Raw genomic sequence first — 487,587 nt, forward strand, 5'->3', positions numbered from 1 at the left:
GCCAAAGGTCACACCATGTCTCTAAAAAAAACTGCATGCGGCAAAGGCTGAATAAAATACACTTTGGCCATGAGGAGTATGTTAGTGCCATTTCTCAGCCTCCGTTCAAAAGAGGTTCCACTATTTATCCTTATTCAATAGTAGGGCCTGGCGCCCTGGGCCTCCATTCACACGCTAGAAGGAATACGTGTCCTCCCGTGACTTTTAAGTTGTCAGGGGACGACTGTACTACATAATAAAAAAGCTATTGAGAGGGACTTCCCTGGTGGCACAGTGGTTGAGAATCCGCCTGACAGTGCAGGGGACACGGGTTCGATCCCTCGTCCAGGAAGATCCCACATGCCGTGGAGCAACTAAGCCCGTGCGCCACAACTACTGAGCCTGCGCTCTAGAGCCTGCACACTGCAACTACTGAGCCCACGTGCCACAACTACTAAAGCCCCGTGCCTAGAGCTCGTGCTCTGCAACAAGCGAAGCCACCGCAAAGAGAAGCCCGCGCACCGCAGCGAAGAGTAGCCCCCGCTCGCTGCAACTAGAGAAAGCCCAGGTGCAGCAATGAAGACCTGATGCAGACAAAAAAAAAAGGCTATTGAGAGAAGCCAAGCATATCTATAAACCAAGTTCTGTGCTGAAACCAAATAAAACTTACAATGGTACTTTGGGGTGCATACTTCATTATTACACATCACAGTAATTAAGAATAAAATCGGTGAGTCTATGCAAATGAATTTAATCAGTCGTACTTTTATACAGTCCTATCAGTAGGAATGAGGTTTGCTGCTAGTGACAGAGAATCCAGAATAACAGAGGTATAAAAATGATTGACATTTATTTTTCTCATTCCGGCTAGAAGGTGTAACTCTCCTTTCAGACACCACACTGAAGGTCCCTGCAGGGCTGGGATGGTCATTTTGAAGCTTCTGAAATCAATCCATATCCTTTAGAGCAGAATTTGATCCCAGGGCAGGACTCACTGAGCAGGGTGATCAACTGTCCTGGTTTGCTGGAACCGGCCTGTTTTAGCAACAAAAATGCCGCTTCCTGGGAAAACCCCAGACGGGGACCTGTTATCACAGGTCACTGGAGACTTTTCCCCAGCAAAGGCAGAAAACAAGTCTGGCTGAGGGACTTCACCAAAGTTCCACCGGCCTTGGGGAGTTGCCCCCTGACCTGCCCTGGCCCAGGCTTGGTGACAGATCTGGTCAACAAGGCCAGGCCCTGCAGCCCATCCTGTCTCCTGCGTCACCTGCCCCAATTCCACAGATGCTTGTCAGACAGTCCTTCAAATTCAGGCAACGTCCAGCTCCACCTCACACGACACCCGGTTCCTAAGGATTCTGGTTCACCAGGGACAGGATTTGCCGTATGTTAAGCCCAGTTTTCTCTTCCTCCTTCTTCCATGGGAACTTAGGTCACCATTAACTGAAGAGGAGAAAAAGGCCATGGCAAAACCCCAAGTCCTCAACATCCATAGTATTTGTAAAATATTGTGGATGAACATGAAGTGATTTAGAAAGAGGTTCACAATACGTTAAGTGAAAACAATGAGTTCCACAGAACCATGTGAACAGTATGATCCTAGTCTATAAAAACATATGAATATTCACTTCTTTAATTGATATTGATAGGAAAACAAGGCTGGAAAAATATGCACCAAAATGTGAACAGTTATTACCTCCAAGTGGTGGAACTGGGGCAAAGAAGCTGTGATGGAGAAGAGGAGACCTATTCAAAAGTTATTATGAAGGCAGAATGTGAGGACTTGGCAGTAGATTTGATGCAGAGGGTAAGGAAGGAGCGCAGCAGACGATGACAGTCAGCCTGGATGCATGGGGAGAAGCAGTGCAGCTGAGAAAAACAAGTAAGTCAGAGGGAGGGGAACACGACGTCGCTTTGAGACGCGACGTTAGCAGCCAAGATTCCCAGCAGATCATCAGCAACACAGAACTAGCGCTCAGGAGATGGAGAGGGCTAGAAAGTCATCCACGCGCAAGAGTTGAAGCCCTGGGGGGAGCGGGGGGGATGCGGAGAGGCATGAAAAACAAAAGAAGAAAGTCAAAGGCAGAAGGTTGAGAAACACCCACACTCACACTCGAAGGGGAAGAGGAAGAGAAGACAGAAATTAGGTGACAGGTAGGATAGGAGCATGGAAAAGCTGGGGAAGCCAGGGTAAAACAAGTAAAGGGAAGACAGATAGGGAAAGGAAGAAAGTTCCACCTCAGCTGGGGCTGTCGGGCTGGCCTCTCACTCTCTGGGCTGGGCAGAGTTTACAGCTGATTTCTGTGGGGTCTTCGTGGTTCTTCATAGATGCCTCTTGTACTGGGGATCTTTGACCTGCAGTAAAGACAAGCCTGGAACATTCCTTTCCTTTAACCTTTGCTCTGACTTCACAGAGGTAAGAAACCAGAGTAAGGGGGCAGGTGGACCAAAGCACAGGTTGGAGAAAAACTTCGAAGTTAGCTACAAATAATCAGCCACAGCAGCTATGAAAGAGATGCAGCTGTAACCTTGAATGAAGAAAGTTTTGGCTATTACTCTAAATTAGACATCTTAATTGCTGATTAGAAGACCTTTTATTACCTGAAGGTGGCTATAAAATTCATGGTCATCCAGGAGCAAGAGACCAATTAGCTCCACAGAACAAAGGGAGACAAAAATACAATTGTTTAATAATTACACCCTGGAAACGCACTTCTTCAACCTAACGGTTACACGGGCACGGAGCTACTGGGACCACCGACTTTCCAAGCAGGATGTTGAACAGAACGTTTTCTGTTGTCTGGGAATTGCAGCTATTGAGAGAAGCCAAGCATATCTATAAACTAAGTTCTGTGCTGAAATCACAATTTTCAACACTGAAGTTGAAAATAGCAGTGCTAGGTGCCCCTGTTCTAAAGAGAGCTGACCCCAGTGGCAGCCAGGTGTTTCTCCGGGGCTGCTTGACTCTGCTACCACCAACCCACCAGCTGTTTCCAGTACTTGGAACCGGGAGTTGCTGGCTTCGTGAAGAGCACTGGACTATCTTCTCTCTCTTCTCAGCTATTCGTTTTCTCTTGCTTTGTAACAGATCACCACAAACATAGTGGCTTAGAAACACAGAAGTTCATGAGCTCTGTAGGTCAGAAGCCCAGGCACGGTTCTCTGTTCACGGTCTCACAGGCTGAAATCTAGGTGTCCAGCTGGCTGTGATCTCACCTGATGCTCTGGGTTCTCTTAGCTCACCTGGCTGTGGCAGAACTCTGCTCCTTGCAGCTGTAGGACTGAGGTCCCTGTTTCCTTACTGAGTGTCAGCGAAGGCTGCTCCGAGAGGCCACACACCTGCCTCACCGTGTGGCCCCCACCATCTTCAAAGCCAGCAGCAGAGCCCCCATGTCCAATCCCTCTCACATTTCAAGTCTGTTTCCAAGAAGAGCCCAGTCCCATCTAAGAACTCCCTGATTAGGTCAGGCCCACCTCAATATTCTCCCTTTCTTAAAGGCAACTCTGCTGTAGAACATGACCTCGTCATGGGGGTAAAGCATCATATTCACAGTCCTGGGCATGATGCATGATGTACCCCCAGGGGCAGGGATCTTGGGGCTGTCCTACATGTAGTTCTGCCTCCAAAAAGCCAAGCCTGGGTGGGTCCCAAAGGCTCATTTGTGAAGGATAAGTGTGAATGCCAGAAGAGTTACTGGGCGCTGTTCCTTTGTTGGATGGCCTCTGCCACAGCAGACTTGCTGAGCTGCTTTACTGCCTTTCAGAGGGAGACCGCAGGATGACCGGGGGCGGCAGTAGTGAGGTTTGCCCGCCACCCTTTGGCATGGCCAGGAGGTGTGAGCCACCTGGGGTCACTGCAGAATGCTGTGGGTTTTGAGCAGGCTTCCTCGGACAGCATCCAGGAGCCCCGCTGGCCACGGGTGTGCAGAGGGAGAAAGGGCTGTGGGTGCCGGCGGAGGACGTGGGGCCGCAGGAGCGTCCATGTCAGGCAGCTGCTTGGGAGGGCAGCGCATGGCCCTCCCCAGGACCCCCACAGCCAGTCCCCACCCAAGCCCCGCCATGTCTCCACACGGGGCTGTCAAAAGCCGGGAGAGAATAGCCACAGCCACCGCTAAATAAAAACCGGTGCCCTTTTCTCTAAGCCCACCTCCCCCTCCGTCTCAGCTACCCGTGCAAGAAGCAGAAGGTGAGAGAAAAAACCCAGCCAGGACCCCTCCTCTCCTTGGGCCCCTCTGCCTGCATGGCTCTTAGGGGAAGGGAAGGAGTGACATGAGCCCTAACGTGGATAACATACCATGTTTTCATCTGGCCGGACTGCATTTTTTGGATACCTGACAATCCCTGAGAAGCTATGGGTTCTATCACTAAGAGAAGGGGATGGAGAGTTGACAAAGCATGTTGGAAGGTCATGTTTGGAGAAGAAAAATAAAGCCACTTCATGCGTGTTCCTCACCAAGTTCATGGCATTTAATAACCAGTTGCACTTATGAACACTGGGAACTCTCAGCTTTCAGGAGTGGACATACTCAGCTCCAGCGACCTCGGAGCATGGGGAGAAATTCAGAGAGTGGACTGACCACCAGAGCCCAGCTTTGGACGCTAATAGCCCGGGAATCTCAGGAACGTGTACATACATGAGGGTGAGAGTGTGTGTTCACACGTGAGTGAGGAGTGTGTGTGTATGGAGAGTGAGAGAGAGGGTATGCACATGAGTGTGTGTGTGTCTGAGGCCCCAGGCGGGGGAGTGTGTGTGTCTGGGGTGATGGTACAAAAAGGCGCAGGGCCCCATGTGGAAGAGGAAAGAGATGGAATAAGATGGGCTCTAGCGGGCAACGTACCATGAGCTCTAACCCGAAAGAAAAAGAAGCCTTTGAAAAAAGGGAGGTGATAAAGCCAAGATTACTGCAATGAGGATGCTCATTTAGGGAGAAGACCCGACGTGATGTATTGTTGCTGAGTTTCCAGAGCTGCTAACTTGTTTCGCTCCCGAGCCATTTGTCTCTCTGTTAGTTTAATCATTTCCACAGCTGTTGTATAATATAACCAGGGATGTACCACTGAGCCAATTTCTCCCAGCCAGGCCTGCTTCCACGGAAACTAATGGGAACAGACAGCACCAGGGTCTCCCCCGCAAACCTGCCAGAGCTGGAGAATTGGGTCACAGTGAGCTCACCGCCCAAGGGAACAGCAGACAGGCCGCCGTCTCCACCAAATGTGTCCTTTGTTTTTCCCTTTCTTGCAAATAGCACATCTTTCTCTTTGACTTCTGAAGAAATCTATCCCTTTCCTAGTTCCCTGGCTCTTTAAGGAAAAAACAGCAAGGCCTAAAATGTAAAGATAATAGATAATCATTTAGGCACAAATAGTTGTGCAACTGCTTTTGATTCCATAAAGAGCACGGCTTCTATTTCCATCATCTTATGTCTCCCTGAAAGCATTTTACGATTATCTCTTGTCCTCTGTTTTCCCAATTGGATGACTTAAACGCCATCTCTGAAAGGCAGCTGTTTCCAGAATACTGCACCGTTTATTGAGTTCACAAGAATTCTGACTGTCGGAAGCACTGACCTTTACAGAGAATCCCAGAGAATCGCTTTCGTTCCAATTTGCTGGCTTACAAAGGAAGCAGTTTCTCCTGGGGTGTCCCTTCATCCAGGAACAAGAGCGAGCAAAGTGTCACGGACTTAGAGCAGGAAGTCACCATCCGTGCCCAACCTCCCATCTTACTCCTGAGGAAACCGAGACCTAGAGAGGTTAAGTTCCTGGTGAACTAGTCACCAGGAGCAGAGCTGCGGTTGACTGTTAGCAATCCTGACTCCTAGCCCCAGGCTCTGGTGCCCGCTCCCTGAGGCCTCCTAGATGTTGGCCTTCTTGATATTGAAATACAGTACATTTCCCCAGATGTTGGCCCTGCAAAACTTCCTTATTCTTAAGCAAAATGATTCCTAGATTTTCTTTATTGTATGTAATTTAGAACTAGGATTTATTAAGCTCCAGGGAGCCAAGTCCTGGGCTGTTTTGTGCACATTGACACATTAAGAGAGGTATTTTCCCAGAAGCTGTGAAATGTAGGATATTAGTGAATGGTGATAAAAAAAAAAAAAAAAAAGAAAAGAAATCCATGGCAGAGATCATTTTCCCCCTCCATACAACCACAGAAACTAGCTTGGTCGATATTTGCAGTTCACTAAAGAAGTAAGGGCTTAAAGAAGTATCCTCATCTACTGAATTAGGTGGCTGGCGAGTGAATTTGGTGTAGGTGTGTAAACGTGTGTGCTGGGGGTTTTGCTATGAAAAGCTAAGTCAGAATGAACTTGGGGGTCACACAGGTGATGGAAGGAAAAGCAGGGTTGCAGGGGGAGGCTGGAAGAGTCTAGGAACAGAGGCAGTGGACTGTCCACGTGTCCCACTTCATCTAGCTGATTCTCTATCGAGAAGGCAGGTCATAGACTGTGAGGTCGGCAAAAGGATTGTCTTGCTCTAACCATAACACGTGCCTGCCTGCTACTGTTGCCTTGTTCTCTCTCTCACTTTGCCAAAATAGCTCACCCCAGGCTGACCCTGAAAGAAGCTCAGTGCTAATCTTCTTTCCCTGGAATTGAGGGGGTCTCTCTACCTTCCAACTCTCGTGTGTGTGGGTGAGTTTGGCGAGTCTGGGGGGAAATTGCTGCCTCATCATCCTGCCCCAGATTTGCCCTTGCCCTCGAAGTGAGGCAGAATAAACATCCAGAGAGACGCCGTCCACCCCGGAGGAGGCCAGGGAAGGAGAGAGAGTCCTGGGTGTACCGTTGTTGGGTATTTAAAGAAAACACAATGCCAAAGACTAAGGAACACTGACAGGGCCAAATGACACCAGACGGAAGCAGAGACCCTCCAGGAAGTGTTTAAGTGAATCTGAGAAATCAGGGTGTTCTAATTAAACACATAGTCTGAGAGACGTGGGAAACACGTGGCAGAGAATTACTGAAGTGAGAAATGAATAAGGGTCAATCCTAGTGTTAAATGAGACTTCTGAATTCCAGAATCCAGAAAAGTGTCTTCAGTCGTGTTCTAAATTTTGCGAAATTACATTCAAGGGTACAGGGAGGCCAGGGCTCTCTCTGAGGAGGGCGATGGGGCCGTGGGGCAAGTGACTGGAGCAGGAAGACGCGGGGTGAGGCCACACAGGCAAGTGTGGGGTCAGGGGCCGCCTTTATTTAAAATGCTGATGTTTTCTTCATTATGGAATTGTTCAGTAATGTTAATTTTTAAAAATATATTTTTAAGATAGTGTTTATCTTGATTGTTGAGCTATTTTGCACTCCCTAAATTTAGTTACAAATGAGTGTCTCACCTCACTCCAGTGTCATCCCTGGTAAGGTGCCTAATACATACAAGTGACAGAAAAGTCACCATCTATTATGAGTTGAATTGTGTCCCCCCCAAAAGCTGTCCTAACCCCTGGTACCTCAGAATGTGGCCTTATTTGGAAATAGTGTCAGTAGAGATGTAATTGGTTAGGATGAGATTGTGGACCCCTGATCCAATATGACTGATATCCTTATGAAAATGGGAAATTTAGACACAGACACACACGAAGAATAGCACATGAAGGCAGAGATCAGCGTGGTTCATCCACACGGGCAAAGATTGCCAGCAAACAGGCAGAAGCTAGGAGAGAGGCATGGAGCAGGCTCTCCCTACGATTCTAAGAAGGAAACAACACTGCTGACACCCTGATCTTAGACTTCTGGTCTCCAGAACTGTGAGATGATAAATTTCTGTTGCTTAAGCCACCCAGTTTGTGGTACTTTGTTGTGACAGCCCTAGCAGACTAATACACCATCCTTCATCTTAAGGAGGGACAGCACCCCCATATCGGTTGGTCAGAAGGGTCCTATTTCAACCTTGTAACCAGGAAAGCCGGATCATTGCTCCGCCCAAAGATGTAAATATCAAGTCAAATCCCGAGGCTGTGGGGTAGGGGTGGGAAGTTGGCTCGTTGTAGGTAGGATGAGGCAGAGTTGGAACAAGGGCTGTGATCACTGTCAGGGCACAGCAATCCTATAAAGATGCCAGAGCCAGGGAGGTCAGAGGAAGGAAACCCTCTGAGGGCTGGTGCATGGTCAAAGCGAGGGGAGGTGTGGGGCAGGGAAGGCGCACTGTGTGTCCCCTCAGACAACAGCTGCTTCATCTTGGGAGAGCCTTTACCCATCTGGGAAGAGCATCAGTGAGCTCTGCCTGCATCTGACCTCAAGGCTTAACAGAGCGCCTACTGTGTGCTCAGTGCAGTACCAGTTTCCGTGTCAGAAAGAGTGTGTGTCAGAATGAGGGGTCCTATCACAATGTAAGAACACTATCAGCCCAAGCTCGCCCTGCTCACCGCACGACAGGCCGATACACTGGGGGACGAGTTGCTGGGGCAAGGAATAGCAACTTTAATTGGAAAGCTAGCAGACCCAGCAGACTAGAGCCTCAAAAAACCATCATCCCTCAGTCCCAATTCAGGCTCCTTTTATACAGAGGAAGGGCAGGGGGAGGAGCCCACTCTGGTGCCAACCAATGGCTGAGTAGGACTGCTAACGGTCACTTGCTTGGGGGAGGGGCCACTGCAACGTGGACCAGTGGCCGAGCTAACACTCTCTGGCTAACAGCCGTGTGCCTGCCCCGCTCCTATTACAAGAAAAAGGAGAGATATGAACAATGCAACTTCCTCGATCTTCTCTTAAGGTTGGTCTTTATGAGAAGCTCATGTTTGATTCTTGAAAAGAAAGAAACAGTGAGGGAGGGAGGGAGGAAAGGGAAAGAGAAGTGAAGGAAAGAGAAGCAAGGATGAAGAGCTGAAGGTCAATGTCTTTATCCCCAGCATCTTATCTCAGACTTGGTCTAAACAGTAGCCAACTCTGGTCCACTGTGGATCTCTTATTTGCCCTGGTCTCCTTTGTGAAAGCCCGACACTCATGGGCCAGGGCTGCTGTGGGAGAGGTCTGTTCCCTTGCCGAGCATGGCTTTTATCTTTCTTGCACTTTCTGGGCTCCGGCTGCTGGTATGAAAAGAGGAAGAGCATCATTCTCTGCCCTGGGACAGGACGCCTGACCATCTCCTCTCTGGTGTCTCCTAAGGGACCTAGACTGGTCAGCTCTGGTCATTGACCCTGTGCACGCGAGACATTATCCATCACATGTTAAAGTTAATCCCTTAGAGTCACTTCTTTTGCTTGTACAGAACATTCTTCTCATCATTTTAAGGTTCCTCTTTAATGGTTTGAAATCCGTTGCCTTTGGCTACAATTTGAGCTTTACAACACAGATTATTCGCTTGCTGTCTTGCTCCCCTTCTAGGTCACAGTGTGTGTGTGACTGGTAGCCTTTGCCTCGTATGGTTGTCATTGTGTCCTGCCCGTCATTTATTTTAGAGGGAAATGGAAGAGATGAGACAGGCAGAAATTCAGGGAGGAAAAAATCTGAGGCCAGACTTTGGCTCCAGCTGAAAGCACATCGTCCAGTCCAGCTTCTACCTGAGGTCAGTGCTGGGACACGAGGAGTTGTCACAATTAACAAAGCTGCCCCTTGTTCCTCGTGGGGCCTTGATCCTTGGGCCTGTACGTCATCAGTCAGAACCTGGGCTAAGTGACAAAATAAACCACCAACACTAAGTGTAATGGGAAGCTATTGTTTAGATGAAAATAGATTAACTTTTCCGAAAACTTTAAAATATTTCTAAGACAATGTTTCTTAAATTGAGGTCCATGGATCACTGGCATCAGAACGTCCTGGGTTACTTATTAAAAATGTACATTTCTGCCCACCAGATCAATTGAACTGACGTCTCCAGAGATGGGAATTTTAAGCAGTCTCCCCAGACGATCTCTGTGCATCTTCAGGTTTGAGGTCTTAAGCAGCGCATGATAATATGGCGAGGTGTTTTCCTGCCGTGAGTGCAAGAACTTCAGTGGGTCCTTCACCGTTTCTCATTGGGCTTCCCTTCCTCCCAGCTCCACTTTTTGATGGCTGACTTAAATGGCTTCTCTCCTGACTGCCTCCAAGTCTTCCTAACCCAGGGCCCAGATCTGACCACTCCAGATATTCTAGAATAGAGCCCAGCATTCATGGGATTATTTGGGTGGAATAATTACCTAGAGCCTCTCAGAGTTAAAAGGCTTCACACATAGAGACAGAGACTTATTCAGTGCCTGAGAAGTTAAATTTAGTTGAAGAACACTGCTTTGTAAAACCAAGAGGATCATTTTGGGTGATCTCAAGATACCCCACCAACTCCAACCACAACTAAGGATCAGTTAACTTGAGAAAGACATTAACCTTTTTCCTTTAAACAGCATAGCTTTGGGAGTCTTTGTCACAGGCACTTAACCATTACCCTAACAGACTCAGGCACCTTACATAGATTTTTACTTCATCTTTATAAAAGCATGTTGAGGTAAGTATTGTTCTATTTTTTTATTTTTTTATTCTATTTTATTCTCTCACTGAGGCTGAGAGACAGTTTGTACCTTGTCCATAAAGGTAGGAAATGGTGGCGCTGGGACTGTGACTTGAATTCAGGTCTGTGTTCCTTCCAGACCCTGGACTCTCTCCCCAACACTGTACTCCCTCGCTAGTAAGCAGCTAGTGTACAAATCACACGCAAAAAGAGGTAAGCAGAGTTCCACTAGTTATCAGCCCATGGACTGCCGGTTTGTCCTTTCAAAATTCATCCCAAAGCCCATTTCTTCTACAAAGGCTAAGCCCCTGCCCTTAATACTTGCAGGACTGATTGTAACCATTGATGGATATTTAGCTTTCAGACTCATATATAGTGATCTTTACAGGGACTTGGAGTCTCCCTAAATGGACAGTAAACTCTTCCAGGTCAGGGCCGCCTTTGTACATCACCACCCGCGCATGCCGGGTCCCGTGCCTCACGTGGACCTCTTCTCTCGGTGGATGCTACTCTCTCTATGCAGGTGGCAAACTGGCCACTGCTCTGTAACCCTGACAAACCCCAGGGGGGATGAGAGGCAATGGGGGGATTCAATCTTTTTGCATCTCAGGGTTCTCACTAATTCTGGGAACCTATCTCGGGAAGACCCATGTGGCCAAGCTAAAGAGTTCACATGCTACACGAATAGGACTGGGGTGCACTGCGCCCTGCCCTGGGCTGCAGTAAAGCAGCCCTGTGGATATTCTGCCACCCCCTTGGCTCTGTTGCTGACAGACGTCTGCTTTGTTTTCCTCTGTGACATGTTTGCATTTCACTCTCAATGTGTGCCCAACACAGAATTTTCCATTCATAGCTGGGTTTGTCATTGGTCTAATGTAATTCCTTCTTTCTCAGATTTTCAAACTGTACTTTGTCATGAGCTAAATGGTGCCCAAGAGGGATCTAATAGTATGCAAATACCCGAGAACTGCTCTCCCAGACCTCGAGTGACTGGGTTCTGCCACCTTGACAATCCCTCTCGCCACAGCACCTTCCAGTGACCAGCAAATATATATACACTACCAAATGTAAATAGATAGCCAGTGGGAAGCAGCCACATAGCTCAGGGAGATCAGCTCGGTGCTTTGTGTCCACCTAGAGGGGTGGGATAGGGAGGGTGGGAGGGAGATGCAAGAGGGAGGGGATATGGGGATATATGTATATGTATAGCTGATTCACTTTGTTATACAGCAGAAAGTAACACACCATTGTAAAGCAATTATACTCCAATAAAGATGTTAAACAAACAAAAAAAATCCTGCCTCCTTCTCCATCTCAAAACCTATTTTGCCAGCCTCCTGTAAGTAAGGAACTATTAGAAACCAGCTTCTTAAGTCACTGTTGGTTTTCTCGTTACCAATATTTTTAAACCAAAATAACTTGTCAATGAAAAATAAGTCAAAAACTTCAGAGACATTCCCTGAATTAAAACTTCTCATTACAGAGTGGGTTCTGACCCATATTAATCTTTATACCTCTAGTGACTAGCCTGACATTTACTAGATGATCAAGAAATGTTTGTTAATCTAAAATGATTTGCATCATTCCCTGCATCAAAGCAAGACAGCTGCCGCAAGTGGGAGCACACCGCCAGGGCTAGCCTCTGGGGACAGCGACCTCCAAAACCACATATGGTCATCCCACCCCCTGCCCCCCAGGAATCAGCTGCCTCTCGCCCTTTACTGTGCTAAGAACAAATACTGCATGTTGTGGTTCAAGATGCTGAGAGGAAGTCAAACGCCTTTAAGTAATTAAGGTGGATTAAATAACTGGAAGAAAAGATTTCGAGTGTCCTGTTATTTAGCTTTCTATTTAAATACTCGGCGACTACCTGTTCCTCTACAAGCCATGAATCGTGCAGTGAATGAGTGATTTAAGGTGACTACGAGATTATGCCCAGGAGGGCCTGTCAATATGGCTTGCTGTCAACTGCCACTTTATATCAAGGCTAATGGAATGAAATGTAATATGAAATTCGGGTTTGGAGAAAAATAAAACAGTGGTTGTCCATTGATTAAATTGGCCTGAAAGTCTGACATAGTCATCGACCAAATGTTGTATTTCTGAATGAGTCATGTGCTTTTAAGAGGCTGCCAGTAAAATACGGCTTGCGTTTCAGACTGATCCCTGAAAGCTTCCGTTCCCTAGGTTAACTCCTGTGATCCTCACCTCCAAACGTGCCCAGTCAGGACTGCAGGCCTTGATTGATCCTCTCCATCCCAGGCTGAGGACCCTGGGCTTACACTGCAGACCAGAGAGGGCCCTGGGGATAAGCTGGTCCGAAGCTGACATTTCACAGAACGGGACACCTTTCTGCTACACCATCTGTATCCGTTTCCTGTTGCTGCTGTAACAAATTACCACGAACTTAGTGATTTCAAACAACACAGTTTTATTATCTTACAGTTCTGGAGGTCAGGAGTCTAAAATAGGCCCACGGGACGGGGTTCCTTCTGAATGTTCCAGGGGAGAATTCCTTTCCTCTCCCTTTCCAGCTTCCAGAAGCTGCCTGAATCCACATCCTTTGGCTCGTCTGCCTCGTTCATCTTTAAAGCCAACAGCATAGCATCTTCTCTCCCCTCTGACCTCCTGCCTCCCTCGTATAAAGAGCCTTGTGGTTACATGGAGCCCACCCAGATAATCCAGGACAACCTCCCAATCTCAATACCCTCAACTTGGTCACATCTGCAAAGTTCCTTTTGCCATATAAAGTAACATACGCCCAGGTCCCAGGGTTTAGATTGTAGACATCTCAGGGGGATGTTATTCAGCCTACTGTGTTGTCAAAAGAGAAAATGTTGTAAACAAACCACTGAAAACATTTCTGTCCATTGACATAATCTCATCAATCTCCAGTGAGCGTGGCAGTGAAAGCACAGAGCGTGGGCGCAGGGATCACCCAGGTTCCGTCTGACCTTGCTCTGCCATTCACAAGCTCTGTAAGCTCGGACCAAATGATTCATGAATTGTCATGTTGCTTAAACATCAAAACCTTGAAGGAAGTGGCAGGAAATGAGGCAGGAGAGACAGAGTGAGCGAATTGAAGTATCATGCTAAGGAATTCCATGCCCAAACGTGAGTTTTTCCTCTGCCCTGTGTACCCCTGTGTCATGGGTACCTGGGATAGCACTACCATGTTAAATAATTGATGAATGAAAGAATAGTCTTCAATTTCATGAACCTATACTGCGGTGGCTATTATGGAAATGCTTTGTGCATCTCTGTCTTGCCCACTAGATTCTAAGCTCCTTGAGCAAGGGGGCCAAATCTTGTTCCATTTTACATGCTCACAACCCCTAATGCCTAATAGGTACATGCTTAGATGAACCTTGTAGGTAAGAACCTACTGTATCCATGCTCACACGCACTTAATAGACCGCTAATAGATTTTAAATTAAATGCTCTTTCTGTTCCCACAGATAATTGTAAATGTGAAAGAGACCATCTATTTAGTAGCATATTTGTAAACTTTCTCACCTTGTCTCTTTAGGAAATCTTTTTAGAAATAGACCCACTAGTTTTAAATATAAAATGAAAACAGACTCAAGAGAAATCTTAAAAATGCTGTCGACTACAGCTGACATCAGGTCCTGCCCATGGCCCCTCCATATTCTCTCCAGTGTGTGCCAGCCCTGTGGCTCCCAAACGCAAGCTCCCTCCACTCCATGCTCAGGGCTTTCTCTGGCCTCCAGCTGGCTGGGGCTGTGCAGATGTGCCGGGGAGTTCATGCTTCCTGCAGCGGTCCTCAGCCAGTGACTGACGGTCCATAGTCATTGTAGGATGGAGCCTCCGTGGCCCATAGCGGCGTTCTCCTCAGTAACACATTTTTGTTGGCTTCCTTTGTCTCAATTCCCCACTCCCTTACCAGTGCCTTCTGGAATCACCACCCAAGTAAACTCCCTGCATCAAATCTTTGTCTCGGGGTCTGCTTCTGTGGCCACAAGTCAAGGCCTACCCACGGCCACGAGCAGCCGGATGAGGCAGAGAGCGAATTCTCCACCAGGGCCTCTGGAGGGAGCCCAGCCCTGCCCACACCTTGGTTTAAGCTCTGTGAAGCAGACATTGAACTTCTAAGCCTCCAGAACTGTGAGAATTCATTTCTGTTGTTTAAAGCCACCAAATCTGTGGTCATTTGTTATGGCAGCCCCAGCAAAGGAATGCACTTTTACACAGAATTAGTCATTCCTTTAAGGAAAACTGAAGCGTCTTAAGTACTTACCTCTTTTGGACACAGGATTTAATTTCTCTGTTTTGAAATGGAAACTTACATGTTCAGAAGTAGTTACTTGAAGCAGATAATATTATTCTCCTGTACAAAATACTCGAGTGGTTTGCATCCACCTTAGACTAAAATCCTATCTCAAAGGGCCACGTGGTTCCTGCCAGCCTCCCCACCTCCTCTTGTCCACACTCTCCAGACACATGGACCTTCCTTCAGATCCTGTTCAAGCCTTAGAGCTGCTACACCAGCCGTCTTCAGCTGGAACCCTCTCTCCCTGCTGACTTCACAGTTAACCCCTCCTCTCCCTTCAGAGCTCAAACACCAGCTCCTGAGAGAAGCCTCCCTGGTTTCCTCTCTGAAGTCACCGTCAGATCGCCTTGTTCTAATTCTCTGCAGAGCACAGTTCAGCGTCTTCTGCTTCTCCTATGTGATCACTCTTTGCTTAATGCTTTCCCACCCTAGATTGTAGGGTCCATTGCAAGAACCTTGTCTGTCTGCTTCACTGAGCTTTTCCCCAATATTAGACTAGGCTCCAGCATAGAGTCAGGGTTCAACAAATATTTGTGAGTGGGTGAATAAAAGAATACACGAATTCTGGTGGAGATGTGACTTAGTGGCTTTTAATATTTCCTCTTCAATGAGGATTGCAAACCCAGATATGCCTGCAGTAGAGATGCATGGCACGCCTCAGTAAGAGAATGCATGGCTGGTCCACAGGGTTCAGACCCTGACAATTCCGCCACAGGGAACTGGGGCCGAGTGTGGCCAGAATTAGCTGATTTTTTATTGAAAGAGACACACCCCAAATCCAGGTTTTCATATGAGGCCATCAGCTTTTCAATATTGTCTCAAAATATTTTAAATACTGTTCAAGCCAACCAAGATATGTCTGCCAGTCAAATTCAGCCCGAGGATCCCATTTTGCTGTGTCTCCTCTTCAGTCTTACTTAACTTCCGGGACAATAAGAGGTGGATATTGGATAAGTTGAACTGCTAGCTTATCAGAATTTATTACATAAAGGGAAGAAAAGGAGAACAGCTTCAGGAACCTGCACACGAGCAGAATTCTACACGGGTCTTAATGAGAATATCCATGTTGGCCCCATCCTAAAAAAAAAAAAAGAAAAAGAAAAAGTGAGAGCAGAAAGATCACAGCTTGGAGGAGGCCAGGCCTACAGTGAGACCCCAGCACCCAGAAAACACAGGCTTCTCGTTGTGCGGTGCTGCTGGTCAGTGAAGCAGGGCCCAAGGGCAGCTGTGGGTACCGGAGCCCTAAATCCTCAACCTGTGGTTTTTAAGGCAAGAAACCCTGCCTAGACCTTGCTGCAGTGCACTCTCTCCGTGATCAGTGTGCACTACGTGTTTACTCTTTATAGATATATTTCATTCAATCGTGTTCTTCCCTTCTTCCTGGGATTTCTGATGACGAGTATTACTGATCCGCCCCCAGAGGTGCCCAACGTACTCTCAGAGTTTCAGACCCAGTATGTGGGTGCTTCTCTTTCACGTATAGACTTAAGGGGATGGAAATTTAGATCAGATGAAGTCCCTGACATCCCCCAGCTCAGGATGGAATGGTGAAAAACCCCAGGCTGGAGTCTCAGCTTTTCTGGTAACTCTCAGGTGACCACGGGCAAGTCAGTGGCCCTTTCTGGGCCTCAGTTTCCAAATCTGTAGAATAAGGGAGCTGGTGATGAGGTGGCCTGCAGATCCCTCTGTGATGTGACAGTCTTGGCTTATAGTATGGGGTCTCACAGGTGATGCCACCTGCTCCTTCAGGTGTCACTTATGGACTTCAGTGATGCCCACTACACCTATAAGAGTAGAAGCAGCAGGAAGTGCAAGGATCCAGAAAAGGAGGTAATAGGATGGGCTTCCTCCACCCTCTCACCTGACCAGATCAGGCTGGTGGAGAGCAGACCCTGACACCTATTTGTAGCAGGGCCTCAGAGCCACATGTGTCTCTTGGAAGGAAGAGAACCTTGTTCTGGACAATTCTGGGAAGGACACTGAGGAGGACTATTTTTGATTACAGACAAACTCCGAAATATATTTGCTTCTTAATCCTTTGAATAAATGATTCATGGAATGCATGCCTTTTAAGGAGCTGAATGCTTTTTGGTTGCTTTCCTGGAACCTCCATTTCTGAATAGTCTCTAAAGACCAGTAATAAATATACACAGCCATATAGCTAAGTGAGTATAAGCATGACCTTATGTGTCTTTTACATTTGCTTTAGGAAGAGTCATTAATAAATAAACATTTTCCATAAACACGCCAGATAAAATGAAGGTAATGAGATTCACTTTTAACAAGTCAATACTAAGAATAACAAATGACGACTTTTTAGGGGATTTTCCTGTAAGTTACCTGAAAGACTCATAAATCTCTTCCTTCACCTCCTTTTATCCATGACTATATTCTCCTGACTAAAAATGTACCCTTCTACAATTAAAAACCCACAGTCAATTACACAGAGTTACAGGAAGATGGTGAGTGGAAAATAGCAAATAATCCTGGGAGTGAGTCTTCTTCACTTGCAAGTTCCCTTAATGCCCAAAATGATCCAAGGCTGCAACCCTATGTCTTTTCTCAGGGCAACTGGTGTGGAGGTGGGATCGGCAGCCAGGGATGAAGTGTTATTTCGGGAGAGTTAGAAGTGCTTTGTGCTGAAATGACTTCCCCCACCGACACTGGCTTCTGTGCCTGCAACCCCCACAGTGTCTGGCACATTCTAAGAACTCGAATGAATTACTTAAGTCTTAACTGGCCAAGGCACAGGGTCACATTTGTTTTGTCCAACAAAGTGTATGCAAAGGTCCAGGATGGAGAAGGGAATCCCAGCAGGCTTCCATAGCTTGATGAACATACCCTCTAAATTTAAAGTGGTCATGGAAGAGGAGGGATTTAGAATCTTACAGGCCTGATTGAATCCAAGCTCCACACTTACATACAAGTTATGTGACCTTGCACAAGATATTTAATATCCCTGAGCCTATATTTTATTCTCATCCATCAAATGGAATACTGGCTAAATCAAAGGATGGTTGAATAAAATATCACGTGTAAATTACCGAGCACAGCACTGAACACAGCCAGTGCTCAACATACGTTTAGGTTTTTCTCACAACTCGCCCCTACACACTAACCCCTTGGCTCTGATTCCTTTTGTTTTAATTCGGATTCGTCAAGTAATCCAAGTAGGAAAATAGTGTTTAACAACGTACATGGAATTTTTTTCTCTTAATAAGTTCTTTGCATAGTGATTTATCAAAGTTTATATTATTATTTGTTTTGGAACTTGGTGGTTAGAATCTAGAAAAAGGAACCATTCTAAGCTACAAAGAATTTCTATCTATAAAGAGTTTGGGGGTATGCATTCACCTTTTTAAAGACTGGCCCTTGTTTGGAAAAAACCTCTAAGTGTTCCTTTAATTTTATGGATCTAAAAGAATGTACTCTATTATTTTTCCTAGTACTTGGACATAACTGTTGACATGAATACAGTTTTAACAATGAGAAGATAATTTGTTTGAAGAATTGAAACATTGCTAGAATTAATTGAACCAAAGCCATTTTAGAATTTCGTGCCTTTTGGTGGCGGGGGCGGTACGTGGGGAATGTCGAGGGAAGGGTGCCTGCAGTGCCTCTCAGCTCTGTAACTTCAGAGGGCAGTGTGCTCTGGAAATTGAGGAGAATCTAGGTTGAAGAACGTTCTTCCTACCAGAAGAGAGTTCATGCGAAGCGCCTGGCCTGCGCTTTGCACAGCACAATGTGGACTTGGCATCACCTGTCATAAAAGACGTTACTAATGAATAAATAATCCAGAATAGACTGATATCAAGCCATTACATCTGTGTGTAAGAATGGGATGTCTCTATGGGAAGTGGATATTTCTCTTGTTAATTATTGAAAAAAAAGGAGTAAATTCTGGGACAGGAACCAAGAGCTCGGGAGTGGATCTTAGACTGGGCTGCAGGCAAAATGTCTCTTCTCTCCCTGTCCCTCATGATAGCCGGCATCAACTGTCCTGGGGGCCATCCGTGGAAGAAGACCAGCACCCAGAGCAACGGCCAGCAGCAGTAGAGGTGCTGGTACCGTAGCTCTCAGAGAAGGTGCTGCCTGAGAACGCAAGGACCCGTGGAGAGCACACGGCACACAGCATCAGGGGACCCGCTCTTGTCTTAGGAGGGTAAAGAGTCTTCATACATGAGCCGAGGCTCAAGCCAACATCATTTGGGTAATAAAGGTAATCTAAGCACAGGATACATTCAGCTTGGGCTTGGATAGTTTGTTTACACATGAATCATTTTCCTAACCGCGCTCACATCAATTGATTTGATTGAGATAGTTTGCAAGCTGATTCTAAAGAGCAGATCCTTCCATACCTAATCACCAACGCTGGCATCCATACCAGCCCACCCAGTGAGCAAGCCTGGAGTTCTCGTGCTTGCTTTTACAAGACTTTTTTCCGCATTCTGCCTTTAACACAAAAAATATGAAAGGGAAGAATGTGTGGAGCCACAGTTATGTTAGTTCAGTTATGATATTATTTATTCACCAGATACAAATTATTTCTCCATTATAAATACGGTCCTGAATTATGCTTTAGCGGCAGAACTGGTGCTGTGTTTTATTCGTGGAAGAAGCCCCTGAGATCCCCCCAACCCTTGGCTCAGTTGGAAAGCAGGACACCTCTGTGCGGCTGTTCACCCTTTGTTTGATCACATTTCCAGACAGAGCCCCAGCAAAATGAAGCAGAAAGAAAATCGCTGGGGGCATATCTAATGCATAAGATAAACATAAGCTACTGGAAAGACGCATAGGATCAGTAACAAGGAGAGAAAAAAAAGAACACAGAGCCCAGTTGGAACAGGGGAAGGAATCACTCACCAGTCAGCAGGGGAGATCACTGCACTTCACTCAGGCAGGTGCGCTGGGCATGTTTGCCTATTAAATCATTACTGGGATTTAAAGAGCCTGTGTAAGGCAGTGCCACAGATTGATTCGCATGCTATTTATAATTCCTTAACAATGCTTGATGTTTTGCAGTCAGAAAAATAGATCATGGGAATGGTTCACTGAAAAAAAAAGTAACATATTTATTTAGTTCTCTCTGCTGAATAAAGTGGTACAACCACCTTTTGTATTTTCTCCAACGCCATAAAAATGTGTTTTTGTTATGCATAACACTATGTAACACATTGTGCTGAGAGGATTCCTGCTTCTCCCCGGGCGAGAGGAGAGGAAACAGCCTGAGGATGGAAATCGAGCCTCAGGCCTCGCACAAACTATGCTCAGGGGCCCCATCCAAGACTCCGAGGAGAAGACAGGCGTCGTGAGCCTAAGAGTCTTCAAACTCGCCCTTACCAGAGGCCTGGAGACCAGGAAAGAGGTGCTCAAATTGCTCTTAAACCCTGTTTCTGGAGAGCTCGGCCTGGGCTCCTTCACGAGGCTTTCGTGAGAAGGGAATCGAGGAGGACGATGGAGGTGAAGTTCATATGTGACCCTGAACCCCCGCCCACCCCCAGGGAACTGCAAGCTGACCACTGGCTCTGTCTCAAGTTCCCTTGGAGCCCCAGCAGGAATTCCTGTCCTTTACCGGAGGTTCACCTGGGATAGGAGTGGCTGAAATTTTACGAAGCACCTTCCTTTTCTTACCCCAGGTCTGCAGAGGTTGCAGATAGGCAGTGGCTATGTTTTCCCATCGCTTCTGGAGAGAGTTGAAGAATCCTCTAGAGGCAAAGGATCCCCAGCTTGAGGAAAGGTATGGACATCTGCCAGCCAGAAGCAGGATTCTGGGAAAGTGTGTGCTCTGAGTCACCCAGGACCATCACTGGCTCTTTCTGTCCCCTTCCCTGGGCCTCCCTGCTGCATTTGATGCTGGGGACCTTCCTCAGCCGAGCGATACCTCAATGTTGGGTGAACCCAAGGGAAGAAGGAACCTCTGCCCTCAAGAAGCTCACAAATTACAGCATAAATGGTAAGGGTGCTGCTACCGGTTTCACTGGCTAGTGTAGGGAAATAAAGACAGAACTCCAAATCAGGAAGAGGGGCTAGGAAATCAGAACTCCTCCAGGACAGGGGCAATGTTCTAATGCGTACGATAGTGCCCTGGGCATAATATGCCCGTAATATTCGTTACACTGAGCTGACCTGAAGCCTTCCCTCTGCCCAAACACTCCCTCTTGCCACCAGCACTGCCCACCCCCTCTCCATACACTCCCTCCCACAGTGCCCCCAAGAATATGAAAGGCATGATTTGAGAAAACATTGCTGGAATGTGGGTTCAGATTCTGTAGGTTTAAGTTCTGTCTCGACCACCACCTGCCCTTATAAACTCGGACAAGTGATTTCTCTTTTCTGGGTCTCTTTCCCTCACCCACAAAATGACAGGACTGTTCTAGGATCTCCAACGTTGTTTTCATATAAAAGAAATCATTGCAGGACTGCTAGGAAGACAAGAGGCCACGAGTATAAACACGTTTTATTAATCACTATCCAAGCGTCAGGCGTTTCTACGGACATGGAGTCCATAACACGACAGAAGAGAAACGAGGACAGTCAGTCCTCCTTCAAGCATCCTGCCAGGTGTTCTACATTCAAGAACCTCTAGTCAATTGTATTTGAGCTCCATGTTGTATTTTTTTAAGTTCTAGGTAAGTTCTGCCCACCATTTGCATACCCGTGTATAGTTGTGTATTTTGCATTAGGCCCTTGGCAGTATTTTTTCCCATGTACTATCATGCAGGAAATCGTGTTGCTAGGGCCTCACCAACCGCTGCCTTAGAGGAGAGGCTGCCTGTGGGAGATTTCAAATATGACTTAAGAATCACCAGAAGGGGCCAAGCTGAGCCCTGGTTCTGATTTCACACTGCTGAACAAATCTGCCCGTCTGCCCATTTTTTCAGATAAAAAGAGACAATGATCAAAGACTAAACCCTACAGAAATGCTTTCCACGTCAGGCCTTTTAAGAAGTAGCTCTTATTTTATGACCTATAATGGTTATTTTTTCCCCCTCATGGTTAATTCTGAGATACAATTTGTGTTGCTATCATAAATCTATCTTCTCTTCTACATGCTAGTCGGTTATTGCAGGTGTGGTGAAACGCTACCCACCTCCTATCCAGAGCCTTGATGAATTCTCTCCTAGTTCGGAGTTGCCCGTTGATGGTCCAAGCAGAAAGTGAATAGCTAAAAGTCCACATTTAGGAGCTAGGCTTCCAGAGTTTTAATCCTGATTGACCATTTTAATTTTAGAAAATAGTTGTCAATATGATTTCAAATATTTCATCTCCTCCATTTGCCTTTCCACTGTTTCTGGGTCTCTGTTTACACAGATGTTATTTCTATACTGTTTCAACTTCCTATAGCTTAGCTAGCCTCTTAATCTCTCTTTTTATCCCCTCCTGGTGCTTTTAGGAGAGCTTTTTGAGTCCATCTTTCCTCTTACTTATTCTTCAGCTATATCAGTATTGCTATTCAACCATCCACTAAATACCTTATTTCAACAACTATATTTTCAAAGTCAGTATTTCAAATCGCCTCTTCTTTGTAGCTGCTTGTTCAGCGCTCTCCCGTGCCTCTCTGGTGATGTCAGTTGTGCTTATCTTACATTCCCGGTCTGTTTCACACGTAATTCTGCTTTCTCTGGGCGAGTCCTGCCCACCGGTTTTCTGTCTTCTATTTAGCCTGTATTCTTCACATCCCTAACCATTTCCCTTGTAACTATCTTTTATCCTCTTAGGACTAACAGTTTCCTCAGCTAGTAATGTCTACTGAGAGGAGATGAAAACCTCGGATCTAGTTTCTGTCCCATTGGGAAGAGGCTCAGGTCAACCTGCAACCTAACCTTGCAACTTTGGGCTGGCTTTCTTGCCTCATGATAGGTCAGAGACCTGCTAGAATTGTAATCTGTATTTTTTACTAAAAAAATCAGTAATTTTCTTTTACTTTTGAAATAATTATAGATTCACAGGAAGTTCCATAGACAGTATAGAGAGGTCCTGTGTACCTTTCACTCAGTTTTGCCCACTGGTTATATCTTAGGTAACTAGAGAACAATATCAAAAGAAAAAAAAAAAAAAAAACCAGCAGGAAATGGACATAGGTGTACAGGGTTTGTATCCTTTTGTGTTGTTTTATCATGTGTACATTCATGCAATCACCACCACAATCAGGATACAGAACGAATGTGTCATCTTCTGTTTCTGTGATAATGGCCTTGCCCTTGGGGATGGTGTAGAAATTTCCAGACCTGTCAACCTCCTGTAGTCAACTACTGAACTCCCATCCCCACTGGGCTCCTGAGCTGCCCTAGGGTAACCTAACCTTGCAGGTTTAGGCTGGCTTTCTTGCCTCAAGATAGCAATGAGCTTGACAGGAATCCCTCTTGAGAAGACAAGAGGGTACAACTAGGAATTTGTTCTCATCCCCTCTCCCTTTCTTAGCCCATGACCCTCTCCTACTCCAGGCTGCCATTCACCCAGCTACTATTCTTCCCACACGAGGGCTCAGCTACCATTTGTCTTTCCGTTTCTCAATGGTTTGATCACTTGCCGAGAACCCTTGGATACATATGAAGTCTCTCACTTTGTTCATGTGAACGACGCAGAAATGGTCTTGAATTGTTGCTGAACCTCCTGGTAGGCTTCCTTGCCTCCCGTCTCTGGTCCCTCTCACCCCGCTTCTCACACTAGTTACCACCAGCTTAGCCATTCCGATGCATCACCTTAGCCGGGCACCTGCCCGTTAAAATTGTCTGGTGACACTTTGTTGTCTACATCATGAACTACAGATTTTCAGCCTGTCATTTCCACAAACGGATTTCATCCTAATATCCCAGGCTTTTATTTCTCCCTCTGAACCTTTTTCTCTCCAGCCCTGCAAACCAAATTTCCCCTCCATTGTGAATTTCCTCTTCAGGACTACCCTTTATTTCTGTCTTTCACCCACATGCCACCCAGCCAAGTTCAGTAAATGTGTGCGTGAGTCTCCCCCCACTGGGATGGTTCTTTCTGTCCCTTGAGTTCCTAAAACAAGGCTTCAAAGACCTTAACTGAGGACATATCATTGATTGCTCTCTAATATATTGAAATGTCCTCATCAGGTTATACATCCCTTGAGGGTAGGAGTGTCTGTCTTCTCATGTGCATCTATCTCCCATAGTCTTGAACATGATGTTGTGCCTACAGTTGATGGAGGCCTTCAACTAATTTCACCATTCATATGCATACTTCCTCTGCATTATCTGGAAGCCTGGAGGCCAGAGTTCAGCTCACCCATTTTCTTTCTTCTCTCTCAGCATCATGCCCAGCACCCAGATATTTGAAGCACTGTCTAATTCTATCCTTGACATCAGAACAGCTTCACTTCTACAGCCAAATCTATGAATAGGTGGACGCCTTCTCTCTGGCATCTCATAATAAGAACCCCAAATAGGAATAATTCATTTATTGTGCCCTGTGCTAAAAAAAAAAAATGCCCTCCTGGGAGGTATATGTGTTTTAAAGAACATAGGCTAAGTGAAATGACCTTGACTTTTCAAAATAAGAATCTAGAAAGCAAACAGGACTCATCACACATGGGACTAAGCTTGTAGTTGTTGTTCAGAAGTAGATAAGCTCTGGAACAAATCTAATTACTTGATATCTAACCTGCCAGTTTCAATAGGTCACCCTTCATTACTCGGGAGCATGTTAAGTTTACAAGACAATTGGAAATGCTAAAGTCCTGAATATCATGATTACTTATGGAATACTTTGGAAGTTTGCTCCTGAGCAAATGTGTATTTTTCTCTTCACGGTCCCGATCCGTACAGTTTCAAAGTAGAAATAGAACATCTATATGTGACTATAGGGGCCTCAAATGCCAAGACATTGAAGCAAGGATTTTACCTCAAAATCATATAGTACATGAAAGTTTAAAGTATTGTTACTCGAAAATCATAAGCACACAATTGCATCAATCATTTCTATCTTTGACCTGAGATGTTTAGCCTTGTCAAACATTTTTAAAAGTTGGGAAATTTTTATCAGTGTTATATAATGGGAAAGAATGAAACATTTGGAACTAAGGGGTCCAGGTTAAAATCTTGTTCTGATAATTTTCTAGCTGTGTAACTTGGGACACATGCTTGAACTCTCATAGGTCCATTTTCCTATTCTGTAAAATGTGAAAAATGATACCTATTTCACGGGACAGCTGTGAGAATCAAATCAGACAGTAAGCGTGGAAATGATTAAATAGAGCACTTTGCAAACTAGAAATCATTGCGCCATCATCACTTTTCTTCATCTGAAAAGTCATAGTGCCAATGTATGCATGGCCCTAAATTAGGTATCTTAATAGATCAAGAAAGAGCCCATTAAAAAACATTGTATTTGGACATATTTTATAATTCACTGGACCACTATCTCTAATACTCAAGGACACTGGTTTTACATTAACTAATATAGTTCAAACATTCAAAGCACTTAGCTCCCAAGGATACTGTCTAGAAATCTTGATATAGTCACCTAAGAATAATTAAATGAATGAGTGTAGCACCAGCAGTAAGAGGCCTCCTGGCCTGGCCAGGTGTTGGATTTATTTATTTATTTATTGGCTGCATTGGGTCTTTGTTGCTGCGCGGGAGCTTTCTCTAGTTGCGGCAAGTGGGGGCCAGTCTTCGCTGCGCTGCTGCGGGCCTCTCATTGCAGTGGCTTCCCTTGTTGCGGAGCACGGGCTCTAGGCGCACGGGCTTCAGTAGTTGCAGCACACGGGCTCAGTAGTTGTGGCTCGCAGGCTCTAGAGCACAGGCTCAGCAGCTGTGGCGCATGGGCCAGGTGGTAGATTTTTGATGTGTAACTTTACCCTGGGCTTTCCTTGTCTGGTCCCTTGATACTTAGAGAAAGACCTCCTACTTTATGCAGAAACCACTCCAAAATCATCTCAGAAAGCTGAGAATAGTATGTATTTTTGCAAGAGTAGGAGGAAATAAATTGATCATGCATATCAAGGCTAAGCAATCCAAGGTGTTTTAAGGAAAATGTTTTGTAAAACTTCTTTAAGAAAGAAATTACATGTCAAAGAAGAGGGGTAAAGGAAGAAAAGCTATGAATTCAGTGTTTAAAGTAACTTTGCATGCAGACTTTTCGGAACAATGTCTATTCCCTTTGCTTATTTTGGCTATTCGGACTTCTCTAATAAGCTCTTATGAGGTCTTTTTTAAATTATTTTAATTACTATTAAGGAAAATTTTTTTAAATAAACATATTTTTCCACTATCTCATTTGATGGCAGAAGAGAAAGAAAGCAAATCAAAGACATATGGTAAAATTACAGACTATGGTTAAGTATCTCCAGTGGCCTGATAGGTTGTTCCAAGGTATATTTTATTTAATTCTACTGAGTGGTATTGAGCTGCTCAAACCAGAACTATGTGTTAAATTGTATTTCTTTATTTGCCCACATCACAATTCAATAATAGTTAATAATACGAGTTACCATTTATCATTTACAATGGGCCATGCCCTATGGTAACATCTTTACATGTGTTATGTCCTTAAATCTCCAAAATGGCCTTTGAAGTAGACACCTTTCATATTCATACTTTCTAATACGGAAAATTAAGTGATCATGCCCAAGGTCACACATCCTATAAGAGGATGATTCCAGGTCATGCTGCTATCAATGCTAACAACTTGACACTTATGGTGCTACTGCATGCAGAAAGTGCCTATTAGATATTAGTTGATTATGGTTTTGACAGAATACAATGAAAGTACACTTACTGATAAAAAGTTATCTGCCACATGACTGTATTTTTGTAGACTTGAATTAAAAAACAAATTTGAAGCTATAGTGAATGTATAATATTTGATTAAATAGTTTCAGATAGCGAAACTAAGTCTAGAATAGGAAAATTGCACCTAGATATAACTCTAATAAGTAATCTATATTCTGACATCATTTTACTTTTGAACAGTTAAATTACATAGGGGACTAGAATCGGAGACAAGGTACTAAGGAGACTCTCTCCCATACTTAATATGCAATGATTAAAGAGTGAAATGGCCCCGACCTTGAATTCTCTCACAGTTTAGGTCATGTCCTGAACATTACATTTATGCTGTAACTTTGTTTCCTTTTGGTGTAAAGAAAGAAACTCTTAAGGGCAATGCTTATTGAGCTGCTGTGGTCAAATATTTATTAAAAAGAGCATATTGATTTGCAGATTATGACTGACCACATATGAACCCTTCTTTCCAGTGACATTCTTATTTAAGGTATTGATTAAGGGCTTTTCATGCAGAAAGCATTTTTCTTGTCAGTTCAGTTATGCTGGCTTTTGTAATAAGCTAATTTGATTTCCTTTTTTAACCTTTGTTTGATTAGGGGAACAGACATTTGCATTAAAATTCAAGAGAGATGAAGTCTGTCATCGATCTTGACTTCCTCATGGACCTCTTGTACTCAGCGAAAGATGATTTAGAGAATGTCAAGAGTCTGGAACAACCGTAATTAAAGAGGAAAAAAAATTGCTTCAGACTTACACACCAGTAAGGGCTTATTTGACAGAAAGGGCAATTGCATTTGGTGGATATGTTTTAGAGAAATCAAATTCAGGAAGTTTAATCTTGTTCTTAGGCCAAGTCATTAAGAGAGCTATGAGATGAACTGCCATTAATAAAGTACTCCTTAGTTAAACCGAAACATTTCCAAACAACTGAAGAGGTTAAACAAAACATGTACATTGTTACTTGCCACAAAAGAGGACAAAAAGTAAATTCTAATATTTCTTTATAAGTATGTTCCTGGTAAAACACTAACCTCAAGACAAGTTTGTGATTTAATCCCCTATTGCTGTCTCTGAGAATCGTGGGGATAAAACCCCTATCAGCTCAAGTCTTCCACTGGTATACCCCAGGATTAATCAGTCCTTTTTTACGATAACACTCAAAGATATTTGCTAGTTCTTATAGTTGCCCTTGACTCTGGGTCCTTTTCCTAGAGAGGAAATCAATGTATTTTGTGGCTTCAATAGCGTAGATGCATTGCTTATTCCTGAAATCCCCTCTAAAGTTCTTTATTTGGATCTTTTCTGGAAATTAAGACTCCTACCGGGCTTCCCTGGTGGTGCAGTGGTTGAGAGTCCGCCTGCAGATGCATGGGACACGGGTTCGTGCCCCGGTCCGGGAAGATCCACATGCCGCGGAGCGGCTGGGCCCGTGAGCCATGGCCGCTGAGCCTGCGCGTCTGGAGCCTGTGCTCCGCAACGGGAGGGGCCCCAACAGTGAGAGGCCCGCGTACCGCAAAAAAAAAAAAAAGACTCCTACCATTTTCCGAGGAGTTCCACTGGGCTGGGGATTTTTAGTTCAAGGGGAATTCACCTACAGTGAACCTAGGGATGTAGTAAATGTTGAGTGGGATGCATGGAAACTATATTAGATGGGCCCACCGGTTCCTTTTGCTATAGCTACTCAGAAAGTTTTCCAGCTGATACAGGAGTTAGAAAAAACAAAAGACAAGAAAAGGAAACAACTTGCAAGCAATTGGTGCAAAATTTCTGATTCCCAATGTAATTGGGAACTCTCTTAACTCAATTGGATGAATTATCATGATTCTACGTCCCTTGGTCAGCATGTCTTCGCTAATTTCTTTCTTTCTCTGGAAAAGTCATTGAGTATACTTACTGAAAGTACCTTCCCGTTATTCATTGTTCTGCCAGAGGTGGTTCATCTCCATTCCAAAGTTTCCTGATTTCACAACTTATAGTTGTGGTTTAACAATCTTTTTATATTAATTTTTCAATTAATGTAAATTGATGTATTTCTCCTTTAACATAACATAAGCTAAGACACTAGGAAACCAACTGCTTAAAAACTCAGTTCAATTTGGAAGTAGACATTTGGCATTTGGCATTAGAGATAAATCTAGTGTTTCCTTTCTTCTGTGAGTAATATTATACAATTGTACACATTTTAAGGACTGCAGAAGAAATATGATTGTTCATATGTGAAACATTTCTAAGTTAATAAAATAATACAACTAAAATTACTTTCCCATTCCATGAAGTTAGGTTCTTTTACAGTAAAGATGGCACTATTTTTATTTTATTTCTAACAAATAATTGAGATGAAAAATGTTCCATTTATGGTACCAAGTTTTCATACTGTTAATGGTATGGAAGTAGATTAAAACATGGCAGAAGAATGTAAGAGAAGTAGTCTCATATGTCCCATATGGGCAAATCATTAACTGTTCTTTCATGTTGTGAACCCAAAAGTATCCTTATTATATTTTATATTGTGTTAAAATCAATATAATGTAATATAAAATTCATCCAGAGGATAATATATTTATGTATTCCTAAGGCGTTTTTAGTTGAGACATTTATTTGGACTTTAGTTTTAAAAGAATAACACTGCTTAGCTTCTACCTGCATTGTTCCTCCCGTTTTATTGCAGCCCCCAGTCCTGGCACCTGGGAAATCCATCAGACTCATCCCAATGGAGGTTTAGGGGGCAGACACATCATTTTTTTAAATCTTCAGTTGCCCTTCAAATCCACTGAACAGAATTCCTTATCTCCTAACAAAGATTTTACTAGAGTATTTTATGTGTAATTCATCAGGATAGCTGCCAAAGTTTTCAAATTTATTTTTAGAAGGTAGGAGCTTTGTGGCAGACAAGCTCAAGGTTTAAGAGGCCTGATTTTGCGTGCTTTTCATTTTCCCTGTGGCCTCTGAAGTCTAGTTTATTGGTAACCACCACGTTACTATTCCTGTCTCAACTGACTCCTCATTACTCAAAGCCAATAATAATTGCTAAATATGACTAATATCACGTGGAAGGTCGCAAAGTTCACTGCTAACCTTCATTCCAGCTCAAAATGTTTTCAAGGTTAATAGATTGATTTTGAGCTGAGATATGATGCATTTATAAAATGGGAGAAAATGAAAAATTTGGCATCACTAATATGTGGATGGTTTCAAATGATTCATTTGTTACATTTGGACTGTAGCCATGAAATTCATTTGATGTATATCACATAGTTATATTCTGACCTAGACAATGGAAAATAAATTAACGATACATTTTAACATTAGACAATTTTACGAACACACACACACACTATTCCAGGATGAGAATTAGGGCATTGTAACTTACTGGCTATTCTAGCTGAGGGATACCAGGCATCTAAGGTAGAGCCTAAGCACTTTCAAAGATTGAGACCACACTACAACACAGCTAGTTAAAGCTGTAATTCTAAGGCTAGTTGCTGATTGCATCCCTTGGTGTCCTTGCTTGGAGGAAGGACGAATGAAATTCCTGACCTCATCTCAGTTCTGTGCTTCCTGTACTTTGTGGCACCCAGGTTCCGGCCCACAGAATCTGCTGTTTTGCCCACACTCTTGATTGGACTTGACAAGGACTCTAGGGTCCCAGAGAGACCTTTACTACCTGCCTTTCTGATCCTGCCCAATGCCTGCTCTAAGCCCGTTCCCACAATCTGTTTCTGAGTTTGAATTTCAAATTCAGTTTGATGAGCTTGGGGAGCCCGGCTTTGCCAGAACCTGGCCCACCAAACAGAAGGCAGAATTTCCTGGGAGAGTCTCCCAAGTCTCAGTAGGCTTCCTGGTCCTCATTAAGAACAAGTCACCGAGGGCTTCCCTGGTGGCGCAGTGGTTGAGAATCTGCCTGCTAATGCAGGGGACACGGGTTCGAGCCCTGGTCTGGGAGGATCCCACATGCCGCGGAGCAACTAGGCCCGTGAGCCACAATTACTGAGCCTGCACGTCTGGAGCCTGTGCTCCGCAACAAGAGAGGCTGCGATAGTGAGAGACCTGCGCACCACGATGAAGAGTGGTCCCCATTTGCCACAACTAGAGAAAGCCCTCGCACAGAAATGAAGACCCAGCACAGCAAAAATAAATTAATTAATTAATAAGAACAAGTCACCGAGACCTGCAGTTTTTTCTTCTCAAATGTTGTTCAGTTCACCATTCCTCTTTATTAACCATGAGGCCTAGATCACTAACCGCCCCCTCTAGCAGACAGCCTTTATTTTCCTGTTCCTCCCATCTTACTTCCTGGTTAATTAGCCCAACCACAACGAACATCCTTGCCATCTTCTCCAGAAACAGTGCCAGTGAGCTCCCCTTGCCTACAGAGCTGCACACAAACCCCTCGGCTTGCCCTCAGTTTTCCTACCTGCGGCACCACGTTCCCGATTCTGCTGTTCTTGGGGAAGAGGTGGCTCTGTGATCCGCCCTTGACACAGCTCTCCCCTCACTGTGTGAACGTGGGCTGGCCACTTAATCCAGCCAAGCCTTCCTTTCTCAGCTCTGTACAAAATAACACCTGCCTTTCACACTGTTGTGAGGATTAACCACGCAACGCAGACAGTTCCTAGCATGCTCCATGAATAAGGCAAGGGCTCCACGCACTTGGAAGAAGACTTTGTTACCGGCCTGCAACTCTCAGCACTGCTCGAAGGCTCTCTACCTACTTACTTCCCACTCACTCTTTAAGGCCATGTCAGATTCCACTGTGATGAAGACAGATAGACTCTCATGACACAGAGGTGCTTGATCACATCCTATTCTTATCATTTCCTAATTTTTCAGGGGTGACTGGCTTGTCTTCCCCAATAGATTACAAGCTTCAGGAGGGCAAACTAAAATCTCATCCTCTGTCGCTAAGTTTTTGTTGCTTTCTGGCCTCATCTGCTCTGCGCATTCAGCATCCGCTTGCCCCAAATACTTCTGAGGCCCTCTGGGTGCGTCTACAGTGTCCATCAACACTTCCCCCTTGCAGTCTCCAGCCTGCGCCGAGCACCCTAGGCCTCGTCCTCCTCCAGGGCTTCCCACACCATCTCCACGAACCATTTCCACAGGCACTGCTGCCTCTGCAGTGGGCATTGTCACCCCCCTTGTCCCCATCACGTCTGCCTTCCCTGGAGGTTGTCATGTCCACTGACCATCATCTCACTGTACTGGGGCCCCTGAGTCCTCCTCCTTGTGCCCCAATGTCTCAGCAGAGCTTTTAGGAAAACAGTCCTTATTTAGGGAAACATTTTTCATGAGATATGAGTTTATGGGAAAGCAGCCAAGAAAAACACAGAGTGACAGATGCAGAATTCCCTACTCCAACGGGTAAGTAAGGCTTTGCTACTGGGTGAAGTCTGTGGATCTGGTTGCCTCTTTCCTGAGGCTGGGTTTGCTTCCAGGAGCCCTCAGTACCTCAAGCAAGCAGACTTCTAATGAGCCCTGTTCCAGGTCCCCAGCCAGGTCTCCTTTCCAGCACCAGCATTAGCTTAGGACAGGTGTCACAGTCCTTAACAGCACCCTGCTGGACACACACAAAAAAATCAGCTAAAGGGACTTCCCTGGTGGTCCAGTGGTCAGGACTCCATGCTTCCACTGCAGGGGGCCCGGATTGGATCCCTGGTCCAGGAACTAGGATCTCACAGGCCTCGCGGCATAGCCAAAAAAAAAAAAAAAAAAAATCAGCTAAAGGTCAGTGGACCAAGTATCTTATCATGTAATATAAATAAAATAATTTGGGGCATTAAAATGAATCTGTACCATGAAATTTTATTTTTTTAATTCCTGTTTTGAATGTCTTAAATTGTTCCTCTCTTTTTTATAAAAGTAAGACTAAAGGAACATAATGTCTGTTATTGAAAACATGCATATAGGGCAATTTATAGCACATCTAGCTTCAAATAACCAGGTTGAGAAAGACTAAACTTTGCAAAAGCATATGTTCAAAGAAAAACTGATTTTTTTTGCACTTTAGATAGCAAACACCTACAATGAAGAGGCAGCATTAAAGAATTTTGCTAAGAATACTTCTGAAGCTACAAAAAGTCCTCTGGCCGGAGAACTGCTCCCTCACCATTTTGCTGTCATAATTTGGTGCAGGTGAGCCTCATCTCCAGTCTGGGATGCTTCCAATTCTTCTGTTAACTACCCCTAACCTTCCCTGGGAAGGCCAAGGCCATCCTAACAGGCATCAGGGGAACCTCGGTGCCAGAGGCCTGGTCTGCAGGAGGTCCTCCCTGATTCTGAAAAAGAAGAGAGGGAGTGGGGTAGTTTGAAGAAAATAAAAGGTAAGGGAGAGAAAGCAAAGTACTATGTTTCTCTATGGCTGACACTCTGGTTTTTAGTCTCCTAAACACAATGGCTTTACCTGGTTACTTTAAGGCTTTCAAATCTGAATATAACATCCTACATAAACACGTACCCCAGACAGATGCATATACACACCTTCACACAGACTCTTGCAGAATTGAAAATATTAAGACAAACCAACAAGGGATTAATTTCACTGCTGTTGCCATTTTCTGGTGACGTAAATTGGGGGCAGGAACACTATGGAGTTGAATTTCCACATGATATGATATACAGGCTAGAAAATGGCATGCACAGAACATTAGAATCAGAAGCGACCTTGGAAATCATCTAATTCAATTTCCTCAATTTGCAGATAAAGAAATTAAGGTCTGGGCTTCCCTGGTGGCTCAGTGGTTGAGAGTCCGCCTACCTATGTAGGGGACATGGGTTTGTGCCCCGGTCCGGGAGGATCCCACATGCCGCGGAGCGGCTGGGCCCGTGAGCCATGGCCGCTGAGCCTGCGCGTCCGGAGCCTGTGCGCCGCCGCGGGAGAGGCCACAACAGTGAGAGGCCCGCGTACTGCAAAAAAAAAAAAAAAAAAAAAGAAACTAAGGTCTTGAGAAATGAAGTTGTTTGTTCAAAGTCAGGGAAATATTCTAAGTTAAGTCTGGAATTAGGAGCCATTGCTCTCTAAAATCTACCTCGATTTCCCCTCTGAACAGCTGTAATCTTTTGCCCAATTTGGGGCCTTAAAGCCGAAGTTGCTGTACTAGGGTATTTGCTAAGAGGTCGCCTGCTCAGGTGTAAACACGTTGTGGTTTCCACACCTCCTATGTTGAATATGTTACACAATAACTGAAAGATTTGAAAGAAATTTAATTGATACTTTCCTCATTTCTAGTGTTCAGTACTTTCATTTTTGAATTCTCTCGCTTTCTCTACATCCCCCTGCCTTGGCCCCAATTTTGTTGAGAAGTCATTTCTGAAGCTTGAAGTTTTAGTAGCTTTAAGCTGTTGCCGGGACACACAGGAAAATCGGTTGTTAGGAACCCCATTAGCCATGCCTGCAAGTCCTGTTAAATTACATGCTTGTTGCTTTTTGCTGTTTAATTCCGTAAGATCATCCTTCTATCACTTACCTTGGGCAGAAACTTATGGAGACAATAGACAATCTTGGCAGAAACTGAAGAGAAACTGTTGCCAGGGGGTGGGGGAAAAATGGATGTAGCTGACAAATTACAGGGTTGCCTATTCAGTCATGAGAATGGAAACATGTCTGTGGATCAGTGTATGAAACGGCTATTTAACAGGATAGGAGAAGTCACTTTAACACCTGTTTCCTCGGCAGTTGAATGCGCTGATGCCAAAATCACTCACGGTCTGAATCTACTCTCCAAGCAGAAAATGACCTCATCCCTTATTCTTTAAGGATTGCAGCAGCTAACAGGGTCTATTTTTAACAGGACTGGGAGCAATAAGCATGGCATTGACTGCTAGGAACATTTGTCTTAGAAGGTCTGGCCTGAGGCAGTGGGGAATCAGAGCCAGGAGAGAAGTTGTAAGCTTGTATAAGCAGGAGCACTTGAAATGAGAAGGGCAGAAAATAAAAATTCTGAATAAAAGGCGAACTCATTTTACCCTGAAAGTTACTAAGCCTAGACTCATAAATGCCTCTTCATCTTGCAATTAATTCTCGTCATGGAAAGTTAGTTTTGAACTGTAGCTGTCTGTGTTGACTTTGGTAAGGTGGAAATCCAAGCTTATTTATAGGGAAAGGATTCAGAGTAACCTCGGCAGGGCTCAGCTCCGAGCTTCACACGTTCCCCAGGGAACGGCTCCCTTTACCAGGACCATGCGATGACATCTTAATATAAGCCTATTTCTTTTCTGCATTTCTCCAAAACTTTAGGCTTCCTCCATGCAAATGTGTCACGATTGCATTTCATCAGAGACTCTTACTGAGCTTGGTTTTATCCTTTTCCATGTACCTGAATCAGCACTGTGTCTGCAAAGAACACAATATCATGATTACCTTGGCCTCTGAAATGTATTACTTACGCTTTCTTTTAGCTTTTCTCTTTGCCCAGGGATGAATGCTGCATCTAGAGCACAGTTCCAAGTAGCTTACAGCTTTTCTGAAATAAAACTCAGTCTCTTTATTGTATCCCAACTTTCTGGCTGATTCTTGACTTACATTAGGTAAGAGCCTCTTCAGTTAGACAGATACCCTTCAGGACTCCCAGGCGTGCATCTCACTCAGGTATTTCCCCCACATTTGACAGTACTGGGGGAGAGACACATAGACCTGCTGTAAAATGGGGGGAAATACCTGAGTGAGATGCAACGTGGTAAGTTATAATAAAATAATATATAGGATGTTGTGGGAGCTTGAAGAATGTGGCAGTTAATTCGGTCTGAGGGAGGGAGTCCAAGGAAGGGCCCATAGAGAAGAGATGTCTGGGCTGGCTCTTGTGGTGGAGGGAAGAGTGGGTGTTTCAGTCAGGAAACAACATTTGCAAAGTCCCAAAGGTGTGAAGATATGTGACACATTCAAAGAATAGCCAGTAGTCTGATCTGGCCAGAGTGAGAAGTGCATGGGGTAGGGAAGGGGGGCGGCTGGGTGGGGAGCAGTAAGACCTGAAACCAGAAAGGTGGGGTGGAGCTGAACTGTAAAGGGCTCTCTACCAGGTGCCAAGGACTCTGAACTTCTTTTGGTGAAGAGCAGAGAACCCTTTGACTTATCAGAGCCATTTTTCTTCATGGATGTGGACATCACTTGATTCTTACCTATGGGGGTTTTGCCTCTATAGGTCTGGTAACGTGTTCTTTAAACCCTTTCATTTTCCTCTTAGGCACCCAGGAAGACTACACTTCACGGCTTCCCATGCAGTTAGATAAAGCCGTGTGACAGTCCTGGCTGATGAAATGTGGGCAAATACAATAGACGTTACTCTTAGAAACATCAAGTGGAGAAGTCTGAGACTTCAAAAGACGGCAGGCTCACTAGATGGAAGGATCGTGGATCCCAGAATCACTGTGGGAGGCTACCCACCAAATCCCCAACCGGACTTGATTGAGACATCAACTTTCTATGCCATTAAGCTACTGAATATCAAAGATCATCCATTACAGTAGTTCACCTCTCCTGATTCAATGGCTGAGGAAATTCTTAGGGCAAAAGTAGCTGCTTGCACAGATGGAATATCCCAGTGTATGGACAAATACCAGTGGCACCCACTCACTTTTCTCCAGAAGGAATCCCCGAGCACGGCCATTGCAGCAGATTCTCTCTGACTCTCACTTACTGACAGTAGGTGTGTGCTGCTTCCCTCATCCTTTCAGCCCTGGTTGACCATATCCATAAGGCAATACAGGACCAGCTCCATCAAGTCAAATCATCCCCTTGTTCCTCTTACACTGTACACATCATTCAGGGTGTTGGTTGTGTTTTATGACTCTTTCCTCAAGGCCGCTCTTGACTCCATTTTCATTTGATTTAATCGGTGTATAAAGATATTTATTTAGGGAGCATTTGGGAGCTGCACTCTGTAATAGGTCTAAGCTCCATGCCTCTCTGGGGATAAGTCTAAATGCAATTTACAGAAAACTCTTCTACCAGACAAATCTGAGCCAGTTCTGAAGAAACGTGAGTGGTAAAAGGATGAAGAGTCACGAATGAGGAGGAGGCCGTATTTGGAATTCCAACACTTGCCTGTGATGGGCTTGTAACATGTGGCTTTAATCCCGGTTTTCCTGACCATGTTGTTTAGCAGGAGCTGGATTCCCTTTGAATCCACTCAAGCTGATAATGACAAATTTTTTAGGATTTGTCCTAAAAGATTGCCTTATCTGGGGCTTCCCTGGTGGCGCAGTGGTTGAGAGTCCGCCTGCCGATGCAGGGGACACAGGTTCGTGCCCTGGTGCGGGAAGATCCCACATGCCGCGCAGCGGCTGGGCCCGTGAGCCATGGCCGCTGGGCCTGTGCGTCCGGAGCCTGTGCTCCGCAACGGGAGAGGCCACAACAGTGAGAGGCCCGCGTACAGAAAAAAAAAAAAAAAAAAAAAAAAGATTGCCTTATCTGGGGTAAGATTCATGAATTTGAACTCTTTTCATGATCTGATACCTTAAGTTTTCCTATTCTCAGGTTCTGGCTGAAAGTGTAGCAAAGCAATTCACAGAGGAGGCTGAGAGTTTATTGAACATGCTGTGATTGGATTACTTTCATGGTTTTAATATCCCTGCATTGAGCTTTATGATCTCACAAGTTACAACTGGCATCAATTTAATGAATTATTTCTTGAGGAAATCCATAACATCATTTTACAAAGCTTTATTATTGCCATATTTGAGTCTTCTACTAAAATTGTTTTTATTAAAGCCTGCTGAAAATTTAGACAAGATGCTATGGATAGTTCACAAAAATGAGAGCTCCCTAAGGAGGCATCTGGAAAATGATTCAGCATCCTGGAGTGAGACCCTCTAGGATCACATCGTGGCTCTACCACTAAGGACTCTAGGACCTTGGTCAAGGTACTCAACCTCTCTGTGCCCAATGTCCTTCTCTATGGAGAGAGTTACAACATATCTATCTCATGAGGCGTGGAGATTGCACCATTTGTTCACAACTACCATTTCCTTCTCCTCTTTCCCAGTTTTCCCTGTAGACATCCTCATCCCACTGACTGGGGCTTGGCTACGTGACTTGCCAAGATGGTCCAGAAGCAGATGAGCCATTTGCCTCATCTGAGCAGAGGTTTTTAGAGGCATCGTGTGTTCCCATCAGCTCTCGTGTTCTGCCCCCCATCCTGAGACCATCAAGTCTCATGCACTGGCTACTTCTTCAGCCTAGTTCTGAAATCAGAAGACACATGGAGCAGAGCCAGAATGAGTCCAGCTGAGCTGCAAATGTCCAGAAATTCCAGAACTTTTAGGGTTGAAAATTGAAACTCTCAGTTCTCACAGGTAAAAGAGTCTCAAATTAAGACAAGGACTGGGCATAGATCCAACATGCCCATGGCTGAGTCTGCTCATTAGATGTATATGGCCCTAGTAAATTATCTCAGTTGACAAAATGTCCCTGGGAAAAGAGAGTAAGGTGCAGTCGTCTAAATCTTCATGAGATAAAAGTACCTTTGGAGGCATTTCTTGAGAAGTTATGGGTGTGGCTGTTGACTTACATGGACCTTGCTGGGATCAAATTGATTAAAAATGATAGCAGTTATGTAGAGAGAGATATTACCAAAAGCACCACAAGCCTGGATTAGAAGAGACTATAAGCGTTCAAATCACAAAATAACGCTTGGGTCCCCAGTCTCTTGCAGATGGGAAGCAGTCTGAGACAGCTTCTCAGCCACAAATGGCATGCTTTCCAATACTCATTTCAGGAGAGACCGAGAAGCATAATGGAAAAGGAAGAACTGTCCAGATGGTGGCGTCAAGCACCATGGAGAACACAGACTTAGAAGTGACTCCCAGAGAGTGTAAATGGAAGAAATCAAGGCGCATTCCCTACCATCAGGGTCGGGGAGCTTGCCGCAGCAGCACTCAGTGGAATATCGGAACTGTGTGAACCAGTGACTGGCATGGACCTCCCAGTCTCCCCATTCTTTAATAAGGGGTCCCTACTCCACCACTGTGTGATCTTGAGTGTTTGGGAAGCAGGGGACAAACAGCTTGTCAAATGTAAAATAGATAGCTAGTGGGAAGCAGCCGCATAGCACAGGGAGATCAGCTCGGTGCTTTGTGACCACCTAGAGGGGTGGGATAGGGAGGGTGGGAGGGAGATGCAAGAGGGAAGAGATATGGGAACATATGTATATGTATAGCTGATTCACTTTGTTATAAAGCAGAAACTAACACACCATTGCAAAGCAATTATACTCCAATAAAGATGTTTAAAAAAAAAAAAAGGGCAGAAAGCAAACATGATGTGTAGCTCCAGATTCTGGACCTCTGAGCCCAGTGCCTGGTAGTTTTGAATATCTTAGGGAGAGGTGCCAGTGTCTTGTGGCAGAGAAGCAACTGGGGGCAGACTGCATTCTTCGTTCATAGCGTTTTGTCCTCTCCCTGCCGTGGCCAACCTTCTCGGTAGATAACATGCTTGCTCGCCACACTTGCTTTGGGTGTGGCTGTGTGGCTTGCTTTGGGCAATGGGACAAGAATGGATGGGATGTTTGTCATGCCTGAACAGATGGCTCCAGAAGCACTGCAAGTTTTCACCAGCCCTTTGCTGTCCCAGAGAGCGGCCTCAACCTGGTTTTCAGAATGAAAAGAAGTTTGGAGGCCAGCACAGGCCAGCAGAGCTGCAGCTGACCCTCAGCCCTAATGTAATGAGCCTGAAATCAATACTTGTTTTTGTAGCCCTCAGAAATATTTAACTTGTTTATTACAATACCAAAGTTAATACATGACAGTTTTGAGAATTTGATGTGATAACAGATGCCTAATACAGTGCCTGGCACATCCTACTTCAAAATAAATGGTAAATTCTGTCATTGGTGTCATCTCTATATCCCCATTAACCTACAATAGCTCTAGGAGCAGAAATAGCATTCTTTAATATTTATTGAATGATTGGAGTTATTGAAACTTATACCTTTTATAAAGTTAAATAAGGTGACAGAAATAGAGAATCACTTCACCAATCCTTATAAAAATCTAGTGACACCTTGCAAATTGTAAGGGACATATTTGTTTGATCTATATTTGAAATACCTGGACCAACTCTGCCCATTCCGGAGGAATTCCCAACAACTTACAAGGCTCTGTCTCCTGCCTCATAGGCACTACCTGCAATGGCTGGGGCAGGATGAGTGATAGCCAGATCAAATCATCATGGGGTGTAGTATGCAAAGATTCTGCAAGAAAAAAGACAATAAGAAACAGAGTGTGTGTTGGGGGAGTGGTGACACATTAAAAAGCATTGCCAGAAATTACACCACAGACCAGGCAAAAGATGGCATCAAGTGTATCACCATGAATTCACAAAAGGAAATAAACCCACTGATTTATAAAACAAGAGTTTAAAGTTGGGTGATGAGGACCCATTAGGAGATGAAACAAACCCTCACAGAAATATGAAGAACTTTGTTTTGTTTGTTTGTTTTTAATTAATTAATTTATTTATGGCTGCATTGGGTCTTTGTTGCTGCACACGGGCTTTCTCTAGTTGCAGCGAGCAGGGGCTACTCTTCGATGCACTGCGTGAGCTTCTCATTGCAGTGGCTTCTCTGTTGCAGAGCACGGGCTTCAGTAGTTGTGGCATGTGGGCTCAGTAGTTGTGACGCACGAGCTTAGTTGCTCCACGGCATGCGGGATCTTCCCGGACCAGGGCTCGAACCTGTGTCCCCTGCATTGGCAGGCGGGTTCTTAACCAGTGCGCCACCAGGGAAGTCCCAGTAATATGAAGAACTTTGGAAGAAGCACAAAGGAGAATAGATACTGCTGAGAACACAGTAAGGAATGTGGAAAACAAGAGTGAGAAAGTGAAATAGAAATAAACAAGAGCAGGAATGGATTGGAGATAAAGGGTAAATATAGAAGGCATATTAATGAGATCCAGACTTAATGGGAGACTTGAATCTAAATTTTAGGCACATCTTATTCCAGGAAAAAAAACTTACATCAAATTATCAACACTGAGACACATCCTAGTAAAGCTACTGGATAACAAAGAAAAAGAAAGATTTCTTAACAATGGGAACATTCTAAAATAACAAAATTCAGAGGAAGAGGAGGATATAAAGAGGAAAGTAATGTAGGTTTAGAGAGTTCCTTATCTTTCACAGCCAGGCATCAAAGCTGATAAACCAATTAATAGGAGTTTATTTTAAAATAAACATTGGACTTCCCTGGTGGTCCAGTGGTTAAGAGTCTGCCTGCCAATGCAGGGGACACAGGTTCGATCCTTGGTCTGGGAAGATCCCACATGCCATGGAGCTACTAAGCCTGTGCACCGCGACTACTGAGCCCGCATGCTCTAGAGCCCTTGCACCACAACTACTGAGCTCGCATGCTGCAACTACTGAAACCCATGCACCCTAGAGCCCGTGCTCCGTAACAAGAGAAGCCACCACAGTGAGAAGCCCGTGCACCGCAACGAAGAGTAGCCCCCGCTCGCTGCAATGGGAGAAAGCCTGCACGCAGCTATGAAGACCCAGTGCAGCCAAAAATAAAGAAAGAAAGAAATATTTTTTAAAAAGCAGTAAGCTCGTATAAAAAAAAAAACATTGAGAAGAATAATAAAAGTCAAAGAAAATCAGCTAGTAGAGGGAATATTGGGGAGAGGAAGTGGACATTAGCGATTTCAACATTAATAAAGTAAGGAGTCAAAGAATGCTGATAAGAAACAGAGGTCTTAAGTATACTATATTTTATAAAAACAAACAACTAGATAAAGTATTTAAAATTTTTCATATTATCAGCAAAAAGAAAAACACAGACCACACAGTGAAAGATAGAAATGGAAGTGTTAATAAAAATCAGAAGTATATCATTAATTATGACAAAATTAAGATCTGTCATATCCACTTCAAGAAATTTATCCTACAAATATATTAATATATGTGTAAATGATGTATGTAGAAAGATGTCTACTGAAGAGTTGTTTGTAATATCAAAAGACTGGGAACAATTTAAAAGTCTATTAACAGCAACTGATTAAATAAATTATAACACATCCATGAAATGCAATACTATACAGCAGCCAAAAAGAATTGAAGCAGCTTCAAAATCAAATTGTTAGCTTTCACAGTAAGGTAGAGAGCACACAACCATTTGTATGAAATATCATATGCCCATATATCATAGGAAGCTCTCTATGTGTGTGTACAGGTGTAGGCATTGACTGTCTCTGGAAGGATAAAGAAATGGGTAAAAACATGTCACCAGAGAGGGAAATTGGCTCTGTGGAGGATGAAGACAAGAAGAGTTCACCATGTACTCCTCTCTACTTCCTGAATCATGTGCCTGAGAACATTCTATCTAGTCAAAACCATATAAATTAAGAAATTTACAACCACCAATCTACTCTTGGTAGATTATTGATTGCCAGGGGATGCCGGGAGAGGGAAATTGGGACTGTCAGCTAACATCTACGGGTTTTCTTTGGGGGATCCTGGAAATGGTCTAGAGTTAGTTTGATAGTAGTACAAAACTGTAAAATATTAAAAACTACAGAATTGTTTAAGATGGTTTAAATGGTGAATTTTATGTTATGTGAATTTTATCTCATTAAGAAACAGAAAATCTTTCTTTTCATAGGAAAATATATATATTTGTTTGTTTGTTTGGCCGTGCCTCACTGCTTGCAGGATCTTAGTTCCTGGACCAGGGATTGAACCTGGGCCACAGCAGTGAAAGCACCGAGTTCTAACCACTGGACTGCCAGGGAACTTCCATTCATAGGACAATATTTTAAACTGAGTATGAATAAACATTATTTGGTTTTAACAAACACACACAAAATTAAGTAATTTACAGAAGGCAAAGACAACCTTGATCGTGTTGTGCAAGTGCCAGTTTATAAAGGGTTGGGAAAGGGAGATGGTTTGACTCAATAATTCCCCACCAAGGATGCCTCTGAAGTGCTCTGAGTGTCCAGTCTGCTTCTGTGTCCCATTGAGAGTTCAGGTTTCACTTTTGCCTTAGAGCTTGACTTAGAAGGGACTTGAACCCAGAGATCACCCTTGAACTAGATAGAAACGGTCCAGACCAGCAGCCTAATGCCTGCTTCAAGAAAGGGTAGAAAATGGACACACTGTATGCACGCCAATCAGACACAAGGAAGCTGAGTGTAATCACACTGAAGCCACAGTTAGAGGTACGGAGTGCCAGACCAGCCTGTAAGGCCATTGCTAAGTGCTCTTCAGTTTCTAACATTTCTAACTGAATGTCCACTCCCACTAAGAGCGCCCTTTTGCAGACTTCATTTGAAGTGAGAAAACGTCTTGCTTTGCCTCTAGTGTGTGGATTTTTTCAGCTTTCGGCTAATAGATTATAATCTCTAGACCTAGGTCTGAAGGACAATTTACACGAGACTCTTCAAATCGTAGTCCACAGTTTGCTGTTTCAAGGCATGAAAAAATGAATCCCAATGCCTAGGAGGAAAAAAGAATTATAAGGGCAGCCTCCCTCTTGAGAGTTGAATTTGATCCTTTAAGGCCGGCAATTCAATCTTTTAAAAGGCACATCTCTGTTCTAATCAATCAAGCTTTCATTTCCATCAGCAGTAACCTCCCCATGGCACTCAAAAAATCAGAAACTAGAGTCTTGGACATGAAAAGTCAATATAGAATTTTCTACTAAGTTGACATGGTCGTACAAACCTACCCAGTATTTTGTCAGCAGGAAATCTGATGTTCCAATATATCATGGGATGCCAACACCATCTATCAGCGCAAATCTGTCACATTAAATGGAAAAGATGTGGTTTGCATCTGGGGCTCAAGGAATAGAGTGATAAATTTGAGAAGAATCAAAGATAAGCAACAGCCTCCAGTGTGCTTTCCAACCTCTCATCTTGGGTTTATTGTTCTGTGATGACTGTATCCGAGGTTGATTGATTAGATATTCTGGGCCTTAGGTGTTCTGATCCTAGGTACTTAGCAAGTGGCTTTGCAGATGCTCTTGGCAAATAAAAGGGTCAGAAGCCATGGAGGTGATCCGAGTGCTCTGTCATCTTCATTAACTAAGCTTTGTGTGAAGTGACAGGAAGAGTCATACAATCTAGGTGACTCACACACAGTGAAATTTACAGTACAAGACATTTTTAAGGGATTTTCTCCCCAAGGTGCCACATTAGAAATTTGTTCAGGGAACATCCAAGTTTCCATAAGACTAGAAAAAATAATAGTTTAGGCAAACATGTTCTAAGGGTTGAATAGTCAATATTATATCATGATGGAGTTTGTATCTTAACTTACTGATGTCTGGGTAGTTAATGGATGTGAAGTCACATGGTGTGGCTTCAGGTCGAAGTCCTCACCCCCACCCAGACCACAGTAGGAGACATGTAAGATTTGGAAGCCATTTGACTTTCTAAGCCTGCAAAACAGGGATCAGAATAGCTGGTTTTCCGGGAGGGCAAAAGAAATGAAGTTTGTGATTATGTTTTGCATTCCGTAAAAGTTATGTCTGGGCAGTTTTCAGTGGTAGTAGTTCTGAGATCCTCACGAGTACACTGCATCTGTACGTTTTATGGCAATTTCCCAGTGAGATATAACTCTTTAAAAAAAAAAAACCACTGTATTGATATATGATTGACATACAAAAAGTTGTACATGTTTAATATGTATCCAACTTGATGAGTTTCGAGATAAGTATTCCCCCATGAAACTATCACCACAATCGATGCCAGAAACATCTTCATCACCACTGAAGGTTTCCTCCTGCCCTCATTATTTATTATTATTTTTTGTGTAACCTAAGGTTTACCCTCTTAGCAAAATCTTAAGTATACAATACAGTGTTGTTAACTACAGGCTCTGTGCTGTTAAGTAGAAGTCTAAGGACTTATTCATCTGTATAACTGAAACTTTTGGATTTAATTCTTAGTTGAAAATTTCTTGCCACTAGTATCATGAAACTTTTTTATAGCTTAGTTGGAAACTAATCTTCATATGTTAACAGTACCATCATAAAACAAAGGTAACATTGCATTTCACGACCCTTTTAGGTCAATGCTGATCACTTCATTAGACATGCAGTTATAAAAGACACTCGTTAGGACTGCATATTTAGATTTTCTTTAAACAGTCTAAGCCTCTCTCTACTGCTTTTTGTTCAATGAATACACAAAAGTATTCTGAGTCAGTAGAATTGCTTAACAATCTTCTTAAGCATTTATCTTCCAGGTATTTAATAGGACAAATTTCAGCAACGCCGTCTCTCTGAATCGCTCAGCTGCATGTAGACATGATATTCCCCCTTTGCTACCGACTCCTGCTGCTGAGCCAGCCACCGACGTAGGGCCTGAGCCAGAAACGCGAGCAACAGCACATCAGTGGAGGGATTCCATGCTGGCAGGTCTCCGAAGATGCACACAGGATGGAAAATGAATCCATCCTGTGGCCAGAGTTGGAACTACCTAGAAATCCTCCTGACTCCCTAACGACTCTGGTTAAGACAGCCTGGTAGTAGTTGTTTTTAATTAGCACACTGCGTGAGCTTGGGCGCCCCAGGATACCTTTCATCACGTGAGAAGGGGCAGGAGACAAGTCACATTCACAGTTGTTTAAAGGTTTAAACAAGCACATCAGTCACTTAATCAGAGGCTGTGCTGGAAAATGTTGTCGCCCAAGAAGCGGTTTGTGGTTTTCAAACAGGACAAATGGGTGTGGGCTGAAAATGTGGCATAACCACCCAGAAAGAACTGAAGTTGCCAAGCAGGAGGCATAACTACACACCCTGACGATATTCTGTTGCCTGGGCACTCCCTGTAACATGAGCCCATGTCAGTTATCTGTAAGAAAATTCAGTTATCTATCTGAAAGTGAAGAAGGGCTTGAGGCATGACTTCACCTATCAGTGCGGGTCTGAGGGCAGCACCAAGGGGAGCCCTAGACGTGAAGGAGACCCCAGCGCTCCTGCCCTGGCTCTGTCACTGACGAGAGCAAGTCTTGCAAATGCTCTGGGCCTCAGCGTCCTCATTCATAAAATGGGAATAACCATCCAGCTGCATCTTCCTTGCAGAATTGCGCTGAGGCTCGAGAAAACCCATCATCAAATACCTATGAGCTCCCAGTTTCCCAGAAATATAGATCCTGAGGGGGGATGGCAAGTGGGTAAGAAAGAGTATCTGGCCTTGAGTATTTCACAACAGATTTTGCAGGAGATGGAACTCAAATCTGAGAAGTAATAGTAAACCATTGGACAGTATTTGCCCAAGGACTCAGTTTCAGAATAGAATCTCTAATTTCTCTAAAATTTCACAGGTAAGAAGGGAGTCCACTGAGGGGCAACAGCTGGGCTGGATCCTGAGTGAGGAGAATTTGGCTGCACAAAAGGAGAGGAGGACAGGTGTTCCTCATGAGAGGAGCTGCAGTCAAGGAAGACTTGAAAGGAACAGGGGCCAGGGTTATTCGAGGGGCTACGAAGTGACTGGCAAAAAGTTAAAGAGTAGGGAGTAAAATTGTGTAGGTAGTGAGACCTGATTAAAGCAACCGTGAAACCAGATGGAAGAGGTATTTAGGAAGAAAGGGAAATAAGGTTCCAGGATAGTTTCAAGCAATAGTGACCCAGCGTTGAAGGAAGATTAATCTGGCAAATAATACACAGGCTGGTTAGAGCTAAGATGGAAAGGAATGTGGAAAATTATCTACTACCCATTCTTAGTAGTGGGAACAGAGAAAAATGGAGAGGTAGCAGAAGCATGATAAAGGAAAAAACTGAAAAGCGTAAATGACTGGATGTACAGGATAGCCTGGGTGATGACTGAAGTTCCACTCTGGCAGTATAGACTGAGACTGCTTTGCTTTGCTTTCTTGGGCCGTCATTTCAAGCCATTGCTCTCCATAGTACTGTGCATGCATTCATTGATGACAATTCTTCCTCACTGCACACAGCTGTTCGTCACATGGTTCTGTAAGTGAGATTTTCTTGATTCTTTCCATCTTGATTTAACATAAACTCCTGCTCTCCAGCTTTGCAATAAATGTTTATCACTGTGTCCTTTTCATTGGTTTTTTTTCCACATTATAGGGGTGCCAGAAGGAGAAGAGCGAGACAAGGGGTCCAAGACAATATTTGAAGAGAAAATAGCCGAAAACCTCCCTAACCTGGGAAAGGAAGCAGTCACCAAAGCCCAGGAAGCACAGAGAGTCCCATACAGTCAAGACGCATTGTAATCAAAATGACAAAACTTAAATGTAAAGAGAGAACACTAAAAGCAGCAAGGGAAAAGCAACAAACAACATACAAGGGAACTCCCAAAAAGCTATCAGCTGATTTTTCAACAGAAACTGCAGAACAAAAGGGAATGACATGATATATTTAAAGTGATGAAAGGGAAACGTCTACAACCAAGAATGCTCACTTTTTTTTTAACCTGTGGAACTCTGAAGCTTGAAAGTAGACTTGTTTGTAGAATTCATCATTCTTTATCTGAATCAGTACACTATTTGTATGAATTTTAGCTACTGGATCTTGGCGGCAAGGTGCAATTCCAACTCAGTCCATTAGATGGCAGACAATAACTACATTTTCCCCATCCCATTCCAAAAACATAAAACGACAGGATGGAAAAACTAAGCACCATGGCTCACACATTTCTGTTTATCCTCTAATCTCTTATAAGAAAACAAAATCTCTCATACCTACATCTATCTGCATTCCGCTGAAAAAGTGAGGATTTTCAGACTATTGAGACCTGAGTACACGCACTTTGTTCTTCTGAAGTTTTTGGTTTGATTGACTTTGTTTGGTTTTGCCCAGGAAGGAAACAGTGGAGGGAACAAATAATGAAAGTGGTCTTGATGACCGTATGAAGTGAAATCATACTGATTAAAGTACAGTATTTATTGATTGATTTTTGCAGGGCAGAGTTGGGGGGAGTTCCGGTGGGAAGGGCACAGTGGGAATATACAGACGGAAGCTATGGTCAGGATGAACAGCAATGAGATTGTTCCCAAAAGCCATAGAGCATCATCATCCGAGAGCCTGTGCCACCGTTTCAGAAGAGCCCTGACACCCCAGGGCTGAGAAACCCCAAGTTACTTAAGGGAGACATTTAGTTTATCCTTCTACTTCTGGATAGAATTGTACTTAAGTTAGTAGAAAGCAGCTGACAGTGGACTTCACACCTGACTCTAATATGGAATTGCTTTGAAGAGTGACCCAGGAGGATAACTGCCCTGCGCGATTCGGTGAGATCTCGGGAGGGAGGGTAAGCACTTCAGCAGCAGCGGGGGCGCTGGGACCCGGGACCCCGGCAGGGACGGAGGACGGCAGGTGATGCCGCGCGACCTAGGGACGCGCCCCGGGGAAGCTGGTGGCTCCGGGCAGGCAGCGTGGACTGAAATTTCTCCAGGAAGAGGTAAGTCTTTCTTAATCGCCTCTCACCTCTTCACTGAGGAGGAGCTGCCCAGGCCAACCGCAGGCTCCAGTTACGCTCACGTGATTTCTCTTTCCAGTTTTCCTCCGGGAAGCGCGCACGGATCTGCCGAGCATTATTACCATATATAGAGAGAAACTGACGGGCAAAAAACCCCGGGGAAGCCTGAGTCAGTTGCCTTAAGTACGAGTGACTCGGGGGTGTCAGGACAAACCTGCCCTTCAGATCAGAAAAGGGAAGTGTTGCAAATGGAAATCTAACTGCAGGAAAGGTTGGTAAACAGTTATTAAAATTCTGCAGAACTAATGAAAGGCCTTTCTCAACGTTGACTTTTAAAACTAAGTTCCTACCTTCTTTTTACATGTACTTGTTTTTAATTTAAAGAAAACAAAAATATTCTAAATAGAGTCCAGGTGATGATCTAGGACAAAATCTCTGTGCCTGAAGTATTGCTGTAGGTTAAAAAATAATGCAAAGTACATATAAGGCAACCTTGCTGACCAGTCGAAATGATTATGGATGTGTATGGTAAACTGCTTTGATGTTTGTGACATAATTGTTACTGGCAGACTGAAAAATAGAACTGCCAGGAATTTTGACCAAAAAGATTTCAAAAGGAGGGAAGGGACTTTTGGATGAATGTCTGGAAAAGAATCAAAAGCTTTTACACCTATTTCCAACGTTTCTATTTTTCCAGTGTGTCCATAGCTCAGGCTACCTCAGTTTTCCACTCATAAAATGGTCATAGCATCGGTCTCTACTTAGTTTTTAGTACTGTATTAAATTTTTCTGTGATTATGCCCATAGAGCTTTTTGCACCTCTTGGAAGCAATATATACTCACTCTTTAAACTTTTCTGTCACAGCCTGTTATCATCTGATCATCAATATATGGTTTTTTATGTTGTATATAGTGCTATTATCAGATGACAATAATCAATATATAGGTTTTTATGTCATTATATTGATGATCAGATGATAGTAAATAATGTCTGTAATATGGGAAATTTAAACATTACCAGAATGAGCCCATGGGCTTATTCTTGGATTCCATAAAATTGGCCAGAAAGGGGTGGGGGGAATATTGATTCTGTGCAAATTAACTAGGAAAATACCTCTATAATGCTGCTAAGATTAGATGAGCAAGGTAACATAGGAAACCAATCACCCAGTAAGCATTTCCTTGCATAAAGTAATACTTTGCAAATTTCCAAATATCCAAAAATATAACACTTTCCCACTAAATTGACTATCTTTCATTTCTTTAAGAGAGGTTAACATTCTCATCATGGAAAAATCAAGCAGTACTGAAATGCAAAAAAGAAAAATGTGACTATCCCTTAGAGTCTCACACTCCCCAGAGACCAGAGAGATCAAAAATATCCTGCCAGCCCTCTTTCTAAGGATAAACACACACGCACACACATGGATGTGATCATAATATAATGCTCTGCAATGGAATTTCTTTACTTAATGCATTTTATATAACTTTACAGATTAATATGTGTAAATCAACCCCATTTTTTGTATTGGCTGCAGCCATTGACTGATAGAACCGCCTATCAGTTGTTTCTCCTCCTGAAGAAGTCTTAGGGTTCCCCTCAGTGATGTTTCTTGATTACAAAAAACACTGCGGTGAGCATCTTTGAATTCCTACACACCCATGACCAAGTTTTCCTCTGAAGGTAAATTATACATGAGGAATTTCTGGGTCAAAGTCAACAGACTTTAAAATGTTACAGTTTCATTTCTCTCCCTTTCCTCAAAAGCCTTTACATACCTACCTACTAAATTGTACGAGGGTCAGTTTTCCGTTGTTGCTGTTTCTGCAGCTGAAGCTGTTCTTGTTGAGATATGTTTGAAGTTTTACCAGTTCAGCCATCATGGTATTATGATCAAAGACCCCTCCGCAAGTGTATCAGCTGATCCAACCAATCAGTGTCCGTCCCCTCGGCTTTCCACAGCAGGCGAAAAGACAAGGGTGCCCCTTTACTCTTAGCTACATGGGTATTTAAACACTGAGCCCTGAAAACGCTCTCTCCAGAATGTGGTTCAGACATGAAGTGTGGGAGACGCCCTCACTCCCCTCCTGCCCAAGTCTGAATGGTGGGATTCTCACTTCCGCACAGTCCCGAGCAATGATGAGCTCGCCCAGTCGTGCCGTGCACGTGAGAGAGAATCTGCAGAGCTTCCTCGGGCCCAGGGTCAGTTGACCCACCAGACACAGGGAAAGAAAAGGTGAATGCGGTGACGTCAGCCATGAGTTCATACCTTTTAACACCCAGTGCTTCGGTCCCCAAGTCCATTTTAACACCCAGTGCTTCGTCCTTTGGCACAGATGACTCTTCCGGAGGGGAAGCTAGGAAGGGCATGGTGGAAGGCTGGTCCCATGAGGGAACACTGCAGAAAGGCCCCCTCCCCTATTGTTTTTTCCTCCTCTCTCTTTCTCTTTTTTTATTTGAGGTATATTGACATGTAACATTATGTTAGTTTCAGGTGTACCGCATGATTTGAAATTTGTATATTTTGTGAAGTGACCACCCAATAAGTCTAGTTAACGTCCATCACCACACATAGTTACAGTTTTTTTCTTATGATGAGAACTTCTAAGATTTACTCTTATCTTCCTCTCTTGATTTATCCTTCATTAGACCAGTTTTTATATGTTCTTCTTTATTGACTAGGCAGTTCTACGTATTATTTTAGTCCTACTGGTGGTCACTATTATATTTTACCAAAGACATGTGAGTCTGCATTTCTCTGTCGGAATCTACGTCAAATTAAAACAATGTCCTGGACTTCCTACCCCAACGGGAACCCTTTGCAAGCTTTTATTTTTCCCTCCTTCCCTTCCTCTGTCCTTTCCCCAGGTTTTACTGAATAATCTGCCCAATTTTCCAGAAGCTCTGATAATTATTTTCTTACAATAGGACTTCTTTTTCAAGATTACTTTTAATTGCATCACACTTCATTTCTCAAATTTTATTTAGCTTTTACTCTAAATTTTATTGGATTTTTACCACTTAGTGTCCCTTCTTGTATATTGTATCTTTTCCTTTCCTTTGGTCTTTACTGTGATTCAGATTTTATTTAACTAAAGTATCTTCACAAGTAATTATCCTAAAAGTGTACATGGTTGGTATACTATTACATTCTGAATCTCTGAATATCTATGATGCTGAGTTATCATTCTTTTCCTTGTTAACTTGTAACTCTGGTAAAACCTCACACCCTTCATGGTTCTTGATATTAGAAATGGGCTTTTGAAAAATAATGCTGTCGTTAGTCAATGAACATTTTCAATCTGCAGGCACAATCCTTTCTCCAGCTCTGAAGAATTGCCTTTTATTATTTCATTGATTGTTCATTCTCTACTGCTTCCTTTTTTTTTTTTTGCATTTAGAACTCTGATTATTTTTAGATTAGACTTCTGAATCTGTTCTCCAAAGTACTTTTCTTCTCCCATGATCTCTCTTGTGTGTGCACTCCGTCAATATCATTCAGATTTTGGGATTGTCTATTACATTATTCACTGTCATTATTTAGATTTTATTTTGGCAATTACGGTTTAAAATTTTTGTCAAAGAATTATTTTCAGAGCATTTATTTTGATGAAAACCTGGTTGGTTTGTTTGTTTAATGGATGCAATATCCTCTCAAATCTCATTGTGAATACGAACTAGGATGTTTCTTCCAAACTCTCTCCCGGTTCTTGTTTCATAGAGGTTCCTTTGTTCTAAACGGTCATCTTGGCGCTCCTCTTCTGACCGGAAGATTCTACTTCTGCAGTTAGTGATGTTGCTGCTGTCTAGCTTATTTACTTGTATTAGCTGGAGTGAGTCTCTTTAGCACTCACATTGCTCTGGCTCTGGGATCTCCCAGGAAGAAACAGCCTCGACCAATAGTGAGTGAGCCTTTTCTTAGGTGGGTTGGAGGTGAGGGCATAAAGCAGGTGGATACCTTTCAGGTGTGCCAGAGGAAAGCCGGCTGGCATGCCGAGTCCTCTCCACAAGGCAGGCGGCCATGGGGCCAGCTGGGATTGGAGCTATTCCTCTGGCCAACTGGAAGGATTTAGGCTGGTGAAAGGATGCCCTCAAACACAGATCTGACCATGGAGTCCAAGGGTTTCCCCGAGGAGAGGTGGGCAAGACCACACAGGCTTTCTTGTAATCTGACTCTCCCCTGTATGGCCTCTGTATTAGTCTTCTGTTGCTGTATAACAAATGACCACGAACTTAATGGCTTAAAATAACATGCATGTATTATGTAATAGTTTGCGTGGGTCAGGAGTCCAGGCATGTCCTCTGATCGGTGCCACCAGGCCACAATCACAGTGTTGTCCGCGGCTGCTGTTCCCACGTGAGGCTCTGGATCCTCTACCAAGCTCATTAAGTGTATGGCAGAATTTGGTTCCTTGCCAAAGGACCGAGGCCCCTGTTTTCTTGCTGAGAACCGTGCTCAATTCCTAAGGCCACTTGCAGTCTGCTGCCGCGTGGCCCCTGAAGGCAGGTCACAAAGCAGATGTTTGCAAGTTTCCAGGCCAGCAGAAGTGCATTGCTCTAACTGCAGTCTCCTTAGTGTCTTGCTACAAGAGTGTCTTAGGAAACATCATGCAATCAGGGGAGTGACTATCCATCCCATCAGCATTTGCCATGTGACACAATCTAATCAAGGGAGCAGCTACCCTTCGTATTCAAAGGTTCCCTTCACATTCGAAAGGAAGGCGTTATCCAAGCTGTGTACACCCAGAGGTGGGACTCTTAGGGAACCCTCCTAGAGTTCTGCCTGCCATAATCTCAAGAATGCAAGAATATGTTCCAGTTTCCACTGGTGGGATGAAATTTCTCCTTCTACGTTAGTTGAGTCACTTTAGCAAAGAATCAGGGAGGGAGAGTTATGTTTAAGACACTACATCGTTATTTAGGTAATTAACTTTCTACCTAAATGAATTGATGTTTTTAACTTTTTGTTATTGTGTTTACCTTTTTAAAAAATGTTCTTCGAACAAATCAACTAATCTGAAATGTAAATAAAACTACTTTATAAGGTTGAGGCAGTGTATCTGTTTTAAATAATAGACTTTATTTTTTAGAGCAGTTGTAGGTTTTCTGAAAATGGGGCATGAAGTACAGAGAGTGCCTGTACACCCCTGTACCACAGCCCCCAACGCACAGTTTCTTCTATTATTAACATCTTGAGTTAGTGTGGTACATCTTTTACAATTGATGAGCCAGTACTGGTATACGATTATTAACTCAAGTCCATAGATTCCATTAGGACTCACTCTTATTGTTGTATGGTCTGTGGATTTTGCCTGATGCATAATTGGCGTTTGACATGTATACACGTAACAGCATCCATGACATGCATCTACCACTGCAATACAATACAGTATAGTTTCAACTCTGTATTTTTTGATCAAAAAAAAAATTTTAAATCCAATCTTTGTCCTGTCATGGATCACTTATATGATCCTTTCAGGCAAATGGAGGGTGTCCAGACAGCTATGTTGTGGGTTAGCACATAACAGAGCCTTTTGTGACTGCATAGAGGTTGGCCTGAGAGCCCCGATATCCCAAATCAATTATTAGGCATGACGTGGTTCCATCTGTTTAAGAACACAGTCTCTAGGGAGGGAATTTTAAGACAGAGAGGGTAGTTTAGGTAATAATACTGATAGCATGATCCAGACCGAAGTCTAGCGGCACAGCAGAGCAATGAGTTGTCAGAAATAAACTTATCTTGAGGATGCCCTGCGAAAGATTGTGGAGAGAATGAGAAGCCAGGGAGAAAATATTTCACAAGACACGTCTGATAAAGGACTGTTACCCCAAATATAGAAAGAACTACTAAAACTCAACAATAAGAAAAGAACCAGATTTTAAAATGGGCAGAAGATCTGAATAGACACCTCACCAAAGAAGATACACGGATGGCAAATAAGCATAGGAAGAGATGCTCTACATGACGTGTCATCAGGGAAATGCAGATTAAAACAACAATGAGATACTAACACATACCTATTAGAATGGCCAAAATCCAAACACTGAGACCACCAAATGCTGACAAGGAGCGTTTGAACTCTCGTTCATTGCTGGTGGGGATGCAGAACGGCACAGGTACTTTGGTAGACAGTGCGGCAGCTTCTTATAAAACTAAACATACTCTTAGCTTATAATTCAGGAATCACACTCTGGTATTTATGCAGATGAGTTAAAAACTTATGTCCATATACCAAAAAAAAAAAAGAGTTCTCAAGCCACGAAAAGACATGAAGGACACCTAAATGCATATTGCTAAGTGAAAGAAACTGGTTGGAAAAGGCTACATGCTGTATGATTCCAATTACATGACATTCTGGAAAAGGCAAAGCTACGGAGACATAAACATAGTGGTTGCCAGTTGTTAGGGGAGAAGGAGGGATGGATAGGCAGCCGCAGAGGATTTTCAGAGCAGTGAAGCTATTGGGCAGCTCTCTGCACTTTCTGCTCAATTCTGCTGAGAACCTAACACTTTGGTTAATCTAAAAAACAAAGTCTATTTAAAAATTATCTTGAGGAAAATGCGTTTCCAAGCCGGTAACCCAGACTAAAGCCGAGCCCCACAGGATTTGTGAAGGCTGGCTTGAACACATTTGTGGCTGTGCTAAGTGTTCCTTCCAACCCAGCCGCTCTGGCTGGCACAAAGCTTTTTTTTCCCTGGAGCGATGGCCGTTTGTGGCTGTATCCACTGTAAAGGCAGCTTGATTGAGCACAGAGCAAACTCAACTAAGCTCATTCTCTCTAGGACTACGATGGGGATCAAGACAGAGCAGTATTGTGTGGAGTAGACTAGCCGCCTCTTTTGCCTGAGGGTGACAACTATGCAACGAAACTCCATTTGGCAGTGAGAAACAATGGCAATGCTAAATTGTTGAGATATAAGTATTGTGCTCTCTTGGGTATAGGAATCAGACGACCCTTTGAAGGTCACTGAAACCCAAGGGGGTGCTTAGGTAAATCACAAGTGTGATGGAAGGGAACACTGAAGGAAGGGTTAGACACTGATCTCCTAGATAATCTTGGTATTGGAGGTTTTCATTTATTTTGGAAAAGTAACATCCACTCAAACATGACATTCCAGATCTAAGAATGTGTAATTTATTTTTTTCTGAATTCTTTGATTTTGCTTTATGTCCTTAAATTGCCATCTATGTATTTGGAACTCAAGAGTATGCTTTGCACAGGAGACGGGTTTGGGAAGCAATCCATCCACCTTAGAGTCTATATAAAAAGTAGTTTAGTTAACATTGTATCCACAGAACTTTTGATAAGGTTGCTTCAATCAGATATCCTACGTATGACTCCAGAGAACAACAGATTGAAGTCATAACATATTTGGCATAAAACATAATCGTGTGCCTCTGCTTTCTCATTAGTGTATGGAGATCCCTAGGGAATATCCACAGCAGGATGTGGCGAGGAGACCCTACAACCGCTGCTTAGATGGAGTCTCTGAGTTGCTTTGGTTCTGCTTTAACGTCACTGGGTTCTTATGCTCGCTTGTTTCCTTTCTTCTTCAGCTTCTTACTTGATTAAAAACTAGTCAGGCCACACCCATCAGAAAGGCTATTATAAAAAAAAAAGAAAGGAAGGAAGGAAGATGGAAGAAAGGAAGGAAGAGAGGGAGAGGGAGAGAAAGGAAGGAAGGAACAATGTAATTGTTTGCTCTCCTCATTGTATATTTTTCACATTCAGATATAGATTTGATTCTGAAATCAGAGTATCACAAAATATGAGAGCTGGAAGAAAAATTATTTAGCCTAGTAAATTATTTAGCAAAGTAATATTTTTTCAAATAAAATTCTACAGGATTCACTAATATAGCAAAATAAAATATTAAAACTGGTACATAGCCTTCTTGGATAGTCAATTTTCACGGCTGGGCCAAAAACATGACGTCAACTGTGGAAGACTTAAGCATATTCAAAAGCTCCTGATTCCTGAGGTTCACCTGAGCTTTTAGGCATCCACAGAGCACAGGTTGAAACCCCATATTAGTACTACCCCTTCGTCCTACAGATTTAAGTGATCTGCCTAACACATATAACTTTTTTGTTGTGATTTTCAAAAAATAGTTCTAAGTTGCAATTGAAAATTGAAATCGTTTACTCTTTTACTCAGTTTTATAAATCTGTGAAGCATTTGAAGATTAGAAAAGTCGGAGTGTCAATGAGGCCAGTTAGCTTAATGTGGTAGAGTACAAGAGTATGGACTTGGAGTCCAAAAATCTAGATTCTGGTTCTAACTTTGCTGGTCACTAGTGTGTGACTAGAGAAGAATCAGCTCACCTTCCTGATCTTGATGCTGCGTTACGTCTGAAAGTAAGGATAATAATGCCCAATGCACCTAGTGTCTGAGGCTACCATGTACATGTTAGCTAAGTTTATATTTTTGAGGATGTTTTCGCCATGGTAGAAGAAAATGTTAATAGCGATCACCAAAACGGAGTTCTTTTAAGTTTTAATAAGATGGTGTATACATTTAAAACTGTATGTTAATAAATGTTAAAAGTTTATGTTAGTCTGAATATTTTTAATTTATAAAAATAAAGTGTTACCAATTTTTGAAAAGCCAAGTATAATCTGTGAACAAGTTTTGAATTCTACATCTGTCATTGGGCAGGGATTTCTAGAGATTTAAAATAGTGGTTATTCCCGGGCTTCCCTGGTGGCGCAGTGGTTAAGAACCCGCCTGCCAGTGCAGGGGACACAGGTTCAAGCCCTGGTCTGGGAAGATACCACATAGCCTCGGAGCAACTAAGCCCATGCGCCACAACTACTGAGCCTGCTCTCTAGAGCCTGCGAGCCACAACTACTGAAGCCCACACACCTAGAGCCCGTGCTCCGCAACAAGAGAAGCCACTGCGTGCACCGCAACCAAGAGTAGACCCCGCTCGCCACAACTAGGGAAAGCCCACGTGCCGCAACTACTGAGCCTGCGCTCTAGAGCCCATGAGCCACAACTACTGAGCCCATGTGCCACAACTACTGAAGCCCGCGCACCTAGAGCCCGTGCCCTGCAACAAGAGAAGCCACCACAATGAGAAGCCCGCGCACCTAGAGCCCATGCTCTGCAACAAGAGACGCCACCGCAATGAGAAGCCCGCGCCCCGCGACAAAGAGTAGCCCCTGCTCACCGCAACTAGAGAAAGCCTGCGCACAGCAATGAAGGCCCAACGCAGCCAAAAATAAATAAATAAATTTATAAAATAGTGGTTATTCTTGCATCAGTCAGTTTCCCCTTCACAGTAAGGAAAATATAATTTATTTGTCCTGCAAATTTATGATCACTCCATCTACTCAGAGTTCAGACTACGTAGTTCTTTCTCTTAATCAAATTTATATTTGGAATATAGGGTTTTAAAACATTAAATTTATTATTCTATTAAAATAGTTATATTAATTTAAAGATTTTAAGCTACATGCCTTGATAAGGTTATTCCTTTTCTGGAATGAACAGAAGCACAGAACAGGTAACAATAATTTGTATTTCATACTGATTCCTTTAGATAATCATCAAAACAACTAAAACAGAATACACCCCTATAAAATGTGAAATTATCTTTCTCTGTCATGGGTTCTTTTTTTAATGGTGCTTTTTGATCAGCAATTTTTAAAGAAAAATCAGTGCTCTAGGGCAGGGATTGGCAAACGAAGGCCTGCAAACCAAATATAGCCCACTTCCTGTTTTTGAAAATGAAATTTTATTGGAACACAGCCATGCTCATTTGCTTATTTACATTTTGTCCATGGCTGCTTTTGCACTTTGACTGCAGTTGAATCATTGCTACAGAGACCATATGGTTTGCAAAGCCAGAAATATTTCCTATTTGATCCTTTGTGGAAAAAAATTGTCCACTCCTGATCTAAGGACTAAGTACAGGAAAAAGAAATAGATGGTCCACTTTCTTGCAGCAGTGGTTTAATCAAAAGATTCTAAAATATAAATATTCCGCACTGGGTTGAAAAGCAGGCATTCTGCCTAATGCTCATGAAAGCCTTACCTTGAAAGGTCACCCTGTGGTCAGTGTTCATTACTGCTGGATGCCAGGAAGTGTGAGTTCCTTTCCTCTGTCTGTGGAAACAAAGACCAAGTAGCTGTGTCCAGACTTCTTAGGTGATAAGATTTTTTTTAAGGACAGACAACAGTGATACATAAACAACAAATAACAAAATGATACAGATCCTTTTCACAGATTTTTGGATGGGTGTTTGGACCACCTTGACCTTAGTTGACTTTGAGAAGCTGCTACTTTGGGGCCTCAGTTTTGGGGACGACAGAGGGTGGTCAGTGGCATCGCAGAGGTGTCTTTCCTACGGTCCCCTCTCTGCAGTCTTGGGAGAGGATTCTCTCCTTTTGTAGGAAAAATGTTGACTGTACTGGCCACAACCTTAACCCTTGGGTACAGCCAAGCCTCCTGCGGGTTCCACTCTTTTCAGACTTCGTCGCTATGTAAGGCAATACATTCCACTTTTGTTTAAGTGCTTTGAGTTGGGTTTCGATTACACATAATCACAGCTGTTCTTCATCTGAATGTCTGCAGCTCTAACATCCTATGATTTTTTTTTCAATTTTTATTGGAGTATAGGTGATTTACAATGTTGTTAGTTTCTGCTGTACAGCAAAGTGAATCAATTATACGTGTATCCACTCTTTTTTAGATTATTTTCCCATATAGGCCATTACGGAGTATTGAGAAGAGTTCCCTGTGCTATACAGTAGGTCCTTATTAGTTATTTATTTTATATATATGTACTTAACGTCTCCACAGAGACTTTATTTTTTATTTTTTTAAAATTAATTTATTTTTGGCTGTGTTGGGTCTTCATTGCTGTGTGCGGGCTTTCTCTAGTTGCGGCGAGCAGGGGCTACTCTTCGTTGCGGTGCGTGGGCTTCTCATTGCGGTACCTTCTGTTGTTGTGGAGCACGGGCTCTAGGCACACGGGCTTCAGTAGTTGTGGCTCGCGGGCTCTAGAGTGCAGGCTCTATAGTTGTGGTGCATGGGATTAGTTGCTCTGCGGCGTGTGGGATCTTCCCGGACCAGGGCTCGAACCCGTGTCCCCTGCATAACCACTGCGCCACCAGGGAAGTCCTATCTATTTTATATATAGTAGTGTATATATGTCAATCCCAATGTTCCAATTTATCCCCACCCCCACCTTATCCCCTGATAACCATAAGTTTGTTTTCTACATTGGTGACTCTATTCTCTTTTATAAATAAGTTCATTTGTACCATTTTTTTAGATTCCACATATAAGCAATATCTTATGATATTTGTTTTTCTCTGACTTACTTCACTTACTATAATAATCTCTGGGTCCATCCTTGTTGCTGCAAATGACATTATTTTGTTCTTTTTTATGGCTGAGTAATATTCCATTGTATATATGTACCACATCTCCTTTATCCATTCCTCTGTTGATGGGCATTTAGGTTGTTTCCACGTCCTGATTTTCCACTCCCAGGAAGCTCATCTATGAGGGCTGCTGCTTGTGATGTTTAACATCAGACCTATATTAAAATTGCAGCTCCACCATTTGTTCGTTGTGTGAGCTTTTGAGCTTCAGGCCTTACCTCTATAAAATGGAGATAATAATACCTGCTTTCAAGATTGTTGTGATGGTGAAAGGAGATTGAATATTTGAAAAGCGTAAGGCATAGAGGAGACAATAAATATTCTGAAAGTGTTCCCCTAGTCGTCCTCAACCAAATCAGGAACAGTGGAGTCAGAGGTCCTAACCCTCACCTCCTCCAACTCATCCTATGCATACTCATTCTTCTAGAATTAAGTCAATGGTTTCTCCTTTGGGAAGCCTTCCCTGCCCACCCACCACTCACTAAGCCTAACTCAATGCCAGTTCTCAATGGTCTTACAACCCTCTGAGATTAGCACTGACAACATTTATAGCACTTAACCCAGCTTTTAAGACTAGTTTTCCAGTTTATTTATAGTAGCAATAGATGTTCATTATTTTAAAAATTGGAAAATATAGAAAAGTACAAAGATAAGCATAATAGATGCACAAATCAGCCATATTCCCATTCCTACAATTCAGGCATAAGTGAGAGATAATTCCCTCTCTCTCTCTCTCTCTTAACCTACATGTATTGATATTCATATGCTTTCAGCTGCAAGTAAGAGAAAACCAGGACTCAATATTCATTTGTCTTAAACAATCAGAAATAATTGGCTCACGTAAGTCCAGAGATAAGGTGACTTCTTAAGAGGGACAATTAATTAAAAGTCAGTCTCAAGTTATAGCAACAAGGAACTGGGACTAAAACAAATTTAATATTCCTTAAGTACTATTTTGAAAACTAAATGAAAATCAGTCAACTATATCTAAATATCTAAATAGTTGAAATAAGTGAGTAAATTCAGCAAATTGGGCGTATGGGGAATTGATTACAGTGGGTGGGCATTTGATGAATTGACTTTTGGCCACTGACCTACAGCAGATGATGCCAAGGTTGAGCGCCCAGTGGATTAGCAGCCGCCCCCTCCCCTATCTGGGCCTTCCCATCTTCCCGCCTTCTCCTGGTGTCAGCTCAGCCCAGCCTCGCTGCGTGGCAGCCGCATGGTGCAGACATCATGTGCAGACCCACCAACGTTTAGTAGAAACAGAACTTTGGCTTCTTGCTTCTCTTTTCAAGATGGAGGAAAACTTTTCCGGAAGCTTCCTCCCCTCCCCAAACATTTCACTGGGCTGAAATGACCTCATACCTACCCACGTCTCAACCTACCACAAGGGGCATTCATGGCGACCACTGGTGATGGGCTCCCCAGAGCAGGGCTGCTCCCTGAAGCACACAGCTATGCAGAGGCAGGTAGAAACCTTGACAAGACCGTGTTGTTCGGGAAGAGGTGGGAGATAGGGCTGGGAGGAATCAACAGTTCCTGCTACCACATCTTTTTTTTTTTTTTTTTTGCGGTACGCGGGCCTCTCACTGTTGGGGCCTCTCCCGTTGCGGAGCACAGGCTCCGGACGCGCAGGCTCAGCTGCTCACGGCCCCAGCCGCTCCGCGGCATGTGGGATCTTCCCGGACCGGGGCACGAACCCGTGTCCCCTGCATCGGCAGGCGGACTCTCAACCCCTGCGCCACCAGGGAAGCCCTATCACATCTTTTTGATTTAACACATATAAATTTCCCCATGACATTAAATGTTTTTGAAAACGTGATATTAACTAAAAATATAATTGCACGAAAGCATCATAGTTTATTTAACAAGTTCCCTGTTGAGTTAGGGCAATTCAAATGTTTCACTATTATAAATCACTCAATGTTTTGTCCTAAAACTATCATATTAATGTTCATAAACCCATTTCCTTGAAAAATGCTATTTCTCTTACTGAAATAAATATTGCCGTTGATAGTTAGGTGTCCTTAATTGTTCAAGAAAAAATTGTATGTATAACTTATATTATACATACAGCCTTTTGTAACCTTTACTACCAGCTCCTTTGTTGACTCACTTTCCCCCCTAACTAGAAGAGCTCTTGACCAACTCATTTCAACAAATGTTTACTGATGTTGTTGTCAAGCCCCACAAAATGAATAAGAGCTAATCTCTGCCTTTTTGAGCTTATAGTTTAGTAGAGTTTTTCCTGAGTTAACCCTCAGCAGGTAGCAGTCTTTCGATGACCAGAGCTGTCTGATCCATATATTTATTTAATATTTCTTGAGCATTATTATTCGCCAGGCCCTGTCCTAGGATCCAGGGGTGCAGTGTCCTCTTGGAACTTGGTAGCATCCCTAGGCACTGAGAAAGCAGTCCAAGTGGATCTTTCAAAGTTGTTCCTCCTACCTATTTTTCTCAGGCCCTTTGTCACTCAGAAAGGAAACATCTGGCCTCCCTGCCTTTTTCTGAGTACTTTTGAGGGAATAGATTCATATATATTTTCTTGCTTTTGGCCTTGTCACTGATGTCATAGATAATGTAACTTTCTCAACAAAGGCCTCAGTCAGAAACTTTAGTTTGACAGTCTTTGTTTCCTAATGCAGTTGGTAGGAAGGCAGGAAGCGCTGCTCACAATGAACTTGGCCAGCTGTGGCTGCAAACCGCATGGGAGAACTCAAATCCTACCGACCCAGCCAGCCGACTGCATTCTCTCCCGGGACCTGGAACCTACCCAGGCAGTGAGAGGCCAGAGAGCACTGGGCTCTGACTTGGGACTTCCGTTCAGTTTGGAATTTTTCAGGACAGAATTTCATGCTTACAAATTTCCTGCTTAAACACAAACAGTTCTGCAGTTGCCCAGGTGAACTTGTTTTTTTTAAATTTTACTGAAGTATAGTTGATTTACAATGTTGTACTTAATTTCTGCTGTACAGCAAAGTGACTCAGTTATACATATATCTATTCTTTTTCATATTCTTTTCCATTATGGTTTATCACAGGATATTGAATATAGCTCCCTGTGCTAGACACTAGGATCTTGTTATTCATCCAATCTGTATATACTAGTTTGCATCCGCTAATCCCAAACTCCCACTCCATTCCTCTCCCTCCCCCCTCCCCCTTGGCAACCACAAGTCTCTTCTTTATGTCTGTGAGTCTGTTTTTGTTTTGTAGATACATTCGTGTCGTATTTTAGATTCCATATATAAGTGATATCATATGGTATTTGAACTTGGTTTTTAAAAAAAGATATAAACATTTCATTCTTACCAAAATAAAATTATAAAAATCTTTCTACCTTTTTGTGGTCCACCTGAACCTACACAGTTAATAATTCCTTTTTTGACTCAGGGACTTGATTGGGGAAAAGAAGATCTTGATTCATAGAATTTTAAATTTAGATTCATAGAATTTTAAATTTAGATTCATAGAATTTTAGAGTTAGAATTTTAGAGTTAGCATTATTGGAAATGATCTTGTCCAATAATGCGCAAGCCCGGCTGCCCATCCAAACCACATGGGAAGTTTTTATGAATATAGTTTCCCAGGCTCCACCGGGGCCAAAGGAGTCAGATTCTCAGGACATCAGGTCCCAGTGCCAGAAACATTGGTCCAAACCTCACATTTCACAGATGATGAAATTATGGGCCAAAGATTTGTGGAGTCACACAGTCATATCATGTCACTGGGGTTAATACATTTTTTTACTCAAACATAAGCCTCTTTCTTTAGTTTATTACCCGAGAAATTTCAGGGAAGCTGGAAGAGAGGCACTGCTGAGTCTTGAATCCTCGTAAGGACATGGAGAGAGGTCAGTAAATGAACAGCAGGGGCAGAAAAAGCAGGAGAGCCAGGGAGGTCTGCAGAGTCGTCAGCGAGATGGCAGAAGCCATCAGCAGGCAGTGATCTGAGCGGCAACAAGGCAGTCTGTCCTGCTCCAGGAGCAAGGCCTGCCCCTGGCCCGCACCCCTCCTTTCCTGCACAGACTGCAGAGCCGGGAGGGGCTGAAGGAATGGGGCCTGCAGAGCAGCATCACGTAGAGATGCAGCAGCAGGATCTGACATCCGGTCTGGTGCTGGGAGAGCCTGACTCAGGGCGACATAACCATGACTCGGGCGGCTACTCAGCTCACCCAGCGCACAGCTGGCGCTCCCTGCCCTGCAGGCAGGAAAGAGGCGTAGGTTCAAGGTGGCAGCACTACACACACCTTCAGCTGAAGCCCAGGCCTGCCTGTAGCCTCGGGCTGCTCTTTTCTGCTTAATGTAGATAAATACAGAAAAGTGGCATGATATAGCTTTTTAGTAGAAAAACAGCAAAGGTTGTTATTATTTTTTTAATGATACATATTTTAAAAAGCAGACTTAAATAGAACTGAAAGGAAGATAACTTGCTGGGACTGAGTTCTCCAGTAAGATGCACTTGTTCCGCAGGTATATATGGAGTACCTACTATGCACAAGGCAGTGTTCCAAGCGTTGGTTTCTGGAGCTTACATTCTTAGAACTGAAATCATAAATATCTTGGTAATTAACAAACAGTGCATAAATGATGGTTTCCTTTCCTTGGAGTAACAGCTTCCTGATGTTTTTTGAGCTCTGCTTATTTCAGTATTTAAAAGAGCAGCAATTTAATGAAATGAGAAGACCTGAAATAAAGATCGTGGCATCCTAGCAAATAGAAAGGAGGTATTAGGTTAATTGTGCTCTTACGTAGCATGTTAGATGGAACTCCATAAAGCCACACGTTATTGTGAAAAGCAAAATTTTGTAAAGTCCGACTAAGAGTCAAAATCCACAAAGTATAATACTCCACATTGTTTTACTCTTGTGTCAATCTAAAAAGTGCTGATATATAATTTTAACAATATTACCAGTTGCTACAATTTATCGAATACTGTGTGCCAAACAGTGTGCATTTAAAAAATTGAATCCTGGGGCTTCCCTGGTGGCGCAGTGGTTGAGAGTCCGCCTGCCGGTGCGGGGGACACGGGTTCGTGCCCCGGTCCTGGAAGGTCCCACATGCCGTGGAGTGGCTGGGCCCGTGGGCCATGGCCGCTGAGCCTGCGCGTCCGGAGCCTGTGCTCTGCAACGGGAGAGGCCACAACGGTGAGAGGCACGCGTACCACAAAAAAAAAAAAAAAAAATTAAATCCTGACCACAAGCTTTTGAGGCAGGTCTTCTCCCCATTTTACAGACGTGATAACTGAAGCACAGAGAGGTTAAAAATCATGTCTATGATTCCACAGCTCTTGAACCAAATTTAAACCCAGTTAGTCTGATCCCCAAGTCCCCGTTATTCACAAACAAGCTTGAGTGCCTCCCCAGACATCCTCGTGAATCTGTCACGCGTTATAGGTGGGAAAAGTAGAGCACAGTGGTTGAATGCCTGGGCTTTGGTGTCAGGCACATCCCTTTTGCATCCTGGCTCTGCTGCTGCCTAGCCAGACAGCGCCTGCCTCACTGACTTGTCCTGGGACCACAGGATAATTCATGTTAAGCACATGGTACAATTCTTGGCTCTCAGTTCTCAGTCCATGCTGACCATGATAACTATGGTCAAAAAGATGATGGTGGTGGTGACCGTACAGCAGCAGAACCTTGGCTCTGGTATGACAAATTGACATATGACATATTTGACATATGACAAATTGTCATCAGATTGCTGGCTTGTTTCTTTCTTAACTCATCATCACCATTATTGACTTGGGAAATAGTAGAATGTCATTCTAAACAGCAAGCGCTTTGAAGCCAGGAGAGGGTGTAAATCTTTATTCTGACATGCACCTGACATGCAACTTTGGACTAGTCATTAAATGTCTAAGCCCATATTTCTCAAGCTGTTTAAAGGAAGAATCAATTTCTTTTTTCATCCTTCCTTCCTTTCTTTCTTCCGTCCCTCTTTCTAAGTCCCCTTCCTTCCTTCCTTCTTGCCTTCTTCCTTTCTCTCCGGTTATTTCAAAACTATCGTGGACTGATACTGTTGCAAAATACAGTAGAAATATTTTAGCCATGTCAAACTGCTACAAACACACCTAAATGATTTCAGTTTGTGTTCTAATCTCACTGAGGACATTAGCAGTTTGTGGACCTCAGATACATACTTCTCTTAGCTTTTATTTCATAATCTATAAAATTGGGACCCTACCACTTTTTTCACATGATTCTTACGAAAAATCAAGTGAAATAATGTGGATAAAATTCTTGTCTAGTGTGTCATGAGCACTGAAGAATTGGGAGCCCCTTAGGAGTGCCTCTTCCTGGCCTGTGCCAGAAACAAGGATAGAGAGACATAAGCAAGAGCTGTAAAAAGTAGGCATCTCAAGTGTTCACAGCTGAATCCCATATGAGTCCATTTTCTCCCTATCTCTCTGGGCAGCTGAGTTGCTCCTTGGGAAATATACTCTACAACTCCAGTTTTTTCAGTGATGTTTTAAAAGGGGTACGTGACCAGCTTGGGCTAATCCCTGAGTCACGCCAAAGGTCTGTGCACTCTGAACCCAGCCTGTGGATCCATTTTGCTCAGTATAAGGATAACCCTAGAACGTTACTAAAGAGAAGCAGTATGGACATCACCATGCCTGTCTAAAAGTGAGTGCATTATGGTCAGGATTTCAGTTGTGGCTCAGAAGTGAAATAGCTCTGCCTGTAATGCCTAGTTAAATTAACCTGAGACAACACGGTTAAATTACATATTTAATAACTGTGTAATCACTCCGTTGATAGTATCATCCATTTGGCTTTAGAAGTGGGATGAACAGAGTTCCCAGTGGAGCTGAGAGAGGTGCTGGAGTGGCCCTGGAATGCTACTCACCAGGACAATTCCTATACTGTACAGTGATGGGACAATGAAGAAGTGTAGCTGAGTCGCATCAGCTATCTCCAGGCAACATTTGAAGGCTTGGTGAGTGTCTAAGTGATTAAATCATGATGTAGACAAGAGACAGGATGACATCTCCTTGGTCATGATATTTAATTGAACCTGGCACAAGTTGCAATCAAAGCACCAAAAACCGTAAATAGGAAGATGACAAACATCTCTAAGATTTGTTTGATGATTCTAGCCCAGACCTCTCTTTGAGCCCCTGGGTAATGATGAGGCCTTAGGGTAGTTCCAAAGTCAGAACCACAGACCTCAAGTCTGAGCAGCTCTTTGAAAGCTCACTGGGCTTCCCTGGTGGCGCAGTGGTTGAGAGTGCTACTGTCGATGCAGGGGACACGGGTTTGTGGCCCGGTCCGGGAGGATCCCACATGTGCGAGCGGCTGGGCCCGTGAGCCATGGTCGCTGAGCCTGCGCGTCCGGAGCCTGTGCTCCGCAACAGGAGAAGCCGCAACAGTGAAAGTCCCGCGTACCGCAAAAAAAAAAAAGAAAGCTCACTGCTCCTTCCTTGGTCCTTTCACGCCACGTAGAGAAAGCACCTTTAACCTTCTAGCTGTTTCACTTTGAGCCATCCTGTGTGTCTCTTCTGCCTTCGGTTTTGCCTGTCTCTTTCATTTCCTCTCTCTGGGATGGCTCACGTACTCTTTTGCCCCTCTCTCCAGCCTCACTTTCAGGACAGTTTCTCTGCCCCTTATATTTGACTTTCAAGTTTCATAAACTGGGAAAGAGAAGAGCTATCAGTACATATTTCTGTGAAAGAAAACATTATCAGAAGTCCTCTAAGGAGAAGAAAACTAGAATAATACTGAAGATTGCACTTTCCAAGGGAACCTACAATAAGATCCGTAAAAGATTTTTAATAATTTTATAAATAACTAGAATTGCTGTGGACTAATCAGCTGAAAAAGTTTGAAATGTTATATCAACATTTACTAAGAAAACACTACTCACAGTAAAAGATTTTGTGATGAAATTTAGAGTAAAATTTTTTTTAAATTCTACGCTGGCAGTGTCCCAAGCTCAAAAGCAAACTGCAAATCTGTCAATACTTGTAGCTAGAGGCAATATTGTCTTATTTTACAAATGACATTAAGATTACAGGAAAAAAAGAGGAAAGGGAATTTATTTTCAATGAGTTACGGGAAGTTCAAAATTTCAAAATGTAAGTACAGGTATCCAACCCAACACTGGTAACATGAAAATCTAATCAAAATGGAATAGTAACAAAAGCTGTTTTCCTTCCCATCCATTTTTGCATAACATCCTGATTGACCAGCTGCGAGCATTTTAACATGCTTGAGGTGGCAGCTCTAATTTACATCGCAGGCTCTCTCGGATTAGTCATCCTGCTGTAAAAGCTGTGGTCTCGAGTAAGTGTAATCTTTGATGAGAATAATGTCATTAAGTATCTCTTGTAACATCTGAAAAAAATCTGCTTTCTGCTTTGTCAGCCTAGTGCTAGCCCCAATTTTTCTCTTTAATAGCCCAAGGGGAAGAGCACCCACAGCTCTGAAAATCTACAAGTCTAGGGAGGGATGAGAAATCACGTAGCATGTTCCTCAGGCTTCCAGTCTGAATGACCTAAACTATTTAGCGGCAAATAAAAATATAGCCTGCTTGTAAAGATCTCTGGAGATGATTATGCAATGACTAATTCCTACTCAACAGTTCTTTGTCTTATTTAACCAGAATCCAAGGGCTGAGTACATTGCATTTCTCCGCCGAGAAGCAGGAGAGCTGGACCTCCCCCTGGATGGGACTGCAGCGGACTTGGGTTTCACGGGGTGTGTTGTCTGAGATGGCCTGGATATGCCAGCAGGGCGGAAGCACCTCATGGTTATCAAGTGTGAGGTGTTTTCTGTGCCTAGATACACGAAATCCCCAGCCCTTCAGTCGTCCCTGAGCTTTGTCTCTCAGCTGAGCGTTTCACCCTGACGAGAAGGCTCACTTTTACTGCTTCCCCACGGAGCTGTCTCCCATCATGCCTCACACTCCACCCCACTTGTACATTCAGATATTTAATGGAGCGCAGGCTTCCATTTTCTGTCTCAGAGCTATCGCTTTTGAGACCTCTTCATCCTCACAGCCACCAAAAGTTGACTTCTTTTCCTCTCTAGAGATGGGAGATTTTTTTTTCACCCAAATATAAGATTTTTTTTCCTTTTATTCAAATTACTCTTTTCAGTGATAAAGAGAGAACTTCCAGGCTGTGGTGAGCTGTGGCTGCTTCCTGAACGCCCGCCTGCAGGAATCCTAATCACACCTCAACAAAGGTGCCAGTGACTCTAGTTTCTACTCTAGTTGCTGCAACTAGTGAGCACTGTAAATGCTACAGTGCTAACACCAACCAGTCACTTCTGATAACTGGGATCAGATTCCCCTCCTGGCTTAGGCCGGCTCTGAGCTGCAGAGACTACATCTGACCAGCTCTACTGTCTTCTCCTCTTTTTCTCTCCTCTCTCGTATTTTTTTGCTTCTTGGTTATATTCAAGTCTAATCTCTCTAAGCCCTGCCCCTCCCACGCCCATTTTTGTCAGTAGGGTGTGGGTCCCCAGGTGCACCAGGGCAGAGTTAACGTTTTTCAGAGTGCCACGGAGAACAACGTTGAGTGGCTTCTACTTTACTGAATAGCGTGGTGGCACTGGAATGCTATTCTCAGTAGTAACCAGCCTTTACTTTTCCTGGTACAAGAATCCTACTTGCTCTGGTTTTTTCCCTTAGTGTTTTAGCCTTCTGTCCTTGAATCTTCCCTGTGGCTCCTCTCTGAACTTTTCCGATTGCTCTGAGGCAATCAGTGCTTTACACAGCATTCTTGGAAGGATCTAATCAGCCCCTTAAGGAAATTACATGCCAGAGACAATAGGAGCTCTTGAGTGTTGAGGGTACAGAGCAATGCCCCTGGGTAGTTTACCCCACCCAGCCGGGCTGGTGAGGCTGGAACCAAGGTGCTCACAAGTGTGGTCTTCTAAGATGTTTTAAAGGAAGGGAGTTCAAATAGGTACCAGCACTACTATTTTCATTACATATAGTATTTCATTTAACTTTTACATTATATGTATTGTGTCGTCTCCTTCGTTGTCCATAAGAACCATAAGAAGAAGGTCATTACATCTCCATTTAACAGGTGAAAAAGCTAAGCTCAGGGAGGAAGTATTAAAAATCAGAATGAGATTCCAGGTCTGCCTGACATGAGAGTGCAAGCTTTTGTACTAAATCATGCTGTTTTGCAAAATGCAGTACGCAAGGAACGACTTTTCTGCCTCAGAAACAGCCCACCAGAGTGCTTCTGGCCCTCCTCAAATCCTCAAAATGGCATATTCATCCCCATAACTTTGCAGAAACCAGCAGCTTCTATTTTCCCTCTCCTTCCCCAGCTGAATACTGCTTGGGAGGGCGGGAGAGGGAGGTGGAAATATAATGAGAGGCAGAAAAGACATTGATATGGTATCAAAGATGTAGGATTATTGTTGAAAATAGATTTTGAGATGCATGAATGGGATTTCTAAGACTGGATTGAAATTAGTGATAACTTGTCTATGCTAGGAATCTTCTTGATTCGTATAGGATGCTTTGGCTGCAATTTCTATACTAGTGGAGTCTGCAGGCATGCCATTTTCAGACTGACATTTGTCAGGGGCTCTACACTGTCACTGTTCACCCATCTGTCAAATCTGTAGATAAATGGTTTCCATCTTGAGTTTATGTAAATTACCTTATGTTAATGTTGTCATTTATTCTTTCTGGGGTTTTCATTATTTTTTTTTCCCTGACTCACTTTCCAATACACCAGTCTGCTTTCAATACTAATTCTGTTTTCCACAATGTCAGCAATCCACCAGAGTACCAATAAATGAGTCTCCTCTGTACTGCCTAGGACTGACTATGTATCTCTGACTGACTCAGAATCGCTCCTTAAAGAAGGAAATTCAACATTTTAGAAGACAGTTAGGGAGTAAGTTGTGAACATACCTCATCATCTATATACCACACAGTATCTTCTCTTTTTTTAAAAAAGGGTATAATTATAATCATCAAATATTGTTTAACGTCCGTAAGGGTACAATTGGTGCTGTACTAGATTTGCTTCATTCTAAAAGCCAAGGTATTTGGAAGAATAAGTCTTTTCCTAGAATCAACAGAGATTATTCTCCTGAAAAGTGGGATTTATTTTGAAGTAGGTACTTACTTTCAAAATAGCTTCCAATTTTTTATGGTTTTTAAAGGTTTATGTTTTGGGGGAAAAAAGAACATGAAAAGATCTATTTATATTTTTATAAATGTGTAATTTTAACAAGTTTAAAGTATGAAAATTGCCTTCCTTATTTTTATTTACTCTGATTATGATTAAATTATATTTATTTATTTACTTATTTTTGGCTGCGTTGGGTCTTTGTTGCTGTGCTCCGGCTTTCTCTAATTGCTTCAAGCAGGGGCTACTCTTTGTTGTGGTGCGTGGGCTTCTCACTGTGGTGGCTTCTCTTGTTGCGGAGCTTGGGCTCTAGGGCGCAGGCTCAGTAGCTGTGGCGCACGGGCTTAGTTGCTCTGCGGCATGTGGGATCTTCCTGGACCAGGGCTTGAACCCATGTCCCCTGCATTGGCAGGTGGTTTCTTAACAAGTGAGCCACCAGGGAAGCCTGATTAAATTAAAATTAAAACTTTCTTGTTTCCATCAATTTGAGGAAAACCAATAGAAAAGATTAAGTGCAGTGGACAAATCTATATAAGGCACAAGGTTAGAGTAAGTTGAGAAGGAAATCCAGAAATAGGGAGGGAATTTTATTTGTTGAAATGTTGAAATTGTAGAGTATGTTTTAATTTCTTTATAGTTTAAAAGGCAGCATTTGTAATACATAATAATTTTAACCCTATAACATAAAAATTTATGAAAACACACAAAAGCAGAGACTAATATTATGAACCATGATACATCTTTCTCCTCTTCAAGTTTTCTTTTCAAGATTTTTACTTGTAAAAACCAGGTCAGTAGTCCTGTAGAGTATCCCATATTCTGGAGTTTTTTGATGTTTTCTTGTGGTGTCATTTAAATTGTTCCTCTTATCCCCTGTATTTCCTACCAATGTAAAGTAAGATCTAAATACCTGATTAGATTCTGCTTTTTTTCTGCACAACTGTTCCACAGGTGGTGCTTTGTACTACATAATGTATCACGTTAAGAAGCACCTGTCTGGTTGACAGACTTTTAGTAATGCTAAGATGACCTGAGTTCAGGTGGGAGAAGTCCAATCCTTCTCTTGTGCAGCCCTCTGCCAAACTTTACCTAATAGCTTTTAGAAGAATCAGTTATTGCAACAGAGATTGCCAAATAGTATTTTTGTCACTTTTATCATTACTTCTATAGTTGTTATTGATGGCTGTCTTTCTTCTGTAAGGAAGAGCTTTGCTTAATCAAATACACTAATATAGATACTTTGCAAATCAATTCAAACAAGAAAGGCAGGATAAATGCTTAATTCTTTTGTTCTAGTTACCAGTTTCCAGAGTAAAAAATTAGTGCTCTGGCCACCTCCAGTGGTGACCAAAGAGGGTTTTCTTTTGTTGTTGTTGTTTTTAAATTTTTGTCTGTTCACTTTTTAACCATTTCTGTTTCTTCTTTCTTAAAAATGAACTCATTACAAATGCAACAAAAAAAGAATTAAATACCTAGTATTAAATCTAACTAAGACGGTAAAAGACCTGTACTCAGAAAACTATAAAACACTGATTAAAGAAATTGAAGACAATACAAACAGATGAAAAGATATACCATGCTCATGGATTGAAATAATTAATATTGTTAACATGACTATACTACCCAAACAGATTCAATGCAATCCCTATGAAAATACCAATGCCATTTTTCATAGGATAAGAAGAAATTTGTACGGAAACACGAAAGACTCTGAATAGCCAAAACAATATTAAGAAAGAAGAACAAAACTGGAGGTATCATGCTCCCTGATTTCAAAGTATATTACAGGGCTACAGTAATCAAAACAGTATGATATGGGCACAGAAATAGACACATAGATCAATGGAACAGAATAGTGAGCCCAGAAATTAACCCACACTTATATGGGTAATCAGTCTATGACAAATGAGGCAAGAATATACAATGGGGGAAATATAGCCTCTTCAATAAATGGTGTTGGGAAAACTGGACACCTACATGCAGAAGTATCAAACTGGACTACTTTCTCACACCATGCACAAAAATAAATTTAAGACAGATTAAAGACTTAAATGTAAGACCTGAAACCATAAAACTTTTAGAGGAAAATACAGGCAGTATGCTCTTTGACATGTCTTAGCAATAGTTTTTTGGATATGTCTCTTCAAGCAAGGGAAACAAAAGCAAAAAAAAAAAAAAAAAAAGAAATGAGACTACATTAAACTAAAAAATCTTTCGCACAGTGAAGGAAATTATCAACAAAATGAAAAGGCGGTCTACTGAATGGGAGAAGATATTTGCAAGTGATATACCTGATAATGGTTAATATCCAAAATATATTAAGAACTGATACAACTCAACATCAGAAAACCAAAGAACCTGATTTAAAAATGGGTAGAGGATCTGAATAGACATTTTTCCAAAGAAGATAAACAGATGGGAACAGACACATGAAAAGATGCTCAACATCACTAATATAAGGGAAATGCAAATCAAAACCACAATGAGATATCACCTCACACCGTCAGAATGGGTGTTATCAAAAAGACAACAAATAACAAGTGTTGGGGAGGATGCAGAGAAAAGGGAACCGTCACACACTGTTGGTGGGAATGTAAATTGATGCAGCCACTGTGGAAAACAGTATGGTGATTCTTCAAAAAATTAAAACTAGAACTACCATATGATCCAACAATTCCACTCCTGGGTATTTATTCAAAGAAAATGAAAACATTAAGATATATGCACCCCTATGTTCATTGCAGCATTATTTACAATATCCAAGATATGGAAGCAACCTAAGTGACCACCAATAGATGAATAGATAAAGAAGATGTGGTGTATATATGCAACTGAATACTATTCAATCACATAAAAGAATGAAATCTTGCCATTTTTGACAACACGGATGGACCTGGAGGGTATTATGCTAAGTGAAATAAGTCAGACAGAGAAAGACAAATACTGTATGATTTCATTTATATGTGGAATCTACACAAAACAAAACAAATGAACAAACATAGCAAAACAAAAATGGAGTCATAGATACAGAGAACAAACAAGTGGTTGCCAGAGGGGAGGGAGTGGGGGAAGGAGAGACATAGGGGAGAGAGATTAAGAGGTACAAACTTTCAGTTACAAAATAAATGAAAAAAAATAATGAACTCATGAATTTTTATATATTCAATGTGTTTAAATCAATTGCAGTCATTTTTTCTCTTCAGTGCTCAAAATGTCGCATCTCTTTTCAACCCATCTCTGGTTCCTATGTCCTTTGATATGATCCAGTTAATCCTGATAGTTTCCTCGGTTTCAGGCACACATGTACACACACACACACACACACACACACACACACTCACACTCACAGAGTCTCAATCCATCTTGTACATTTCCTGTTTCAAGTTTGGAATCAATCATTTTCCAAGCACCTAACAGGTGGGGAATTTCCAGTAGACCACACTTTTGACACTAAGGGTGATCATTGCTTCTAGGCTACCATTTGTTTCTAAGTCTTTTCAGTGTGTGAACTAGGAAATATGCATTTTTCAAAATTGTGTGAAACACAAAACAAAATTTACCATCTTCACTATTTTCAAGTGTATAGTTCAGTAGTATTAAGTACATTCACATTGTTGTACAACAATCTCCAGAATACTCTTCATCTTGCAAAACTGAAACTCTACACCCATTTGTTGCTGTTGACAACTCTCCATTTTCCCAACCCCTAATCCCTAGCAACCACATCTTCACTTTCTGTCTCTATGAATTTGACTATTCTAAGTACCTCATATAAGTGGAATCATACAATATTTGTCTTTTTTGACAGCCTTATTTCACTTAGCTTGATGTCCTCAGGCTCATCCATGTTGTACCATGTGTCAGAATTCTCTTCCTTTTAAAGACTGAATAATCTCATTGTATGTATGTACTGTGTTTTGTTTATCTGTTCATCCATGGATAGACATTTGGATTGCTTCCACCATTTGACTATTGTGAATAATGCTGCTGTGAACATGGATGTACAAATACCTTCTGGTGACCTCACTTTCAATTCTCATAGGTATGTACCCAGAAGTAGAATTGCTGGATCATGTGGTAATTCTATTTTCATTGTTTTAAAAAAACCACCAGAATTTTTCCACAGCAGCTGCACCATTTTACATCCCTGTCAGTAGTCACAAAGCTTCTAGTTTCTCCACATCCTCAGCCTGTACTTTGTATTACTTTTTTCTATAGTAGCCATTCCAATGGGTTTAAAGTGGTATCTCATCGTCGTTTTGATTTGCAATTCCCTAATGATTAGTAAGGTTGAGTATCATATGCTTATTGGCCATTTGTACATCTTCTCTGGAGAAATGTCTGTTCAAGTCCTTTGCCCATTTTTTATTGCATTGTTTGTTTTTTTGTTGTTGAGTTGAAGTTCTTTATATATGCTGGATATTACCCCCTTATCACATATATGATTTGCAAATATTTTCTCCCATCCCATAGGTTGCCTTTACATTCTGTCCATTGTATCCTTTGATACACAGAAGCTTTTAATATTGATGTAGTCCAATTTGTCTATTTTTACTTTTGTTGCCTGTGTTTTTGTTGTCACATCTAAAAAGTTGTTGCCAAATCCAATGTCATGAATCTTTTCTCCTATGTTTTCTTCTAAGAATTTTATAGTTTTGGGTCTTATGTTTCAGTCTTTGATATATTGTGAGTTAATTTTTTTAAATTTATTTTATTTATTTATTTTTGGCTACATTGGGCCTTTGTTGCTCTGCGTGGCCTTTCTCTAGTTGCGGAGAGCGGGGGCTACTCTTCGTTGCAGTGCGTGGGCTTCTCATTGCGGTGGCTTCTCTTGTCGTGGAGTATGGGCTCTAGGCACACAGGCTTCAGCAGCCGCGGCTCACAGGCTCTAGAGCGCAGGCTCAGCAGTTGTGGCACACGGGCTTAGTTGCTCCGTGGCACGTGGGATCCTCCCGGACCAGGGGCTCAAACCCATGTCCTCTGCATTGGCAGGGAGATTCTTAACCACTGTGGCACCAAGGAAGCCCTGTGAGTTAATTTTTTATATGGTAAAATGTAAGGATCCAACTTTTGCATGTGGCTATCCAGTTTTCCCAATACTATTTGTTGGAGAAATTGTTCTTTCCCCATTGAATAGTCTTGGCACCCTTGTTGAAAATCATTTGAGCATATATGTGAAGATTTATGGGCTCTCTATTCTTTTCCATTTGTCTGTATATCCATCTTTATGCCAGTACCACACTGCTTTGATGACTGCAGTTTTCTGATAAGTTTTAAAATCAGGAAGTTATGAGACCTCCAAATTTGTTCTTCTTTTTCAAGACTATTTTGGCTATTCAGGGTCCTTTGAGATTCAATATGAATTTAGGATAATTATTTCTACAAAAAAAAAGTCATTGGGATTTTGATAGGGGTTGCACTGAATCTACAGATCACTTTGGGTAATACTGATATGTTAACAATATTAAGTCTTACAATCCATGAACATGAGATGTTTCTCCATTTATTTGTTTCTTCTTAATTTCTTTCAGCAACGTTTTATAGTTTTCAATGTACCTTCGTGGTTAAGGTTACTCCTAAGTATTTTATTCTTTTTGATGCTATTGTAAATTAAATTGATTTCTTAATTTCCTTTTTGAATTGTTCATTATTAGTGTATACAAGCACAACAAATTTTTGTGTATTGATTTTATATCCTACAACTTTGCTGAAAAGAACTAACAGTTGTGAGTGTGTGTGTGTGTGTGTGTGTGTGTGTGTGTATAATCTTTAGGGTTGTATACAAATTAGATCGTGTCCTCTAAAAACAGACATAATTTTAGTTTTCCTTTCCAATTTGGATGCCTTTTGTTTCTTTTTCTTGCTTAATTGCTCTGTCTAGGATTTCCAGTACTATGTTGAATAGAAGTGGTGAAAATGAGTATCCATATCTTGTGATATCTTGTGATCTTAGAGGAAAAACTCTCAGCCTTTCACAATTGAGAACGATGTTAACTGTGGGATTTTCACATATGGTCTTTATTATCTCGAGGTAGTTTCCTTCTATCCCTAGTTTGTTGAGTGTTTTTACCATGAATTAAATGGAATATTTTTAATAGCAAGATTTAGAATGAAAGCTGCAGTAAGCAATTGCTTTCAAAAATGTTATTTTAATGTTACTTTGTAATATTCCATGGTATTGAAATAATCATCATACTAGTTGCTAAATAAATAATGAATGATACTGGGACTTCCCTGGTGGTCCAGTGGTTAAGACTCCCTGCTTCCACTGCAGGGGGCGTGGGTTTGATCCCTGGTTTGGGAACTATGATCCCACATGCTATGGGGCATGGCCAAAAAAAAAAATGAACAAGTACTTATTCATTCATTCAATGACTATTTCTTTGCTCTCTACTTGTTCCAGGCACTTCTGGGAACTGGGATAGGCAGACAAATTAGCTGCTCTTCTGGAATTTGCACTTTAGTGGAAGAAGATAGAAAATTATCAAAGAAAAAATAAATAGAAAAATATCAGCTAGTGACTGGAGCCATGCAGAGATTTAAACTATGGCAATGTGATGGAGAGGGCCTGGGAGGCTACTTTAGGTTGGGGGTTAGAAAGACCTTCTAAAGATGTGATAGTTAAGCTGAAATCTTATTGACAAGAAGGAAGTAGACATGTGAAGAGCATTTCAGGTAGAGGGAATGACAAGCACAAAAACTCCAAGATAGGAACATGCTTGGTGAAGTCATGGAAATATGGCTAAAGTATAGTGGGCAAAGGGGAGATGGTTTAAGATGAGGCCAAATAAGACAGGTGGTGATATTATTTTCAATGAAAGAGAAGCAATATAATCGTATATGTAAAGCACTATGTTAGACATATAAACACATCAGATACAGTCACTGCCCTTAAGAAAGATAGAATCTTATAAGACGTCTAATGAAAAATACGTACCTGATCAACATTGGAATAATTTGATTCAACAACCTCAGCTATGCCTGTATGCTTGTTCGCATGATATATAACAATGACAATCTTGTGTCATCCTTTCCTTCTTGAGAAAAAAATATAATACCGATATATGTGTATGTATTATATATATATTTCAATTAAGAGGTAGACAAGGAGTAACATAGATGGAGATGAAAATGTCCCCTTATTATTATTGGAAATGCTGGTATTGGAGAACATGGGTTATATGTGCAAAGAGATTGACGTTTTATTCCTGACCTTCAGAATTACAGACTTACCTGACTAGTCGCAGTGGAGGTGGAACAGGGCAGACAATATCTCTTGTGTAAAATGACAAAAGAGATCAGAGACGGTAAAGTGCAGTGAATAAACGTCTGGACCCTAGAGCCAGACTGCCTGCGTACCAATCTTGGTTCTGTTACTTATTCGTTTTTCAAAGTAACCTCTCGTCTCAGTTCCCTTGCCTATAGATGTGGATAATACTAACACCGCTTCATATAAAGAATTACGCACAATGTGTTCTTCATCTTGTTCGTTATGCACACATAATACTTACTAAATATCTTTCCATAATCAATGCATTCAGTTCTAACTCATTCTTTTTTAAAGCTGTTGATGATTTCATTCCCTGGACGTATTAGAATTTATTTAATCAATTTTGCCATTTCCTGAATGTCACACAGTTGGAATTGTACAGGATGCAGGCTTTTCAAAAACTGGCTTCTTTCACTTAGTAACATACATTTAAGTTTCCTCCCTGTCTTTTCATGGCTTGACAGCTCGTTTCTTTTTAGCACTGAATAATGTCCCATTGTCTGGAGGTACCGTGGTTTATTTACCCATTCACTTACTGAAGGTCATCTTGGTTGCTTCCAGGTTTTGGCAGTTATGAATAAGTCAGTATAAACATTCGTGTGCAGGTTTTTGTGTGGACAGTTTTTCAACTCCTTTGGGTAGATACCAAGGAGGGTGATTGCTAGATCATATGGTACGAGTATGTTTAATTTTGTAAGAAGCTGCCAAACTGTCTTCCAAAGTGGCTGCACCATTCTGCGTTCCCACCAGCAATGAACGAGAGTTCCTGTTGCTCCACATCCTCGCCAACATTTGTAGTATCAGTGTTCCAGATTTTGGCCATTCTAGTATGTGTGTAGTGGTATTTCACTGTTGCTTTAGTTTATTCCTAATGACATATGATGTAGAGCATCTCCTCCTGTGCTTACTTGTCTTCTGTGTATCTTCTCTGGTGAAGTGTCTGTTAAGGTCTTTGGCCCATTTTTTAATCAGGTTATTTGTTTTCTGATTATTAAGTTTTAAGAGTTCTCTGTATATTTTGGATAACAGTCCTTTATCAGCTATGTCTTTCGCAAATATTTTCTCCCTACTGGTGAAATTTTAATTGATGAGTTTCATTTCTACAGCCGATGTTGTGACTGTAAGAGAAAAACAGTCTAGCTGACATTTTAGGCATGTGGCAGCCATAAGCAGTTATAAATAGGGAATTCTTGTGATCATAGACTGAAAAGCCTATGACATCAGCCAACAACAATGCAGAAATCCTAAAAGAGAAGAGCCACAGGGCTTGTTATTCTTAATACTAAATGGAAAATATTCTTGGGAAGTATAATTAAAATTAATTTAGAATTGTTCTCAATCTAATTAAAAATTTACAACAGTTTTCAATCAGGGTGATTTTTAGATATAATTTGAAGGCATTTAAGTCCTAGTATGTAAAGTTGGAAATTTGAAATAAAATGTTCTGGTTTTCCTTTGAAATTTATTTTACATTGAAAAGTAAACACAAACAGCACACTCTTTAGTCATGTGGTTTGATCACAGAAGATTGTACTTTCTCTGTTCTACCTCCTACAGGTTAAATAACACTGCAGGGAAAATCTTATTATTGCAAAATATTTGGAGGTGTATCTGATGTTTAAAAAAATTGTTTTAGATAAGATTAATTAGTACACAAGTCAAGATTCCAAGCCCACAACAACAAAGAAATGTGATTAGGCTCCTGGTCTATAAAAGGGACTTTGTTTAAAATAGTGATTTTTAATGTTTTGGGATTAAGATCCCATGAAAACCAGAATTATCTGCAAAAATGCAGATCTATATGTTTAAGTGAAATTGTGTCTATAGTTTTGGGGGGCCATGGATTCATTGTTTCCCATACCCAGGCACACGGCAAGAACTCTCTCTAAAATGTTATGGGGATTAATTTGGGGGAGGAGGGCTGTATCACTTACCAAACAAACACACCTTTCAGCTAACCTACTTGTCCCACTCCCTGATGAACCTGGCCCCAAATCCAGCTGCTCCTAATTCAAATTGCCAGATTTTCTCAAGATACTCGAAAGTATTTACATGAGGAGAGAAATAATGTTGTTTTAGAGTCTCTAGCCATAAGTTGCTGGTAGCACCATCATTTCCTGTACTGAGTGACCCCAGTTCCTAAAAATACCTCCAGCACTATTCCACTGCTTACATTTGGCATAGTCTTCATTCTTATTTGGGAAGGCACATTCCCTTCTCCAGCTGAAGAAACTCAGTGTCTGAAAAGAGCTGCCTAAAAACACTGTTCCCTCTGGGCTCTTAAAAATGTTCAGCCTCTGAAAGCTGGCGGGGAGTGCTCACACCCAGCGGAGGCAATACTCCATGGACTGAGCAAGAAAAAAATGAGCACGCTATATATGGAAAACAGGAAGCTGAACAGTTGAGGCAGCCTTACTCGTACGTGGCCCATATTCAGATCCATAACCCAGCAACTGTGAACTGTCTAGAAAAGGAAAAGACTCAGTGGCTAGCTCTAAGCTAGGAGGGCAGACTGTTCTGACACTTTTCCAGCTTACTTTTAAATAAGCAAAGGAATAAAGCACTAACTAAAGCCTCAGGATGGGCTAGTCCAGTACACTGCCACATACCGTACATACACAGTTGCTGATGACCTTGTGGCAAACCAATGGTTCCTCTGGCAGTTATAACAGGGTATTGAGCAGTGTTCACTCAGTCAAAGCTCCAAGGACAAAAATAAGAAGTTGCAAAATAAGTGAACTTCCAGTTTCTTTGCAATATTTGATTATTTGTATGTTATTTGTATATTTGGAGACAGAAAAAGGAGGAACTGGAGGACCATCTCAACATTCCTTGGTTTTCAAAATGTTAATCATTCCCAGGGCTATTTTTTTTTTTTTTTAAGCCAGGGCACAGAGATTCACACTGTAATAGAGAGAGTTTAGTGTCTTAGGTAAAGGAATGAAGTTATTTATGATTCAGAAGCACATCCACATACGTATTATAGGGAATTATCGGAGACTTCTATTCCTTCTAACATCATCCGCTCATCTTTTTTTTTATATTTAAAGAAGGTGGCAGATGAGAAAAATATATCCAGATCACTCTGTAGAAACATTTCTTAGAAAAGCAGCTGAAGACTTACCTAGCCACTGGCAATCAATCTGCTCCGGAAGCCATCGCACACTTTTACAATGGTATTTAAAACCCAAGTCTGTTGATCAGCCAAGCTACTTTCTAGGGTTTTCTTTCATTAAATCTTCTGGTAGGGCATCTATATCACATAGGAGCTGCCTAATTCATTTCACTTATCCCCACACAATTTTTTTCCTGATGATCAGTGTTGGAATTGGTCTTCACCTGTAAATCTGGGATCTGATTTGCATTGTGTCCCTATGTATCCCCTCTGAATTGCTAAAATTACTTTTTTTTTTTCCCTCGTTGTCTGGACACTCTTATTTATAGGGTGATGGTACGATCTATCATCTGTATCAGGATGTACTTTTGAGAATGAAAGGGGGTGCTATTAATAATTATGCTTGGACAACACACAAACTGGGGTTATCTGGACATACTGGGACACAAAGTCATACTTTTTTTTTTAATAAATTTATTTATTAATTTATTATTTTTGGCTGCGTTGGGTCTTCGTTGCAGCACAAGGGCTTTCTCTAGTTGTGGCGAGCAGGGGCTACTCTTCGTTGCGGTGTGCAGGCTTTTCATTGTGGTGGCTTCTCTTGTTGCAGAGCACAGGCTCTAGGCACGCAGGCTTCAGTAGTTGCAGCATGGGGGCTCAGTAGTTGCGGCACATGGGCTTAGTTGCTCCGCGGCGTGTGGGATCTTCCTGGACCAGGGCTGGAACCCGTGTCCCCTGCATTGGCAGGTGGATTCTTAACCACTGCACCACCAGGGAAGTCCCCACACTGTTTATTTAAAACTGATCTGATATGGGTTGAGCCATAATGTGCCAGCCAGTGGTCAAGACCAAAACATTTTTGTCTTGGGTATACTCCTGTTCTCACAATGCAGGTATTCACCCTTTGCTCTAACCCCATGGAGTCTTGCCCAAGTGATATGATTATTGCAATTGGAAAATCATTTATAAATGAATGTGTACTAAAATATTTGCCTGTAAAATGTTATAGTTTAGAGGCTTTTCCACTTTCAAAAGATTGAAAAGGCTTCAAGTTATCATGGGATGATTTGTGGCTTACTGGACAGGATAATATTTGACAGGCTGAGTCCCAAAAGTGTTCAAACTACAAGAGAAAGACAGCATTCCACTCCCGAGTCAACATTGACTCACTCCCACTCCCAATTCTGTATTCCATAATCATGTGATTAAAAACAAGTGGAGTCATATTCATGACATGTTTCTTTAATTTCTTGTTTCCTCAAAGCTCATGACTTCTGTACATAAATTGCTTCTCACACTTTAGTTTAGCCAAATGTTCTGATGTGGTCCCAGGGGAGCAAAAGGACCCATTTAGTCATTTATCAACTATTAGCTGAGCCCCTATTGCGTGACCTGGAACAGTGTTTGACACTGGGATTAAAAAGATGATTACACTGCCTTTGAAATAATTTAGTTTAGTGTTGTGCAAATGTGAACCTCTTAATATTCTTGTGGCAAATCACATAGGGATGAAAGTTCTGGGAAATGTAGTGCAAGTCAAGCATGGATAAATTATGCTTTACCTTTGGAACTGTAATCTATGCTGAGACCAGGCCAGTTCTGATCAATTTTGGAGTGGTATAACCAGTATCTTTAAGTTCAAGGATGTTGAGGTGTGATGGCAGCCGCACCACTGGGTTATTAATATAGAAACATTATTTTTTTATTTTTTTTAAGTACAGTTGATTTACAATGTTGTGTTAGTTTCAGGTGTCCAGAAAAGTGATTCGGTTATATATATATAATATTTATGATATATATTATATACATATTTTCAGATTTTCCATTATACGTTCTTATAAGTTATGGAATATAGTTCCCTGTGCTATACAGTAGGTCCTTGTTGTTTATCTGTTTTATATATAGTAGTGTGTATATGTTCATTCCAAACTCCTAATTTATCCTACCCACCCCTTCCCCTTTGGTAACCATGGGATTGTTTTCTATGTCTGTGAGTCTGTTTCTGTTTTGTAAGTAAGTTCATCTGTATCCTTTTTTAGATTCCACAAATAAGGAAACATCATTTAGTCTCTTAGGTTTGGTCATCCATTAAGTGGGAAAAATCATTCTCATTTCTTTAGAGGTTTCCAGAGATTATCTAACCAACAGATTCGATTTTGCTGGCGAGCAACGGGCAAAATTTCCATAGATGGGATTGTTTTGTTTTCTCTTATTTAAGATTGGCAGCCAAATGGGCATCGCGGCTTCTAATCTCCCCCAAATGAAACACCAGTTTCACAAACCTAATAATTCGAGTTCTGTGCCCAACAGGGTGCTACAGCTCACCACGTGGCAACACACATTTTCAGCTAACAGAATGGCAGCCTGCCAGCAGCATATTCTGAGTTACCGGGTTTCAGTATGATGCCGGTTGGCACAAGTTTCAATCCTCTTATCAAAATGCGCCCAGCCATGCTCATAATGAAATGTTTCACTTCTCTTAAATGTCCCTTCTCCAGCCCCCTGTCCACCTACTCAAAAAAGTGAGGATGAACAGAAACTGTATCAAGGATGAAACTTTTCCTTCTCATCCCTGCGCCCCAGATTAACCTAACAAAAGCTGCTCCCCAACTCACCAGTTTTTCTCTAAAACTTTCCTCATCTCCATCTTTCCTGGCACCCATTTCCTCCCTGAGTCTTCCCCTTTCTCAAAGACATAAGTCAAGCAAATCCTCATGCCAGAAAAATAATACCGGCTTTAGCCACTTTCCTTCCAAAAGGGAAACGTTTTTGGTCCCACGAAGCCTTGCAAGGTGAGTGACTAAGTGTCTCGATTTGTCGGGGACTGAGGCGGCTCCCGGGAGGCAGGGCTTCCAGGGTTCAAAACCGGGCAGTCCTGGGCCAGCCGGACGGACCGCGAGCCGGACACACGTGGGGCTTTGGGGAAGCAGCGCCTAAGACAGGCCAAGAAGGAGGCTCCGGAATTCCCTCACGGGAGGATATTACGGCGCGCAGGGCCGCGCAAACCCTCCCTCTCCCGGCAGCAAAGGAAACTGAGGCACCGCGAAGGCCGCGGCGGAGTCTGTCGCCCGACCCTGCCGCTCCTTTGTCCCGGGGGCCCCTTTCTCTCCCCCAGTCCCGAACCGCCCCTGCCCGATTCCTCCCCCTCCCCCAGCGGGCACGGCTGACGCGGCCCGGGAGGAATGCGCTTCCGGAGGGAGAGGGCGGCGGCTGCGGCCTGAGGAGCGGGATCGCCGCGCCTGGGAGGCGGTGCCGCGGGGGTCGTTTCCTGCCGGGAGGCGGCCCCACGCCGCTGAGTCTCCTCCTCCCGCCCGAGAGGAGGAGGCGGAGCCGCCAGCGCCGCGCCCGAGCCCGAGCTCGGGAGGCCAAGCCAGCCCTGGGGACAGGCCGAGCGGGAGCCGCGGAGCACAGGCTGAGCCGACCGCGCGGGCTGGACGCCGCGGGAGAAGGTGGGCCCGGGCGGGCGGCGTGTACGGTGCGCGGCCGGGCCAGGGCCGCGGGGCAGGCGTGGGGGCCGCGGCCTCGGGGCGGATTCCAGTCGTCGGGCGGGGGAGGAAGTCGGGCCGCGCCCGCTCCCGGACCTTCCCGGCCGGGGGGCGTCGGAGGGCGCTGGCCTGCCCGGGCTCTGCCCCCCCTCCCGAGCCGCGGTCGCGGAGGCCCGGGGCCGGGACCCTCCGCTCGGACGCCGGCCGTGGGCACTACCCCGCGGGCTAGGCGCGGACGGGCCTCCGCGGGCCGGCGTCCGGGGAGTGGCCTTGACCCCGGCTGCTACGAGACGGCGGCTGCCCCGAGACGCCGGCTGCCCCGGGATGCCGGCTGCCGGGCCTCCACGCGGGGACGACTCACCCCCGGCTCCAGTTCTGCGCCTGGGGCGTCGCTGAGCCGTCTGGAAACGGGGCGCGGGGTCGGCGCGTCCTGTGGGCCCTTTGCGCTAATGCTGGGTGTAGACGCCGCGGCGGTGTCCAGGGCTAATGCCCGACCTGTGCCTGATTCGTGCCGTTCCTTATGCCTCAGAACAAGTTGAATTTTCAAGAATGCTAGTATTTAATGCCTGAGCAATTTTTGTTTCATCAGATTTGTGTTTTTGAGTCAAAACCTAGCGCTAGTAAATTACGCTCTTTAAGGTTCCAATTCCCCATCTGTAAAATGGGAACAATACCTACACTAATAATAAAACTAGTAACTGTTATAATAACGACAGTAAGGGCCAAGCTTAGCTCTACGCACTTTACCTTTATTTTCTCGTTTAATCCCGGAACCGGTGCGACGAGGTAGGTGCCGTTTTTATCCCTGTTTTACAAATGAAGAAACTGAGGCACAGGGAGTGTAGGTGGTCATCCACCTGTATGAAGACAACCCGCGGGGTCTAGCAACCCATGTTTGAACCACAAGTAACTTTGCAAAAGTGCAGTGTAGTGAAAAGCAAATGTAAAATGGAAGACACCTAGAGTAGATGCTCAATAAATATTAACTCCTTTTCTTTCCTTCTTGGTATATTAAAAAGATTTTTTAAAAAGTCTCAGCATGTGATTGGTAATGTTATTAGCAAGGTTTCTTTGGATCTGCGTTCCACAGAAATAGGTGGGTAGAATTACTGGATTATTTTTTATTGTTGTTTTGATTGTACAAAAATAACAAATGCTTATTGAATTTTGATTAGGCATCTTTCTTAAACTACATCCAGCCTTTACAATAGGTTGTGTAATAGACCACTTTAGAAATGACTAAGGGATTTTAGTTGCAAGTTACCTCTTCTAGCTTTGTGGACATCTAGGCCCACGGGGTCAGGGCTTACTTAAGAGTCCCACTAAAATGTTCTATTTGAAAATAATTTTAGTTCATTGATTGATAATAAATGAGGGACTGAAGATGATTAACTGATAAATAGAAAACACATGAAACAAATCAATATTTTGGTTACAGGTGTTTGAGGAGAAAGGCATTTTACTCACCCTAAAATTCATTCCCTAGTTAAGAAGACAAGGGGATGTGGTTAATACTTTACTCTTGTGAATAGAAAGCAAACAAACTCCAAATTAAGTCATGTATGTTGACTTCACAGGCCTAAAACGTTAAGTTTTTGTAATGTCGATTCTTTTTAAAAGAATGTTAAGTTCTCTATTAAGATTATTTTCCCAATATTCTGTGTGTGCACAGAATAGAATAGAATCAGCAGTATTGAAAATCACTGGATTTAGGTGGCTTTCTCCTCAACTTTCTGGTCAGTATAATTAAAAGCTGCCCCAGATTAGCATCACTGAATGACCATGTAGTTCTATATTGGGGTCGATAAATTCCTAACTCCTGGAGAAACTCTGGGGACATCTGGTCACTTTAAAAAAATAGTGAAAATTAACAGTTTCAGGTGGTGCTAGTTTTCATGGAATGCTTGCCGCTTAATAGCTTGGCTTCTTGCCAAATTGTGGCTTACAGCGTCGGGGGTAATATAATTGTATCTGAAGAAAATATATATTTTAAAAATCATTTTGTAAGTGCACTGGTTTTGTTCTTAAGTACTCTGCTGGAGTGATGAGATGAAACATCTAACTGGTAAAAGCTTCAGAACTTTGAAGTTCTGAGAATTGTGATTTCTGAACGTGTATCAAGCTGAATTAGTATCTGAGAGGATTCATGTGGACTGATTTCCCCACTCTGCATGGAGAGTTAGGAGCTGTCAGGTTGTCAGTAGAATTCTAGAAGATCATATTGTGCCAATATGTAAATATCTTTTATTGTGTTAGCAGGTCTATTCTGACTGGTTATATGTTGTGGGATTTTTGTCCTTTTATATTGCTATTGCAGAGGTGGGAGTCGGGGTCCGGAGGGTGGGCTTATAGGAGTATGAGTAGGGAAGAGTACATTAGTCTTCAGAACCCTGAAATGATAGCAGTATCTATAGCTGTAGAAACCTGAAAAAATTGGGTGTATCTAGGTTACAGGAGGTGCAGTCCGTGAAACCCCCAGAACATTAGCAGCCTTCAAATATGTCAGTAGATGGGTGAAAAAAATGTGGTATCCCTTGTTCAGGAGCTGTATGCAAAAGGAGCTAAACTGTACTTTGTAAATTTCACATCTTTTAAAGATGTCTAATTATTAGACTTCTACAGAGTTTTATTTATAAAATAATTTTTAAAAAAAGCCTCTAAGCTTTATTTTGGGTTTGTGGCTTTGGAAGATAAGGTTAAGGTTAGCTATATTTAGCAGTATGCTAAAGCGTGTGTATATCATCTCATCATGAAATGTGTGTATGTGAGTGAAAAACTGCTTCAAATATACATAGCACGTACATGTATAAACACACAATTATAGGACTAATTTCGGTAAACAGTCTCCAAAGTACAGCTTCCTGGACCCCAGGGATGTATAAAATAACTCACTGGAGTGTAGGAAGAAAATATTAGACTTAATTTTATATATATTTCTTAAACTCATATTTTAAAGTTTAAACTTTTATTATGGTTTATAATATCCTACTGTATTGCTGTAGAAGTACATGTATTTTAATTGGTAAGTAAATACATGTTTTGGAGTACATGTATGCTCAAGTTTTTTTTTTTTTTAATAATAAAGGTGAGTATTAAAAAGCTTTGGAGATCCTTGGTGTGGGGATGCCTTGGGTGGGGCTACGAGGACTACTTATTTCGGAGGGAGGACGGGTCAGACCTGGTGTCCGAGGTAAGAGAGGAGAAAGGAACTGAAGTGGCCCGGGCCTCTGCTTAAGAGGTGCGCTTGGCCGAGGCAGGCAGCGCAACCACAAGGGGGTGGTGCTGGTCGCCTGGAGGGAGGGGAGTGCTGAACTCATCCTGCTGAGACAGCTGGGGTGTAGTGGAATATGCCCATTGCGAGCTCAAAACCAGCAGTCGGGCTGGGAGACTGAGATTGGGGAATTCCTCGTCTGTTAGTACTGGTTGACTCTCTAGGCTGCAGGTGAAAATACTGGAGAGTGTGTAGAGTGAAAAGGGGCCGCGGAGAGGCCCTGGGAACACTTTCACAGTCAAGGGCCGGGTGAAGGAAAAGGAATCTAGAAAAGCATTTTCCTTCCCCAATTTGTTTGAATTTCTGATTCCTTCCTATGACAGCTAAGTGAGTGACCTGGGTATTTTCAGGGATTTCCTGTGATGGGCATGTTTGAGGTGAAGAGAGAAGCATCATTAGGTAAGCGGTTGGATGCAGCAAAGGCTTCTTGATTGGGGAACTTGGGTTTTGGGCAAGCTGGGCCTGAACTTCTCTGGGACGATTGTTGGAACACCTCACCTGGAAAGGGCTTTGGTTTCTGCATCTGCACCATAAAGTGGTCTCTTGGTTTCTCTCTCTGTGTCACCGAAGAGCTGAAGGCCAGCTGTTGCATGACCTGGCCCTGCAGAGTGCAGGTCTTCCCTCTCCCGTGAGCAGCCATCCTCTCCTGCCCTTCACCCCGGAGGATAGGTGCTGTGCCAAGTCGTGGCTTTGAGAGGGCTGCCAGTGCTGGCGAGCCAGTTGGGTTACTGTTAGCTCTCTGTCCGGGTGGAGCTCTGTTGTCCATGCCTTTTTTTAAAAAAATAAATTTATTTATTTATTTTTGGCTGCGTTGGGTCTTTGTTGCTGTGCGCGGGCTTTCTCTAGTTGCAGCGAGCGGGGGCTACTCTTCGTTGCAGTGCGCGGGCTTCTCACTGTGGTGGCTTCTCTTGTTGCGGAGCACGGGCTCGAGGCATGCGGGCTCAGTAGTTGTGGCATGTGGGCTCAGTAGTTGTGGCTTGCGGGCTCTAGAGTGCAGGCTCAGTAGTTGTGGCGCACGGGCTTAGTTGCTCCACGGCATGTGGGATCTTCCCGGACCAGGGCTCGAACCCGTGTCCTCTGCATTGGCAGATGAATTCTTAACCACTGTGCCATCAGGGAAGTCCCGTCCATGACATTTTAATCCATCAGTGTACTGAGTGCCACTTCCCTGAGCAATGCAGTGCTGAGTGGGTGTAGATCAAGGAGTTGACCTGCACCTTGCTGTTGAGGATACTATCTAGTTGGGACAAGTTGTGTTCAATCTAGGGAAACATAGCAAATACCACAGAATGTTTTACACAAGGTACTGTACCAGGTAATATTCTCTAATAGATTTTAAGGAAAAGATCAGCATTGGCTTAAGTGGTTTTGGAAGGCTGTGTAGAGGAGCTTGGAATGGTATGGCCAAAGAGACGGGTGACAGATGTGACATGGTCAAAGGACAGTATAGTTAGAAGGGAGAATACAGTCTAATTTAGCAAATAAATACTGCTTGACTACTTTGATATATAATCATACATATATAAGTATATATGCATTTATAGTATAAATATATATAAATAAAATGAAAGCTGTGTAAAATGAAGGCCTGGATTCTTGCCCTCCAGCTCTAGTCCAGTGTGGTTCACAGACATTGATTACAATCAGTTATAATAGAAATTTGAATTAAAACAACACTGTGTTATTGAGCATCACTGAAGGTTTGTCATTTACTGCGCTAGACACTATCAAGAATATCTTTTGGGACAAAAAAAGGAGTAGTTAATTCGCTTATGGTGGTTGGTAAAGAGATTAAGAGCCAATGAAGGCTAAAAATATTTCAGAAAGGTAGAAGAAAAATTAATATTTTGTTGTAGGGAATGTAGTTTCAGTGGAGTGATGAGGAAAGCATTTATATGAAAAATTGTGTACCACTTGATGTGTGGAGGCCACATTTCCATGTACAAATGTTTATTGAATGAATCTGTAAATAACAAGCTTTCATAGTCTGTGAAATTAGGAATAATTACCTCCAGTATTTTATAGTTCATTATTTATTTCAGATAGTAATTTCTTTGCTTCTCAGAAGGCATGATGGTGGGTCATATTTGATTGTTGGAGGAAGAGATTGTAGTTTTAAAAGTTGCATTTAGTATTATGTTATTTTAGGAAAGCACAACAGAAACACAATAGGGAGTGGATTTGTGCTTACTAAAGAAGCATGGTTTAAACAGATTTCGAACCATTAATTAAGTAGTCACTCAGGTTCTTATGTTTAGAAGTCAGTGAGTGAGTTGAAGCAGTAATCAAGCTGTGATCTGTAGGTCCCTGTAAAGGTATTTGTTTTACATTCACGGTAATATTTTATCCTTGCAATAGTTCTAAGGTAGACATTATTCCCAACATAGTGCTGAGTAAAAGTGAGAAATTGATTTCTACCTATATTTAGTTAGGCTTTAAAACATTTATCCTCTCTCTCTCTCTCTCTCTCTCTCTTTCTCTCTTTCTTGTTCTTTCTCTCTCTATATATATTTAAAATATATTCAGCACTATGTTTCAATCCAGTACAGGGCAGAGAAGAGATGTGACAAAAGATATGGTCAAAATTTATTAAAGTTTTGATCAAGTAAGAATTTTGGAGTGATCTACCTAAAAAGTAGATAAAATTACACAAGGGAACATAACTTACAATTCTCCTTAATTGAAATTATGTGGAACAAATCTTGCTTTTAAGTGGTTTTTGATACCATTAATTAAGGTGGTAAACTTTTTTCTGCTAGGTCCATTCATAGTTATCTTTGTAAACTTGTCCCAAAGTAAAATTTCTCAACCAAAGCAGTTGCTAACTTACGCTTCTTTTCCCTTCACAGGGAAAGGCAAAATCTATTAGACATGGCCAAGTATAAAGAAGGAACAGCTCACTAGTCTGGTTTGAAATATGTCAATTGCTGGGTAATATCTGTTGAGTGGAAGGAGGATCTCCGAAGAATTAAGTTCAGGAAACTTTTCATGCTCATTTTGGATCAGCCCTTAATATTATGCCTTAATAGCTTTGTTTAAAGTGTTTATTTTTTGCTTGTATTTTAAGTCCTTTTGCAGTCTTTGAGTTTATTTTGTGCCCCTTGACCAGTTTTTGGAATTTAATGCTTAATTCATTTTTTTTTTGGTCCTCATGTAAAGGCTATAACCTTTTTGATAGGGGAGGTGGTGGTGGTGGTATACCAGTTATCTACTTATTGGATCACTATTGGCTGTATCATAATGTTTCTAATTGCCTTGACTTACTTTGAATTCCCTGTGGTCAAGCCTGCTCTTCCTGGCATGTTGATTCTGTTCCTCATGTGTCTGAGTTTTACAGAGGATTTCAACTTAAATTTCCTTCCTTATCTCTGTATACTTTTCCTCTAGTTTTGTGGTTTTACTGTTTCTGATTGCAATAAGATCTATTTGAGATTTTCTAAATTCCTTGAAGAGCATAATGTGTTCATTCTCCTTTTTTCTTCAGAGAAGATTCTTCATTTTCTTTCTACTTTTTCTGCTGTAGAAATTTTTCTTAGATGTTCAGTTCCATGCCCTTACGTCTCCCCACTTCCAGCTTCTTTATCTTTGAGGCTTTTTATTTGCCCACTAGAAGTATGTCCATTCTTTATCTTTCCGTTACAGTGTGTGGTGGGTGGTGATGATTGATTTCCATGTTCTCATTTTTCTGGAGAAGGTGGGTAGAGTAGTCACTTGTGATGAATTTTGTTCTGTTACTGTCATAAAAGTATTAGCCCTGTTCTCAGGTTTCAGATTTTTTTGTAAGCCTGTAGCTTTGGAGCAGTTGAACCTTTGTTGTTGGAACTCAACTCAGGCTGTTACTACCTTTGGGCAAGAAGGGGTCAGTGCTCAAAAAAAGCTTTTTTTTTCTTCTGGGTGTGAGTAGTGAATTTTAGAAAGTTTTCTACTTCAGACTACTGTTTATCGACCACAGTGGGTGGAAAAGGACTTCAAAGGGGGTGTTGTGTCTTTGCCTTGGAGTACTCAACCTCCTCTCTTTACTGTTCCCTCTCATTTCCCCCTTTCATCTTATCTGCTAAGTTTTGTTAATCATTAATTCTAGCTTATTACTTGGGCCATAAGCACCTCCATGGTCACTACCACGCACCTCTTCCTGCCAGAGAGAGGGGAAGGATGTTTAGTTTTAATTGTTCTTCCTGCAAGGGGGAAAAGGTGCTCTTGCCCTGGGGGAATTCATCCCCAAGCTCTCACTCTTAAATTGGCATAGAGAAGAGCAGCCTCTCAGAGTTCCTTCCGTTTACATTCTCCCATCTGCTTGCTCTGTGTGGGGAGAAGCAGGATGAACTGCACGGTAATTCCCTGAGGCTTTCAGCTTGGCTCCGTGTTCCTTTTCTGGACTGTGTTGATTTGTAGATATTAATCTATTATTGGACTATTTTTTTCCTTTTAAAAGCAGATACAGAAAATAGTGATGGTGGTACAGACTTGAGATGAATCTAACCTTATTATAGTTTTAGGAGAGGCTTATAATATATCTCAGTATAGGTATTTGAATCTTTTTCACCAGTAAGGTGAACAGATTTAAAATGTTACGGTATAAAAAAGGAAGCAAGTTCTGTTCTCTGGAAGAGAGTATTTGACTGGTGAGAACCCTTAACCTTTCTTATTGGAAACCTACTTACATTGAAAGCTTGGGCTTTCGAATACTCCTGGGTTCCCAGCTTTGTCATCTGTGTGTCTGGTACGTGGTAGATATACAATAGGTATTTGTTGACTTGAATTTAATTAGTTGTATTGAATAAAAATGTGTTCTTGTGCAAAGATCTTTTAGGAATAAATCTTTTGTGGATGACTTCCTTTTGTACTATGACCTTTTGGGCATAGTTGGCTTCTGGGCACCAAATTTTAAAACTTGAAGTAAATGTAATAAAAGTAATTTTTCTCTCAAGTGTAATTGTTTAATTTCTACAAATAAAGTACTTATAAAATTTCTGAAGATTTTATCTGTAAATGTAAAAAGAAATGCCAAATGAGTGATTTGCCACATTGTTAAAAACATTAATAGATAATAAGTGTGTATTTAAAAGTTTGAACAGCTCATAAAACCACATTTAACCTTGATGAATAAAGATGAGTTTACAGTGGAGATAAAAGTAATTATGTACAGTTTTTGACAAGGGGAACAATTGCACATATTTGAGGTTGTTAACCACTAAAAGCAGATTGTTTCCGGGAGGTGTTTAACATTATTTACTGTTCAAGGGATGAGTTATGACCCTTTAGATAAAATTAAGCATAGTAAGAAATATTAGGATGAAATGCTTTTGTAGGAATGAGACCATAACTTGTGGGTATACTCATGAAATTTGACAGTTAAAATACTTTTGGCCTCCAATCACTTTGAAGGACTAAGAAATAAACTCACAGAACATTTTAAGTCCTTTCCATTTCTGTGCTCTGAGTCACTTCTAACAGTAGAAGGATGTTCTTTTATCTTTAAAATAGTGACTGAGTAGGCCTTCAAAAAATTGTGGTTTAATGGAGCACAAAGTCAGGTCATAGCTTCAGAATTCAGATGGTCTGATTTCAGTTCTACCTGTGCAACTTTGGAGAAGTTGTTTAACCTCTCTGTGGTTTGGTCTCCTCATATATAAAACAAAGGTAATATCATTCCCAACCTTGTAGAGTTACTTAGAAAAAGTAGTTAGCTGCTTTATTTTTATTATTATTGTCATCATTATAGTCATTTGAAGGTGTTGGAATAAAAGTAAGATAACTTTCTGTTACAAATTACCTTAAATCATCAAAACCTCAGTTACTGTATTACTCTTGTCTGCACCTGGTGCGCCTCGTCCGGCCTCTTCTGAATGAGCAGATCTCATGTTAATTTAAGTAGTCCTCAGTGGGCAGCAGTCCCTGAGCGAACCAAACTGTTACAAGCTTCTGATCCAAGTTTCTCCTGTATCTTTTCAGGGCAGTTTCCTTCTTTCTTTTTGCCTCTGCTAGATTTGCTTCCCCATGACAGAAGAAGCCTCAAGTCATTCTTCCTTATTTCTGTTTGTATTAGGTATGTTATCCTCCACCCTGATCTTTTTTTAAGGTGATTCGTGATACTAACATTCAGAAATATCTGTGCTTTATCTAATGTAGTAATAAAAAGCACTGAGGTTTTGCTGCTTTTATTGTTTTACATACAAGTTGTTCTAAATATAATTGTTAGAAAGTAGAATAATCCTACTTAAATGTGGAACTGAAAATATTATCTAATTATACTTAACATAATTAGTATCTAATTAATATAATAATTAGCATCTGATTAACCTTATATACAATATAAGGTTTTGATGTCATATCAAAATAATATTTGAGTGGCTATAAAAATCAATCTTAATCTATTGTTCGCAGTTGTGTTCTTTCTAACCCTTACACTTTATCCTTTCTTCCATATCTTGTGTTTCACGTAACATGGGTCAATTCGGAGTTTTTGGTTATAATTATGATTGAAAAAAAGCAAAACATTCAAACATGGTTACTTTTAAAAAAAATTTTTTTTAATTGGGGTATAGTTGTTTTACAGTGTTGTGTTAGTTTCTGCTGTACAGCGAAGTGGAGTTCCCTGTGCCGTACAGCAGGTTCTTGTTAGTTATCTATTTTATACATGTTAGTTAGGGTATGTATGTCAATCCCGATCTCCCAATCCATCCCACCCACCCTTTCCCCCCTTGGTGTCCATATGTTTGTTCTCTACGTCTTTGTGTCTATTTCTGCCCTGCAGACAGGTTCGTCTGTACCATTTTTCTAGATTCCACATATGTGCATTAATATACAATACTTGTTTTTCTCTTTCTGACTTACTTCACTCGGTATGACAGTCTCTAGGTCCATCCATGTCTCTACAAATGACCCAATTTCGTTCCTTTTAAAAACATAGTTACTTCTTTATTGAATCAAGTTGTTGAGCTCCAGCTGTAATGTGTAGTAATAATGATAACAAGTACCGTCTAGGTAGTGCTTGCCATGTGCCAGATGCTGTTTTAAATGCTTTATGTTTACAACTCATTTAAACTTCACGTAACCCCTGTAAGGTAGGAACTACCTTGCCCATTTTAAAGATGAAGAAACCGAGGCATAGATTAAATAACTCCAGTATCACCTACCTAGTTAGGGGTTGATCAGAGGTTTCAGCCCGAGCATCTGGCTCCACAGTCCACACCCGGAACTCTGCTACGCCTTAGCAAACAGTGGTGGGCACAGCACAGCACTCTTCTTGCCCTTGTTAAGCTTTTTTTTTTTGGATACCTCAGAGTATCTGCAGTTATCTTTAGATTCTTTATTTATTAAATATTAAGATACCGTGCTAGGTACAGAGGACACGGAGACTTGACTTCTAGAAGATGACAATTCATAAGGCAGGTCAGCCTTACTACACATCTATAGTAGATGGGTAAGAGCTACATACATCTTAAATACTAACTCTTTTGAACAGAGGTTGTTGGTGTTTGTCTTAATATGTGTGTATGTCTGTATGTGAATCGCCCAGCTTAACTCCCCTCCCCAGTTCTTGCCATCATTGAGGCTCTCAGGAGTTAGTGCAGGTGATACTTCTCACATTCTGGTCTAACACTTTTCTGGCTCTTTCAACTCCCGTGGCTTTGAGCTCTGAACTAGAAACCTCTTCTGTCCTCCTCACTTCCTCCTGGCCTCCTGTGGGTCCCCCCGCTGCTGCGCAGAGCAGTTGTGTGACTCACTCCGGCTGACTGCATCTTGCCTCAAGTGCTTCTGTCTTTTCAATCCCTGGGGCTTCTCCAACAAGCCCTGTCTGTCCGTAGGATGAGAAGCTGGCAGCAGCCTTCTGGGCTGCTGCACTGTTGTTCTTGGAAGTGTAGGGCAGCTCATGCCCTTGGGGCAGACTTCTGCCTGTGGGGACTCAAACTGACAGACGTGTCTTCACGGTGATCCTCCTCTGGACACACTTTCTACAGTTGTCCCTGGTATTCTAGGGGGACTGGTTCCAGGACACGTCCCGTCTGCCCCACCCCCAACCAAATCCGCAGAGACTCAGGTCTCTCTTATACGATGGTGTAGTATTTGCATGTAACCTATGCACTTCCTCACGTACACTTTATATCACCTCCAGATGACTTATAATACCTAATAAAATGTAAATACTATGTAAATAGTTGCCTGTGCAGGGCACATTCAAGTTTTGCTTTTTGGAACTTTCTGGAATTAAAAAAATTTTTTTTTCCATCTGTCATTGGTTGAATCCACCAATGGAACCTATGGATTCAGGGGGTGAACTGTATACACGTCTCAGAACTTCTCAGTAAGACCAAGCCCCCAGGCACCGACTGCGGTAGCGAAAGCGCCCTGGCCTTTTCTCTTCTTGGCGTGCTCTCTTCAGCACCTCTCTGGTTCCCAGGTCACCTTCCAAGTGAGCTGCTAGCACACATGCTTTTATCTCAGGCTCCGCTTTGGGAACAAATCCCAGCTAAACCAGTTCCCATAGCTGTCTCCTCACCTAGACCTTTTACCCAACACTGCCTGACCCTGAAATGTTACACCCGGCTCTTTAGCCCCTTTCTCTCACCCCGATCAGCCCCTGATCTCTAGGCCTTTGACTCTGTCGTCTTCTCTTTGTCGATGTTTGTCAGCACTGCCACTGCTTTGACCCCTTCCTCCTCTGGGCACTTGCTCTGTAAACAATGGAATTAATTCAGCAGTTTCAGATTGGAGTTTAAGGACCCATGGGAGGTAGTCTCAGCGATTTTTGAGTGTTTCTACAAGAATTTTTAAAAATTTTGGGCTTTTGTGCAAATAATTATAATAATAAACAACCAGTATGTGGATTATGTGGTTGACCACCTTCTAACTGAGTGTGTGTGTGTGTGTGAGTGTGTGTGTATATATATATACACACATATATGTTATTTCAGTGCCTATGTTTGTGTGTGTTTGTGTAAATGAATTTTGGTTCATAATGTACAAGAGCCTGGAGCATGAGGCATTTTATATCTAGCTGCAAGTTGGCTTGCATATACTTAAGTGAATTGAAAATTGTTATCCCTAGGGTATCTACAGTAACTGTTTGCTATTTAAAGAGGGTCTGCATAGTAACTAATTCTGAGAAACTCTTCTTTCCTGGGCTTCTAAATAACGTCCAAGAAAAATGTCATACAGTTTAACATATTTCAGCAAAAGTTTTTGAGCATTGATTTTATGCCAAGTGCTTCTAGGTCCTGTGTTCTTGGTGCTTAGAACCTGTCAGGGCAGACACTTAACAGGTAGTTTCAGGTGAGATGAGTGTTAGAAATGTGTCTTTATAATTAGGGTGTCCGGCACCTGCTGGGCCCTCAGCATTGCTCTATAATCCTGTCGCATCTTCTTGATTTTCTTCAGTCTCCCAACTCCCCTCTCCTCTTTTCTCCCAGCACTTGTCCTTGCTTCCTATTTCAGGAAAAAACGTGAGCTGTCATGCGTGAACTCGCTCAGCTTTTTACCCCCTGCCCTGACTTAGAGAAAGATGCTGCGCCTCTATTCAGGGGAATATGCCCCTTGTGCTGCCCGCCTCTTTGCTCCAGGGGGCCCTGGCTCCATCACTCTCTTCGTGTCTGCCTGCAGCTCTCCTCTCTTCTTTAGTATTCTTTCCTTCCCAATCTCAACCATCTTCATAATTTCATTGCCATCCACAACTCTTGGGTATGTATCTCTAACCCTGAATTCCTGAAAGCTAGGCCCTTAGGTCTTAATTTCCCAGTTTGTATCTTTCCTAGATTTCACAAAGGCCTTTCACGTTCGACATTTCTAAATCAAAATCAGTACTTTCTCCCCTAACTCCGTTCTCCTTCTGTCTTCTTCATTTGAAAGTGATGATTCCCTTCTTCTCTCACCCTGCCTTATCTAAGCAACCATCTTCCTTATCTAAGCAACCCTCAGATCCCTCCTAATCACTGATTTGTCTTCTTGTCCATTGTTACTCTGAAACCTCAGCAGTAAATTTTGTACCTGTCCAGTAGCTCCTGTCTTGCCATTCATCCCCTACCCCGCTGATTTTCTGCCACTTACATGTTGTCATGTTACTACCCTGTGCCATTTTTTTCCAGCTTCCTTGCTACATGTAGAATAGAATCTAAACTCTCAGCATGAATGGCATTTAAGGCTCTCTGTAACCTGACTGTAACCTCCTGCCTTGCTGGTCTCGGTTTCTGTTATTTCCAGCTTATAATTTAAGTCTCAGAAATACCTAAGTACTTTAAGATTCTTTTTGGCCTTTATGATATTTTAAGATTTTAACATAATTTATACTTACTGTAGAAAATTACAGGGATAAAATAATCACTCATCCCACTGACCAGATTTAACTGCAAATAACATATAAATACATTTTTTTCTGTAGTCTTTTTTCTGTAAAGCTAGAGCAAATCAATTCCAGTTTGCGGGGAGAGAGAGAAGTCACCCAAACGTGTATGTTTAGTAATAAGATTGGAAAGACGTTATTACAGTTCTTCTCAGGACTCCGTGGCCTTGCATGTGCAGACCTTTTGCCTGGGGTGTTTCTCTGCAGTGCCTACCCGTTTCCTATGAGGCTGCGGTTTGAACCTCCCTGAAGCTTCTGAACTTGCCCCGGCAGATTTTGGCATCCTCAGTGCACTTTGTCCTTATCTTCATTATAGAAACCAGCATATCACATTGTAATTATTTGTATTTTTTGTCTTCGAACTGAAAATTCCTTGAGACAGCGATCTTTGTATCTCCAGTAGGGCACAGAGCCTGACAGGGTTGGCAGAGGAAGCACATCCAGAGGTAAGGGAGAAGCCAGTAAAGTTCATGGGAATAGAGCATGTTAAGAAAGAACAGTGAGGTGTAGTCAGTGTTGCTGTGTAAGTTCTTTAGGTGGTAAACTGATGTATGTCCCCAGGTACGTTTTGTAGGCAGGCACTAAAGTTTTGAATGAATGAATGGATGGATGGATGCAGAGAGTAGGATAGGCCTGGGAAGTTTTCTTTTTCAAGAGCAGTTTCACATGCGGATACCCAGTTACACAGGTGGAGGAGGGAGACGGAGACCCAGGTAGACAACTATTTCTAGGCCTTTGATCGTGAAGACGTGAAGACGGTGAAAGTTAAGATGAGGACAGGACCTGAAGGCATCTCTCCCTGGTGGCCTCTCCTCAGGAGCTGTTCTGTGTGGAGTGCTCCTGGGGGGAGACTCCGCGGGGCACCTTTCTCAGCCTGAGAGTCACCTGGGGTGTAGGCCACACCTCCCAGGATAGGGGTTTTCAGGCCTGGCGTTCTCCCGGGACCACACACTGACTGGTGCTGCCTCAGGGCCTCTGGAAGTCTCCGGAGCTCTTGGGTGCCGTCCTTCCTCCCTGCCCCCTCGCCCCACCGCCTCTCTGCTGCCTGCTCTCCTCAGGGCCCTCCTCGCTGTTCTTGTCTCTGCCCGGCCAGCCTCGTGGCTTTCCTTTATCCCTAACTGCCGCCGTCTTCCGTCTCCTAGGGCTTCTCTGCTTCCCGGGGAGAAAGCCTGGCCTTTGCAGGCCTGGCCGCCGCCCTGGCGGGGCTGCTGCTGGCCTCGGGCTGCCCTCCCCGCTGTGTGCTGCCTGCTTCCTCAGAAGGCTGGTCTTGGGCGCATCAAGGTTTATAGAAGGAAAAGAAAAATGGCATTAAAGTAGTATTTTAAAGCTACGGGACCTAAGAATGTTAGGAAACTTTTTCTGCTACCAAATAACTTTATCTTAGTGGTGCTTCTCTGAGTTGTGTAACATTTTAAAGGTTTCCCAAGGTAGTCTAGTGGTCCTTAAGGTGACCTGAGTTGAATCCTGAAGACACACGTGTCAGAGTCCATATATGGACCAAATATCTGTTCTGTTCTCTTTGTGTAGAAACTGCCCAGATGTTCCATTCATCACAGTCATGCATTTCTTCGGGCGTCTTGCTGTTCCAGGTCCTTTTAATCATAGCTTTGGAATTGATAACATTATTTGAATTGTTCAGAATTAGAGTCTGCGTGGATTTTTTACACATTGAACCTTTTAGTCAGGCCTTAAAAGGTAAACTGTCAGGCATTTCACACTTCAGTGACCTGGCTTTTGTTGGGCTTTTGGATGCAGTCACAAGTAATAACGTAAGCAGAACCGTGGCATAACAGGACTGGCTGCTCTGAGCACGGTTGCAAAGTGGATGACTGTGCAAGTTATTCATACTGCTTTTCTTTGGGAAACCGGAAAATGGGAGCAGCATCTGACAGAGGAAACCCAGTATCCCAGGGGTACTCAGAGCATAACTTCAAAGCATTTTCCTGGAGCTGTGGGACTGTGTCCTGGAACATAGCCCTTGAAAATGAGGGGTTTTGAAAGAAATTTTTTTTTCTTATTAAAGGAAGTACACCAAGAAAGAAAAAAATTCCACACAGTACCCTGCCGTAATTGTTTTTACTAAGAAAGTGAAAAGAAGAAAACGCTACAACAATTTAAAAACAAATGAACCCATTGTCTTTATATTATGCTTATAACTCTGTCATCTCCAGGATTCTTTGGTTACTTTATACATTTATATACTGTTATTTTTACATACCTGTCATCGTAATGTGTTCTTTGCATCCAAAAGTTATTCTGTAAACCTTTTGATGTTACTACATTTTATTCTTTTGACTCTAGTACTCCATCAAGTTGACACGGTTAGCCCTTTCCCCATCATTCTAGAGGACGTTGGCACTTTTGTCTTATAAACATGCTAGAGTCTATACTGAAAGTGTATGTGCATGTGTATCACTTTTTATATTTTAAATTATTAGGATGAATTCCTAGTAGCTCGTTTACTAAGTCAGAGGGTAGAAACAGTTTTAATGCTTTTTGATATAGATTGTTAAATTATTTTCCCCCAAGTTATACCAGTTTACAGCCATCTCTGGTCTCTCTTAGCCATCTGCGGTAAGTCTTTGTTCTGTTGTTTTGTTGGGTTAAAAAACTTTTTATTTTCCTGCTTGCTGGTTTACCTTACATTGCTTTAATTTATATTTCTTTGCTAAGTAGTAAAGCTAAACTTTGCTTGGTGGGGGGATGTTATATTTGCCTTTGGTTTCTTTGCATTCCTGTGGAAGGGGCAGGTGTTCATGCATAATTATCAATCAGACTGGCTGCTAGTCCAAGAGCAGTAAAAGTAGTTAAGGGATAGGGTCAGCGACCTGTGGCTATAGCCGTCTTTGACCAGCTCTGGTAAGGTATAGATTGATGTTGTGAAAACTTTGATTCACAGAAAGCAGTTACATACCTAATGGTTGGAGTGTGAGGTATCCTGCTTGGTATACAGACTCTTACTTCATTTTTCTTTAGAGATTCCAAAGGACACTTAAGCCTCTTTCAGGTCTTCTTATGTCCCTCTCCCCCACTTTTGTGTAGTTTGTAGATCTAGAAATTGTAGGAAATTAAACTGAATATTTTACTAATTCCATGCACAGAAGTTGATTTTCTTAAGAAATAGTTACAGGACATCAAACTCAAAAATTGAGCTGGGGCCTTGTGCAGGATGTTGGTCTTAGCCTTAGGAGAAATAAAAACGATTGAAAAGTTGTAAGCAAGGGGATGACATGATCAGGATTTTTACAGGTTCACTCAAACTAACACTCAGTGTTGAGGTAACTGAGGCACATGGATATGCCTGCTTGGCCCCCTCGAGTCACAGGAGGTAATAGAGATTCCATGGGACAAACACTTAATAGCTTTTAGGTGTAGGAATACTTGACACTTTTTGTTTTGAGCACTGTTCATTAAATATTAATGTATAATTGGTGTGGAGAAAAGTAAGCGTGGATTCTGGGAATCTGGAGTGGAAGGTGAGGTGCTGCGGGGAGAGGTGGATGTTGAGCATGGAGAAGGGCTGGGCAGGAAGATGCCTTTACACTTACAAATTAGCGGACTATCAGGTGCGTGGCAATGATTAGGCTTTATATGTTGTTTTTCCTTAATATAACATGGTACATTTTATATTTCAGATGAATTTACAACTGATTTTCTGGATTGGATTGATCAGTTCAGTTTGCTATGTGTTTGGCCAAGCAGGTAAAAAAAAGTTTCATAGTTGTCTTTTCAGTATCTTGTGACACTTTTGACCACTTTAGATTCCTGGAAAAACCTACATCCCGTCGTCTTGCTCCTTCTGAAAGCCTTGCCGTGGCCTCACCTCCCTCAGAGTTGAGGGCGGGGCCCTTCCAGTGCCTGCAAGGCCCTTTCTCAGGCTCTCCCCCAGTCACCCAGAGCGACAATGGGAATAGGATGCGCTGCACAGAGCTCTTTGGGGAATATCATCGAGTGTGTAAGTGAGCATAGAGAAAGCAAAGGCGTGTTACATCTTTAGAAGGAAATGAAGTAAATGTGTTGAACAGTGGACTGTGAACTCCCCACCACTATCTGAAAGGATGAAAGCAGGAACAGTTGGCTTTCCAGAGGCTGTTCTTGCACTTTGATCACAAGTCTTGCAAAATGTTGGCATCATGTAGGAGAGGAATGAAAAATAAAACTGAAAATATATTTAATCCTCTTAGAAACCATGGTGCATCCACATCTGGAATAACGGATGTCCAATTCTGTTCTCCAAATCTCAAAAAATACACTGCATAGAACAATTGTTTGACATTAGGGTGGAAGGACTTAACACACGGAAAAATGAAGAAAGAAACCGTAAGGGACGTTATTGATAAATTTAAATTACATAAAACCAGCAATAACATAAAAAACCAAAGTGCCTGTGTCAAAACACCATCGACAAAATGAGAAACTAAATAAGGATTTAATTTCACTTACAGATGTAGAGCTCTAATAAAAACAGATGAACATGATAATAGAAACTTTGCAGAAGATGTAACAGAAAATTTATAAAAGAAATGGCCAGTAAAAATACGAAAAAAAATGAAACCTTCAGTAACTGACAATTAAATTGATGTTCTTATTTATACCTGTTAAATGAATTTAAAAAAATCTTTGCATTAAAAAAGTGTTTCTTGTTGAGGGTATGGTGAAGTGGTGTGTGTACCCTGCTTGTGGGAGTGTGCGTTTGAACGTTACTGCTGGAGAGAAGTTGGTGTGTATTGAGAATCTTTAAAAGTTAATACTCTTTGCCTCAGTATTTTTTTTTTTAATTTGTGATAAGGAAATAATCAGAGTTTTACATTATAAGAATGGTCATCAGAGTGGGTGCATATATATATATGCATGTATGTGTATATATGTGGAGGGTTCGTGTGGCATGTGTGAACTATGCAACTAAAAACAATCTAAATTTATCCATCATTGAAAAGGATACATTAATATACTGGAATATGTAATCATTAAAGCCATGTTTTTGAAGAATTTGGAATGAAACATTTGGATTAAGTATAAAAAGTAGTATATAAAATGTATATCCTTGATTTCATTTAAATAATGTCTGTATGCCTGCTTCCTTGCTATTGTTTTATTTATCTGCTTAGAAGAAAGACTGGGAAGAAATATACAAAAAGTGTTAACAGTAGTTACCTCTTAGTGAGCAGGTTTTGAGTGACTTTTAGTTTGTTCTTTATACTTTTACGTATTTTCCAAATTTTTTATAATGAGTGTGTGTTACAAAAACATACATCGGAGACAGTCCATATTAGTACTTACCACACGGCAGACGTGCTGATCCTTACATGGATTTAAAGAACCATATGGCGTACTTTGGACACAGACCTGAAAAATCAAGGGGTTGTGGATTGGATGAATGTGGACTTTTCAAGTATTTAACAAACGAAAATGAAAGTGCCTGCTTGAGGGGATGGGGTATGGGCGTGGTGGGGTGAGTTAAATGAAGAGAAATAATACTTTTACCCAGTTGTAAGAACACTCCTGAGAATTAATGACCATCCAACATGAGAGAGCCTGAAATCATGCCTTTGAAAAAAAAGGACAAATGTATAGATTAAGGGTACCTAGTCTTTGCTATAGAAGAGAGATAACTGTGTCTTTTTATGGTTCTCTGGGACAGGATGTTCCAAAATCACCTCTCTCTGGGGGGGGGGGGGGTAGGTCTGAATCAGCTTAGTAACGAGGTTCATAGTGTTTATATTTAACGTTTGTATATGTTGTATTATTTGTCATTGTGATCCAGATTTTTCACTGTTCTCTCTCTCTTGAAACTTCAAGTAAAGTGGTCTATTCTTTGTTTCTCCTGACAGATGAAAATAGATGTTTAAAAGCAAATGCCAAATCATGTGGAGAGTGTATACAAGCAGGGCCCAATTGTGGATGGTGCACCAATTCAGTAAGTAAGATTGTTCAGGTCTTCCCATCTATTCTCTAGTCATTTAGTGTTGCCCAAAACGGTATCCTTGGGAAGTGCTCGATGTGACTTTTCACTTCCTCATTGTTGACTGAATAAGCGTCAGCTCTGTGTAATCCTGTGTGATGCTCTGGAGCTGTGCTGCCCAGCACAGGGCATGCTAGGCATATGTGGTGATGTTGAGCACCTGAGATATGGGTGGTCCAAACTGAGAATTGCCGTCAGCCTTAAATACATACCAGAGATTGAAGACTTAGCATTTCAACGTTAATGATTTTTGAAATCACTGACATTTTGTATATATTATTAATTTCCCGTTTCTTTTTTTTCTTCCTCTCAGCGTGGCTACTAGACAATTTAAAAATACATACGTAGCTCACCTTTGTAGCGTGCATTGTTTCTATTGGACAGCTTCCCAAAAACCTCTAGCCATTTCATTGGACTGTTTTAGATTTTTCCCTTTTTTTATGATGGGAGAGGTATACATTAACCTGCCTAATTGTGTTTTAATTAAACTAATATGCACTTGATTTGCATCCTAATCAAAGCCCATTGAGGTTAGGCTTTAAATTTTATTCACTCTTGTCATCTCTGTACGTTGCTCAACATGGTACCTTCCACAAAGCTTACTGAATATTGAATGGATGAATGAATGAACAGATGAATGCTAAGTTGGTACTGGAGGTAACGGGAAGTCATTTTGAGGGTATATAATTTATTTACAGAGTGAATAATATCAGAAGGTCAAAGACTTATTGTTTGTTTTTACTCAGGCGGTTGACCCCGCAGTCAAGTGCCTGTTTTGTGGGCGTTACTGGTCAAATGTCAGATATTTCGTATGATTTGACCTATGAAAGACAAAATGAGAAGTTTTCGTTTTGTTATTTTAAAGATTTTCTACTGGCACCTTCTGTCCTTCTAAAAACGGTATTCTGGAATTAAATTGGAGACAGTGAAGGAAATAGGGAGTGCCTTGAGTTTGTCTCGGACTGGGCTTACTTCGCTGAAACGCTTGGTTTTCTTACCTGGAAAATGAGCATGATCTGCCTCCTTTATCTCTGTTCTTACGAGAATCAAATGAACTTAAGGCAGTTTCACTTAGAAGATTATGATAGTGGTACGTGCTGTTCTCAACAGCAGCGTCCATTTTCTGAGGGTTACAGTTTATCTGGGGTTTAGGGTTATCCTAGCCAAACTGTTCTTTCAGTAATTTAGCCATCTTTATGGCATAATTCTTAAACTATTACAGGTATTTGGGGATATCTTCAGTGAAATTTTACTTGACTGTTGTGATCTTAGTTTCCTGGATTGGCTGATATTTGGAAGCGGATCCTGCACTGGGCCCCTGTGCTCTGGCAGCATTTTAGGTTTGACCACACATAAAAGTTGTGCAGCTTTGAACCGTTGGGCCCATGGTTCTCCCTTCCAGTTTTTCTAAGTACAGAAAGGCTCTCATTTAGTACTGTGTTTCCTTTAAAAGATAACTGATCAAAACCATTTTGTAATCTTTGTATATAAATACCTCACTTTATTCAGCACCATGAAATTGGTAGATGATAAACAACCATACAAAACATAGTGGCCCCAAATGAAAGGCATTTCCTCATTTCCCCAATGTCAAAATTTTAAAAAAGATTTTTGGCCAACTAAATACAAATTTTTAGGGGTATATGTGAAAAAGTTAAATGTCTGTTAGGAGTACACATTTTAAAATGATACACACACACATACATGGATACACCGTCATTGTTCCCCTTGCTCACATTTATGAAAAACATATTAAGAACCTTTACATGCATCTTAACAGCAGTGTTTTTGCTTTCACTTAGTCATCTGATAAAAGGAGCACAGTTTAAAATCACGTCACTAGTGGAAATTTTACCCCGTGCCACAAGTACCATTCACACACCATTACAACGTTTTTTATTTTAAAAAAAATTCACCCTGTATACATTTTTGACCCTGTCGTATAATCACTTACTATGTTTTTTTAAAAAAATAAGTTCTAAAAGGCTTGATTACAATAATAGCCAATACCTAAAGTATTTTTAAAGCTCCAAGAGTACTTACTAAATCTGTGGTGAATTTCTTGTTCTCCTTTTTAAGAAAGGTTTTAGGGTGACATGTTTTCCCTATACACTGAGTTGTTCAAAATATCATGAAGGATGCTGCTACATAATATGAGAGACTCTAAGAATTTCTCTAAGGGAAATTTTGGAAAAAATATTTGTCTGATATTTGGTTATATATATTATTAGTGGCTCTTAACCATGCTAAATAAGTAATTTCACAAAAGAAATTTGAGTAGATACTCTGAATTTGAACATGAAACGGTTAAAATGTACACTTAGGTCAGTCCTCTAAGTGTTACTAAAGTAATACGGTACTAGTAATACATTAGCAGTAACGGTATTACTTCCAAGGAAAAATTTTTGTTTATCTGTTTTGTTTATTATGGTTTGGATGAAGGGAGCGTTTTGTTTAAAAACCAGAAACGAAATACATTAGATGTGTTACCTGATTTTTGCAATTTAATTAGTTATTTGCAGTTACGATTATGTAAAAGGTTTGACCACTATACTTTTTATTTATACCTATATTTTACATGTCACTTAGACATTTTTACAAGAAGGAATGCCTACTTCTGCTCGATGTGATGATTTAGAAGCCTTAAAAAAGAAGGGCTGTCATCCAGATGACATCGAAAATCCCAGAGGCTCCAAAGATATAAAGAAAAATAAAAATGTCACCAACCGTAGCAAAGGAACAGCAGAGAAGCTGCAGCCAGAAGATATTACTCAGATCCAACCCCAGCAGTTGGTTTTGCAGTTACGATCAGGTACAGAAATCTGCTTCTATGAATGCCTTTGTGTCTACTTGAGCTTTTTGACAACTTTATGTAAGTTTCTGTTGAGGGTTCATTTTCACATGTGGACTGACACTCAAACAGAAATGTTGAATACATTAACTTTTAGATATTTTTGGAGGTAATAACAATTTGTAAGACACATGTACCTGGAGTAAATGTTACCTGTGTCTAATGTAAATTCTGTTAAAGAGTCAGAAAGTATTAGATTTAATGTGTTTTTAAAGATAAAAATGTCCATCTTCTGGTATAATTACATAATATAAAGACAACATTTTAATCTATTTTTTCCTTTGTTTTTGTTCAGTACTGATAAAATATTAAGGTTTTCATAAGAATCTGGAGCAGTCCTGCATCTGGGAAAAAGAAAGAAGAAACAAGCCCCCTTTCTCCTCTTCTAGTTTCCCGCCCCTTCCTCTCGGAGGACTGTCCCGTGCCTGCCTCCCCGCCGCCCCTTCCCCTCCTGCTCTGTCTTCAGCCTGGTGCCAGCAGCCTTCCACTTCTAGAGCTGCTCTGGCAAAGCTCTGCTGGCACCTGGAACCACCAGGCCTGGTGGACCCTCGTCAGGCCTTTTTTTTTTTAACCTTCCTGTCCAAGCGATGCCTTCGAGCTTCTTGAAATGCTCTCCTTGCGGCTTCTGCGATAACATTCCTACTTTTCTTCTTATCTCTTAACAGTGCTTTCCAGTCTCCTTTCTGTGTCTTTTTTCTTCCTTCCTCTTTGTAGTCCACTTAATTGTTGGTTTTCCTCTCATGGCTTTAAAGCCACTTGTGGGCTGTAACACAGACTTTTAAGCTCCAAACCCAGTTATCCAACTGTCAACTAGAAGTCTATATAGAGAAAATCTGCAAGTTAAAAATTTAATGACTTTTCACCCAGACCTCTTGCTTCTCGTGTATTTTCTGAGTGGATTATATCTCACGCCTCTGGTACATCTCTTCTCCTTCCTCATTGTTTCGGATCCTTATCATCTTTTTGTTAGATTTTTGCTATAGTTTCTTAACAAGTTTCTTTGTCTCTATCATCATCTTTGAAACTATTCTTCAGGTTTTCTACAGTGAAAACCAGGTTATGTTATTCACTGCATATAGTGCATCCCATTAAACAAAGAAGAGTCTTCACTTTATAACGTCAGTCTCTAGAAAGTCTGGTGTACCCTGGGGTGTATCTGCCTCACCCACCCAGTCTAGTTTACGTTGTTCTGGCTGTCTGTTTTCTTCTGTCATAGTTACCAACCCACTGTTTGCCTGTCTTGCCTGCTGTGGATGGGGAATGCTGTCTTCTTCACCGTCCCCGGGGCCTGGCATTTTAAGTATTTGATTGAAATGAGTACACTTCCATTTATTCAGTTAGCTGTGGAATGCCCGGGTTTTTGTAAAAACTATGTCGGTAATACAGTTTATAGTGTTACCTTATCGATCGAATTTACTTGGTTTTGCTCGTTCGCTTTTTGATTGCTGGCAAGCTAGTTTTCTTCTCTAATCTCTGTTTAATTAGGGGAGCCACAGACATTTACATTAAAATTCAAGCGAGCTGAAGACTATCCCATCGATCTCTACTACCTTATGGACCTCTCCTACTCTATGAAAGACGACTTGGAGAATGTGAAAAGTCTTGGAACTGATTTGATGAATGAAATGAGGAGGATTACTTCAGACTTCCGAATTGGTAGGAATTTGGAGAAAATTAATAGTTTTCATTTGTATAAATACTGGCAGTTTTGTTCTTCACCACATGCATGTGAGATAAATAGGCCAGGTTTTAGTCTTTTCTTTTTGAGAGAACTGATACTCCTGTCACACATCTAATAATTTTTCCGCCTCCTTGTTCCTCTGTTACTGTAGGCGATCATGTTATTTGACACACCTTACACCACATGGGTAATAAAATGCCTGCATGTTTTCACAAGAATTTATGCATTGGTTTGTTGATATATTTTATAAACATGTTGATTACAGTTTTTTTTATTACTAGTTAGTATGACCACACCTGCCTATACAGCCTTAATCTCACATCAGACCTGGATTTTTCATACAGTGATCTCCTTTCCAAACCTAATTATCAAAACCCTTATTATTTCTTATTAAAGAAAAAGATTGACTTACAGGCGGTAATGTACTTGATTTTTTTCATGCAGTTTATCCATCCGTCCATCCATCTACCCTCCATCTGTCATCACTGTGTGTGCATTTTCCTTCACAGGGTTTGGCTCATTTGTGGAGAAAACCGTGATGCCTTACATTAGCACAACACCAGCTAAACTCAGGAACCCTTGCACAAGTGAACAGAACTGCACCAGCCCATTTAGCTATAAAAATGTGCTCAGCCTTACTGATAAAGGGGAGGTATTTAATGAACTTGTTGGTAAACAGCGCATATCTGGAAATTTGGATTCTCCAGAAGGTGGCTTTGATGCAATCATGCAAGTTGCAGTTTGTGGAGTGAGTGCATTCATTTTCTACAAAAGGATATTATTTGTATGAATTTTGAGTGTGATTTTGCTGTCAGAAGAAATTACCTTAATTACTGTAGCATACTTGACTAATCCCTAAGTTCCCTCCAACTACAAATGCTTTATAAAAGCATAGTTAATCGTTATGCCCCTATCTAAACCAGGCAGTTAGTTCATTTACACAGGGTTCTAAAAGCCAGGATGCTCACCACTTGAAACAGTGGGGCAGTTTAGCTTCAGCTGGTGCTCTAGGTGTTTAGAAGAGGCCTAGGAACCCTAGCTTTCCGGCTTCGTGCCTGAGATGGAGTTGGGGTTATCTGGGACGTCTCCAGGAGCATTAAAAGTGCTCAAATGGACTGTGTCTCAGACACCATTTTCCTCTGGTCAGTTTTCTTCTGCTTATCATCTTTGAGAGTTATCTTCCCCATGTCTTAATCATTCAAACAGAAAGAACTTTTTAAGTCTTAGTTTGAAAGCTGTATGAGAACAGGTATTTTGAGAAGTCATATAATTGTAATTTTAATTGCAAGATTTTCAGTAGTAGTAAGCTGATCTCCATTGGACTAGTGGTTAGAATTTTATGACCCATTTACCAGGTGATGATTTTGAGGTAACCTTTTAATGGTTCAGCTGAAGCTGAAACTAGAAAACATTGTGAGGTAGATAAAGTTTAAGTACCTGTCTCATTGCCCCCCCCCGCTCCTTTTTCCCTAGAGTACCCCTATGCTCTAGAAGACCTTCCTTGATTCCAGATGCTTCTTAATGGTTATTTTCCAACCAATTTTTAATGTGTAACTTGATACCCAAGATGATAATATGGTATAGTGTTTAAGAGAACAGTCCTTAGACTGTTAGGAAATGGCTTCAGATGTTCCCATCACTGCTCATCTACTAGGCAATTTCCTTGCCATTCTAGAGGGCTGTTTCCTTCTCCTTAAGGGATAATAACAGATAAACCTCATAGGGTTGTTATGAAGTTTAAATACGGTAATCCATATACAGTGCCACTAAGCCCCCAGCAAATACTATTAGATTATCGTTACTCTTGATCTCTCACTGGGGTAGTTGCAATTTAAGGATAGTCTCTGCTTTTAAAGGGGAAGAGAGTGATATTCCAGGTAGTGCCCAACCTGATGCTTGTTTTCTTTCCAGCCATTCATTTGTGATCCTGTTAGCAGCTCACTGTGGAGAGAGCATTCTCTGGGCTGCCTCTACCTGTGCCTTAGCCTTGGGATTAAAACAAACCATAGCATCTGTGGCCGCTACTCTCGGTTTTCCTCATGCTGACTGAGAGTAACTGTTCCACTTCTCTACATGAAAAAGAGACAGACATTCCACTTGGACTGCCGGCATTAATAAACTTAATTCCTGCCTTCAAGGATTTTATAGTCTTATGAGGATATATACAGATATAATTGAGTATTTAGACAGATGTGATTATAAAATTACCATATTAGAGGATTTTACTGCTACTTTAAATTCTTTGCTGAATAAGGTGGAAAATAAAATAAATGAATAAATAAGCAGTACTGATGGGTTAGAATGGGTGGAATTAAGCAGGGCAAGTCTTTGGAGAAGGTACTTTTTTCTGTAATTAAAAAAGGAAGGCCTAATGTGGTGGCTGATAAAGGAAGTATATGCTACGGAAGGTGGAGCAAGGATGGATGGGAATGAGACAGTGATATTTGGGCCAAGATGGATGTGGGCTGAGACATTTGCATTTACTCATTAAGCACCTACTATGTGCCAAGCACTGTGCTGCCCGCTGAAGATAAGATGAAGCACAAAACCTGATGGTGTCCCTGCCCTGCACAGAGCGAGTGTACTTTCTAATGGGGAGAGAGACATGGACTTTAAAAGATAGTTTTTAAAAAAGAGCTGAGAGAGGTGGACAGCCAGGCAGGGTGGAGTTCTACAGTGGGGTGGGGAGTTTTATTCAGTGGTCTCTGTGCCCTCACCCGCAAGGATATTGGCATCGTGAAAAGAGAAGGTACGGAATTAGGTTGAGATATAGTGGTAGCCTACATAAAGATGAAAAGATTTATGCTGAATTGTGGGTAGTATTTTAAAATTGAAATCCTTTTCTTTTTGAGTCTTTGATTGGCTGGAGGAATGTGACACGGCTGCTGGTGTTTTCCACGGATGCTGGGTTTCACTTTGCTGGAGATGGGAAACTTGGTGGCATTGTTTTACCAAATGATGGACAGTGTCACCTGGAAAATGATGTGTACACAATGAGCCATTATTATGTAAGTGCTTAGCTCCTTACGTATTGAATGGATGCAGGTTGAGCTTAGTGTCTAATGCTAAGAGTGTTGTGGGTGACTGGCTCGTGGGTTCGTCAGGGTTTGGGGTTTTGTTATTTTGGTAAGTTGGGCCCTGACCTAATGTGCAGGAAAGCTCGTGCTGCTGTTTTGAGGCTCTGGCTTTGTGCTTGCTTCCTTCCCTGTAGATGAGGGCCCGGGGGTGAAGGGAGCTGCTGACTCCCGACTCTGCGCCTCAGCCCAGAGCTCTGTCTCCTTTCACTCGCGTACGTCAAGGGGTAGCAAGCTTGATATTATGTCTAATCAAATCATTTGTATAGTCTTAACACTCCTTGTCTTATTTATACATGATTTAAGAAAGCAGGCACCCTGCCTCTGCTGAAAATAAAGATTGGCAAATTATTCAAGGTCTGGAAGAAATCTAAACCTTGCTGAATCTTGGTCTTTTTCTTAAGTGATACGTAGATAATATAACCTTTAATTACTGGCAGTTCTTTACTTTCATTGTTCTGACATTTAATATACACAGATAATCTTGCTCTTTAAAGTCTTTATTATGGAAATTTAAAATTTACATACAAAGATGGAAGAGGATTAGAAACCCACTAGACAGCACCCACTTCAGCAATAATTTGTGTTGTTTCAAGCAGTCTTTTGTAAGTAATCCAGTTGATATCTGCAAATCATTATTTTCAGCAAGTATTGAAAACCTGGAGTAGATTGGATGTAATTACATACTAAATTTTATTACTTAATTTCTTAGGATTATCCTTCTATTGCTCACCTTGTCCAAAAACTAAGTGAAAATAACATTCAGACGATTTTTGCAGTTACTGAAGAATTTCAGCCCGTTTACAAGGTAAATAGATACATGTGAGATCAAAAGAGGAACACATTTCTAGACCCTTATTGTTTAGTCATTAGAGGCAAAATGATATGTCTGAATTGAAATGCGGGAAAATGTCACCAGCTAAAAAAAAAAGTGGTGTATATTAATTTTAGTTACATTGTAAAGCTAGTTGTTTTTAGGTCTGACTCCTTAAGTTTATTTAGGAAATGTATCGAGAACTGTTATTTAAAAATAAATAGTAAGTACTCAGTAGATGCTAATTAGTTGAATGAGTAGTACTTGTATTTTATGTTTTATCTTTTAATTGCAGGAACTGAAAAATTTGATCCCTAAGTCAGCAGTAGGAACATTATCTGCAAATTCTAGCAATGTAATTCAGTTGATCATCGATGCATACAATGTGAGTGCATTTTAAATAAGATCTGTTTTGGGCAATACTCTGTGGAGAATACTTTTCTCAAAAAAAGTAAAACTCCTTTCATACACAATTCAGCAAGCCCCAGAAGACAACATAAAACTTAAATTGTGCATCTGGAGGAAAAACTCATATTCTCTTACAAATACATAATTATCTGCAGAGCAAAATGTCACAAAGGCATGTGGGGAAAATTTCTAAATTCTGTTTTAATGGTGTTAAGTAATAGGTCTCCTTGTTGGAAAGCAAGTGTGAAACAACTTATATTTAGATTTATAGGATGACCTCAGTCTTCTTTTTCCACCCCTTCTTTTTATAGATTCATCTATTTTGATGAATTGTGCCAGAAAAGCTTTTTTTTTTTTTTGCTACTTCTTCTCTTGACATATATTCAGGGTATATAGTTCTCTGTTTTCAAGAGGTACACACAGTCATATATGCATGTACCATAAAGTATATATGAATGTATTTACATATATTTGACTTACCATTTTAATAAGATTTATAAGATTTTTTTTCCCCCCAGATTGGAAGGAAGTTGAAATTAAAGAGGAATTTTCTCCATCTTGAGCTTTAGTTCAGAGTACTTTAGTGATACTCATTCACCATTGGTGAATAACTGTTGTAAGTCGTCTGGAGGCTTTTGTAATATAACAGTAACCATCCTGTACTGTGTACACCACCCCAGCCTTTTGATGGGTTGAATTTTAGATATTTTCTACCTCATGCTAGGGGTTCCCAGAATTTTTTGGAAAGACCCTACTCGAAGAGAGAGGTTTTTACAGAGATTTTCTAGATTCTGGTTGTTCCCTGTCTCTCCCATAGCTGTTTTGTTCTCTGTCTTTACAGCATATCTTAATGCTTTCCTAACTCCATCCATGCAGGAGTGTGACCAGGAGAGAGCTTGCTGCTGCAGCCTTCTCCATTGGTCCTGAGCAATCTGCTGTTCTAAAAACGCAGTGCCTTGAATCCTCCCACTTCGGGTTTTCTTTTTTTGGGGGGTGAGGGCGCAGGGCTGCAACTGCGCCTCAGCAGATTTGTTCCCAGACAGTGTAGTAGATCATTTACTTTAGTCCCTAGTGAGCTGGAAGTTGGTAGGGTCAGAGGAGAGCTGTGTTGCCCACTGGGGGAGGAAAGTGTTCTGAGTTCTTAGGACTCCTCATAATTAATATCAGCCCTCTGTGCTGTATCATCATTAAAATTTCAAACTCAGTAATTAAACCATAAATACTTTTTTCAGTCATGTACATTATTTTGAAGAATTGATCCTTATTAATTAGAGCCCATTACTCTGGGTTTTGTGTTTTCTGGTCACTCAAGATTTGGCTTCAGATATTTTATTTAAATGATACTGTTTCTTAACAGTTCATTTTACCCATTGGATTTATGCATTCAACTTATTTTATAGTAGCATTTGTTTGCCTTTCCTCTGTTTAATAGTCTTTCTTTTAGTCCTTATCTTCAGAAGTCATTTTGGAAAACAGCAAATTACCAGAAGGAGTAACAATAAATTACAAGTCTTACTGCAAGAATGGGGTGAATGGAACAGGGGAAAATGGGAGAAAATGCTCTAATATTTCCATTGGGGATGAGGTATGTTACATAAACGTTTTCTGAAGAAAAGAAAAAACTGCTTGTTTACAGGCAATGTAGTTTATAATTTGAGAAACAGTTAAAGAAATATAATTTGGAGTGGCTTTTTGCAATTTTTTTAGTAGATTTAAATTGCTTAGTTGTTAACTTATCTTCTTGTTTTCCCTTAAGGTTCAATTTGAAATCAGCGTAACTTCAAATAAATGTCCAAATAAGAATTCTGAAACCATTAAAATTAAGCCTCTGGGCTTCACTGAAGAAGTAGAGATTATTCTTCAGTTCATCTGTGAATGTGAATGCCAGAGTGAAGGCATCCCTAGCAGTCCCAAGTGCCATGATGGCAATGGGACCTTTGAGTGTGGAGCCTGCAGGTGAGCTGGGGCTGTGGAGAGTGACGGGGTGCGGGGGGACTGCGGCTGGGACGGCTGCAGGGGCAGGCTCTGTTTGGGCGTCCAGAGAGATTCTGTCTATTGGAGCAAATAAATGATTGTTCCAGCCACTGTTGCTCACCACAAGATCAATTTGATGATCTTGTGTGTGCTATTTATGGAAAGCTCTTCCCTGCCTTTTTTTTTTCTTAGGCAGACTGTCCTTTACTGTAAAATAAAAGCTTTTATAGCCATCTAAGATGTATATTTAACAAATGGTTAAGGTAGCATTTGGGTTTTCCTCTCATCATAGCAGTCTGAATTCTCTAGAGCTAAATAAGCTTATATAAAATAATAGTGATTGTATCTGGGAAATGGAATTAGGAAGCAGTAAAGGATGTTCACTGTGTATTACATGTACTTCTGAATCGCTGGAATAGTTTTTAAAAAACCAATATACTTTGTAAAATTGAAAAGAAAACAGTATTCTCAGAACATAGAATCTACTACTAACAAAACTATAGTCAGATTATTTTAAATTTTATTTTCATACTGTGATTACTTTTTAATTAAAAATTAAAATTGAATGTACTCTGAATAATCTTTCTCCTTAAAAGAATAGGAGGAGGGAAGAATATTTTAAAAGAATAGGAGGAGGGAAGAATATTTTGATGCAGATGTCAGCCCCAAATGACTATGCTTTGAAGCGTTTTTAATCATGAGAAAAATAGATGGCTGTATTTTGCCATCAGTTATTAGCTTTCTATTGTAAATAACAATTAAAATGTTACATTTTTAAATTTTCCATGTCATACATATCCTGACTGAATTGTGTAGATCCATTTTTAGTAAAATATTACTTAACTGAAAGATCATCTTGAAAATGCTTTGCCTTCCTTCTTTTTGCGTATTTACCAGATACAGAACTAGTGTCTTCAGTGCCTGAACACTAGGTGTTCTAAAAATATGCAGTGTGGCTGAAAAGTCTGGATCCATAGGATAAATTTATTTTTAAACAGTATGTTAGTTATATTTTCAAATGATAGGCTCAGTATGTTTTTCTTCAACTTCCATGCACCTTTTGGGGTGTGTTTATTAGATTAACAATTGGACGGTTGCTTCACCTATAATAGCAAATGTAATAAATAGCATATCATTTGAAAACATAGCACTTTTAAAAGAAAGTTTATCCTATGTTTCTAAATGTCTTGTTCACCTGTTCATTGCTAGATTGTATTTTCATCTTGATCAAAATGGTCACTTTCCTGAAGAGGGCTTTTTTTCCTGGGCCCCTGTGTAGATTCCATATGGATTTGAATGGCTCTGTGTGTGTGCATAGGTACACTTTTGTGCACGTCTGTGACGTGTGGCATGACATGTAATAAAATTGTAGTTTGAAGATAATGTTCATAGTCTTACTTCCTCTCCCAGTCTTTCTCACAGCATGATTTGTTACTTTCACTTATTTTTATTTTATGTGATTGAAATTTTGGACTCTGTTTAGGTGCAACGAGGGACGTGTTGGGAGACATTGTGAATGTAGCACAGATGAGGTGAACAGTGAAGATATGGACGCTTACTGCAGGAAAGAGAACAGTTCAGAAATATGTAGCAACAACGGAGAATGTGTCTGTGGACAGTGTGTGTGTCGGAAGAGGGATAATACAAACGAAATTTATTCTGGCAAATTCTGCGAGTGTGATAATTTCAACTGTGATAGATCCAATGGCTTAATTTGTGGAGGTGAGAAGGGGTCTGAAAATGGTTATAAAATGTGGTCCTATCTAATACAATAAAAAATCCTGAGAGTTTGCTTAGTGGATAAATAGAAAAAGGGCAGCATTGAGGGTCACGCCATCCCACAGACAGCCTTTCTTACATGTTATTGCTTGTTTTCCCTTTTCGGTCAATGCTCTGATTTTACATTTTTACCATTGTTATGAGAAATGATATTTTTTATTGGCAGGAAATGGTGTCTGCAAGTGTCGTGTGTGTGAATGCAACCCTAACTACACTGGCAGTGCCTGTGACTGTTCTCTGGACACTACCTCCTGCACGGCTGTGAATGGGCAGATCTGCAATGGCCGGGGCGTCTGTGAGTGTGGCGCCTGTAAGTGTACAGATCCCAAGTTCCAAGGGCCGACCTGTGAGATGTGCCAGACGTGCCTTGGAGTCTGTGCCGAGCATAAGTGAGTATTTCCGAATTGCTTGAAATGGGTGAGAACTCGCTGTCTGTTGGCCTCTGTATCAGCACACAATACAGAGAACAGCGCTAACATCAGGTTACGCTGTAAATAAACTGTCACATTGAAGCCCAGTTTTTAAATCTTAAAAATTATTTCTCAGTAGCTGGTGTTTGTCACATGATACTGAAATGTGTCGTACGAGAGTGATGGTACAATTATTTCAATCTGAGTTTGCTATGTAAGTGAATCCATGTGGTAACCTTTGTTAAATTAGCATTACCAATTGCTTAATTAACTATCTTTTGACTAAACTAAATAAAATTGAGTTTTGTCCCTTGAAGAAAGGACTACTATTGTACCAGCAACACGTTTCAAAAGTTATTTTGGCTTTAAATTGTGTATTAAATATCTGATAGGGCTAGTTTTATTTTCCTACTCATTTCTTTTGGAGGATTTTAGTTTGAGCTGTAATAAATCTATAATATCACTTGGGAAACTAGCATCTTTATGTTTAGTTTCCCCATCCAGAAATATGTTTCTTCATTTATTTATATCTTCTTCTATTGCTCTTGGCTTAATGTGGTTAAATTTTGAGTCTAGCACACAAAATAATCTTTAAGCAAATATTATTTTAAATAATAAATGTACTCATTTGCATTTTAACAGGGAATGTGTTCAGTGCCGAGCCTTCAACAAAGGAGAAAAGAAAGACACGTGTGCTCAGGAATGTTCACATTTCAACATTACCAAGGTTGAAAATCGGGACAGGTTGCCCCAGCCAGGCCAGGTGGATCCCCTGTCCCATTGTAAGGAGAAGGACGTTGACGATTGCTGGTTCTACTTCACATATTCAGTGAATGGGAACAATGAGGCCACTGTTCATGTTGTAGAGACTCCAGGTAGAAATCTGATCATTTCAAAATTCTTTGCATTTTCTTTTATGTCTTTTTACTGCTTAGGGCTATTGGCAGTTGCCCTAATATCTAGGAACAGCTGCCAGCTGGACTATTATATGTCCAAGTTGGGACACTTTTAATCTCTTAAAGCTTAAACTAGTACTTAATTAATAAATAAGGGAAAGAGAAAGCAGGTTTTAAGTTTTCTGAATGGAGAGTCCGAGGAGTAAACGTAGTAGCCCACACAGAGCCCTCAGCACGGCGCCTGGCAGTAGTAGGCTCTCGGTAAGAGCACCATCATTATTAATGATATTTAAATATGAGTTGATTTTAGGCTTGGACACTGGGAAAGATAATTTGTTAAAGGATGTTATACAGCGTGAATTTGTTCAGCTTCTCAAAAGATGAAACATTTTTATCTTGGTTTTTCTGGGAGCTTTTAATATACTTTGGAATTTTCTACATTTGTGGTCAGATTTTTATGGGAATGTAAGTTTTAATTTCTCCTGGATAAATATTAGGAATGGATTTTGGAGGCATATAGTTAACTTCAGAAGAAACAGCCAAACTGTTTTTTTAAAGTCTCTATTGTTTTGCATATGTATTTTTCAAATATTGTCTCACAGTCTGTGCCTCCTTGTCTTTTCATTTTCTTAAGTGTTTTCTGAAGACCAGAAGCTTAAATTTTGATGAACTACGATTTACCAGGTTTTTCTTTTATAGATCTTGCTCTTTACTATTATGTCTTAGAACTCTTTGCCTAATTCAAGTTCATAAGGATTTTTCTCCTGTGTTTTCTTCTAAAAGTTTTATAGTTCTGGTTTTCCATTTAGGTCCGTAACCCACTGTGAGCTGATCTTAGTATGTGGAGTGGGGTCCAGTTTTTTATATGTAGATTTCCAGTCGTTCTTGCACCATTTGTTGAAAAGGTTGACCTTTCTCCACCTTGGTTGAAATGAGATGACCTTATATATGTGGGCCTGTTCCTGACTCTTGATTGTTTTCCATTAATCCAGGCATCTGTCCTTTAGCCAATACCACACTGTCTCAGTTAGTGTTGCTTCATAGCTAGTTGTGAAATCTGGTAATACAAGTTGTCCAACTTTGTTCTTTTCTGAAAGTGCTTTTGAAACACTTTCCTAGTTCTCCTACTTCTTTGTAAATTTTAGAATAAACTTGCTTGATATCTACACGTCCTGCCAGGATTTTGATTGGGATAGCATTGAGTTTATAGATCAAATTGGCGGAGGGACTTCCCTGGTGGTGCAGTGGTTAAGAATCCGCCTGCCAGTGCAGGGGACATGGGTTTGAGCCCTGGTCCAGGAAGACCCCACATGCTGCAGAGTGACTAAGCCCGTGCGCCACAACTACTGAGCCTGCGCTCTAGAGCCCTTGTGCCACAACTACTGAGCCCTCGTGCCACAACTACTGAGCCTGCGCGCCTAGAGCCCATGCTCCACAACAAGAGAAGCCAGTGCAGTGAGAAGCCCGTGCACTGCAACGAAGAGTAGCCCCTGCCCGTCGCAACTAGAGAAAGCCCACGCGCAGCAACGAAGACCCAATGCAGCCAAAAATAAAAATAAATTAATTATTTAAAAAAAATTGGGGGAGAATTGACATTTTAACAATGTTGAGTCTTCTAATCCATGAACATGGACTCTCTCTCCATTTATTCAGGTCTTTTTTCCATCAGTGTTTAATAATTTTTAGCATGTAAATCTTGCACATATTTTCTTAATTTATACATAGGTATATCATGATTTTTGGTGCTATTGTAGAAAATACCATTTTCTAAATTTCAATTTCCAAATTGTAGAAATCAATTTCTATATAATACATAGAAATACATGACTTTTCTTTATTGATCATGTACACTGGGGTCTTGTAAACCCGTGTTACTTCTAGTATCTTTTTTATAGCTTCTTTGGGATAGTGTACATTCACTTACCTTGGGATTTTAATTCCTGTGTGTTTTTTTATGAGGCTGCCCAGCTCTTTGTAATTTTGGCTGTACCTTCACATTCTAATCTCTTATGTGCTCATCCTTTGCTTCTTACTTTACAGAGTGCCCCACTGGTCCAGACATTATCCCAATTGTAGCAGGTGTGGTTGCTGGAATTGTTCTTATTGGCCTTGCATTGCTGCTGATTTGGAAGCTTTTAATGATCATTCATGACAGAAGGGAATTTGCCAAATTTGAAAAGGAAAAAATGAATGCCAAATGGGACACGGTAAGTTGGAAATCATGTAAAAAGCAGGGTGATTCATAAAGCAAATGTAACACTTCTAAGACTTATTAGCTCTAAAGCTGATTATTAAAGTCCTTTAAATATTTTATTCCCCCCAAAATTTATTATTCAGAAAACTTGAATTTAGTGAAAAATAGAAAACATCTTAAGTATATCCTATTAAAACAAAACAATTAAGAATGTTTCTTCTGGTTACTGTGGTCATTGTTTTTATTTCCTTAATAATTTTAATCTTAAATCTGCTCTTCTGCCTTTTTTTTCTCATGTAAAATAGAATCCTAAGTAATAGCAAGCTATTCAGTAGAAAGCTTTTTCTGTTTTTCTTTTCCCCCAACAAAGAAACCTAAGTAGAACGCAGCCAGACTCAAAAGGCTACATACTGTATGACTCCACTTATATGACAGTCTGGAAAAGGTAAAACCCTAGAGGCAGGAATGAGATCCAGTGGTTTGCAGGGGCTGGAGCTGGGGGAAGGGGCCCGAGGGATCGTGGGATGATCTTCATTGTGGGTGTGTTTATACATTTGAGAATTCATGGAACTGTGTACTTAAAAAGGGTATTTTTATTCTCTGCGATTTTACAACTTAATAAACCTGGCTTTATAAAAATTTAGAAGCTGCAAGTGATGAAAGGTGACGCCAGCAGTTAGTGCTTTGAAGCGTGAGGTGGGAGGCCGAGGTGGCCAAGCGTTGGCCTTCGTGTATTCATCTTTTGATACAAGAAAGCAGTGACAATCTTCAGTATTGTTAAATTGTAAATGAATTTTAGTTATTTGCATTTTACTACAATTTGCTTGGGTTTTTTAAAAAAATTAATTTTGGAAGTGTAAAAATAGTAAAAATTCTCTTTTATAGTGTTTAAACACTATACATGTCAGCTTTTTTCTGATGAAGTCATTAGAAACTATTTCTTTTACTTTAGCAAGAAAATCCGATTTACAAGAGTCCTATTAATAATTTCAAGAATCCAAACTATGGACGTAAAGCTGGTCTCTAAGTTGCCGTTCGTATTTTCTTTCATTTTCTGTCTTTGCATGTGAAATTTATCCTTTCTACTGCACTGTGTGCCCTTTATCACTATTGCTGCCTTTTTTTTTTTTTTAAGTCTGGCTTTATTTATATGGCTATACTATGGCTTTTCTTTTTGTGTGTTAATACAGTTAATGTTTAGAGGGGCTTTGGATTAAGCTTTATGGTATAGAAGCAGCAGCTGTGTTGTAGTGAAAAGAGAATGTGCTTTGTGATCAGAGAGACCTGGGTTGAATCCCAGCTCTTCCACTTAGTAAGTAGAATGGCATTGGGTCACTTCCCAGAGCTTTAACATGGAGTCAGTAGTGATATTGTTTGGTGTGGTTGTTCTTGGCTAATGACTGTAGTGTATGATAGCAGCCTGTCAGTTATAATCCTTACTAGAGTCCTTTGCTTTAGGTAGTATTATTATCCTTATAATAATATAACAAATCATTATATGTAAGTTTTAGGGTGAAACAATGAAAAGTGAACATGAAAACTAAAGTTCAAAATAGAATAAATGTAACCTGGTATAACATTTGTATAATATATAACTACAGTGTCATCGTTATTGATTCTAGAAATATTTTGAAAATCTTTAGTTCTTGACTGTAACTTAAAATTACTTTAAAAATCAGAACCTTTTATTATAATATTTATAAACCTATTTATAAAATAGGTTTATTTTATATAAACCTTTTATTTATATATTATTATATATATTTCTTCTTCTTAGTTATTGAATAATTCTAATACTCAAAGCTAACACTGAACTCTTTTTGAAAGGTAACAAAGACTTTAAAGAGAAAAATCCTATTATAGTTTTAAATAAAAACTTAGTTGAAAATTTCATAGTGGTAATAAAGCTTGGTTAACGTATTCTCTAAGCTAGGGTAAGTTACTTTGGTGAGTATATGCTTTACCTGGATGACAAATTTATCATTTTCTCTTTTAGCAGTAGTGGACAAGCTTCTTTCCTTGTAACTGAGTTTTCATGAAGTGCTTCTAGCATGTTTTAATATAATTATGTAAGCCCCTAAAACTCTCCGATAAAAAGATTGTGATTAGAACCAATTCTCCTGACTGGTGATGCAGAACTCTTCTTTCCTTTCCTAACTACTTTTTTTTTTTTTTTTTTTCTTTGCGGTACGTGGGCCTCTCACTGTTGTGGCCTCTCCCGTTGCGGAGCACAGGCTCCGGACGCGCAGGCTCAGCGGACATGGCTCACGGGCCCAGCCGCTCTGCGGCATGTGGGATCTTCCTGGACCGGGGCACGAACCCGTGTCCCCTGCATCAGCAGGCAGACTCTCAACCACTGCGCCACCAGGGAAGCCCTCCTAACTACTTTTATTCTTATTTCACATATTGGAAAACTGAGGCACAGAAGGGTTCAGTAACTTGGCTAAGTTCGCAGGGCTAGTTAGTGGAAGAGCTGAGATTCAAACCCAGGCCCCTGGGCTCCAGGATCCAGGTTCTTAACCACTACCTTATATTAGTAGCAATCAGTGTCTGTCTTCGGGAGACGCTGTTACCTGGTTAGGAAGAGGGAGATCACTCTTTACAAAAAATGACACTTTTTGGTATTTCTGGTTAACTTAATGGTGTTAGTGTTATTCTAGCACTACTGTGTTGGGCAGACATTGTAACTGGGAGATCACTTTGTTACCTAGAAACCAACACTGCAGATTTGCTTATTTACTCTGCTGAGAAGTGTGCTTATAAAATAATAACAAGATCTTAAAGTACAGGAATGTTTAATATTTTTAAGAGATACAGGAAGTACTGATAACATTAGAAACCATTACTTGCAAGATTTTTCTTTTATTTCTAAGCAGATTTTAAGACTTTTGAAATGGCAAAGTTAAATTTGATGGCAGAAAATTATTGTCAGGTTCATATATGTGTAGTTTGGTACGTTTTCCTGTTAGTATGAGATTTGATGCATTCTTTTCTTTCTCACTTAATGCTTTACAGAAAGTTAGTTTTAGAAGGAAACTGATTTGCTGGGATCCCTTTCCCTCCCTCCCTCCCTCCCTGTCAAAAACAATCAAATATTGACTCTTTCGTGTGGTTACTTCTTATATGAGAAAAGTTTCTGTATCTCCTACTGAAAGGTGAAATTTTCACCTTTGCTGTCTGTTAAATTGTGCTTTGAAGGAAATTATCAACAATTAATAGTGAAACTTAATGTTTTCATTGTTAAGTCAGTTTTTGGCTACAGTATTCTTCAGTCAAAATAAGCATTTTGAGCAATTCAAGATGCGAAAGTTTTGTAAAAATTTATTCATTAGTGAAATCCAGGCAAATTAATGGCTACAGGTTATTTTGAGATGTTTTCTCAAGAAAAATTAAAGTAGAAATAAACAATAGAAATTAATGAATGAGCATTAAGAAATTAAAACAAATCATGGCTTATAAAGCACTTTTCCAATATGGGACCAAGGTTGCCAGTCAATTATATCATTAACATATTTCAAATAACAGGCACTCTGATTATTTCAGCACATAAGACTACTCATGTAGGTACATTAAAAAAATCAGATTATCAGCTTTGTAACTGTTAAAGCTGTTAAGCACATTAAATGTGGGCTGCTAATCCCCACGGTTGTGCACTGCATTTCTAACACACCACAGAAATGATGCTGTCACCATGTCCGCCCTTCCAGAGGGAGCACAGGATGACATTTACTGAGATCAGAGGACGTCACTGCTGAACATAACCCTGCTCTCTTGATTTAAATAGGCTTTGCTTTTTGTTGGGATGGGGAGGGGTTGCACTCTGAACGTGGGAACTAATCTGCATTATTTTAGCTTACCTTCGTTTAAGGTGATGCCCAATGCAGATAATTTAATTTTACCTCTAACCTTGCATGTTAAAATTTTGTTTGGATGGACTTTGAAATAATAAGTATAAATGTTTGTGTATATGAAAAGGCAAACTTTTCTCCAAAGGTAAGTTCTGCCGTGTAAATCGTACTTTGGATTCATCTATAACTTAGGTGTTTTTTTCTTTCGTTTTTTTTGTTGTTGTTGTTCTCCATTTTTTGTTGTTGTTGTTGTTACCTCCCTTATAAGTATTAAACATTAGATTTATCTAATGCATTAGTTTAAAGAAACAATTAAATGGTAATTTATTTTCCTAGCATATTGGAAAGAATGGGCAGTCCTAGCTTCATATAATAGGAAGGTGGAAATAAAGAATGTAACTTACTTGTACTGATCACTCATTAGCAATGTAGTTGCCGGGATCCAGACTCCGGTCTCCATTATGAAATGTCTGCTACAATGTCTGTATAATCATATTTTAGCTCTAGTTGGGATGAGAGCTCAGAGTTTGATATCCTATGTGATTTTTTATCATCCAGATTATATGATGTTTGTCTCTGAGGGATCCTGAGTTCCTCCATGTTTCAGAAATGACTGGTCAAATTGTGTTTTGTGGGGTGGGGCTAAGGCACTTTGGCACGATTCAGTCGGTATCCAGGCTCACTGCTAAGCTGAAGTCATAGTGGTTTATTTGGTGTCTCTCAAGACCCAGCCCTTATATGTTGCATTTTCCCTCAGTGATTTCCTGTCTGCAAGATAAATTCAGTCTTTTTAGCATGGCACACAGGACCTTTCGTGATCTCGCACTGTCTTCTTTCTTGTCTCCTTTCCCTTCCCCACTCCTCAAAACATACACGTGCACCCTTTAAAAACTTCTGAGCTATGTATATTTCTACCTAACTGTGCCATTCTTTCCCCAACACCTTGACTGCATGTGTATGTGTGTCTGTATACCTTTCAGTGTTTTATCTACAGTCAGTTTCATTTTGACAATATCCCTGATCTTCTCAGAGTCAATCCCTTTTTTCTTATACTGTTCCCTTTTTATGTACATAATTCTCTTTTGTACTGTTTCAGAGCGCCTTAATTTTATCTTCATGTTTGTCATCCACCAAACTGTACCCTCCTAGGAGGCAGAAATTGTGGCAATGGAAACTATATCCAAATATAACCTGCAGTCAAGTGTGAATAAAATTTAAAAGCAAAAATTACTGTTTAGATGCCTTCTATATTTTTTGAAATCACCTCAAATGGTTCTATAGTAAGATATAAAACTAAACAGCATTTCAAAATCTTAATTTTTGCCTAAAATTTAAATGTTTTAAGTTTTTCTTTAATATTTGTTTCATTTGTGCTCACTGTTATTTCCTCTGAGATAGGAATATTTGGCCATATTTCTCACTTGACTTTCAAGCAGGAGAAAGAATGCTGTAGCAGATATTTAAATGTATCACTTAGCATAAGAGAATTTTTTAAGAAAATGATAGCATGGGGATGTATGTTATCTTCCTGTGTCAGTAAAGTTTTGGATATTGAAAAATCTCTTGTGTTTATGGCTTGGAGTCATTTACTGGGCTTGATTTCAGTACTCTTTAGTAAAATACAGAATTAACAATAAAATAAAATATTTCATCAGTACGATATTGAAGAATAGCAATTATTTCATGAAGAATGGAAATTATTTTTGTCTAAGCAGATGCGGCAATGTGATGCCTTGGTGGAGGTACTGTGCTCGCAGTGACACTGTGACAGTCTTACCCCAGAACTCTCCACAACTTTTGTGGCAGAGCCTCAGAAGAATATCTCCCTCACAGAGGTGAAAAGCCAAGGAGTCTTCATTATCAAGCACCTTTGTGCACAGTAAAGGGTTAAGAATCAGGCAGTTGATGGCAGAAGAATTCCTTAAGTTCAAAATTAGTTTCAAGACAGCCATTCAAAACCAGTTTAAAAGAGAGAAGCCGTTAACAGCACGCCCTCCAGTGGAGGAATGGGTCAGAAAGGAAATAGTGCCAGATGACAGGGGTACCTTTAGACTTGTAGGGCAAAGCTTTCATTTTCAAATTTTGTGTAAACTTTTTAATGCCTTTTAAAAAATTCAGTGTGATGCCTGGACAGATAAAATGGAAATGACTTATGAAAACGATCTTTACTTTTAATATTGTCTTATAAATAATGTTACATGACTTCAGTAGAGTGACTGATAACTTCTCTCTTTTTTAGGGTGAAAATCCTATTTATAAGAGTGCTGTGACAACTGTTGTCAATCCGAAGTATGAGGGAAAATGAGCGCTGCCAGTGCGTATCCACAGCACTGAGTGCGAAGTAGTAACTCCACACCCACAGGAAGGTAGTTTCAGGGCAGTGTTGCTGTGGTTCTCTCTTGGGCAGGTTCTGAAAATGTACAATATGTATAATTTGAAAATTTTTTTATTATTTTGAAAATAATGTTATAATCAATGCCAGGGACTGACAGAAGACTTGAGACAGGATGGTTATCCTTATCATCTAAGGTTGCATTGTGCCTTTTTGACCTTTTCCTCCTGGACTGTTGAAATCCAGCTCTTAGTGGATTAAGCGATATTTCTAGAGTGATTGAAAGGGCAGTAGTTAAAGTAATGAGTATGATGAGAGTTTCTCTTAATCAAGTATTAAAACTGATTTCTTGCTTTGCAGATATGTCACTTTTCAGTTATACAGAATCCAAAGTGAATGTCCTTCTAGCTAGTTTAGAATTGTTTTAAATTTGTTATTTTGTTATTTTCCTTATTAGACATGACTGATAACATGATGTATCTGAAAGATGAGTATGTTGGGAGTTGCTTGTGTAAAATAATGAAATGTTTGATCTACAAAGGCCATGGGAAAAGTCAGAGAGTTAGGAAGGGAAAACATAGCTTTAAAACCTGTGTGCCATTTCAAGAGTTACTTAATCTTGGTAACTTTTATGCCTTCTTTTTTTAAATTCAAGCCTTGTTTAAAAGTATTGGGGAATTTTCTGCAAAAAAAAGTCCTTGATTTATATAAAGGCCTTAATTTACATAGTATTTGCTGAATTGGGGACCTCTGGGTGAATTTATTTTATTTTATTCATTTTATTTTGTTTAAAGCCTGGTGCTTTTTATCACCTCTTCTAATCTTTTAATGTATTTGTTTGCAATTTTGGGTAAGACTTTTGTTATCAGTACTTTTTCATTGATGTTTTAGCTGTACATTTGCCTTTTTAATGACCATGTGGAATTGTACTATGGCTTATGCAACAGCCATCAGTTAAGCAATTCTTAATTTCAATTAGTGATGTAACAGACCACTGTATATTTACTTCTCACTGTTTGAATTTCCTGTTTGGTTTCATACTAGCCACATTCTATTTTAAGTGCCTTTTAATTTTAACAGTTCACTTTTTACAATGCTATTTACTGAAGTTATTTATTAAATAAAAATGCCTAAAATATTTAAATTGGATGTTTGGGTTTTATATATTTTGTCAGTTTGTGTGCCTAAAATTTTTATAGCTTAAAGAGAGTGACAGAAAATTCCTGGTCATTGGGTATTTTACTTAGACTAAAAGAGAGAAGGAAAGAAGGAAGGGAAGGAGGGAGAGAGATGGTAAAATAAGATTTCAGACTGTCTCTGGGCTCTCCATACAATACTGGATAAATCCCCTTCTCTCCCCACCCTTCTCTTACCTCCCTAGGAGATAGGTTTCATCCCTGTATTAAGCGGAATTAACTCTTTATGAACATCCTCTTAGAGCTATTAACTAGAAGCTGGAAATTATATCATTTTATTTAAGATATAGACAGGGAATTGTTACGTTTCTGATAAGTTTCTATTTTCATTTGGCTTTGGTTTATTTATGTTAGAAAGTATATGTATCCATAAAAAATACTTGTGTGAAGCTTATTGAAAGAAATATATCCCTTCCTGGAGCAATACAATAAGTGTCAGAGATTTGGGGAGAGGATTGTGGTAAAAGTTTCAACTTCACCAGCCTCTCACATTTGCAGTGCCCCTCCCATTTAAAAAAATTGGTATCTTTTTTACCTGTTCCACTTAAGTGTATTTCCTGGCTTGGACTAAATCATCTTTCAGTTGAGAACTACACCTCTTCATGAGGAAGATTGCCTCTTCCGTGCACTATCCGTGTCACCTGTCTCGTCTTCCACCCCCACCACCCAGTGCCGCTCGGCTCAGCGCATTTCCTAACACCGGAGGCGTAACCCGATGAACTGAATACCACGTTTCTGCTCCACCAGTTTACTTTTATAATGAGGTTTTTTTATAAATAGGAACAGAGCCTATTTTCTGTTATATTCAATACATGATTCTTTTTCCTGGCATGTGTTTTTGATGCTGAAATATGGTGAATTTTTAATTTTATATTATAATTTATAAACAGATTTTCTGACTATAGAAATCCTTTTATTTGGAAGCTGGAGAAATTGTATAGAATTTATTTCTCATGCTGACCATAACAGCATTGGCATTTGAATAATTTTAGGCTTAAAACTGGCAGTTTCAAAACACAGTCAAAGAGATTGATAATTAGCTTTGAAACCACATAGAACTTTGTCACTAAAATATTTTTTATTTTCCTAGCAAATAGTACATTTTGACCTCCAGTGAAGTACTTTCCAAAAGTTAATGAGTCCTGAGAGAAAATAACAGTTGTAAATTTTTTTTCCATTCAAACTCCTTATTTTGAAAATTTATGAAATGTTAGGTATCATGCCTAAGTGTCAATAGTGGCATATTTTGCAGTGATTCTCTGACATTTTACAAAGTTTTCTTTTTTGCAGAGGATAAAACTTTATAAATTCTTTGATAAACACGCCCAGATAAGACCTTGAGCCACAAGAACACTTCATCATACTAGTTAAAAAGCACTGTGGTCAACTTCTGATTTTGGAATTGTCTTTTTCCCACTCCTCTGTTGCTTACTAGAGTTTGAGAGGTAACCTTACTGAATAGAGGCCATTTGTCTTTGTTTTTTTGCCTGTGTCCTTGAAAACTTAAGTTATTTCTGACCTAATAAGTTCACAGGAGTTCAGAAACAGCAAGTATCTCCAGGACTCTTCTGGAGCCTATAGAGACAGTCCACTGGCTCTCCGGACAGCTCTCGCGTCCCAGGATTCTCTTGAGAATTTAGGCAGATGTGGAAGTGGCTTCTGAGTGAGTGATCCGTGGGAGCAGATTTTGAGGCTGGATTAGATGAGATGGCCCATTAAGCCTCCACCACTGTGAGGGTGGTAAGCTGTCATACATATCAAAATGTACAGAATGCTAGGGTGAATCACAAGACAAATATTAGTTAAATCCACAGGTAGTAACTATCTTTTTATTTAATTTCCTTCTACAATCTAAGTCTTCACTGGATTTTAACTATGTTAAGATCTTACATGAATTTTTCAAGGATATGGAGTCTCCACGAAAGTATTTAGTGGTATTTCATTTAATTTTACTTGTGTTCTACCTACTCTGGGTTTTCTGGTCTCAGGACTAATTCTAAAATAGACTGGTGTATTAAACAAGAGTTAATTAAGGATCACTTTGTGAGAGGAAACACTGTTCTGAATATTTAAATCCCATAATTTTATTCATTACTGTAATAGTTTATAGAACTGTTAGAAGACAGCATTGTCTTCAGTTTAATGTGTAGTAGGTGATATGTTGTTGATGTTACTTATTGATAACAATGTTATGTTAATGTTGCTTACTGATCAGAATTATTCCTGGGCGATAGACCAACATTCAGGTCTCCTTCAGTAGCTAAGTAACTGGCCCCTCGGCAACAATTTTAAAACATGGATTTGATTATATTGTCCCAACGCCCCCATTTCCATCTCCACTTTCACATCTCAATCCTCCCACACGTCCTTTGTAGTTGATGTTTCTGTCTTATCCCTAGATTTGATAGCTCCAAGAATATAGGACCCTGTGTGTTTTGATTCATCATTGAATCCCTAGAACAACGTCTGTCATGAAGTAAGTAGGTGACCGTAAGTATTTGTTGAATAGGTGGGATTCATCTCCCTGAGTTACCACTACTACCTACCTAGCAGCATTTGCAGTGATACACCTTGATGGGTAGAGTATCCTGGGTTGTGGTTTTTCTCTTTCAGCACTTGAAACGTTTCTGCAGAAAAATGTGATCGTTTTATGTCGTTCCATTCTCTTGCTGCCATTAAAATTATCTCTGACTTTTGCCATTTTAATTATGATATGTCTTGGTGTGGGTCTCTTTGGGTTCACCTTGTTTGAGATTCTCTGTGCTTCCTGTACTTGGAAATGTTGCCTCCTTCAGGTTTGGGAAGTTTTCAGCTTATAATATCCAATACATGTTCTACCCCTTTCTCTCTTTTCCTTCTGGGACCTCTATAATGTGAATGTTAGTACACTTGAAGCTGTCTCAGAGGCCCCTTAAACTATCCTTACTTTTTTTTGTTTTATTTTTTGCTTTTCTGATTGGGTGATTTCCATTAGTCTGTGTTCTAGGTTGCTTATGCATTCTTCTGAATCACCTAATCTGCTGTTAATTCCTACTAGTGTACTCTTCAGCTCTTACAGGTTCTTTTTTATATTTTCTAGTTCTTTGTTAAAATTCTCACTGTGTTCATCTATTCTTTTCCCAAGTTCAGTTAGCATTCTTTTACTGTTGCTTTGAACTCTTTTTCAGGTAAATTATTTATCTCTGTTTCATTAGGGTTTTTTTTCAAGGGCTTTTTTCCGTTCTTTCATTTGAAACATATTCCTCTGTCTTTTCATTTTAATTTTTCTGTCTCTATGAAATTAAGTGAAACCATTACCTATCCTGGTCTTGAAGATGTGTTCTTCTGTGAATGTCCCTATGTAGTCTGCATGTACCCAGCAGATTTGGTGCGAACTGGATCTAAAGTGAACACAGGCTGCATCTTCCCTAGGGGTGTGCTGGCAGCCACCACCCTGGTGGGAGGTGGGGCTGGAACTGAGAGCCAGGTGCAAGCCGGGCTTCTCTGCTCAGTGGCTGTTACAAGCCCTATTGGATGGGGGCCCAAGAGGCTGGAGCAGAACCCCTGACGGAGTTGGGTTTCTCCTGGTGTGATGGTAGTCTCCTCCTTGGTTAGGGTTGTGGCCAGGGCCTGAGGGCTTGGGGCTTCACTTCTGTGCTGGTTTTACTTTTTCACCCAGTAGGTATGCCTTGGTTAGAGGCTGGGTTGGTGCCCACCTCTGAGCTGGCCCTACCCCCTCCCAAGTGTGCATAGGGACTAGTGCCCTGGAGCTAGCCTCACTTCCTCCTGAGTGTATGCACCAAAGCATAGGCTGGCAGTGGCTGTCTCCAGCCTGTTCAGAGGCAGGGCTGGCATCTCTCCAAGTGTGCACACTCTTGTTGGCAATGGCAGCCTCCACCTTAGTGGGGAGCAGTGCTGGGGAAAGAGGGGCTGGAACAGGAGCCTGGTACATGGACCATGCTGGGGGGGTCCTTGCAAGCTGGCCAGGGCCCCAGGCAGTCTTCAGTCTGCTCCCTTTGTGCCTGTGACTGAGAGTAAGTGGGTCTGTGCGTGTACTCTTCAGAAGCAGAGCCTCGGTTTCTTACACCCCTGTAAGTGCCACTGATTTTCAAACCAGCTAAGGGGGTTCCTCTTCCCAGAACTGTACCCCAGGGTTGGGGTTCCTAATATGTGGCTCCAAACCCTCCCCAGGGAGGTTCCCAGTGCTGGTGATAGCCCCCTCCTCTTCTGGGTCCCCTGCCAAGGGTGCAGGTCCTGACCACATCGCTTCTCACCCCCCACCCCCCAGTCTGGAACCAGACTCTGTAGATCTTTCTTTATGTCCTTGGTTGTAGAAGAGCTGTTCTGCCAGTCTCCAGGTCATTTTCAGCAAGAGTTGCTCCACATATAGTTGTATTTTTGATTTGTTTATGAAGGGGAGGTAGGCTTGACGTCCTGCTCTGCTATCTTGATCTCTGTTTCACTTTGGCTTTGATTTGCATTTCCCTGATGATGAGTGGTGATGACCACATTTCATGTACCTTTGGCAATTTGAATCTCTTTTTGAAAAAACGTCTATTCAGGTCTTCTGCTCATTTTTAAATGGATTGGTTTATTTTTACCTGTACATTTTTTGCCATTGAGTTACATGAGTTCTTTATGTATTCTGGATATTAACTGCTTATCAGATATGTGGTTTGCAGATATTTTCTCCCATTCTGTTGGTTACCTTTTCATATTGTTGATTGTTTCTTTCACTGTACAGAAGCTTTACAGTTTGTTGTAGTCCCACTTATTATCTTTTTGCTTTTGTTGCTTATACTGTAGTTGTCATAAAGTATAATCCATAAAATTATTGCCAAGACCAGTGTCAAGGAACTTTCCCCCTTTGTTTTCTTCTAGGAGTTTTATGGTTTAAGGTCTTACATTTAAGTTGTTAATTCACTTCAAGTTCATTTTTGAGTGGTGGAAGATAGGAGTCCAGTTTCATTCTTTTGCTTGTGAATATCCAGTATTTCCACCAGCATTTATCGGAGAGACTGTCTTTTTTCCATTGAGTACTCTTGGCGCTTTTGTCAAACATTACTTGACAATATATGTGATGACTTATTTCTGGGCTCTTGATTCTGTTCCATTGGTCTTTTTATGCCAGTACCATTCCACTTGGAATACTATATAGTATTTGTAGTATACTTTGAAATCAGGAAGTGTGATGCTTCCAGCTTTGTTCTTCTTTCTCAGGATTGCTTTGGCTATTCAGAGTCTTTTGTGGTTCCATAAGAATTTGAGGGTTTTTTTTCTTTTCTGTAGAACATACCATTGGAATCTTGATAGAGACTGCATTGAATCTATAGGTTACTTTGGGTTGTCTGGATATTTTAACAATATTAATTCTTCCAGTTCATGAAAACAGTATATCTTTTCATTCATTTGTGTTGTTTTTAATTTCTTTCACCAGTGTATTACAGTTTGCAGTGTACAGATCTTTCACCTCCTTGGTTAAATTTATTCCAAAGTATTGTATTGTTTCCAATGTTATTATAAATGAGTTTGCTTTCTTTAATTTTTGGATAATTTGTTATTAATGAATAGAAATGCCACTGATTTTTTCATGTTGATTTTTTATCCTGTAACTTTCCTGAATTCACTTACTAGTTTGGTGGAGTCTTTAGGATTTTCTATATATAAGATCATGTCATCTCTAAGTAGACAGTTTTACTTCTTCCTTTCTGATTTGCATGCCATCTGTTTTAATTTCTTGCCTGATTCCTCTGGCTAGGTCTTTTAGTACTGTGTTAAATAAGAGTGGTGAGAGTGGGCATTCTTGTCTTATTCTTGATCTCAGATAAAAAAGCTTTAAACGTTTCACCAGTGAGTATATGTTAGCTGTGGGTTTGTCACATATGGCCTTAGTTATGTCAAGATATAGTCCTTATAAATGCAGTTTGTTGAGTATCTTTATCATGAAAGGATGTTGAATTTTGTCAGATGCTTTTTCTGCATCTATTGAGATGATCATGTGGTTTTTGTCCTTCATTTTGTTAATATGGTGTATCACATTAATTGATGTTCATGTGCTGAAACATCCTTGCATCCCAGGAATAAGTTTTAACTGGTCCTAATATATAATTCTTTTAATATGTTATTGAATTCATTTTGCTAGCATTTTGTTGAGTACTTTTACATCAGTATTCATCAGGGATACTGGTCTTTTTAGTCATATAATTAGTTAAGATGCATTACCTCTTTACTTTTTTTTGAAGAATTTGAGGAGGATTTGTGTTAATTCTTCATTAAATGTTTGGTAGAATTCACCAGTGAAGCTGTCTGGTCCTGGAGTTTTCTTTCTTTCTTTTTTTTTTTGTGGTACGCGGGCCTCTCACTGCTGTGGCCTCTCCCGCCGCGGAGCACAGGCTCTGGACACACAGGCTCAGCGGCCATGGCTCACAGGCCCAGCCGCTCCGCGGCATGTGGGATCCTCCCGGACCGGGGCATGAACCCATGTCCCCTGCATCAGCAGGTGGACTCTCAACCACTGCGCCACCAGGTTAGTCCCCTGGAGTTTTCTTTGTTGGGAAGTTTTTGATTACTGCTTCAATTTCCTTATTAGTTACAGTTGTGTTTAGATTTTTTATTTTTTTCCAGATTCAATGTGGACAGGTTGTATGTTTCTAGGAATTTTTCCATTTTCTAGATTACCCAATTTGTTGCCATATAATTGTTCATAGTATTCTCTTACATTCCTTTTTATTTCTGTAGCATCAGTTGTAGTGTCCCCTCTTCATGTTTAATTTTAGTAATTTGGGTCTTCTCTGTTTTCTTCTTAGCTTATCTAGCTAATAAAGTTTTGTCAATTTTGTTGATCTTCTCCAACAACCAATCTTTGTTTTATTGATTTTCTCTACTGTTTTACTATTCTCTGTTTATCTCTGCTCTAATCTATATTATTTCTTTCTTTCTGCTAGCTTTGGGTTAATTTGTTCTTCTTTTACTAGTTTTCTTAATATATAAAGTTAGATTGTTGGTTTTGTAATCTTCGTCAATGTAAGAATTTGCAGCTGTAAATTTCCCTCTTAACACTATTTAACTGCATTCCATAATTTTTGCAATGTTGTGTTTTCATTTGTCTCTAGATATTTTCTAATTTTCCTTGTGATATCTCCTTTAAAAAGTGAAATATAATTGACATACAACATGGTATAAGTTTAAGGTATACAATGTGTTGATTTATATATTGCAATATGATTACCACTGCAGTGCTAGCTAACACCACTGTCACACCACATAATTATCATTTCTTTTTGAAGTGAGGACAATTAAGATCTGGTCTCTTAGCAACCTAGAAGTTTATAATATAGTATTACTGAGTATAATCACTGTAGTGCATTAGATCTCCAAAATTTATTCATTTACTAGTTGCAAGTTTATACCCTTAAACAACATCTCCCCAGTTCCCCTACCCTCAGTCCCTGGTAAACACCATTGTACTTTCTATTTCTATGAGTTAGGCTTTTTAAGTTCCAAATATGAGTGAGATCATATGGTATTTGTCTTTCTCTGTCTGACTTGGCTGACTTAGCATAATGCCCTTACGGTTTGTCCGTGTTATCACAAATAGCAGGACTTCATTCTTTCTCATGGCCCCCACATCTTCTTTATCCGTTCATCTGTTGATGGAGACTTAGGTTGTTTCCATATTTTGTCTATTGTGAATAATGCTGCAATGAACATGGTACTGTTCTATCTTTTGGATGTCCTGTTTTTATTCCCTTTGGATATATACCCAGAAGTGGGATTGCTGGGTCATATAGTAATTATATTTTTAATTTTTTGAGGAACCTCCATACTGTTTTCCATAGTGTATGTACCAATTTACATTTCCACCAACAGTACACAAAGGTTGAAGGTGTCCCCTTGTATGTAGCTAGTCTGCAAAGATTGGGAGAGCCGGATGTTCTTTCAAATGCCTACATTTCAACAGAAGGCATAAAAACTAACAGGGAAACATGTGCAAAGGAAAAAAAATAATCTCCAGAAAACGCAAACAGAGATCTGTGACGTATAATTCAAAATAAAAGTATTATAGATGCTCAAATAGAAAAGTAAATGCAATGAGGTAATCAGTGCATGAACAAAATGAGACAATCACAAAGAGACAAACTATAAAAAGGAATCAAACAAATTCTGGAGCGGAAGAATACTTTAACTGAATTAAAAATTCACTAGATGGTTCAACAGCACACTGGGACCAGGAAGAAGAACGAATGGATCAGTGAACTGGAAGATAGGCCATTTCAAGAGACCAACTCGGGGACAAAAAGAAAAAAGAATGAAGAAAAATGAAGGGATTTAGGGGGCACCATCAAGTGGACATATGCTTTGTAGGAGTCCTGAAATGAGAAGAGAGAAGAAGGCAGAGGATCTGTCATGGACTGAATTGTGCCCCCTACCTCCACAAATTCCTGTTTGAAGCCCCAACCCCCAGTGTGACTGTATTTGAAGGTGGGGCCTTTAAGAACGTAATTATGATTAAATGAGGTCATGAGGATAAGAGCACTAATCTTTTAGAACTGATTGTTCTTATAAGAAGAAGAAACAGAGTTTTCTCTCTCTTTGTATGAGCCCTGAGGAAAGGCCATGTGAGGACACAGTGAGAAGACAGCTCCTTGCAAGCCAGGAATAGAGGCCAGAAACCAACCCTGATGGCACCTTGATCTTGGACTTTTTGCCTCTAGAACTGTGAGAAAATGCATTTTTGTTGTTTAAGCAACCCAGTCTGTGGTATTTTGTTATGGCAGCCCTAGCAGACTAATACTGATTTTGGTACCAAGATGTGGGGTGCTGTTATTACAAATACCTAGAAATCTAGAAGTGCTTTTAGGATGAGGTGATGGGTCAAAGCTGGAGGAGTTTTGAGGTGCATGCTAGAAGAAGTCTAGATTGATTTGAAGGAGCTATAAGCAAAAATAAATCAAAACTTGAAGATTTAAAAATTCTCAGCCTGTCAGTATTGCAAAAAAATGAGAAAGTGTGTTCTGGAGAGAACCCCAAGGGTGTGGCTGGACAGTCACTCCATAGAGTTTACTCATGGATTTAATCAGCCATCTCAACCGAAGCCAGGAATAGAGGTGGGATTATACCAGCAGAAAAGGAGAGCTTTCAGACTTCTTTGTTTTAGTATCCGCAGACCATAAAGCTATTGAGCTGCATACAACTTTATCGTTCAAGAAAAGGGAAGAATGACTCCAAAGGCAATTCAGAGATCATCAGGGCTGCCACACCTGGATCCACACCTGCCACAAATCCAGTGCATACAGGCCCAGTGAACAAGGCTGTTTCCTCCTCGGTTTCAGAGAGTGGAGCCACTTCCTCAGTTTCTACAAACCAGGCTGCTGCTGCAAAGAGCCACAGGCGTGGGGCTACTGCTTAGGGATGTGGGGGTGATTTTGCCTTCCCAGGGGGCCTGGAGGGTAGAACACCCAGCAAAAGAGGATTCTCTTTGAGCCTTAAGGTCTAGTGGAATATGCATTGCTAGGTTTTTGTCCTTCGGGGGACACAGCACCATTTTCTGTTTCCCAGTTTCCTCCTTTTGGCATGGGAATGCCTATCCTATGCCTGTCCCATCACTGTATTTTGTAAGCAGATAACCTGTCTGGTTTAACAGGTTCAAAGCTGGAGAGAAATTTTGTCTCCAGATGAATTGTTCCTAAAATCTCTCCTATACCTGTTGAGATGATATCTAGAGACTTTGGACTTGGAATTGATACTGGAATGGGTTAAAACTTGGGGGCTGTTGGGATGTGGTGTATGTATTTTTCATGTGAGAAGAACATGAACTTTTGGGGGTCAGGAGGCAGAATGTTATGAACCAAACTGTACTGCCCCATTCATATCTTGAGCCCTAATCTCTTGATGTCACTGTGTTTGGAGATGGGGCCTTTAAGGAGATAATTAAGGTTAACTGAGGTCATAAGGTGGTGTCCTTATACAAAAAGGAAAAAACCCCAGTGAGCTCTGCTGTACACAGAGGAAAGGCCATCTGAGGACACAGTATGAAAGCAGCTGTCTACAAGCCAAGAAGAAACCAACCTTGACAACACCTTAATCTTGGACTTAGTGCCTCTAGAACTGTGAGAAAATAATTTAAGACACCTACTCTGTGGTATTTTGTTATGGCAGAAATAGAAGACTGGTAAGCCTATCTGAAGAAATTATGGCTGAAAACATCACCAATTTGAGGAAAGAAATGGACATAGAAATGCAAGAAATTTAACAAATTCCAAATAATAAAACCAAAGAGAGTCACATTGAGACATATAATCAAACTCAGAGACAAAGAGTGGATCTTGAAAGCAGCATGAGAAAAGTGACTTGTAAAAGGGAGCTGCTGTAAGATGATCAGCAGATTTCTCAGTAGAAACCTTAGTGGTCAGAAGGGAGTGCGATGAGATTTTCAAAGCATTGAATGAAAAAACACCAAGAATATTATATCATATTGCAGAGCTGTTGTTCAAATGGGAAGGAGAAAACAAAGCTTTCCTAGATAGACAAAAGCTGAAGGATTTCCTCACCACTGGACTTTCCCTGTAAGAAATGCTAAAGGAAGTGCTTTGACTTGAAATGAAAGGATGCCTGATAACAGCATGGGACCATATGAAAATATAAAGCTCTCTGATAAAGGTGAGTATATAGACAAATAGAGGATACTGTGGTATTATTGTAGTGTTGGTACATAAATCACTTTTAATTATGGTATAGAGTTCAAAAGATGAATGTATTGTAGCAAATCTATGTTATGGGCACACAATGTAAAAATATGTAATTTGTGACATCAATAACTGGAAGAGTGGAGACATGAAACAGTTTTTTGTATGCAGTTGAATTTAAGTTCATTTAAAATAGATTATTTTAACTTTAAGATTTAAAAATTTTTATTTTATATTGGAGTATAGTTGATTAACAATGTTGTGTTAATTTCAGGTGTACAGCAAAGTGATTCAGTTATACATATACATGTATTTATTCTTTTTCAGATTCTTTTCCCATTTAGGTTATTACAGAATACTGAGCAGAGTTCCCTGTGCTATACAGTAGGTCCTTTTTGGGTTATCTATTTGAAATACAGCAGTGTGTACATGTCAATCCCAAATTCCCAGTCTATCCCTCCCCCCCCACCCTTCCACTCCCTGGTATTCATAAGTTTGTTCTCTAAGTCTGTGAGTCTGTTTCTGTTTTGTAAATAAGTTCATTTGTATCTTTTTTTGCTTTTTTAAGGTTCCGCATGTAAGTGCTATTGTCTTTCTCTGTACTTACTTCACTTAGTATGATAATCTCCATGTCCATCCCTGTTGCTGCAAATGGCATTATTTCATTCTTTTTAATGTCTGAGTAATATGTACCACATCTTCTTTATCCATTCAGCTGTGATGGACATTCAGGTTGCTTCCATTTCCTGGCTGTTGTAAACAGTGCTGCAATGAACACTGGGGAGCACCTATCCTTTTGAACTAAGTTTTTTCTCCAGATATATGCCCAGGAGTGGGATTGCTGGATCCTAGGGTAGCTCTATGTTTAGTTTTATAAAGAACCTCCATACAGTTCTCCATAGTGGCTGTATCAATTTACATTCCCACCAACAGTGCAGGAGGGTTCCCTTTTCTCCACACCCTCTTCAGCATTTATTGTTTGTAGATTTTTTGATGATGGCCATTCTGACTGGTGTGAGGTGATATCTCATTGTAGTTTTGATTTGCATGTCTCTAATAATTAGTGGTGTTGAGCATCTTTTCATGTGCCTCCTGACCACCTGTAAGTCGTCTTTGCAGAAATGTTTATTTAGGTCTTCTGCCCAGTTTTTGATTGGGTTGTTTGTTTTTTTGACACTGTGCTGTTTGTAAATTTTGGAGACTAATCTGGTTAGTCTAATCTGCTGGTTCTTCCAGCACCGTTTTTCTTTCTCATGATTGCTTTGGCTATGCGGGGTCTTTTGTTTCTCCAAAGTTTGATTGTTTTGTTCTAGTTCTGTGAAAAATGCCACTGGTAATTTTTGATAGCGATTGCACTGAATCTGTGGATTGCCTCAGGTAGTGTAGTCATTTTGACAGAATTGATTCCTCCAATCCAAGAACATGGTGTATCTTTCCATCTCTTTGTGCCATCTTTGATTTCTTTCATCAGTGTCTTATAGTTTTCAGAGTACAGGTCTTTTGTTTCCTTAGGTAGGTTATTCATAGATATTTTATTCTTTTTGATGAAATGGTAAATGGGAGTGTTTCTTTAACTTCTCGTTTTGATCTTTCATTGTTAGTGCAACAGATTTCTGCTTATTAATTTTTTATCCTGAAACTTTACTGAATTTATTGATGAGCTCTAGTAGTTTTCTGGTGGCATCTTTAGGATTTTCTATGTATAGTTTCGTGTCATCTGCAAACAGTGACAGTTTTACTTCTTCTTTTCCAATTTGGATTCCTTTTATTTTTCTTCTCTGATTGCCCTGACTAGGACTTCCAAACCTGTGTTCAATAATAGTGGTGAGAGAGGACATCCTTGTCTTGTTCCTGATCTTAGAGGAAATGCTTTCAGCTTTTTCACTGTTGAGCATGATGTTAGCTGTAGGTTTGTCATACATGGTCTTAATTATGTTGAGGTATGTTCCCTCTATGCCCACTTGCTGGAGAGTTTTTATCATAAATCGGTGTTGCACTTTTTCAAAAGCTTTCTCTGCATATATTGAGATGGTCATGTGGCTTTTATTCTTTGATTTGTTGATGAGGTGTATCATACTGATTGATTTGTGGATATTGAAAAATCCTTGAATCCCTGGGATAAATCCCACTTGATCATGGTGTTATGATCCTTTTAATATATTGTTGGATTCAGATTGCTAGTATTTTGTTGAGGACTTTTGTGTCTGTGTTCATCAGTGATAACTCGCCTGTAACTTTCTTTTTTTATGGTATCTTTAACTTGGTATCAGGGTGATGGTGGCCTCATAAACTGAGTTTGGGAGTATTCCTTCCTCTGTGATTTTTTGGAATAGTTTCAGAAGGATAGGTGTAACTCTTCTCTAAATGTCTGATAGAATTTGACTGTGAAGCCATCTGATCCTGGACTTTTGTTTGTTAAAATCACAGTTTCAATTGCAGTACTTGTGACTGGTCTGTTCATATTTTTTATTTCTTCTGGTTCAGCCTTGGGAGACTGTACCTTTCTAAGAACTTGTTCATTTCTTCCAGGTTGTCCATTTTGATTGGCTTATACTTGCTTATAATGGTCTCTTATGATCCTATGAATTTCTGTGGTGTCCACTGTAACTTCTTTTTCATTTCTAATTTTATTGATTGGGGCCCTCTCCTTTTTTTTCTTGATGAGTCTTGCTAAAGATTTATCAATTTCATTTATCTTTTCAAAGAACCAGCTTTTAGTTTCATTGATATTTTCTCTTCTTCATTTCTGTTTCATTTATTTCTGCTCTGATCTTTATGATTTCTTTCCTTCTACTAACTTTGGGTTTTGTTTGTTCTTCTTTCACTAGTTGCTTTAGGTGTGACATTAGGTTTTTTATTTGTGATTTTTCTTGCTTCTGGAGGTAAGATTATATGCTATAAACTTCCCTCTTAGAACTTTTTACTGTGTCCCATAGGTTTTGGATTGTCATGCTTTCATTTTGGTTGTCTCTAGGTATTTTTTGGTTTCCTCTTTGATTTCTTCAGTGAGCCATTGGTTGTTTAGTAGCACATTGTTTAGCCTCCATGTGTCTGTGTTTTTTACAGTTTTTTTCTTTTTCTTGTAGTTGATTTCTAATGTCATGGCATTGTGATATGAAAAGATGCTTGATATGATTTAAATTTTCTTAAACTTACTGGGGCTCGATTTGTGGCTCAGCATGTGATCACTCCTGGAGAATGTTCTATGTGCACATGAGAAGAATGTGTATTCTGCTGCTTTTGGATGGAATGCTCTATAAATATCAGTTAAGTCCATCTGGTCTAATGTGTCATCTAGGCCTGTGTTTCCTTTTTGATTTTGTCTGGATGACCTGTCCACTGATGAAAGTGGGGTGTTAAAGTCCCCCACTGTCGATTTCTCCCTTTATGGATGTTAGTATTGGGTTGGCTAAAAAGTTCATTCAGGTTTTTCCATAAGATATTACAGAAAAATGCGAACGAACTTTTTGGCCAACTCAATATTTGCCTTACATATTGACGTGCTCCTGTGTTTGGTGCATATATATTTACAATTGTTATATCTTCTTCTTGGATTGATGCCTTGATCATTATGTAGTGTCCTTTGTCTCTTATAAGTCTTTATTTTAAAGCCTATTTTGTCTAATAGGAGTATTGCTACTCCAGCTTGCTTTTGATTTCTATTTGTGTGGAATACTTTTTTCCATCCCCTCACTTTCAGTCTGTATGTGTCGCTAGATCAGAAGTGGGTCTCTTGTAGACATATATATGGGTCTTGTTTTTGTATCCATTCAGCCAGCTTATGTCTTCTGCTCAGAGCATTTAATCCATTTACATTTAAGGTATTCATCAATGTGTATGTTCTTATTGCCATTTTGTTAATTGTTTTGGATTTGTTCTTGTAGGTCTTTCTTCCCTTCCTCTTTTGTTTTCTTGTGATTCGATGACTAATTTTAGTGTTATGTTAGGATTCCTTTTTCTTTTGTGTGTGTGTTTATCTATCGTAGATTTTTGGTTTGCAGTTACCATGAGGTTTGGATATAGCCATGTATGTATAATCAAGATTGTTGTAAGTTGCTGGTCTTTTAATTTTAGATGCATTTTCAATATACTGCATTTGTGCTCTCCTCACAATTGCTGGTTTTTTTTTTTTTTCATTTTAACATCTTTATTGGAGTATAATTGCTTTACAATGGTATGTTAGTTTCAGCTTCACAACAAAATGAATCAGTTATATATATACATATGTTCCCATATCTCTTCCCGCTTGCGTCTCCCTCCCTCCCACCCTCCCTATCCCACCCCTCCAGGCGGTCACAAAGCACCGAGCTGATCTCCCTGTGCTATGAGGCTGCTTCCCACTAGCTATCTACCTTACGTTTGGTAGTGTATATATGTCCATGCCTCTCTCTCGCTTTGTCACCGTTTACCCTTCCCCCTCCCCATAGCCTCAAGTCCATTCTCTAGTAGTAAGTCTGTGTCTTTATTCCTGTTTCACCCCTAGTTTTTTCATGACATTTTTTTCCTTAAATTCCATATATATGTGTTAGCATACGGTATTTGTCTCTCTCTTTCTGACTTACTTCACTCTGTATGACAGATTCTAGGTCTATCCACGTCATTACAAATAGCTCAATTTTCTTTCTTTTTATGGCTGAGTAATATTCCATTGTATATATGTGCCACATCTTCTTTATCCATTCATCCAATGATGGACACTTAGGTTGTTTCCATCTCTGGGCTATTGTCAATAGAGCTGCAATGAACATTTTGGTACATGACTCTTTTTGAATTATGGTTTTGTCAGGGTATATGCCCAGTAGTGGGATTGCTGGGTCATATGGTAGTTCTATTTGTAGTTTTTAAAGGAACCTCCATACTGTTCTCCACAGTGGCTGTATCAATTTACATTCCCACCAACAGTGTAAGAGGGTTCCCTTTTCTCCACACCCTCTCCAGCATTTATTGTTTCTAGATTTTTTGATGATGGCCATTCTGACTGGTGTGAGATGATATCTCATTGTAGTGTTGATTTGCATTTCTCTAATGATTAGTGATGTTGAGCATTCTTTCATGTGTTTGTTGGCACTCTGTATATCTTCTTTGGAGAAATGTCTATTTAGGTCTTCTGCCCATTTTTGGATTGGGTTGTTTGTTTTTTTGTTATTAAGCTGCATGAGCTGCTTATAAATTTTAGAGATTAATCCTTTGTCAGTTGCTTCAGTTGCAAATATTTTCTCCCATTCTGAGGGTTGTCTTTTGGTCTTCTTTATGGTTTCCTTTGCTGCGCAAAAGCTTTTAAGTTTCATTAGGTCCCATTTGTTTCCTTTTGTTTTTATTTCCATTTCTCTAGGAGGTGGGTCAAAAAGGACCTTGCTGTGATTTATGTCATAGAGTGTCCTGCCTATGTTTTCCTCTAAGAGTTTGATAGTTTCTGGCCTTACATTTAGGTCTTTAATCCATTTTGAGCTTATTTTTGTGTATGGTGTTAGGGAGTGATCTAATCTCATACTTTTATGTGTAGCTGCCCAGTTTTCCCAGCACCACTTATTGAAGAGGCTGTCCTTTCTCCACTGTACATTCCTGCCTCCTTTGTCAAAGATAAGGTGACCATATGTGCATGGGTTTATCTCTGGGCTTTCTATCCTGTTCCATTGATCTATATTTCTGTTTTTGTGCCAGTACCATACTGTCTTGATTACTGTAGCTTTGTAGTATAGTCTGAAGTCAGGAAGCCTGATTTCTCCAGCTCAGTTTTTCGTTCTCAAGATTGCTTTGGCTATTCGGGGTCTTTTGTGTTTCCATACAAATTGTGAAATTTTTTGTTCTAGTTCTGTGAAAAATGCCAGTGGTAGTTTGATAGGGATTGCATTGAATCTGTAGATTGCTTTGGGTAGTATAGTCATTTTCACAATGTTGATTTTTCCAATCCAAGAACATGGTATATCTCTCCATCTATTTGTATCATCTTTAATTTCTTTCATCAGTGTCTTATAATTTTCTGCATATAGGTCTTTTGTCTCCTTAGGTAGGTTTATTCTTAGATATTTTATTCTTTTTGTTGCAATGGTAAATGGGAGTGTTTTCTTGATTTCACTTTCAGATTTTTCATCCTTAGTGTATAGGAATGCAAGAGATTTCTGTGCATTAATTTTGTATCCTGCTACTTTACCAAATTCATTGATTAGCTCTAGTAGTTTTCTGGTAGCATCCTTAGGATTCTCTATGTATAGTATCATGTCATCTGCAAAGAGTGACAGCTTTACTTCTTCTTTTCCGATTTGGATTCCTTTTATTTCCTTTTCTTCTCTGATTGCTGTGGCTAAAACTTCCAAAACTATGTTGAATAAGAGTGGTGAGAGTGGGCAACCTTGTCTTGTTCCTGATCTTAGTGGAAATGCTTTCAGTTTTTCACCATTGAGGACGATGTTGGCTGTGGGTTTGTCATATATGGCCTTTATTATGTTGAGGAAAGTTCCCTCTATGCCTACTTTCTGCAGGGTTTTTATCATAAATGGGTGTTGAATTTTATCAAAAGCTTTCTCTGCATCTATTGAGATGATCATATGGTTTTTCTCCTTCAATTTGTTAATATGGTGTATCACGTTGATTGATTTGCGTATATTGAAGAATCCTTGCATTCCTGGAATAAACCCCACTTGATCATGGTGTATGATCCGTTTAATGTGCTGTTGGATTCTGTTTGCTAGTATTTTGTTGAGGATTTTTGCATCTATGTTCATCAGTGATATTGGCCTGTAGTTTTCTTTCTTTGTGACATCCTTGTCTGGTTTTGGTATCAGGGTGATGGTGGCCTCGTAGAATGAGTTTGGGAGTGTTCCTCCCTCTGCTATATTTTGGAAGAGTTTGAGAAGGATAGGTGATAGCTCTTCTCTAAATGTTTGATAGAATTCGCCTGTGAAGCCATCTGGTCCTGGGCTTTTGCTTGTTGGAAGATTTTTAATCACAGTTTCAATTTCAGTGCTTGTGATTGGTCTGTTCATATTTTCTATTTCTTCCTGATTCAGTCTTGGCAGGTTGTGCCTTTCTAAGAATTTGTCCATTTCTTCCAGGTTGTCCATTTTATTGGCATAGAGTTGCTTGTAGTAATCTCTCATGATATTTTGTATTTCTGCAGTGTCAGTTGTTACTTCTCCTTTTTCATTTCTAACTCTGTTGATTTGAGTCTTCTCCCTTTTTTTCTTGATGAGTCTGGCTAATGGTTTATCAATTTTGTTTATCCTTTCAAAGAACCAGCTTTTAGTTTTATTGAGCTTTGCTATCGTTTCCATCATTTTTCATTTATTTCTGATCTGATTTTTATGATTTCTTTCCTTCTGCTAACTTTGGGGTTTTTATGTTCTTCTTTCTCTAATTGCTTTAGGTGCAAGGTTAGGTTGTTTATTCGAGATGTTTCCTGTTTCTTAAGGTAGGATTGTATTGCTATAAACTTCCCTCTGAGAACTGCTTTTGCTGCATCCCATAGATTTTGAGTCGTCGTGTCTCCATTGTCATTTGTTTCTAGGTATGTTTTGATTTCCCCTTTGATTTCTTCAGTGATCATTTCGTTATTAAGTAGTGCATTGTTTAGCCTCCATGTGTTTGTATTTTTTACAGATCTTTTCCTGTAATTGATATCTAGTCTCATAGCGTTGTGGTCGGAAAAGATACTTGATACAATTTCAATTTTCTTAAATTTACCAAGGCTTGATTTGTGACCCAAGATATGATCTATCCTGGAGAATGTTCCATGAGCACTTGAGAAAAATGTGTATTCTGTTGTTTTTGGATGGAATGTCCTATAAATATCAATTAAGTCCATCTCGTTTAATGTATCATTTAAAGCTTGTGTTTCCTTATTTATTTTCAGTTTGGATGATCTGTCCATTGGTGAAAGTGGGGTGTTAAAGTCCCCTACTATGAATGTGTTACTGTTGATTTCCTTTTTTATGGCTGTCAGTATTTGCCTTATGTATTGAGGTGCTCCTATGTTGGGTGCATTAATATTTACAATTGTTATATCTTCTTCTTGGATCGATCCCTTGATCATCATGTAGTGTCCTTCTTTGTCTCTTCTAATAGTCTTTGTTTTAAAGTCTATTTTGTCTGATATGAGAATTGCTACTCCAGCTTTCTTTTGGTTTCCATTTGCATGAAATACCTTTTTCCATCCCCTTACTTTCAGTCTGTATGTGTCTCTAGGTCTGAAGTGGGTCTCTTGTAGACAGCAAATATATGCGTCTTGTTTTTGTATCCATTCAGCCAATCTGTGTCTTTTGGTGGGAGCATTTAGTCCATTTACATTTAAAGTAATTATCGATATGTGTGTTCCCATTCCCATTTTCTTAATTGTTTTGGGTTCGTTATTGTAGGTCTTTTCCTTCTTTTGTATTTCTTGCCTAGACAAGTTCCTTTAGCAGTTGTTGTAGAGCTGGTTTGGTGGTGTCGAACTCGCTCAGCTTTTGCTTGTCTGTAAAGGTTTTAATTTCTCCATCAAATCTGAATGAGATCCTTGCTGGGTAGAGTAATCTTGGTTGCAGGTTTTTCTCCTTCAACACTTTCAATATGTCCTGCCACTCCCTTCTGGCTTGCAGAGTTTCTGCTGAAAGATCAGCTGTTAACCTTATGGGGATTCCCTTGTGTGTTATTTGTTGTTTTTCCCTTGCTGCTTTTAATATGTTTTCTTTGTATTTAATTTTTGACAGTTTGATTAATATGTGTCTTGGCGTATTTCTCCTTGGATTTATCCTGTATGGGACTCTCTGTGCTTCCTGGACTTGATTAATTATTTCCTTTCCCATATTAGGGAAGTTTTCAACTATAATCTCTTCAAATATTTTCTCAGTCCCTTTCTTTTTCTCTTCTTCTTCTGGAACCCCTATAATTCGAATGTTGGTGCGTTTAATGTTGTCCCAGAGGTCTCTGAGACTGTCCTCAGTTCTTTTCATTCTTTTTTCTTTATTCTGCTCTGCAGTAGTTATTTCCACTATTTTATCTTCCAGGTCACTTATCCGTTCTTCTGCCTCAGTTATTCTGCTATTGATCCCATCTAGAGTATTTTTCATTTCATTTATTGTGTTGTTCATCATTGTTTCATCTTTAGTTCTTCTAGGTCCTTGTTAACTGATTCTTGCATTTTGTCTATTCTATTTCCAAGATTTTGGATCATCTTTACTATCATTATTCTGAATTCTTTTTCAGGTAGACTACCTATTTCCTCTTCATTTGTTAGGTCTGGTGGGTTTTTATCTTGCTCCTTCATCTGCTGTGTGTTTTTCTGTCTTTTCATTTTGCTTATCTTACTGTGTTTGGGGTCTCCTTTTTGCAGGCTGAAGGTTCGTAGTTCCTGTTGTTATTTGTGTCTGTCCCCAGTGGCTAAGGTTGGTTCAGTGGATTGTGTAGGCTTCCTGGTGGAGGGTACTAGTGCCTGTGTTCTGGTGGATGAGGCTGGATCTTGTCTTTCTGGTGGGCAGGTCCACGTCTGGTGGTGTTTTTTGGGGTGTCTGTAGACTTATGATTTTGGGCAGCCTCTCTGCTAATGGGTGGGGTTGTGTTCCTGTCTTTCTAGTTGTTTGGCATAAGATGTCCAGCACTGTAGCTTGCTGGTCGTTGAGTGAAGCTGGGTGCTGGCGTTGAGATGGAGATCTCTGGGAGATTTTCGCCGTTTGATATTATGTGCAGCTGGGAGGCCTCTTGTGGACCAGTGTCCTGAAGTTGGCTCTCCCACCTCAGAGGCACAGCACTAACTCCTGGCTGCAGCACCAAGAGCCTTTCATCCACACCGCTCCTTAATTTGGGATGATTCGTTGTCTATTCAGGTATTCCACAGATGCAGGTACATCAAGTTGATTGTGGAGCTTTAATCCGCTGCTTCTGAGGCTTTTTTCTTCGCCTTGGCGCTTCGTCTAGTTTCACTTGCTCACAGGGAGCCACGGGCAGAGGCCTCACACCAGCCCTTCTGCCCAAAGTTCCTGGTGCAGAACCGCCCTGGCGACACCTCGGCTCGGGACCGTTTCACAATTGCTGGTTTTGATATCATATTTGTGTGCAGCTGATTTCCTACCTTTACTATATATTTGCCTTTAGCTGTGAGCTTTTCCAATCGTAATTTGCTTGTTTCTAGTTGTGGCCTTTTCTGCTTAGAGAATTTCCTTTAACATTTGTTGCAAAGCTGGTCTGGTGGTGCTGAATTCTCTTAGCTTTTGCTTGTCTTTAAAGCTTTTTGATTTTTCTTTCGAATCTGAATGAGAAACTTGCTGGGTAGAATATTCTTGGTTGTAGGTTCTTCCTGTTCATCACTTTAAATATATTGTGCCACTCCCTTTTGCCCCGCAGAGTTTCTGCTGAGAAATCAGCTGATAACCTTATGGGAGTTCCTTGTATGTTATTTGTTGCTTTTCCCTTGTTGCTTTTAATATTTTTTCTTTGTCTTTAATTTTTGTCAAATTGATTACTATGTGTCTTGGCGTGTTCCTCCTTGGGACTCTACACTTCCTGGACTTGGGTGACTGCTTCCTTTCCTATATTAGGGAGGTTTTCAAATATTTTCTCAGGTCCTTTCTCTGTTCTTTTGGGACCCCTAGAATACAAATGTTGGTGTTTTAATGTTGTCCCAGAGGTCTCTAATACTGTCTTCATTTCTTTTCATTCTTTTTTCTTTATTCTGTTAGGCGGCAGTGATTTCCACCATTATGTCTTCCAGCTCACTTATCAGTTTTTCTGCTATCAGTTCCTTCTACTGTATTTTTCATTTAAGTTATTGTATTGTTCATCTGTTTGTTCCTTAGTTCTGGTAGGTCTTTGTTAAACATTTCTTGTATCCTCTCGATCTGTGCCTCCATTCTTTTTCCGAGATCTTGGATCATCTTCACTATCATTACTCTGAATTCTTTTCCCAGTAGATTGGCTATCTCCAATTCACTTAATTGTTCTTCTGGGGTTTTGTTACTTCACCTGGGACATATTCCTCTGCCATGTCATTTTGTGTAACTTTGATTGAGGTTTCTGTTCTGCAGGCTCCAGAATTGTAGTTCTTCTTCCTTCTGCTGTCTGCCCTCTGGTGGATGAGGCTGTTTAAGAGGCTTATGCAGGCTTCCCAGTGGGAAGGACTGATTCCTGCCCACTGGTGGGTGGAACTGGGTCTTATTCCTTGGTTGTTTGGCCTAAGGTGTCCTAGCACTGGAGCCTACAGGCTGTTGGGTGGAGCTAGGTTTTTGGGAGAAAATGGTGGCCTCCAAGGAGTGTTAACGCCAATGAGTACTCCCAGGAACTACTGCTGCCAGTGTCTTGTCCCTGCAGTGGGCCACAGCCATCCCCGGCTCTGCTGGAGACCTTCCAATACTAGTAAGTGGGTTTGGCCCAGTCTCTTATGATGTCACTGCTTTTTTCCCTGGGTCATGGTGTGCAGGAGGCCTTGTGTGTGCCCTCTAAGAGTAGAGTTTTTGTTTCCCCAAGTCCTGTGGAATTCCTGTGATCAAACCTTACCGGTTCTCAAAGCCAGATCCTCTGGGGTTTCCTCCTCCTGTTGCCAGACCTCAAGGCTGGGAAGCCTGATGTGGGCCTCAGGACTTTCATTCCGGTGGGAGAACTTCTGTGGTATAATTATTTTCCACTTTATACGTTGCCCACCTGGCAAGTATGGGAGTTGATTTTATCACCCTCCTACTGTCTCATTGTGGTTTCTTCTTGCTTTGTGAAAGCAGGTTATCTTTTTTGTTCTAGCATTTTTTTTTGTTAAATCGTTATTTAGAAGTTAGTTGTGATTTTGGTGTTTTTTGTAAGAAGGGGTGAGCTCGCGTCTTTCTATGCTGCCATTTTGACACTTTCTCCTGACCATTACTATTTCAAACTTTAAGATGTTTGATGTAATCCCTGATACCATAAAGAAAATAGCTATAGAGTGGCCAAGATGGCAGAATAGAAGTACCCTAAGCTCACCCCCACTCAGGAGCACACCAAAATCCAACACTCTGCAGAACGATCATTGTTGAAAAAGACTGAAACCTACCAGAAAGATACATAAAGACATAAAACAAGGCACATAGGAGGGGCTGATTCATGATATAATCAAATCCCATGTCCCCCAGGTGGTTGACCCACCAACTGGAGCATAATTGAATTAGATTTTCCCACAGGAGTGAGAGTTCTGAGTCCCACATCAGGCCCCCTAGCCTGGGGAAAAGGAGCCCCCAGAGCATTTGGATATGAAGGCCAGCAGGGCTTGAGTGCAGAAGCTACACAGGATTGGGGAAAACAGACTTCACTCTTAAAAGAGTACACATAAAACCTCATGCGCACTGGGACCAAGAGCAAAAGCAGTAATTTGAAAGGAGCCTGGGCCAGACATACCTGATGGTCTTAGAGGGTCTCCTGGGGAGTCGGGGTGCAGCTGTGGCCCACCCTGGGGACTTAGACACTGGTGGCAGGTATTATCAGTGAGCATTCATCTGCATGAGCTGTCCTGGAAACAGTGCCACCCAACAGACAGGCTTCCTAAAGACCTCATGAGCACACAGCCACCTGCAGACACACCTCTAGACATCGCCTTGCCCCCCAGAGGACCAAGACTCACCTCCATCCACCAGGGTGCAGGCACCAGTCCTTCAGAAGTCTCTAGATTAGCTTCACCCACCAGTGAGCAGAAACCAGAAGCAAGAAAACTATAGTCCAGCAGCCTTCAGACTGAGTCCACAAACGCATGCCAGTGACCATCCTGGGACCAGCTGGCCCCCTGCCCTTGGGTGAAGAGAGGAGAGTGCACTTCTGGGATGCATAGGTTGTCTCCTATAGAGGGCCATTTCTCCAAGGTCAAACATAACCAACCTACCACATACATAAAAATACAAGTAACTATTTAGACAAAATGAAGTGACAAAGGAATATGTGTCAGAGAAAGGAACAAGATAAAACTGCAGAAGAACAACTAAGTGATGTAGAGATAGATAGGCAATCTACACAAGGAACAATTTGGAGTAATGATCATAAAGATGATCAAAGAACTCGTGAGGAGAATGGATGCACAGAGTGAGAAATTAGAAGTTTTTAACAAATAATTAGAAAATACAACAACCAAACAGAATTAAAGAATACAATAACTGACATGAAAAATACACTATACGGTATCAATAATAGACTAAATGAGGCAGAGGACCAGATCAATGAGCTGGAAAACAAAGTAGTGGAAATCACTGCTGCTGAACAAAGAAAAAAGAATGAAGAGAAATGAGGACAGTTTCAGAGACCTCTGGGACAACATAAAGCACGCTAATATTTGCATGATCAGGGTCCCAAAAGGAGAAGAGAAAGGCTTGAGAAAATATTTGAAGAAATAGCTGAAAAGTTCTCTAACCTGAGGGAAGGAAACTGTCACCCAAGTCCAGGAATTGTGGAGAGTTCCATACAGGATTAACCCACAGAGGAACACAGCAGACACAGTGTAATCAATCAAAATGACTAAAAGAATATTAAGAGTAACAAATAACATACAAGGGAACTCCCATAAGGCTATCAGCTGATTTTTCAGCAGAAACCTTTGCAGGCCAGAAGGGAGTGGCAATGATATACTTAAAGTAATGAAAGAGAAAAACCTACAACCAAGAACACTCAGTAAGGCTCTTGTTCAGATTTGATGGAGAAATCAAAGCTTTACAGAGAAGCAAAAGCTAAAAGAGTTCACCACCAAACAAGCTTTACAAAAAATGCTAAAGGAACTTCTCTAGGCAGAAAAGAAAAGGCCACAGCTAGAAAGAAGAAAATTATGAAACAGAAAAGCTCGCTACTAAGGCAGACATACAGTAAAGGTAGTAAATCATCCACACACAAAGCTAGGGGTTAAAAGACAAAAGTAGTACAATTTGTATGCAAAATAAGCAGTTAAGGCATACACACCCCCAAAGATAGGGTTACAATATCAAAAACAGTAATTTTGAGGGGAGATGAGTACAAATGCAGAATATCTAAAATGTATTTGAAATTAAGAGGTCAGCAACTTAAGCATGTATCTTTAACTGGTAATCAATCATATTTGGGTTCTGGAGGATGCATATTTGAAACTTGGAAATACTCACCTGACCCATATACCAGGTGATGCTGCCAGCTTTGAATGGGACTCAGGAAAGAGCTCTGGTGCAGGTGCAGTCTAGGGTTAAGCAGACAAGATGCTTGAATCCTATGAACTGATAGGCTCTGTTACATGAAGTGGTTGGAAAGATGAATATGGAGTTTATGGCAAGCTCAAGTAGCAGAATAAAAATATATATCCTTAGGGCAAAGCTGACATAAAAATCTGGACCTTGATAGAGAACTACTGTCGTCTGTGGGACATCAAGTTTCTATGAAACTATAACTTAATCATACTCTGGTTTTGTCAGATGATTCCTATTAAAATGACAGGTGGGTCCAATAGCAATCTATGCTAGGGTAGCTGCTGTGCATCTAAGATAGGGCATGAGTAAGGCCAGAGGACTCAAGTTAAGCTGAATGAGCTGATGACTCAGACCTCCATGTCACCCACCATCAGCACCTCCTCAGATCACATCCATAGATATATCAGTCAGAAGGTGGGAGAGCCCCTTATGTCTAGCTGATGGAAGAGGAAAAAAGCCAAACAAGATTCATGGAAGGATCACCTTGTAAATAGATGCAAGTTAAAAATGGATTGTTGCTATATTAACTCCATACTCAGGTGGTGCTGAAAGACAGGTAATCCTCCAAGGAGAAATCCTCCCAAAGGTCAGAGCTCAGGTTGAATGTGCTCGTCCACTTAGTATGTAAAGAGAAGTAGCCTGAGGTAAGAATACTTGCTCATTGGTAGTAGTGAATGACTTCTCTGGTTGGTCAGAAGCCTAGAAAGAGAAAAAATAGAGTGGGGAAAAAGGAGTTTAAAAAGAATCAGATAGATAAACTCACAGGTCCCACAGTGTGTAGTATCACATTTAATGCTCATCAAAGAACGTCCACTATGAAAGAGGCTCTTTAAAAAATACAGACTGAGTGAATCTGCCAGTTGAATTTACCTAGACTCAGTCATCAGGCACTCTAGTGCTTCTGAATACCATGAATAATTATTAATTTGAGAAGAATCAGAAATCAAAATGTGAAATAATGAACCATACTACTACTAGAGAAATGCGTCTTCTTTAAGTAGGCAGAAATTTCTAATATTGGAAACAAAGATAAATTAAAAAATTATAAGTTGGTCTTCACTAAAATTAAGAACTTCTGTTGACTGAAATACTAATAGAGTGAAAGATCAAGCAAGATACTGGGAAATAAAATTTGAAATACATACATGTGATAAAAGATTTGTATTCAGAATATGTTAAGAATTCCTACAATCAATAAGTAAAAAACAGAATAACCGACTTTGAAAAATTGGCAAAAGACCTGAACAGCCATGTCACTAAAGAGATCCAGATGATGAATAAACAAAGAAAATGATGCTCAATGTAATTATGCAACAGGGATATGTATATTAACGCCATGATTGCAATTACATGCTACTTCAAACACACCAGAATGGCTGAAATAGAAAAAACATGGTAATATCGACTACTCCCAAGAATGTCCAGCAAATGCAACTTTCATTTGTGGCTTGTGGGAATGTAAAAAACTGTTTGGCGTTATCTAGTAAATTTAATCATATGCATAACTTACAGCCCATCAATTACACTTCTAGGTGTTTACCCTAGATAAACGAGTACATAAGCCTACCAGATGTCATGTACAAATTGTTTCATAGCATCTCTATTTCTGATAGTCAACAACTTGAAGCAAACCAAGTGTTCATTATATGTTTATACAATGCAATACAAAACAGTGATTAAAGGAAAAAAGAATGAACTACTGATATATGCAACAACTTGGATAAATCTCACAAATTAATGTTGACTAAGAGAATACAGACATGAGTACATACTGTATGATTCTATTCATGTGACGTTCAAGATAGACAAAATAATCAGTGGTGATTGAAATCAGAATGGTGATTAGTTTTGGGTGAGAGTGGGTGATGACTGGGAAGAGCAAAAGGAAAATTTCTGTGGTGATGGAAATGTTCTATATCTTGACTTTGATTTTGGTGGTAGATATATGGTTATATACAAATGTGAAAATTCATTGAACTGTATACTTTGGATTATGCACTTTACCTACTTTACTATGTTATACCTCAATGAAAACAATTAAAAATATTAATTAGTCCAATCTGCCATATTACAGAATTGAGGAATAATATCATTTGATAACCTTAATAGATGCAGATAAGTATTAAGTAAAATTCAGAACATAGTCATGTTAAAAAAAACAACTCAGAAACTTATAATAGAAGAGGAAGAGGTCTTTATCTGATAAAGGGAATCTGCAAAAAAGAATAACTCAGAAAACATTATACTTAATTACAAAATATTGAAAGCATTTCCTCTGAGATCAACGACAAAAATGTCTCCTGTGAAGCAGGTCTCAAGACAGAATTAGAATTGTGCTAGATTTATTGGAGAAAATGCTTGTGAAAGATAAGGGAGAGATGGAGCAGATGTTGGCCAGGAGGGCCTTGAAATTGTGATGGAGGTCTAACACAAGAATGAAGGAAGGAAGATTGGACAAAAGAGTGTCAGACTACGGTGCATCTTCTAGAAAGAGTCATTCAGGCCAATGAGGAAACCAGATTAAAAACTGTTAGCAGAGTCATGTGTAAGGCAGAAATAAACTGACTCTAGAAAATATAAGTAAAATTATAATAAATAGAAAATACAGTATAATATATAAGAAATAATAGACAAATAAGCCCTAATGTAATAGCTGTTACAAAAGTGGAAATTGGAGTTAAAAAGATGCATCAAAATAGGTCATTTATAAGGGACACATTTAAACTGACAGGCAGAGTTTGGCACGCACACAAAAGATGGAATGTAAGAATACTGAGAAGATCTACTAATTAAATCCAACACTCTAATCAGCTAGTGGAGAAAATTCTAAACAAAACAAAAAGACAACCTACAGACTGGGAGAAAATATTTGCAAACAATGTGACCAACAAGGGCTTAATTTCCAAGATATACAAAGAGCTCATACATCTCAATACTAATAAAAACAAGCAACCCAATCAGAAAATGGGCAGAAGTCCTAAATAGACATTTCTCCAAAGAAGACATACAGATGGGCAACAGGCACATGAAAAGATGCTCAACATCACTAATTATTAGAGAAATACAAATCAAAACTACATGAGGTATCACATCACGCCAGTCAGAATGGCTGTCATCAAAAAGTCTACAAATAATAAATGCTGGAGTGGTTGTGGAGAAAACGGAACCCTCCTACACTGTTGGTGGGAATATAAGTTGGTGCAGCCACTATGGAAAACAGTATGGAGGTTCCTTGAAAATCTAAAATTAGAGTTAACATATGATCCAGCAATCCCACTCCTGGGCATGTATCTGGAAAAGAGGAAAACTCTAATTTGAAAAGATGTGTGTTTGTGTGTGTGTGTGTTTGTATAACTGAATCACTTTGTTGTACACCTGAAACTAACACAATATTGTAAGTCAACTGTACTTCAATAAAAATTAAAATCTCAGTAGATAGTTTTAAAAAGCATTCAGAGAGTGACATCATCAAGATGGCAGAATAAGAGAACATCCACTGGTAACACCACACAGCAACAATAATTTGGCAGCTATCCTATCCCTGGACAATAGTGCCTTTGTGGGATCCAGGTAGAGATCCACACATATGCTGTGGGTATCAGGCCCTCCAACCTTGGTCTGGCTATGGACCCTTTTATCAGCCTGTTATCTGGCTCCAGCCACTTTCACCTGAGGTCCAAGAGTGATCCTGCCAGCCCAGAGACCTGCTGGGAGTCGTGCCTGCCTATACCTGCAGCAGCAGCCATATGGTCTGGCTCCAAGCACACTTAACTGCAATACCAGAGCAAATTCCATCATCTAGGAACCCAACAAGAGAAGGTCTTTACCTGCTAAAACCACACTGTAAAGACTGAAAGTGGTGTTTGTGCCTTAAAATGCATAGACACCAATGCAAGATTATAAGGATCATGAAAATCAGGCAAACATAACACCACCAAAGGAAACTGATGCAGCTCCAGTAACTGACCCCAACAAAATGGAGATCTACTAATTGCCTGACAAAGAATTCAAACTAATCATCTTAAAGGAGCTCAATGATATGCAAAAAAATACACTATAGACAACTGAGATCAGGGAAATGCATGAACAAAATGAGAAGTTTAATAAACTAACAGAAACCATAAACAAAGAACAGATGAAAAATCCTGAGGCTGAAGAATACAATGACAGAACTAAAGAATTCTAGAGAGCTTCAAAAGCTTAATTGACCATGCAAAAGAAATAATAAGCAAACTTGAAGACAGACCATTTGAAATTAGAGTGGGGAAAGCACATGAAAAAGAATGAAGAAAGCAAATGGGACTTATGGGACATAATTAATTAAACAAGTGAATATACACCTTATAGGAATTACAGAAGGACAAGAGAGAGAGAAAGGAGCAGAGGGTTTATTCAAAGAAATAAAGCTGAAAACTTCCCAAATCTTAGAAGGCACAATGACACCCAGATTCATGAAGCTTAAAGGACCCCCAAGCAAGGGCAACCCAAAGAAGACTACCATGAGACACATTATAATTAAATTGTCAATAGTCAAATACAAAGGAAGAATTTTGAAAGAAGAGAAAAATGACTTGCCACATAAAGCCTCCCCTCCCCTCATAAGGCTATCAGCAGTTTTCTTAGCAGAAACCTTGCAGGACACGAGAGTGTGATAATATATTCAAAGAGATGAAAGAAAACAAAAAACCTGCCAACCAAGAACACTATACATGAAAAAACTGTCCTTCAGAAATGAGGACAGATGAAGACATTCCCAGAGAAATAAAAGGTGAAGGAGTTTATCACCATTAGATCTGCCTTATAAGAAATGCTAAGGGGAATTTTTCAGGCTGAAAGGAAAGGACACTAAGTTACAACAGGAAAATATATAAAGTATAAAACTCATTGGTAAAGATAACTATATAGTCAAATTCAGAATACTCTAATACTGTAATGGTGGTATATATAAATTATATATAAATATATATATATTATACATAAATATATTTATATATACAAATTATATATAATTTTACCTCAGATATAAATGTTAAAAGACAAAAGTATTACATGTAACTGTAGCTGCAATAATTTGTTAATGGATACACAGTATCAAGAGAGTTAAGTGTGATGTCAATAGCATAAAAGAGGTAGGGACAGAAGTAAAAGTGTAGCATTTTTGTATGCAATTGAAGTTGTCATTATCAATTTAAAATAGACTGTTATAACTTTAAGATGTTTGTGAGCCTCATGGTAACTACAAAGAAAAAAACCTCAGTAGATACACAACAGATAGAGAAATCAAAGCATATCACTTCAAAAAATCAATAAATCATGAAGACAGCAAGAGAGGAAGAAAAAAAAGGAACTAGAAAACAGTTAACAAAATGGCTATAACTCCTTACCTATCAATAGTTGCTTTAAATTCAAATGGATTAAATTCTCCAATCAAAAGGCACAGAGTGCCTGACTGGATTTTTAAAAGCAGGATCCAGCAGTATGCTGAGTACTTAAAGCTCAATTTAGCTTTAAGGACACAAATTGGCTGAAAGTGAATATATGGAAAAAGATATTCTCTGTGAATAGTAACCAAAGACAGTAGAGGTCCTATACTTTTATCAGGCACACTAAACTTTCAGTCAAAGTTTGTCACAAGAGACAAAGAAGATCACCATTATGAAGGAGTCCATTTGTCAAGAGTATATAAAAATTATATATACCAAACATTGAAGCACTTAAATATATAAAGCAAATATTCTGACAGATCTGAAGCGAGGTAGAGACAGCAGTATAATAATAGTAGTAAGGGAAGGGATTTCAATACTTTACTTTCAACAATCGATAGATCATCCAGATGGAAAGTCAACAAGGAAACAGCAGACTTGAATAACACTACAGACAAGTGGATCTAAAAGACTTATACAGACCAATCTATCCAACAGTTACAGAACACACATTCTTCTAAGAGTACACAGAACATTTTCCAGCATGGATCATATGCTAGACTGCAAAACAAGTGTTAACAATTTAAGAAGATTGAAATCATATCAGGTATCTTTTCTGATAACAGTGGTATGAACCTAGATACCAAAAATAAAAGAAAAATTGCAGAAGTCACAAATGTGTGGAAATTAAACAACAAGATCCTGAACAACTAACGGGTCAAAGAAGAAATCAAAGAGCTATCAAAAAAATAACTTGAGACAAAATTGGAAACATGGCATACCAAAACTCATGCGATGCATCAAAAGCAAAAACTAAGGAAAGTTTATAGCAGTAAATGCCTACATTAAGAAAAAAGAAGTATCTTAAATATCTTAAATAAACAACCTAATTTTACATGTCAAAGAACAAAGTAAGCCCAAAGTTAGCAGAAAGGAGATTCAAAAGATCAGGGCAACAAGAAATGAAACAGAACAAGAATACAAATGAGAATAGAAAAGATCAATGAAACTAAGAGTTGGTTTTTGAAAAGATAAGCAAAGTTGACAAACCTTTAGGTGGACTAACCAAGAAAGAGAGGAGACTCAACATACTCAAGTAATTATAATTAGAAATAAGATGAGACATTACAACTGATACCATAGAAATAAAAAGGAATCATAGGAGACTACTGTCAGTAAGCATATGTTAACAAATTGGAACCTGAAGAAATGGGTAAATTCCTAGAAACACCAACTACTAAGACTAAGAATCTGAACAGACCAATAATAAATAAGGGTATAGAAACAGTAATGAAAAGAAAAACAAAGCTGTAGGCATCACACTTCCTGATTTCAAACTATATTGCAAAGCTATAGTAATCAAAACAGTATCTTATTGGCATTAAAAACTGACTCATAGACCAATGGAAACAAAAGAGAGTTCAGAGATAAACCCACACATATATGTCAATTAATCTTTCACAAAGATGTCAAGAACACACAATGGGGAAAATGACAGTCTCCTTAATAAATGGTGTAGGAAAATATGGATAGCTGTCTGCAAAGGAATGAAATTGGACCCTTGTCTTACACCATAAAAAATAATTAACTCAAAATGTACTAAAGACTTACATGTAAGACCTGAAACCATAAAATTCCTAAGTGAAAACATTGAGAAAATTCTTCTTGACACTGGGCTTGGCAATGCTTTTTTGGATATAACACAGAAACCAAAGTAAACAAAAGCAAAAATAAACAAGTGGGAATACTTCAAAGTAAAAAGTTTCTGCAACAGCAGAGAAAACATTATGGAAAACAACAGAATGAAAAGGCAGTATATGGAATGGGAGAAAATATTTACAAGCCATACATCTAATAAAGGGTTAATATCCAAAATGTATAAGAAACTCACACACCTCAATAGCAAGATGTAAAAATGGGCAAAGGATCTTATTTAGACATCATCCAAAGGAGACATACAAATATCCAACAGGTATTTGATTAGATGCTCAACATCACTAATCATCAGTGAAATGTAAATCAAAACAACAATGAGGTATAACTGTCAGGATGGCTATTATCAAAAAGACAAGCACTTTTTGTGCTGACAGGGATGTGGAGAAAAGGGAAACCTTGTACACTTTTGATGGGAATGTAAATTGATACAGCCTTTATGGAAATCAGTGTAGGGGTTCCTCAGAAAAGTTAAAAATAGAACTACCATATGATCTAGAATCCCATTTTTGAGTATATATATATATGTAAAGGAATTGGAATCAGGATCTTGAAGAGTTACCTGAACTGGTCCAATGTTCACAGCAGCATTGTTCCCTACAGCCAAAATATAGAAAGAATCTAAGTGTCTGTTGACAGATGAATGGATAAAGAAAATGTGTGTGTGTGTGTGTATGTGTATGTATATAACTTGAACTCATACTATCTGAGAGTAGAATGGTTATTGCCTGGGGCTGGAAGGTGGGGAAAATGGAGAGATGTTGACCAAAGGGTAAAAACTTTCAGTTACAAGATGAATAAAATCTGGGAATCTAATGTACAGCATGTTGACTATAATTAATAAGACTGTATTATATACTTGAAATTTGCTGAGACTAGATCTTGTGTTCATATAACACACATACAAAGTGGTTAGTATGTGAGGTTATGGATATGTTAATAGCTTGTGGTAATAATTTCACAATGCATACCTATATCAAATCATCACATTGTATACCTTATACATATATTGTACAATTTTTGTCACTTATACCTCAATAATGCTGGAAATAAATTAAAAGACATTCTTGACTTAAAATGTCCATCTAGCAGAGGCCTAAAGCAAAAACATACTCAGTGGAAAAAATTTAGACTGATTTGCTTTAATACTGGCAACAAACCAAAGATGATCTCTCTGCTCACTAGTGTTCCATAAAATGTAGAGCCTGTCAGACAATATGAGAGAAAATGTTTGCAAGAGAAATGACATACTCACTTCTATATAGGCAAACTATTAGAACCAGTAAGAAAGTTCAAAAAGATTGCCAGATAAAAACTCTGCTAGTAAAATTCAATACATTTTAAAACCAGCAATAACTCACTGGAAAAATATAAAATAAGCAACAAAAATTAAGCATTAAGACTTTAACCTAACAAGGGTTAGGTTATGTATGTCTAACAAGGAATACATAAGACTTTAATAGAGAAATTGTTAAAGTTGCCTTTAAAATACTAAAAGAAGAAAAAAAATGGATGGAAATTACCTCATATTCAAGGTGCAATGACTAATATGGTAAAGCTACCACTTCTCTCCAGATTAACCTAAGAATTTAATGCAATTCCCATACAGATTTTATGTAGGAGAATAAAGGTCTATGAATAGCTAGAGCAATTTTTAAAAATGGAGCTATGTAGGTGTCTTATCCTACCAGATAAATGGTACAATCAATACAAATCGATTTAAAAAGTAGTGTGATAGTAGTGTAAGAACAAATAGACTATCGTAAGAAGCAAATCAGAGACCTGAAGAACATCCCATCTCTGTGGGAACTTAGCATACAATAGATGTGGCTTCATAAATCATTCAGGAAAAGAATGGTTCTTTTGGTAGATGGAACTGGAAAAAAATGACATAATATGGAGAAAAATAATATTGGATCCCTGTACTATATCACATACCAAAATGATTTCTCATGGATTAAAGATCTAAACATGAAAGACAAAAGTATAAAATTAATAGAAATCAATGTAAAAGATATCTTTGTAATAACTTTCCTAAGGCCCCTAAACCCAAATCACAATAAAACAATTAATGTATTTCACTGTATTAAAAATAAAGATTTCTGATTAACTAGACAATAGAGACATAGTTAATGGCATAGGTGGCAGAAAATATTGGCAACATTTAAAACCAATAAGCAATAAATATCTAGACTATGTAAGGAACCCCTGCACATCAACACAAATAGATAATAAATCAAACCCTTCCTTAGAATAGAATACCTAAATTGCTAAAAATGTATATGGATAAAAATATATACAAAAGGAAACGGTTGCTTAAAGAAGATCATCATGATTAGAAAAATACAATTTGGAATAATGAAATACCACTTTATGCTCACCTGATAAGGACAAATTAGAAAGCCTGGTAACATCAAGTGTTAGTGAGTGGTTGACTGACAGGAACCTTCAGGCACTGCCACTGAAAGTGCAAACTAGTACTGCTGCTTTGGAACAGCTGAGTAGAACTTCAGGAAAACAAATTATACACTGGCCCCTGCAATCTCACTCTTGAGAGTGTTCACCCTGCAAACATGAAAAAGGCATGTGGTTACAAATAATTGGATCCCATCACCAGGGAACTGGATGACTAGAGCATTAGAGTGGGATGCATCAGTGAGAAGCAGTGGCTCAGATATACTTGCAACTACAGAATAGTGCTTAAAACGTATGGCTGTTGAAAAGAAAAAAGTTAAGAGATCTGCAGTAGCACACTATGCAAATTTAAAATACTTGCATAAAACATATTTTTCAAACATCAAATTTATCTAAGGACACATTAAATACATTAGAGCAAATGCCTGTAGCTGAGTAGTAGAGGAGTGGGAAAAGGATAGGGATGAATGTGATAATGTAAAAATAAGAGAGGGACCTTGAATAAACTAGTGATGATAATATGCCACAGTATTAGTAGTATGATTAACTCAACTCTATCTCCCTTCAGTTAAAAAAAAAAAAAGCAAAGTTAGAAATGTTACACATTCACAATCCATTTAAGGAAAAGTCACTCAGTATTGAATTGTATCTTTCTATTTGAATACAGAAAAATAATTAGCATTCAAGCTTACTGTTTTATGTAAAATTTTAATATTAAAATCAACAAAAATGTAGGTAGAAAATTCAGTGATATCTCAGAGTTTACATTAGTTTATTGATGCTATTATTTTAAAATTTTTAAATATAATTTTCAAGAAAATAATTGCTAAAGTTAAGTGACCCAGATATGAAATTTTGTTATACTCTTACCTTTATGTGACTTTGCTCTCTGTATCCTCTGGAAAACAAATTTATAAACTCTTCTAAAAGCTTTAAAGTCTTTGCTCCTCTAGAATATTTTCAAAGCTTATTCTTGTTAGATTTTCTTCATTTTTCTCTAAACAAATTAAATAGCAAATTACCTTGAAAAATTATAATTAGAAAACAATGTAAACCTTTTTTATTGGGTAAAATATTCATAACATAAAATCTGTCATTTTACCTATTTTTAAGTGTACAGTTCAGTGGCATTGAGCACATTCACAATGATGTGCAACCATCACTATCGTTCACCTCCAGAACTTTTTTTTAATCTTTCCAATCAGAAACTTTTGTCCATTAAATAATAACTCCCCATTCACCCTTTCCCTAGCCCCTGGCAACCATTCTAACTTTTGTCTCTATGAATTTGAGTACTCTATCTCATGTATGTGGAATCATGCAGTATTTGCCCATTTGAGACTGGCTTATTTCACTTACATAAGTCTTCAAGGTTCATCCATGTTGCATCATGTGTCAGAATTTCCTTCTTTTTTCAGGCTGAATAATATTACATTGTATGTACATGTATCATTTTCTTTATGCATTCATCCATTGTTGGAGACTTGGACTGCTTCTGTCTTTCGGCTATTGTGGAATAATGCTGCTATAAACAGGAGTATACAAATATCTGTTTCAGTCTCTGCCTTCAATTCATTTGGGTATATGTTTCATTATTTTCAGGAACTGCCATACATTTTCTACAGTAAACGTACCGTTTTACCTACTTGCTATTTTCTGTGATTAAAAAAAATTAACCATTCTAATGAATGTGAGGTGATATCTCATTGTGCTTTTGTTTTGCATTTTCTTAATAATTAGTGATGTTGAGCATCTTTTCACATACTTGTTGGCCATTTGTTTATTTCCTTTAGAGAAATGTCTATTCAAGTCATTTGCCCATTTTTTTAAATAAATTTATTTTTTATTTATTTATTTTTGGCTGCATTGGGTCTTTGTTGCTGCACGCGGGCTTTCTCTAGTTGTGGTGAGTGGGGCCTTCTCTTTGTTGCAGTGCACGGGCTTCTCAGTGTGGTGGCTTCTCTTGTTGCAGAGCATGGGCTCTAGGTGCATGGGCTTTCAGTAGTTGCAGCACGTGGGCTCAGTAGTTGTGGCTCACGGGCTCTAGGGTATATGGGCTTCAGTAGTTGTAGTGCATGGGCTCAGTAGTTGTGGCTCACAGGCTCTAGGGCACACGGGCTCCAGGGCACATGGGCTTCAGTAGTTGTAGCACACGGGCTTAGTTGCTCCGTGGCATGTGGGATCTTCCCGGACCAGGGATTGAACCCGTGTTCCCTGCATTGGCAGGCAGATTCTTAACCACTGTGCCACCAGGGAAGTCCCCATTTGCCCATTTTTAAATCAGGTTTTTGTTTTTGTTATTGAGTTGTAGGAGATATTTATATATTCTGGATCTTAATGCCATATCAGATATATGATTTGCAAATGTTTTCTCCCATCCTGTGGATTGCTTTTTCACTCTGTTGATAGTATCCTTTGATGTAGAAAAGGTTTAAATTTTGTTGAAGTCCAGTTTATCTATTTTTTTCTTTGTTGTCTGTGCTTTTCGCATCATTTTCAAGAAATTGTCAAATCTAATGTCATGAAGCTTTCCCCATTTTAAGTTTTGTAGTTTTAGCACTCATATTTACATCTTTGATCTACTTAGAATTTTTAAATATGTGTAAGGTAAGGATCCAACTTTTTCTTTGAATGTGGATATCCAGTTTTCCCAGCACCACTTGTTGAAGAGACTGTTTTCCCCACTGAATGGTCCTCACACCCCGTCAAAATTCATTCGACCATATATGCAAGGGTTTATCTATGGGCTCTCTATTGTATTTGATTGGCCTATATGCCTGTCTGCATGCCAGTACCGCACTGTTTTGTTTATGTAGTTTTGTGGAAATTTTTGATATCAGAAACTGTAAAACCTCCAAATATTTTCTCCTTTTTCAAGATTGTCTTGGCTATTTGGGTTCCCTTGTGGGTCCATATAAATTTTAGTATGGATTTTTCCATTTCTGCAAAAATTTAACTCAAATTTTGATAAGGATTGCATTGAATCTGTAGACCATTTGGGAAATACTGACATCCTAACAGTATTATCTTCTAGTCCACGAACATGGGAAGTCTTTTCATTTATTTGTGTCTTTAATTTCTTTCTGCAATGTTTTGTAGTTTCAGTGTACAAATCTTTTGCCTTCTTGGCTAAGTTTATTGCTAAGTATTTTATTCTTTTTGATATTATCATTAACAAAATTATCTTCTTCCTTTTCAGATTGGCCATTGTTAGTGTAGAAACACAACTGATTTTTGTGTGTTGATTTTGCATCCTTCAACTCTGCTAAATTTATTAGTTTTAACAGTTTTTCTGCATGTGGAATCTTTAGGGTTTTCTACACATAAGGTGATCATGTTGTCTAAAAATATAATTTGACTTTTTCCTTTCCAGTTTAGATTCCTTTTATTAATTTTTCTTTCCTAATTACTCTGGCCAGGACTTCCAGTACTATATTAAATAGAAATGGCAAGAGTCAGAATATTATTTTGTTCTTGTTCTTAGAGGAAAAGCTTTCAGTCTTTCATAATTGAGTATGTTAACTGTGGACTTTTCATATATGGCTTTATCATGTTGAGTTAGTTTCCTTCTATTCCTAGTCTTTTGGGTGTTTTTGATCATGAAAAGGTATTGAATTATGTCAAATGCTTTTTCTGCATCAATTGAGATGATCATGTGTTTTCTTTCTTTCATTCTGTTAATGTGGTACACTTCATTCAATAATTTTAATATGTTGAACCACATTTGCATTCCATTAATAAATACCGCTTGGTCATGGTTTGTAAAACCTTTAACTGTTGAATTCAGTCTTCTAGCATTTTTTTGAGTATTTTTACATTAATATATACAAGTGATACTGGTCTATATTTTTCTTCCCTTGTGATGTCTTTGTCTTTGGAATCAGGGTAATGCAGACTATTAGAATGAATGAGGAAGTGTTCACTCTTTCAATTTTTTAAGAGTTTGAATTAAGATTGATGTTAATTTTTCTTTAAATATTTGGTACAACTCACCCATGACGCCATCTGTTCTGGGACTTTTCTTTGTCGGGAGGTTTTTGATTACTGCTTCAGGTTCCTTGGTATTATAACTATGTTCAGATTGCCTATTTATTTATGATCACTGTTACTAGGCTTTTTCTTTTTTTTCTTTTTAAAATTTTTTTCTGTTTTTCTAAATTGAAGTACAATTGACTTACAATATTGTATTAGTTTCAGATTTCAACATAGTTATTTGATGTTTTTATACACTACAAATGATCACCACAATAATCTAGTTACCATCTGTCACCATATAAAATTATTATATTATTGGCTATATTGCCTATGTGATACATTACATCCCTGTGACTTATTTACGACTGGAAGTTTGTATGTATGTCTTAATCTCCCTCACCTATTTAACTCAACCCCCTACCCCCCTCCCCTATGTCAACCACCAGTTTTTTCTCTGTATCTATGAGTCTGGTTCTGTTTTGTTATGTTTGTTCATTTATTTTGTTTCTTAGATTTCACATATAAATGAAATGGTGTATAGTATTTGTCTTTCTCTTTCTGACATTTCACTTAGCATAATACCCTCTAGGTCCATCCCTGTTGTTGCAAATGGCAAGATTGCTTTTGGTTTTATGGCTGAGTAATATTCAATTATGTGTGTGCATACACACACACATACACAAACACACATATACACATCTTTATCCATTCACAAGTGAGACTCTTGTAGGCAGCATATATATGCATTTTGTATTTTATCCATTCAGCCACTCTGTGTCTTTTTTTTTTTTTTTTTTTGGCTGTGTTGGGACTTCATTTCTGTGTGAGGGCTTTCTCTAGTTGTGGCAAGCGGGGGCCACTCTTCATCACGGTGCGTGGGCCTCTCACTATCGCGGCCTCTCTTGTTGCGGAGCACAGGCTCCAGACGTGCAGGCTCAGTAGTTGTGGCTCACGGGCCTAGTTGCTCCGCGGCATGTGGGATCTTCCCAGACCAGGGCTCGAACCCGTGTCCCCTGCATTAGCAGGCAGATTCTCAACCACTGCGCCATAAGGGAAGCCCTGTGTTTTTTTTTTAATTTTTAGCTGTGTTGGGTCTTCGTTGTCGTGTGTGGGCTTCTCATTGTGGTGGCTTCTCTTGTTGCGGAGCACGGGCTCTAGGAGCATGGGCTTCAGTAGTTGTGGCATGTGGGCTCAGTAGTTGTGGCTTGCGGGCTCTAGAGCTCAGGCTCAGTAGTTGTGGCACATGGGCTTAGTTGCTCCGCGGCATGTGGGATCTTCCCAGACCAGGGATCGAACCCATGTCCCCTGCATTGGCAGGCGGATTGTTAACCACTGCACCATCAGGGAAGTCCCTACTCTGTGTCTTTTCATTGAAGTATTTAGTCCATTTATACTTAAAGTAATTATTGATGCACATGTACTTATTGTTTTCTGGTTGTTTTTGTAGTTCATTTTTGTTCCTTTCTTCTTCTTTTGCTCTCTTCTTTTGTGATCTGACTAGTTTCCAGAGCTCCTCCTAGTCCACCATCTTGCTGATGTCACTCCTCAAAGACAATGTAAATCTTGTAAATTTTTAACAAGTGTTAATTATCAATTAGTACCATTTTCCCCTTCAATCACCTTAGCAATGGAAGGTACCTCTGGGAATTCCCAACTTCATTTCTTATTTCTAAGTAAGACTGTAATGAAATAGGTTAAAAAAAAAAATCTTGCCAATCTAAGCATAACCTTAGGCCCTTTGAAATTTTTCTTTCTCCATCCCAGACCTACTTGAAACCAGGTTTCTCCATATTGGTGATGCAATCTCTAAAGGTAAGTAATTGTGAACATGAGTTTATAATCTACCTCTTCAGCCAACTCATGACTTGAAATTGTCATCTTACCCTATTCAGTCTTATTATTCCCTTTTTGCCCTATATCTAAGCCCTTCAATTTTCATTTTGGACAACTCTCTTAAGTCAGACCTGTGTGGTGCATCCTTCCTTTGCCACTCAGCCATTAAATCCAATTTTGTTTTCAGACTTCTATTTGAACAGCCTAGTTTATTTTGTTTCTTACATACCTCATATCTTCATCACACTTTCATTGCTACTATCCTATTTGATTCTTACAGTCGTTGGTCATTAAGCTTTATCCAAGGCCTTTAATGTCAGTCACTTTATCCTTACCTCTGAGGCATATATGATGTGTTCTACACACTTTGGAAAAAGGAAACATAATCTTGCAGTATTATGGTTAAATTATGAAAGCGAACATATATTATCAAAACAGAACCCTTAAAAGACAAGAGAAATCCCCTGAAAGAAAAAACAATGAAACCTATCCAGTCTACCAGATCCCAAGTTCAAAAAGGAGGTAATAAAAATACTGAAGGAGTTAAGAAAGGCTATTAATAGAAATGCAGATCATTGTAACAAGGAACTAGAAACTATAAAGATGAGCCAATGAAAATTAGAAAACTCACTTGCTGAGATGAAAGCTGAGCAAATGGCAATAAATAGCAAACTAGATAATGCAGAAGAATGAATAAGTGATCTGGCAGAGAGGATAATGGAAATCACCCAATCAGAAAGCAGACAGAAAGACAAATGAAAAAAAATGAAAGCAACATATGAGACCTATGGGATAATATAGAGCAAGACAATCCATACATAATAGGGATCCTAGAAAGAGAAGAAAGAGAAAAGGGGATCGAAAATGTATTTGAAGAAACTATGGCTGAAAATTTCTGAAACATAAAGAAGGAAACATATCCAGGTACAGGAAGCACAAGATAAACCCAAACAGACCTACACCAAGACATATTATAATTAAAATGACAAAAGTTAAAGAGAGGATTCTAAAGGCAGCATGAGAAAAACAAAGAGTTAGTTACAAGGGACCCCCAAAAGGTTATCAGCTGATTTCTCTAAAGAGAGAGATTATCATACTAAGTGAAGTAAGACAGAGAAAGACAAATATATGGTATCACTTATATGTGCAATCTTAAAAAATGATACAAATGAACTTATTTGCAAAACAAAAACAGACTCAGAGACATAGAAAACAAACTTGGTTACCAAAGGGGAAAGTTCAGGGCGGGGAGGGGGGGATAAATTAGGAGTTTGGGATTAGCAGATACAAACTACTATATATAAACAACAAGGTCCTACTGTATAGCACAGGGAACTATATTCAATATTTTGTAATAAACTATAATGGAAAAGAATATGAAAATATAAAAGTATATATAATTTACATATATATAAAAGTCTATACATACATATAACTGAATCACTTTGCTGTACACCAGAAACTAACAAAACATTATAAATTAACAATATTTCAATTTAAAAAAGTGTTATACATAGATATGTGTATTATACATACTTATGTATTCACAAATTCTGTATATAATTCACCTTACTATATACATACTCATTTAACATTTGTTTCCCTCATTAGATTCTTTTTTTTTTTTTTTTTTTTTTTTTTTTTTTTTTTTAACATCTTTATTGGGGTATAATTACTTTACAATGGTGTGTTAGTTTATGCTTTATAACAAAGTGAATCAGTTATACATATACATATGTTCCCATATCTCTTCCCTCTTGCGTCTCCCTCCCTCCCACCCTCCCTATCCCACCCCTCCAGGCTGTCACAAAGCACCGAGCCAATATCCCTGTGCCATGCGGCTGCTTCCCACTAGCTATCTACCTTACTACCTTTGTTAGTGTGTATATGTCCACGACTCTCTCTCGCCCCGTCACAGCTCACCCTTCCCCCTCCCCATAACCTCAAGTCCGTTCTCTAGGAGGTCTGCGTCTTTATTCCTGCCTTACCCCTAGGTTCTTCATGACATTTTTTTTTCCTTAAATTCCATATATATGTGTTAGCATACTGTATTTGTCTTTTTCTTTCTGACTTACTTCACTGTGTATGACAGACTCTAGGTCTATCCACCTCCCTCATTAGATTCTGAGTTGATGAAATGATCCTTGATTGGTTTACCCTTGTAAACCTAACAATTAACACTGTGCCTGGATATAATAAACACTGAATTTTAACTGAATTAATAAATGAATGGAAAAAACAAATATAACCTGTTCTTCTGTCCAAATCTTAAATTTAGGGTTTCCTGTTCATATTTCATTATACAAATACTCTCTGGGTGATTACTGAAAAATGTTTAAAAAATAATTCTAGACTTACATACAAGTTGCAAAAACAGTATGAAGACTTTCCAACATACGCATTACCATGGGGTTTATTCTAGGCTTTCCAATTTACTTACCTATAATTTCTCTCTCCAGCACTGAGAAACCTGGCTCTTACATTCCATCATTCCTGTATTTATTTGTTCAACCCCAGTATACACGTATATTCAGAATTGGTAGCCTGTACTCCTGCAAGAAACAAATTTATTGACTAGAGTTTAGTGTTTACATACATTATTTTTGTCTTGAATTTCAGTTACCAGTATAATTAGATTTTCTTCAATCAATATTGTACTTAAAGGATTATTCTTAATTAAGAAAAGCTTATAAAGCATTTTCAGTGGTTCTGATGATAATAATTAGGTCATCTTTGGTGCCAGGCACTGACCCAGGACTCTATTTTTAATATTGTCTCATTTAACTGCCTTTAAAATATTTTTCAGTTTTACTCAAGCTCCACCAACAGGAATAACTTACTATGAAGGTAGAATTTGACTCGATGTTAAGAACCATTTCTGACACTGAGAGACTTCCTACAAACAAGAAAGCGAGACTATTTTAGCTAGATAGCAGAGGCCAAAAAACCATCTTTCAAATATCAAATTGTGAAAGTAATTCTACATGGAGAAGAATTCTGTGTTGTATACGATTTGTTACAAGTTGTGCTCTAAAATCGAGGGTGTTTAAAGAAATATATTCTACAAAATGAAGGTAGAGAAAATAGGATAAAATATTATCCTTCCCCTACATCTCACATTCAGGTCTCACATTTATCAAAATAAATCACTGTGCTGATGAAATATATATATATATATATATATATATATATATATATATATAGTCTTAAAATTTGTGTATCTGTATATAAAATTTGTCAATCTGTGTATCACTGAGGTGATAAAGAAACCACTTTCAATCTGTCTCTGGGATCTATAATGACTATATATTACATACTGGGTACTATAGGTGAAAGATTCTGTTTTTTTTTTTTTTAACATCTTTGTTAGAGTATAATTGCTTTACTTGGTTGTGTAGTTGCTGCTGTATAACAAAGTGAATCAGTTATACGTATACATATATCCCCATATCCCCTCCCTCTTGTGTCTCCCTACCACCCTCCCTATCCCACCCCTCTAGGTGGTCACAAAGCACTGAGCTGATCTCCCTGTGCGATGCAGCTGCTTCCCACTAGCTGTCTATTTTACATTTGGTAGTCTATGTATGTCAGTGCTACTCTCTCACTTTGGCCCAGTTTACCCTTCCCCCTCCCCGTGTCCATTCTCTACGTCTGCATCTTTATTCCTGTCCTGCCCCTAAGTTCATCAGAACCTTTTTTTTTTTTAGATTCCATATATATGCGTTAGCATATGGTATTTGTTTTTCACTTTCTGACTTTCTTCACTCTGTATAACGGACTCTAGGTCCTTGTTTCTTTTTATGGCTAATATTCCATCATATATATGTGCCACATCTTCTTTATGCATTCATCTGTCGATGGACACTTAGGGTGCTTCCATGTCCTGGCTATTGTAAATAGTGCTGCAATGAACATTGTGGTACATGACCCTTTTTGAATTATGGTTTTCTCAGGGTATATGCCTAGTAGAGGGATTGCTGGTTCATATGGTAGTTCTATTTTTAGTTTTTTAAGGAACCTCCATACTGTTCTCCATAGTGGCTGGATCAATTTTACATTCTCATCAACAGTGCAGGAGGGTTCCCTTTTCTCCACACCCTCTCCAGCATTTATTGTTTGTAGATTTTTTGCTGATGGCCATTCTGACTGGTGTGAGGTGATACCTCATTGTAGTTTTGATTTGCATTTCTCTAATTAGAGATGTTGAGCATCTTTTCATGTGTTTGTTAGCAATCTGTATATCTTCTTTGGAGAAATGTCTATTTAGGCATTCTGCCCATTTTTGGATTGGGTTGTTTGTTTTTTGATATTGAGCTGCATGAGCTGCTTGTATATTTTAGAGATGAATCCTTTGTCAGTTGCTCTGTTTGCAAATATTTTCTTCCATTCTGAGGGTTATCTTTTCGTCTTGTTTATGGTTTCCTTTGCTGTGCAAAAGCTTTTAAGTTTCATTAGGCCTCATTTATTTTTGTTTTTATTTCCATTTCTCTAGGAGGTGGGTCATCTTGCTGTGATGTATGTCATAGAGTGTTCTGCCTATGTTTTCCTCTAAGAGTTTTATAGTGTCTGGCTTTACATTTAGGTCTTTAATCCATTTTGAGTTCATTTTTATGTATGGTGTTAGGGAGTGTTCTAATTTCATTCTTTTACATGTAGCTGTCCAGTTTTTGCAACACCACTTACTGAAGAGGCTGTCTTTTCTCCATTGTATACTCTTGCCTCCTTTATCAAAGATAAGGTGACCATATGTGCATGGGTTTACCTCTGGGCTTTCTATCCTGTTCCATTGATCTACATTTCTGTTTTTGTGCCAAAGCTACTGTCTTGATTACTGTAGCTTTGTAGTATAGTCTTAAGTCAGGGAGCCTGATTCCTCCAGCTCTGTTTTCTCTTTCTCAGTTTGCTTTGGCTATTCGGGGTCTGCTCTGTTTCCATACAAATTGTGAAATTTTTTGTTCTAGTTCTGTAAAAAAAAAAAGCCATTGTAGTTTGATAGGGATTGCATTGAATCTGTAGATTGCTTTGGGTAGTACAGTCATTTTCACAATGTTGATTCTTCCAATCCAAGAACATGGTATATCTCTCCATCTGTTTGTATCATCTTTAATTTCTTTCATCAGTGCCTTATAGTTTTCTGCATACAGGTCTTTGTCTCCTTAGGTGGGTTTATTCCTAGGTATTTTATTCTTTGCTGCAATGGTAAATGGAGTGTTTCCTTAATTTCTCCTTCAGATTTTTCATCGTTAGTGTATAGGAATGCAAGAGATCTCTGTGCATTAATTTTGTATCCTGCTACTTTACCAAATTCATTGATTAGCTCTAGTAGTTTTCTGGTAGCATTTTTAGGATTCTCTATGTATAGTATCATGTCATCTGCAAACAGTCACAGTTTTAATTCTTCTTTTCCGATTTGGATTCCTTTTATTTCCTTTCCGTCTCTGATTGCTGTGGCTAAAACTTCCAAAACTATGTTGAATAACAGTGGTGAGAACGGGCAACCTTGTCTTATTCCTGATCTTAGTGGAAATGGTTTCAGTTTTTCACCACTGAGAACGATGTTGGCTAGGGGTTTGTCATATATGGCCTATATTATGTTCAGGTAAGATCCCTCTCTTCCTACTTTCTGCAGAGTTTTTATCATAAATGGGTGTTGAATTTTGTTGAAAGCTGTCTCTGCATCTATTGAGATTTATCATATGGTTTTTATCCTTCAATTTGTTAATGTGGTGTATCACATTGATTGATTTGCATATGTCGAAGAATCCTTGCATCCCTGGGATAAACCCCACTTGATCATGGTGTATGATCCTTTTAATGTGCTGCTGGATTCTGTTTGCTAGAATTTTGTTGAGGACTTTTGCATGTATGTTCATCAGTGATATTGGCCTGTAGGGTTTTCTGTAACATCTTTCGTTTTGGTATCAGGGTGCTGGTGGCCCTGTAGAATGAGTTTGGGTGTGTTCCTCCCTCAGCTATATTTTGGAAGAGTTTGAGAAGGACAGGTGTTAGCTCTTCTCTAAATGTTTGATAGAATTTGCCTGTGAATCCATCGGTCCTGGGCTTTTGTTTGTTGGAAGAGTTTTAATCACAGTTTCAATTTCAGTGCTTGTGATTGGTCTGTTTATATTTTCTGTTTCTTCCTGGCTCAGTTGTGGAAGGTTGTGCTTTTCTAAGAATTTGTCCGTTTCTTCCATGTTGTTCATTTTATTGGCATATAGTTGCTTGTAGTAATCTCTCATGATCCTTTGTATTTCTGCAGTGTCAGTTGTTACTTCTCCTTTTTCATTTCTAATTCTGTTGATTTGAGTCTTCTTCCTTTTTTTCTTGATGAGTCTGGCTAATGGTTTATCAATTTTGTTTATCTTCTCAAAGAACCAGGTTTTAGTTTTATTGATTTTTGCTATCGTTTCCTTCATTTCTTTTTCATTTATTTCTGATCTGATGTTTCTTTCCTTCTGCTAACTTTGGGGTTTTTTTTGGTTCTTTCTCTAATTGCTTTAGGTGTAAGTTTAAGTTGTTTATTTGAGAATTTTCTTGTTTCTTGAGGTAGGATTGTATTGCTGTAAACTTCCCTCGTAGAATTGCTTTTGCTGCATCCCACAGGTTTTGGGCCATTGTGTTTTCACTGTCATTTTTTCTAGGTATTTTTTGACTTCTTCTTTGATTTCTTCAGTGATCTCTTGGTAATTTAGTAGCATATTGTTTAGCCTCCATGTGTTTATATTTTTTACAGGTTTTTTCCCTGTAATTGATATCTAGTCTCATAGCATTGTGGTCGGAAAAGATACTTGATACGATTTTAATTTTCTTAAATTTACCAAGGCTTGATTTGTGACCCAAGATATGATCTATCCTGGAGAATGTTCCATGAGCACTTGAGAAGAAAGTGTATTCTGTTGTTTTGGGATGGGATGTCCTATAAATACCAATTAAATCTATCTTGTTTAATGTATCATTTAAAGCTTGTGTTTCCTTATTTATTTTCATTTTGGTTGAGCTGTCCATGGGTGAAAGTGGGGTGTTAAAGTCCCCTCCTATTATTGTGTTACTGTCAAAAGATTCTTAAATGTAGAAATTTAAATACCTATTGATATTTTTTTTACTAAATCAGTAGCCTATCAACATAAGCACGTTTTGAAATGGTGCAATAATTCTAGATTCTGGAAAAAATCTAATTAAATACGTAAGAGTATTATTTTATTTAGTTTTACTTCATTTCAGTTTTCAAACAGATAAAGAACCAAAATATTTATTAATAATATTTAGAACTGTTAGAAGCTGATAAAAATATTCTAAAAATAAATAAAAGGCATCTTCACATCAAAAGAGGCACATGATTAGATAATAATCAGTCATGAAAATCTATCAGTCTCAAGACCAAAAGAGAAAACAAGGCAACAATAAAGATACTAGACTACTAACTTAATATTTACAAGTTTTTTCCTCTTATTCTTTTCAATGTTCCTTTAACACTAATACCAGTTAAACTTGATATTCATTAATAACATTCCTACACAGAATGAGTTCTTCGAATTTATAAATAATGTCTTTTATAGTTCAGCTAGAGCCAGTAGTATGATTTGCAGTCTCACTAGGTTTAATAAATATTACATAAATAATAACAACTTTGTTCTGATCTCTTCAATGAATTTACAGTTTTAATATGAAAAAAACTAAAGCAAAATTTTTTCTAAATTCAGTTCCTCTATCTGGAAGTGTAAGATATGTATGGCAGTGACTTTTCTCTATATAGTATCATAAAGAATAGATTTGCAAATAATTGACACAAATAATTATGACATTTTCAAGACATGCAGAGCACAAATTTCATTTAATTGCTTTTACACCACACCAGAAGGCATTACAGGGACATGAGTGAATAGAAGCAAGTTGGAACTTCAACAGAGAGCTGCTTTCTTAACATCAGCAACAAAGGCTTTTATCTTAGCTTCAAATTTGTTCCACATGGTAAAGAAGAGTTCTGAAAATAAACCAAGTTGTTATATTTTTCATTTAATTGAACTTCTAATATACATACAAGCATTTCTAAAACTTTCAGCTTTGTGCATCTCTCATCATTAGAGTAAATTCTACACTAATTGCATGGCATTTTTCAAAATATTATCTAGCGATTTTGGTTTTCAAAAATCAATGATCTTTCTCTCAATGCTTAAAAAATTCATTTTAGCTGAACCTTGACCAAAAGTCCGTCCTTTAGTAAACTTTGGTTGGGTTCCTCTAAGACCTCTTTTCAAGTAGGCCTCATACTTGGCCCTGTCCTTGGCCTGCCCTCATCAAGAAGGCTGTTAGGGTAATTTAGTAGGAATCCCCACCCCTGATGCCTCCTCTTAGTAATGTTACATCCACTGATCCACTCACTTACTCTGCTCATTGGCTATAAATCCCCAGCTGTTTTTGCTATGTTTAGAGTTGAGTTCAGTCTTTGTCCCCTACTGCAATTGTGTCAAATAAAGTCTTAATTACCATTTTAAACAAATATCAGAATAATTTTTTTAAAATAACATTGTAAAGCTGGCTATTATGGACTATGGCCTTTTGGTGGGATATATACTAGAGATTAAAATCCTGGACTTTAGAGTCCAATTTTATGGGTTCCCATCCTTTATCTGCTGCTAATGTGCTCTATGACCTTGAGCAATTTAAATGAACTTGTGTCCTTGACTCTCAGATGATGAATACATGCTCTGAACAGACAGACTTAACCATGAGACTATATGTACACATGAGAGCCTGTCCACACATAGTTTCTACCACTCTGACCCATGCCCAAACTGAAAGGCTTGGGAATTCTAAGATAGGAATAATGCTTGTATTTTGGGGAACTGAGAAAGTTGACCATGGGCACCCAGCCTGTAGCTTGCCATCTGCAACTCAGGCACCACACTGGCTGTCTGGAAGGTGATAGGAGGGTAGAAAAGGTATGGGAGAGAGAACAATCACAATGCTTTTTCTCTTCCCAGTCTGTATGTTCAGAGATAGCAGTCTATGTCTCCGTGAAACTCTTGAATTGTGGGTTCCTGCCATTCGATTAAAGCAATGATAGACTTCAAAATGTCAAGCAGCTGCATGGACCAGGATTTCATTCAATAAGAAGCTATCAATACCCTGGATTCTAGTGACCAATACCCCTATTCCCTGGCCCAGTGATTCAGCCATTTCCGTTGAAAATTCATATCCTATAAGTTACAGTTACTGCCTACACCTTGTTTAAAAATTCCATTTTAGTTGCCACTGCAGTGCTCACTGACCTAGAGAGGAGCATAACAAACTGAGAATTGTTTTCTAAATCAGAAAACAATTGCATGATGCCCCCGCCTCAGGAACCTAACTGTGTAATCTGGTATCTAGGAAACTCTACTCTCTCTCCGCACCTGAAATCATGGCCCTGTGCAAGAAGTTAGCCACCAATATACAGAGGGGGAAAATATGTTCCTTGAACCACGCCCCTCCCCCCAAGTAATCTCACGTTCTTGAAAAGAAAAATAAGGATTTTTACCTCTCATCAAATACTAAAATATCAAGTGGTTACATTTAGATTACCATCTGCTCCTGTTGCTCTCTAATCTCCTGGACCAGCTCTATGAGACATTTTGGAACTGAATGTTTAAGATACCAATATATGATTTCAATTAAGGATTGTGACAAGTAGAAAACAGAATGCTAGAGGTACTCTCGCCAACTGAATAAGCCTCAACAGCATGAATGATCACATAATTTTTTTTTTCTTGCGATATGCGGGCCTCCCACCGTTGCGGCCTCTCCCGCCGCGGAGCACAGGCTCTGGACGCACAGGCCCAGCAGCTGCGGCTCATGGGCCCAGCTGCTCCGCGGCACGCAGGACCCTCCCGGACAGGGGCACGAACACACGTCCCCCACATCGGCGGGCGGACTCCCAACCACCGCGCCACCAGGGAAGCCCCCACATAATTTTTATGAACAAAAAATTATTCTACTACCTTCTGGACAGAGCTTGTTTATAAAGATGATATTCTAATTTACATACCAAAGCAGACCTCACATTAAACTTTGGATTAGGTAGTCCAGATCTCTCTTTAGCAGCACCATTTTTAGAACAACCATAGTAAAAAATGTATTCAGAAGTCTAGAGAAATACTGTGCCTTTTTCAGTTTACTTAAAGCATTAATATGATCTCTAAAAGTTTTTAGGTTTTGAGTGAATCACAATAAAACCAAAGGAATTATTGAATTTCTAGTGATCATTAGATATTCATTCTTATAACTGTGCCCTGACTACTAATTATCTGACCTCCTCAAGAATGGATGAGACTTGCCTTATCTTTGAAGGCAACCAAAGCCTTCCAAAGGCTGTAGCCTACTCACTTTTGCCCACTAATCCTGGCCAAATTTGAGCTATTCAGAGTCCGTGGTTGAAACTGACATCGTCTGCTCAATATTAAGGGCCATCCTGCTATCCTAAGAAGCATTACATCTTATCCAACAGCTCTGCTGAAATACTACTCCTGCTCCTACTTCTCCTGGGAGATATATTTAGTTGTACTGTTCATTCATCAGTAAAAAGGTTTCCTATATGTCCTTCTGGATAGCTCACTGCCTTCCCAGGTCCTGATTGGTTGCTGGATCACTGATAATTCTTGAGTTGTGCTGTCCAGTATAGGAGCCACAAACCATATATTGCTATTTAGATTTAAACTAATTAAAATATACTAACCACATTTTAAGAGCTCAATAGCTGCATATGGCTCATAGCTCCTATATTGGAGGGCACAGATATAGAACATTTCCATTATCACAGGAAATTCTGTTGGGGAGTGCTTGGAGAGGAAGTCATAATTGCCATGAACGAGGTGGTCTGGGAGAAGAAACATTTAAGTGAACCCAATATAGACTGAATTTATTTATTGGGCCCCACTAGGCCAGTAGTTACAAGACCTGGATTAAAAAAAAAAATCAGCCACAACCATTTGTATATGGGCTGAGGTATCAGTTGATTTCCCTTATATCATCAAATAATAAGCATCATGGTGCTCAACTCTGGCTGCACAGTTTAATCACCTAAGGAGAATCTGGTTTAATTGGTCTGGGGCTGGGGCAGAGAACTGGTAGCTTTTAAAGCACCCCAGGTGAATCCTATTTTGTAGATAGGCTTGAAAAGCACTGATTTAGCGCATATATTAGCTCATTTAATCAAATGATCACATAATTAATGTATAAATTATATTCACTGTTATCTAGATAGTCCACAGAAGCAAACTGAGAAGTTGGATTGGGTCCAGCAATCACCATTCATAGGATCAGACTGCTATGCTGAATTTACATTGGAAAAATAATTCTAGAGAGAAGTATAAAATTTGCATTGCTCACAATCCAATTATTGGCAACTTGCAACAACAATTCTCCTATTCATTTCTGCATATATTCTCTCTAAAACCCTCACGAAAGTTATTAATACACATTATTTTTGTATTACCTCTGGGACCTTTCACAGTTTCAGAGAATCAGTAATTAGTGAAGAATTCCTCCATTTATTTTCTCTTGACTGATACTTTATGCTCACTCAATTGATGATTTCTTCTTGCCATGTAAGTTGTACTTTTTTTTACTACTGTATAAAATATAAATAATATTTTATAATGGGAGATTATAGAGGATAGCCACTATTTCATCAACTTTATTCCACTCTATATTGTTTCTGTAGAAATCCAAATTTCCTTATTAAATATTGATACAAAACATAACTCCAAAATACTTAGGTTAATATTATTACTAACTGCTCTAATTCTTGCTGACGAAATATAGTAACATTCAAGGTACAAAAGGATTTTCTATAAGTTTAAATACCTATGTCAGTAATAATCCAGACTGGATTATAGACAGTTTCATCCAATAATATTTATGCTTCCCAGGGCACAGTAAAAATGTGGTTAAAAATAGTATCTTAACTATTATTAAAATTGCTAATAACACTGTTACATATATGTATACAATATTATACATTATTATAAACATATGTATACAATATTATACATTATTATAATAAGATTGTTAACAATATTATTAACATTGGTTGGCAAGATTCATGTCTTTAAAATTCTTATCACTTGTATTTTGTCTCATTACAAATTCCACAGAATATGCTCCAACACATATCAATTAGGTTATTGTCATGTGGCATTTATGTTTATTTCCTTTCCTTTTTGAAATTGGTTGTGCAGTGTTTTAACATTGCTATTTTGAATCAGGTGAATATTTTTATCATTTGTAATTTATTCAGTAAAAGACAACTCTAACTTTTTCAAACTTAGGAAAAAGGAAAAGCCATTCAAACTCACCGTCCATGATCTGGGTCTACCCTGTTTATTCAGGATCTTTCTCATTATTGTTCAATAAGCAGCATCTACTGAAGGCAGTGTTATTTCCACTCTTGCAGGTTCATTGCTGTCTTGACGAATTTGCTCATGTTATTTATTTTGCCCAGAATTTATTTATTCTCAAAAGTATGGGTGGGGTAGAGATTTTCGGGTAGCAGTATATGGCACTTTAAAGGAAAATTATTGTGTGATTAAAAAAATAGTTCTATTAAATTTCATTATAGTTGATATAATTTTATTATATGTGACAGCAAAACAATATTATATACAAATATTAACAATGGAAATGGAAAAGAGTACATAAATCTAACTACCTATGTTTCTATAGAAATGTTTCTCCAATTTTAGCCTGCATCAGAATACCCAGAGAACCTGTTAAACAAATTAGTGGCCTTGAACCCCACAGCTTCTATTTCAGTAGGTCTGGGGTGGGGTCCAAGAATTTGTATTTCTAGTAAGTTCCTAGTTAATGCCCAGGCTGCCAGTCCAGGAACCACACTTTGAGAAGCATTGATAGAGGACTTCAAAAAGTTCAAGTTCACTAGAATACTGCTTTTTGGAATACATAAAATGTATATGCTTAATATATCTATGCTTTTCAAAAAATCAGTCAGTTTAAAATAAGTCAATTTCTGAGCTGCAAAAGAAAGGAATCAAAAGAAATCAGTTTCAGGGAAGAAACAGTGGCAATTCCTTTTAGGTGGAAGACTCATATCTCTGAACTGATAGCGTCAAGATTGGATTATAAACTTATCTACTGACCTCAATGATGTATGTTGCAACATTGTTATAGAAAGAAAACTGGAAACAACCAAAGTGCCCATTTAACAGAGGCCTAGTTAAGTAATATACTTTTATTGCCAATAATAACATACTTGTGGTATGCTCAGATATAAAGGACTTAAAAAGAATTTGGTTGATTTGGATATGCTGATGTGGAAATATTTTCAAGATACATTATTATGCTTTAAAAAGTAAAGGAACAAAAAAGATGCATAATTTCTTTGAATAATTAATGATAGAGGTGATGTCAGCAAGATAGAGGGCTAGGAGGTCCCAATGCTTGTCTCCTTCACAAACAAGCAAAATAATAAACGAACAACTGCAAACCAATGAAAATAGCTCTAGGAGAGCTCTGTACTACAAAGAAAAAGCAGCAGAAATCCGGAGGAGCTCAAAATCAAGGATGGCTGCATAGAAAAATGCAGGAAGCATTTTACCTGAGTCACCTCATCTTCTAGCCCAGGCCAGTTAGGAGGGATCCCCTCAGAGGAATTTCACCCCACGAGGAAAAGGAGAGGAGAACCCCAGCAAGCCTCACTGCCATGGGGAACTCCCACATATGCACCAGTGCTAATCCCAAGCTGATGGAGCTGCCTGGAGTCCCCCCGCTACCACACCCGTCCCCCATTACTCCCCAGGGTTAGAGCTGTCATGGTAGTAAGACCTGTCACCAGGACCCAGTTGCTGCTGTGCCCCATTCTCTGAGATTGGGAAGCCATAGCGCCTTACTGCCTATGGAACCAGATGAGCTGCCACTGCTCTGAGCCTCACTCCAGGTCCTAGGTTGTGGCTTTGACTCACCATTGCCAGGCCAAGCTGCTGCTGCTCTGTACTCCACCCTCTGTAGCCATTATCTGGACCCACCTGGCTTTAATGGGTTATCAGCTGGATGCACTGCTGCTGCTCTGTGACTGCCTCCCTGGGCCAGAGTTGGGGCTTTGACACACCATCCCCATGCCATGCTGCTACTGCACCCTGCTCCCTGGGCCCAAGTCACTACTGCACCCTGTCATCCCAGGGCCCATGCTGTAGCTGAGTCCCCCTCTCTCCCCAAGTCACTGCAGCAAACTGCAGAGACCTAGACCTCGATTCCACAGGAGATGTGCACATGCCCACACCTCAGACTCTAGCGCCAGACAAGAACACTATAAGAAAAGAAAATTATAGGCCAATCCCTGATGACCATACATGCAAAAATTCTTAACAAAATACTAGCAAATAGAATTCAAGAGAACACTTAAAGGATCATAAGCTATGATCAAGTGGGATTCATCCCTGGGATGCAAGGATGATTCAATATAGCAAATCAATAAATGTGATATGCCCCATTAACAAAATTAAGGATAAAAATCGTATAATGAATTCAATAGATGAAGAAAAAATTTAACAAGTTTCAACACCCATTCATGATAAGAGGTTTCAACAAGTTAGGTATAGAAGGAATATACCTAATAAAGGCCATACACGACAAGCTCACAGCTAACATACTCAATGGGGATAAGTTAAAACCTTTTTCATCCAACATCAGGAACAAGACAAGGATGCCAACTCTCACCATTTCTACTCAAAATAGTACTGGAAGTTCTAGCCATAGCAATTAGAGAAAAAATAGAAATAAAACACATCCACATCAGAAAGGAAGAAGTAAAATGTAGTTATTTTCAGATGACATGATTTTATATATAGAAAATCCAAAAGACTCCACAAAAAAAGTTAGAACAAATGAATTCAATAGAGTTGCAGGATACAATATCAACATACAGAAATCAGTTGAATTTCTATATACTAACAGTAAAACATCTGAAAGAGAAAATAAGAAAAAAAATCCATTTTACAACAGCATGAAAAAAATACTTAAGAATAAATTTAAGCAAAAACACTTTACCTTGAAAATTATAAGACAATGAGGAAAAGAATTAAAGAAGACACAAATAAATGGAAAGATATCCTGTGTTCTTGAACTGGAAGAATTAATATTGTGAAAATGTCCACACAAAGCCATGAAAAGATGCTCAGCCTCACTAATTATTAGAGAAATGCAAATCAAAAACACAAATTACCTCACACCTGTCAGAATGGCTATCATCAAAAAAATCTACAAATAACAAATGTTGGCAAGGATGTGGAGAAAAAGAAACCATCGTACACTGTTGGTGGGAATGTAAATTGGTGCAGCCACTATGGAAAACAGTATGGAGGTTCCGGAAAAAAACTAAAAATGGAACTACACTATGATCCAGCAATTCCTCTCGTGGGTATATATTCCGAAGAAAGTAAAAACACTAATTGGAAAAGATACATGTGCCCCAATATTCATAGCAGCACGATTTACAATAGCCAAGACACAGAAGCAACCCATGTACCCATCAACAGATGAATGGATTAAGTAGACGTGGTGGGTATATATACAGTGGAATATTAGTCATAAAAAGAATACTACCGTCTCACTCCCTCTTGCGAGAACACCAGAATCACAACTAGTTGCTGGACAATCATTGACAGGAAGACACTGGAACTCACCAAAAAAGATACCCCACATCCAAAGACAGAGGAGAAGCCACAATGAGATGGTAGGAGGGGCCCAATCACAGTAAAATCAAATCCCATAACTGCTGGGTGGGTGACTCACAGACTGGAGAACATTTATACCACAGAAGTCCACCCACTGGAGTGAAGGTTCTGAGCCCCACGTCAGGCTTCCCAACCTGGGGGTCCAGAAACAGGAAGACGAATTCCTAGAGAATCAGACTTTGAAACCTAGTGGGAATTGATTGCAGGACTTCGACAGGACTGGGGGAAACAGAGACTCCACTCTTGGAGGGCACACGCAAAGTAGTGTGCACATCGGGACCCAGGGGAAGGAGCAGTGACCCCAGGGGAGACTGAACCTGACCTACCTATTAGTGTTGGAGGGTGTCCTGCAGAGGCGGGGGCAGGAGGACTGTGGCTCACCGTGGGGAGAAGGACACTGGCAGCAGAAGTTTGGGGAAGTAGTCCTTGGGGTAAGCCCTCCCAGAGTCTGTCATTAGCCCCACCAAAGAGCCAAGGTAGGCTCGTGTTGGGTTGCCTCAGGCCAAACAACCAACAGGGAGGGAACCCAGCCCCACCCATCAACAGTCAAGTGACTGAGCTCTTTAAGCAACAGTCAGCTCTATCCACCACCAGTCCCTCCCATCAAGCCTCTTAGATAGTCTCATCCACCAGAGGGCAGAGACCAGAAGCAAGAAGAACAACAATCCTGCAGCCTGTGGAAGAAAAACCACATTCACAGAAAGATAGACAAGATGAAAAGGCAGAGGGCTATGTACCAGATAAAGGAACAAGATGAAACCCAAGAAAAACAACTAAATGAAGTGGAGATAGGCAACCTTCCAGAAAAAGAATTCAGAATAACGATAGTGAAGATGATCCAGGACCTTGGAAAAACAATGGAGGCAAAGATCGAGAAGATGCAAGAAATGTTTAACAAAGACCTCAAAGAATTAAAGAACAAACAAACAGAGATGAACAATACAATAACTGAAATGAAAACTACACTAGAAGGAATCAATAGCAGAATAACTGAGGCAGGAGAACTGATAAGTGACCTGGAAGACAGAATGGTGGAATTCACTGCTGCGGAAAAGAATAAAGAAAAAAGAATGAAAAGAAAGGAAGACAGCCTAAGAGACCTCTGGGACAACATTAAACGCAACAACATTCACATTATAGGGGTCCCAGAAGGAGAAGAGAGAGAGAAAGGACCAGAGAAAATATTTGAAGAGATTATAGTTGAAAACTTCCCTAACATGGGAAAGGAAATAGCCACCCAAGTCCAGGAAGTGCAGTGAGTCCCATACAGGATAAACCCAAGGAGAAACAGGTCAAGACACATAGCAATCAAATTGGCAAAAATTAAAGACAAAGAAAAATTATTGAAAGCAGCAAGGGAAAAATGACACATGACATACAAGGGAACCCCATAAGGTTAACACTGATTTCTCAGCAGAAACTCTACAAGCCAGAAGGGAGTGGCATGATATACTTAAAGTGATGAAAGGGAAGAACCTACAACCAAGATTACTCTACCCGGCAAGGATCTCATTCAGATTCGATGGAGAAATCAAAATCTTTACAGACAAGCAAAGGCTAAGAGAATTCAGCACCACCAAACCAGCTCTACAACAAATACTAAATGAACTTCTCTAAGTGGGAAACACAAGAGAAGAAAAGGATCTACAAAAGCAAACCCAAAACAATTAAGAAAATGGTCATAGGAACATACATATCGATAATTACCTTAAATGTGAACGGATTAAATGCTCCAACCAAAAGACAAAGGCTTGCTGAATGGATACAAAAACAAGATCCATACATATGCTGTCTTCAAGAGACCCACTTCAGACCTAGGGACACATACAGACTGAAAGTGAGGGGATGGAGAAAGATACTCCATGCAAATAGAAATCAAAAGAAAGCTGGAGTAGCTATACTCATACCAGATAAAATAGATGTTAAAATAAAGAATGTTACAAGAGACAAGGAAGGATACTACATAATGATCAAGGGATCAATCCAAGAAGAAGATGTAACAATTATAAATATATATGCACCCAACATAGGAGAACCTCATTACATAAGGCAACTGCTAACAGCTGTAAAAGAGGAAATGAACAGTAACACAATAATAGTGGGGGACTTTAACACCTCACTTACACCAATGGACAGATCATCCAAAATGAAAATAAATAAGGAAACAGAAGCTTTAAATGACACAACAGACCAGATAGATTTAATTGATATTTATAGGACATTCCATCCCAAAACAGCAGATTACACTTTCTTCTCAAGTGTGCACAGAACATTCTCCAGGATAGATCACATCTTGGGTCACAAATCAAGCCTCAATAAATTTAAGAAAATTGAAATCATATCAAGCATCTTTTCTGACCACAACGCTATGAGATTAGAAATGAATTACAGGGAAAAAAACATAAAAAACACAAACACATGGAGGCTAAACAATACGTTACTAAATGAACAAGACATCACTGAAGAAATCAAAGAGGAAATCAAAAAATACCTAGAGACAAATGACAATGAAAACACGACGATCCAAAACCTATGGGATGCAGCAAAAGCAGTTCTAAGAGGGAAGTTTATAGGTATACAAGCCTACCTCAAGAAACAAGAAAAATCACAAGTAAACAACCTAATCTTACACCTGAAGGAACTAGATATAGAAGAGCAAACAAAATCCAAAGGTAGCAGAAGGAAAGAAATCATAAAGATCAGAGCAGAAATAAATGAAATAGAAACAAAGAAAACAATAGCAAAGATCAATAAAACTAAAAGATGGTTCTTTGAGAAGATAAAGTTGATAAACCATTAGCCAGGCTCATCAAGAAAAAGAGGGAGAGGACTCAAATCAATAAAATTAGAAATGAAAAAAGAGAAGTTACAACAGACACCGCAAAAAAACAAAGCATCCTAAGAGACTACTACAAGCAACTCTATGCCAACAAAATGGAAAACCTGGAAGAAATGGACAAATTCTTAGAAAGGTATAACCTTCCAAGAATGAACCAGGAAGAAACGGAAAATATCAACAGACCAATCACGAGTAATGAAATTGAAACTATGATTAAAAATCTTCCAACAAAGAAAAGTCCAGGACCAGATGGCTTCACAGGTGCATTCTATCAAACATTTAGAGAAGAGCTAACACCCATCCTTCTCAAACTCTTCCAAAAAATTGCAGAGGAAAGAACACTCCCAAACTCATTCTATGAGGCCACCATTACCCTGATACGAAAACCAGACAAAAATACTACAAAAAAGGAAAATTACAGACCATTATCACTTATGAATACAGATACAAAAATCCTCAACAAAATACTAGCAAACAGAATCCAACAACATATTAAAAGGGTCATATACCATGATCAAGTCAGATTTATCTCAGGGATGCAAGGATTCTTCAATATATGAAAATCAATCAATGTGATACACCATATTAACAAATTGAAGAATAAAAACCATATGATCATCTCAATAGATGCAGAAATAGCTTCTGACAAAATTCAACACCCATTTATGATAAAAACTCTCCAGAAAGTGGGCATAGAGGGAACCTACCTCAACATAATAAAGGCCATATATGACAAACCCACAGCAAACATCATTCTCAATGGTGAAAAACTGAAAGCATTTCAACTAAGATCAGGAATGAGACAAGGATGTCCACTCTCACCACTATTATTCAACATAGTTTTGGAAGTCCTAGCTACGGCAATCAGAGAAGAAAAAGAAATAAAAGGAATACAAATTGTAAAAGAAGAAGTAAAACTGTCACTGTTTGCAGATGACATGATACTATACATAGAGAATCCTAAAAATGCCACCAGAAAACTACTAGAGCTAATCAATGAATTTGGTAAAGCTGTAGGATACAAAATTAATGCACAGAAATCTCTTGCATTCCTATACACTAATGATGAAAAATATGAAAGAGAAATTAAGGAAACACTCCCATTTACCATTGCAACAAAAAGAATAAAATACCTAGGAATAAACCTATCTAGGAAAACAAAAGACCTGTATAAAGAAAACTATAAGACACTGATGAAAGAAATTAAAGATGATACCAACAGATGGAGAGATATACCATGTTCTTGGATTGGAAGAATCAATATTGTGAAAATGACTATACTACCCCAAGCAATCTACATATTCAATGCAATCCCTATCAAATTACCAATAGCATGTTTTACAGAACTAGAACAAATCATCTCAAAATTTGTATGGAGACACAAAAGATCCCGAATAGCCAAAGTAGTCTTGAGGGAAAAAGACGGAGCTGGAGGAATCAGAGTCCCTGACTTCAGACTATACTACAAACCTACAGTAATGAAGGCAATATGGTACTGGCACAAAAACAGAACACAGATCAATGAAACAAGATAGAAAGCCCAGAGATTAACCCACACACCTATGGTCAATTAATCTATGACAAAGGAGGCAAAGATATACAATGGAGAAAAGACAGTCTCTTCAATAAGTGGTGCTGGGAAAACTGGACAGCTACATGTTAAAAGAATGAAATTAGAACACTCCCTAACACCATACACAAAAATAAACTCAAAATGGATTCAAGATCTAAATATAAGACCAGACACTATAAAACTCTTACAGGAAAACATAGGAAGAACACTCTTTGACATAAATCACAGCAAGATCTTTTTTGATCCACCTCCTAGAGTAATGGAAATAAAAACAAAAAGAAACAAATGGGACCTAATGAAACTTCAAAGCTTTTGCACAGCAAAAGAAACCATAAACAAGATGAAAAGACAACCCTCAGAATGGGAGAAAATATTCGCAAATGAATCAACGGACAAAGGACAAAGGAAAAATATATAAACAGCTCATGCAGTTTATTATTAAAGAAACAAACAACCCAATCCAAAAATGGGCAGAAGACCGAAATAGACATTTCTCTGGAGAAGACATACAGATGGCCAAAAAGCACATGAAAAGCTGCTCAACATCACTAATTATTTTAGAGAAATGCAAATCAAAACTACAATGAGTTATCACCTCATACCAGTTAGAATGGGCATCATCAGAATATCTACAAACAACAAATGCTGGAGAGGGTGTGGAGAAAAGGGAACCCTCTTGCACTGTTGGTGGGAATGTAAATTGATACAGCCTCTATGGAAACAGTATGGAGGTTCCTTAAAAAACTAAAAATAGAATTACCATATGAGCCAGCAATCCCACTACTGGGCATATACCCAGAGAAAACCATAATTCAAAAAGACACATGCACCCCAATGTTCATTGCAGCACTATCTACAATAGCCAGGTCATGGAAGCAACCTAAATGCCCATCGACAGACAAATGGATAAGGAAGCTGTGGTACATATATACAATGGAATATTACTCAGCCATAAAAAGGAACGAAATTGAGTCATTTGTTGAGACATGGATGGATCTAGAGACTGTCATACAGAATGAAGTAAGTCAGAAAGAGAAAAACAAATATCGTATATTAACGCATGTATGTGGAATCTAGAAAAATGGTACAGATGAACCGGTTTCCAGGGCAGAAGCTGAGACACAGATGTAGAGAACAATTGTATGGACACCAAGGGGGGAAAACCGTGGTGGGGTGGGGATGGTGGTGTGCTGAATTGGGAGATTGGGATTGACATGTATACACTGATGTGTATAAAACTTATGACTAATAAGAACCTGCAGTATAAACAAACAAACAAACAAAAAACCCAAATAACACTAAACTTTCTTTGGGTTATTGGTATGGAAATATGTTAATATAAATGTTTCAGACATTACATGAAATTTCTAAAAATCTTATATGTTCTGTTATAATGTTATAAGCCATTATTCTAGTTATTATTTTAAAATGTATACCTCAGAAATAACTAAATTTCCTTGTCAATTGCATTATTATGAACTTTCATCAAATCTTTAACCGTGGTCATTTTTAAGTCTTTTGCTATTTACATACAGTTCTGGGTGTACTCTGATGCTTTCGCAAAAATGTTCCTATAAAAGGGTTTCATCTTCAAGGAATTCATGGAAAAGACTCTGACAAGTACAGGTTTCTGGTAACTGACTATACTGCTGAACTGAATGAATAAGCATTTTCAGAACTCTAATGGAAAACTGATGAATTCATGAAAGTTCTAACAAAAGATTAAGATGAAAAAAAATTACATGGGACTGAGTGAACTGATGAGGATGATTATAATTTTTGTGACTTTCTGTTTGAATTAAAAAAAAAAAAAGAAAATCCCAGAAGCACTCAGAGGCAAAAATATACGAATCAATTTTCACAGCAAAGTAAAGGAGCTGTTACAGTGGAGGATTACTGGACTGAACGTCAATATTATGACATAGTATGAGTGTGTTTCGTGTTTAGTTATTGCAATCATTGTTGCTCTTGTTGTGGTCATCCATTTACAATGCTTGGTGTCAGTTTATTTATCTCTTGTAAAAATAAAATACAGTGTGTGTGGAAAAAAAAAGAATACTACCATTTGCAGCAACATGGAGGGACTTAGAGAATATTATGCTTAGTGAAATAATCAGGGTAAAAATGATATATGATATCACTTATATGTGGCATCTGAAAATAATACAAATGAATATACATTTACAAAACAGACTCACAGATATAGAAAACAAACTTGTGGTTATCAAAGGGGAGAGAGAAGTGGGGGAGGGACAAATTAGGGGTATGGGATGAACAGATACTAACTACTTTATATAAAATAGATAAGCAGCAGGATATACTATATAGCACAGATAATTTTCATTATCTTGTATTAACCTATAGTACAATATAATCTGCAAAAATACTGAATGACTATGCTGCACACCTGAAACTAACACAATATTGCAAATCAACTATACTTCAATAAAAGAAATGGAAATGTCTTTCAATAGAAGAATGGTTAAATAAGTTATAGCATATTCATATGATAAAATATGCAGCAACTTAAAGGTGTGAGAAATAAAAGAAGTCTATATCAAGTTACTGGGATCAAAAAATTTCACAATTTGTATGGAAACACAACAGACCCCAAAGAGCCAAAGCAAACTTGAGAAAGAAAAACGGAGCTGGAGGAAATCAGGCTCCCTGACTTAAGACTATACTACAACGCTACAGTAATCAAGACAGTATGGTACTGGCACAAGAACAGAAATATAGAACAATGGAACAGGATAGAAAGCCCAGAGATAAACCCATGCACATATGGTCTCCTTATTGTTGATAAAGGAAGCAAGAGTATACAATGAGAAAAGACAGCCTCTTCAATTAGTGGTGCTGGGAAAACTGGACAGCTACATGTAAAAGAATGAAATTAGAACACCTCCTAATACCATACAAAAAAATAATCTCAAAATGGATTAAAGACTTAAATGTAAGGCCGGACACGATAAAACTCTTAGAGGAAAACATAGGCAGAACACTCTATGACATAAATCACAGCAAGATGACCCACCTCCTAGAGAAATGGAAATAAAAACGAAAAGAAACAAATGGGACCTAATGAAACTTAAAAGCTTTTGCACGGCAAAGGAAACCATAAACAAGACAAAAAGACAACCCTCAGAATGGGAGAAAATATTTGCAAATGAAGCAACTGACCAAGGATTAATCTCCAAAATTTACAAGCAGCTCAGGCAGGTCAATATCAAAAAACAAACAACCCAATGTAAAAATGGGCAGAAGACCTAAATAGACATTTCCCCAAAAAAGATATACAGATGGCCAACAAACACATGAAAGGATGTTCAACATCACTAGTCATTAGAGAAATGCAAATCAAAACTACAATGAGGTAACCTTACACTGGTCAGAATGGCTATCATCAAGAAATCTAGAAACAATAAATGCTGGAGAGGGTGTGGAGAAAAGGTAATCCTCTTCCACTGTTGGTGGGAATGTAAATTGATACAGCCACTATGGAGAACAGTATGGAGGTTACTTAAAAAACTAAAAATAGAACTACCATATGACCCAGTAATCCCACTACTGGGCATATACCCTGAGAAAACCATAATTCAAAAAGGGTCATGTACCACAATGTTCATTGCAGCACTATTTACAATAGCCAGGACATGGAAGCAACCTAAGTGTCCATCGACAGATGAATGGATAAAGAAGATGTGGCACATATATACAATGGAATATTATTCAGCCATAAAAGGAAACAAAATTGAGTTATTTGCAGTGAGGTGGATGGACCTAGAGTCTGTCATACAGAATGAAGTCAGAAAGTGAAAAACAAATACTGTATGCTAACACATATATATGGAAACTAAAAAAAAAAAAAAAGTTCTGATGAACTTAGGGGCAGGACAGGAATAAAGATGCAGACGTAGAGAAAGGACTTGAGGACATGGGGAGGTGGAAGGGTAAGCTGGACCAAAGTGAGAGAGTAGCACTGACATATATACACTACCAAATGTAAAACAGATAGCTAGTGGGAAGCAGCTGCATCACACAGCAAGATCAGCTTGGTGCTTTGTGACCACCACAAAGGGTGGGATGGGAGGGTGGGAGGGAGACACAAGAGAGAGGGGATATGGGGATATAGGTATGCATATAGCTGATTCACTTTGTTATACAGCAGAAACTAACACAACATTGTAAAGCAATTATACTCCAATAAAGATGTTAAGAAAAAATTTACTTGGATCAGAGGTGAGGACAATCAATGCATATGATCCTCTTATTGTACAGAACATATATGTTCTCTGTGTGTGTGTATATGAAAAAATGTTTGGAAAAATATACTTGGCTTTGCTCCTAATAGGTTGTCGGGAGGAGAGGGCCCGTAGGTTTGAGGTGATTGGTAAATGGAGTCATTGGAAACATAGTATAAGGTTTTATTTCATATATCTTTGTATAGTATGGAATACTTTACCTTTATAGATAGGTTTTCTAGCTGTAGCGATCAGAGCAGGCAGAGTATCAAGTTCACCTTTCTTTTTGTTTAAGGTCAAATTTTTTTGATGCCCTAAAAAATAATAGTGTCACTAAATTATTCTAGAAATAACCTCATTTAAACTTTTAAAAAGTTAAAATAAATCTCATTAATCCACTTCTAAAGTACAGCTTCTGTAATTATATTTTAATAATTTAGATAAAGCAGCTTTACTAACACAAATATTTTCTCTTTGATTTTTCCTTGCCGGGTATTTGATATTTATAAACATAAACAATAAGTGTGCAAATCAAGAAAACGAAATAACTAAAAAACTATATAAAAATGTTAGAGAAAGAGCTTTTTAAATAGTATGTCAAAAATAAAAAAATACTTAAGCAATCAAATCAATAAATTCTCAAGTAAAGTTTTTATCTCTACGTATCTTTATCTTAAATAAAGCATATCTTTATTTAACAAAAAAAGAAGTCTGTATTCCTACAGTGAAAAATCTAGTGCTAGAATGGAGGGAGAAATGCTATAGAAATGCTATTTTAAAGATACATATTTTGAGCACTGTTAAAAATAGAAGTATGTAATAATGAAAACAGTTTCAGTATGCTCACTTAGAGAAAAATACATTAAAATAAAATGCAGAATGTGCAATATTTAGATGGTAGTTTCTCAAAGTTAGTAGATAAAATTACATTAATGTGTTTAATTTCCACAACATGTATCTTGCTGAGAAATAAAGCATGATTATATAATACCACTGGAGCAATGGATAAGAAATAGGGTCTGTAAATTAGTTCTTAAATATTAGTGGATTAGATGGTTGGGAGATGATAATGAAAGGAAAGGAAGAAAATGAACATAACGTTTATTTTCCTTCATACTTACCCTCATGTTGACTCTTTCTATTGACCTTGCCTGGGATTGGACAAAAGAGGTATATATAAATATAAGGAAGAGGATTATAAGATGGGTTTATCTCAGTCATCTGCAGGATCTATAATAGTGTGTAAGAAAGGAATGTTGAGAAAAAACTCGAGTTCCAGTTTAGTGGTGGTGGGGAAGGAAGAGCCATGCCAGAGACATCACTCATCCACTAAGCATGCATGTATGTTAGATAAGCTTAATTCAGAATTTACTTTCACTTATGTTTTGCTAAACTGGTTATATAACTAAGGCTAGTACAATCTGGTAACTTACATATAATTAAATCTTTATTCATTGAAAACATCACATTGTACACTAAAAATATTACAAATTACCTGAATGTTCTTTATTCAATGAAGGAAAGTGGAAGGTTTTATAAACACTTGACCCAGCCCTAGATGCTCTATGAAGTACTTTTGGACGTTCAGTCACATGGGGTGAAAAGTACTCATAAGGTTCTTCCAGAAATATTTAGAAAATAAGTTAGCTGTAAGATGGGTCACACTTATAACTTTTTATTTTTAATACTCACACATTAAGTTAGTTGCCAATAAAAATAAAATTAAATAAATTAAAATAATGAACATTAAGTTTTTGAGATCATTAATTTAATTAAAATAATAAAGATGTATATTTAGAAGAATAGTTTGGAGATCAGAGCTAAGTAAAAGAAGCAAATCACAAAAGAACTCATAAGATTCCATTTCTATGAAATGTCCAGTATAGGCAAATTTTATAGAGACAGAAATTAGATTAGTGGTTGCCTAGGGCTGGGGGAGTATGAGGACTAGAGGAGAGAAGGCAGGGGGATTCTGTTTTCAAAGTGCTGAAAGCAAAAATTCACAACCAAGAATTTTATACCCAGAGAAACTATCATTCAAAAATAAAGATGAAACAAAGATATTCCTAAATTAAAACAAAAATTAAGAGATATTGATCTTATACTACCAGCCATGTCTTAAAAGAAATGCTAAAGGGAAAACCTCAGGCTGAAACAAAATGACACCCAGATGGTAACTCAAATCCACATGAAGAAATAAAAAAGCACCTTAAAGGTAATTATATAGGTAAATATAAATGACAATATACATTTTTCTCTTTTCTTCAATTAACTGACTAAAAAAGACTACTGCATAAAAATGTATTGCTGGACATATAAAATAAAACTCAATTTTATTTCTATATAAGAGCATTGAATAATCCAAAAACGATATTAGGGAAACAATTTTATTTGCAAAAGCATCAGAAATAATAAAATAGTAATAAATTTAACAGAGGGGCACAGCTTTTATCACAAGTTACAAGACATTGCTCAGGGAAATTAAAGAAATCTAAATAAAGATATACATTCACTGGAATGAACAGTATTCCATTGTGTGTATATATGTATACATATATATGAATATTGCATATTTTGTAGATTAATAATATCATATATAATTATTAACACATACAAAATAAAACAGCTATTTTGAATTCTTTATTGGGTAAGTTGCAGACCCCCATGTCTTTGGGGTTGGTTTCTGGAAGATTATTGTGATCCTTTGGTAGTATCATGTTGCCTTGATTTTTCGTGTTGCTTGGGGTGTTGTGTGCTGTCTTCACAGTTGAAGTAGCAGTCACTTCCTTCAGTCGTTACTACTGCCTTCAGGGAAGAAACCTTCCATCAGCACTGTTACAGACTCTGAGGCTTTCTCAGACCTTGAGTGGATACAACTACTCACACTTCTTGCTCCCTCTTGTGGCAGAATTCTTAAGCTTGTATATCTTTGGATTCTGCAACGCATCAGCCCCAATCCTGACTGCCACCCTTTTGTTTCCCTAAAGTGGTGCTACAGCTCAAGTTTCTGGTTTCTCTCTGGTCCACAGACTCCGGCCTGCTTTCTCCAAGTGCTCCCTAGATGTCCAACAAAGCTTGCTCTGCCGCCACCCTCAGGAGCATCCACAGGGAGCTGGCTGCAGTGTGAGGGAAAGTGGGTGAGGCATGCCTGTCGCTTGGGGTGCCACATGCTAGCCGGGGGTATCCGCAGGTGAGGCTTTCCCAGAAGTTCATGGGTGAGCTTTCTGATGGAGTTCACAGCATAGTCAGCAGGAACTGAATCCCTTTAATGCTCCCCCAAAATGTTACGTGCCTCTCTCCTGAACTCTTCTCACCCCAAATTTAGTACTCTGGATGCTGCAGGAGAGAAATGAGTCTCTTTGGCAGTGTCCTGGACAGCTGGGGAAGCCTGGTGTTCATTCACCTGCTCTTCCTCCCACCCCACCTCTCACCCCCCTCAGAGGATGGCCTTGCTTGGCCCTAGCTGTGTCACCTTGGGGAAGGTGGGCAAAGTCAAACTGTTCCTCTTATCCACTCTAATGTGTCCAAATTCTTATTTTTCACTCCACTGGAGTGCTGGAACTTCTCCTCTAGAAACCCAGACTTCCATAAAAGCTCTCTTGTCTGTGGTGACTGCCCAAGTCGAGGTTATCCAGATGCTTCTGGACCATGGCCAAGAGGGGCTGGAACCAGTTCATAAGCTACTGAAGAGCGCACAGTCAGGATGGAGGTCTATCTTCCTATTATTTGATGCACAGGTGGATGAAACTCTGGATCCTTTGGCATATGATGCTGGATCCCAAACTCTCACAAAGCCACTTTTGTTCATGGATGGATGTCAAATTTTTGTTGTTGAGGAGAGTTTAGGAGGGGTATCTTATGCCATCATGATGATGATGTCACCTGTCATAAATTTGCAGTGAAGTCAGTTCTGTATGTCCTAGTCTGCATTCCCTCCTGGGATCTCCCAACATCCTGGTTTTTGAATGCATAGTTTTACTGAGAAAATTATAATTAACATATAATCAAATGATGGAAAAGATGACCTAAATTTATGGATCACTGACTGCTATATGCCTCTGCTTTTTTTTCCCACCTTTTTGTAGGGGAGTGCCTACCATGGAGTCTATCCTTGTCTGTGCTACTATATTGTGTGTGTGTGTGCGTGTGTGTGTGTGCGTGTGTGTGTGTGTTTTGTGGTAAGTCACATCACAGGAACTGTCCCTGAAAATGATTACAGATCACAAGACTGTGGTCTTTGGCACTGATGCCAAATTTTAATGAGAATCTGTGTAGCTCTTGGAAGAGCACGTGTGTTTTGCATGCAGGGGGTAGGGATCACGGATATTTGCAAACAGAGGGAGCACTGATGCACTGGATTCGATAACAGCCTCAACATGTCCTTGACTACCTGTACTCATGTCCTCTCACACAACTCTGATCTTAGTATATGACTTTAGTGAATGCAAGAAAAGCAAACAAATGCAAGCAGAGATGTCAAAATTGCTTGTTCATTAAGGTTTGCCCCACATGCTGTGCTAAGAACCTGAGGTTACAATGTAAAGACCCCTAAGCCAACCAGCTGGAAGATGAGAGACATGTAGCCAGGTCACCTCCTGTGACACCTGAAAAGCTTATTTTCTCTTATCTCCCAAACCACTCTTCTACATTCTGCTTTGTGGTACTGGATCTGGGATTCTAAGAACTACATTTTTGCTTTGCCAGGTAGCTCCAAGTTAGGCTGTGCAAATAGGGCAAGCTAGACGTAGATTGCAAGTTTGGAAAAGAAACAAGGGATTTGTTTCTCCCACTTGGTTACCAATGGGCTTCCTGAGAGCTCATGTCCCTTTTCAGTTCTGGTGAACATCATGCCAGCAATGTTTCTTTTTCCCAGGAGCAGAAGTTCTTTCCATGACACAAATGGTTTGCATTCTTTCCAACATATGCAGAACAAGTTTTATTAAATTTAATTTATTATTTAAAATTATTAAAAATTATTAAAATTTTAAATTTATTATTAAGTTTTATTAAATTCTCACCCGAGACACTAGCAGTGCCTCCTCTTCAGAAGTACATCTGAGACTCTTCCTGAAAAATCAGCCAAGTAACATCCTCTACACTCAGAGGTCTCCTTTACCCCTAATGGTGGAAACTTCTCCTGAAACTGCTTTCTCCATGTTACTTTAGAATTCTTTTTACACTTTCAGCTACTTGGCTAACAATTTTATACTTAGTTAACTAGTTTTTTATTCTTGCTCTCTTTTCAAACAGTTAGTGTGGTCTCTATCTCCTGATGAACACCAACTATATACCTGTATTGTCCCAAATAACAGTGAGCCAACTGCTAGACAAGTGAGTGAAGCCACTGACCACAAGCTGACCAAAGATGTGTAAGTTAGCCCAGCTCACAGCAGTCTACATTGCTAACTCCCAAATCGTGAACTGTATGAATAGTTATGCTTTAAGCTAAATAGTTTTTGGGTAATTATTTAGTAAAATAACACTAACAAATGTGGAAAAAATTTTAAAAAGGTTGATATGATTTAATAACTCTAAGATGGGCATAAATGAAAAAAAACCCCACCCATCTGTATGGCTGACGGTTATGTAGAGAAAAGTATATTTTTCCCAAATTGCTGGTAAAAATGTTAACACCCTTTTAGGAAAACAGTCTCACAGTATCTTTTAATATTAAAAATTAATATACACTTTAACACTACCAATCCTGCGACACTACCCCAAAGAGATAAAAACATCAAATGTAAGAATATATACTCATGGACACATTTAGTAGTGAAAAAACTTAAAAAGTCAATGACCTTTAATAGAAGAATGATCAAATAAACAATTCTGCTAGTAAAAAGGATAAATTAAAGTTGTTTCATTTTCAGGCTTGCAAGGATTTATCTAAGATGTTTCTGAATAAAAAGATGCAAAAAAGAGTAAAATGAAAAACCATACCACAAGAACCATTCTAAGTAATTATATAGTATTTTATATCTTTATATATAATTTTTTACCTTCATCATCAAAGGGTGATAAATTCATCACTTTTGTTTTATATTTACTCGGTGAAATGTGCCTGGTGTAGAAATCTTCTTGATATGAGAATGCATTTTTGTTTTTAAATAAACTCATACCTAAAGTAAAGTTTAAAAACAAAAATTATATGAAGTCTGAATATTTACACACTACTCCTCAAAGTCCATGTATTAGTCTTTATGCATTTGTAATGTTTCCTTCCCACAGTTTGGCCACTCATCTATTACTGTTACTCCAGTTTCTATAAACTATTTCATCCTTTTTTCTTCCTTCTCTTTATTCTGTGTTCCTTGGGTAGCGTCTTTTTCCCCCCAACTTCACTGAGGTATACTTAGTATACAAAAATTGCGCATATTTATACATTTTGATGAATTTGAAAATACGCATACACCTATGAAGCCATCACGATAAGGTAATAAAAATATCCATCGCCTCTAAAAGACTACTCGTCTCCTTGCTTTTTTATGTGTATGTGGTAAGAACACTTAGCATGAAGCACTCCCTCTAACAATTTTTACATGCACAAGACTGTATTGTTAACTATAGACATAATGTTGTTCAGAAGGTCTCTAGAACTCACTCATGTAGTATAAATGAGACTTTACACCCATTTAACTACTACCCATTTCCCCCTACCCCCAGCCCCTGGAAACTACCATTTTATTCTCTGTTTCTGTGAGTTTGACTATTTTACATCTCATATAAGTGAAATTATGCATTATTTGTCCTTCTGTGACTGGTTTATTTCATTTAGCATTAATACCTTTCAGGTTCATCCTTGTTGTTATGTATGGAAGGACATCTTTATCTTTTAAGACTGAATAATATTCTATGTCTATACTACATTTTCATTTTTCCTCAGATTTACTGAGACATAATTAACATAAAACATTGCATAAGTTTAAGGTGTACAATGTGATTATTTGATACATGAAAGGATTACCACAATAGAATTAGTTAAAACCTCCATCACCACACATAATTACCTTTTTAAATTTTGTAGTAAGAACACTGAAGATGTACTCTCCTAGCAACTTTTAACTATTGTCATCACACTGTATATTAGATCCCAGGACTTATTCTTCTTCTCCCTAGAAGTCTGTACCCTTTAACCAACATCTTCCCATATCCTCCACCCCACAGCCCCTGGTAACCACTATTCTACTCTCTGTTTCTGAGTTCAACTTTTTTAGATTCCACATATGAATGATATCATACAAATGCTTTCCGTCTCACTTATTTCACTTATATAATGACCTCAAGTTCCACACTGTCCCAAATGGCAGGATTTTCTTTTTTTATATAGCTGAATGACATTTGATCGATTATCTGTCTTTATCTCTTCATCTGTCTTCAGACACTTAGGTTGTTTCTAAGACTTGGCTATTGTGAATAATGCTGCAGGGAATATGGGAGTGCAGATATCTCTTCTTAAATAGTGACTTGACTTCTTCAGATATGTACTCAGAAGTGAAATTGCTGGATCATATGATAGATCTATTTTTATTTTTTGGAGGAACATCTATACTGTTTTCCATAGTGGCTGTATCAACTTAAAATCTCACCAACACTGCACAAAGGTTCCCTCTTCCCCACATCCTCACCAACTTTTATCTTTTTGATAATAGTAATTTTAACAGGTGTGAGATGATATCTCACTGTGGCTTTGATTTGCATTTTCTTGATTAGTTGAGCACCTTTTCATGTGTCCGTTAGCCATTCATATATCTTCTTTGGGAAAATGTCTATTCAGGCCCCTTCCCATTTATAGTCGCATTGTTTGTTTGTTCTAATATTGAGTTGTATAAGTCCTTATATACTTTGGATATTAACCCCTTATCAGATAGATGGTTTGCAAATCTTTTCTCCCATTCCTTAGGTTGCCTTGTGATTTTTGATGGTTCCTTTTGCTGTGTAAAAGATTTTTAATTTGATGTTGTCCAAGCTGTTGACTTTTGGTTTTGTTGCTTGTGCTTTTTAGTGCAATGTCTGAAATGTCATTGCCAAGACCAATGTCAAGGAGCTTTTTCACTATGTTTTACTGTACGAGTATTGAGGTTTTAGAGCTCACATTTAAATATTTAATCCATTTTGAGTGAAACATTGTAAACAATATAAGATACAGGTCCAATTTCATTCTTGCATATGGATATCCAATTTTCCAAAACCATTTATTAAAGAGACTATCTTTTCCCCATTTGTAAGATATTCTCTGTAGATGACATGATCATATTTTTTTCTTATTGAAGTTGATTTACAATGTTGTGTTAATTTCTGCTGCACAGCAAAGTGATTCAGTTATATATATGTATATATTTTTTATATTCTTTTCCATTATGGTTTATCACAGGATATTGAATACACTTTCCCTGTGATTTACAGTAGGACCTTGTTGTTTATGCATTCTATATATAATAGTTTGCATCTGCTAATCCCGAATTCCCAATCCATCCCTCCCCAACCCCCTCCCCCTAGGCAACCACAAGTCTGTTCTCTATGTCTGTGAGTCTGTTTCTGTTTCATAGATAGGTTCATTTGTGCCATATTTTAGATTCCACATATAAGTGGTATCACATAGTATTTGTCTTTCTCTTTCTGACTTACTTCACTTAGCATGATAATCTCTAAGTCCATCCATGTTGCTGCAAATGGCGTTATTTCATTCTTTTTTATGGCTGAGTAGTATTGCATTTTATATATGTACCACATCTTCTTTATCCATTCATCTGTTGATGTACATTTAGTTTGTTTCCATGTCTTGGCTATTGTGAATAGTGCTGCTATGAACGTAGGGGTGCATGTATCTTCTTGAATTACAGTTTTGTCCAAATATATGCCCAGGAGTGGGATTGCTGGATCATATGCTAACTCTATTTTTAGTTTTCTTGAGGAACCTCCATACTGTTTTTCATAGTGGTGGCACCAATTCACATTCCCACCAATGGTGTAGGAGGGTTCCCTTTTCTCCACATCCTCTTCAGCATTTGTCATTTATGGACTTTTTAATGATGGCCATTCTGAATGATGTGAGGTGATACCTCATGGTAGTTTTGATTTGCATTACTCTAATAATTAGTGATGTTGAGCATCTTTTCATATGCCTGTTGGCCATCTTTATGTTTTCTTTGGAGAAATGTCTATTTAGGTCTTCTGCCCATTTTCTGATGGGGTTGCTTGTTTTTTTGATATTGAGATATATGAGCTGTTTGTATACTTTGGAAATTAAGCCCTTGTCAGTCGCATCATTTGGCAAGGCTCTTTTTTTACGGTCTTGACTCAAGCAATACGAGCCCCAGATTTCATGGCTGAATGGTGCCACTGGCTTTGCTCTGCTGAAGATCAGCTTTGCCTGCTGTACTCTCTGCTCAAGTGTTGCTTGGATACAAATCCTCCAAGTGTTCTGGCCAGGCTTTCTGGCCAGGAAGGGCCAGGAGCTACACTCAGGAGTGAGGCAAAATTGAGCTCCCCTGCCTGGGCAGAATGGGAGGGCCACCTGCAAGCAGGCCCCCTGGTCTTCCTGATCAGGCTTTCTGGTCAAGAGGGGCCAGGAGCTTTGTCCAACAGTTGGTGGGGGCTATTAATTAGCTCCCTGCCTGTGCCAAGCAGGGAAACTGACTTCAATCCCTCCAAGGCTCTTTGAAGTCTTGACTCAAGCTGACCTGCTCCCCAAGTTCCCTGGTTAAATGGTGCCACTGGACTTGCTCTATGGACAATCAGCTTTGCCTGCCATACTCCTCACTCAAGAAGTGCTCCATAGTTTCCAGGTGTTCTGACTCATCTGCCTGGTAAGGTGGGGCAAGGAGCTACTCAGCAGTATATCAAGCTAGGGCTCAGTTCCCCTGCTTGGAGGGGGTAGACAGGGTTCCAGAGCTGTCAAGGCTCTTCATTTGAGGAACCAAACCATACAGACCTGCATCTCAGTGTGTCACCTGGTGAGACTGTGCCACCCTCCCTCTTGTTTCTCCAGGTGAGCAAAGCTGCTGGTCAGGACTACTACTTGGGTACGGCAGGTAAGAATTTGGTCTGCCAAGATCCCAGTGCTGGTTGTTGCAAGCCCCTCCCCCTTCTCTGTCACAATCAGATTCCCAGTAGTCAAGCCCAGCAGATTACCCCGAAATCCCTGTGGTAAGAAGTGAGGGCTCTCAAGAAGTGACCCACAATGCTGGTAGAGCTGGAAATCCACGCTGGGCTCTTCTTTCAAACTGGAGGAACTGAGGGCTGAGGGGAGACTTCTTTGTGTTGTGCTGCACCAGCCTGGGGGAAGGGCAATATGGTCAGTGTGTAGCCGCTCCTCTTATCCGTCTAATGTGGTGTGTCTTGGTCTCTGTTGTGCAGGGGGTGTGCTACAGCCTCACTCCCATGTTCTAGGATTTTTTCAGTGGTGTCTGGTCCATGAACAGTTTTTAGTAATTCTTCTTGTGAGGAGGAGTGACATCAGGAATGACCTATGTTACCATCTTGGTGCCATCACTCCTCACCTTTTATGTCATCATTTACCTTTCATTTATATTGTGTATCCACTACCGTAGCTGTAGTTGTTTTTAATGTTTTTGTCCTTTCACCTTTATGACAGAGTTAACACGCCACCGCGTTACAGCACCAGAGTGTTTGAAATTTGACCATATACTTGCTTTACTATGGTGCTGTATATTTTCATATCATCAATTAGTGTGCTTTCATCTCAGCTTGAAAACCTCCTTTCAATATTTCTTATAAAGCAGTTCTAACGGTGATGAATTCACCCAGCTCTCCTTTGTTTGTGAGCCTTATCTCACCTTCATTTCTACAGGAAAGCTTTGTCTGGTAAAGTATTCTTTTTAGGCAGTTTTTTTTTTCTTTCAACACTTTGAATATATCATCCTACTCTCTCCTGGCCTGCAGTGTTTTTGCAGAAAAAGCTTCTAATAGCTTGTTAAGGATTCACTTGTATGAGAGAAATATTTTCCTCTTGCTACTTTAAAAATTCTATCTTTGGTTTTGATTTTAGACAGTTTTATTATAATATTTCATGGCAGATATTGTTGTGAATTGAAATTTGGGGGTGATTTATTAGCTTCATGACCTTGGACATTCAAATCCCTCCCTAGATTTGGGAAGTTCTCAGCCATTACTTCTTTAGATAAGTGTTCTGCTGCCTTCTCCTTATCTTCTCCTTCTGGGACTCCAATCATTTATATATTATTTAGCTTATTGTCTTATAGTTCACGGTTTTACTTCATTCTTTAAAAAATTTTTTTCTTTACTCTTCTTTGTATAATTCCAAAGGTACTGCCTTCTGCTTCACACATTCTCTCTTCTGCTTGATCCATTATGATGTTAATATTCTCTATTGCAGGGCTTCCCTGGTGGCACAGTGGTTGAGAGTCCGCCTGCCGATGCAGGGCACATGGGTTTGTGCCCCGGTCCGGGAAGATCCCACATGCCGCGGAGCGGCTGGGCCTGTGAGCCATGGCCGCTGAGCCTGCGCGTCCAGAGCCTGTGCTCCACAACAGGAGAGGCCATAACAGCGAGAGGCCCGTGTACCGCAAAAAAAAAAAAAAAAAAAAAAAAAAAAAAAAAAAAAAATTCTCTATTGCATTTTAAATTTCATTCACTGTATTCTTCAGCCCCAGAATTTGATTCGATTTTAATGATTTCTACTCTCTGCTAAACTTCTCATTTTATTTATGCATTGTTTTCCTGCTTTTGTTGACCTGTCTTTCTGTGTTTTCCTGTAGCTCCCTAAGCTTCCCTAAAACAGCTATTTTGAATTCTTTATCAGTTAGATTGCAAACCTCCTTTTCTCTTGGGTTATTGGAAAATTATTGTATCTCGTTCATGGCATCATCATGTTTCCTTGATTTTTCATGTTCCTTGATGTTTGTACTGCTGTCATTGAATTTGAAGAAGCAGTCACCTCCTCCTTGCTTTACTGATGGCTTTTCAGAAATAAATCCTTTCTATCAGCCCTGCTGAGGATTCTGAGGCTTTCTTAGACCTTTCCTATGATTACATCTACTCTACACTTCTTGCTATCTTTTGTGGCAGAATTCGTAAGCTTGTATGCCTTCTTCCTATCCTGTAATGCCAGACTGGTTGCTGCCAGCTTCCATTTTGCCTTCCCTCTGGCAGTGTTGTATGTTCCACTTTGTGGTTTCTCCAAGGCCTTCAGATTTGGGCTTGCTTTCTGTGGGTGCTCACTAGCTGTCTGTGAAAGCTCATTTTTGCTGCCTTCGGGAACACACACAGGGAGCCAATCACAGGGTGAGGGTTTGTGGGTGAGGTGCATGGAGTGTTGGAAATGTGTATGGGCCAGTTTTAGGGGGTTCACAGGTGAGGTGTTCTCAGCAGCTGATGTGTGTGGGACTCCCAATGGAGTCCTTGACATGGTTAGCAGTAACCACATCTCTTTCATATATTCTATTCTGAGCCCTGGCTGCTGCTCTCTCAGCCACTCACCACTCCTAGTCATGCAGCTCATGACACAGTTCTCTGGATGGGATAAGAGAGAAATGGGTCTCTTGACAGTGTCCTGTACAGCTAGAGAAGCTGGGCAGTCACTCATGTTCTCACTTTGCCCCATGGGATAAATCATGGGAGGAGAAGGGCTCTTTTGGCACCAAGGTTTGCTGTCCTGGGGGAGGAGTGATGCAGGTAAACTGTTCTTACCCTCTTCAATGCCTCCAACCTTGGATTTTTTTTTTTATTCCAACAGTGTGCTGAAACTTTTCTGCTTTAACTCCTGGACTTCCACAAATGCTCTCTTGTCTGTGGGTGACTGTCAAGTTGATTTTCTTTGGGTGGAAGATGGTAGAAAACTCCTGTTCTATCTTGTTGATGTCACCACTGTAAAATTCCTTTTCTCTTGCCAAATATTCCAGAGGGAATTTCACTCATTGTCTTTAGTTCCCTGATTTGTCCAATTCTTTCAAAGTCATTTAGAGAGCTTTTTTCCTTCTGGTTGAGAAAGATTCTTTCGTAAAGAAAGGTTCTTCTTTTATAGCATTTTGATGGAGTAACATTTTTAGTATTTGCAAATGCACATGTACAAGAGCTCTTCCTACTCTTCGTGGGTAAATTAATTAGCAGCAAAACCCTCACTTTTTTTTTTTTTTAAACGGATACGGAGGGTGGCACACATGGCTTTTCTCTGATGGACAGTTTCCATTCTTAGCATCTTCCTTAATTTCAACCTGTATCCCAACCCTGTCTTACTCTGAAGCAGAATATTCACTTCTTTATTTGATCTGTACACTATATTTAGAAGGATGCATTTATAAGAATAGTTTTGGAGATCAGAGCTCTATGCATGAAACACTGGCTTCCCCTCACCCCATTCAATCAATGTTCATAAGATTTATTTTTCATATATCCTACTTATTATAAAAGTAATATGTGCTATTGTAGAACACTCCCATTTAAACAAAGATTATAAACCTCATCTTATTTTATCAGTGGCTAGAGATTAAACTGAAGCCACAGCCTGAGAGGCTGTTACTGAGAAAATAAAATATTGTTGACACAATTTACTCCAGAATCCATGACGCTAAGCTAGCCATTCATATTTGTCAAATAAGAGTAAACTCTGGGGAGGATATTCAAATTACTAAAAATAAAAGCCTTAAGGCATGTTAGGGTAATGGGGTCATACTGTCATGTTTATGTTTATTCTTGATTTTATTTTCATGAAAGCAGCAAGCCTAGATTGTTTGTATGAAAATATTTTGGTACAGCTTGGTATTCCAATTTAAATGTAATTTTGAATGCAGTAGTATAAGACACTAGCTATCCCAAATGACCTCTCTAATTCCAAGAACTAAAACGCTAGATTAAAAAATGTACTTTAAAAAGTATTGCTGAGATGGCATAAAAATATACTCTAGAGACCAAAAAGGAAGTAAAAGCAGTTAACTTGGGAATTTCTACTAAAAAGGAGTGTGTATGTGTGTGTGCGTGCACACACATTTTTTATAAATTTGACTGACCTGCAGTAATGTGGGTAGTGGGGAGGAAGACAAGGTGGGAAATTCCATAATGAAGAATAGTAAGAAATAAAGAGGGCACAATAAAATATTTTGGAATATATTTGTATAGAGCATCATTATATATTCTTTATGACTGCATGTGATAAAAGCTGAGAAGGGAGAGATTGGGATTGTAACATCATAGATAGGGAACCATTAGAATGTTGTGTATTTTATGTTAGTGTTACATATTTTCTGGGTGTTTAAAATATTTCATAAAGAGTAAAATTTTAAAAGCATACTACAAAAAGTATTCTAAGTAGTCAGATATTTATTTTATATTGGTATATCTCTTATTTTGATTGTCAAAGGGTGAAAAATTGATCACGTTTGTTGAGAATTTACTTGGTGCAACGTGCCGGTAAAAAAACTCTGTTTGATGTTGTGTGGACATATCTTTGTTTTTAAATAAATTCTCACATAAAGTAAAATTAAAAAAAAAAATCACATAGACACCATTACTATTTGCACTCTACTTCCCAAACTCCATGTATTAGCCTTTGTTTCTGCAGTTTGTCTTCCCACATTTGAGTGGTTACTTTTCTATCACTCCAATTTCTATAAACTAATTCTTCATTTTCTCTTCCTTTTCTTTGTTCTGTGTTCTTAGGTACCATCTTACTTAATTTTGACCTTTAATCTAACCACATTTTATCTTATTTCTATATTTGATCTGTACTCTCCTTTTAATACCTTTTCTCTTAGGAATTTATATTTCTAATATAAAATTTTCTTTAGAGCATTTAATTATAAACTCACCATTAATAAGTATAAATTAATTAACTTAGTTTTGTTGATAAAAGGCATGACATTTTAAATTGAATGGATGTAAATGAAAGCACTTTACTGCTGTGTCTAAGGCTGTTATTCAAAACTGACAAGGATTCCTATTAATAAGCAACACTGAAGCAAAAATTAACTGAAAGAACCTAACCAAAAATACTCTGAAAATTAAAGACATGGAAAAATGGCTTATCGTAATACACCAAATTTAACTGCTTGGTTCCAACAATTTCATTTTTACACCACCCAGCTTTTCCCCAGTTAAAAGCTGTTGGAGCAAGTAATATTTATTTGATTCATTTACAACACTACTTTTTTACAGGAATAAAAGCAAGAATATAATAAAATAAAGCATTCAAAAGCAAAGTTTCAGAAATCTTGCCTTAAATTTCAGTGAAAACATGTATTTTGGTGCTTATATCTAAGGATTCAGTTACTTTCCAATGCTAGCTTTCAGCATCAATTCTGTAAAAAGTTCATAATGACAGTATTTCTTGCAACAAAGAGAAATATATCGAACCCTGTTACTCCAGGACTAAAGCAGTAATCTGTGAATAATAAAACTCAGCTAGAGAACTCCACTCTAGTAGAGATATAAATTTACATACCAACTTAATTATGTAGAGGAAATTGGTAATCAGTGATATAACTGTTATGTTCCTCTTCTTATGCCACTCATCAACTAGCTTTTTTGCTTTTTCAATTCAAAGCAATATTCCTTTCTAAGCCAGCAAGAAAGTGAGTAGAATCACAGTTATAAATACTTAAACCAAGCATATTCTAAGGTCATTAGAGCATTGGATCATATGGATTACTTTCCAAATGGATGAGATTACAACTGAAAAATATCCAGCTAAATTTCCATTGACAGTAAATACTAGAGTTTAATCATAAGAGGAAATTCATGAAGATTATTGCCCATTAATACTAACATACAGTTACTGTTATCATTAATGATTCATAGTTAATAAAATCCCAGAGAAGACATAAACCATAAATATTAAACTTGGAAAATTCTTGTTCTTACCAGGGTGACTCTGATGATGTGTCTTGATTTCACCAACTGCTTTTTCTCTTCCAACAGTATCTCTCATGCGTTGTATATCAGTCTCTATGGATAGAAAACAAATTTCAAAACACATTATAAGGTAACCATTAACACACAAGTATGTGTGTCTTTGTGTCTGTGTGTAGTACTAACTTAATTAGTACTTGTATTACAGAAAAGAAATAATATAATGTCTGCACTGCACAATCATAAAACATTAGAATTTGAAGGGCTCTTAGCAATCATATAAGCCTCATGATATTGAAGCTTAGAGATGTTTTGTGATTTGATTGAGAACACACACCAAGATAATGCAAAACTGAGTACAAGCTGATGCCCCATAATTCCTTAACCAGTGCTTTTCATACACAATGCACTGTCCCATACAAACTTCAATCATCTTGGGGAGTTCGTGTAAATGATATAACTGCCCAGTTTACACTAAGAGGACACTCATACTGTTAAGGATATACCTATGAGTGGAACGTGGCATTTTTTCCCCACTGGTCAAGAGACAAACCATGGTCCCACATTACGGAAAGTTACTACCAGGTAGAAATTCTTTGACTCTCTCAAGAATGTTTAATGCCATTTTTAAGGCTATGTAAATCAAGCAGACATCAAAGATGTACTAGAGTAACAAGATATTCTGTAGTCTAAGAAAAACTGCCTATCAGGTCCTCTTACTATGTACACCTTGTAACTGGGGAGGGGGAAATGGGTAAATCTGAGGCAGTACCAGCATTGGGACTGCATCCCATCCCATCTGAGTTTTTATGTGATTTGGACATTTGGCGGGATTTAGAAAGTACTAACTAGGTCAAAGGAGAGAAATAACATTCACGTATTTTGTTTTAATACATGAAAGTTTAAAGAAAAATTCATATTGAAAGAGGGGTTAAGTAGGATTGCTGACTTGGGTCAAATTATGTGTCCAGTGTTTTATGAATGAAAGCTAGTTACAGAAGAGCATGCACCAGAGGTTGGAAACCTATCCTGAACCTGACACCATAAGGTGGATCTTACTTTGTTGTAATGGCTGAGACCAGAAGTAAGTGTTAAAGAGCCAATTGAGTAGATATAATTGAGGCTCTCTGGTTTTTCTCCAACTGGTATAGGTTAAGAATGACAGGCCCAGTTGAAAGAAGCATGTAAAGATGCTTATATAAGCAAGGAAGCATTAAGAAGAGCATTTGATAGCAGATAGCAGATAGAATTAAGGACGAGGGAAAAGGGAGTATGTGCTAGAGAAATCTGAAATCTAGTAAGAATCACAATTTCCCTCCTCACAATACCCTCCCACTGCTTAAATTATTTTTTAAGCCTACTCTTCCTGAAGTTCCTAGTATATGATCCACACTTTACTGTTTCTTTGCATGTCTCATATTTTTGGGGGGTTTATACTGGGCGTTCTAGACAATATCTTGTAAGAAATCTGGATACTGAGTTCCTCTCCCCTTTGGAGGCTTGCTGTTGCTGTTTGCCTGATTATTTATTTAGTGACTTGGCTGGAATATATTCTATTGTAGAGAAGTCTCCTTCTCTGCAGTGTGAATCTTCTAATGTTGCTCCTCTGGGGGCACAGACTTGGGCATGCAAACAGTCACCTTTGGATGACACTTGTTTTTCCTGCTGACTGTCTCTTTCCCTTGTTTTTCTGTTAAGCTCTCTGCCTCCTTTAATATCACACCAAAGATCAAGAAGCAGTGTGTCAAACACTATAACACCAAGACAAGTGGCAGTAGTGTAAACTACAGACTATGTAACAAAACTAAACACCTCTACTTCACCTGAGATACTGAAAATGTGCCTGGTATTTCAATTATATAGAGGGAATTGGTAAGCAATGAAATCTCTCTTTTAATCCCATTCATAAGCTAGCCTTTCTGCTGTTGCAACTAGCCTGAAAAAGAAAGTGAGTAGCACTTAAAATGCTTCCATCAAGCATATTCCAAGCTCACTGTACCACTGAAATTTTGAGGATCACTTTTTAAATGAAGGAGTTCTAAAATTCACAATATGTAAATCCATTGATAATAACTGTTGGAGTTCCACTAATTATAGGAGGGAATTTATGAAGACATTGCATCATGTAATAACAGCTTATAGGTACTGTAATCAGATTCAAACTTAAATAAACTTAAATAAACTCTAGATAAGATAAATAAGCCAGAACAGACTTGAAATATTGTTCTTACCAGGATAACTCTTGGATTGTGTCTTGATTTCACCCTTTATTATACCTTTTCCAACAGCATCTGGGAAGCGCTCTGTATCAGTGTCTATAGAAATAAACAGTTTCAAAACACTTTTGTAAGGTAAATATTAACATGTAGTTGTGTTTGTTTGTAATACTCCTTTAATTAGCATTATTTTATTATAGAAGAATTATAATGAAATGTCTTACTTTCAGAATCAGTACACGTTAGAATTGGAAGAGCCATTGGCAACCATATAAGCCTCATTATATTGTAGCTTAGAAATGGTTAGTGATTTGACCAAGACCACATAGTCAGGTAGCGATAAAACTGATCCATAAACTGATGCCACATTAATTCCTTAACTAGAACTTTTTCCATAAAATACGAAGTTTCTTGCAAATTTAAGTCATCCTATAGAGTTTATCTTAATAAATATAACTGTCTTGTGTACATTAAAAGCACATTCATATCATAAGGATATATCTGGTGAGGCCGGACATGACATTTTTTTCCCAGACCAAATTGCAAACAATGGGCATCACAGTCACAGAATGTTACTGTGAGGCAGAAATTCTTTGACTTGTCCAGGAATATTTTAATTCCCTTTTTAAAGGCCACGTAACTATATGTCAGTAGACATCAGTGATGGAGAAAAACAAGTAGTAATTTGTAGACTGGGATAAAGTATCCTCTCAGGTTCTCTTAGCATGTAGACCTTCTATGTGGGGAGGAAGAAATGGGTAATTTGCAGGAATGTGAGCATTGATTGGTATTGCACTCACTCCTTCCATTTGAGTCTTTATGTGATTTTCACTTTGTTGCTGGATTCAGAAATGATGATATAGGTCCAATGATAGAAAAAAAATTGAAATTTATTTTAAAAAATTTTATTTTGCAAAAGGAATACTTAGAATTGGTGACTCTGGGTCACCTGTTGTGTAAAATTTTGTGTGGGCAAAAATTGGTTCTAACACAGCATGTAAATGAAGTTGGAACCTGTCATATCCAGAATTTATAGACTGGAAGTCTTGCTTCGGAGAAATTGCTGAGCTCATGAATATTTCAAACACTCTCTATCACTGAGGCAGCACAAATTTATCACCACTGCAATCTAAACAAAGGTGAAGACCACATGGGGCATCACTACTAAAATCAAAGACACGTTGGATTGGGCAGAACAAGTTTTTAGTAATTAAGTTACAGCATTTGTGAAAGTAATGTCTGCTATAGCAACACATAACTGGAGAACATCAGCAGACAAACTTTAGCCCTCTGGTCTTTCTCCAACAGATATAATTAGAAGAACTGATTCATTTGATCTGAGAAAGCAAAGGAGCCTTAGGTGAGCAGGGAGGCAGTAAGAACAGCCCTTGAGGGCAGACTGAATTAAAAACTAGGAGCATAATAAATGATATGGGGTGGAGAAACCTAATCTATTAAGAGCCACAATTTTGCTCCTTCACAACATCCTCCCACTGCTTTTAAGTATTTAAAAAAAATCCTATCCTGCTTGGAGTTCACTAAACTATTTTTTAAAAAAACATTTAACATACTATACTATATGCCCATTTAAAATGTGTAATCAATGGTTATTAATATAGTCACAGAATGTGTAACAATCACCATAGTCAATTTTAGAATCAACTTCAGATTCATACTAATTAAATTCCAGGTAAATGCAGAAACATGACTGACACATAGTTTTATTCCCTTATCTCCATTTTTGTGCTACTGAATTACATGTTACACATATAAAATTAAAGACATTGTTAAAATTGTTCTTATAATTTCTTTATGAACCTTTATAACTTTTAAAGAAGATGAGAGACAAAAAATTAGAGCAAGTTTGGTATATATTTACACTGTTTGTTATATCAGCATTCTTATTTACAATCTTTGGTTCTTTTCATTGGTTCCTATGGACTCAGGTTACCATCTGGTGTCATTTTCTTACTCAAATTCATCCTTGTTCACACCATCTTCTTTGCACAGCTCTTGTGAAATATATTACATATGTCTATATGTTAGAGGCTCAACAATACATTTTATACCTATTGTGTTATACAATTGCCTTTTAAATCAGTTAAGAGAAGAAAAGAGACAAATATGCATTTATATGGTCTTTTGCAATACTAGAATTATTCTAAGCCATGTTTTTTGTTTATTTTTTGTTTCTTTTTTGTGTATTCAAATTACTGTGTGAGATCATTCACTTTCAGTGGGAAAAACTTCCTTTAGCATTTCTTGTAAAGTGCGTCTGCTAGCAGTAGATTCTCTGGAATTTTTTACTTGGGAATTTCACCATTTTTGAAAGATGGTTTGCCTGATATAAGTTTCTTGGTTGACAGATTTTTCTTTCATCATTTCAATATTCCATTCCACTGCCTCTGGTCTCCATAGCTTCTGTTGCTAAATGAAGGTTACTGGGATTCTGTTTTATACCATCAGTTGGTTTTCTCTTGTTGCTTTCAAGATTTTATCTTTGTCCTTGTCTCTCAACATTTTTACTATGATGGGTCTGGTTGTAGATTCTTTTGTGCTTATTCTATTTAAATTCACTGAGGTTGAATGTGTAGATTAATAATTTTCATTGAATAGTTTTCACAATTTTCAGCCATCTTTTCAAATATTTTTACTGCTCCTTTCTCTCTCTGTTCTCCTAGTATTCCCATACCTTTAGTTTGCTGTTTCTTCCTTCAGACTAATCCAATCTCTTGAACCCCTTAGGCAATATTTTCATTTCATTACTGTACATTTCAACTGCAGAATTTGCTTTGGGTTCTTTTACATTAATTTTTATTTTTAGTTGATAATGTGTATTTGACAAAATATTTTCATGGTATCTTCTTTTTGTAAAAGTTTTTTTTTTTTTTTGATGTGGACCATTTTTAAAGTCTTTACTGAATTTGTTACAATATTGCTTCTGTTTTATGTTTTGGTTTTTTGGCTGCAAGGCATGTGGGATCTTAGCTCCCCAACCAGGGATCGAACCCGCACCCCCTGCACTGGAAGGCGAAGTCTTAACCACTGGACCACCAGTGAAGACCCTTATTGTGTATCTGTTTTCCTTTAATTCTTTGAGCACATTTATAATAACTACTAGGTAGTCATTGTCTGCTAAGTCCAACATCTAGGATTCTCGCAAGCATATTTTGTTTCCTACTTTTTCCTGTGCTTGGGTCACAATTTACTATTTCCTTACATGTCTTAATTTTTTTTTTTTACTAATAACTGGACATTTAAGATAATATATCATAGCATCTTTGGACTCTGATCTCTGTTTCCCTTTCTGAGGCTTGTTGTTTAGTGTGCTTTCTTGCTTGTTTGTGTACAGTGATTTCTCAGAGTTATCTTACTAACATATCTTTCCCCTGAGGTGTGAAGCCTTGCACATTGCTCCCAGAGGACATATCCTTGGGCATGCACACAGCTAGCTGCCTCTTGATGTTTGTGGTTTTAACAGGGCTCTGTTTGAATGTCTATTTCCCTTTTTTCTCTATTTAGGTGTCTTCTTTCAACATCACAGAAAACACCATAGAGAAATGTGTCTAGCACTGTTACTTCAGGTCTAATAAAGAGGGAATTGATAACCATCTGTTATATTCATCTATCACATTCCTTAACTAACCTTTCTACATTTGCAAATTCAGAACTGTCTATCTAAGCTGAAAATAGAAAGTGAATAGAATGTAATTGGGCATATTTATTTGTACCAAGCATATTCTAAGTTTATTAAAGGACTGGTTTTTATGGATTAGCTCTTAAACAAATGAGCTCTAAGACTAACAATATGTAGCTAGTTTTACATTGATATTCAATACAAAAATTCAACTAATTAAAGGAAGGAGTTCTTGAAAACTTTTGCCCATGTAATAATAAACCATAGATACTGATGTTATTCATGATTCTTAATTAAACTCCAGAGAAGATAAGGAAACCTGAAATCTTAGATTCTTGTCCTTACCAGGGAGATCCATTGATTGTATCTTGAATTGTCCCTTTATTACACCTCTTCTAGTTTTATCTGTCAAGCCTTTTACATTAGTCCCTGTAGAAACAACAAATTTCAAAACACTTTGCATGGTAACCATTTACATACAAACGTGTGTGTGTCTGCATGTGTGTGTGTGTCTGTGTGTGTGTAGCACTAACTTAATTAGCATTTATTACAGAAGATGAGTTTTGTTGAAATGTCTGGTTTGGAGAATCACAAAGCCTTAAAATAGAACAGATAAAGCAATTACATAAGTCACATTATATTGAAGTTTAGAGGTTCTTTAACCAGTACTTTTCTATAATTCCTTAACCAGTACTTAATTCCTTAACCAGTGCTTTTCAATATAATGCTATCTCTTACATAAGTGGAAATCATCCCAGAGAATTTATGATGGCAATATAATTTCCAGATTTATATTAAAAGAACACTTATTCTGCAAGGATGTACCCAATGAGGCAGAACTTAACATTTTTTTTTTTTCCCAACAAGACAAGATGTAAACCATAGTCTTCTTAAGTCACAGTAACTTACCATGAGCCAGAAATTCTCTGACTTACTGGACATTTTAATTCCCTTTTAGGCTATGTAACTGTAAACCATGTAGGTATCACTGATTTAAAGAGTAACGCGATATTCACTGAATTGAGAAAAAGTGTCTCTGAGATTCCTCGAGCATGTACACTTTATGTCTTGCAAGGAGGAAATGGTGAAATTTGTACCACAAGCAGGACTCTGATTGGATCCATTTCCATTTGAGCTTTTATGTGATCTAAATTTTTGCTATAATTAACAATGATTAACTATGTTCGATGACATGAAAAATACATGAAAATTATTATAAAGGTATTCACACTGAGAAAGGGATAACTAGGACTGGGGACCTAAAGGGTACATCCTTGGGCATGCACACAGTTGCCTTTTGATGTTAGTGGTTTTAACAGGGCTCTGTTTGAATGCCTGTTTCCCTGGGTTAAAAGTTTAGTGAATGCACTACCAAACGTAAGGTAGATAGCTAGTGGGAAGCAGCCGCATAGCACAGGGAGAACAGATCGGTGCTTTGTGACTGCCTGGAGGGGTGGGATAGGGAGGGTGGGAGGGAGGGAGACGCAAGAGGGAAGAGATATGGGAACATATGTGTATATATAACTGATTCATTTTGTTGTAAAGCAGAAACTAACACACCATTGTAAAGCAATTATACTCCAATAAAGATGTTAAAAATAAATAAATAAATAAAAGAGCAAGAACCCCCCCCCCCAAAAAGTTTAGTGAATGAAGTTGGTTCTAGTAGAGCATGTAAATGGAGTTGGAAACCTGTCATGATCCTGACATTGTCTAGTAGAAGACTGCTTTGAAAAAAGGGCTGAGCCCATGAATAAATGTAAAAGGTCACACTATGATTTTGGCAGCCCAAATGTACCATATTGCATTCTTCACAGAGAGGATACCACCTGGGGCATCATTAACAAAGTAAACAAAGATGCATCAGATTAGGCAGGCAAGTTTTCAATAAATAACATTTTGTGAAAGTAATAAAATCTATAGCCACACAAAATTAGGGAATATTAGCACATATATTTTAGCCACTCTGGTCTTTCTTCAACAGATATAACTAAGGTGAATGGAATCATTTGAATCAAGAAAGCAGGGGATCCTCAGATAAGCAGGGAGGTAATCAGAACAGCATTTGAGGGATGACTGGGTTAAGCACTAGGAATTAAAGGTATGCACTAGAGAAATCTTTAATCGAGTAAGAGTCACAATTTCCCTCCTTCACGGTATCCTCCCATTGCTTTAAATCTTTTAAAATCTCTTAATTTTTGTAGTTCACTAAGCTATTTTTAAAATATATAACATACCATAATATTCGTCCACTTAAAGTGTGTCCAAATCAATGGTTTCATTAAAAATTATATTCAGAGTTGTGTAACCATAACCACAATCAATTTTAGAGTCTACTTCAGATTTATATTATTAAATTCCAATTATATATAGAAATATTACTCCTATATAGCTCTGTTATCTCTTCCCCATTTTTGTGCTATTGTTATACATATTATACCTTTAAATATAAAAGAGTTTGTAATAATTATTTCTTTATATAACTCTGTGCCCTTGAAAAAAGCTGACAGAAGAAAGAAGAGCAAGTACATATGTACAGTGTTTGTTATATTAACCTTCTGGTTTACAATTTCTGGTTCTCTTCATTTGTTCCTGTGGATTCAAGTTAACATCTGCTATCATTTTTTACTCAAATATATCACAATTCTCATACATCTCCTTTGCACAGGTACTACAGAATATATCACTTTTCCATATTTTTATAGGCCCGACAATACAATGATATACATATTGTTCTATACAATCACATTTTAAATCAATTAAGAGAAGAAAGGACACAAAATATGCATTCATATTGTCTTTTGAAGTACAGAATTCCTTTTATAAACTTTAATCTATTTACTTCTATTTTTTACATGAACTTGTTCATGCAGTAGCCATAAAGTACATTGGGAACATATATTTTGTTTCACAAAGAAGGAGAAAAAACTGAAAAAATATCGTTGCTTATGGAAAGCTGCAAAAGGGAAGGAGAAAGCATGATGGAACAAAAGAGAATACAACCCAAGAGTCTTGCTCTTCAGACTACAGTTTAGGTTACTGTGTAAAAACAGTTTATACCTTGGCCATTAGGGCTGCTCTAATTACTTGGGGGTCTAGAACTTCAGAGCACTATTTTTGTTTCAGGTTTGTTTTCTGTTTCCCAAGTGAAACACCTTATTGTTTCTTATGATTATTAAAGTAATACATGGTTAACTTTTAAAATTCCACATATGAGTGAAATCATGTGGTACGTATTTGTCTTCCTCTGTCTGACTTATTTCACTTAGCGTAACACCATCAAGGGTATTACGGGTTCCTCCATGTTGTTGCATACGCAAGATTTCATCTTTTATGGAGAGTAGTATTCCATTGTATATACACATACCACATCTTTTTTACATTCTCACCAACAGTGTATTACGGTTCCCTTTTCTCCACATCCTCTCCAACACTTTTTGTCTTTTTGATAATGGCTATTCTGACAAATGTTAGGTAGCATCTCTTCATAGTTTTGATTTGCGTTTCCTTAATAGTAATAGTGAACATCTTTTCTTGTGCCTGTTGGCCATCTGCATGTCTTCTTGGAAAAATTTCTGTTCAGCTCCTCTGCTCATTTTAATGGCATTGTTAGCTTTTTTGTTTTTGAATTGTATGAGTTCTTTATATATTTTGGATATTTATCCCTTGTCAGATGTATCATTTGCAAATATATCTCCCATTTGTTAGGTTGTCTTTTCATTTTATTTATAGTTTCCTTGCTGTGCAGAAGCTTTTCAGTTTGATGCAACCCCATTTTTTCATTTTTGCTTTTGTTTCCCTTGCTTGAAGAGACACAAATAGATAGTGCTAAGACTGATGTCAAAGAGCATACTGCCCATGTTTTCTTCTAGAGATTATGGTTTCAGGTCTTACATTCAAGTCTTTAATTCATCTTGAGTTAATTTTTCTGTATGGTGTGAGATAGTAGTCTAGTTTCACTTTTTTTGCCGTGTGGCTGTCCAGTATTCACAATATCATTTATTGAAGAGACTATCATTTCTCCATTGTAGGTTCTTTATTCCTTTGTCCTAAATTAATTGTCTATATATGCATAGGTTTATTTCTGGGCTCTCAGTTCTGCCTCATTGATCTTTATATCTGTTTTTCTGCCAACACCAGGCTGCTTTATATTACTATGGCTTTCTAATATAGTTTGAAACCAGGGAGTGTGATACTTCCAGCTTTGTTATTTTTTCTCAGGATTGCTTTGGCTATTTTGGAGGAGTCTTTTGTGGTTCCATAGAAATTTTAGAAATTTCTGCTCTGTGTCTGTGAAAAATGTCCTTGGGATTTTGATAGGGATTGCACTGAATCTGTGGATTGCTTTAAGTAATATGGACAGTTATTACAATGTTAATTCTTCTAATTCATGAGGATGGAATATCTTTCCATTGTTGGTGTCTTCTTCAATTTAACAATGTCTTATAGTTTTCGTATAAGTCTTTTCACCTTCTTGGTTAAACTGATTCCTAGGCTTTTTCTGCCTTTTGTTGAGACTGTAAATGGGATTGTTTTTGTTAATATGTTTTTCTGCTAGCCCACTGTTAGCATATAGAAATGGAACAGATTTTTGTATACTGATTTTGTATCCTTTACTGTATTTGTTTATTATTTCCAATAGTTTTTTGGTGGAGTCTTTAGGGCTTTGTATATACAAAACCATGTCATGTGCAAATAGAGACAGTTCTACTTCTTCCTTTCCAATCTGGATGACTTTTATTTTTCTTGCCTAATTGCTCTGGCCAGCACTTCCAACTCTATGTTGAATAAGAGGGGTGAGAGTGGCATCTTTGAATTGTTCTTGACCTTAGAGGCATAGCTCTCAATTTTTCACCACGGAGTATGACATTAGCTGTGGGTTTATCCTATATTATGTTGAGGTATGGCCATTCTATACTCACTTAATTGAGAAGTTTTATAATAAATGGATGTTGAATTTTGTCAAATGTTCTTTCTGCATCTATTGAGATGATCATGTGGTTTTTATTCTTTATTTTGTTAATGTGGTGTATCACACTGATTGATTTGTGGGTGTTGAACCATCCTTGCATCCCTGGAATAAATCACACTTGTATGACCCTTTGATGTATTGTTGAATTTGGCTTGCCAATATTTTGTTGAGGATTTTTGCATCCATCTTCATCAGAGATATTGGCCTATAATGTCCTTTGTGTGTATGCCTGTGTCTGTGTGTGTGTTGTATTTTTCTGGTTTTGGTATCAAGGTGATGTTGACCTCATAAAATGAGTTTGGAAGTGTTACCTCCTCTTCAATTTTTTCAAATAGTTTTAGAAGGATTGGGTATTAAATCTTTGAATGTTTGGTAGAATTCACTTGTGAAGCAGTCTGTTCCTGGACTTTTGTTTTTTGGGAGGTTTTTAATTACTGTTTCAATCTCTGTACTAGTGACTGGTATATTCAGATTTTGGAATTACAGAATTATTTTAACACATGCTCTTTTTTGGAACGGATTAAAATCACTGCCTAAGGTCCACTGCTTTCAGCCTGAAGAACTCTCATTAGTATTTCTCAAAAGGCAGGTCTGCTAACAAACAGTTCTCTCAGTGTTCATTTATTTGGGAATCTGTTTATCTCACCTTCACTTTTGAAAGAAAAAGTTCATGGTGACAATTTCTTCCTTCAGCATTTTAATACGGCATCCCACTGCCTTCTGGGCTACATAGTTTCATTCTTTTTTTGGCCACACCTCACAGCATGCAGAACTTCCCTGACCAGAGATTGAACCCATGCCTCCTTGCAGTGGAAGCATGGAAGTGCAGAGTCTTAACCACTGAACCACCAGGGAAGCCCCTGGGCTTCATAGTTCCTGATGCTAAGTAAGCTGTTAATCTTACCAGGGTTCTCTTTTTTAATGATGTGTTGCTTTCCCTTTGTGACATTCGAGAGTTTCTGTCTTTGTCTTCCATTACTTTTACTTGATGTATCTGGTTGTAGATTTCTTTGTGCTTACTCTTAGACTTCATTTGGCTTGGATATCCAGATTTATATTCATCAAATGTGCTTCCAAACTGTCAGCCATAATTACTTCAAATATTTTTTCTGCCCCCTTTTCTCTCAGCTCTACTTCTTCTGTAGTCATTAAGTGTGGAGATTCTTTCTTTTGACAATCAAATCTACTCCTGAACCCCTCTAGTAAATTTTTCCTTACAGTTATTGTACTCTCAACTCCACAGTTATCACTGTGTTTTTTTAACAAAAATAATTTCTATCTCTTTGTTAATATTCTCTATTTGATTAGACATTGTCATCAATATTCCTTTCTGTTTTAAGCATGGGTTTCTTTAATTCTTCAAAAATATATATAACTGTTTTATAGTATCTTACATCCGGAACCGCACTGTGGTCTGCTTTTTTTCCTTAGTTCATACTTTACTGTTTTTTTGCATATCTCATATTTTGAGGGGGGGCAGTGTATCTAATATATTGTAGGAAATCTGGATACTGAGCTCCCATCCCCTTTGAAGGCTTGTCGTTGTTTGCCTGATTAATTATTTAGTGACTGGGCTAAACTATCTTCTGTCCTACTGAAGTCTCGTTCCCTGCAGTGTGCAGCTTCTAATGTTGCTCCTCCGTGGGCACAGCCTTGGGCATGCATGCAATCACCTTTGGATGACAGTTTTTTTAAAATTTTTTATTGAGGCATATTTGATTTACAATATTATACAAGTTTCAGGTGTACAACATAGTGACTCACATGTTTAAAAAGTTAACTCCATTTATAGTTATTATACAATATTGGCTATATTCCCTGTATACTACAATACATCCTTATAGCTTATTTATTTTAAATATAGTAGTTTGTACTTCTTAATCCCCTACCCTTATCTTGCTCCTCCACCATTTTCTCTCCACTGGTAACCACTAGTTTGTTCTCTATATCTGTGAATCTGCTTTTTTATTATATTCACTAGTTTGTTGTATTTTTTAGATTCCATATGTAAGTGATATCATACAGTATTTGTCTTTGTCTGACTTACTTCACTTAGCATAATGCCCTCTATCTATGTTGCTGCAAAAGGCAAAGTTTTGTTCTTTTTTATGGTCAGTAGTATTTCATTGTGTGTGTGCATATGTACATCTTCTCTATCCATTCATCTGTTAGTGCTAGTGGATGCTTAGGGTGTTTCTATATGTTGGCAATTGTAAATAATGCTGCTATGAACATTCGGGTGCATGTATCTTTTTGAATTACTGTGTTTGTTTGTTTTGGACATATACCCCAAAGTGGAACTGCTGGGTCATATGGTAGCTCTATTTTTAGTTTTTTGAAAAACCTCCATACTGTTTTCCACAGTGGCCACACCAATTTACATTCTGACCAACAGTGTAGAAGGGTTCCCTTTTCTCCACACTCTTGCCAACATTTGTTATTTGTGGTCTTCTTGATGATAACCATTCTGACAGGTGTGAGGTGATATTGTGATTTGACTAGCATATCAGTATATTAAGTAGTGATGTTGAGCATCTTTTCATACATCTGTTGTTCAACTGCATGTCTTCTTTGGAAAAATGTCTATTCAGGTCTTCTGCCCACTTTTTAATTGGGTGTTCATGTTTTTGATATTGAGTTATATGAGCTGTATATATATTTTGAATATTAACCCCTTAACAGTTATATCATTTGTAAATATTTGCTTCCATCAGTAGTTCCCATTTATTTTTGCTTTTGTTTTCTTTAACAGACATATCCAAAAGAATATTGCCACCATTTATGTCAAAGTGTGTTCTGCCTAAGTTTTCTTCCAAAGTTTTATGATTTCCAGTCTTACATTTAGATCTTTAATCCACTTTGCGTTTAGTTTTGTATACGGTGTTAGAGAATATTCTAATTTCATTCTTTTACATGTAGCTGTCTGGTTTTTCCAGCACCACTTATTGAATATACTTCTCTTTTCTCCATTGTATTGTATATTCTTGTCTCCTTTGTCATAGATTAATTGGCCATAAGTGTGTGGGGTTATTTCTGGGCTCTCTATTCTGTTCCTTTGATCTATGTGTCTAATTTTGTACCAGTATCATACAGTTTTGATTACTGTAGCCTTGTAGTATAGTATGAAGTTAGGGAGCATGCTACCACCATCTCTGTTCTTCTTTCTCAAGATTGTTTTGTCTATTCAGGGTCTTTTTTGTTTCTATACTACTTTGAAATTATTTCTCCTAATTCTAAGAATGCCTTTGGTACTTTGATAGGGATTGCACTGAATCTGTAGACTGCCTTAGGTAATACAGTCATTTTTTTTTTTTTTTTTTTGCGGTACGCAGGCCTCTCACTGTTGTGGCCTCTCCCGTTGCGGAGCACAGGCTCCGGACGCGCAGGCTCAGCGGCCATGGCTCACGGGCCCAGCCGCTCCGTGGCATGTGGGATCTTCCCAGACCGGGGCATGAACCCAATACAGTCATTTTAACAAATATTAATTCTTCCAATCCATGAACATGGTATATCTTTCCATCTGTTTGTGTCATCTTCAATTTCTTTCATCAGTGTCTTATAATTTTCTGATTTCAAGTCTTTTAACTCCTTACATAAGTTTATTCCTAAGTATTTTATTCTTTTTGATGCAACTGTAAATGAGACTGTTTCCTTAATTTCTTTCTGAGTTTGTTGTTAGTATATAGAATTGCAATGTATTTCTCTATATTAATTTTGTACCTGAAAATTACTGAATTTATCCTTGAGCTCTAGTATTTTTTGGTAGCTGTTTTTAGGATTCTCTTTGTTTAGTATCATGTTGTCTACAAAGTGACAATTTTACTTTCCCTTTTTAATTTGGATTCCTTTTATTTCTTTTCTTGTTTGACTGTGGTGGCTAAGACTTCTAATAATATGTTGAATAAAAGTGGCAATAGTGGGCATCCTTGTTTCATATCTTAGAGGAAATGCTTTCATCTTTTCACTGTTGAGTATAATGTTAGCTATGGGGTTATCATATATGGCCTTTATTATGTTGAGGCATGTTCCTTGTATACCCACTTTCTGGAGAGTTTTTATCATAAATGGATGTTGAATTTTGTCAAAATCTTTTTCTGTATCTATTGAGATAATCATATAGTTTTTATTCTTTGTTAATGTGATGTATCACACTGATTTGCAGACACTGAAACATCCTTGTATCTCTGGGATAAATTCCACTTAATCATAGTGTATGATCATTTTAATGTATTGTTGGAGTCAGTTTGCTAATATTTTGTTGAGGGCTTCTGCATCTACTTTCACCCATGTAATTTTCTGTTCTGTGATATCTCTGTCTCATTTTGATATCATGTGATGCTGGCCTTATAGAATGACTTTGGAAACATTCCTTTCGCTGCAACTTTGTGCAATACTTTGAGAAGTATAGGTATTAATTCTTCTCTAAATGTTTGGTAGAATTCCCCTATGAAGCCACTTGTTCTTGGACTTACGTTTTTTGGTTATTTTTTTAAATTACTGGTTCAATTTCATTACTGATAATTGGTCTGTTCATATTTTCTTTTTATTCCTGGTTCAGTCCTGGTTGTCATACGGTTTTTCCAACTAATGTCTCATGATCAGTTGCACTTCTGTGGTGTCGGTTGTAACATCTTTTTCATTTCTGATTTTATTGATTTGGGCCCTGCATATTACTCTTGATGAATCTGGCTAAAGGTTTGTCAATTTTGTTTATCTTTTCAAAGAAACAGGTTATAGTTTCATTGATATTTTCCATTTTTAAGTCTCTATTTCATTTATTTCTTCTCTGGTCTTTATGATTTCTTTCCTTCTGCTAACTTTGTGTTTTGTTTGTTCATCTTTTTCCTAGTTCCTTTAGGTGTAAGTTAAGTTGTTCATTTGAGACTTTTCATGTTTCCTGAGGTTTGTTAGTATCAGTATAAATTTTTATTTTAGAACTGCTTTTGCTGCATCTCATAGATTTTTGGATCATTTTCTGTTCATTTGTCTCTAGGTATTTTTTGATTTCCTCTTTGATTTCTTCATGATCCATTGGTTGTTTAGTAGCATGTTGCTTAGCTTCTGTGTGTTTGTGATTTTTGCAGTATTTTCTTTTGGTTGATTTCTAGCCTCATAGTGTTGTGGTGGGAAAAGATACTTGATATGATTTCAGTTTTCTTAAATTTACCAAGGCTTCTTTTGTGGCCTAACATTCCTAGAAAATGTCCCATGTGGACATGAATGTGTGTTCTGCTGCTGTTGGATGGAATGTTCTATATCTATCTATTAAGTCCATATGGTCTAATATGTCATTTAAGGCCAGTGTCTCCTTATGGATTTTCTTTTTGGATGATCTGTCTGTTGACTTGAGTGGGCTTTTAAAGTCCTTTACTATTATTGTGTAACTGTCTGTTTCTCCCTTTATGTCTGTTAATATTTGCTTTATTTATTAAGGATCTCCTATGTTGGGTGCATATATATTTCCAATTGTTACATCTTTTTCTTGGATTGATCCTTTGATCATTATGTAATGTCCTTCTTTTGTCTTAAAGTCTATTTTGTCTGATATAATTATTGCTACCTGGGCTTTCTTTTGATTTCCATTTGCCTGGAATGACTTTTTCAATCTCTTCACTTTCAGTCTGTGTCTTTAGATCAGAAGTGAGTCTCTTTTAGGTAGCATATACAAAGGTCTTGCTTCAGCAACTCCATGTCTTTTGATTGGAGCATTTAGCTCATTTAAATGTAATTATTGATATGTGTGTTCTTATTGCCAAAAGAATAGTTAATAGTAGTTTTGTTAATAGTTTTTGGGTTGTTTTTCTAGGTCTTTTTGTTCCCTTCTTCTTTTGTTCTTTTGTGATTTGATGACTATCTTTAGTGTTATGTTTGGATTACTTTCTCTTCTTTGTGTATCTATTACAGAATTTTTGGTTGTGGTTACCATGAGGTTTATATACAGCTATCTATCTATCTATCTAAAGTTCGATCTCTTAATTTCAAACACATTTTAACTATGCTTCATTTGTACTCTCCTCCCCTCATGATTACTATTTTTGACATATTTTACATCTAATTATTTTGTGTATCTGTTAACTTCTTATTGTGGTTATAGATGACTTTACCATTTTTGTTTTTAATCCTTCCTATGAACTTTGCATATGGTTGATTTTCTACTTTTACTATATATTTGCTTTTACTGATGAGCTTTTCCTTTCATAATTTTCATGTTTATAGTTGTGGCCTTTTCTTTTTTGCTTAGAGATGTCCCTTTAACATTTCTGGTAAAGCTGGCTTGGTGGTGTTGAACTCTTTCAGCTTTTGCTTGCCTGTAAAGCTTTTGATGTCTCCATGAAATGTGAATGAGAGCTTTGCTGGATAGAGTATTCTTGGTTCTAGGTTTTTCCTTTTCATCAGTTTAAATATATCTTGCCACTGCCTTCTGCCTGCAAAGTTTCTGCTACAAAGTCAGCTGATAGCCTTATGGATGTTCCCTTGTACGTAACTTGTTGCTTTTCCCTTGCTGCTTTTAATATTCTCTCTTTAGCTTTAATTTTTGCATTTTTAATTACAAAGTGTGTTGGTGTGTTCCTCTGGATTGGGACTCTCTGTTCTTTCTGGACTGGGATTTTTTCATCTCCCTAGTTAGGGACATTTTCAGCTATTATGTTTAAATATGTTCTCTGTCACCTTTTTTCTCTCTTCTTCTTCTGGGACCCCTCTAATGTGAATGTTAATATGCTTGATGTTGTCCCAGAAGTCTCTTTAACAGTCTTCATTTCTTTCCATTCTTTTTTTCTGCTAAGCATCAGTGATTTCCACTACTCTGTCCTCCAGCCCACTGATCTGTTCCTCCGTACCATTTAGTCTACTGCTGATTCCCCCTAGTGTATTTTTCATTTCAGTTATTGTATTCTTCATCTTGTTTAGTGGTTCTTTATATTTTCCAACTCTTTGTTAAAAACTTCTAATTTCTCACTCTGTCCATCCATTCTTCTCCCAAGTTTTTTGGGATCATCACCCTGAATTCGTTGTTGGGTAGTTGTCTATCTCTACTTCACTTAGCTCTTCTTCTGGGTTGTATCTTATTCCTTCATTTGGACCATTTTCCTCTGTCAATTCATTTTGTCTAACTTAATGTTTATATTTCTATGTATCTGGGAGGTTGGTTCCATTTCCCAACCTTGGAGAAGAGGCCTTTTGCAAGAGACTTCCTATGAATCCCAGCAGTACACTGCTCTCGTCATCAGAGCTATATCCTCTAGGAGTGCCCCTATATGTGTTGTGCGGGTCCTTCTATTGTGGTAAGCTGATGGCTATGGGTGGCCAAACAACCCAGTCTGGTTGTTTGCCAGGACCTTCCTGTGTGGAGGCTGCCGGCCTCCACTGGTTGGCAGGGTTGGGTCACAAGGTGGCTGGCTGTAGAACCCTGGGGAGCCCTGGGGTTAGTTCTGTATCACTGGTGGATGGAGTCAGGTCTAGAAGATCCTGAGGCTGGGGCCAGCCCACCAATGGGTGAAGCCAGATCCACGGGACAGTGCCAGCCCAAAGGCAGGCAGTGACAGGTTCTGGGGTCTGGCTGCAGGGCTGAGGGCTTCCAGAGATGGCAATGGACTGCTGGTGGGTGGGTCTGGTTCGAAGCTAGAGCAAGCTTATTGGTGGGTGGAGTCAGTGATTCTGGGGCTGGTGCCTGCCCACTGGTGGGTGGATCTGGATCTCTGGCTGCAGGGCCCTGGGGGTCCTGGGTCTACTGCCTGCACATTGGTGTGTGGTGCCAGGTCCTAGACCCTCTGGTGTGCAGGTATGTGTCCAGGGGTGGCTTTTGGCTCAGAAAGTCTTAAAGCAGTCTCTCTTCTGATGGGTTGGGCTGTGTCACTGCCCAGTTAGTTGCTTGGCCTGAGGCTTCCCAGTACTGGTGCCTACAGGTTGGTTGTTGTTGGTGGGGTGGATTCCAAAATGGTGCTGCAGCACCAGTGGTAGAATGAACTCTCAAGAATGGCTACTGCCAGTGTCTATGTCCCTAGGGAGACTCTTCAAGATTAGCAGGTAGGTTTGACCCCAAATCCTTTAAATTACTGCCTCTATGCTGGGACCTGAAGCATGTAAGATGTTGTGTGTGCCCTTGGAGAGTGAAGCCTCTATTTCGCAGAGCCCTCTGGAACTCCTAAAAGCAAGCCCCACTGGCCTTCAAAGTCAAATGTTCTGGGGACTCATCTTCTTGTTGCAGAACCTCCAGGCTGGGCAGACTGATGTGGGGCTCAGACCCCTTATTCGCTGGGAAGAATCTCTGCAAGTGTAATTATTCTCCCATTCATGAGTTGCCCAAGCCAGGGAACTGACTATACTGTGACTCTGCCCCTACTACCTGCCTTGCTGTGGTCCCTTTTTTATATCCTTAGTTCTAGAAGACCTTTCTTGGTAGGTTCCAGTCTTTTACATCAATGGTTGTTCGGTAAATAATTGTAATTTTGCTATGTCCATGAGCTAAGGTGAGCTCAGGGTTATTACTCTACCATTTTCAATGACAGTTGTTTTAAAAAAGATTCTGTTGACTGTCTCTTTCCCTGTTTTTCTGTTAAGCTCTCTGCCTCCTTTGGTATCACACCAATCGAGAAGAAGTGTGCCAAACACTGTTATGCCAACACAAGGGGCAACAGTGTGAACTATAAACTATATAATAGAACTAACGGTGTCTACTTCACATGAGATATTGAAAATGTGTCTGATATTTTAAACATATAGAGGGAATTAGTAACCAATGAAATAACTACATGCTAAATCCCTCTTTTAATCCCATTCATAAAATAGCCTTTCTGCATTTGCAAATACAAAGCAACTATACTTCTAGCCTGAAAAAGAAAGTGAGTAGAACAGCATTTGGAATGTTTCCATCAAGCATGTTCCAAGCTCACTGTATCATTCCATTTTTATGGATCATTTTTTTAATTGAATGGATTCTAAAATTAAAAATATGCAGCTAATTCTCCATTGATAGCAACTGCTAGAATTCCAGTAATTATAGGAGGGAATCTGTGAAGACGTTTTATCCTGTAATAATAGCATATAGGTACTGTAGTCACTAAAGATCCAAAGTTAAATAAACTTCAGAGAAGATAAAAAACAGGAAATAGACATGAAATATTCTTCTTCTTACCAAGACGACTCTTGGGTTGTGTCTTGAATTCACTCTTCATAATACTTCTTCCAACAATATTTGGGAAGCGTTCTGTGTCACTCTCTATAGAAATAAACAGTTTCAAAATACTTCTGTAAGCTAAGTATTAACATGTGTATGTTTGTAGAATGTGTGTATCCTTTAATGAGATCTTTTTATTATAGAAGAAGAATTATAATGAAATGTCTGGACTGCAGACATAATACCTTAGAATTGGAAGAGCCATTAGCAGTTGTTTAAACCTCATTATATTGAGGCTTAGAAATGCTTAGTGATTTGACCAAGACCATATATCCAGGCAATGACAAAACTGACTCATAAACTGAGGTCTCATAGTTCCTTAACTAGGACTTTTCCCATAAAATACAAAGTCTTTCACAAATTTAAGTCATCCTAGAGAGTTTTTCTTAATAAATATAACTCTCTTGTGTATATTAAAAACACATTCATATGGGAGGGATGTACCTGGTGAGGTGGGACAAAACACTTTTTCATTTTTGTATTTGATTACTACATTCATTTCAACTCCTTTCCTCGAAGCAGTTTCTGTCTTTCAGATTTTATTTAGTGTTTAATTATAAATTTACCATTAATAAATATAAAATAATTAATTTTGTTGTTAAAAGGCATGATTCTTTTTTGTATTTTATTTTTAAACATCTTTACTGGAGTATAATTGCTTTACAATGGTGTGTTAGTTTCTGCTTCATAACAAAGTGAATCAGCTATACATATACATATATCCCCATATTTCCTCCCTCTTGGTCTCCCTCCCACCCTCCCTATCCCACCCCTCTAGGTGGTCACAAAGCACCAAGCTGATCTCCCTGTGCTATGCAGCTGCTTCCCACTAGCAATCTATTTTACATTTGGTAGTATATAAAAGTCCATGCCACTCTCTCACTTTGTCCCAGAATTGAACGGATGTAAATGAAAGCACTTTGTTGCTGTGTCTAAGGCTGTTATTCAAAACTGACAAGGACTCCTATTAATAAGCAACATGGAAGCAAAAATTAATTGAAAGAACCTAACCAAAAATACTCTGAAAATTAAAGACATGGAAAAATGGCTTATCGTAATACACCAAATTTAACTGCTTGGTTCCAACAATTTCGTTTTTACACCACGCAGCTTTTCCCCAGTTAAAAGCTGTTGGAGCAAGTAATATTTATTTGATTCATTTACAACACTATTTTTTTTACAGGAACAAAAGCAAGAATATAATAAAATAAAGCATTCAAAAGCAAAGTTTCAGAAATCTTGCCTTAAATTTCAGTGAAAACACAAATTTTGGTGCTTATATCTGAGGATTCAGTTACTTTCCAATGCTAGCTTTCAGCATCAATTCTGTAAAAAGTTCAAAACGACAGTATTTCTTGCAACAAAGAGAAATGTATCGAACCCTGTTACTCCAGGACTAAAGCAGTAATCTGCGAATAATGAAACTCAGCTAGAGAACTCCACTCTAGTAGAGATATAAATTTACATACCAACTTAATTATGTAGAGGAAATTGGTAATCAGTGATATAACTGTTATGTTCCTCTTCTTATGCCACTCATCAACTAGCTTTTTTGCTTTTTCAATTTCAAAGCAATATTCCTTTCTAAGCCAGCAAGAAAGTGAGTAGAATCACAGTTATAAATACTTAAACCAAGCATATTCTAAGGTCATTAGAGCATTGGATCATATGGATTACTTTCCAAATGGATGAGATTACAACTGAAAAATATCCAGCTAAATTTCCATTGACAGTAAATACTAGAGTTTAATCATAAGAGGAAATTCATGAAGATTATTGCCCATTAATACTAACATACAGTTACTGTTATCATTAATGATTCATAGTTAATAAAATCCCAGAGAAGACATAAACCATAAATATTAAACTTGGAAAATTCTTGTTCTTACCAGGGTGACTCTGATGATGTGTCTTGATTTCACCAACTGCTTTTTCTCTTCCAACAGTATCTCTCATGCGTTGTATATCAGTCTCTATGGATAGAAAACAAATTTCAAAACACATTATAAGGTAACCATTAACACACAAGTATGTGTGTCTTTGTGTCTGTGTGTAGTACTAACTTAATTAGTACTTGTATTACAGAAAAGAAATAATATAATGTCTGCACTGCACAATCATAAAACATTAGAATTTGAAGGGCTCTTAGCAATCATATAAGCCTCATGATATTGAAGCTTAGAGATGTTTTGTGATTTGATTGAGAACACACACCAAGATAATGCAAAACTGAGTACAAGCTGATGCCCCATAATTCCTTAACCAGTGCTTTTCATACACAATGCACTGTCCCATACAAACTTCAATCATCTTGGGGAGTTCGTGTAAATGATATAACTGCCCAGTTTACACTAAGAGGACACTCATACTGTTAAGGATATACCTATGAGTGGAACGTGGCATTTTTTCCCCACTGGTCAAGAGACAAACCATGGTCCCACATTACGGAAAGTTACTACCAGGTAGAAATTCTTTGACTCTCTCAAGAATGTTTAATGCCATTTTTAAGGCTATGTAAATCAAGCAGACATCAAAGATGTACTAGAGTAACAAGATATTCTGTAGTCTAAGAAAAACTGCCTATCAGGTCCTCTTACTATGTACACCTTGTAACTGGGGAGGGGGAAATGGGTAAATCTGAGGCAGTACCAGCATTGGGACTGCATCCCATCCCATCTGAGTTTTTATGTGATTTGGACATTTGGCGGGATTTAGAAAGTACTAACTAGGTCAAAGGAGAGAAATAACATTCACGTATTTTGTTTTAATACATGAAAGTTTAAAGAAAAATTCATATTGAAAGAGGGGTTAAGTAGGATTGCTGACTTGGGTCAAATTATGTGTCCAGTGTTTTATGAATGAAAGCTAGTTACAGAAGAGCATGCACCAGAGGTTGGAAACCTATCCTGAACCTGACACCATAAGGTGGATCTTACTTTGTTGTAATGGCTGAGACCAGAAGTAAGTGTTAAAGAGCCAATTGAGTAGATATAATTGAGGCTCTCTGGTTTTTCTCCAACTGGTATAGGTTAAGAATGACAGGCCCAGTTGAAAGAAGCATGTAAAGATGCTTATATAAGCAAGGAAGCATTAAGAAGAGCATTTGATAGCAGATAGCAGATAGAATTAAGGACGAGGGAAAAGGGAGTATGTGCTAGAGAAATCTGAAATCTAGTAAGAATCACAATTTCCCTCCTCACAATACCCTCCCACTGCTTAAATTATTTTTTAAGCCTACTCTTCCTGAAGTTCCTAGTATATGATCCACACTTTACTGTTTCTTTGCATGTCTCATATTTTTGGGGGGTTTATACTGGGCGTTCTAGACAATATCTTGTAAGAAATCTGGATACTGAGTTCCTCTCCCCTTTGGAGGCTTCCTGTTGCTGTTTGCCTGATTATTTATTTAGTGACTTGGCTGGAATATATTCTATTGTAGAGAAGTCTCCTTCTCTGCAGTGTGAATCTTCTAATGTTGCTCCTCTGGGGGCACAGACTTGGGCATGCAAACAGTCACCTTTGGATGACACTTGTTTTTCCTGCTGACTGTCTCTTTCCCTTGTTTTTCTGTTAAGCTCTCTGCCTCCTTTAATATCACACCAAAGATCAAGAAGCAGTGTGTCAAACACTATAACACCAAGACAAGTGGCAGTAGTGTAAACTACAGACTATGTAACAAAACTAAACACCTCTACTTCACCTGAGATACTGAAAATGTGCCTGGTATTTCAATTATATAGAGGGAATTAGTAAGCAATGAAATCTCTCTTTTAATCCCATTCCTAAACCAGCCTTTCTGCTTTTGCAAATACAAAGCAACCATTTTTCTAGTCTGAAAAGGAAAGTGAGTAGAGCAGCATTTGAAATGCTTCCATCAAGCATATTCTAAGCTTACTACAGCATTGAATTTTTATGGATAAGTTTTAAATGAATGGGTTCTAAAACTTACACTATGTAGCTAATTTTCCATTATTAGTAACTGCTAGAGTTCCAATAATAATAGGAGAGAATTAGTGAAAACGTTTCATCCTATAGTAATAGCATATAGGTACTATAGTCATTTAGACCCAAACTTAAATAAACTCGAGAAGATAAATAAAGCAGAAATAGACTTGAAATATTCTTGTTCTTACCAGGATGACTCTTGGATTGTGTCTTGATTCCACCCTTTATTATACCTCTTCCAATAGCATCTGGGAAGCGCTCTGTATCAGTGTCTATAGAAATAAAGTTTCAAAACACTTTTGTAAGGTATATATTAACATGTGTTTTTGTGTGTGAGTTTATGTGTGTATAGTACTCCTTTAATTAGCATTTTAAAATTATAGGACAACAATTATAATGAAATGCCTGGACTGTAGGCTCACAGGACCTTAGAGTTGGAAGGGCCGTTAGCAATCATACAAGCCTCATTATATTGAGGCCTAGAAATGGTTAGTGATTTGACCAAGGCCACAAATCTAGGTAACAACAAAACTGATCCATAAACTGATACCTGATAATTCTTTAACTAGGGTTTTATCCATAAAATACAAAGTCTTTTGCAAATTTAAGTCATCCTAGAGAGTTTATTTTAATAAATATAACTTTCTTCTCTACATTAAAAGCATATTCATATCGTAAAGATATACCTGGTGAGGCCAGACATGACATTTTTTTCCCATGTTAAATTGCAAACAATGGGCATCACAGTCACAGAATTTTACTGTGAGGCAGAAATTCTTTGACTTGTCCAGGAACACTTTAATTCCCTTTTTTTAAGGTTATGCAACTGTTTGTCAAGTAGGCATCATTGATGGAAAAGAAAAACAAGTAATTTGTGGACAGAGATAAAGCACCCTCTCAGGTTCTCTTAGCATGTAGACCTTTTCTCCCCTGTGCAGGAGGAAATGGGTAATTTGCAGGAATGTGAGCACTGATATTGTACCCCTTTCCATCTGAGTCTTTACATGGTTTTTACTTTTTGTTGGATTCAGAAATGATGATATAGGTCCAATATCAGAAAAAAATTTATTTAAAAGAATTTTATATTGCAAAAGGAATAATGAGAATTGGTGACTCTGGGTCACCTGTTGCGTAAAGTTTTGTGTGGGCAAAAATTGGTTCTAACACAGCATGTAAGTGAAGTTGGAACCTGTCATATCCAGAATTTATAGATCGGAAGTCTTCCTTTGGAGAAATGGCTGAGCCCATGAATACTTCAAACATGCTCTATCACTGAGGCAACACAAATTTATCACCACTGCAATCTAAACAGAGGTAAAGACCATATGGGGCGTCACTACTAAAATCAAAGACACATTGGATTGGGCAGAACAAGTTTTTAGTAATTAAGTTACAGCATTTGTGAAAGTAATGTCTGCTATAGCAACACATAACTGGAGAACATCAGCAGACAAACTTTAGCCCTCTGGTCTTTCTCCAACAGATATAATTAGAAGAACTGATTCATTTGATCTGAGAAAGCAAAGGATCCTTAGGTGAGCAGGGAGGCAGTGAGAACAGCCCTTGAGGGCAGACTGAATTAAAAACTAGGAGCATAATAAATGATATGGGGTGGAGAAACCTAATCTATTAAGAGCCACAATTTTCCTCCTTCACAACATTTCTTATTGCTTTTAAGTCTTTTAAAAAATCCTACCCTGCTTGGAGTTCGCTGAACTATTTTTAAAAAAACATGTAACATGCTATACAATTGACCCATTTTAAACATCCATTCTATGCTTATCAGTATATTCATAGAACTGTGTAACAATCACCATAGTCAATTTTAGAATCTACTTCTACTTATACTAAACAGATTAAATTCCAGGAAGATTTAGAAATGTTATTTTCATATTCTACATATATAGTTCTCTTTATAACTTAATTCTTATAATTTTTTCCCATTTTTATATATGAAACATATAAACATAAATTCATTTATTACAATTGTTTTTTAAATTATTTATTTACATAACTTTGTGCTACACAGAGAAACTGAGAGAAGACAAAGCATGTATATATAGTGTTTATTATTTTAACCATTTTATTTATAATATCTGGTTTTCTTTTCTGTCATTATTTAAAATGATATTTTCTGCTCTTTAATGCCTCTGCTGTCCATGCTATATTTCCATACTTTAAATTTGCTGATTCTTTCTTCTGACAGTGTTAAAATACTGAACACCCCCTACTGGATTTAAAAAAATTCAGTTATTGTACTTTCAATCCTGGATTTACATGTGTTCCTTTTCAAAATAATGTATTTCTCTTTGTATATATTCCCTATTTGATGAAACACTATCAGACCTTCCTTTCCTTCTAAATAATGTTTACATTTAGTTCTTTGAACATATTTATAATAACTGCTTTTTAGTCTAGTTTAGTTTTAGTTTTGTCCAATATCTAGGATTCTCACAGGCAGTTTTTTGTTGCATGTCTTTTTCCTTGTTATATGTCACATTTTACTGTTTCTTTACATGACCCATAATTTTATGCTGAAAACTGAATATTTTAGATATATAATATAGCATCTCTGCATACTGACTTCTTCCTCTTACAGGGCATATTATTATTGTTTTCTTGTTTATATATTTAGTTATTTGGCTAAAATATTTTACTGAAGTCATTTCCCTTAGCAGTTTGAAAGCATAACTGTTGCTCCCCAAGGGAAAAAGCCTTGGATAATAGTGGTTTTAGGAGTGTTGTCTTTGTCTCTTTCCGTTACATCTCTGTTAAATTGTCTGCCTCTTTTGGTGTCACAGCAGAAGTCAAGGGCAGTGTGCCTATCACTGTTACAAGAGTAAAGGCTGTAGTACAATCTCTGAACTACGTAACACAACTAAACCACAGATGAGTTAGGATAATATACCTGATATTTCCATCGAATAGAGAGAAATGGTAACCAACGAATTAACTATCTGTTAAATTCCCCTTGTTGTTATCACATTGATCCGGAAACCTTTCTCCTTTTCCTTCTATCTAAGCCAGTAATAGAAAAAGATTAGAACGGAACTGAACATACTTGCATCAAGTATATTCTAAGGCCACTATAGCATTTAATTTTATGGTTTAATTTTTAAATGGCTCATTTCTAAAAATCAAAATGTCTAGCTAACTTTTAAAGTTCTAGTAAATACCACAGTACAATTAATTATGAGGGTAATCACGAAGACTTTACCTATATAATAATAATATACAAGTACTCTTATCATTAAAAAATTCATACATAAACTCCAAAGAAGGTAAGTAAACCATAAAGATTAGACTTGGAAGGATTAGACTTACCAGGGACACTCTTTGGTTGTATCTTCATTTCTGCCATTAATATACGTCTTCCAACAGTATCTTTCAAGGGTTCTAGATCAATTTCTATAGAAATAAACAGATATCAAAACACTTTGTAAAGTAACCCTAACACATGAGTGTGTGTGTGTCTGTGTGTTCATGTGCAGTACTATCTTTTATATATATATATATATATATATATATATATATATATATATATATACACACACACACACACAACGGCTGTGTTGGGTCTTCGTTGCTGCACGTGGACTTTCTCCAGTTGTGGCAAGTAGGGGCTACTCTTCATTGCAGTGCACAGCCTTCTCATTGTGGTGGCTTCTCTTGTTGTGGAGCATGGGCTCTAGTTGTGCAGGCTTCAGTAGTTGTGGCACATGGGTTCAGCAGTTGTGGCTCATGGGCTTAGTTGCTCTGTGGCACGTGGGATCTTCCTGAACCAGGGCTCAAACCCGTGTCCCCTGCACTGGCAGGTGGATTCTCAACCACTGCGCCACCAAGAAAGCCCCATGTGCGGTACTATCATAATTAGCCTTGTTATTAATAAATATGCATTATAATGGATTATATGGGTTGAAGAATCATTAAACCTTAGAATTGGAATGGCCGTTAGCAATCATTAAGCCTCCATATATTGAGGCTTAGAGATGTTAATGACTTGACCAAGATTGTGTATCCAGATAATGACAAACTTGATGTACAACCTTCCAACTTATAATTCTTTAACCAGTGCTTTTTCCATACAATGCTATCTCTTATGCTAAATTAAAATATCTGGGAGAGTTATAATAATATAACTCTTAAGTGTACATTAAACTCATAATCATACTGTAGGGATATATACCCAGTAATGTGGAATATAACAGTTTTTTCCTCAGATTATGTTGCAAACTAGGGTCGCCATGGAAATTTACCACAGAGCAGAAATACTTGGACTCATCCAGGAATATTTTAATGCCCTTTTTATGTTACTTAAGCATAAACAAAGTAGGCATCAGTGATGGAAAAGAATAACAGAATGTTTTATAGATTGAAAAAACGTGCTCTCCCAAGTCCTTTCAGCATGTAGACCTTGCTGCTTGGGAGGAAGAAATGGTTAAATTTGTAGAAGTACCTGGATTGAGATTGGGTCTCTTACCATTTGAGTTCCTATGTCATTTAAAATTTTTGCTTGATTTAATAACTGCAATCAGGTCCAATTACAAGAAAAATACATGAACATTATTAGAGGAGAGTTTATACTGAAAAGGAATAATTAGAAATGATCAACTATTGGGTCTAAAATTTTGTGGTGAATTTGTTTCTAGCAGAACATGTACCTGAAGTTAGAAACCTGTCATGACTAAGATACCCAGATGGAAGTCTTTTTTCAGAGAAATGGATGAGTCAGTAAGTATTAAAGGTTGTGCAATCTGTGTAGAGGTGGTTACCTGCTGCAGCACCATTACCAAAATGAAACAGGTGTGTCAGATTAGGCAGAACAACTTTTCAATACTTAAGTAGCAACATTTTGTGAAAGTAATAAGAGCTATAGCAAAACAAAACTGGGGAATATTAGCAGTTAATATTTTAGCTTCTCTAGTTCTTTCTGCAACTGGTATATGTAAGAAGGACTTGCTCATTTGAATTAAGGAAGCAAAGAATACTTAAATAAGCAAGAGGCAATGAAAACAGCATCTGAGGGAAGGTTAGGTTAAGTACTAGCAATTAAAAAGTATGTGCTGGAGAAATGTATTATCTAGTAAAAGTCAGTTTTCTCCCTTATCATACCCTCCCACTTTTGAAATCCTTTTTTATCCTATTCTTGGCATTCATTGAGCTAGTTTTAAAACATATATAACATATTATACAATTTGCCCATTTAAAGTGTTCATTTCAATGTTTTTAAAGATATATTCACAGAGTTGTATGACCATCACCACAGTCAATTTTAAAAGAGACTAGGCAATGTTCTTACCACAAAAAAGAAATGATAATTATCTGACATGATGGAGGCATTAGCTAACACTAGGGTGGTCATCATGTTGCAATATACAAATGTATCAAATCAACACCTTGTAAATGTTAAATACACAATGTTATAGGTCAATTTTTTCACAATGAAAAAAGAATCTACATCAGAATTATACTAAGTAAATTCCAGTAATTCAAGTGAGGTATAGAAATGCTACCCTCATATACCATTATTCCCTCCTCCACATTTTTGCACTGCTATTATACGTATTATAAATATAATAACCTATAAGCTATAAATATAAAGTCATTTTTAAAACTTAACATTATTTATATTTAATTATTGTTTAATTATTGCTTTATTTCTTTACATATATGTATTTATACTACCTTTTATAATTACAGAATTACTTTTACCCAGTCTCTTTTTTAGGGGATTCAAATTTTCAGCCTGAAGAATTTCCTTTGTAGTTGTCATAAAGTGAATCTGCTAGCAATGAATTTTCTCAATTTTTTATTTGTTTTAAAATCTCTTTACTTCACCTTTATTTTTGAGAGATAATTTCGCTGGATATAAAATTTTGGGTTGACAGTTATTTTTCTTTTGCATTTTGAATAGGCCATCCTATTGCCTTGTGCTCTCCATAGTTTATGATGAAAAGTCAGCCATAAATCTTATTGGAGTTCCCAATAAGGAGTAGAAATAACAGTTTTCCAGTGTGTGCATGTATCAGTTTATACTACTACCAGCAGTTTCTGAAAGTTCTGTAATAGTTGCTCTACATTATCATGACTTGATTCTGTCATTCTTTCTGATTTAGGCTCAATGATGGTATGTCATAGTATCTTCATGATTTTAACTCCAATTTTCTAGATTACTAATAGGGCTATAATTTTCAAATGTTTATTAGTCATTTAGATATCTTCTTTGGTGAAGTACATGTTTAAGATTTTGACCACTTTTCTATTGGGTTTTCAATTTATTTCTATGCTAGAAATTCTTTAAATATCTGGTTGAAAGCTTTCTGTTGGATGTTTGTGCTGCAAACCTACTCTGTCATTTGCTTTTTTTTTTCTCTTAACGGTTGAAATGATTTATTTTTAATGTTTTCTTTACAGCATTGGGACTGGCTAGCTAAAACTCAGTTTATAAGGGAACATACTGATCAATCATGGCCCTGAAAATTAAGTACTGAAACTATTTTAACAAACCAGGAATTTAAGGCTAAAGTTTAACTCCACAGCAACAAAGAATAATTCCCTTTGTGAAAAACCTTTACTGCAGCTCTTTCATAGACTACCTGCTGAGTTTCTACTTTGTGGAATTGTGGATGAACAGCCAATTCTTTTTCTTTTTATTAGTTACCTATTTTATACATATTAGTCAATCCCAATCTCCCAATTCATTCCTCCACCCCCCTGCTTTCCCCCCTTGGTGTCCATATGTTTGTTCTCTACATCTGTATCTATTTCTGCCTCGCAAACAGGTTCATCTGCACCATTTTTCTAGATTCCACATATATGCATTAATACATGATATTTGTTTTCCTCTTTCTGACTTACTTCACTCTGTATGACAGTCTCTAGATCCATCCACATCTCTACAAATGACCCAATTTCATTCCTTTTTATGGCTGAGTGATATTCCACTGTATTTATGTACCACATCTTCTTTATCCATTCGTCTGTCAATGGGCATTTAGGTTGCTTCTGTGTGACCCGGCTATTGTAAATAGTGCTGCAATGAACACTGGGGTGCATGTGTGTTTTTGAATTACAGTTTTATCTGGGTATATGCCCAGTAGTGGGATTGCTGGGTCATATGGCAATTCTACTTTTTGTTTTTTAAGAAACATTCATACTGTTCTCCATAGTGGCTGTATCAATTTACGTTCCCACCAACAGTGCACACCCTCTCCAGGAGTTGTTTGTAGATTTTCTGATGATGCCCAGTCTAATCGGTGTGAGGTGATACCTCATTGTAGTTTTGATTTGCATTTCTCTAATAATTAGTGATGTTGAGAAGCTTCTTATGTGCCTCTTGGCCATCTGTGTCTTCTTTAGAAAGATGTCTATTTAGGTCTTCTGCCTATTGCTTGATTGGGTTGTTTGATTTTTTAATATTGAGCTGCATGAGCTGTTTACATATTTTGGAGATTAATCCTTTGTCCGTTGATTCGTTTGCAAATATCTTCTCCCATTCTGAGGGCTGTCTTTTCATCTTGCTTATAGTTTCCTGTGCTGTGCAAAAGCTTTTAAGTTTCATTAGGTCCCATTTGCTTATTTTTGTTTTCATTTCCATTACTCTAGAAGGTGGGTCAAAAAAGATCTTGCTGTGATTTATGTCAAAGAGTGTTTCCCCTATGTTTTCCTCTAAGAGTTTTATAGTGTCCGGTCTTACATTTAGGTCTTTAATCCATTTTGAGTTTATTTTTGTGTATGGTGCTAGGAGTGTTCTAATTTCATTCTTTTATATGTAGCTACCTTCCCAGCACCACTTACTGAAGAGACTGTCTTTTCTCCATTGTATATCTTTGTCTCCTTTGTCATAGATTAGTTGACCATAGGTGCATGGGTTTATCCCTGGGGCTTTCTATCCTGTTCCATTGATCTGTATTTCCGTTTTTGTGCCAGTACCATATTGTCTTGATTACTGTAGCTCTGTAGTATAGTCTGAAGTCAGGGAGTTTGATTCCTCCAGCTCCATTTTTTTCCCCTCAAGATTGCTATTCAGGGCTTTTTGTGTCTCCATACGAATTTTAAGATTTTTTGTTCCAGTTCTTTAAAAACTGCCATTGGTAATTTGATAGGGATTGCACTGAATCTGTAGATTGCTTTGGGTAGTATAGTCATTTCCACAATATTGATTCTTCTAATCCACAAACATAGTATATCTCTCCATGTGTTTGTGTCATCTTTGATTTCTTTCATCAGTGTCTTATAGTTTTCTGAGTATAGGTCTTTTACCTCCTTAGGTAGGTTTATTCCTAAGTATTTTACTCTTTTTGTTGCAATGGTGAGTGTCATTTGCTTTTTAAATATCTTAATGGTGTATTTTAATGGATACAATTCTGAAGATTAAATCCAGTTTTAAAACATTTACATTTATAGTTAGTGTCAATTGTATCCTGTTTAAAAAATATCTAGTCCAAAGACAGGAACATATTTTCCTATAGCATTTTCTAGGAGGCCTATTATTTTATAATATGCATATGAATAGAATTATTTTGAAAAGAATATTTTTTTTACTGTTGTTACATATTTTCTTGTCTTCAATACATTTAAGTCTATTTATCTATCATTGTACCAGTAGCAAACTGCTTGTATTATTGTATTTTTATAATAATACCTGATACCAGGCACTTTATATCCTTCAATTGTAGTCTTCTTTGTCAAGATTATATTTCCTACTTTGGCCCTATGCATTTCTATATAAATTTTAGAATTACCTTGTCAATTTTTAGAAAAATTATTGCTAAAATTTTGATACTGACTGCATTAAATACATAGATTTTCAAGAAATTTGTTCTTCAAAATATTGAGTCTTCTAATCTATAAACCTGGAATATAGTTCCATTTATTTAGTTCTTTAAAATTCTCTAAATAATGTTTTGCAGTTTGCTGTGTTGAGACTTTGAACATCTTTTTGAACATTTTAATAGACTTTGTTTTTTTAGAGCAATTTAGGAGTTCAGAGAAATTGTGCAGAAACTACAGAGAGTTCTGCACTCGCTTCCACTGGTATAGTTTCCCTATTATTACCATCTTGTATTAGATCATACATTTGTTACAATTGATAATCCAATACTGATACATCACTAATAATTAACACCCATGATTTACATGAGAGATAACTCTTATTTTGTACAGTACATTATGCATAATGTGCATAAATGTAAATTATGCATTTTGATAAATGCATAAATGTACATTATGCATTTTGATAAATGCATAATGTCAAGTGTTTACTACTACAGTATCTTACAAAATAGCTTTGGCACATTAAGAATTCCCTGAGCTCCAACCATTTATCCCCCTTCACCCTGAACCCCTGGGAACTCCTGATCTTTTTACTGCCTATAGATTTACCTTTTCCAGAGCGGTATACAGTTGAAATTACACAGCTTTTTCAGACTGGCTTCTTTCACTTAACAATATGCATTTAAGTTTCTGCCATGTCTTCTCCTGGCTTGATAGTCCATTTATTTTTATTGTTGAATAATGTACCATTATATGGATGTACCACAGATTGTTTATGCATTCACTTACTGAAAAACATCTTGTTTGCTTCCAGTTTGGGGCAGTTATAAAGCTGCTGTAAACATTAATGCAGGTTATTGCAAGAACGTAAGACCTTAACTCATTTGGGTAAATACTAAGAGCACAACAGTTGGATTGTATGGTTAGAGTACGTTGAGCTTTAAAATAATGCAAACTGTCTTCCAAAGTGGGTATAGAATTTTGCATTCCCAACAAGAATGAACAAAAGTTCCTGTACTCCACTTTCTTGACAGCATTTGGTGTTGTCAGTGTTTTGGATTAGCCATTCTCCTAGGTGTGTTTCATTAGGTATCTGATTGTTGTTTTAATTTGCACTTATCCAATGACATATGAGTTCACACACTTAGCCATCTTCACATCATCCTTGATAAGGTGTCTGTTCAGATATTCTGAGAGTTTTTAAATTGGGTTCTTTTTTAAGTGTTGAATTCAATCTTTTAAAATATATTTCAAATGCAAGTCCTTAAGATATGTGTTTTGTAAATATTTTCTCCCAATATGTGGCATGTCTTTTTGTTCTCTTAAAAGTGTCTTTCACAGAGTATAAGTATTAATTTTAAACAAGTCCATCTTATCAAATATTTTCTGCCATTCCTTTTCTAGTTTACTAAGGGAGCTTAGATAATTGATTTTTGATCTTTCTCATTGTCCAATATATGCATCAAATGTTATAATTTCCTTTTAAGCACTTCTTTCACTGTGTCACATAAATTTTTATTAGTTGTATTTTCATTTTCACTTACTTCAAAATATTTTTTATTTCTTTTGATACTTCTTTGAACATGTGCTATAGAAGTGTATTGTTTCATCTTCAAGTATTATGGGATTTGCCAGCTATCTTTCTATGATTGATTTCTAGTTTAATTCCATTGTGGGCTGAGAGCATAATTTTTGTGATTTCTATTTCTTAAAATCTTCAAGGTATAATTTGTTTTGTAATGAGGTCTATCTTTGTGAGCAGAGTATGTGAATTTGAGAGCAATATGTATCCTTCTGTTGTTGCAGGACGTATTCTAGTAGACATCAGTTAGATCCAGTTGATTGATGGTGTTGTTGAACTCAACTGCTGTTACTGATATTTTTTGCTTGCTGGATCTGTCCATTTTTGATAGAGGGGTGTTAAAGTCTCCAACTATAATAATGGATGTGTCTATTTCTCCTTGTAGTTCTATCAGTTTTTGCCTCATGTATTTTGAGACACTATTGTTAGGTATAAACACATTAAAGAATGTTATGTCTTCTTGAAGAATTGATTCCTTTATCATTACCTAATGCATGTATTTATTCCTAGTAATTTTCCTTGCTCTGAAGTCTACTTTGGTAATAATATAGCTACTCATGTATATCTTTCTCTAAGCCTTTACCTTCTGTGCGTGTGCGTGCCTCTTTGTGCATGTATTTATTTTTTTACAGCTTTAATAAGGTATAATTGACAAAAAACTGTAATATATTTAAAGTATACAACATGATGATTTGATATACATATGTATTGTGAAATGAGTCCCACAATCCAGTTAATTAGCACATCCATGACCTTACATAGTTACTATCTCTTTTTTTTTTTTTTTTTTGGTGAGAATGCTTAAGATCTACTCTCAGAAAGTATCAAGTATACAACACAGTATTACTGGATATAGTCATCATGCTGTACATTAAATCTTCAGAAGTTATTTATCTTATAACTAAAAGTTTGAACCCTTTGACCAACCACTCTCCATTTAACCTACCAACCCAGGACCTGGTGACGACCATTCTCCTCTCTGTTTCTATGAGTTTGACTCTTATTTTAGATTCACATATAAGTGATACCATACAGCATTTGTTTTTCTCTGTCTGGTTACTTCAGTTAGCAAAATGCCCTCCAGTTTCATCCATATCGTTGCAAAGGGCAGTATTTCCTTCTTTTTTATGGCTAGATTATGTGTGTGTGTGTATAACACATATACATACATATATGTGTATATATATCATAAACATGGGTGTACAAATGTCCCTTCAAGAGAGTGATTTGATTTCCTTCAGATATATACCCACATGTGTGATTGCTGGACCATATGGTAGTTCTATTTTTAACTTTTTTGAGGAAACTTCATACTGCTTTCCATAGTGGCTGCCTGGGAGGCAGCATTTCAAGTAACCCTGTGAGAACTGCTCCGAGGAGGTGAGGTGGGGAGCTAGGTTATATAGAAGTTTTGTAACAAAGGGCAGGTAGTCTGAACTTCAAGATTATTGTTAATTAAAGAAAACCAGATGACCCAAGTTAAGGAATTTAGCGCTTTTCTATGTATGGGAAGAGGCAAGAGTCTGGGCTCACTGAAATCATACCTTTGATTTTTGACAGTTTTTAAAATACTCTGTTCCACTTTTTTCGTTATTTTTCAATTTGCCTTTCAGTTTGGGAAGTTTCTATTGCCATATCTTCAAGTTCACTGATTTCTTTCTTTGGCTGTTTCCAGTCTACTATGGAGCCCATCAAAGGCATTCTTAATTTCTGTTATAGTGCTTTTGATTTATAACATTTCATTTTGATTATTTCTTAGAGGTTTAATCTCTGCATACATTATGTATATGTTCTTTCATGTAGTCTACTTTTTCACTAGGGCCCTTATTGTATTATAGTTATTTTAAATTCCCAGTTTGAAAATTCCAAAATTTCTGCCACATCTGCATCTGGTCTTGATGCTTGCTTTGTGTCTTCAGCCTGTGTGTTTTGCTTTTATCATGCCTTATAATTTTTTGTTTAAAGCTAGACATGATATATCAGGTAAAAGAACTGAAGTATATACGGTTTTGTTATGATGTTTTATGTTCAACTGGAGACGAGTTAGACTGTGTTTTCTGTTTTATTGTAGCTGGTGTCACAGGCTAAAATTTCCTTTATTTTCCTTTTTTGGTCTCCCCTATTGTCTTTGGCTTTCCCTAGAAAATACTTCTTTAATGGAAGCTGAGAATTGCAGTTTTTCCATCTGTAACCCATTATCCATGGGCCTTGGTGAAGTGGTGGTAAGGTATGAGGGAGTAGAAAAGCATTCTATAATCCTATGATTAGATCTCGGTCTTTTATTGGCAGTCTCCTCTGGTCTGTGACTTTCACAATTGCTTCTCAGCTTGTTTCCCCCAGAAACAAGATTCTTGATTCTTCTAGATTCTTGATTCTTCAAGATTCTTTAGACAGAAAGGTTAAAGAGGGCTGGACTTGGATATCTCCCTTCCCCAATGTTTAAAGTCCAAGAGGCTGGAGTTTGGTATTTCCTTTACCTCACATCTGTTAGGTTCTAGTAAAGTAGTTTTTCTTGAAGGCAGGCCTTTGTTAAGAAGAATGCTATTGGTGTATTTCAAATGTTTACTTTTCTCCTCCCTTTGCTGAAAGCATGAGTAGATTTTATTTCTGATACTCAGCTAAGGTACCTGGTAGGGCTCCTGGAGGCAAATTTCATGAAAGTGTATGGCATATCCAGGGCTGTGTCCTAGAATTTTTTTATTGCTCAACCTAGTTCATGTTCAGTTTCTGGCAATTGTTCAATTATTCTTAAGTTTTCCTCCTAATTGCTGGCTCCAGTGTTGGTTTCTACTCCCAGGAGTATGTAATTTTCAGTATTCATCTATCTCCACAGATTGAGAGTGGCAGTTTGCCCTGTGACTTCAATTCTCTGACAGGGCTAAGAAGAGTTGTTGACTGTCAGTTTTTTCAGCTTTTATTGGTTTGGAGTGCAGAAGTGAGGACTTCCAAGTTCTTTACATGTGGAAGACAAAGTGGAAGACAGAAGTCTTGCATATCTTTAAAAAATAATTATTCCTAGATTTTTTATTTGTTTTGGTGCTAATACAAAATTTCATCATTCCTAAAAAATGTTCATTTTCTAATTTTGTGTTCTTAGTATATAGAAATAAAACTGGGTTTTATACATTTTTACTTTATATTCAGTAATTTTAATAAATCCAGTTGATTAAGAGTTTATCTGTAGACTACAGATTCTTTTAGACTACATACCTGCACAGTTACATCGTCTGCAATTTATGAGTTTTATTTCTTTCTCTGAATGCTTACAAGTTTTATCATTTTTTTGTAAGAACTATGGTTGCCAGTACAAAAATGAGTAGAAATAGTGATAACACACGTTTATCTCATTCCCAGTATTGGAGGAAATATTTTACTATAAAATTGCTAAAATTCTTTTGTATTTTTTACAGATACAAATGTCAAACAAGGAAATATTATGAAGAGTGTTTTATTGAGATTTAATGATTTTTTTTCCTTATTCAATAAATATAATGTTTTTTATTCCTGTAAAATTGGCAGTAATGTTCCCAATTTCTATTCTGATTTAATAGCGTGAGTCTTCTTTCTTTTTTCTTCAACAGTCTAGTTAAAGTTTTGTCAATTTTGTTGATCTAATGTGAGTCTCTTATGGAAAGCATATAGTTGGATATTTTTTTTTTATCCATTCTGTCAATCTCTGCCTTTTGTTTAGAAAGTTTAATCCATTTACATTTAAGGGACTTATTTATGCCATTTTGCTATTTGTTTTCTGTATGTCTTATTTTTCTTTGTTCTTCATTTCCTCTAATACTGCCTTCTTTTGTGTTCAATTTATTTTTTTTGGCCGTGTCATGCAGCATGTGGGATCTTAGTTCCCCAACCAGCGATCAAACCCATGCCCCCTGCATTGGAAGCACAGATTCTTAACCACTGGACGGCCAGCGAAGTCTGTCAATTGATTTTTTTAAGGGACTAGTTTTGTTTCCTTTCTCATTTCCTTTGTGTATATTCTACAGATATTTTCTTTTTGGTTACCAAGAGGATTATGTATAACATCGTAAAGTTATAAAAAATCTAGTTTAAATTGATGCCAATTAACTTCAATAACATCCAAAAGCTGTACTCCTATACGGCTCAATCCCTCTCTTTTTGATACTGATGTTATGAATCGTATCTTTATACACTGTGTGCCCAATAACATAGACTTATAATTATTTTTCTTTAAACTATTGTATAAAATTAAAAGTAGAGCTCCAAACTAAAATTACAATAATACTGGCTTTTATATTTGCCATGTACTTACCTATACCGTAGATCTTTCTTCATACAGCTTCAACCTACTGTCTAACATCCTTTCACGTCAACCTCAGGGATTTCCTTTAGCATTTTCTATAGAGCAGGTCTAGTGGTAATCCCTTCGATGCTAGGAGTGCTCCTATTCTTTGTAGATTTTTTTTGTGCTGGGCACTGCTTCACATCTCCACAAAATTTTCTTACCAGTTTGAAGATGGCTTTTTCTTAATTGTGCATTCTCTTGGTTACTGTAAACATTTCACTGTTTCCCAGTGCTCTGACAAAGTTGGTTCTGATGGCTTTCTGCTTTTTGTTTTTCTTTTCTTTTTTTTTTTTGCGGTACACGGGCCTCTCACTGTTGTGGCCTCTCCCGTTGCGGAGCACAGGCTCCGGACGCGCAGGCTCAGCGGCCATGGCTCGCGGGCCCAGCTGCTCCGCGGCATGTGGGATCTTCCCGGACCGGGGCACGAACCCATGTCCCCTGCATCGGCAGGAGGACTCTCAACCACTGCGTCACCAGGGAAGCCCTCTTTTTTTTTTTTTTTTTTTTTTAATGTTTCTGTCAGGGAGCAAGAGCTTAGGGCCTCCTAGTCTGCCATTTTGCTGACATCTGCTTTAAAGTGGTTGTTTGAAAGCTGCTACAGAACACTTAAATTTATCTTATTGCAAAGTACTTAAGTACTTAGTCCTTTGGCCACATCAGCTTTAACATAGGTTTTTTTGGCCGTGCTGCATGGCTTGTGGGATTTCAGTTCTCTGAACAGGGACTGAACCCAGGCCATGGCAATGAAAGCCCTGAATCCTAATCACTAGGCCACCAGGGAATTCCCTAGCACAGGTTTTTTAACTATTAGAAATTTGCCAACTTTGTGATAAGAAGATCACAAAGCAGCCATATTGCCTATCTAGTGATAATTCCATTTTTTCATTGTCTTGTTATCATAAAAGATGATATAAGTAACGAAAATTGTGTTCTCTGAGGAACTGATAATATAGCATCTAGTCTATGTCATGAAAATTCATAATGTAGGGAAAAGCCTATACATATATTTTTTATGAGCAGATAAACTCTTAAGCATTACCTAATTAATGTTTGTTTGGTGGAGTAATGAGCACATGATAAATTCTTTTAAAATACATATTAATTGGGCTTCCCTGGTGGCGCAGTGGTTGAGAGTCTGCCTGCTGATGCAGGGGACACGGGTTTGTGCCCTGGTCCAGGAAGATTCCACATGCAACGGAGCGGCTAGGCCCATGAGCCATGGCCGCTGAGCCTGCGTGTCCGGAGCCTGTGCTCCGCAACGGGAGAGGCCACAACAGTGAGAGGCCCATGTACCACTTAAAAAAAAAAAAAAAAGATACATATTAATTGATATATTGATTGGTTAATAAAATAATGAAATTATTACAGTTGTCCCTCGGTATCTGCAGGGGATTAGTCTCAGGATCCCCTGTGGATGCCAAAACCTGAAGATGCTCAAGGCTCTTGTATAAAACAGTGTAATGTTTTCCTATAACCTATGCACATTCTCCTGTATACTTTAAATCATCTCTAGGTTACTTATAATACCTAATACAATGTAAATGCTATATAAATACCCATAAATGCTATGTAGATAGTTAGTTGCCAGTGCATGGAAAATCCAAGTTTTGCTTTTTGGAACTTTCTGAAAATTTCTTTTCAGAATATTTTTGATCTGTGGTCAAGTGAATCTGTAGATGTGAAACCCATGGATACAGAGGGCCAACTGTATTAAATTGAGAAAGGTTGTTCTATGTTTGAATTTCTTGTTTTCTTTTAATAACTGTACTACACAGTTGAAATACTGTAACTCTCAGTAAGTGTTCTACTGTGCCCAACCATTATAAATCTCTACTTACCTACCACTTTGTTTAAACCTAATTGAAATATTAGGTCATTAACTGATGGATTCACTGCTGGAAGATTTTCTGCTGTATCTGGATGTTTTGAGGCTGCTTCATTTTTAACTGTAATAATAATAGATTGCCAGATTAGTTGATTTAAAACTAACATTTTGTTGGGGTAAAATTATAAAGTTAATAAGAGCGATTTACCGTATACTTATTTAATCTTGTTTAATTAACAATTTAACATACTGCTTATTCAATTAAATACAAATATGTCTAAAAATTTTTAAAACTTTACTAGCTACTAGTTGCCAGATATTATTATATCTGTACTTTTCAAATATTATCTCATTTAATAAGAATTCTAGGAAGTAGGTATTTTTATTCTCATTTAACAGATGAGGAAAATAGAGCTTAGAGAGATTATGCATATTTTGGAAGGTCACATAGTTATTAAGCACAAAAGTTTGAAATGAATTTTGTTCCTTTAGACTCTAAAACCTACACTCTAGCTAGTAAACTGAAATGTCTACTGAGATTGAGAATGTAGTATGAGTGAAATAAACCTGATGATGTTTGGAGTGGCATGAATAGCAGAAATGAAATGGAGAGCACAGGCATACCTCATTTCATTGTGCTTCACCTTTACTGCCCTTTGCAGATACTGCGTTTTTCACAAATTGAAGGTGTGTGGCAACTGTGCATGGAGCAAATGTATCAGCGCCATTTTTTTTTTATTGGCGTATAATTGCTTTACAATGGTGTGTTAGTTTCTGCTTTATATTTCAGTGCCATTGTTTTTTTAACAGCATTTGCTTACTTCATGTCTCTGTGTCACATTTTGGTAGTTCTGGCAATACTTCAAATGTTTTCATTTTTATTATATTTGTTATGGTGATCTGTGATCAGTGATATTTGATGTTACTATTGCAAAAAGATTACAATTCGCTGAAGACTCAGATGATCGTTAGCAGTTTTTAGCAATAAGGTATTTTTAAATTAAGGTATGTACATTTTTTTAGACATAATGCTACTGTACACTTAATAGACTACAGTATAGTGTAAACATAACTTCTCTATATACTGGAAAACGAAAAATTTGTGTGACTCAATTTATTGTGATATTCACTTTATTGCAGAGGTCTGGACCAAACCCACAATATCTCTGAGGTATGCCTGTACATATCTTATATAAAGTTATTACTCCCATTGATTGTTACAAATGTAGGTCTGAGGTTCCTGGGTCATCTAAATTCGCAAGAGAACCTAGAAAGGTAGTTAGTTACAAGAACTCCAAGATTTTAAAATATCTGCAAGTAATTAAAAAGTTTTAAGCATGTTCGTAGGATAAAACAAATCATCAATTATTGACCCAAGAGAATTACCTAACTTGGGAAAGGATTAATTCTAACATGTGGGTGGGATTTGAAAGCCAATAACTGGTTATATTTCTTTGGAAAACATCATCATTTATCCACCAATATATCTCTATCATCTAGGAACAGAAATAAGATTTAAAATCTAGATTAAATTGGTACTTTCAAAAGAAGAAAAAAAAACAAGATATGCCAGGAAAAAAATGGAAAGAACAATTAAAAATTAAAATGTGCAATTAAATTAATCACTTTTGAAAACTTCCAAGAACAAATATTTTCATGGGTAGAATTCTTCGTAAATCTTAAAGGATTAAATCCTATGCTATAGCACATAAAAATGGAATTTTCTATTTCTTTCACAAGGTCAAAAATACAGTAGTCCCCCCTTATCTGCAGTTTCCGTGGTCAATCCTGGTCCAAAAATGTTAAACAGAAAATTCCAGAAATAAACAATTAATAAGTTTCAAATTGCGTGTTGTTTTGAGTAGGGTAATGAACTCTCACACTGTCCTGCTCTGTCCTGCCTGGGACATGAATCATCCCTTTGTCCAGCGTATCCATGCTGTATATCCTGCCCATTAGACACTTAGTAGCTATCTTGGTTATCAGATTGAGTGTCATAGTATTGCAGTGCTTATGCTATAGTAACCCTTATTATACTAATAATGACCTATTGACCATCAAATAAATTATGGACAGGAAACACAGGAAAAGACACAGTATATACAGGGTTCAGTACCATCTGGTGGTTCTCAGGCATCCATTGTTTTAAAGTATTTCATATAATTCCCACAATTATTTTGTGAGGTACATACTATTACTAGCCCTATTTTTCAGATGAAGAAACTGAAACATGGAGAGATTAACTAGCTTACACAGTTAGTAAGAGACAGAGGTAGGCACCAAAGACAGGCAGTCTATTTTCAGCATCCGTACTTTTAAACACTACCCCTACCATTACCTCCCATAAGAAGATAGGCATCTCCTAATGGAAACAACACAAATATTCATCCACAGGAGAATGGGCAAATTAATTATAATATATTCATAAACCAGGTCAATATACAGCAATAAAAATAAATGAATAAGGACTAGAATTATCAACAGTGATCTTGAACCAAAAAAGCAAGTTGCTTAAGAAAGCATACAGCATACTACAAACAAAACAATAGCATAAATCCTTTACAGATGAAAACATACCTAACAAAAGTATAAAGAAATATATATGGTAATGATAAATATCAAATTCAGAAAAGAAGGAGGCAATAATCTGAGAGGAATAGAGAGGGGCGGACTTCAATATTTAACGTATATTATATTCATTAAACTGGGAAACAGACACACAAGTGTTCATTACATTAACTCTTATCATACCTTTCTGTATTTCAAAATACATTAAAAGTAACAGAAACAACCTAAAACACCTAGGTTTTATTTGGTTCTCTTTCACTTGAAAATATTCTTTTTTTAAATTAATTTTTATTGGAGTATAGTTGCTTTACAATGTGTTAGTTTCTACTGTATAGCAAAATTAATCAGTTATACATATACATATATCCCCTCTTTTTTGGATTTCCTTTCGATTTAGGTCACCACAGTGCATTAAGTAGAGCTTTCTGTGCTACACAGTATGTTCTCATTAGTTATCTATTTTATACATAGTACCAATAGTGTAGATATGTCAATCCCAATCTTCCAATTAAGAAGCACAAAGATAAACCAAATCTTCTGTTACACTAAGTCAAAAATCCAAATAAAAATTTTCCAATCTTTCTAATAATGTCCATTTTTCCTCAAATCCATTTTTTAAGCAAACAAAAAATACAGATAAATTTATTTAAAATATACAACAAAAAATACACTAATATCAAAGAACTATAGTAGAAAATATATAATGATATCAAGAGTAAGATCCAGTAGATAAAAAACAAATGTTCCTTTTCTCTTCTTGAAACCATATAACAATATAAAGAATAGGTCTACTGGATAATAACAAATATTTTTAGCAGATAATGTACTTGATAAGAATTGAAATGTGAATGCTGGATATAAGTCATACTTTTAAAAATGAAATAACTGTAATAGCTCCATAAGATTCCTAGAAAAGCATGTCCTAAACTTGTTCTCTATGAAACACTGCTCCATAAAAAGAGAAAGGCAGGGTTTCTTGCTCAATAAATTTAAGAAATACAGTATAATAATGAGAATATTAAAGACTACAAGAAGGAATGGGGGGTGCTAATATCATTACAGCATTTATTAGTTCTGCAGAATTTCAATTTTTGTTAAATTGTATTCTAAAATATCTAACCTAAGGAAAAAATTCAACTATAAAACATAAACTAATTGATGCACATTTAAAATATATTTTTAAATTGTCAAATATTTTATGATGACTTTTAAAATATGTTTATCAATATCATTCATACCTCTCAATTTTTGAGACTCATAAACTCCACTTGTTTGAATTTTATCCTTGTATCCTTTAGCTAGTACTAGATCTTCAAGTATAAAATTCTCATCTGAGAGTTCATTCGCATCTTGATCTACCAAGATGAAGAAAACTTTCAGTAAACTAAATACAGAAACACTACTGAAAACCACATACTGCGGCCTAATTCCAAGAGGATTATAATGTCTAGAGGTTAGCAAGATATTCTTACATCAAGTGAGAAGAGAAAAATGATTACTCAATAAATGTCAGAAGTTCACTTAATAGATTTCAATATCTACTCTTGATAAAACTCTGTGAAAAATTAGAACTATAGATTTACTCCTAGACATTACTCTCTTAATATAGAATATATTTCTGTCTCAATCCAACAGATAGCACCTTGATTTATGGTGAAGCACCAAAAAATATTCTTATTAAAATTATAAACAAAACCAGAATGTGAATCATTATCATTTTAACAATTACCTAGTTCTGGTAAAGTTGGTATGATAAATATATGGAGCAGAAATTATGATGAAACTATAGAAGAAAATGTAGGGAAGAAGCTCCTTGACACTGGTGTTGGGAATGATTTTTTTTTTTTAATATATAACACCAAAAGCGCAAACAACAAAAGAAAAACTCAACAAATGGGACTATATCAAAGTTAAAACCTTCTGCACAGTAAAAGAAACAATTAATATAGTGAAAAGGCAATCTTTGGAATGGGAGAAAATTTTGGAAACCATGTATCAGATAAAGGGTTAATATCTAAAATATATAAAGAATTCATACAGCCTAATAACAAAAAACCAAACAATCCAACTGAAAAATCGGCAGAGAACTAACAAGTTATTTTTCTAAAAAAGACAACTGGACTTCCCTGGTGAGGCAGTGGTTAAGAATCTGCGTGCCAATGCAGGGGACACAGGTTCGATCCCTGGTCCAGGAAGATCCCACATGCCCTGGAGCAACTAAGCCCATGGGCCACAACTACTGAGCCAGCACTCTAGAGTCCACGAGCCACAACTATTGAGCCCACATGCCACAACTACTTAAGCCCGTGCACCTACAGCCCATGCTCTGCAACAGAAGCCACTGCAATGAGAAGCCCGTGCACTGCAACGAAGAGTAGCCCCCACTCGCTGAAACTAGAGAAAGCCTGTGTGCAGCAATGAAGACCCAATGCAACCAAAAATAAAATAAATTGAAATAAATAAATTAATTTAAATAAATAAGACAACCAAATGGCCAACAAATATGTGAAAAGATGATCAACAATATTAATTATCAGAGAAATGCAAATCAAAGCTACAATGAGATATCATCTCACACATGTTGGGATGGCTATCATCAAGAGAACAAGAGATACAAGTGCTGGCAAAAATATAATGAAAAGGAAATCTCTGTACACTGCTAGTGGGAATGTAAATTGGTCTATCCACCATGGAAAACAATATGGAGGTTCCTCAAAAAATTAAAAATAGATCTACCATCTGATTCATCAATTCCGCTTCTAAGTACATACCCAAAGCAAATAAATACAGGATTTTGAGAAGATATATGTACTTATATTTTTATTGCAGCATTATTCACAACAGGAAGATATGGACACATCCTAAGAGTCCATCAGTGGATGTGGATAAAGAAGATGTGGTGTATATATATATATACAATGGAGTATTAGTCAGCCATGTGAAAGGAGGACACCCTGCCATTTGAGACAACATGGATGAATCATGAGTACATTATGCTAAGAGAAATAAGTCATACAGAGAAAGGAAAATACAGTATGACATCATTTACATGTGGAATCTAAAAAAGCAAAACTTGTAAAAACAGAGAAAGAAATTGTGGTTAACCACAGGACACGGGGTGGGGTGACAGAATCAATGTTGTTTAAGAGTATACAAACGTGAGTAGTAAATAGAGATCTAATGCAAAGTATAACGAATATAGACAATATTGTACTAAAATCATCAAACTTGCTAATAGGCTAGAACTTAATTATTCCAACCAATAAAATGAAAGAATAATTATGTAATGTGATACAGGTGCTAATTATCACTACAATGGCAATCATATAACAATATATAAATGTATCAAATTAACATGTTTTACACCTTAAATTTACACGTTTTATGTCAAATGTACAATAAATGAAAAACAAAAAAATGTGTACATGAAAGGCCGCTAAATCATAAATAATAGAGTTTAAATCATACAGGATGTTGAAATGTTAAAATAATAGTAGTGAGAGGACTTCTATTTCTTGTATGACATGTAAAGTGCTTGGAAGTCACTACTTCCACTCTCACAATAAGAAAAAAGCCTAGCAAACTTTTTAAATTAAACATTTTTTTTCTTATCAAAGTCAAGGCAAAATGCTGCCCCCCAAATTGGAGAGAGAGGTGGATAAAAGAAGCATAGTTTATTGGCAGCTGAACCCCAGGAGCAGAAGCCCACTACTGAAGTCAGGACTAGTAGGAACACTTAAACTGTGATTGATGAATTGCTGAAAGTTCAGTATATACTAGCTTGAATCTTACTGGTACCCCCATGTTACTATGAGTTTCATGTCTAGGAAATCCAACCAGGTTCTCAGGATGAAGATCAGAGGAAAATTGCCACATGCTTCCAACAGGGAGAGGGGAAAGTAACTGTTTTTAATCATGCCCAGAGCTTTCTGTTCTCCTTAACAAAAGACTGCCCTCAAGGGAATCTATTTTACCAGAGCTTAACCAAAACACCGTTTACCAGAACCTAACAGACCTTAGGGAAGGGAAATGTTCAACATGGGGGTGAGTAGATATAAAATTTCAGCCCCTTCTAGCCTTCCTGTCTTACCAAACAAGTAGGAGAGACATGAGAAACACTTGTGAAGGTGGAAACCTAGCGACACAGGCTTACTAAAAGACTGAGACCTAATCAGAGGATTACAGAATGCTTCCCCTTCCCTGACACCTTACCACCACATTAATAAGCCTCCTATATAATTGCAAGTTACAGCTAAAAGGACAGCAAGCCTCAGACCCTACTTAAGGAATCTAAAGGGAAACCCAAAGATATCAGGGGAGACAAAAAAAGGGATAATACAGGAACTTTTAGCATCTGATACCTACAGCTACAGTAAACAAAAAATACAGCCTAATACCTAACCAGATAAACATGAAGCCTCACACTAAAGGCCTATATAAGCCACAGTTCCTTTTACACAATACATCATGTCTGGATTTCAACAACAAAAACAACAAAAATGCAAGACACGCTAAAAGTAAAAACCTAGTCTAAAGAGTATGAGCACCAGACTCACACGACAGAGATCTTAGATTTATCATACTGTGTATGTGAAGTAATTATGGCTAATGTGCTAACAGCTCTCATGGAAAAAGAGACAGTATGCAAGAACAGAAGAGTTATTTAAGCAGAAATCTGGAATCTCTAAGAAAAAATCAAAAGGAAATGTTAGAAATCAAAAACACTGCAACAAAAATGTAGAATTTCTTTGATGTGCTCATCAGTATATTGCATACAGTCAAGGAAAGACTCAGTGAGCTTGAAGATATGACATTAGGAACTTCCCGAATTGAAAAGAGAAAATAAATGGAAAAAAAGGAACAAAATATCAGAGATCTTTTGGACAATAATAAGAGGTGTAATATACACATAATGAGGACATCAGAAGGAGAACAATGAAACAGAATAAATATTTAAATAATGGCTGAGAGTTTTCCAAAAATAACAACAGACATCAAATCAATGATCATAGGAACTCACAGAACACCAAAAAGGATAAATACCAAAAAAAAGCTACACCTATTCGTATCATATTCAAATTGCAGAAAATCAAAGACAAAGAGAAAATCTTGAAAGACTCCAGAGAAAAACAAAAACAAAACACAAATATACTTTATCTATAGAGGGACAAGGATAAAAATATCTTATACTTTTCATCAAACTAAGCTAGCAAGAAGAGAATGGAGAGAAATATTTAAAGTGTTGAAAGAAAAAAATAAACCAACCTAGAATTTTGTATCCAGAAAAACTATCCTTCAAAACTGAAAGAGATATAATGATTTCCTCAGATTAAAAAAAAAAAAAAATTTGTTGCCAGTAGGCCTGCAGTGAAAGAAAATGTTAAAAGAAGTTCTTCAGAGAGAAGGAATAGGATACAGATCAGAAACCTATATCTATATAAAGAGAAGAAATAAATGAAGGTAAAATAAACTTTTCTTACTCTTAGTTGATATAACAGATAACAGTTTATTCATAATAATAATAGAAACAATGTATTCAGTGATTATAGCTTATAGGTAAATGAAATGAATGACAACAATTCTATAAGTGACAGGAGGAAGGAATTGGGATTACACTGTTATCAGATACCTGCACTACCCATGAAGTGGCATAGTGTTATTTGAAAGTACGCTTAGATTAGTGGTAAATGTATACTGCAAATTTTAAGACAATCACTAAAAATTTTTTTAAAGAAATATAATTGATATGCTAAGAAAGAAAAGAATATGGAATCATATTAAACATGTAGTTAAAGCCAGAGAAGGTAGGAAAAGAGTGGAAGGTGAAAAATAAAGTACTAGGGCACTGAAGAGAAAATAGTTACAAATATGATTAATATTAAATGAAATACCAATAATCACTTTAAATGTGAATGGTCTATTAATTAAAAGACAGAGACTGTCAGAGTGATTAAATAAACTGACCCAACTATAAGCTGTCAACAAGAAACTCATTTTAAATATAAAGATAAAGTAGACTGAAAATAAAGGGATGGAGAAAAGTGTATCATGCTAATACTAATCAAAGTAAAGCCAGAGAAGCTATATTAATCTGAGACAAAGCAGACTTCAGAGCAAGGAAATTACCAGGGGTAAAGAGAGCACTACATAATAATAAAGGGGTCAATAGCTAAGAAAACATAACAGTCTTTAATGAGTATGCACCTAACAACAGAGCAACAAAATATCAACACATGAGGCAAAAACAGAACTGCAAGGAGAAACAGACAAATCTACTTTTATACTTGCAGCTTGCAATACCATCTTATCAGTAACAGACAGATACAACAGGCTGAAAATCCATACCTTAACAAATTTAAAAGAATAGAAATCGTATGAAGTATACTCTCAGATCACAATAGATTTAAACTATATTAATCTAATGCCAAAACTAGGCAAAGAAATATCTCTCACAAATAAGATGCAAAAATCCTCCACAAAATATTAACAAATTGAGTGAAACAATGTATAAAAATAGTTATATATGATGACCAAGGAGGATTTATTCCAGGTATGCAATTCTGACTCAATATTTGGAAATCAATTAACGTAACTCAACAGACTAAAGAAAAAAATCATTTGATCAATCAGAAATGCAGAAAAATTATTCAAAAAAATCCAAAATCCATTCATGATACAACTGTCAGCAAACCAAGAATAGTGTGAACTTCCTCAATTTGATAAAGGACATCTACAAAGAAACCAACAGATAACATCACACTTAATGGTAAGAAACTAAATGCTGTCATCCTCAGATTAGGAATACATCAAGGATGTTTCTTTTCACCACTCCTATCCAACATCATACTGGAACTCACAGCTAATGTAATAAGTCAAGAAAAAGAAAGAAAAAATATATAAATTGAGAAAAATAAACAAAACTATTCTTGTTGAACAACAACAGCAACAAAACTCCTGGAATTATAAGCTGGCTATAGCAAGGTTTCCAGATACAGGTTAATATACACAAGTCAATTGATTTCCTGTATGTCAGCAGTGAACAAGTGAAATTTGAAATTGAACACAATACCATTTATATTAGCATCAAAAATGAAATACTTAAGTATAACTCTTCAGACACAAGCGTCATCAAAGATTTAATGTAGAGATTTTCCATGTTCATGGATAGGAAGGCTCAATATTGTTAAGCTGTTAGCTTTTCCCAACTTGATTCAATGCAATCCCAAGCAAAATTCCAATAAGCTATTTTGTGGATATTGACAAACTGGTTCTAAAGTTTATATAGAAAAGCAAAATACCTACATTAGCCAATACAATATTGAAGAAAAACAAGGTCAGAGAACTGATGCTACCCAACTTCAAGGCTTCCTACAGAAATCAAGACAATTGGTAAAAGAATAGATAAGTAAGTCAATTGTAACAGAACAAAGAGATATAGACCTATAAAAATACAGTCAATGATCTCTGTCAAAAAAGCAAAAGCTATTCAATGGAGAAACGACAGTCTTTTCAACAAATAGTACTTATACAACTGGACAGCCAAATGCAAAAAAAAAGTGAATCTAGACCTGACACCTTACCAAGAATTAACACAGAATGGCTCACAGGCCTAAATGTAAAATGCAAACCTATAATTCTCCTAGATGGTAACACAGATGAACATCTAGGTGATCTTACGTTTGGTGTTGATTTTTCAGATAGAACACCAGAAGCACAATCCAAAAAAAAATTGATAAGCTGGGTTTCATTAAGAAAAATACACACACAACTTCTGCTCTGTGAAAGACACTGTTAAGAGAGTGATAATACAAGCCACAGGCTGGGAGAAAATATTTACAGAACAGATATTTAAGATCTGTTATCCAAAACATGCAAAGAACTCTTAAACCTTGACAATTAGAAAACAAATAACACAATTACAACGTGGGCAAAGATGTGAACAAATAACCTACCAAAGAAGTCATTTAGATGGCAAATAAGCATATGAAAAGATGTTCAGCATATACATCATTAAGCAATTGTAAATTAAAACAACAGTGAGATATCACTACATACCTATAGCTAAAATTCAAACACTGAAAACAACAAATGATGTCAGGAATGTGGAGCAATGGGAAACCTGATTCGTAGCTGGTAGGAATGCGAAACACTACAGCCACTTTGAGGACGGTTTGGCAGTTTCTTACAAAGTTAAATTATAGTTTTACCATATGATCCAGCAATTGTGCTCTTAGGTACTTATCTAACAGTGTTGAAAATTTATGTTCCCACAAAAGTTATGCAGTAACCAACAGGTACTAAGTTGTTTGTACACAACTAATTAATAAAGAAACTGTTGGGCTTCTGTTGTGGTTTAGGATCATTATGAAAAAATTACTGAGACCATGCAAAACACCACAAACTTCTGTCTGAATTGTTTACAGAAGACTGTGTAAATACTTATCATAAGAAAGCAAACATGGCTATATTATTATCAAACAAAATAAACATTAGGCAAAAAAAATGTATTTTTAGAGATAAACAGTGTACTTTTACAGAGATAAACAGTGTACTTTTATAGCTCATGTTTACGAGGAAGATATAACAAGTATAAATTTGTACACATTTAATAACATCATTTCCAAATATATAAACCAATCTGGCTAAACTACCCGTAAACACAAAGAAGTCCGTAATCACAGTGGGAAAATTTAACATACATCTCTTAGTAACACAGAATAAACGAAACTTCAATGGAATTGAAAAAGAATTGACTAACACAGTAAATATATTTGATCTAATAGATTTATACAAAAGATATGAGTAAACATTCATAAACCTAAGAGAGAGGGTTTTTTTTCACTTACTTTAATTAAAAATAAATCAATAATATTGAAATTTATCATACTTACTATTTAGTGCTTTCATTGTGACAGCTCTAAGTTTCTTAGTTTGAGATTGGCTTTTTGACAATTCAACTTCATCCTCGGGTAATACGTCTTCTGCTTTCTGAGCTACGAGAAAGATGCTTTTAATCCATTAAATAGAGAACTGGATTTATTGAAAATCCTCTGTAATTCAAACACATGTCAATTATCCAGGAATATTTCTTCTCATGGTTTGAAACAATAAAGTCAAATACCACATTATTGAGAGTGAATTACAGAGTGAGTATGAGAAGTGTAGAGACAATGGGAGTACTGTTCAAAAAGAATAGTTTTATAAGGTATTCACATTTTAGGATTAAGTGCAATATTTTCATAACAGATATATGAGTGAGAAAAAAAAGAAATGATAAATAATACATTCAAAATAAATTTAGAAGATTCAAAAGCAGATCAGGTAAGAAAGACAGAAAATACAGGCAATGGTATACTTACCTCCAAAATATCCATGCTTCCAGTAAATACAAATGTATTCAATGCTCCATTTAAAGCACAAAGAGTGTTACATTGGATTAAAAAATAACCAATTATATACAGCTAAGTCATAATAATAGAAAAAGGTTAAAAATAAAGTGACGAAAAAATTATTCTATGCAAGTAGTTACATAAAGAACGATACCACGCCAACATCAGACAAAACAGACTAAAGGCACAAAAAAATTACTACAAAATGTCCATCATAAAGACAGAAATTTCAGTTCACTAAGAATAGATAACAATTTAAAATGTGTATATTTATTATATATATATCTGTATGTAATATATAATCTATATGTAATACAGATTATGTGTCTGTATATTTTTATTTATAATAAAGCTTTAGAAACATAATTAACTTCACCTAATGGAGAATACATACACAAACACGTTGTATATGCTATGTATATGTGTACCTATATGTATATATGATACACTATATAGCATGTATTTCTATGGTCAATTGAATAAATATTAAACAACCAGAGAAATTTAATTAAAAATCATTATATGATATTCTTACTACAAATCCTCACTTTTCTGGCAGTTCCAAGTGTCTTAATTTGAGATGAGTTTTATAAGGTTTAAACTTTTTCTTTACATGAAAGATTTCATCTGATATCCATTTTCTCAGCTACAAGTATAGAGGCTCTTAATCCAATAAAAAGTAAAACAGCTGGATTGTAAAAGCTCTGGATTATTAATGTATACCAAGAACAACTTAGTTTCCATTCAGCTTTACAACAACTTAAGCAAATACACACAATTTAAACAAATGATCAAACTGTCCTCCCCTTGCCCACCCCACCTCCAATCTTCTGGTGCATTTTCAAAATGGACTATGAAATTAAGCATAAAAATCATCAGAGTGCTCTCCTCAAAGTATGTGGAAGACTCTTGTTACTGAATACATACACCTAGAAAGTTGTAATTAGGGACTTCCCTGGTGGTGCAGTGGTTAAGAATCCGCCTGCCAATGCAGGGGTCATGAGTTCGACTCCTGGTCTGGGAAGATTCCACATGCTGCAGAGCAGCTAACCCCGTGCACCACAACTACTGAGCCTGTGCTCTAGAGCCTGCGAGCCACAACTGCTGAGCCCACGTGCCACAACTACTGAAGCCTGCGCACCTAGAGCCCGTGCTCCACAACAAGAGAAGCCACCGCAATGAGAAGCCTGTGCACCGCAACAAAGAGTAGCCCCTGCTCACCGCAACTGGAGAAAGCCTGTGTGCAGCAACAAAGACCCAACGCAGCCAAAAATAAATAAATAAAACAAATAAATTTATTTAAAAAAAAAGAAAGTTGTAATTAGATTTTACTGTACTAAGGGTATTAATATTTTTAAAATATTAAAACATTTTTAACAACGTATATGATTGATTTAAAAGTTAAACTAATTAGAAAGTAATAATTCAAAAATAAGGAAAGAAAATAGAAAGAAACCTGGATCAGGTAGGAGAAATAGAAAGCACCCAAAAAAGGAAATATTTAAATCTAAATATATTAGTAAGTACAGTAATTATAAGTGGATTACATGTTGTAGTGAGAGACAAAGACAGTCACACTGGATTTATAAGCAATTTAACTATAATTTATTTATGAGAGGTCACTGAATTATAAGAACATAGAAAATTGTAAAGTAAGGAAGTGAAAAAAGATATGCCTGAAAATACTAACCAAAATAAATCTGCAGGAGTTATGTCAATGTCATACAAAATAGGATTTTAGTCAAACGACCTTACTGGAGACAGGCTAAGATGGTACCTTTTATAAAAAGAAAATGTTGAGTCCATAAGGACTATCAAATATTTTTTTTTGTATGCACTTAACAACATAGACAGTATAAGGAAAAAGGACAATACTACAAGAAGAAATAGATAAATCCACAATCATAGCGGGAGAATACATTCACTCCATAATCGACAGACAAACAAAATGCAAGAAAATCAAGAAATAGGAATTTAAATAACACAGTAAAAATTTGACTTAGATGTCTGTAAGCTCACACATTCATGAATATAATTCTGCTTAAAACAATTAAAATGTAAAATAATTTTATAATACTCATAATTCAGTATTTACAAGTTGAGTCTTTTCTTTCTAGCAGTTCCAAATGTCAGGCAAAAGACTTTCATCTGGTACCTCTTCCATTTTCTGAGCTTCAGGAAGAAAGGCTCATAAAAGCACTAAATAGAGAACCAGATCTGTGGTGGAACCTCTATATTTACAATATATGTTAGTTACCCAACAATATCTTATCTCATCTTTTAATGATATATACAAATCACTATTTGAAGTGTAAACATCATGTGAACACAACACTTTTCACACATGTATATATAAGCAGTCGTTACTTTTTAGATATACAGAAGCATTAAATGTATTTAATTTAGAAATATTGTTATTATAAACATTATTATACTTAGGTTTTAAATTATTATTTTGTTTTACAGTATTCATATTTTTGAATAAAGTTTAAATTTTTGGTATTAAATATGGCTAATGAAAAATATATATAATGATAAAAAATAGAGTGAAAGAGTGAAAGAAACATCAGATACAAAAAATGGTGGAATACAAAATGGTGGAATTACACTTAAAAATATCAATAATTGGTTTATATATGATTATGAGAGGTAATTAAAAGATCAGGCTGAATTCTAAAATATAGACAATTATAAGTTTCTTACAAAAGATAGAGCAAAATCATAAAGACACAGGAAAATTAAAGTAACACGATAAAAAAAAATGTATCACACAAATACCAACCAGAAGAAAATTTATGGAGCTACCCTGATAGCAGATAAGGTAGTTTTAAAGGAAAATAAACAAATAAAAACTATAAAAATGATGAAGTGGGTCTCTTCATTAGGACAAAATGTTCTGTCCCCCAAGAATGTTATCAATTTAAAATTTATATGCACATAAATAATAGAGTATCATAAGATATAAACCAAAGCTTGCCATGACTAAATAGAAAAATCCACAAAGTGTAAGATTTAACATATCTAATTCAGTGATTATAAAAGAAACAGATAAATCATCAATAAAGATCTAAAGTATGATGGGAATAATTACTAAAGAAGCAAATGGTTGAAGATATATTCATGAACAAAAAAGTGTTCTGAATTTAATTAAAAACAATTTATAAGATTTATGTTTAATTACTTACTATCAAGATTCTCCTGTCTGATAGTTCTAAGGTTCTTAGTTTGAGATTGGTTTCTTGAAAAAAAACCTTTCTTCTCAGGAGGTAGATTTTCAAGTGTTATCGTATCGTTTTTCTCGTTTTGAAGAGGAAGTGCTAAGTAGAAAATGATACATGTATAATGGAACTTCTGGATATGCCAAATAATCAAATTTTCTTTCCATAAAGGTGAATTGAGAAAAATCATGTGAATAGTTTTCATGATTGTGTGTGGAAGTAGTCAGTCTTGTTACTTAGTAATTATTGACTGCACAAATACCAACCAAAAGGTATCATTACTTTTGCTTTTGTTCTCTAATTATCTTAGGGTATTCACACTTTAGGTCATTTAGTTTTACTTCTATGAAATATATGCTCAAATACATATTCATGAACCAAAGGAAAAAAAATCTTCTGATGAGTTTAATTTAAAATGATTTAAAGTTTCCTTTTATTATACTTACTATTGCGTCTCTCCTCTCTGGAAGTTATTTGTTTCTTTACTTGCAATTGGGGTTTTGAAACTGAAACTTGTTTCACAAGCACAGGATTTTTATCTGGTACTCCATAATAACCCAAATAAAGAGGTGCATTTAGTCCACTAAATGTGCAATCTCTAGATTTCAAATTTATAACAAGTGTACAGTAGCATTTTGTCTCATTTTTATAAAGTCATAAGTCAATAATTATAATGCTAGATCTGTCATAAAACTGGATGATGCTGAAGCTGTCTCATTATTTCATAAATATTCCTAAGCAACAAATACATTTCATATTGGTCTTCAGGTTTCATGGGTTATTTATGCTTTAGTTTAATACATAATAATAGACCAAGCAATGAAAATGCCTATGCAGAAGATCATTCATTAATTGCAAAACACTTACAACCATCTACATGTTCAAGCACAGGACATCGATTGAATAAACTGATATATATACCACAACTATGGTATTGGTATAAGTACTGCTACAATGGTAGATAATTAAATAGATAAGATAGTATATAAACATCTGTACGCAGAGTGAGATATTCCCCTCTGTACTAATACATCAGATGTTTGCTGGATGACGTTTCATGGGGAAATGAAAGACTAGTTGAAACCCTGGTGGAGCTCATGCCCTTTCATGTTTAGACGCATATTATTGCAGTAAGTGAATAAAGGCTTGTTATTTTCAGTTTGGTTCGTTGTCTTTATACACCACCTTCACAACTGGTAGCTCTCTCTCAGTGACAAATGGTGGCAAGCAGGGTGGCCCAATTAAGCACAATGCCTTTCTGGAAAAGTAAAAAGCATGAAGACCCCCCAGGGCATTTTGGGGAGATGCTTGAGAAGACTACAAGGCTTCTTGGGAAGTACCAGCTGGTCATTTGCAGGAGTCTGAGGGTCCTAAAATGCACTCTGCCAGCCACAGCAATGAGTCTCAGGAAGTGCTATATCAAGAATGCCCTGGGGCACTGCTGGAGAGGGCTAGCAGATTGTTTATGCAAGCTTTTGGGGTTAGAGGGGTAACAGTGGTCCTTCTCTTTAGTCCCAGACTCCCTGCCAAAATGCCTGGTGGGTCAAATTAGGGATCCAACAGAGGGGCTCTGGGAAATCTAGGGAAGCAATTCCCTGGCTACTGCTATTGTCCTCTGATGATAGTACTAAGTACAAGCTAAGCGCACCCAACCATTGCTGTCAGCTTTTTTTTTTTTTTTTTCGACACGTGGGCCTCTCACTGTTGTGGCCTCTCCCGTTGCAGAGCACAGGCTCCGGATGCGCAGGCTCAGCGGCCATGGCTCATGGGCCCAGCCGCTCCACGGCATGTGGGATCTTCCCGGACCGGGGCACGAACCTGTGTCCCCTGCATTTGCAGGCATACTCTCAACCACTGCGCCACCAGGGAAGCCCTGCTGTGAGCTTTAATGAGGTCCCAGACAACGATGGACAGCCTACAATATAGTAAGTTATTGAGACTCATGATTTAATTAAATATAGAACTCCTTGGGATTGCTTTGCCCAGTGATATAAAGAGATCTTAGAGACCTGGATTGTTCACTTGCATGATGAAGGAGGTAATCTTAAACTTCGTGAGGGACCATGATACTTTGGGTTGTGGTCACTCTAAAACCCCTTTTTAAGTCTGCCCTGACAGCAGAAAGTTTGCTCAAGGAGGAAACCTTGCTCAAGGAGGAAGAAAGAGGGAAGATGAGAGGCAAATACCAAGACGCTCTCCTTCCTCAGCTGGGAACTGTTCATGCTCTGACAGCTTTCCGCCTGAACCTATCACTAAAATCATGTTTGGACCACCAATGCAGAGTCTAGAGCAGCCCTTTTAATCATGCTACAATAATGAGTAAGAACAGTAGATAAGATTGTTAACCAGCTCACATTTCTAGGTTTATTTGTGCTACTCCTGCTGGTTATCGAACTAAATCAAACTTCTTCATCAGGTCAGGTGACAATGTTCTGCAACAAAATCCAGAACCTAACGGACATATTTTCAGGCACGGAGAAAACAGCTTCTGCCCAAATAGTAAAGACTGACTGACAAAGAGAGCAATATAAAACGGTAACCATGTGCTCTCCCCTGGATGATGCTTCTAGAGAAGCCCTCTGAGTCTGGTTATTCAAAGAGGAGGTTGATGACCAGATATTAGGCTATAAGGGCTACAAAAGGTAGCACCATTAGGGTCTGCATGTTAACAAGTGCTATGATTAATGAAAGTGTTATCCCCTCAGCTTCTCCCTGTGAATATGGAGATGAATAGGTGAGCCCTTCTAACTTGTACTGCGAACTCTCAACTTTCAACAACAAAGACTGGGTCCCAATATCCCCAGTAGGGACCAGAGGTTGTATCCCAGGGTCAGAGTTCAATGGGGAGGTAGGGAAGAATTATATTTCTGGGCCTTTTGGATACTAGCGCAGAGGCAACTGTGACGCACAAACCCCATCACCAGAATGAGGGGAAAACAAATAATGTCTCTGATTTTGGGTCTGAGGCCACTACCAGTTGGACCCTTACCTAGACCCACTGTGGATGGGTCTCTGTGGCCAACTCCAAACTCCAAATAAAACCTTTTTATGGCATTCACTACTGAATGTATTACCAATAGAGATGTATTGTCTAAGTGAACACCTGCTCACATTTGCCCACAAGCCCCGAAGAAAACTGCTCCAGTTAACACCATTTTAGTGCGGTACATGGAAGACCACAAACCTCCCTGACTAGCAGCCCCTAGTGCTGTTGTTTCTCAAAAATAGTAGCAACTGCCTAGAGTGAAAAAGAAAAAAGCAATGCCTTCATTGCTGAGTTTAAGAACAACAAAGTTCTTCATGAGACTAATTCTCCACTCAATAGCCCTATCTCACCTGTGCACATGGCCCTAGGAGCATGGAGTCTCAAGGGATTATCGGCAGCTCAACACTGTAGCAAAACTCTAAGCACTGGCAGTACCTGACTTTGAAACTGTCACAGAGGCTACTGCCCACCAAGATAAAGAAACTTGGTGTACAACAAATGACATCACTGTCCACGTGGATAATCCAGGATCAGTTTAATTTTATGTGGAATGGGGTACAATATATGACTAATGTCCTTCCACAAGTCTACCTAAATTCCCCTACTATTTGTCATCAGATACAATAAGACCTAGAAAAAGTCTGGCTACTGGAAGGAACACTAGCCTTCCACAAAACCGAAGATGTCTTCCTGGTGGTCCCAGACAAGGTCATTACCCAATAAGGACTGGTCACTCTGCAGACTCACATGGGGCAACATGACTGAGCCATTAACACAAGGTACCAGGATCTATCATCCAAGTGAAATTCCTAGGCATGATCTGGAAAGGGTGACAACATCCTATTCCAGAGGAGATGACTGCCAATATTTGATCCTCTCAACTCCCCCAAATAAAAAAGAGATCCAGCAATTGGTCATACTTTTCTGGTACTGGCACTTTCCACGCAGGGAACTTGATGGTACCTATCTATGAGGTTACCAAGAAGACCTCGCCCTGTGTGGGGCCGGATTAACAGAATACACTGGTGCGGGTATGGGGAGTCTCTAGCAAGCCTCCCAGGCTGCCCTTCCCCTAAGCCTCTCTGATTCCTATTTGCTGTTTTAGTTACAGATCTCAAAAACTTCTCGGTTTGTCAATTGGCGCCTATGGCAGAATGGCCCTGATACTGGTCAGAAGTGCCCACTGGGCATAACTTCCCGGAACCTGTAATCTCCCAGAATCATCTAAAAGGTACACACACTTTGAGATACTATTGGACAGTTATTGGTCCTTGGTGGATACTGAGTGCACGTCCTATGGCTGTTAAATAATCTTATGACTAGAAATTCCAATCTGAAGGTATTAACACTTTTGATTTTGTTCTCTAGTTAACTTAGGGTATTCACAGTTTAGGTCATTTATTTTTACTTCTATAAAATATACACTTAAATACATATTCATGAACCAAAGAAAAAAGATCTTCTGATGAGTTTAAAATAATTTAGAGTTACCCATAATTATTATACTTACTTTGACTCATCTCCTTTCTGTAAGGTATTTGTTTCTCTACTTGCATTTGGGGTTTTGACACTGAATCTTGATTTACAAGCGTAAGATTTTCACCCAGTACTCCAATATGACCTACATAAAGAGATCCATTTAGTCCACTAAATGGGAAAACAGATCCATTGTGAAATCTCTAGATTTCAAATTTATAACAAGTGTACAGTAGCATTTTCTCTCATTTTTAAAGTTATCAATGAACTGCCATAATGTTAGGTCTTACATGAAAATAAGAAAAGTTTTAATGGGTGCTACTGAAACTGTCTCGTTATTTCATAGATATCTTGAGGAAACAAATATATTTCATACTAATCTCTACTTTTGGGGTACGTATACATTACATAAATACACAATAGTAGATGAAACAATAAAAATACATATGTACAAGGTTATTCATTACAGTATTATTTGTAATTGCAAAATATTTTAAACCACCTAAATGTTCAAGAATAGGATATTGGTTGAATAAACCAAGGTGTATATTATGGTGTATATATATAAACCAAGGTGTAAATTATGGTATAGTATAAACTATGGTATATAATGTACTATTTTACATATTTATGTAAAAATTTTTAAAAGATTTTTATAAACTACATGGAGGAATTTCTAGGAGGTAATGTTAAGTGGAAAAAATTTTTTAAAGGTTATCTAGTATACTAACTTTTGGCTCAGAAAGCAGTAATCGGAAGAAATGAGAAATAGATACTAACTTTACAAGATGAAGCACAGAAAAGATAAGCAAAAAAATCATGTAGTTGGTTACCTGCCAGAAGACAGGGTGGGAGAAAGGACTGGGGAATGCATGGGAAGGACTGGGGAAGAAATGACGCTCTTAAGTATACCTTTGGTATAATATTTACTTCTGGAAGTAGGTCAATGTTCCATACATTCCAAAAATAAAACTAAATCAACAAGGATAAGAAGAAGAAACGAAAAAACATAATGAAATGAACCTACTGAAGGGTTAAAAAAATGATTCAAATTAGTCATAAATAGTGTTTGAAACATACCCTCAGACTTGGGCAAGAGTATGGGGTACAGACAGAAAGCAAATCACTAAATCTTCCTAGTAGGCTTTTTTTTTTAGTGGTATGTGCTAAGTAATTCTGTAACAAGGGTTGAAGCATTGTAGAGTTAAGCAAATACATAACTCTGCTGATGTTTTAAGAGTCAGGATTAACACCCTGGAAGAAAGGACATACACATATGAAACGGAGGAAGGCAAGAAGGAGACCTGAGGGACTAGAACTGAAGATGTCTGGGAGTCCTCATGATTTCTAAAATATATGTGCACATAACATATGCATATATGTGTGCACGCGCACATGTATGTATGAATATATGTACATGTGTGTCAAAACTAAGGAGTGTGGATCCAAGTGAAAATCCTATGTGTCATCTTACCTGGCAGTTACCATGGGAGAAAGCTTCCTACCCACACTAGACCGACTGCACAGCCAGTATATTCATGGGTTCGGGCCCCTCCAGGCCAACCACAGTCTTACACAGCCCCAGTTAAGGGCTCAAATGATGCACTGTTCTGTTCAGGTGACTCTGCTTTGACAACCTCACTGGGGAGGCTTGAAGACGATTTTCTCCTATCTGACTCAGTTTTCGCTACTTTTCCATTCCTAGGCCTTCCTGCATTCCCCACCTCCTGGGTCCATAAAATGGCAAGAGCCTTTAGTTTAGGGCTCCTTTGGCAATGAGACAATCCCCCAACCACTTCTGATAAAACATCTCTTACCTGGGGCCTTCAGTGGGGAAAAATGGAATAATAAAGCTGGGACCTTTCCTGTTTAGACTCATACTTATGCTATCACAGTAATCGAATAAAGGTTTAATTGTTATTTTCAGTTTGGCTTGTTATAATTGACCAACTCAACAACTGGCAGTGCTTTCTCTGACAAATTGGTGCAGTGAGCAGGATGGATAGTACAGGCACACCTTGGAGATGTCACGGGTTCAGTTCCAGACCCCCGCAACAAAGTGAATATTTCAGTAAAGCGAGTCATATGAATTTTTTGGTTTCCCAGTGCACATATAAAAGCTATGTTTACACGATACAGTAGTCTATTAATTGTGCAATAGCATTATGTCTATAAAAATCAATGTACGTATCTTATTTTAAAAATACTTTATTGCTACAAAATGCTAGCCATCATCTGAGCCTTCAGCTAGTCCTAATCTTTTTGCCACTGAAGGATCTTGCCTCGATGTTGATGGCTGGTGGCTGATCAGGGTGGTGGTTGCTGAAGGCTGGGGTGGCTGTGGCGATTTCTTAAAATAAGACCACAGTGAAGTTTGGCTCATTGGTTGACTCTTCTTTTCATGAATGATTTCTCTGTAGCATGCAATGCTGTTTCACAGCATGCAGAACTTCTTTCAAAATGAGAGTCAATCCTCTCAAAACTTGCTGCTGCTTTATCAACTAAGTGTATATAATATTCTAAATCCCTTGTTGTCATTCCAGCAATCTTCACATCATCTTCACCAGGAGTAGATTCCATCTCAAGAAACCACTTTCTTTGCTCAACCATAAGAAGCAACTCTTCATTCATTAAAATCTTCTCATGAGATTTTAGCAATTCAGTTGCATCTTCAGTCTCTACTTCTAATTCTAGTTTTCTTGCTATTTCCACCACATCTGTAGTTGCTTCCTCCACTGAAGTCTTGAATTCTTCAAAGTCATCCATGAGGGCTGGAATCAACTCCTTCCAAACTTCCCTTAATGTTGACATTTTGACCTCTTCCCAAGAATCATGAATGTTCTTAATGGCATCTAGAGTGGTGAATCCTTTCCAGAAGGTTTTCAATTTACTTTGCCCAGATCCATCAGAGGAATCATTATCTATGGCAGCTATAGCTTTACAAAATGTATTTCTTAAATAATAAGACTTGAAAATTGAAATTACTCCTTCATCCATGGGCTGCAGGATGGATGTTGTGTTAGCAGGCATGAAAACATTAATCCTGTTGTACAGCTCCAGAAGAGTTCTTGGGTGACCAGGTGCATTATCAGTGAGCAGTAATATTTTGAAATTTTCTGAGCAGTAGGTCTCAACAGTGGGCTTAAAATATGTAGTAAACCATTTTGCAAACACATGTGCTATTATCTGGACTTTGTTGTCCATTTACAGATCACAGGCAGAGTAGATTTAGCATAATTCTTAAGGGCCTTAGGATTTTCAGAATGATAAATGAGCACTGGCTTCAACTTCAAGTTACCAGCTGCATTAGCCCCTAACAAGAGTCAGCCTGTACTTTGAAGTTTTGAAGCCAGGCATTGACTTCTCCTCTCTAACTCTGAAAGTCCTAGATGGCATCTTCTTCCAATAGGGGGCTGTTTCATCTACATTGAAAATCTGATGTTTAGTGTAGCCACCTTCATTAATTATCTTAGCTAGGTCTCCTGGGTAACTTGCTGCAGCTTCTACGTAAGCACTTGCTGATTCCCCTTGCACTTTTGTGTTATGGAGATGGCTTCTTTCCTTAAACATCATGAGACAACTTCTGCTAGCTTCAAACTTTTCTTCTGCAGCTTCCTCACCTCTCTTGGCCTTCATAGAATTGAAGAGAGTTAGGGCCTTGCTCTGGATTAGGCTTTCGCTTAAGCAAATGTTGTGGCTGGTTTTACATCTTCTGTCCAGACCACTGAAATTTTATCCGTATCAGCAATAGGCCTGTCTCGCTTTCCTATTATTTGTGTGTTCACTAGAGTAGCACTTTTAGTTTCCTTCAAGAACTTTTCCTTTGCATTCACAACTTGGCTATAGTTTGGAGCAAGAGGACTAGCTTTTGGCCTTTCTCGGCTTTCGACATGCCCTCCTCACTTAGCTTAATCATTTCTAGCTTTTGATTTAAACTAACGTGCAACTCCTCCTTTCAGTTGAACATACAGAGGCCATTGTAGGGTTATTAATTGGCCTAATTTCAATATTGTTCTGTCTGAGGAAACAGGGAGGCTAGAGGAGAGGAAGAGAGCCGGTAGAGCAGTCAGAACACACATAACATTTATCAATTAAGTTTACCATCTATATGCGTGTGGTTTGTGGTGTCCCAAAACAACTACAATAATAACATCAAAGCTCACTGATCACAGATCACCATAACAAATATAATAATAATGAAAAAAGTTTGAATATTGTAAGAATTACCAAAATGTGACACAGAGACATGAGGTGAGCAAATGCTTTTGGAAAAATGGCACCGATAGACTTGCTTGATGCAAGGTTGCCACAATCCTTCAATTTGTAAAAAATGCAGTATCTGCAAAATGCAATAAAATGAGGTATGCCTGTAAAGCACAGTGCCTTTCTAGGAAAGCAAAACTCTGAAGATCCCATGGGGCACTTTTGAGAAGTGATACAGAGGTCCATCAGACACTCTCAAGTGATACTAACGGATCACATGCAAGAGCCTGAGAGTTCCATGGGTGCTTCATCAGCCATGCTCATGTGTCTCAAAAAGGACTAGTGGACCCTGGAGTTTCTTTGGGGAGTGCTAGTGACTTTTTACATAAGCTTTTCAGGTATAAGGGGGAACAGCGGTCCTTCCCTTTAGTTTCCACCCCCTTGCCCAAACTTGACTCAACTCCATGAGTCAAATTACAGATCCAAAAGAGACACTCATAGGAAAGCTAGGGAAGCAATTCTCTAGCTACTGATGGGAACAAAATTCCTTCCTCTAGTGATGGGAACAAAATTTGTCAGAGACCCTGAATTGCATCCCAATACTACTGTTAACTGTAAACATGTCCCTGGCACCAAAAGACAGCCTAAAACAAAGTGAATTTTTGTTGGGACTTATGCCTAAAATGTAAAATAATGAAGAGCCTTTTGGGATTACTTCACCCCAGCAATCTGAAGCTCTCAGAGACTTGGGTAGTTTGCCTCCAAGATGGAGGAGGTAATCTTGTTTTACTTACTAAGAGAATGGTACCTCTGGTATGTGACCCCCACTTTCAGAGTACAAAACAGCAGCTACTTTGCCTAAAGAAGAAGATGGCACTGGGATGAAAGGAGACAAGCACTCAAGATCATTTGGGCTCTGAGAGATTTGACCCCATGCACCATGAGTTCCTTGCCACTAAACAGCAAGGAACTCATGGTTCCATGGTTGAATTATACTTCCAGTGGATATAGTTTCCTTGTGAGCCACCCTAGTGGTGTCTTAGATGTACAAATGTGGGGTAAGAACAATAGATGATGAGACTGTCAACAAGACTCAGATTTCCAGGTTTGTTCACGTTAACTTCTTCTGGTTACTGAGCTCAATTAAACCTCCTCACAAGGCCACATTGATCATTCTGTAACAGTCCAGATCTTCACTGACAAATCACTGAGTTAAAAAAATGTGGCTACTGCCCAGAAGGCAAAGACCAACCAGTAGAAAGAGCAATGTAAAAATGGTAAGCCTGTTGCCCCTCTTAGACCATTTGGGCTAGATCCTTCCCAAAGAGATCTCTGGATCCAGGTTACTCAACAAAAGCTTCCCAAAGAGGAGACTGATGGACTTTCCCACCAAGAACTTATGGTCATAGAGTGAGTGGGCCATGGGATCCACTAGGCTGCTCCACTAGAGTCTACAAGGTCATGGCCTTACGATTAATACAAGTGCTATTTCCTCTGCTCCTCCCAGTGAACCTGGGGGTAGGGGTGGGGAATTAAAATCCACTATTAACTTTTAACCAAGTTTTTCAGCTTTTAAAAATAAATAAGACTAGTGGCTGGGCCAAGGTTTCTATGTCTCTAGTGGGGAACAATGGTCCTATATCAGGTTAAGAGTTCAATGGGGAGCTAGGGGAGAACCGCATTTATTGGGTCTCCTGGATACTGGTGCATAGTTAACTGTGCCCTCCACAATCCCTGACACTACAATGAGGGGGTTATAGGTTAAATTGTTCCCACTTCCCCTCTACCAAGAGGGAATTCTTATCCCACGGTACCTTAGAATGTCATCTTATTTAGAAATAAGGTCTTTACAGAGGTAATCAAGTTAACATGAGGTTATTAGAGTGGGTCCTAGTCCTTATAAAAATGGGAAATCTGAGCACAGAGACAGACAAACATATGGGGAGAGCACCTTGTGAAGATGAAGGCATAGATCAGGGTGATGAATCTACAAGCCAAGGAATGTCAAATGTTGCCAGAAAACCACCAGAAGGTAGGACAGAGGCAAAAAACAGTTTTTTTGCTCGAGTCCTCAGAAGAAAACAACCCTACCAATATCTAATCCCACACTTCTACCATCCTGATTGTAGGACAATATTTTTTTAAGCCATTCAGTTTGCGGTCCTTTGTTATAGCAGTCCAAGCAAACTCATATAGATTTCTGGTACTGGGAAGTGGGCTACTGCTGTAAAAAAAAAACTTTAAAATGTTGAAGCCAAAGAACACCAAATATTGCCAGCAAACCACCAAAAGCTAGAACAGAAGTATTGAACAGATTATCAATAACAATCCCTCAGAATCCCTGCTGACACCCTGATATCAGACTTCTAGCCTCCAGAACTCTGAGACAATAAATTTCTGTGTTTTAAGTCAATGAGTTTGTGGTACTTTGTTACAGCAGTGCTAGGAATCTAATACAAAGAAGAAACAAACAATGCTCTCTGGTTTTGAGTCTCAGTCCAATACCATCAGAACCTTTACCAGATACAACTATAAGTGGGCCCCACTGGAGCATTACAATTGTTATGACCACCATTGTAATGGCTCCCACTATTGAATATATATTGGTACAGATGTACTGTCTAAGTGTATCCCTGCTTGAATTCACTCCAAAGTCCTGAAGGTAGTTGCTGCAGTTAGGGACATTTTATGGCATGTGGGGACCATAAACCTACCCTCCTAACACTGTGCAGTTCTACTGTTTACCAGTAAGGAATCAATGGACTAGCAGAGAAAAGATATAGCTATCCTAATTGCTGAGCTTAATGGAGCCACAGTTTTCTGAGACTAATTCTCCATTCAGTAGCCCTGTTTGACCTGTGCACCTGGCCTCAGTCGCGTAGAGACTCAACTGATCGTGGCTCAATGCTGTAGTGCAGCCCTGGGCACTGGCACTAACTGACTTTGGGACTGTCACAGAGGCTACTACCCAAGATGAAGAAGTTTGGTGTACTACATCTCAAACTCTCTCTTCAGTATCACTGTCCACACAGATGATCAGAATAGGTATAGATATAGGTATAGGTATACATATAAAAACTGGGGAGAGTCTGACTCCAGGCCAAAATTCTATGTGTGATCTTTCAGGCTCAACCATGCACAATTACAGAGGCCTTAACTGGCAGCTGTCATTGGGAAAAACTTCACACCCCATACTATATTTGAGGCACAGCCAGTGCACTGCAGGTGTTGGAGGTAGTTGCAGTCATGGACTAAGATCCATCCGGACTGGCATATCTGCATTTTAGCTCAAGTGTATCCATTGGGAAAACTCCTTATGAGGCAGAGGAGACCTCAGGTGAGGCATTATACTGTTCAGAACTTCTGCCTAGACCATCTTACTGGGTGGCCTTAAAAACTCTTTTTCCATTCTGGTTCAACACTTTTCCATTCTAAGCCCTCTCTCCTCTACTTCCTCGTGGCACTTGGGTCCATAAAACATCAGAGGCTTTTGGGAGGACTTAGTCCACAGTAAGATGTTCCTCTCATCTGCTCTGATGCACATGACCCACCTCTGGGCCATTCTGTGGGGCAAATAAAACATTGGTGGAGCTAGGGCCCTTTCTTGTTTAGGCTCTTGCTTATACTATCTCAGTAAATAAATAAATACTTAATTGTTACTTTCAGTTAGTCTTAATTTACCAACTAAAAACTGGCAGCTCACTTTTTGACAAACTGACACACTGAGCAGGCGGTTGATGAAACACAATGCTCTTCTAGAAAAGCAAAATACTGAAACTTCTACTGGGCAACTTTGGGAGATATGAAAAAAGTCTTTGGGGGTGCTCTGACATAGTACTAGTGGATTGTTTGCGTGAGTCCAGCAGGGCTCGTTATCAGCTATGCCAGTGATTCTCAGACAGTGACAGTGGATGCCACAAAACACTCTTGGAGAGTGCTAATGGATTGTTTACATAAGATTTTCAGTTCTCAGGGGAATGGTCCTTCCCTTGAGCTCCCAACTCCCTGGCTGAGTTCCCACAGTAAGTCCAATTAGAGAACCAACAGAGGGACTCTAAAAAAGCTAGGGAAGCAATTCTCTAGATGCTGATTATTGTTCTCTGATGATGGATCCAACAATCAGAGACTCTGTGAGTTGAACTGTATCCAATGACTACTGTTATCTCCAAGCACATTCTTGGTGCCAAAACAGAGCCCAGAACACAGCAGTTATTAAAGCTTGTCCCTTTAATTAAAAATAATGTAGAGCCCTTTGGAATCACTTTATCCAGTGACCTGAAGAGGCCTTAGAGCCTTGGGTAGTTTGATTCCTTAATGAAGGATGTAATCTTATTAAACTTAGCAAGAATGGTGCCTGGTGGTATCCATCAATACAGATCCTTCCCACTTTTACTCAGACCTCTAAGCTTTCATAAATAAACGTGACTAGAGGTTAGACAAGGTCTCTATGTCGCCAGTGGGGAACTGAGGACATATGCTAAGGTCAGAGTTCAAACTGTGGAGGGGAAATACTGCATTTCTTGGGCCTTTTGGATACTGGTGAATAAATTTCTGGGATTTCGACAGTCCCTTATAAAAGGATGAGGAGGAAACAGATAATTCTCTGTAGTTTTAGTCCACCCACCACTAGGACTCTTTTCCAAACCCAACTATGAGTGAATGCCCTTTGGACCACTACAAACCTCCATTATTGTGGTTTCTACCACCGAATATGTTATTGGTAGAAATGTACTTTTTATATCAAACAGCACTAACCACCCCCCACCAAGATAAGATTTACAGTTAGGGTATTTTAGTGGGGTATGTGAAAGATTATGATCTACCAAACTACTGGCAACTAGCACCTCTGTCTACCAAAAACAAAGTCACAGGCCTTGGTAATAAAAAGGGGCAACTGTCTTCATTGTTGAGCTTTCAAAGGCCAACAAATATCTGTAAACTATTTCTCCATTCAGTAACTCCACCTGGACTGTGTGCAAGACCTTTGGTGCCCAGACTCTAAATTGATTAGGGTTACACAAAGCGTTAGAGCTACCTATGGCACCAGTGGTACCTGACATTGTGACAGTTATAGAGGTTATATCATCCAAGATAAAGAATCTTGGTGTCCTGTGGTTGACATCACAAACGCCCTTCTCAGCATCCCTCTCCATATGCATGTTCAGAATTAGTTTGTTGTACGCAATATGGGTTGTATTACACCACTAATGTCCTTCCATGAGACTCCCTAAATTCTCTACCTGTAATAATGCATAGGTAAAGACTTGGAAAAAGTCCTGCTCCTTGAGGGAGCACTAACCTTCCACTCTATTGATGAAATCATCCTAGTGGGCTCAGACAAGGGCACTACCCAAAAAGAACTGGATGTCCTGTTCACCTACAAGTACCATGTAGCTAGGCTGTTATTAACAAGGTACATGGACCTAAAAATGAAGTAAAATTCCTGGGCATGATCTGTAAGGGGCATAATCCAGGGAAGATGACTGTCATGCTTTCGGCCCTCTCTGTCCCTCTAAATAAAAATCATCTGAGCAATTGGTGGGACTATACAGATACCGCCACACTCTCACAGGGATCACACAGCACCCAACAATCTGGTTACCATAAAGATGACTACATTTGGCTGGGGCCTTGATGGACAGGATCCCCTGGAAGCCATTCAACTGACTACCCCAGATGCCCTTTTTGTGGACCCCTCTGATTTTCGTTTGCTGTTTCAGTTAGGACTCTCAGTAACATCTCTCTTTGCCTACTGGAATCTATGGCAGAAGGCCACTACCATACATCAGAGGCATTCAATGGACTTTGGGTCCACAATCTGCCAGAGCTGGCTAAAAATTGCATATCCGTTATGAGAGAGTTGGTGCATATCCTTTATGGGACAATTATTGGTCTGTTATTGGCCTTGAGAGCATGACCTTGGTCATGTAATAATCTTAGGACAAGAAATTCCAACCAAAACATAGAATACATTTGCTTTTGTTCTATAGCTTTGTTAGGGTATTCATATCTTATGTCAAAGTTTAAAACATCTATAAAATATATGTACAAAGACACATTCATGAACCAAATAAATTTCTTCTGATGTATTTAATGTAAAACTCTATAGAAAAGGACTTGGGATTAGCTCAAGATGGTGGAGTAGGAGGACATGACTTCACCCCCTTCTTACAGAACCACCAAAATCACAACTACCTGCTGAACAACCACCAATGAAAAAAAGCTAGAACCTACCAAAAGAAAGATACCCTATATCCAAAGACAAAGAAGAAGCCAAAACGAGATGGTAGGAGGGGCACAATCACAATAAAATCAAATCCCATACCCGCCAGGAATCCAAACACAACACTAAAGTTAGTCATCAAATCACAAAGAGAACAAAAGAGGGAGGGAAGAAAAAAGACCTACAAAAGCAAATCCAAAACAAGTAACAAAAAGGCAATAAGAACATACATATCGATAATCACCTTAAACATAAATGGATTAAATGCTCCAACCATAAGACATAGACTGGCTGAATAGATACAAACATAAAATCCATATACATGCTGTCTGAAAGAGACCCACTTCAGATCTAGGGACACATACAGACTAAAAGTGACGGGATGGAAAAAGATATTCCACGCAAATAGAAATCAAAAGAAAGCTGGAATAGCAATACTCCTATCAGACAAAATAGACTTTAAAATAAGGACTGTTTTACAGAGTCAAAGAAGGACACTACAATAAATAAAGAAACAAAGAAGGACACTACATAATGATCAAGGAATTAATCCAAGAATAAGATATAACAACTGTAAATATATATGCACCCAATATAGGAGCACCTCGATATATAAAGCAAATACTAACAGCCATAAAGGGAGAAATCAACAGCAACACAGTAATAGTGGGGGACTTTAACACCCCACTTTCATTAATGCACAGCTCATCCAGATAGAAAATTAATAAGGAAATACAGGCCTTAAATGACACATTAGATAGATGGACTTAATTGATATTTCTAGAGCATTCCATCCAAAAGCAGCAGCACATTCTTCTCATGTGCACATAGAACATTCACCAGGACTGAACACATGCTGGGCCACAAAGCGAGCCTTGGTAAATTTAAGAAAACTGAAATCATATCAATCATCTTTTGTGACCACAGCACTATGAAATTAGAAATAAACTACAAGAAAAAAAAAACTGTAAAAAACACAAACACGTGGAGGCTAAAAATATGCAACTAAACAACCAATGGCTCACTGAAGAAATCAAAGAGGAAACCAAAAAATGCCTACAGACAAATAAACATGAAAGCACAATGATCCTATGAGATGCAGTAAAAGCAGTTCTAAGAAGGAATTTTATAGCAATACAATCTTACCTCAGGAAACAAGAAAAATCTCAATTAAACAACCTAAACTTATGCCTAAAGGAACTAGAGAAAGAAAACAAACAAAACCTAGCTAGTAGACGATCAGAGAAGAAATAAATGAAATAGAGATGAAGAAAACAACAGCAAAGATCAATGAAACTAAAAGCTGGTTCTTTGAAAAGATAAACAACATTGATAAACCTTTAACCAGACTCATCAAGAAAAAAAGGAGAGGACTCAAATCACTAAAATTAGAAATGAAAGAGGAGAAGTTGTGACACCACAGAGACACAAAGAATCATAAGAGACTACTACAAGCAACTATATGCCAATAAAATGGACAGCCTGGAAGAAATGGACAAATTCTTAGAAACGTACAGTCTACCATGATTGAACCAGGAAGAAACAGAAAATATGAACAGGCCAATCATAAGTACTGAAATTGAAATTGTGATTAAAAAACTCCCAACAAACTAAAGTCCAGGGTCAGGTGGCTTCACAGACAAATTCTATCAAACATTTAGAGAAGAGTTAACACCTATCCTGAAACTGTTCCAAAAAACTGCAGAGGAAGGAAAACTCCCAAACTCATTCTATGAGGCCACCATTACTGTGATACCAAAACCAAACAAGGATACCACACAAAAAAGAAAACTACAGGCCAATATCACTGATGAACACAGACACAAAAATCCTAAACAAAATACTAGCAATCTGAATCCAACAATATAGTAAACAGATTGTACACCATGATCAAGGGGGATTTACCCAGGGATGCAAGATTTTTCAAGATCCACAAATCAATGAGTGTGATACATCACATCAATAAACTGAAGAATAAAAACCGTATGATCATCTCGATAGATTCAGAAAAAGGTTTTAAGAAAATTCAACACCTATTTGTGATAAAAACTCTCCAGAAAGTGGGCATAGAGGGCACATACCTCAGCATAACAAAGGCCATATATGACAAACCTACAGATAACATCAAACTCAACAGTGAAAAGCTGAAAACATTTCTTCTAAGATCAGGAACAAGATAAGGATGTCCACTCTCACCACTTTTATTCAACATAGCTTTGGAAGTCCTAGCTACGGAAGTCAGAGAAGAAAAAGAAATCCAAATTGGAAAAGAAGAAATTAAACTGTCACTGTTTGCAGATGACATAATACTATAGATAGAAAATCCTAAAGATGCTACCAGAAAACTACTAGAGCTCATCAAAGAATCTGGTAAATCTGCAAGTTACAAAATTAATACACAGAAATCTGTTGCAGTTCTACACACTGACAATGAAAGATCAAAAAGAGAAGTTAAAGGAACAATCCCATTTACCATCACATCAAAAAGAATAAAATGCCTGAAAATAAACCTACCTAAGGAGGCAAAAAACCTGTACTCTGAAAATTATAAGACGCTGATGAAAGAAATAGAAGTTGACACAAACAGATGGAAAGATATACCATATTCTTGGCTTGGCAGAATCAATATTGTCAAAATGACTATACTACCCAAGGCAATCTACAGATTCAATGCAATCCCTATCAAATTACCAATGGCATTTTTCACAGAACTAGAACAAAAAATCTTAAAATTTGTGTGGAGACACAAAAGACCCCGAATAGCCAAAGCAATCTTGAGAGAGAAAAACAGAGCTGGAGGAATCAAGCTCCCTGATGTCAGACTATACTACAAAACTATAGTCATTAAAACAGTATGGTACTGGAAAAAAATGGGAATATAGATCAATGGAATAGGATAGGAGGCCCAGAAATAAACCCATGCACCTATGGCCAATTAATCTATGACAAAGGAGGCAAGACTATACAATGGAGGAAAGACAGTCTCCGCAATCAATGGTGCTGTGATAACTGGACAGCTACATGTAAAAAAACGAAGTTAGAACACTCTTTAACACCATACACAAAAATAAACTCAAAATGGATTAAAGACCTAAATGTAAGACTGGACACTATAAAACTCTTAGAGGAAAACATAGGCAGAACACTCTCTGACATAAATGGCAGCGATATCTTTTTTGATCCGTCTCCCAGAGTAATGGAAATAAAAACAAAAATAAACAAACGGCACCTAACTAACCTCAAACTTTTGCACATCAAAGGAAACCATAAACAAAAAAAAAAGACAACTCACAGAATGGGAGAAAATATCTGCAAACGAAGCAACCAACAAGGGATTAGTCTTCAAAATTTACAAACAGCTCATGTGGCTTAATAGCATAAAAACAAACAACCCCAATAAAAAAAAAATGGGCAGAAGACCTAAATAGACATTTCTCCAAAGAAGACATACAGATGGCCAAGAGGTACATGAAAAGATGTTCAACATCACTAATTATGAGAGAAATGCAAATCAAAACCGCAATGAGACATCACCTCACACCAGCCAGAATGGCTGTTTTTGCACCAGTACAATACTGTCTTTATTACTGTAGCTTTGTGGTATAGTTTGAAGTCAGGGAGCCTGATTCCTCCAACTCCGTTTTTCTTTCTCAAGATTTCTTTGGCTATTCGGGGTCTTTTGTGTTTCTATACAAATTGTAAGGTTTTTGGTTCTAATTCTGTGAAGAATGACATTGGTAGTTTGATAGGGAGTGTACTGAACCTGTAGATTGCTTTGGGCAGTATAGTCATTTTCACAACACTGATTCTTCCAACCCAAGAACATGGTATATCTCTCCATCTGTTTATGTCATCTTTGATTTCTTTCATCAGTGTTTTACAGTTTTCTGAATACAAGTCTTTTGCCTCCTTAGGCAGGTTTATTCCTAGGTATTTTATTCTTTTTGTTGCAATGGTAAATGGGAGTGTTTTCTTAATTTCTCTTTCTGATTTTTCATTGTTGGTGTATAGGAATGCCAGAGATTTCTGTTCATTAATTTTGTATCCTGCAACTTTACCAAATTCATTGATTAGTTCTAGTAGTTTTCTAGTGGCATCTTCAGCATTGTCTATGTATAGTATCATGTCATTGGCAAACAGTGACAGTTTTACTTCTTCTTTTCCAATTTGTATTCCTTTTATTTCTTTTTCTTCTCTGATTGCTGTGGCTAGGGCTTCCAAAACTAAGTTGAATAAGAGTGGTTAGAGCAGACATCCCTGTCTTGTTCCTGATCTTAGTGGAAATGCTTTCAGTTTTTCACCATTGAGTATGATGCTTGCTGTGGGTTTGTCATATATGGCCTTTATTATGTTGAGGTAGGTTCCCTCTATGCCCATTTAATGGAGAATTTTTATCATAAATTGGTGCTGAAATTTGTCAAAAGCTTTTTGTGCATCTATTGAGATGATCATATGGTTTTTATTCCTTAATTTGTTAATGTGGTGTATCACACTGATTGATTTGTGTATATTGAAGAATCCTTGCATCCCTGGGACAAATCCCACTTGATCGTGGTGTATGATCCTTTTAATGTGCTGTTGGATTCTGTTTGCTAGTATTTTTTTCAGGATTTTTGCATCTATGTTCATCAGTGATACTGGTCTATAATTTTCTTTTTTTGTGATGCCTTTTTCTGGTTTTGGTATCAGGGTGATGGTGGCTTCGTAGAATGAATTTGGGAGGGTTTCTCCCTCTGCAATTTTGGAAGAGTTTGAGAAGGACTGGTGTTAGCTCTTCTTAAAGTTAGTTAGGATCAGTGGCACTTCGTGGGTGGACCTCCTTAAGAGTGTCTGACAGCAGGAAGTTTGATCAAGGAGGCTAAGAGGAACACTCAAGTCCTTCTTCCTCAGCTAGAAACCATTTGGGCTGTGACAGCTTTGGCCCACCAGATGGGTTATCTATGACTAAAACACATGTTTAGACCAAGTTTCCAGAGGATAGCAGCCCTGCAGACTACACTGGTGGTCCCTTGGTTCTACAATGAGAGAGTGACAGTGGTGGATGATGAGATTGTTAACAAGACTCTAAGTTCATCAGTGCCACTCCTGCTGGTTATCAAGCTCAATTAAAGCTCCTCATAACATCAGGTCCGTCTGTTAGTGACATAATCCAGAACTTAACTGACAAATTCCTGGGCAGGGAAAATGTAACTACTGCCAAAATAACAGAGAGAGACCATCACATAAGGTGACATGAAAATGGTAACTGGGAACACACTAGTGGAGAATTTGGGTAGTGCTCTCCCAATACCTCTGGGTCTGTTTTTTAAACAGTGGGAGCTCAAAAGAAGAGATTAATGGGTTCTCCACTTAGGAACTCATGGCCAAGTAGCATACCTTAAGGGGCCAAATGGCAACCCCTATAGGGTATGCCAGGTAATAATGACCCCTATGACTAACAGAAGTGCTATTTCTTTTCCTTCTTCCAGCAAATTCTAAAATGAATCATAGAGCCTTACCAACTTTTATCCAAACTTTTTGGATTAAACAAGACTATGAAATGTCCAATGTTCCTAAGTCCAGAGTGAAGAAGTGAGATCCTATGCCAAGGGTCAAAGTTCAGAGTACACATGAGGGAGAATTGCATTTCTTGGGCCTTTGGTAATGGTCCACAGTTGATGGTGACCCCCAATCCCCTGGAATGAGAATGAGAAAATTGATAATGCTCTCTGATTTTCTGTCTGAAGCCAACACCACCAAGATCCTTACCCAGCCTGACTACAGGTGTAACATATCATTATTGTGGCACCACTACTGGATGGATTATTGTTATAGATGTATTATCGATATGTATACCGGATTACACTTACTCTAAAGCCTAAAGGATATTATTGCATTTAAGACCATTTTAGTGGGGCATATGGAAGACTGTAAACCTACCAAACTATTACCTGCTAGCAGTATTGTCTCTCAAAAACAGCATTAATTGCCTCAGGAATTCAAAAACAAACAAACAAAACTGCCCCCATTGCTGTGCTTAAGGAAGCCAAGGTTCATTATCTGAGTTTTGCAAAAGGCCTTGGGTACCTGGAAACTCAAGCAAAAATCAGGCTCAGTGATGTAGTACAGCTATGGCAATAGCATTACCTGACACTGTGACTGACATAGCTTTTGCCCAAGCTGAGGGAAATAGGTATGAAGCAATTCACATTGCAAATGCCCTTTTCAGCATCCCTGTCCACACAGATGATCAGGATCAGTTTGCCTTTGGTGTAATGCGTTGCAATACACCTTTAATGTCCTTCCACAAGGCCATGAGCAGGAAGAAGTCCCACTTCCAGATGGAGCCCTAGCCTTCCATATATTAATGAATGCCTCCTAGTGGGTCGAGGAAAGGGTACTACTCAACCAGGACTGTATGCCATCTTGACGCACATGTAGCAACATGTCTAGGACATTACTATGGACAAGGCACAAGGGCTTATGAATCCTGGGAAATTTCTGGGAATAAACTGAGAAGGGACAGTAGCTCTCAGTCCAGAGACAATAACTGCCTAGTTTTAGTCATGCTCAGGTTCTCAGCCCCAACAAACACAAAGGATGCCCAGTGACTTGTGGGAGTATTCAGATACTGGTACTCACAACTTCCCCTACAAGGCCACCTTGATGACAGCACCCATCAATCAGGTAACCAAAAAGACCTTTACCCTGAGTGGGGCCTGACAACAGGATACCCTAGAGACCCTCCAACGGGCTACACAGGCAACTCTTTTCCTTGCCCCCTTGAATCCACCGCCTTTTAGGTTGCAGGTCTCAGCAACCTCTCTGTTTGCCAATTGGAGCCTGTGGCAAAAGAACACTGCCACACATCAGAGGTGCCAGCTGGCTTTGGACTCATAATCTTCTACCGTTAACTGAAAGTAAACACCCTTTGAAAGACTACTGACCAGTTATGGATCTTGGTGGACACTGAGTGCAGAAGTCCCGCCATGAAGTAGTTTTATAACAAGAAATTCCAACCAAATGTTAAATGTTTCTTCTTCTCTAGTTGTTTTATGGTATTCACATTTAGATCAAAGTGTAAAATTCCTATAAATTATATGCTCAAATACATATTCATGAACTAAAGAAATAAGTTCTGATGTGATTACTTTTTTAACATTTAAAGGTACCTATAATTGTTATACTTACTACTGTGTTGTCCTCCTCTGGAAGTTATTTGTTTTTGTACTTGCATGGGGAGTTTTGACACTGAATCTTGATGTTTAAGCACAGGATTTTTGTCTGGTGTGTCATCATGAGCTACATAAAGAGATGCATTTAGTTCCTCCATGGAAAAACATATCTAGTGTGCAATCTCTAGATTTCAAATTTATAACATATATACAGCAAAATTTTCTCTCATTTTGATAAAGTTATAAGTAAATTACCATAATGTCAGACGTGACATAAAATTTGAGAGGATATTTTTCATGGGCATTTGTTAAAGAAGGTGTAACACTAACATTTCTAGGCAATATCTATTGATCTACCTATCTATATATATCTGTTGTATGTGTGTGTGTATATATATATATAAATATACATACACACACACATACATACACAAAATATTCCTGCCACGGGTGGTGATCTGAGCATGTATGCCAAGGTCAGAATTCAAAGTGGGGTGGGGCACTGCTGCATTTCTAGAGCCCTTAGGCTACTGGTGCACAGGCGACCATGATCTCCATAGCCTCTGACACCAGGTGCTGGGGGAAAGAGATAAAGCTCTCTGGCTTTTCATCTGAGGCCACCACCAAGGACACCCTTGGTCAAACACTACACTTTGAGTGTATCCTTTCAGGCAACCACAAAACTCCATTTTTATGGTCCCCGCTACTGAATGTGTAATGATGTAGATGTATCTTCTATGTGCACCCACACTCGAATTCAGTTCCCTCATGGGAACTGCTGTATTTAGGGGCATTTTAGAGGGGCACGTGGAAGACTGAGAACCTCCAGACTAAACAGTGCCTCCCACTTGTGTCTCCCTAAACTAATTCCTGGGAAGAAAAAGACATAAACTGCTCTCACTGCTGAGCTTAATAAACAGAAATTTCTCCATGAGACTATTTCCCATTTGAATAACTAACTTGATCTTTGCACACAGCCTCAAGTACATGTGACTCAACTGATTTTGGTAGGTCAATGCTATAGTACAGCGGTGAGACCCGGTGGTACCTACACTGTAACTGTCATACAGGCTGTTTTCCAAACTGAAGGACCTCAATATGCAAATCAAATGCCCTTTGCTGCATCCCTCTCCACATAAATGATCCCAGTTATTAGTTTAACCTTATATGAAAGGAGTTGCAATATCCTACTAATGTCCTTCACATGGCCACCAAATTGCTCAAATATCTATAATCAGGGCACAGCTCATGACGTCTAAGCAGCCTGCTCTCAAAGGGAGGACTAGTTTTCATTCAAGTGGGCCCAGACAAGGACACCCCCAACAAGGATTAGATCCCTGTGAACCCACCAGTAGCTCTTGGCTGGGCCATCAGTACACACAAGGTACAGTTAGTTACCTGGTTAACTTAGTGAAATTCCTGGACATGTCCTCTAAGGGGCATGACATCTCATTCCAGAGGATAAGACTGCCACACTTGGGCTAATCAACTCCAATAAATAAAAAGCAGTCCAGCAATTAGTGACATTCTTTGACCACTTGCACTCTCATTTGCCCATGTGGAGCCCTTGATGACACCCATCTATGGGGTTACCAGAAAGGCTGCTTCCTTTCAGTGAGGACACAACCAAGAGGGTGCCCTAAGGACCCTCCAACAGGTCCCATGACCCCCATCTGATGCTTGATTTACAGATCTCAGAAACATCTGTTTGCCATTGGAGCCTATGGCAAAAGGCTGCTGTGACACGTAGAGGAATCCATTGCACTTCTGTACCCATAATTACCTGGAGTCAGCTGAAAGGCACACTACTTTGGAGAGACAATTATTCACCTGCTATTGGGCCTTGGGGCATTCATCTTCTGGTCATAAAATAATCTTAAGAACAGAAATTCCAACCAAAGGGTTCAATATTTCTGTTTTTCTCTAGTTATCTCATGGTATTCACACTTTAGTCAAAGTGTAAAATTTCTATAAAACATATGCTCAAAAAATACGTATCCGTGAACCAAAATAAAAACATCTTGCAATGAGCTTAATTTAAAATCACTTGAAGTCTTCTGTAGCTTTTGTACTTACTAATATGTCTTTCCCCTTTGTGAGGGCTTTGTTTCTTCACTTGAATCTCTGATTTTGACACAGAATCTTGATGCTCAAGCATACGATTTCCATCTGGTACTTCATCCTGAGCTACATAAAGAGAAGGATTTAGTCCATTAAATAAAAAAAGAGATCCCTAGATTTCAAATTTAAAGCAGAGAACAGTGGTATTTTCTCCCATTTATATGAAGTTATAAGTAAATCACCATAATGCGAGATCAGATGTGAAAACTATGAGTCTTAATGAGTGTGTGTGGAAAGTATTTTTTCATATCATTAATATTCCTAATTTTAAATATGTTTTATATTAGTCTCTCATTTTCTGAGTTTTCCTGATGTTTTCAGTTAATACACACTGATAGATCAAACAAGGAAAATAGATATGTTCAAGATTATTCATTGCAGCATACCTGTAATTGCAAAATACTCAAAACCACTTAAGCGTACAAGCTAACGAATTGGTAAGCTAAAGTAGTGTATGTAAACTATGAAAATATAAACTATGGGATATAATGTAGCGCACACAGCTGTACAAATAGGTATAAGAGGAAATGAAAAACATCCTGACAAACTGACTTGGGAGCATTTCTAGGATGTAAGGCTTAATGAAGGAAAAAAACCTGAAAGAGAGAATTTTAACAGGCTAACTTTTAAGAAAGAAAGAAGAAAAGGGGAAAAAAAAAAGACAAAGATAACTTATCTTCAAAAGATGAAACACAGAAAATATAAACCAAAAGACAACCTGGAGGGTTACAGAAGTCACTGCAGAAAGTGCTGGCTGAGTTGTACCCAGTGACTACTATTAACTCTTAGCCTGTCTCTGGTACTGATGGATAGCCCGTGATACAGTGAGGTTTTGAAACTCATGTCTAATGAAAAAGGCTCCAGATTTCTCAGTTTCACTTGACCAGCAACCTGAGGAGACTACAGAGACTCCACCATGGAGGAGCTACTCTTGTTAACTTCGTGAAGGACAGTGGCACCTTGTTGGCGGTGTCCCAACAGAACCCCTGGTTCTGAGTTCCCTGACACGGAGCACTTTGTCCAAGGAGGACAAGGAAGGGGGTGGGGAAGAAAAGACACAAACACCTAAGACACTCCCTTTCCTCTTCTGGCTGACATTTGGTTTCTGAAAATTTCCGCCCACCCATGGTGAGTTCCCTGCTGCTGGAAACACTGTCTAGTTACCCAGCAGTGGAGGCTCAAGGAAGGGATGGATGGACTCTACCAAGCATCCTGTGGACAGGTACTGAGCCATGGGGGCCAACACACAGCCCCACGAGAACCAAAATGGTGATGACACTTATTACTAATACACATGCTATTCCTCCTGCTCCTTCCAGCAGTCTCAAGATGAAATGGAGAACTCTATTTTTACCCAGAATGCTTGGCTTATAAAATTACACAAAATTAGGGATTAGCCAAGTCCCTATGTCCCCTTTGGCACCTAAGAATATATGCCAACTCAGAGTTCATAGGGGCAGTGGGGGGAGACTGCATACCTTGGGCCATTTGGCTACTAGTTTACCAATGACTGTTACCTTCACAGCCGTGACGCCAGGATGAGAGGAAAACAGTTAATGCTTTTTGACGTATATTTACACCTGGCCATGGTGGGGGGTGCCTTTGGACACTATATACCTCTATTTTATGGCCCCCACTACTGAATATATAACGAGTACAGGTGTATTTTCTATGTGAACTCCAACTCACATCAGCACCAAGCCGTGATGAGCACTACTGCACTCAGGGTCATTTTAGTGGGGCATATGGAAGACTGTAAACCTACCAGACTACCAGTGCCTAGAGATTCGTCTCCAAAAACAACTACCAAGCAAAGAAAAACAAATGCCTGCCCTCTTTGCTGAGTTTAGGTAAGCCAAACATCTCTGTGAGATTACCTCTCCATTCAATAATTGAGTGAACCTGTGCATATGGCCTAACATGCCTACAGACTGGATTACAGGCAGCTTAATGCTATGGTACAGATCAGGACACTGGCCTTACCGAATACTGTGACTGCCATAGAGGCTCTTGCCCAAGCTGAGGGAAACAGGTATAAAGTAATTCACATTGCAAATGCCCTTCTCAGCATCCCTGTCCACACAGATGATCAGGATCAGTTTGCCTCTTGTGTAATGGATTGCAACACACCTTTAATGTCCTTCCCACAAGGCCATGAGCAGGAAGAAGACCCACTCTCAACTAGCTGCCCACTATACTGGTGGCATCCTCCTGGTGGGCCCAGGCATGTGTACTACCCTACAGGGACTGATGCTATGTTGATCCATACTCAGCAACACAGCTGGGTCATTAACAGGGACATGGACAAGGACTGTGTGGGAAAGCACAATACGTATCATCTTGAGGAGATAACCACCAATATTTGTCCTCTTACTCACAACAAATACAAGAGTCCCAAAAATCTGTGGAGCTATTCTGCTACTGACACTCTTACATTCCCCTCAGTGGGATCCTGACTGCAACCAACTATTAAGTTTCCAAAAATGCACCTACATTTGAATGGATCTCAAGCGGATGGTCTGGAGGCCATTCAACAGGCCTCCCAGGTCACACTTCTCCTTGGCCCCTCTGATAATGAACTGAGATACAGCTCTCAGCAACTTCTCTGTTCATCATTTAGAGTCTTTGGAAGAAGGCAATTCCACAAGATAGTGGATTAATTTAGGCTTCTGTATGCCTAACTTCCTGTAGTAGGGTGAAAGGTACACACATTTTGAAAGACAATTATGTGCCTATTATTGGTTTAGTGGATACTGAGTGCATGAACCATGACTATGAAAAATATTACAATCAGAAATACTGACCAAAAGTTTCATAACTTTAGCTTTTATACTTTAGGTTAAAGTATACTTTATATAGTATACTTTAGGTTAAAGTATAAAATTTCTCCAAAATATATATTAAAATACAGATTTATGAACCAAAGAAGATCTTTAGCTGTAATTAATTTTAAATAACTTAAAGTTATCTGTAGTTAGTATACTGACTGTGTCTTTTCTCTCTTTGTTTCTTTATTTGCATTTGGGTTTTTGACATTGGTTCTTGATGCTCACATATAAGATTTTCATCTGATGCTTTATCATAAGCTACATAAGAGATATACTTAGTCCACTGAATAGAAGAATACAACTATTATAAATCCCTATATATCAAATTTATAATAAGAATACAGCAACATTCTCACTTTTCTGAAGTTATAGTGAAGTCACCATAATGCTAGATCTGATAAGACTGTGAGAGGAGTTTAATAAATAGATGTGTTTTGACTCTTTCTCATTATCTCATAAACATTTCCAGGCATTATACATAGTTTATATTTGTCTCTATTTCTCTTAGGTTACTTATATTTTACAGATCACATAGACTTCATAGACCAATCAACAAAATGCAAGTGTACAATTTGCTAATTACAGCATTATTCGTAATTGCATATAAATGTTCATGCATGGGAAACTAGATAAACAAGCTAATACACATACTATAAACTTGGTAAATTATGGTAAATAACATGGTACAAACTGTTGTATGTAGAGATGTAAAAGGAATCAAATGAACCTCTATAAACTGACTTGGAGGGATTTCAAGAAGATAATATCAAGTGGAAAAAAAAACCCAAAGGTGAAAAGTTGTGTGGTACCTTCTAGGTAAGGAAGAAGGGAAAATAAGGAAATAAGAGACAGAGAGAGACAGAGAGAGAGAGGGGGAGAGAATTAGTGAGATACTTACCTTTACAAAATGAAAAACAAGTGAGATAGAAAACAATGTAGTTGGTTACCCATACGGTAAAAGGGAGAGAACTGAAGAAGAAATGCTACTCCTCTAAGTATACCTTTTTGTATAGTTTTTACTTTTGGAAGCAGGGTCAGGTTCCACATGTTTCAAAAATAAAATTAAATAACAAAAGAGGAACTAAAACTGAAAGCAAACTTAAAGAAATGAACCTACTGAAAGAAAAAAAGTACTAATGCAAGTAACTCATCAATACAATATTTGACATATACCCTCATTCACGGGCAGAAGTGTGGAGAGACTGTAAACACATGACAAAATATTTTCAGGAGGATTGTTTTTCCATACCTATAGGTGAAGAAATTCCAAAATAATTTTATAGGCATAACAAGATGGACCAAATGAGTAAATGTGTTATATTAGTCAGAGAGAGTATTCACGAAGTGGAAGAAAGGACATGCACACATGAAACGGAAGTAGGCAGAACAAGCCCTGAGGGGATGAAGCAGAATTGAAGGTTTCCAAGATTTATCATGAATTCTAAATATGTCTATGCAGGTTTATATACACACGTGTAGGTATACAGGCTAATATATGTGTATAACTACATATGTATGTACAAGTACATATATAAAAGTGTGAATATACTTAAGAAACCTGACGCCAGGCTGGATCTCATGTGTGATCTTTCAGGCACAATCACAGACAATTATAAAGGCATTACCTGGCAGTTACCACGGGGAAAAGAAGTTTCTCAACCCACAGAGACTTGATGCATAGCCAGTGCACTGCAGGCACTGGAGGTGGTTGCAGTCAGGGACACAGCCCTTCCGCCCCCATCACTCTCTCAAGTACACTGCATTCTTAGCCCAGTCACCGTCAAATGGAGGCGGGGGGTGGGACTTGACTGGGACACTGTATTGTTCGGGCACTGCTACTGCCTAGACTACCTTATGGGGGGTGGGCGGGGCTTGAAGAAACTTTTCTCAGTTATGATTCAGTATTCAGGATGTTTCTACTCCCATCCCTCCCACCACTACCTTTTGAGGGCGTAGGACCCATAAAATAGCAAGAGCCTTTTGTCTGGTGCTCCTTCAGCTGTGAGATGATCCTCTCCTACATCTCATACCAGTTTGCACTGATACATCTAACCCTCACCCACTGCTGTTTCAAGTGGGAAAATAGAACATTGCTAGAGCTGGGGTCCTTTACTGCTTGAACTATTGAGGTAAGTGAACAAAGGTTTGTTACTTTTAGTTTGGTTTGTTATTTTAATTGACCAACTCAAAAACTGGCGTTTCTCTCTCAGACAGATTGGAGCAGCAAGCAGGGTAAGTGAAGCTCAATGCCTTTTGGGAAGGCACACTTTGGGATGTGCTCAGTAAATCAGTGGGACATTTCTGGAGTGATGGGGGAGAGGGTACCATTAGCCAGAGGGTATCATTAGCCAGAAGTCTGAGAGCCCCCTGGGGCAGCCAGGCCAATGTGCTTTGGACAGGGCTAGCAGACCACACAGGGTGCTCTAGGAGAGTGCTATTTTATTTTTATAGGCTTTTCAGTTCTGAGGGGGGAGCAAAGTTTCTTCTCTTTAGACCTCGATTCACTGGCTGAGACACCTCCTGGGTCAATCAAATTAGAGATTCACCAGAGGGACTCTGAGAAAGCTAGGGAAGCAATTTGTGGCTACTGTTTATGGTCCACCAGTGATGGGATCTAAAGTTGTGGGAGACCCTGCATGACCCAGTAGCAAAAGAAATCTTAGAAACCTGGTAGTTTGCCTCCATATTAAAGGGATTAATCTTGTTAAACTTGGTGAAGGAGAAGGTCACACACACTGTTGGGCCTGTCACTACAAAACACCTTCTTTAGAGAGTCTTGACAGCAGTCATATTGGCTGAGGAGGTGGAAGAAAAGTGGGGGATAAAAAAAGCAAGCGTCTGAGACTCTCTCCTTCCTCATCTGGATACTATTTTGGCTCTGACAGGATGACCAATCTGTGATGAGTTCTATACCACTGAAAAACATGTTTGGATCACCACTGCAGAAGTGACCGTGTCCCTCTGTGCTGCGCTGGTGGTTCCAGGGTCTACACTGATAGAGTGAGGAGAGTGAGATTCTTAACCAGACTCAGATTTCTTGATTCATTCATGCCACCCTTGCTAGATAGGTATCAAGCTCAAGTAAGCCTCCTCATAAGGTCAGGTCATTTGGCACTAGACAATTTAGATATTAACTGCCAAACTGTTGGACATGGAATAGCACCTACTGCCAAGGTAGCAGTGACTGACCAACAGTAAAAGCAATGTGAAAATGGTAATCAATAACCTGCTCCTGGACAATCTAGACCTAGATCTCTATAAGAGATCTATGGGTGAATATCCAATAACGAGGTGTCAAAGAGGTAGGCTGATGGGCTCACTACCAAGGAACTCATGGCCTGGTAGTGGGCCAAGGGATGCCTGAAAGGAAGCTGAATTGGGGTCCACGCGGGGATGACCCCTATGACTAATACAAGTGCTATTGCTCAGGTCTTTCCATTGAATTTTGACATGAGACTGAGAGCCCACCAACCTTTTTCAAGAACACTCTGCTTTCAAAAATGAACAAGACTATGAGTTAGACCAAGTCCCTTTGTCCTCAGTAGGAACATGAGGACCTATGCTAAGGTCAGAGTTTAATGGGGAGGTAGGAAAGAACTGCATTTCTTGGGTTTTTTGGATACTGGGGCTATGTGACTGTGATCTCAACTCCTGACACCAGCATGATGGAGAAACACATTATGTTCACTGGGTAAGGGTGAGGGATCTGGGTAAGGGTCCTGGGTCATTGGGTCTGAGGCCATTACCAATGGGGATCCTTATCCAGATCCAACGATGGGTGTTTCCCTTTAGATCACTATAAATTTCCATTGTTATGGCCCCATTAATATACGTTATCATTACTATAAATGAATTGTCAATGTGAATCCCTGCTTTGTATTAACTCCTAACAGGAATTGCTGCAGTTAGGGCCATTTTAGTTGGCATGTGTTAGACTGTGAACCTATCCAATTACCAGTGCCTAGTGCTTTTTTCTCCCCAAATACCTACCTGGGGAAGAAAAATGACTGCTTCATGGAGTGAAAGTTTTCCATGAGACTATTTAACTATTCAATAACTCAGTCAACTTGTGCCCACAGCTTTAGATGCACAGAGACTCATTTGACATACACAGCTCAGTGTCATAGTGTAGCCTTACACCTATGGTATCTGACATTGTGACTGTGATACAGGCTATTGTCTGAAGTTGAGGGAACTTGGTATGCAGCAGTTGATATAACGAAAGCCATTTTCAGCCTCCCTCTATTGTGGATGATCATGATCAGTATACCTTGTTGCGGGTTGGTCTGCCATACACCACAACCATACTCCCACAAGGCTACCAAAATTCTCCAAATATGTCATCAACACAAAAGTGATGATATGGAAACATCCCACTCTCAGAGGGTGCAACAGACTTCTACTCTATTGATGACATAGTCTTAGGGCCCAAAATGGGTACTATTAAACAAAGACTGGATGCCTCACAAACCCACATATAGCAACTCAGTGGGGTCATTATTATAGAAAAGGTAGTAATCTGGCACCCTAATAAAATTCCTGAGCATGATCTGTAAGGGTCATGATATCTCATTCCAGAGAAGTGTGCCAAGCGTTGGTCCTCTGTACTTCCACAAATGAAATGAAGACCTAGCAACTGGTGGGACAATTAAGCAACTTACACTGTCACATTCCCCATGTATGGTCCGTGATGGCACCTACCTATGGAGTAACTAGAAAGGCCTCTTCCTTTCAGTGGGGTCACGACCAAGAGGATGACGTGGAGATCCTCAGACAGGCCACCAGGCTGCCCTTCCCCACCCACCCCCCGCCATTTGCTCTTTGAGTTACAGAACTCAGCAACATTTCTGTTTACCAGTTGGAGGCTGTGGCAGAAGACCGCTGACACAGAGGTCTTGAGGCACCCCTTTGGGCTTTCAAACCCATATCTCTAGGAGTCAGCTGAAAGGTAAACACCCTTTAAGAGACATTTACTGACCTGTTATAGGGTCTTGGTAGATGCTGAGTGGCTGACCTACGACCAAGGGATCAGAAATACCAACCAAAGGGTACGAATAATTTTGCCTTTGTTCTCTAGTTATCTTAGGGTGTTCACACTCTAAGTCAAGGTATAAGATTTCTATAAAATACATGTTCATGAACTAAAGAAAAATAATCTTCTGATAAGTTTAATTTAAAATAAAGTTATCTATAATTATTATACTTACTATTGAGTCTTTCTCCTTTAGAAGGTCTTTGTTTCTTTACTTCCAGTTGAGTTTCTGACATTGAGTCTCCATGATGCTCAAGCACAGGATTTTCATCTGGTACTTTACGATGAGCTACACAAAGAGAGGCATTTAGTCCAATAAAAGGAAAAACAGATACACTGTTTGATCCTATACTTTCAAGTTACTGACAAGTGTACCTCAGCATTTTCTCACATTTTCGAAAGTTATATGTAAATTACTATAACGCTGGATTGATATGAAAATGGTGAGAAGAGTTTTAATGGATGTGTACTGAAACTATCTCATCATTTCATTAATATTCATAGGTTTCAAATATGTTCCAGTTTGGTCTCCAGTTTTCTTAACACTTTAGGTTAAAACACAGTCATAAACCAAACCACAAAAAGGTATATGCACAAGATTATTCATTACAGCATATCTGCAATTGTAAAATACTCAGAACCACTTACACGTGGAAATGTAGGAGACTGGTTCCATAAACCAAGGTATATACTATAAACTATGGTAATATCAACTATGCTGTACAGTATGGTCCAAACAACTGTACATACAACTGTAAAAGGAATGAAAAAGATCCCATAAACTAACATGGCGGAATGTCTAGTATATAATGTTAAATGAAATAAAAAACTGATAGAATAGTATATTATCTTTTAGGAAAGAACAAAAAGAAAACAAAAAAAATAGAGAGATAGTTACCTTTACAAAATGAAACATAAGAAAGATAAACCAGAAAACAAAATAGTTTGTTACCAAAGACACTGAAGACCATGCTCACTGAATTACTACTGTTAGTGCTAAGTCTGTCCCTGGCATTGATAATACAGCCTATAATGCAGTGATTTTTTGAGACTCATTTTTAATGAAAAAGAATGTAAAGCTCTCAAGATTGCTTTGCCAGGGCTTCCCTGATGGCGCAGTGGTTCAGAGTCCACCTGCCGATGCAGGGGACACGGGTTTGTGCCCCGGTCCGGGAAGATCCCACATGCCACGGAGCAGCTGGGCCCGTGAGCCATGGCTGCTGGGCCTGCGCGTCCGGAGCCTGTGCTCCGCAATGGGAGAGGCCACAACAGTGAGAGGCCGGTGTACCGCAAAAAAAAAAAAAAAAGATTGCTTTGCCAGTGACTTGAGGAGACCAGTTAGACTGGGGTACTTCTCCTCTATCATTAAGGAGATTATTTGTTGCTTCCATGACCTGACTACTGTAAATAGTGTTGCAATGAACATTGGCATGCATGTGTCTTTTTGAATTACCATTTTTCTCTGGGTATATGCTCAGTAGTGGGATTGCTGGGTCATATGGTAGTTCTATTTTTAGTTTTTTGAGAAACATCCATACTGTTCTCCATAGTGGCTGGATCAATTTACATTTCCACCAACAGTGCAAGAGGGTTCCCTTTTCTCCACCCCCTCTCCAGCATTTACTGTTTGCAGATTTTCTGATGATGCCCATTCTAACCGGTGTGAGGTGATACCTCATTGTAGTTTTGATTTGAATTTCTCTAATAATTAGTGATGTTGAGCATCTTTTCATGTGCCTCTTGGCCATCTGTATGTCTTCTTTGGAGAAAAGTCTATTGACAGACAGAAGAATGGATAAAGAAGACATGGTACATATATACAATGGAATATTACTCAGCCATAAAAGGGAACAAAATTGGGTCATTTGTAGAGATGTGGATGGACCTAGAGACTGTCATGCAGAGTGAAGTAAGTCAGAAAGAGAAAAACAAATACCGTATATTAAGGCATATATGTGGAATCTAGAAAAACGGTACAGATGAACCTGTTTGCAAGGCAGAAATAGAGTCACAGATGCAGAGAACAAATGTATGGACACCAAGGGGGGAAATGGGGGGTGGGCTGAATTGGGAGATTGGGATTGACATATATACACTAATATGTATAAAATAGATAACTAATGAGAACCTGCTGTATAGCACAGGGAACTCTACTTCACTTCGCTGTACAGTAGAAACTAACACAACATTGTAAAACAACTATACCCCAGTAAAAAAAAGGAGGTAATTTGTGAAACTTGGTAAAGAGATGTGTCACAACAGACTCCCTCTTTCAGAGTGCTTTGACAGCGGCCACTCTGCCCAAGGAAGTGGGGAGGGCAATGATGTGAACACTTGATTCCCTCTCCTTCCCCAGCTCCTTTCTCAGGTTTGGCCCACTTATGATGAGTTTCCTGACACTGAAAAAAGGTGTTTTAACCACCCGTATAACCATCTGGAAGGTGCCTGATAAGCCACCCTGATGGTCCTTTGGTTCAACAACGAGCAGCAAGAACAGGAGACAATGAGACTGGTAACCAGACTCAGATTTCCAGTGTCATTTGTGCCATATGTGCTGTTTTCCTAGTTCAATTAAACCTCCTTATAAGGTGATGTCAATTGGTTCACAAGACAATCCAGATCTTCACTGACAAATTTCAGGGAAAGGAAGAACCAGCAACAGATAGATATCATCTGGCCAGTGAAGAAAGTGACCTAAAAATGGTAATCAGGAACCCATTTATGGATGACCTGTTTAAGTGGTTTCCCAAGGAAATCTCTGGGTCTACTTACTCAACAACGGGAACTCACAGAGAACACTGATGGACTCTCCACCAAGGAATTCACAGGTGACCCAACACACAGACACTCTAGAGTCCAAATGATGATGACACCTATGACTAACACTAGTGCTCTTCCCTCTGCATTTCCCAGTGAATCTTGAGACGAACCTGAGACACAACCCCCCTGCCATTACTTTTATCCAACCTCTCCGTTTTCTATATAAATAAGAATTAAGGTTAGGCTAAGATTCTTATCTCCCCAGTTGTGATATGAGGATATGTGCTAAGGTTCAATGGAGAGATAGGTGTGAATTGCATATCTGGGCCTTTTGGACACTGATGCACATATGACTAAGATCTCTATAACCACGGACACTAGGATGAGGAGAAAACAGATAATGCTCACTGGTTTTTGGTCTGAGCTCACCAAATGGGATCTTTATCCAAATCCAACTATAGGCATGTCCCTACACACCACTAAAAATCTCCATTGTTATGGCTTCCATAACTGAATGTATTACTGGTTTAGATGTATTTTCTATGTGCATCTCACCCCTAAGGCCTGATAGGAACTACTGCATTTTAGGGCCATTTTAGGGGGGCATGTGGAAAACCAGTGCCTAGCACCTTTACCAACCAAAAACAACTCATTGCCCTTATTGCTGAACTTAATGAAACAAAAGTTCTCCATGAGGTTATTTCTCCATTCATAAGCCCTTTCGCTCTGTGTGTAAGGCCTTGGGTGCCTAGAGACTCAATTGATTACCGCTGGCTCAATGCCATAGTACAGCTCCAGACACTGGCATCACATGGTCCTGTGACCTTCACAGAAGTTTACTGCTCAAGGTGAGTCATGTAAGTATGCAGCAACTGATATCACAAGTGCCCTTTTTAACATTCCTGTTCTCACAAATGGCCAGGATCAGTTTACCTTATGTGCAATGGGTTACAACATACCTTTAATGTCCTTCCACAAGCCCATGACCTAGAAAAAGCCCTGCTCCAAGATCGAGTACTAAAACTTCCACTATATTGATGACATCCTCCACTGGAACCAGATAAGAGTACTACCCAACAGAGACTGGATTCTATGATGACCCACATGTGACAGCACAGCTGGGTCATTAATGTAAACAAGGTATAAAGATCTAATACGCAACTGAAATCCCTGGGGGCAAAGTGGAAAGGGGTACACTGTCACTCCAAGCTCCAAGGAAACTAAGTTTTCCTTCTCCATCCCCCACCAAGATACAAAGGAGGCCAAGCTTTTTTCAAGCACTCCAAAGAGCCAAGCTTATTTCTATCTCTAACACAACAAACACAAAGGACACTCAGTGTAGGTGTGTGTATGAATATCTGTATATATATGTGCATATATATGTATACATATGTATATACAGGAGTTCAACTCCAGGCCAAAATCCTGCTTGATTTTGCAGGTCCAACCACAGACAATTACAAGGTCTCTACCTGAAAGTTCTCATGGGGGAATGCTTCTCACCCCACACCAAATTTGATGCATACCCAGTGAACTTTAGACACTGGAGGTAGTTGCAGTGGAGGACTAAGGCCCATCCATCCATACCATGCTCTTATGCGTTCTGGATTCCTACACAGGTGCCTCCATCAGAGGCCGCCTTGTGAAAGGGGGAGGGGTCAGCTGATACACTGCACTTTTCAGGTGCCTCTGTGTAGACCACTTCACTGGGGGAACCTAAAGATACTTTCCTCAGTTACTACACAGTATTCAAGACTTTACACTCCTAGCCATCCTACATCAATATCCACAAGGTTCCTGAGGTCATAAAAGGGCAAGAGCCTTTCATTTGGGGCTCCTTCAGATATGAGATAATCTTCCGCCAACCCGTACTCCCATCCGCACTGACATCTGACCCTTGCCTGGTTTGGTTCCATGGGGAAAATGAAACACTGGTGGAGCTGGGGCCCTTTCCTGTTTAGACTCTTGCTTATACTATTATAGGAAGTACATAAAATCTTAATTGTTACTTTCAGTTTGGCTTGCTATCTTAATTGACCAAGTCAAAACAGGCAGCTTTCTCTGACAGATTGGCATAGAGAACAAAGTAGTCAATAAAGTAAAAAATTCCTTTCTGGAAGGAGCACTTTGAGAGGTGCTAGTGAGACTCTTTCAGGGTATACTGCTGGATCATTTGCAAGAGTCAAAGGGTCCCACAGGGCACATCACCAGCCAGGCTAATGTGCCTCCAGAAGTGCTAGTGGACACCATGGGGCTCTCCAGGAGAGTACCATCATAACTTTACTCTCATTCTTCCAAGCCCTGGTGGAAATTACTGCACTGAAGGCCATGTTAGAGGAGCATAAGAGGATTGTGAACCTACCCGATTACCAGCACCTAGTACCTCTATCTCCCAAAAATCTGCCTGGGAAAGAAAAAGGAAAAACTGCCCTCTTTACTGAGTTTAACGTAGAAAAAGGCTCCTTGAGACTATATCCCTATTCAATAATTCACTTGACTTGTGTACCTGATCTTGAGTTCACAGATACTCAATTGATTTTGGCTGTTCAACCAACAGGACAACCTTGGCATCAGTGATATCTGACAGTGTGACTGTCATAGTAACTTGTCCAGAGTGTGGGAACTTGTTATTCAGCAATGGATATCACAAACGCCCTTTTCAGTATCCCTCTGAATGGGAATGATTCCAGTCAGTTCATCTTTATGTGGAATGGGTACAATTCACCATTCATATCCTTCCACAAGTCTATCTGAATTTCCTATCTGTCATCAATGTATCAAAGCCTGGAAAATCTCCAGATTTTCCAGAGGAGGGACTAGCCCTCTACTTTACTGATAATGTCATCCTATTGAGTCCAGAGAAGGGAGCTGGACAACAGCCCAACAAGGGCTGGACACCCTGCTGACACACAAGTGGCAACTTGCTGGGCCACTTTTACAGAAAACGTACAAGTACGCAAGTGAAATTCCTGGGCTTGACCTGGGTATGGAGTCTCATTGTTTCATTCCATGGGAAAAGACTGGCTTTGATCCTCTCTGCTCCAGCAATTAAAAAGGAGGCCCAGGGACTGATGGAACTCTTCATCTACTTGCATTCTTAATGCCATCCATCTAAAGGGTTACAAGAAAGGTCATTTCCTTTCAGTGGGGCCACAGCAAGGAGGATGACCTGCAAGCCCTCCAACAAGCCACCTAGGCTACCCTTCCTTTCGGCCCCTCTGATCCATTCTGCCATTTGAGTTACAGCTCTCAGCAACTATCTATTCACCAACTGGAGCTTAAGGCAGAAGAACACTGCCACAGGTCAGAGGCACCTGTTGGGGTTTTTAATTCATCATCTCTAGGAACAGCTCGCTGAAAGGTACACACCCTTTAAGAGACAATTATTAGTCCATTATTGGGCTTCAGGGGATACTGAACACATGACCCACGACTGTGAAACAGTCTCAAGACAACAAATTCTGACCAAAAGTTATCAACAGTTTTGCTTTTGTTCTCTAATTATCTTAGGGCATCCATACTTTACGGCAGTGAAAAATTTCTATAAGAACATGCCCAAATAGGATTCCTGGAGTGGAGATGTCCATGCTTGCTCCGCTGCCCCCACTGCCCCCACAGCTTAAGAGTGTACACCATCATTTGAGGACGGCTCAGGAGCATGACAAGCGGGGACCCCCTGTGGTGGCTTATTACTGTCATTTGTATGCAATGCAAACAGGAATGAATGTTGATAGTAAAACTCCTGAATGTCGTACGTTTTCACCAAAGCTAATGGATCAGTTAGATGCTCTTATGAAACAGTTGGGTGATAATGAAGCTGTTACTCAAGAAAGAGTTGGCTCTGCCCATTTGGAGAATTATGCTTTGAAAATGTTTTTGTATGTAGATAATGAAGATCATGCTGGGCGACTTCACAAAAACATGATCAAGTTCTTCTACACTGAAAGTCTTTTAATAGATGTCAAAATAGCGGTTGGAGAACTCACTGATGAAAACGTGAAACACAGAAAGTATGCAAGGTGGAAAGCAACATATATTCATATTCATAATTTTTTAAAGAATGGAGAGACTCCTCAAGCAGGGCCTGGTGGGATTGAAGAAGATAATGATGTTGGAGAAAATGAAAATTCTGGAGCAACCTCTCTGCCCACTCAGCCCCTCCGCCGTCATCTTCAACTTATGACCCAAGCAACATGACATCAAGCAGCTTTACGGGAATACAAATTCCTCCCGGTGCCCGCATTCCTGCTAATACCCCAGAAGAAGCTCCTCACAGCACAGGTGTAACAAGAAACACTATCCAGCCTACTCCACAGACTATTCCGGCCATTGATCCTGCACTTTTCAGTACAGTTTCCCAGGGAGATACCCAACTAACATCAGAGGACTTTGCTAGACCTCAGAAATACTGCAAATAACGCTGGCAGAGCTTTGCAGTATGAAGATGTCAGCAGTGCAGAATCTACAGAAGACCCTCAAGTTACTGACTACAGGCAGAGAATGAAGCCCTTGTAGAACAGATCCATGCATTTTTGGCTTAAAGAACTAACAGTCCATTACTCTATCTTCAGCCTATCAGAAGCACAGTTTTAAGGAAGATTTCAGTTCCACTGACTATAACAATAAAGTCTGTGTCTGTGTATCAGATTCCTGTTGAAGCTTTCATCAACAGCCTCGACCAATTTTCATTGTCCATTTAGTGGATCCAGTAATCTCTGGGTATACACAGGGCTGATGCGAGCAAGATCCTAAAAATGTCCACTGAACACTGCTTGTTCAAAAAATGAAAACACCCTTCTATGAAATATACTGGGAATCAGCTTTGTATCTTAACTTAAATAAATTAAGGAATTTTTAAATCCATAATTTGGACAAACAGACCATATTACTTTGCTATAAAATTCTAATTTAACTTTTAATAAAGATTGCAAGAATATTCTAGATTAGAGGTCACATTTTGTTTTCCTTAGGACTTATGAAACAGATATGAACGTTCTAAATTGTTAGATGAATCTGAAAGAGATTATGTTTAAGTTTCAATTTATATTCATATTAATTATAGCTACATTAAAAGTTAAAATGTTCATGGAAAGAAATACAACAAGGTAAACAGGTAGAATCAGTTTTAGATGTAAGAATAATGTTGGTTTCCCAATTGTTTTCCCTTATCCATTGGCGTTTAAGGTGAATTGGTATTTGCTTCATAGGCAGTTTGACTGCATGTATCAGAGAATGAAAACAAGACATTTGCAGTAATGCCTGGAAACTTGGTGCTTTGAGTTAAGGTTCTCCTCTGCTACTATGGAATGGATTCCATAGAGTGTATAGCTATGAATGATGCAGATTTTAAGAACATGGATTCTCAGTTGATAAGTTAATAAGTTTTGTGAGGAATTATGGACTTACTGTGTCACCTGCATTTGTGCTGTGTAAAAAATAAATACAAGGATTCTTTTAACTAGTTCAAAAAAAATATGCCCAAATACATATTCACGAACCAAAGAAAAAGGATCTTCTGATGAGTACAATTTAAAATAATTTAAAGTCATCTATAATTATTAAACTTACTAATGAGACTTTCATCTCTAGAAGATTTTTGTTTCTCTGCATGCATCTCTGTTTCTGACTTTGAGTCTTGATGCTTAAACGTAAGATTTTCATCTGACACATGATCATGAGCTACAAAAAGAGATACATTTAGTGCATTAAACTGAAAAACAGGTCTATTGTGAAATCCCTATATATCAAATTTATACACATGTTTAGCAGTATTTTCTTTCATTTTTATAAACATAAAATATAAGTAAATTACCATAATGCTAGACCTGACATAAAAATTGTGAGGAAAATTTTAATGTGTGTAAGACTCACTGTTTCATAAATATTTGTTGGCATCAAATACATTTTATATTAGTCCCTACTTGTTTTAGATTATTATAACTTAGGTTAATATATACTCATAGACCAAATAATGAAAATGTATATGCAAAGGTTATTCATTACACCATATTTTTAATTGCAAAATACTCAAAAGCACCTAAATGTACTAGCATGTGAGATTGGTTGAAAAACAAGGTACATACTATAAATTAGGGTAACACAAATTATGGTGTATGATGTGGTACAAAGAGTTACACATAAAGCTATAAAAAGATACTTATAAACCAACTTGGAGGGACTGTTAGGAGATAGGTTAATTGTAGAAAAAATGAAAAGAGAAGGTATCAAGTATGCTATCTTTTAGGAAAGAAAAGAGTGGGAAATGGAAAGAAAATATAAGATACTTACCTTTAGAAAAGGAAATACAGGAAAGATAAACCAGAAAACAATGTAGTTGGTCACCTAAAGTTGCATGCAGAATAGGACACAAGGACTACTGTTAAATCTAAACATGTCCCGGGCACTGATGACATCCTTGATGCAGCAAATGTTTCTCATATTTAATGAGAAAGTAGGTAGAGCCCTCAGGATTGCTTTGCCCAGTGATCCAAAGAAACCAAAGAGATTTGGATAGTTTGATTCCACCACAAAGAAAGTAATCTTGTTAAAATTATTTAAGGACAGAAGCACCTTTTCTGGTGTGTTACGGCAGAACCCCCTCTTTCAGAACATCTTCCATGACCACTTTGCCCAAGGAGGATGAAGAAGGAGGTGGGAGAAATGTCATGTACACCTGAGACCTTCTCCTTCCTTTACTAGCTATTATTTGTTCTTGGACTGGTTTGGTCCAATCATGGTGAGTTCTCTGACACTGGAAAACTTTTTTGGTCTACTCTTACGGCCACCTATAAGGGGCTCTGCAAGCCACCTGACAGTTTCTTGATTTGACAATGAGAAGTAAGAAAAGTAAAGATGAGATTGTTTACCAGACTCAGATTTAAGTTCATTCTTGCCACTCTCACTGGTCATCTGTCTCAATTAAACCTCCTTATAAGGTGATGTCACTTGGTTCACGGCACAATCCATGTGTGAAATGAAAAATTTCCAAGCAAAGAAAAAGCAGCTACTGGCAAGACACTAACTTTTCACTAGTAGTCAGAGTGATGTAAAAATGGTAATTGGGTACTTACTCCTGGATCATTGGGTTAAGGTCTTTCCCAAAGACATCTATGGGTCCTGTTACCCAACAATGGGTCTCAAGGAGGAGACTGATAGACTCTCCTTCAGATACTTGTGACTAGATAACGGCCACTGGGGGCACAACAGAGTCCACATACTGACAACTCCTATGACTAATATAAATAATATTCCTTCCAACCCTCCCAGTGAATCTTGACCTGAAATCTCTCTGCTTTTATCCAAACCTCTTAACTTTAAAAATAAACAAGACTATGAGTTAGGCCAAGGTCCCTATGTCCTCACTGGGAACATGAGGACGTTTGCCAAGGTCACAGTTCAATGGGGAGGTGAGGAAGAATTTCATTCCCTGGTCCTTTTGTACCAAGATGAGGGAAAACTATATATATATATATATATATATATATATATATATATATATATATATATATATATATATATATATATGTGTGTGTGTGTGTGTGTGTGTGTATTTATATAGTCTAAGTGTGCGTCCTTAACACCCCATCCTTATCCCCAAGCCATGATCATAAATACTACAACTGAGGCCATTTCAGTGGCTCTGGTAGTCTGTTAGGTAGTCTGAACCTAACAGTCTATCAGTACCTAGTCCCTTTGACTACCAAAGCAACTCCCTAGAGGATGAAAAGAGACAGCTTCCTCATTACTGAGCTTAATGAAGCAAAAATTCTCTGTAAGACTATTTCTCTATTCAGTAGCGCCATCTGGCCTGTGGATTAGGCCTCAGGTGTATGGAGATTCAATTGATTATTAGAGGCTCAATGCAGTCACGCAGCTTGAGCACTACTAGTGTTACCTGAAATTATGACAGCCATGAAGGCTGTGGCCCAAGCTGAGACAAGTACAAAGCAACTGACATTACAAATGTCTCTTTCAGCATCCCTGTCCACAGGGATGATCAGGATCAGTCTGCCATACGTGTCATGAGTTGCAACGTACCTTTAATGTCCTTCCATAAGGCCATGACCTGGAAAAAGTCCCACTCCCACATGGAGCCCTAGCCTCCCCCTATATTAACAATAACCTCCACTAGGCCTAGGCAAGGGAATTACCCAACAAACACAGAAAGCATGTGGACTTACATGTGAGTTAAGTCTGGGACATTAATACAGAAAAAGTACTAGGACCTGGTACCCAAGTGAAATCTCTGGGAGTAAACTGAGAAGAGGCAGTATGTGTCATTCCATAGGAGACAACTGCCAAGCTTTAGTTCCTCTAAGCCCCCACAAACACAAAGGAGGCCCAAAGATTGGTGGAACTTTTCAGCTACTAGTACTTTGACATTCACCATGTGGTCATCTTGATGGCATTTGTCTATTAGGATACCATTTTTGGTCTCTACCTTTGAGACCAAAACAGGATGTCCTAGAGGCCCTCCAACAGGTTTCTGACTGTCCATCCCCTTGGCTCCTCTGATACACATTTGTGTTTGAGTTACAGATCTCAGCAACCTCTCAGTTTGCTGATTAGAGCCTATGGCAGAAGGACACTGCCAGAGGCCAGAGGTGCCCATTAGGCTTTTGGTATCATAGTCACCTGGAGTCAGATGAAAGGTACAAACCCTTTAAGCGACTACTATTGGCCTGTTATAAGGCCTTGGTGAATAATTAGTATATGACCCATGGCCATGAAATAGTCTTATGACTAGAAATACCAACCAAAAGTTATGAATATTTTGGCCTTTATTCTCTAGTTATCTTGGGGTATTCACACTTTAAGTCTAAGTGTAAAACTGCTATAAAATATATGCTTAAATACTGATTCATGAACCAAAGAAAAATATCTTCTGATCACTTTAATTTAAAATAATTTAGGGAGTGACATCAGCAAAACGGCAGGGTAAGAGATCGCAGTCCCAAAGCCCATGGAAACACTGATTTAACAATTCGTGGATGAAATACATTTATGAGAGCTTCAGAGTCCACTCAAGAAGTTCCAGCATGCTGGTGGAACATAACATCCTAGATAGCTGCATTAAAAAGGGTAAGAAGAACAGTTTTGCTTTACCTATGTCACCCCTCCACCAAGTCAGCACAGCTCAACACAGAGAGAGATTCCCCCACCCACAATTTTTCCCATGGGAGAAAGAGAGAGGGAAGTGAGCATAAGGCTCTCAAAGCCTTTCAGGGTGCTGCCTGAGAGGCCCACTTCTATCTCACCTTAATTAGAACACTGAAGGAATCAACATAGCTGGATTGTCTGTGGGCAGCTAGAAAAAAGACCTCAAATAAAAAACCTAACTTTACACCTCAAGGAACTAGAAAGAGAAAAATAAACTAAACTCAAAGTTATCAGAAGGAAGGAAATAATAAAGGTTAGAGCAGGAATAAATGAAACAGAAAATTTTTCTAAAATTTTAGCCCATTCATGAATGGGCTAATCCCACTCATGAGGGCTCCACCCTCATGACCTAAGCACCTCCCCACTCCTAATACAATTACATTAGACATTAGGATTTTAACACATGAATTATGGGGGGGACACAAACATTCACTGGTAGAAACTTCCAAATTCATTTTATGAGGCCAGCATTACCTAGATACCAAAGCCAAACAAAGACACCACAAGAAAATGACAAGCCAATATCCCTGAAGAACTCATGCAAAAATTCTCACAAACTACTAGCAAACAATTCAACAGCACATTAAAAAGATCATACACCATGACCAAATGGTATTTACTCTACTCAGGCAAGGATGGTCCAACATCAATCAATGTGACACATACACCACATTACAGAGCAAGGGATAAATATTACATGATCATCTCAACAGGTGCAGAAAAAAAATCTGAAAATATTCAATACTTTTTCATGATAAAAACTCCCATAAATTAGGGATAAAAGGAATTTACCTCAACCCAATAAAGGCTATATATAGAAAATCCTGAAGACTCCACCAAAAAGCTGTTAGAACTAATAAGTGAATTCAGTAAAGGTGCAACATACAAAATCAATATAAAAAAAAATAAAAAATCAATTGCATTTCTATACACTAACAACAAACTATGAGAAAGAGAAAATAAGAAAATAATCCCATTTACAATGACATCAAAAAGAAAAAAATAAATTTGACAAAGGAGATAAAGTATTCATACACTGAAACTATAAAATATTGATGACAGAAATTAAAGAAGACAAAAATAATGCAAAGATATTCCATGCTCGTGAACTGGAAGAATTAATATTTTTAAAATGTCCACACCACCCAAAGCAAGCTATGGATTAAATGCAATCCTTATTAAATTTCCAATGGCATTTTTCACAGAAATAAAACAAAAAAATCCTAAAATTTGTATGGACTCACAAAAGATCCTTTATAGTCAAAGCAATCTTGAGAAAAAAGTACAAAGGTGGAGGCATCATACTTCCTGATTTCAAACTACAGCTGACCCTTGAACAACATGGGGGTTAGGGGCACTGACCTCCCTTCCCACCTACACAGTCGAAAATCCACACAGAATTTTACAGTTGGCCCTCTATATCCATGGCTCTGCATCCACAGATTCAACCAACCACAGATTATGTAGTACCATAGCATGTATTTACTGAAAAAATTCTGTGTATAAGTAGACTCATGCAGTTCAAATCTGTGTTGTTCAAGGGTCAGTTGTGTATTACAAAGCTATTGTAATCAAAACAGTATGGTATTGCCATAAAAATGGACATATAAATCAATGGAAGAGAACAGAGATTCCAGAAATAAACCTACACATATAGGGTCAATTAATTTACAACAAATCAGCCAAGAATAAACAGTGAAGAAAGAACAGTCTATTCAATAAATGATGTTGGGAAAACTGGACAGCTACATGCAAAAGAATGAAACTGGACCACTATCTTACACACACAAATCAATGCAAAATCAACTAAAGACTTGAATGTAAGACCAGAAACCATAACACTTCTAGAAGAAAACATAAGCAGTAAGCTCCCTGACATTATCAGTCTTGGTGAAGACTTTTTGGATTTGACACCAAAAATGAGACTGCATCAAACTAAAAAGCTTCTGCACGGCAAAGGAAAATATCAACAAAATGAAAGGCAACCTACAGAATGGAAGAAAGTATTTGCAAATCGTATATCTGACAAAGGGTTAATATCCAAAATAAAGAAATAACTCATACAACTCAAAAGCAGAAAAAAAAATCTGATTAAGAAATGGATAGAGGATTTGAAAGGACATGTTTCATTACAGGTGGTCTACAGGTACATGAAAAGGTTCTCAACATTATTAATCGTCAGGAAAATGCATATCAAAACCACAATGAGATACCACCCCATACCTGTTAGAATGGCTATTATCAAAAAGACAGGAAATAAGTGTTGGTGAGAATGTGGAGAAAAGGGAGCCCTTGTGCACTGTTGGTGGGAAGGGAATTTGGTGCAGCCACTGTGGAAAACATTATGGGAGGTATTTTTCTAAAGGAAATGAAAACACTAACTTGAAAAGATATCTAAACCCCTATGTTCACTGCAGCATTATTTATAATAATAATATAATAGCCAAAACATGGAAACAACCTAAGTGTCCATGGACAGATGAATGGATAAAGAAAATGTAGTATACATATATACAAAGGAATATTATTCAGCCATAAAAAAGAAGGAAATCTTGCCATTTGGGACAACATGGATGCATTTTGAGGGTACTATACTAAGTGAAGTAAGTCAGTGAAAGAAAGACAAATACTGTATGATCTCAATTATATGTGGAATTAAAACAAAAACAAAACCAATATCAAAACTCATAGAACAGATTGGTGGTTGCCAAAAGCAGGGGGTAGAGGGTGGGTGAATGGGTGAAGGTGGTCAAAAGGTACAAACTCGCAGTTATAAAATAAATAAGTACTGGAGATAAAATATACAGCATGGTGACTACAGTTAATACTGCATTGCATATTTGAAAGTTCCTAAGAGAGTACATCTTAAAAATTCTCATCACAAGAAAAAAAATTTAACTATATGTGGTGATAGATGATAACTAAACTTATTGTGATACTTTTTGTAATATATACATATCTCGAGTCAGTATGTTGTACATATGAAACATGTTATGTGTCAATTATGTATCAACAGAAAAGTTAAATTACAAAGGATAAGAAAAGGAACTAAAACTGAAACTAAATTTAAAGAACTGAATCTACTGAAGGAAATAAGAAAGCACTAATGCAAGTAAATCATCAATATAGTATTTGACGTACACCCTCACTCCTGGGCAAAAGAGTAGAGGGGTGAACTGTAAACAAATCACAAAATCTTTTTCCTCTTTTTCAACTGTAAGTTAAGATGTTTATTGAAGAATTTATTTTTTAAATTTATTTTATTGAAGTACAGTTGATTTACAATGTTGTGTTAATTTCTGCCGTATAGCAAATTGACTCAGTTATATATGTATATATATATTTCATATTGTTTTCCATTATGGTTTATCACAGGATATTGAATATAGTTCCCTGTGCTATACAGTAGGACCTTGTTGTTTATCCATCCTATATATAATAGTTTGCATCTGCTAATCCCAAACTCCCAATCCATCCCACCCCCACCCTCCACTCCCTTGGCAACCACAAATCTGTTCTCTGTTTGCAAATCACAGAATCCTCTTAGTAGATTTGTTTTTCTAGGGTTCTACATTCTGAAATAATTTTAGAAGCATTATAAGGTAGAGCAAATGAGTAAATGTACTAATGTTGATCAGAGTCAGATTCACACTGTGGAAGGAAGGATATACACACCGGAAATAGAGAAAGATAAGAACAAGTCTTGAGGGGAGAGAATGAAATTGAAAGTGTCTTTGAGAAACCATGATTTCTAAATATGTCTGTGAATATGCACATATACATATATGTGCACGTTTATGTATGTAAGCATACATGAAGATGACTACATGGATATGTATATCCATATATGTATATCATGTGTACCTGTATGTGGAAATGCATATGTGTTTACACTGAGGCACTGACAACATGACAAAATCTTCTGCGTGATCTGTCAGGCCCAACCTTAGACGATTACAAAGGCTTGATCTGGCAGCTGTCATGGGGGAAATCTTCATACTCCACACTAGACTCTGAGACATAGCCAGTGCACTGCAGACATTGGAATTAGTGCAGTCATGGACTAAGGCCATATCTGCATTCTTAGTCTGAGTGCTTCAATTCTGAAGCATTCTTATGTGGGGAGGACTCAGCTGAGACCCTGTACATAGACCACCTTTTCATTGGAACTTGTAGACCTTTTTATTATCTCTGACTCTGTTTTCAGTACTTTTGCACTCCTCCTAGACCTCCCACTTCTATCTCCTCTCAGATCTATAGAACAGCAAGAACCTTTTGTTTGGAGCTCCTTTGGTTGTGAGATGATCTTCCCCTACCCCAGCCCTGTCAGCACTGATGTATCTGACCCTCATCCAATGATGTTCTGTGGTGGAAAATGGAATATTGGTGTGGCTGGGAACCTTTCCTGTTTAGACTCTTATACTATTACAGTAAGTGAATAAATGCTTAAATTTACTTTCAATTTACTTGCTGTCTTACTTGACCAACTCAAAAACTGGCAGCTCTCTCCCTGACAAGTTAGCACAGTGAGCAATGTGGTCAATGAAGCACAATTCCTTTCTGGAAGGAGCACTAGTGAGTCCTCAGGGCTCTCTAAGGGGGCACTTACTGAGTCATTTGTTAAGAGTCTGAGGTTCCCACAGGGCACATGACCATTCAGGCCAACGTGTCTCAGGAACTGCTGACAGATTGTGTGACATGCTTAGGAGAGTGTTACTTTATTGTTTACATGATCCTTTTTTTTTTTTTTGTGGTACGCGGGCCTCTCACTGTCGTGGCCTCTTCCGTTGCGGAGCACAGGCTCCGGATGCACAGGCTCAGCGGCCATGGCTCACGGGCCCAGCCGCTCCGTGGCATGTGGGATCTTCCCGGACCGGGGCATGAACCCGTGTCCCCTGCATCAGCAGGCGGACTCTCAACCACTGTGCCACCAGGGAAGCCCCATGATCCTTCTATTTTAATAGTCCTGTTTTGCTGGCCAAGATGCCCAGTGGGTGGGTCAAATTAAACATCAAACAGGGATTTTGACAAAACTGGGGAAGCAATTCCTTGGCTACTTACAGTTTCATCAATAATGGGATCAGGGCTTCCCTGGTGGCGCAGTGGTTGAGAGTCCACCTGTCGATGCAGGGGACACGGGTTCGTGCCCCGGTCCGGGAGGATCCCACATGCCGCAGAGCGGCTGGGCCTGTGAGCCATGGCCGCTGAGCCTGTGTGTCCAGAGCCTGTGCTCCGCAGCGGGAGAGGCCGCGACGGTGGGAGGCCCGAGTACCGCAAAAAAAAAAAAAAAAAAAAATGGGATCAAAAGTTGTTGGTGACCCTGCATGCTGAGTTGCACTCAGTGACTACTGTTAGATCTAATGCTCCTGGAACTTGTGTTCAGCCTTTGCTATAGTGGTTACTGTAATTCATGATTTAATGAAAAGGAATGTAGAGTGCTGAGGATCACTTTACCCAGTGACCTGAAGAGACCTTATAGACGTGAGTTGTTCATCTTCACATTTAAAGGAGTATCTTGTTAAAGAAGTAATCATGTAACCTTGCCGGGTTGCTAATACAGAAACATTTCTTGGAGAACCTTGACAATGGCCACACTGCACAAGGAGGTGGAATAAAGGAGTATGAAAAAATACAGACATCCAAGACTCTCCTTCCTCAGCTGGGTACTGTTTTGGATCCGACAGATGGCTCATCCTTGCCTTTGTAAAACATGTTTTAAGCATACGTGAAAAGGCAATAGTGACTCCATGAGCCACCCTGGTGGTGCCTAAGATATACAATGAGGGAATGAGGACAGCAGATGATGAGATTGTTTTTTTTTTTTATTTACCAGATTCAGGTTCCTAGGTTCATTTGTGCCACTATTGCTGGACATCAAGCTCGATAAACATCCTAATAAGGTCAGGGCAATTGGTCTACGACACAATCTGGACCTTAACTGACAAATTTCTGGACAAGTAATAGTGAATAATGCCAAGATAGCAATGACTGACCAGAAGAGAGAATGATGTAAAAATGGTAGTCTAGTAACCACCCCGGACCATCTGGGCAAAGGCCTTAAAGAGATCAAAGGGTGTGTTACCCCCAAAACAGGGTCTGAAAGGAGTAGACTGATAGGATATTTACCAAGGACCCGAAGGCCAGGTAGTGGGATAAGGGAGGCCCAACAGGCCACTACTGTGGCCTATGACTAACACAGGTGCTATGTTTCTGCTTTTCCCAGTGATCCTTGCCATGAATCAAAATGCTCTGCCAACTTTTACCAAGACTTTACAGCTTTCAAGATAAACAAGACTATGGGTTAGGCCGGGCCCCATATATCCAGTGGGAATGTGAGGACTTATGATAAAGTTAGAGTTCAATGGAGATGTGCAGAATTGCATTCCCAAGCCTGTGGGACACGGGTGCATAGGTGACTGTGATCACCACAACCCCCGACACCAGGATGAGGAGGACACTGATAATGCCGAGGTGGTACTCCACGGCCACCACCAATGGGAAACTTACCCAGACCCTACAACAGTGTACCCACTCAGGCCACCTCAAAACTCCATTGTTATAGCCCCCACTGTTGAATGCATTATTGGTATAGAAGTACTGTTTACATGAACCCCTACTTGCATTCACCCCAAACCCTGATAGAAATTACCACTTCAGCAAGACAAGTGGAAGACTGTGAAACTACTCAACTACCAGAATCTAGTACTTTGTTCCTCAAAAACAAATGCGTGAAGAAGAAAAGTAAATAACTGTCCTTATTGATGAGCTTAATGAAGCAAAAATTCTCCCTGAGACTGTTTCTTCATTCAGTAGCTCAGTGGACCTGGGCATATGTCCTTGTGTGTGTAGAGACTCCAGTGATAATTGGCAGTTCAGTGATGTAGTCCCCAGGCACTAGTTATATCTGATATTGTGACTGTCATGGAAGCTACTGTCTACAGTGAGAGAATCTGGTATTCTGTAATAGACGGTGCAAATACCCTATGCATAATCTCTGTCCACATGGATGATTAGGATCAGTTCGTCATATGGGGAACAGATTGCATTGCTTCACTAATGTCCTTCCATAAAGCTACATAAATTCCCCAACTATCTTTCACCAAACAGTCTTGACCTAGAAATGTCCTACACCCAGAGGGAGCACTAGTCTTCCAGTCTATTGATGACATCATCCAAATAGGTCCATACAAGGGCACCACTTAACAAGAACTAGACGTCCTACAGACCAATATGTAGCAACATGGCTGGACCATTATTACAGATAAGACATAGTTACCCAGTACCTAACTGAAATCCCTGGGCAAAATCTGTGAGGGGCACAACATGTCATTCCAAAGGAGAAGACTGCCAAGCTTTGACACACTCTACTTGAACAACTGAAAATGAGGCCCAGCTATTGGTGGGACTATTTGGATACTTGCACTCTCATAGTCCCCATGTGTGGTTCTTGATGGCATCCATTACATCCATACTATTAGATTACTTCAAAGGCCACTCTTCTCAGTGGGGCCACAACCAAGAGGACGCACTTGAGGCCCTCCACCAGGCCTCTCAGGCTATCCTTCCCTTGGGGCCCTCTGATCCTCATTTGCTGTTAGAGTTACAGCTCTCAGCAACATCTCTGTTCACCAAGTACAGTCTGTGGTAGAAGGCTACTACCATAGGTCACAGACAGACACCCTTTGGAGTTTTGGACCTATAATCTTCCAGTCTGCTGAAAGGTATGCATCTTTTGTGAGAAAATTATTGGCCTATGATTGAGCCTTGGTGTCTGAGTATATGACCTATGACTGTGAAATAATATTACAACCAGAAATACCAATGTAAGTTATGAATACTTTGACTTTTGCTCTCTAATTTTCTTAGGGTATTTACAACTAACATCAAAGAAACTATGAATGTTGCATAAAATATAATCTCAGATGCATATTCATGAACCAAAGAAAAATATTTTCTACTGAGTTTAATTAAAATAATTTAAAGTTACCTGTAATTATTATACTACTTAAGGTATATATTACCTTTGAATGTTCTCTGTGTATTTACTTGCATTTGTGTTTTTGATATTGAGTCTTGATCCTCATAGAGAAGATTTCCATCTGGTACTTCAAACTGAGCTACATAAAGAGAAGCATATAATCAAATAAATAGAAAAACAGATCTATTGTGAACCCCTAACTTTCAAATTTATAACAAATGTACAGCATAAATTCTTCTCAATTTTATAGACTTATAAGTAGATTACCATAATGCTAGATCTAATATGAAAAGAGAAGAGTTTTAATGGGTATACATTGAAACTGTCTCATTATTTCATTAATAATCCTAGGCATCACATGTGCTTTCTATCATTCTCTATATTTCCTACGTAGGACTTTTATACTTAAGTTAAAACTTAATTATAGGATAAAATATCAGGAAGATGGAGGACTAGGAAGTTCCAGACCCTCATTACCCTATGGAGACACTAAGTTAATAACAATATACAGACCAAAATACCATTATGAGAACTCTAGAAACCAGTTAAGAAGCTGCATCATCCAAGTGAATTACTAACCAAGAAAAACTGTACCAAAGAGGGTAGGAAGGGTCATGGCATTTTGCCCAGCTTAGTTAGCCCCACCATCTCCCTGGCAGAGTGTGCCACAGTCACAAGGAAGTCTCGCAATTTCCAGATCCTCCATTGGGATGAAAAGAGTGACACTTGCATCCAACTTTCTGGCATGTCTAGGCACTGTCTGACTCATTGGTTGCTGTCTTGCCTGATCTGGAAAGCTGATGGGGACAGTTCCATAGTTAGATACCAGGTTGGAGACTGCTGAAAACAAAGGCAAGTGCCGTTACACATTAGAGCTGCAGGGGTTATGAAGTTCTGCAAATGATGGAGGAGCAAGAGATTACAGGTGGAGGAATACAATAGAAACCAAAACAAAAATCTCCTGAGAAGAAACAGGAGAGATCCTCTTAGGGAAATTAGGAGAGTAAAAAAAAGTCATATAGGGCTTCCCTGGTGGCGCAGTGGTTGAGAGTCCGTCTGCTGATGCAGGGGACACGGGTTCGTGCCCCGATCTGGGAAGATCCCACGTGCCGCGGAGCGGCTGGGCCCGTGAGCCATGGCCACTGAGCCTGTGCGTCCAGAGCCTGTGCTCCGCAACAGGAGAGGCCACAACAGTGAGAGGCCCGCGTACTACCAAAAAAAAAAAAAAAAGTCATATACACTAGAATAAAAGTACACACAAGCCCAGAGAAGATACATCCCCAGCGAAGGTTTGAGAAGTATCAGAACCTCCATGTCAGGCTGATTAGTCAAGGTGTTCCCCTGTATCTGAAAAGACTGAGAGAGATAGCTATGTTTTCAAATTCCCAAATCTCAACAAAATATGACAAAGCATACAAAGAAACATGGAAACATGTCCCAATCATGGGAAGAAAATAAAGTTCCAGAAACCAACCCTAAAAAACCACAGGTCTGTGAATTACCTCACAAGGAATTTTAACAACTGCCTTAAAGATTCTCAATGAGCTGAAAGAAATATAAACTAAATGAAATCAGGACAATGAAGCATGAACAAAATTAGAATATCAACAAAGATATAGAAACTATAAAAAAAACCTCTGGTGCTGAGCAATATAATAACTGAATGGAAAAATTCACTAAAGGGGTTCACCATCAGACTTGATCAGGCAGAAAAAAAATCAGCAAACTGGGAGACAGGTCATGTGAAATCATTGTATCTGAGGAGCAAAAAGAAAAAAGAATTAAGAAAAGTGTAGAGAGCATGAAGGATTTATGGGACCCTATCAGGTGGACCAAGATATGCATTATGAAAGTCCCAGAAGAGAAGAGAGAAAAAAGGGAGCAGAGAGTTTATTTGAAGAAATGACAAAACTTACCAAATTTTAAAAAGAAATGGATATACAAATTCAATAAGCTTTATAAACTCCAACTAGGAAAAATCCAAAGAGACCAACACCGAAACACAATGTAGTCAAACTGTCAGAAGTCAAGGAAAAAGAGAAAATCTTAAAAGAGGCAAGAGAAATACAATTTGTCATGTGCAAGGGAGCCTCTATAAGATTATAAATGAATTTCTCAGAAACCCTGAAGGCCATAAGACAGTGGGATGATACTTTCAGAGTGCCAAAAGGAAAAAACTGTCAACCAAGCATATGATATTTGGCAAAACTGTCCTTCAAAACTGAAAGGGAAATTAAGATTTTCACAGATAAACAAAAGCTGACGGAGTTCATACCACTAGACCTGCTCTGCCAGAAATACTAAAGGAAGTCTTTCAAGTTGAAATGAAAGGATATTAGATGGCATCATGAAGCTGTATGATAATATAAAGGTTTTGGTTAAGATATATGGACAAATGTAGAAATGTATATTACTGAAATTTTGATGCATAACTTCCCTTTTAATTCTTATACAGAATTAGGAGAAAAAGCATAAAATAACTATAAATCTATGTTAATGGGCACACAGTATACAAAGATGTAATTTGTGACACCAATAAATAAAGTGAGGGGAAAGAGCTTTAAAGGAGTACAGTTTAGTGACAGAAGTATGTATGTGTTTGAAGTTAACTTGTAACTGGTATAAAATATATTATTGTAACCATAACAAAAACATTTATAGACTATTCATGTTATGGATACATGTTTGTATCTCCCAAAATTCATATGTTGAAGCCCTAACCTCCAATGTGATGGTTTTGGAGATGGGGGGAAGCGAAGTAATTAAGGTTAAATGACATCATAAGGGTAAGACCCTGATCTGATGTGATTGTTGCCCTAATAAAAAGAGACACCAGAGCTTTCATTCTCTATCTCTCTCTCTCTCCATTTGCACACAAAGAAGAGGTCATGTGGGTACACAATAGATGGTGGACACTTACGAGCCAAGAAAAGACATCTCAGAATGAAATCTAACTTACTAGCACCTAGATTTTGGACTTCACCTACAGAACTGTAATAAATAATTTTCTGTTTTTTTTTTTTTTAAGTGACCCTGTCTATGGCTTTCAGTTATGGCAGCCTGAGACGACTAATACACAAAAGGAAATGAGAAGAGAATTAAAGCATGCCACTGCCAAAAAAAATCAATGAAAGACAAAGGAAGAAAGTAAAATAGGAAATGAGGAGCAAAAAATTATGAGACATACAGGAAATAATTAACAAAATGGCAAAAGTAAGTCCTTTCCTAACCAACTGTATGCCAACTAATTGGATAACCTAGAGAAATGGATAAATTCTGAGAAGCACACAACCTACCAATGTAAGTGGGTTAAACTCCCTGGACACAGAGTAGCTGTACGTATAAAAAATAAGACCCACCTATAATGCTGTCTACAAGAGATTCACTTAGGTCTAAGGACATATATAGACTGCAAGTGAAAGGATGGGAACAGATTCCCCATGCAAATGATAACCAAAAGAGAATAGTGATGGCTATACTATAATATCAGACAGAAGAGACTTTAGTCAAAACCTGTTAAAGAGACAAAGTAAGACATCATATAATAATAAAAAGGTCAATTCTCCAGGAATATGTAACATTATAAATATAAACATTATAGTGTTTATATATATAAACATATATTCATCAGACATGAGAACTCCTAAATACATGAAGAAAACATTAACCAGATTGAATGGAGAAATAGACCATAAAACAAAAATTGTAGGAGACTTCAATACCTCATTTTCAATAATGGAAACAACAACCAGAAAAAAGATCAATAAGAAAATTAGAGGATTTGAACAACACTATAGGCCAATTGGACATTATAGATATATGCAAAAAAACCTCCACCTAACAACATCAGAATACATTTTTCTCAAGTACACATGGAACATTCTCCAGGATACTGTTATTACGCAAAATAACTTTTCTGATCACAATGGAAAGAAACTAGAAATTAACAGTAGCAGAAACACTTGAAAATCCACAAATATGTGGGAAATATAAAAATATATTCTCAAAAAAAACAATGGGTGAAGTAGAAATTGCGAGAGAAATTAGAAATTATCTTGAGACAAATGAAAATGAAAACACAACATAACAAAATATATGCAATGCAATGAAAGCAGTGCTAAGAGGGAAATTTATAGCTATGAATGCTTACATTGAAAAAGAAGAAATATTTCAAATAAACAACCTAACTTTACAACTCAAGGAACTAGAAAAAGAAGATAAAACTATACCCAAAGATAGCAGAAGGAAGGAAATAATAAAGATTAGAGCAGAGGTAAGTGAAACAGAGAAGAGAAAAACAATAAAGAAAATGAATAAAACCAGGAGTTGGTTTTTTGAAAAGACCAACAAAATTGAAAACATTTAGTTACATTAGCTAAGAAAAAAGGGAAAAGACTCAAATAATTAAATAAGAAATGAAAGAAGAGGCATTACAACCAATGCCATAAGAATAAAAATTATTATAAGAGAACATTATGAACTGTATGCCAACTATCTGAAATACCTAGAAAAAAATGAATTCTAAGAAACACAACCTACTAACTGAATCATGAATAAACAGAATATCTGAAAGAACAGTAACTAGTAGATTAAATCAGTAATCAAAAACCTCCCGACAGATAGAAACCCAGGACCAGACAGCTTCACTGCAGAATGCTACCAAACATTAACAACAACAAAACTAACACTAGTCCTCATCAAACTCATCCAAAGAAATGAATAGGAAAACTTTTAAACTCATTCTATGAAGGCAGTATTAACCTGATACCAAAGTCAGACAAAGGGATTATATGAAAGGAAAATTACAGGCCAGTATACCTGATGAACACAGATGCAAAACTCAACAATATACTAGCAAACAGAATTCAAGAGCTCATTAAAAGGATTAAATACCACATCCAAGTGGGATTTATTCCTGGAATGCAAGGTTGATTTAATACATGAAAATCAATTAATGTGACACATCATATTAATAGCATGAAGGAAAAAAAAAAAACACACATGACCATCTCAGCTGATACAGAAAATTAAACATCCTTTTATGATTAAACAAAACACTCAACAAACTAAGATTAAAAGCAAAATACCCACATATAATAAAGACTATATAAGCAAAGCCCACAGCTAACATCACACTCAGTGATGAAAAACTAAAAACTTCCTTTGAGATCAAAAATAAGGCAAGGATGCCCACTCTCACCACTTCTATTCAACATAGTACTAGAAGTCCTAACAACAGCAACTGGGCAAAAAAAGAAATACAAGATATAAAAATTAGAAAGGAAGAAGTAAAATTATCTGTTCATAGATAAAATGTCCTTATACATAGAAAACCCTAAAGATTCACATATGCATACACACACAAAAAAACCCCCAGGAGAATTAATAAATGAATTCAGCAAAGTTTCAGGGTACAAAATCAACATGTAAAAATCAGTTACATTTTTACAAACTATTAATGTACAATATGAAAAGTAAACTATGAAAACAATTCATCAAAAATAATAAAATATGTAGGAATAAACTTAACCAAGGAGGCAAAAGGCATGTACACTGAAAACTATAAAACACTGCTGAAATCAACCTACCTAAGGAGGCAAAAGACCTGTGCATGCAAAACTATAAAGTACTGATGAAAGAAATCAAAGATGATACAGATGGAGAGATATACCATGTTCTTGGATTGGAAGAATCAATATTGTGAAAATGACTATACTACACAAAGCAATCTACAGATTCAATGCAATCCTTATCAAATTACCAATGGTATTTTTCACAGAACTAGAACAAAAAATTTTGCAATTTGTATGGAAACACAAAAGACCCCAAATAGCCAAAGCAATCTTGAGAAAGAAAAACAGAGCCAGAAAAAAAAGGAACAGTAAAAAAATAAAAATAAAATAAAACGGAGCCAGAGAAATCAGGCTCCTTGTCTTCAGACTATACTACAAAGCCACCGTAATCAAGACAGCATGGTACTGGCAAAAAAACATAAATATAGATCAATGGAATAGGATAGAAAGCCCAGAGATAAACCCATGCACCTATGGTCACCTAACCTATGACAAAGGAGGCAAGAATACACAATGGAGAAAAGACAGCCTCTTCAATAAGTCGTGCTCGGAAAATGGACAGCTACATGTGAAAGAATGAAATTAGAACATCATAACAAAAAAATAAACTCAAAATGGATTAAAGACCTAAATGTAAGGTCATACACTATAAAACTCTTAGAGGAAAACACAGGCAGAACATTCTTTGACATAAATCACAGTGAGATCTTTTTTGACCCACCTCATAGAGAAATGGAAATAAAAACAAAAATAAACAAATGGGACCTAATTAAACTTAAAACCTTTGCACAGCAAAGGAATCCATAAACAAGATGAAAAGACAACACTCAGAATGGGAAAAGATATTTGTAAATGAAGCAACTGACAAAGGATTAATCACCAAAATATACAAACAGCTTATGCAGCTCAATATCAAAAAAACGACCCAATCAAAAAATGGAGACCTAAATAGACATTTCTCCAAAGAAGACATACAAATGCCCAACAAACAAATGAAAAGATGCTCAACATCACTAATTATTAGAGAAATGCAAATCAAAACTACAATGAGGTATCACCTCACATTGGTCAGAATGGCCATCATCAAAAAAATCTACAAACAGTAAATGCTGAAGAGGGTGTGGAGAAAAGGGAACCCTCTTGCATTGTTGGTGGGAATGTAAATTGATACAGCCATGATGGAGAAAAGTATGGAGGCTCCTTAAAAGACTAAAAATATAACTACCATATGACCCAGCAATCCCACTACTGGGCATATACCCAGAGAAAAACAAAATTCAAAAAGCTATATGCACCCCAATGTTCAGTGCAGCACTACTGACGATAGCCACAACATGAAAGTGAAGCCAGAAAGAGAAAAACAAATATCGTATATTAACGCATATATGTGGAATCTAGAAAAATGGTATAGATGATCTTATTTGCAAAGCAGAAACAGAGACACAGACTCGCGAACAAATGTATGGATACCAAGGGGGAATGGAAGGGGATGGGATGAATTGGGAGATTGGGATTGACATATATACACTATTGATACTATGTATAAAATAGACAACTAATGAGAACCTACTGTATAGTACAGGGAACGCTACTAAATGCACTGGGGTGACCTAAATGAGAAGGAAATCCAAAAAGGAGGGGATATATGTATACGTATAGCTGATTCACTTTTCTGTAGAGTAGAAACTAATACAACATTGTAAAGCAACTATACTCCAATAAAAATTAATTAAAAAAAACACTGCTGAAAGAAATTAAAGAAGAGACAAATAAATGAAAAAACATCCCATGTTCCTGGATTTGAAAACTTAATATAGTTAAGGTCTCAGTACTACCCAAAGCAATCTACAGATTCAGTGTAATCCCTATAAAAATCCAAGTGCATTTTTTGCAGAAGAAATAGAAAAACGCATGCTAAAATTTATACAGGATCTCAAAGGATCCCAAATAGCCAAAACATCTTGAAAAAGAATAACGAATTTATACCTCTAGCATTTACTAATTTCAAAACATATTACAAAGCACAGGTAATCAAAATAGTGTGGTAGGGGCATAAAGACAGACATACAGACCAATGGAATAGATTAAAGAGCTTAGACCCTCACATGTATAGTTGATGACCTTTAATAAGGGTGTCAAGAACAATCAATGGGGAAAGAACAGTGTCTCCAAGAAATAGGTGAATAAACTGATATCTACATGTAAAACAATAAAGTTGGATGTTTACCTTACATCATACACAAAAATTAATTCAAAATGGGTTAAAGACTGAAACTTAAGACCTAAAACTATAAAATTTCTTGAAGAAAACATATGGAAAAATCTCATGATGTTGAATTTGACCATTCCCTTTGGTCCCTGTGATCCACATCTCCTGTTTGAGTTACAGGTCTCAGCACCTCTTTGTTCACCAACTATGGGCTATGACTAAAGGACACTGCCACAGACATGTCAGAGTTAACTGCTGAACTTATGGACCCAAATCTCCTGGAGAGAGCTCAGAAGTGTACACCCTTTAAGAGTCAGTTGATGGTCTGTTATTGAATCATACTGAGTACATAACCCAAGGCCTTAAAATAATCTTAGTACTAGAAATCTCAATCAAAAGGTATCAATACTTTTGTTTCTGTTCTCTAATTATCTTAGGGTATTAACACTTTAGGTCAAAGTAGAAATTTTCTATGAAGTATATGCCCAGGACTTCCCTGCTGGTCCTGTGGTTAAGACTCTGCACTTCTACTGCAGGGGGCGCGGGTCTGATCCCTGGTTGGGGAACTAAGAGCCCACATGCCATGCAGCGAGGCCAAAAAATTAAAAATAAATAAATTGACTTAACTTAATTTAAAAAATAAAATAAAATAAAATACATGCCCAAATACATATCCATGAACCAAACAAAAAAGCTCATTTGATGAGTTTAATTTAAAATATTTAAAAATTTTCTATAATTACTATACTTACTAGTGTGTCCTTCCCTTCTGAGATTTCTTTCTTTCTTTACTTGCTGTTGGATTTTTGACACTGAATCTTGATTCTCATGCATAAGCTTCTTATCTGGTACTTTATCATGAGCTTCAAAAAGAGATACATTCACTCCACTTAAATGGGAAAATAGATTTATTGTGAAATCTCTAATTTCAAATTTATAATAATTATGCAGCAGCATCTTCTCTCATTTTTATAAAGTTTTAAGTAAATTGCCACAATGCTAGATCCACATGAAAATTGTGAGATCATTTTTGATAGATGTATGGTGAAACAGTCTCAGTGTTCCATAAACATTCCTAGACATCAAATATGTTTTATATTAGTCTCTAGTTTTCTTGTGTTATTTATACTTTAGGTAAATACATATTTGTAGGCCAAACAATGAAATTGTGTACATACTACCCCATGTAAAATAGATAGCTAGTGGGAAGCAGCCGCACAGCACAGGGAGATCAGCTCAGTGCTTTGTGACCACCTAGAGGGGTGGGACAGGGAGGGTGGGAGGGAGACACAAGAGGGAGGAGATATGGGGATATATGTATATGTATAGCTGATTCACTTTGTTATAAAGCAGAAACTAACACACCATTGTAAAGCAATTATACTCCAATAATGATGTTAAAAGAAAAACACAAACCTATGTTGACTTCTTAAAAAAAAAAAAGAAAATGTGTAACTACAAGTGTTTCATTACAATATTATGTGTAATTGCAAAATAGCTAAAAGCAGCAAAATATATAAGCATAGAAGATTGGTTGAATAAATTAAAGTATATATTATAAACTACGGTGAAGTATAAATTATGGTATATGATGTAGTATAACAAGTGTACCTACTACTGTAAAAGAAATGCAAAAGGTCTCTATAAAACGAACTGGAGGGATTTCTAGGAGGCAACAATAAATGAAAAAAAAACTGAAATAAAGAATATCTAGGGCTTCCCTGGTGGCGCAGTGGTTGAGAGTCTGCCTGCCGATGCAGGGACACGGGTTCGTGTCCCAGTCCGGGAAGATCCCACATGCTGCGGAGCGTCTAGGCCCGTGAGCCACGGCCGCTGAGCCTGCGCGTCCGGAGCCTGTGCTCCGCAATGGGAGAGGCCACAACAGTGAGAGGCCCGCATACCACAAAAAAAAAAGAATATCTAGCATGCTATCTTTTTCACCTTTGGTAAAAGAAAGAAAGGGACATAAGAAATAAATACATAAAGAGGAAAAAAAGTTATTTTTTCAATGAAACACAGAAAAGACAAACCAAAAAACAATTTAGTTGGATACCTACTAAAGGAGGGTGAGGACTAAGGAATGTAGGGAAGGAATAAGAAAGAAATGATGCTTTATATATATTTTTGCATATTTATTACTTTTAGAAAAGGGTCATGTTTTACACATTCCAAAAATCAAACTAAAGTAAAAAATAAAAAGACTAACGTTGGAAGCAACCTTAATCAACCTACTGCAGGAAAAAAATAAGCACAAATCCAAGTAGTTCATCAACAGTATTTGACATATACTCTCAGTCTTAGGCAAGAGAGTGGGATGCAAAAAAAAAAAAAAAAAAAAAAAAATCACAAAAAATTTAGTAGGTTTTTTCCCTAGTATCAGCTAAGTGACTGAAACAATTTTAGAAGTATTATAGGATGGAGTGAATACACAAATGTGTTGATGTTGCTCAAAGTCAGGATTCTCACTGTGGAAGGACATCCACATATAAAATGAAGGCAGGCAAAAACAAGCTCTAGGGATATTAACTGGAATTGAAGGTGCCTGTAAGAACTCATAATTTCTAAATATGCCTATGTATGTGTATATGCATATATATGTTCACTTTTATGTGTATGTAGGTATAGGTACGTATGAATGTGTGTGTGTGTGTGTGTGTGTGTGTGTGTGTGTGTGTGTGTATACATACACTGAGGTTCCAACTGCAAGTCAAAACCCTGTATATGATCTTTCAGCCCCATAAGCAATTACAAACCTACCTGGCAGTTCTTACAGGGAAAAGCTTCCAACCCTACACTGACTTGATGTATACACTGCAGGCACTAGAAGTAGCTGCAGTCAGGCTGACCCTTAACCTCCACTTCTAGATGACCATGATCTTACATTTATCTGCATTCTGGCCTAGGAACCTCCATTCAGAGGTTCAGATGTACTGAACCTGTACTGTTCAGATGCCTCTACCTACGCCACCTTAAAGATAGACCTGGAAGACACTGTTCTCAGTCTGATTCGGTGTAAAGTACGTATCTGCTCCAAACTCTGCCTCCTCATCCTTCCCCTGGGCCCAGTGTCCTTAAAACAGCAGGAGCCTTTTGTTTGGGGCAGTGAGATGTTGCCCCCACTCTCTCCTGTCTATAATGATACACCTGACCCTTGCCTAGTGCTGTTCTGTGGGGAAAATGGAAGACTGGTAGAGCTTCAGCCCTTTTCTGTTTAGATCCTTGCTTATACTATCAGAGTAAGTGAAAAAAGGCAGAATTTTACTTTGTTTAGTTTGTTATCTTAATTGGCCAACTTGACAACCGGCAGCTCTCTAGCTCTCTGAGAAACCGGTACAGTGAGCAAAGTGATCAATATAATGCTGTAGATCCTACAAAGCACTTTTAGGAGGTGTGAGAGAAGATTTGGGCCACGCTTGGACTTTGCAAATGGATCAACTGCAAGAGTGTGAGGATCCAATGGGACACTTAGCCTGTGAGCCTCAGAAAGTGCTGGTGGAGGCCACAGAGCACCTTAGAAATTCTCACAAATTGTTAAATAAGACTTTCAGTTTGAAGGGAACATTGGACCTTCACTTTAGCCTCCAAACTCTGGTCAAGTTCCACTGATGAGTCAAATTAGAGATCTAACAGAGGGACTCTTAAGAGAGCTAAGGAACCAATTCCCTAGCTAATGGCTATGGTTCTCCAGAGACAGACCTAAAAGTCATCAGAGACCCTGAAAGCTGAGTTATACTCTATGACTATTGTTAGTTCTAAGTCCTGACACCGAGACTCATGCCTTTAATATAAAAGAATGTATAGGACTTTGGAATCACTTTGCCCAGTGACCTGGAGAGAACTTAGACTTGGGTCTTACCAGACTCAGATTTCTAAGTTCACTTTTGTGAATCCTATTGGTTATCAAGCTCAATCAAATTTCCTCATAAGTTGTGTCAGTCAGTTGTGACACAGTCAGATCCTAATTGTCAAATTTTCAGGCATGCAGAAATTGCTGCCCAGAAAGAAAAAGTGATGTAAAAATGGTAATAATGCTCCCTCTACTGGATGTTATGGGCAATGACCTTACCTAAAAATCTATGGGCCTGATTACCATACAGTGGGGTCTGAAAGCAGCAAATTAATGCTCTCCACCAAGATACTCATTGTTAGATGATGGGCCATGAGGACCCAGCATGTAGCCCCACTACAGTCCACTTTGTGGTGGCCGCTATGAATAATGCAAGTGCTATTCTCGCTACCTTTATCAGTGAATTCTGAGATGGATCAAAGAACTCCACATACACTGACCCTGATCACAGCTTTCAAAAATAAAAAACAAGGGCTTCCCTGGTGGCACAGTGGTTGAGAGTCCGCCTGCTGATGCAGGGGACACGGGTTCGTGCCCCGGTTCGGGAAGATCCCACATGCCGCGGAGTGGCTAGGCCCGTGGGCCATGGCCGCTGAGCCTGCGCGTCCGGAGCCTGTGCTCCGCAACGAGAGAGGCCACAACAGTGAGAGGCCCGCATACCACAAAAAAAAATAAATAAATAAAAAACAAGATAGGGTTATACCAAGGTTCCTACATCCCCAGTGAAGATATATGAGGGCCTATTCCAGTACAATTGCAGGCAGGCGAGAATTACATTTCTTGGGCCTTCTGGATGGCGGTACACTGATAACTGTAATCCCCACAAGCCCTGGCACCAGGATGAGGGGAAAACAGATAATGCTGTCTGGTTTGGGGCCACCATCACAAACAGAAACCTTTTCCAGGCCACACTACCGTACAGTGCATTGCTATGGCCTCTACTACTGAATATATTGTCGGTATAGATGTATTATTTATGTGACCCACCACTCGCATCCACTCTCATGTTGTGACGGGATTTGCTGCAGTTAGGATATTTTAATGGGGCAGGTGGAAGATCTTGAGCGACCCAACTACCAGAACCTAGTGCCCATATCTACCAAAAGCAATATTGACTCCCTGGGTGTAAAAAAGAAATAACTGCCCTTGTTGCTGAGCTTAAAGAAGCCAACAAATTCCATAGACTATTTCTCCATTTAACAGGCCTGTGCACAAAACATCAGGTGCCTACAGACTAAGTAATTAAGGCTGCACAGAGTGTTAGTACCAACCTGGCACTGTGACTGTCACAGAAGCTATTGCCCAAGGTGAAGGAACTTGGTATACAGCAACCAACAACTTGAACTCTCTTTTCAGCAACCTTCTTCATGCAAATGACCAGGATCAGTTCACCCTTATGTAGAATTAATTGAAATATGCCACTAATGTCCTTCCACAGGGCTCCCTAAATTCCCCATCTGCCTATCTTCAATGTATAGAGCATGTCTTAGAAAAAGTCCCACTCACAGAGGGAATAATAGCTTTCTACTATATTGATGGCATCCTTCTGGTGGGCCCAGGCAAAGGCACCATCCCACAGGACTGCACACCCTGTTGATCCATATGTGGCAACATGGCTGGGTCATTAATATAGACAAGGACTTAGTATCCAAGTGAAATTCCAGGGTAGCAGATAAAAATCTTACTCTAGAGGAGATGTTTGCATATCTTTTGGCCCTCCCTTCCCCAAATTATAAAAAAAAAAAAAGTCTGAATATTGATGGGACCCTCTGAGTACTAACACATTTGCATTCTGCCCACAGGGGTTTGATGGCACATATCTGTGGGGTTAGCATAAAGGCTATTACCTCTGACTGGAGACCCAACCAACAGGATGCTCTGGAGGACTTCCATCAGGCCATTCAAGCTGCCTTCCCTCGGACCCACCTGATCCCCATTTGGTTTTTAAGTTACTGACCTCTTTTCACCCATCGAAGCCTATAGCAAAAAGACACTGACATAGGTGAGAGGCACCCACTGATCTTTTGGAGCAGAAATTTCCCAGGTTGGCTGAAAGGTACACAGCCTTAGTGAGACAACTATTGACCTATTATTGCCCTTAATGGATACTGAGAATGAAATAGTCTTATGATCAGAAATTCCAACCAAATTGTATCAATAATTTCAGTTTTGCTCTCTAGTTGTCTTAGGGTATTCATACTTTAAATCAACATGTATGGCTTCCCTGGTGGCGCAGTGGTTGAGAGTCCGCCTGACGATGCAGGGGACACGGGTTCGTGCCCTGGTCCGGGAAGATCCCACATGCCGCAGAGCAACTGGGCCCGTGAGCCATGGCCGCTGAGCCTGCGCGTCGGGAGCCTATGCTCCACAATGGGAGAGGCCACAACAGTGAGGCCCGTGTACCGCAAAAAAAAAAAAAAAAAAAAAAAATCAACATGTAAAATTTCTGCAAAACATATGCTGAGATATTATCTTCAGGAAGCAAAGAAAAAAGATCTTCTGATGAGTTTAATTTAAAATAATATGAAGTTATTTATAATTATTGTACTTACTAGAGAGTCTTTCTCTTTTGAAAGTTCTTTGTTTCTTTACTTGTGTTTGGCGTTTTGACACTGAATCCTGATGGTTAAGCATAAGCTTTTCATCTGATGCTTCATCATAACCTACATCAAGAAATGCATTTAGCCCACTGAATAGAAAATATATATCTATTGTGAAATACCTAAACTTCAACTTTATACAAGTGTACAGCAGAATTTTCTTTCATTTTGATAAAGTTAAAAATAAATTACCATAATGCTAGGTATGACATGAAAATTGTGAGAAAAGTTTTAATGAGTGTTTTGAATATATTTCTATTAGTCTCTAGTTTTCTTCGGTTATTTATACTTCAGGTTACAATCATAGGACAAACAATGAAGACACATATGCACAAGGTTACTTATCACAGCATCATTTGTAATTGCATAATATTCAAAACCAGCTAAATATTCACAGACTATTGCTTGAATAACCTAAGAAATATACTATAAACTATATATATACAGCTGTAAAAATGAATACGTTTTCTAGAAACTGACATGAAAGAATTTCCAAGAAAGAATGTTAAGTGAAAAATAAAAGTGAAAAAGCAGATATCTAGCATATTACCTCTGAGGTAAGAAAGAAGGGGAAGGGGGAAAATTAAGAAAAATAGAGACACTTACATTTACAAAATGAAATACAGAAATAATAAACCAGAAAACGATATAATAGATGGTTACTTGCAACAGAAGGGGTAAACTGGGGAATGTAGGGGAAGGGATTCAGGAAAAGATGATCTCTCTCTCTCTCTCTCTCTCTCTCTCCGTCCCTCCCTCTCCCTCTTCCTCTCCCTCTCTCTTGGTCTCTTTTGAAAGTAGGTTGATATTCTATATATTCCAAAAAATTATATTAACAAGGATATGACGAGTGCACTAAACAGGAAAGCAACTTAAGAAATAAATCAACTGAACTTAAATTAAAAAGGCACTAATCCAACTAACTCATGAATACAGTACTACACTCTCAATCTTGGGTAAGAGAAATAAAATCATGAAATATTTTACGTGGTTTGTTTTTCTAATGGTATAAGCTAATCAGTCAGTTCTAAAACATTTTTAGAGTTTTACAGGATTGAGCAAACAAGTAAATAGGCTGATGTTGTGTGAAGTCAGGATTTACACTATGAAAGAAGGGACATGCACACAGAAGTGGAAGAAGGCAAGAACAAGCCTTGAGGGGATAGATTAGAATTGAAAGTATCTGTAAGAAACTCATAATTTCTAAATATGTCTATGTATATATGCATGCACATACACACATGTGTGTGTTTGTAGGTATATGTATGTATGAATATGTATATGTATGTGTGTATAAATATATATATACACATATAGACACACACGTGTATTTGTATTTTCTAGTCTGACTGCTCAATGTACCTCAAAGCTACCCCAGTACCGATGGGCACAATTAGTTTTCAGATCTTGGTTTCTAATAACATTTCCCATTAAAAAAAATCACGGCTCCTAGGAAAAAGAGCTGATTCCAGCTATGAGACAGGAAACGTGCAAGACAGGAAATGTGCAAGACAGCATGGGACATCTTGTCATACTAAACTAAACAGTAGGGAATTTCTCAATGACTACTAGTACTAGGGTCATGTCATAAAGCCACAGTAATTATCTTGGATAAATTCCTACTTGCTAATGCTAGGATAATCTTAGAACTAAAAAAAGAAGAATAGTATGAGTTATAAAATCATACAAAGTAATTTAATTAGAAGTTTAAAAGAAGAGAGTGCCAAGGGCACAGTCTACTATTCACCAGTTAGAATTAGAATTCATGATTTCTGTCTACTCTGATTTCAGGAGAATGATTGCTCTGGGATTTGAAGAAGCATTAGAAGCCTGTCAATAACATAGTACTATTGTTATCAGTGTTGTTATTGTTCTGTAAAAAGCTAAATTTTTTAAAAGGGAAGGAACTACGTTGGATTCCATCAGAAACTTGTGAAAATGTCCGGGACCACTTTAAGTTCTCAAGTTTATGTCTTAATTATCAAAATGATTCTTTGAAGCACAAAATATTATTCCTTCATCTGTACATGAGAAAACTGAGGGACAGAGAAGGTAATTAGTTTAACCAAAGTTATATGATTAATAACTGGCTGAGCTTGAATTCATACCCAAGAAGTTCAGCTCCAGAGCCTGAGCTCTAAACTACTACTTTTACTTCTTCCAGTAAATACAAGAAATACAAAAAGAATATAACTATAGAAAATAGAAGATATTTTAAAATTATAAGACAATATTTTATATATCTTTGTATCAAAAGTGATATAAGTCTAGAAAAAGTAAATAACGTTCTCACAAAATATATTACCAAATATATTTAATGAAATACAAAAAAACTTGAATAGACTAATATCCTCAGGGGAAAATACTGAAAATCTACTGCTAAAAATGTCATAAGGCTAAAGAGTTTTAGGGGAAATGTCTATGAAACCATCAAGGATTACAGAATATCTATGCTATATAACCTATAAAAAATTTAGAAAAAGACACATTTTTCTCCATTTCATTTTACAATGTTAACAGTACCCTGATGCCCAAACTAAAGAAGAACAGAACAAAAAATCGGCCATATCATTTACGATTGTATCATTGCAAACTGTATAAACTGAGATAGGTGAGATTATGTTGAAGTAACAAACAATTGTAAAATTCCAATGGCTTAAATACAAAGATCTATTTCCTGTCCCTACTCCATGTTCATTAAAGTTTACCTAGAGGTTCTGCTCAACATTATCACTTTGGAACTAGGGCTGATATAAATCTTACTATCTGCAACATTCCTAGCCACAGCAGCAAAGGAAAAGAGAGAATGAAGGGAAGCACACACTGGCCCCTAATGCTTCCACACATGACCAATTCATGATAAACTGACCTAAGGAAATCACATGGCCACATCTAAGTTAAGAAGTCAAGATGGTGACATCAGGAAGATGGCAGAACAGAAAACCCTAGACTCTCCTCCCCATGGAGATACCAATTCAACAACAATACAAGGACCAATTCTCTTTGTGAGAAATGCAGAGACCAGGTGAGAGGTTCCTGCAGAATGGGTTGAAGATGAACCAGCAATACAGAAGCCAGAAGGTAAATTTGTGATGCCCTCTAGCAATAATTCTTCCTCCTATCTCAGCACCACTAATCACGAGGAAAATGTCAGCTCCCAGCTTGCCCCTGGGAAGTGAAGAAAAGGACTAAAACATGTGTCCAAAGCTCAGACTTTTTGGGGGGCTACTGTGGGACTGGTTTCTGTCTGGATTGAATCTCAACACTGAGAGGAAAGGGCCTAAGGTTGGGAGCTGCTGAGAACAAAGGTGATAATATGAGCTAGTATACACTCAACGAGTATACATTCAATATGAGCTAGTATACAAGCAGGCAACCCCCCCCCCAATCCCAGCTTCTTCCTGGGGAGGAAAAGAATTGGAACATTCACCCACATTTCAGCTTTTCAGGGGGATGCCTGAGGCCCTAGCTTCTGTATTGCCTGTCTTGATGTACTAATGGGACCCAGAATATTCTAGTTGTTTAGGGACCACTAAGAACAAAGATGACAGTTTAGACTAGTATGCACTCAAAAGTCAAAGCTCCTCTCCCCAGCTCAGAACAATGCGTTTGAGAAAACAGTTTCAAGATTCTCCCTGGGGAAGGAAGGAGAAGACTCAAATATATGTCCAATGTTCAGACTTTTCAAAGAACTATGCCAAGGGACTGTTATCTGTCTTGTATCTCTCAGAGCACTGACCAGCCTCCACATACACTACAAGCCTGGGGACTTGTGAAAACAAAACCAACAAACAAACAAGAGTTGGGTGGTAGGCTGCTGCTCCACAGGGTCTGCAGAACAGCAGAGAGATACCAGAGGGAGCAAGAGATCATGAACTCCTGCAAAAAAGAGAACCCCTTCTAATTAAGAATTTACATACACAAGTCCAGGGAAGACACACCAACACAATAGGTGTGACAGGTTTCCAGAACCTCTAGCCTGGCTGAATGGAGAAGGTTTTCCTCTGTATGAATCCAGTCTGTAGAGAGGTGGTAGATTTTTCACATGTGCAGACATTAACACATAGTGTCAAGGAGCAAGAAGAAAGAAACATGGCCCAATAAAAGGCTCCAGAAACTTATCTTAAAGAAATGTATGTATATGAATTACCTGACAAAGATTTCAAAATGCCCATCATAGAAACTCTTAACTACCTCAGTAAAATGTTGCAAGAACAAAATGAGTATTTCAACAAAGAGATAGAAAATACTTCAAAAAACACCACACAAATTTTGGAGCTAAAAAATACAATAACTGAAATTTAAAATTCAGTAGAGGGGTTCAATACGAGATTTGATAAAACAGAAGAAAGAGTCAGCAAACTTGAAGACAGGTCATTTGAAATTATCCTATCATAGAAAGAAAAAAGATAAAAATGAAAAAGTAAAGAACTGAAAGGACAAATGGTACATTATAAAACAAACCAGTATACACATTACAGAGTCTCAGAAGAAGACAGAAAGGGAAAGAAAGTTTATTTGAAAATAATCACTTAAAACTCCCCAAATCTGGGAGATAAAATTGATACCCCGTTTGAAGAAAACTAAAGGTCTTCAAAAAGGAAACCTAAAGAATTTCACACCAAGGTACATTATAATCGAAGCATCAGAAGTCTAAAACAAAGAGAGAATTTTGAAATCAGTAAGAGAAAAGTGACTTCTCACATACAAGGAACCCCTACAATACTACCAACAGATTACTCAGCAGAAACCCTGAAGACAACAAAGGAGTGGGATGATATATTAAAAGTGCTGAAAGAAAAAAAAATCCTGCCAACTAATAATACTCTATCCAGCAAAACAATTCTTAAAAAACAAAGCCAAAATAAAGACTTTCCCAGATAAACAAAAGCTTGAGAGCTTATCACCACTAGACCTGCCCTATAAGGAATACCAGAGAGAGTCGTTCAAACTGAAATTAATGGAATCTAAACAGAAACACAAAAGTATACAAAACACAGACTATAAAAACATGTTAATAAATACAAAATATAAAAAAGATATAATTTGTGACAACAAGAACATTAAAAGGAGAGTAAAACAGTAGAGTTATTGTGTGAAATTGAAATCAAATTGTTGTCAATATAAAATAGACTGTTATAACTATAGAATGCTTTATGTAAGCCCTATAGTAACCACAAAGAAAATATCTATAAAAGATATGTAGGAAAAAATAAAGTAATGAAAATGAAAATTTTTAAAAATCAATAGAACAAAAAGGAAAGAGCAAGAGAGGAAAACAGAGACAGAAAGCTAAAAAGAGACCCAAAAAATTAACAAAATGATCAGAGTAAATCTTTCCCTATCAATAATGACTTTAAAAATACACTCCCCAGTCAAAAGATACCTATTTTTGACACACACACACACACAGAAAGATACCAATTTTTAAAAATTGAATCAATTTTTTAAAGACCCATCTATATGCCATCTATAAGAAAATAACTTTATGTTTAAAGACATAAACAGGCTGAAAGTGAAGTAATGAAAAAGATATTCCATAAAAATGCTAACTAAGTGAGAGAAAGAGTGACAAAACTTGTATCAGACAAAACAGACTTTAAAACAAAAACTATCAAAAGATACAAAGAAGGACATCATATAATAGTAAAAGGGCCAATTCATCAAGAAGATATGACACTTATAAATATATGTGCACCCAATATCAGAACCTCCAAACATATGAAGCAAACATTGACAGCTGAAATCCACAACAGTGGATTTCAATACCCATTTTCAATAATGGATAGAACATCCAAACAAAATATCAATAAGAAAACAGAGGAGTGATATCATCAAAATGGCAAAATAAGACTTTTCTACCCTCTTTTCCCCAAAGGACACTAAGTTTTACAATTACCCACAGATGAAAGTGTCTTTGTGGAAGTCTGGGAGTATAGCAGAGAAGTTCCGGCACAGTGTTGGAGCAACTACAACAACAAAAATCCAAGATTTGATGCAATAAAGAGGATAAGAAGACTAGTTTCTCTTTAACCACATCACTCCAAGGAAGCAAAGCTCAGTTCCAAGAGAGACTTTCTTGGCCTATGATTTCTCCCATGGGAGAAAGTGAGAGCATGTGAGTGAGTGACTGGCTTTCCCAGCTATTCAGGATGCTGCCAAAGAGCCCGACTTCTTTCTTATCCTATCCAGAAAGGTGAGGTTTACTGAAAAACTAGAAGGTAGGGAGGTGCTTGGAGAACAGCATCCAGGACTCTTGGAGGCATCAGAGGGATGTTAATCCTACTAACCACTTTGTGGAATCATCAGGAAGCCCATCCACAAGCCACCGGGAAAGCCTCACCTGTGGATACCCTCAAGTTGCCGTGGGCACCATCAACACTAAGTGTACCTCACACACACACACACACATACACACACGCCCCACATGGCTGGATCACTTTGTGTACACTCAGTGGGAGCAAGATTGAGCCTTTGTAGATAGTGAGCATGTTCAGAAAGCTTCCTCAATTCTGCCATATTGGGAGGAAGCACATAAAATTTTATCATTCAGCACCACTCTGGGGAAAGTAAACAAATGGGAGGGTGTCAGCACATAGCCTGGCTTTGTAGGACTGAGAGAAGGCATATAATCTTAAGAATTCCCCCTCCCTAAAAACGTGACAAGAAGTGTGGAGCAGGCACATCCCTAGAAAAAGCCTGAGAAAGCCCCAGAATACCAAGCAGATTGGACATATGAAGGTATGTCTCTCATTAAGCCAATAAGTAAAGACTGAAGGAGGGGCCTGCTTATTCAAATGCAAAGCCAGGAAAGCAAGATGCCAAGGTATACGAAAAATCAAGGAAACATGACGCCATCAAAGAAACAAATAATTCTCTAGTAACCAACCCCAAAGAAATGAATATCTACACTTAGCCTGAAAGATAATTCAAAAAAAATGTTTAAGGAATCTCAGTGAGCCACGAGAAAACACAGACAATCCAATAAAATCAGGAAAACAACACATGAACATAATAAGTTTAACAGAGTGACAGAAAACATAGTAGAGAATCAAACAGAAATTCTGGAGCTGAAGAATACAATTAATGAAATGAAAGATATAATAAAGAGCATCAACATCAGAATGGATCAAGCTAAAGAAAAAAAATCTGTGAAGTAGAAGATGGATTGTTTTAAATTATCCAGTAAAAGGAAAACAACAACAACAGAAGAATAAGAAAGACTGAAGAAAGCCTACCTGAACTATGGTATACCATTAAAAGAATCCATGCATTATTGGAATTTCAGGAGAAGAGTGGGAGAAAGGGTAGAAAGCTTATTTTAAAGTAATGGTTGAGAACGTCCCATCTGGAGAGAGATTTGGACATCCAGGTTCATGAGCTAATAAGTCACCCCAAAATTTCAACCCCAAATGATCATTTCTAAGACATTATCTAAATAATGTCTAAAATCAAAGACAAATAGAGAATTTTAAAGCCAGCAATAGAAAAAAAAATTGCTCATATACAAGGGAGTCCTCATAAGGCTATCTGTGGATTTCACAGCAGAAGCCTTGTGGGCCAGAAGATAGTGGGATAATATATTCAGAGTTCTGAAAGAAAAAAAAAAAAAACTTGCAACCAAGAATATTTTAACTGGTAAAGATATCTGTCAAAACTGAAGGATAAACTGTCACAGACAAACAAAAGCTGAGGAAGTCAATCATCACTAGACTTGCATTACATTAGAAATGCTAAAAAAAAGTTATTCAACGTGAAATGAAAGAATGCTAATTAGTAACACATGAACATATAATAACACTAATAGATATATAGGCAAACTCAGAAAACTCTAATACTGTAATATGGTGGTGTGTTAATCACTCAGCTCTAGTATGAAAGTTACAGGACAAAATTATTAAAAATAAGTATAGTTATAATAATTTGATAATGGATACATAATACAAAAAGAGGTAAACTGTTACATCAAAAACATAAAATATTGGGGGGTAGTAGAAGGGTAGCATTTCTATATGTAATCAAAGCTAAGACATTATCAGCTTAAAAAGATTGTTATATCTGAAATATGTTTTATGTAAGCCTCATGAAAATGACAAGCAAAATCCTACAGTTGATACATAAAAAATAAAGAAAAGGGAATCAAAGTGTACCACTACAGACAATCATTAATTCACAAAGGGAGGCAGCAAGAGAGGAAGAAAAGAACATGGGAAATACAAAATAACCAGAAAACAATAAGACACATTAGCAAGTCCTTGCCTCTCAATAAATATTTTAAATGTAAATGGAATAAATTCACTAATCAAAATGTTCAAAGTGGCTGAGTGGATAAATAAAAAAATAAGATTCAACTACATGCTGCCTCCATGAGACTCACTTCATCTTTAAGGACACATAGGCTCAAAGTGAAAAGATGAAGAAGACATTCTATGCAACATGGACACCAAAAGAGCAGGTATAGCTATACTCATATCAGACAAAATAGACTTTAACTCAAAAACTGTAACAAGAGACAAAGAAGGTAATTATATGATGATAAAGGGGTCAATTCATCAAGAAAATAAAACAATAAATATAAATGCTCCCAACATCAGAGCACCTAAACATGTTAAGCAATACTAACAGATCTGAAGGGAAAAAAGAGAAAATAGTTCTGTTGAAGAAGGGCACTTCAGCACATCACTTTCAACAATGGATAGATCATCTAGACAGAAAATCAATACGGAAACATTGAATTTGAACTATACGTTAGACCAACGAGCTCTAAAAGACATATACAAAACATTCCACCAATAGCAGCAGCAGAATATACATGCTTTTCAAGAACACACAGAACATTCTCCAGAGTAGATCATATGATAGGTAACAAAACAAATCTTAGCAAATTTAAGAACACTGAAATCATACCAAGTATGTTTTCTGAACCCAATGGTTGCAGAAAAGAAATCAATAACAGGAGAAAAACTGGAAAATTCACAGGTAAGGCAAATCAAACAATACACTCTCAAATAACCAGTGAGTCAAAGAACAAATGGAGATAAAATAAAAATTATCTTGAAAAAAAAGAAAATAAAAACAACATGCCAAAATTTATGGGATGCATCAAAAGCAGTTCTAAGAAGAAAGTTTAAAGTAATAAACATCTATATTTAGAAAAAAGATCTCAAACAACCTAACTTTACAACTAAGTACTAGAAAAAGAAGAAAAAAATCCAAGCCCAAAGTTATCAGAAGAAAGGAAATAAATATCAAAGCAGAAAGAGACTAGAAGAATAATACAAAAATCAATAAAGTAACAGCTGTTTTTTTTTAAAGTTAAACAAAATTGAGAAACCTTTCAACTGAGAAATAATAAAACAAAGACTCAAGCAAATAAAAAATCAAAGAGGAGAAATTATAATGGACACCACAGAAATAAAAAAGATAAGAATACTATAAAAACTGTACATCACCATTGGATAATCAAGAAGAAACTGATAAATTACAAGAAACATACAGTCTATCAACACTGAATCATGGAGAAACAGAAAATCTGAACAAACCAATTAATACTAAGGAGACTGAATCAGTAATAAAAACCTCCCATCAAAGAAAAACTCAGGGTTAGATGGTTTACTGGTGAATTCTATGAAACATTTAGAGAAGAATTAATACCAACCCTTCAAAAAGTTTTCCAAAAACTGAAGATGAGAAAACACTCCCTAATTCATTTTATGAGGTCAGCATTACCCTGATACCAAAGCCAGATAAGAATACTACAAGAAAAGTTCTCAACAAATTGAGCATAGAAGAAACATCCCTCAACATAATAAAAGCTATATGACAAGCCCATATTAACATCATAGAAACCAAACTCACAGAAACCAAGAGTAAAATGGTGGTTACCATGGGCTTGTAAGTGGGGGAAATGGGAAGATATTGGCCAAAGGGTACACATTTCCAGGTATAAGATAAATAAGTTCTGAGGAGCTAATGTACAGCCTGGTGACTATAGTTAATGACAGTGTATTACATACTTGAAAGTTATTAAAAGAGTAGATCTTAAATGTTCTTACCACAAAAAATATTTCAGATGATTGATGTGTTAACTAACCTTATTGTGGCAATTATTTTGCAATATATGTGTGTATGATTACCATGTTTTATTCCTTAAACTTACAAAATGTTACATGTCAATTATATCGCAATAAAGCTGCGGGGTGTAAGAGGGTGAAAATAAAGGAAACAGAAGTCTTATATGTTAATCATACCTGAATAACAAATAAATAAATTAAAGAAAATCGGTCAAGAAAATAAACAATAGAAAGCCAGTCTGTAAAGAGAAGGAGAGGAAATAGTTTTTTCAAATATGTGGATAGCAACACAGGTGTCGAGGAACAACAAGAAACAGGGAAATATGACCCCAAAAAAGGAACAAAAAAAGTCTCTGGAAAACAACTCTATAAAGTTGTTGAGGATTTCAACACCGCTATTAGTCCAACAAACGTACATACATTTCACCCAGCAGCAGAATACACATTATTCTTAAGTACACACAGAACCATCTCTAGGATAGATTACATGTTAGGTCAAAAACAAGTCTTAACAAATCTAAGAAGACTGAAATCTTCAAGTATATTTTCCTACCACAGTGGAATGACACCACAAATTAATAGCAAAGGGAGGTCCCTGGTGGTCCAGTGATTAAGATTCAGTGCTCCCAATGCAGGGGGCCTGGGTTCAATCTCTGGTCAGGGAACTGGATCTCACAGGCTGCAACTAAGAGCCCGCATGCCATGACGAAAATCCCACATGCCGCAACGAACATCCTGTGTACCGCAACTAAAAGATCCTGCATGCCGCAACTAAAAAGATCCCACATGCCACAACGAAGATCTCACACACAGCAACAAAGATCTTGCATGCCACAACTAAGACACAGGGCAGCCAAATAAATAAATAAATATTAAAAAGACAGAAATTAATAGCAAAAAAATTGGAGAATTCACAAAGATGTGGAATCTAAATACACACTTTTAAACAACCAGTGAATCAAAAACAAGCCAAAAGGGAAAGTAGAACAAACCCACACATATATGGTCAATTAATTTATGACAAAGGAACCAAGAATATACAATGGGAAAAGGACAGTCTCTTCAATAAATGATGCTGGGAAAACTGGAAAGCCATGTGCAAAAGAATGAAATTGACTACCATCTTACACCATACACAATTAACTCAAAACTTGATGTAAGACTTAAAATGATAAAACTCCTAGAAGAAAACATAGGCAGTAAGCTCCTTGACATTGGTCTTGGAAATGATTTTTGCGGTTTGACAATAATATCAAAGGCAAAAAAAGCAAATATAAACAAGTAGGACTACATCAAACTGGAATGCTCTGGCAAAGCAAAAATCCAACAACAAAACAAAAGGGCAACCTATCAAATGAGAGAAAATATTTGCAAATCATGTATCTGATAAGGGGTTAATATGTAATATATGTGAAAAACTCATACAACTCAATAGCAAAACAACAAAAACTAATCTGATTAAAAAATGGGCAGAGGATCTGAATAGATATTTTTCCTAAAAAGATATACAGATGGCCAAAAGGTACATGAAAAGAGTCTCAACATCACTAATCATTAGAGAAATGCAAATCAAAACCACAACATAATGTACAGCATGATGACTATAATTAAAATACTGTATTCAATATCTGAAAGTTTGCTAAGAGAGTAGATTTTTAAAGTCCTCACCACAAGAAAAAATGTTTTGTAACTGTGCATGGTGATGGATGTTAACTAGACATATTGTGGTGATCATTTCACAATATACACAAATATCAAATCATTATGTTGTTAAAGACCTAAATGTAAGACTGGATACTATTTATAAAACTCCTAGAGGAAAATATGGGCAGAACACTCTCTGACATAAATTGCATCAATATTTTTCTGGATCTGTCTTCTACAGTAATGGAAATAAAAGCAAAAATAAACAAATGGGACCTAATTAAATTTGAAAGTCTCTGCATAGTAAAGGAAACCATAAACCAAATGAATACACAACCTACAGGATGGGAGAAAATATTTGCAAACGATGCAAGCAACACAGGATTAATTTCCAAAATATATAAACAGCTCATATAGCTTAATATCAAAAAACCAAACAAGCTAATCAAAAAAGGGCAGAAGACCTAAATAGACATTTCTTCAAAGAAGTTATACAGATGGCCACCACACACAGAAAAAGATATTCAACACTGTTAATTACTAGAGAAATGCAAATCAAAACTACAATGAGGTATCACATCACATCAGTCAAAGTGGCCATCATCAAAAAGTCTACAAATAATAAATGCTGGACAGGGTGTGGAGAAAAGGGAACCCTCCTACACTGTTGGTGGGAATGTAAACTGGTAAAGCCACTATGGAGAACAGTCTGGAGGACCCTTCAAAAACTAAAAATAGAGTTACCATATGATCTAGCAATCACACTCCTGGGCATATATCTGGAAAGGACAAAAACTCTAATTCAAAAAGATACATGGACCCCAATGTTCACACCAGCACTATTTACAACAGCCAAGACATGGAAGCAACCTAAATGTCCATCGACAGAATGGATAAAGAGGTGGTGTGTATATATGTATGCGTGTGCACACACACACACACACACACAATGGAATATTAGTCATAAAAAAAGAATGAAATAATGCCATTTGTAGCAACATGGATGGACCTACAGATTATCATACTAAGTGAAGTAAGTCAGACAGAGAAAGACAAATATCATATGATCTTACTTATTTGTGTAATCTTTTAAAATGATACAAATGAACTTATTTACAAAACAGAAACAGACTCACAGACATGGAAAACAAACTTATGGTTAACAAAGAGAAAAGGTAGGGAGAGATAAATTTGGAATTTGGGATTAGTAGATACACATTACTATATATAAAATAGATAAAAAAGGGCTAACTGGGCTTCCTTGGTGGCACAGTGGTTGACAGTCTGCCTGCCGATGCAGGGGACATGGGTTCATGCCCAGGTCCGGGAAGATCCCACATGCCGCGGAGCGGCTGGGCCCGTAAGCCATGGCTGCTGAGCCTGCGCATCCGGAGCCTGTGCTCCGCAACGTGAGAGGCCACAACAGTGAGAGGCCCGTGTACTGCCAAAAACAAGGGCTAACTGTATAGCACAAGGAACTATGTTCAATATCTTATAATAACCTATAATGGAAAAGAATCTGAAAAAGGATATATGTGTGGGGCTTCCCTGGTGGCGCAGTGGCTGAGAATCCGCCTGCCAATGCAGGGACATGGGTTCGAGCCCTGGTCTGGGAAGATGCCACATGCTGCAAAGCAACTAAGCCCATGTGCCACAACTACTGAACTGTGCTCTAGAGCCTGTGAGCCACAACTACTGAGCTCGCGTGCTACAACTACTGAAGCCCACACGTCAAGAGCCTGTGCTCCACAACAAGAGAAGCCACCATGATGAGAAACCTGCACACTGCAATGAGAAGCCCGTGCACCACAATGAAGAGCAGCCCCCACTCACCGCAACTAGAGAAAGCCTGTGCACAGCAATGAAGACCCAACACAGTCAAAAATAAATAAATAAAATAGATTAAAAAAGAAAAGAATATATGTGTGTATGTGTGTATACACATACACACACATACATATATATATATCTGAATCACTTTGCTGTACACCAGAAACTAACATAACATTGTAAATCAACGATAATTCAATAAAAAAATTTAAATTAAAAAATCATTATGTTGTATATTTGAAATTAATGTTATATATTAACCAATTATATTTCAATAAAAAGCCATAAAAAAGAATAAAGTACCTATGAATAAATTTAACCAAGGAGGTCAAATATCTGCACACTGAAAACTATAAGACACTTATCTCAGATAACCAATCATCACAGGTGAAAGTGTAGAGGCACTCTCAGTTCAAAGCACAAAAGAAGAGTGATACTCCTGCACTCTACATCACAACCATTTAATTTGATTTTGGAAGTTCCGGCCAATGCAATAAGACATGGGTTGGTTATAAAAGCTATACATGTTGGAAAAGAAGAATAAACTTACATTTAAAAATATATATTATACATCAAACACCCAAAAAACTTAGCTAAAATATTACTTATTTATAACACAAATCATCTGTTTTCCTGCTTATACCCTGATGAATTTTTGGTATAATATTATGTTAAGAATTCATAATGCCATATACTGTTATTTGGTTGAGACAAAGCTATCACTTCCCTTTACAAAAATTTTAGTTAAGACAGACTGAGTAATATGTTAACTCACCAAATTAACTTTTACGTATTGGTCAATATATTTGTATATTATCTCATGACTGTCTAAGAAGTTATTTCTACATTTAGTAATGTTCTCACTTCATTTACTTATAATACGGGAACACACAATCATTAACATTTTTATCTTACAAAACAGAAAATCTTTTTACCTTGAAATTCTCTTGCTTCTTCGTAAGTTTGCTTTTTAATCTTACTTCGTAAATTCTCTTCTAAAATATCAGCCTTAATTACAAAAGTTAAAATAAGTAATTAAAAATCATACATCTTAGAACTCTAATTACCTTCTTTTATATCTACAATGTCATTACAGCAACATTTTACTTTTCATTATTTCCTGAATGTATTAAATTTAAAACTGAGAACAATTAATGGATCTGAGAGACATTTGGGAACACTTAATGGTGTGGAGGGACCCACCAAGCAATATTGTGATTCTTCCTCATAAATAATTCCAAATACATCATGTTAATAATTTTTTATTATGATTCTAGTTTAGATTTATATTTTCACCTGATTCAATCTCTAGAGAAACTCAAATGGCTTTAAAAATTATTTTTATAAGGCCACTTTAATAATTTACATGATAAAAAAATTGTGAATATATGTTAAATATGTACAGCAATTTGATCATTTCCTTTTTTCCCCAAATTTTAAAATAAGAATTTTCTAGGGCTTCCCTGATGGCGCAGTGGTTGAGAGTCCGCCTGCCGATGCAGGGGACACGGGTTCGTGCCCCGGTCCGGGAAGATCCCACATGCCGCGGAGCGGCTGGGCCCGTGGGCCATGGCTGCTGAGCCTGTGCGTCCGGAGCCTGTGCTCCGCAACGGGAGAGGCCACAACAGTGAGAGGCCCGCGTACCTCAAAAAAAAAAAAAAAAAAATCCTAAATATAAAACAGATTGTATCAAAAGACAAACTTTTTATTCCACTTAAATAAGAAAATATTGATGTTTTTAATTAACATTTATTCAAAATATTGAAGGAGTATAGCAATTAAAATAAGTAGCTTTCAAGTTATTGTACTGTATCTTACCTTTGAGATGTCAGTAGCCAGAGTCTTCATTTTAACAAAAGGGGGTGAAACGAATGATGCTGTCGCTGTTTCATTCCCTTGAAGCAATGTTCCAACAGACTGTGAATCTTGAACTTCTTTGCTCAATAATATTCTTGTAAGTGATTTATCATGGGTCTTTGATGAAAGTAGATGGGACAGATCTTCATCAGTTAAAATTTCATTTGAAGTGTTTAAAAAAGGTGATCCATCTTGAGACTTGAGGATCTGTGAAAGATCTGAAATAGCAGGGCTAGCTCTTTCCTTCTCTGAGCTTTAGAATTACGAAACATCTGCTATTAGATTATATGAACAACATATATTTAGTTACATTTGTAACTAAAGAATCATTTTCATAATCTATAAGAATAGTAAATAAGCAATTATAATTATTCAGTAATAGTAATACAAATGTGAAATTGATGCTAGATAACAGGCTAAGGATAATATATCTCCTGGGTTTTAAAAGGCACACAGAGGCTCAGCTTGGCCAAGATGGCAGAGTAGGAACACCCTGAGCTCACCTCCTCTAATGGGCACACTAAAATGACAACTATTTACAGAGCAACCATTGATGAGAAAAACTGGATGATTAGCAGAAAAGATCTTCTACTAAAGATACAAAGAAGGAACCACAACAAGACAGGTCAGAGGGGTGGAATCACAGTACAGTCAAGATCCATAGCCCCAAGTGAGTAACCCACAATGGGAGGATAATTACAATGGCAGAGGTTATCCCTGAGAAACAGGAGGTCCAAGCCCCACACTGGGCTTCCCAGCCCAGGAGTCCTACACCAAGAAGACAAGCCCCCAGAATATCTGGCTTTGATGGTCAACAGGGCTTACTTTTGGGAAAGTCACAAGGCTATGGGAAATAGAGACTCTACTCTTAAAGGGCACAAACACCATCTCACGTGGTCCAGGAGTCATGGTAGAAGCAATAATTTGAAAGGCGCCTGAGTCAGACCCACCTGCTGATCTTGGAGAGCCTACCAGAAAGTCAGGAGGCAACTGGAGCTCACCATGGGGGACACATCAAATGGTGTCAGCCATTTTGGGGAGCTCTTTCTACCACATGGACACTGGTAGAACAAATGTCACTTTGGAATACTCCCTCTAGCTTATTAGCACTGGGACCCAGCCCTGGCCACCAGACTGTCAGAACCGGAACCAAGGTTCTCAGGCCAAGTAACTAGCCAGGCAGGGACATACCCACTAGCTGCCTTAAGATGCCCTGAGCCCACAGCCACCCTGGGACATAGCCCTATCCACCAGCAGGCAGACACCAGCCCTGGGACCCCCTGGGCCCTAGCCCCACCCACTAGCAGACGAACACCAGGTATTAGCCACCTCAGGCCCATCAGCCAGCTGCCCAGACACTGGCCCCACCCACCACCAGACTGAAACAAGCTTCAGGACACCCCAGACCTTACAGCTAGCTATGTCATGAACCAGCCCTGCCCATCAGCAGTCTGACACCACTTCCGGTACCCCTAGGTCCAACAGCCAGAGACACCAGGACCTACCAGTGGCCTACCAGTGGGTCAGAACTAGGCCCAGGATGTGGATTCACATACTGGTGGGTGGGCACCAGCCCTGGGACCCCTTGAGCCCTGACCCACACCACCAGTGGGCAAATGCCAGCCCAGGATCATCACAACCCTGCAGCCTACCTTATCAGGATTCAGCTGCCCACCAGGAGGCCAGCACCTGTGCTGCAACCCCTGGGTCCTGGACCTACTCACCAGCAGGCCAACATCAGCACTGGGACACCATGGGCTCCGTAGCCAGTGGCTCTGGGATCTAGCCCAACCTACCAGTGAGTAAACACCAGCTTTGGGACTCCCAGGGACCTACAGCCAGAGACCCAGGACTTACCCAGGATTCAGCTCTGCCCACCAGTGAGCCAGCACTAGCCCTAGGACACCTCGGGCCCCAGCCCTGCCTATCAGCACACTGACACCAGCTCCAGGACCCCAAGACCTGGTGCCATCCACCAACAGGCCAACACCAGTTATGAGACACTTTGGACCCCTCAGCCAGCCCTGTCAGGAACCAGCCCCACATGGCAGCAGGCTGACACTAGATCTGGGAATACCAGCCCAGCAAACACCCAACCCAGAACACAGCTCTGCCCACCAGTGGGCCAGGACTAGCCCTAAAAGCCCCCAGGGTTCCACAGCCAGCTACCTCATGACACAGCCCTGTCAACCAATGGCTGAGAGCCTCCACACATGGCAAGGCCTGGCAACCAACCAGACCAGGGCCCAGCCACACCTAGGAGACTACTCATGGTAGTCAGCCTGCCCACATAGGGGTCACTCCTAGAACAGACAGCTCTGGTGACCAGAGGGGAGTGTGCTGCTGGGACGCATAGGATGTCTCCTACAAAAGGCTCCTTCTCCAAGATACACAGAAAGAAAAACAGAAAACTAGGCAACATGAGGCAACAGAGGATCATGTTCCAAACGAAGGAACAAGATAAAGTCCCAGAGGAAGAACTAAGTTAAATGGAAATAGGCAATCTACCCAACAAAAAGTTCAAGGTAATAATCATGAAAATAATCAAACAACTTGGGAGAAGAATGAACACAGTGAGAAGCTTAACAAAGTTAGAAGATAAAAAGAAGAACCAAATAGAGCTGAAAAATACAATACCTAAAATGAAAAATACACTACAAGGAATCAATAGGAGATTAAATGATACAGAGAAATGGAACAGTGAGCTGGAAAAGGAATAATGAAAAGAAAAAAGAATAAAAAAGAAATCAAGACAGTTTAAAAGACCTCTGAGACAACATCAAGTCTATTAACATTGGCATTAGAGGCATTCCTGAAGGAGAAGGGAGAAAAAGGGGCAAAGGACATAATTGAAGGCATAATAGCTGAAAACTTCCCTAGCCTGGGAAGGGAAATGCACATCAAGGTCCAGGAAGCACAGAGAGTCCCAAACACAATCATCCCAAAGAGGACCATACCAAGACACACTGTAATTAAAATGAGAAAATATAAGATGAAGAGCGAATATTAAAAGCAAGGGAGAAGCAACAAGTTAGGTACAAGGCAATTCCTGTAAGTCTATCAGCTAACTTTTCAGCAGAAACTCTATAGGCCAGATGGGAGTGGCATGGTATATTTTAAATGATGAAAGGGAAAACCTACAACAAGAAATGCTCTACCCCACAAGGCTTTCTTTCAGATTTGATGGAGAGAGCAAAAGTTTTACAACCAAGTAAAAGGAAGGAGTTCAGCATCACCGAACTAGCATTATGAGAAATGTTAAGGGAACTTCTCCATGTGAAAAAGGAAAGACAACAACTAGAAACATAAAAAGTACAAAAGGAAAAAGCTCATTGATAAAGGCAAATATACAGTAAAGGTAGTAAATCAACCACACACAAAGTTAGTAGGAAGGTTAAAATACAAAAGTAGTAAAATTATCTATATTCACAATAAGCATTTAAGGGATACACAAAACAAACAGATGTAAAAGATGATGTCATAAACAGTAATCATGGGGGAAAGGAAGTAAAAACACAGGGTTGTTAAAATTCATTTGAAATTAAGAAATCAGAAATTGGAAATAATCATATATATATTGAGAGATTCCTATATATAAATCTCATGGTAACCTCAAACCAAAAACCTATTATAGACACACACACAAAGAGAAAAGAATCCAAACATGACACTAAAGATTGTCATCAAATCACAAAAGAACAAAAGAAGAAAGGGGAAAAAGACCTACAAATCCAAAACAATTAACAAAATGGCAATAAGAACATACTAATCAATAATCACACTAAATGTAAACAGAATAAATGCCCCAATCAAAAGACACAGACTGACTGAATGGATACAAAAACTATATATATGGCTACAAGAGACTCACTTCAGATCTAAGACATACAACAGACTGAAAATGAGGGGATGTAAAAAGGTATTCCATGTAAAATGGAAAGCAAAAGAAAGCTGGGGTAACAATACTTATATCAAAAATAAATAGACTTAGAGATTATAACAAGAAAGAAAGAAGGGCATTAAATAATGATAAAGGGATCAATCCAAGAAGGTAAAACAATTGTAAATATATATGCACCCAACATAGGAGCACCTAAATACATAAAGCAAATATTAATAAACATAAAGAGAGAAATTGGCAGTAACACAATAACAGTAGGGGACTTTAACATCCCACTCATATAAATGGACAGATGATCCAGACAGAAAATCAATACGGAAACACTGACTTAGATTACTCATTAGACCACTACTACATTAGACCACATGGACTTGTTTCTACTCCCTCATGCTGCAGCATGAGTCCCAATAAAGCCTTGCCTCAATTTCTTGTCTGACCTCATCAATTTCTATTCATTAAAGAGTCCAAGGACCCTGGTCAGCAACAGTATCTCACAGAAAGGAGCCCATACACTCGTCTAGAGCCCCAGTTTTTTGACTGCTGCCCAGGACACCTCTAGTTTGCCCAGTTCTGGGGGCCAGCAGGGCTTACACTTGCAGTCACATGGGGCTGTACATATTTGCATCCTTTAAAAGCTATTAGCGGAGGGTCTCACTTCAAATCAGCCTGAATCTAGGAATGAGATCTCCCCTCTAAGACACTGGTCTAGGAACACCCTCAATAACTGAGAATTATTACAACTAAAATAGGCTGCTTGGACAACAACAAAGGTTTGAGAGACAACCCAGACCTAAGGCAGGGTTGAATGACAAGGTCACCTTACACAAGGCCATCCAAACAAAAATAACATTCAGAGATACAAACCACTATGTATAAAATAGATAAGCAACAAGGGTACACTGTATAGTACAGGGAAATATAGCCATTGTTTTGTAATAACTTTAAATGGATTATGAGCTATAAAAATATTAAATCACTATGTTGTACATCTGAAACTAATACAATACTATAAATCAACTATACTTCAATTTTAAATAGAAAAAACATTAATGAAACAGTGATAAGTAACACCTGAGAAAGGGTTCAAAGTAATGGTCATAATAATATGCTCACCAAACTAAGGAGAATGGAACACAGTAGGAACTTCAACAAAGAGAAAGAAAATGTAAGAAAAATCCAAGAAAAATCCAAACAGAAGTCACAGAGCTAACATCTCTAATTATTAGAGAAAGATAATCAAAACTACAATGAGGTATCACCTCACACTGGTCAGAATGGCCATCATTAAAAATATCTACAAATAACAAATTCTGGAGAGGGTGTGGAGAAAAGGGAATCCTCCTACACTGTTGGTGGGAATGCATACTGGTGCAGCCACTATGGAAAACAGTATGGAGGCTCCTCAAGAAACTAAGAATAGAGTTGCCATGTGATCCAGCAAAACACTCCTGGGTGCATATCCGGACAAAATTATAATTCAAAGAGATACATGCACCCCTATGTTCACAGCAGCACTATTCACAATAGCCAAGACATGGAAACAACCTAAATGTCCATCGACAGCTGAATGGATAAAGAAGATGTGGTACATATGCACAATGGAATATTACTCAGCCATAAAAAAGAATGAAATAATGCCATTTGCAATAACATGGATGGACCTAGAGATTATCACACTAAGTGAAGTCAGAAAGAGAAAGACATACCATATGATATCACTTATATGTGGAATCTAAAATGGGACATAAATGAACTTATCTACAAAACAGAAACAGACTCACAGACACAGAAAACAAACTTATGGTTACCAGAGGGGAAAGAGGGTAGGGGAGGGATAAATTATACAGAATGGATAAACCACAAGTTCCTAATTTATAGCCCAGGGAACTATATTCAATATCCTGTGATAAAATATAATGGAAAAGAATATGAAAAAGAATGTATGTGCGTGTGTGTGCGTGCGTGTGTGTGTGTGTATATATATATATCTACACACACACACGCACGCACACATAACTGAATCACTGTGCTGTACAGCAGAAATTAACAAAACATTGTAAATCAACTACAGTAAGTCCCCTACATATGAACCTTCAAATTGCGAACTTTCAAAGATGTGAACATGCATTTGCATGTCCAATCACGTAAGTTAGTCCACATGTCTGGTGTAAACTGTCATATGCGTGCATCCTCTACAAGTGGTTGTGCTTTTGTGTACTTTATTGTACAGTACTATACAGAGTACAGCAGTACAGTATCTTTATTTCAAGCCCAGGATGTCCGGAAGCAAGTGTAAAAGCAGTGGTGATGTAGCTGGTACTGCTAAGAAGCACCAAGCGATAATAATGGAAACAAAAGTGAAAATAATTGAGAGAGTGGAGCAACAAGAAGAAGAAGTACTGAAGAACTGAAGAGATTCACAATGCAGGAAATGGCAAGGGGATTTTCTTTATTTGAGGAAGCAATGTTAGTTTTTGAGGCATAGGACCTGAATGTAGAACAGTACACATGAAGATTGCAGCAGCCATTGAGAATGCAATCCAGAGCTACCATGTCATCTATGACAAGAAAAAAAGAGCTACTAACTAGACATCACTGGAACCGTTTTTCAAGAGGATAGGTAGACTTGAATCCAGCAAGCAACCAGAACCTGTGTCATCAACGTCAGGCGTGAGTGAAAATGCAGCTTGCCCTCCCTCTCCTATTTCTGATCCTTCAGCTCTACCATCTCCCACCTCCACTCCCTCCTCCAGTCTATAACTCTTTTTGCCTGTTCACTCGATGCCAGCTGTTGTACTGTTCTACTGTACTTTTCAAGGCACTGTACTATAAGATTAAAAATGTTTACTTTTGTGTTTGTTTTTTATGTATCACTTGTATGAAAAGTATTATAAACCTATTACAGTACAGTACTATATAGACAATTGTGTTAGTTGGGTACGTAGGCTAACTTTCCTGAACTTATGCCAACAAACCGGACTCATGAACATGCTTTTGGAACAGAACTCATTCGTATGTAAGGGACTTACTGTATACTTCAATAAAATAAATTAAAAAAATAAAAATTAAAAAATAGAAGCCAGAGAGCTAAAGAATACAATAACTTAACTGAAAAATACACTAGAGGGGTTCAAGATCAGACTAGGTGAAGCAGCAGAAAGGATAAGAGAACTCAGACAGGGCACAGGAACCCACCTAATCAGAGCAGCAAAAATTTAAAAAAATTTTTTAAGTGAAGATAGCTTAAGGGACTAACAGGACAACATCAAGTGGACTAACAGTCACATTATAAGATTCCCAGAAGAAGGAGAGAAAAAAGCAGAAAGCTTTTTTGAGGAAATAATGGGTACAAAACTTCCCTAAGCTGGGGAAAGAAACAGACATCCAGATCCAGGAAGGCCAGAGAATTCAAAATAAACCGGACTCAAAGAGATCCACACCAGGACACGTTATAATTAAAATGTCAAAAGTTAGGGACAAAGAGATAATTTTAAAAACAGCAAGAAAGAAAAAAAAAAAGCAACGGGGCACCTCCATTAAACAGTCAGCATATGGACTTCCCTGGCAGTCCAGTGGTTAAGACTCCACTCCGTGCTTCCACTGCAGGGGATACGGGTTTGATCCCTGGTCAGGGAACTAAGATCCCGCATGCTGCATGGTGTGGTCAAAAAATTAAAACAAACGAAAAAGAAAAAAAAAGGAGTCAGCATATTTTTCAGCAGAAACATCACAGGCCAGAATAGAGTGTTGTGATATACTCCAAGTGCTGAAAGAAAAAGATTCCCATCCAGTACTCTACCTGGCAACATCTTTGTTCAGAATTGAAATAGAGATAGTTTTCCAGACAAGCAAAAGCCAAAGGAGCTCATCACTACTAAACAAGACTAACAAGAAATGTTTAGTGACTTCTTTAAGCTAAAAAGAAAGGGTGCTAATTAGTAACAAGAAAACATGTGAAAGTGTGAATCTCACTGGCAAAGGTAAATATATAGTGAACGTAGTGAATGCATCATTTATAAAGTTAGTGTGAAAGTCAGAAGTCAAAAGCAGTAAAAATAACTGCAACCACAATAACTAGTTAAGAAATACACAAGACAAAAAGATGTAAAATGTGACATCCAAAACATGAAACATGGCAGGGGGAGAGTAAAAATGTAGGGCTTTAGAATGTATTTAAACTGAAGTTGTTATCAACTTAAAATAGACTGTTATAAATATAACTTGTTACATGAAAGCCTCAAGGTAACCACCATGCAAAAACCTATAGTAGATACACAAAAGATGATAAGACATGAATCTAAGCATACCACTAAAGAAAGCAAACCACAAGGGAAGAGAGAAAGAGAAATAAGGCACAGACAGTGAAGGGATGGGAAAAGGATATTCCATGCAAGTGGAAACCAAAAGAAAGCTAGAGTAGCTATACTTCTATCGACAAAATTTGAAACAGAAACCATAACAAGAGACAAAGAAGGGTATTACATAATGATAAAGGGGTCAACCCAACAAGAGGATGTAATATTATGCATGCAATATAGGAGCAACAAATATATAAACTATTAATTGACCTAAAGGGAGAAATATATAGCAATACAATAATAGTAGGGGACTTTAATACCCCACTTACATCAACGAATAGATCATTCAAACTGAAAATCAATAAGAAAGGATTGTCTTTAAATGACATATTAGATCAGATTAACTTAACAGATATATATAGAACATTCCATTCAAAAGAAACAGGATACAGATTCTTCTCAAGTGCACACAGAACATTCTCCAGGATAAATTACATGTTAGGCCACAAAACAAGTTTTAACAAATTTAGGATTAGAGTAAAATCATATTAAGTATCTTTTCCAACCACAATATTATGAAAATAGAAATCAATTACAAGAAGAAAACTGGAAAATTTACAAATATGTGAAGATGAAACAACATGCTACTGAACAACCAATGGGTCAAGAAGGAAATCAAAACCAAAATTAAAACAGTACCTTGAGACAAAAGAAAATGGATATACAACATACTGAAATATAGGGGATGCAATGAAAGCAGCTTTAAGAGAAAAGTTCATAGTAATAAATGCTTAACTCACAAATAAGAAAAATTTCAAATAAATAACATAAATTTACACTCTGAGAAAAAGAAGAACAAAGCCCAACTTTCGTAGAAGAAAGGAAATAACAAAGATCACATCGGAAATAATGAAATGGAGTCTAAAGAAATGACCAAAAAATAATCAATAAAACCAAGAGCTGGTTCTTTGAAAAGATAAACAAAAATGACAATTAGCTAGACTCACAAAGAAAAAAAGATAAAAGGCTCAAATAAATAAAATCAGAAATAAAAGAGGAAACATGACAACTGATATCACAGAGATACAAAGGATCCAAAGGGACTACTATGACAATTATACACCAATAGTATGGACAATCAAGAATAAATTCATAAATTCCTACAATATACAACCTTCTAAGACTGAATCATGAAGAAAGAAAAATTGAACAGTCTGATTACTACTATTAAGGATAATGAATCCATAATTTTATTTATTATCTCTGGAAATTGGCATTGTTAGGGATATTTATTCTTTCCTTGTTATTTTCTGAATATTTTAAATGTTCTACAGAGAATACATGCTGTTACAATAAATACATACAAGTAACAGTATAAAAAAGAAAATAGCCTTGTGGGTTCTTGCTACTAAGTTTAACCTCATATTCAGTACATTTATAAAGCTAATGATCATTTTCCCTGGAACCTATCAGATTTTCCAGTGTTTGTTCACAATGATTTCTTCAAATCCAGATACTTTTACTGAAAGCAGAGAAACTGTCTACAGTAAAGATGCAGGAATAAAGATGCAGACATAGGGGATGGACTTGAGGACACAGGGAGGGGGAAAGGTAAGCTGAGACGAAATGAGAGAGTGGCATGGACATATATACACTACCAAATGTAAAACAGATAGCTAGTGGGAAGCAGCCGCATAGCACAGGGAGATCAGCTCGGTGCTTTGTGTCCACCTAGAGGGGTGGGATAGGGAGGGTGGGAGGGAGACGCAAGAGGGAGGAGATATTGGGATATATGTATGCACATAGTTGATTCACTTTGTTATACAGCAGAAACTAACACACCACTGTAAAGCATTATACTCCAATAAAGATGTTTAAGAAAATAAATACATAAAACTCCTTAAACAAAGGTCCAGGACCAGGACACTTCCCTGGTGAATTCCATCAAATATCCACAGAAGGATAAACACCAATCTTTCTCAAACTCGTCCAAACAACAGAAGAGGAGGAAATATATTCAAACTCGTTTTACAAGACCAGCATTACTCTGATACCAAAACCAGACAAGGTCACCACAAGAGAAGAAAATTACAGACAAACAACCCTTAATAACATAGATGCAAAAATCCTCAACAAAATGTTAGCAAACTGATACAACAATCTATTAAAAGGATCATACATCACGAGCAAGAGGGATTTCTATCAGGGCTGCAGAAATGGTTCAATATCTACAAATCAATCAATGTGATATACCACATTAACAAAATGAAGAATAAATGTTGTATGATCATCTCAATAGCTGTAAAAGAAAAAAACATTTCACAAAATTCAACATTTATTTATGACAAAAACTCTCAACAAAGTGGGTATAGAGGAAACGTACTCAACAAAAAATAGGCCATGTATAACAAACTCACAGATAATGTAATACTCAAAGATGAAAAGCTGAAACCAATTCCTCTAAGATCAGGAAGAAGAAAAGGATGCCCACTCCTGCCACTTTTAGCAAACATATTATTGGAAGTCCTAGTCACAGCAATTTGGCAAAATAATAATAATAAAAGGCATCTACATTGGAAAGGAGAAAATAAATCTGTCACTGTTTGCAGATGACATGATAGAGAAAACCCTAAAGACTACCAAAAAACTGTTAGAAATATAAAGTTGCAGGATACAAAACTGATTAACAAAAATCTATTGCATTCCTATACAATAAAAATGAACTATCCAAAAGAGAACTTAAGAAAACAATGCCACCTACAATTGCATCAAAAAGAATAAAATAGCTAGGAATAAATTTAACAAAGGAAGTGAAAGACCTGTACACTGAAAACTATATGTCCTTGATGGCACAAGACACAAATAAGTGGAAAGATATTCCATGCTCATGGATTGGAAGAATTAATATTGTTAAAATGTCCATAATACTGGAAACAATCATCAGGTTTGAGGCATTCCTTATCAAATTTCGAATGGCATATTCACAGAAATAGAACAAACAATCCTGAAATTTGTATGGAACCATAAAAGATCCTGAATAGTCAAAGCAATCTTGAGAAAGAAGAACAAAGCTGGAGGCATCATGTGCCCTGACTTCAAACGATATTACGAAGCTATGGAAATCAAAACAGTATGATATGGGGGGAAAAACAGACATCGATCAATGGAACAGAGTAGAGAGCCCAGAAATAAACCCACACATATATGGTCAATCAATTTATGATGAAGGAGCCAAGAATATACAACGGAGAAAGGACAGTCTCTTTGATGAATGGTGTTGGAAAACTGGAAAACCACATGCAAAGAATGAAACTGGACCACTTTCTTACACCATACAAAAAAATTAACTCCAAACGAATTAAAGACTTGAATGTAAGACATGAAATTATAAAACATCTAAAAGAAACATAGATGATAAGTTCCTTGACACAGGTCTTATTGAATTTGGGGGGTTTGACACCAAAAGCAAGACATCAAAAGCAAAAATAAACAAGTGGAACTACATCAAACGAAAAAGCTTCTGCAGAGCAAAGGAAACCATCAACATAATGAAATGGCAACCTACTAAATGGGAGAAAATCATATATCTAATAAAGGGTTAATATCCAAAATACATAAAGAACTCATAAAACTCAATTGCAAAAAAAAAATAGTATCAATCTGAGTAAAAAATGAGCAGATGATCTGAACAGACATTTTTCCAAAGAAGACATACATATGGCCAATAGGTACATGAAAAGATATTCAAAATCACTAATCAACAGGGAAATGCAAATCCAAACCACAATGAGACATCACCTCACACCTGTCAGAATTGCTATTGGCATAAAGACAAGAAATAACCAAGTGTTGGTGAGAATAGGTAAAAGGAAACCCTTGTGCACTGTTGGTGGGAATGTAAATTGGTGCAGCCACTATGGAAAAGAGTATGGAGTTTCCTCAGAAAAACTAAAAATACAACTACCAGATGATCCAGGAAATATCCACTTCTGGATATTTTTCCAAAGTAAATGACAACACTAACTGGAGAAGATATATGCAGTCCCATGTTTAATGCAGCATTATTTACATTAGCCAAGGTATGGGAACAGCCTATGTGTCCACTGTTGGGTGAACAGATAAAGAAAATATTATATATATATATACACACACACATACATAAGTGCATGCACACACGCACACGCGCACACATACACAGTAAAGTATTATTCAGCCATGAAAAACAATGAAACCTTGCCATTTGTGACAGCATGGATGGACCTTGAGAGGATTATGCTAAGTCAAATAAGTCAGACAGGGAAAAACAAATACCATATGACCTCACTTACATGTGGAATCTAACACAAAATAAAACAAAAACTAAGCGCATAGATACAGAGAACAGATTGGTAGTTGCCAGAGGCAGGAACTGGGGGTGAGGGGGGTGGCTGGGCAAAATGGGTGAAGGGAGTCAAAAGGTACAAACTTCCACTTATAAAATAAACAAGTCTAGGGGATGTAATGTACAGCATAGTGACGACAGTTAATAATACTACACTGAATATTTGAAAGTTGCTAACAGAGTAAATGTTGAAAGTTCTCATTACAAGAAAAAAAGTTTTGTAATTATGTATAGTGATACATGTTACCTAGACTTGTGGTGATCGAGTCACAATATATGTAAATACTGAATCATCATATTGTATACCTGAAAATAATATAATGTATGTCAATTATACCTCAATAAAAAATTTTTAAAGATAAAACATTATTTTATATCTGACAAGTCTGTATTGGATCAACTGTCCTGAACAAAAAAGGAAACATCTGGATTACCAAAAACCCACAAAAATCAATACACAGTTAATTTATAGATTCAAATTCCAGATAATAATGAACTGATATAACCAAAAAGCAAAAGGCAAAATTCCAAGCAAAAGATAGTACATAGAAAAAATTTTAAAATAATATACAGGGCTTCCCTGGTGGCGCAGTGGTTGAGAGTCCGCCTGCCGATGCAGGGGACACGGGTTCGTGCCCAGGTCCGGGAAGATCCCACATGCCGTGGAGCGGCTGGGCCCGTGAGCCATGGCTGCTGGGCCTGCGCATCCAGAGCCTGTTGCTCTGCAACGGGAGAGGCCACAACAGTGAGAGGCCTGCGTACCGCAAAATAATAATAATAATAATAATAATATACAAGTGAAGTAAATAATAATATAAAAGGTTAAACTTCTCACAACACTTATTACTGTTTTGGTTATTTCCTTACCTGTGGATGTTTAATTTTATCATTTTCTTTTTGTCCACCTGAATCTGCCACTAGTGTTTTTCTTGTGTCTTTCTCCAATGGTATATATTTTGAATCTTCACCTTTAACTTTTATTTTATCAATACCCATTTCTGCTGTTGTCTTGGTCTTTCCCTCACTTTTAAGTAACTCCATTTCTTGATTTTGGAAATAGGCAAGTTGCTCCTTAGCTCTTTCAGCTTCCTGTTTTTAAAAAAGTAACTTTGTCAAGCATTATTTCTATGACATTTTCCTGTCAACATGACAACTTTCAGGAATCTTCATATATTCATGGCCACACTGGTTCTTAATTTTATTTTTACAGAGTTAGAGGAAACTAAGTTAAACCACTGGTATAATCCATAGTTTAACAGATCCAAATTAAAATTAAAAACTATGAAGAAATCTCTTCTACTTAAAGGGCTATTTTCATATGCAAGAGGTTCTACTGGCCACTGTTTTTTAAGGCTCTAATTATAATACAGGTACAATAAAAGTTAATAAAATGCATACATTATACATAGAATGTACCCAAGATAATTAAGATCTGTAATGTCAAATAATAAAAGAAAATGTGAAAAGTAATTTATTTCTTCTAAAATAAATTTTTTAATGTCACTTTTAATATTAACAAAAGTTATTTGTATGAAAGAAAGAAAAAAGTTCACAGTCTCACCACAAACAGAAAGCTCACTGTTAACATGTTGATATATACTCTTTTTAAGTATTTCTAATTATAGCTAGTGCATATGTGTATATATATTTTTAAACTTTTATCTAGATTGGATCATACTATACATAGAGGCATAATATGCTCTTTTCATTAAATAACGTCATAAGGTATGTTTTCATGATGATAAATATACATCCAAATCAGAATAGCTAACAGAAATATATTTTAATAATATACCTTAATTAATTTAGCAAATTTCTTATCAGTGGACATATTGGTAATTTTTAAAAAATTGCTATTAAAATTTTTCTATTCTACATACTTGTACAAAATCTTTGTACATTTTTTCTTTTTTACAATAAATTTTTAGAAGTGGAATGGTTCACTGTAAAGACTATGTCTTTCCAAGACTTTTGTTATGTATTTTCTTCCAGAAAAGTATCAATCCATACTGACAATAGAAGTATGTGAAAGACTGCTCATTGCAGCATAAATCCACAAATATTGGTTATTTCTGTGCCTTAAATTTTTAACAAAATGGTAGGTAAAAAATATGTATCCCTCTGCTATTTTAAAATGCATTTATTTGATAACTAGTAAGGATGAATATATTTGTATGCATTTATTGACCATGTGTGTTTCTCAATTATGACTTGCCTATTTGTGTCCTTTGTCTATTTAGGAGGAAGAATATCCATATTTCCTGTAGATTTGTAAAAGATCTTGATATAAAACATTTTGTAAAGATTTTCCATTTACCTTTATATCTCATGAATTTTTTAACCATAAAAAGTTTTATTTTATATATAGCCAAATATATTAACATATTCCTTTATGGTATAATGCTTAGGAAGCCTTGTTCTAGCCAAGACATGTAACTGTTACTCAGTGTTTCTTCCAATATATTAATAGTTCATTTATTACTTTTGGATCTTAAACCAATCTGCAACTTATTTTAGTGTATTACATTAACTAGAAACCCAACAATGTTTTCACAGTAGTTTACTTTTGTGACTATTTTATCCTTCTATGAAAAAATTTTAATAACTAAAACTATAAACTATAAAATTACTATATTCATTTGAATCTGTTTCTGGACTTTTCATTCAGTACCAAATCCAGAACCACACTGCTTTAGTTATTGTGTTTTTATATTTTATATTGATTTTTGGATGAGCAAATCCTCCTTAATTGTTCTTCTGTGAAATCACCAGTTTCTTATCTCAATATATCCTATAATAATTATGCTAATTTCAAAAAAACCCATTTGTATCTAGAAATAAATTGCTTTAAGCTTGTATATCAATTTTCTTTCTAGCTTACTGTTTTGGAAAGAATACATACTAAATTTTATTAATATATTTCCATTGCATAAAATGAGAATACTTTAAACCTGGCAAAATAATACTATAGACCTATTAGTTTACAAAGTTAAAATTATTCATTTCAAAAGTTGTTTATAGATATTTTCTTCCCTTGTTAACAATTTCAAAGGAACATGATATCTTTTTACCTGTAAAGCTTGTTTCAGTTGTTCCCGAAGAACTCTGTTCTCAATTTTCAGAGCATGTGCTACTTCCTAGGATGTAATATGGGGGGAAAGTATTCATTGGTATTTTTGGTTTTATTAATTTATTATCATAATTATTACCTTTCTAAAGTGCATAGATAGCCAAGATGATGATTTGAGCATAAACATTTACTGCACACTTCTCAGGCAGAATGGTGGATAACTTCTGTAGCTATAGCTTCCTATTGATTTTCCATAGGAAAAGTGACCTTGAATCTACGAAATTATAACTACAGTAAACATTTCATTACTCCTTTTCTCAAGGCCTGAAATATTTAAATACAAATATTTCAAATTTTAAGAAAAGAAGCAACTCTACTCTTAAAACAAAAGAAATATAGTTCTGATTTTGTGAGAACGAGTAGATTCTACTATGCATGGAAAGTCTCAAGAATTCTCCATCAGATGGAAGACAGTTTGAGGAACCATATCTAAAATCCCCAGTTTCTTTCTTTCCTTTTTTTTTGATGATAGCCATTCGGACTGGTGTGAGATGATATCTCATTGTAGTTTTGATGCATTTCTCTAATAATTAGCGATGCTGAACATCTTTTCATGTGTCTCTTGGCCATCTGTATGCCTTCTTTGGAGAAATGTCTATTTAGGTTTTCTGCGCATTTTTTGATTGGGTTGTTTGTTTTGATGATATTAAGCCGCATGAGCTGTTTGTAAATTATGGAGATTAATCACTTGTCACATCATTTGCAAAAAAAAAAAGTGATACAAATGAACTTATTTACAAAACAGAAACAGGCTCACAGACTTAGAGAACGAACTTATGGTTACTATGAGGGAAGGGTGGGTGGAAGGGATAGTTAGGGAGTTTGGAATTGACATGTACACACTGCTATATTTAAAATGGATAACCAATAAGGAACTAGCACAGGGAACTCTGCTCAATATTCTGTAACAACCTAATTGGGAAAAGAATTTGAAGAATAGATACATGTATATGTAGCTGAATCACTTTGTTGTACACCTGAAATTAACACAATGTTGTTAATCAACTATACTCCAATATAAAATAAAAAGTTAAAAAAAAAAAGTCCCCGGTTTTGATTCTGGTATAGCAGAGCAAGTTCCTACTGGACAAACCCTGCCACACATAACAACCACAAACTCTAAACAAAATACAAATATCAACACTAGAGAGCAAACAAGAGTAGGTAGATTCTTGAGAGAAGCTGACACTTGGAAGAAGGGAAAAGTCCTACATAAGATCCTTGTTTTCCAGCTTCTAATCTGAGGGCAAACCCACTGAGCCAGGCAGAACCCTAATAGCTAATTAAAACAAACAAACAAACAAACCTGAGTTTTTAGACCTTACAAACCAGGGTACAGAGTTCAGGGCAACCACAGCCACTGGAAAGGTTAGGGGAAATCACACAAAGAAGGGAGCTGGAGACAGGGCGCCCCAAACCATTTGTACAAACTACACAAATCTACCCCTGACCCCTTAAGCATATATGCATAAGGAAGATTCTAAACAGCCTAGCAAAAGCTATAAGAAATTAAATGTGATTTAAGCTGCTGCCTAAATACAGAATTTTCATTTTGCACCCAATCATGTTAATAATAAATTAAAGCAAAATAAATAAACAAAAATAGTACCAATCATAAGAAGAATATAGCAGAATCCAGAGCTTCAACAACATGACATTCACAATATCCAAGATACAATTAAGAATTTTTTGAATCTGAAGAAACAGGAAAATGAGACTTACTCTTAAAAGAAAAGAAAATTTACAGGGAAGGTGGTTAAAGATGGGGCACAGCAAGAGCCTGGACTTACCTCCTACCATGGAATCAGCAAATATATACCTACATACAGATCAGTTCCCTCTGAAAAGAACTTTAGAACTAGCCAAACAAGTGCTCCACAACAAAGAATAAAAAGGGACTATATCAAGACAGGTAGGAGAGGCAAAGAAACACTCTCACCAGAAACCCTACCCCCAGCATGACAGCACACTTTAGAGAGGGATCTCACCAGACAGGCACTTTTCCCAGAGGAGCAAGAGATGCTTCCCATATCAAGCACCCTGGCTCCTGGGATCTACACCAGAGAGAGGAACCCCTGAAATGCCTTGCTTTGAAAACCAATGGGGCTGACATCCAATGGTCCCAAAGTGCTATAGAAAACTGAGAACCCCCTCCCCGCAAAGGGCTGACATGTGGTCTCACTCACCTGGAGACCCAGGGAAATAACAGCGGTCTGAAAAGTGTCATGATTATATGTGAAGGGGAGTCATTTTCAAATCTAAAAGCATCAGCTGGAGGGGTGGTGGACAGCAGAAACACTCCCCAGAAACAGAAGCACTGTCAGACACCATTATTGCACTCCCCACCTCATCTGCTAGCACAGGCTTACAGCTTGGATGCAGGGGTGAGCCAATCATGGCAATACCCCACTGCACTACTGAAGCCAGAGAGCTCCAGAGGCTGCAATGTTCCCCCACTCCCTGCCTAGGATGGACAGGAACGAATGGTCACAGCATTTTCCTGCAACCTAGCTAAAGTCTGCAAGTGCAGGCAACTACTATACTCCCCCTTCCTCTGGCTGGGGCTGATGAGTGCAAGCAGTCATGGTATTTTCCCTCTCCCAGCCTAAAGCTGACTCAACACTCCCCTGCCCCCTAAGCTGAGGGTGGCAAGACTGAGAAGTCAGGGTCTAAACCCAATGCATGCACACAGACAAGGCACTCTCAATGCTGCATTGCTAAAGCCTGTGGGCAGGCAGTCAGGTCATTTTCCCATTGCCTTCCTGAAGCAAGAGAGCAAGACCCACCCCCTACACTCTCCAGCTACCCAGCTAAAGCCAGTGGGAGTACACAATCCACACAAGGGAAACCCCCTGATCACTTAGCCCCAGTGGCCCATGGGGCTGGTGTTCCTGAGTTCCATGGGACTGTAACTTGGAGACAGTTATTGGCAGGCCACCACCCTCAGCCTGGAGCTTCACCCTGAGGGACAGGCTTCAGGTTTACCACACTTTCGGAGGCTAAGGACACACTCCCAGGAAACGTAACCAGGGATATATCAGGTTTGTGTACCCCCTTGGCCTCACCCCTTGACAAGACTCCCGAGAAAGGAGCTTATATACTCATCAGGAGCTTAGCTTTTTGCAAATGTTGCCCAGGGGACACCTCCAGATCTCCTGGTCTGGAGACCAGCAGGGATTACAATTGTGGCCCCACAGCATAGTATATATCTGCACACTTTAAAAGCTACTACCTGAGGGCCTAGCATCCAATCAACCTGAAACTAGGTGTTAAATCAGATTCCTCCCCTTGGAACACTGACAGGGCATGGCACACCATCGATAACAGAAACACTTCAAGAATTAATCAAACAGCACCCCCCACAAAACCAGGATGGGTAAACGTTCTGAACCCTGCTCTGCCCATGCAGTAAACAGGCCACAACTTGGCCAGGCAAGGGCCCCAAGCTCTACCTAGCCCACACAGAGACCTAGCTACAACCAGGACAGGCAAGTGACTCAAACTCAAGCCTTGGTTGCATCACAGCTGGTGGATGCAGCCCACTGTGAGGGATGCCCATGAAGTGCCTGACTCCTGCGGTCAGGGAAGATTGCACTTTTAGGCCACACAGAACAGCTCCTACACAAGGCCACTCCTTCAAGACTGCAGGAGGTAGTTACTTCCCCTAATACCTATAGACAAACACAGAGAGACAGGCAAAATGAAGAGACAGAGGAATATATGTTCAACACTATAGACCAAGGCGAATCCCCAGAAAAAGGCCTTAATAAAACAGAGATGACCAACCTAAAAGAGTTTCAACCTAAAAGATTTTAAAGTAATGATCATAAAAAAGCTCACCAATTTCAGGAAAGGAATGAATGAGCATAGTGAGACCTTCAACAAAGAGACAAAAAATATAAGAAAATACCAAACAGGAAGTTATAATGAACTGAAAAACAAGCTAGATGGGTTCAACATCAGAATGGATGAAAAAGAAGCAAAAATAAGCAAGTAGGAAGACAAAGCAATGGAAAACACCCAGAAAGAGCAGCAAAATGAAAAAAGAATTTTAAAAAGTGAGGATACCTTAAAGGACCTCTAGGACAACATTAAACAAAATAACATTTGCATTTATGGGGGTCCCCAAAAGGAGAAAAGGCCAGAAAAATTACTTGAAGAAATAATGGCTGAAAAATTCTCTAATCTGGGGAAGAAAACAGACATCCAGGTCCAGAAAACAAAGAGAATTCCAAATAACATGAACACAAAGAGAAACACACCACTATACTTTGTAATTAAAATGGTACAAGTTAAAGATAAAGAGGAAATCTTAAAAGCAGCAAGCGAAAAGCAACTTATTAGGTACAAGGAAAACCCCATAAGGCTATGAAAAGATTTTTCAGCAGAAACTTTGTAGGCCAAAAGGGAGTGGAATGACATATTCAAAGTACTGAAAGAGAAAAAGAAACCAGCCAAGAATTCTCTACCTGGCTAGGTTATCATTAGGAAATGAAGGAGAGATTAAGAGTTTTACACACAATCAAATGCTAAAGAAGTTTATCACCATTAAACCAGCCTTAGAAGAAATGTTAAAGGAACTTCTCTAAACTAAAAAGAAAAGGAACTAATTAATAGTAAGAAAAAATATGAAAGTAAAAATCTCACCAGAAAAGGTAAATAAATAATAAAGGTAGTGGATGGTTGGTTCACTTATAAAGCAAGTACAAAGGATAAAAGACAAAAGTAGTAAAAGTAATTAAAATACAATAGTCAAGGGGTACATAGAATTAAAATATGTAAAATGTGTCATGAAAAAAATATAAAAACCTTGGGGGGTAGTAAAAAATATAAAGCTTTGGAATGTAACTCATAATTTACTATCAACTTACAAGAGACTGTTATATACATAGGATGTTATATGAAAACCTCACAGTAACCTTAAAGAAAAAACTTACAGTGGATAAACAAAAGAAAATGAGAAAAAAAACTAAAACTAAAGAAAACAATCAAATCACATGAGAACAGAGAAAGAGAGGAAGAAAAGAACAGAGAACTACAAAAACAGCCAGAAAACAATTAACGAAATGGCAATAAGTACATATATGTTAAATTTACTTTAAATGTAAAAGGACTAAACTCTCCATTCAAAAGGTATAAGGTGGCTGAATGGATTTAAAAAAAAACATTATATATGTGTCTATAGGAGACTCACTCAAACCTACCAAATGGAAGTGAAAGAATGGAAAAAGATACATGATACAAATGAAAACAAAGAGATAGCTGGGTAGCAATACTTACATCAGACAAAGCAGACTTTTAAAAAGACTGTAACAAAATAGATCAATCCAACAAGAGAATATGACACTTGTAAACTTTATGCATGCAACATAGGAGCACCTACATATATAAAGCAAATATTAACAGAAATAAAGAGAGATATAAACAGCAATACAATAATAGTAGGGGACTTTAATACCCCCACTTACATCAATGGATAGAAAATTCAGACAAAAATCAATAAGGAAACACAGGCCTTAAATGACACATTCAATCAGATGAACTTACTAGATATATACAGAACATTCCATTCAAAAGAAACAACATACATTCTTTCCAAGTGCACATGGAACATTCTCCAGGATAGATCACATATTAGGCCACAAAACAAGTCTGGATAAAAGTAAGCAGACTGAAAGCATACCAAGCATTTTTTTCTGACCACAGTGGTATGTAACCAGAAGTTAATTACAAGAAGAAAACTGGATAAAAACACAAACACATGGAGACTAAACAACATGCTACTTCAACAACCAATGTGCCAATGGAGAAATCAAAGGGGAAATAAGAAAAATGAAAAACAACTTTCCAAAATCTATGGGACACAGCAGAAGCAGTTCTAAAAGGGAAATTCACAGCAATACAGGCCTACTTTAAGAAACAAGAAAAATCACAAATAAACAATATAACTTTATATTTAAAGGCACTAGGAAAAGAACAAACAAAGCAAAAGTTAGTAGAAGGAAGGAAATAATAATTATCAGTACAGAAATAAATGAAATAGAAGCTAAAAAAACCCATAAAAGACCAATGAAACTAAGAGGTGGTTCTTTGTAAAGAAAATAAAACAGACAAAACTTTTGTCAGAATCATCAAGGAAAAAAAGTGTGTAAATAAATAAAATGAGAAATTAAAGAGGAGAAATTATAATTGACACCACAGAAATACAAATAAACATAAGAGAACAGTATGAACAATTATATGCCAACAAATTAGACAACCTAGAAAAAATTTCTAGACACATACAATCTTCCAAGACTGAATCAGAAAGAAATAGAAAATATGAATAAACCAATTTATAATAATGAAATTGAAATAAAAATTCTAAAACTCCCAACAAAATTCCAAATGTGATGGCTTCACAGGTGAATTCTACCAAATGTTTTAAGAGTTAATACATATCCTTCTCAAATTACTCCAACAAATTGAGGAGGGAACATTTCCAAATGCACTTTACAAAGCCAGCATTACCCCAATACCAAAACCAGGCAAAAACACTCCAAAAAAGAAAATTATAGGTCAATATCACTGACGAACATAGATGCAAAATTTCTCTACAAAATATTAGCAAATGAAATTCAACAATACATTAAAAGGATCATACATCATGATTCAGTGGGATTCCAAACAGAGATGCTAGGATGGTTTAACATCCAAAAATCAATCAATGTAATATACCACATTAAAAAAAAAACAAGGAATAAATATTACATAATCATCTAAATAGATGCAGAAAAGCACTTGACAAAATTCAACATTTATTTTTGATAAAAAATTTCAACAAAGTGGGTATAGAGAGAATGTACCTCAATGTAATAAAGGCTATATACGACAAACATATAGATAACATAATACTCAATGGTGAAAAGCTGAAAGCCTTTCCTCTAAGATAGGAACAAGACAAGGATGCCCATACTCACCACATTATCCAACATAGTGTTGGAAGTCCTAGCTAGAGCAATTATGCAAGAAAAATAAAGTAATCCAAATTGTAAAGGAAGAAGTAAAATTGTCATTATTTGCAAATGATGTAATACTATTATAAAAACCCCCAAAGACTTCACCAAAAAAACTATTAAGGTTGCAGGATACAAAATCAGTATATAGAATAACAAGCTATCAGAAAGAGAACTTAAGAAAACAATGGTAATTACAATTGCTTCAAAAAGAATATAATACCTAGGAATAAATCTAACCAAAAATATAAAAGACTCATACCCTGAAATTTATAAGAATGATGGAAGAATTTCCACAAATGGAAAAATATTCTGTGTTCGTGGATTGGAAGAATTAATATTGTTAAAATGACCATACCACCCCAGGAATTCTATGGATTCAATGTAATCTCTATCAAAATATCAATGGCATTTTTCACAAATAAGAACAAATAATTCTAAGATTTTTATGGTAACATAAAAGATCCTGAATAGCCAAAACAATCTTGAGAAAAGAAGAATAAGCTGGAGGTATCACATCCCCTGATTTCAAACTGTACTACAAAGCTATACTAATTAAAACAAGATGGTACTGGAGCAAAAACAGACACATAGATCAATGGAACCGAACAGAGAGCCCCAAACTAAACCCATACTTATATGGGCAATTAATCTATGACAAAGGAAGCAAGAATATACAATGAGGAAAAGACTGCCTCTTCAATAACTGGTGTTTGGAATACTGGACAGCTGCATGGAATAGAGTCAAACTGGACTATTTTCCACACCATATACCAAAAAATCCACCTGAAATGGATTAAAGGCATAAATGTAAGACCTGAAACCATAAAACTTCTAGAAGAAAACATAGACAGTAACCTCTTTGAAACTGCTCTTAGCCATATTTTTTGTATATGTCTCCTCAGGGAAGGGAAACAAAAGCAAAAATAAACAAATGGAATTACATCAAACTAAAAAGCTTTTGCGCAGTGAAGGTATCAACAAAACAATAAGGCTACCTACTGAATGGGAGAAGATATTTGCAAATGATATATCGGATAAGGGGTAAATATCCAAAATACACAAAGAACTCATACAAGTCAATATCAAAAAGACAAACAACCTATAAAAAAAATGGGCAGAGTACCTAAAAAGACATTCTTCCAAAGAAGATATACAGTTAGCCAATCAGTTCATGAAAAGATGCTCAACATCACTAATCATCTGGAAAATACACACAAAAACCACAGTGAGATACTCCCTTATACCTGTCAGAATGATAATCAAAAAGACAAGAAATAACAAGGGTTGGGGACATCCCTGGCAGTGCAGTGGTTAAGACTCCACACTTCCACTGCAAGGGGCACAGGTTCAATGCCTGATTGGGGAACTAATATCCCACATGCCGCACAGTGCAGCCAAAATAAATAAATAAATATATATATAACAAGGGTTGGCAAGGATGTGAAGAAAAGGGAATCCTAATACACTGTTGGTGGGAATGTAAATTGGTACAGCCACTGTGGAAAACAGTAGGAAGATTCCTCAAAAAAATTAAAAATAGAACTGCCATATGATCCAGTATTTTCACTTCTAGGTATTTACCCTGCCAAAAAAATCCACTAATTCAAATAATATATGCACCCCTATGTTCATTACAGCATTATTTACAATAGCCAAGATATGGAAGCAAACTAAGTGTCCATCAACAAATGAATGGATAAAGAAAATGCAAGATGAACACACACACATATATACACATACACAATGGACTATTACTCAGCCATAAAAAATGGAATCTTGCCATTTGCAACAACATGGATGGACCTAGAGTGTATTATGCTAAGTGAAATAAGTCAGACAGAGAAAGACAAATACCGTATGATCTCACTTATACTATCATCTAAAAAACAAAACAAACAGACAAAATGAAATGAAAACAGACTTGGATACAAAGAACAAATTGGTGATTACCAGGTTGGGGGGAGTGAAATAGGTGAAGGGTATCAAGAGATACAAACCTCAAGTTAAAAAATAAATTAGCCATGGGGAATGTTACATACACTGAAGGAATATGGTAAATAACATTGTAATAACTTTGTATGGGAACAGGTGGTTAATAGACTTATCATGGTGATCATTTCATAATGTATGTAAATGTGGAATCACCATGTAGCTCACCTGAAACTGTCATAATACTGTACATCAACTATAATTTAAAAAAAAAAACCCACAAACATACATATACAAATTGCTTCAGGAGAAATGAAAGGGGAAAAATAAAAGAACAGACCTAAGAATTATAATATTCAAATATCAGTTCCAGAGGGATAAAAAGAAGAAGAAAGATAAACAATAATAAAATAAATAGGTAAATAAAACTTCCTTGAGATAAATTTTTAAATTTAAGATGTAATAAAAATTTCTAGATGTCAATGAGAAATAAGAGCAAGAAGTGGAGAGACAGGGTCCCAGAAACATCAAACTATTATACCCACCTGAAACCACTTACCCAAACTTTCAATGAGAGGAAAATAATATTCTATCTTGTTTAAGCCATTGAATTATATAGGATCTCTTTATATAGCAGTCCAGCCTATTCTCTAACTAATAAAGGTACAGAGAATTAAAATAACCTAGATGTAATTGAATTTTGTAAAGAAAGAAAATAAGAGGAGGACAGAAAGAAAGGGAAAAAATATATACCCCACTGTGGTAGACTACAAATAGCCATAAATTCTCTGCAGTAGCTCCCAAAGGTGAAATCTATTTCTTCACCCTTGAAAACAGGCTAGCCTGTGACTTGCTTTGGCCAATAGGATGCAATGCAAATAGCACTATCTGAGGTCTGAGTTTAGGCCTCAAGAAAGTCTTCCAGCTTTGTTTTGTTCTCTTTCTACTGAGAATCCTTCTGTAGACTACCCAGGGCTGGCCTCCTGGAAGATAAGACTAAAAGAGGTCCTATCTGTCCTAGACGCCCCAGCTGGGATTCCATACATACCATGCCTGCCCAGAGAGAACACCTATACAGCCACTAAGAGAAATAATGACTATCTGCTATTTTAAATCACTAAGTTTTGGAGTAATTTGTTATTAAGGAAAAGCTGACTGGTATATCTAGCAATAGAAAATGTGCACTATGTCATTAGAACATTTACAAAAATTGAATATTGTGTTGGATTACTTCCATAAATGGCTGCAGACAATTTCTCCTACTCTATGCCACTCCTCCCCCTGAATATGGACTAGCCTAATGACTAGGACTTCCTTACAGAATAAGCTGAAAAAACTTCAAGGGTTTATAATCCCAGCCTGTAACAAGCTTAACTGTTTTTGCTTTTGCCTGCTTGGTTCCCAGTCACCATATAAAGAAGCTTGGGCTAGACTAGTGAATGACAGGGCAACAGACATGTGAGAAAAACTATCTTGGACATTTCTAGCTCTAGCTGAGCTCCCACATGAATGCAGCCACTTGACAGACCTTAAGCAACATGACATCAAACAGAGACACTGCCCAGCTGAGTGCAGCAAACCCATGAATTGTGAGAAATAATAAACCATTACTGTTTTAATTCACTAAATTTGGGGGTAGTTTGATATGAAGTAATAGAAACACCTGCAAGCAAGGTGATGCAACAACAAAAACTAAAAACATTTAGCACTGGCTTTGGGTCCAGCAGGTAAGCAGAAGTTGAAGGGTGGTAAAGACACTATTGTTGGATACCAGAAAAGTAGGAAGAAGGCTATAGGTGAAGCATGGAGGAATGGCAAACAATCTGTTAGTGGAGGCTATAAAAGGCAGTGAGGTTGGAAAACTGATACTGGGGGCTGGAAAGGGGGGAAGGAACTCTTTTACGCAGTGACAGAACAACTAACAAAACTCAGGGCTGGAGTAACTTGCAAGCTTAAAAACATACCTACTAAACTTGTGGATGTGGCTGAGGAAATTTCCAGCCAGAATGATAAAAGAACTGTTTCGCTTATATTAGGGTTGGATATATAATAAGGTACTGCAAAAAGAAAGAAGAGTTAAAGAAAGAACTGATCAATTCTAAAGCAAAAATTAGAAAATATATAGAGGGTCCAGGACACTATCTCTCGTTCTCAAAAAAAATTCTCAAAGAAAGAAATTACTTTAGGACAAAGATCAAAACCATGGTATTGACAATGAAATGTAGCTTCAGAGTAAAAGTCAAATCAAGGGTGTGCTATAAAACCCTTTGTTAAAATCTCAGAAAGATTTAAATATTCTTCAAAAATCCTCCTAATTAGACAAAAGAACTTATAATCTTGAGAGTACTGTCCTGCAGAAGCCTAAAACAGCTGAAGTAAAATAAGATCTATCTTAGAAAGAATCATGTATGTTGACTTTTGGGTAAAAGAATACACATATGACACCAATGAACTTATCTATGAAACAGAAACAGACTATAAACATACAGAAAAGACTTGTGGTTGCCAAGGGGTGGGGGAGGGATGCCATGGGAGTCTGGGATTAGCAGATGCAAACTATTATATACAGAATGAATAAATAACAAGGTCCTACTGTACAGCACAGGGAACTATATTCAATACCCTGTAATAAACCATAATGGAAAAGAATATGAAAAATAATATATATACATATATGAGTGTGTATGTATGTATATATGTATAACTGAATCACTTTTCTGTACAGCAGAAATTAACACAACACTGTAAATCAACTATATTTCAATAAAATAAATTTAAAAAAAAGAATGCACCACAATAACATACAGGGAAAACAGTTTTTAAGAGAAACACCATCATACTAGACTAAAAGGGACAGGGACATTTCAAAATGAAATCTCCAGATCCCTAATTTTTTATGAGCAGAAAGCAGGCTAAGAGAATTATTCCACTGCAAACATGGGTCATTTCTTACAGAAAAAGAATGATGAGTCAGACAGTGGATTCAATGTACCATACCATAAAATCAAGGGCTACTTATAAAAATGAATTAGGAAATCATTCCCAGGAAGCAAAACTAGACCCTAATCTAGGTACATTCCCCACCCTGAGAGTCAAGAGAACTAGTGACAAGTGTCTGGCTGGATTTCAGAATTGCCCTGAATCATGTGCTTTCTGTTTTCCCCTCTTTTGAATAATAGTGTCTCTTGCAGTCATCTTATTCTTTTCTCAGTAACGTGTTAGGCATGTGTTGGAGGGTGGTAAAAATACAATAAATTGCCTGTTTATTTATTTTTTTCTGCTATGTTTCCTGTGCTGTACAATATATCCTTGTAGCTTATGTATTTCATACATAGTAGTTTGTAACTCTCAATCCACTACCTCTATGTTGCTCCCCACTGTTTCCCTCTCCCCACTGGTAAACACTAGTTTTTTCTCTATATCTGTGAGTCTGTTTCTGTTTTGTTATATTTATTTGTTTATTTTTTTAGATTTCCAATATATATGGTAACATACAGTATTTGTCTTTCCTGACTTATTTCACTAAGCATAATACTCTTCAGGTCCATCTATGTTGTTGCAAGTGGCAAATTTTCATTCTTTTTTTATGGTTGAATAGTATTCCATTATATATAAATATATATATATACACACATATATATATATATATATACCACATATATATATTATTGATATATATATATCAATAATATCTATTCATATGTTGATGGACACTTAGGTTGTTTCCATATTTTGGCTATTGTAAATAATGCTACTATGAACACACTGGGGTGCATGTATCTTTTAAATTAATATTCCTGTTTCCTTTGAATATATACCCAGGAGTGGAATTGCTGGATCATGTGGCAGTTCTATTTTTAGTCTTATGAGGAACCTTCATACCGTTTTCCTCAGTGATTGCACCACTTGCCTTTTTAGATAACACATCTCCAGATCAAAAGGAGCTGTGCCAAGAAGCCTCATCCATATCTAGACCTGGTATAGATGATAAGATCTTAGACTTCAAGATAAAACTAGAATGTAATGAGATTTTAGAAGGAAGAGGTGAGTACATTTTGCACGTGGGAGAAATATTAACATGTAGCCAGAGGGAAGACTATCATAGACTATTTCCAAAAATGACCATCTATAATTTGTACCACCCCTACCTACATATGCCCTTTCTCCCATCAAAAAGTAGAATATATTTTCCCTCCCTTTGAGTCTGGGCTGGCCCCTAACCAGTAAAATGTGGGGAAATTATGTTCTAAGGCTTCTGAGTGCAGGTCTTAAAGGGTCTTGCAGTTTCTTTTGAGCTACTGGAGTCCAGCTTCTGTGTAATGATACGTGGGCTTGACTACTAAATGATGATCAACCACATGAAAGAAAGATTCAGCCCTTAGCCATTCCACTTACCACCAGACATTTGAGGAAGCCATCTTAAACATTTTAAAGCTGAATGAAGCTACATGAGTGACCCCAGTACAGCATGGAGCAGAAGAATCATCCCGATAAGCCCAGCCAACCCCAAAATCAATGAGAAATAATTAACTATTGGTGTAGTAGACCTCTATATATTAGTGTACTTTGTTATAGAGTAATAGAAAACTGAAATAAACATATGCACTTGACCACAAAACATACCTTTTAAAACTTTCAAAAAGTATGGACTTTCTATGTACTATTTTCTGATGTTAATTCTATAAAAAGGTAAACCAACAATGAAAAGATGAACTAAAAACATTTTTGTGAAACAAAGAAAAACTCAAACACCTATAAAATACAAATGAAGTTGTATTCAGTGAAAAATGTGTCGCCTCAATATTGTTTAACTGTAATTAAACAAATGTAAAAATAAATAAACTACCTATATAACTAATACAGATTTGAAAAGAAACTAAAAATAAACCAAAGACAAAAAGTGGTAGAAGAAATTAATAACAATAAAGGTTAGAGTAATTAAGTAGAAAACAAACAGTAACAGCAACAAGAAATAAAACAGTAAAATAGCTAAGTGAAACTCCAAAACTATTTTTATATAAAAATTATAATCCCCTGACAAACCTGATTAAAAGGAAAGAAAAAAAAACAACAAATACTTCTGTAAATGGAAAGTTAGAAATAGAGATACAGAAAAAAAAAATATAACGTAAAATTCAAGCAGTACACTTGAAAAACCATTAGAAATAGATAAATTTATATGAAAATATAAACTACAAAAATAGATGCACCAATAATCTCAAAAGGAATTTGGAAACTGGTCAAAGAACTACCATTTTTTAAAAGGCTCCTAGATAATTTTACAGGTAAATTTTACATAATCTTCAAATCATTTCTCCCTTTTAAAAAAGTCCTTTTTGAATTCTGACTAGAAATGCAGTACATTTATTAATTTTAAGGGATTAATATTTTTATAAAATTAAATCTTTCCATTTGGCAACAGTAAAATTTGGATTATAAGAAATGTTATTTACATTTCTATCTTAATACATTTAACTTATAATTAACTAGTTTATCACTGAGTTAAATTATTGCAAAAACTCTCTAGTTGTTCTCCCTGACTGCAAAATCCAATCCATACCCTAATGAACAACTAATAAAAAAACTATGTCATGTAAAAAAACTAAAATATAGTTTTACATGACTTATTAAAAAATTTTACAAACATTATACTTACTTGGACAGATAGATAATAATACCAACTGATTCTAATACCCATGCCTGCCTGAGGAAGCAAAACCGAATACATTTTCCCTATAACTGACCCTTGAAAAACATGGGGGTTACAGGAACCCACCCAACAGAAAATCCACATATAAATTTACAGCTGGCCCTTTGTATACATGGTTCCACACCTGCAGATTCAACCAACCACAGACTGTGTAGTACTACAGTACATATTTATTGGAAAAAATCCATGTATAAGTGGCCCCTCACAGCACAAACCCATGTTGTTCAAGGACTGACTGTAATTGCAAATGCTAAGCAGGATTCAGAGAGCCATGTTTGCAGTTCAGATTTCAGTACCAATTTGTTCTCTAAACTAAGCAAGTCACATTTTAGCTTCTATTGGTCTCTGTAAAATGGTCTAGATCAGTGATAGTTCATAATGAAGTTTTGGAGGAGGGAGATAAATTCCCAAATTCCTTTAAAATTCTCATTATATCCACAGAACTTCTCCAGAAAAAAGTATACCCACACAGAAAATTTTTATTTTAAATTCAGAAAAAAAAATTTAAATGACACTATCTGCTACAAATTGAATGCTTGTGCCCCCCAAAATTCATATATTGAAATCTAATCCCTAATGTAATGGTATTTGGAGGTGGAGCCACTGGGAGATGAATAGGTCATGAGGGTGGTACTCTCATGAATGGAATTAGCACCCTATAAAAGAGATTCTAGAGAGCTCCTCTGCCATTTCTGCCATGTAAAGACACAGCAAGAATATGGCCATCTATGAACCGGGAATCAGGTTCTCACTGGACACCAAATCTGCTGGTGACTTGATCTTTGGACTTCCCTACCTCCAGAACTGTGAGAAATAAATGTTTGTTATTTAAGCTACCCAGTCTAAAGTATTTTGTTATAGAAGCCTGTTATGGTCCAAATGTTTGTGTCCTGCCCCCAAATTCATTATGTTGAAATCCTAATGCCCACTGTGATCATATTAGGAGGCAGAGCCTTTGGGAGGTGATTAGGTCATGAGGGCAGAGCCTTCATGAATGAGATTAACGCCCTTATAAAAGGGGCCTGAGAAAGCTCTCCTTCTGCATATGAGAATACAAGAATTCTGAAAGCCAGAAGAGGACCCTCACCCCATCATGCTGGTACTCTGATTTTGAACATCTAGCCCCCAGAACTGTTAGAAATAAATTTCTGTTGTTTATAAGCTACCCAATCCCTGAAATTTTGTTAAAGCAGTCTGAAGGGACTAAGACATGGCCCAAATGAACTAAAACACTAGTTTCAAGACTTACAATATTAATTAAAAAATGGAATTATAATAAATGTTTTTAAAATACACACAAAATGCTGTTCTATATAAAATCACCTGGTATGGTAGGCAGAATACTAAAATGGCCTCCATGATCTCCATCCCTAAAGTTATGCTCTGTATAATCCACTCCTTTTAGTGTGAATACAACCTGTGACTTGCTTTTAGCCAAGAGAATATTGCACAGTGATGAGATGCCAATCCACTTACTAGACTGTATTATGTATTTGACCTGTGAACAACATGGGTTTGAACTGCCTGGGTCTACTTATACAAGGATATTTTTCAATGAATACTGTACCTATATTTTCATTTTACAGATCTTTATATCAACTAAGTATAGGGAAAAGTGTGTTCGATTAGAGATCACAATATGTGGAATCAAAAGAACTAGGGTTTGGGGCTTCCCTGGTGGCGCAGTGGTTGAGAGTCCACCTGTGCTCCACGACAGGAGAGGCCACAACAGTGAGAGGCCCGCGTACCGCAAAAAAAAATAAAAAATAAAATAAAATAACTAGGGTTTGAGTCCTGACTCTACCCTAGCTGTTTTGCCTTCCTGCCCTTTGGTGAGTCATTTATCAATTCCTTTGTTTTTGAGGCAGAGATAGCAGTATACAAATTTTCGACTGTGAGGGAGGGGACGGCATTCCTAAACTCCATGTCATTCAAGGATCAACTATATAGCTGAGGTGATAAGGTGTCACTCTCATGATCATATTATATTGCATGAGACTGTCTTAGCAAGAAAGAGAGACTCTTTGCTGGCCTTAAAGAAGAAGTGAGATGCTATAATGTAAACTGCTTATGGAGAAGGCCACATGGCTAAATGCCCCAGTCCTACAACTGCACAGAACTGAAATTTGCCACATCTACTTAAGCTTGGAAGAGGACCCCAAGTGACCAAAAAAAGCAGAGCCTAGCCAACGCCTTGACTGCTGTATGGTGAGGCCTTGAGCATAAGGCACAGATTAGCCATGCTCAGACTCCTAAGCCATTCAAAACTATGAGACAATTTAAATTGTTTTAAGCTGCAAAATGTGATGTAACTTGTTATGCAGAAACAGAAAACTAATACCATAAAGTTGTTCAGTTTATACTCAGTATTTCAAGCAGTACTCTCATTTTCTTTGCAAATTTATGTTATTTGATTCTTGAATCATGCAGGTACATACTTGTAGGACACTTAAGTCCAGCCACTCATGGGATGAGAGTGACCAAATGGGTGACATGATGCTCTGATAGTTAAGAAGTTAACTTGTAGCAAAAGAAAGTTTACCAAAGACAAGATGAAACAAAAGGTTACTTGTATTCTTTTCATTGGATCACATAAAAAAGAGTGGGCTATATTTACAATCTCTGAAAATTTTTCCTATTTGCTTCTTGCATCTCTTATACCTTCTTAAAATAGATAGGGAAGCTATTGTTTTACCCATTTTAGTGATGAAAAATATGAAGTTCAAGTAGGTTAAAGGGACTTGTCCAATGTCACTTAACTAGTAAGTCTGCTCTGACTCATAATATGATGGTCTTTCCTCCATGATACTGCCTATAATTGAGTGAACTATGGTAATTTTCATAACCTTGACAGTAAATGTGTCTAAATTTACCATTTGGTTTTCGAAACTTGCTGAGAAAAGCCAACTGACAAGAAAGAAGTATCTTAGGAAGAAATTTAGTACACATATACACTCACAAACACACATACATACACACCTATATTCATATACATACTAATATCATCTATATATACAATTATCAGAGCCTTATTAATCACATTTAGATGCACAGAGAGAGATTCTGTGTTACCTGGACTTGAGGCATATCTTCTTTTACTTTAAGCTCTTTCACTACAGACTTCTTCCTGAAAAAAAAAAATGTTTTTAAATATATCATGATATTTTATGATATTTGCATGACTACTTTGCTTTCTTGATGAGTACTCAAACCATTTTAAAGAAATGAAATTTTGAGAGGTGCACCCAAAATGATGGAGTAGGAAGACCCCAAATTTACCTCCTCCCACAGGCACACCAAAATTACAACTATTTACAGAGCAACTATTGATGAGAATGACATGAAGACTACCAGAAAAGTAAAGATATTAAGAAGTAACCACAATGAGATGAATAGGAGGGGTAAAGACTCAGTATAGTGAAGACCCACATTCCTGGGTAGGTGACCCACAAATGGGAGGATAATCACAATTGCAGTTGTTCTCCCCCAAGGAGTGAGGGGTCTGAGCTCCACATCAGACTCCCTACCCCAGGGGTCCAACCTGAGAAGATGAGCCCCAAGAACAATATGCAAGCCCTGTTGGCCTCTGAAGGCCAACAGGGCTTGCATATTGGAGAGCAGGAGGGCTGTAGGAAACGTAGATCCCACTCTTCTGGGACATGCAAAATCTAACATGCTGAGTCCCAGCGTAGTGGTGGTAATTTAAAAGGAGCCAGGGTCAGACCCATTTGCTGATTTTGGAGAGCCTCCTGGAGAGGTCGGAGGCAACTGGGACTCCCCTTGGGGACACAAACGCTGGCGGCACCCATTTTGGGGAGCTCATTCTACCATGAGGACAAGGTGCTCTCAAGCACCATTTTGGAATCCTCCCTCTAGACTATTAGTACCAGGGGCTTACCCATTCACCAGCAGGCTGATACTAGCCCAAGGAGCCCCTGACCCCCAGCCTGGGTACCCAGCCCTGCCCACCAGCAGGCCAGCAACCACCACATGAGGCAGGATCTGGCACCCTACCTCAGGAAACAAACACACAAAATCTCAAATAAACAATTTCACCTTACACCTAAAGGAAGTAGAAAGAGAAGAGCAAATAAAGCCCAAAATTAGTAAAAGGAAATAAATAGTACAGATCGGAACAAAAATAAATCAAATAAAGACTAAAAGAAAAAATAAAAGAGGTCAAGGAAACTATGAGCTGGTTTTGAAAAGTTAAACAAAACTGACAAAACTTTATCCAGATTAAACAAGAAAAAAAAAAAGAGCGGTCCCAAATAAATAAAATAAAAAATGAAAGAGAAATTACAACTGACACCACAGAAATACGTAAGAAATTAGTACAAACAATTATACACAATAAATGGACAACCTAGAAAAAAATGGATAAATTCCTAGAAATGTACAATTTCCCAAGACTGAATCAGGAAGAAACAGAAAATATGAACAGAGTGATTACCAGAAATGAAATTGAATCAGTAATCAAAAACCTCCCAATGAACCAAAGTCCATGACCAGATCAATTCAAAGGTGAGTTCTAACAACCATTAAGAAAGAGTTAACACTTACCCTTCTCTAACTATTCAAAAAATTTAAAGAGGAGGGAACACTCTGAACTCATTCTATGAGACAAGCATCACCCTGATATGAAAACCAGATAGAGACACCACAAAAAAGGAAAGTTACAAATCAATATCACTGATAAATATAGATGCAAAAATCCTCAACAAAATATTAGCAAACCAAATTCAACAATACATTAAAAGGATCATACACCATGATCAAGTGGGATTCTAACTATGGTTGCAAGGATAATTTGACATCCAAAAATCAACTAACATAATAAACCATGTTAACAAAACAAAGAATAAATATCATATGATCATCTTCATAGATGCAGAAAAAGCTTTTGACAAAGTTCAAAATCCATTTATGAGAAAAACTCTCAACAAAGTAGATACAGAGGGAACATACCTCAACATAATAAAGGTACTATATGAAAAACCCAAAGCCAACATCATATTCTACAAGAAAAAGCTGAAAACATTTCCTCTAACATCAAGAATAAGACAAGGATGCCCATCACCTTTATTCAACATAATGTTGAAACTGAAGTCCTAGCCACAGCAATCAGACAAGACAAAGATATAAAAGGAATTCAAATTGGAAAAGAAAAAATAAAACTGTCATTGTTTGCACATGACATAATACTACATTTACAAAATTCTAAAGATGCTACCAAAAAAGACTATTAGAAACAATAAGTGAACTCAGTAAAGTTGCAGGATACAAAATTAATATACAGAAATCTCTTGGGTTTCACACACTAACAACAAACTATAAGAAAAAGAAATTAAGAAAACAATTCCACTCATAATTGTATCAAAAAGAATAAAGTACTTAGGGATAAATCTAACTGAGGAGGTAAAAGACCTGAACCTGGAAACCTGTAAGAAAGTGATAAAAGAAATTAAAAATAACATTAACAAATGGAAAAATATTCTATGCTTATGGAGTGGAAGAATTAACATTGTTAAAATGACATACTACCAAAAGAAGTCTACAGACTCAGTACAATCTCTATAAAAATACCAATGGCATTTTTCACAGAACTAGAACAAATAATTCTAAAATTTCTATGGTAACACAAAAAGACCCCAAATAGCCAAAACAATCTTGAGAAAGAACAGAGCTGGAGGTAGCATGTGCCCTGATTTCAACCTATACTACAAAAATACAGTAATCAAAACAGTATAGCAATGGACAAAAACAGACACACAGTTCAATGAAACAGAGTAGAGAGCCCAGAAATAAATTCATACATATATGGTCAATGAATCTAAGACAATGGAGGCAAGAATATACAATGGGAAAAAGGCAGCCTCTTCAATTAATGATGTTGGGAAAACTGAACAGCTACATGTATTGTAGAAGAATCAAACTGGACTACATTCTCACACCATATACAAAAGTAAACTCAAAGTGGATTAAAGACTTAACTATAAGGCCTGCAACCATAAAACTCCTAGAAGGTAACATAAGTGGTACACTCTTTAACATTGGTGTTAGCCATATTTTTGGTATATGTCTCCTCAGGCAAGAGAAACAAAAGGAAAAATAAACAAATGGAACTACATCAAACTGAAAAAAGCTTTTGCACAGCAAAGCAAAGTATCAACAGAATGAAGAGTCAGCCTACTATATGGGAAAAGATATTCCCAAATGATACATGTGATAAAGAGTTAATATCCAAATACAAAGAACTCCTACAACTTAACATCAAAAAAACCAAAAAATCTGATTTTAAAATGGCAGAGAACCTGAATAGACATTTTTCCAAACAAGGGGTCTAGATGGCCAACAGGTGCATGAAAAGATGCTCAACATTACTAATCACCAGGGAAATACAATTTAAAACCTCAATGAGGGGCTTCCCTGGTGGCGCAGTGGTTGAGAGTCCGCCTGCCGATACAGGGGACATGGGTTAGTGCCCCGGTCCGGGAAGATCCCACATGCCGTGGAGTGGCTGGGCCCGTGAGCCATGGCCGCTGAGCCTGCGCGTCCGGAGCCTGTGCTCCGCAATGGGAGAGGCCACAACAGTGAGAGGCCTGTGTACCACAAAAAAAAAAAAAAAAAAGAAAGAAAAAAAACCCTCAATGAGATATCACCTTACATCTGTCAGGATGGCTATTAGCAAAAAGACAACAAATAACAAGTGCTGCAAGGATGTGGAGAAAAAGGAACCCTTGGTGCTTTGTTGGTGGAAATGTAAATTGGTGCAGTCACTATAAAAAAAAGTATGGGAGTTCTTCAAACAATTAAAAATAATACTACCATATGATACATCAAGTCCATTTCTGGGTATTTTTTCAAAGAAAACAAAAACACTATCCCCAAAAAATACATGCACCCCTATGTTCATTGATCATTATTTATAAATGCCAAGATATGGAAGTAAACTAAGTACCCATCAATAGATGAATGGATAAAGAAGATGTGTGTATATACAGATATAGATATACAGATATAGATATAGATACCATATATATGATTTAATATAACTCAACCAACAAAAAGAATGAAATCTTGCCATCTGTGACAACATGGATTGTCAGACAAAGAGACAAATACTGTATGATTTCACTTATATATGGAATCTAAAAAACAAATGAACAAACATAGCAAAACAGAAGCAAACTCATAGGTACAGAGAACAAACTGGTGGTTTCCAGAGGGGAGGAGGGAAGGGGAATAATTAAAATAGGTAAGAGAGATAAAGAAATACAAAATGCCAGTTATAAAATCAATAAGTTATGGGATGTAATGTATAGCATAGGGAATATAGTCATTAACATCATAATAACTTCGTGTGGTGACAGACTTATCATGGTGATCAATTTGTAATGTATTAAAATATCAAATTACTGTGTCATATACCTGTAACTAATAAGCCAATTATACTTGAATAAAAAAGAAAGTAAAATTTCATAAGAAATTCATATTTTTAAAAGCCATAAAATCCATAAAGGTTAAATGATAAATAATTGAATAACATTTCTCAAACTGACATCTCGTTGGTATGATTAAAATATGGTACATTGAGATGGGAAAAGGATTTCCAAAGTACATTGGTCATTTTTTCTTCTCTGGTCATCTTTTCTTTTCTCAAGAAAAGGCCATTTGTCTGATGAATTTCTTTTCAGAATTTGTGGAACTCTATAAAGTTTGAATTCATAGTTTTGTTAATAAGCTATATATTTATATGAGGGTTTGATCAAGCAAATTCCAACTGCATAAATTATATTAGTAAAGAAAATATTCTCTTGGTAAGGCCACTTTACAATAACTCATATACATTAAAAACAGATACTTTTTTTAATAAAATAAGACAACCAAGAAGTACAGTAAAAAGGAAGAGCCCAGAATGGGGAGAGGGATTAACATACAAATTACAAATCATTAGCGAAACCATCAAGAAAACACTGTAAATCCTTTTTTCCCTAAAATTATTTGTATTTAATTGTTTACCTATTCCTGAATATCTTGTGATTTATTCTACTCTAACCCATTTTTAGTTCTTTGCTCTTCACTTCTCAGCTTTCTCCCATAATCATATCCTGGTCTGCTTATAAAACTATATATTTGCTAATGCTATGCTTTTTTAGAAACCTGTTAATAAGTTATATTTATATGACCCTAAATTGTATAAAATGAAAATATAAGTTTATAAGTAAAAAATATTAACAAGTATCTTTATGTCTTACTCTTCTAAATCTTCAGATATTCCTTCGTCTTTTTTCTTCTCCATTTTCATAGTTTTCTTTTGTCGCTCACTTGTAGCCTTTGGTTTCTATGTAGTTTTATATAAGCCAGAAATAAACAGTTAAGGAGACCATAAATTAAAGGTAAATACATGATAATACACATTACTAAGATTGCCATTTTACTTTGAGAATCACTATACTATGTTTCAAGGGAAATTATCTGAATAAAAGCAAAACAAAATTAATGATATAGGCTGAATGTTTGTTATAGTGCTTTACAGAATGTAAGTTGCAAATAAGCTAATACATATCAAACAATTAAATTCCTTGACAAATTACAGTCAGTTCTGCTATAACATTGCATACAACATCCTGAAAATCACCTCACTGTGAAAAATCATATGATAAAAACTGCAGGATATATGAGGAAAATGGGGTAAGGTGCACAGAACGCAAAAAAACTGTCGATGATACATTAAAAAAAATAAAAACTTAAGAACATTAATCCAGTTTTATACAGTTAAATGATTAAGAAATACATACTACGAGAAACATAGCTCTTTATCTTGAATAAGACATGAAGCTTGTTTTTGGAAATGAGCATCAAACAGATTTCAACTTGTGAGTTATTATGCAGTATGCGAAGGAAGGCTATCTGAAATTGGATGAAAAGTTTTAACACCATATGTGGACTGGTGTGGTACACAATACACATGGTAAACCGAAGAAGCTTGTAGAAGCTGTTTTTCTACATTCACCTAGTACTATTTTCAGATGAATTTGTGCATAAGCAAATGTAAAATTCACATTATGCTCAAACTGTTCTGTCATGTTGTAACAAATCTGCATTTCAAAACAAATATTAGAGCAGAATTGACCACAGGTTTTAAAGTATTCTTGAACTACTATGTAGTAGTGGATTATTTTCTACAAGGAAGTATAGAAAAAATTTGACAATTAGAGTATTGAAACTTTTAGATGAGCTTAATAATAGACACTACTAGGTATTGGGAGATCATTTCCTATTTCAGACCACAACCTCCAACAGATACCAAATTCACTGTAGCAAAGTTCTCACAAGTTAAACCCCAAGTGTAACAATTCCTATAAAATATAGAAAATAAGTATAATAATAACATTTTTAATGAGAATTGTTAAGGTTGCCAAATAATTTTCCAGTTTAAACACGAGTTTTGGTACATATTTCCTACTAAGAAAAATCTAATATACTGGCAATCAAAACATACTAAAACAACGAAAGGGAAAAAAGACTAAAAAATAACGAACAGATCATCAGTGAGTTGTGGGACAACTTCAAGTGGATTAATATACTTACAATTGGAATTCATGGAGAGAAGGGGTGGGAAAAGAGAATAACTATTTGAAGAAATAATGGCCAATTTTTTTCAACTTTGATGAAAACTGTATATCCACAAATCCACAACAGTACAAGGAAAACTAACCCCCAAAATACATCATAATCAAATTACTTAAAAGCAGCAATAAAAAGAAAATCTTAAAAGCAGACAGCGGAGAAAAGCAGAATACACACAAGAATAAACAAGAAAACAGATTTCTTGTAAGAAATAATGCAAGCCTGAAGACAAAGGAGCAATATCTTTAAACCACTCAACCTAGAATTCTTTATCCAGGAAAAATATCTTTCAAAACTGATGGCAAAAGAAATTTTTTTTGGTCTGGAAATCAAAGAGGTGAAAGAATTCAGCAGCAGCAGCCCTGCACAATAAAAAAAATAAAGAATCCTTCAAGGAGAAGAAAAATGATACCAGATAGGAATAAGAAAATACACAAAGAAGAATACCACAAATGATAATTATGTGGGTAAATATAAAGACTGTTTTCCTGTTATTTAAATCTCTATAAAAGGTAATATTTTACAGCAAAATTAATAACAATGTGTTGTGCAGTAAAATGTATAAAAACAATTGCACAAAGGCCAGAAAGGGACAAATGAAAGTATGTTTCAAGACTCTTATATATGAAGTAATTCGATGTCATTTGAATAGAAACTACAGTAAGTTAAAAACAAGACTGTAAACCCTAAAGCAGCCAATAAAGCAACCCACTGAGCAGCAAATTAAAAAGTAATACAGATTTTGCTACCTGAAAGTAGGGTGCTGTTGCAACACATAACTAAAACTATGGAAATGGCTTTGAAATAAGGCAATAGTGGCAGAGGCTGGAAGAATTTTAGGAAGCATAAAAAAAAATATTCATGAAAATATATTATGGGAAGAGGAAACATCCTTTAACCTGATACATGGTTTTGAAAGAGAAAGAGAGACAGAAAGGCAGGCTGACTAATCACAAGAAACAAGAAAACATTCCCCTTAATATCAGGAACAAAACAAAACAAAATGCCTGCTTTCATACTGTCTATTCAGTATTATTCTAGAGGTCTTTTCCAGTGTAGCAAGGCAAGAAGAAGAAAGTATTACAAGTTGGAAAGCAAGAAAATTTAGGCAATCATTTACAGATACTTCAATTATGAAAGTAGGAAATAAAAATCTAACCATTATGATAGTGTAGCTAGGTTTGTAGATGGAAAATTCAATATACAAAAATTTGTTACATTTCTCTAGCAATAGCTTTAAAATATTTTGTAAGATACAAATAACATAGCATAAAAATACAAAGTACCTAAGATTAACCTAACAAAAATGAATAAGAGCTTTATGAAGAAAATCATAAACACTGATTGTAAGCATTACAAAACTTTCCAAAATTGTGACATTTAATGTTTGTAAACAAAAAGATGTATCTTGATATCCTATATGTAAATCTCTCAAATTTGATGTACAGCTTGAGTGCAATAGTAGAATTTGACAAATTAACTCTAAAATTTACAAGAAAGTGCAAAGACCAAAAACAAATAAATTCTCATATATTACAAGGTGGGTTAACTTGCCCACAAAATACCAGGACTTACTATAAATATATAATCATTAAAGATCTCAGTCATTGGTGTAGGAATACACAACACCAATAGAACAGAATGGAAAGAACAGAAACAAATCTTTTTATGCAGTAATATTTTCTAGCAATAGCATACCAAAATATATATATCTAGGAGCTCCTATTTAGGAAGCTATAGTAGAAAGCCAGGTGATGGCAGAAGTGGAATAAATAAGGAGTCAGGCTAATGTAACTGTGGTTGGCACTCTGCAGAGCCAAGGGGAGCTGCAGGTACAGTCTCAGCTCTCCTGTTATTTTCCCAGCCTTTGCCCTGTGTAATGATGAAGATGCCATAAAAATATTGGCAGGAGTCCCTCCCATTAGGAAGCTTGCACAAGTCTCTTAGATAGCCTCATCCACCAGAGGGCAGACAGCAGAAGCAAGAACTACATTCCTGCAGCCTGTGGAACAAAAACCACATCCACAGAAAGACAGACAAAATGAAAACGCAGAGGACTATGTACCAGATGAAGGAATAAGACAAAACCCGAGAAAAACAACTAAATGAAGTGGAGATAGGCAACCTTCCAGAAAACAGAATTCATAATAATGATAGTGAAGACGATCCAGGACCTCGGAAAAAGAATGGAGGCAAAGATCGAGAAGATGCAAGAAATGTTTAACAAAGGCCTAGAAGAAATAAAGAACAAACACACAGAAGAATTAAAGAACAGAGATGAACAATACAATAACTGAAATGAAAAACACACTAGAAGGCATCAATAGCAAAATAACTTAGGCAGAAGAATGGATAAGTGACCTAGAAGACAGAATGGTGGAATTCACTGCCATGAAACAGACAAAAGAAAAAAGAATGATAAGAAATGAAGACAGCCTAAGAGATCTCTGTGACAACATTAAACACACCAACATTCACATTATAGGGGTCCCAGAAGGAGAAGAGAGAGAGAAAGGACCTGAGAAAATATTTGAAGAGATTATATTTGAAAACTTCCCTAACATGGGAAAAGAAATAGCCACCCAAGCCCAGGAAGCGCAGAAAGTCCCAGGCAGGATAAATCCAAGGAGAAACACACCGAGACACATAGTAATCAAATTGGCAAAAATTAAAGACAAAGAAAAATTATCAAAAGCAACAAGGGAAAAACGACAAATAACATAGAAGGGAACTCGCGTACGGTTAACAGCTGATTTCTCAGAATAAACTCTACAAGTCAGTACGGAGTGGCACAATATATTTAAAGTAATAAAATGGAAGAACCAAGATTACTCTACCCGGCAAGGATCTTATTCAGATTCGATGGAGAACTCAAAAGCTTTGCAGACAAGCAAAAGCTAAGAGAATTCAGCACCACCAAACCAGCTCTACAACAAATGCTAAAGGAATTTCTCTAAGTGGGAAACACAAGAGAAGAAAAGGACGTACAAAAACAAACCCAAAACAATTAAGAAAATGGTAAGAGGAACATACATGTCAATAATTATTTTAAATGTGAATGGATTAAATGCTCCAACCAAAAGACACAGGCTTGCTGAATGGATACAAAAACAAGACCCATCTATATGCTGTCTACAAGAGACCCACTTCAGACCTAGGGGCACATACAGACTGAAAGTGAGGGGATGGAAAAAGATATTCCATGCAAATGGAAATCAAACTGGAAATCAAAAGAAAGCTGGAGTAGCAATACTTCTATCAGAAAACTAGACTTTAAAATAAACAATATTACAAGACACAAGGAAGGACACTACAGAATGATCAAGGGATCAATGCAAGAAGGAGATATAACAATTATAAATATAATATATGCACCCAACATAAGAGCACCTCAATACTTAAGGCAAATGCTAACAGCTATACAAGAGGAAACTGACAGTAACATAGTAATAGTGGGGGAATTTAACACCTCACTTGCACCAATGGACAGATCACCCAGACAGAAAATGAATAAGGAAACACAAGCTTTAAATGACACAATAGACCAGACAAATTTAATTGATATTTATAGGACATTCCATCTGAAAACAACAGATTACACTTTCTTCTCAAATGCACATGGAACACTCTCCAGGACAGATCACATCTTTGGTCACAAATCAAGCCTCGGTAAATTAAAGAAAATTGAAATCATATCAAGCATCTTTTCCGACCACAACGCTTTGAGATTAGAAATCAATTACAGGGGAAAAAATGTAAAAAACACCAACACATGGAGGCTAAACAATATGTTACTAAATAACCAAGAGATCACTGAAGAAATCAAAGAGGAAGTCAAAAAGTACCTAGAGACAAATGACAAGAAAAACACGATGACCTAAAACCTAAGGGATACAGCAAAAGCAGTTCTTAAGAGGGAAGTTCATAGCTATACAATCCTACCTCAAGAGACAAGAAAAATCTCAAATAAACAATCTAACCTTACATCTAAAGCAACTAGAGAAAGAAGAACAAACAAAACCCAACGTCTGTAGAAGGAAAGAAACCATAAAGATCAGAGCAGAAGTAAATGAAACAGAAACAAGGAAAACAATAGCAAACATCAATAAACTAAAAGCTGGTTCTTTGAGAAGATAAACAAAATTGATAAACCTTTAGCCAGACTCATCAAGAAAAAGAGGGAGAGGACTCAAATCAATAAAATTAGAATGAAAAAGAAGGACACCGCAGAAATACAAAGCTTCATGAGACACTACTATGAACAACTCTATGCCAATAAAATGGAAGACCTGGAAGAAATGGACAAATTCTTAGAAGGCATAACCTTCCAAGACTGAACCAGGAAGAAACAGAAAATATGAACAGACCAATCACAAGTAATGAAATTGAAACTGTGATTAAAAATCTTCCAACAAACAAAAGTCCAGGACCAGATGGCTTCACAGGTGAGTTCTCTTTAGAGAAGAGCTAACATCCATCCTTATCAAACTCTTCCAAAAAATTGAAGAGGAAGGAACATTCCCAAACTCATTCTACGAGGCCACCATCACCCTGATATCAAAACCAGACAAAGATACTACAAGAAAAGAAAATTACAGACCAATATTACTGATGAATACAGATGCAAAAATCCTCAACAAAATACTAGCAAACAGAATCCAACAACACATTAAAAGGATCATACACCATGATCAGGGGGATTTATCCCAGGGATACAAGGATTCCTCAGTATATGCAAATCAATCAGTGTGATACACCATATTAACAAATTGAAGAATAAAATCCATAGGATGTCCACTCTCACCACTATTATTCAACATAGTTTTGGAAGCCCTAGCCATGGCAATCAGAGAAGATAAAGAAATAAAAGGAATCCAAATTGGAAAAGAAGAAGTAAAACTGTCATTGTTTGCAGATGACATGATACTATACATAGATAATCCTAAAGATGCCACCAGAAAGCTACTAGAGCTAATCAATGAATTTGGTAAAGCTGCAGGATACAAAATTAATGCACAGAAATCTCTTGCATTCCTATACACTAACAATGAAAGATCAGAAAGAAAAATTAAGGAAACAATCCCATCACCACTGCAACAAAAATACTAAAATACTTAGGAATAAACTTACCTAAGGAGGTAAAAGACCTGTACTCAGAAAACTGTAAGACACTGATGAAAGAAATCAAAGATGACATAAACAGATGGAGAGATATACCTTGTTCTTGGATTGGAAGAATCAACTTTGTGAAAATGACTATACTACCCAAAGCAGTCTACAGATTCAATGCAATTCCTATCAAATTACCAGTGGCATCTTTTCGAAAACTAGAACAAAAAATCTTAAAATTTGTATGGAGACACAAAAGACCCCGAATAGCCAAAGCAATCTTGAGGGAAAAAAACGGAGCTAGAGGAATCAGACTCCTTGACTTCAGACTATACTACAAAGCTACAGTAATCAAGACAATATGGCACTGGCACAAAAACAGAAATACAGATCAATGGCACAGGATAGAAAGCCCAGAGATAAACCCATGCACCTATGGTCAACTTATCTGTGACAAAGGAGGCAAGGATATACAGTGGAGAAAAGACAGTCTCTTCAATAAGTGGTGCTGGGAAAACTGGAGAGTTACATGTAAAAGAATGAAATTAGAACCCTCCCTAACACCATACACAAAAATAAACTCAAAATGGATTAAAGACCTAAATATAAGACCAGACACTATAAAACTCTTAGAGGAAAACATAGGAAGAACACTCTTTGACATAAATTACTGCAAGATCTTTTTTGACCCACCCCCTAGAGTAATGGAAATAAAAACAAAAATAAACAAATGGGACCTAATGAAACTTAAAAGCTTTTGCACAGCAAAGGAAACTATAAACAAGACGAGAAGACAACCCTCAAAATGGGAGAAAATATTTGCAAATGAACCAACAAAGGATTAATGTCCAAAATATACAAGCAGCTCATGCAGCTCAATATTAAAAAAACAAACGACCCAATCCAAGAATGGGCCGAAGACCTAAATAGACGTTTCTCCAGAGAAGACATGTCTTCTCCAGAGAAGACATGTCTAAGACAGATGGCCAAGAGGCACAGGAAAAGCTGTTCAACATCACTAATTATTAGAGAAATGCAAATCAAAACTACAGTGAGGTATCACCTCACACCAATTAGAATGGGCATCATGAGAAAATCTACAAACAACAAATGCTAGAGAGGGTATGGAGAAAAGGGAACCCTCTTGCACTGTTGGTGGCAATGCAAACTGATACAGCCACTACGGAGAACAATATGGAGGTTCCTTAAAAAACTAAAAATAAAATTACCATATGATCCAGCAATCCCACTACTGGGCATATACCCTGAGAAAACCATAATTCAAAAACACACTTACACCCCAGTGTTCATTGCAACACTATTTACAATAGCCAGGTCATGGAAGCAACCTAAATGCCCACTGACAGATGAATGGATAAAGAAGATATGGTACATATATACAATGGAATATTACTCAGCCATAAAAAGGAACGAAATTGGGTCATTTGTAGTGAGGTGGATGGACCTAGAGACTGTCATACAGAGTGAACTAAGTCAAAAAGGGAAAAACAAATATCGTATATTAATGCACGTATGTGGAATCTAGAAGAATGGTACAGATGAATCTGTTTGCAAGGCAGAAATAGAGACACAGATGTAGAGAACAAACGTATGGACACCAAGGGCGGAAAGCGGGGGGGTGGGGTGGTGGTGGTGGTGGTGGGATGAACTGGGAGATTGGGATTGACATATATAGACTAATATGCATAAAATAACTAATAAGAACCTGCTGTATTTAAAAAAATAAAGTAAAATTCAAAAAAGAAAAAATAAGGAGTCAGCAAAGTATAGGCCAAATCTGCCCTGCTGCCTGTTTTGTAAATAATATTTTATTGTAACACAGCCATGGTCATTCAGTTATGTATTTTCTGTGGCTATTTTCATATCACAGCAGCAGACTTGAGTAGTTGCAACATAGACCCTATGCTCTACAAAACCTAAAATACTTGGCCTTTACATTAAACTTTTCTGACACCTGAAATAAGTAAATGGCTAAGATATTAATTAGGGAAACATTACCAAGTACAGTGGACACCAGCTATTTGTGCCCAGTATCCTTTTTCCATTCTGTTAAGAAACAGCACCAGATTTAGAAGTGTTCTTCAACTCCCTCATCTCAAACTGTCTTGGTGACATCTGACCCCAGGCAAGACCAGTAAGATACAATCATCTAAAAATTGACATTGTAGAAGGGAAGTAGTAGAGCTTAGTAATTCCAGAACCCGTATCCAAAGGGATGGGAAGAAAACAGTCATAAACTCCCTCTCTAAAATTTCCCTGAAAGGACGGAAGTAGTGGCTATCCATGAATTTCTGTTATTTTAACTCTAAGAGTTGTCCTGGTTCTCTCACCAAACATGTTGTTCAATTTTCCCTCAATTCTTTGAGTTACCCTACTAGCCATCCAATACATTTCTTGCTTTAAATAGTGTCAGTTTCTCCTGCTTACAAAAAGTAAAATAAAACCCTTAACTGACACACATTAACATCTGGCAGACATGGTTCTTGATTACTAAAGTTGGTTGCCTATGAAAATAAAATTATTAAGAGATAATATCAGTTAGTAAAGAAAGCTCACTCTGGAAGAAAATTGATATAGTTGTTATTAGAAATACTGACTTTAACATAATTGTTAGCCATTATTCTCTTCCTACCATCCCCTTCTCTGAAAACAGGCTATCTCTCAGATCTCTTGGTCACCACCTTTGTGTGGATATAATATTGCTACTGTATATGCAGTAATGCTCCTTCCACATTTCTCATTCACACTTCCATACTTCTTTAGGTTTTCACATACAAAATTTAAAGAAACAGTATAAGAAAGTAAAACCAGAAACTGCTGCAACATTTTCAAGTCATGTACAAAGCTCCAAAGATTTTGAATGTGGATCTAACAGTGCATGATTAAGTGTTGAATCCTTACACTTGGCCAGACTATTCAATCATTTACTATGACAATTTACTGCTTTATTTTAATTTTTTTTATTTTTATTCCCACTGGGACCTATACCTAGATGAAGCTATTCCTAATTCAACTTATGTGACAGCCCTGGTCTTACATTTGACACTTATGTAGGATCACTGCTTCTCTAACTGATTAAGTAGCAAATCTGGTACTACTTCTGCTTCCTCCTCTACTAAGGAGGAAATACCAAGTTACCAACATTAGTAGATTCAAGAGTATTTTTCTTCATTCTATGTTAATTTTGTGTCAAAACATACATCTTATATTTTTACATAGTTAAAAATTTGCTTCTAATCCACCATTTGACTTCATTGTGTATAGTTTGAAATTTATAAGCTATATAAAAACGGCAGAGGAGGAGGGGAAAAAAAGGAAACAAATTCTACCCTTGGTATTTCTATTCACTCTATGTAGTAAGAGTGAACTGGGACACACACATTACACAGTTGCAAAGAATACAATAAAATGCATTTAAAATATATTTGTAAACCTAATTTATTGGTATTTTAATAAAGTTAAATATTTGGCTTAGACATACCTTTCAGAATGTTTCAATTTTATGTCTGCTTTTCATAGCATCCTTTCAGTTTTGATAGCTAATATGGTAATTTAGGACTTCCCTGGTGGCACAGTGGTTAAGAATCTGCCTGCCAGTGCAGGGGACACGGATTCGAGCCCTGGTCCGGGAAGATCCCACATGCCACAGAGCAACTAAGCCCGTGTGCCACAACTACTGAGCCTGCGCTCTAGAGCCTACAAGCCACAACTACTGAGCCTGTGTGCCACAACTATTGAAGCCCACATACCTAGAGCCCGTGCTCTGCAACAAGAGAAGCCACCACAATGAGAAGCCTGCACACCACAACTAATAGTCCCCACTCGCTGGAACTAGAGAAAGCCTGCGTGCAGTAACAAAGACCCAATGCAGCCAAAAATAAATATAAAATAAATAAATTTTTTAAAATATATGGTAATTTAGAATATAGCATTATCTTATTTTTTTAAAGCACAGCTGCTACCAATTAGTAATATTGGTATGTATGCCATTTTCAGACACTAAAATTAACTAACCTCTGTACTCTTCAACTTTTGTAGTTCATTTTCCAGCATCAGTTTCTCCTCTGACAACACTTGGAGGTCACTTTGAATCTGTGTGTTTTTCTAAAAGAAATATTATAACTTCATTAATAATGAAAAGCAAACATATCAATATAGAGAGGTTATTTGGGCACTTAATTATTAAAGTAAGAAAGTCTTCATTAACTCATAAAAATAATGAACCATTGGTATTAATCTGCATAGTGAAGTTATAATTGGTGTTGAAAGAGGCAAAGGAACTATCAGTGATAGTGGAATTTCAAAAGACTGTGGGAGGGGCTTCCCTGGTGGCGCAGTGGTTGGGAGTCCACCTGCCGATACAGGGGAGGTGGGTTCATGCCCCGGTCCGGGAGGATCCCGCATGCCGCGGAGCGGCTGGGTCCGTGGGCCACGGCCGCTGGGCCTGCGCGTCCGGAGCCTGTGCTCCACAACGGGAGAGGCCACGGCGTTGAGAGGCCCGCATTACCGCAAAAAAAAAAAAGACTGTGGGAATGGAATATTACTCAGCCATAAAAAGAAACAAAATTGAGTTACTTGTAGTGAGGTGGATGGACCTAGAGTCTCATACAGAGTGAAGTAAGTCAGAAAGAGAAAAACAAATAAATACCGTATGCTAACACATATATATGGTATCTAAAAAAAAAAAAGAAAAAAATGCTTCTGAAGAACCTAGGGGCAGGACAGGAATAAAGATGTAAACATAGAGAATGGACTTGAGGACACGGGGAGGGGGAAGGGTAAGCAGGGACAAAGCGAGAGAGTGGCATGGACATATATACACTACCAAACGTAAAACAGATAGCTAGTGGGAAGCAGCCGCATAGCTGAGGGAAATCAGCTCGGTGCTTTGTGACCACCTAGAGGGGTGGGATAGGGAGGGTGGGAGGGAGACGCAAGAGAGAGGGGATATGGGGATATATGTATACATATAGCTGATTCACTTTGTTATAAAGCAGAAACTAACACACCATTGTAAAGCAATTATACTCCAATAAAGATGTTAAAAAAAGAAAAAGACTGTGGGATGTTATAGTTCAGTATTTTAGAAATGAAGTGTTTCTGAGTGACAATTAAATCTAATAAAATCAAAAGAATAGACAAAGCTTTCCAGCTCACATATGCATAAAAATCTCTTGAATAAACTGACTCTCTTGACATATCCTGACAATTTCTAGACTGTATTAACAACATCAAGGACAAAGTGCAATTTCAAACTGAAAGCACTATACTTACAGCCTCTAACAAAACTTGCTCACTCATAGCTCTGGAAAACAAACCAAAAATATCTATAATGTATTATAATTTTAAATTTATATTTTTATGTAATATGCTTATATATTTTCTTTGTAAAAACCTTAATATAAATAAGGTTAGAGTAAACTTTGACTAGCATTCCAAAAATTCAATGCTTTTCCTAGAGATACTGTTAGCTTGCTGTGTCTCTTCCCAGAACTTGTTCCATGGATTTATATAACACTTCACATACCCTTTCAATTCTATACTTTTTGTTAGTGGGCTGGATGTCTGTTTTGTTTTCTTTTTCACATAAATGATATTGTATATGATGTTCTCAACTTTTCCACTTAACACAATTTCTGAGATGTATTTATATCAGTAAACATAGATTTCTCTCACTCCCTTTAAATACAACTTCTTATTCCATAGCAGGGTTTGGCAAACTTCTTCTGTAAAGAGTCAGATGGTAACTATTTTAGACTTTACAGGCCAGGTGATCTCTGTCACTACTACCCAACTCTGCAAAAGCAGCTACAGATGATGGGTAAATGAATGGGTATGGCTACGTTCTAACAAAACTTTATTTACAAAAATAAGCTGCAGGCTAGATTTGACTCATGGACTGCAGTTTGCTGACAACTGTTCCATAGTATGGATAAACTATATTTTTTTGACTGAGTTTTTATTCATTATGATCAGAATTTTTTAAAGCTTAAGATATGATTAACATATAATAAAATTCATTCATTTAAAATATACAATTCAATGGCTTTTAATATATTCACTAAGTTGAGTAACTATTACCCCTATCTAATTTTAGCACATTTTAATTACCCCGGAAAGAAATGCTGTAGCCATTAGCACTCACTCTCCATTTCTCCCAGAACTGCCTAAGCCCTGGCAGCCATCAGTCTATTTTCTGTCTCCACAGATTTGCCTATTCTGAATATTTCATACAAACAGAATTGCACAGTATGTGGTCTTTTGAGACTGTTTTCTCACAACTAGCATAGTGTTTGTATCATGTATCAGTACTTTGTTCCTTTTTATTGCCAAATAATATTACATTGTATGAATATGCTCATTTTATTTATTCATTCATCAGTTTATGGACATTTGGGTTGTTTCCACTTTTGGGCTATTATGAATAATGCTACTATGAACATACATGTACAAGTTTTTGTGTGGACCTATGTTTTCATTTCTCTTAGGTATAAACATAGGAAAAGAATTTCTGGGTCATATGTTAACTAAATATTTAACATTTTGAGCAACTGACAAACTGTGTTCCATAGCAGATGTACCACTTACATGATGTACCAGCAATGTATGAGGGTACCAATTTCTCTACATCCTTTCCAACAATTGTTATTGTCTGTCATTTTTATTATAGCCATCCTAGTGGTTGTGAAGTGGTATAACATTGTAGTTTTGATTCCCTAATGACTAATGATGTTGAGTATCTTTTCATGTGCTTATTGACCATCTGTATATCTTGTGTGGCAAAACGTCTATTCGGATTATTTGCCCATTGTTAAACATGGTTATTTATCCTTTTTATTACTGAGGTGTAAGAGTTCTTATGTATATTCTGGGTGCAAGTCCCATATCAGATACATGATTTATGAATAGTTTTCACATTCTATGAGTTGTCTTCTCACATTCTTAATTGTATTAAGAACCTGCAGCACAAGTTTTTAATTTTTATGTTGAGTTTATCTATTTTTTTTTTCTGTTGTTGGTTGTGCTTTTGATATCTTATTTAAGAAACCATTGACTGGGACTTTCCTGGTGGTCCAGTGGTTAAGAGTCTGCGCTTCCAATGCAGGGGTCCTGGGTTCCATCCCTAGTTGGGGAACTAAGATCCCATGTGCAATGCAGTATGGCCAAAAAAATTTTAAAAAGAAAGAAACCATTGACTAACTCTAAGTCAAAAATATTTACTCCTGTGTTTCTTTAAGAGGTTTATAGTTTTAGCTCTTAAATTTAGGTCTTTGGTAATTTTGAGTTAATTTTAGTGCATGGCACAAAGAAAGGATCCAACTTAATTCTTTTGCATATGGATATCCAGTTCTCCAAGCACAGTTATTAAAAAAACTATTCTTTCCTCACTGAATTATCCTGGCCTCCATGTTGATAATCAGTTAATTATAAATAAATGTAATGGTTTATTTCTGGACATCATTTCCATTCATTCTATTCCATTGATCTACATAGGTCTATCCTCATGCCAGTACGACATTGTCTTAATTACTACAGGTGTATTTAGTTTTAAAATCACTAAAGTATGAATCCTCCAACATTGTTCTTCTTAAGATTTGACTATTCTGGGTTCCTTGTATTTCCACATGAATTTTAAAAGCAACTTGCCAATTCATGCAAAAACAAAGTTGGGATCTTGATAGAGATTGCATTAAATCTGTAGATCAATTTGGGAAATATTGCCGTTTTAAGATTAGTTAAGTCTAACAGTCCATGAAAATGGGATGCCTACCTGTTTGAGTATTCTTTAAAGTACTTTCAGTGTTTTGTAGTTTTCGGTGCACAAGTCTAGCACTTCTTTTGTTAAATTTATTCTCATTCTCTTTGGTGCTTTTGTAAATGGAATTGTTTTATTTCATTTTTGGAATGTTCCTTGCTAGTGTATTACTTTCCTATGCTATGACAAAGTGTCACAATCTGCGTGACTGGTGACTTAAAACAACAAGAATTTATTCGCTCACAGTTCTGGAGACTATAAATCTAAAACTAAGGTGTTGGTACAGCCATGCTCCCTCTGAAACCTCTAGGGGAGAATCCTTCTTTGCCTCTTCCAACTTCTAGTACTCCCAGCATAACTCCAATCTCTGCCTCCATGACTGTCTTCCCTCTGTGTGTATTTGCCTTCTACAATATTATTATAAGGATACCAGTCATATTGGATTAAGGGCCCATCCCCCTCCACTATGACCTCATCTTCACTAATTACATCTACAATGACCCTATAGCCAATTAAGTTCATTCTGAGGTACTAGAAGTTAGAGCTTCAACATGTATTTGGTGGGGGGGGGGGCACAATTCAACTCATAACAACTAGTGTATTAAAATATAATTGATTTTTATTTATGAAGCTTGTATATTGCAACCTTGTTAAATTAATTTACTTCTAATAGTTCTAACAGATCCCTTAGAATTGTCAATAGATAAGGTCATGACATCTGCAAAAAGAGGTAGTTTTCATTTCCTTTTCTTCTCTAAATGCCCTAGATAGAACCTCTACTACAATGGTCGACAGAAGTGGTAAGAATGTCCTATTTTGTCCCTGATCTTAGAATATATTAAGTTTTTTCACCATTAAGTTTTTTCTTTAATATATTAGAGAGAATATATTATGATGTTAGTTATAGGTATTTGTAGATAGTCTTTATCAGATTAAGAAAGTTCCCTTCTATGCCTAGTTTATGGAGTATTTTTTATCATAAAAGGCTATTGGATTTTGTCAAATGCTTTTACTTTGTCTAGTAAGCTAATCACGTGATTTTTTCTCCTTTATTCAATCAATATCATGTATTACATTTATTGATATCTGCATTTTATTTATTTTTTTATAAATTTATTTTTGGCTGCGCTGGGTCTTTGTTGCTGCGTGCGGACCTTCTCTAGTTGCAGTGAGTGGGGGCTACTCTTCATTGTGGTGCACAGGCTTCTCACTGCAGTGGCTTCTCTTGTTGCAGAGTGCAGGCGTGCGGGCTTCAGTAGTTGTGGCTCATGGGCTCTAGAGCACAGGCTCAGTAGTTGTGGTGCGTGGGCTTAGCTGCTCCACGGCATGTGGGATCTTCCCGGACCAGGGCTCGAACCCGTGTCTCCTGTGTTGGCAGGCTGATTCTTAACCACTGTGCCACCAGAGAAGCACAATATTTGCATTTTGAACCAACTTTGCATTCCTGGGATAAACCCCACCTGCTTGTGGTATATAACCTTTTTTATATGTTATTGGATTCGATTTGCTAGCATTTTGTTGAGTATTTTTGTGTTCATATTCATAATATATTGGTCTGCAGTTTTCTTGTGACACTGTGGTCTGACTTTGGTATCAGAGTAATACTAGACTCATAGCATGAGTTGAGAAGTATTAACTCCTCTTCTACTTTTTGAAAGAGTTTGTAAAACAGTGATATTAATTCTTCTTTAAATATCTGATAGAATTCATCAGTGAAGCCATCTGAGAATTTCTTGTTGGGAAATATTTTAATTAGTAATTGAATCTTTTTACTTGTTTCAGTTATACTCAGATTTTCCAGTTCTTGAATCAGTATAGTCTGTCTTTCTAGAAATTTGTCCATGTCATGTAAGTTGTCTAATTTGTGGTCATACAGTTGCTCATAGAATTCCCTTACAATCCTTTTACCACAGATGATTGAGCCATACTCCTGCTAACAAAAAATGTAATTCTTTCTAGATTTTTGCTATTATCACAGTGATATGATAAATTTCTTTTTACATATGCCTCCTTGAGAATAGTCCTTTCTCTAGGGTAGATTAAAAGAATAAGGCAACCGTTTTGTTGCTATTGTTAAATAAACTATGCTAAATTGTTCTTGAAAGTGGGCAATTTCTATGGTACTAGCAATTTAAGAGTATTTATTACACTGCATCTCTGTCAAGACTTGATATTAGAAAACTTCTACTTTTTGTTAAACTGATGGGGGAAAAAATGTATTGTTGCTGCTTTGCTTTCTATTTCCCTGATTACATATCAGATTGAGCATCTCCTAAAATGTTTATTGGCCATTTTTTGTCTCTTCCTTAAATATCTATATATATATATATATATATATATATGTACTTTGCCTATTATTTGAAGGTTGTTTGCCTTTTTGTGGAATTATATATTCTTATTATCACTCTTTTCTTCTATATGCACACATATTTTCTCCCATCCACTGCTTATCTTTTAACTTTGATTCATTTCTGAAGATACTTTTAATTTCAATAGTCAAATGCCTTCCCTATATTTATGATTCTGTTTTCTGACATTTATGTCTGTAATAAACATTAAATTTAATTTTTTGCATGGAGTGAAGACTCTGTCATTATCTTCTAACCAAATGGATGCCTTTTGCCTTGCCAGTGCCCTAACTGGTCACTGAAATTCATTCAAGACTTTGAATTTGCCACCTTGGAATTATGATAATTCCACCTTTGACATAACATACCTACCTGTGATACATGTACCTGGGCTAAAGACAGTTTGAAAGGCAAGACAGCTTATTATCCTTCCTTCTGACTCTTCCGCCTCTTTAGAAAACACATCATGATAGATTTCTTAATAGGCCTGCTGTCCCCTCAGGACTACACATGATTCTGGTGATGGGCAATATTGTCACCGATGTTGACAACTTCATTCCCAAGATTAGTCACCAGATCTAAATACTCTCTTCACCAAAGAGGTACTATGCCTTGGAAAAAATACCCTGCAATCCAATCTCTACTTGTAATCCCAATATGGCCCATAATTGAAGAAAGAACTTTTCAAGGTCCTCTGAGTCTATGATTACTTGTCCATTTCCCACTATCCACAGACCAAACGGCTAGACAATGCATTGACCAGATCCTGAAAAAAAGGTATATCAGCTTTCCCCAAGGACTAGCATGATTGCCCTAACTTGTTACTGTATAATTCATCCATAATAACGAAATACAATCCTTTTTTCTAAATGTTATCCTATATTATGGTTTTCATCCCACCACATCTGCTTACCACTAAGCACCTCATAGGTAGACCCCACTCCTTTTTCTGGGAACCCCCTGACCCCTCCCCTCTGAATTAGTATAATTCCTAAGAAAGCTTACATGACCATAAGCCTTTGATTAGAGCTGACTGGTCCAGAAATAGGCACCTGCCTCTGGCTGCACTGACAATTTTCTCACCAAGGACTTTTAGACTTGGGAAATTCATATATTATCCCTCAGAGTAACTAAAACTGAAAGATTAGATTTAGGAATTGTCAGCAATCAGGGCCTCCCACCCATAGGCAAAAAGTTAAAAAAGAAAATAGAAGGAAGAAAGAGATCTGCAATAGGAGAAAATGAAGCTCTTGTACAGAGGGGGAAAAAGTGTCTTGATAGTGTTCAAGTTCTGGTTTATACTTGTTTCTGAAATTGAGCCATATTGCTGTTGTCTTCTTAATAAAATTCATCTTTTGCTCAGACCAATTTGAGTTGGGATTTTGTCCCAAGCACTCAGCCACATGACAGAAGTTCAATAAACACAAGATACTCTTAAAATGTTAGTGTAGTTTTAAGCTTCAATGACTTCAGAAGTATAAATGCTACAAACTTACCCCAAAAATAAACATTTGAAAGTTTAATTATTTCCATTCTTTAACACATTTAGTTTTGTGAATTTTAAATAAATTAATTTTTTTCAGTCTCTCTGACTGAATATGGAAAATGCTGACCCAAACAGAATTTAACCAAAAAAAATTTACTATTCAAAAATTTTTAAATAAGTACAAAAGAAATGTACATAATCAAATTTCGAAATGGTGTCTTTTGAACAGTTGTATCATTATAGTCTCCAAATTATTAATTCTTAAAACTGCACTAAGACTTTTGCCACAGCCTGTTAAAGGATATAACTGTAACAGGCTGTTAAATGGAGGCATCAACTAAGACTCTAAGCCCACTGCTTGTATCATGAAGAATATTATATTCCAATAAAGATGTGGAAAAAAATGCAAAAAAAAAAAAAAAACTAAGAAGAAAGAAAAAAAAGAGGGACTTCCCTGGTGGTGCAGTGGTTAAGAATCCGCTTGCCAATGTTCAAACACAGGTTTGAGCCCTGGTCCAGGAAGATCCCACATGCCACAGAGCAACTAACCCCGTGCACCACAACTACTGAGCCTGCGCTCTAGAGCCCACGAGCCACAACTGCTGAGCCCACGTGCCACAACTACTGAAGCCCACGTGCCTAGAGCCCGTGCTCCACAACAAGAGAAGCCACCGCAATGAGAAGCCTGTGCACTGCAAAGAAGAGTAGCCCCCGCTCGCTGCAATTAGAGAAAGCCCGCGCACAGCAACAAAGACCCAATGCAGCCAAAAATAAATAAATAAATTTATTAAAAAAAAAAAAAAGAGGAAGAAATGAGGCAGGTGACCATTACCACTGAAGAAAACAGTAGGCAGCCAAGGAAGGGAGAGTGCTAAAACCTTTCACCCACATGGATAATATAAAAGGGTCAGGAAAGAAGATTTAGAAAGAGTACTTCTAAATATTCTTTACAGAGAGCTGTCTGGTGCCTTGAGACCTACTCAAATACTTAAGGGAGAGGTGGATATGATGGCCATTATTAGAGAGAGGCACCTTAAGGAGAATACTCAGAAAACTGGTTTATGTTATTTGAACTTATGCAGAAGGAAGGCAGTGACAGTCAAATAAGACCTTTCTTTTATACCTTACCTTTCTTCCCAAAAACATGGAGAATAGAAAATACAAATAGTTAGTGAGAAAGGAGGTAAGAAAAGAGAAAAGCCAACCACATCCCCCGGTAGGCTCTAGGGAAAGGGGAGAGAATCCTAACTTTGAATGAAAATGAAAATATTGACTAATATCTGACAGGGGATTTTAATTTCCAATTCAGGACAGTGCTTATAATTATATTTAAATTAATTACCTAAGAGTGATCAGAACACTCATGGTACTGCCCTAGTCTTTTCTAGGAGCAGAGGGAAAACTAGCCCCAGTAAGCAAATATAAATGAATATAAGGAGTCTGAAAAAAGTTCCTTTGTGATTTTCTTCTACACGACATGCTTTTCAATATAACAATTGTGAAACTAATATAGCCACCTGTAAGAACTGTAGGTCATCCACAATGACTTTCAAGATGCTTCTCGACAAGCAAGCAATGTACTGAGCATATTCTGACCAGACAATTATACAAAGCTTATTCTGTGTATAAGACAATTCAAGTTGAGAATCCTCACCTTTATAGTAATCCATTCAGCTAATCCTTCCCACTGCTTTCTTTTACGCCCAGGAATTTTAAAACCAGTTATAACTAGTACCCATAGTCTAATATGAGGAGCTAGAATAAATAATAGTAATACATATGACTGCTTTAATACCCTGTTCCAATAGAAAGAATATTCATGGAAATCAGCCTCCTACTTTAAGAATGCCCCTAGAACATGCTAAAAGCTTTCATCTGACAAATTTGTGGAAGTTTTTACCCTACCCTTCTGATAGGGAGGACTCTAATGAGATAGAAGAGGGAAAAAGTAAAATAAGGCCTAACTTGATTACATACCAAGTACCTGACCACCAATTAATGTAAGCCGTTAAGTTCTTTAGTTCCATTTTCAACAGCTGCCCAGGATATCCTTTTCTTTACATTTTATGTTATATTCTTCTATTAAATCTTGATCCTTGGACTTGATAATTAAAAAATCTGATCATGTAAACTTTCTCAATTTTTCAATGCTAATCTAAAAAAAATTCTTTGAAAATGCTGTGATGTGAGCTTGTCTGAATATGTTTTACTTTAATTTAAAACATTTATTTTAAAAAGAATTTTATGAGTTTACAAAGAACTATAAGTGAAACATCTATATGCAAACTACATTTTGTATGATTATATTTTTTACTGTTTTAAAACTGTAAAATACACATAAAATTTACCATATTAACTGTTTTTAAGTGTTCAGTTCAGTAGTGATAATTATATTCATATTGTTGTACAATCAATCTCCAGAACTCTTTTCATCTTGTAAAACGGAAACTCTATACACATTAAAAATAACTCCACATTCCTGATTCTTCCCAGACCCTGGCAACTACCATTCTACTTTCTGTCTCTATGAATTTGACCACTCTAAATGCCTCATATAAGTGAAATCATACAATTTTGTCTTTTTATGACTGGCTTATAATTAATCAGCATTAATATCCTCAAGATGCATCCATGTTGTACCATATGTCAGAATTTCTTTCCTTTTTAAGACTGAATACTATTCCATTGTATGTATATAACACATTTTCTTTATCCATTCATCCATCATTGGACACTTGGGCTGCTTCTACCTCTTTGCTACTATGAATAATGCTACAGTCAACATGGCTGTACAAATATCTCTTCAAGACCCTGATTTCAGTTTTGGGAGGTATATTCCCAGGAATGGAATTGCTGGATTTCCATTCCATGATCCAAAAAATGGATCATATTTTTTGAGGAACTAACATACTATTTTCTGTTGTGGTTATACAATTTCACATTCTTTATGATTATAATTTTAACTTTTAAAATTATATATATCATAAAAATTAACAACACTAAATTTTTTATTAGTGGTTTTATTTTCTTTTCTATGTTTCCAATTTATCTGAAATAAATATGCACTTTATTTATAATGATGAAAAGGAGTTATTTTAAAAGCTTACCTCTTTAATTTATTTGCCTGATTTTCAAATATTTTCAACATGGTATTCAATTGATTAGTCATTGTAGAAGTTTCTACTGTTTAAAAAAAAAAACAAACATTTAAAGGTATTATAAATGGCAGAAGTTATACCTGTATGCTGATACAACTCACTGCTATATGTGAGAACTAGATAAAGAGGAGGCAACAGAAATGTACAACATATATAAAGGGGACCAAATAAATCAAGTATATCAAGAAACCAAGTAAACCAGAGGCCTTGCTTTGGGAGGGTCAGTACTCCCTAAATAGTCAAAGAGTATACTGGGAGAAGTCAGCTTTAGAAGAAAGAATCAAATTCAGAATTGCTTACAGGCAAGAGAGTAATTAAAAATGCTTGCATAGAAAGTAATATGGCACAATAAACAATATTTTAAAATTAATCTCATAATAGTATAGGACATAATTTTAAATTATGCCTTGTATACAGTAAAGGGTTACAAAGAACATTAACTATTATTCTTGTCACAATTTGAAATTACAGTTCGCAGGAGGGAGAAAAGGCCCTGCTATGGACGGAATATTTGTGTTCCCCCTAATTCGTATGTTAAAACCCTAATCTCCAATATGATGATATTTAGAGATGGGGGTCTTTGAGACCCCCATCATGAGAATGGAGCCACATAAGACACAAGAGAGCTCGCTTGCTCTCTCCCTGCTCTCTCTCCATTATTTGAGGACACAGCAAGAAGACAGCCATCTGCAATACAGGAATAAGGCTCTCACCAGAACGTGACTATGCTAGAACCCTGATTTGAACTTCTCAGCCTCCAGAACTGTGAGAAATAAATTTCTGTCGTTTAATGCACTCAGTCTATGGCAATTTGTTATGCAGGCCCCTAAAACAGGCTCATCTCTACGATTCTACTAGTTTAGGAATTACAACTCAGTAACATAGAATGTATAGATGGGAACATTACACTTCCATTGCCAAATGCAACAGCTTGGGTCCAACTGCTTCTTCCTCAAGTTCTCATTATGAATAACTTTAAAACAGAAGAAAAGAGATCAGAGAACCCATGTCTTATTGAACTGTTCTAGTTAAGGCCCTTTCCTGAGCAGAGTGCCTCTGGTTAACAAAGTGGCTTATATAGTCATTCTGAAGAAGCCAAAATGGTAAAGGGAGATCCAGTTGTTTGCTATGTATTGTGGAGGGAGGAGGACCTCTTTTCTCTATTATAATAAAGCTTCAGTATTTTATTAGTAAGTAAAAAATATTAATAATGCATGCATATTATTTATCAATGGACAGGTTTTTCCTCTTGGGAAAATATATGAGACAGTCAGCACCTAGAATGCATGTTATATAGAATGATTATAAAAATGGGATAAAATGTACATATAGTGTTTTTATCTTGTTTTATCATTTTAAATATCAAGGAAAATGTTTCTAAGCATTTTATATGAAATTATCTTATTCTTTCTAAAAGCTACACAGCACTCCATTGCTATGAATGTACTGTAATTCATTCAGCCAGTCCTAAAAATGCACGTTGTTACTATGTTTTTACTCTTACAAATATGTTAACAGTAGTACTGTTTATGGAAATAGAAATATAGAAATCATCTATATGAACATCAACAGAAGAACAGTAAATAAATTATGGCATAACCATAAAATGGAATACTATATGGCCATTAAGCCTCTTATACATTCATGCATTAATTTGCATTTCCCTGATACTAGTTAGGTCAAGCATCATTTCATATATTTTGGACATTTTTATTTCTTCTTCCGTAACATGCCTGTTCATATGTTTGTCCATTTTTCTCCTGAGTTGTCTGCCTTTTTACTACTCATTTGTAGGGGCCAATTAATACTAGCATATAGTGTGTAATACAGTTAACAGTCTACTATTAATTACATACTTACTGATATTTTCTAATGTACAGAATTTTTATACTTAACCAAATCTATTGATTTTTTTGTTCTATAGTTTCTAGGCTTTGCTTCATTCTTTAAAAGTCCCAATATAAATAAATTCTCTTAATATTCATTTGTATTTTATAATCATGAGCTATATTATACGTACCAAAACATAAATAAAAATATATTTATAGTTTAATGAATAATTACAAAGCAAACATCCACACAACCACCACTCAAGGTCAACAATTAGGCACCTGGGATTGCCAATATCCTAGAAGCTCTCTATGTGGCCCACCCCATTCATAACCCTTCCCCTCACCCTACAGGTGCCTACTATCCTTTTTTTCTCATCTTTGTATCTTTTCTACCCTTGTTAGTATCCTTAATGAACAGAGTTAAGTTTTCCTGGCTTTTAACTTATCATAAATGAAAATACTCTACATATTTAGGACTTCATTCAGTCAATAATATGTTTGTAAGATGAATGATGTTATCAGCAGCTAGATTTCAAACATATTCATTATGATATGCTTTTCCAATGTATGAATAGACCACAACTTATTTATCCATTCTACTCGTCACAGATATTTGAGATCTCCAATTTGGGGACTATTACAAACAAAACTGGTATGAAAACAGTCCAAGAGTTTAAGGACATGACATCACTAAGACAGCAGAGTAGGAGACCCTAGCCTCTGTCCCCCAACAAAGATCAACAATTGACAGTTTAACAGATTAACAATCAACAGTTCCCAGTGAGCTGCTCCACTGAGGAGCCCAGCAGCTTTTACGGCTGAAGAAACCAATGGCCAGCACAGCCACTGCAGACCCCCGCAGAACACACCAGCTTTCACCCCACAGCTGCTGCCAGCTGCCTGAGTCCCTCCCTACTCCCCTGCCCCAACCACCACCATCACTGCAGCCCAGGAACCATGCCAGCAGCCAGCCCAAGCCTCCGTGGCTGAGTGAGTGTGAGACACCAGCCTAAACCTCTGTGGCTCATGTAGACCATCACGTGCTTACACAGGGCTAAGCCGCTCCAGCTGTACACCTGCATGCTCCCAGCCCAGCTTGTCACCAATCACCACTGCCCTATGCATACCCATCAGGAGACTGTGCAGCCACAGGAGAGCACACCAACAGCCAGATCCCCATAGCTGCTTGTGGGCCCAGATCAGGCCCTGTCTTCTGTCACCGACCTGCACCACTGTAGTCACTTGCAGCTAGCCCCTCCAACTGTGCACCTGCACACCCGTGGCCTATCACCAGCCTCCACTGCTGTATGCCTGTAGTGAGACCCAAAAGCCACAGTGGTGCACACTGACTACCAGGACTCCTGAGCTGCCCGTGTGCCCATAGTTGACTCCAGCCCTTGCTGCCTGTCCTGGCCCCCGCCACAATGTGTGTGTTTGCACCTGGCCACTGCCGCTACACAGGCACTTGCGGCTGGCCCTCACAACTGAGCGTGTGCATACCACCAGCTCTGGCCACTCCCACTGCCTGCCCTGGTTCCTTGCTGCTGTACCTGCAGACAATGCTGAGGACCCCAACAGCCTGTGAAGCCTCTGAAGACCCCCAAGACACATACCAAGGACCACACGGTTGTCAGTGCTATGGACTACAATGGCCTGAGCAAGTGCGTCACAATCCCCCCAGCCAATCCCACCACATGTCCCCACACCTGGCACCCACAGCACTACATGTGGGGTGATGGCGTACTTGGGCACTCCCCCACCTGCGGTTGGAAATCCTTCCTTACTGAAGTCACTCCATAGAGTCAGGAAGAGATGACTGCTTCTTCAAATGTGCAGGTGCCTACGCAAGGACACAGGGATCACAACAAATCCGGGAGACATGACTCCAACAAAGGAATACATTAAGCCTCCAGTAACTGGTCCCAAAGAAATGAAGATACAGGAAGCGCCCAACAAAGAATTCAAAATAATTGTTCTGAATATGCTCAGAGAGCTAGGAGATCACAAAAAAACAATTTAATGATATTAGGAAAATAATACAAGAACAACTGAGAAGTTCAACAAAGAGATAGAAAACATAAAAAAGAATCAAACAACTTTTCAAGCTGAAGAATAGAATGAAATATATATATATTTTAAAAAGTGAAACTACTTCATACTAAAAAGCTTCTGCACAGAAAAGGAAACCATCAACAAATTGACAAGGCAGCCTTCCGAATGGGAGAAAATATCTGTAAACCATATATCTGATAAGGGGTTAATATCCAAACTACATAAAGAACTCATAAAACTCCATAGCAAAAAAATAATAATCTGATTAAAAAATGAGCAGAGAACTTGAATAGACATTTTTCCAAAGAAAGCATACAAATAGCCAACAGGTACGTGAAAAGGTACTCAGCTACACAGATCATCAGAGAAATGCAAATGAAAACCCAATGAGATATCACCTCATACCTGTTAGAACGGCTATTATCTAACAGACAAGAGATAACAAATGGTGATGAGGATGTGGAGAAGGGGGAACCGTGATGCACCACTGGTGGGGATGTGAACTGGTACTGCCACTATGGAAAACAGTATGGAGGTTCCTTGAAAAATTAAAAATAAAACTACTATATGATCCAGCAATCTCACTTCTGGGTATGTATCCAAAGAAGATGAAATCACTATCTCAAAGCAACATCTGCTCGCCTGTGTCCATTGCAGCATTTTTTTGGCCACACTGCATGGCTTGTGGGATCCTAGTTTCTCAACCAGGGATTGAACCCAGGCCATGAGTCCTAACCACTGGACCACCAAGGAACTCTGACTGCAGCATTATTTATAATAGCAAAGACATGGAAACAACCCAAATGTCCACAGACAAGTGAATGGATAAATACACACACACACACACACACACACACACACACACACACACACACATATACACACACACACACGGTGGAATATTATTCAGCCATTAAAGAGGAAGTCTTGCCATTTGCAACAACATGGATGGACCTTGAGGGAATTATGCTTAGTTAAATAAGTCAGACAGAGAAAGACAAATACTGTATAATTTCCTTATATGTAGACTCTAAAAACACTGAAATGACAGAAACAGAGCATAATGGTGATTGCCAGTAGCTGTGGGGTGGAGAAAATTGGGAAATATTGGTCAAAGAGTACTTTCAGTTATAAGATGATTAAGTTCCAGGGACCTAAGGTCACAGCATGGTGACTACAGTTAATACTGTATTGTATACTTGAAAGCTGCTATGGGAGCAGAGCTTTAATATTCTCTCCATAACAATGCCAACAACAAAATGGTAATTATGTTAGATAAAGGGTATGTAAAAAACCTTATTTTGGTAAGCACTTCACAATATATATGTGTATCAAATTGTTATGATAAACACCTTAAACTTGTACAATGTTGTATGTGAATAATATCTCAGTAAAGCTGTTAAAAAGAAAAAGAGTTTAAAGGTATGCACATCCACAACTTAATTAGATAAAGAAAAGCTATTTTTCAAAGTGATTGTGCCAATGTATACCTCACTCACAGTTACATATCCTTGTCAACACTTACTGTTGTCAGACTTTTTTTTTCTGGCCACACCACACAGCCTGAGGGATCTTAGTTCCCTGACCAGGGATTGAACCTGTGGCCTCAGCAGTGAAAGCATGCAGTCCTACCCACTGGACCATCAGGGAATTCCCATTCTGGTACTGATTTTTAATTTAATTGTTTTGGGGTCTGAAGGCAAACATTATATGATTTCTATTTTTTAATTTGTTAAGGTGTATTTTATAGCCTGGAATATGATCTATTTTGGTGTATGTACCATGTGAGCTTGAGAATAATGTATATTCTGTTCTTGTTGCATGAAGTAGTCTATAGAGGTCTATTTTATCCAGCTGAATGATGGTGTTGTTGAGTTCACTAAGTCCTTACCAATTTTCTGCCTGCTGCATCTGTCTACTTCTGATAGAATGGTGTTGAAGTCTCCAGTTATAATAGTGGGTTCATATATATCTCCTTGCAGTCGATCAGTTTTTGCCTCACTTATTTTGACACTCTGTTGTTAGGCACATACACATTGAAGGCTACTGTGTCTTGTTGCAGAACTGACTCATTTAGCATTAAACACCCCTATTTATTCTTAATAAATTTTTTTTGCTCCAAAGTCTGCTCTGTTCAAATTAATATAGGTACTCCTGCTTTCTTTTGGTAAATGTTACCATTATCTTTATTATTATTTATTATTAACTTTATATTTAAAGTTGCAGACAATATATAGTTAGGTCCCAGGAAAAAAAAAATCAGTACCAGAAAGACAACATGAAAATATTTTGGAGATTAGGTAACATACTACTAAATAGCGCACATGACAAAGAAGTCTCAGAGAAACTAAAATACATTTTGAACTAAATTAAAATGAAAATGTAACATCAAATTTTGTGAAATGCAGTAAAAGGGAAATTTATAGTATTTAATGAATACATCACAACAGAAGGAAGATCTTAAATCAATAATCTAAGCTTCTGCCTTCGGAAACTAGGAAAAAAAGACCAAATTAAATCTGAAGTAAGCAGAAGAAAAGAAATAAAAATAAGAGCAGATATCAATGAAAACAGGAAATTACAGAAAATTAATTAAACCAAAAGCTGATTCTTTGAAAAAAATCAAGAAAATGAGTAAGCTAACTAAGAAAAAAGAGATATGACACAAATTACTAACATCAGAAATGAAAGAGGGGACATCACAACAGATCCCATGGACATCAAAAAATAATAAAAAAGATTATGAAAAACTTATGCCAACAAATTTGATAATTTAGATGAAAGGGACCAATTCCTTGAAAGACACAATTTACCAAAACTCACACAAGGAGAAAAAGATATTCTTAATAGAATATATATCTTATATAAACTGGATCAATAATTTGATATCCTTACAAAACAGAAAGCACCAGGATCAGATAACTGCACTGGCAAATTCTACCAAACCTATAGGAAAAACTATACCAGTTATCTACAATCTATTTCAGATGACAGAAGCAGAAAAACATTTCCTAACTCATTTTATGAGGCCAGTATTACTCTAATACTAAAACAAGACAAAGACATTACCAAACAAGGATAACCACGCACCAATATCTCTCATGAACACAGATGCAAAAACCCCAACAAAATATTAGCAAATTTAATCTGACAAGGTATGGGACAAATTATACACCACAACCAAGTGAAATTTATCCCAACTATACAAGGCTGGGTCAATATTTGAAAATCAGCTAATATACCTATCATATCAATAGTCCATATGATCATTTCAAAAGATACAGAAAAAGCATATGACAAAATCTAATACCCATTCATGAAACTCTTTGCAAACTAGAAACAGAATAAAACATCCTCAACTTGATAAAGAAAATCAAACAAAATACCTACAGCTAACACCATACTTTTTTAACATTTTTATTTTATATTGGAGTATAGTTGATTTACAATGTTGCGTTAGTTTCAGGTATACAGCAAAGTGATTTAGTTATACATATACCTATTATTTTTCAGATTTTTTTCCATAAAGGTTATTACAGAGTATTGAGTAGAGTTCACTGTGCTGTACACTAGGTCCTTGTTGATTATATTATATATAGTAGTGTATATATATTAATCCCAACCTCCTAATTTATCCCTCCCCCCACCTTTTCTCTTTGGTAACCGTAAGTTTGTTTTCTAAGTCTGTGACCTACAGCTAACACCATACTTAATGGTAAGATACTAAATGCTTTCCCCCTAGATCAGGAATAAGACAAGGATGTTCCTTCTCACCACTCCTACTCAACATCATGCTAGAAGTCCTAGCTAATGCAATAATACAAGAAAAGAAAAGAAAAAGTATAAAGTTTGAGAAGGAAGAAGTAAAGTTGTCTTTTTTCACAGATGGCATGACTGCCTGTATAAAAACGGTGATTCCCAAAGAATCACCAAAAATCTGCAATGAGTAAGTGATTACAGAAAGATTACAGCATACAAGAGTAATATACAGAAGTAAATTGCAATTCCTTTCTTATATACCAACAATAAACAAGTAGAATTTGAAATTATAAACACACCATTTACATTAGTACCAAAAAACTCAATACTTAGGCATTAATCTAAATAAATATGTACAGGATATATATTAAGAAAAAAACTATCTCATGAAAAAAATCAAAGAAGATACACATAAATGGAGAGATATTCCATATCCATGGATAGGGAGACTCATTACTGTTAAGACATCAGTTCTCATCAATTTGATCTGTAGATTCAATGCAATCCCAATCAAAAACCCAGCAAGCAAAAAAAGGGAGTGGACTTGCCTGACGGACCGTGGTTAAGACTCCAGGTTTCCACTGCAGGGGGTGCAGGTTTGATCCCTGGTTGGGGAACTAAGATCCCCTATGCCACACAGCATGGAAAAACAAAAACAACAACAACAACAAAAACCCAGCAAGTGATTTTGAGTGTATCAACAAACTGATTCTAAACTTTAAATGAAAAGGCAACAGATCCAAAGAATAGAATACAATACTGAAGAACAAAGTTGGAGGAGTGACACTATCCAACTTCAAAAACTTACTATAAAGTTACAGTAATCAGGGGCTTCCCTGGTGGCGCAGTGGTTGAGAATCTGCCTGCTAATGCAGGGGACACGGGTTCGAGCCCTGGTCTGGGAGGATCCCACATGCCGCGGAGCAACTAGGCCCGTGAGCCAAAACTACTGAGCCTGTGCGTCTGGAGCCTGTGCTCCGCAACAAGAGAGGCCGCGATAGTGAGAGGCGCATGCACTGCGATAAAGAGTGGCCCCCGCTTGCCACAACTAGAGAAAGCCCTCTCACAGAAACAAAGACCCAACAGAGCAAAAATAAATTAATTAATTAAAAAACTCCTACCCCCAACATCTTCAAAAAAAAAAAAAGAAAGAAAACCACAGCTTTAAAAATAAAAAAAGTTACAGTAATCAAGACAGTATGGTATTGGCAAAGAACAGAAAAACAGATCAATGGAACATAACAGAGATCCCAGAAATAGGCCCACACAAATACAGTCAACTGATTTTTGGCAAAGAAACAAAGGCAATTCAATGGAGAAAGGTTAGTCTTTTTAACAAATAGTGCTAGAAAAACTGTACATTCACATGCAAGAAAAATTAATTTAGACACAGACTCAATTCAAAATGGATCATAGATTTAAATATAAGAGGCAAAACTATGAAATTTCTAGAAAATAACATAGGAAAAAGTCCAGGTTACATTGGGTTTGAAGATGACTTTTAGGCACAACAACAAAAGCACAATCCACAAAAGAAAAGTTCAACTTCATTAAAATTCAAAACTTCTGCTCTGCAAAAGACACCGTTAAGAGAATGAAAATATAAACCACAGACTGAGAAAAACATCTTTGCAAAACACATATCTCATGAAGAACTTGTGTCAAAGATATACAAAAAACTTTTAAAACTCAACAATAAGGAAGCAAATGATCCCCCCATTTAAAAATAGGTAAAAGATCTGAACAAATACCTCACCAAAGATATACAGATGGCAAATAAACATATGAGAGGATGCTCAACATTATATATCATTAGGGAATCACAAATTAAAACAATGAGATAAAATTTAATTTAAAAAATGATATAACATTATGCACCTTTTAGAATGTCTTAAATCCAAAATTCTGACATCAAATGCTGACAAAGATGTAGAGCACCTGAAATTCTCATGCTCGTTTCTAGTAAAAATGCAAAATGATACAGTCCCTGTGAAGGACAGCTTGGCAATTACTTACAAAACTAAACATACTTTTACTATATGATCTAGCAATTGTACTCCTTAGTATCTACCCAAATGAACTGAAAAACTTCTGTCTGTAGAAACACCTTTGTTTATAGTAGCTTTATTCATAATTGCAAAAACTTCGAAGCAACATAGATGTCTTTCAACAGATGAATAGATAAACTATGGTACATCCATATAACAGATTACTATTCAACAATAAAAATAAATGAGCTATAAAAGCATAAAAAGACATGGAGAGACATTAAATGCGTATTGCTAAGTAAAAGAAAGACTGCATAATTTCAAATATATGATATTCTCGAAAAGGCAATATTCTAGAGACAACAAAAAGATTAGTGGTTACCAGGGATTCAGTGGATGGAGGGAGAGATGAATAGGGAGAACATGGGATTTTCAGGGCAGTGAAACTATTCTGTATGATACTGTAATGGTGAATACATGACATTATGCATTTGTCACAATCCATAGAACTGTATGACACAAAGATTGAACCCAATGTAAACTATGGACTTTAGTTAATAATAATGTATAAATACTGGTTTATCAGTTTTAACCAATGTACCACGCTAATACAAAATTTAATAACAGAGGAAATTTTGTGTGAGGAGTGGGGTGGAAAATGGGTATGTGGAAACTCTGTACGTTCTGCTCAATTTTTCTATAAACCTAAAACTTCTCTAAAACAAGAGTTCATTAATTATGAAATGAAGCAACATCAAGATTAAATGATAGTACAAAAAACAGAATGAAATTCAAAGGTAGCTTTTGTCTTATTGATTAGGCTATGGAATCTAATAGAATTTAGGGAATGAGAAGGGAAGAACAGAATAAATTTCACTGGAGAAGATGAAAAAGGGTACTTTTAAGAGAAAAAGAGTATACAAGTGAACAGGCAGTACTGAGAAAGAGTAGACATATACCAGTGGAGCCCAGGGACTGAGACAGCTGCCATGGGAAAAGAAACTGAGGAATTTGCAAAAGGGTTTTCTCCACATTGTACAATGTAACCCTGTCCTCTGCTTCCCTTAAAAAATATGAGTAAAATTTCTACTATTATACTTTATTATTTTAGAACTTGGTTTTGTGATTGGACAATGTGTTCCACTGGCCTACAAGTGGGCACAGAGACTTCTGTTTTTGTCCATGATGGCTCATCAGGGACCAGAGTTACCTTTTCACTTTAAACCAATTAAAAACTGGACAAAATATATAAAACAGCAATATTCAGACACTGGAAAACAGAAGGTGCAATGCAGTAATTCCTCACAGAAGGAAAACAAAGGATGGCTCTATGATGACCCCAGCTTACTGCCTGGAGTTTCCAGGCCACAGCATAAGGAAGGGAAACCCAGACAAAGTTTACTGGTTTCCATGAGTTCAGAGACAAAGTTTAGAGCCTGGGGAGGCCAAAGCAGCTAGAATTCACAGGGCACAGTATTAGACGGAAGACAGCTGCACAGATTGAGGGAGACAGAGCTGCACACATGTGCAGAGGGTTCCCCTTGATGCAGAGAGAGGCTTTTACTATCTACTCCAAAGCTCTAGACACCTTTCTACCCCACCTAGTCAGGCAGGGCTGCCTCAGATCAGAAGCCTCTATAGGTTTTGGGAGTAATGCAGAATGTATAGCTACCCTTCATTTAAACATGGCAACGTTAGGGTTTAAAGCTGAATTTGAAAGAGGGAAGGATTTCCATCAACTTTTTTCAACCAAATCTTATTTTCTACTTCTAAAAATATATTCCACAGTATACATTATATGATTGTTTCAAAATTCTCTCCAGTATTAAGACATAAGCAAGGCAGTTTCTCCTTTCTGTTGACAAGTAGTCAGAAGTTTGAATTCTAGAAGTTTGAGTTCTAGCAGCTCTTTATATTCACGAACTGATAGGTACTCAGCTGCAGTCAAACCACCAGTATATATGAGATAATCTATAATTCATAGTAACAAGACGTGCAAATGACCTCTTAAATTTATCACTGCTCCACCTCAAAGGCCTACCACCTCTGAAACATTTTTGTAGCATATTCTCATCACAATAAAAAATCCTCCATTCCTAGTAATAACATGTTACTCTTTAAAAATGAGTCTGTTTTTGGTAGCAAGTAGCTAACTAGGAATTTCAGTATTTGCTTGATCGCCAGCTCAACTGTATGGCTCCAAACTCCAGGGAATTTATGTTGTAACTTCATAATTATTACTTTAAATTATAAAAAATTATAGAAATTAATACACTCAACAGAAGTTATTAATACAAAGATGCTTAATGAGTGGAAACTTACGTGGCTCAGTCGCAGAAACACCTGTAATTTCTTCAGTTGAGTGTGTTTTTATGAATTCTGAAATAACAGGGAATTTGTCATGAGTTTCAATATGAATTATATTTATTAACTGAGTTTAAATTTTATAGTTTTTATTTTAATAACTCATTCAAGAGAACAAAAATTTTAAGAAAAACAACTGAGCTGTCTACAACTGTAGACCTTCCCAATCAGGCAACAAAGTGTAACATCTAAAAAAATGTGTGTAACAACTGAGCGATATGAACTCATCATTTTCTCAACAAAACTTGTTTTTCCTCTTATATTCTCCTAGCTAATGTTACCATCATCTAATCTCACTTCCTTTCATATCCAATCACCATGTTTTGCCAATTTTATCCAGTAAATATTTCTCAAATATTCCCCTTTTCCTCTCTTTATTTGTGCTCTAATATAGGCACTTATCACACATTTAAGGTACAGCAGTAACTTCCATCTCCTACTCTCAATCTCCAAATCTAGCTTCTTAATGTGGCCAGAATAATCTCTCTAAAGTAAAATTCAACATGTCACTTCCCTAGAAATAATCTTCAATGATTCCCTATTATATATGGGGGAAAAAAGAAAGTATTCCTAAAGCATTTAATCCCTCTGCCTAGGCTCTTTCTTATCTTACCCCTACCTATTACTTCACACTTTATAACCATTCCAGTGGTATTTCCCTATTTATACTGTTTCTCATGCTATACCCTCTTCTTAGAGTACCAAATATCTCCCATCTTCACTTGACAAAGTCCTATTCATCCTTCAAGGTTGCATAAAACCTAAATAACTCCCTCAGGTTGAACAAGCTGGCTTTCTATGGACTCACTGCAAATTACACATACCTTTATCATGCATTACACTATATTAAAATGATACATAATGTGCTTGTATCCTTACTATGTTGTGGATTTTGAGGGTAATAACCAAGTGTTATTCATTTTATACACTCCCAGAATCTGGAACATAATAAGAACTTTTATTGAAAATATCAACTGCTATTGAATATCTTTGAATTTATCATTGTATAATTTTTATGGCTATAAATTTTTAAACTTTAAGTCTCAAAATGTTGGTGCATTTAGGAAACCCTATAAAGGCTGGACTTGTATAAAATATTATCACCTTCAATTTTCTGCAGTACAGTTTCATAAGTTTGCACTTCTTCTGGTGGAATTTCACTATCCCTGTTAAGATTTCAATAAATAAAACATACTTATTTATTATCAAAGATTAAGCATTTAAATTACACTTAAGAACTAGAATATATGCTCTCTAGACATATGCAGTTTGTAAAATAAAATTTAACATGTTCTTTAACCTTTATTCACAGACATTAAGGTAAATTATCTAGTAGCAAGAAAACAAGTAAAAAAGTCAAACTATGTAATTCTATGAATTCTGTGTATTCCATGAACATAATTAGGTATACCAACAACAACATAAACAAAAATAATAAAACTGTATTTGGTAGAACCATGAGATTTCTTTTTACCAATATATTATTAATGGTGTAATCAATTGTTAAGAGCACAAGTTTTAGAGTCAAATTGCTTGGCTCAAAACCTGCTGTAAATTACCCACTTACTAAATATGTGGCCTTGGGTAAGTCACTTAACCTGAGCCTCAGTTTCTTCATCTATCAAAATTGGGGTATTAGAGTACTTATTTCATAAAGTATTATAGTTGTAAGGACCAAAGAACACATGTAAAGTTACTAGGAAAATACATAGCACATATCAGACATGTAAATTTCAGGTATTAATATTAATATATGGCCTGAAATTAATTTCACGCCTCACAATAGATAGCTCAGGTTAATATATCTGAACCTCTGAACCAAGGCTCTATTATGCAGCTCCCACTGAAGCCAACTCAAGTATCACTGCCTTCATTCCTTTAAGTCTAGTCATTGACAGATGGAGAGATCAATAAAGTAACTGCATAATAAATAGTAGCCCATCCTAATTATGGGTACTTTCTATTTTAACACTGTAAAATAAAAGGGTTTTGTGTATGTTTAATGCAAAAAAAAAGGTTGTTTATAAATGTAAAGTTTTACTTGGATAAGTTAGTATACTAGATATGGTTAGGGATAGGGGAACAAATGACTTGGAGTTGATTTAATTCAGGTATTCATAAAAATTACTCACATTTATTTACTGTTTATTACATGTGATAGGAAATATGTAGATGTGTATGACTGGTTCTGATTTTGAGGAAGTGACAGTCTTGACAGGAAAACTTACACGTGAATGATTAAATTAATAGCTTATTAAGTTAAATTGGTAACCAATTATTAATTCATAATAAAATTATTAGGTGTATTATTTGATGCCAAACAATAGGGGACAAGAAAGAAGTAACAAAGGAAGAGATCACTGTAGGACGGGTTTCTCAACCCCGGCACTACCAACATTTTAGACTGGATAATTCTTTGTTGTGGGAGACTGTCCTGTGCATTTTACAATGCAGCATCTCTGACCTCTACCTAGTGCCAGTAGCATTCTCCCACTCCTAGTTGTGACAACCAAAATGTCTACATACAAGTGTCCTCTGGGGCACAAAGTATCCCCCATTTGAGAATCAATGCTATAAGGGAAGAGCTCTACCATGGCACTCTATCAACATTACACAGATCCACAAAGGCTTGACAGCAGTCAGACCCAAATCATAGTAGAATGCCCTGAAATTTCTGCTGCAGAAAGAGAAGATAAGCCTGGTGAAGAGTCTCCATGAGGCAGTTTTCCATTCCTGTCTTGTGGAAGACTAACACAAGCTCACTTCTCATCTGTCTCCCTAATTTCAGTTGAGCACAGAGCTTTCTACCCCTCTCTTCTTTACAGCCCAGTTGAAGCCCTCTGTTAAGACTATAAAGCTGCATACAGCAGAAACTAACACAACATTGTAAATCAACTCTACTCCAATAAAAAATAATTTAAAAAAAACTATAAAGCTGCATGGATGTAGTTTACATTTTGCTCCTTCATGGCAGAGCAACAAATCGCTTGTGTGGCCTGTCATCTGGTCCCTGCTGCTCTGTGTCGTCCTGTGGAACTAGGAACACAGGGAGCTGACACCATGCTGACCTTGTTCTTGCTGTCTGTATAAGTAATTCAACACCATTTGTGCCCATTGTCTCCGTACCAGCCTAATATTTGGAAGTATGACAAGCCAATCTCATAGCTGCCACTGTGCTGCCACTTTGGGGCTGCCTGACTGCTTGCCAATAATGTAAACAAAAGCATGTTTAAAAAATAGTTTTTAAGATACAACAATGAAAGGGGTAGAAAGTACCGAAGAAGTTTAGCGGAATGAACTGGAAAGAACTGGGCAGATTATGAAGTTTATAAAGATTATAACTCAGATCTACTAAGTGAGACATCTCAAAATATGAATTCTGTTCAGGCTGACTTCTTGCTAAGGGAGAAAAGGTCTGATACTCATACAGATATTCATATACTGGTATTGACAGTAACATTGAAATTCTCCTGATCCAATCGGTAAATAGCTCTGCCCCATGGTAAATGGGTAAATAGCCAATCAAGTGTCTGCCAACTGCCCTCACCCCTTGACCTTCCCAGGATCCAGCACCTAAAGGAGTAATCTTCAGCACAACAAATGGTATACAGAACCCTGCTTCACTGCTAATATTTATTCTAATAAGTTGGTGCCCATATTATCCTGGTTCTTCATATTTTTAGTATTACCACCAAGAACAAGACAGTATATGCCTGAAGAATATAAATTACATACACACACACATGCACACCATTTTTTTTCTAGTATCAAAAAAACGTTAAAAAGGAAACTTTAAAAAGGACTGGAGGGCTTTCCTGGTGGTGCAGTGGTTGAGAGTCTGCCTGCCGATGCAGGGGACACGGGTTTGTGCCCCGGTCCGGGAAGATCCCACATGCCGCGGAGCGGCTGGGCCCGTGAGCCATGGCCGCTGAGCCTGCGCGTCCGAAGGCTGTGCTCCGCAACGGGAGAGACCACAACAGTGAGAGGCCCGCGTACCGCAAAAAAAAAAAAAAAAAAAAAAAAAAAAAAAGGACCGGAAATAAAAGCAGAGTAGAACTGTCAAATAAAGAAGGGAATAGACTAAGAAGGGCTGGCAGCAAAACAATGGATAAAAATTACAGCAAACCAAGGAAATAAAGCTATACTAAAGATTCCTGTTAAACTAAGTAAAATAAAATTATACATTTTCCTAAAATATCTGATACCATAGTAAAATAGTTTCTTGCACTCTGTATGGCTGGCTAAGGGTGATTTTATGAATGATTCATTACAACAGACAGGATATTAGAAATAACTGGGTAACTAAATTGGTTGAACAGAGACAACAGTATTAAAGAGACATCTTACTCCAAATGCATGATTTCAAGTAGGCCTTCAATATCACCAGGTAATCAAAAGATATGTCCCTGTCCATTCACTCTTACATTTAGTGACTATTACAAATCCTCATCTCTCTTCTCAAAACTCCTATCCTATCCTCACTCTCACCTGATAACCTTTCTTTCTACTTCCCTTAGAAGACTAAACCAACCAAAAGAACTTCCACAGGCTTCTACACCACATCTACCCTATATCAGCATCTGTACCCTGATACTTTGCCTTCCTACCTGGTTTCATACATAATTATTCAAGCCCCTATTTCATCTCCACTCACGTATTCAAGGATACTGCCCCAGCAATTCCTCTTTGACTCTTTATATCATAAATCTTTTCCTGTCTAATGGGTCATTCCTATTAGCATACAAACATTCTGTTATTTTTCCTAATTTATAAGAGCCTTATTTTGTCCCCACTTCCCTCCAGCTACTATGCTATTCTTTTCCCCCTTTTGCAGCAAAACCACTCCAAAGCATTGTCTATGGCTACTGTCCCCAACTGCCCTCTGTCCAGAGATTTCTCATAACAACTGCTCTTCTCAAGGTCAACAAATGACATCCTTTCTAAATCCACTGGTCAGTTCTTAGTCCTAATCTTCTTGACTGACCCATAGCATCTGACATCACTGACAGTCCCTTTGCATAGTCTTCCTTCTTCATTTATCTTACAGGACAGCACATTTACTGGTTTTCTTTCTGCCTCACTAGGTCACTCCTCATTCCCCTTTGCTAGCCCCTCCTTTTGTCCCAGACTTCTTAATGTTGGAAGGGCCCCAGGGATCAGTCCCTGGTCCTCTCTTCTCAATTTACACTCACTCCCTTCACTATATATCTACCCTTAAGTTCCATCCATATGTAAACGGCATCCCAATTCCTATTTTCAACTCACACCTCTCTCCCAAACACCAAAACATATATGTAATGGCTCCCTCAAATATGCCTAACAACATTTCTGGCAACTCAGAATTTCCAGTATCTTCAAACCAGAACCCCTGATCTGCCTCCTCAAAACTTGCTTCACCTACAGCCTACCCCAGTGAAGGTAGTATCAATTCCATCCTTCTGGCTGCTCAAGTCAAAAGTCTTGAACTCATTCTTGGCTATTTTTCCTCTCACACACAATATCCAATCCATCAGGAGAGTTTACTGACTCCACCTTCAAAGTATGTCCAGAATCTCGGGGCTTCCCTGGTGGCGCAGTGGTTGAGAGTCCGCTTGCCGATGCAGGGGACACGGGTTCGTGCCCCGGTCCGGGAGGATCCCGCATGCTGCGGAGCGGCTGGGCCCATGGGCCATGGCCACTGAGCCTGTGCGTCTGGAGCCTGTGCTCCGCAACGGGAGAGGCCGCAACAGTGAGAGGCCAGCGTACCGCAAAAAAAAAAAAAAAAAAGTATGTCCAGAATCTCAAAGCTCACCAACTCCACCACAACCACTACCCTGATCTGAACCACCATCATCTCTTCCATGGATTACTGCAAAAGTCTCCCAACTAGACTCCCCATTTCTACTCCTGACCCTGTATAGTCAATTTTCAACACAGCAGTCAGAATGGTCCTTTTGAAACATATGTCAGATCATGTTACGCTCTGCTCAAAATCTTCCCCAATGATAATCAGAATAAAACCCATTTTTTTTTAAGAAGACCTAAAGAGTCTTCCATTTATTTCCTGTCAGGACCTTTTCAAGTTTGGAATAGTTTGAGATCAGGAACAAGACAAGGATGCTTAATCTAGCCTCTTTTATTCAACATAATATTGGACATTCTAGCCACAGGAATCAGACAGCAATCAGAAATAAAAGGAATCCAAACTGCAAAGGAAGACTTAAAACTGTCACTGACTGCAGATGATATGATACTATACATAGAAAACTCTAAAGACTCCACCAAGAAACTATTAGGACTAATAATTCAGTAAAGTTGCAAAATACAAAATTAATATACAGATATCTGTTGCATTTCTATGCACTAATAAAGCTCTATCAGAAAGAGAACTTAAGAAAACAATCCCGTTTGCAATTGCATCAAAACTAATGAAATACCTAGGAACAAATTTAACTAAGGAGGTGAAAGACCTGTACTATGAAAACTAAGAAAGTGATGAAAGAAATTTAAGATGACACAAATAAATGGAAAGATATACTATTCTCATAGATTGGAAGAATTAATGTTGCTAATGTGCCCATAATAATCTAAAGCAATCTATGGATTCACTGCAGTTCCTATCAAGGTACCAATGGCATTTTTCACAGAACAAATAATTCTAAAGTTTTTATGGAAACACAAAAAACCCAAAGAACCAAAGCAATCTTGAGAAAGCTAGCAGTATCACACTCAGTGATTTCAAACTATGCTACAAAGCTATAGTAATCAAAACAGTATGGTACTGACACAAAAAGAGACACATAGATCAATGGAACAGAATAGAAAGTCCAGAAATGAACCCATGCTTATATGGTCAATTTTCTACAACAAAGGATGCAAGAATATACAATGGGGAAGAGACAGTCTCTTCAATAAATGGTGTTGGAAAAACTGGACAGCTACATGAAAAAGAATGAAACTAGACCTCTTTCTTACACCATATACAAAAATAAACTCAAAATGGATTAAAGACTTAAATATAAACCCTGAAACCATAAACATGCTAGAAGAAACACAGGCAGTAAACTCTTTGACAGTGGTCTTAGTAATATTTTTTTGGATCTCTGTCCCCAGACAAAGGCAACAAAAGCAAAAATAAACGTGTGGAATTATATCAAACTAAAAAAAAAAAAAAGCTTTGCAAAACAAAACAAAAAGGCAACCTAATGAATGGGATAAGACATTCACAAATGATGTATCTAGTAAGAGGCTAAAATTCAAAATATACAAAGAACTCATACAATAGCAAAAAAAAAATTCAATTAAAAATGGGCAGAGGACCTGAATAAATACTCTTTCAAAGAAGACATGCAGATGTCCAACAGGCACATGAAAAGAGGCTCAACGCTGCTAATCATCAGGGAAATGCAAATCAAAAACCACAGTGAGAAGTCACCTCCCAACTGTCAGAATGGTTATCATCCAAAAGACCAAAAAAATAACTGTGGGCAAGGATGTGCAGAAAAGGGAACCTTCATGCACTGTTGATAGAAATGCAAACTGATGTGGCCACTATGGAAAACAGTATGGAGGTTCCTCAAAAAATTAAAAATAGTACTGCCATATGATCTCGTAATTCCACTTCTGGGTATTTTTCCAGAGAAAACAAAAAAACTAATTCAAAAATATATATTCTCCCCAATGTTGATATGTTCATTGCAGCATTATTTACAATAACCAGGATATGAAAGTAACCATCAATAGATGAATGGATAAACAAAATGAGATATATACATATATTCTTAGAACCAGAAAGCAGAAATGGTGGTTGCCAGGGGCTGAGGGGGATTGGGGAAATGCGGTGATGTTGGTCAAAAAGTACAAACTTACAGTTATAAGATGAATAAGTTCTAAAGATCTAATGTTTAGAACATTAGCATGGTGTTTACTGTTCATAATACCATTGTACTGTATACCTGAAATTTGCTGAAAGAGTAGATCTGAAGTGTTCTCACCACAAGAAAAAATAACTATGGAGGTGCAAAATATCACTGAAGATATTCTATGATGATGATTTATTCATCTATTTAATTTCAAGACAGATAAACCTCAAATATCAAACATGAGTGTCAACAGATAATGGAAGTATTCTTGTAATCATTCATCTGAATCTTCCTCCCACCTACCAAAAAAAGGATTTTCTCAACTAAAAAGTACAAATTTAATCTTTGGAACATATCCCTGTCCCTGTGCAATTTTTAAAGATGGTGTTCTTGAACAATGAACTATTTCACTACACCTTAAATATATTAAGGAAGCTACCTAATCAAACTGAGAGAAGAGTTTATAAGCCAGATATTTCAAAGCCAGCAGTGTCCAATAGAACTTTCAAACAACAGGCACATGTGGCTACTAGGCACTTGAAATGTGGCTAGTGTGACTAAAGAATTGGTTTTTTAATTAAATTTAACTGAACTTTAATTTTCATAGCCACACGTGCCTAGTCCCATTTCAAACTATTAAAAATTTCAAACAGGAACGAGCTGGCTAGATCTTCTGATTTGATTTAGAAGCTCTATGTATAGTATAAAATCTGAACCATTATCTTCCATTCATTACTAATTATATACCCACTCTTACTGTTTAATTCTTTTAACTCTTACATTTTACTTACTTGGGTTTAGATGACATGTCTTTGAAGGTGAATTTAGACCTTTCTTTAAGGCGATTTTTCAGTTCTTCAAGTTTCTGCATCTGCTTTACTATTTGTGCAATGCTTAAACTGACTGTTTTATCAGGTGCTGGAAACTCTGCTGAAAAAGTTTGACCTCTACTTATCTAAAATAATAAAATTAGCCAGTTACTTAGGAAATACTCATTTTTCTCCCATACCTCAAAGAAATTTCATCATTTCATTTATCATATATAAATATTGTATTATTCTTATCTATCTATAGCTATAATCACATACTAATATTTCACAATATTAGTGAAATTATATGAGCAATTGCCTAGCAACAGAATTATAGCTAAGTGTTGGCTTTTACATGTCAGAGCTCAAATTCAATCTTCTGTTTATTATTTTAATATATAAGAATTTTAAGCAAGTTAAATAACAATTATAACAAGATCAGTTAAAGGCAATTCAAAATATTTAAAAGAGAACTCTAATCCTTATGATGGGAGGAAGAGCTGAAAAAAGAAAAGTAGTCAAGCCATAGTCTTAGGACATAGCAAATAGAAATTCTAACATTGGGAATTTAAAACAGAGACTTCACTTTAGTAATGGTTACCTGAATGGGATTAAGATATAACAGCAGGAAGTAAGTACTAGGTAATGTACTGGAAGTCTGAGACTGTGGGATGCAGAACAGGTGGAAGGGAAGCTGAAGTTGTGTGAATACTCTATGGACAAAGGCAAGATCCCTAATAAGAGGACATCAATCATAAACTGAACCTAAAAAGTGACATAGCAATCAGCTACAATTATCAATTTATTGCCTCTCATCTAAAATCCATTCTTCACTGTCCTGTTTATAGTAGTGGAACATTTCTGTCTTGACAGGCAGCATGATGTTAACTTTTGTCAGCAGAGGGCCCTAGACACTAGAGGAGGAAGAAGCTTTTCTTCCAAGTTCTGTCATCTCTCTGCTTAATCCTAGGGCAGTACACAGTGTAACTAGTAGTACTCACCTCCAGCAAATTTCAACAGCACCACCCCTATGGATGGTTTCCTGGCAAGGTCCCTGGCATGGCACATTCCCCACAGGCAGCTTTTCCCAGAACTTTAAGGACTAAACCACAAACATAGCCAAGGTAGAACTAGAATAATTCTCTAATTCCCTAAGGCTATCCTGGAAATCATTCTGCTGTATTAACAGCATACATAAAATCTTTTCCAAAATAAGGATAGAGACCAGTATTTCTCAAACTGGTGGCAAAGCACGTGAAAATAAAAGTATAAAAAACTCATTAAAATAACATTAAATTTAAAGAAAACAAATATATAATTTTATGAATAAGCATATATCATATTTTGCATGACTTTTTAAATACAGGAGAAATATTTAAGTTGATAAGTTTTGTCTTGCCACTTATTTACTATTTTGTGTAAATTATGGAAAGAATAATAATTAATTTTCCATTTTTCAATTTTAGGAGAAAGAATGGGTCAAATTCAGAGTAGACCACATACATGCAGGAGTATTGTATATAAATCACTAAGAAACATTTTAGTCTACCCATTTATTCCTTCTTTACCTAAATCAAAAGATTATAACCAATGGTTATTAAAAATTTTTAACTTATACCTCAAACTGGTTTTCAAATGAGACAAAATATTAACTTAATTAACAAGAAATGCTACACTTACCTCTTCCATCTGATTGACCTGTCGCTGAAACCACTTTAAATAAAAGAAGGAACAGAAAGGAAACAATATTGACAAGTCAATTTCTGCAGTGAAATAAATGAGTGTGTGTGTGTGTGTGTGTGTGTGTGTGTGTGTGTATCAAATATTAGTCCTACACCAAACATCATTTTATCTTAGGGTTCAGAATGGGGCTAAGGCAACATGTAACTGAAACGTAAAATTTTTAAATATATATAGCAGCAAGTTTGGGAGTTATTTTTACTTCCTCAAAACTTAGAAAACGCTTTTTCACTTATATGTATTTCTGTATTAAATTTTAGTAGGCAATATATTGAACATACCTTAAAAAGAGATTCCAAAATCTGAAAATAAAATTTTAATGAAAACATTTAAAAATAAAGTTCCTCACAATGTATGATATAATAAAATATTTAATTCAAGTCTCTTGAAATTTTCAATCACCAAAATACACAAGTTTCTAAAATATAACTATAAATCTATAATCCAATCACAATATTTTTATATTTACAGTTTTTAGTACATCTTGCATAGACAACTTAGTTCTAGAAAAGAAAAAGAATCTTCCATTGTTACAGATCTACATTAAAAAAACCCAAACTAATTCACATATATGATTTCATATATTTTCTTAATATAGGTAAGAAATAAAATTTAAGTTCTTCTCAGAAGAGCATTATTTTTTTCATAGAGCTGAGAGTACAATAATGAAAAGCATTATCTTATGAACATTATTTCTTCAATATAACTTTGCTATGCTAAAAGGTCTAAGAATCAAGATATAAAATATTACACTACTACTTGATTTTTTAAATGGAAAATGCAAAGAACTGGTTTGGGAGATTATGAGAGAAAATGAATATACAAAACCTATCACACGGTCCGAACTACCAATATTTACCATTTACTAAATGTAATGCTAACCTGATTACATTTGCCACAAAAAACAACCAAACCCACTCTATTACAACCAAATAAAAGTTTTGAATTACATTATTAAAGAAAAATTTTATTACATGCATTCAGGCAGAAGAAAAGTTGCTTAACTGAAAAAAATCAGGCTAGTCTAAATTTCTCTTCTTTGACACTAACTCTAGATCAACAGTTCAAAAACTGTGACACCACAACCAAAAGCATCAGCATCACCTAAACAACCATATTTGTTAGTAATGCAGATTACTAGGCCCCACCCCAGCCTACTGACTCCAAAGCTCTAGTAAGTAGGACCAGTAATTTGTATTTAAACTATCTATCCCTCCAGTTGATTCCTTTGCATGCTAAAGTTTAAGAATCACTGCACTAAGTAATAAGAAAGCATAGGTCTAAGCAAAAAGGGCTGAGACCCTCAAGAAAACATACCACAGCAAATTAATGTCCACATCTGAAGGAAAATATTTTCAGCTGTATAAGGATTTAGAAAGTAATGTCCAATAAGGCATACTACCTTGCAGTAAAGTCATTCTTTCCACTATCTGGAGAGATTCCAAGGTTCTCAAAATCTCCTTTACTGTCTGGGAACGTAATGGGAATCCCTTGTATGTATCAATTCATCCACTCATTGCAGTCAGGGTTCTACAATTACTTAAACCACTTAAAGCCTAGAGAACAGTGGCTTTCTTAACTACTGAACCATCAATAACACACCATCAATTATTACTGGTACTGTTGAATGTAGGACATTATTGATAAAAATAAGTGGAATACGAAAATTGCCCAGAAGTGAGGAAAACCAACATTAGACACAACACTAAGCAGAAAAAAAACTTCTATGATACTACGGAGCAACGTCTATAAAGTTCTTGGGGGAAATATTAAACCTCCATTCTAATTTTAAAGATATTATCATTTAAATGTGAAGCCAAAATGAAACTATTTGCAAGAATTCAGAGATTTAGAAACTATTTTACCACACATTCTAACCTAGCAAAACAATAAGTTAATCTCAGAAAATGAACACAAGAAAAAACTATAAGCAAAGTAACAAGGAAATACCCTACTCTACAAAATTGTTGTTAATGGGGCTGGCATTTAATGTAGCTGTTATAAAAAGCTTCCTAAAGAGAAGATAGATAGCATAATGTTTAAAAAAAAAGGAAAGTAATAGTAATATGAAACTGACATACCAGATAGACACAGAGTGTCACAGAAGCCAAGGGAAAGGCACTTCAAGAACAAAATGGTCAACAATGTCAAATCTGCTGAGGTGTCAAGAAAGATGCACACTTGATTTAACACTATGGGAGTCATTACTATCTTCAGATGGCTAGTTCAGTAGACATTGGGGGCAGAAGGCAAACTGAAGTACAGATAAATGGGAGAAATATGAAGTAAGTATAAGAATATTTTTGAAGAGTACTGTGTGGGAAAAGGTAGAACAATGTTGGGCAGTACTGGAAGGAAATATGCACGCAATGGAAGAATTTTATAAAACCTTGTTTAAAAGTCAACATTTTACTTTTTTATGATGGTAACATCCATAATCACATTCCCTGGATACTAAAAATTACTAAAAGGGTAGAATACATCTTGATATTTTTATTTCCTCCTTTGCAAACACCTTTTTTATCTCCTTTGAGCATCTTGTATTGATTTACCTTACACTTATTGACAGGTAAATGTTATCTATATACTCTGGATTTCCTCTGTCTGATATATGTGATCTAAGTATTTTCCGCTATTTGAAACTTCTGCACTTCTCTTTATGAATTTTTTACACAATAGAGGTTTTAATATAGTTGAATTTAGCAATCTTTCCCTTTATGACTTATATATTCTTCTGTAATTGTTCCTTGCTCCAGGTCATAATGACAGCCTCCTATATCTGTTTCTAAATATGTTATTGCTTTTGATTTTTTATTAGGTCTTTAGTCCATCAGAAAATGATTTTTGTATATACTATAAAGACTAAACTTTTTTTATCTTATAAATAACCACTGTTCCAGGGCCATTTATTATGCTACTACTTCTCTATCATTAATAAAATTTTCCATATATAAAAGGGTCTATTTCTGAGCCTTTATTCAATTCCATTGGTCTATCTAACCTTGCACCAAAAGCACACAACCAAAATTCATATAGCTTTCTAACAAGTCTTGATATCTGCTAGGGCAAGTCCTCTCACCTGTTCTTTGTCTTCAGAACTCACTTGGTTATTCTTGGTCCATTTAACTTCTATATAAAATTCACAGTCAGTTGCAAATTTCCACCAGAAAGATAAACCTATTTCGGGAATTAGGGAGTGATGACAGCAAAAATGGCTGTAGGGAGTTCCAAGGGCCTATCCTCCACAGAAAACACTGAAGAAAAAGTGAGCAAAAACTGTTACAATCAACTTTGTGAAAACTCTGGGAAACACTGAAGGCTTTACAGGAGCCAAATAGTGATGGATCAAGAAAAATGCAGGTTAAACATGCTAGGAGACCTTTGCGGCATTTAAACTTAGCCTTGCCCCACCCACTTCCCCAGAGCACTGGCAGTCTTAAAGACAGCAGCCTCCATTCCTGGTGTGGGTATATATTACAGTTCTGGAGGAAAAAAGAGGAATTGTGTTTTTCTGTTTTGTCCTGTCTAGAGGTTCCTTGAAGGACTTGTAGCTTTTACCTTTGTTTCATCTCAGAACTCTCTCAGGGCAGAAAACCAGCGAAGTGGACAGTATTCCTCAAAAAAACTGAAAGGTGGGCTTCCCTGGTGGCGCAGTGGTTGAGAGTCCGCCTGCCGATGCAGGGGACACGGGTTCGTGCCCCGGTCTGGGAAGATCCCACATGTCGCGGAGCGGCTGCCCCGTGAGTCATGGCCATTGAGCCTGCGCGTCCGGAGCCTGCGCTCCGCAACGGGAGAGGCCACAACAGTGAGAGGCCCGCATACCGCAAAAAAAAAAAAAAAAAAAAAAAAAAAACTGAAAGGTAGTTAAACAAGCCACTGCTCCCTGGAGAAAATGATTATAGCTGAGGCAAACAATATACATGTCAAAGCCTAGAAGTAAAAACGGGAGAGAGTTACTTCGGAAAAATAAGGATTTTGAAATTCCCATATATTAGGGGGAATCTAGTAAGCTACACACTTGCCCAGAGCAGGACTCATGCTCAGAAAATATCGTAGTAGACACTAAACTTTCACCTCTGCCTGGTCTTTAGCTCCACACAAGTAGAAAATTAAGGCTAAGGCAGTTCTGTAAACAGCCTGGCTAAGTTTTAAAGAAGTGCCTCAAAACAGAGCCAGTCTTCAAATGCCAGGAGAATTTTTTTTTCTCCTTTTCTTTATGTTTTTGTGGCTCCAGGCACTTAAGGAAATCTCTGTCAAACCCACTAGTTGACCACATCTGTAGGAACAGAAACCTGAGAGATGAAACACAACAAAAACTACAAACTTGAAAAACAGTTTAGATTTCTATTTTCCAATTTGGCACGTAAGAAGCCTAGATCCACCACATTGTCCTAACAACAAGTAAAAAGCTGAACAAATTAAAAATCAACAAATCTTCTTAAATCTATCACAGAACTAAAGTCACAGAGCAAAAACTATGGCCTCCAAAATTGGAGAGACAGGCAATACAGAAGATCACAAATTACTGGAGCAGAAATCTGTGAGCACAAACCTCCACAGTACTGGGGTACAAAAACCTAAAGTGTAAATGGTGAATCGCTGCAGGCTCAGCATGGACAAGCTTGAGAGTTAAAAATTCTGGGGATGGGGCCAAGTTTTGAGGGATTTTTTTTAGTAATTAAACATACACTTACTACTTGGTGTTTACCCAAATGAATTGAAAACTTATACACATAAAAAAACCTGCACACAGATGTTTATAGCATTTTATTTGTAACTGCTGAAACTTGGAAGGAAGCATGCTGCCTTTCAGTAGGTAAATAGATAAACAACCTGTGGCACAAGACAATGGATTATTCTGCACTAAAAACAAACGAGCTATCAATCCATGAAAAGACATATAGGAATCTTAAATCCTTACTACTAAGTGAAATAAGCCAATCCAAAAACACTCCAAACTGTATAATTCCAACTATACAACATGGTAAAAAAGGAAAAATATGGAAACATAAAAATCAGAAGCTTCCAGGATTTTTAGGGGGCAGGGAGGGATGCATAAGTGGAGCAGAGAGGATTTTTAGGGCAGTGAAACTATTCTGTATGATAGCATCATTGTGATGCATGTCATCATACATTAGTTAAAACCCACAGAATGTACACCACCAAGAGGAAACCTTATGTAAACTATGGACTTTGGGTGATAATGCTGTCAATATAGGTTCATAATTCATAAAAAAGATATCACTCTGGTGCACAATGTTGATAGTAGGGGAGGTTGTGCAAGTGGGAAAAAGGGGTATATGGGAATTCTCTGTACTATCTGCACAGCTTTGCTGAGAACATAAAACTACTCTTAAAATAAAATCTATTTTATAAAATAATAGTTTAGGAAAATCACTAAACAATCAATACAGCAAGAAATAAGAATAAAATTTGAGGAGAGGAAAATCTGATGTCCAGAGTTATAAAATTAAAAATGTCTAGTTTTCAACAAAACTTATGAAGCATTCACAAGAACAAGAAAGTACGACTAATTCCTTGGAAAAATAAACAAACATTGTCCCTGAGGAAACTCACATATTGGATTTAGTAGACAAAAACTTTAAATCTACCGTCTTAAACATGCTCAAAAGCTAAAGGAGAGGCTGCGTTCAAGATGGCGGAGTAGAAGGACGGGCTATCACTCCCGCTTGTGAGATCTCTGGGAATCACAACTAACTGCAGAACAATCATCGACAGGAAGACACTGGAACTCACCAAAAAAAATACCCCACATCCAGAGACAAAGGTGAAGCCACAATGAGACGGTAGGAGGGGCGCAATCACAGTAAAATCAAATCCCCTAACTGCTGGGTGGGTGACTCACAGACTGGAGAACACTTGTACCACAGAAGTCCACCCACTGGAGTGAAGGTTCCAAGCCCCACATCAAACTTCCCAACCTGGGCATCTGGCAATGGGAGCAGGTGTTCCTAGAGAATTACACTTTGAAGGCTAGTGGGATTTGATTACAAGACTTCGACAGGACTCGGGGAAACAGAGACTCTACTCTTGGACAGCACACACAAAGTAGTGTGCGCATCGGGACCCAGGGGAAGGAGCAGTGACGCCACAGGAGACTGAACCAGACCTACCTGGCTAGTGTTGGAGGGTCGCCTGCAGAGGCGGAGCGTGGCTGTGTCTCACCGTGAGGACAATGACACTGGCAGCAGAAGTTCTGGGAAGTATTGCTTGGCGTGAGCCCTCCCAGAGTCTACCATTAGCCGCACCAAAGAGCCTGGGTAGGCTCCCCTGTTGGGTCACCTCAGGCCAAACAACCAACAGGGAAGGAACACAGCCCCACCCATCAGCAGACAAGCAGATTAAAGTTTTACTGAGCTCTTCCCACCAGAGCAACAGCCAGCTCTACCCACCACCAGTCCCTCCCATCAGGAAACTTACACAAGCCTCTTAGATAGCCTCATTCACCAGAGGGCAGACATCAGAAGCAAGAAAAATAATTCTGCAGCCTGTGGAACAAAAACCACATTCACAGAAAGACAGACAAGATTAAAAGACAGAGGGCTATGAACCAGATGAAGAAACAAGACAAAACCCCAGAAAAGACAACTAAATGAAGTGGAGATAGGCAACTTTCCAGAAAACGAATTCAGAAAAATGATACTGAAGATGACCCAGGAACTCGGAACAAGAATGGAAGCAAAGATCGAGAAGATGCAAAAAATATTTACCTAGAAGAATTAAAGAACAAACAGAGATGAACAATACAATAACTGAAATGAAAAATACACTAGAAGGAATCAACAGCAGAATAACTGAGGCAGAAGAACGGATAACTGACCTGGCAGATAGAATGGTGGAATTCACTGCTGCGGAACAGAAAAAAGAACGAAAAGAAATGAAGACAGCCTAAGGGACATCTGGGACAACATTAAACACAACAATATTCACATTAAAGGGGTCCCAGAAGGAGAAGAGAGAGAGAAAGGACCCGAGAAAATATCTGAAGAGATTATAGTCAAAAACTTCCCTAACATGGGAAGGGAAACAGCCACCCAAATCCAGAAAAAGCAGAGAGGACCATACAGGATAAACCCAAGGAGAAACACGCCAAGACGTATAGTAATCAAATTGCAAGAAATTAAAGACAAAGAAAAATTATTGAAAGCAGCAAGGGAAAAACAGCAAATAACAAACAAGGGAACTCCCATAGAGTAAGAGCTGATTTCTCAGCAGAAACTCTACAAGCCAGAAGGGAGTGGCATGACATATTTAAAGTGATGAAAAGGAAGAACCTACAACCAAGATTACTCTACCCATCAAGGATTTCATTCAGATTCGATGGAGAAATCAAAGGCTATACAGACAAGCAAAAGCTAAGAGAATTCAGCACCACCAAACCAGCTCTACAACAAATGCTAAAGGAACTTCTCTAAGTGGGAAACACAAGAGAAGAAGAGGACCTACATAAACAAACCCAAAACAATTAAGAAAATGGTAAGAGGAACATACATATCAATAACTACCTTAAACGTGAATGGATTAAATGCTCCAAGCAAAAGACACAGGCTCGCTGAATGGATACAAAAACAAGACCCATATATGTGCTGTCTACAAGAGACCCACTTCAGACCTAGACACATACAGACTGAAAATGAGGGGATGGAAAAAGATATTCCACGCAAAAGGAAATCAAAAGAAAGCTGGAGTAGCAATTCTCATATCAGACAAAATAGACTTTAAAATAAAGACTATTACAAGAGTCAAAGAAGGACACAAAATAATGATCAAGGGATCAATCCAAGAATAACAGTTATAAATATTTATGCACACAGGAGCACCTCAATACATAAGGCAAATACTAACAGCCATAAATGGGGAATCGACACTAACACAATCATAGTAGGGGACTTTAACTCTCCACTTTCACCAATGGACAGATCATCCAAAATGAAAATAAATAAGGAAACACAAGCTTTAAATGATACATTAAACAAGATAGAGTTAATTGATATTTATAGGACATTCCATCCAAAAACAATGGAATACACATTCTTCTCAAGTGCTCATGGAACATTCTCCAGGATAGATCATATGTTGGGTCACAAATCAAGCCTTGGTAAATTTAAGAAAACTGAAATCGTATCAAGTATCTGTTCTGACCACAACGTTATGAGACTAGATATCAATTACAGGAAAAACACTGTAAAAAACACAAACACATGGAGGCTAAACAATACACTACTAAATAACCAAGAGATCACTGAATAAATTAAAGAGGAAATAAAAAAATACCTACAAATGACAATGAAAACACGATGACCCAAAAACTATGGTATATAGCAAAAGCAGTTCTAAGAGGAAAGTTTATAGCAATACAATCCTACCTCAAGAAACAAGAAAAAATCTCAAATAAACCACCTAAAGCAATTAGAGAAAGAAGACCAAAAAAACTCCAACGTTAGCAGAATGAAAGAAATCATAAAGATCAGATCAGAAGTAAATGAAAAAGAAATAAAGGAAAGAACAGCAAAGATCAATAAAACTAAAAGCTGGTTCTTTGAGAAGATAAACAAAATTGATAAACCACTAGCCAGACTCATCAAGAAAAAAAGGGAAAAGTCTCAAATCAACACAATTAGAAATGAAAAAGGAGAAATAATGACTGACACTGCAGAAATACAAAGGACCATGAGAGATTACTGCAAGCAACTCAATGCCAATAAAATGGACAACCTGGAAGAAATGGACAAATTCTTAGAAAAGTACAACCTTCTGAGACTGAACCAGGAAGAAATAGAAAATATAAACAGACCAATCACAAGCACTGAAATTGAAAACTGTGATTTAACATCTTCCAACAAGCAAAAGCCAAGGACCGATGGATTCACAGGCAAATACTATCAAACATTTAGAGAAGAGGTAACACCTATCCTTCTTAAACGCTTCCAAAATATAGCCGAGGGAGTAACACTCCCAAACTCATTCTATGAGCCCACCATCACCCTGATACCAAAATCAGAAAAAGATGTTACAAAAAAAGAAAACTACAGGCCAATATCACTGATGAACATGGATGCAGAAATCCTCAACAAAATATTAGCAAACAGAATCCAACAGCACATTAAAAGGATCATACACCATGATCAAATGGGGTTTATCCACTTGATAAAGAAATGCAAGGATTCTTCAATATATGCAAATCAATCAATGTGATACACCATATTAACAAATTGAAGGATAAAAACCATATGATAATCTCAGTAGATGCAGAAAAAGCTTTTGACAAAATTCAACATCTATTTATAAAAACTCTCCAGAAACTAGGCATAGAGGGAACTTAACTCAACATAATAAAGGCCATATATGACAAACCCACAGCCAACGTCATTCTCAATGGTGAAAATCTGAAACCATTTTCTCTAAAATCAGGAACAAGACAAGGTTGCCCACTCTCACCACTCTTATTCAATACAGTTTTGGAAGTTTTAGCCACAGCAATCAGAGAAGAAAAAGAAATAAAAGGAATCCAAACTGGAAAAGAAGAAGTAAAGCTTTCTCTGTTTGTGGATGACACACTATACATAGAATCCTAAAGATGCTACCAGAAAACTACTAAAGCTAATCAATGAATTTGGTAAAGTGGCAGAATACAAAATTAATGCACAGAAATCTCTTGCATTCCTATACACTAATGATGAAAAATCTGAAATAGAAATTAAGGAAACAATCCCACTTACCACTGCAACAAAAAGAATAAAATGCCTAGGAATAAACCTACCTAAGGAGACAAAAGACCTGTACGCAGAAAACTATAAGACACTGATGAAAGAAATTAAAGATGGTACAAACAAATGGAGAGATATACCATGTTCTTGGAATGGAAGAATAAACATTGTGAAAATGACTCTACTACCAAAAGCGATCTACATATTCACAGCAATCCCAATCAAACTGCCAATGGCATTTTTCAAGGAACAAGAATAAAAAATTTCACAATTTGTATGGAAACACAAAAGACCCCGGATAGCCAAAGCAATCTTGAGAAAGAAAAACGGAGATGGAGGAATCAGGCTTCCAGACTTCAGACTATACTACAAAGCTACAGTAATCAAGACAGTATGGTACTGGCATAAAAACAGAATTATAGATCAACGGAACAGGATAGAAAACCCAGAGGTAAACCCACGCACTTATGGTCACCTTAATTTTGATAAAGGAAGCAAGAATATACAATGGAGAAAGACAGCCCCTTCAATAAGTGGTGCTGGGAAAACAGGACAGCTACATGTAAAAGAATGAAATTAGAACACTCCCTAACACCATACATTAAAATAAACTCCAAATGGACTAAAGACCTAAATGTAAGGCCAGACACTATAAAACTCTTAGAGGAAAACATAGGAAGAACAGTCTTTGACATACATCACAGCAAGATCCTTTTTGACCCACCTCCTAGAGAAATGGAAATAAAAACAAAAATAAACAAATGGGACCTAATGAAACTTACAAAGCTTTTGCACAGCAAAGGAAACCATCAACAAGGTGAAAAGAAAACCCTCAGTGTGGAAGAAAATATTTGCAAATGAAGGAACTGACAAAGGATTAATCTCCAAAATATACAAACAGCTCATGCAGTTCAATATCTAAAAAAAGCAACCCAATACAAAAAGGATAGAAGATCTAAATACACATTTCTCCAAAGAAGATATACAGATTGCCAACAAACACATGAAAGGATGCTCAACATCACTAATCATTAGAGAAACGCAAATCAAAACTACAATGAGGTATCACTTCACAACAGTCATAATGGCCATCATCAAAAAAATCTACAAACAATAAATGCTGGAGAGGCTGTGGAGAAAAGGGAACCCTCTTGCACTGTTAGTGGGAATGTGAATTGGTTCAGCCACTATGGAGAACAGTATGGAGGTTCCTTAAAAAACTAAAAATAGACCATATGACCCAGCAATCCCACTACTGGGCCTATACCCTGAGGAAACTATAATTCAAAAAGAGTCATGGGGCTTCCCTGGTGGTTGAGAGTCCACCTGCCGATGCAGCGGACACGGGTTCATGCCCCGGTCTGGGAAGATCCCACATGCCGTGGAGCGGCTGGGCCCATGAGCCATGGCCGCTAAGCCTGCGCATCCGGAGCCTGTGCTCCGCAACGGGAGAGGCCACAACAGTGAGAGGCCCACGTACCGCAAAAAAAAAAAAAAAAAGAGAGAGAATCATGCACCACAATGTTCATTGCAGCACTATTTACAATAGAGCCAGGACATGGAAGCAACCTAAGTGTCCATCAACAGATGAATGGATAAAGAAGATGTGGCACATATATACAATGGAATATTACTTAGCCATAAAAAGAAATGAAATTGAGTTATTTGTAGTGAGGTGGATGAACCTAGAGTCTCTCATACAAAGTGAAATAAGTCAGAGAGAGAAAAACAAATACTGTATGCTAACACATATATATGGAGTCTAAAAAAACAAAAATGGTTCTGATGAACTTAGGGGCAGGACAGGAATAAAGATGCAGAGGTATAGAATGGACTTGAAAACACGGGGACGGGGAAGGGTAAGCTGGGACGAAGTGAGAGAGTAGCACTGACATACATACACTAACAAATGTAAAATAGATAGCTAGTGGGAAGCAGCCGCATTGCACAGGGAGATCAGCTCGGTACTTTGTGACCACCTAGAGCGGTGGGATAGAGAGGGTGGGAGGGAGATGCAAGAGGGAGGGGATATGGGGATATATGTATACATAGAGCTGATTCACTTTGTTATACAGCAGAAACTAAAACATTGTAAAGCAATTATACTCCAATAAAGATGTTGGAAAAAAAAGTCAGTTGCATTCGTATATGTTAACAATGACCAATCCAAAAAGAAAATTAAGAAAATAATCCAATTTACCATAGCATCAAAAAACATAAAAATATTTAGGAATAAAATAAACCACAGAGATGAAAGATTTTAACAGAGGGAACTATAAAACATTGCTAAAAGAAATTAAACAAGATACAAATAGATGGAAAGACACCCCATGGTCATGGATTGGAAGACTTACTACTGTTAAAATGTACATAATAGCCAGTGCAATCCCTACCAAAATCCCAATGGCATTTTCTGCAGAAATAGAAAAAATACTAACATTCATATGGAATATCAAGGGCCCCCAAATTGCCAAAACAATCTTAAAAAATCAAAACAAAGTCATAGGCCTCAACCTTCCTGATTTCAAGATACACTACAGCAAAAGTAATTAAGACAGTGCTGCACTGTCATATAGATAGATACATATATATACCTAAAACTAATACAGTGTTATATGTGAATGATATCTAAATTTTTTGTTGTTGTTTTTTTTTTTTTTGTGGTACACGGGCCTCTCACTGTTGTGGCCTCTCCCGCTGTGGAGCACAGGCTCCAGACACACAGGCTCATGGGCCATGGTTCACGGGCCCAGCCGCTCCGCGGCACGTGGGATCTTCCCAGACCAGGGCACGAACCCGCGTCCCCTGCATCAGCAGGCGGACCCTCAACCACTGAGCCACCAGGGAAGCCCAATATCGAAATTTTTAAAAATAAAAATAAAAAAAAATTTAAAAGATACATAAACCAATGGAACAGAATTGAAAACCCAGAAATAAACCCTATTACATATGGCAAAATGATTTTATACAAGAGTACCAATGGGGAAAGAACCATCTCGTCAACAAATAATGCTGAAAAAATTAGATATCCACATGCAAAGAATAAAGTTCATCCTTCCCTTACACTATGTATAAAAATTAACTCAAAATGGATCCATAACCTATATACAAGATCTAAACCTATTAAACTGCTGGAAGAAAACACAAGGGAGAAGCGTCAGGAAATTGGATTTGGCAATGATTTCTTGGACATGACACCTAAAGCCCAAGCTTAACAAAAGCAAAAATAAACTAATGGGAGACTTCCCTGGTGGTCCAGTGGGTAAGACTCTGCGCTTCCAGTGCAGAGGGCCTGGGCTCAATCCCTGTTTTGGGAACTAGATCCCAAATGCATGCCACAACTAAGAGTCCACATGCCACAACTAAGAAGTCCACATGCTACAACTAAGATGTCTGCATGCCACAACCACGAACCTTGCATGCCGCAACTAAGACCCAGTGCAGCCAAAATAAATACATAGAAAAAATAAAACTTTGAAAAAGAATGAAAAAAATAAACAAATGGGTCTACATCAAATTAAAAAGTCACCACACATCAAAGGAAACCATCAACAAAATGAAAAGGCAATCTATGGAAGGGGAGCAAATATTTGCAAGCCATATATATTAACTGTAAAAAGGCTTAATATCTAGAATATATAAGGAACTCATGCAACTCAGTAGCAAAATAACAAATAACCTGATTTTAAAATGGGCAAAGAAATAAAAAATGAATAGACATTTTTCCAAATAAGACATACAAATGAACAACGGGTACATGAAAAGGTGTTCAACATCACTCATCATCGGGGAAATGCAAATTAGAATCATATGAGATATCACCTCATACCTGTGAAAATGTGTATTAAGAGAAAATAAGCACTGATAAGGATGTGGAGAGAGGGAACCCTCACGCACTGTTGGTGGGTATGTAAATTGATATAGCAACTATGGAAAACAGTATGTAGGTTTCTAAAAAAAAATTAAAAATATAAGTACCATATGATCCAGCAATCCCACTTTCAGGTATATATCCAAAGGAAACAAAATCAGTATCTCAAAAAGATATCTGCACTCCCATGGTCTTTGCAGCATTATTCACAATAGCCAAGATATCGAAAAAGTCTAAGTGTCCATCAATGGATGAATGGATAAAGAAATTGTGATATACATACAAAATGCAGTATTATTCAGGCATTAAAAAAAAGGAAAACCTGCCATTTGTGACAACATTGATGAATCTGTAAGATACTATGGTAAGTGAAACAAGCCAGACACAGAAAGAAAAATATTTCATGACCCCATTTATGCATGAAATCAAAACAAACAAAAACAACCCCTCATAGTAACTGAGAGTAGAATGGTGATTACTAGGGGCCAAACAGAGGGGGTCACAGGAAGTTATTGTTAAATGCAGACAGTTTCAGTATTGCAAGATGAAAAGAGCTCTGTAGTGGAAGGCAGTGATGGTTACACAATATAAATGTACTTAACACCACTGAATTGTACACTTAAAAATGCTTAAGACAGTATACTTTATGTTCATTTTCCAATTAAAAAATTAGAAAAAATGTGTATATAAATATATATATGTGTGTGTGTATATATATAGCAAAACACGAGAAAGTATATTTTATAATGTTACTAATGCTTATGCAGAGTAACATTACACATAATTTACTTTCCTATGTACTTTTCATACTTCTTTAAATGTTCCACAATAATACTTTCAAAATCAGCTAAAACACAATGAATGTTATTTTTCAAAACTCACAAAATAAGAAAATGTATTACCAAATAATACATACGGTATTATTTAATTTCTAAAGAATAATATGTGTAACTATGGAAAAATAAGAAGGTAAACAAAAATATGTTGACAAGAGTTATCTCAGAGAAACAGGATTATGATGACTTTTATTTTCTTTTTGTATGCCTTCATTTTTAAATTTTCATTATTTATGCCATTACTTTTGTAATATAAATGTACTTATTTAAAAAACACAGTAAAATATAAATACTACATATGAAAATATTAATGACCCAGTCAATGCTGTACATAAAGGACAATTCACAGACATAAACGCCTACGATAAATAATGCTTTCCAATGCTTTTTTTTTTTTTTTTGCGGTACGCGGGCCTCTCACTGTTGTGGCCTCTCCCGTTGCGGAACACAGGCTTCGGACGCGCAGGCTCAGCGGCCATGGCTCACAGGCCTAGGCACTCCGCGGCATGTGGGATCTTCCCGGACCAGGGCACAAACCCATGTCCCCTGCATTGGCAGGTGGACTCTCAACCACTGCGCCACCAGGGAAGCCCTCCAATGCTCTTTATAACTACTTAAGGCACTATATCTAGACTAATATTGCTGCCTGGATTATCATATTCAAGATCAAACAACCAATATAACTTTAAATATTTTATTATTAAAATGATTGTTAATAATAATGAATAGTAATTATTATCAGTTTATCTTATTTTATTATTAATATTATTAGTAGCTTATAATTAAAATATTAAGTAATATTTTATGCTTAGCACTTTACACAGAATACGTACATTACGTTCTTCCTTAGCTGCTGCTTCTAACTGAGCTGCAAGTTGTGAACAACATACCAAGAATGAATTCAGATCATTCTCAACCTTATGAAAAAAAGAGAAAGTTACTTTTATTTCAGAATTCATATGCATATCCATCTATATTTTAGAATATTTAACTACTTTTGAAAATAGTTTTGTGTATGTAATTTCTGTCCCTTGAAATGCATAAAACGAGAAACCATGTTCCAAATGCTATACCAGCAAATTTTCCCAGAAAGAAAGTACATTCTGGGGAGTGGCTCAGTAATGACATATACCCAGCTATGTCTCTCTTCACATTCTCCTCTACACAGGTGTAGAAAATCAAGCATTCCAGCCTTAGCCTTCTGAAATTTAGGGGTAGCAGAAAAAGTACACACTTAAATATACGTTAAATAATGCTTTGTGTTAAAAAATGAATGCTAATTATGACTTCTGATTTTAACTATACTTGCCAAGAGATAATAGTCTTTCACCCTTACTTAATGAGCAATAGAAAATTTTGAGGAAAAAAAGTTACATATTAAAATGTCACAATGACTGAATCTCTTTTAGTAGAGCAGTGATCTGTAAATCCGAGAATTGACCAAAGATAAATAAACCTCAGATGCTTATATACAGTTAGAATTCTGACAGAATGTTCTCCAGGACAAATATGATCCCTCAATATTACATTTTAAACATACTCAGAGGTTCATATTTTTTCATCATGGTAAAACCTATAGTCATATAAGAGACAGAGGGGGAAACTAAAATAGTCATTCAGGAGAGTGGGAAAATGAATTAACTAGAGTTACTAATCACAAATATAAAGTGAGACCATTAGCAGACTTGGGGATTTTCTTCCACCCACATTCAGGTGCCACAAATAGACGATGAACATCAATTTGATCAAGATACATGTTCTTTTCAAGTGCACACAGAACATTATCCAGGATAGATCACATGCAGGGCCACAAAGCAAGCCTCGCTAAATATAAGAAAACTGAAATATCAAGCATCCTTTCCGACCACAACACTATGAGGCTAAAAATCAACTACAAGAAAAAACTGCAAAAAACACAAACACATGGATGCTAAACAATATGCTGCTAAACAACCAGTGGCTCAATGAAGAAATCAAAGAGGAAATCAAAATATACCTAGAGACAAATGAAAATGAAAGCATGATAATCCAAAACCTACGGGATGCAGCAAAAGCAGTTCTACAGAGGGAAGTTTACAGCAATACAAGCTTACCTCTGTAAACAAGAAAAATCTCAAACAACCTAACCTCACGCCTAAAGCAACTAGAATAAAGAACAAACAAAAGCAAAAGTTAGTAGAAGAAAAGAAATCATAAAGATCAGAGCTGAAATAAATGAAATAGAGATTAAAAAATCAATAGAAAAGACCACTGAAATCTAATTCTTTGAAAAAACAAACAAAATTGATAAAACTTTAGCCAGACTCAAGAAAAGAAGGGAGAGGGCCCAAATCAATAAAATCAGAAATGAAAAAGGAAAAGTTACAACCAACACCACAGAAATACAAAGGATCATGAAACTACTACAAGCAACTATAAGCCAATAAAATGGACAATCCAGAAGATATGGACAAATTCTTGAACCAAGAACAAAGAGAAAATATGAACAGACCAATTATCAGAACTGAAATTGAAAGAGTAACTTAAAAACTCCCAAAATACAAAAGTCCAGGACCAGATGACTTCACAGGTGACTTCTACCAAACATTTAGAGAAGAGTTAACACCTATCCTTCCGAAAATATTCCAAAAAACTGGAGAGGAAGGAAGACTTCTGAACTCATTCTATGAGGCTACCATCACCCTGATACCAAAACCAAACAAAGATACCACAAAAAAAGAAAATTACAGCCCCACATCACTGATGAACATAGGTGCAAAAATCCTCAAAATACGAGCAAACCTACTCCAACAATACATTAAAAGGTTCATACAATATGACCAAGTGGGATTTATCCCAGGGATGCAAGGATTTTTCAATATCCACAAATCAATCAATGTGATACACAACATTAACAAATTGAAGAATATAAACCATATGATCATCTCAATAGATGCAGAAAAAACTTCTGATAAAATTCAACATCCATTTATGATTAAAAAAAAAAACTCTTTAGAAAGCAAGAATAGAGGGAACATACCCTCAACATAATAAAGGCCATATATGACCAACCCACAGCTAACATTATACTCAACTGTGAGAATGCCCACCCTCGCCACTTTTACTCAACATAGTTTTGGAAGTCCTAGCCACAGCACTCAGAGAAGAAAAAGAAAAGGAATCCAAATTAGAAAAGAAGAAGTAAAACTGTCACTGTTTTCAGATGACATGATAGTATACATAGAAAATCCTAAAGACACTACCAGAAAACTACTGAAGCTCATCAATGACTTCAGTAAAGTTGCAGGATACAAAATTAATATACAGAAATCTGTCGCATTTGTATACACTAACAACAAAAGATCAGAAAGAGAAATTAAGGAAACAACCCCATCACATCAAAAAATAAAATAAAATAAAGTACCTAGGAATAAACCTACCTAAGGAAACAAAAGACCTGTTCTCCAAAAACTGTAAGACGCTAATGAAAGAAACTGAAGGTGACACAAACAGATGGAAAGATATACTGTGTTCTTGGATTGGAAGACTCAATAGTGTTAAAATGACCATACTACCCAAGGCAATCTATGCTTTCAATGCAATTCCTATCAAATTACCAATGCCATTCTTCACAGAACTAGAGCAAAAAAATTTAAAAATTTGTATAGAAACACAAAAGACCCCGAATAGCCAAAACAATCCTGAGAAAGAAGAATGGAGCTTGAGAAATCACTCTCCCTGACTTCAGACTATACTACAAACCTACAGTAATCAAAACAGTATGGTACTGGCACAAAAAGAGACACATAGATTAATGGACCAGGACAGAAAGCCCAGAAATAAACCCAAGCACATATGGTCAAATAATCTACAACAAAGGAGGCAAGAATATACAATGCAGAAAAGACAGCCTCTTCAATAAGTGGTGCTGGGAAAACTGGACAGCTACATGTGAAAGGATGAAATTAGAACACTCCCTAACACCATAAGACAAAAATAAACTCAAAATGGATTAAAGACCTAAATGTAAGGGCAGACATTATAAAACGCTAGAGGAAAACATAGGCAGAACACCCTTTGACATAAAACATAGCAATATTTTTTTGGATCCCTCTCCTAGAGTAAAGGAAACAAAAACAAAACTAAACAAATGGGACATAATTAAACTTAAAAGCTTTCACACAGCAAAGGAAACCATCAACAAAACAAACTTACAGACTGGGAGAAAATATTTGCAAATGATGCTACCAACAAGGGATTAATTTCCAAAATTCACAAACAGCTCATGTGGCTTAATATCAGAAAAACAAACAACCCAATCAAAAAATGGGCTGAAAACCTAAATAGACATTTCTCCAAAGAAGACATACAGATAGGCATATGAAAAAGAAGACATACAGGCACATGAAAAGATACTCAATATCGCTAATTATTAGAGAAAAACAAATCAAAACTATAATGAGATATCACCTCACACTAGTCAGAATGGACATCATTAAAAAGTCTACAGATAATATATGCTGGCGAGGGTGTGGAGCAAAAGGAACCCCCCTACCTTGTTGGTGGAAATGTAAATTGGTGCAGCCACCATGGAGAACAGTATGGAGTTTCCTCAAAAAACTAAAACTAGAGTTACCATATGATACGGCAATCCCACTCCTGGGCATATATCCAGAGAAAACTCTAATTCAAAAAGGTATGTGGGGGCTTCCCTGGTGGCGCAGTGGTTGAGAGTCCGCCTGCTGATGCAGGGGACACGGGTTTGTGCCCCAGTCTGGGAAGATCCCATATGCCGCGAAGCGGCTAGGCCCGTGAGCCATGGCCGCTGAGCCTGCGCGTCCGGAGCCTGTGCTCCGCAACGGGAGAGGCCACAACAGTGAGAGGCCCACGTACCGGAAAAAAAAAAAAAAAAGATATGTGGGGACTTCCCTGGCAATCCAGTGGTTAAGAATCCATGCTCCCATTGCAGAGGGCACAGAGGGCACAGGTTCGGTCCCTGGTCAGGGAATTAAGATGCCGCACGGCACAGCCAAAAAAAAAAAAAAAAAAAAAGAGAAAGAGAGAGACAAGGAAATAAAAACATTCAGATTGGACAAGAAGAAGTAAAACTGTCCTTATTTGAAGATGACATAATTGTCTATGTATAAAACCCCAAAACATCTACAGAAAGATTCCTAGAATAAAGAAGTACATTGAGCAAGATTGCAAGATGTATGATCAACACACGAAAATCATATTTCTATATACTAATAACAAACAGGTGGAAACTGAAATTAAAATATAATGCCATTAAAAATCATTCCAAAAAACATGAAACATTAATGTATAAATCTGAAAAACAATATACAGGATCTTTATGATGAAAATTACAGAATGCTGAAGAAAGAAATCAAACAGGACAATGAAATCAATCAAATAAATGGAGAAACATACTATGTTTATGGTTTGAAAGACCCAACATAGCTATTTTATTACATGAAGCCAAACTCAATCCCTAACTAACAAAACTAATTATAAAATAGAAGAATAATGACCAACGAGTACAGTGTATTAAAGTATAGTCGACTATTAAGAAATATGTAAAAATAATTCGTCTCATCAATAGACTGAAGGTGAAGCACATAATCACCTTAATAGTTATATCATTTCAATATATACAACACAGACATTTACTAAAGCTCAGTAATCTCTTCAATGTTGGGGGTTTTTTATTTAGCAAACCATAAATAGAAGAATACTTTCTTAACATAATAAAGAATATACATTGCAAACCAATAGCCAACCACAAGCTTACATATTAAATAAGAGATGCATTAGCATCAAAAGTAGGCTCAAGATATAGATATACGGTGGTGTGATGATTTGGGAGATTGGGATTGACATGTATACACTGATGTGTATAAAATGGATGACTAACAAGAATAAAAAAATAATAATAATAAATAAAATGTTTAAGAACATATACAAATGCATGAAAACAAATTTAAAATTGAAATCCAATAAATACTTTAGTAATAAAAAAAAAGATATAGACATGTCTTAATTAAACTTTAAGATAAGTGTTGGCAGAGAATGGAAAAATCAGTACACCACTTTCAAGTTTCCTAGGAGGATCATTTTCATGGATGGGGGATTCATCTGAGAACATATACAGACTCTAAAAGAAAATCTTAGCCCTTTTCAGCATTAATGTCTCTACATTAGCATTACATATACTTACAGGAAAGGTTAATCCTTCATGTTCAGGCTTCACAACTGGTTCTTCTCCACTTGGAATGCTAAATCCATAGGTTTCTTCCAAAGTAGAAACAACCTATGAGAAAAATCAAAGCAAATTATGTACTTATATAGGGTAAAAATATTACATTAAATCTAAAAAGATATTTAATCAACTATGTCAGAACCATTTTAGCAGTAAGACTTACTTCTACCAGTACCATAAACTTAAATTTTCCATTTCATGCCCCACCTCATATCATCCTGAAGAAGGAGTATGAGCAATAGGCCTTGATCCCTCCCTAGCAATGAAGATAGGCCCTATGACTCTTCCACTTCTGTGTTGAAGAGAGTCTATGAACAGCTGAAGCATCAACTCTACTTACCATCAAAGTTTACCTCAAAATCTAATTAACTTGGCTTTCCTCTTTGAAGAGAGTGGGGAAAATAGGGAGATAGAGACCAGAAAGCAATACATTTTTAAAGGAAATTCTCTGAGCTAACCCCCTGAACTTTGAGCAAACTTGTATTTTGGAAGTTTGATGAACTATATTTTTTTTCTATATTTGTGCTATTCCTCATTGTTCTCACTTGGTATTTGGTACATTTACAACTCAATTCTGGATCACTGTGCAAGGAACTCAGAAAAAAGGAAGATATTTTTTCCCCAACACTAACAGCTAGAGTTTCTAAAGTGCAGAGAAAAGCTACAGAGCAGGCAAGAGACTGAGAAAAGCCTATCCTTAGAAAGATCTGCTTGTGTCTCAGAACTTGGATTTCAGGAGGGTTCCCACTATTCATTGACTGATGACAGTGGCTCACTGTCCCTAAACTCATTGTACCAACTATATGATTTATGCTGAACACATGCTTTCCTTCAGGGAGTCTGGAATTTTGGTACATGCTAGGCAGAGAGTACCTAGGTGACCAACCTCCAATAAAACCCTGGGCACTGAATCTCTAGTGAACTCCTCTGGTAGGTATTTCACATGTGCTGTAACAACTTGTTGAAGGAATTAAGCAAGTCCTGTGTGACTCTAAAGGGAAAGAAATCTTGGAAACTTGCACCTGGTTTCCTCGAGACTTCACCCCATGTGCCTTCTCCTTTTGCTGATTTTGCTTTTAATCCTTTCACTATAATATATCTTGGCCATCAATATGACTATATACTGAGTCCAGTGAGTCCTCAAAGGAAATCACTAAACCTGACGATGGTCATGGGGACCCCCAACCCAAGCACCAACAAATATCTTACCATCTTCAGATGTTTGGTAATCTTCCTGATCAATTCATCTTCTGCTACTAACTCCTCTGTCTTACTTGATGGAATGGGCAAAGCATACCTTATGATGGATTCCCCTGTTGGTGGAGATCTTAAGACCACTGGTTCAAGTTTATCACGTACTAATTTTGCACTATGTTTTTCCTTTGGTTTAGGTGACAATGGTGAATTAAATACTCCTTTTTTATATGTTAATTCTGGAACATTTGCCAATTTACTACTAGATGCCAACAGATGCTTTACTGGCTTCATTTTGTTATTTACTTAGCTTCTGAATTATAGATGAAAAATTTTTATTCCTCCCTGTAAATAAAACATTAAGATTTCAGATTAAAAATGATGGCAGATTAAAAAGAATGAAATAATGCCATTTGCAGCAACGTGAATGGACCTGGAGATTATCATACTAAGTGAAGCAAGTCAAACAGAGAAAGACAAATATCATATGATATCGCTTACATGGGGAAACTATTATTTTTAAAAAGATACAAATGAACTTATTTACAAGACAGAAACAGACTCCTAGACTTAGAATAACAAACTTATGGTTACCACAGGGGAAAGGTGGGCCGGGGTGGGGGAGGGTAGATAAATTTTGGGATTCACATATACACACTACCATATTTAAAATAGATAACCAGGGACTTCCCTGGTGGTCCAGTGGGTAAGACTCCGTGCTCCTAATGCAGGGGGCCTGGGTTCGATCCCTGGTGGGGGAACTAGATCCCACATGCATGCCACAACTAAGAGTTCGCATGCCACAACTAAGAAGTCCGCATGCCACAACTGAAGATCCCGCATGTGGCAACTAAGCCCCAGTGCCGCCAAAATAAATAAATAAGTAAAAGAGATAGCCAATAAGAACCTACTGTATAGCAAAGGGAACTCTACTCAATATTCTGTAATAACCTAAATGGGAAAAGAATTTGAAAAAGAATAGATATATATACATAAAACTGAATCACTGTGGTGTACACCTGAAACTAACACAACATTGTAAATCAACTATACTTCAATATAAAATAAAAATTTTAAAAAAGAAAAAAAAATGACAGCCAGACTATCAATTGCCATGAAGATGGTGAATCCCAAAATCAACTCTGGAGAAATTACAAAATGGAGAGGGAAACATTCCTAACAACAAGAAAAAAAAAAAACAAACCTGTGAGAAACCCCTAGACGTGTGATTTATGTGTGGGCCTTCAGGACAGGAGCTGAAGGGAGGGAAGAAGACAGTGGCAACAGTGAAAGAACGTATTTAGAAAACTTTAAAATTTTATTTTTACTTTTCCCCACCATCCTTGAGCTAATATAGGCCCTTTATATATACCATTATTTCCATAGACAGTAATAGTCTATTATTTGCTGATCCCAGGGTATCAGCAGAGTAATACCGGGGCAGCACCAATGTCATGCTAGAATAAGGAAGTATAGACTGGGTAGGACTTATTAAGCTTTCATTCTCCTACTTCTCTCTTTCCAAAGCTGATTAAGACTCAGAACAATGCCTCCTCCCATGGGAATTGTCTGATAGACTGGCAAAATTAAGACAGAATAGCATTGGCTCTCTGTTGTCTGCAGTGCTCCACACACAGACTAGTCCCATTGTTGTGGGTTGAACTGTGTCCCCGAAATAGATATGTTCAAGTCCTAACCCCTGGTACCTGGGAATATGACCGTATTTGAAAATACAGTCTTTGCAGATGTGATCAAGTTAAAATGAGGTCATATTGGAATAGGGTGGGCCCTAAATCCAATGACTGGCGTCATTATAAGAAAGCCGTGTGATGACACTTGTACACAGACGTACAGGGAAGAAGGCCACGAAATGACAAGGGCAGAGACTGGAGGGGTGCAGCTGCAAACCAAGCAATGTTAAGGATCGCCAGCACCCACCAGAAGCTGGGAAAAACCTTCAGGGGGAGCACAGCCCTACCAACACCTTGATTTCAGACTCCTAGACTCCAGAATTGTTAGATAATAAATTTCTCTCACAATAAATTGTTTGAGGCCACCCGTTTTGTGGCACGTTGTTACGGCAGCCCTAGGAAACTAATTTGCTGATGGAAATGATTCAGTAGAAAGCAAAAAGTATGACTGGGAGAGAGGGAACTGCTGTGATGATACCCTTGAGTAAACAAGAAGAAATGGGTTTTAAGGCACGAATGGGCCAACTCACTTTAGACAGGAACAGGGAAACTTTACCTAAGGCAGCAGACAGGAAGGCAGAGATGTGGGCTACTTCAAGAAACCAACAGAAAAGGATGGGGCACTCACCAGGTGCTAGAAAACGGCCTAATAAATGGATCCATGAAAGTTCACAGAAACTTAAAAAAAAAAGTTACATGCAGTGAACACTTATAAAAAAATACTTAAGGATTTTACACATTTGCTCCATTTAACTCTCCTAACAATGCCAGGAGGTGGATACTCTATCACCATAAAATTACCCAAGTTTATCAGTCACTTTCCACCACGAAGACAAACGTTTTCTGGTTTCCCTTCAAGGATTAGCTTGATATCCATTTCAAGCCCTTTAACGACACATTATACAAAACTGTGGGGGTGGGAGGCATAGGGTTTACGGTCCTTAAATTCTCCATCAAGACACGAGAAGCTCAGCCGCAGCTGAGGCAGTCACGCGGGGGGGAGGGGGGGCGGGGAAATGAAGAGAGAAGCAAGGATGCTTTGGTCAGGGAATCTGTGAACACGCTCACAGCTGACGAGGTAAGTCCCCCACCACTCGGTATACCTGCCGAGGCTGCTGGCAGTCAGGCTACTGGGTGGTTTGGCCCTGGCGAGGCTGGCTCTACGGTGAAAACGCTGGAAATTCTGAGCCTCCCAGACTTCCTTCAAGACGGAAGCCTGCAAATCCTGCAGACTCCAGCCCTGCTGCTTTACAAACGGACATTTGTGCCGCCAGGAAACGCCGAGCTTCAGCGTCCCCGGGCGGCCGCAGCGAGGATAAGACGCCAGCCGCCGGACGGCCGTTGACGCCACGTCACGACGCCGACGTCCTACGTCAGACGCCGCGGGCGGGATCCGCCCATCCCACGCGCGCGGGGAGAGGGGCGAGGGCTTCCGGCAACGGCGGGGCCTTCGAGAGGCTGCGCGCCTCCACCGCGCCCTCGGTATCCTATGCGATTACTTCCAGACGCTTCACACGCGGAGATGCTTACAGGCTTTTGGCCTCGAGAAATAACGTCCCGTTTAGTGCTATAAGAGCTTGGACTACACCGACAAAGCCTGAGCCCCAGGCCCTCCTCTGACACCGTCTAAATGTTTCACTGCGAGGTGTTGTGGAGTCATATTTTTTTTTTTTTAGACTATTAAATATTTTGTTGTTGTCGAACTATAGTTGATTTACAATGTGTTAATTTCTGGTGTACAACAAAGTGATTCAGGTACATATGTTAAATACCAGGTTGTACCATGAACATGTACCACTCACATTATTCTTCAAGGGATAATAGGAAGATTTCTGCTTCCAACCAAAATGGTGTAACAGGGACTGGGTTTATCCTCCTAGCTCACCAACTAAAAAATCAGACAAAATATAAGAAACAATGAATTTCAAGATATTGGCTATCAGGCAATTAATGACAGTGATCCCTGGGTAACAGGAAACAAACAAGATGAGCCCTGTGATTTCCTAAACTTACTTTCTGAAGAGAGGAGTTTCCAAATCATAATGCAAAGAGGGGGGAACCCAGGGAGACCCCAGAAGTCTCCCTGAGTTGAAGAAAAGATGTCCAGTAAGGCCAAGGAAATTCAAGTTAAGAGGAGGGAATACTAAGAGATTGAAAAAGAGGGGGAGAGCTCCATAAATTCTCAGAGGGACCCCCTTCAAGTCCACAGCGGATTAATGTCACCGTATGCATGTATGGGCACACACATGTAGGGAAAGAGCCACCTAAAAGCATCAAAGGGTACAATACTCACAGCTCACAAAGAGCTGGAAATATTTTATATTCTCACCAGCTAGAGTGAAAAGCTTTATAATTTATGGGTACTCCCTAAGTACTCACAAGGATTTTGCCACAGGAGGTGGTCAAAACTAGTCTTACACTTAACACTTCTCTGGACCTGACAAATGAATCTTCAAAGTAATACCTGAAAGAATCAAACATTTCCAATAACTTGACTGAGACCCAGAACAGAGCTCAAGAATATTTATACGCATATCAAAACATCCAGCACCCAACAAGGTAAAAATCACACTGTCAAGTATCCAATCAAAAGTTGCAGGGGGGGCTTCCCTGGTGGCGCAGTGGTTGAGAATCTGCCTGCTAATGCAGGGGACAAGGGTTCGAGCCCTGGTCTGGGAAGATCCCACATGCTGCAGAGCAACTAGGCCCGTGAGCCACAACTACTGAGCCTGCACGTCTGGAGCCTGTGCTCCGCAACAAGAGAGGCCGCAATAGTGAGAGGCCAGTGCACCGCGATGGAGTGGACCCCGCTTGCCACAACTAGAGAAAGCCCTCGCACAGAAACGAAGACCCAACACAGCAAAAATTAAAAAAAAAAAAAAAAAAAAAGTTGCAGGGGAATTCCCTGGCAGTCCAGTGGTTAGGACTCTGCACTTCCACTGCAGGGGACACAGGTTCGATCCCTGGTCTGGGAAGTAAGATCCCACATGCTGTGCAGCACAACCAAAAAAATAAAAAGTTGCAAATCATGCAAAGAAAGAGGAAAATACAATATACTAATGTAATGGGATAAAAATCAATCAGTCAAAATGACCCCAGTCATGACAGATGATAGCATTGGTAGACAGGACAAAAAAATTACTACAACTGTATTCCATATATTCAAGAATCTAGAGGAAAGATTGAACATGTTAAGTGGAGACATAGAAGATATGACAGAACTCAAATCAACGTTCCAGAAATGAAAATGTCTGAGAAGAAAAAATGCACTGGCTAAGAGAAACAGTAAGTTAGCAATCACAGAAGAAAAGATTCATGAACCTAATAGTAAAGAGAAACCACCCAGAAAGAAAGATACAGAAAAGATTCTGTGGGGGGGAAAAAAAATTCAGGATTTCTGTGAGCCATAGAACAACTTCAAATGACATAATATACATGCATGTGGGTTCCTAACTATTTTTCTAAGTATGATGAAATGTATAACTCCACAGATCTGAGAGGCTCAGTGAATACCAAGCACAGGAAGCATGACACATCATAATCAAATTGCTTAAAAGCAGTGAAAAAAAGAAAATCTTTAAATAAACCGTAAGGATAAAAAGGCACATTACAAAAATAAAGTAACAAAGACAAAGATGACCACAGAGTTTTTTTCCGAAACAGTACAAGACAACGTTATGCTAAGTGAGATAAGCCAGATAGACAAAGACAAGTATTGTATGGTATCATTTACATATAGAATCTAAAAAAGTCAAACTTTTAAAGAAACAGTAAAATCATGGTTACCAGAGGATAGGGGAATAGTTTGATGTTGTTTAAGGGTACAAACTTAGTAGTAGATAAACCATAGAGATCTAATGCACAGTATAATGAATACAGACAATAATATTATGATTATATAACATGATAGAGGTGCTAAATATTGCCACAGTGGCAATTATGTTACAATATATAAATGTTTCAAAACTTTATTTATTTACTTTTTTGGCCTTTCCCCACGTCTTATGCGATCTTAGTTCCCAGACCAGGGATTGGACCCAAGCCCTAGCAGTGAGAGCACAGAGTCCTAACCACTGGACTGCAAGGAAATTCCCTCAAAAATTTTAAAATGCAATACTGGAGACGACAGCGCAACATTATTAAAGTACTGAAAGAAAAAAATGGTTAATCTAGAATTCTTTAGCCAGAATAATTATCTTTCAGAAAACGAGGTGAAACAGAGAATCTGTCAGACACGCAAAAGCTGAAAGAATTAATCAACAGCATACCTGCACTAAATAAATATTGAAGGAAGTCTTTCAACCAGAAGGAGAATGATACCAGTTGCAAATCTAGATCTGTCAAAGAATTGAAGAGCACTAAAAATGGAAACTATGTGAGTATACATAAAGATATTTTTCTTATTTAAATCCTCAAAGGTAATTGTTTAAAGAAAAATCAGTAACAATGTGATGAAGGATTTAGAACATAGGTGAAAGTAAAATGTATAACAATAATAGCACAAAAGCCAATTGGGAGAAATGGAAATATAACATTGTAAAGTTCTTATTCTATATGTGAACTGTTATAATACCACTTGAAAGCAGTCTGTGATGTAGGCTGGATAATGGCCCCCAAAGATAAAAGTCTTAAACTCTAGAGCCTGTGAACATTCATTACCTTTTATGGCAAAGACTCAGCACATGTGATTAAGGATTTTGATATGAGGAGATTATCTGAGATAATCTGGGCGTCACAAGTGTCCTTATAAGAAAGAGGCAGAGGGGGACTTCCCTGGCGGTCCAGTGGTTAAGACTCCACGCTTCCACTGTAGGGGGCACGGGTTTGATCCCTGTTCAGGGAACTAAGATCCTGTGTGGCACAGCCAGAAAAAAAGAAAGAGGCAGAAGGAGATTTGACATAGAAAAAGGGAATGCAGTATTACCAGGGAGGCAAAAGATGGGAGTGACATGGTCATAAGTCAAGGAATGTCAGCAGCCACCAGGAACTGGAAGAGGAAAGAAGCAAATTCCCTTCTAGAGCTTCTGGAGGGAGTGTAACCCTGCCAACACTTTGACTTTAGCTCAATGAAATATTTCACATTTCATGAGAGAATATATTTGTTTTAAGCCACCAAGTAATAATTTGTAACAGAAGTCATAAGAAACTAATACGTGTAATAAGTTAAAGCTGTATACTCTAAAACCTAAAGTGAACCATAAAATAAAACAGAAAAGAGTTGTAGCCAGTGACTCAAAAATAAAAAGGAGCTAAAATGGAATTTTAAAGATACACATGGGAGGTGAAGAAGCTGGGGCCATTTGCTGCTATTTCCAATACAGAGAAGTACGATTAAGAGAACAGCAATCAAACTGCAATCAAAGCTGTGTATCAGATAGCAACCCAGGAGTCAGTTAAATTCAAGGATCTTGCAATAGTTTGGGAGAGTTGCACTAAGGCATTTTCCTCTGTGAGGAAGAGTCTTGGAGCTGTTCTAAAAGACAAAAGAATATTAATGTCCCTTCATTTCCCTGTACTTCCCAGTGTTTAAGGTGCTCCCTCCCCAGGTGCTTGTTTTTTCTATCCTTCCATTGCCACAAAATAAATGTGTCCCATTCCAGGAACTAAAACTATTGATATTTCTTTCCAATGATACTTTACTTTCACCCAAACTTTTCATCTGGAAGAATCAGTCAGGAGCAAGAGGGACAAGAGGATTTTCATAAAACTTATAAAGACCCATTATGTCCCCATCTTTCAGCCTGTGGGGGCCAGTACAGGGGAGAGTATAGATGCAACGCAGGGCAATAAGTGCCCAAATGCTACACAGTGCTTCACCTGTGATTTCCCATGTGCTTTTCTCTATCTCAGGAACTTTCACTAAGAGGGCCAGAGAGTGCCTTTACGGTCAAAACCCACTTCAAGAAAACTCTGACTTTTTACTGTCATCTCTGAAAGGATATAAGATTGGCTTGATAGAATTCAGAAGAAGTTGAGCTGTAAGAGGGCCAAGCTATTCCCATCCCTCCTTAACAAATATGTGTGCCTTCCCCTTATCTCCCAAGCTAACCAGCCAAAGTTCTATAGATTTGCAAGATTTCTGCCCACAGCAGACATAAATTTCCCTCTTTTTGCATTTAGCATTGGTGAGTGTCTCTGTAATTGTTGTATGAAAAGGATCAGAACTTTCCTCTAACCCACGGTGGATCTTAGCATTGGTTGTTATCATAGGATGGGTGTGAGGCTGACCATCAGGTCGACCCTCTAGCCCTCACCCCAAGAAGAGATAACAAGAATCAAGTCATGAACCTGCCTCCCAGTACTCAGCCTGCAGCCATCTCCCTAATTCCTCCTCAGTGACAGAGAATGGAGTGGAGGATTATTTATTGCTGGATTGAACAATATGGCTGTTATTAAATCCAAGGACTTCCCTCAAATCATGTTAAGCGAACTAAATGGACTGTGGAGAGGCTCTTGTATTTCCTGTTCCAGGAAGCCATGTTGTGTCAGTATTCCATCTTCGTCACTGAAACTGTCAAGAACTGTGAAGGGTCTACAGTTTTCCTTATTTGTTAGAAAACAAGTCAGCCTACCACAGTATCATAGACACTGGCAGAAGATATGAGACTCCTGGGCCAGAGACAAAGAACAGTTTATTAATCACAGCAATAGCAGCAGCCAGAGTAACAACATTTGTGCTGGTTCCCGAAGCCCTGACTCCTGTAGAGCAAATCAACAGTGGCCAGCTGATGCCTGTAGACTCAGTGAGCTGGGTTCCTTGAGAGGAGCCCTGTTTAGCAAACTCTGATCTTCCCCCCCCCCCCCCCGCTCTCCTCTGGGAACTCACCTCCCTGAAGCTCAAGGAGGGCCCTGTTGGGGCCGATTTTGGCCCTAGTCTCACACCTTCCCATGAGCCATGGGGTAGAGTGACTAAACCCACTCAGCTCACGGCCCCACCCACGAGCTTCCCTCTACCCTATCCTTAATCTTTTCTGAAAATGCTGCTAGCAAACCTTCTCATCCTTTTTCCGGTGGGAGACATTGTCTTTATTATCATTATCAGCCAATAAATCCGTCCTCTGCCCCAGAGAGAGATGCTAAATTTCTCAAAACTATTTGCTATACAAATATCCTTGAAAAGATAGTCCAGAACAAAAAGGTATCAGAAGATAATCAGAAACATGAAAAGACTCATGGAGAATTCTAAAGACACAGTGAACATTCCATGCGTGCACGCAATGTTCTTAGTTAATTGAGTAATAAATTGAATTCAATTCCAGCTGTAGCCAGTTCTTCAAAGTTTTATCTATAGTTTGTAATAGTTCCTTCTGAGGAATATTAGATATACGTAGTTTTTTAAATTTTTTCATTCCCTAGTTGTTTGACTTTTTTTTTCTTGAAACTAGGACTAGAAATGTCCCTTTGAGCCTCTATTTACACAAACACAAAATCATTAAATATAAACTTATATATATAATACATATAATTGGCCCATAAATATATGGGCCAATTCATGGCCGTGAATGTTAATTTTCATAGGCTTAGTACATACTTGCCTTTAGTATCAGAATGTTTAGTATCAGAATGTTGAAGCACACTACCTTGCGTATAAGTCTTAAAAGGTCTTTGAACCGTAACACTGGGAGGACATCATAAGTCATACACTTTTACTTGTACAGGTAACGATATTGGGGTGTTAAAAGGCCACGCTGCCAGGGTTCAAATCTACCACTTGACTTACGTCCATAGTCTTTTCAATTAATCTCTCTCCTTCAACTGGTTTCAGGGGAATTTGTTAGGTTCCATCCTAGTCTGTGAAGCTTTTAAGTTTGTTAAACCCTAACCACGGAAAAGAAAATGGAAACGAAACTATTACGTAGCAAATTGTCTTATATATATGCAGACTTCTTAGTTAACTGAGTAATAAATTGAATTCAATTCCAGGTGCAGCCAGTTATTCCAAGAATTTTCTGAAATTAGTTTACAATAGTTCTTACTAAAGAATATTATATATATGCATTTTTAAATTCCCTAGTTCAAATTTTTTCGTTGAAATTTCAGTTTGTTTTGCACTTTGTAGCTTTTTCTTCTATTTTGTTGAACTGGAAAGAGCGATTCCTAGGACTCCACTTTAATTAAAGGAAGTTATTTCCAATCAACACTTCACAAAATACGTTTTCTTATTTTGTGGACTGAGGAATCCAAGAAAATACCGAAAACAGCAAAATTGGGGGACCTTAAGTTAATCACATAGCTGAACTGTGGCTACTGGCATTCCATGGATCGTCTCGCAATCAATTCTATCCAGAACTAAGAATCACGGCAGAACCCCAAGCCTGCTCGCCAGCCTGAACTGGGTGAGAGTTGAGAAAAAAACACCCCCCACTCCCGTGCACCAAACGGCGGCTACTCAGAGTAACTGCAGTCTGTCTCCAGGTTTACGGGCCAGGGATGCACCTGCTAGACAGCAGAAACTCAAGAATGGGAACCAGCAACCGCTTCTAAACAGGAGGACGAGATGCTCACCCTGGGAAACTCCGCGATTCCCACGCACACCCCCACCTTGCACCCCTCTGGCAGCTCGGAACTCACCCACCGGAAGTAAAACTGAGGAAACGCCATTTCGAAGAACTGGGCTGACGTAAGCGCGCCGACTTCCGGCCCCGTCCTTCCGGAGATGGGTGGTCCTGGGATCCGGAGGGGAGGCGGAGCGGAGGCGGGGCTTGAGGCTGGTTGAGGCTCTGGTGGGTAGGTGGGTTCAGACCGAAGGGACTACGGGTCGGCGTTGGGCTCAGTGGACTCGAACAAAGGACTCTCGGGCAGGGACTTGGCACGGCGTTTTCTGACGGGTAGCTGAGCGGCCGATCGCGGCTTCTCCGCCAACCAGTGCTGTCGCCGCGTGGTCCCAGTCTGCTTCTCCTTGGTTCCCCACGGCCAGCGCCGCGGTGGGGGGCCCGGCGCAGCGGCACCTGCTGCTGAGGGAACCCCGTGGCCCGCCCAGGTGCTCATGATGGGGCTGATCTTCGCTAAACTGTGGAGCCTCTTCTGTAACCAAGGTGAGAAGGATGGAGCTGCGCAACGGCTCGAATCCGAGGCAGAAGTCTAGCCGCCGAAGGGGACAGCCGAGGGGAGACAGGTTTCTAGGTGGACACAAACGTTCTGAGACTCAGAGAAGTGACTTAGTCGAGGAGGTGGGTAGAAACTCACTATTTTAGGCTGGAAGAAGGTGCAACGTGATGGTTGGGAGAAATGGAATGTCAGAAGAGGGGGCATTTGGTGTCCCTGGATCCAAACCAAGAATTTGGGGATTTTAGAGAAGGAAAGCGGAAAGCACCTAATGATACCCGGAGGCACTTGGAGGGCCTTTTCCATCTCTATTAAGCATCCTAAGTCTTGCCCCAGGATAAGTGTCCACCCAGAAAGCAATCAACTTTTTTTTTTTTTTTAATTACTAATGATGCTTTGTTTTGCGCCCTGCTCTTTAAGCCAGTGCGCCTTCACGTTCTCTCTGATTTCGCCTGCTTTCCAGGACTCGGGAATGAGTTGTCCTATTGAGATACACCAGTTTCTGGAAATCTTCGTCTTAAACCCTTCATTCCTTTCTTCGATGTTGGAAAACGAAATGCTTTTGGTTCTATGTAGGCTATTGCGTATCCGTAATTAGTCTAGAACTGGTTCTGAGACGTCTAAAAGTTGCAAGTCCAAAGGGCCAAGAAGTTGTAAAACCTGTTCTGAGTCAGAGTGAATGAGATGTGATGGCTTCTGAAGAGAGAAAATACCCAGATAAAAAGGGCCGGGAATAGGTAAAGTTTTAGGCATTCTTTTAACAGAGTGTTTTCTCAGTAACTGAAACCAGTTTTAAAACTCAAATAGTTTCATTTTGCATTTAATACCCGGGCGTAATAAAAGCCAGTGTTTTATGATGATACCAATTTGTTACTGCTAATGCGGTATTTTTTCTTTGGATTTAAGAAGTTATGAACAGAATGAAATGGTTTTAGTCACTTGTTCCGTAGGTCGATAAGAATACTAAATAGCCTTTTTCAAGGTTACAAGTTAATAAAGATAGATATATGCATACGCATATACACGTATACGCATATACATGTGTGTGTATAAACGAAATTACTGCAGATAGCACTTATCAAGTGATTTCAAAGTGGCCAGAATTTAACTCCATACATTTTTTTCCATATAGATATTATCCATAAATTTAATACATTTTTTTCAGTAGTTTATATTTTCTAATCCTTGTTACATGAATTTACTATGTAAAGCAGCTTTTTAAGACATGTTTAAAAGTATAAAGATTAATAATCACCTGCTTATCTTTTCCCATAGTTTAAGAAATAAAACATTACCAAAGTCGTTGGTTCTCCTTGTGTAACTTGTCCCATTCCCTTTTCTCTCCTCTCTGTTTTATTACTGTTGTGTATCTTTTTGTTTTTGGTGTTTTTTTTAGGCTTTCTTAATCAGACTAGAAGGGAATGAAGGATGTAGAGGGAAAATTCGGCAGATGATGAAAGACATTCATGGGCTACTTTTGTAGTCACACAATTGTTTAGTCCTCTTAAATCCCCAATACTGTTTAGAATTTTTCTTTCCCTTTAACTTCCTTATTGAAAATTTAGAACTACATAGTGGTTATTCTGTCATTTTATTCCCATTTATTCATGCAACTAACATTTAGTCATAGGCCATAACCCAGTCATCAGAGTTAGGCCTAAGAGACGCAAAGGTTAAAATACAGAAAAGTTACATATAACTTGCTCTCAAAGTACTCAAGAATCAGTAAATGATACAGATTGGGGAAAAAAAAGATGTAGCATGGTAAATTATTTCACAGGTATGTATAAAAGCATGGTGATGGTCAACAAGAAGGAAGTGATTAATTTTTTCTCAGGTGATTCCTGGAAGACTTTACAAAAAAAGGTATACTTGGACTTTAGCGATAAGTAGGTGTTTACAAGGCATGCTATGTTATTCTAGGCAGAAGGACTAATACACAAATGGGAGAGGAATGAAATAGTTTGGTGCATTGAGGGAAGCTGAAAATAGTTTAGTTTGGCTGTATTTTAGTTTGCCTGTGGGGGAGTTAGAGGAGATGAGGTTGGAGAGGTAGCTAGGAGAACCAGATCACAGAGGGCCTTGTGTGTAGACTAAGATGTTGAACTGCAAGCCATGGGAGCCGAGCCATTAGAGTTTGGTCATGTATGTTGTTTTAAAGCAGGGGAATAATGTGATCAGATTGATACTAGTCCTGTATTTTTACTTTCTATATGTATCACCTGACAATCTCAGCATTTTCCATTTTTACCACTGTGACACATCTAATCCAGTGATTAGAGTGACGCATCTAATCACTCAGTCTTGGTCGCATAGTATGCCCAATGCCCCACCTCAGAGCAGTTAAATCAGAATGGGGTGGAGCGCCGTGGGCATCAATGCTAAGATGACTCAAATGTACAGGCAGAGTTGACTACGGCTTATATTACCTTAAATACTCCTTTCCCTTATCTTTCTTCCAACATTTTTCCCTGTAGTATTTTAGAGCACCAAGCATCTTCTTATAAATTTGATACCTTTCTGGGAATAAGTATACTAAAAGCATGTATCCTCTAAATAAAGCTGTTACAAACTACGTTCTTAGTCTCTGTGATTTTGTATTGCTTGATTTTAAGCTAGAAGACTGATTACTTCAATGCACTTATCAATTGAAGGAAATAATTTCAAATCTGATTATCTTTTTAGACATTATTGTATATATCTTTGTGTTTGTTTATGTGTGTTGTACAGGCATACCTCAGAGATATTGTGGGTTCGGTTCCAGACTACCAAAATAAAGCGAATATTGCAATAAAACAAGTCACACAATTTCTTTTGGTTTCCCAGTGTATATAAACGTTATGTTTAGGCTATACTGCAGTCTATTAAATGTGCAATAGCATTATGTCTAAAAAACAATGTACATATCTTAATTTAAAAATACTTTATTGCTAAAAATTGCTAACTATCATCTGATAGCGCAGGGTTGCCACAAACCTTCAATTTGTATAAAACGAAATATCTGCGAAGTGCAATAAAGTGAGGTTATGCCTATATAAAATACATACGTGTATATCTATCTTTAGATTCACCTCAGAAGTTGAGCGTTCCTTTTTTTTAAACTTCTTTTTAAACTTTCATAGACCTTGTTCTTTTTCTGTCAGTTATTTCTTGTTTTATCCAGACTTAAGAATGAATGGAATATGATTTTAATTGTAGTTCATTTTCAGAACCAAAAACAATGACATTTTAACTTCATTTCATTATCTCATTATTTCTTTCTCATTGGTGAATTTCATGGTATCATTTTGAGCACTGATATCCAATTTGTATGTCATCGTTATTGTTCTTCACTTCTGATGGCTTACATCTGATGTCTCCTGTTAGTATTCTGCTCTTAATTCTGTTCTTTTTGCTAGTTTCAAACACACCAAACTTAAACTTACCACTGTCTGCTCCCTGTTTTCCAGAACCCACTTGATTCATACCTTCAAATGGTTCAGACTTCTGATCAAATGTCACTCCTCAGAGAGCCCTTTCCTCCCCTGACCACTCTTACCTCCCCAACATTCAGTCGCTATGTTTTAACCCTTTGTTTTTCTGAGTAACGTTTATCACTACCTGTAATCATATGATAAGTTTATTTGTTTACTTGTTGTCTGTTTCAATAGAAATAAACTTCTTGAGGCATGAACTTTGTCTTATTCGCTGTTGTATCCTCATTACAAAAGCTTTTGTTCAATTTTTTGTTTTGTTTTTCAAACATAAAAAGTTTATATTGAAGTAACACATACATATTCTTTTTTAAAAGTTACATAATGCTAAAGTCTGAAAATGATGTGTGTTCGTCAGATCTCTTTAATCTCTTAACTTTTTTCCCAGCATATACTTCCACATTTCTGGATAATATACGTATGTGGAAATTTTAAACACTGTAATTTTTGTTTTTTAAGAATTGAGATATAAATCAACATATAACATTATATTTGTTATCCCAGTATAATATTTTGGCTTAATCCACACTCTTTTCATTTTTGAAATATATAGTTTTGTTACTATAAAGTTTTGTTACTACTGAGCCACAATGTGCTGTAATTATGTTTCCCTTTTTTCTACAGCTTTTTCCCCCCTAGAGTAAATAATCATATCTCATTGCCTTAGTTTTCTTTGTACATTTGGCTAAGTCATTTCGTGCCATCCAAAAGCTCTCTGTACAGTTTACACACATCACAACTATCAGATGATTTATCCTTCCTACCCGCCCTCTCAGTATTCCATCCTGCTCCAAATTGGACCTGTTTTTCCTCTGTGCCCGCCACACAGCTGTTCTGGACTTGTCCTTGCTATCTATCATTCTAGGAATTTCCTTTGCTTTTCTGTCTTATTAGAACTTAACGTTTTTCTTGCTTTACTCTTACTTTGATGAAGTACATCCTTCAGAAGTTTCCTGAAAAGTTGCCCAAAGTGGTCATTTTTTTGTGTGATTCCAAATATCTGAAGATATATTGGTCTGTCCTCACTTTTGATTTATAATTGGGCTGGATATAGTTAAGTTGAAAACGTTTCTTTCAGAATTTTGAAGGTACTGTCATTGTCCTCCAGCTTCCAGTGTTGTTGTTAAGACCAGTATCATTCTTTTCTGATTTTTTTCCCTCTCTTTGTAGTAGATATTAGAATTTTCCATTTATCCCTGGTATTTTTAAATTTGAAAGAGGTGTACCTTGTTGTGTCTTCATTCATTGGACCTTTTCAACACAAAGTTGCACCTTTTTCCATTGTAGGAATTCTTTCCTTCCTTCATCCCTCCCTCCCTCCCTCCCTCCCTTCCTTTCTTAAATTTAGGATTTCTTCCTCTACTTTTCTGGAAATATTATTGGTCATATGGCACTAAATTGATTATCGATTATCCTTTTCCATTTTTCTGGCTCTTTTTTTTGGAGTCCTGGGATATTTCCTTTGTCTTCCAATCCTATTGACTATTTTCAGCTATCATAATTCTAATTTATAAAAACTTTTTATTTGCTACATTTTTTTATTCTTGTGGCGTTGCTTCATAATGCTATGTCTTCTAAGTGTCTTAGTTTTTTTGTTTGTTTGTTTCTATTTATTTTTATATTAGCCCTTCACACTGGAAGCTTTCCCCATAGATCTGTTATAAGTAATTCCATGCATGAATATACCACAGTTGTCTATTCATTTGCATCATGATGAGTTATAATATTGTGAAACTGTTAGATTGTTTTCTAAAGTGGTTATACCATTTTTATACTTTCACCAGCAACATTTGAGGCTTCATTGCCAGTATTTTAATTTTAGCTATTCTGTTGGATGTGTACTGTTATTATCTCATTTTGGTTTTAATTTGCATTTCTGTGATGATTTTGGGGTGTTAAACACTTCTTCATGTTCTAATTGGCCATTTGTGTATCTTCCTTTGCAAAATGTTCAAATCCTTTGCCAGTTTTTTTTTGGGGGGGGGTCAAAAAAGTTATTCTTTATAATTATTTCTATATCCCGGAATTGAGTCTTTTGTCAGATATGTTTTGTGAATATACCCCCATCCCCACCCCCAGCCTGTGGCTTCCCTATTCATTTTATTAATAGCGATTTTTGCTGAGTGGAAGTTTTTGGTTTTGGTGAAGTCTCAATTTCTCTCTATATTATTTTTCTTTAATGGCTGTTACTTTCTGTGTCCTGTTCCTTTCATCTAGAAGCTTTAGCTTTTATGCTTAGGTCTGTGAGCCATCTCAGATTATTTTGAGGTTATGATGTGAATAGGGGTTGGGCTTCATTATTTTTTTACGTGGATATCTGCTTGTCCCAGTATAATTTACTGAAGACTTTTCTTTACCAGTGAATTACTTTGGAGTCTCTGTTGAAACTCAGATGATTCTTATCTCTAGACTTTCTCTTCTCTTGCAGTGACTTCATGGTAAATTTTAAAGGTGGTGTCAGTCCCATTTTTGTTTTGTTAATCTTTTCAGAGAAAAGATTTTAATTTTCTCTGTTTTCTAATTTACTAATTCTTGTTGTTTATTTCCTTCCATCTGCTTACTTTGAGTTTGCTTTACTCCCCTCCCCCCACCTTCTTAAGGGTTAGCTGGGTGTCATTGTTTCTGTTTCTTTTTCCTTTCATATATAAACATCATTGTTTTTGTTTCTTTTTCCTTTCATATATAAACAGCTGGCTGTAAATGTTCCTCTTAAGTACTACCTTAGCTTTATTCCATAGATTTTAATATATTGTATTTCATTCAGTTGGAAACATTTTAAAAATTGTTTCTTTTTAATTTCTTCTTTGAACTATGGCTTATTTATGAGTGTTGTTATAGTTTCCACATACTTGTTTTTCTTGATAGATTATTTTTGGTTCCAAATTTAATTCCATTGTGGTCAGAAACATGCTCTGTAAGCTTTCCTTTTTTTCTTCCCCCCAAATTTATTGAGACTTTCTATAGTTCATCTAAATGGTCTGTTTTGGTGCATATACCATTTGCGCTTGAAAAGAATGTGCATTCTGCATTTGTCTGCAATGTTCTATAAATGTTTATTAGCTTAAGGTGGTTGTTAATTTTGTTTAGATATTTTATATCTTTATGTGCATCTCTTATAGAGAGCATATGTTGGGATCTTGTTTATTTTGTCTAGTGTGAAATTCTCTCCCTTTTAATTGGAATGTTTATCCGATTTATTAGTGTGCTTAGATTTATGGCATGGTGAAATATTAAGGTATACTGTTTTACCATTTGTTTTCTGTTTGTCCCATCTGTGTTTGTTTTGTTATTACTCTATTCTTCCTTTCCCACTTTCTTTTGGGTTGACTGTTAAATTTTTTAAGAATTCTATTTTAATTTATTTATTGACTTTTTAAGCAATTCCTTTTCACATTATTTTTATGGTTCTTCTAGGGATCACAACATGCGTTCTTACCTTTTTGCAGTCTACTTAGAGTTAATAATGTAACACTTGTAAAGTGTAAGAACCTTGAAACTGTATATGTAATTGCATACTCTCCTCCCTTGTCGTTTATAACCATACAGCTTACATGTTATTTGTATTGTATCTACATATGTTATAAACTGCACAATACAGTGTTATAATTTTTGCCATAGACAATCACATGTTCTTTAAAGTTTTAAGAGAGGGTAAAATTTTCTCTTATATTTACCCACATTACTATTTTTCATGTTTTGAATTTCCATCTTGTGAATTTCCTTTCAAGCGGAAGAACTCTACCATTTTTGTAGTGTGGTTTTGCAGGTAAATGAATTCTCTTAGTTTTCTTTTATCTGAAAATGTCTTTTTTTCCCTTCATTCCTGAAGTGTATTTTTGCTGAAAATAGCATCTTGGGTTGATTTTTTTTTATTTTTTTAACTTCATAGGCCTGTAATTTCTTTATCTGTAAAATATGCAAGGTGGCCCAGGTCAGTAGTTTTGTGCATTTTTGGAGACCTGGGTTCCTCAAAGTTGCCATATAGGTAACACATTTGTTGATGAAGAAGTGGGAGAGAAGGAGTAGATCTCACATTCTGCAGTCTCTTCTAAGCTATGGTATTTTATGATTCTATAATAAGTATAATATAAGACAGAGTTTTTTATAGCTCTCCTTTTTCTTTCTTTTTGTTCTCTCCAAGAGGCAGACTGCTCCTCGTTGCTGTCCAGGACTTCAGGTCTCAGGTTGTGACATCACATCCTCTGACATTTTACTACCTACCTACCTATTGCAATAATGCAAACTTATTTTCTGTAAATGCAGTATTTCAAATTTTAAGTCACCAGATTTGGCATAGGGCATTTTTATTTGTTTAGTTATATAGTTGTTTACATATTCTGTGTTCACATAGGGCTTGTCCTCATTATATAACAATTTTAGTGCAGGTATTATGTATCTAGAGGGTAGCAATCCCTATTTCATGATATTTGGGTGGCTATCTTATATCTCAAAATTAAAAGTTAGTCATTTTGTCATATATTTTAACAATATCCAATTTTAACATGATAAAATAAATGTTAACATATTATTTCACAGTTTATTAACACTGCCAATATTCAGTGCTTCTCTAATGCTTTTCTCATGTGAGTCTGTTTTCATTGTTTGGTATTCTGTACTAAAACTACAAATTCTATTTGTTTGGTATCTGTACTAAAACTACAAACTGAGCTTATAAAAAAAACTTTTTTAATTGGGTAAAGGGAGAAACTTTTTTTTCTTGTTGTTTTTCTTTTACTTATTTTTTTTCAAGTACCTTTTTCATCATTTTTCTTGTTAGCCATTTAACCTGTATTTGTCTACAAGCAAGTGAGCTTACTAATTTGCTTTGAAGCTTCATCCTGTAAAGGCATGTCTTTATGCCTTCCCTAAAAAAAAAAAAAAGAAAAGAAAAGTAAAGCCGGCTTTTAAGGAAATCCAAGAGAATAAACACCAAAGCCAAGCCAATAGAGAAACTTATGTGTAAACACTTGGTCAAAATTAAACAAAAGCTCTGTGATGAGCATTCCTTCATTTGATGTAAATAAACTTGCTTTGTGTTGGGCTCTGGAGATGCATCATTAGTAACACTGGAAATACTCTTCTCACACCTTTGTTATGAGGAGAGGTGCAGCTTGGTCTCCTAGAAGAGATTTCTCGTGAAATAAGATGCCCAAAGTGACCATCTCGTGGTGTGCAGACACTTTTAAAACATTTGGATTCCTTATAAATCTGATTCTTATGGTAATGCTTAACCCAAAATTATTTAGCTATCCACAAATCATCTTAAATTGTACACACCCCATCCCCAACACGCACATTCCTACCCCTAAGCATGGTCAGCCTATTACTCTAACATCATATATTTTTTAATAATGCTATTGGTAAACATTGGGAAAAAATAAATTTTCTATAATTACATTTGTGAAGTCCATTCTAAATAAAGAATTTAGTATTATCCATGTTATAGTTTGCCCTCTTTAAGGTTAACTGAGAAATAACTGTTTCAGTCCGTCAACTAAATATTTTGTTTTCATGGAGAGTAATTTGAAGAGTTGGAAATTAAGAATATATGGCTTAGATATACATATTGAAGAGCAGTTGAAGTTGTAAAAGTATACAATTGTATAATTTTCTCCTCATAACTTTAGAAATTTCAATTTTAGTGAAATGGAAATCTCTGCTTCCTGCTCTGTAAATAAAAATGATGTTAAAACGTTTCATGTTTTTCTCAGTGGCAGCAATTCACAATTTGACCTTTGGCATAAAGCCTTTCTCACCTTAATTTGAGACTGACTTGAACCATAACTGATATATTTTGAAAGTTTTTTTTTTAACCTATTAGATAAATACATAATAAAACCATCTTTCCACATCTGCTTTAGTTAATTATGACAGGCAAAGGAAATTGTTTTTATCAAAGCTACTCTATAGGAAATCACTCTGACAGTTACATAGCTTAGTTGATCTTTTGTGTTTCAGTACATAAGATAAGATTTGTATATGGCCTGTTGATTATGCCCAACCAGAAAGACAGCAGTACAGAACAAGCACCCCTCTGTCATGTTTTTCAAGCATGAGGGCCCCCTTTTAACATCAAGTAATATGCACTACTGTGTGATCATAGTTATGCTTTTGGTATGCATTGATGTGAACATTTGATAGAGCACTGTGATTCAATAATACCTTCAAGCAACTTTATACTTACTTAATCTAGATACCACTTGGGGACATTTAAAGCAACATTAATTTTATTTTCAATAACAAGAGAATATGTGTCACCTTCCGTATTTTTCTCATTGTTCCTTGAATAGGTAAAAACTTTAAAAACATTTGTGAACTGAATGAAGTCTTTGGTCACTGACATACTCAAGTAGCAGCTAAGTACAACAGAGGCATTTGAAAAAAGAAGGAAGAATTACAGTTGTGCACAGAGTACAAATAGCTTTTATTTTGTACTTGGTTTTTTAGTAAATGCTCTTTGAACTTGACTTTACTCTTATTGTATAGATAATGTTAAAGACAGTTTTCAAAGAAAAGATTTAAAATAAACGTCTGTTTATTTCATGCTTTTAAGCACTTAGCTGTTCCTTTACTGTTACTTTTTTATATAAACTCAATTTTAACATCAGAAGATAGGTCTCAGTTTACCTGAAGGATAGATATACATACTTCATCATAAGACAGAGTTGAAATTTTGTGTTTTGTCTTAATTCCTAGACTTGCCTATCAATGAGGAGGAAAAGTCACCTTAAAAAACCTTAAGTTAATCAAACATTTGAAACTTTAATGAAATTCATACTCTATCTACATTCAGGGTTTGTCATTCCTGACTTAGTTTAAACGGGGGACCAGTCTTTCAAAATGATGCATTATTTATGAGTTTTACCATCACAGGCCTTCAGTACTGTGATCATCATTATAATACAAATGTGAGGCCAGGGGCAGGCACGTTTGAAAATGGCCCTGGTGTTCACTTGAGTTCAACAATGATGGTACTACCTGGTACTATCTTTCCATTCCCTCCTCCCAGCAGGAGTATCTGCACCCAGGTTGAGATTACCTTTATACTAGTGGCTTCCTACTCAAGCCGCTGGGACCACGTGGTCTCCAGATCGTGCGTGGGTGGAGTTTCCAGCTGTCACCAAAATTTCACCAAAATTTAGAATGTTTGTTCCTCCACTGGTAAGAGTGCTCTCATTCTCACACTGTAAGGGACAGAAACAGGGCAACACTTCGATTGGCTCCATTAGAAATTAGGGGATACAAATCAAAAGAGTCAGAAAGAGAGAATGATACTGAGTTATAATAAGCAAACAAGTTTTATTTATTTTTTTACAAAGTAGCTCCTGCCATAGTGAAAACAGCCCTCCCAGAGGACCATGTCATTTGTCCTGCATTAATATAGACAGTGCCTACAGCATGCAGGTCATGAGAAGATAGAAAGATGGTTTGTCATATAAGAACTTGTCTGTGAACTATGGCTCCTCTTTTTGACTGATGTAATATTGATACTTTAGGAATGTCAGCTGATATTTGATTAGATGTATAATCAGAATTTTGATATTCATCAGAGGTTAACAAGAGCAGCAGGGATCTGGTATGAAATGTGTCAGATTCACTACAAATCAGTTGATTATGTGCAGAGGTTCTTATGGTGACTTCCTTGCATACCCTGCTGAGTTTCACTAGTAACTTTTTAAGCATTCTGTCCTGGGGAAAAGGAATCTTCAATATATTCTGTATAGTTTAAAATCTAGAAAAGATGACCTGTGAGTTCTAAGGATGTTTCAAAATATCTACCAAGTAACAGAATAATTAGATGGGCCTTAAAAATCCTTATGAAAGAAATGATACTTTTAGCCGATGGCACCAGAGGAGGGAACTGAAGAGGTTTTTGTTGTATACAAAGAGTGAAAACAGTATCTGCTCAAAAGAGTTATAAAACCCAGATTGAAAAAGCCTTGAAGACTAAGTAATTGCTTATTTGTCTGTAAATTAATGGAAGGAATGAAAACTGGTTGAAATTATGTGCCTTATTATTGACAGGGAAAACTCTTTAGTTTTATGTTTTCAATTGTATTTTAAAGTGAAAAGAAAAAATCTTGGTACATTTAGGTAGGAAAACGTCTGGCTGTAAAAACAACTTGATAAAAAGCTAATGTGATTGGTAGAGAGGGCAAGCAGGTGTGTAAAACACTTTTATTTTTACTTACATTTTAAGTCATAATGTCTCATCAAGTTTAGTATTTGGGTTTTTCCCCCCAAATTCAGCAAAAGTGACAAAGTTCTCTTGTGCCTCCCTCTTAGCCATCTCCCTCATTCTTTTATAAGAGATGGATAGAGAACGTCCTAATAGATTGCCTCACTTAAGGCAAGTAGCGTTGACATCATGAAGTTCTCTTTATTTCCGGTATCTTATTCCAGGAGTAAATATCCAGTGAATGATTCTCATTAGAGGGCTAACTAATAATCATTGTTGAAAGCATGTAATTGAAGTATGCAGCAGTGTCAAATGCTTATGGTTTGCTTTCTTTTTGTAGAACACAAAGTAATTATAGTGGGACTGGATAACGCAGGGAAAACCACCATTCTTTATCAATTGTAAGTATGGGTGTTTATTTAAACAGTTTTTATTATTTTTGTTATTGGAGCTAATTTTGTATCATTAATGAGATACCATTATAATATAATGGGAAAACTTAAACACATGGTTTTGTGTTTTACCAAACACAAAATTTATTAAAAAGTGAGTAAGGTAAACTGCCATATGTTTGCTACAGTCAAAAACACTCATCTTTTTCCAGCCTTGAAAGAAAGAATTAATATTAAACTAAAAATAAATGAAGCACACATTCTAGTGCTGGAAAGAAGGAATAAAGTACATTTTGCTTAGTTCTTCCCCCTCTGAAGTCCATGTAAAATAGACTGATATCGATCTAGGAAGCTATTGCTACTCTCCTGACTAATAGTCCTGGAATTCTTTAACATACCCAGACTTGTCAAATCAAAAGAAATGAAGATCGCCCCTGAAAATATTGCTTTGGTAGCTTGCAACAGAAAGAGGCTTGAGACTTTCAGAGAAATACATTAATACTTTAAGGAAATTTTTTAGCAGCCACTTGTCAGACAACCTCCCATTATCCTTTCAGTGCCAATGAAATGATCCTTGTTAAACAGTGGAAATGGATCTGTGTCCCAGGCATTTAACAAATAGTTATGAAATACAGTGCTCCATTGTGTGCTTCTTATCTCTTCCCACCTCATCTTAAGTACATCAGCTGGCAGCTCTCCAGAAGTACTTCACTTAAGCAGTGCTTAATGTTTTTTTCAGCTACTCTGCTAAAAAGCCACAAACTTATGGCTTGTTGTTTCAGAGTTGAATAACTACTCGTTTTTCTTTAAAACATTCATTCATTGGCCATTATGTAATTTAATATGACACAGCCTTTGGACATTAGAAATGAACATTTCAGAAACCTGTCATCATTGTTGAAATAATTTTGCCCACAGCTTCAAAAATACATATATTAAACCCAAGGGAGAGTTGCAGACTTCTTCCGACATAGTACTGACATGTTATAGGCAAATATGTATTTGTTGAATTAATTAATGTAGCTTAACCAATGAGTATGATAATACATGTGATATGAGCATCAGTGTTCTAAATAACTTTTCATTTGCCCATAGACTGTAGTTTTCGTTAATAGGCATGCACTGATTTTTATGGTTGAGCTAAGTGTCTTTTCTCACATAGACAGTCTTTAAAATGATAGCCTACTATTCAGTGGTTACTACTTTGCAAGTGTTGATGACACAGTCCCCTGGAAACTTGCTCTTTCAGGATGGGGGATTGGTTCTGCTCTAACCGATAACAGGGCATGGGGTTATTGGCATTTTGGCCACGAAAATGCAAACTCACACGACACAGTTCCCTTCTGTCCAGATCAAGCCTGTAGTTTATTCCATTAAAAGAACAAAAAAAACTGCCTTTCTTCAGGAGTTGTTCTTTGTCTAGGTATTTGTCTGCACAAATGTTCTCCAAGGTTCTAGTTTTGTTGCTAGCGATTACCATCATTGGTGCAGGTAAGGAAGGTTGATTCGTATAAAAATACAGAGATAAAACTTGCTTTAGGTTCTCAAGATTTACAAAAGAGTTTTTATGGTGTCTGTCTTTTAACAGCTTAATGAATGAAGTGGTTCATACATCTCCAACCATAGGAAGCAATGTTGAAGAAATAGTTGTGAAGAACACTCATTTTCTTATGTGGGATATTGGTGGTCAAGAGTCACTGCGATCATCCTGGAACACGTATTACTCAAACACAGAGGTATACTAAAGTTACTTCCGAATTTGAATGAAAAGAACTAAGGGGTAAACCCAGAAGACAGATAGGCTGTACATAAGGCATAGTGACAGTTCCCTTTTAATAAGATCGTTTTTTGTAAGGAATTTGAGGTTTTCAAATAAAAGAAAAAAGGCAAGTCAGAAGAGTAATGGGAGCTATTATTAGTGGAGTGCTTACTGTTGTCAGGCTCTCTCAATTCATCCTCAGGGCAATACTATAATATCTCCATTGTTGGAGAAAGCAGACACTAAGATAAATTATATAACCTTTCCCAACTTTATAAGAGGCCCTAGTTAGTTAGAGGAGGAATAAAATATTTTAAGCATAATTTAATATAGGATTTTCAAATAACATGAATTGCACATTCAAATTTTTGGTGAGATTATAATTAAAAAGCAGATGATTTGCAAGCCATCCCCCTAGCATTCTTTGTCACTTATTTTCATCATTGGAGTCGACCCGGGGAACAAATCTGGAATATCTTCTATATCTGTTTTTATTTCTTCTCAGATTTTTTTTTTAAACCATGCAGTGCTATTGAGAGAGGTTTATCTTCAGGAATACTAATGCACAATTGCATCCATAATTTTGCTTTACAAAGAGGTACCAAACCAATTACTTTTTCTATAATGAAACCTCTTAAAATTTGAGGTTTTTTTTTTTTTTTGAGGGGGATTGCGGAGGAGGTGGAAGTGTTGATGCAAGGAATTTTTGGTGAATAAGTTGCCTTTTAAAATAAAAAAAATGTATTCCTCTAGATTTACATTGTAATAGCCTATGTGTATGTGTGTATATATTCCAGTGCAGTGTATGACTGGTCAAACCAGATGGCATATCATAGATAAGCAACAGCTGTGGCAGCACTTAATTTTTTTTCTATTTGCGGGGGAGGATAGGTTGGTAAGCTAATATTTATGGTTATAGGTTAGTTTAATATATATTCCTACAGTAAAATAACGTTCTGAAACTAAAATGTGTTAGAGAGTAAGGGAAGAACAACATTTTAGCATAACTGTTGTTATTTTTTCAGAGCTCAGAATTAACCCCAAGTGTGAAAAGACCAGTTATCTTTGGTGAATAGGTCAAAGTTGGTTCTAACTGATCCCTGTATATTGATAGCATTACTAAATGGTAGTTTTTTGAAATTGTCAACACTCTAGAAGATTTCACATGGGTCCAGAAAGACATACATTGTTAGTGATGCCATTTATATGAAATGTTCTTATAAACTATTTCTACAAGAATATCAAAATTACTACAAAGATCCTTTGACCTTTCATGTAGCACACCAGCATGGCACATAGCATTTGCAGTCTTAGATTCCAGGTAGGGATCTAATCTATGTGGTGTTTCTCCGACCACTTTGTTCACCCTACTTACCTCGCTTCTTAAATTCTTTGCATGGAGGCATCATCCAAAAGCTGAAATGTCTCCCTTTTAATACAGCAAGTTACAGTTGTTGACTAATTTCTGACATCTTCCTCTCATTAACTTACAGAGTTACTTCCCCATATTCTGTCTATTCTGACTTTTCCATGTTTCTTATATTTATCCCCTCTATTTTCTTTCCTTGTATCTCTTTCTAAGCCCTTGTTAGTTTATATTCAGGTTACTCTAGTTGTCTCTTTCCCTAATTGTAGTCATTTGAACAATCTGATTCTACCCTTCCTGTCTGTTTACTCACTCCTATAACCCTCAAAACCATTTAATCTCATTTCTTAACTTTTTCTTCTGCATAAAATGTTCAATTTAGGGGCCCTTTCTCATTGTATCTTCTTATTTTTCTTATCAAAGATGCTTTTTTTTTTTTTTTTTTGCGGTACCCGGGCCTCTCACTGTTGTGGCCTCTCCCATTGCGGAGCACAGGCTCCGGACACGCAGGCCATCACCTTTTCCAGCATGGTTTTTATTTGTTGAAGTTGTGAGTTATTTTTCTTATTAACATTTGGATTTTACTGCTTGATGTGATTCAGTATAATATAAACTCTTTATGATGAAAAAGCAGTGGACCATTTTATAGTGATGATGTCATAATAGAAAGTACTTCTAGCACTTAGAGTAGTTTTGCAGAAAACTTCAACATCCCATTTAATTTTCTTTCTTTTTACTTGTCTTCTAGTTCATCATTCTTGTGGTTGACAGCATTGACAGGGAACGACTAGCTATTACGAAAGAAGAATTATATAGAATGTTGGCTCACGAGGTAAATTTTGAAAAGCAAACGTAAAACAAATGGAGTAAGGTATCTGTACACTGGTTTAGCTTTTTCACAAAGATTAATGTCCTCTGCTGTTGATTATTTCATCATTAACAAAGTTTTATATATCAAATTGATGAAAGTCATGAGGTCAAAAGTTTTTAATACTTTTTCAAACTTAAGAAAACCGAACACATTAATTTGGAGACTAATACCATTACTGAAAATATTTTTCTAGGTTAAAACTACTTAGTCATGCCTTTGAAAGTCTGATAAATTGAGGCAAGAGAAAGGAAAACTTAAGGTTTTTTTCCTCCCTACAGTTTATAATAACTGAAAATTCTTTAGTGAATAATTTGGGATCACTTAATTCTAAATAGTTCATATATATGAAAGACTTAGATAATAAAACACATTCATGCACCCACTAGTCAACATAAGATATTAATTATCTTATGAGACCTCTTCAATCTGATTTCCTTCCCTTGTTTCTCAGAGAATCCTAAAAGAATTCCACCATCCTAAAAGTAGTGATTATTATTCCTGTGTGTATCTTGATCTTTTTGCTACATTTTTATGTACTTGTCAGTTCTACAGAATATTATATTTCATGTTCATAAAACTTTATATGATGGTATTGTGTGTGTGTGTGTGTGTGTGTGTGTGTGTGTGTAATCTTTTTGTAACTTGGTTTTGGAGGGTTTTTGCACAACACTGTGATTTATCCACTGCAGTATGTACAACTTTAGTTCATTCCTTTTAACAACTACATAGTATTTCACTGTAAGAAGATACCACACTTGATCTGTTCTTCTATTAATGAACATTTAAGTTACTTCTAATGTTTTGATAGTATAAACAATTCTGCAGTGAACATTAATCACTGAACTTAGGTTGTACAAAGACTTTAAGTAGTAAGTATTGCCCAGCCCTTACCTTCAGTACTCTCCTTTAAATTTTGGAGAAATTCTGTAGTATTTGGCAGTGTATACTATACTTGCCTATTAGAATAGTGCTCATATAGTTTTAAGTCATTATTTCAGATTCAGGTTTATTTTACTTTTAGTTTGACCCATTTGGCCCAATAGTAGAAAAATAATTTTTAATATCTAGTTTATATTAATCTGTCTTTGTTAGAGTAAATCATTAAATCATGGTTGAGGTCATTTATTTTTATTTCAACAAAATTTTTATATTACATAGTAGTGCCTGATTATTTTAAAGTAGAAAGATTTCATAATAATTGTTCAGTAGGGCATATTTTATCCTCCTGCTTCATTACTTTAATTTGAATTGTGATATTTCACATATTAGAAATATTTCATGTTGATTGCAGGATTTACGGAAAGCTGCAGTCCTTATCTTCGCCAATAAACAGGATATGAAAGGGTGTATGACAGCAGCTGAAATCTCTAAATACCTCACCCTCAGTTCAATTAAGGATCATCCATGGCACATTCAGTCCTGCTGTGCTTTAACAGGAGAAGGGTAAGTACTCATCAGTGTGAGCGGACGTATGACTTCTTTCAAATTTCTTGCAACTTTTTTAGGCCAACTTTCTTTCTTCTCTGAATCTGTTCCATTTTTGTTTTTAAAGATAGTTTTTATATTGTGTCTCAGGCTTACAAGGTTGGAATAATTTTAGTCAATTACTATTGTTAAATTACAATTTAACAAAGTTACTGACAAATTTTTTGTAACATTTCGTGTAAATGGAATGTTTCACCAAAAAAGGGCAAGAACAAACTTTTGAATTAAGTTTTCACAGTCTAGATTTTCAGTTGTTCATTTCTTGCTTTTATCATTCACTAACTGGGAAAAAACTGTAATGTCACCTGAATGAAAGAGGAAGCTTCAAAAAAGTTTCACGTTTTCTGCAAGGGCTTAATTAAGCCTAAACTCCCAGCTTTCCACAAGAGTGCGTCTTCTTTATTATCAGGAGTCATTTTTGGAGGCATGCTTCTAAACAACAAACATTTAAGATAAACGCCATTCTAATGTATTCCTCCTTTCCTAAGAATTTGAGTTTGGACATAGTAGGCCAAGGAGAACCCAGTGTGTTATATATGGTTTACCCAGTTTATTTCTAGGAACTTTTTTTTTTTTTTTTTTGCGGTACACGTGCCTCTCACTGTTGTGGCCTCTCCCGTTGCGGAGCACAGGCTCCGGACGCGCAGGCCCAGCGGCCATGGCTCACGGGCCCAGCCGCTCCGTGGCATGTGGGATCTTCCCGGACCGGGACACGAACCCGTGTCCCCTGCATCGGCAGGCGGACTCTCAACCACTGCGCCACCAGGGAAGCCCTCTAGGAACTTATTTATCTTCAAATCAAACTGACCTTCTCATTATTTCTCATACTAGAAATAGCTTGTAATATAATAGCTGTATGTTGACTTTTTTGATCTGTACTTTTAAGACTAGGCCATAAGCACTCTATTCTTTAGCATTTAGGAGAGTAGGGTGAAATTCCTGCCGTCTTTCTATAGTGGTTTCAGTTTAGTTAATATTTTTTTTCCATAAATAAGCATTTATTGATTAATAAATCTTAATATTAAACATAAATACTCAGTGCTAGCTCTGGGTTCTGGGAGCATCAAAATGAATAAGATATCATCTGTATTCACAGTCTGATGAATTCACAGTCTGATGGTTCAAAAAAGGGAAACATTACAATAGCCAAGACATGGAAACAACCTAAATGTCCATCGACAGATGCATGGACAAAAAGATGTGGTACATAGTACTCAGCCATTAAAAAGAATGGAATAGTACTCAGCCATTAAAAAGAATGAAATAATGCCCTTTGTAGCAACATGGATGGACCTAGAGATTATCATACTAAGAGAAGTAAGTCAGACAGAGAAAGACAAATATCATATGATATCACTAATATGTGGAATCTAAAATACAATACAAATCAACATATCTACAAAACAAAAATAGACTCACAGATATAGAGAACAGACTTGTGGCTGCCAAGGTTGGGGGGAGGGAGGGAATGAGAGTTTGGGGTTAGCAGAGGCAAACTAATATATATAGGATGGATATATATAGGATGGATAAACGACAAGGTCCTACTGTATATAGCACAGGGAACTATTATATATTCAATATTCTGTGACAGACCATGGTGGAAAAGAATATGAAAACATTTATATATATGTATATATCTGGGTCACTTTGCTGTACGGAAGAAAGTAACACAACATTGTAAATCAACTATACTTCAGTAAAATTAAAATTTAAAAAAAGGGGAGGGGCTTCCCTGGTGGCACAGTGGTTGAGAGTCTGCCTGCCGATGCAGGGGACACAGGTTCGTGCCCCGGTCCAGGAAGATCCCACGTGCCGCAGAGCATTTAGGCCCGTGAGCCATGGCCACTGAGCCTGCGCGTCTGGAGCCTGTGCTCTACAACGGGAGAGGCCACAACAGTGAGCGGCCCACATACCGCAAAAAAAAAAAAAAAGAGGGAATCAAGCCAGACAGAGAAGTGTCAGTGTAAAAATGTATACTGCGTGCAAATCTTGGTGCCTCCATCTTCTGGCCATGGAATGGCTGTAGCTCTTTGCACAAGTTTCCAAGGAGGAGGAACAGGGAGGCGGCATCACATCAGGATCAGCAGAGGCCTGATCTGGGCAAGCTGGCTGCAGCGTGGGAGACCTCCGGCTGGTCATTCAGCCACGCGGCCACCATTTTCTCCCGCATCCATTCACCAAGCCACCAAGCACGCAGTTCGACATCCACCGTTCCAGGCACACCTCACCAGTGGGAGCAGAAACCCCCGAACCCCGCGCCCCCAGTTTAGTTAATCTTAAGGCGGGGGTGGGATAGTTATAGTCTTAATGGCAAAACCCCCAAAGCTGTATCTTCAAGATGAGACTAAAGCAGTTTCCCACAATTCTCAACTGATTAGTATCATTTTGTTTAGATAATCTTACACTTAGAAAGTCTACTTATTATAGTGTTACCTGAATGTTGGCAGTTAAATGTATGAATAATTATTGTAGAACCGACTTTTGCGTTAAGACTTAAAAATAATAAGTATACTTTCAATTTTTAAGTATAAAGTTTTTCATTTTGAAAATACTTTTTTTGTTTCAGGTTATGCCAAGGTCTAGAGTGGATGACCTCCCGGATTGGTGTGAGATAACTTTTTGCTCGAAAGAGACTCTCTATTTATTCTGTGACATGAACATTTTTCCTAGTACCTTTGGCTGCTAAGGCAGCAGCATGTTTAATTTATAACAACACAAACCTCTATGAGCAACACTTGAATCAAGTGCAGCTGAACTGGAACATAAAAGATTTTTTCTTAACTTTTTTTTTTAATGCACTAATCTTCAGTTGGATGAACATAATGTGTAACTATTTTCAGCAACAGAATTCTTCTGACTGCTTATTCTAATTATTCAACGACTGCCTTGTAAGAAATGTTTATCATATGTTTAATGTTTTCTGAAGTATTGTAATAACTTTAATGACCAGTTCCTTTCATTTCTTGACTGCCCCCTCCCCCCCACCAGATAATTATTGGCTTGACAGAGCAGTAGTGGAAATTATCACGTACTGTTTGCAAACTTACCCAGCACTAAATATTTGCTCCCTCTGTAAACTATTTATCTTTTGGGCAGAACTTATTGTAAATGAGAAAGAAATATGCCTAGAAGATATGTATTTAAGGGGGAGGATGAAACATCATGAGAACTGCCTTTAAATGAGTTAATTTCCCCCACATTATTGCAAGTCATGGAATAATTTTAAGTTTCTATTAGCATGGAAATTAAGTAGGCTATTTATCTAAAAGAATTAAGTTCACTTTTCTGCCTGCAGCACAGGATTAGTTTTGGTTAAAAACGAATCAAAATAAAATATTTATTTCAAAGCCCAACTTTGATAGTAAATATTTTGAATAAATCTGGTATTTTTAAGAATGTCACATTATTCAATGCATATATAACAATTGGAAGTTACTAAAGCATACCAGCACTAAAATTAAACCAAGACACTTGGAATATATTTTACTATCAATTACAAACAACTTTATTATCAGCAAAAATTTCAACTATTCCATTTGCAAGGGGCACCGCATCTGCTTTGGGCAATAGCTAAAGCAGGAATACAAACAGTTCATTTTATTTCTTAGAATTTGAAATTGTGTCTATTACAGCATTTCTATCACCAGCAGTATATTACTTAAAAAACCATATGGCTTTCCTTGAATTTGTTAGAGGTTGTAGTGTAATAGGCTTGAAACAACTGACATTTGTATAATTATGCCTCATGTTCTAAGATCTTTTGCTGGATAATAGGAAACTGCTGAATTTAATCATGGCTTTTAGAATATTACTATGAGACTCAAGTTTAATACACTAACAACTTAAAAAATTTTTAAATAGTTAAAAACTCATAATCTAGCAAAAGTATACTTATTGGGTAGCATTAAAACATTTTCAAGGCAGTCGTCTAATATGAACAATAATCTAAATAGTGCATACCTTAAGAGGGAGGACAGGTATTGTAATTTTGATCCTCTTTATTTCAAATGTGTGATTTTGCTATTATGAAAGGGATAAAACACACATAGAGAATAATACTTTATTTTTGCAGTATTTTTCTTTCATCTGGGTCAAAAATAGGATTCAGTGTTCATAAGAACATCAGTACCTGTTCAAAAGTGATACTTTAATATTTTTTATCGTAAGTTGGTTTAAATTTTGCTGTTTTCAGTTATACTTGATTTATTCTATTTAGTCTAATTAATTTAGTTGAATGTGGTAGCATTTTTCTGATTTCTGTTTAGTGGTAGCACACCCTGGAACTGGAAATGACCAGAGGAAAGCTTTCTGGGCTTTGGGAAGCAGTTGTTCATTAACCTTGTTCTGAACCTTTTTCTTAGTGATTCTATACCAGGTAGAGGATAAATTTTGTTTTTAATACAATGCATAATCAAGAACATGAGAGAAAAGCAGACATGAATCAATATGGATGCTTTGTGTTGTGTATGTGGTGGTGGGGCAGGAGAAATTATGATAGCACACTTTGCCAGAATTTCTATCTTGGTTGTATAGTTTAGCCATGAATACTGAGGATAATTCTCTGAATTCTGTCCTGAGAAAAATCATATTTAATATTCCTATATTTGTTGTTATTATGAAATCTTTCTTGTATCTAATAAGATTGGCTGGCTCCATTTTCTTCTGTCAAATTATATGGTTATTTTTTTATATTACCGCATCAGCATTATATTGAAAGTGTTAATAGTTGATTGTATTTTGTCAAACTACTAGTATAAACTCAAGTTTTCAATTTGATTTTTAAAATACAATTTATTTTATTTTCTAAATCCTTTTTGAAAAACAGTTTGTTGTTTTTGGATTAGATTTATGTTAGCTGTGTGTTGAAGATGAAATCAACATCCAACTAGGTTTTGTGCCAACGACTGGGAAAAGTTCAATTAGGAAATTCATGTAAGACTTTTAAAAAGTATTTTATAGGTTCTCATTAGATATTTCCTCTTACAGTAATATGAAAACTGATTACCCTTTACTCCAAGAGAATGTTTTGACTCAAGCACGTATCTAACGCTAAAGCATTGATTCTGACATTTATTGAAAATCAACCAGCTATAAGATATTGTCTGATGAAAAATGTAAATTTGTGATTAGTGCCTTTATTCATATTTTGAGATAAGTTCTCAATTTTGTATTATACCTGTTCTTTAGAAGTCATATTAGCAGGTAATTAATTTAACAATGAAATAGTTCAGCTTTCACCCTCCCTAATCAACCCCTCAATTGCCTAGCGAAGTTTCTAAGTGGTGGAAAGCAGGGGATCCACCCATGTTACTTTCGGGAGGTTATTCTACATTTTGTTTTTAATGTGAAGATGAAGAAACTAAATTTTAACAAACATTTTGTTATAACTAAAATGTAACTGCTACGCTTGTAAGTTCAAGGCATTTTTCTTAATTTTGAACATGTTGCATTCTTCATATTTAAACTCATCTTTCTTATTGAAGCCCATCTGAGAACTCTTTTAGAATTAATAAGCCCTTTTATATGGGAACATACTGCATATTTTGTATTGTTAGTGTAATTTAATTCCTTAAAATTTGAAATAATATATCTATAATCTATTGAATAACACGATTAAATACAAAGTTTTGCTTTTAGGTTCTTTGGTAGTATGCTTAAAGGTATAATTTTATTCTATATTCATTAGAGGAATGATAATAAATTGAAATTTCATTGTTAAAAATCATTTTTGAAATGGATGCTACTTCTGTAGCTGTAGTCATTTTGATTAAGCATAAATTAACTTTCATTACCTATAGCATAAAGAGAAAATAATTATTTTCCTATGGAAACAGTGAGTGATATAGGCAGTGCTGTAAACATTATTCTCTGAAGAGTTATGGGGAGTCACAAGGCAAAGAAAATTTTAAAACAATAAAAGCTTTATTTTTAAAAAAATATTTTTGATGTAGTATCCTAGGACAAATTATAAATGGAATTGTCTCTGACTAGCACTCATTTAATTATTAACTATGTAAAACAATACCAGTAGAAAAAATGTACTGGTATTATACCTAGAATAGATGAATTCCATTGACATTTATCTTTGAAGACCAACTTAATGAGCCTAACTTTTCATCTATGGCTTTGGATCCAAAACATTTCATATCTAGTTCCCTTCTAAAGGATCTTTTATATTTTGTCAGAGTAGAGTCACTTCGAGATACAGCATGATGACTTGTATCCAGTAGAATATTGTGCTGGCTATCTAAAGAAGTAGGTTTGAATCTTAATTTGGCCGTGACCTGTTTTACCTTAGACAGTTACTATCGTTCATGGCCTTCCTACTATTTTTCCCATACTGAGGAACTTAAACTAGAGCACCAACACATCTTTTGGCTTTAAAATCCTGAACCTTTATACACTACTACTAAAAACTAAAAAACAAACACAAGAAAACCAAACCAAATGAGGGGAAGACATGTAATATGAAATTACGTTTATTTTTATCTATTATTTGATTCCCACCTCATTATCATTTCATTTAGTATATGAATACAAATAAGAAAACAAAGCATCAACTAGTAACTGCTACTCCACTTACATTGAGCTAATAGTTAATGACAATGCAAATAAGAAAATAAGCCATATTGCTAAGAAGATGATATTTAATCTACTTATAAAACACCAGTGTATATTGGAAATACTCTCTTCTGGAAACTATCTTGCTTGTTTTCCTGGCTTTTACTAACTGGATGCAAGTGGTTAGTTTGTTCAGAGTTTATTGGCTTTAGAGGCTGCCCCAAGCTCCAGTTCTGTTTGACTTTCCAGTAGTGAAAAGGATAGTGCAGTGAGGATGTCAATATTTTACAAATGTCTGTATAAATCTGGAAGTACTTTATATTCAAGGTTAGTTTTTTTCAGTAATGTCTCATCCTTATTCATTTAGCATTATTGTGAAGACTGAAATCTAAAAGCCAGTTTCCCAAAAAGTATTTTTTAAGAGTTTCAGGTAACCAGAGATAAATAGAGAAGGCCAATAAAAATAATCTTTTTTCAGCTACTTTGTTTTAAATTTAAAGTAGAAAAAATATTGTGTTCCACAGACCTAAAATCAGCTTTAAATGTATAAGGTCTAGTGAAATGTTTGGGAAATGTTAATTGGAGATTTAGAGGCATACCTAGAAACAAAAGTCAAAGAACTTGACAGTAAAGATTAATATAAGATAAAAAATCTCCAATAGGAAATTTGAATGAAAACACTGAATTGCCCCCATTCAAGGACTTAAAATTACTAGAAAATTCAGTCTTTTACTATAAAACTGGATGGCCTATATTATTTTTAATGTGACCAAAGGACTGAAGACTGATCAGGTTTCTAGAATTTGGGAGTGTAGTCAGAGTGGCACCTTTTGCATTTTTATAAACCAGTAATCTACCTTCTTCCCTAGAAATGGAGAAATAATAAAATGTGCTGTGCATATCTTTTGGAATAGAAAACAAAATTCTAGAAGAATGGAAATGCTCTCTTGCACAAACTTGTAAAATTTTAATTAAAAAATTACCTCATTTTTCAGTCCATACATAAGGTGCTTTGCTCTAGTCTGTGGGATGTTGCACAATCCCATAAAAATCCCCTTCACCCAACCTGTATTTGAAATATGCAAAATTCACAACTAAGAGAGAGCATTCCTTGGAGATTTTGTTTTCTTTTACTCTTGTTTACCACTAGCAGGGCTAACATGGTGTAGCAAATCCACATACTGTCTTCATTAAAGCACATGGGCAAGTGCATAGTCAATATTTAATCAGTTTAATTAAAATCAAGTAAGGGAAAGGAAAAACTCTAAAATTTGATTGATTTTATTATACTGTGAATATATTTCCATCAGTGTTGGTAAGATATCAAATGACTATCAGTTGGTGTTGGTTATGTTTATAATTTATTTGCATATTTTAGCCCTTTTCATAAGAGACTATAATCATTTTAATCTTCTTACATTTTCCTTCAGGAAATGCAGGGATTCTACAGCCCCTGTTTTGTTCTCTTGGAGTAAACTGTTCAGTGTAGTTAGGAAAACTTTTCATTTTGACTTTTTAAAAGAGTTGAGCTGCTATTTCATTAAAAGTGTGAAATAAAATGACGGTTATGATATTTCCAATTATGTAATAGTTACAAATTTTACCCTATTCATCTATTGTACAGAGCATGGTTAAAAAAACTAAAACTAAAAGCAGTTACAGCCTTGCTCTTGCGATTGTTCTATCAGAATATAATGATTATAATTACACATTGCCATCTTAACATAAATTGGTGCTTTAGAGCATTAAAGAGGAAACAGCAGGCCCTATATACTTCTTGCCTCAGAATGTAAAACTACATTAAAGTGTCTATTTATATTTATGTTCATTTCTTAAGGTTTAAATACAAATTATTGTTATCCATCAAGCTTCAGGCTTTCTGCAAACACTGTAACAATATCTTAGCTAATCAGCTTGGTCAAGTGAAGATGGTGTTAATAAGGCCAAAATTATGAATTGGATCTCTCTGGGGGCCCCCTGGTATCGTACAGAGGAAAAAAATGTCTTTCAGAGCCACAAACTGTGCTTCTTAAACCCAACCAAACAACTGAGATGTGTGCTGTTGGTTCAATATATAAGCATTAATAAAATTAAAAGAACAAACAAATTAATGCATTCACATCATCACTTCTTGAAAGTGGTTCAAAGCACGTTCTTCTAATGGTGGGTTGTTGAAAAGACATGTTTTAAATTTTTAATAACTTTATTACTGTCATAAAATGCTTCTATATGTTAAGTTTAGGTTACTGGTACTCATAATTTTTTATTTCTGCAATTATGCTGTAATGAGTTGCTTGCATGCCTACTTACCCAAGTGAAAGGATGCTGTTTGCTCTGGAATGTTCATCTTTTAGACAGGTTTTGGCTCATTTGCAGTCATGGTGCAATACAGTGTAACATTTGTTTTCAGTCAACAGTTTTATTTTTGTCATAATAAATAATTACTTTTCCAATATGACGTGAACTGTGTTTTTTTTTTTTAAGATAAAATTTGTTTTAACAATCTTGCTGCAAGTGCTAGAAACTCACTTAGGCAAACAAAGAGAGGAATTTTTATGATTAAGAATGAGATGGGACTTCCATGATGGCGCAGTGGTTAAGAATCCGCCTGCCAGTGCAGGGGACATGGGTTCGAGCCCTGGTCTGGGAAGAGCCACATGCCATGGAGCAACTAAGCCCATGCGCCACCACTACTGAGCCTGTGCTCTAGAGCCCACGAGCCACAACTACTGAGCCCATGTGCTGCAACTACTGAAGCCCGTGTGCCTAGAGCCCATGCTCCTCAACAAGAGAAGCCACCACGAGAAGCCCGTGCACTGCAATGAAGAGTAGCCCCTATGTTCGGTTGGAAGCACAGGTAGCAATCTGAACTCTGGATCAGCATGTGAGGGGGAGTGGGTGTTGAAGGTTTTTGGTACAGCCTGTAAGCTGTGGGATCTGATGCTATATCCAAGTAAATAGTGTCAGAATTGAGTTACATTATAGGACATCAAATCAGTGTCTGCTGAGAAGTGGAGAATTGCTTGGTGGTGTTGGAAAAAAACACAATGGAGTATGTACTCCATTGACTGACAGGTAATTGGGATAATCTACACATTGTACTTAAGTTGTGCTCTTCTTTAAAAAGTTGAGAGGTACTCTAATTTGTGTGGGATAAGCAATTTTCATTATATTCTTTATCTAGATTCCTCTAAAGTAGTGATTTTTAACTCCTTTTTTCAAAAACCTCTTTGAGAATGTGATGAATGATACCTACGTTGAAGAATTACACATATGTACAAAGTTCAAATTTTGTATGGAAGTTTAGGAATTTAAGGTACTTCAACTTACGAGTTATGCTATGCTCTAGGACTTCAGTGGCTGAACATTCCGATTTCTTCTGAGAAACATACCCAAATAAGGTTTCATCCTGCCTGTTTTTTAACAGCTTTATGTCGCTATAGCTAACACATATTAAACTGTACATGTTTAAAGTGTACAATTTTTTTTTTTTGGCTGAGCCACATGGCATGTGGGATGTTATTTCCCCGACCAAGGATTGAACCCGTGCCCTCTGCAGTGGAAGCTTGTAGTCCTAACCATTGCACCGCCAGGGAATTCCTAAAGTGAACAAACTGAAAAGCTTTGGTGTGTATACACCTGTGAAACAATCACCACAATCAAGATAGTAAACATATCCATCATTTCAATTTTCCTAGTGCCCTTTGTAATCCCTCCCTTCAATTCCACTATCTACCTCCAGATAACCATTGAGTTGCTTTCTGTTGCTTTACTTTCATAGAATTGTATATAATCTCTCAGCACCATTATTTTGAGATTTATTCATTTCATTGTATCAATGGTTCATTCCTTTTTATTTCTGAGTAGTATTCCATAGTATAGATGTATCACAATTTGTTTATGTACTCCCTGTTAGTG

At 37.8% G+C, this 487,587-nt stretch overlaps 3 protein-coding genes and 1 pseudogene across 6 annotated transcripts; 3 read left to right on the plus strand and 1 right to left on the minus strand.

The window, feature by feature from the left end:
- The first annotated feature begins 84,019 nt into the window (after window positions 1-84,019).
- ITGB1 (integrin subunit beta 1) lies at window positions 84,020-127,174 on the plus strand. 3 transcript variants are annotated; one of them, XM_082647246.1, is made up of 18 exons: window positions 84,034-84,153; window positions 93,413-93,506; window positions 101,432-101,498; window positions 103,628-103,713; window positions 106,348-106,570; window positions 108,095-108,265; window positions 108,800-109,038; window positions 111,143-111,298; window positions 112,077-112,172; window positions 112,474-112,563; window positions 114,031-114,171; window positions 114,343-114,542; window positions 116,044-116,282; window positions 116,506-116,728; window positions 117,392-117,624; window positions 119,686-119,852; window positions 120,792-120,872; window positions 125,927-127,174. In XM_082647246.1, the coding sequence occupies exons 3-17, from the start codon at window positions 101,432-101,434 to the stop codon at window positions 120,864-120,866; spliced, it is 2,406 nt and encodes an 801-aa protein (XP_082503372.1). In that variant the 5' UTR covers window positions 84,034-84,153; window positions 93,413-93,506; the 3' UTR covers window positions 120,867-120,872; window positions 125,927-127,174. The 3 variants fall into 3 exon arrangements, with proteins under 3 accessions (XP_082503371.1, XP_082503373.1, XP_082503372.1); XM_082647245.1 differs by lacking the exon at window positions 93,413-93,506 and having other exon boundaries at window positions 84,020-84,153; XM_082647247.1 differs by lacking the exons at window positions 93,413-93,506; window positions 120,792-120,872 and having other exon boundaries at window positions 84,020-84,153.
- A 74,511-nt stretch (window positions 127,175-201,685) lies between these two features.
- Window positions 201,686-449,138, minus strand: CCDC7 (coiled-coil domain containing 7; the record flags this gene model as incomplete). Its single annotated transcript, XM_082681635.1, has 37 exons — window positions 201,686-202,014; window positions 207,574-207,657; window positions 209,793-209,876; window positions 213,760-213,843; window positions 227,520-227,603; window positions 229,451-229,534; window positions 231,695-231,778; window positions 234,831-234,914; window positions 248,017-248,124; window positions 251,810-251,926; window positions 259,463-259,564; window positions 263,146-263,277; window positions 267,675-267,785; window positions 285,237-285,347; window positions 287,297-287,407; window positions 295,377-295,490; window positions 303,530-303,640; window positions 315,142-315,237; window positions 323,633-323,743; window positions 329,280-329,390; window positions 343,810-343,882; window positions 344,693-344,938; window positions 358,179-358,400; window positions 360,383-360,448; window positions 378,151-378,205; window positions 383,337-383,422; window positions 393,856-393,945; window positions 395,116-395,146; window positions 404,539-404,611; window positions 416,543-416,599; window positions 417,689-417,750; window positions 425,217-425,380; window positions 426,915-426,947; window positions 427,256-427,276; window positions 442,243-442,326; window positions 447,609-447,701; window positions 448,860-449,138. 37 exons carry the CDS (start codon window positions 449,136-449,138, stop codon window positions 201,686-201,688), a joined length of 3,987 nt encoding a protein of 1,328 aa, XP_082537761.1.
- On the plus strand, window positions 301,541-302,465 carry LOC309839722 (vacuolar protein sorting-associated protein VTA1 homolog; annotated as a pseudogene). Its single transcript has one exon. The product of its transcript is annotated as a vacuolar protein sorting-associated protein VTA1 homolog (transcript).
- Window positions 449,139-459,310: 10,172 nt separating the features above from the next.
- Window positions 459,311-479,966, plus strand: ARL5B (ARF like GTPase 5B). Its single transcript, XM_082648434.1, has 6 exons — window positions 459,311-459,570; window positions 471,573-471,633; window positions 473,213-473,360; window positions 475,498-475,581; window positions 476,912-477,063; window positions 479,675-479,966. Exons 1-6 carry the CDS (start codon window positions 459,522-459,524, stop codon window positions 479,721-479,723), a joined length of 543 nt encoding a protein of 180 aa, XP_082504560.1. The 5' UTR covers window positions 459,311-459,521; the 3' UTR covers window positions 479,724-479,966.
- The last annotated feature ends 7,621 nt before the right edge of the window (window positions 479,967-487,587 follow it).

This window comes from Grampus griseus (assembly GCF_964374135.1).
Source record: "Grampus griseus genome assembly, chromosome: 2".
Lineage (NCBI taxonomy): Eukaryota > Metazoa > Chordata > Mammalia > Artiodactyla > Delphinidae > Grampus > Grampus griseus.

Bases quoted from the DNA above. Each gene is read 5' to 3' on its own strand.
- ITGB1 (XM_082647245.1), top strand. From the start codon at position 101,432: ATGAATTTACAACTGATTTTCTGGATTGGATTGATCAGTTCAGTTTGC. The intron at 108,266-108,799 runs GTAGGAATTTGG...TTTCCTTCACAG, and splicing joins TACTTCAGACTTCCGAATTG to GGTTTGGCTCATTTGTGGAG. The intron at 109,039-111,142 runs GTGAGTGCATTC...TTTCTTTTTGAG, and splicing joins TGCAAGTTGCAGTTTGTGGA to TCTTTGATTGGCTGGAGGAA.
- ARL5B (XM_082648434.1), top strand. From the start codon at position 459,522: ATGATGGGGCTGATCTTCGCTAAACTGTGGAGCCTCTTCTGTAACCAA. The intron at 459,571-471,572 runs GTGAGAAGGATG...TTCTTTTTGTAG, and splicing joins GAGCCTCTTCTGTAACCAAG to AACACAAAGTAATTATAGTG. The intron at 475,582-476,911 runs GTAAATTTTGAA...TGTTGATTGCAG, and splicing joins ATAGAATGTTGGCTCACGAG to GATTTACGGAAAGCTGCAGT.